We start from the raw sequence: 411,339 nt of genomic DNA, 5'->3' as shown, positions 1-411,339 counted from the left end.
CTGCCAGCCTGTTTGCCTCCAACTTCCCTCCTCTTCTGGTCTGGTCACCCCTAACTGCCCTCCCCTGCAGGGTTGATCGCCTCCAACTGCCCTCCCTTTTAGGCCCTGGTCCCTCCCAACTGCCCTCCCCTGCTGGTCATCTTGTGTGGCCATTTTGTGTCCACATAGGGGCAGGACTTTGACCACATGGGGGCAGCCATATTGTGTGTTGGAGTGCTGATCAATTTGCATATTACTCTTTTATTAGATAGGATAGAGGCCTGGTGCATGGGTGTGGTCCAGCTGGTTTGGCCTGAAGGGTGTCCTGGATCAGGGTTGGGGGTTTCCTTTGGGCATGGGGGCAGCCTGAGCGATGGGTCTGTGGTGGTTTGCAGGCCAGTCACGCCCCCGCCCCCCCTCCCTCTCGACCCAAGTGGAGGCCCTGGTTTCTGAGATTTATTTATCTTCTACAATTGAAACTTTGTAGCCTGGAGCAGAGCCAAGCTTCCTGTTGACTCAGTGAATGGGGCCATTTCTGTTTGGATTTGTTTAATTCTATCATTGAAACTTTGTAGCCTTGAGTGGAGTCCTAGGCTGGCAAGGGCAGGCAGAAAGCTTGGCTTCCTCTGTTGCCTGGAAAACCCAAGCCTCCCTCCTGCTCTCTGTGGCTGTAGCCATCTTGGTTGGGTTTATTTGCATACTTGCTCTGATTGTCTGGTGGGCGTGGCTGGTGGATGTAGCAGAGTGATGGTTAATTTGCATATTACTCTTTAATTAGGTAGGATTTGGTCTTTTAAAAAATATGTTTTTCTTGATTTAGAGATAAAGGAAGAGAGAGAAACATCAATGATGACAGATAATCATGGATTGGCTGCCTCCTGCATGCCCCATACTGGGGACCAAGCTTACATCGGGGGCACGTGTCCTGATCAAGAATCAAACCCTGAAATCCTGGTTCTTAAGACGGTGCTCAACTACGCCTGCTGGCCTGTAGCCAATCTTAATTATGTCTTTCAGCAAAGGTCCATAAGTGGAACTGCTTGTTTGAAAGTTTGTACATATTTTGATTGACTTTAGAGACAGGGAGGGAGGGAGAGAAATGTTGGTTTAGAATTCCACTGACTGATGCACTCATTGGTTGATTCTTGTATGTGCCCTGATCAGGGATTGAGCTCTGCAACCTGGACCTATTGGGAAGATGCTCTAACCACTTAAGTACTCTGCCAGGGTGAAAGTCTGTACACTTTAAGGCTTTCAGTAAACCCTCCACCAGCAGAGTATGGAGGTCAAGTGTCTCCATTTTCGAATATGGCATTTCCCTCTCCAATATAGCACCATTCACCTCCCCCCCCCCGGGGGAGGGGGCAGGTTCAGGCTGTGGGTCCCACCCTCATGATGCCCTCTGTTGGTTTGCAGATCCCCTGGATACCTAGCCATGGCCTTGTTCGACAAGGCCAATTGCCAGGCAGCAATGTTAGCCCTCAACATTCTGGGATGGATCTTTACCATGGTTTCCATGGGCCTGCCTAATTGGCGCACATGGTACATAGATAGAAGCCCTGCACCCCCCTGGGGGCTGGCCTGTGTAGGGATGTGGAAGGTCTGCACTTACCACCCCAATGGCCTCCAGAGCAGACCCATAGCGTGTCACCGCTACACCTACAGTGACGCCTACCTGCCATTGGATATCCTCCTCGCTCAGCACCTGCTGCTCATCGCCAGCCTCCTGGGGCTGCTGGGGAAAGGGCTCATGGTCATGGGCCTGCGGAGAGTGTATGCGGGACAGCTTCAGAAGGACACCACCTGCAATATGTTCCTCGTTTCCAAAATCCTGAGCATCATAGCTGGTGCATTTATCTTCATCGCTGTATCTGTAACTACCATGCTGTGCTCAATGAAGAGGGCATAGACTTCCCGCCCTCCTTCCACATCTCCTACAGGCCAGAATGGCAGGAGATGGGCAGCACCGTGTATCTGGCGATTCTAGCTGCATTCCTAATGCTGTTGAGTGGGCTGTTTACCATCTCTTTCCAGCTGCCCCCAAAAGCCAAATATACCCCCAAGTCTCAAAAGTGTGAAGTTCCCGGTTGCAAAGGTTTGCAAATCCACGATGAGCAGTTTATGAGGGTGAAGTAACTATGAAATAGAGCCAAGGACTCATGACCATGGCAAAGGTCATCTTTTGCAGCAAGTGGCCATATTCTGTTTTGTACAAATTGGGCTCATCAATTGGTTAAGGAACTTTCATTAAAAAAAATTCCAAAGAAACCACTTTCCACTTGTCTTACTGAATCTGGTTTTTAATTATTGTTGAGTAAACTAATGAACTGGTGCACGAAATTTGTGCCCACTAAAAGGATTAATTAGAAGAAATATTTTAATATTGCTATTTGCCATTCTCTATAATAGAAGTGTCAGAGATGAAAGAAAATTAGTAAAATGTATAAGAAAATCTTCCTCCTGTCAGAGTCTGTGGCACACCACCGAACCCAGAGTCAAGTCCCTGCCACCTCTGTGGGCCTCAAAATTGTGGGAGACCCAGACCCAGCCACCCCCCCTCCCATTGGGCTAGATCCAGACCCAGCTGGTCCCACCTTTGTCAAGCCCTGCAGGATGGGGGAGGGGAGCACAGCATCAGGTCTCCTGGCTCAGCACCAGGTTCGGGACATGGCCTGAGGACCCCAGCCCGGGACTGAATTGGGGGTGTGTGGCATGAGGTCTCCAAGCCTGGGCCATAGCGGGGGTCATGGCCTGAGGCCCCCAGCCTTGGCCTGGGCGGGGTGTGTGGCCTGAAGTCTCCCAGTGTGGGCAAGGGTGGGGCATGACCTGAGGTCTCCCAGCCTGAGCCAGGTGGGGGGCTCAGTCTGAGGTCCCCTGTCAAGCTCCGCCAGTCAGTCATGTGGCCTGAGGTCCCCCTTCAAGCCCTGCTGGATGGGGGATATGGCCTGAGGCCCCCCGGCTTGGTGCCAGGGTTGGGGGCATGGGCTGAAGCCCCCTGTCCAGCCCCACAGGGGCACAGCCTCAGGTCTTGCTGATTGCTCGTTAAGGCTCTTTACGGGAACTCGGCCTATGCTGTGGGCACAGCCATCTTGTGTACAGAAACCCTGCCTCCACTGTGGGTGCTGCCTTTGTGGTGGAGTCATGGTAAATTTGCATATTCCCTCTTTATCATATAGGATAATCAATGCTATACATCTACTGCATGGAAATGAGAGTTGCTGGGATTCTCACAGCTCCCTCTCAAACTCCCACTAAAAACAACTAGCCTGAGTTTCCAGGGCATGGCCCTAACCCCTCTCCACCACATGCACTTCCCCAAATGTGCCAAAGCAGCAGAGCGGGAGGAATCCCACTTCCATGACCACACTCAACAGTGACCACGCTTTTGCCACATTCGCTTTCTCTCTCCTTCCTTCCGTTCTTTTCCTCTAGTTTTCTTTCTCCTGAGAACTTTGATGCAAACCCCAGACGTCAGGTTCCTTCATCCCTTTGCACTTCAAGATCATTCTCTAAAAAAAGGACATTTCTTTGCAACCCACAGGTTGAGAACTGCTAACAGGGTCGCCTAAGACCCTCGGAAAACACAGATATTTACATTATGATTCATAACAGTAGCAAATTTACAGTTATGAAGCAGCAAGGAAAATAATTTTTTTGCTTGGGGCTCACCACAACATGAGGAACTGTATTAAAGGGTCGCAGCATTAAAACGGTTGAGAACCACTGCTTTAAATCAATGGTTCTCAGTGGTAGACATTTAGCAATATCTAGAGGCATTTTTTATTGTCGCAACTGGTGTGTGTGTGTGTGTGTGTGTGTGTGTGTGTGTTAATGGCATCTATGGGTAGAAGCCAGGGGTGGTGTTAAACATCCTGCCATGCATAGGGCTGCCCCTCATCACACATCTTTAGTGCCAGGGCTGAGAAACCCTGCTTCAGACCCCAGATTTCATGGTTTTGGAATGGCTTGCATTCAGGAAATAGCAAAAAAGGTCAGCGTATGCATCTTAGGCCATGAGATGGATTTCTGCAGATGAGCTTTCTGTGACTTCTCAGGGGATTGTCAGCGATGCCTCGCCTTGGAAGAATGTACGTTGCTTCTGACAGCCTTGTGAGGGCCTCCCAGGAAGGGTTCACCTCAGAGCTCTCATGACTCAGAAGCCGGAGTGGCTCAGGTGTTCAATTCTAGAAATAAATCCCTTTTTGGCTCACACTGTATTACTTGTTTAGAGTTTCACGTAGATAGCAGAGCACATGGAAATGACATGTTTGCTGTACTTTGAACACCATATGTTGAAATGGCTGCAAGAGCAGCAAGCTGTTTTCTTTTAATATATTTTTATTGATTTCAGAGAGGAAGGGAGAGAGAGATATATATAATAGAAACAGTCAATGATGAGAGAGAATCATTGATCAGCTGCTTCCTGCACACCTCATACTGGGGATGGAGCCCATAACCTAGGCATGTGTCCTTGACTGGAGTTGAAAATGGGACCCTTCGGTAAAGGCAAGGCTTCTCAGTGAGACAGATACTTTATGGAGGGTAAGGGGTGTGGGAAGTGTTTTCTGTTTTGCATGGTAAATGTAAGCTGCCTTCTCAATGCCCACGTGAGATGCAGGGGGTTTTTTGGTGGGTCACCTGCAGCTCAGGAGAGAGGACTAGCATGAAGGTGTTACGTTGGATGCATTAAGATCTACGTCAGTGGTTCCCAGCCATGATTGTATTAGATGGGGGGAGCCTTTAAGATTCCAGATGTAGCCTGGCTGGCGTGGCTTGGTGTGTGAGCATTGACCAATGAACCAAGAGGTCACTGGTTTGATTCCCAGTCAGGACACATGTCTGGGTTGTGATACCCAGTGTGGGGTGTGCAGGAGGCAGTCAATCAATGGTTCTCTATATCTATGAGCTTAGTTGTTGTTGTCTTTTAAGGTTTCACATATAAGGGAGACCATACAGTATTAGTCTTTTTCTATCTGACATATTTTACTTAACATAATGCAGTCTTCACATTTGTAGGGTAAGCCCTGAGAGTTGGGTGTTTGTGTGTTTTTTTGTTTTTTGCAGTGCAATGTCTGACTTAAACTTAGGTTGCTGAGGCATCAACTTCGAAGAATTCTATCTCATTAAACACACCAGCAGCCACATGGCTAGATTAAGAGCTAGGCTGCCTCACCCCAGGTCCTTTGTTTCAGATCTTGGTTAATTTCAATACCTTCCCATTTGGGCTACTCGCTTGTTTTCTCTTCCTATACTTTAAATTTCCACTCTGATATTTGAAACCCACCAATAAAGACTGAGCCCATGAAACCCTAAGACCCCATCTGCTAGCTATCCCAGGCCAGGCCTGCACTCTCATTTTCTCCCTCTCCCTCTCCCTCTCCCTCTCCCTCTCCCTCTCCCTCTCCCTCTCCCTCTCCCTCTCCCTCTCCCTCTCCCTCTCTCCCTCTCCCTCTCTCTCTCTCCCCCTCCCTCTCCTTCTCTCACTCTCCCTCTTTCCTTCTTCCTCTCCCTCTTTTTTCCTCCCTTCCTCCTTCCCTCCTCTCTCCCTATCTCCCTCTCTGTATATTCTTGCTGTGTGGCCCCAGGTGTGCTGTGTAATTTCCAGGTCTTGTAAGTAACAAACCTGTATTTTTTCAATGTTTCCTAATGCTTATTGCTGCAGGGTGTCTTACAGTCATAATAAGAACCACAAGGGCTGGTCCAGGCACAACATTTGGTTATTGATAGGCTTAAACCAGTACAAAACATTGTGCATCCCCCCCCCCCCCAACTTAACATCCAACTTGAGGGAAGCGGGGTGGTCCCATGGATCAGGAGTGAATTTGGTGGAATAATAGCAAGAAGACAAAGGAAGGACAATAAGAACTTGAGTAGCTAACCCTGGAATCCAGGCTGCATAAGGAAGGTGCTGAAGTCAGGAGGGTGCTGATTGCCTGGGAGAAAATCAAGGGAAGTGGAGCAATTGGAGGCAGTGCTCAAAACCTAAAATATCTCGACTTTAAGCCGTAGCCGGTTTGGCTCAGTGGGTGGAGCATCGGCCTTTGTACCAAAAAGTCCAGGGTTCCATTCTGGTGAAGGGCACGTACCTCCATTGCAGGCTCCTCCTAGGTCTGGGCCCTGGTCAGGGGTCATGCAGGAGGCAATCAATGTGTTTCTTTCACATTGATGTTTTTCTCTGTCTTTCCTTCACTCTTCCACTTTCCGTAAAAGTCAATGTGAAGATATTCTTGGGTGAGGACTAACAAAATAATAATAATAATAATAATAATAATAATAATAATAATAATAAAAAAATACCCCCCACAACAAATTAAAAAACACTCACCTTTGCATTGGGAAATGTACATACCAGCCAAACCCTTTATGTCATTCACAAATTATTTATGCAAATTTTATTGTTTTAAGCTAATGCTTGGCAGAATCAGCAGCCTTTAAAAACACTTTTCTTGCTAGAACCAAGTTTTCTTGAATTGTGATTGTGTTTGTATATTTTGTTGCTATATCTATAGATAACATTCTTCCTTAAAGATTATTTATTACTAAAGGCCTAGTGCACAGATTCATGCACCAGTGGGGTCCCTCGGCCTGGCCTGCACCCTCTTCCAATTGGGGATCCCTTGGGTGATATCAGAGAGCCAGTTTTGGCCCAATCCCCATAGGCCAGGCTGCGGGATCTGACCCCACAACTGCACAAATCTCTGCTGGTTTTGGCCTGATCCCCAGAGTCTAGGCCAAAGATCCCCACCAGGGCACGAATCCATGCACCAGGCCTCTATTATGAATATGAGATCTTTGTTTAATCTCTTCCTGCCCTTCCTCCTCTCCCTTTCCATCTGAGATTCATCAGTCTGTTCCATATTCCATGCCTGTGTGTTGAGCGTCTGCCCCATGGTGGTTAGTGAGCGTCATAGCTACTGTTGAATGGTCTAAAGATCACTTAGGCATATATATATATATATATATATATATATATATATATATATATATTCATCTGTAGAAGTGTCCACTTGGAAGCAGCCAGGGATCCAAGGCAGAGGTCAGCAAACTGTATGTACAGGGCCAGAGAGAGTAAATACTTTTGATTTTGCAGGCCAGAAAGTCTCTGCAATAGCCACTTGACCTTGGCTTTGTAGGCCCAAAGCAGACATAGATAACACATGAATGAATTGTGGCCCTGTTCTAATAAAACTTTACAAAAGCACAGGCTATAGTTTGCTGATACCTGCTCTAACTTAAAAAAAAGACTCCAGCCCTAGCTTGTTTGGCTCAGTGAATAGAGCATCAGCTTGCAGACTAAAGGATCCTGGATTTGATTCCAGTCAAGGGCACATGCCTGGGTTGTGGGCTTGGTCCTCAGTAGGGAGCATGCAGGAGGCAGATGATTAATGATTCTCTCTCATCATTGATGTTTCTATCTCTTTCTCCTTCTCCCTTCCTTTCTGAAATTAATAATAATAATAATATATATACATATTTTTAATTGATTTTTTATAGAGAGGAAAGGAGAGGAAAAGAAAGCTAGAAACATCAATGAGAGAAAAACATTGACCAGCTGCCTCCTGCACACCCCCTACTAGGGATGTGCCCACAACCAATGCACATGCCCTTGACTGGAATCGAACTTGGGACCCTTCAGTCTACAGAACAATGCTCTATCCACTGAGCCAAACCGGTTTTGGCAATAAAAATATATTTTGATAAAAGACTCCAGTAGGTTATATAATCTTGTGGGAAAGTCTCCACAAGTTCATATTTTAATTGGCTTAACTTTTCAATTTTGACTTTTAGAAAACATTTATTTATACCATAGTTTATTATGACCATGTAGAAATGAAGTAACTTGTAAATGATAATGACACGTGGAAAGTTCTAACTTGATGGAAACCTGATAGGTCAGGATGGTACAATGTATATCTGATGGTTGTCATTTTAATGTCCTTGAACTCGCAAGCATGTCCTTTGAGTCTTGAAGAAATGTGATATCTGTCATTGTAGTGTCAATCCTTTCACCCCAGTCATCCATAGGCAAAAGTGAAAGAGTGTGATTCTGTGTTTGTTGTACTGATACTTGTATTCTAAAATATTTCCTTGTGGAAATTCAGTGTGTTCTAGGAAATCTAACATTGTACTGAAAATCTGTTCCCAGCTTTTGGAGACTCTTCATTAGTAAACACCTTAATAGTAAAATATGGCTTGATCAAAAATAACTGACAAGCCGAAACCGGTTTGGCTCAATGGATAGAGCATCGGCTTGGGGTCTGAAGGGACCCGGGTTTGATTCTGGTCAAGGGCATGTACCTTGGTTGCGGGCATATCCCTAGTAGGGAGTGTGCAGGAGGCAGCTGATTGATGACTCTCTCTCACCGATGTTTCTAACTCTCTATCTCTCTCCCTTCCTCTCTGTACAAAATCAATAAAATATATTTTTAAAAATATAACTGACAAAATGTCAAGACTCAATGTTGCTATTGTGTTTTATTTTAATTTTTTTATTGAGTTCAGAGAGGAAGGAAGAGGGAGAGAGAGATAGAAACATCAATGATGAGAGAGAATCATGGATCCGGCTGCCTCCTGCATGCCACCTACTGAGGATCAATCCTGCAACCCAGGCATGTGCCCTGACCAGAATCGAACCTGGGACCCTTCAGTCTGCAGGCGATGCTTTATCCACTGAGCCAAATTGGTGAGGGCTCAATGTTGCCCTTGTGATTGAGAAGACAAGCTTAAATGGGAGGATACTTCTCCCCAAATAAGTGAATATTCCTTAAAATATCAATCAGAATTATGTGGCTTGTCTCTGTAAAGTATTTAAATACTATTGAGTTTTATTAAATATTTACTATGAAGGTTGCCAGTCCCTGATGTGGTGTGATGTTTCAATCAGGGCCCAGAAGAGCTATTTTTGACCAGTCATTCTTTGGAGTTAAATGTGTGTACGTTGGTAGGACAGGAAAGGAATGGAATGTCAAGTTTTTGCCAATAGCTCTTTTGGGCTGAAAAGAAGTTTCTCAGTTCTTTCTTTTCAGCCTGAGTCACATGGAGAATGTATCCAAGGAGGGGCATTGAAAGAAGTAAAAAGCAATTAAGGAGGGGAAAAAAGGCTTCCATCCACCTTGGTCCGATTTCCACTGGAAAATTGTTCCTGGTAGCATCACTGGTTACCAGTGTTTTCTTTTTAAGGCGTAAGGACTGAAGTGTTTTTCTGGAGCATGCCCAAATGGAATGGGTCTTATTTAGACCTCATTCTGAAAGATGATACCAGAGAGCATAATCTGCTTTTCTCACTATGGACACAGAAATTCTAATCAGAGGGGTCAGTTGGGACAACTTCAGGGAATAATATCTGAAGGGATCCTTTTATTCCAGATGGTAGAGAAAAACAGAATGTATGACAATGATTAACCTCTGAATGGGATAAATTACATTAAAAGTTTATTTAGAAGTGCTACATGAATATCCGATATAATAAAGAGGTAATATGCAAATTAATCATCACACAATCACAAGATGGCTGTGCCCACAGCGGAGGCTGCGTTTCTGTAACAAGATGGCTACACCCACAGAAGAGGCGGTATTCTCATAATGAGCAATCAGCAGGAACCTGAGGCTTCACGGAGCTGGGCTGGGGCAGGGAACCTGAGGCCATGCTCCCTGCCTTGTGGGGCTTGATGGGGGATCTCAAAGTCTGCCCCTCACCCCGGCCTGGGCTGGTGGACCTCAGGCTATGCCCTTGGCCCCAGTGCCAGGCCAGGGGACCTCAGGATGCACCCCCTGCCAAACGGGGCTTGACGGGGGCCCTCAAGGTGTGCTCCCCGCCCTGGGGCCAGGCTGGTGGACCTGAGGCCATGTCCCCCACCCTGGTGCCCGGCTGGGGGGCCTCAAGCTACACCCTCCGCCCTGATGCCAGGGTGGAGTACCTCAGACTATGTCCCCTGCCTGGCGGGACTTTACAGGGACCTCAGGCCATGCCCCCTTGCCTGGTGGAGCTTGATGGGGTACCTCAAGGCATACCCCCTGCCCTGGTACCAGGCATACCCTCACCTGGCGGGGCTTGTCAGGGGGGTTGGGGAGGATGGCTGAGTCTATATCTCACCCAATTGGGGTGGGGCCGGCCTGGTCTGTGTCCCCTGCGATTTCAAGGTGCATGTGCAGGTGGGGACTTAACTCTGGGTCCCATGGTGTACTGCAGACTCTGACAGGAGAAATATTTTCATATACATTTTACTAATTTTCTTTCATCTCTGTCATTTCTATTATAGAGAAAGGGCAAATAGCAATATTAATGTATTTCCTCTAAGTAATTCCCTTTTAATGTGCATGAATTTTGTGCACCAGACTACTAGTGTATAACAAGTGTCTGATGCTGACCCTGTTCCCTCTGTATGAAGCAATGGCTGAACTTGAACATGGGGTGATGGAAAGTGAACTCTGCCCAACATGTGACTAGATCTCCCATGTGCAGCATTCATTGGGCACAGCAGGTAGTACATGTGTTCTAGATCTCATGCTGGTGTGCTTTGGAATGGGCATGCCTCATCCTAGGCATTGCTCTAGCTTCTACTTTAATTAATATATATATATATATATATAATTTTTTAAATTTCTTTATGGATTACGGCATTATATATGTGTCCTTATTTCCCCATTATCCCCCAATCTCCATTAATGCTCCCACCCAACTGTTGTCTGTGTCCATTGATTATGCTTATATACATGCATACAAATCCTTTGGTTGATCTCTCCCCCTTACCCCCACTGTCCCCTACCTTCCTTGAGGTTTGACATTCAGATTGATGCTTCTCTGTCTCTGGATCTGTTTATGTTTATCAGTTTATGTTGTTAATTATATTCCACAAATGAGTGAGATCATGTGATATTTATCTCTCTCTGCCTGGCTTATTTCACTTAGCATAATGCTCTCTATCTCCATCCATGTTGTTGCAAATGGTAAGAACTCCTTTTTCACTGCAGCATAGGATTCCATTGTGTAGATGTATCACAATTTTTTAATCCACTCATCTGCTGATGGGCACTTAGGCTATTTCCAAATCTTAGCTATGGTGAATTGTGCTGCTATGAACATAGGGGTGCATATATCTTTTATGATTGTTGTTTCTAGCTTCTTGGGATATATTCCTAGAAGTGGGATCACTGGGTCAAATGGGAGTTCCATTTTTAGTTTTTTGAGGAAACTACAGACTGTTCTGCACAGTGTCTGCTCCAGTCTGCATTCCCACCAGCAGTGAATGAGCGTTCCTTTTTCTCTGCATCCTCACCAGCACTTGTCATTTGTTGATTTGTTGATCATAGCCATTCTGACAGATGTGAGATGGTATCCCATTTTTATTTTGATTTGCATCTCTCAGATGATTAGTGACTTTGAGCAGGTTTTCATATGTCTCTTGGCCTTCCTTCTGTCTTCTTTTGAAAAGTATCTATGTAGATCAGTTGCCCATTTTTTGGTTGGGTTGTTTATCTTCTTTTTGTTACATGTATGACTTTGTAAATTTTGGAGATTAAACCCTTATTGTTGATATCATTGGCAAATATGTTCTCCCATGCAGTGGGCTTTCTTGTTTATTGATGGTTTCCTTTGCTGTGCAAAAGCTTTTTATTTTGATGTAGTCTCATTTGTTTATTTTCTCTTTAGTTTCTATTATATATTTTATTGTTGATGGTATTACAGATATCTTCCATTTCCCCCTCCTTCCAGTCCTTCCCCCTCACCCCAGGTCTTCACTACCCTATTGCCCTGTCCATGGACTATGCATATAAGTATATAAGTTATTTGGCTTATCTATTCTCATCCAACAACCCAACATTGAGGTATGTTAGTCTGTTCCATGCCTCCTTACTTTAGGTCTCATTTTGTTGAATAGCTTCTACTTTTAATTCCAGTTTCTTAACCTCAGTGCTCTTGATATTGGGGCAGGCTGAGTCTTTACTATGAGAGCTGTCCTTTGCAATAGAGGATGCTTGGGGGCATCCCTGGCTTCTACCCACTGGATGCCAGTTGTACCACTTTTCCCACCTTAAGCCTTCCCCATTATCACAACCAAAATGTCCCCAGACATTACCCAATGTCCCCTGGGAGGCAGAACACTTGGGTTGAATACCACTGATCTAGTTTGATACTGTACAGCCCTGGGTTCTGTATCATTTAACTGATGTTCTAAAGAGCATTGCTGTCCTAGCCCACTGGTTGGCAAACTCATGAGTCAACAGAGCCAAATACCAACAGGACAATGATTGAAATTTCTTTTGAGAGACAAATTTTTAAACTTAAACTTCTTCAAAATAGACTCACCCAGGCTGTGGTATTTTGTGGAAGAGCCACACTCAAGGGGTCAAAGAGCTACATCTAGCTTGTGAGCTGCAGTTTGCCGACCACAGCCCTAGCCGGTTTGTCTCAGTGGATAGAGCGTCAGCCTATGGACTGAAGAGTCCCGGGTTCAATTCTGGTCAAGGGCACATGCTTTGGTTGTGGGCTCCTCCTGGCCTGGGCCCTGGTCAGGGCTTGTACAGGAGGCAGCCAATCAATGTGTTTCTCTCACATTGATGTTCCTCTCTGTCTTTCACTCTCTCTTCCACTGTCTCTAAAAATCAGTGGAAAAATATCCTCTGGTGAGGAATAAAAAAAGAAAAAGTAGAAACAAAAGAGCATTGCCTACATTCCCACATACTCTGGGCTTCTGTCTGCACATTTGAGCCCAGGTTTGCATGGAGTGGTAGAGGGAAGGGACCACATGGGTAGGGTGTGCACACATCTAGATTTTTATAGGATAATCATGTTTTTGTCTGTTGCCCAGATATAATTATTAAGTAGCACTACCCTAAAGAGTGTCCACGTAGGGGTCAAAATTATGCAGCTTCCTAGCAATGTGGCCATTTGGCTCTCAAGAATGGGTACGTTTTAAGAGCTCCTAAAATCTCAAAAGGCATTTCTCCTCTGCAGAGGTCTCTGAATCCTTCCTGTCCAATTTTAGAAGCCTGGAAGTTTAACCACTTCATGCTCATATGGCCTGCAGATTGAATTTTTTGCAAATTCGGGGTTTTTGTTGTTGTTGTTTCCCCAAAATGTATTTTTATTGCTTTCAGAGAGGAAGGGAGAGGGAGAGAGAGAGAAACATCAGTGATGAGAGAGAATCATTGATTGGCTCCCTCCTGTACACCCCCTACTGGGGATTGAGCCCACAAAGGCAACCTGGGCATGTGCCCTGAGTAGAATCAAACTGGTGACCTCCTGGTTCCTGGGCCACCGCTCAACTGCTGAGCCACACCTGGCTGGGCACAAATTCACTTTTTGACCAAGTAGGCAAAGTGAACTCAGACAACAAGGAAAAGAACAGTGCTCTTAAAAGAATGTTCTTTTTTTTTTTTTTTCCAACAGAAACAGATTTTAAAGTTCTAAGTAAGAAGGAGTTGCTACTGAGTTTATAATGGCTTTTATATTGGTTTTTACAATCACACTATTACTGGGATCAGGCTTCCTGCTTGGAAAAGTGCTTTGCAATAAATACTTCAGACAGAAGAGAACAAGTTTATAACAGACTGGGCTACAATAGAAGGGAGTTGAAGAAATCAGAGGTGGTTTAAAAAAGCAATCTTCCCTTTGGTCTTAAGAAGAAAAAATGTTTTTCTTCTTCAATAAATCCTGTCACATGTAGAAAAGACTACTTGTTAAAGCCTTGAGTGGACATTTGGATTGTGTAGTTCCTGGTGTGTACCTTTGCAAATAAAGCACACACACAAAAATCTCCAGGTAGTAATATGCACTCCACCCTGCAATCAGAACCAGCCTCCCACCTGTAAATATGAAGGCTAGATGTTCAGCCCATAATGAATGCAGAGTAATTATGTGAGACCAGTCCATGGAAAAGTCAGCATTCATTGGGTGAGCTGCACCTCAGTACCAGCTGCTGTTAGATTTTTAAAGTAATACAAATTCATGGGAACTATTGGAGATGTTGGATAAAAATCTCTCTTCCTCCCCATACTTTTTATCTTCTCTTTACCTCAGATAAAACCCTCGAAGTCAACCTGTGGGGAGAGCCAAAGTTGCAGCTCCCTGACAGAGAAAATGGAGCCAGGCAGATGGCTTTACTCCCAACACATTCCTTTTTCCAATCTCTCTATCTGCACATTGTGATGTTTTCTCCCTGAGCACATCTGGCATCAAAATTGTAATGGATTTAGTCTCTAGCACTTTAATGAAGGTTGTCTTTTATCTCCAATTGGATTTCAGTAGACTTTACTTGTTAATCCTCACCCGAGGATATTTTGCCATTGATTTTCAAGGAGAGTGGAAGAGAGAGGGAAAGACAGAGAAACATTGATGTGAGAGAAACACATGGAATCAAACCCAGGACCAAAGGAATCGAACCTGGGACCCTTTAGTTTGCAGGCTGGCGCTCTATCCATTGAGCCAAAACCAGCTGGGACAATTTTAGTAGACTTTTTAGGTATTTCCTGGATCTTGTTGAACTTCCATATTGGCTGTGAACAATGAGTTGGCAAATATGCCATATTTCCCTGTGGTTCTCAGTCCAGTAACCTCCCATTGGAACAATCAACTCCAAAAACAGTCTTAACCCAAAATATAGCCCTGTGCAAACTAAGGGAAACTGACTATAGAAAATATGCTGGAAGTATCTGTTTTAAAATTGTTGAATTGAAGTGGACTTTGGAAAGCCTAATTAATACTTTCAAATTATATACAATACTATTGTATCTTAGGATATAGTGTTTGAGGAGGGAGTGAGTGTGGCTGTATACATGGTGTGGGAGCCTCTTCCATGTCCCGCATGGTTCAGGGTTTCTGTTCAGGGTTCTGTGTTCTGGAGAAGGCTGCACAAAAATTGAAGAAGGGCTAAAAAAGAGTTAATTTGGGAAAATGGGGGGCCAGGTGGGAGTCCAACTCTAGCGGGAGGACTACTGCTCTGGCCTTGCTATCCCTTTTATTGAGGCTATGGGAAACACCCATATCTTTTAGGCAGGAAATTCCAATAATAGACAATCAGCAAGAATTTACATATGATTAACAGGTGGAGTTGCTTTAACTATCAAAGTCTCAACTAAACAATGAGTGATTAGCTCCAACCATTCAGAGCAATTCAGATCAATTAAGGTTGACCAGCCTTCCTGATTCCCTTTTCACATTTTTCTATTAGTGACAATATTTGGTTTCCCAGCACAAGGTAAGGGGCAGCAAACAGGAGATGTGAGCCTCTTTACCCTGCTTTGTAAGGAAACATTCTGTGATCACCTGAGTCTTGGCTGAATGGAACAGATTGAGATTTCAGAGGGGAAGGGAGTGATAGGGACAGGAAGAAATTAATCAAAGAACATATATGCTTACTAGAGGCCTGATGCATGGATTCGTGCACCTGTGGGGTCCCTGGGGGGCCTGGCCTGTGCCCTCTTGCAATCCAGGACCCCTATGGGATGTTGGAGGCCTAGTGCATGGATTTGGCCTGATCCCTGCAGGCCAGGCTGAGGGGCCCCACAGGTGCAAGAATCCATGCACTGAGTCTCTAGTATGCATATAAGATCTTTGGTTAATCCCTTCCCGCCCTCCCCATCCCCCTTCCCTCTGAGATTTATCAGTCTGTTCCATGTTTCCATATCTGTGTGTTGAGCCTCTGCCCCATAATGGTCAGTATGTGTCATAGCTACTGTTGAACGGTTGAAAGATCAATTAGGCTTTTATATATAGATAGATATGCATAGCCCATAGACATGGGCCTGTGGTCAGTTGGCTGATGGGTGGAGGAGGGAAAATGGGGGGGGGACTTCTATAATACTATCAGCAATTTAAAAAAGAATGATAGGAGCAAACAACTGGGAAATCCATCTCATATTAGTGTTCTGAAAGACTAAAAAGGGGCCTAAAGAGCATAGTTTGGAGTTGCCTAGGTTTAGAGTATTGGTATTACAGAACTCTATGCCAATTAAGAGGCTACCCATCCCTGCCCTTGTCCACAGACCCCAAAGTTGCCTTTCTTTAACTGTCTTCCTGAAGAAAAAATGTGCTAGCATTTTTCCCAAAGAAGGATGTTTTTCACCATCTTCAATATAAACATTATCACCAAAAGAGCTATTTGGGGGGCACCAGCTATACACGAGGAGCTTAATTTTAAGTCCTGTGGACACTGAGAAAGATGGAATATGTCTTCTCCAATAAAAAGCATATGACCAAGGGGAGGAAACAGGACAGAAACAGAGAAAAAGCACAAAAAGATAAAAAAAAAAAAAAAAAGCACGTGCTAAGTGTTCAGTGATGATGGATGACTTGGCTAAACAATAAAATGAAAGGCTACAATTTCAACAAAGACATAAAAGGAATAAAAATACATTAAAATAGGATGGCGATTTTCTTTTACCCATTAAGAATGACACACTGACTTCCAGTATAGAACTGAAATAAGAGTGTCATATACATGGTAGGGAGAATTTTTCTCCCATATAAAACAAGTGAAAGTATTGGGCTAGTATAGCAGTTCAACAGTCATAAGTGTCCCAGGTTCTCTCTGTTTTGCTATTCTTAGTGCTAGCTTTCATATTCTAGGTTGTCTCATGATCACAAGATGGCTGCTTAAATCCAGCTGTCATGCCCATATCTCTGACAGAAAGAATAAGGAAGAAGGGAACTAAACTGGTCATCCTTGCTGAGACATAATTTTTTTTTAAATCTATTTTTATTGATTTTAGAGAGGAAAGGAGAAGGAGAGGGGGAGGGAGAGGGAGAGGGAGAGGGAGAGGGAGAGGGCTAGAGAGAGAAAGAGAGAGAGAGAGAGAGAGAGAGAGAGAGAGAGAGAGAGAGAGAGAGAGAATAATTGATTGGCTGCCTCTGGCACGTCCCCCCTTCTCTCGCCCCCCACTGCAGATTGAGCCCACAACCAGTGCATGTGCCCTTGACTAGAATCAAATCTAGGACCCTAAGTTCATCAAAAGGCATATACTAGAATCTTCCTACCAGCACTATTTATTGATAACACAGGCTGGTAAAATGTCTTCTAATAGTAGAAAAGAAAGGCAGTCGTGTTTTATTCATACAATGGAATACTTCTCAGTAATGAAGGAAAAGCTCTACCACATGCTATAACATGTGATAGTGATGGAAGAAGCCAGACAGAAAAAGACTGTCAGCCACCGGCTTCTATTGATCTAAAGTTCTAAAAAAGACAAAACACATCTATGGTGTTGGTGGTTAAGCTAGCGCAGTGATTGGCAAACTCATTAGTCAATAGAGCCAAATAGCAATGGTACAATGATTAAAAATTCTTTGGAGAGCCAAATTTTTTAAACTTAAACTTCTTCTAATGCCACTTCTTCAGAATAGACTCGCCCAGGCTGTGGTATTTTGTGGAAGAGCCACACTTAAGGGGCCAAAGAGCCACATGTGGCTAGTGAGCCGCAGTTTGCCGGCCACAGGAGCCGTTACTTTTAGGGGCTAAAGATTGCAAGGAGGTTTTCGTTGTTCTGGGCAGTCATTATACAGGAGTTCACTTGGGCAAACACACTGAGTTGTGTGCTATTCTACTTGTACGGTATTTCAATCTGGAGTCCTCCCCCCATTAAAGAGATGGGAACATCAGTGCTGTTCTCAGCCAGTTTCTATGAAAGTGTTTTTCTTGGAAGATAACCACCCTGGGCTGCACAACAAGCCTGGCCCTTTGTTTGAGTCTGTGTTTGTATTCTGGTCTCAGTAACAAGTGGAATACATTTGCTGTTTCCAGCTTTGCTCCATAGCCTGTGTGGCCATCCTGGTGGTCCCAGCCCCAAGTGTCCCCAGGGAAGATAAGAAGGTTGTGTCTAAGCTATAGTGGATTAACCCACTCAGCAGACCTGTGCCCCTGGGCTTTCTAGTGCTAAAGCAAAGGCTGCAAGGTCAGCGCATGTGCCATTTATGGACCCTGAAAAGGCGATCTGGAAGGAAGTTGGTTTCTTTTTCATTTCTGGTGAGTGTTAACTTGGTGAAGTTGTAAAGAGGTGCTGGAGGCTGTCTGCCTCAATTGCACTCTTGAGTTCTGGCTGGCTGCCCAGTCTTAGGTGGGAGGCTGGCTAAGATGTGAGCACTCTGAAACATCAATTTTAAATTTTAAGAAGGATTAAAGTTTTAGTCTGCAAAGCCAGGGATTGAGGCAGGTTTTAAATAAGGTCAGAAAAAGTAGCTAGGTCTTTTTAAAAATATATATTTTTTATTGATTTCAGAGGAAGGGAGAGGGAGAGAGAGATAGAAACATCAATGATGGATCAGCCACCTCCTGATGCCCTGCACTGCAAATCGAGACTGCAACCTGAGCACGTGCCTTGACCAGGAATCTAACCGTGACCTCCATGTTCATAGGTCGACCTCAACCACTGAGCCACACCGGCCAGGCCAGTAGCTAGGTATTTTAAAAGAATCTCCCAAATTCTTGGCTAATACATTAAGTTAAATTTGCTCCTTCACATGATGCAAAGAAGGAGTTATAAAAGAAAGAATAATATTAAATGCTAAAAATGAATAAAAGGAAAGTACTAATCCAAGTATTACAGTAACTGATGGCCATACTTTAAAAAAGGCACTGCTAAAAACTAAATTTGGATATTCAATCCAAAAGTTCTGGTACATTCATAAGATGTACTTCTTTCATATTTCCATCATTATTCAAAATCTATAATTTAAAACTGTGACATCATTTTTATGTATCTGAGATTCTAGACTATATATATGTGTGTTGTGTATATATGTATGTATGTGTGTGTGTGTGTATAACCACATGAAAATATGAAAATATATAACCGCATATGTCTATATATATGTGTGTGTACCAGTAGATATATATATATATATATATATATATATATATATATATATATATGTATGTTTATATATAGCGACATTCATAAAATTAAAAAAAATGATCATCTTTCAAAAGAAAGAAAAAACAACTAGCAAGTGATGAGAAGGAACCACAGCTGACTGTTTATGAGAAACTCAGCTACAAGGTCTGGTCACTCCTCAAAAAACATTTTTTTTTTTTTTTTTTTGAAAATCCAAACATCAGTCTAGGAGAAGCCACAGAAAATGGCATGGCTCGCATTTTTGTGGAAAGTAAGATCCGGCAGTAGAAGGCAAAGTGATACCCATCCAGCTACTTGGGCCCCAGTGAGTGGGTTATCCCGCTTCACAGAGGGCTCTTCCTTAGGGAAATAACTTTCCTGTTCCGTTCCTTTTCTTCTAAAAAAATTTTTTTTATCCATTTCAGAGAGAGGAAGGGAGAGAAACATCAATGATGAGAGAGAATCATGGATCAGCTGCCTCCTGCACACTTTATGTTGGGGATGGAGACTATAACCCAGGCATGTGCCATGACCGGGAATCAAACCATGACCTCTTGGTTCTTTGATGCTCAACCACTGAGCCACACCAGCTGGCCCCCTTTTCTTCTCAACAGTCCCAGGAGGAGAGTGGAGCGGGGTGGGGGGACTGGGGCCATTATAACAAGGGTGCCATTGCCAAGCTCTTGTAGGCATAAGTTCACTGGGCTTCTTGCTTTGGGGTTTAAAATATTTGGAGAACGTTGTCTTAGGCAAAGCAAGGTACTCTGCGCCTTGGTGCCCCCTTAGTGTCAAACCATCCAAGAGTTAGGTCTCGGGCCTGCTAACAGTTGAAGCGGGGTGAATGTGCAAAGATGGAACCAACAGTGATCACAGGACTTTGAGTGGCATCTGCTTATTTCATGAGAGACCAAAGTTGACAGTCCTGCCTCCTAAATCCTGTGTAGACTGATGTGCCCTTGAGAAGCCCCTGTTCTGTGAGCCATGTTTACCTGTCAGCCATGCTGAATTGCCTTGCAGAAGGCCCTGAAACATGCTTATTCTATCACCTGAAATGTCAGCCTTGAGATTGGACGGCATCTCTGTGATGTCCTGGGGACTTTCCTTTCACAGAGGAGCGATTTATTCTTTCCCGAGGGCAAGGATTATGATTGTAAAAGGTTTTGCTTTTCAATATCACTTTATAGTGTTCTGATGATAACCATGAGGCACCTGCGGCATTCAACAACTGGGCATGGGAGTCAAGACTGGGCATAAGGAAAGGATTCTTTGGCTAAATCACCAGGTTACCTCAAGCAGTGGTCACTGCCATGGCAGTGGATTCTAGCTCAGGTTCTTTCTAGAAGTGCTGGTGCTATACCCTCCCAATGCTGACTGTTCTCATCTCCCACAATCCTAGTTAACAGCAGCATTCAACAGCCATTTCTCCAGCGGTTGCTGTGTAGTTGGCATGGGCTCAGGCTCTGGGGGTAAAAGATGTGTATGACAGCCCCTGTCTTTGAAGAGGACAGTGTTTCAGGAGGAAACAGACAAGATAAATGCCCTCTTAGAGGCCTGACCAGAAGGCTAATACATCCTTTGAATGGGGAGGGGTCTATAGGGTCCAGGAAACCCAGATAGGCCAGTGGGAGTCACACAGGCAAAGAAAACATGGAAGGGGTGGGGAAAGGAGGTGATGGATGTGATGGGGGAAGAAAGATGTTACAGACGGAGGGAGTTTACCCCTTGACAACACAAACTCACATTCGATTTGTGGCCCAGAATGTCAAAGGGCTTCTCCCCTGCCAAGAAGCCAAGAAGGTGGTGGATGGCTGCATCTTGGAATGTTCAGAATGTGAGGAGGATGCTCTGAGCATCCTGCTGGTTGTAGAAAATGGGCTGGATTTTGGAATACCTTCCAGAATACCGACTGTCTGAACATTTTGTATACACGTATATATGTCCATACAGCCCAGTCACAGCCTAGTGAACAGTTTTTTCTATAAAAATAAATGGACCGTTAGCAGCTCAAGTTCCCTTCCTCTGAGTGGCCTAGAGTTTTGAAGATAAGATAAACTTCTCAGACTCCAAGGGCCAAATATAGATATAGATGCTTTAGAATCTTCTATTTCTCTGGTGTCAGGGCACACGGTACAGTGTGGTCTCAAAGTGACTTTGGTGCAGATGGGTGCAAACCCAGTCAGGTTTGGAGAGAGGGCTACCAAGGAACAGCGTGTGTCTGAAAAGCAGGATTCAACCTGCAAGGTGAAGACATAGGGAAAGCTTTTTATCCAATAGAACTTAGAAAACAGGGAGGGGAAAATGCTTTGAACAGGTGCTTTGAGAATAAATACAAACACAGCAAGGCGGTGTTTGCTTTGGTTCCGATGATATTGCTCCAGAAGAAATGCAGGTGTGTGTGCCTTTCACAGACCAAAGTAGTCAGTTCCAGGTGGAATTACCCGGGACTGCCAGAAATAACACAAATGTGCCTCCGGAAGCTCAGATGTGTAGCATAGCTGAGTCCAATTTGGGTTCTGTTTATTTGTCTGCTTTAACACCATTGATGCAACTCAATAATTGAGATGTTAACAGAAATGAATCTATGGAGGATATAGTTCTCCTTAAGACTTGTAAAACTCCAAGAGGGAGAAGATACAAACCAAGAGTAGACAAAATTAAGCGAAATAAAGTGCTGTTTTAGTTTTCTAAATTGGGGTCAGTGAATATTTTCTGTAAAAGACCAGATATACCAGGCCATTGAAAGTAGCCATAAACAGCCCCCGCTGGTGTGGCTCAGTAGATAGAGCATCGGCCTGTGGACTGAAAGGTCCAGGGTTCTATTCCAGTCAAGGGCACATGCCTGGGTTGTGGCCTTATTCCCCAGTGGGGGGTATGCAGGAGGCAGCCAATCAATGATTCTCTCTCGTCATTGGTGTTTCTATCTCTAACTTTTCCTTTTTCAAATCAATAAAAATATATATTTTAAAATTATTTAAAAAGTAGCCATCAACAAATGCATGCATGTGTCCATAGTGGTGCTCCAATAAGACTTTATCTGTGAGTGCCAAAATGTGAATTTCATATCATTTGCACTTGTCATGAAACATCATTCTTCTCTGGATTTTCCTTTAAACCATTTAGAAATGTAGAAACCAGCTGAAACCGGTTTGGCTCAATGGATAGAGCATCGGCTTGGGGACTGAAGGGTCCAGGGTTCGATTCCGGTCAAGGGCGTGTACCTTGGTTGCGAGCATATCCCCAGTGGGGGGTGTGCAGGAGGCAGCTGATTGATGACTCTCTCTCATCGATGTTTCTAACTCTCTATCTCTCTCCCTTCCTCTCTGTACAAAATCCATAAAATATATTAAAAAAAACGAAAAAAAGAAAAAGAAAAAAAAAAGAAATGTAGAAACCATTCTCACCGATCCCTGTGCCAGATCTGAGAAAAACATCTCCCCGCGTGTGTTCCCTTAGAGTAGACAAAACAAAAAACATTGGAGTGCAACTCGTGTTTTTTTCCAGGTTTCTGTAAATTACTTCAATAATGAGTTTCCACCCTTGGTATGTCCCTGGATCCGTCTATAATGCTTCGTGTCCCTGTAACGCTTCTACCATCCATCACCGCTGCACTTATTAATCCCTCACCCTGAACTGAAACTCTGGGGACAGACGTCAGAGGAAAAGAAAATATTAGCAGTAGAAAGTGGTACAGAAGCTCCTCTATTTATGGAATTTCAACTTGTGCACTTTAGAAGACACAAACAAAGCCATGCTCCAGTCACACCCTCTGGCTCACTCCTGGTCACCAAAGTATGTTAAGAGGTTCTGAGCTTTTTGTCTCTGCCTGCCCCCCGGCCCGTCCTTGCCCCCCAGTGCACCTAATATTCACTGTCTTTCTGCTCCTTGCAGAGGACTTTGGCCAGTAACTCCATCTTGTATGATATCCTCAGAGGAAAGGGAAGAAAAAGGTGCTAGCAAGAACTTGCAGAAGGAAGTAAAATAAACACCAGTTTTTCAAAGTTGAAATCTGTCAGAAAAATCGTTGCAAGTCCTTTGCCAGGAAGAACAAGTTTGAGGACAAAAACCTATTCGTGCATCTGAAGAGAAGTTCTGTACCTGTGTTATAATACATAGTAAGCATTAGCCAGGCTGGTGTGGTTCAGTGGTTGAGCGTAGACCTATGAACTCTGAGGTCATGGTTCTATTTCCATTCAGGGCACCTGCCCGGATTTCTGGCTTGATTTGCAGTGAGGGACATGCAGGAGGCAGCTGATCGATGATTCTCTCTCATCATTGATGTTTCTCTCTTTCCCTCCCTTCCTCCTTGAAATCAATAAAAACAGTTTTAGAAAAATAAATAGTAATCATTACTACAGACCTTATAGAGACCAGGCATTTTTCTAACTGCCACACACACACACACACACACACACACACACACACACACACACACATTTCATTCTCACAACAAAGACGGTGATCAGCAAATTATGTCATAGGATGATTGATAAAGCAGAGAAAACATTGTGTTGCTGGGGGTTGGCCTCATAGGCCTGACTGTTATAATCCAGGGGGAGGGTGGCATCCAGTGAGTCACGTCACTCACTCAGACATGGTCCCATGAGTTTGCAGCTTTTGGAACCTGCTCAATCTTATAAGTGGCTAGTCCTAGCTGGTTTGGCTCAGTGGATAGAGCATCACCCTGTCCTGGGTTCTATTCCTATCAAGGGTACATGCTTGGGTTGCAGGCTTGATCTCCAGTAGGGGGCGTGCAGGATGCAGCCGATCCATGATTCTTTCTCATCATTGATGTTTCTCTCTCCCTCTCCATTCCTCCCTGAAATATATATATATATATATATATATATATATATATATATATATATATATATATATATATATATTAAGTTAAAGTAAGCGGCTAAATGACAATTGGTGATGCTAATGCTATGAGAGGGTTTACTACTTCTGAAGGTCATCATTATATGAAGTGAAACAGGTCTAATGTGTGTAGAGATGCCATGTGAAGCCTTTATCAGCCAGGAAGGGAATGACCGGGAAGGAGATGTGCTGGATGATCAGCTCACACCTGGCCTTGCTGGAAACCCATGTGGGGCTACAAGTGTCCATGCTGTTCAGGATCTGACACAAGAGCAGAGCCCCCAAGAGCCTTTGGGGGTGGACAGGTTTTCAACCCAAACATGCAGTGAATACTTGCTATTGGTGCTCTGCCCAGAATATCTCAGACCTTCTACCAGTTCTTCCACCTGTCCCACCCCCCAGCTTCTGTGTGGCTTGCTTCTAATGACCAACATCTGTGACCTTACGAGGACATCCCGGGGGGTTCTCCAGCAGCTTCCCTGTACCCACAAAGAGCAAGAAGTGCCTGGGAGGTGGCATCACCCTGGGACATCCCCCCACCCTGGATGGGCAGGTATGAGAAGATTAAAGCTCAGTCCTCTTTCCTTGAGGTGGGACAGCTCCAGCATGGAATCCTCCAGAGCTCCCTTTAGGATCTGGCCAAGACTGGACTTAGCCAGAAACCACACCGTTATTTGGCTTTCCTACCCTGTTCATTCTCCCCTTTCCTACCCTGTTCAGCTGATCCCTTACCAGTTTCTCCTGGCAACATGTCTTTCATAAATCACTTTCACATGAAGCCTTATCTTAGTGTCTGCTTCTTGGTAACTCTACCTAAGGCAAGAAGCAACTCTATTATTAAGAGAGAAATAGCACAAGGCCGTGCCTTCAGCCAGCATTGTAAGAATGAATGAAAGAATTGGCTGAATGAATTACTAGAAGCCAGTCATTAGCCTTGGGTCACTCATGTTATAATCAGGGAAATAGGAAAGGGATAAAACAGGAAAGAGGTAAAATGTTAACTATGACACTTTAGAATTGCAGGTCTTATAGTGAAACTGCCTCACAGAGCAGCCAGGCCAACTGATGGTCATCTGGGCTCAACTTAACCCATGTATGCCATAAGCGTCTGTAGATGCAAGCAACGGACCTTCCCCACACGCCACATGCTTCTATAAAAAAAAAACGTTTTCCCTAATTGGCATCCCTGACCAACTTGGAAATCATTTTTCGTGAGAATTTTCAGCTGAAAATATTCAAGAATACGTGAATTGTGAGTAATGTCTATTTTTATAATACTCATTGCAAATTAATTTTTTAAAATTAAATTTAAAATATTGTGGCATGTGGGGATGGTTTCCATTTTGCATGCATGGTAGCTAACTGGCTAAATATTTCCAGGAAGAGGATATCACCACCCCCCTTGATAGATGCCTTCCTTCTCTTGCTCTTTCCTCCCTCCCTCCCTCCCTCCCTCCCTCCCTCCCTCCCTCCCTCCTTTCCCTCCCTCAGTTAATGGACAGTTGGGTTGCTTCCATCTTTTGGCTATCATAAATAATGCTGCTATCACCATTTGTGTGCAAGTTTTTGTGTGGACATGTTTTCATTTCTTGTCATTATATTCCTAGGAGTGGAATGGCCAGGTCCAATGTAGAAAGTTCTTTCATTTGTTGAGTCAAAATCTGAGTCTTCATAACTTTCACTCTTGGTTCTTGTCCAGCTTCTGGAGACACCTGACAAGGCTTTCCTTTCTTACACGTGACATCCCTTCAAATTGTTCATCGTCTCCATGTCCCTGCTCCACTTTTACAGATGGAATTTTCTTTGTTTCCCCCCATCATTCCATTGTAGAAACAGGACTTATAGGAATGCAATCCGATAGCCTTGAAGTCCTCACATCATCTACTGTGATGTACAAAGCGCTCTCTTTGTTCCAGATCTCAGACTTTCCCACCAACCGCAGGGAACCAGTGGCTGGTAGCTTTATTTTGCCAGAAAGGGAGGCAAAGAATATTTAATAGATGAGGAATGTTTTTCAATAGACTCTGAAGGGATCTCCCCCCCCCCCCACGCTTCACGAAATCTAAAAGGACTAATAATTTGTGTAATTTAAGCACCTTGGTCATTTCTTGATAGGTTTATGCAAGAAGAGGAATTGTATGGTTTTGGAAAATAAAGTTTAATGGAGACCAGTTATCCTGAGAGCTTTGAAAAGAGTCACATGCAGCAGCATTCTTTCTCCAACCTGTCATGGAGACAGTGGGGAGAAAAAGGAACCCCCACAGGAGAATGTAGCGAATCCCTTAGCAGTCACTGGCTGGGTTGTGCTGACCTGGGACAAACGTTATTTTCATTTCTTCTTAGATAGCTACAAATGGGTCCAATCCTTGCTTGCTAGTCATAAACGTAACGAGTTTTCATCTTTTTTTATGGTGGCATTTATTTGTTTGTTTATTATTCAATTTATTGAGGTGACATTGGTTTACAAAACCATACAGGTTTCAAGTGTGCTAGTCAATAAAACATCATCTGCACACTGCATTGTGCACTCACCACCCCAAGCAAGGTCATTTCCCACCGCTTTGCCCACCTCCACCTACCCCCACCCTATGTCTATGTGTTTTACACACACACACACACACACACACACACACACACACACACACACACGTTACAATCAGAGAAGCAGGAAAGGGATAAAACATTGACTGACATTTTAGAGTTGCTTAATACCTTTACCTTCGTCATCTAGCCCCCAACTCCCCTTCCCTCTGACAGCTGTCAGTCTGTCCCAAGTACCCATGCCTCAGTTTCTATTTTGTACATCAGTTTAGTTTGTTCATTAGATTCCACAAGTGAGTGAGATTATATGGTAACTGTCTTTCTCTGGCTGGCTTATTTCACTTAGCATGATAATCTTCCAGTCCATCCTTGTTGTTGCAAAAGGTGAGATTTCCCTTTTTCTTTTCTTTTTTTGCAGCTGGGTAGAATTCCATTGTGTAAATATACCACATCTTTTTTACCCACTCATTTATTGATGGATACTTGGCCTGTTTCCAAATCTTGACTGTTGTAAATAACACTGAAACGAGCATAGGGTGGTTATATTCTTTTGAATTAGTGATTTGGGTTTCTTCAGATATGTTCCCAGAAATGGGATCACTGGGTCAGATGGGAGTTCCATATTTAAGTTTTTGAGGAAACTCCACGCTGTTTTCCACAGTGGCTGCACCAGTCTACATTCCCACCAGCCCCAGAGTTTCCTTTTCTCCGAATCCTCCCCAGCACTTTTGTTCATTGATTTATTCATGATAGCCATTCTGATAGGTGTGAAGTGATATCTCATTGTGATTTTAATGTTGGCCATCTGTATGTACTCTTTGGAAAAGTGTCTATTCAGGTCCTTTGCCCATTTTTTTCATTGGAATGTTGTTGTTTTTGGTACTGAGTTGTATGAGTTCTTTGTAAATTTTGGATATTAACCCCTTATTGAATGTAGCATTGACAAATATGTTCTCCCATTCAATGAGTTCCCTTTTCATTTTGGTAATGGTTTCTTGTGCTGTGAAAAAGCCTTTTAGTTTGATGCAGTCCCATTTGTTTATTTTTTCTTTTGTTTCTCTTCCCTGAAGAGATGTACCTGGAAAAATACTGCTATGAGAAATGTCTGAGACTTTCAGCCTATGTATTCTTCTAGGATTTTTATGGTTTCATGACTTACACTTAAGTCCTTTATCCATTTTGAGTTTATTCTTGTGTATGGTGTAAACTGGTGGTCTAGTTTCATTTTTTTTTTGCATGTGCCTGTCCAATTTTCCCAGCACCATTTATTAGAAAGACTGTCTTTACTTATTTTTCAAATATTAATTGAGTTAGGGATGGATCCTGACATTGTCTCACGCTATCTGCATGACCTTGAACAAGTCACTCAACGGTTCTAAGCATCAGTTTCTGCATTTTAGTCTCACCATGTCAATGGCTCTCAAACTATGCTGCACATTATACCAAGGGATCATGCTAAAAATGTTAACTGTGAGTTGATGCTCCAAGAGACCCTGTCTCGGTATGTTTGGGGAGGTCCGCACAATCTACTTTTAAAAATATCACCCCAAGTGATACTGATGTACATGACACTGATATTAGCCATTTCTTTCTGCTCTGTTTCATTTTTTCATTTGTTTACTTTGCTATTTCTCACCTGAGGATATTTTTTCCCATTGATTTTCAGAGAGAATGGAAGGGAGGGGAGAGACACGCAGAGAGAAACATTGATGTGAGAGAGATACAGCAATTGGTTGCCTCATGCACACCCCAACTGGAGTTGGGTATTGAACCTGCAACCGAGGTATGTGCCCTGGACTGGAATCAAACCCTCAACTCTTCAGTCCTTAGGGCAATGCTCTAACCACTGAGCAAACTGGCTGAGGCTGGTCTGTTTTCTTCTTGTCCTATCTTCTGCTGAAAGGGAGAAGACATCTTATAATCTCTCCAGGTAATGTATTTCCACATGTGCTACGTGTATGAACATGAACAAAGTGGCAATCAAATTTGAAATAATGAAAACGTCCTAGTCTGATGCATAGATTCTAATGTATTAGAATTATTTTGATCAGAGCAATTTTATATATAAAGTGGGGTTTCTCAATCATAGCACTATTGCCATTTGGGGCCAGATCTTTGTTCCATATGTGTGTATTGGGAGGTGGTAGAATTGGCTTGTTCATTGTCGGATGTTTAGTACCATCCCTGGCCTCCACCCACTACATACCAGTAGCACTACCACCCACCCCCCAAGTTGTGACAATTAAAAATATCTCCATTCTTTTTTATTTTCTTGAAAGTATTTTATTTAAATCTCTTCCTTCCATGGAACTGTTACCATTGCCTTTTTCTATTGAGAAAGTGCCTCTGAAAAAATGCTAATTTTAGGCTTGTATTTCTATGTGAACAGAATGTTCAAAGTACTAGATCACCTTACAAGTTATTTCAGATATTGACAGCAGGTGAATTCCTTGTGCTTAGAGTAGAAAATTGGTAGGTTAAAAAACACCTGCAGACGAAAATTACAAGAAAGATTCCCTTTGGTTTGAATTGGCTCTTCTAATGCTACATCCTGATATATGTAGAGGAAATGGAAATATGTATAAAAGGAAATGGAAACAGGCCATGTACTTGGTTGGGTCTGATTTTATTTATTTTTAAATTTTATTTTATTGTTTAAAGTATTACAAATAGTAGTACATATGTCTCCTTCCCCCCCTCCCCCATTGACATTCCCCCAGCCTCCCCTACCCCCGGCACATTTGCTTTTATTTTGGAATGCTTATAAACCTTCTTGTCACCTGAATAAGTCAAGGAAGTAAGTTTGCATTACGTTGTTTTTTTAACCTGTAAAATACCTCACATGGTTTTTTTTACATATCAAAGGCAAAGATACATGTGAAAGTACCGGAGAGCAAGCACAGAGTATGCACCAAATGAATTTTAGCTTTGATTAAAAAAATATTTTCAAATCTTGCCAGATGTGCCCTGAGGGACAACATTGCACCTGGCTGAGAGCTGCTTCCATAAAGCATGGTCCCAGTGAAAAAGAATCAGGGAATAAGAAATCGGGTTTGGAGCAGTGCTCTTTGGTTGGCTCACATTGCACAGCCAGGCAAAGGCGACCCCACAACATGGCTGGTGTTCAACTTTTATGTGCTGAGCATGCCTTGTGATCTGAAACTCTGGCTCCTTCTCTCTATTCGGTGGATTAATGAGACACAGACAGGTTAAGTGACTTGGCATGCGAAGGACACTCTGTTTCATTCTCCTCATTTTATTACACTCCTAACAACAAATTCGTAAATTTTGCCTCGAATGTTCTGTTCCCTCGGAAAATGAAATCATAATCACAAAATAGATTAATTGGAGGAGGGGGCAATGTCACATCTGAACTTGTTTTGGAAGTTTCAGACTCCTGAGTAATGCCAGGTGGTAGCATCGTTCATAAGACTTCCGAGCCTTTGAAAACAGTAGTTTCCTTGGTTGTCTAGCCAAGTGCTCCAAAGGACTCCATAGCTTCCAGTCTAGATCACACAGATGGCCAGCTTTTACCTGTTAGCCCTGTGACATGTTGTGTTGGCTGTTGGAGGTCCCAGAGCCCAGCTCTGCTCTTCTGCTCTGGGGAAATTGCCCCTTGTTTCCTTGGGTGGTGTAGGACTCCTCTACTGAAAAAAACGTTGTTGTGTGAGATGTTCTAAGTGAGAACTATTAAAGCATGAATTTCTTATTGTGGGGATCCCTTATCAAGTCCCACATGGTTCAGGGTTCCTCTTCAGGGTTCTGTGTTCTGGAGAAGGCCGCACATAAATGAAGAGACTGGAAAAGAGTTAATTTGGGAAAATGGGGGGCCAGGCAAGAGTCCACCTCTAGGGGGAGGACTCCCACTGCTCTGGCCTTGCTATCCCTTTTATTAAGGTTATGAGATACACCCATATCCTTTAGGCAGGAATTCCAACGATAGAAAATCAGCAAGAATTTACATATGATTAACAGGTGTTGCTTCAACTACCAATGTCTCAACAAACAACCGAGTTAATAGCTCCGACCATTCAGAGCAATTAAGGTTGACCAGCCTTCTGGATTCCCTTTTCACATCTAACTACCAGTGACAACGTTTGGTTTCCGGCACCTATGTCTATGAAGGGTTTCTCAAAATTGGCATTTGACATTTGGGGCAGGATAGTATGGAGAATAATAAAATAATTAATAATAATATAATACAATAATTAATAATACTACAAGAATAAACTGTTTCACATACTCACAACTGTAAACCTACTTTTGCCACACCTTGTATAACTTCTTAACATCCTTGGTAGTAGTGATTAAGGCTAAAGGTTATATTAGAGGGGATACCAGTGCATTTTTTTTTTTCTTCACTGTTCTACGTCACAACATCCTCCAGGGTACCATTCTTGGGACCCCCAGGAATTCCTCATTCCCTGGTCTTCAGAATGGGAGTTGTCTCTTTCTAACTTAGCTGGAAAAAGGAACGAAAGCTTCATTCTTCCTTGGATTTCTCCCATCTCCCTATCCCCATTAGGGTTAATATGAAAGGGAGAATTACGGCTGTGGAGCAAAATGGCAGTTCCTTTAGTGGCAATTCCTTTATGTTTACAGTTGGGTTGCTAAGATCCCGCCCCCCCACACACACACACACAGTGTGCTGAGTTCCTGCCTAATAAACGGTCCTCCCTCCAAAGCGTAAACATAGTGTTCCCATTGCTTCTACCTGTACATGTGGATGGGTCAGCAATGGCATTTCTAATTCCTAGCAGGCCTGGTTGGTCCTCCTTCACTTATAAGGGATGTGATTTTGGACAAGGAAGACCTTAGGCTCCGTCCTCATCTCTCCTTCCTGATCCTGGTGTTTGATTTCCTGAATTTTATCTTGTAGTCCCATGAGAAAACCTCGAAGAGAGAGAGACAACTCTAAACTCTGTTCAGCCTTTATATAAACTATGCTCAGTCTATTTATACTGTAGTGTAAATAAAGATTCTAATTGGTACAATCAGTTTGGAAAACCGTTGGGGACATGATCCAGTGAAGTTGAAGCTATGCCTGCCTATGACCCAGCAATTCTATTTCCAGGTTTGTGTCCTGTAAAAACGCACACACATGTGCACAAGGAGATATGTGTGTAATGATGTTTGAGCAGTGTGGTTTCCAGTAGCTCAAAACTGGAAAGGACACAAATGTTTCTCAGCACTTGGAAAGATAAATAGTGCTAAACACATACAGTGGACTATGAGACAGCAGTGGGAATGAACCAACTACAGCTACATAGAACAACACAGAAGAACCTTAAAAACACAATGTTGAGTAAAGAAGCCAGATATAACAAAAACATGCTCATAATTCGTTTTCAGAAAGAAGACAGGCAGCATTAAACTCTAAGATTTCTGGATGCAGAACTTCCTAAAAGCGGTGCTTCTCAGTCAGGGACAGTCCTGCCCCTGCCCTTACCCCCGGGGGACATTTTGGGTTGCCCTAGCTGGGAGAGGGGATAAAACTCTCATCTAGCAGGTGGATGCCAGGGGCATCGCTGAACATCCTAGGATGCTAAGACAGCAAAGAATTATTGGTTCAACCCCAAAACTTCAAGCTGTAAAAGCAAAAATACACAAGTGGGACACATAAAATGAAAAACTTTTCTGCATAGCAAAAGACACAGTCATCAAAATGCAAAGGCAATCTACAGAACTAGAAAAATATTTGCAAATCATATATATAATAAGGGGTTAATATACAAAAAACAGCCGAAACCGGTTTGGCTCAGTGGATAGAGCGTCAGTCTATGGACTGAAAAGGTCCCAGATTCAATTCTGGTCAAGGGCATGTACCTTGGGTTGTGGGCACATCCCCGGTGGGGGGTGTGCAGGAGGCAGCTGGTCGATGTTTCTCTCTCATCGATGTTTCTAGCTTTCTATCCCTCTCCCTTTCTCTTTGTAAAAAATCAATAAAATATATATTTTTTTAAAAAACAAAAACAGAAACAAAACACAAAGAATTCATACATCAATAGCAAATAGAAAAAATCAAGATGTTCTGTTGTTGTTAATTCTCACCTGAGGATATTTTTCCGTTGGTTTGCAGAGAGAGGGGGAGAGACAGAGAGAAACATTGATGTGAGAGACAAACATCCATTGGTGGCCTCCCACAGGAGCCCGAAACAGGGCCGGAGCTTGGAAGGAGCCTGCAACCAAGGGACCCTTTGATCCATAGGCCAATGCTCTATCCACTGAGCCAAATCAACTAGGGCTAAAATTGTTTAAGATTTAACAGACCTCTTAGAGTTCTGCACAACCTAGGTCTCATCTTGAGTCTTGAAATGCACTGAGAACTAGAGAGGCGTATGATTCACGCTGAGGTGAATTTAAGAGCTTTGCAGCATGCACTGATCATTTCTTAATTGTGTTGTTCTATCTCTCCAAACCTTTCAAATACCGAAAAAACAGCTCTATCGCACTTGAAAATGGAACTCCAAGTTAGCAATGACAAATCTAGCAAGAAATCCGCTAGCAGGCAGAGTCATTTCTAAAATGTAAATAAAGCAGGTCCCCAGATAATGTTGTTTTGTACATTGTTGTTTCATTTTGTTCTAACGTTGATGAGAAAAAAAAAAATGGATTCCCGCTGGGACCACTGTCTGCGTGCAGTTTGCAGTTCTCCCCACATCTGTGTGGCTTTTCTCTGGGGACTCCGGTTTCCTCCCACATTCCAAAGACGTGCCTATGAGGTAAACGCTCTTGTCTACACTGTCCCAGTCTTTGTGGGTGCAGGTGAGATGTGAGTGGCCCTGGGATGGAAGGGTGACCTGTCCAGTGTGGGTCCCACCTGGCACCTGAGCTGCAGGGAGAGATTCTGGCCAATTCAACCTTTAACTAGAATCTGTAGGTTGAAAATCATTCTTTTACTTGCTTTTATTATTAAAGATAAATAGATAAATTTCAGAGAGGAAGGGAGAGGGAGAGAGAGAGAGAAACATCAATGATGAGAGAACCATTGATGGGCTGCCTCCTGCCAGCCCCACACTGGGAATGGAGCCTGCAACCCAGGCATGTGCCCTGACTTGGAATTGAACCATGACCTACTGGTCTATAGGTTGACATTCAACCACTGAGCCATGCCAGCTGGGCTGTGTACCCATTCCTTTAGATTGTTTCCATTTTTTGTGACCCTGCCTGAAGATATTATGAACATTCCTGCACACAGAAGGCCATTAGGCCATTTTTTTCTATCTTATCTCTGAGTGAAATTGTTGGGTCAGAGGAAAGGCATAATAGGATCAGCTTCTGTGAATATAAGCTTAGTTTTTTAGCAGGTGAACCAACATGGCGTTGCCTAGTGGGTTCTTCAGGACACCTGCACCCCTGGCTCCACATTCCTAGTGCTCTTGACAATCATGCAGCCACTTGATCTAAAATATTCTAATCCAGCCAAAACCAGTGTGGCTCAGTGGATAGAGCGTCGACTTGCAGACTGAAAGGTCCCAGGTTCAATTTCCGTCAAGGGCATGTGCCTTGGTTGTGGGCACATCCCCAGTAGGGGGTGTGCAAGAGACAGCTGATAGATGATTCTCTCTCATCAATGTTTCTAACTCTGTCCCTCTCTCTTCCTCTCTATTAAAAAAATCAATAAAATATATAAATAAAATAAAATAAAATATCCCAATCCCAGGGTTGGTCGGTCCAACCAAAGGATCAGCGCTCCAGGGGCCATGTCCTATTTCCCACCCACTCAACCTCCACAGGGCAGGCGGAGAGCCACACGGGGAGCTCAGTACAGTGGGAACATCAACAATGGACACGAGCCACTCACGAATCCATCTTCCACTTGTTAGTTACCCTGCCTGACTGCGATTGGCTGATTTCCCTGGGTCTGGATTGTCCACTCCGGCCGACACTCTGCCTTGTCTAGACTAGGGGGCACAGAAATCACAGTGGCTCAGTGGTTCAGCATCCACCTATGAACCAGGAGGTCACAGTTGAATTCCTGATCAGGGCACATGCTGGGATTACAGGCTCCATCCCCAGCGGGGAGTGTCCAAGAGGCAGCCAATCCATGATGCCCTCTCATCATTGATGTTTCTCTCCCCCTCTCCCTTCTTCTCTGAAATTAATAAAAATATATTTTAGAAAAGAAAGTTCAAGCGTCCATGAGGGGCCTGCAGAGCAGAGGCCAGTTTTAGGCGGTGCTGGGCACCTCAGGGTATGCTGACAATTTGGTTGATTTGCAAATGTCTATGTTTCTTCTGTGTCCAAATCCTGACTGAGTCCTTTTCTGATTTGCTCCTAAGAACTAAGACCCAGAAAGCAGCGCTGGGAGGACACCACCCCTTGGACCGGGCCTGGCACAGATGCCAGACCTCATGCTCCCCACACTTTCCAGGACTCCCTTTCCAGTGTGTTCCTGGGACCTGCCCAGGTCCTGCAAGCCCTCCAGCCAGGCCTCCCTGTGGATCAGTCCCCACCCCCACGCCCCCTGGGCAGCGTTCCTGGCTCCTTCCCCCTGCCCCCTCCCAGGGTGCCCTGACCCAACCTTTCCCAAAGGAGAGCTTTCCAAATGCGAAACCCCGCCCTCCCGGAGCGTGTTCCCAAGTTAGTGAAAGTCTTGGCAACCCTCTCGCTGGGGTTTGGGCTCAGTCAGGGAGGGGTGGCAGGAGGTAGGAGTGCCCGCTGCCCTGACACCTGTCGTGGGCGCGCTAGGTCGCTGTCGCCTCCAACAGCTGGTGGCAGCAGCGACAGCAACAGTGGCCCGTGGGCTCAAAAGGACTAAGCGCCCGCCCATCGACACTGCCTCAGCTACTCCCTCCTCCTCCCCCAGCTACCCGCCCCGTCCTCCCCCTCCCTCCTCCTCTCCTCCAACTCCTCCTCCTCCTCCAACTTCTCCTCCCTCTCCCCCCCCCCCTGGCGCTCCTCCTCCTCCTGCTCGCAGGACTCCTCCCTGTCCCCAGCTCCAAGGCGGGACGCGGGTGCCCTGGGCACTTGGCACCTCGCTCGGGCCGGGCCAGGAGCAGCGCTCAGTCCAGGGTCTGCCCGGGATGGCGGTGAAATAAGGGGACCTCCGAGCAGCGTCCCAACCCCAGGCTGTGCCGGGGACCCTGATCTTCCCCGCTAGCGACATGGGGGACCCTGCGTTCCGCGAGAAGCCGCAGCTGCATTACGCGGTGAGTGTCCCGGCGCGGTGAGTGTCCCGGCGCAGATGGGCGACAGGAGGCGCCACCTGGCCGGCCTGGGAGGGACACCTAGTCTGGGGGGGAAGCCGTGGCTCCCCAGAGGTCCCGGGTGGTGTGGTGAGTTGAGCGGAGGGTGCTGCGTCCGTCGTGCCGCCCAGTGCCCACTGCCCCTTAGAAGGGGGGCCCCCACGCGGGAGCCCGAGGTGCGAGAGTTGAACCTGTCCACCGCCTCTGGGCCTGGGGGCCTGGGAGCCCGGGCTGGAAAACGGGGCTCCGGCCGGACCCAGGGTTCCCGCTCAGCCCGGAGTCAGACGTGCTGCTGGGACAGGGAGCAGGGACAGGATGGAGCGGATGGAAGGCAGGGACCTGGGCGATCCCCGCGTGCAGCCAGAGGACTCGCAGGGGAATGTGCCTCGGGGTGCAGCCGCTTCGCTCCTTAGAAAGAGGGTGAGCCTTTACCCCTGAATCCCAGCGGGACGGACTGTGGCACATCCCTGGTCTGTGCACCAGGAGCGGGGTCTGCTGTTAGCGCCTCTGTTCCCCCTGTTGACTCAGAAATTTGGATATCCCATACATGTTTACTGGGGACCTACTGGGTCCCACGCACTGGGGTGGCGCAGGACACAGCAGCCAACAAGCAGGAGGGGGGGGGGGTGTTTCCTTTAAGAAAGGGGCCAAGGTTTCAAGGTTGATGACCGCTCCGCTCAATCCAGATTCTAGCCTGAGTTTATGTTAGAGAAGAAGGCAGAGAGCAAAGGGCTCTGAGGACTGGGCGCTGAAGGTTCTGGATGCGCCTCCAGGAAGCGGCAGGCGGCCGGCTAGCTGAGGGCGGTGTGCATGCACGTCGCTTTCCAGTTGTAGGATGTGCTGTGAGGGGGGCACTGCAGTGGTTCTGTCTCTGCCACCTGACTGAGTTTTCCTTGACGTGATTGTGATTGTGGTTGCTGAGCTTGGTTGCCCATGCTGAATGCCAGCTTTCAGAATTGGAGAGAAGCATGCTGAGACTTAAGACAAGAATCGTTAATACTCATATGTAAAACTTTACACAATAAAAAATAAAAAGAATCATTAATACCTATAATAAAACAAAGACAGTTATGGGTCTGAAATGCATGGCTTCCAAAATGCACTCCACATAAAAAAGACATTTTTTCAAGAAAGGAGTCAAACTGGACAGGAGTGCCGTGGACAGAGGTCCCGGAGAGGTCCCAGCAGGGACCTGGGGGCTATTGGGGGGCCCCTGGGCTCCTTGGGGGTGTCTGCCGCTCCCTTTGCTGGGCTGGAAAAAAGAGGGTCTGAACCAGACAGTTGTTGAGGTCCCTTCCCTGGTGAGCCATTGAGGAGCCTAAGCTGGTTCTTCCTGTCGTTTGCCAGTTGTCTTGAAATGGCAAGCGAGACACCAGCAAATTCCTAATGCTTGTTCATTTTGGGGAGACAATAGGGGCCTCGTCTTTTGCCTCTTACTGTGGCCTAAGGGTTACGTTTCCAGCAGAGGTTTCTTTGCGCAGAAGGATCTAGAGTCTGTGCTCCGTCCTCCCAATTAGCAGCTTACCACGCCTGCCACCTTTTCCAGATGTTGAGCTGGGAGCCGGCGCCCTGCCCTTTCATTTGTAAGGTCTCTGTACCATGTATAAGGAAAGGGGGAAGAGGGGAGAACCGACTCCTTCGCTTAAACAAGTCGAATTGGTCTGCTCAGTCTAGGAATGATTATGGCCTCAGTAGGGCACATAAACCCAAGGCATCACTCCTAGAAGCTTTAACTTAGAGCCATGCCGACGCTGATGCCTCCTCTTCTGCTCCGACGTTTGCTGACGAGATAGCTCTTCATTTTAGTGCAGATCACCACATGCAGATTTTCTGAGTTAAGACTGTAAAAAGGGAAATTGCAGAGGGAATCTGTGGGCTCAGAGGCTACAGAAAATCACCGGGTCCCCTGAACTTCCTTGTAACAATATATCCTTTAGAATGATAAAGCAGCGGCACTCTGCAGCTCAGTGTCTCTCCCAAGTCAAGAGAATGTTCTCTATTAAGTGTGACCCATTGCTTTTCATATTAACATAACCCTGTGGGGTTTAAGGTCTATTCTAACACTATACTCTTCTATGCTGCTCCCATGTTGGTTTAGGTTATTTCAAAAGCTGGTGTTGCATTTTAGCACAAATATTCCACTTAGTTGCTCAACAAGGTTTTGCTCCTGGGATCTTGGAGGTTTTATTCTTTTTTGTTTGTTTGTTTGTTTTTTGTCTGCGTCGTCCTGGGAAAGAATTCCCCTCTGTGCATCGTTAGTACTTCTTTTTGCTCTAAAATATAATCTGGGAGGTAAGTTTGTATGTTCTTCCTTCAGTGCTTTTTTTCATTTGTCAAGATGTGACAGCATGTAAGAAATCAATGGCCCTAGCCAGTGTGGCTCAGTGGATAGATCATAGGCCTGTGGACTGAAGGGTCCCGGGTTCAATCTTGGTCAAGGGCACACATTGGGGATGCAGGCTCCATCCCCAGTAGGGGGCATGCAGGAGGCAGCCAATCAATGATTCTCTCTCATCATTGATGTTTCTATCTCCCTCTCTGTTTCTCTCCCTTCCTCTCTGAAATCAATAAAAATATATTACAAAAATAAAAGAATTTAACTTAAAAAAAAAGAAATCAGAGGGCACATTTTCTTCATTCACCAAACCTTTGTTGAATGCTTATGGTGACAGCTGTTTGGTCCATTTTCCGAAGAGATGAGTAAGCCGTGAAAATTTGAAGAGTTGCTGTGAACTCTCCCCTCATCTTTTTAAATGGTCATCATGGCCACAAAGAGAGAAGCACAAATACTCAAGCAGATAAGAGCATCCTGTATTTATATAATCAGCTACACTCCGAAGTAGAGCATGGCTCTACTTTATCATAAAAAAAAATGCGCCTTAGCACTGATGCTTGCCTCCTGACCTTTTCCTCCTACAGTTTTCCCACATTGAGTTTATGGGGCCTCCGTCCTTCCAGCTGGGTATCGTCCTGGACAGCCTTTCGGGGACTTGATCGTATTTACATTTGGAACAGATGGCTGTGGTTCCAGGATGGAGACAAGGGTGAGAAGGAGCCAGAGTGCATGCTGGCATGTAGGCCGGGGAGAGAGAGGAGAAGGCGGCCTACACTAGGATGGCCACTGGGTTGGAGGTGTGGAGAGTGGCCAGTGTGTCTGAGAGATGCTGGGACACTAACTAGCTGGCCTTCATTCATCTGGAGCAACTACAGAGGTGCTGGAGGGTGAGGGCCACGGCACAAGTCAGTGATTTCCTAGACGCACCTCTGGAGGAACTGCAGACCATAGTATTTTGTTTATGCAAGTTGCAAAGCATTTGGACATAGTCTGTGTCCGTTTTAGCCCCACAACCAGCTGGTGGGTTAGAAATGTTTTCTATTTCATGGCTGAAGAAATCTAAGCCCAGAGCAGTCGAGTTCAAGCTGGCACAGGTGACAGAACGGAGAGCTTTATTCTGGTGCCCTGATTTCACAGTTTGACTCCCGAGATAACCGAAATAGATGAGCCAAATTATCCTCTGCCTCCCACTTTTGTCACCATAATAAACCAACAATCAAATATTGTACCTTCAGTGACTTACTGTGACCAACCATGTTGCTGAATTGCGTGGCCAAGGGCTCTTTAGTTGGATTGGTGTAGACAAAAGCCAAATTTTAAAAGATCCATTACATTCTGTGCTGTGTGTTTATGTCTTCCTCAGGTTTTCTCAGCCTCAGCTAAATGAATGTTTTCGGCAAGATAATTCTCAGTGATGAAGCTGTCCTGTGCCCCTAGAGACCACTGGAAGCCAGTAGCATAGTATCCCTCACCTCCCCAGATATGACAACCAAAAATGAATCCACACAGCCCTGGCCGGTGTGGCTCAGTTGGTTGAGTGTTGTCCCCACCACTGAAAGGTCAGGGCTGTGGGAAATAGTCGATCAATGTTTCTCTCACATCGATATTTTTTTTCGCTCTCCCTTCCTCCCTTTCTCTAAAAAGTCAATAAAAACATATTTAAAAAAAATAAGCCTGAGAGGGAAGGCAGGGGAGGGGGGAGGGAGAGGTCAACCAATGAACTCATATGCGTCTATGCATAACCCATAGACACAGACAATAAGGTGGTGAAGGTCTTGGGGGGGTGTGGGAGAGGTCAATGGGGGAAAAAGGGAACATATGTAATATTTTCAACAGTAAAGACTTAAAAAATGTGTCCACACATTGCCAAGTATCCTCTGGGGAGCAAAATCACTGCCACTTGGAAGTCACTGGTCTATTTGGTTTTCATGCATGTGTTTAAGAAGATGTGACAGTTGCTGTGTAATAGGGTCTGAAAAGAGAAGACATGGTAAATGTTATGAGTATTATATACACTAGTCAGTGAACATGCAGGACTTCAGAGAGAGGCCGACACTAAGGTTCCAAGAGAGTCTCACACACGACACAAGTGCTGGGGGTGGAATAATGAGTCACTCCATTTTCAGTGATCATGACTTTGACAACATTCTCCTGCTTCTTTTTTATTTTTTTTTAATTGATTTTTTTATTATTATTTTTTTTTATTATTATTTTTTTTACAGAGAAGAAAGGAGAGGGATAGAGAGTTAGAAACATTGATGAGAGAGAAACATCAATCAGCTGCCTCCTGCACACACCCTACTGGGGATGTACCCGCAACCAAGGTACATGCTCTTGATGGGAATCAAGCCTGGGACCCTTGAGTCCGCAGGCTGACGTTCTATCCACTGAGCCACACTGATTAGGGCAACATTCTCCTGCTTCTGGTGACCTCCCAAAACTTTGCCTGGGTTGAACATGATGTTAACCTGCCTTCCCTAACAGCCTTCATAATGCTTTCTTCCATTAACCACCAACAAAATATTACAAACCTTGCTTGTCTGCCAAGATCATGCAATATACGTCCAATTTCATGACAACCCTTGCAATTAAGTATGGCAACTCCTTCAGTGGAATTACCGCGTTGAGCCTCAGTTTTAGAACAAATGGCCCGTGGAGAAGCTTCTGATGCTATTATCTAAGCAGCTCCCTGGAGGGGCACACTGATTTCCATCCCCCTCCTCCGAGAGACAAACAATAGGAGGCTTTCGTGATGCCGCTGGCAGAGAGGAATCTTTGGACTGTTGGCCCAGAAAGGAACTCGCTACTGACTGATTCATCTGCCTCTCAGCATAACCATTATGGCTTGTCTCAGTTTCGGTTCTTACAAGGGTATTTCTTGGATCACATGATCTCACGCATCTAGGGGAAATAATGAACAACATAAACTGATTAACAAAAACAGACCCAGAGACAGAGAAGCAACGATCAGATTCTAAAAACTCAGAGGGAAGGTAGGGGAGGGTGGGACTAAGGGGGAGAGATCAACCAAAGGACTTGTGTGCATGCATATAAGCCTAACCAGTGGCCATGGACACAGGGGGGTAGGGATATGCATGGGGAGGGGTTTGGGATGGGAATGGGGGAATGAGGACAATTATATGATATCATAATCAATAAATAAAAAAGGAGGAATCTCTGGGTGGGTGATGCATGTGTCTCACTGAGGTGTGGTAAAAAAGCAGGTGGCTTAGACTCAGGTTTGGTCTCTGCGGAGTCCAGCTGTCAATATGAAGCCTTTCTCGTCCCCGGGACCTGTCTACTTCTGAGCTCCTCTGGCGCTGACCTCACTTCCTGTTTGGTGCAGTCACCCCACCATCTGTGCTCGGAACCACAGCCTTTTCATTAGATCGCTCCCTTGCTCTGCTTAACCCCTCCCTGAGGAATCCATCAGAGGGCCTGAGCTGCTTCCCCTGCAGGGAGCCTCTCTCCACCCCGGTTAAGGTTTCAATATGAAAGTTTCCAAGGTTTTTTTTTTTTTCTCCATGAACATTGGATTTCCAAAGACTTTGAAGTCATTACGTTCACTTCATAATTCAGTGGTGATGACTGTGGGGTATTCTTTGGTGATTCCGAGGACACAGGGCACTCTGCTGGACAGGGCTGATAGGAGTCAGTTGTCATCCATCAGCGCTGCCAGCACAGGCGTCTTAGGAAGTTCAGCAGCAGGCCTGGGCTTCACTCTGACCCTCTGTTTCCTTACTCTTTGTCTCCTGGCAGAAGCAAGAATTTTGCAAGTTACAAATAAATAACGTATTTACTTATTTAATCATATATATATATATATATATATATATATATATATATATATATATATATTTAATCCTCACCCAAGGATATTTTTCCATTGATTTTTTAGAGACAGTAGAAGAGAGCAGAAAAGACAGAGAGAAACATGTTCAGGGTTATCATTGTCAATGTCCTCTAAATTGCAGGAAAAAATAGGAAAAAAAAAACCCTTACTGCTCTGTCCAAAGTGCTTCTGACTCCACTGAAACACCACTGAGCCAGTCACACTATGTGTTAATGTTGTTTGCATCTCTCCTTGGTATTATACTGAGTGGGGCAAAAGTGGGTTTACAGTTGAGAGTACATAAAACAGAGTTCATTCTTACGGTATTATGTATTTATTATTATCGTTAGTAAACTACTTTTGCCCACCCCTATATATATGTTCATCATTTGTCTATCTGTCCCTACTGGCATATAAGCTTATTCAGGGCAGAGAGCCAATTATTCTTTTCCCATCACAGCCCCACTGCCTGGTGTAAGCCCGGGCACAGGGTAGGCAGCCAGTCAATACCTGCGAGTGGATGGATCCGGCTGCCTGGCTGTTTTTACCTAAGTGACACCAGGGGGTTCAAAACTTCACTCATCATTAGTCGATGTTTGAAAAGAACATACTGGCTTCAGGGTTTCACCCGATTCCCACTAAATGAGAATCTCCAAGGCCTGGACCCGGGAGCAATACTTTGAAAAAACTTTGGAGGTCATTCTGATATCGCCACGTTGGGAAATCACTGACTCATTTACATGATGAACTCCTTACCATTCAAGAAGCTCCCACAAAGTCTAAGATTCAGCGGCAAAGTGGATCCAAAGAGTGCAATCCAGTACTTGGCTTCAGAAGATTCTGAGATAATGCAGTGCGTGTTCAGAGAGGATTTTGATTTATAAGCTAGTGTTCATCTCAACTGAATTCTGTAAGGACACAAGAGGCACAGCAATAGTTCCTCTTCATAGCATGGCTAGACATTGTGTCCCTTAGCATCCATTTTCTGAGTGATCCAGGCTGTAGTTCTCTACCAGGAGACACTGCGCATGTCCGGAGGCAGTGCTCATTGTCACCGTTGGCAGGAGGTGCGGATATATGGTAGGCAGAGACCTGAGACGCTGCTCAATGTCCTACAGCACAGAGCACATACCAGCAAAGACTTGCCTGGCCCCAGAGTCAGAAGTGCAAGATTGAGGAACTTTGACTTATGTGTATCTCTGTAGACATCAAAATCCTCACTGTTTTTGAAAATCATCTTGCATGGAGCTCTCTAAAATGCATTATGTATTCCTCTGTTAGTTAAGATATGGGGAGGACAAGGTGTTAGTGTCCTTTTCTCCACACGAGTCCCAGTTTGGAACAGCATAGTAGTCAGGGAAGGGTGATGGCGGCCTTTCCGGAAGCCTCAGTGCTTTGCTCTGAGCTCTGAGCTTCTTCACTCCTCAACTATGATGCCCGTTGAAATCTTGAGCCTTATTTCTTCTTTTTATAAAAATATATTTTATTGATTTTTTACAGAGAGGAAGAGAGAGGGACAGAGAGTTAGAAACATCGATGAGAGAGAATCATCAATCAGCTGCCTCTTGCACACCCCCTACTGGGGATATGCCCGCAACCAAGGTACGTGCCCTTGACCAGAATCGAACCCGGGACTATCCAGTCTGCAGACCGACACTCTATCCACTACCCAGACCGGTTTCGGCGGGCCTTATTTCTTAAAGATTTCCTGTCTTCTCTCCTGTGTGAGACTTTAGCTGACTTTTTCTTTTCAAAAAAAAATTTTTATTGATTCTTTTAGAGAGAGGAAGGAAGAAGAAGAAAGAGAGAGAGAGAGAGAGAGAGAGAGAGACAGAGAGAGAGAGAGAGACAGAGAGGAGGCAGAAACATTTATTGGTTGCCTTCTGCATGTACCATGGCAAGGAACACAACCTGGATATGTACCCTGACCAGGAATCAAACTGGCCACCTTGTGGTGTACGGGATGACACTACAACCCACTGAGCCACACTGGCCAGGGCTGCTTTAGGTCACTTCTTTTTTTATGCATGTCTAATAGTCTTGTCTGATTCTCTGCCTTTTCTTCTGATTCAGCGGGAATACTGGTTTATTAAAAATGTTAGTCCTGGTCTAAAATGAGCAGTCATAATCTCCAAACTAGGATGTGCGGGGCTCTTAGAAAGCCTTTCTGTGTGGACATCGGATCTGCAACCACATGTGTGCGAGAGGGTAGGGCCCACCTCTCTTCAGCAGGCGCTCAGTGAAGATCTCACGTGGGCTGGCCTGCTGTGGGAAAGACACTGACAGAAAAGCACAAGGAAGAAGCCATGAACAGCTTCCCCCAGCTCTCCTTCTCAATCTCATTAGGTTAAACGTCTCTCAGCCCAGCGTGCCAGGTGTGTGGGCAATCTATCTAATCTGTCATTGACTGGTACCGTGGGCCCTTTAAGTCCCGGCCACTTCACAGAATGCTAATTAAGCACAGCCTGTTTTACATGGTAAGCTCCACATGATGGGGAGTAAATACATGGAAAGGTCTTAGGTACTTGCAAAGATCTGAACTAACATCACCAACATTTACAAATGAATATCATGAGTATATTTGAATGTACTTTTCAGATTTTCTGGTTTGACCTTATTTTCAAAAGGTCAACTTTTTGGATTCATTTTGTTCTTAAATACGTTCTGAGTATTTACAAACTTAAAGGGAGATTACAGGAAACAATGGGGACTCCCCCCAGTGATGATCTGGTACTGCTTCCTTTGTTGTCATGGTGACTACTTGGATGCGGCTATGGGATGCTTCTCAGTCTGGGTGAGGTAGACACAGCATATAAGACCAATGTGTTCATTCGTATATGGTCATTGTTAGGAAGGTTTTTTGGGTTTTTTTTGGAAGATGTCATGACTCCATGAAGTGAAAACCGATCAGGATTTTCTGCCCTTCTCTTGATTATTTGGCCCATTCTTAGATCTCTTCTAACTTAAAAAAAAAATTGTAGTAAAATTTGAGTGCTTGGAGTGTCCGCTCAACTAGGTCTCTGTGATGAAGTTTTCAGAAGGGTTGGCACGGTGGCTCTGAGGAAATGTGCCATGGAAACAGCGAGAGACTTTAAGATGAATCAACTTTTAAAATAGTGTTTGAATGACCCCTTTCTGCAGCTGACTGAAATGTCCTGTAAAGAAATGTTTAAGTCAGTCCAAGGCAAACAAAGAGGCCAAAGCTTCTTGCCCACATGGGGGGCACCTCTGCTCTGCATTTGCTGGACCCCCCTGTCCCAGGTGGGTGCCCCTGAGCTCCCCTGTGCCAGGTGGGTGCCCCTGGGCTCCCCTGTGCTAGGTGGGTGCCTCTGAACTCCCCATGCTAGGTGGATGCCGCTCCACAGGGGCAAACCCGCCCCCCCCCCCGGGCCCCGACATTGCTCTGGCTTCCTCTCTTGGCGATGCCATTTTAATGAGATCCACAGAGTCGTAATAGTTTAGCAAGAAAATGGAATGTTGAGTTTGCTGGAAGAATTTGAAGATGGTGCCACGTAATATTATTTTGCAAGTATTTATGCACATAACCTTTACCAGTGCCATTCTGATGTCACTTTGATGGTATGAGCAAAATGTGTGATGTAGTCTTGGACCTCAAAATATAAAGTATTCTCCCACCTTAGCTACCGACTCACAGATCCCAGGAGCAAACAGACTGGCACACTGAAAAAGGCTTAACTTGCCCTAGCCAGTTAGGCTCAGTGGATTGAGCATTGACCTGTGGACTGAAGGGTCCTGGGTTCGATTCCAGTCAAGAGCACATGCCCAGGTTGCAGGCTTAATCCCCAGTAGGGGATGTGCAGGAGGCGGCCAATAAATGACTCCCTTCCTCTCTGAAATCAATAAAAAATATATACACCGAGTGGCCAGATTATGCATTCAGAGATCATAGAGATCATAGTAATCTGGCCACTCCATGTATATGCACATATAAAGAAAAGATGTTACCAGGAGGGCACAGGGAGGGACAGTGTTCCTGGAACCTGGTGACCTCCAACCTGGGCTGGAAGAGGCCTTGGATATGTACTCAGGGAGAACTGCAGCAAGAGCAGAATCTGAAGAAGCAGGGATGGAGTGGGAAGATGAATACCCTGACCTTGTGATCTCCCTGCTCTCATATCTTCCTTTCTTACCAAAGCCAACCAGGCCAGTGAGATGTGGCACATTGCGGTCCATCTCACAAGGCCCATGCCTGTATGGAGAAGGGCAGACCTCTTTATTTTGTTGGTCAGGGGGTGGGGAGAAGTTGGCCAGCAGAAGTTATCATCACATGCATGTCCAATCTTATTTGGGGTTCACTTACATTATGAAAGACCCTAATTCCTAAGTAGATAGAGGATTCCCAACTTTCTTGGGATCCCTCTTTCCTCTTCCCTGTGGGTTATTTTTCTTACCACGTTTAAACTAGCATGCCTAATCCATTCATATGTGATGTGCATATCTAAGAATATTGACATTACATGCCGGTTAAAGTACTTCCTCTTCACTCATTGTACAGGGACATATTGAGCATACATATTACAATTTATTAAATATTAAGCTCCATATGTAATTTTAAAATGCCTTGGTCTAAATTTATTGATGTAAATTTGAGCTATAATAAACTTTTTCTCCTTTAAGCCTGTTAGGGTAGAGTAATCTAATTTATTTTCCAAACAATAAAAATGGAAGAATTGATTTAACTCATTTTCTGGTTGATGGGTAAAGATCTTTAATCTTTAAAGTCACACATCAACTCAAATGGGTTCACCCGTGTTTTAGTGAAAAGTGATTCTCATTTGTATCTGGTTAAGGAGTTGGCTAAGGCATTTTTGGGACTGAGGACTGCACTTTAGCCACCCTAGGCTCCAGCTCACTTAGCAGAGAAAAACACACACACAACCTTTCAACCTTAATTGCAGAAAATGCCTCTTATCTGAGTTAGTTCCTTCTTGAGGATTCTGTGAATTCACTTTCATAATATCCATCTTGTTTGTAGTAACTCCTTTAAAAACCACATTCACTATAGAACCAAACAATCCAAAGAAGCAGAGGCCTGAATCAGGGACCATATCTGGACTTCATACCCTGTGTCTCATGCGTAGTCTGTTTTTGAATGTCAGCACTGAGTTAGAGCTCTTAGAAATATTTCGGCTGACTCACAGTCATAATAATAGTAGCCAATGTTCAACCACATGCTTTCCGCTAACCCTGGTTGTTCTACATATATTATCTCATGGAATACTTCAAAGCACCCTGGGAGGTAGGTCCTAGTGTCACCCCATCTAAAAGATGAGGGAACCAAAACACGGAGTTGAAGTTTGTTTCAGGGTCATACGACTTAGTGGTACTGAGACTCAAATCCTTGTCTGTCTGACTGCCGAGTCTAACGCTGATCCACTGCACAGTGGCTGCCTGCTAAATGGCATTGGGTTGAGATGATGATACCTTTGAAATGACACTTTAAAGAACTTTTCATTTTTTTAACAATTACAAACTCATAGGAGGTTGCAAAAATAGTACTGAGAGATTCTTGGAACCCTTTACGCAGCTTCCCTTAACGATAGCATTTGACTAGTATGTAACTAGTGCAGTATCAAAAGCAGGAAGTTGACATTAGCATAATACTATTAACTTTTATACAGAGAGACCTTGTTCACATTTCACCAGTTTTTTACATGCACTCATTTGTGTGTGTGTGTGTGTGTGTGTGTGTGTGTGAGTGTGTGTGTGTATGAGAGCTAGAGAAAGAGGGAGAGAGAAAGTGAGGGGGAAAAGGGAGGGAGGGAGGGAGGGAGGGAGGGAGAGAGAGAGGGGGAGAGAGAGAGAGAGAGAGAGAGAGAGAGAGAGAGAGAGAGAGAGAGAGAGAGAGAGAGAAGTGAGAAGTTCCATGCAATTTTATCACATGTATAGATCGGCATACCCACCACTACATTCAAGATACAGAACTTCTATCACCACAAAGACCTCTCTCACACTGCCCCTGTGTAGTCACACCCATGCTACTTCCTACCTCTCTCTCTAATCCGGGCAATCGCTGAGCTGTTCTCCATTAAAATGACACCTTGTAACTTACTCCCTTTGTGCTCCCTGCACAATACGAACAGATCTGTCTCCATTGATCATTTATGCGAAAACGTCCAGACACATAACAGAAGAAAGGAAGGTGAAAGGATAATGAGATCGGGGAGGATTTGGGTGTCCTTGTTAGTAACATATAGAACCACAAATAAAGGACATCCTGTTTGGTATTTTTAGTTGAGTGTTGTGGTCATTTTGTAATCCCAACTCTTGTGTTTTCCCCAGCAAAGCGCTTTTGATGGCAACACCACAGAGTTTAGCTCCCACACGAATGCTCCATGCTCCCTCTTTGCATGGCTGTTCTCATGAAACATCCATTTCAGGAATGACAACCATGTGGCTGCACCGGCAGCCGTCTGGAACAGGTACATGAGAGCTGGCAGGCTGCCCTCCAGAGTACTTATGAGCAAGGATACACACAAGCCCCTCATGTGTGTGTGGTGGCCATGACCCAGTTGTGCTCTGGACAGCACAGAGGTTATGTAAACTCTGGCCTTCATGGTTCACATGCATTTTTATTCATTCATTTGGAAGGGAGTGGCAGCTCATAGACCTCTCTTTGGGAAAGTTTGAACCTTATCAAGATTAGCTGGTTCAAAAAAAAACCCTAATGGCTGTTTTTATTCAGGATGACTGTGAGTGAAACCTTATCATTGGGACACAGTCATATAGACTTCCTGCATTCGTTTGGTTCCCACTATTTTAAAAAAGGTGCAGAAAGTGCTGATGCTGCCTGATTCTGCAAACATAGGCACACTCGTACTGGACACTTTAATTATTGCAGTTTTACTATGCAATTTTTCTTGATCTTTATGAGACATAGAGAATATTTTTCAAAACCTAGATATTCTTGAACCAACCTGTTACTTTCATTTTATTTTACTTTATTTTATTTATTTAATTGTAATACTCACTCGATAAACCGGAGTCTTACTCAGCAACTAGAAGGATTCAGGAGTCTGAAAAAAGGGCTGTGCATAAATGGATTAAAGAGACTAGCTGAGAAATATGAATTTGGAAGGTATTTTGGGGGGCCAGGCAGAAACTTATTTCTAGTGACTAAGCTCCCTGAATCTCCGCGCACAGGGCTTTTTATTCATGCATCTTTCCCTCTAGCATGGCAGATATACATATCAAAGGTAAGGTTTGGTAAACAATAACAAGATTATCAGGTTGGGGGGATTTCCTTGGCTGTTCCAGCAGCAGGTAATAATATATGCATATTTTCAGCCCTACTGAAACTGTCCATCAGCTTCTGATGAACTTCTCACATTTATTATGCTAACCACTGGAATTTGTTTCCAGCAACCTGAGGATATTTTTTCATTAATTTTTTTTTTTTTCAGGGAGAAGGGAAGAGAGAGAGGAAAAGACAGACAGAAACATTGATGTGAGGGAGACACATTGATTGTTTGCCTCCTGCATGCTCCCTGACCAAGGCCTGAGCCAAGGAGGAGCCTGCAATTGCAGTACGCGCCCTTGACCAGAATCAAACCCAGGACCTTTCAATCCATAGGTCAATGCTCTAGCCATTGAACCAAACTGGGTAGGGCCTAACCTTTTGTTTTTAATTAGTTAGGCAGGTAATATCATCATTTATTACTGTGCAGTACCTCATATCACCCAGTGTGCAGAATCTAAAAACTTGGATTTGAAAAACCGTGGGGTCTTCCATAAGATTTCTACATTGGAGAACATTTCTTTGTTTTAGATATCATTAAAAAGGAATGAAATTTAGAACCCCTGGTGTGCATACATATATGCATAGAGACACACAAAATGGTGCTTTATTTTATAGCAGTATTGTCTAAAATGTAGAACTGTGTTTGTATAAGTTAGCTATCACCACACTAATGGTTTGTAACAAACTTCTTTGAAATTCCATGGCTTAAAACAACCATCAGTTCTCATGAATCTGGGCAGAGCTCAGTTTTTTGACCCAAGGTCTGGCTGCCAGTCCTGCAGGGCTTGGCTCCTTGGTCAGTTCTACTCCATGTGTGTTTATTCTGGGCCCAGGTTGGTGAGATAGCATTTACCTAGGGGGTTGCAGAGGTACAATATGAAAAGTGGAACTAAGGATTCTTAACGTATCTACCTACCTGCCATTTGCCAAGGAAAGTCACACGTCCAAAATTAATATCAGTTGGTGAGGAATTACATGAGTGTATCAAAGAGTGAAGGAATGGGGCAAATCATTCACTTTCCCTCAGTGTGTAATCAAATTCTCATAAAAATACTGATGTATTTGAGCAGTTCACATCTATATTAAGCCCCCCTCCCATTTCTTTCTGTCATGGATATCCTATATAATAAAAGTTTAATATGCTAAGCGTCCATTCAACCAATCAAAGCATAATATGTTAATCTTATGCTAAGGCTGCTCAACTGCTTGCACTGACCACCAGGGGACAGACAGTCCAATCAGTAGGGTAGTTTGCTGCTGGGGTCAGTCTGGCCAATTGGGAATGAGCAAGATGGACTGGACATGACCTGTAGCCCTCCAGCAGTCCCTCCTGGGATGGCCAACCTCCTGCGTCCCTCCCCAGCCCCGATCATGCACTGCTGGGGTCCCTTGGCCTGACCTGCACCTTCTTGCAATCTGGGCTGAAGGACCTCCCCCAGCCCTGAGCATACAAATTTTGTGCATTTGGCCTCTAGTCAATACATATTTCCCTATGACCAAATTAAGCAACAAAAGCAGGATGATGGGGTCATCCCCCTGATACCCGCAAACCCACATTGATTAGACCTAGACTGAATACGTATCAATAAAATATCAGAAAAATAGAATGAATAATACTCATGTTTAAACAGAATTGTCAACGCCTTCCTCTCTTTCCTTGTGCTAAGCTGCTCTGGTTCCTCAGTGCATCAAAAGGAAAACAAAACACTCAGAATCCCCTTCCAGGAGATTTTTCCAAATTTGTTTTGATTGGTAGTGTCACTTTTAAAAGATTCATAAATTTAGCTCCTGTTTTAAAATATAGAAGAAATTGTGTATGTAGTCATTTACAATAGGGAGAAAAATATATTAATTCTTTAGTTCAGACAAATCAGAGCCAACATTTGTAAATTATCTTGTTTTGATCAATCCTCACATGTAAATATAAGCTAAATTAAAAATAATGCACTCATACAAAATCTTCTTTCTGAAGTTGAAAACCTTTACCCTGTCTCCCCCCATTGTATCAACTGATTGGACAGTTACCAAATCCTTTCCCCCACACCCCTAGTGTGCTCTGTAGGTGCTAAGACCCAGTCAAGCACCTGCCATTATGCAGTCACTCAGTTGTCTAAATGAGAGGCCAGCAAACTATGGCCCACAGGCCAAAATTTGGACTGTGGCCTGCTTTTTTTTTTTTTTTTTTAAATAGCCCAAACACTAAGAATAAGTCTTACATTTTTAAACAGCGGGGAAAAAATCAAAAGGAGACTATTTCATGATGTGAAAAATACAGGCAATACAGATTTTAGTGTCCATACATTGAGTTTTATTGAAAACAGCTATGTCCACCTATTGACTATGGCTGCTTTCATGTTACAACAGCAGAGCTGGATGGTTACAATAGACTGTTTGGCATGCAAGACCCAAAATATGTACAGTCTTGTCCTTTAGTGAAAAAGTTTGCAGATCTCTGGTCGAATGCTCTGTCTCAAATTACCACAGAATCTATAGATAGGTCTACTATTATATAGGAATGGGGCAAACAAAAGAAAAAATACATCTTTAGAGGGTAGGGGGATGCTGGGCACATTCTGATACAGATCAAAGAACTGGGTATGTGTCCAACACTAAAGGGAAAAGTAAAAAAAAAAAAAAAAAAAAAAAAAAAAAAAAAGGAGAATATCTAGTTTTTACTCCAAGGATTCCTCTTGCATACAAAGTAAGATACATCCACATAAAGATTATAGTGTCTGAAACCTATTTGCCTTGTCTAATTCTCTAAATCACCAGTATACTCTTTGGAATTTTTAAGTTAAAGTATTATTTTTAAATCCCAGCCAGCATAGCTCAGTGGTTGAGTGTCAAACGAAGAACCAGGAGTTCCAGGAGTTCACGGTTCAATTCCCAGTCAGGGCACATGCCCGGGTTGCGGGCTCAATCCCCAATGTGCGGTGTGCAGGAGGCAGCTGATCAGTGATTCTCTCTCATTACTGATGTTTCCATCTCTCGCTCCCTCTCCCTTCCTCTCTGAAAGCAATACAAATATTAAAAATAGTATTTTTATAGCTTATTCTGTAAATATTCCAGGCAGAATAATTTTCATGAGCACTGCCATTCTTACCAGTTCAAAGTGGAGAATTGAACTCTGGAAAATGTAATTACTCATTGGTTAAAACGCTGGTTTTGCATTTGAGAATTTTACATGAGTGTGCCCAGAAGGCCATTAGATTAAAGAATATAGAGGGCTGACCCTAACAACACCGCTGCCCTGCTCCTTAAACTCTATAGCTCACTGAGCCTGCAGCCACAAGAGCTGGGCAGTGAGACAACTCTTGGTCCTGCCCATGCAGTCCATGTTTTTCGAAGGGATGTGGCCCTGTTTTTATGCTCTGCGATGTTTCCTTCGGCTGACTCTTCCAAATGCCTGTGACCCTCTGAATGGAGATGTCTTTACAGCTTTAGCCTTACAACATGGCCTCCGCTATCATTTCCTGCAGGTCTGGTCTTAGGTCTCAGGAGCTTCCTGAGTAAATGTCATCTTGGTGTCTCTCAAGAGGAGCCGTGGAGGCTCACCGAACCTGGCTCCCAGCAGATAGAAACCATAATGCCCCTGAGTCTTCTTCTCATTGGACTTGGAAGGAGGATAAGCCTGAACTTCTCTTGGGTTCCAAAGCAAGGGCCAAGCTGGGGCACTGAGCAGAGAACTGGGAAAAGGCCCCCGAGGGAGGGGATCAAATGACCCCAAGAGAGGAAATTCCAGTTCAAAATAGAAACCAGGTCAGCACCCTTGTGAGAGCCAGTGAATAGGACTTGACAACCAGCAACCTGTGGCCCGGGCAGAAGCCCACGGATTGGCCTGAAGAAGGGTGTTGTGTTGTAGGGCGGTAATGGCGTTGTGCAAACCCATAATGAAACATGATTTATCTACTCTCACAGTTGTGCCGGGCTAGGGAGCTATGTGGAAATGACTCCATTTCATATATTTGTCATGTTGGCCAAGGGTCAACTCCTTAATAGAAGAAGGCATTTTGGGAATACTATTTTCTTGAGACCTGAGGACTATAGTGTATATAGACACCAAATGGTGTATATTTGTGGCAGAGGCAATTTCCAACCTAGCGTGGTAAGAATTTTCTCCACCGATTGTTAAAGGACAAAGGGTTATTTTGTAGAAATTATATAATACTGCCTTGTCAATTACAATACAGATATCAATTAATGATTGTTCCTTACAATGACAGCTCTATAATTATCTGGGAAGCGCTCACAATATTACCTGGTTGCTAAGAAAGATTGCAGCTTTTTGTCTAGTCTGACGAATTTCCAGAATATTGTTACAAAGAATTTAATGTCTAGAAACTTTATAATAGTCCTTAAAAAGCGTTTGGAATAAATGTCATTTGGGGGAGTTTTCTTTGCTTGATTCAGCCTGAGATCCCAATTTAGAGGAGGCTCAACCTCTCCAAGGTTTTGTCTGCAAATATAATGTAGAATATGTGTGATAGCCCTGGCTGGTGTGGCTCAGTGGATAGAGCGTTGGCCTACAGACTGAAGGGTGCCAGGTAGGATTCCAGACAAGGGTGCATGCCCGGGTTGCAGGCTTGATCCCCAGTAGGGGATGTGCAGGAGACGGTTGATCCATGATTCTCTTTCATCATTGATATTTCTATTTCTCTTTCCCTCTCCCTTCCTCTCTGAAATCAATAAAGATATATATTTTGAAAAGAATACGTGCTATAAACTGTTTTAACCTATTGGAGTTATTTGGTGGGGGGAGGAAAGTGCTAGAAGAGGATAAAATGGACACTTTGACTTTAATGAGGAAAGTATTGCATTATGGAAAAATACTGTCTATTGGTTGTTGTGAGCCATTTTTAAATAGCATTTTACATTGGAGACATGTTGTTAGATCTGTTTTTCACAGAATTCTTTGTAACCTTTAATTTATTTGTTACTTAAAAATTTTAACCATCACAGACACCAGGATCTGGGTGTAAAAGTAGTATTTTCTTAAAGAAGCATTTTTCATCTATATTTTGTGTATGTGTATTAGAACGCTGTCTGCAGTCCTGTGGAGATAGGAAAAGATAAGTGGTTGCCTGGGGCTGGGGGTGGGAAAGGGGGGTGACTGCCCTTGGGCACCAGGTATGTTGCTAAGGTGATAAAAATGTTCTAAAACTGGATTATGGTGAGGTTGCACAACTGTAAACATGCAGGTGCATTTCATGGTATGCAAATTACATTTAAATAAAGTGGTTTTGAAAGAATGTGCATTAATAACAGAACCGAAAAGTACTTATTTGAAAGTACTTTTTTGAAAGTGAAAGATTTCAATTAACCTTATACAACCGAAGTTCAAATACGTTAGTAACAATATAATATATGTTATTCCCTTTCAGGCCATTGTCCTAGAAAATCAAATAAATGAGAAAAAACACTATTTTGTACTACTTTTTTGGGATTTATAGTGTCTGACCAAGCATACATTTGTGGTTAACACAGAACCATCCCACTGAACTAGACACCAGACGTGTAAGAAATTCAAGTTTCTCAAATCAAAAGCAAATACGGCATCTGAGTAACCATTGTGTTTTTCTACATAATTTGGTGAAAATATTCTAAAACTGGATTATAGTTATGGTTGTACAATTTGGTAAAGTTATTAAAAAATTATTGAATTGTACATGGACAATCCTTGAATTTTATGATGTATAAGTTATATATACTATGATAAAGTTAATTTCATAAATATACATATACATATACATATACAGTACATATACATATACATATACATATACATATACATATACATATGTACATAAAATACCTTCTGGTGACACAGGCCCAATGCCTGTATTCCATACAATGAAGTCACAGCCACAGGCCAATAGTCTTGTCCTCCTCATCTTATTTGGGACATTTTGACTTCGACTATGTGACATAAGTTTGCTTGTGGGTGGTAGAAATTATTTCCTTTATCTACTGAAAATAATTCTTCACCTTTTGTTTGTTTGTTTCCCTTTCCTTTATTTTCTAATAGAGTGGGAATATCCCATTCCAATGTTAACTTCTTTTCTTTCCTCCTTTCCCCCCCCTAATTTCTATTTATCATTCCCTTTCATTGTGGGCAAGATTATTCCGACCTCCTCCTCTCCTTGCCTAGGACCACATGTCTGCCTGAGTATGGAGGCCCTGCGCTGCCTTTGCAGTTAGGGGGACGTGTGCGAGGGGTTCCCCAACTCAACAGCTCTTTAGCCCTTGCACTTGGCAGCAAGACTCCGAAAAGGCCAGAGGGCATGTGGCCACAGGTCCCTGCTTGTGTTTCTGAGTGAACTTGACATAAAATATCCAGTGAATCATGGAATGCAATTCAGAAACCCTTCCCCCTTCCCTGAGGGCCGTGGATCCAGATTGACCCGGCTGTGGCCTTTGTTGAATATGTTATACCTGAAGAAGTGATGCTTAGGCCAAGATATCCAGGCTGGTAGGAGTTAGGTTGGTGAGGAGAAAGAGAAAGCACTCCAGGAAGAAGGACTAGTTTGTGCAATGACCTTAAAGAACTAAGAGTCATACCAGGTTCAAGTCACCAAATAAAGGAAGTCCAGAGTGAGTGAGGAGGAGAGTGGCATAAGAGGAATTTAGAGAAATGGATAGGAGTGAGCAAGAAGAATTGCAGGGTCTCATAGGGCACAAAGTAAGGATATTAGACTGTAACCTAGAAATAAGAGGAAGCTATTAAAGGATGTTAAGCAATGTGTGTGTGTGTGTGTTATGATCCTAATCTCTAAAAAAGACATGATGATATTGTGGTATAGCCTTTTGGACACTCAGGAGGTTTTTTTTTATTGCCAGGATGTGAATAGGGTCTCCAGCCTCGGATATCTTGTCAACCATGGTTGAAAGAATTTATGGCTGACTACTGTGGGATCCTACCACTTTAAAGTATGCTTATATCTGTTTCTGACTCCTTCTACTCTGACTCCTGCTGAAGAGCAATTACTGCATCTCCCAGCTAACTAGCAACAGGGAGAGTCTCATTGACTTAGCTTGGGAAATAGCATTCATGCTGGGAAAACTCTCTACGCAAGCTTCCTCACAAGCCCCTACTGATTGGGTGACTGTTTGATAAGTCTTGCCCCACCCCAGGCCAATCAGCTATGGTAAGGGTGGGCCTATAGTATTTCAGAAGCCCCAGTGGCTGCAACCTTAGCAGAGGTTGACTGTGGGCACAAAAAGGACTTTGTTGCTCTTCTCTGTAACAAACAAGCAAATCACGGCCAAGAGCAACATTTTGTTTTAAATCCCCATCTGAGCATATTTTTTCCATTTATTTTCTTTTTTTTTTTAATTTAAATTTTTTTTTTGTTGAAAGTGTTACATAAGTCTCCTTTTTTCCCAATTGACCTCTCCCCGGCTGTTCCCACGCCCCAGCACACGCCCTCTGTCCCCTACTGTCTGTGTGCATTGTTATGCTCATATGCATGCATATAAGTCCTTTGGTTGATCTTTTACTCCCCCTCCCCCTGCCTTCTGAGGTTGGACAGTCTGTTCCATGCTTCTATGTCTTTGGATCTATTTAGTTTATCCATTTATGTTCATTATATTCCACAAATGAGTGAGATCATGTGATATTTACCTTTCTGTGGCTTATTTTGTTTAGTGTAATGTTCTCCAGTTCCATTCATGTTGTTGCAAATTGTAAGAGTTCTTTCTTTTTTTTTTTACAACAGTGTAGTATTCCATTGTGTAGATGTACCACAGTTTTTAATCCACTCATCTGCTGATGGGCACTTACGTTGTTTTCCAATATTAGCTATTGTAAAGTGTGCTGCTATGAACATAGGGGTGCATATATTCTTTCTGATTGGTGTTTCTGTTTTTTTTTTTTATATATTCCTAGAAGTGAGATTACTGGGTCAAATGGGAGTTCCATTTTTTAATTTTTTGAGGAAATGCCATACTGTTCTCCACAGTGGCTGCACCAGTCTGCATTCCCACCAGCAGTGAAAGAGGGTTCCTTTTTCTCTGCATCCTCATCAGCACTTGTCATTTGTTGATTTGTTGATGATAGCCATTGTAACAGGTGTGAGATGGTACTGCATTGTTGTTTTGATTTGCATCTCTCGGGTGATTAGTGACTTTAAGTATGTTTTCATGTCTCTCTTGCCTTCTGTATGTCCACTTTGGAGAAGTGCAAATTGAGCTTTCAGATTGCGAAGAGCACCGCAGAGGTAAAGGCAAAGAAGCTACAAGTGCAGGCAGCCCTTCGTCTCTCATCTCGCTCTCCTGGTGACCAACAGGGGGTGGGTAGGTGGGGGAGGGTGTCAATGTTCCAGGAAGACAATGTCCAGGCTAAACGGGGCCAGTCTGGTTGTATCTAAGCATGTAGGGGAAATGTGTGGGTTCGGAGGTGGGGGTGGGGAGCAGGCATTCCACTTGGAGAAGGGCCATCTTTAAAGGACTTCCTGAGTGAAGGAAGCCTTCATTCAGAACCTTGCTGAGAATAAAGATCCTGAAGAGTAATTTTCCATCCAAATTTGATGATCCTAGAATTTGCATGGGATCAATATCTACAGAAGAAAAAAGGAGTGATTTTAAGAAAAAGTAAAATATTTATAGAATTTTCTTTAGGAAGGCATATGATGAAGGAACTTAAGAATGAAGTCTGGAAATATTTTTCCAGTGTCATGTGTTTTATTCATGATCAGCTGCTGGGTGATGCACTTGAACTTCAGAAATGGGCCCACAAGGTGTGGGATATGGTTGACTCTAAGCCCCTTGCACTTATGGGGCACTTACTGTGGATTATTCTACTAAATTCTTAAGATATACGAAGCGTGGTTTTGTGTTCTTGGATATTTCCATTGATCTTTATCCAATTGGAAGGTTGGTTTTTGAGCTGTTCTGTGATACATGTCCCAAAACATGTAAAAATGTTCAGATCTTGTGCACAGGGAAAGCAGGCTTTTCTCAAAGTGGCATCAGGCTACATTATGTCGGTTCGATTTTTCATTGAATAATAAAAAATGCTTGGATACAAGGAGGAGAGGCTGCAAAAGGAGATGGCGGAGAGTCGATTTATGTGCCAACATTTGAAGATGAAAGCTTTTCAATTCCTCATAATAAAACGGGATTTCTTGGAATGGTAAACAAAGGCCGTCACAGCAATGGTTCACAGTGCTGCGTCACACTACAATTAGCTCCCTGGCTAGATAAAAAACATGTGGCTTTGGGGCAATTGATTGAAGGGACAGAAGTTCTTCAACAACTAGAATTGGTTACAATAGAGAATGAAACACCATTACAAAAATGTACAGTTATTGACAGTGGAAATTTTTATGCGTGATTTTCAAATCAATATTTTCTGAATTTATTATGTATTTGATCAGCTGTTTCTAGATTTAATTAAACCATGCTTAATTATAAAAAAGAAAATAAAAGTGTCTCTTTAGGTTCTTTGCCCATTTTTTGATTGGATTGTTTATCTTCCTTTTGTTACATTTTATGAGTACCCTAGAAATTTGTCAGATATAAGATTGGCAAATGTGTTCTCTCATGCAGTGGGCTCTCTTGTTTTTTAGAGTGAGTGGAGGGGAGGGGAAGAGACAGGGAGAACCACCAAAGTGAAACAGACACATTGATTGGTTGCCTTCCATGTGCGCTCTGAAGGGGCTGCGGACCGAGACTGCAAGCAATGTAAGTGCCCTTGACCAGAATCAAACCCAGGGCCCTTCAGTCCCAGGCTCGACACTTTACCCACTGAGCCAAACCAGCTAAGGCCAAGAGCAACATTTAAAAAATATCTTAGTCCTGGCTGGTTTGGCTCAGTGGATAGAGCATCAGCCTGTGGACTGAAGGGTCCTAGGTTCGATTCCAGTCAAGGGCACATGTCCGGATTGCAGGCGTGTAGTAGGCAGCTGATCAATGATTCTTTCTCATCATCGATGTTTCTCTTCCTCTCTCCCTCTCTCGCTGAAATCAATAAAAATATATTAAAAAAAATAAAAATATCTTACATAGTGTGGCAAGGATAACAGGTATTGTAGGTGAAAGGTATGAAATATTTGCCACACTGTTTATAGCAATGCTCATCCCATAATGTGCATTGTGAAGTGTGTTGCCATACTTGTTATTAGCCATCTAATTCTATGCACCCCACACACTTACACACATCGCTTCAGTAGAATCTGCTTGGCAGGTTACCAGGCTTGGGTCTTAATCTCTGACACAAGGTCCCATGATAACACCTTTGACTGACAGATGAATGATTTATAGTTCTATTTTCATAGTTTAAAAAAAAGTTGTTATTGAAGTCATTTGCTTTTTTAAATTATTAATCTTACTGCTCCCTCCAACATTTTCTTAAATAGTATTTAATCATGTTTGGGTTAAGTGATTTATAGTTATCTCACAAATTCCAGTCTCGAGATTAAAGTTACTCACAAATTCCTTAAGACATTCATTGTGCTAACAGATAATTGCTGTATCTGACTCCTCTATGCTTATGTTGAATTCCATCACATACCTCCACCTCATTCACCTCCAAAGGGCTGGCAAGCATATATAGCATACATGCCATTGTCCTAAAATGACATGAAAACATGCTCAAAATGATTATCCATCAGAGAAATGCACCCTGTAGAGTGGTAATAATAAAAATGATAATAGCAAATGTTGGCAAGAATATGGGAAATTGGAACCCTCATACACTGCTAGTAGGAATGTCAAATGATGCAGCCACTGGAAAACAATCTGACAGTTCCTCAAAGAGTTAAACATAGCCCTAGCTGGTTTGGCTCAGAGGATACTAGTAGTGTGAAGACTGAAGGCAGCGGCCAGAATGAAGGCCTGGGTCCCGGGTGCCAGAGGAAAACCAGTGCCGGCAGCCAGGGGAAGGAAGGCCTATTGCACGAATCTTCGTGCAGTGGGCCTCTAGTGTGACAATAAAAAGGAAGGAAGTACTGATACATGCTATGGCATGGATTAACCTTGAAAACAAAGTAGGCAAATCGAGAAAGGGAAGAAGGAAGGGAGGGAGGAAGGGAGAGAGAGAGAAAGAGAAAGAAAGAGAGAGGAAGAAAATAGGCAGGTGGCAAGTGGTTCCTTGGGGCTGGAGTTGGGAGAAAAAGGGGAGTGACTACTAATAAGTATGGGGTTTCTTTTCAAGGTGATAAAAATGTTCTAGAAGTGGAAATGTTCTAGAATTTAGTATATTTAAAAGTCTTTGGCATTTAGTACATTTAGTATATTTAGTATATTCAAAGACTTCTGGGTAAAAGCACATGGTTAAATGCATAAATTATATATTGTAGCATAAAATATGTAACATATAAATTATATCTCTCAATTTATAAAGTGATTATAAAGTGATCAATAAAGTGATTATAAAGAACAAGCAATGCTAGACTTAAACAGTGTATTCCACGGTAAGGTAATTGTCTAGGCACTTTTCCTTATGAAACAAAAGCTCCCCATTATTTACTTATGCGTTGCTTTGCCATCTATATACTTAAGAAACTTCTCTGTCTCCTTAGAATATGTATGTGACAGCCAGTTTATCTTATGTCTTGGGAAAAAGAAACAGAAAGAGTAAGCACTGTTTACACGAGCATAGTCTGGCCTTTTGCTGGGGACTAGGATCTATTTGAATGCCCCAAACCCACATATTAATCAGGGACAACGTGATGGAAGCAACCATGATTGCCAAATACAAGAAATTAGAATGCATTTTATGTGGATTTTTGCAGGCAAATGTGGCATAATCTATTTAACTGGCATGGTGGTAATGGTGGTGGTGAGTATGTATTTATAGCAAGCTCAGTCAAAATGCCCTAGGCTAGGGGTGTCGAACTCAATCAGAGAAGGGGCCAAAATCTAAAATCCAGCCTAAATAGTGGGCCGAATGGTTTACTGAACAGTCATAAACTGTCATTGTGATGGAAACGCAGCGGAGTGCAGTGATGACAGCGCAGTGCGGGCCACATTGCAAGGCCTGGCGGGACGGATTTGGCCTTCGGGCCTTGTGTTTGACACATGTGCCCTAGGCCAAACAGAAGATCAATATCTTTGAAAATGCATTTTTGCATGCTCTCAGTGATTCAAGGATTGCTTCCCCCTGATGCCCAGTTTCATCTTGCCAGAGGATGAGGAATGGGAAAAAGAAGTTTCCTTCCAACATCTACTCTGTATCAAACATTTTCCCAGTGCCCAATATGTGCATTTTCTAATCCTTAGAACAACTGTTTTATTAGGTTTATTTACCACAGTGTAGTTGACAAAACTGAGGCTTACAGAGGCTAAAGTTCCCAAGGTCACAGAGATAGCAAATTTTGAGTTGGGTTTGGAACCCATGTTGGCTGATACAAAAGGCCATGTCACACTCCTTCAGGACAAGGTGTTTTTCATCTCCCTAGGGGGAAATAATATCCTTTACTTTTTTGTTATTGAATTAATGATAATCATTTATAAAACAGAAGCAAACATTCATTATTTGATTAGAAACTGATTATATAGCAATTTTGCATTTAGATTAGGAACCAAGAATTAATAATTTCTATGCGAGAGTTTAGCCACTCAAATTCTAAAATTAGTTCTTTTTTTTCTGTGGATATATAAAATCCTATAGTAAACAATTTTTTAAAAATTAGTTAATTTATTATTATTATTTTCTTTTCATTGAATAATTTTCAGAATGCCATACTACAGAAATGACTAATTATTTAAAAAATAAAGAAAAAAATTCTCCTGAGAAGTAGGGTTGAGATCCAGAGCATGTGCTTTTACCCAATGATGTCATATCTTTTCTGGATCCTTATAGAAGAGAAGAGACATGCTAACCCATCCGTGATAGGTGCATGAGAAGCTCATTTGGCGAGCTTGAATGTGTGGAATTATAAGCAAACAAGGGGAAAGTAAAGAGGATCAGAGCGACAGGGATCAACTGGTGGCAGCATTCTGGTCTCCTGGGACACCAGGGTAGGCACCCATGGTCACTTGGTGGTGGAGAGAACAGTGGAATAGCATTTTGCCCAAGCTGTTGACAGCGGAAAAGAGAGAGGGCAGACAAGAACTGCTCTAAGATTGCAAGAGAAGCAGCCCCTCCTACTTGGTCCATAAGGACTCTCAGTGCCATATTGAAAAGACATTGTGAGTCATAATGGATTGTCAGTGTGGATGGCTGGAGACACATCCACTTCCTGTGGGAATACTGTGGCATACCCATTCAGCTCTATATTTTATCTGTAATTATGCCTGTAAGACTCACTGGTTTTAAAAGACAAGGAAATGTCTCCATTAGAAACAGAAAAGCTCTTAACATAAGATGGTTAGAGCATTCGCTCTGGGCCACCCAGGATGTGTGCTTATCTGGGATGACTCATTCCCAGATGACCCAGGGCCACTGAGGAGTTGCTATCCTGGGGCCTGAAGAGCTGCGATCTGCTCTTTTTACAATTATTTTTGAGACATTTTTCCTTCCTGAGGTTACCCACAGCATCTTTTGATTGCGCTCTCTTTGAGCTCTAGATTAGAAAAAACCTAAAACCACCCACAAGCACCAAATTCCTCAAGATGAGGCTTTTAGGGGCATAAAACTTATGAACTGTGAAGAGAATTTGTCTCCCGTTGACAGGCAGTGTTACTTTCATCGCGTCTAATTACACGAAATCGATTTGGGATGGATGAAACAAATGTACAGCAAATGACTTTTCATATTTCAATTTATACCTTGCATTAAAAAGACTGAAGATTGACTGGAATATATTAAAGACTTAACTGTTATGGGTCTTACACTCACCTTTGGAACCTCGTTTGGGTGGGTTGTATGGAGTCAGACTGTAAGGCTTTGATGCAAAGATGACCTGTTTCCAACCTGAAGACTCCTTGCTACTAGGACAGGTTCTGGAGCCAGAGGTCACTGCAGTGGACAGTGGTGGGGCACAAGCCAGATTAGCAATGTCAAGTGCAGAGTAGAGAGGCTCATCAGAGGGATGAGGAAGATGGGGGTGGGGAAGCAGTCAGGTGGTGGTGGAAATAGAAAGGGGATGCGGAAAAGCAAGGAGTAGCAGGAAAGCATGGCGCAGGGCGCTCAGCACTCCTAACATTCGCATCCATAGCATCAACATATCCTCCTCTCCTGCCTTGTCCAGGGCTGGCCTTCCTCCATCCATGTGTCGTTTTGAAACATTGCAGGATGCTCAACATTAGCACCTAATTATGAGCCTGATTCGATGTTGGAGCCTGTTTCATCTCTGCTTTAATATGGTTTAAGCATGTCTGAAAAGGAAGAACATTTACTTACATTGTTAACCATCTCTTTTCACGCCTCCAAAAGGAAGATTGGTTTACCCAGTAGATTCTGCCAAGAAGGCAGTGAATGAAATTTCAGTTTTCAACTCTGTTTGAAGTTAACATTTGGCGATAGAGAGCCAAGCTCAGTCAAGCAACACTTTCCTATGAAAGCGTCTTTGAGCCCAACGTAAATCATGCCTTAAAGTGACAGTCAGCCTTCATACCAGTGCTGTCCAATAGAAACGTAATCCAAACCACATAGGTAGTATTAACCTTTCTATTAGCCATGTTTAAATAAGGAAAAACCCCATAATAATATATTTTATCCAATATAGCTGAAGTATTATCATTATAGTAATGTATTTTCAATAGAAAAATTACTAAGGAAATATGTGAGATATATATATATATATATATATATATATATATATATATATATATTTCAAGTATTTGAAATAAGACATCTATTTTATACTCATGCCACATCTTAATTACAACTGGCTGCATTTTAGGCACTCAGTAGGCACAATGGCTAGTGGCTACCATATTTGACATCGGGGTTTCAGGGAACTGAATTAGAAGCCAAGAGATGACAGGTTTCATTCAGTGCTCTGCTTGGAAGTTTTCATATTAATTAGTGGGATTCTCCACTGTCCCCCATGCCTGTATCCCAGCTCTGGGCACCCCAGAACCATATTTCTTTTCTCCCCTGAAATAGGGTTTCGTATCTCCATGGGCCTGGTCAGTTTGGAGCCATGTTCTCTTGTTGTATGGTAAAATCAGACTCTGTTCTTTGCTGGTATTCTCAGTTTCTTAAAAAAAAACTTTTTTTTTAATTGATTTCAGAGAAGGAGAGAGAGATAGAAACATCAATGATGAGAGAGAATCATTGATTGGCTGCCCCCTGCACATCCCCTACTGGGGATTGAGACCACAACTTGGGCATGTGCCCTTGACGGGAATTGAACCTGGAACCCTTCGGTCCACAGGCAGATGCTCTATCCATTGAGCCAAACCTGCTAGGGCTCTACTTGGCTTTGAATTAAAGCCCCTTGGCATGCCCACACTGAACAGCCAATGCCAACTATTGTTTGCAATGATACCTCTTCCTTTCTGAAAAGATAAAGGGAGCAGTCTGATTTGCACTTAGTACAAGGTGTTCAAGTGCAATTACCTCCTTGTTTTGGCAGTCCCCCTCCACAACTGCTGGGGTGTGTCTCCTTTAGCTATATAAATAGGAGTGCCCACCTCCTAAATAAGGTGTGGATGCTGGAGGTAACCTAGGCATCCTCCCACACCCTGCCACAATTGATGCCCAATTATTCCCCCAGAACACCTCAGCCTTTATGTAATAGGGCCCTGGGAAGAAGGCAAGTGGCAGGCAAAAGTGCAATAGATATTTCAACTATCGCTCATGTGTGAAACATTTAGATCTGGCATTTATGTGTAAGACTCTTTGCTTCCAGTTTCAGGGTTTGTTACATTGCAGGCATGGCTTGGTGTTGCCAAGGCAGCATCTTGGATCTGATATGCATGGTCAGAGTCAGAACTTTCTAGAACCTCTTGATACAAGCACAGTTATGGACAAAGCCATCCTAGAAGACAGGTGACTCCTGTTTGATGAAGTCCAAGTTCTTATCTTGCAAAATGGAGATGGCACTCTTCTATGTTGTTACTGATTTTCCTTTATAGAGTTTTGCTTAAATTAGGCATAGGCTCAAAGCATGATTCACCGACAGTCAATATTTTTTAGAAATGTTCAAAGAGTATGGAACCAAAATGAATGGCAAACTTTTTGCATGTTTGAGCTTTTTTTATTTGTTAATATTTATAATTCTTTAAAGTGAGATGAACGTAGAATCTTATGTACAGTGTAATCATGTGGTGAAGAGCTTGGCAATCAGACTCTACATTTCTGAGCAATGCCATCCTCTGAGTCTGTATTTGGAACTAGGTATAGTTTCAAATCCTGACTCTGGAACATACTAAATGGGCAACTTTGGGTTACTTCTTTGTGAGTCTTGGTACTATCATCTCATAATAGGTCAGGAAAACTATCTCACAGGGCTGGTGTCAGAGTGAAGTAGCATGATGTACATAAAGTGCTTAGACAGTGATTGGGACAAAGTAAACCCTCAATAAATAACTACTCCATTTTAAAAATTAACATGTTATCAGATATCTTTCATATATATAAAACATATAATGTATTAGCTTTGAAACCTAATTATTCTTCCATAACATGAATATAACCAATTACACTTTTTTATTCAAGTCAACAGACATTTGTTGAGTTTGGATAGTGCCCAAGAACCTAATGTTGAGCGAGGAGGGGTACATTTAATGCTAAGTGTTGATTATCCTACCATCCTACTCTATGAATGGCCGTTAGGCCATAGCTTCCTTCCAATAGTGCTTAGAATGTAAGCCCTGTGATCCTCAATTGGGGCAATTTTTCCCTCCCTTCTTTCAGAGACAATGTCTGGAGACAAATGGTTGTCACAACTTGGAGAAGGGTGCCAAGGGCATCTAATAGGTAAGAGGCCAGGGATGCTTCTCAACATCCTACAGTGCACAGAGAATTGTTACACTCTCAATGTCAATAATGCCTAAGTTCAGAAACCTTGAATCTGGCCTATCCCATTTCTGTTGTACAAAATCACACACTCCAAATCGGCAGTAGGGAAAACACCACTTGATGGCCAAGGAGAGCAAATATTTCAAACAACTAATGCCTTACTGCCTCTCCTCTCCCCTCTTCTTTCTACAACTCACTCTATTCTACTGCAAGCAATTTATTATCTTGCATAACTATCTCACACTTAGCTCTTCTCCTTCTTCTAAATGTTGGCAAGAAATTTCAAAAATATATGTTGTTTGACTCTTGCTCTTTCTGTTTTGTATGGAGACAAAAGCTACTTAGATTATAATCAAGGCTGAGACACCATATTAAGATGAATTTCTATCAACTTTAAGCCCTTAAAATTGTCCCAAGGTCCCTTTGGTCTCATATCTCTTTCCTAATCTTTCTCTTAAATCTGTTTTGTGGCATCAGGTTCCAAGGTAAACAGTAGTCTCATTCAATATTGTCCTACTGTTTTATGTAATCAAGTAGTGTCATTGCTTTCTATGGTTCTTCGTTGCATGAGTAATAGATTTCAGCGGAAATGTGGGTTAAATGAATTTTTCAGGTTAAGCTCAGAACACCGGTAATCTTTTACCACATGTTTTAAGAGAAAATGTTTATTGAGTTTCTTAAGAATGGATTGAAAAATTAAGTTTTAAAATATTACCCACCACTGAGGGTTGCCTGATGATTGTCATGTTATTCATAATGACTCCCCATAGTGTCGATATTCATGTGTGCAGATGGAATAAAAACATGGTGATCATCCCACCATGTGTAGCTTGAAATGCTCATTGCTTTGCCTTTTTGCAGCCAGAGCAGGTTTTCATAGAAAAAGTTTCCTGTTGTGGTCTGAGAGGGCATCAGCATTTCAGAGTATCGCCAGCCTATAAAGAAACACCCTGAAAAACCACTAACAATGTAAAGGGTTAGAATAATCTGTTTACTAGTAGTAAAACAAGTCTAATAGGTGTGCTCTGGTGAATCTGTTCTCCCAGCATCATTCCCACTCTAGACTAGTGGTTCTCACCGAGGCAATTTTGCCCCCAGAGGACATTTGGCAAAGTCTGGAGACATGTTTGGTGGAGGTAGTGTACTACTAGCATCTAGTGGGAGAAGCCAGGGATGTTGCTCAACATCCTGCAATGCACAGGATAGCCACCCCCCACCACCACATAGAACCATCTAACCCTAAATTTTAAAAGTGTGATATTGAGGAGCCTGCTCTAGACATTATATATTTTTCTAGAGTTTATATTTTCTCTTTTTATATTTTACTAGAGGCCTGGTGTACAAAATTTGTGCATGGGATGTGTGTGTGTGTGGAGGGTCCCTCAGCCCAGCCTGCACCATCTCCAATCTGGGACTTCTCAGAAGATGTCTGACTGCTGTCCTGATTGCTCCGATCTTGCCCCCCTGCCAGCCTGATCGTCCCTAACTTGCTCCCCTGAGGCCTGATTGCCCCTAACTTGCTCCCCTGCTGGCCTGATTGGCCTGATTGCCCCTAAGCACCTCTGCCTTGGCCCCAGGCCTATGCCACAGTCTGGCTTCTTTCTGTGGGAGGTGACCTGGCAGATCAGGGCTAAGCTTCACCCCCATTACCCTGCTGCTGCTGCCACTGCCAGCCTGAGCCTGGGCCCTTTCGCAGCCTCCACAGCTGCCTGAGCCTCGGCCCTCATAGCCACTGTGACTTTGTCTGGAAGGACATCTGGAAGGTTGTCCGGAAGACGTACACTCTAATTAGCCTATTACACTTTTATTAGTATAGATTGATTTCAGGGATGAAGAGAGGGAGAGAGAGAAATAGAAACATCAATGATGAGAGATAATCACTGATCAGCTGCTTCCTGCACATTTCACACTGCAAATCAAGCCCATAACCAGGGCAAGTGCCCTGACTGGGAATCGAACCTCAGCCTCCTGGTTCATAGGTCAATGCTCAACCCCCGAGCCCTGCCAACTGGGCTATATTTTCTCTCTTCATTTATGGTTTTGTCCAGGCTATGAGACCATCTATATAAAAACAGTCTGGTCATGAACAGTTGGACATAAAACAGTGAAAGTTAAAGTCAAGGTGATACCTATATCTAAGGGCTGTCAGAGGGCATTTGTTTATTGGGTGGGAGGCTGGATTACCCACCCTTGAATAGCCTTCCAATCCCCAAAATTCCATCCTTTCTCTCTCTTGCCCCACAGAGCATGTTTTAGCAAGAATTCCTCTCCAAGTTTGTGATCATCATGACCAGCCTCTTCTCAGATCCCACCATCAGAGCCAAGTAGAATATTTTTGGAATGTTGATAAATGTGTTGAGAATGTTATTTTTAAATAGCTTTCTGCTATGCAACACCATGATATTGTCTCTTGAATGGAGCTCATTCCAAGTGGAGACACAATCTTGAATGTCTAATAGTAAACTATCAAAAACCCAACAGCTCTAGGCATTTCCGAATCTATTCACGTGACTAGAAACTGCCACTGCTGTTCCCCTAGACATATAGACACCCCCCCTTCTTGAAATTCAGATCCTCCAATATTAGAAACAAGATAGAATACTGCCCAGTCATAGGACAAGTATAATTATACAGTGAAAGGTCAAGTTAGGTTTATGTTAAACATTAAGGGTCTAATATGGAAATATTTCTGGATGAAATGAAGGATGTCTGGATTTCTTTTAATGATCTGCCGGGGTAGAAATCTAAAATTCAATCTTTGCCCTAGTCAGTTTGGCTCAGTGGATAGAGCATCGGCCTGCAAACCTAAAGGTCCAGGGTTCGATTCCAGTTAAAGGCATGTACTTTGTTGGGTTCCAGGCTACTCCTCAGCCTAGGCTCTCATTGGGGCGTGTGCAGGAGGCAACCAATCAATGGGTTTCTCTCATGTCCATATTTATGTCTTTCCCTCTCTCTTCCACTCTAAAAATCAATGGAAAAAATATCCTCAGGTGAGGATTAAAATAAATAAGCAAGCAAAGAAGTAAAAATAAAAGTTAATCTTTTAAAGCCACAGGTGTGAAAGTAGAGGCTTAGATATCTCTCATTTTGGGTGCCTTCTTTAGCTATGAATTCCACTGGGAGTAGAGGCAGACATGGCTTTTAGCAGGGGAGGACACGGATTCACTGCTGGAACTATTGTAATGTACGCTGGCCTTTCTACTCATGATTGGGACAATGACCAGCTTCACTTTGTCATCTTTCTTTCATCCAAAATGCCTTCCCCCTTCCTACCAAAATCTAATGCATTCCTGGAGACCTAGCTCAAGTCTCACTTTCTCCCAGAGGTCTCTGAAGATCTTTTCAACTTTAGTGACCTCTCTCTCTTTACTGGCCTCCTGCATCCATGCCTCCTTGGCATCTCTTTAAAAAATGGAGATAGAATTCACATGCTGTAAAACTCACTATTTTAAAGTGTATCATTAGGTGGGTTTGGAACAGTCACAGAGTTGTGCAGCCATCACCACATGTTTTTGAGCATTTTCCCTCACCTCCAAAGGAAAGGCTGCATCCATTAGCAGTCACTCCCTTGCCATTTCCCTTCAGTACTCTACCCCAGCTCTGACCACCACTCTCTGCTTTCTGCCTTTTCTGGATATTCCGTATAAATGGGATCATAGAATATGTGAATTTTTGTGCCTGGCTTTTTTCACTTAGCACCATGTTTTTCAGGTCCATCCATGTTGTATCATTCATCAGAACTTCATTTTTTTCCAAGTAAGCATCTATTGTATAAATAGACATTTTGTTTATTAGCTGATTGACATTTGAGTTTTCCCCCACTTTTTGTTCTTATGAATGATGCTACTATGAATGTTCGTGTGCAAAGTTTTGTGTAGATAAATGTTTTCATTTCTTTTGAAATGGAATATTCCTAGGAGTTAAATTCCAGGGCCGTCATGTTTATTCGTTTACAGAACTGCTAACCTGTTTTCTGAAGTGGCTGAACCATTCTACATGGCCAGTGACTGTGCATAAGGGTTCTGATTTCATCCTCTCTGACATTTTGCTCTGCACAAGTCTGCTGATGTCATTATCTTCTTCAGGATGAATTCTCTCATGTATGTTCATCTTACTTCCCAAATGACTTCAAGCTATTTAAGGTGGTTATCCATTTGTCCAGTCTTTATTCTAGCAAATGCTTCTCAATTGCCTACTGTGTACCAGGAACTACTAAGTGCTAAGGCCTTGTACACAAAAAGCTCTGTTCAGCGGGGGAGGCACAATCACATCTGCCAATTTCTGGGTGACAGGTGCAGTAATGACTGCCTGTTCAAGAAAACATCCTTTGCTTCCTGGGATTGATATTGATTGTCTCCCTCCCATGGTGCCATACTTCCAAACACCACTCAAGCCTACTATTTAATATATTCTATTTTAGAGAAAGAACATATCTCTGTGTGTGTCCACTTTTTAGTCCAAATGTAGAAACTCTGATTTTTCTCTTGGACTTTTGGGTGTCAGTACCACTTAGTAAGTCTCTTTAAGGAAATAAATGCCAGCAATATTTCTAACAGTAACTTTGGAAGTACAAAGTGAGTTATTTTGAAATGGTGAATCATCAAGGATATGAATTTGTTGACTTGTAAGTATTAACGCTGCTTGGGAGTCTAGGCTAAGGAGAGAAATGGCACTTTCTAAAATTTTAATTCTAAAAAAAATTCTCCATATGTTGCGTTTACCTTCAGTTAATCTGGTTTTACGTTTGTCTTTCTTCAACTACCAGTCAGTGGTCTATACTTGGAATCCCTAAGCGATGAAATGAAGACTTGTTATACCCTATACAGGTACAATTATCCAATATAAGGATATGATCATTAAAATACATCTTATAGCCGGGACCGGTTCGGCTCAATGGATAGAGCGTCGGCTTGGGGACTGAAGGGCCCCGGGTTTGATTCCATTCGAGGGCATGTACCTTGGTTGTGGGCATATCCCCAGTGGGGGGTGTGCAAGAGGCAGCTGATCGATGACTCTCTCTCATTGATGTTTCAAACTCCCTATCTCTCTCCCTTCCACTCTGTACAAAAATCAATAAAATATATTAAAAAAAAAATAAAATACATCTTATATTGTGCCTTTTAGTGATTTAACAAGAGTATCAAATTGTTTTCATCTCAGTTCTTAATTATCTAATATAAAAATATCAATGTAAGTAGTTCAAAAGCAGGTGCATAAAGAATTTCTTATATTTAGGAAAAAGTTATTAATATTTATCACCTGATGCATTCAAGGGAAGAGAATGGCACTCTTATTCTAGTTTGTAAATCGCAACAATTTTAACAATGACTTAAAGAGTTCTGTGATTTGTTTGAGCTCTGAAAAGAGGTTTGCTTGTGGTAAAGAAAAACTAAGAATGAGTGTGTGTTTATATGAGGTAGAGATGAGTGGAATTCTCATTGACTCCGTGAACATAGAAGAACAATACTATCCTCCCATGGGTTTGATATTTGATAAGCACTTACTATTTACCACACACTGGTTTAGGATTGTTATCAATACCAACTTCTTTAACTTCAGTAACAACCTTAGAGAACATGTGCAATTTTTCTCCCCAGGTTATATAGATAAAGAAACTGAGAGTTTCAGTAACTTGCCTAGAGTCATGCAATTTGGCACCAGAGCACCTGCTTTAAGACTGTTTCTCAGACAATGCAACCATTGGGTTGGATCCAGTGTGAGGATTCTGTTGGCCTGACATCATTCCAGGGTTCAGAGGGCAGTTGGCTGCAGGTTTTGTCATAAAGCCTAGAAAAGCAATGAAATTATGTGTGGGAGACAAAACATATTAGACATTGTAACCTATATTTTCTTTCTAAAAAAATATATTTTATTGATTTCTTACAGAGAGGAAGGGAGAAGGACAGAGAGTTAGAAACATTGATGAGAGAGAAACATCGATCAGCTGCCTCCTGCACATCCCCTCCTGGGGATGTGCCCACAACCAAGGTATATGCCCTTGACCGCAATTGAACCCAAGGCCCTTCAGTCCACAGGTTGACACTCTATTTACTGAGCCAAACTGAGTAGGGCTGTAACCTATATTTTCTATGGTCTTCATAATGCATTAGCCATACCACATCTGATATACTATATATCATATATTATTACATTTTCATGATAGGTATTAATGCTATTATAGTAAGCACATAGGCATATATTAGCCACATATCTAGATGCCATTCCCCTGCAGGCTACCCTTTCCCATGTGCCTCCATGGCCTAGTGATATGTGGGCTTTCCATCCCACGTGGGCCTCCCTTCTCAGACCTTCAGGAACTGCAGTGCTACTAGTATTCTTGGCAGCCATTTTTCTTTCTTCTGGGTGAGGAGTATATTGAAAAGTCATCAGTGTCCATCTGTCTCCATACTCCAAGGATGGATCATGGAAGAGAGGTCCAAACACCTTGGATATGGCCACAGCGTGAAGCCTGTCACTAACTTCTGCTGTGGAAGCAACTTCCATGAGAAAAAGTTTATTTTATTTTATTTAAAAAATATATTGTTATTGATTTCAGAGAGGAAGGGAGAGGGAGAGAGAGAAACATCAGTGATGAGAGAGAAGCATTGATCAATTGTCTCCTGCACAGCCCAAACTGAGGATCAAGCCCACAACCAGGGCATGTGCCCTGACTGGGAATCAAACTATGAATTATGACCTCCTGGTTCATAGGTCAATGTTCAACCACTGAGCCACACCAGCTGGGCAGGAAGGAGTTTCTTGTAATGGCTTTTTGCAGGGACATTTCATGGCAGTCACTTGTATTATCACCTACTCCCAAGAATGCCAAACCTGCTCTAATCTACTGGACAGTAGCTTCTCAAAGATGGACCCCATTTACAAGCCATGCCCAGTCATTCAGGGTGTGTGTGCCTGTGTGTGTGTGTGTGTGTGTGTGTGTGTGTGTGTGTGTGAATGGACTGAAATAATGAGTGCTATCAAACCTTCTATTTTTCCCTGCTACTGGATCTCAAATTAAATAGGACATTGCATGTGCTCCTAGCAGCAAGTAATAACAGCAGAGAGGACACTGGATTAAAACTAATAATCTCCACATGGGCCCTGAAATATTTCTAAATATAGAATTTATGCTAAACAGATGTAATGAGGATAATCACAGATGTATAGGCTCCTTTAAATTTTTCTCTACATCAGTTTTATTTTTAATCTTTCTCGTTGAAAGTATTACATATGTCCCCCTGGCCACCCATTGACCTCTCCCAGCCCAACCTCACCCCTCACCCCAGGCCGTCACCACCCTAATGTCTGTGTCCATGGGTTATGCATATATGCTAACAAGTTTATTGATTAATCTCTTCCCACCCATCCACCCTCCCCTGTTTTCCCTCTGAGGTTTGATAGTCTGTTCGATGCTTCTATGTCTCTGGACATCTTTTATTAATTCAAGCCAGTGTTTCTTTCTCCTTTTGGCATTCATTCCAGAATTTATTTTTAAGTGGGCTGCTATGTGCACAGTACCTTGCCTTCGAAGTACTGTGTCAGGATTTGGGCCAGTACCTAACAGGAATAACTAAATTATGAGCCCCAGGACACTGTTCATGTATAATAAGCACTCAATAAATACATTTAAAAAATAAGTGGGTAGTAGAAAAAGGTAACTTTAACCCCCGCTTACTTTGGAGGAGGGAGCAGCTACTATAAGAAGAGCAATAACCCCAGACTTCCCTTTGTTGCCTCTGGATAAAAGGAGGACACTGGGTGGGGTGGGGAGGGAGAGATTACCCAGGGAATGTTTATGCATAGCTACATAACCTATGGACACAGACAATAGTGTGGTGAAGGCCTGGGTGGGGTAGCAGTGGGTGGAGGGAGTCAATGGGGAAAAAACAAAGAAGACATTTGTAATACTATCCTATATAATAAAAGGCTAATATGCAAATTGACAAGATGGCAGAATGACTGATCGCTATGTTACACACTGACCACCAGGGGGGCAGAAGCTCAACACAGGAGCTGCCCCCTGGTGGTCAGGACGCTCCCACAGGGGAGAGCCACTCAGTGAGAAGCCAGGCTAGTGGCTGGTGAGTGTAGTGGCAGTGGCGGGTGCCTCTCCCACCTCTGTGGCAGCACTAAGGATGTCTAACTGCTGGCTCCCCTCCAGGGAGTGGGCCTAAGCCATCAGTCAGACATCCTAGGGCTCCTGCACTGCAAGAGGGCTCAGACCAGCCTGAGGGACCTCCCTGCCCCCAAGTGCACAAATTTTGTGCACTGGGCCTCTAGTTAACAATAAAGAGAAATTAAGTCCTTGCCAGTTTGGTCAGCGGGTAGAGTATTGGCCTGAAGACTGAAGGGTCCTGTATTGGATTCCTAGTCAGGGCACATTCCCTGGGTTTCGGGCTTGATCCCCAGTGTGGGGTGGGCAGGAGGTGGCCAATCCATGATTCTCTCTCATTATTGATGTTTTTATCTCTCTCTCCCTCACCCTTCCTCCCTAAAATCAATAAAAATATATTTCTTAAAAAGTCATGTATTTTTTAAAGTCATGTATTTTTTAAAAAAAGATAAATTAAGAGAAAATAAGAACACTGAAGATTAGTTGGGGAAACGTGGGCCATCCTAGGGGTAGCAAGATGGCTGCTACCTTAGATACCACCTAAGAATTGTCTTGTGTGGAGTCATGCTCAGAGACAGAATGTGGTTGACTAATTGAGCTTGAAGAGGCCTCGAAGTTCTCCTGAAATGGAGCTCTGCTGTGAGAGATTCTCACCAGCTTATGGTGATTTGAAATGTTTTCATTGCAACAGTCCATTGACCCTCACCCTATGGGAAGCAACTAAAACTGGGAGTGAAGCCTAATGCTTTTGCTACACAGAGGAAAGGTTCCCTGTCTCTCAGATGATCACAGTACTCCTACAGGGTGATTCATAGGTTACTGCGTTAGAACAGCAAAGGAAATATTTTTACTTGGCCACGCCCTCCTTTTTAAAAACAAATATTACTTAAAAAAAAAACACATATCACTGGCATAGTTTTCAGTCCTTCTCACAATTGGTTTGCTCTTTAAGTATACAATCTTGAACTGTGAAATCATTCAGAAATCATTATTTTTGGAAGGAAAATGACAAGGGAAATAGTTATGTAGTCACTTTTTTTTTATTATCCCTGACGATTTTGCCCCTGGAATTAAAATCTCACTTCAGCAAATAGCAACGGTTACCTTCCCTTTTGTGAACCATTGGAACAAAATGTTTTATTAGCAAACAGAACTCAATTTTATTTCTGCATCTGAGCCTTAGGCCTGTCTTGTATTTCCACTGCTGGAGCTGGCTTGCGCTGGCTGGGGAACGGATTTCATGTATCTCTTCCCAACTCCACGCTCCATTTCCTCACCTTGGTACCTTGAAGTTTTCCCAGTGGGAGTGTTTACACCATGGAAATTGGTAAAGGCTACCAGCCGGGGCTGCTCCCCAGAGCCAGTTATTAAGCATTTCTCTAGCACACTACTGCCCCGTTCGATTCTCACTTTTTCTGACAAATACTCTCTAAAATGCAGTGTGTGCCACCCTCTTTGCAAACAGAGGGTATAATGGAAAAGGTTACTGCTTCTTGCCTCATTATAATAATTCACATCCATCCCCAGGTCTGCTTTTTAGTGACTCTTTCTTCATCTTTACCAACAGGAGGCTTCTTCCTTCTGAAAGCCTTTGCTCACTACTCCTCAAACAACTCTGATGCCCCCATTCCATGATTTAGACAACCAAACCCACTAGGCATGCATGTAGAAGAACAAATGAGAGTTTGAAGACAGAATAAAATTTGTAAATAAAATGCATGGCTTGCCTAGATGGTTGAGTGGCTCAGTGGTTGAGTGTCGACCTTGGAACCAGTAGGTCACGGTTCGATTCCAGATCAGGGCACACGCCTGTGTTGTGGACTTAATCCCAGTGTGGGACATGCAGGATGCAGCCGATCAATGATTCTCTCTCATCATTGATGTTTCTCTCTCCCTCTCCCTCTCCCTTCCTCTCTGAAATCAGTAAAACTATATTTTAAAGTGCATGGCCTTGGTTCAGTGCTCTTGTGGTAACTAGTTTGGTTGCCAGGCTTCGCTTTATGGCATTTGATCTGCGCAGGCACTCAGGGCCCAGTGCTCCAAACGGCCTCATGACTGGTTGAATGCTCTGCTGTCGCCATCTTGAAATCCTGAATGCTTTTGGAGCAAGAGGTCCTGCGTTTCCATTTTGCTTGGGGCCCCTTACACTATGCAGGCAAGCTTGAGAGTTGTCCAGGTGTCTTTTCTGCTGCTGACTTTAGAATGTTGAATTTGTTAGAAGTCAGGGATCTAGATCAGCGGGATGTTTCTGTATCACCCATGGATAGATGCTTGGTCAGATCAGTGTGCATCCTGAATAACTAGTAAAAAAAAGTGTTTGTTCTCATTTAATATTTTGATTTTTATAAGAGAGTGACCTAGAAAGAAAAAAGATTTGTTATAATGTTATTACTGTATTTTAAGTTTGAGTGTATAAGATTGATTCCAGTCCTTCATTTTCAAAGAAGCACTTTTAGATTCTCTTATTTAATGCATACTTTGAAATTTATTTTATTGATTACATACCATAAAATTCACTGTTTCAGCATATAATTCATTGGTTTTTAATAAATTTACACTTTTGTGCAGACATCCCCACAATCCAATTTTAGAATATTTGAATCAGTCCAATGAGATCACTCATTCCCATTTGCCATCACTCCCTACGCCCATTCTCAGCCCCAGGCTACCGCCATTCTATTTCCTATCTCGAAAGATTTGCATTTTCTGGGAATTTCATATAAATGGAATCATGCAATATTTGGTCTTTTGTGACTTGCTACACTCACTCAGCATCAATGGTATGGCATATAAATACATTTAGGCAAAGATTTATACGATGTGTGAGGTTTGTGTAGGAGAAATAATACTTATACCTTTAGATCCCAGAACTTATTCGTCTTATAAAGTTACTAGAGGCCCAGTGCATGAAATTCGTGCATGGTAGGGTCCCTAGCAGTTACCAGCTGCCCACCAGGGCCTTCCTTCATTCTGCATCGCCCCCTGGTGGCCAGTGCACATCATAGCAAGTGTTCTAACTCCTGGTCGGTTGAACTCCCGCGGGGACACTGGAACAAAATGTTTTATAAGCAAACAGAACTAAATTTTACATTAGGCAATATATGTATTATTGATATTATTAGTTGCAAAGAATTTCTTTTAAACATATTTTTTAAATTAATTTCAGAGAGGAAGGGAGAGAAAGAAAGATAAAAATACCAATGATGAATGAGAATCATTGATTGGCTGCCTCCTGCATACCCCACACTGGGAATTGAGCCCTGCAACCCGGTCATGTGCCCTGATCAGGAATCGAACTGTGACCTCCTGGTTCAATCACTGAGCCATGACAGCTGGGCTACAAAGACTTTCTTTATGGGATAGAACTATAGGAGATTTTTTTACGCAAAATATCTGGTGTGTTTTGTCCCTCTTGTTATTTTCTTATTTTTTAAACAAGCATGTATTACATTTTTTTTTGGTTTTTAAATTATTATTTTTTAATCTGTGTAAATATTTTCTTTTTTTCCATGTTTTGCAGAGCAGCTTTATTTTTATTTATTTATTTTCATTTTTATTGAATTTATTGGGTTGTGCAGCCACTGTGAAAAGCAGTATGGAGATACCTAAAAAATTAAACCTGGAACTGCCTGATGACCCAGCAATTCCACTTCTGGGAATTTATGCAAAGAAAGCCAAAACACTAATTTGAAAGAATAGCTGCAGTCCTGTGCTCATTGCAGCATCATTTATAATATCCAAGCTTTGGAAGCAGCCCAAGTGTCTATCACTAGATGAGTAGATAAAGAAGCTGTGGTGGGATGCATTACTTTTTAAGTAGAGAAAAGTCAATATTTACAAGACTTAAATTGTTCTCTCATGTCTAATTATTATCATATCATCTCAGATCGCTGTTGTCCAACTTTTATAATCTTTGAAATAAATAAAAATTAAAGTTTCCATTTTCTTTAAACAAAAATTAATGATTGTTTATAAGCTGTGAGTAAAACAAGTGAACTATTCCTGAATTTGGCAGTGCCTTTTCCAGAAATTATATATATATATATATATATATATATATATATATATATATATATATATATATATATATATATATATTTCAGAGAGGGAGGGAGAGGGAGAGAGAGATAGAAACATCAGTGATGAGAGAGAATCATTGACTGGCTGCCTCCTGCATGACCCCCACTGGGGATTGAGCCCAGAACCCAGGAATGTGCCCTTGACCAGAATCGAACCTAGAACACTTTCATCCACAGACGGACACTTTATCCCCTAAGACAAACCAGCTAGGGCCCTTTTCAGAAAATTCTGAGTGTTTTCTACCCAGGCAATAAAAAGAGCCTCCAACAATAACAGGGAGATGGGAGGGGAGAGGGTTGAGATGAGGATGTAATTGGGATTAGGTTTGTGGGCCTTTTCATTCTAGCCAGTGGTCTAAATTCTCTGGATCTTCAGTTCAAATGTATGCATATTCTTCGAATTGCATCCTTGGTTTTTAAAATCATGTTGAAAAAATAAGGCAGGTAAGTTGAAGTTAAGAGATCTAAGAATCAGAATCTAGAGGTCTGCCTTCAATTCCTGCTTTTGTGCTCTGTGGCATCTCAAAACCTCAATTTTCCATCTTGAGAATAGGGCAAACCTTACTCTATTTCATGAGTTTTTCTTAGGCATCATCAATGAAAGAATGCTAAAACAAACAAACAAACAAAAAAAGCACAGCCATTTGGAGTTTTAAGGCCATTTATTAACTTTTAAAAAATATATATTTTATTGATTTTTTTACAGAGAGTAAGAGAGAGGGATAGAGAGTTAGAAACATCGATGAGAGAGAATCATTGATCAGCCGCCTCCTGCACACCTCCCACTGGGGATGTGCCCGCAACCATAGTACATGCACTTGACCGGAATCGAACCCGGGACCCTTCAGTCTGCAGGCCAACACTCTATTCACTGAGCCAAACCAGTTTCGGCCATTTATTAACTTTTATCTCCTTAGGATTCCCCCCCCCTCCCCATACTGACCAATAATCAGGATACATTCATATTTCAGTAGGGCTCAGGATGACTATAGGTTTCTTTGAGTTCACTAGTCATTTATTGTTATTGATTGATTAATTAGTGAGAAGTTCCTGAAGAAAAGTGGGATAAGGAAATGAGAGTGATGGGATAGCAGTGGAAGTGGTACCTTGGGAGAAGATCTGAGTGAGGAGAAAGAGCTGCCCAATGTAGAACTCTGCTGAAATCAGAGCATCCCCCAAAAAGAGAAAGCAAATGCTAAGGGTGGGCATGTTGCTTACGTTGCTACCAGGTAAACGTGTAATGGGCTGCCCTTCCAAAGGAGGGACCAGGATTGTCTTGGTCCACATTGGAATCTGACCTCTTCTATTGCTTTTGAAGGTTAAGACAAAGATATGTGGATTGCATGACAGTGAAAGCTCTGGTTAAGGATAGGGTAACTCCTTATTTGAGGCGTGCTTCTTGTTTATGAGAAGTTTATTTTATGTATTTTTCTTAATAATATTTTTTAGTTTTCAATTAGAGTTGAAGTACAATATATAATAGTTGCAGGTGCACAATCCAGTGATTGGACATTTATGTAACCTACGAAGCAATCATCCTGATAACTCTAGTACCATCTAACACCAGATCTAGTTGTTATAATATTATTGACTGTATTTCCTATTTGTACTCTACGTCCCCTTTCTATGTTCTATTTCATATCTATGCCCAGATAGCACCCACCTTAAAGCTAGGCATAACTATTGATGGTTCTCAATGTTGGCTTCATATTAGAATCATCCAGGAAGCTTTTAACGCTCACTATTCAAAGTGGAGCCCTTAGACCAGCACTATTGGGATCAAGGAATTAAAAATCTCAGATATACCCAGATACAGTCAGTTAGAATCTGTGTTTTAGAAAGATCCCCCAGGCAATCCACATACACATAACAGTCTGAGATGTGCTGTATAATACAATACCAAAGGCCAAGCCCCACTCCTGGATGTTCTGATTTATTTGCTTTGGAGAGGAGCTTGCATATCATTAACAACAAAGCCCTAGATCCCCAATTGACCAAAGTTTAACAACATCTGGCTTGGTTGGTTCGATGTGAAAGGCCTCAATAACTGATCACTTGGAAATGGGTTACATCAGTTACTTAAATTGCCTGTTTTAGCATTCATGGTCATGTTTCATTGTTTCTTCATAATTTGTAAATCTTCCTCCTAAACTAGTCCTCTGGTTCCTAGTTCACATTCCTACCATCACAGATCTGGAATAAGAGATAACTCATTTTCTTTTTCTTTAAGCCACTTAAGACTTTCTCCAAGCTATAGCCACACCCACTTTCTCATATTTGGGGATTATGTTATTTCTCACATTGTCTACTTGCTTTGCAACCTTGAACAGCATCTTACTATCTCACTTTCCTTTAGATTTCCATAGAATGAGTAAACTTACTAAGTGGTTGGGTAACAATGAATATAACTGTATACATGAAAACCCCTTCGTTTTTCTACAAATACGTGATTCAGGGAGTTTAAACTATGACATTCAGCATGGATATTTTATTTTTGGTATCATTTATTAAGTACTGACGGTAAAAAATGCTCTTTAGAAGTCTTCATTGAAAGGACTCTCAATGTGTCTGAATGTGAACTCAACTCCAACTATCAAATTCAAGTTGAAGTCCAGTTTTCGCTTCAGCAGAGTGGTTGGCCAAGGTTCAGATTCTCCGGTGCTTGATCTCTCATCGCGGTAAACCCACAAAATCATTTCATTAGTGGATTCATTTCCTGTGAGAAGCCTTTTCTTTTTCTTTAACTTGGCGTACAATTTGTACATGTTGAAACCTGTTTTATTTGCATTCCAATAGGAAGGCAGGGAATATTTGTTACTGGAAATGTTAACTGTATTGTTCAGAGCAGGCTTTCTCAGCCTTGGCACATAGTAACGTTTTGAACGGGGCCAATCTTTGTTGTTGTGGGGACTGTCGTGTGGATTGTAGAATATTGAGTGGCATCCCTGGACTTTACTCACAAGATGTGAGTAGCACATCCACAATTATGACAATAAAAAATGTCTTGCCGGGCTGGTATGGCTCAGTGGATGAGCATCAACCTATGAACCAGGAAGTCGCTGTTCGATTCCCAGTCGGGACACATGCCCGGGTTGCAGGGGGCAGCCAATCAATGATTCTCTCTCATCATTGATATTCCTATCTCTGTCTCCCTCTCCCTTCCTCTGTGAAATCAATAAAAATATACTTTACAAAAGAATTTGTAAGTATTTGATGATCTAAATAAGATACTTTATTTCTCAGTGTCGCTGGTTTCTATTTTGTGGCTAGGTGAATTACTATCAGTGCAAAGAGCATTTGTACATTGGATTTCTACTTAGAGATGTTACAAATATTTAAAATAATTAGTTGAGAAAACTTTCTTGTTTCTTCTCTCTGAATTTTAAAGGCCCTTAAGTCAAGTGGAAAATTATTTATTTGCCAACTTCAACTAAGGAACTGCCTTTGGCTGCAGTTGGAGTGCCTCAGGTGCAGTGGCTGTTTTGGCCTGCAAATCTAGAGACACAGGGCCTCATGCCTTCACCCTATGTCTCAACACTGGCTGCATGCTGGAGTCACGTGGGGGCTGCAGACATTTATACTCAGGCCTGAGTCCCCAGAGATCCCTGCTCAGGTCTTGAAGGTGTGGCACAAGTGTTTCTTCAAGCTACCCAGGTGATTCTAGAGTGCAGTCAGGCTGACACCCACTGATGTAAGTAGATACAGCTTCAGTGCCCTTAGCCTTTACTAGAGGCCCAGTGCATGAATTTGTGCACGGGTGGGGTTGCTCGGCCTGACCAGCCATTGGGGCTGATGAGGGCCATCTTGCCCAGTCCTGATTGGGGCAGATCTTGGCCAGCTGGCCAAGGGTGGGGGTAGAGGGTAGGGGCCTCGGGATGTTGGCCAGCCATGGGAGATTATCTGTGGGAGTGCACTGACCAACAGGGGACAGCTCCTGCATTGACTGTCTGCCCCCTGGTGTTCAGTGCACATCATAGCGACCAGTCATTCTGCCATCTGGTCGATTTGCATATTAGCCTTTTATTATATAGGATTTTTCACTTCCCCATGTTTCCCTGTGGCCTGCATTCTTCCTGTGTAGAAAGTGTTGGTCAACCTCTTTTGCCTATCCTTTATTATTATATTGTTAACCAAATGGTTTTAATTTTTTTTAAATCCTCACCTGAGGATATTTTTCCATTGATTTCCAGAGAGAGGGAAAGACAGAGAAATATTGATGCGAAGAAAACACATGGATTGGTTGCCTCCTGCACACCCCTTGACCAGGGACCAGGCCAGGGAGGATTCTGCAACCCAGGTACATGCCCTTGACTGGAATTGTACCCAGGACTCTTCAGTCCGCAGGCAGATGCTCTATCCACTGAGCCAAACTGGGGAGGGCAACCAAATGATTTTTTTCAAGTGTTTTTCCTTTGCTCAGACCTGGGCTAGCAGGGAAAGACTGTTGTATTCATTTCAACTGTTAACCCCATTCCACCTGAAAAACCTCTATTATTTTTAAGGGGGTATTTTCCCCTCAACTAGCAGATAATTATCCCAATTCCCATTTATGTTTTCCATCATCACTTGCCTATATTTTTTCCCTCCCTGCTATTTATAGCTTAATTTTCTTCCTTTTCTTTGCGCTCCCTTATATTCATTTTTCCATCGTTAAGTGACATCTTCCCCTTTTTCGAATTCTTCCCTGTGTGTTGCGAGTTGCTGGGAGCAGGTGTCTCATTTGACGTGGATCCCTTTGCTTTGTGCCCCTCACTAGCATGTTATGTTTAATTCAAGACCGGCGTGTTTTGATTGCACATTCGGTCTTTCACATGCATGCTCTGTGTCCCTGTTTGCCCCACCTGGGCATTTCAATGTGACACCTCATGTCTGCCGGCCTCCCAGGTTCCTATTATGGCTGGTGGCTCAGGGCCAGCTAGACCATCCCAGGCCTCAGGCATCTCGTCACGTCTAGATTCACACCCACCCCCCTTCCCGCAGATGGGCTCACCTTTTTCCTAATCCGCAGCCAACCTTCACGTAAGCCCTGCTGTCTCTAGCAGCCTCTGCGCTTAGAAATGATATCTAAACGGCCTTTATCCCGGGCTTACTTGAAAGTATTTCTGTTATGTTCCACCAGCAGCTTTCATCTTGCTTCTTGAGAGTTCTTCCCAAATAAATCATAAGTTGCCTCACTGATAAAACATATGTCACACACTTTCAACTGGAGTGGCTGTATCCCTGTAAAAGCTGCCCCTTGGATTCGAGCCAGTGATTGTACAGTGGAGGCTCTCACTGCTCAGAGAACGTGCTTTTTCCTCTTCATTTCCCAGGAATTGTCTTCTTTCTTGTCAGACCACACCACCACCCTGTCTGAGAAACATCACCCCACTTGTGTGTTTTGAAAGCCTGAGCTTTTGTTTTGTGGGCGTGTGTACAATAATATCAACATCCCTCTTTGTATTACTCAGAATATCCATATCAAATTATACTTTAAAAAATACCCGTGTAAGCCTTTAAGCTGAACTTTAAAATCTCATTTTATAGGTAAATATTAACGCATTTGCATGAATGTAAAAGAAGAAAATACTCTTCTGTTGATCCTTTAAAGAACAGCTAGTCAGATTTTTAAATCTAACCATTAACATTTTACTGAGCATCTAAAGATTCCTTATGAAGTCTAAATTTTCAGATTTAAAGACATTAGATTTCCTAAAATATTTGAACGGGGATTAGAAACTTAAATGATTAAATTCTGGGCACTTTAAATAAAATCATATGTTTAATATGTCAGATTCTTCCAAACAATTCAAAGACCTCAGAGGACAAATAAAACATGTATATCTTAATATGTTTACTCTAGAAGTTATCATAGTATTAATATAAAAGTTTTATTAATTTTTAATTGGCTTCATATATTTTATTAGTACTAGTATCTATATTAGTATTGCTACTAGTACCAGCATTAGCAATAGCATTAGAGTTAATATTAAATTTAAAATTAATACTGGCATAAATAGTATTGCTAATAGTACTAGTATTAGTGCTAGCAGAAGTACTAGTACCAGTATTGGTAGTATTATTGGTCATGCCAATATTAGTGCTAGTATTAAGTAATGGCATTAGCATTAATAAAATTACCAGCACTAGCATTAGTATTAGTATTAACACTAATACTTATGCCAATACTAGAGGCCTGGTGCATGAATTTGTGCACAGGTGGGGTTCCTTGGCCTGACCAGTGATCAGGGCTGATCAGGGCCTGCCTTGCCCAGTCCCTATCTGGGTCCATTGCAGCTGGCAGGAGGGACCAAGGGAGGTTGGCTGTGGGAGTGCACTGACCACCAGGAGGCAGCTCCTGTATTGAGCATATGCCCCCTGGTGGTCAGTGTGTGTCATAGCACCCAGTCCTAACAGTCACTTAGGCTTTTATATACATGTATAGGTAGTACATTGGTATTATTACTAGGATCAGAACTAGTATTAGAGATACAGGCAGTCCTTGGGTTACTTTGGACTCAACGTATGTCGTTTCATGGTTACGTCACCATCTCCCATTTACAGTATTTATTTTTAAAAAATTCTGTCATTTTGACATATGTACATATGTGTTTTATGTTTTTTTATTATTTATTTACCACAAGTAAAGGTCAGAAATTGTTATCTTTCTTTTAATTTTTTTCTACTGTTTCACTTCATTACTGCTGTATATGTGCTTCATGTGAGTGATGTAGGTGCTTATGTAGGTGGGTTCCAACTTAAGGCAAAAATCGTGTTATGTTGTGCCATAGGAACGGATCCTTGACATAACCTGAGGACCTACTGTACTACTATTAAGAGTATTGCTAGTAGTTTTAGTGTTTAGTGTTAGTATTAGTTTTACTACCAATACTAGTTTCTATAATAGCGTACTAGTATCGACATTAGCACTAGAATTCATATTAATGCTAATACTAACACCACCACTATTGTTAATACTAGTACCAGCACCAGCATTAGCACTAGCCTTAGCCTTAGTGTTAGAAGACTTTTCAGAGCTGCAAGATACTTGCCCCAAATGAGGAAAATGGAGATTATGCAGAGTTACTGGTTGAGAATGTGGCTTCAAAGTTGCAAATTTACTGTTTTCAGTCATAAACTTTGGATCAAGACACTAAAAACTAGAGTTTGCCCACCTCATGCTTCACCATCAGTGGTCCTTTGTTGTAGTACTGTCACTTTTAGAGTAGTAGTATTTTCTAACCCCAACCTTTCTTGTGACCTGGTGAGTCATGGTCACCTATAGCCAATAATTTTACAGTATTTTCTTATCTGATTTCCATGAACATTTCTGTGACGACTTTTTGTCCCCTGAGGGAGGAGAGTGACCAGTCATCCTTGTTTGCCCAGGCCTGAGGGTTTTCTGGGACAGAGGACTTTCAGCACTATAGCCAGGAATGTCCCCAGGACAACTGGTCACCCTCATTCTAGATCTTTGGTGCTCAACCCGTTCTAGAGTGCTCTGGGAAACATTTCTTACTATCAGCCACTCCAGAGATTCTGTGTGTTCCTGTGCCTCTGCAGTCATACTATGAGCAATAGGATTCCAGTTGGGACTTCTGAATATGTAAACTCCAGAGATTCTGATTTCCTTGGTCTCGGGATAGTGCCCAGCAGTGATATTTTTAGGAATCTTCCCCAAGGGATGTGCATGGGTAGCCTGGGTTCTGCACTCCCTACCCCGTTTGGCATCCCTTCTGCAATGTTTGATTGTTCACTCTGACAATGACATTCAATGAGTCTTGCAATTTGGCAAGCATGTATTTGGGTTCATCCGTTTGTAGCATTTCCAGTAAATATTCCTAGGGGAAATATTATGTAATATTGTGTTATCTGTTGCTTTTTATTTCTCATGGATGTTTGTTCTCATGGATGTTTGTTCTCATGGATTTTTGCAGAATTATTTTTTTTCCTTTTTGCTGTTTCAATGGTCATACCTTTGTCAATGAGAACTCTTTTAAGCTGGCCCATTTGGCCATCCTTGAAAGCATTCATGTTTCCTGGTGACAATAGAGTGTACCTGATTCATCTTGATTTTTTTTAAAATATATTTTATTGGCATTTTACAGAGAGGTAGAGGGAAGGATAGAGAGTTAGAAACATCGATGAGAGAGAAACATCAATCAGCTGCCTCCTGCACACCCCCTCCTGAGGATGTGCCCGCAACCAAGGTACATGCCCTTGACTGGAGTCGAACCTGAAACCTTTCAGTCCACAGGACAATGCTTTATCCACTGAACTAAACCAGTGAGAGCCATCCTTATTTTTCTTGCTGCAATATATAGATTCAATTACTTTCCAAGGATCTCAGGTTCTTTTTAGTGAGGAAAGTTTTAGAGACAAAATCTTTGCTATAGGGATGCATATCAGGGTATTTTATATAAGTACTGATAGCAGGTAGATCTTGGACCCATGACCTTATCTGCCATTGAAATCCTTAATGCTCACATAAGGATTTTGTGCATCTCATTGGCTACCCCAACATTTTATCTTTATTCTAGTCATATTTTTCTACACACTGGCATTACAATGTTCTTTGCACTTTTTTTAAGCATTAAAATTCCCTTATTTCTTTATTTACTGTCTTTCCAAATTTCAACTGTGTTTGGATCACAAAAAAATATGTGAATGAGTTTTGTATATTGTCTAGTTCATGTTCAGAGGCGAGGGGAAACACCTGTTCTTTTTTCCCAGCCTGAACTCTATTTCCTTTTATAGTTTGATAATGTCTCCCTTCTCCTGTCTTCATATTTCCTGAAGTTTTGTCACTGCTTACCCTATTTCTTCATAAGCCATAGTCAACTGAGTTTTATACTCAAAGTGGAAAGTGGACTTTCTTCTAAAACAAGAGGGAGTAGCTTATTTTGTTTCCATCTTTTAAAAATATATTTTTAATTGATTTTAGAGAAGAAGAGAGATGAGAGAGAGAGAGAGAGAGAGAGAGAGAGAGAGAGAGAGAGAGAGAGAGAGAGAGAGAGAGAGAAACATCAATGATGAGAATCATTGATTGCAACCAGAGCATGTGCCCTGACCGGGAATTGAACTGTGACCTCCTGGTTTATAGGTGGATGCTCAACTACTGAGCCACGCTAGCCGGACTTTTGTTACCATCTTAAGAGAGGTGGCGATATATGAGCAGAACTACCTTCTCAGTCATCATATTGGCTGATAACTTATATCTGAGGATACACATTCAGGATATGAGTCCAAAATTTGGGATTAGAACAATAAAGCATCTAATGGCAGGAACCACAGGCTGATGATAAATAATAAAACCCACATAAATGTTACTTCTAATGTTTTATACTCACCCTGAGTTGTTTTGTAGAGAAGGCAAAGGAAGAGAGAGGTAAATACCTAAGAAGGCCCTTTAGCAATCTTCTTGACTTGATTTTATAATTTATTCTGAGGAGACAGTAGGGAAGACCTCACAAACCAAAGGATTTCCCTGATCCTAAGGTCTGTAAAGTCACTGTTTTTTGAAGATTGTTTATTCAAAATAGCGTATGTATCAAATCGCATATATATCTACATATGTGCACTTGCCATTTTGCTTACTGTGCTTTAAGAAAGTTTTTTTTTAATTTCTTTATTGATTAAGGTATCACATATTTGTCCTCAATCCCCCATTCCAATTCTCCATGCCCCCCACTCATGCCCCCATCCCCCTATTGTCCTTGACCACTGGTTAGGCTCATATGTGTGCACATAAGTCCTTTGGTTGATCTCTCCCTTTTATCCCCACCCTTGAGGTCCAACATATCTCTGGGTCTGTTCTTGTTCATCAGTCTATGTTGTTCACCATTTCCCCCAGATGAGTGAGATCATGTCCTACTGGAAATATACTTATAAGAATAAAAAATGAAACAAGCAATAATCGTTATGCTGAAAGGCATATTAATCAGTCTGTAGAGAGTTTCTTTAGATCAGCCATAAACCCCCCTTGAGAGTTTCCAGATTTTTCTTCACAGGGAACCATGAAGCAGGCTGTTGACTTGTGGAACTCCCAGTTCTGGTTCTTTAGAACTTCTTCCTCTGCTGACCTAAAGATAGCCAGCACAAAGGCTCTTAAAACACATGCCTTATTGACTTTGGAATGTTCTGGTAAATGCTAATCTGACTGATGCCTTTTACTCAGGGGTGGCTTTGGCTTAAGCCCCAAAGTGATTTTAGCCAAGAGGAAGTAGAGTATCTAATAAATAATGTAGAGTTTACATATTCAGACATAAAATAATTATTATTGCTAATAATATGACTACAGATGCTACATTCACCTCTCAGTTTAGGAGCTTTTCTATTAGATAAATACAAGTGAAATTTGATGTATTAGCTTCTTTAGCCTTATTATTTCTGACTTTTATTACAGGTGCATTCTTTTTTTAAAACGTTTTTTCAGTTGCAGCTTATGTTCAATATTTTTTTTTTATTAGTTTCAGGGGTACAGCTTAGTGGTTAGACAATAATATACTTTACAAAATGCTCCCTGGAAATTTCCAGTACCCATCTGGCACCATACAGGTGCATTTCCATTTGTATTTTTTTGTCAGTTTCATTTATACTTGGACTTGCTTGGCAAAAAATTGGAGACTCTTCAGTAGCTTACGAAACAGTTTAATAAATATGTATATCCATGTTTCAGATTCATAAATGCAAACGATCATTCTGAGAATATCATTGGAAACTACATCATTGGTTTGTTCTAAGATGACCAAATTGTGTTGGCTCGGGTTGTAGATAGAACACATGCTCATTGTAAAAATGTCACAACTGGAGAGAAAATTGTAGTAGGAAAAAGTTCTGTGTCTATGGCAGGATACACATAGTATGTCCAGTAATGCATCAGAGTCAGCCTTCACAAATACAGCTCTATGGAATTTTACCTGAACATAAAAAAATTTTCTACATAATTATCATTAATTTAATATTTAGTTAACAATAACCTTTACATTTATCTATTTATTTATATTTGTGTTTCGGGCATTGAAAGGTTTTTGAGAATGATATGGATCCCTAACTTTAAAACAAGTGAATAACGCTATACTTTTCCTCCTAGGGTTGAGGAGAGGTTTTAATGAGCCATTAGTATAACCTGCTTAGCCCAATATCTGTTGTTTGGTGATGGCTTTCATGAAATTTAGCTAAGTCAATCTTCATCACCTCTGTCACTATTAGCACCTTTTTCTTCTTAGCACCGTCCCTACCACAGCCCACATTGTCACATAGGAACTATCCGAAAACCATTCTGTTACCTCTACTTAAGTCTGTTGTTATATCTTGGAGGACTTTTTTTTATTAACGAAAAGGCCATACCAGTTACCAGAATATTAAAACGTATTATAAAAATAAGGGTCTTGAGAATTTTGCTCACAGAATTACCAAGACAGTGATAACATGTGTCCACTCCTTGCTGATGAAAGAAATAAAAATGCAAAGAACTGGGGAGGGGTGCAAATGGCATTATTTGTTTAACACTTGGTTTGGATATGCTTCAAGGGAGGCATGTGGCCATTTCTCTCTACATTCTTTCAACTAAAACTTACCTCTTTCTATCCTCTTCCACACAATAAGTAAGTGGTCATTGGCCATGTACTTCCCTAATGTATAAATTGCAGGACATTCTCTTATGTAGCATTAATTTTTACCCATCTTATCCCTAATGCTTCATCTTAAATGTAAAGAAAGAAAGAGCACCATGAATTAATGAACTGTCACTGCTTACCTCCCAGGATCGAAAATCACTGACGCTGCTACAGCGTTTGGAATAGAAAAGTTTTAAAGGGCCTTATATACAGAAGTGGTTTGTACAGCCTTCTCTGCTGACTTCATACCAGGAGATATTTTTATCCTGTTCGGAAGTCACTCAAAGCTTGATTCAACTCTGATCTGCCAGCCTTTGTATGCACCTCTCACAGAGGCTGTGACCCTGTGGGAAAGTTCAGTACTCCTCCTGGTGGTGAGAGAAAAACTAACAAGAGCGCTCCTATGGGAGGCTCCGGACAGGATATGAGATATGGCAATGGTTCTTGTGAAACTCTTCTATCAACCCCCCTTGGTTGTTTTTGCTCTTTGGGAAACTGATTTTTATCTTCTGAAGTTACTTGGGATGAAAGGGATTTAGCATATTGACATAATATTTTGCTTTGGAGTCAACTTAAGGAACACATTTATCTCTTAAATAAAGATAGTTTCAGGATCACAGCAGTATGATTAGCATATTAGTCATGGAACTATGTTTTAAGCTTCATGACCATAGAAATAGATGGTAGGCTTATTTTGTTGTTATTTCCTTTGCACACTCTAATTTCTCTAACTCAGCAGACAAAAACTTACCTCTCTGTGATAAACAGAGTGTGGAGGATATTGACTCATACAAAGACTATCTTTTTTTGTTAAATTTATTTTTTATTGTTGACAGTATTACAGATTCCCCACCCCCATTCCCTCATTTATCCCCCTCTGCCCAGCTCCAGTCCCACCCCAGGCCTTAACCACACTATTGTCTGTGTCCATAGACTATGCATATATACATATAAGTTCTTTGGTTCATCTCTTCCTGTCTCTCCCAATTTCCTCCCCTCTGAAATTTGTCAGTCTGTTCCATGCATCCATGCCTCTGGACCTATTTTGTCAGTTTATTTTGTTCATTAGATTCCATATGTGAGTGAGATCATGTGATACTTGTCTTTCTCTGACTGACTTCTTTTACTTAAGGTAATAGTCTCCAGGTCCCTCCATGCTGTCATAAAGGGTAGGAGATCCTTCTTTTTCACAGCCACATAGTATTCCACTGTGCAAATGTGCCACAGCTTTTTTACCCACTTATTTACTGATGGGAACTTGGGCTGTTTCCAGATCCTAGCTATTATAATTAATAATGCTACAAACATGGGGGTGTGTATATTCTTTCTGATTTGTTTTTCAGGATTCTTAGGATATATTAGTAGTCCCAGAAGAGGAATCCCCGGGTCAAATGGCAGTTCCATTTTTAATTCTTTGTTTCTGCCTCTATTTCTTTTTTCAATGTCCTATAATTTTTTCAAGTACAGGTCTTCTCCCTCCACCATCTATATTATGGTTAGAAAAACCATAATATCAGTATTTTTCTAAAATATGCTACACAAGGTTGGCTGCAAATACCCTGATTCCCTTCTACTGTGATCCCAACAGAATAGGTTCAGAAATCATATAATTTTTAAGAATATATTTTATTTCAGAGAGGAAGGGAGAGGGAGAGAGTGATAGAAACATCAATAATGAGAGATAATCATTGATCATTACCCCCTACCACTGTGGATGGACATTGATCATTATCTCCCCCCTACCCCCCCCCCCCCACACTGGAGATGGAGCCTGCAATCCGGACATGTGCCTTTGACCAGAACTGAACCCGGGACACTTCAGTCTGCAGGCTCTGTCCACTGAGCCAAACCAGCTAGGGCAAGAAACCATATTTTCATAATAAAAACAGCCAAGTTTAGGAATCAGCACTATAGCATGCATCTCCAGCTTCAGTTATTCCCTGTATCTTCTGTATCTTATTTATGGTTTCATTATTTTGATGGCAGAATATTCACTGGAAATAATTTATCCTGTTGTTAAGTGGTTAGAAATAAAACCAGAGAACCCACATGCTAACTAACATACATGTGGAAGTGCGGTAAGAATTTCAGCAATGAATTCACTACTCCATTTGTATCATGTGTGTAAGATTGCTATGACTTTCCTAAATGGGAAGAAAATGTCAAACCATGTTGCAGGCTGAGGATTTGAGGGTAGCAGCATCACTGAAGAATTTTTTAAAATATATATTTTTATTGATTTCAAAGAGGAAGGGAGAGAGAGATGGCAACATCAATGATGAGAAAGAATCATTGATTGGCTGCCTCCCACATCCCATCTACTGGGGATTGAGCCCATAACCCAGGCATGTGCCTTGCCCAGGGCCTAGGCCAGGGAGGAGCCTGCAACTGAAGTACGTACTCTTGAGGAGAATCAAACCCAGGATCCTTCCATCTGCAGGCTGACACTCTATCCACTGAGCCAAACCAGCTAGGGCTCTTTGTCATCTTTGGAGGGATTAGTAGACCACAGATACTCTATCTTTTCCTATGCCAAATTTGGCAGTGAGTAAGAGGCAATGCTAGGGGATCCAAGTGCAGAGTAAGATAAATGCAGAATATTCTTAAGAGCTCTTGTCTGCTTAGGTCATCGCTGCGGGGCGAAAGCAACACACTGGGTAGCGAGTCTCCTGGAAATGAAGCAGGACTTCACAAAGCTTCAGTGTCTTATATATTTCAGACACTCAGCAACTTGTAAAATTACATTTCTCGTGAGCACCTGGACAGGGGCGATTATTTTGGGTTATCTGTATTCAGGTAGGACATGTTTTAAGAGAAATCATCTCTTTATTGTCTCCCTTCTATATTTGTACCCTGTATTTATTTTCATGCTGTATCACTATGTTTTTATCTCTTACCTTCTCTTGTTCCTGTACTACATATTTCCTTTTTCTTTCATTATTATAATTCCCCCTTTCTTACCTTTTTGTTGGTATTTCTTATTTATTTACTCATTTATGGCTGTTTTGAACTCGTTTCATCTTCCTGTACTGTTCTCACTAATTTAATTTTCTTGTTACTTTCCTTCAAGCCCAGTTGGTCTCTATTTTTGTACCGCATTGACCAATCTTTTTTCCTGGCCTCTTCTACTCCCCTTCAAACCCTCATACTCATCAAGGATTCGTATCTCCATGCACACACCTGTTTCACTTTGTTGCTCCTTCAGCCCTGACTGGGTGGATTATATTTTAGTGAAGAAGGAAGGTGAGGAAGCCACAGGAAGAAGCTATCGTGCTGAGAGTCACAATCCAGGCTTGCGCAGGTCTGCCTGAGAATGCCCCAGATTCGGCACCCAAACTTGACCCTCCAGAGCTCCTGCTAAAATCTCTTAGGGCAAACTTGAAAGACAAGATGTACATGGGTCATTGATCACACATCTGTAAATATATCTATGTTCACTAAGAAGGGTCAGAATGGAATTTGGAGTGATCCAAATGATTTGGTATGGATTATAATCTCTTCTATGTAAATTTTACTACATTTACTACAACAGCAAGCCCTTAAGATATAAACATCCCATGTCATTGCTTTCTCAATTTATGTTTGTCTATTTTGTCTGATTCTAAAAAAGTGAGCATTTTGTCAGTTGCAGAATTTTTGTTGCAGGACATTGCCAATAATAATGTGACTGGTAATTAAATGACATGCTACATGTAGGACTCAGGTTGGTTCCTACTCGTTTTAGACCATAGAACTGCTGCGTACATGATAAGGTCTAAGTTATCTATGTTCTCTCAAGAGAAATGCATGCGCACAACATGTTGTATTCTTTTTCAGGAAGTTTTCTTCATAAATTCATTCTACAATTATAGACTTAGCATATACAAAGTGAACAAATAACCATTAGTGTTCTAGAAAAATGTTCTAGGCATTATGGATACATCAGTGAATAAAGTAGTTTAAATACTCCCCTTTAAAAGAGATTACAGTGTAGCATAGGGGGATTGATAACAAATCAATAAATATAGATATGCCAGGTGGTTGTAAGTAAGATAAGAGGACAGGATGAGGGAGTTGGGTTAGTAGGGTGGTAAGGAGAGCTGTCTTAGGAGGTGCTATTTCATCAGAAATCTGACCTGAGGGGGATATGATATTTAAAAGATGAGTCAACCGTTGTAACAGCTTGCTATTACTTAGGTTCCTGTGTGGGAAGTCAGTCAGACAAAGCCCTTTTTGTCGGTAATGTGAAAAACAGGTCTTAGTTTAAATTCTTTTACATAGTCATGAGTAACTAGACATTAGCACATGCCATGGAAGATATATGCTTTCACATTTATTTCATTTCTCCAATTTGATCAGGCAAACATAGCATTATCCATGGAAACCATAGCTCCAAAGATATTAGATTGCCCACTTCTGGGGAATTGAGAGTAGAAGTCATTGCAAGTAAGTTTTGAAAAGAAACATTTTAAAATCAGACACCTTAAATTTTTATAGCATTCAAGTATGCATCATTATCCAATAGAAATATTCTAGATTCTGGCAATATTTTACATCTGCTCTGTCCTGGTGAATCACCTTCCTTAGACTTTCTCCTTTATAGCCATCAAGGCCCTGTTGTTTGCAAAGCCCAAAGACCAGAAAGACCAAAACTGTACCATATCTGTGAGGTTTAAACAGTGGCTCCCAAGGGCCTGGCTAGGCAAGCTACAGTCGCCTGCATCCAGTTTTGAATTTTAAAGCAGCTCCATCTTGGAGTTGCTCCAGGCATGGTGGCACAGAGAGGGCACCTAGATTGTGGTGATTCTGTAAAACAAGCATGTCAGATGCATGGCCATTGGCTGCATTCGGCTCACAGTGAATATTTTTGCAGCCCAGCCAATATGACGGTATATAAGAAATGTTTTCATAAAATGTTCGTAACTTAATGTTTATAATATCCTGTTGTACATAATTATTAATAATTATTAATAATGAACTACAACGTTCACTAGTGACTGACAATTGTCATCCTGTTGCACTCATTTCCCTTATGTGCCTTATACACAGGCACACCATTTCACTAATACTAGAAGCGAATATTCTAGCAGCCGATGGCCATGTCATTAGCCGTGGGCTGACTTGTTTGGTGTAAGCAACAGGAAAGATTTCGCTCTCGGAGAACAAGAAAAACAGATTTATTTCTGTTATGCTTATTAATTTGTGCAGTTATTCAGTGTCTGGTAAGTCTGTGTTCAAGAAAAAATATTTTTATTAAAATATTCCATTATTTTATGTTAGCGATGACTCGTTTATTTCAGCCCTTTGTATTCAGCATGCCTCTTTCTAAATAAACCTATGTTTCTATGAAAATGAAAGCTTTTGGGGTGTTTTTGCAGGCCACATACTCTTCCACCTTGTTTATTTGGCCTGTGTTAGCCTTCGACTTTGACATGCTTTCTGGAAAGGAAGATGGGTCCGTTGAGAAACCCCAAGCCTCCGCCTGAGCAGGACAAGCTGTGGCGACTTCTCCTCAGGCGTGTGTTTGTAGCTTTCGATCATTTCTATGGGCTATTGATATTGATTCTGTCAGTTTGTTTATATAGCTGAGAGGCAGAGACTTGCTTGGTCTTGGTTAATAACAAGGAATTGCTTCTACCTTGGAATATAGATCAGAAGGGTGGGTGTTGCCATTTCTATAGAATGCCAATCAACTTGATTCTAGTTACATTTCCTAGAGGAAAGAAAAGCTTGGTCATAAACATTTTTATTTTAATTTCTCACCATTCAGAGTCCCACTCCAAAGAAAATAAATCATAAATTACATTTGAGTTTTTAAGGAATTTTTGAAATTTATGCACCAAATGAGATCTGACAATGCTGAGTGCAACTCTGACAGGAAAAATATAAATTAATTCTACTTATTTTCTCAAGAAGCAAATCCTCTTTTTCAGTAATTCTGATGGTTCGGCCAATCATTGTTACAATGTACCTATTTTCTGCTGTAGATGTCCTTAAAAATGACCTGCCATCCAGGTGTTAAGGTCATGATCTCTGGATGGAGCATGAATGGTGTGTACATAGTTATGGGCCTCAGGAAACATGCTTTGGTAGTTCTGTGAGCTAAATAAGTAAATGAATGCATTCAGGGAAAAATGTTGTCTACAGAGAGCTTTGAGTCGTAGGAGGTTGTGACTTCAAACCAAATAAGCATGTTGTGACTTCAAACTCAGAGTCTACGTTTACAATGATTAAGTAAATTATTGAGAAAATTATCCAAGTTTCCAATCTCACTTTTCCCCTTCTGTTGTTGACTCTACCCAGAGAGAGAACACTGGTCCTGTATTAGGATTGACATCGGAGGAAAGAGAAATGTTTATAGCTGGAGAGGACCTTAACCATGAGGAAGAGGATAATACAATGTTTTGTGACCCCCATAGATTTAAATAGAAAGTTTGTGTTTACAAAATGCTATTTCTATCCTGTCACTTTTAAAACAAAGGTTCCAGTTACCTTTTGAAAGGCTTGGGGAAAGAAAGTAAAACTGAAATACTTGGAATCTTGCCTCCTGATGCCCAATTAGGACAAAGAGGAAATGGAGTTTAAAACAAGACCTAGGTTTAAGAGTTTCTTCAATCTCCCTGTTTTTCTAATATCCACTCTGCTTCTTCTGCTGGCAACACTGGGTTTTAGAAGAGCATATACAGTTGAAATGCTCCTGGCTGCCACTATTGACACAAGCAAACAAAAGGAGGCAGCCATAGCACATTTCATTGAATCCACTCAAGAGACAATTGAACATCTATGAACTGGAATTAATCAACAACTGTTAGCCAAATATTTGTCCCTGCCTGTCCTGTGGACCTCTCCAAACCCTGATTGTAACCCCTGCATGTACTAACCACTTGATAACTTAGTGTACCCACATGTCTGTTTTTCAGCTACTTACTGTTCCCAACATGGCCCTACTCATTACCCTCTGACATTTATCAACACAAGTATCCTCCCATGATTATGATAAGGTTGAATAAAATGGGGAAGGTTGCAGGGAAGTGTTGGATAGAGTGAAAGGAGAACAATACAACTGCAGTTTTATGATTATTATGGTGATGATTTCAACTGCCACCATTTTTGAGCATTTACAATGGGTGAGGACAGTGTTATTTTATGTTTATTGTCTCATTGGATCCTCGCATCATCCCTCTGAGACACATATTATTCTTTCTGTCTCATATATGAGCAAATTGGGCCTTTACAGATATCAAATACCTTATTTAAGGTCACACAGGTAATAAGTGATAGAGGCAAGATTTGATCTCAGTGCCATGGCTTCCAAAATTGTCTAATTAGGAACACCTGCTGATCCTTGCTACTCAAAATGCCCTCAGTCCAGCAGCTGGAATAATCTGGGAGCAGTTAAAAATGAAAAATCTCCATTTTATTTCTTACCAGCTGAATAGAATCTGAATTTGCACAATAGCTCCAGGTGATACATATGCGCATTAAAAGTTGACTAGCACTGCCCTAGACTTTGCCTAGTAGTCAGCAAATTCATTAGTCAACAGAGCCAAATATCAACAGCACAACAATTGACATTTCTTTTGAGAGCCAAATTTTTAAAACTTAAACTTCTTCTAATGCCACTTCTTCAAAATAGACTCGCCCAGGCTGTGGTATTTTGTGGAAGAGCCACACTCAAGGGGCCAAAGAGCCGCATGTGGCTCGCGAGCTGCAGTTTGCCAACCACGGGCCTAGAGAGTCCCTACCCAGTAATCTGAAGGCACATAGAAGTACTTGATCATCAGGAAGGGGACTGGGAAACAAACAGAAACTCCTGCAATGTACAAGAAAGATTTTTCCTATTCTGAAATCCATGTATAGAATATTATAGTGAGTCTCTAGGGGAATAGTGGATACAGGTTCATTCAAACCAGGGCACTTTAGAAAAGGAAAAGATCACTAGTATTAATGGGACATTAGACATACTGGAACATATGGTCACCTCAATGATAGCACCTAAGTCTTCTTTGATGAGAATCTATTAAAATATTAGGATTCTTTAATCTGTAAAAAATGAAGCCAGAGAGGTGAGAAGTTTAAAATCTACACAGAGGAGGACAATTATTTCTTTATTAAATTATTATTTTAAAATATATGCTTTATTGATTTCAGAGAGGAAGGGAGAGGGAGAGAGATGGAAGCATCAATGATGAGAGAGAAGCATCATTGATCAGCTACCTCCTGCACACCCCCTACTAGGGATGAAGACTGAAACCTGGGCATGTGCCCTGACCTGGAATCAAACCCGTGACCTCCCGGTTCATAGGTTGATGCTCAACCACTGAGCAAAACTGACCAGGCAATATTAAATTATTTTATTTCACAAATATTTTATTAAGCCCCTTTTTCTTGGTGTGGCATTTTATAGGCTCTGGTTATACAGAAGTGGACATAATACAGTAGAACTTAACAGGACTAGTGAATTCTCTTTAAGCCTGACAACAACAATATTGGGAAACATGATTAGAGAATTAGAGTTCATCTCATGGAAGTCATCAATTGAAAACATGTTTATTTTATGTTTAATCTGGTGTTTTAAACACTGATATTGTCTGACATTTTAAAGTGTAGACATTTTTAAACCATTCTAGATACGTTTATTAAAGATGAATTCAAATATGATAATTAATTGAGGCAAATTGGGACGTTAGTATTGGAAGAGGGATAAAAAAGCTATTTTAGATAACACAATAAATGTCTCCTCTCTAGTATGTCACCTGGGTCCTGTGACATATATGGAATCCTGGGCCAAATGGGCCACAATGAAAAGCTGAATACATGTAACCTTTCGAGTTCATCATCTTCTGTGGGTTTTAGAAACGGAGTATTTATCCTGAGGATTCGTTCACCCGGAGCTGTATCTCGTAAATGAAAAGTACAACGTGTGCATCTTCCACACTGAAAAATAAACAGCAGCCCGGGCTTTTGTAAATAGTAATGCAATCTGCTCACTGAGATGTATCCGTTTAGATAAACAGTAAGGATTCTTATTAGTCTTTCTCATGGCTATGGGTCCGATATAGGAAAAAGTGATTTATGACCAACACTCGTCCCAGTGCCTAGAATAGTGCCAAGCACGTAGTAGGAAATGAATTAAAATTTGTGGACTGAGTAGATTTCTCAGAAGTCATTTCAGAGATGCTGAAAAAGACAAGTATTAGTGGTTTCTATTTTAGTCTTTTCTCAGAGCACAGAATTGCCCCAAGGCAGCTCACGGAGATAGTCTCAGGTCACTGCAGGAAATGAGGAAGGAGAGGGCAAGGATTGACCTTGTGGCTTTGCCAACTGTCTCTTCTATTCTGGTTTTATTTCCTTAATTTGGAGAAGCACATGTGCCTTCCTGATAAGGTCTAAGCTGGAAGCCCCAGGATCTGGAAGTGATAACATCCTGGTCTCTCCAGCTTCCTGGGTGATTCATTGTCCAGCTAGTTACAAGGTCCGTCACTTCCAGAAACCCAGCCCCATCGCTTCTCTTGTGAAATGGACGTAGGGTGCAGAGCAAGTAACCATAGTTGGCAAATGATGGACAGCCATGTTGTTTTCCCATCATACTTCAAGAGCTTAAAACAGGCCAATTTTAAGCGTCCAATAGTCCTTTGTCACAACTAATTCCATATAAAAGTGCTAGGTCAATCTGTCTGGTGGTAAAAGATTTATCACAAATGAAATTCAAATCATTATCACAGGCCCCCTTTTTTGTCTTAAAGGCAAAGATATTTATTTCCCATGTGGTCACGCTTCCTCAGGGACCACTCTAAATAGACTCATCTCACACCCCTGTGACTTCATCCTCTCTTCTACACATTCAGCTATCTCATGCCAAAACCCTTGCTTGACAGGCAACTATTTGTGGGTCTGTACTGGATCAACTCAATTTATATTATTTCTAATGGGAAAAAAATAATTCCATTTTGAACAAATAACTTCTTGAACAGCCTTCCAGAACAAATTGAGTTTGAGAACCAAGGTGCCACTGTAATACCATAGTGAATAAATAAGAATATAAGAAAAGCCAAAGCCGGTTTGGCTCAGCGGTAGAGCGTCGGTCTGGGGACTGAAAGGTCCCAGGTTCGATTCCGGTCAAGGGCATGTACATTGGTTGCGGGCACATCCCCGGTAGGGGGTGTGCAAGAGGCAGACGTTTTTAGCTCTCTATCTCTCTCCCTTTCTCTCTGTAAAAAATCAATAATATATATATATATATATATATATATATATTTAAAAAGAATATAAGAAAAAACTCTTTGTTTCATGTACTTACAACTATAAACCTACTTTTGTCCCACCCCATGCCTTATCCAGTAGCACTGTTTCCTAGAGTTTTGAAAAGTCAAAAATTTTATGTTGGGAAACTGACATCTTAGGAGATTTTCATTATTTTAGACATCTACCGGTAGTTTGCGGTTTATTAATTTAAATCTAGAGTCCTCTTACAAGAAATAAATAATTGCCTTAGAAGTTATTTTTAATAATTATATATGGGGAAAAGTGTCCGCAACCAGTGTCAATAACCCTGGGCTCTCACTATAATGTGCTCAGTTGATGAGAGTTAGTATTGTAGAATATTATTATTAAAAAAAAAAAAAAAAAACCCACACACACCCTTGCTTGAGCACACCTCTCCTAAAAGCCATCTCTTCTATCTTTTACAGCTAAACCTCTCCAAAGAGTAGTTTACCACTCTAAGCTACTTCACATACTCATCTCTACTTACTCTGCCAGCTGGCTTCCACTCCATTACTCTCTTGAATATCCTTTTCCCAAGGTTACAGAAGCCCTCATCACCAAATTCAGGAAGATGAGTCCTTCCTTATTGCACTTAAACTTTTTGGCCTTTGAATACAAAGCTGTTTCTTCCTGGCAACCTCTTTTCCTTCATTTGCACAAGTACTTTATTTCTCTTCCTACCTCTTTGAATAATATGTTGGGGTTTTTTTTTTTTTAACTGTTTGGTTTTGTGTGTTTTTTTAATTTTATTGGGGTGACACTGGTCTACATGAACATATAGGTTTCATGTATGGATTTCTAAGTTACCAAATCTATATATAGCAACATGTGCCCACCACCCAAAGTCAAGTCTTCTCCTGTCACCTCATATGAGGACCTCTTTGTCCCCTGAGCCCCCGGCAACCACCACACTGCTGTTTGTGTTCATAAGTTTCAGTTTTATATCCCACACTGAGTGAAATCATATGCTTCTCGCTTTTTCTGACTGACTTATTTCACTTAACGTAATGATCTCAAGGTCCATCTGTGTTGTTGCAAATGGCAGTATTTCATCCTTTCTTATGGCTGTGTAGTGTTCCATTGTGTATATGCAAATGGTAGCTCCGACAAAGGTTTAATTTCCAAAATATATAATGAACTCATAAAACTTAGTACTACCAAACAAGCAATCAAATCAAAAAGTGGGCAGAGGAATAATACACCTTGATCGCCTTTGCAGACATCTTTTTCTTCATCTGGTGCCTAAACACATTTCCAGCTTAGCCCTCTTTCTTCATCACTGTCCACACATTCCTTTCACCCTGTTGTCACTTCTACAGATTTAGCTACCATTTACTTTGTTTTAGGACCTTTTGTGTCCCAGGGAACAGAGATGTGCTTGATCATTTCAGGTAGTAGAACTTCATTGCAAAGTTACAAGGGAAGGAATGTACGAGGAGAAAAATAGTTTGGTTTTTGGGAAAACTGGTACACCATCCAGGAAGGACTCAGCAGGAATGCATCATTGTGTACAGTACCAGCCTTCAGCAATGCTAGACATTTACCAGGCTGCAGACTCAACTTTACTCACTAATTAGCTATTTCAGTCTTTCTCTTTTCCTCCTTCTCTTCATCCCTCCCTCCCTCCCTCAACTGTCTACTTTTCTTTACCCATTTCTTCTCTCTAGTCTCATACACCTTCTCTTCACTTTCCTACTCTTTCCTTCATAGTTTCCACTCCTTTGTGACATCTGCTATCTTCTGGTTTCTGCTCTTTGACCACCCATAGTTCCCTGGTGTATTCACTTCATTCTATAACTTAAAGCATTGCTATCTTTTTTTATATTTGCCTTCTGATTACTGCAGTGCCTTCTGGAACTAGGTGGAATGTAGATTTATGTACATATGTATAAATGAATGAGGGAATGAAAGAGAGAAGAAAGGAATGGATGTAGCTTTGAGCCAGATCTACTCATTTCATCTTTGTGTCTCCAGTGGCTGCCCATCATATAATAGCTGCTAGTTATTGAGCACCTACTGTGTATCTGACATAATATCATCTACCTATATTTCTGACCTTCACCTTCTAAAAAGAGGGTGTTTCTCCCCTTTTTACATGTAAAAAACCTGTGGTTCTCACAGACTAAGTTACTTATTCCAAGTGACAGTACCAGACATAGTGAAGCCAGGATTACAAAACTATTATAATTTAAAAGAAATATTTGAATGTCTGAGTAAATGAATGCAATATGTTTTTCTGCACTCATTTTAAAATAAAATAAAATGTATATTTTGATTATAGTGATTAAAACAACAATTGGTTGGTCTTTTATATCTTTAGGATTTTTGGCTTGTAAAAATACAGACCAAGGGGGAAAAGAACTGTCCTCAAATTTAGAAGGTCTATTAGACAGATCAAATGAATTAGAAGGCTTTCAGCTGCAAGTAACATAATACTCCCCTACAACAGAATTGAATGGCCATGGAATTGCAATCAAGGATGAAAAGAAATCCAGAGTGGCATGGGATCCATGTATGGACTGTTAAGGTGGCTGGTCTTTTTCCCTGCAGGCTGTGTCCTGCTCTGTGTATTGGTGTTACCCTCAGGCTGGTAACAAAACAGTGCATTGAGATATAACAGTTACCAGAAGAAGAAATACAAGCCATCTCTTTCTTTCTTTTTCTCAGTGAGAGAATCTTTTCTAGAAGCTTCTTCATTGTCATCAGCTGGAACTGAGTCACAGGCTATGACATTAACTGCTGGTTGCCAACTTTCACCCTGCCTTCTTGCTGCCTACCTTCCTTTGCTTCTCATTCAACTAATTGTGGCAATGCAACAAAACCCCCACCTATGAGTGCTTCCTGTTGGCTGATGACTAGATATGGTGTCTAGTACTCAAGCAGTCATGTGGCACCTGAGACAGCACAGCAAAATGAGATGAGTAAGCTAGCGAGAACCTCATCCTTGATGCCATGGCCATGCCCCAGGCTGCCTGACCTTGGACTGCTTTCTCCCAACAGGGAATTAATTACACTAGTGTACTTGCATCTTATTTAAAGCCACTGTTGTTTTTACTTCTTACTGTTTTTGTAATTGTAATGCAACCAAACTTAATCTGATATCCATTTCCCTTCTGAAAACAGTCCTGGCAAATGAAATAGTATAACCACAACTGACTCAAAATAATGCAGATCTATTGTTGGAGCCAGGGATGGGACATCTACCTTTCATCACACTTGGCTAGACAAACAACATCAGACCTCTATTTGGAAGGAGTATGAAAGGGCAAATGACTGTTGGGTAAGCAACTATCCCAGTCTACTAACAAATTTAAGTAACTGAGGTTGTCTAAAAAGCAAGTTCAGTGGACTTACCTTTATAATTTGTCATCCTATATGATAAAAGCCTAATTTGCAAATTGACCAGACAGAGTGGGGGCTGGTGAGAAGGCAGCACCAGACCAGCCAAAGCCAGTGCCCTGGGTCACCTCCCAAAGCTTAGGTCCACTCCCCAGACATCCACCGGGGGCTCTTGGTCTGCGAGAGGGCACAGGCCAGGCTGAGGGACACCCCCCACCCTAAGTGCATGAATTTTCATGCACTGAGCCTCTAGTTATATTATAAAGGCTATTCATACATACCTGGGAGGTAGATAACACAACTGTTAAACATCGGTTGCTTTATTAATTCCCTCTTACTAAGATACATATGGTTAGCAGTTATCTCTGCATTAATGATAACTATACACCTGTAGGTAAACATTATACTCATGTGGAAAAATAGCAGGCAGAGAGGACCATGTCAGAGTTATACCCTTGGCCATGGGTAGTAATGTAAGAAAAATTTAGCCTTGATAATCTTGTTTGCCTGGGCTAAATATTGAAATAGCATGTCTTTCCCTAGCACATGACCCGAGATTGCTTTGAGTGGTGGGAGGAAGGCAACCCAAATGTATGCTTGTGGCTTTTTAAAGTCTGAGGCGAGTTTGAAAAACAGCCCACACTGCACCATGCACACAGGTTTCCTTGCCAACACTGTGCTGGTGCTGACCCTAGGGGTTTCACTTCCCTTAGCATGTTGCGTCTCCTTTTGGGGATAAGGCATGCCACTTAGATTTATAGGGTGGTGGCCTCCTTAGTGATTTATGGAACTCAGTAGTCATTTCAAAAAAAAAAAAAAAAAAGCAAAATCAGTAGCAATGATACATCTGGAAAACCTTGTACCTCAACTTCATTTTATTTTTATTTATTTTTTACTAATTTCAGAATAGGAAAGTAGAGGGAGAGAGAGATAGAAACATCAATGAAGAGAGAGCATTGTCGATCGGCTGCCTCCTGCATGCCCCACGCTGGGAATCAAAGCCACAACCCAGGCATGTGCCCTGACCAGAAATCGAAGCATGATCTCCTGGTTTATAGTTTGATGTTCAACCACTGAGCCACACCAGCCTGGTTCTCAATTTTATTTTTTTCTTCTTGTTTTAAGAGGGTCTTCAAAGTGAAGTATCAGAGGGAAAGAGTGCTTTTGGTATAGCTTTTATGTAACTTAGTCAACTGAAAAGGTGGAAAAACATTTTGTGTTTGTGGACAGTAGAAGATTCAAAGGCACATTTTATCTAAGTGACTGATAAATTGCTAATGGCCTTCCGTCCAGTGGGTTTTACAGAATGAACTCACTGATGCCGGCAGGGGCAGGATAAGGAAGGCAAATCTAAAGTCTACAAGGTCCCTGGAGAAACATCTTTTTGGAAGATAAGGGATTTCTTTTTAAGTGTGAAGCAATATTATTAAACAACTACAGTGTTTAATAATGATTAGGAATTTTGATTGCATTGGAGTATGGTGATAGGAAGTTTGATACTAATACACTTTTTTAACAAGCCTTTTATTATAGTTTAAGATTTGGAAGTTAAGGTCAATTACAGAATTAATTTGTTAATTATAAATTATCTCCTCTTGTTATCTATTTGTTAATTATAAATTATTTTCTCTTGTTATCTAACTGTTATTCTGAGTACTTGTGTGTATCTGAATGTAAAATAAAAAGGGTTGCATATAAAAATTTAGTTTCTTCTGACATCACTAATTCAGGTTAGTCCATTTGTCTCAAGGAAGATGGATATGACACTACCAGATTTTGGGGTGAGCATATATGCTTCTCAGAAGGTTGATGCCATCAGTTGGCAGAAGACTTGACCTACATATAAGGAAGAAATGATTTATAATACCTAGAACCTGAGGTGTTTGCTCTCTTAAGGAAGTACTATATCAGACTATAATATAATGAAGTATTAATTAATGGAGAATTTACCCATTCTATTATATACAGAAGTCTTCCAAATTAAGATGAACTCATTTCTGAGAAGGTAAATATCTAGGATTTAATTCTGACTCTCTGCAGGAATTTGCATTAAATTGTTCATAGACATGAATAGATGACCTTTATGATGATAAAATAGAATTAAATATCCTAACTGGTTTTTCTATTATAAAAAGGTAATAGCATCACTGAATTATAGGAGAATCTATAGAAGAATTGAGATCCCTAATGGCTACCCGAGGAAAACAATTAAAATACAGTTAGAATAAGGTTATCATGTGATCTAGAAATTCTTCTCCTAGCTGTCTTCCTCAGAAAAAGAAAAACCTATGTCCACACAGAAACATGTGCATGAATGTTCATGGCAGCATTATTTATCTTAGCCACAAAGTAGAGACGATCTAAATGACCATCATCTGATGAATAGATAAGCAACTGTGATATATGTATATGATAGAATAGTATTCAGCCATAAAAAGAAATGATAAATGCTTCAACATGCATGAACCTTCAAAACCTTATGCTAAGTGGGCCAGCTGGTGTGGCTCAGTGGTTGAGCATCTGCCTATGAACCAGGAGGTCAGGGTTGTGGGCTCGATCCCAGTGTGGGGCATGCAGGAGGTGGCCGGTCCATGATTCTGATACATTTAAAACACACACACACACACACACACACACACACACACACACACACACACACAACCTTATGCTAAGTAAAGAATCCAGGCACAAAGGGATTCATATGATTGCATTCATATGAAATGCACAGAATAAGCAAATCCACAGAGAGAGAAAGCAAATGCATGGTTGCCTGGGACTGGGGGAGGTGCACTGGGAGTAGCTGTTACTGGGTAAGGGTTTCTCTTTGGGGTAATGAAAATGTTTTAAAATGGATTGTGGTGATGGTTGCACAGCTCTGTGAATATACTGTAACCCACTGGGTTGCACACATGACATGGTAATGGTATGTGAATTATATCTCTGTTTTTAAAAAGATGTCGTTAAGATCCACATTTGATGAAAAGCATACCTGATTGGGATTTCTAGCTCCTCTATACACATAGCAAATATTCATTAAGAATATTGTTCTGTGCCCTTACTGGTTTGGCTTAGTGGATAGAGCATTGAAAGGCCCCGGGTTCGATACTGGTGAAGGGCATGTACCTTGGTTGCAGGCATATCCCCAATGGGAGGTGTGCAGGAGGCAGCTGATGGATGTTTCTCTCTCATCAAAGTTTCTAACTCTCTATCCTTCTCTCCTCTATGTAAAAAAAAATGTAATTTTTTAAAAAGAAAATTGCTCTGTCCCTAGTGCACTGCTGGTTATGACTTGCAGGGTACTCCAGATAACACTCAGGCTTTAAGTGACTTACTAACGCAAGGGAGAGATGCTGTGTATCACTGGGGCAGGATCTCTGCAGCTAGCCTGGGAGACCTCATATTTGAAAAGTGCTCAAACTTTGCATGGGGGTGGGGAGAGAAGGAAAAAAAAATACTACAGTTATTTAGATGCAATGGAGCCTGCCCGGCTGGTGTGGTTCAGTGGTTGAGTGTCGCCCTATGAACCAGGAGGTCATGGTTTGATTCCTGGTCAGGGCACATGCCTGGGTTGCAGGCTCATTCCCCAGTGTGGGGCATGCAAGAGGCAGCTGATCAATGGCTCCCTCTCGTCATTGATGTATGTTCCTCTCTCTCTCTCTCTCTCTCTCTCTCTCTCTCTCTCTCTCTCTCTCTCTCAAATCAATAAAGAAACCCACATATTTTAGATGCAATGGATATAACCAGAAGTCTTATAAACTGCCCCCCCAATATATATATATATATATATATATATATATATATATATATATATATATATATATATATAATATTTGGAGACTAATATAGGCATGAGCCAAATCGTGAGAGCATAGGATGCAGGTTTGCAGGTTTCTCTAACTCCATCCCTCATGTAACCCAAAAAGAAAAAGAATTTCCCACCAACTGAATGGGAGAAAAGCCAGAATGCTGTGAATCAGAGCCCTTTGGATTCCAGCCATTCCCATTGCTCTGGAAGTGATTAAGTCCAAAGATGAATCTGTGTCTGTAAAGAATGATGCATTGTGTATGCATCTGTCACTTTCAGATTCATTATAAAACGTAACAAAAAAGGAAATGACTTCCCAGTTCAGTGCAATTTGGGGTTGGTTCATAAGCCTGACACCGTTGTAATTAAAATCCACAGCGGAATATTCAGAGGCTGCACGCATGAAAGCTGTGGCATTCTCAATTGACCTGAGCTATTATCTACTCTCAAGTCATATAGCTGGGATGAAGTTCCCTAGCAATGAAAGGTGAAAATAAATTAATGAGAGACACAGGCTCTATGGGTAGGAAGTGTGTAAGCAGCATAACAGCAAAGAGATAAGAGGATATTTGAAGATGCATTCCCTTCAGCAAGTATGCCGTACAATCACATTCTAAGCTTGCCTTAATGCTACCACTTCCTCATTTCCAGGTCAAGGCAATGTGGATATTTTGTTATTTAATTATGTAATAAAGTCTCAATTTGTTTTGGTGTAATTTAACTATATAGTGATTAGATGGATGTAAATCTTCTAGAAAGTTTTGTTAGATATTAAAAGGTATATAACTAAAAGGATCAATCCAGCAAGAAGCTATAACCCTGGTAAACATATATGCACCAAATATAGGAGCACCTAAATAAATAAAATAAAATAAAATAAACTTCTAGAGGACTTTAAGGCAGAGATTGACAACAATACAGATATGAAAAGGTGTATATATATCATATTAAAATATAATAATGCTGCATATCTTGCAATATTATGTCAAGTAATTATATTAAATCATCATAACATTGAAGTGCAGTCTAATAAAATTTATTAATGTCCCATAAGACATAAGAAACGTATAATCTTTTAAATTAAAAAAAATCAAAAGTGATCAAAAGATTAAAAACACCATATTGGCACACTACTGTAATATTTTGCCACAAACCAGCAAAAGCCACATTTTTATCTTTCTGACGTCAACATACTTCCAATTAGCTTAGGGTCATATGCCTGGTAAAAGCAGTCATGCAAATAGCCACTGTGCCAAAATGGAGTTTCCACTGTTGACTAGTCACTCCTCAATTTTTAACCTGAATCCCTGGAGAAAAAGTAGAAAGTTAACCAAGCAGCTAATGGTTGGTGAGCGCCTTCAGCATGCCTACCCTGTTTCCCCGAAAATAAGACAGTGTCTTATATTATTTTTTTTCTCCCAAAATTGCGCTAGGTCTTATTTTCAGGGGATGTCTTATCTTTCCATGTGCTAGGTCTTATTTTTCGGAGGATGCCTTATTTTCGGGGAAACATGGTAGTACCTAAGGTGTGGGGATCATGAAAAAGCATAACACATCATTCCATTCTTCAGAGGTCATGGACTGGCCTGTAGATCGCCAGGGAAACTGTCTTCTACTGTCTTCAGAATAGTACCAACCTTAAACAAAGTTCTAATTTTTTTGCCCTAGCCAGTTTGACTCAAGGGATAGAGTGTCAGCCTATGGACTGAAAGGTCCTAGGTTTGATCCCAGTCAAGGGCATGTACTTCAGTTGCAGACTCCTCCCCTGCCCAGGCCCTGATGGGGACTCATGCAGAAGGCAACCAATTGATGTGTTTCTCTCACATTGAAGTTTCTCTCTGTCTCTCCCTCTCTCTTCCACTCTCCCTAAAAAATCAAAAGAAAAATATCCTTAGGTGAGGAATTACAAAAAAAAAAAAAAAAAAAAATTTGTTACAGCCATTATTAACTGACTAGAAATTCATTCACAGGTTGGGACCCTAGGCCTGACCTAAGATCAGGGCCGATCAGGTTCCTGTGCATGAATTTATGTAATTTTTTAATGAATATGTTGAGCAAGAGGGGGCAAGTGCCTGAAATTATAGATACACCCTCTTTACTAAATAGTACCTGATAGTCATAGTTCTTAAGTCCATCTGAATGTATAACCACTTCTGCTACATTTTACTGTCTGGTCCACAAAAGTTCCAGAATAATTTGTCTAGTACTTTACTGAAAGTTGTCATTTATCTAAACGTTTTTTGGTTCCTGTGGGATAATTGCATCGAGGCTGATGATCTATCATATCAATCAGGGCATCCTATACAGAAGAATTATATGTTACCGTGTTTCCCTCTGAGTTCACTATTCTAGAACATATTCTTATTCTAAGGAGAATTCTATAATTAGTAGTACTCATTTTACAATAAATGATGATGATGATGGTAGTGGCCATGCCAGTGATGATAGTAGTGGCGGCAGTGATGATGGTTATATGACAGTGATCATAATGGTGGTGACAGTGAGCCTATATTTAGCTCTTTCCAGGTGCCAGGCTTTCTCTAAAATGTTTCACAATTATTATCTCATTTAATCACCATGACAATATTGTGGGACAGGTGTTGCAAAACAACCCTGGCCAGTCTGGATATTCACAGCTGTTATATTCTCGTTGGTAGCTACTGGAAAGCAATAAAGAAGTGAAAGGCAGTAAAGGTTAGCTACTGCTCCACTATGACACATCAGGTTTTATGAAAGATCAAATTCTCCCAAATAGTTTGCCATTTATTAGCCAACGGACACCCAAAAGCCAATCTGTTTGTTAGTTTGACAACAAAAACAAAAGTTAGGTTCTCTGTCCATCCAGGTAGCATAAGCATCTGTTTGCATGAAACATTGCCTGATGCGGTCACAAGTTTGTTGGCTCATTAAAAATCCTAGGCAGTGGCTTTCCCAGAATATGGCTGCACCCACTTCATGGGCATACCCTCCTCGTGAAGAGGCTAAGGAGAGTGACCACAAAGGGCTGAGCGGAAGCAGAACCATTATGGAAGAGGGAATTGAAACAAGGAGTGAGTGGCCAAGCAAAAAATCATTGGGGCACTTGTCATCAATTCCGACTCATAATCTGGGTTTGCTCAACTACCAAGAAATAGGTGTAGCTCTTGGAACACTTGACCTAGAGTGACATGTCTGCCACCCAATGAAAAACGTTTCTTAGGATAGTATAAGTGTTCCTGTTGCCTGAGACAGATTGTTTCAGGTCAAACAGGGACACCCCAGCAAATATCTCAACACAAAATCCTTCCAAACACTGGCCAAGATTGGTAACTTTCTTGAAAGGAAGGGATTTACTTCTCAGGGTGACTTGACATTGGAAGTTTTTTCCTGCTACTTTTATTTTAAAATACTTTTGCCTGGGAGAGAACACTATGTGGAAGCAATGCCTTCTTCCATATCCACAGCACCGTGCAGAGGAACCTAAATTGGACTGGGATATCTTTTCTTGCTTCTTTCCAAGTGCCTATTGGAGCACACACACCCCCTCCCCCAGGGCATACCTCTGTGTGCTGACCACACTGCACAGCCCAGGGAGCCGCAGCTACCCTGGAAGACAGATTTTGTGGAACTCCTATAGTGGAGCCCAGCCAGCATGGCTCAGTGGTTGAGCATTGACCTGTGAACCAGGAAGTCACCTTTAGATTCCAGGTCAGGGCACAGGCCCGGGTTGCAGGCTTGATCCCAGGTGTGGGGCGTGCAGGAGGCAGCTGATTAATGATTCTCTCTCATCGTTGATGTCTCTCTCTCCCATTTCCTCTCAGAAATCAATAAAAAATAAATTTCAAAACACTTCTATAGCAGTGCAAAGGATGATACTTTTCACAACCAGCACATATGCGCATACTAGCAGCCTACCTTCAATTTGAAAACATTCTGGTGAGGCAGTAATATCTAATTGGCCACCCGTAGTGAGTGGGTACTAAGTATGCTTGATAATGCACTTTGAAAGCATTTTCAAGATAAGTTAACATCCATATTGTGTGTGTGTGTGTGTGTGTGTGTGTGTGTGTGTGTATGTATGTATATATATATATATATATATATATATATATATATATATATATATATATAAACAAATAAGCAGTACATATATATCAATCTGAGTGATATTTAAGGAGGGGAAAGAATATATCCAAATCTGCTCTTACTTCATTTCAGATTCCCCACAGGTACTGGAATATTTTATCCTTGGGGGTGATTAAGTTAAAAAAAAAAACCATACTAGCCAAAACCGGTTTGGCTCAATGGATAGAGTGTCGGCTTGGGGACTGAAAGGTTCTGGGTTCGATTCCGGTCAAGGGCATGTACCTTGGTTGCGGGCACATTCTCAGTAGGGGGTGTGCAAGAGGCAGCTGATTGATGACTCTCTCTCATCGATGTTTCTAAACTCTATCTCTCTCCCTTCCTCTCTATACAAAATCAATAAAATATATTTTAAAAAATATAAAAAAATAAAAAATAAATGTATACTATACCTATCACCCCAGAAAATTGCCTTGTGCCCAACTCCTGTGAGCAATGACCATTAAAAAAAAAAACAACAAAAAAAAAACCATACTAAAAGTGGTGTGTCATTAATGGCTCTGTACTAGAGAATTCAAGGAGCTTATTTAGGTGAGCTGAATTTCTCTTCTGGTCTTCTCCATGGAGGGCAACTCACTATTCTGACTTTAGCCCTTGTATCTGCCCTGGCCCTTTGATTAAAGACTGATCAACTGATTTAGGAAGACATCATGTTTGGGAGACCTGCTCTTTCACACACTGTTCTGGTTCTCACCAGGCCCTGTGCTATCTTGAAGCAAATAACAAAGATCTTGGCTTTCTTCAACCAAATAGACTGAAGCTGTATTGGATGCATCTGTGTCAGCATGACCATTGCTTCATTTGGACTGTGTACATTTTTAAGGCTGCTAGGCATTAAATATCCTTCTTCTCCCAGCAGATTGCAGTCTGCTAATCTAATCATCCAACATCTCCCATCTCCTCTGTTGCATTGCTAGCTGTGTGTGTGTGTGTGTGTGTGTGTGTGTGTGTGTGTAGAAACTATTTGAATTTGTGAGTCATCAACCTGTGCTAAACTATCTCTTTGCCATTGGTGAGAACAGTATCCTCTATACACATAAGCTCAATACACATAATTCAAGAAGACTATTATATAATAGCGAGTCTTTGAGTTAATTCAAACAGGATGTTAATGAGGTCCCTGGTGGATTCTGGATTACAATTCTTTCACTTCCAGGGCTAAGCATCTCTACGTTTTGGCAGGTTGTCCTATAGTTGTCTTTTTTGCCTGGGAAGGGCCAGTTGAAAACATGACTAAACAAGTACAAACCAGTCTCCAGAACAAGAGAACAATAGTTAAAGTATACAGCTCAAGGCTAGATCATGGTTCACCTTTTCCCTAAGAAAAGACAAAGACATTTCCCTTTGATGAAGACATATTTGCACACAGTATTGTATAGTGGCATGTGTGCATGTGTGTAATGTCTCTATTTCCATGTACATGTGTATATATGTTGCCATATTAATGATGACAGCAAAATATATCCATTAATTACCATGGAGCAGGTTGTGTGCTGAGTGTTGGACCTGCCATATGTTTATCTGTACAAAGGTTTACTATAATGATCGCTGAGGTGTTTCCATAGGGAGAGGTGAGGATTGATTTGTTGCTGCCTAAGGATCTCCCAATGTGTGGTCTACACCCATTTGTCAGCGAGCCATTGGAGCCTCGGCGGAATTTTCCCACAGAAAGGATGTTCTCACTGGCAGGCTCCCAGGCCCGCCCACAAGTCCATTTAACCATAACACAGTTGACGGGCACTGTCAGGATGGAGTTGGTTTCCAAGTGGGAAGTTAGACCAGTATTAATAGCACAGTTGCAGCTGCGCTGTGGGTCCAGCAGACTTCTGATGGACCAGCCTGGGAACTGAGGCCCTCTTTGTAACATTGATGGGAAATGGACTCCTTGCTGAGCATGGCGGGGAAGGGGTCCCGGGATAGGATGAGAGCCATGGATTCCCATTTCCCTCTTCTGGAGATCACTGCCAACGCCAGTGTCCAACAGAGAGAGACCACGGTGAATCCTAGGGAATCCTTCTCCCACCCTCATGTCTAGGGAAAGCCTGCTCTGGTCCCGGGTCAGCTCCCTTGAGCCAGCTTTGTCATGTGCAGGGTATTTGTAAGTTGGGTGTTTCTAGGCCACCTGTACTTAAGTATCTGATAGAGATGTCTGCTTTACCATAGTAGCTGTTTATCCAGGTAAAACTCTTTTAGAATGCAATGTTTCTTTTTATTTTCCAAACTCTTCATTTATTTTGACTAATTTCAGCCCTGATTATGTTCCTAGTGCTTCCATAATGAGTTAAAGACATAATTTTTATGCAGATGGAAGGGGTGTGCATGGCGGCAGTAAAACATTTTGTTTTGTTGGTTATAGGAAGAAATAGGGGAAGTGGGTGGTGCGGAGTGTGTGTGTGTGTGTGTGTGTGTGTGTGTGTGTGTGTGTGTGTAATTTGAATACGGCCGAAGAGTGTGTTTAAAGAATCAAAACTGTGTTTGTATTCAGAGGAGCTCTTTTGTATTAATGTGTTTGGCAATATTTCAGACCACTTTTTAATAGACGTATTAGAATGAAAAGATTTTTCTCCCATAGGAGCTCTTTCAAGATATACATATTTTAAAAAGTTTTAAACACTAGATGGCAATCAGTAAATCATTTGGGCTAATCCCAAGTAAATATCTCTGTCGTGTAAATGCTCCAGCACAGTTATGGGGCTCATACAAGCCAAAGGAAAAATTATTTGCTTAGTGATTTGATTTTCTTCCCCCCCCCTTTTTTTTTTCATGACTAACAAGGTGGTTTTTTCATGAGTAACAAGGTGTCAGATTCATCCTACTCAAGGCAGTAAAATGTGGGAACTTGTAAATGAATAATAAATTTCAAGTGGAAACCAACTAAAATGTATATGAGACCCAGCTGGATTCAGAGGAGACCTCTTCATATCTCTGAAGCACACTTCTATTTTCTAGAATTCTATTTTGGGACACAGTCATAAATGCAAAAGGAAGATTTCAGCACTAAGTTAAATTCATCTTTAAAATATTGGGCCCCTTCAGCCCCTCCCAAACATGGACAAACTCCAGAGTTTGAATTGCTGAGATATGAAAATGTTTTCCCCGAGATAATTTAAGAGAAAATTATATTTTAGGGTTCTTAGTGTAGAATTATGACACAGACAATTCATAAAACTTAATAAGCTTCTCTATAGATAAGTCTATATCATTGGTTTCCAACCTTCTTCTGGCCATGCCCCACCTAAGCACCTCTAAAATCCTGATCTCCCCCCACCCCTCGTGACATAGAATTCTTCTTCTTCACAAAAGGAACCCCAGTCACGTGGAGGAAGCCTAAAAGGCCGTTCACCTGGTCTACACACGCTTCCAGAGAACATGGCATCCGTGAGAGAGAAAAATCAAAGGATGGAAGGACAGTGAAAGTCCTGAGGAAGAAATCACTAGAACATTGTTAAAAAAAATAATAATAATAATATGAAGTGATATGAATAAATAGCAAATAAAGTTTCAAAACATAGAAAACTGAAATGCATAAATATGTCACAATATATATTTATATACTATACTAGAGGCCCAGTGCATGAAATTAGTGCGTGGGGGTGGGAGGGAGTTCCCTCAGCCCAACCTGCAACCTCTCACAATCTGGGACCCCACAGGGGATGTCCAACTGCCAGTTGAGCCCCAATTCTGAGGACATCCCTCTCGCAATTTGGGACCACTGGCTCCTAACTGCTTGCCTGCCTGCCTGCCTGCCTGCCTGATCGCCCCTAATCACCTCTGTCTGGCTACATGATTGCCCCTAACCACTCATCTGCCTGACTAATCACCCCTAACCACCTCTTCTTCAGCCCCCTCGCCTGGGATCAAGGCTTTCCTCCTCCAGCCAGCCACAGGCAACCAGAGCCCCAGATTATCTCCCTCTGGCCAGCTGCAGGCACCTGGGACCCTGGCCAGCTTCACCCAGGCAGGCACCCAGGGCCCCGGGCAGCTTTGCCCAGGCCTTGGCTTTGTCAGGAAGGATGTCCCAAAGTATGTCCAGAAGACGTCTGGTCTATCCAGTCTAATTAGCATATTACCCTTTTATTAGTATAGATAGGAGACCCCTAGAACCATAAGAAATGTCAAAAATTCACTCATTCTCAAATTGCCCCCTTAACAATCTAATAGCCCCCCTGTGGGGCATGTGCCTCATGTTGGGAACCACTGGTCTAGATTATCCCTAAAATATCTCATTAGTTCGCCCAGCCCCATAATTACAAATTTGGGGAAGTAAAACTGAGTGCTCATGATTTTCTGAGTGGCAGATCTATTTGGAATCACTCTAACTCAGTTGTTCATTTTGTAAGAAAGGGAACTGGAAACCAAGGGGATTTGAGTGACTTGAGCACAACTACTGCAAGTAAGGGCAGAGTTGGAGGAGTGATGGGAAGCAACAATGAGAGTATTTGTCACCTATCAGAGGGCTTCTGTTTCCTGGATTTACCTACCTCTTTTCATTTACCCTCACAACAACCTTGCCAGGCAGTGGGTCATACTCTAGTTTTAGAAATGAAAAAAGCAGAAACACAGGAGGTTCTCTAACTGCTCAAAGTCAGTAGCATTAAGAGCCCAGAGCAAGATTTCAAATGCACAGCCATTCATTCTGAAGCCTCATGTCTCCTTTGAACCAGGCTGGCTCCCAGGCCTCAGTGTAGGCAAAAATCCAAACAGCATTCCTTCTTTATACATGTTTATGGATAATACAATAGCAAGTGTCATTTTCCCATCTTTCTCCCATAATGGGAATACCATTGTCATTTAAGTTCATGTTCTACATCCCTGTCACCACCTGCTTGATTAGGAAGATATTGCTATAAATAATAAGGACTTTGACTTTATTTAAGTTTCCTAAGGAAGCATGACCTTGGACTGAACTGCAGTAGATGCTCCAACAAAGTTCAAAGGAAAGATGATATGGTTGACTTGGCAACCATAGCTCTGCACTCGCTTTGTTTTATTAGTTACTATTTTCTTCTTTTAGGGTCATTTTGAGGAGAAACAAAGGAATGGGTGACAGTAGTATCTCATTTTTAAGTACTAAGGCTGTTAGAAATGATAAAACTTTATGTAGCTATAAAAGTATCTTCTTTTCCTAAAGTTTCCCAAAGCATTGGGAAGTCCAGCCATGTGAAAGAAAGTAAAAATAGACTGTTATGTATATTGAAACATAAATATCATCTTCACACTCTTCAAAGCTAATTATTTCTAAATGACTGAAGGCAATTATCACTTTTATATTTCCACAGTATACAACTATGACATATTTTTTAAAAGAGAAGAATTCTTGGTCAGTAAAATTCCATAAGTATTTTTACATGGAATGCAATTATTCAACAACAAATAGATATTTCATTAAAAGAATTCTACTCTAGGAAAGGGCCAGTTAGAGAGATTTTCAGTGATGTTTTAACAATATATTCAATTATTTTTTAATTTTTTAATTATTGTTGACATGCAATATTTTATTAGTTTCAAGTGTAGTGATTAGACATTCATATAACTTGCAAATTAATCACCCCAATAAGTCCAGTACCCATCTGACAACCATATATAATTATTACGTTATGTATGAAATTATTAATAATCATATCTTTTATTAGGTTTCCTTTGTGGACAACATCAGTTTTCTTTAAAGAGAAAAGTTAGTTATTAATATTTGAATTATTATGCCCTAGCCAGGGTGGCTCAGTGGATAGAGTGTCGCACTGTAGACCAAAGGGTCCCAGGTTTGATTCTGGTCAAAGGCGCGTACTTTGGTTGCAGATTTCTCCTCAATCCAGGACCTGGTCGGGCTCTTGTGTGAGGCAACCAATCAATGTGTTTCTCTCACATCGATGCTTCTCTCTGTCTTTCCCTCTCCCTTTCACTTTCCCTAAAATCAATGGAAAAATATCCCCGGATGAGGATTAAAAAAACACATTTGAATTGTTATAACTGGTTTCTAAGTATAAAGGTAGATTATCACGTGACTGCAGGTAGTAGTATGTCAGAATAGTTTGCTTAGTTTAAAAGCTGGTAGAACATTTGACTATATATATATATATATATATATATATATATATATATATATATATATACTAATAAGATTCCCTTACATACTCGTCAAGCTCAAAACTAATCTTGAATGTCAAAGGCCTAATGTTCCCTTCCTGAATCTGCCAACAACGGACACTGAGCCGGCACTCTGGTAGAGAACCCCTTAACCTCAAGCTGGCCTCTTCACCAGTGGAAACAGGTGTCCTCTGCTTGCCTATAGAATATTTTCTAGTGCTTTGTTCAAACTGATTTTAACATCCTTGATCTAGTTTTAATCCAACATTGCAAATGTAAAAAGTATAGGCAAGTTAAGCAAAACTATGTATTTGTCATTCAGATTTAATAACATTTGGTATTGTTTGATTCAGATATTTAAAAAATTTATTTTTAATAAACAATATATATGAACATAGTGGAAGCCTATATCAAGCGTTTTATCTACACAATTCCCTATATCCTAACAATTTTTAAAGAGGCAATTTATTTGCAGATGAATCTGCATTCTTTCCTGTTTATTAAAATGCATTCTTGAGAGCCACGGGAATAGAAAGTATAGTGACTGGATTTTATATGTGCACATTATCATGGCTGTTCTATAGGATCAATTTGATCTGATTGCATATGGTTTTCTGCCCGCCCAGGACCAGATAATGCTCTGAACTCATTACCAAGAGGGACTGTGAATTCCCACATCTCTTTCATATAGCAAATGAGGTGTGCATGTCAGAGGCAGTGAATATAAATCATCCTAATTCATAATAGAGGGCTGTATACAGCTTTTCATTTCCATGGCAACTTTTTCAAATGCATTCTTTTCCTCTGCGGCCCTGAACATAATGTTCTATGGAGCAAATGCTTTCACAGACGTTCTCTCATTTGACCTTTGTGACAACCTAGATGGTATTGCATCCTCCTCCCAGGTGAGGACATGAAGGCATAGTCAGTACAGGGCTTGCAGGTTTGGGCTGCACCTTAGTATCACCTGGTGAGCTTTGGAAAAGTTCCTATGGATGGATCCCTGGACCCACCTGCAGAGGTTTGGGATGGACTATGGACATCAGTATTTTAATTGATTCCACTGTGCAGCCAACATGAGAATCCCAGTGAACCAGTAGAACTGGTCCTAATCTTTTAACCCAGTGGTTCTCAATAGGGCCTACCCCCACCCAGGGGACATTTGTCAATGGAACGTTTTTTTTTTTTTTCTTTTCTTATTTTTATTGATTTCAGAGAGGAAAGGAGAGGAAGAGAGAGAAAAACATCAATGATGAGAGAGTATCATTGATCAGCTGTCTTCTGCATGCCTCCCACAGTGGGGAATCGAGCCCTCAAACCGGGCATGTGTCCTTGACTGGAACCGAACCCGGGACCCTTCAGTCTACAGGCTGATGCTCTAGCCACTGAGCCAAACCAGCTTAGGCTCAATGGGACATTTTTGATGCCACAACTTGGGATGGAGGGTGCTCCTAGCATCTCGTTGGTAGAGATCAGGGATGCAGTTTCCTACAGAAGCCCTCGCAACGTAGAATTGTCTGGTCCTAAATGTCAATACTGCTGAGGCTGAGAAACCCCCGTTAACCTGCAAGTGTTTTTACTTAAGCCCCACTGTCTCTAAACTATCATTCTTTCTTTAGCCCCAAGTTGCTAGGCAATTCAAATTAGTCATCTTTTTATTGCGTAAATAACATATATTTTAAGCAGGTTGCTCTCCGAAACTGAACTGTTTACAATGACTTTTTAGCTTGTCAGGAACCTGGTGATCTTGTGTCCTAACCACTCTGGGAGAGGCAGAATCCTGCTTGGTCAGAATGCCAAAAGTGACACAAAACCGACAGACAGGAAACAGCACCGTATCTAAAGAAGACAAGAGCTGTTTCTTCACTTAAGCATATGCCTGATGCCAAATAAGAACTATGTATTAGATAAAACAGTGGCTTGCAAGCTGGCGTGTGCTGTGAACCCCTGTAGGGCTTGTAAAATGCGGACCGCTGGGCCCCCCTCCCAGAGTGTCTGGTGCTGTACATCTGAGGTGGGGTTCATGAAGTTGCATTCCTCACAAATTTCCATCTGAGATGGAAGCTTCTGGCGTGGGACCACACTTTGAGAATTAATGATGTAAAGTGTGTTTCTACTGTCTTCACGTTTCAAGTGAATACTAACCTCAGGGATATCAGTGAATATTCCTAAAAATGCAAAAGTTATGTTAGTTTATGAATAACTCAAACATGTGATTTCTCAAGAAGCACAAGGGCCTTCTAGTTCTACAGTTACGATTAGGAAAGTGCTACGGAATGAAACCTTCTTCTGCTCCCACTTCTCAGAGCAACAGGAACTAGCTACTCTCCACCTGGTCAGAAATGAAAGATGTCAGTTTTCTGAGACCCTTTAAATAATTTTTAATATATTTAATTAATTTCAGAGAGGAAGGGAGAGGGAGAAAAAAATAGAAATATCAATAATGAGAAAGAATCATTGACCGACTGTTTCCTGCACGCCCCACACTGGGACCAAGCCTGCAACCCTGGGAATCAAACCATGACCTCCTGGTTCCTAGGTCAATGCTCAACCACTGAGCCACCAAGGCTGGGCTCTGAGATATTATAAATGCATCTAGTCAATGAGGGAGTTTATTTTCTAAGGTACTTGATGTGCATTATTTAAATTATAAGTGGATGCTTAAGTGAAAAATGACTTGAACCAAAATTTCCTAACTTTGTATACATTAACATATGATTGTGGAAGAGTAGATGGATATCTAGAATTTCGGTGAAATTGATTGTCTATAAAATAGCACATCTTAGTCCCTTAACTAATTGGAATATTGATTGGCATAGGTGGCTAAATAACCTTAGAGTTTAGCATGGACTCTGAAATATATTTCAGGTATTTCAGGAAAAAGTCATTTATTATTCCAGTCCATCACCCAGCAACACTACAGATAGCAGTGATTGAGGTGGTAGTTTTATGATTTTCCATAACTGGTCTAAAGTCAGATAGTACAAAATATTTTGTAGGTGAAAAATCTAAACCCCAAAGCGGGAACATTCAAGATTACCTACTCTATTTTCGACAGCAAGAGCTCACAGAAATGAGAATATGCTCTTATCTCGGCCTCTTGGATGTTTCCTAAATCCCTTGATAGTGAAGATTTTGTTATTTCTTTCTAGAACCGGACACACTTCCTAGTACATACTAAATGGTGATTATGCTTTCACTGAGCTTACTTAAATAAGTATATGAGAAGTTCATGCATTTCTAGATTTCATGAATTTCAAAGAATTTATTTCAGCTTTATTTAAATTAGGGTCCCCATAAAGACAATCCTATATTCTCCAAAGTGCAAACTTTTCATTGTGAGCAAGGAATTGAGAAGAGAGGGAGCTATGGAAGTGGTTTCTGCTGTATTGGTATTAATATGGCAATAAGCAATTAAATAACTCTGCGCTGTAACATACTGTATAAAATTAAAACTGCTAAGGAGAAAAACACAAATCTGAGGATTAAAAAAAAGTACCTGCTAGCATCATTGTGCCATTGGATGTTTAAGAGCAAGCTAGAAGTTGCTATGGCATTGATTTATACGCGCATAGCAACAGAGCGAGCTCAGTGATTCAGCTTGATAAAAGAGGAAATTAGCTCACCATTTCCCTTTCCCCAAATCAGTCAGATAACCAAATATTTCATTCTGAAATGGTATATCCATCAACATGTTCCAATGGATAAAAGTCCATCATGGGGGTGGTTGGGGGGAAGGTCACAAGATTGCATTTGTATGTCATGCGCTTACTGTAGAGAATGCAACTCATGCTTAAAGAATCTATTAATATCTCTGCATCCTGCCTCCCCCCATAGAATGGAGTTTCTTGGTGGCATATGTTGGGTGTTGTTTTTTTACAATTTACATCTTACATTTATACAATGATGAGTAATAATTTGGCAGAAGGCTACGATTTATCAGCTCGTATAACTTTGTTCCAGTGAAAGTTGATGGTGAATATTTTGAGAAGGAAACATTGTTAGCTGCGAAACTATAATTCCCCATGTGTAACAGCCCTCCAGGGAAGGGGTAGGTTTTTGCCAGCATAATATGTGAAGTTTAGTCATTATCAACAGCACAAAGCAGAGGTCAGCTGTGGGTGTATGTGTGGGAGGCACTATTATGAAATCAACCCACAGCCACTGCACCGCTGGGCCGAGCCAGTACAAACAGAGCCAAATGTCACTGAGAAATGCTGACATTTTATCACATGATTATTTTAAATATTATTTTACCACTGTGTCTTTTTTCTTTTTGTTTATTCTCCACATCTTTATTTTGTTTCCGGTTTCCATTCTTTACACTGAGAAATGAGAAATAGGGGAAGTATGTTTTGAGTCAGGGCTTGATCGTGAACATGGGAAGTGAATGGAACCCCCTGCAAAACAGCCCTATATCTGGAACCTTGGATTTTTAGATTTATTCTGGGTGGGCCTGGGTTTTGTAAATATAATGATTTTAGTAATTTATTTTTAAATTTACATATAGCAAAAGCCATCTTTTTCCTTTTATTAAATTTACTGGGGTGACATTGGTTAACAAGATAATATAGGTTTTAAGTGTACATTTCTATGATGCATGATCTTCATATTGCATTGTGTGCTCATTACCCAAAGTGAAACCATCTTCTGTTTTAGGGTACAGTTCTATGAGTTTTGAAAAATACATAAAGTTATGTAACTGCCACCACAATCAGGATACAGGAGTCTGTCACCCCTTCTGCCCACAAATGCCCTCATGCTGCCCCTTTTATAGTCAACCCCTCCCTGCACCCCCAGACCACGGCAACTACTAATCTGTTGGAGCTGTTGTGTTTTTTTTTAATACATTTTTGTTGATTTCAGAGAAGAAGGGAGAGGGAGAAAGAGAAAGAGAAACCTCAAAAATAGGAGGGAACCATTGATCTGCTGCATCCTGCAGGCCCTCTACTGGAGACCAAGTCTGCAACCCAGACCAGGAATTGAACCATGACCTCCTGGTTCATAGGTTGACGTTCCACCACTGAGTCATGCCAGCTGAGCTGGAGTTGTTCTCTTTTGACTGTTTTCTTTCTCTCTGTTCATTCATGCAACAAATATTTGTTGAGAGTACCATGTGCTGAACTCTGTTTGAGGTGCTGGTGATGAAATGGTGAATAAGACTGACTTGGAGCTTTCTATGCAGAAACAAGATAATAAACAAGAAATAGTAAATCGGTAATTCCACATTGCGGTAAATGCTGATTGTGTAGGAAACAGATTCCTGTGATAGCAGATGTCAGAAGACAGAATATATTTTAAGTAGAGTGTTAGGGAAGGTTGCTCTGAGAAGGTGGCATTTAATCTGAGACTCAAAAGACAAGAAGAAACCAGCTATGTGAAATGGGCAAAGAATGGGGTCATGGAGGGAGGGGTAGTCATTCCAGGCATAAGAAACAGCATGTGCCAAATGGGGGTCAGGATTACAATACTTCATTCCAGTATAGCAGGAAGCCATTGGATTGGGATGAGTATTTAATTGGGGATAATTTGATTGATGTTTTGAGTTGTGTGTGGAAAGTTGATTGTTGGAGAGCAAGAATAGACACAGGGATTTCAATACTGTATATTTTAGAGGCAGAAGAAACAAGATTAAATGTTTGATTGGATAGGGGGCTGGTGAAGGAAAAGAAGAAATAAAATGATACTCCCAAGTTCCTATTTAAGCAAGTGGGTCAGCTTGAAGAAAATATTGAGAGAAACAAGATTGGGGGGAAATAGAAAGTTTTATTCTTGGATAGTTTGAAGTAGAGAAACCCATTAGTTATCCATGTAGAGATGTGAAGCTTGGAGGTATAAAGAGAAACTTGTGCCATTATTTAATTATTATTCTATCATTAACCTATAATTTATACCTGTAAAAATATGTGTTGTTAGTATAGTTTTGATATATTAACATTAATGCAATATTAACCCATAGCATAATTATTAATGTATTCACTCAGAGTCCACTATGGGCAAGGTTTTAGGTAAAGAAAGGGGGGTAAGATGGTTAAGAGAAACCTCCATGAGCTGAGGCAGGCTGGCACTAGAGAGAGGGCTTCCTTGTGTTTGTGTAAAATTAGAGGGTTATGTGAGCGGGCACAGTAGGGAGATTTGACCTCATCTGGGCAAATGTGGAGCTTGGGAAAGGCTTCTCCAAGCACTGAAAGACTAGGAATGGGGGAGGGAATTGGGCTGAAGAAAAAACATGGATGGAAGGTCATGTGACAGAAGACCCAAAATTTTGGTTCTCAGATGTCCAATATGCCATGATTCCAATTTAGAAGTCCAGGAGTGCACCCCAGGGGGAACATTTTTACAAGCAGTTCAGGCATTTCATTTCTTCAGTGTTAATATTTTTTGAGCACCAAGGTATGCCTGAGACTCTCCCAGGTGCTGGGAATTCAGCAATTGATGTGCAAAATGTCCTTCCCCTGTAGAGCTTGTTTCTGGTGAGTCTGATTCAGGAGAGTCACAGATCTTGGGCACATCTTAAAAAGGCTTGACTTCAGAAATGCTGGCCTAGAACAGAGTTGTGAGGCACAGCATCATTGAGAGCTCAAAGGAGAAGGAGCAGCAGCACAGAAGCGAGATCAACCCCAGCCAGTGTTGCTCAGTGATTGAGCATCGACCTAGGAACCAGGAAGTCACAGTTTGATTCCTGGTCAGGGCACATGCTCGGGTTGCGGGCTTGATCCCCAGTGGGAAGCGTGCAGGAGGCAGCCGATTTATGATTTTCATCATTGATGTTTCTATCTCTCTCTCCCTCACCCTTCTTCTCTGAAATCAATAAAAATATTTAAAAAAAAAGCAGCTAGATCAAGAGGCCAGTAAGGACGAAAGCAAAGAAAGTGGTGTATATCGCAAAGGCTGGGAGAGGAAACGGATTCACATGGCTGGGTGAGTGGTCAGCTAGGTCTCATGCAGCTGAAGGGTCAAGTGGAATGAAGACAGAATAGTCCCCTTTGAACTTTGCAATATGGCATCATCAGTGATCTTGACAAAACTAGTTTTATCTGAATAGTTGAAGTATAAAACAAATCAGGTTTATCAGAGTGACTGAGAAGTGAAAAATTAGAAACTGAGAAGATATTGGCAATTGGAAAGTGAACAATTGCTGATGACTGGAGAAATTTGCCTCAGCTTACTAGTAGGTCTTCATTCCTGCGGCAATGCTGAGGTTAATCAACTTCTTTTAGCCTAATTTGTCCATCTAAAAGGAGGAACATAATAATGCATTCTAAGATTTATTTATTTTGGCTTTTTAATTTCTTCTCCATATTCATTTTCATTGGTTGATTTTAGAGAGGGGAGAGAGAGGGGGAGGGAGGTATTTCACTTATTTATGCATTTATTGGTTGATTCTTATATGTGCCCTGATCAGGGATTGAACCCGAAACCTTGGAGTATTTAGGACAACACTCTAATTAACTGAGCTACTGGGCCAGGGCTTCCTTTTTTATTTCTATGTTTATTGTGAGGATGAACTGGGAAGTGTATACATGCAATGAATACTCACTGAAAGTAATGGCTTGCCTTCCTAGATTCCTTTAAGTTGATCAATTGCACTTTTCAGATGATATAATATTCTAATTAAGTATCTTATTCAGGATCAAGTGCAAGCAAAAATAAGACCAGAATTATTAGTATTAACTGATTTTCAAGGGAGGAAACAGGGAAGGTCAAGCACTTGCCTTAATTGCACTGCTAGTAAGTTGTAGCCCCTAGAGTTACAGCCCACATCTTCTGATTTGGTTCTGGGCTGTGTTTACTCCACTTGGTATTATAATTTTATTCTTCTACTACAAAGTTGTCATCTGCTTAAGTAGAGACCATGCATTCATTGACTTTGTATCTGCATCACCACCACTGCGTTTACTGCATTTGGCACAGGCCACGTTCTCCATCATGAGTGGAATGTAAGTAAAATTCCTGGACCCTTATCTCAATGTTCCTGGGGTGCTCTTGTTTCTGATACCCCAGTTTGTATTCAGGAGACGTGCTTTTGACTTCAGAGTCCCAAGCCAGTTTGGGTACACATATCAGCAGTAAAGAAAGTGGGATAGGCAGAGGTAAAGGTGGAGGATGCACTTGAAAGTGACAGTAGAAATGGTACAGTGTTAACAGAAAGACAATATGTGTAACTTATTCTATTGAAAAATAAATACACTAATAGTAGCTCATAAGGAAGCAAATAAAACTAACTGATTATTGTTAGGTTTTATAATATTATATTGTATATCCATCCATCCAGCCAGCCAGCCAGCCAGCCAGCCATCTATCCATCCATCCATCTGTCCATCCATACATCCTTCCCGGTGCATTTTTTTTCCTCTGAAAAGAAACACTGAGCATCAGAGCATACTTGTAGGAAGATTCCACAGCGGAACAGAGATCAGAAAGCATTTTCGGGACCCATTAAAGAGCCTAGGGATAGAGGACTCCAGGAGTCTTGTGGAGAGCTTGAAAGCTGCCTGTCACCCATTGAAAGAAAGGACTACAAGAGGTCACGTGAACGTACCCTATGTGGCCTCCCTGATCTCCTACTTTCTAACTCAGAGGAATTGCTTTAGGCAATAAGCACGTGGAGAAAGTCCAGGGGTAGAACTTGTTCCCTTTATTCCCCTGGTGCAGCAGGAGTGGCCTACAGAAGCTGGGCACTTGGGGTCATCACTACAGTCCAGGCGAGTGTTGCCTGGGAACTAGAGAAGGGAAATGGAAACAGCACCCCCAGATTCTTTCCCAAGTCTCGGGTTGGATCATTCAAAATCGTCATGTTTTATGGGTCCCAAATAGCCAAATATGAACCATTTCATACAGTTCCACCAATAAATATGATCCTGCTACCACATGTGTAGAGGTATGGACAGGGGCAGGCGGTGGGACACTTGTTGGTTTCAGGTTGATCAGTTGGTAGGAGTGAGGGACCATATATTAAAGCCTTTCAATCTTGTGAGCTGAAGCAAAGGCATTTTTGTTCCTGACTCTATTTGAATAATGTCTTGAGCGAGAGAATGCCAGCCTCGCCTGTTTATTACCTCCCATGCTCAGTGATTATATGAAAAGAAAGGAAAAGACCTTTCAAGCTCGTGTGATTGTCTAGACAGTCCCAAAATAGCTGGTCCCAGGTGCAAAGGAAGCAGTGAACTGCAGACAAAGCATGAGGGTCCTTTGCCAAAAACACAGCGTTTGAACTCTCAGAGGCTCCCTGTATGTTCCAAAGGAGAAAATGGCCAGAAGACTAAACCCCGATCATGATGATCATTAGTTACTTTAAGTTACCGCCGCTCACTTCGCACAGAGGCGTTCTCTGCGTGCTAAATTAAACAAGAGACATTTTTGAGATAATTATTTGGATAACACAGAGCTAAAATAGCCCAGGCTGAAATACTTAGCTGACTGAAACACCTGCACAAGCTTTAGTTGAAAATATACAGAAAAATGATTTCATTTGTCACTTCGCTGTGGAGGTCATGTCATAAAGAACAAGGTAATTTACATAATTCCACATCAGTACACATTCCATTCTGTAGCACAGTGCAGTCAGTAAAATTGCATTGAATCAGAAATATATTTCTGGCTACAAAAACAGTGGTATGGTCAGACCGTAGAATAAAATTTGACCATAAAAAGGAATGAGCTATTGAGACACACCACCATTTGCATGGATCTCAAAGCAAATAAAACCTGTCTAAATGGCCACATGCTGTATGAGTCCATTTATGGAACATTCTTGAAGGATAAAATCAATAAAATGGAAAACAGACTATCGGTTGCCAGATTTAATAAGATGGTGGGTTGAGAGGGAGGCAAGTAGCTATGAAGAGGCACCATGAGGGATCCTTGTGGTGATGGAATTTTCTGTGTCTTCACTATTATGATGGTCATATAAATCGACATGTAATAAAATTGCAAAGAATTAAACACACACACGAGTGCACATAAAACTGGTGAAATCTGATTAAAGGCATTGGATGGCATTAATGTCAGCTTGGTAACTGTGATATTGTACTACAGTTATGCAAGATAACTGGGGGAGTTATCTTGTACTGGGAGAGGCTGAATAAAGGGTAACAGGAGAGCTCTCTGTATTATTTTTTACAGGCAAATGTGATTCTACTATTAGCTCAAAATGAAAACTTGAATTTAAAAAATGCACTTCTCAAAATAATTGAAATTGGGTCGAACCCTGGGTATTCACGGTGGAAGAGAGAGCCTTCGTGTATTCACTGCACTAGATATAAGATGGAGGAACGTCCCCTACCACCAACAGGTCAACCCACACCTGTATCAGTGGGTGGCTTTCTACACTGTGGACAAGGGGATGCATGTCCCCATTGGAACATTTTAGTTTACTTTGTGTTTGCTTAATAACAACTTGTCAATCAAAGGTGAATGTATACATGTATCTCTAAGATTCATCACCACTCAAAACACAGATGTAAACTGGATGTCATGGAAGGCTCTGTCATGGCAGATATAAAAAAAAAACCGCTGGATAATTTGAATTTAGTCAGAGGAAGGACTTCTTTAAGGGATAGATTTGAGAGGAGCTTGTTACAGAAACAGTAGTGGCAGCAAGAGGGTCATTGAGTGTGAGCAGTGGGGTCTAGTGCTTGTGAAAACCCTTTAGCTAAAACTTTAAAATCTCCTAAAGGAACTGAAATGACTAGATTAGAAGGAGAAGTAAACATATCATTTGGAAATGTTCTTGTACTTAGGTGCTTGACTCTCATTGATTTAACAATATGCTCAATTTTGTTAAGACGTTACTACACAGTTTTCCAGTGAGCCATATGCAGTTATAAGTCTGATTTCTCTGTAATAAGTTTCTATGCCCAGGGAAGTCCAACCAACAAATACTTATCAGTTACCTTCCCCATGGCATTGGGTAGTGTGGTTTAGCAGGATTAGACCAACAGTACTTCTCTATCATGGCCTCAGACCTCCAAAACTAATAAAGAATAACACCTGGCAAATAAGTGTCAGATAGATAGCTTTCAAATTCACATGGAGCGTTTGCTTAGTGGGTGTAAGCACCTTTCGTTTGCAGCTCACAGTCTCATGTTCCTCTTGCCTGTCTTAATCACGGTTTTACTCATTTAGAATGTGGGCAGTTGATTCAGTTCTTTCTCTTATTTTATTTAACAAACTTTTCTAAGATGCTGACTGTTTGCCAGGCACTATTCTAAGGACTTCATAAACATGAGTTTATTTTCATACTCAAGCAAACCTAGATGATTTGCATTTTGAAGGTGACATCATTGAGGCGCAGAAGGGCTAAGTAACTTGCCTAAAGTCTCAAAGCTAGTCAAGTATGGTTTCCTTTTGGGACTTACCTCTAGACACCAGTCCTTCTGATTAAGCCATTTATACCTGATCAGCATTAGTCACAAGGCAGGTATGATGGATGAAGCTAATTGAGCAAGCAAAGGAGATGCTCACATGTGATATGCTGAGTCTGTTCATTCCTTCATTTGGCTTCATTTCTTCCTTCGGCCCTTCATCATTTTTTTTAATGCCAACTGTGCTCTAAGCATTAAGATGGACAGTACAACCGCCATGTGATTTTGGCCATCACAAAACTTGCATTCTATGCAGGAGATGAGACTTGCACACACATCTTTAGGATGAAAGGACTTTGGGGACAAATGTCCTGACAATGACCCAGATAAAATGTCAAGAGGAGAGCAGCTAAAGCATCCATTGTCTCCAGCTGGGTAGATAAAGGGTAGGTTGAGACCAGAACGTTGGAATGACCCCTCTGTCCAAAGCCATGAGGAGTTGCTGGCTGTTCTTTTCCTAGTACATATCAAAGAACTAGTCAAAGTTTCTAAGCAGTGGAATAGCATCAATAAAATCCTGCTGGCAGTGTATAGGAGGGATTAGAGGTAGGGGATGCTTCTAGTATAGAAACCATCCTATTGCAAGAGTCCATGCAAAAGCCTATGTGGGTTTCATAAAAACTAAGTTAAATATGGGATTGCCAAAAGACTCCGGAATCCTACTCCTAAGTTTATACTCAAAAGAAGCAATTCTCTGCCTAGGTATATGCTTCAAAAAATATTGAAAACTGGTATTCAGAAAAATACTAGGACACCAATGTTCATTGCAGCTCTATTTACACTAGACAGAAAGTGAAAGCAACCCAAATGTCCATCTGCAGATGAACGGGTAAACAAAGCATGGCATATCTGTACAATGGAACATTGGCCATAGAAAGAAATGAAGCATTGATTCCTGCTACAACATATATAAACCCCAGAACATTAGGTCACATATTGTAGGTTCCATTTCTAGGAAGCATCCAGAATAGAGATCCAGAGAAAAGCAAATATATTAGTGATTGTAGTGAGGGAGAGAAGGAGAGTAAATGGATACTGACCTTCTTTTTGGGATGCTAAAACTGGGAATTCGGTAGAGGTGGTAGGTGCTCAGCATTGTGAATTACTAAATGCCCTTGACTAGTACACTTGACAATGGCAAATTTTATATTATGTGAATTTCAATTTAGTAAAAACAAAACAAAACAAACAAAAAGCCTATGTGCACCTGGGCCAAAACAAGGATGTTAGGATGGAGAAGAATAAGGAAGAGGTCTGAGAAGCCACACAGAATTGACCAATTTGGTGGAGAAAGTAAGGGAGAGCAGGGAGGGGGTTGGGTTGGAGGGATATCCTAAAGTTTCCGACTTGGGTGTCGGGATGAATGGAAGCATCATCTACAAAGTGACTCAAATGATTAGCTAAATCTATCCTATTTGTTTTGACACTGCCACTTACTAGCTGTGAGTGTGTGGGCAAGTTTGCCCAGCTTCTCCCTGTAAAATGAGAGCAGTGATGGTGTTTTAATGATGAAAGGGATATCCATATCTGGTGCACAGGCCTCAGTGCCTGGCACACAGGAGGCCCTCAACTAATATTTGTGGAATGCATGGAGGAGCATGCTTACTCATTTTACAACAGAAGACCATCCTGTTCAGAGATGCCCAGATGATAGTTGCTATGCTTTCTGGAATTCTAAGATCCATGTGTATCTCTTGAGAAATTTGGTGCACTCTCTTAGGATTTTTAACCAGCATGTTGGAACCCCCTTGGGTATGATAAAACAGTAACTGCCCTATAGCAAGTGATAAATAATTATTAGCTGTTGCTGTGGTTATTGTCTTCGTGGTGATGGTAGTTGCTATAAAATGATGGTCAGAATGTTCTTATGAATATACTTTAACGCATGCAATTCTCGAACCACTTGTTGGAAGGAGATGGGATAGATAATAGAAATAAGGAATAGCTAGTTGAACTATTTACATACTAAAGTAATCAATTCATTAAAACAGTCTTCAAATCAATTACTTCATTTCAGGTAGGCGAGAGGAAAATTGGCTTCCCATTTTTTAATTTGTCATTTTGTGTTCGCCTGGTTCAACAAACCATTGATGGTGATAAAAAAAAAAAAAAAAAAAAAAAAAAAAAAAAAAAAAAAAAAGTTAGGTTACTGAGTACCCAAACCAGATTTATGAAATGTTGAAAAATGTCTACTTCAGTATGGATCCATAAACCCTTTAGCATCATGAAGAGAACAAATGAGTCACTCCTTTAGCCTCAAGTTCAAGAACTTCCCATAATGATCTCATACCTTTGGTGTCAACATTGCCCAGTTTTTCAGCCTTCATGAAGTTTATTAAAGTTTGGAATCTGTTCTTGTGTAGGTTTAATGGGATCAGCTGAATTACAAAGATGTTAGGGCTGCCATTTAGAGGAAAAGCTCATTTCTAACACTTGCCCTGTTTTAATGAATTACCATAATACCGCTATGATTGTCAAATGGATTGTCTTTCACAGAATTAGCTATTTAATAGTCCCTGGAGAATGTGATTAGAATATACATGTCAGTCTACGTTATTAGGACATATTTTTCTGTACCACAGTTATATCTATCACACAGAAAAAGAGTACCCAGGTGCTTGGAGATGAATGTGCAAAGTTCAGAAATGATTTCAGGAACCCTTTTATTCTCCTTTCAGTAAAAGTAGAACATTTTCACTGATCTAATACCAGGACAAAAGCTCTTACAAAACAAAATTGAATTTCTTATAACTGAGGGGATTCAGTATAAACTGTCACTGGATGTTATTTGAAAGGTGCCACATTAATGCATGTCCAGAGAAGCACGCCCAGTGCGGACTAAATGGCTAAGCCACTGCTTTTGGCCATTCTTGTAAAGTGACTTCTAATGGAGTAGGTTAACCAAAGATTCAGAGTAACTTCTTCGGTCACCAAACCTGTTGTAAATGAAGATCCGTTCTCTTTTGTTGCTGTTGTTGTTAGTCCTCACCAGGGGACATTTTTTCCATTGATTTTTAGAGAGAGTAGAAGGGAGGGGAGAGACAGAGAGAGAGAGAAAAGCACCAATCTGGATCTGAGAGAGTCAAACCCATTGGTTACCTTCCCGTCACTCCAACTGAGGCTGGAAATTAAGCCTGCAACCAAGGCACATGCCCTTGACCAGAAGCGAAAATGGGGCCCTTCAGTCCACAAGGTGACACTCTATCCACTGAGCAAAACCGGCTAAGGCCAGTCTTTCCGTTTGATAAGCACAGTCTATTTTCCTTTTTACCATAGGATTATACTCAAAAGCAGGTTGTGTTTGACTCAAAATTCTTAGGAATCACTGTGAAGTTAGGCTTAGACTCAACCATTCATATCTTTTTATCACAACAACTGCATTCCTGGCACCTAGTAGAGGGCTCATTAAGGAGATACAAAATGAATTTACAATATCTGCGTTTTGGCTCGGCCAGCATGGTTCAGTGGTTGAGTGTTGACCTATGAACCAGAAGGTCAGGGTTCAATTCCTGGTCAGGGCACATGCCTGAGTTGCAGGCCCAACCCCTAGTAGGGGGCATGCAGGAGGCAGCCGATCAATGATTCTCTCTCATCATAGATGTCTCTCTCTCTCTCTCTCTCTCTCTCTCTCTCTCTCTCTCTCTCTCTCTCTCTCCCTTTACCTCTCCCTTCCTTTCTGAAATCAGTTTTTAAAATATCTGCATTTTGGTGGTGATTTTTTGCTTATCTTTGGTATTTAAATGCCTCTATACCCACCAATACTGCTCCTGTGGATTATAGTGCTCACTCACTGTTCCTTTCCCAAAGGAAGTTATCATTCCAAACTTACTTGGTACTTTGTAAAACATCCCACAACACCAAATCTCTCCCGATCTTTAAAGTGTTGAACTCGGTTTAGCCTTAGAATAACAGAATCTGATTAAATAATTCACACTAAAGGGTAAATGGTTGATATCTTTTGACCTGGAGCATTTGGAATTTAAAAGGAACTTTTTTCCTTCCTTTCAAGTTTTTCCAATGCAATGTGTGAGAAAGAGTTTGTTTTCTTTCTCAGCAGGAATGAACACCAGATGCCCTTTGCTTACCTCAGTTTCTCACTCGTAACCCATTCAAAAATGTGACCCCTGTCTCCTGAAACATTGATGACCCATAATCTAGAGACTATCATAGACACTCAGGAAAAATAAACACACAGGAAACATTTTTTTTCCTTCCTCACATGAAGTTTTTGATTTTTTTCTCCTGTGGGTGGGGTAAAACATGAGTAATTCACACAGTGCTAGACCCCAATGTAAAATTATAAAGTAATTTATATTTAGGAACATGGCTTGTTTTTAACCTAATGTGCACTTATTGTATCACCAACGGATTGTTTGTGTCAAGTGTACCCCATGTTTTCATTAAGGGGCGTACCAAGGCATTATTTAATGAACTAGTTACAAATGGTTTTATTTGGAGAAGATGCTATGAGCCCCTGCAGAGAAATCGTAGCCAAAGTTGAACAAGTGTTTATTTCACCCGGAGACATCTGCAGCTGTAAGCAATCATATTAATCTGCCATCACTTAGTTTTGTGGAAAATGAAGCTGTTTACTTAAGGCTGGTAAAAGTTTGATTTTAATAGTGACTCCTAAGTAATACAGAATATCATTTATGGTTGACACTGGAGTGGGGAGAGACAGTTACTCAAACTCATTGCTTAAGTTTGGCCGTATTGATTTTTACGACGTATTTTTCTTAGCATGTCCCGTAATTCCTGTTTCACAAGGAAGGCATTGCTTTGACTCAGTATCAAAGCACGTACTTGCTGCCCAAATCAGATGCAGTCCATCAAGCACAGCAGTGCAAGGGTTGCTCACTGGGACTGCTGGTCCCTCCGATCTTTCATTTGGTTCCCACCCAGAAGATGCCAGAAGGGGTTATGAAAGTTCCACCTTCCACGGAAGAAGGAAAATCAATTTGGAAAAATATGGCACATTCCCCAAAGGGCTTTCTCTCCCATCACAACATCTTGCATTGGGCGCTTGTTGCTTTCTTGCCCAGGTTAAGCCAGAAGCTACTTTTGTGCAGAGCAGGGTTTCCAGATGCAGCGCTGTGAGGGTTTGAGACTGGACCGTTCTGTCTTGTGAAGGGCTGTCCTGTGATGGGTGGGTGTGCAGCAGCAACCCTGCTCTCTACCTGCTAGATGCCCCTAGCACCCTCCCCTCAGTTGTGGCAACCAAACAGGCCTGAAAATGTCCCATGAGATGCCAAGTTATTCCAACTGAGAATAGCTATCTTAGCAAAGGAGACATAACTGTTTTTTTATTTTTTATTTTATTTTTTAAAAATTTATTTTATTGATTTTTTACAGAGAGGAAGGGAGAGGGATAGAGTTAGAAACATTGATAAGAGAGAATCATTGATCAGCTGCCTCCTGCATGCCTCCTACTGGGGATGTGCCCGCAACCAAGGTACATACCCTTGACCAGAATCGAACCTGGGACCCTTCAGTCAGCAGGCTGAGGCTCTGTCCACTGAGCCAAACTGGTTAGGGCATAACTGTTTTGTTTTGTTTTTTTAAGAGAATTTCGACTTAGGATATTTCTTCTTTCAACTGAGGTATATTTTAGATCATTATCATTTCAGCGACAAATGTCAAATCATTACAGACATCAGATTTAGGTTTGAAATGATAATCTATGTAGAAATGTGAATAACATAGTAATAATATTTTCTGAACCAATAATTTGAATGTGCAGGCTAACAAAGATCTTTTTTCTGCCATGCCTTTAATTATTAGTATATGAAATGTCTGCTGATCTGATAATACGATGCCATTTAGTCATAGATGAATCATCTTCATGAGAAAATTATGAGAAAGGAACAATGCAGAAAAATGATAAAAGTGGTAGCTTTCCTATTTTGTTCTTTATTCCTGAAGGAAGCATATTGTCCCCACTTGACTTGCTCAGTAATTATTCTTGTCAAATTCCAGTGATTTCTCTGCATTGTCAGTGATTATATTATAGTTATGTTATTCAAAAGCATTTTGATCTTTGGATTTATTTTCATTAAACAATGCAGTCACATATTTTTAAATAAGCTTAGCCAAGAAAATTTGCCTATACTTTTTAAAGGTATTTTATTTATTTATTTGTTTGTTTATTTTTTATTTTAAATATTTGTTGTTGAAAGCATTATATAGGTCCTCTCCTGCCCCCATTAACCTTTGTCTATACTTTTTTTATTTTTCATTTTATTAGCAAGTTCTACCAAGAGAATTTTTTAAAAAAATATATTTTATTGATATTTTACAGAGAGGAGGAAGGGAGAGAGATAGAGAGCTAGAAAAGTCGATGAGAGAGAAACATCGACCAGCTGTCTCTTGCACACTCCCTACTGAGAATGTGCCCGCAACCACTGTACATGCCCTTGACTGGAATCAAACCCGGGACCTTTCAATCCGCAGACCAATGCTCTACCACTGAGCCAAACCGGTTTCAGCAACCAAGAGAATTTTTAAGGGCAAAAGTCTCACTTAAATGGTTATTGTAATTGAATATTTCTGTAATAATCTCCCCAGGGAGGGTTTTTCCTGAGTTGATTCCTGAGTAACTAATGCAAACTATAACTTTATATAAAATATATATACTAACTAATATCAACACCTTTAGAATTTCAAGGTATACCATCCTCAGCAATATTTCTGACTTTCTACTTAAACAAGGGAAATGGATTTTCTTCATCTAAATTATAACATAAGCAACATCATTCCCGTGCAATTGCCAAAGCTAACACAATCTGTGCTTCCATTTTGAAGAGAGCATAATGCAAAACTGTGACCACATTTTAAGCCCCAGATTACGAATTCTGGATGAGAATCCTTGGAGATTTTCATGAGATCATCGGAAATATTTTAGTGGATTTAAAAATGTTTATACCTAAGAAGCAGTCACTTCAGATCTGTCAGTCTGTTGTGATTAAATATGAAAATATGTATGTAACACTTTGGAAAATTCACAGAAGGAGTGCTACATGAATATAAAATTTTATAGTATTTACTGCATCAATTGATCAAACCAGTTGGTGTCAATGTGTGCTGTGAGTGCTTTTTGCTGAGAGAATGGTGCTCAGTACACTTTGCTGGTGTACAGAGACATTCTCAGTGTCACCTGGGAGTGGGTATTTGCTACTAGAATTTAGTGGGTAGAGGCTAGCGACACTGATAAATACCCTTCCATGCACAGACCAGCCCCTCACAGCAAACAGTGATCTGGGCCCAAATGTCAAGAATACTAAGGTTAGGAAACTCTCTACTGTAGATAATTCGCTAAAAATATTTGTTAATTCCCCAACAATTTCTTTTTAAAACATTTTTTATTGTTGAAAGTATTACATGTGCCCTGTTTTGCTCCCATTGACCTCTTCCAGCCAGCTCTTACCCTCACCCCAGGCCCTCACCACCCTATACTTTTCTTTGTTTTGTGAAGGGCTGATGCACACTCAAGTTTGAGAATCACTGATATATGGAAGGATGGATGGGATGGATGGATGGGATGGGATGGTTGGGTTGGATGGATGGGTGGTTAGGTCTTTGTCCATTGGTTATGCACTTACACTTACAAGTTCTTTGGTTGATCTCCTCTCACCCACCTTCCCACCCACCCCGTCTTCCTCCTGAGATTCGACAGTCTGTTCCATGATTCTGTCTCAAGGGTCCATGTTGTTCATCAGTTTCTTTTGTTCATTAGATTCCACATATGAGTGAGATCGTGTGATACCTGTCTTTCTCTGACTGGCTTATTTTTGTGAGCATCCCAAATAATTTCTGGAGATGTTTCACAGACCTGGGGTATTTTGCAAATAAGTTAGCATCAGGGTGTGCCCACTGTCTTACTCATATATGTCCCATCACAGCAGAAAGAAAAGATAATCTCTTAATGGGTTCTTTATCCCCTTTTCAAGAATTTCTCCATAAAACTTTCTCACTAAGATATGGTCAGCTTTGATATATAAGGCCAGTTTATAATAAATGATGGGAGTAAAACGTTTGACTTCAGTCGTGTTACAAACCTTTTTGAATTTCTGATGCAAACTTGTTTTGAATGACTGCTTTGCTTTTGATTTCTACTTTTAAAATCTGGATTTGAACAATGTGAAAACTGCTATAACGACTGTAGCTAAACTGTGCATTTTGAGATAGCATCTTTTCACATTTGTTTTTAATAGGATTGCATTTACTTTGAAAATGAGCTTGTGTGTGTTGTATCTGTTGAAGTTCTCAAGCTATGATCTGAGAACCAACTGATTTTTAAAACAAAACATATTTTATTGATTTTTTTACAGAGAGGAAGGGAGAAGGGATAGAGAGCTAGAAACACTGATGAGAGAGAAACATCGACCAGCTGCCTTCTGCACACCCCCTACTGGGGATGTGCCCACAACTAATGTACATGCCCTTGACCAGAATCCAACTGGGACCATTCAGTCCACAGACCGACGCTCTATCCACTGAGCCAAACCGGTTTTGGCCCAACTGATTTTTTTAAACCGAATTCTTTTATTCATACATTACTTTATTAAGAAGTTACTTGTGAGTAGCATTTACCTCATTATTCCTTTTAAGTAAAGTATTACATTTCTTTTTTTGTTTGTTTGTTTATTTTTTTGTTAATCCTCAATCAAGCATATTTTTCCATTGATTTTTAGGGAGAGTGGAAGGAAGAGGGAGAGACAGAGAGAAATATCAATGTGAAACACATTCAATGGTTGCCTCCTGCACGAGCCCCAATCAGGGCCCTGACCAGGGAGGAATCTGCAACCGAGGTACATGCCCTTGACCAGAATCAAACCTGGGACCCTTCCGTCCACAGGCTGACACTCTATCCAGTAAGCCACAATGGCTAGGGCTAAAGTGTTACATTTGTTTAGAACACATTTAATTTCAGAAAATGTTCATTTTTATTGTCTTTTATATTAATTTTTACTTCAAAATATCATTTTGCAACCAAATTACACATTTTTGAACAAATTGGAACTATAGGTCAATTGTTACATCAAAAACTTTTAGAAACAGTCACCATTTCTCCTCTTGCAATGTTTCCAGTAAATTCTCTTCATAGCAAAATTTGAGATAACTTATTTTTTTTATATTGGGTATGTCTTTATAAAAAAGATATAGATTTTAGCCGAAGCCGGTTTGGCTCAGTGGTAGAGCGTCGGTCTGCGGACTGAAAGGTCCCAGGTTCGATTCCGGTCAAGGGCATGTACATTGGTTGCAGGCATATCCCCAGTAGGGGGTGTGCAAGAGGCAGCTGGTTGATGTTTCTCTCTCATCGACGTTTCTAACTCTCTATCTCTCTCTCTTCCTCTCTGTAAAAAATCAATAAAATATATTTTTAAAAAAAGATATAGATTTTAAAATGCAGATGTCTGTGTTACCACAGTCTATGAGTTCTCTCTTTTGCGACATAGTTTTCTAAGTAACAGCTTTATTTTAACATTTACCGACTATATCATTCATTCCATAGCTATTCACTGAAATATTTGCAATTAGGGCCATTTTGAATGCTTGATGGAAACACAGGGTCTTATATATAAATTGGAATTATTTCATAAAGTCTGGAAGTGTGTATGTCTGGGTACATTCATGCTCATTTATTTATTTATTTGTCAATAGGTATACTGAGGAGGGAAGAGATATTTTCTCTGAACTGGCCAGAACACACATCTTCCTTTTCTTGATTAAAGCACAAGTTTTTTGTTTGTTTGTTTTGTTTGTTTTTGTTTTGTATTTTACCCCCTATTCTTCCATCTCTCCTGTCTCCCATCATAAAAGCCATTTGTGATAGGTTGCAGTTGGCAGTCATTTATAATTATTTCATTAGTGAACTTCATCATTCTTGGGATTATTCCTTCTCTTGTCCCACATTAACTCCTCACTCCAGACAGTCTTTGCTTTGACCTCATCAGTAAAAACCTGCCTTCCTTTTGCTTTCTGGAGAAATGCATCTTTTTCCTAAAATATTTGAACAAATGGAATATAAAGTTTTTCTCAGCTGCACCAGTGCAAGATGACTCTTGTTCTTCATTTCTCATTTTCTCAGTTGTTTATCCATTAAAATTACCGATTACATTTGCTTGTGTACATGTCTTGTCTCTTACTAATTGGTACCCGCTGAGGTCTGAGACATCACAGCCCGTATTATTTAACTTGATCCTGAGGAGATCCAGGCCCAGCTTTTATTTAGGTTAAGGCTGGCATCTGGGGAACTCTGTTCCCATTGCATGCTGCAAACATGTGCCAACATAACCCTTAAATCAAGGGCCGTCAAGCTAGCATGAGGGAGCTGGCCATGGAGCTGGCTGGGAGATGCTTTGTTCTTTGAACCACATCTTGAGTATGGCTCACATGGTTGACATCCAGCAAAGCCAAAGTTTACTTGAAGGAATGTGGTTGGTTCTGTGCTGTAGACAATGATTGTAAACCTGAGGAAGCAAAAGAAGAAGTTAGGAGAATAACACATCTGCTTTGCTGTGTGATATTTTCCCCTAACTGTTTAGAGAATTAGAAATTGCTCCGTCAAGAGCTTGTTTACAAAAGCCTGGCCAATGTAAAAACGGAGCTGCCTTTGAGTCGTCCCTGTTTCATCTCACTGTTTGGAAAATAAATCTGAATTGTTAAGATGTAAATACATCAAGTTAAAAGCCAAAGGCAGTGAAAAACCAAGGAAAAATAAGAAATGTACCACACTTGAACCATTCTGCTGGGAGGAAGAAGATATATGGTGATAAATTTTGTATCTTAAAATTTTTATTACTTTTTAAAAAATATATTTTTATTGATTTCATAGAGGAAAGGTGAGGGAGAGAGAGAGAATCATTGATTGGCTGTCTCCTGCATGACCCATACTGGGGATTGATGTGCCCTTGATGGGACTTGAACCCAAGACCCTTCAGTTCACTGGCCAATGCTCTATCCACTGAGCTAAACCAGGTAGGGCTTTATTATTAAATTAAGTGGAGAAAATTTAAAAGTACCACAGTATATGTTTTGTAGAGTATGTAACACTGTGGCTTATATTAACAATTAATGGTGATAGAAGTTGGTGTGTAGGGGTGACTGTGTGTTCACTGAAATATAAATGGGTAACAAGATAGAGATAAAGGTACAGGTAGGAGGATGGGTAGTGCTTCTCAAAGTAGAGTGTTCACACAGAAGTTTCTGGATCACCTGGGAATGTATTAGAAATGCAGATTCTTAGGCTCAGTCAGAGTCATGTTGAATCAGAAATTCCGGGAGGGGGTGGGGGAGTCTGTGCTTTAACAAGCCCCCTGGGGAATTCTGATGCACATTCAAGTTTGAGAACCACTGATATATGGAAGGATGGATGGATGGATGGATGGATGGATGGATGGTTAGGTGGGTAGGATGGATGGATGGATGGATGGATGGATGGATGGATGGATGGTTGGATGGTTGGATGGTTGGATGGGAGGAAGGATGGATGGATAGATGGGATGGATTAGTGGTTAGGTGGGTAGAATGGGATGGATGGATGGATGGGTGGATGGGTGGATGGGAGGATGGATGGATGGATAGATGGGATGGATGGGTGGTTAGGTGGGTAGATGGATGAATGGATGAATATACAGGTACAGCTATAGGTTCAGACATAGGTATGAGTATAAACACAGATACGCATCCATCTGCTTTGGGTTAATTGTTCAATATTTCTCCATTAGGGTCATGTAGTGTTGGCCCTTTTATGTCTGTCATCAGGGAAGCTTCCTTCGCTGTAAGACTGACTCGCTCTTCTCTCCCCTTTGCCCTCTCTGAGGCTGCTTTCTGTCATTGGATCTGCACGTGGTGGTAACAGAGTGCTGAAGCCCATGAGATCCTAGGTCTTAGTCTGTTTTTTGGAATTATTTTTGTGTTTCCAGCTTACACTTTTGCTTTTGAGCATATATAACTTTTCAGCCAACAGTTCATATGAAGCACAATTTACAGTGGGGATGAATTAGAAACAACTTAAGTATCTGGAAAAAAAAAGAGACCTTTAAAATGAATTATAGTAGATTTCAAAACAATATGATGCTATTTATGGAGAAAAATCTCAAAATGCAGGAAAATATTCACTAAGCCATAATCAGTGATTGATTTTTGGGTTTATAGATTATTTTAACATTTTTCTTTTGCTTATTTGTGCATTTATGATTTTTTTAGTTATAAGCTTGCATTGCTTTTATAATAAGCAAAGACCACAAACAATGATACTATAAAAATAATAATGAAATAGATTCTATTTTTTTTCATCTTCTCCCCCTCTCTGCTATACCCTGAATTCCACAGCCTACCAATTACGCCAGCTCCCTTTTTTCATCAGTTCTCTCTCTCTCTCTCTCTCTCTCTCTCTCTCTCTCTCTCTCTCTCTCTCTCTCTCTCTCTCTCTCTGTCTCTCTCTCTCTCTCACACACACACACACATACACACACACTGCTGGATTTCCAAATTAAATGACAGCTCTGCCCACGGAAATGACCGGAAGTAGACTGTGAGCAGATAACTGATTCAGGCACTAAGACCTGGCAGACTTGCCACTTAGGGAGAACGGAATAGTTAAGTGAATGCGGCCTGAGAAAATGTCCCCCTTTGCTTTGACACCAGCTGTCCGGGTGACGCGTCCTGCTCAGGAAGTGTTCTGAAGTGGATAATGGCCCTTTTCCTGAGCTGTGGAGGCACATGGCTAAGCCTCTTCGGAAAGCCTTCCTCTGAAGATAAACAAAGACATTGGTTTTAGCTTAATTCTCCTCCCTTAAAGACCCCTTCCTGCTCCCAAAGTCTACAGTTCCATTAGAAGTGTGAAAACGCAGCAAGTAGCAAATGGAAAGACAAGCTGTTTGATTTCTGCTCTGCAGAGAAAAGGACACACACCGAGTCCTATCCTAAGGTGGGACCTGGGCCATCACTCTGAGCTGCTGGGCGTCCTGGAACCAAGCCATGCTCCTGGCTGGCCACAGCAAAACTCACTTAAGCCACTTAAATAATTAGAGACTTCAGAGGCTGTGGCACCAAGAAACCCACAAGGGTGGTGTGTTTCCTCCAGTGAATCTGGCTCTTTCCTGTAATTCTCTGCACTTGATGTTCCTCTAAGCCAGTGGTTCTCAACCTTCCTAATGCCGCAGCCCTTTAATTTAGCTCCTCATGTTGTGGTAACCCCCAACCATAAAATTATTTTCGTTGCTACTTCATAACTGTCATTTTGCTCCTGTTATGAATTGTGATGTAAATATCTGTGTTTTCCAATGGTCTTAGGCTCTACAGGTTGAGAACCGCTAGCAGGGTCACCTAAGACCATCAGAAAGCCTTAGGAAGGTTAAGAACTGCTGCTTCTAAGCATCTCTAAGCTGGTGTTGAGAAAGACGGACAGTTTGGGGATAAACCTGCCGATGTTTAAGCCAATGGTCCCAAATTTGAGGGCATCTGGCAGCATCTGGAGACATTTGGTTGTCCCACACAAAGAGATGCTACTGGGATCTGGTGAGTAGAGGCCTGAGTTGTGTCTGAAATTCTGATAATGCACAGAACAGTCCCCACAGCAGAGAATGATTCAACCCAGTCATCCTTAATGCTAAGGCTGAGGAAGCCTGACATGTAGGAAGAGGGTTTTTGTCCAGTGTCTCTGGACGAAGCCTCCAGCCACCTTGCCCTCACGTGCCCCTGGCTGGAAGGAAGGATGATGACTCTGGCTCTGGTTTCCAGGATCAGTCACAGGTGGTGGTGGTGGGGGGTTACCATGATCAGATCACTCAGTCCCGAAATGCATAGGAATGACCACTCTGTCCACTGTCCACATAAAGAGCAAATGTGCTTCATGCAGTGGGACTGTTTTGTTAGGAGCACAGAGACTTGTTCAGGCATCACCAAGAGCCTGTGAAGCAGTGAAGAGGTAACGTGCTCTCCATAGCAATTCAAGCCCTCACAGTGGGATTTGGAGACACTCAATTTTTTTCCCTAGATCGTATGCATTATTAATACCTTTCTAGGAAAAGATATGCCTGGAAGTTACTGATAATTTGAAGATTTTCTCAGAGAAAAGCTATCTTTAATGAGGAGAAAAAAGAGACTGTTTGGGGGAGGGTTTTGCAGAACCAGTTTTTGTACTGAGTCTCATTGCCAGGCACAATCCTAGATAAGGCACAATTATCAATTAGTGTATATATCAATAGCACCCACTTTGACTCCTAAGTGAGGTCTGGTTGTTTTATTTTTTAGATATTAATTATTAGTTAGAAAAGTTACATCATAGTTAATTTCTATTTCCCTCTTTGATTACTGCAGGATATTTAGAATTTTAAAATAACCATTGTTTTTTACTTAAAAATTAATTAATCTCTTTTCTCTTCCCCCCACTCCCAATAACATTTATGTGGGAAGAACCCATTAGTCAGATAAATTTAATGCCTTTCCCCTATGCGGGTGTCCGTTCCCCCCCCCCCCCTCGCACCACCACGTCCCGCATGGTTCAGGGTTCCGGTTCAGGGTTCAGGCTTTGGAGAAGACTGCACACAAATGAAATAAACTAGAAAATATTAATTTGGAAATATTGGGGGTCAGGTGGGAGCCCAACTCAAGGGGAAGGACTCCACCCTGCTCTGGTCTTCCTATCCCTTTTATTAAGACTATGGGATCCACCCATAGCCTGTAGGCAGACAATTCCACTGATAGCCACTCAGCAAGGATTTACATAAAACTAGAAGGTGGAAGTTGCTTCAGCTACCTTTATCTCAGCTAGACCGTGAGTGCTTGGCTCTGACCTTTCAGAGCTTCAAAGTTGACCAGCCTTCTGGGTTCCTTGTCCACACCTCTTTACTAGTGAAGGCAATAGGTGGCTTCTAACATCTTCCCCATTGTTTTTTGTTTTGTTTTGTTTTTTCCTAAAAAATCTTGCATCTGCAGACTAGAAATAAACATATGAGAACAAAAATAAGACTAGTGTTAACAAAAAAAACACATAGAAACCTGTAAAGAATTTTCGTGAGTTTATTTGAGCCAAACTGTCCGACATATGCTGGGAAGCAGAACCTCAACAGATTGAGATAATGCTCCGGAGAATGGCAGGTTACCTCTGTATTTCTACATTGCAATCAAAGGAGGGACATAGGTGAGTTACATGAAATTCATTGGTGACAGATTAAGGAGGAAGGATAAAGAAAAGCAGTGAGAAACCCCTAGGATTGGATAAAAAGTAAAATGATGGACATACTTAGGTGGGTATAGGAACAATTAACATGATAAAGAAGGAATTTGAGGTATCTGTCCAGGCACCCACCACATTTGGTTGTCCCCCAGGAGCTCCAGAAAAAGGGAAGTTACAAGTTACCCAGACAGCTCACAGATATGTTATCTTAGAGGCAAAAAGGCAAATGCGCTCAGGAAAGATCTAAGTTGATCTTTGTCAAGGAAAATATCCACTTAGAACATAACTGCCCACTGTAATCTGTTTGTAGATAAACATTTAATTTTCAGACCATCTTTTGTGGTTATTTTAGGTCTATGAGTTTGCAAGACTGCCACGAAGGCCTCCCCTGAGCTTGTCAGGTTAGCCTGTGGCTCCTTTTGTTCACACTAGCAATAATGGTTATGCTGAGAGGCAAATGAATCAGTCTGTAGTGAGTTTCTTTCTGGGCCAAGAGTTCCTTGAGTCCCAATTTCAATGTCCAACAGTTTTGAGTCCCAATTTCAATGTCCAACAGTTCCTTATGTGTACATGTCAGCAATGATATTTCAGTTCTGGATGGTGGACAATCGGTGGCAATGCAAGTCCAACCTTCTTTGGTTTGGTCCTGGGCAACCTGCAGCGACGCCCAGCAGCTGAGAGGTCTGATTTTGATAAATTTGGGGGGTACCCTCCTGGTGTGTTGAGTAAGAGGAAGACTAGAATTGATCAGGGGATCTAGCATGGATAACTTTAGTAAGAGCAGTGTTGATAGAAGGTGGGAGCAAAAGCCTAACTGAAGTTGGTTCATATAATAGAAAGACTGGGAGGCCCTAGCTGGTTTGGCTCAATAGATAGAGCATCAGCCTGCAGACTGAAGGGTCCCGGGTTCAATTCCAGTCAAGGGCACATGCCTGGGTTCCAGGCTCAATCTCCAGTAGGGGGCTTTCAGGAGGCAGCCAATCAATAATTTACTCTCATCATTGATGTTTCTATCTCTCCCTCTCTGAAAGCAATAATATATATATATATATATATATATAGATAGATAGATAGATAGATAGATAGATAGATAGATAGATATAGATATATATATATATTCTTAAAGAAAGACTGTGAGGAAAGGAAAAGGGAGGCAGGGCTTATGGACAGGGGTGTAGTTTATTATCTCATTTATTTGCTTAACATCACAAGCATGGCTGCATGTTTGATTGCTGTTTTGTTTTTCTTTTTAACTTAAGTTCTTCTGTCATGTATCTTTCCTTAAAAGAGAAACAAACAGCCTCCCCTGCTTTTGAGCAATCCAGGAAGCCTCTTCCAGACTTCAGTTTTAATTTTCTTAACATTCTCCACTAATAGTCTAAAGCAGGGGTGGGGAATCTTGTTTTCTGCCAAGGGCCATTTGGATACTTATAACATCATTTGTGGGCCATACAAAATTATGCTCTCAAAAATTAGACCACTCTATTTGGTTAAACATTTAATTAACTTCTTACCAAAGCCAGACCAAAAGATGTTGTGGGCCTCATATGGCCCGAGGGCCGGATGTTCCCCGGACTTTCCCATCCCTGGCTTAAAGCTATGAGCTATGGGACTCACCTTGCTTTCCATCTGGCCAAATGGTTCATCATTCCCCTCCAAACTGAGGAATGCCTGTGTATGTGCAGGCTAACAAAAGCCAGTAACCAAAGATGATTTATGTAACTAAAAAGTTATTGATACTCTGGATTTCTGGAGACTTAGTGAGCTTAACAGCAATGAATAGTGTATGTTTTTCCTTTATGGAAACATCTTGGATTTCTCAGAATTATACCACAAATTTAAAAAGTAGAAATGGGTATCAGTTGTATATTTGTCTAAAATAGGGGTGTCGAACTCAATCAGAGAAGGGGCCAAAATCTAAAATCCAGCCTAAATCGCGGGCCGAATGGTTTACTGAACAGTCATAAACTGTCATTGTGATGGAAACGCAGCGGAGTGCAGTGATGACAGCGCGGTGCGGGCCACATTGCAAGGCCTGGCGGGACGGATTTGGCCCGCGGGCCTTGTGTTTGACACATGTGGTCTAAAACAATAGACATAAGTGTAGATAAAAAGAAAAAAAGTAGCTTTTAAATTTCATATGTGTAAAAAATTTCCTAGCAAGTTTTTTATTTTTTTATTTTATTTTATTTTACAAATTTTTACTGTTGAAAGTATTATAGATGTCCCCTTTTTCTCCATTGACCACTTCTATCCAGCACCCTCCCTCCACCCCAGGCCTTCACCACACTGTCTGTATCCATGGGTGATACATATATGCATACAAATTCATTGCTTGATCTCTTCCCACCTACCCACCCACCCCTGCCTTCCCTCTGAGATTTGAAATGCAATTTCCAAGCCCTAGAAGTTTTATTGTGGTCAATTTGGTACTGGACTGCAACTGGTCCATTTTGACCATTACACATGTTACGGGGCCCAGTAACCACAAACTTTCCAGGAGGCCACATGTATGTCTGCAAACTGAAAAGGAAACCATGGCTCCCAAGGTAATCATGTAAATGCTTACCTACATATCTGAAGACATGGTAGGTATCAATTTTCTCATCAGTGAATATTTATAATAATCTTATCACATGTGAAAGCAAGTTATGATATACATGTTTCTCTCTCAGCAAGTATTCCTGAAAATTTACAGTGATTACTTGAAAGCACAGCCAGACAAGAATTATATGAGTTACTCATTGCCAAATCATGTCAAAATAAAATTATAAAAATTCTATAGACAACTAGGTGATATCTGTCAAAGGTAAATGTTTAAAATAACCCAGAGTTCTGGGATTCTACATTTGATAAAAAGCATCTCCAGGCCTTAGCTGGTTTGTCTCTAGAGCATTGGCCTGCAGACTGAAGGCTCCCAAGTTTGATTCCAGTCAAGGGCATGCCCTGGTTGCAGTCTCAATTCCCATTAGGGGGCGTGCAGGAGGCAGCCAATCAATGAGTCTCCCTCATCATCACTGATTTTTCTCTCTCTCCCTCTCCCTTCCTCTCTGAAATCAATTAAAAAATGTTTTTTAAAAAAAGCATCCCCAGCTGAAACCAGTTTGGCTCAGAGGATAGAGCATTGGCCTGCGGACTGAAAGGTCCCAGCTTCGATTCCTGTCAAGGGCATGTACCTTGATTGCGGGCACATCCCCAGTAGGGAATGTGCAAGAGGCAGTTGAGCGATGATTCTCTCTCGTCGATGTTTCTAATTCTCTATCCTTCATCCTTCCTCTCTATAAAAAAAAAAATCAGTAATATATATATATATATATATATATATATATATATATATATATTATTTTTTTTTTTTTAAAGCATCCCCAGGTGATTCTGATCCTGCGGTCTCACTGGGAGAATCTAAGGTCCAGGAAAATGTTTTATATCACCAAAGTATACATGTCTTCATACAATCTTTTTTTAAAATATATTTTTATTGATTTCAAAGAGGAAGGAGAGGGAGATAGAAACACCAAGATGAGAGAGAATCAAGGATGGGCTGCCTCCTGCATGCCCCACACTGAGGATCGAGCCTGCAACTTGGACATGTGCCCTTGATCAGAATCGAACCCTGGACCATTGAGTCTGCAGACTGATGCTCTATTCACTGAGCCAAACCAGCTAGGGCTCTTCATATAATCTTTTATCAAATTTTCTCAGCATCTACTATGTATAAGGCATGATACTAGATAGTAGAAATATAGTCATAAACAATATTTATGAATTTGAAGTGTCCAGAACAGTGGGAGCTACAGCCAGTAAACAAATGGATAAGCACATGGAAGCAATTACAAGTTGAGATGAGTACTGAGAAGAAGACCAATGGGATGATTGAGATGGAGAGGTCAGGGAACAGTGACTTACGGTTGGGAAGGCCAGGGCAGCTTTGCTGAGGGAGTGGGATCCCGGATGAACGAGGAGGAGCCAGCCAGAAGAACATGCCTAGAAAGAGCAGTTCAGCCACTGGGAGCAGCATGGGCAGAAATCCTGTGAAGGACCACGCTCACCTCGTCCACGAGTGTCAGGAGAACAGGAAGAAAGGGAAAGGCATGAGAAGGGAGGCTCAGGAAGTAGGCCCAGACTCTTGGCATGGGGAAGTCCAATGCAGATGGATTTTTTTCTACGTACAATAGAAGTGACGTGACAGTCTTTGTGTGCTTGCTTTTTTAAATTTATCTTTATTGTTGAAAGTATTACAGATGTCCCTTTTCCCCCCACCTCATTATTCCCCTCCACCTTGCTTCTACCCCCACCCCAGGCCTTCACCACACTATTGTCTGTGTCCATGGGTTGTGTATCTATGCATACAAATTCTTTGGTGAATCTCTTTCCATCCCCCACTCCATCCCGACCCCCACCCCCACCCCCACCTTCCCTCTGAGATGCCTCAGTCTGTCCCATGCTTTTATGACTCTGGATCTATTTTTTAAGTTTGCATATGGCATGGTGCTTTGTATAGAAGTTGAACACTGAGCTCTGGAGCCAGACTACTCAAGTATAAATCCGGAATTTGATTCTTAGAGGCAAAGTGATCTTGGACATGTTTCAACCCCTCTTTGCTCAATTCCTCACCTGTAAAATGCAAATAACAGTCTACCTCATAAGGCTGTTTAGTATATTTAATAAATACATGATGTGCACTGTATACATCTTAGTAATGAAAATTGGTGTTTCAGAAGATCATTCTGGTTACCTCCATGGACACTTAATTGGGCAAGGGCAAGAATGGATATGGTTTGTTTGTTTAGAAGGCTGTTAAATTTGTTCAGAAGAAATCTGATGGAAGCTGGAGATGGGATGAAAGTGTAATTCAAGGGAGGGTTTGAATTCCTGATTTATTTTGGAGGCAGAATTGACAGAACCTGGGAATGGATTAAATGTGGGACATGAGGTGAAGAGAAGAAAAAAGCAAAACTATTTGGTTTCTGGCTCAACTACATTGGGTGCATGAAAATAATTATAGTCATCATCATCAGTCATCATCAATATTATCATCAACAGCATTTGTTAAGCAGGTGTGCATACCAGGCACTGAGATAAATGCTTATAAACACCTCTTAAGACGCAGGATGCTTAGATACAAAGACATTTGCCAGGAGGGAGAGTCAAGAGTTCAAGAGTGGATAAGTGAAGTTTGAGATGACCCTGAGATACCAGATGAAGGGTCAAGAAGGCAGTTGGCCAGCCAAGTCTATAAAACTCAGAGATGCCTGGTTGGGAGATAATATTCACAAGTCATGAACTTTGCAACAGAACTCACCACAGCACTCTTTTATGTAACGATTTGGGCCGTTACAATAATGTTTTCTTTCTTTTGGCCTAATCCTCTTCTTTTTCGTTCAAAACCTACTTCCTAACAGCCTTCATGCCAATTGAATTTTCAGTCAATTCCCCATAAAGCATTGCATTAACATCTCTGACTCTGAAACAGAGGTCTACTGAACTCAGCTTGCCTAATCTGAAGTTAATGTTCTCGGTGAAACACTTCCTAAGGAAAACTCAAAGAAGGTTTAGTTCAAGTCATGGTCTGAAATCAATGGAATTTTATTAATTCATAGGGGTATAGAAAATCATTTATTTACAGTGTTTAAATGGACATTTGGACGGTTTTTCCAATCCCACACAGTTAGTGGCATAAGGTCTTGAGAAAGCATGAAACATTTTTTTATCAGCCTCATATTTGGTTGAGCTTGCCAAACACAGTTCATTTTCCATAGAAATTTACAAACTTGAGCAGTGGCCAAATTTTCAGAGTCGCTGAATGTAAGCCAGTGAATAAAATTGTTAAACCCTTTTATTTCCCCCCACTTTTTTCCCTTAAAAAGTAACATAGCGTGTTCCTCTGAGCTTTATTATTTGACTTCTACTACCCACAGTACTCAAGTGTGTTTGAGAAAAAGCCTGGATAGACATTCCAGCACAGAATGAACACAGGCGGGTCTTTTGGGAACATTCATTTGCCTCCTTGTTTATTCTCAGATGGAAAAGCCTACTCCTTCCTAGTTCCACTAATGTGCTAGAGAGGGCAATGGTAACCACTTTAAAAGTGAGTAATTTTAAAGACGGTTAAAGGTTGAAATTTTTAAGACAAAGCTAGGATAGGCAAAAATTACATGATGTCCAAAGTGTGACAAATGTCTGACATTGTGCATTGTAGCTAATTTGGGCCACTAACAAACCTTTCTCTTAAGACTTTAAGAGGAAGCAGAATAAACGGATTCAAAATCTTGAGCATGGAACAGGATGGAACAGTTATCATTAAGAAAATAATGTTCATTGGAATTGGTCCATTGTGTGCAACCATGCTTTGGAAAGATGTAGAATATGAAAACAAACAAATAATAATAATGAATATTGATAATTAAAATGTGTGGCCCTGAAATACCAAGGGGAACACTTTGTAAAGTATATGATTGTCTAACCACTATGTTGTATGCCTGAAACTAACCCAAAATAATATCTAATGTAAACTGTAATTGAAAAATAAAATTTAAATAAAAAGCAATTAAAATATGCTAATAACTCTAATATAGTTCTCTTACATAAAATTACATAAGAATGTTGAACTTTTTTCTTTAAAAAATAATTTTATTGATTCCAGAGAGGAAGGGAGAGGGAGAGAAAGATAGAAACTTCAATGATGAGAATCATCAATCGGCTGCCTCCTGCACACCCTCCTACTGGGGATCGACCCCACAGTCTGGGCATGTGCCCTGACCAGGAATCAAACCATGATCTCCTGGTTCATAGGTCAACGCTCAACCACTGAGCCATGTTGGCCAGGCTAGAATGTTGAATTCTTTTGACCCAATGACCATGTGGTATTCTCTTTATTGTATTGCTTCTTTAATTAGCATAACTTGCTAATTTTATTTTATTTTTTTACTTATTATAGTGAAAATGCAGAATAGCCCTAGAGGTGAAAGGTAACAATTGAGTACTGAATTTCAGCCATGAGAAGTCATTGAGCGGGGAGGGCCCACTGTGCTTAAGTCACATGTAATCTATTTGGAGATGGTGGCCACATGGGGTACAACTCTAGTTTGAAATGGGAACCATGGATGTGCTGGGAATCGAGTTACCAAAGGAGTCAGGGAGGAATGGGCTAAACCACAAAGCTGGGACAGATTTCTTATCATCAGTGGCCTAGAAAAGAAGCTGAGGGGTCCCAATGCACCAGGGGCCAGCTCCATGTTCCATTGAAGCCCCCTCTCACCATGGACCCTGCCACAGCCACACGGATGGATCTATAGGAGTAATGGTTACTTCAGAAGAGCCCCTCATAATTGAAAAAGGGTTGTAGCAAGGGAATAGAGCTAGCATTTTATTTTTAATATGACCCAGCAATTCCATTTCTAGTTACTGTATTTTCTGGCGTATAAGACGACCCCCTAATTTTACAGTTAAAACATAGGTTTTAAGCCTATATTCCCTGTATAAGACTACCCCCCACTTCCGAGGCAACACCAGTTCTTTTTTTAATAGACCGCCTAATTCAATTATATTGAATTATATTGAGATATAATTCAACACTGTTCAGTTCACTTATTTAAAGTGTAAAATTTAATGGTATATTTAGAGTTGTACCACCATCATCACAATCAATTTTAGAACAGTTTCATCACCCCCAAAAGAAACCCCATTCCATTTAGTCATTACTGCCCCAGTTCCCCTCCCCTCTCAACCACTAATCTGTTTTCTTGTCTCCATGGATTTGCCTGTCCTGAATGTTTCATATCAATGGAATCAACAATATGTTGACTTTTGTGTAAGGCTTCTTTCACCTAGCATGATGCTTTCAAGGTTTGTCCATGCTGTAGTGTGAATCAGTACTTTATTCCCTTTTGTAGCTGATATTCCATTACATAGCAATGTTACATTTTATTTACCTATTTATCAGTTCTCTTGAGTATATACCGTATTTTCTGGCATATAAGATGACCCCCTAATTTTACAGTTAAAACATAGGTTTAGGCCTATATTCACTGTATAAGACTACCCCCCACTTCCGAGGCAACACCAGTTCTTTTTTTAATAGACCGCCTCTCTGACTCAGCCAATCCAAGCAGGCTTTTTATGCATGCAAATTATACATGTTCTGTACCCGAAGCTACGCTGTGTTCTAGTAAAAAGCCTGCTCAGATTGGCCAGAGTCAGAGAGGCAGTCTATTAAAAAAAGAACTGGTGTTGCCTCGGAAGTGGGGGGTAGTCTTATACAGGGAATATAGGCTTAAAACCTATGTTTTAACTGTAAAATTAGGGGGTCGTCTTATACGCCAGAAAATACAGTAACTAGAAATGGAATTGCTGGGTCATTTGGGAACTCTATGAGAAACTGCCAAACGGTTTTTCCAAAGCATTTTACATCCTTACCAGTAAGGTATGGGAATTCCAGTTTCTCTACCTCCTTACCAACATTTCTTTTCCCATCCTAGGAGGTGTGATGTGGTAGCTCTTTGTGGTTTTGACTTATTCCTTATGGCTAATGATGTTGAGCATCTTTTCATGGGCTTGTTGACCATTTGAATGTTTTCTTCAGAGAACTGTCTATTCAGAACCTTTGCCCGTTTTTAAATTGGGTTACTTCTCTTTTTATTATTGACTGGTAAGAGTTTTTAAATATTCTTGATACAAATTTCTTATCAGATATGTGAATCAGCGTTTCATTTAAATGATTTGTTCTATCTAGCGTTCAAATTGTATGCCTACCATTAGCCTTAAGCTGGCATAAGGTTCTGTAACCATTTACATCCATTTTGTAACTTTTAGACTTTCCCCCCAATAAGTGCTCAGTGCCTTCAGTCTTGTGTGCCCAAGGAGGCCTTTTAGAGCTGAGAGCTCCCCAGGGTGTCTGACTCAGAGGATTGCAGTGACCCCAGGCCTTCTCCCTCCCAGGACCTCAAGGCACGCATTCCAGCTGGGAGTCTGCATCCTTGTCTCCAACCTCCTCCATTCCCACACTGGACCGGGGCTCTGTGGGGAGGATGGGGGGTCAGTTCTGCCTGGAGTTGCTGCTACTGCTGAGGTGTAAGGACCCTGGAGAGGTAAGAAGAGATGGTGTGTGCCCTGCAGGCTCTGTTTTGTGCTTGAAGCAAGGCAGGACCCAAGGCAGTAGGAAGTGAAAGACTTCCTGGGTTTATAGTTCCAGAGGCAGCAGCATCCGGGGGAAGGCGGACACAAGCAGGAAAGAGTAAGGGTAATAGCTGCAGAGGGATTCACTCCACTTGTTTCAGCACTTGAGTCTCTTTCAACCTCAAAGTTCAGATGGTTCAGTTGACACTTAAGATGTCTCTGCCTATTTCTGTAGGAGAAGGCACAGAGCCTTTGAACCAGGATGACAGGAATGTTACAGATTATTGCCAAGACACTCATGTTTTTAGTGAGAACTTAGAGTAAATCTCCGTGAGGACCCACTATTTCTTCTGTACCTTTCTTATGGGCTATTTTCTCAGTATTTTAAGATCACTGCGATTTGACTTTAACGATTGGCTTGTAATGTTACTGTTGCATAGTTCTTAGTAGCCTTCTAGTGCAGTGTTTTTCTGTATCAGATAAAGAATGTGAGGGGGAGAGTGGATTGGGTTCTGGCAGGATCACCTGGCTAGTCCATGATAGAACGGAGACTAAATATCATTGCTTTTGAGCCTCTCTTTGGGTCTGGGTCACGGGGTACTATGGAATGATGGACACTTGGAACAAGAATAGACATTGCCCTTCCCCTCAATATGATGAAGGGTCAAGATTCTATGACATCTATAAGCAACATGAGCACTGATGTGAAACCACAGAATGTGGTTTGGCTTTTCCCTTGTGGCCACTCCATGCAGCAAAGGCAGATGGTTGGCTCAGAACGCCTTGATTTTCCTGCTTCCAGCGTCTGGTACAAACCTTATTTTTTATGATTTCAGTTTTTTATGATTTCATAGAACAAACCTCAACATCTATCTTATCATCCATTTAGAATATTATGAAAGTGTTCATAGATCTTAGATAACTTGCTGGTTTTGTATAACTACAAGTACAAGTTTCTTTGAATCTTTCCTATAGGAACAGACAGTATCATGTTAAACATTAGTTTATTTGGTGAGTATTTTTTGAATTTTAAGAAGGTGGGATCCTACGTTTTCCTACAGATCAACAATCTTTTACTTGAACTATATGAGAGGCCACTTCAATTCATTTCCAGATTTCTCCCTCTATCATACACACATGCCCCTACTATATGTATAACATAATTAAATGTATATTATTTAATTTGTTGAAAGCCAAGTTACTTACTGCTCTTATATCACCTCATTTACAATCTGTTGAATGATTTCATTTTTGAAGAAGGGCAAATTTGCTGTTAAAATATTGTGATTCTGATGCTTGACACTAAGAAAACAAGTCAACTCACCAGATCCATCCATACTGTCACAAATTCAGTAAACAATTTTTAAAAATAATAAAACAAGTCAACTCAGGTTGCAGTGATGGTAGGTTCCTGGATACTATTCCTGGTAACCAGAACATTTCTATCTTTCTTTTTTAAATATATTTTTATTGATTTCAAAGAGGAAGAGAGAGAGAGAGAGAGAGAGAGAGAGAGAGAGAGAGAGAGAGAGAGAGAGAGAGAGAATCATGAATCGGCTGCCTCCTGCATGCCCTACTCTGGGGATTGAGCCCACAACCCGGGCATGAACCCTTACCAGAACCAAACTGTGACCTCCTGGTTCATTATTTGATGCTCGTGTTTCCTCCCCATTTCTTTCTACCTTTGGAAAAATGAGCCACACAGGCAGTAAATCCCCCTTTATTTTCCAACTGTCTTTTTAAATCCTATTGATAGGAATCACACATTTTAGCAATGTTCCAGATGGACTTTAGAAATCTACAACTGTTTTTAAAAAGAAACACTTTTGAAATCTTGAAGTTGCTCTTTTGTGCCTGTTTTCACATTAATAAAAAACTCATTGTTGGACCCAGGTTGAGCCCGAGCTCATCTTCACAGGGCAGAAATGGGGTTTTGCAGACCTTCTGAGCTGGGTTTGTTATTGCGTGCAGCTGTGCACACTCGCAAACATTTCCTTTCCTGGCCGGGGCCCGTGGAAGGAGCCAGCTTGAACTGCAGCCTTGACAGCTGACATTTGTAGAAGCTACAAAGCAGGGAGCTGTTAAAATATTTCAACCTTTTTCTATATTTGAATCTGGGCGTCAAATGCCAGGTAGAGAGAGCATGCCAGCCAATTGGTTCTGACTGGAGGTCGTGCTGAGAATATACCAGTAGCCTTCCTATGCTAGTCATTCTGGTGAACTTCATAATGTCACTTGAAGTGGCTTTTCCGTCAGTGTGAAACCCGTGCTCAATGGGCTGCCTGGGAGGGAAGATAATGTAGGGCCAAGGCCTGGATTTTCTAACAAGACATCATTCGTTCCCACTATAGCTTTCTGTGACCCAATCAGTGAGAAAAAGACAGCACCTTGCAGTTCCTCTGAAGACTTGTACTTGTATTTATTCATCTTAAATCCATCTTTTGGAACCAAGAAAGGAGTGGGGACTATTCATGGTCAGGTCCACACCCAAGGCTGGGCTGTGTGGGTTTCTCCTGGTTACCATGGCAATGCTGCACCATTGTGTGGTGATACTTGCCCATGTTTACAGAGGTTTCCTCCCCATCTGTGATGGTTCCTCACAACTGCAGAGGAGCTATTCAGTTAGGGATTCTCTTTTTTTTTTTTTTTTTTTTTTTTTTTTTTTTTTTTTTTTACAATTAACTTCTTAGCGCATCCTTTGGAGGTCAAACGGGCCAGAAAAATGAAGTAACAAAAGGAGACACGTTTCATTACTCTGATCCAATTGAATTCATATTTGCTGTTAAAAATAGATACAGGTTGTTTTACTTAGGAGCCTTGAGGCAGATGACAAATGACCTTTCAAATGGCACTAGTAAAAAACAGGACAGGGTGTGTGTGTGTGTGTGTGTGTGTGTGTGTGTTTAGAAGTGCCTCATTTCTTTTTAAAGTTTAGATAACTTCTCATCTGTGAATTTGGGATACAGACAACTTTTCCTCTCTAAGCTTGTGAGAATGAGGGGTATATGTCATGTGCTTAAATAACATGCCTAGATTATAATACAAGCAAATGTTTGATGTGATTCTAATCATTAATTTTCTATTACAGTAGGATGGGTTTTTAATGCCAATCAGGGTTCCATGAGCAGATATTAAGCTCACCAACCCATTCCCAGGTATTTTTCTAAATCAGCCTCAAGGAGTTTGCCAGCTAGTAGGGAGACCGAAGAAGAAACAAGTAGTTGCTTGAAACACAGGCATACACAGACAACCTGGGAAACAAGGAGGCCTGAGCACTCAGCCCGATAAGACAGTAAGAGAAGGTCCCCAGGCAGAAAGGCCTTGAGCTGATGCAGACTTGCAGCTGTTTTGCTGGTGTGTGAGATCTGGGGGCCGTGCACTTGGAGGAGTGTCTTGCATTTGATATTTGTACAGATAGGGTGTTTCATGTCTTAAGTTCTGCAAATAGGTTACCCAAGGTCTGCACTCAATCAAAGTAGATCTCTACTTATAGCATACTGCTTTGTTGTTGTTGTTGTTAGTTCTCACCCAAGTATATTTTCCCATTGATTTTTAGGGAGAGTGGAAGAGAGAGGGCAAGACAGAGAGAAACATCAATGTGAGAGATACACACGGATTGGTTGCCCCCTACGTGAGCCCCAACCAGGACCTGGGCTAGGGAGGAGCCAGCAACCAAGATACATACATGCCCTTGAGCAGAATCAAACCCGAAGCTCTTTGGTCTGCAGGCGGATGCTCTATCCATTGAGCCAAACCAGCTAGGGCTGGCGTGCTGCTTTATATTCTCCATGTCTGTGGGATGGATTTGATAATAATTTTGTAGCCGAAGCCTTCATATATTTATCAAATAATACCTTTGGGGAGTGATGGTTCTGAAACTTGTGAGAATTAAGGCATCTTAAATCCCTACCCACTCTATGGACAAAACTACTTATTTCTTGTTATCCTACCAAATTCAAGCAAATCCCAAGATAGGACTTTTCCCAGACAAAGTAAATGAGCTCTAATTCAGTAGTTACAGTAATTGCTAATGGTCTGGTTATTTTTCTCCTCTTCATTACTCAGGTAACACAACCACTTTTTTTTAAAATATATTTTATTGATTTTTTACAGAGAGGAGGAGAGAGAGATAGAGAGCTAGAAACGTCGATGAGAGAGAAACATCGACCAGCTGCCTCTTGCACACCCCCTACCGGGGATGTGCCCACAACCAAGGTACATGCCCTTGACCGGAATCAAATCCGGGACCTTTCAGTCCGCAGACCGACGCTCTACCACTGAGCCAAACCGGTTTCGGCAACACAACCACTTTTAAGTAAGCTTCCAAGAAACAAGTAACACTCTCACTTTTAAGTAACTTCTGAAGGAGCAAATAACCATTTGAATTTACGAGGAATGGTTTCGATTAGAGACATCAGCTGACTTCACCATCTCTTCATCTGGCAGATTTTCTTTAACACCCTGGCCACTCCCCAAGCTGTTTAGATTTTGCTGATACAGTTGGTGCAGGAAGTGGAAACCCCCCTTGTATGAGATCCCATATCAAGTTTACTAACTTTAAGATTTGAACTCTTGGTTTTTCTTTCTCAATTTGGTTTTTAAAATGCACACAGACATCTAGATTTGTTCAAAGGCTCATTCTTTGTATATGTGAAGTTCTGAACACACAGCCTGATTCAATGTTGGCCCTTGTTTTCTAGACTAGAGTTTCTCATCTTCAGCAGTGTTGACATTCAAGGCTGCATCATTCTTCATTGGAGGGTAAGCCTTATGCACTGTAGGGTGGTTAGCATGTTCTTGGTCTCTCCCTACTAGATAACCAGTAGCACCCCTCCAGCCCCCACCTAACCCCCCATTGTGATTCTACACCTTGCCAAATGTCCCCTACGGGCACAGCTGCACAGTTTGAGAACCACTGCTCTAAAGAAAAACAGATAAAAACATCTCTACCATGGACTTAGCTGAGCTGTGACCAATGCTAGAATGACAGGGAATGGTCAGAGTGGAAAGTCACTATAAATGGGAACCAGGCCTTACAAAGAGGGTGAAAGGAAGAGCCTCAAACGTTCATGACATCCTCCTGGATAATTTACTCTCGAATTATCCTTAAGGTGACCTTGAAGGTGATAAAAAACAGCTTCTGGGCATGTCAGATGGGAGAAGGCAGGGATAATGCAAGGTACCAATCAGTAAAGGAGGGGTTCAGGCGGCTGTATGTCAGATATGGCACCATGATAAATGACAAATGTGTTGGAGTTGGAGCTTTTGGCATATGAAACTGCTATGGTATGTTTAGATTCTATGTCATTCTTATTTCTCCCTTTTTATTTATTTTATTTTTTATAATATATTTTATTGATTTATTAGGGTGGAAGGTAAAGAGATAGTTGGAAACATCAATGAGAGAAAGACATCCATCAGCTGCCTCCTGTACACCCGCTACTAGGGATGTGCCCGCAACTAAGGTACATGCCCTTGACCGGAGTGGAACGTGGGACCTATCAGTCCACAGGCTGACGCTCTATCCACCGAGCCAAACCAGTTTCAGCTATCCCTTTTTCAATATAAAAACTATAGCCAACATTTATTGCACTTGGGGACCCTTGACAGGAGAGGACTCAGAGATGGGTATTAATACATTTTATAGACGAGGAAACTAAGGCACAGAGTTTCCACAGCATATATGCAAAGGTCATGATTGTGAACACAAAGAGTCTGGTTGTGGAGCCTGCACACTCCACCACCACACTGGGAAGCCATCTTTACCCTTATGTGGATACTTCTCAGTCTCCAGAGCTCCTACATGCCACCGAAAAATGAGAAGTATGGAAAATTCTTTGGAGAGGAAAACAAGATTTGGTGATTCTGAGGAAGATACTTAACATTGTTCAAGCATTTTTTGATTAATAACAAAAGTTCAGGCACTCGGCTATTTTTTTTTTTTTTTGACAATAAGGCAATGTTATTTGTAAGGGGACTTTGTTGATCTTATTTTAATTTTTTTATAGGTGATTCAGGCTTGATTTGTTGAGGCAAATGTTTTGGAACCCAACTAACCATTTCTTTTGCTCTCCTTAACCACTTGGCTCCTCACCACTCTCAGCCCAATTGTATTCAAGAATTATTTGTCTTCTAGAAGAGTCAGGTGTTTCAGATGAGGTCAGGATGAATTCTTCCCAGCAGGAAAGTATTTTTGAATAACCAAATGTCACCCAATGATCCCTGCTGATAAAGCTCTAGATCAAATGGGGGCAAAGGGAATTATGAGCCAAATTACAAAATGAAAAGTAAAAGCTCCAATTAACAAGAATGTCACAACAAACATAGGCTGATTACCATTTTATTAAAACAATATGCAACACAACTAGAGGCCACTAAGTTCTGGAAATGTGAGAAATTGGTTGAAATCATTTTTCTCCTTTGATTACCTTGCTAAGCTGTTGTTAAGGAGAAAAGAAAAAAAAAACTGAAACCTGTAAAGAATTTTAGTGAGTTTATTTGAGCCAAACTGTCCACATATGCCAGGAAGCAGAACCTCAACGGATTGAGATAATGCTCCGGAGAATGGCGGGTTACATTTCTACTTATACATTGCAATAAAAGGAAAGGACATAGGTGGGTTATATGAAATTCATTGGTGATAGATTAGGGAGGTGGGACAGAGCAAAGCTGGGGGGGTGGGCAGATCTCTGGGATTGAGTAAAAAGTGAAATGATGGACCTGTGCTTCTTTTACAGAAATGGATACATTAACAGTTGACAATTAACTTGATAACAATAACAATGAGGGAATGCCTTGGTGCCATTTATTGTGCCCTGAGGGGTCCTGGGTAAAAAGGAAGTTACAAATTACCCAGGCATCTCACAGATATGTTATCTTAGAGGCTGGAAGGCAAATGAGCTCAGTAAAGAAGATCTAAGTTGATCTTTGTCAGGGAAAATATCTGCCTAGGACACGACTGCCCACTATAACCTGTTTGTAATTAAATATTTAATTTTCAGACCATCCTTTGTGGTGACTTTATGTATCTGAGTTTGCAAGGCCCCCACGCAGGCCTCCCCTGAGCTTGTCAGCTTAGCATGCGGCTCCTTTTGTTCACACTGTTCACAGATATGTTTGGTGTTTTTAAAAATTAATACAGTTTACTATTTTATATTCTTTTTAAGTGTTGGCCTTAAAATCAATATTGGTGTTTTCAGCAGTTTTTACTACTAAGGGGAAATCTTCCACTTTAGAGAAGTCAGTGTTTCCATTTTGTGTGGAGTGGGGAGAAGAGGTGGTCAACAGTAATGTTGTGAAGAAAATGAAGAACTTGACCTTTCTCTCTGGATAGAATTTTGATATTGGGAAAAGTGTAATGTGCCTTGGTGATGATAACGATATGATAAGCATATAGTTTCTGAATGATCGGAATGGAGACAAGTTTTATTTAAAATTTCAAGTTGAGCGCACCCATTTGTTCTATGTTGTGCTGTTGGTTTGAACCACAAAATATAAAGGAATGTAAATATTTTCTGATGTTTACAGGCAGTCAACTACCCTCAGGGATGGATAAAAGTTTGCATGTCTTTTTCTTACTTTAATCTTTCTGTCAAGCTTAGGTTTTGGCTTATTCCCAATAAAGCTCTAGGTCAAGGGCCACCCCAGTCTAGTCTTCTACCTCCAGGATGTCTGTCTGAAAAGACATGGCCATTCCTTTGGAACTGAAATCGTTTCACAAACAGAATACATTAATTTAGTTGAACTCGGAACTCGTCTGTTTTAAGTGAAAACTAGAGTGAAAAGCATGTTAGTGTGTGTGATTCAACCTGGGGAAGAGAAGGACACTTCTACACTTAGTAGAAAATTTCCGTACAGGAACTTGATTCCTGGAATGTGTGTGAGATGACTTGTTAGGTTGAGTTGAGATGTCTGGTTTTAGCCAGCAACTCTGGTTTTGTTTCATCTTTTGTTTAAATGTTTGAATTAACAGAGAGCACACTGTCTAATGCATTTGGTGGTGGAAATATTCTGAATCCCTGCTCTCCAACATGGCAGCTGCTGGCCCCCTGGGGCCTTTGAGCACTTAAACTATGCTTAGTGCAACTGAGGCAGTAAATTTTAAATTGCATTTCATTTTCTTTTAATTTTGAAAAACCACATGGGGATATATATTAGGAGTGCAAGTAGAGTATAATTACCAGTTAAGCATTTCTCCATCACATTAGCCCCCTATATATCTGAATTTTGATTTGGAAAATGTGGCCACTATTCATGTGTCTGACTGAGTGAAGATTACTTTTAAGTAATCCATTGAACTTCCATCCTCAATGCATGTACCAAAATAGGTTTATGAAAAACCGCCTGGAAATTAGCTTGTTAGATTTTATTTTCCTTTGGCCTTTTTCATAAGTGAATTGTGAGCATTTTCTGCTTAATTGATTGTTATTGATCAAGGTTGAACTCTTCAGATGATTCAAACTGATGTGATTAAGCAGAGGAGAGAAAAAATTACATTATAGCCAGTTGCAGCCCCAAAATAAAATTACACAATTGATGAGTTTTAAGTCATCCAGAAGTTCAGGCATTATTTGAATCAAAAGAGAACTTATTAAATGTGAAAAGTCACCATATGCCCCGAGGGCTGAGCTTAGTCATTGTATTTTAGCTTTGACCTGCCTGCTCTTTGAACCCAGTTAACCTTTGACAGAATTTCAGCAGGAGCTACCTCCATAGTCATTTATTTCTTTTGTCTTATTTGTGTTGCTTTGAATTCTTCTTCACTTTTTAACTCTCATCTCTTCTTTGTTGTTTGATTGTATTTGTTTTTGTTCCTGCTAAAGCCAATTGCTCCTTTTCCCTCACCCTTCTTTGGTCAAAATATTTCCCTGAAAAGTCAAGTACATATAAACTGATTTCTACTTGGACTTTATCTGAAAGGGACCCACCAAGATCCAAAACTCATCAAAGGGAACTGAAGGAAGGAGGTATGTCTGGGCTGAAGCGGAAGAAGGGATAACGAACTTTTAAAAATTAAAAATGGTTTTTGGTTATAGAAGTAATTTATGTTTATTGTGGGAAAATTGGATCTTCATGCAAACGGTGCATCTCCTTCCTAGTTTTTTTCTATACATATTTGTGTATGTGCATCAATTATTTACATGTCATGAATATTTCATGTAATATTCACAAATTATGCACAGTTTTGGTCTTAAATTTTAGTTTGTCACATTTTCTCTACTAATATATTTTCTTCGAAAGCATACTTTTGATTTCAGAAATCCTTCAGATATAGTAAAATTTAAGTGAGCCCTAATTTCTCACTGATAGAGATAATGCTGTGATCAACATCTTTGCACATGTCTTTCCTTGCATTTCAATGATTCTCTTAGGGTAATTCCTAGACATGTATTTGCCCTCTGGGAAAAATTATGCATCTGGAAGCCCTCATTGACAAAGAGTGAATGAGCATAGAGATTTCAAATTTATTAGTGACATGTAAGTGGTTTCAGTGAGATGAGATTTTCCTTGATGTGATTTACTTAACTTCATCTGTTTCTTTAACTTAATTTCAAAGATGTAGCACCACTTTGTAAATAATCTATTTTTGCTTGTTATTAATTTGAGAATTCTTTAGATTTAAGTTTGGGCTTATTAATGCATTTATGATCAACATTGCTATTTATTTCAGCCAGGACCTTGAGTCTTGGTCATTATTATCTCGTTGTTGTTTTTTTTTTTTCTATATTTGATTCAAATATATACAACTCACTGAGCCTGAGTCTTAATGATGAATTAGAATCAGTCAGTTGTATTCAACTTACATCAGCTATGTTACGTATGTAGTTATATCTACATGTCAGAATTTTGTCAGTTGTGGCCATCTGCCACAGTTGCGGAATCAAGAAATAAATTAGTCTCAGAGTGACTGTGGACCTTCCAGAATAACAATCCCCAGGCCAGTGACCTTTATTTTGTTAGAGAGGCTATGCATAGGAAATAAGCTACATATTAGAAGATGGCAATGACATTAACCAAAAATGGTGAGATGAAGTGATAGTCAAGAGCAGAATGGAATAGATAGAGAGAGTAATACGGGGCAATGTAAGAGAAGCATACAAGCCTTATTACCTTTGCATCCCCAAGGCAACACACCTCACTGATGGATGTTTAGAAGTCTCACTCTGGACCATCAAAGAGATGCTATGTTGTGGTTAACATACATTGTTTAATGTGGTAGAACAATCTGATTGTAAAAGACCACCATGAGAATGATGATATTAAAGCACATGTTTGGACATTTAATACTCAAATTTCAGTTTCTTGTTAAAATTACCTTGTGTAGTATATCTAATTCCATAGTGGCTAGTCTTTGGAGTCCAAAGCCTGACTTCTTTCCTGTAAATCAAAATAATTCTCCTTTCATAATAGTTTGAATTATTATAAAGGGAGAATTATTTTCTCAAATACTTTCCCAAATAGAGAATCCTCTTCTATCAGAAAAACTGAAAGCAATCATGTCTGACTCCAAAGTTTGTGTTCTTTCCAGTGTCACATACAGTGTCCAAGTAACATCATCATTTATGCCTTTAAAGTTTTTCTCAGTGGGAATAAATATAATGATAAAATTTTCATGAGCTGTAGAAGACAAAGTATGTATGGGGGCATATAGTTTGAATAATATGGTAGGATAGATATAGATATAAATTATAAATATATTACTCCATTTATCAGATTTTTTTCAGGAAAGTCATTGACTTTTTATGACATTAAAATAATTCTCCTTAGTCCTGGCCATGTAAGCTTTGCAAAATTGTTATAATGACATAAATGTTGGGGGAGGGGGCTGATGTGATGTCTTGATCCACTCGTCAGTTATGACCCATGATTGGGAACACTGTCATAGAAATGGAGTGTGCCATCCACCTAGAGGTAGGTGGTTCCAGAGTTGGTTAATTTAGGGACACAATGATGCCACCAAGGACCTAGGGACTTTCCATCTTTCTACTTGCCCCTCCTTGTCACAAAATGGCAGAAGCTCCTCCTAGCAGACTTCCTTTTTGGCTTCATTCAGTATTCAGGTTCCACCACAACTATCCTTCAATCACTGGCAAGGGGAAGAGATGCCATATTTTGTGTACATATGGTATGTTATAGTAATGGATGCCATAATTGACATGGAAGAGTGAACATTCATTCCCTGGGACAGGGGAGGAGGCTCATGTCTCCCGAGCTTGTGGGAGGCAGATGCTCAGATTAATTCTGGCTCTGCCAACAGGGAATGAGTGGTGAGGAAAGCTGTTGGACAGCTCGCTAATGCTGCTTGCGCTATTCACCAGTGCATTCTGACTATACTGCTGTAAGGCTTTCTCTCATTATTTGTGAGCTTATTTTATTCCTTTGTTATATTCTAGATTACTTAAGGATGGGGTATTCACTAAGACATGGAATAGTGTCTTGTCCTAGAGGGTGATTACTAAATATTTACTAAATTGATTAGAATTGCCCCATACCAATTGATTAAAAGCTTTCTTTTTAAATTGAATCTAAGTTCTTTAAAATCAAGTTATTTGCTTGAATATTAACACCCTCCTAGTAGAGTTACTTTTCTTCATTCCAGAAAATGATGAAGAGGCCTTAATCATAAAAGTACTGGAATAAAGTTACTGTGGGAGCTGTGTAATACAAGCCCTGAAAAAAAGTGTTTACAGTTTTGTGTGGGTGTAGGAGGAAAAAAGGATTCAAATATAAATATGAGTGAGAAAGCAATCTTGTATTGAGTCCATTTTATAAATCTGTTAACCGATTGAAGACTATACAACAGAATTTATCACCATAAAGATTAGGAAGTGAAAGAAATCCTATATAATAAAGAGGTAATATGAAAATTAACCATCACAAGATGGCTGCCTACAACAAGGCTGGTAGGATGGGTTAGTGAGAGATGACCAAATAACTAAGCAGGATGCATGGGGTGACCAGGCCAGCAGGGAGGGGGCAGTTGGGGGCAACCTGGCCAGCAGTGGGGGGCAGTTAGGGATGACCAGGCAGGCAGGCAGATGAGTGATTAGGAGCCAGTGGTCCAGGATTATGAGAGGGATGTCCCCCAAGGGGTCCCAGATTGGAGAGGGTGAAAGCTGGGCTGAGGGAACCCCTCTCCCCCCATGCACAAATTTCATGCACCTGGCCTCTAGTTAAATATATAAAATCATTGTGATTATTTGAAGCTCTATTCAATAAGAGTTTTCTTAGAAAAAATAATTGCCTCACTGATTTAGAATTCAACATATTATCCCTATCACATAATTTCATTTAAAAATATTTTACAGTAAAATGAGATCAAAAGACCAGATTTCATTTATTAATGTGGTGTGAGTTATAAAGCCAGTATTCCAAGTCTTTATTTGTTTTGTAATATAAGCATTCCTCAGGAGCTTATCTTTTTCAATCTAAAGAGTTCTTCGTATAAACTTCCTTTCACTTGGATCAGGTTCAGTGATAGTACATGTTTATCATTTTTCACTTTATTAACTATTATAACTAATACTAGAAGCCCAGTGCACAAAATCCATGCATGGGTATGGTCCATAGGCCTGGCCTGCAATCAGGGTCATCTTCCCCAACTGCCCACATCTGGCCCCGCCACTCACCCCTGGTTCCCCTTTTGCCATTGGGTAATTGGTGCCTGATGACCGGGGGGAGGGACTGAGAGGTCCGCTGTTCCCACCTGATTGCTGGTCCTGCCCCCACCACTGGTCACCCTCTATGTGTGGGGCAACCGGTGGGGTGGGGCCTTTGCCTGGCACTGCTCACATCCTCCACCACCCACCCCCAGTTCCCTGTTTGCCATCAGGCAGTCAGAGTCTGCCGGCTGGGGAAAGGGACTAAGAGGTGGTCAGTGTGCCTCATAGTGACTAGTCCAGTGGTCATTCTGGTCATCCTACCTTTTGGGTTAATTTGCATATTACCCTTTTATTATATAGGATATAAACTCCTGTTTTTTAAAAGATTTGAGATAGTATATTTTAAAGTTTTTCTAAAGGAAAATATAGTACTCATTTGTAAAAAATGGTCATTTTGTAGGTATAAATGAGAAGATCTTATCTTATTTAAGAAAAGCCATTATTGCCCTAGCTGGTTTGACTCAGTGGATAGAGTGCCAGAGTGAGAACTAAAGGGTCCTGGGTTCAATTCTGATCAAGGACACATGCCTGGGTTGTGGGCTCGAACCCCAGTAAGGTCATGCAGGAGGCAGCCGATCAATGATTTTCTCTGATCATTGATGTTTCTCTCTCTCTCCCTTTCCCTTTATCTCTGAAATCAATAAAAATATATTTTTAAAAATAGCCATTATAAATTGTTCTCAAAAGTGATGTGAATTTTTAAATTGAATTCAACACAAAGACATGAATTATTTTTAAAACATTTTTATTGTTTGCTAATGGAACTCATTTTTAGTTATAGAATTTGCTAAGGAAAGTGGTGCTAAGCACAAATTATTGTCATTCTATAAGTAACTGAAGAATTTCCTTCAGTTATCTTCTCTTTTTCTGACCTTTTAATCCTGAAAAAAAAATAGCAAAAGGAACAATTAAAATAATTTACAAATATTCTTAGTATCATTTACAAATGTAGGGCTTCAATTTTCCAAAAACAATGTACAACCATTTTAAGTTTGGCTCTGTAATTTTCAAAGTTTCTTTGTTATCTCTCTGACATTAGAAGTGAGGTATCCAGGATGAAGGCTCCTGCCTTCAGGATACTTAAAACTATTATTTAATTATAAAATAACAATTGGTATCTTGATTAAGCACTTCCTGTATGCCAGGATCTGATCTCACCACTTTACTTTCCATAAAACAATTCTAACAAGCTATCAATATTTATACTCTATTTTTAAACAGTTTTAAGAAGTTTAAGCTCCCTATTCGAAGTCACCTCTTTATAAATAGCTCTGGCAGGGTTTGAACACATTATGAAGTTCATGGCCTTAGTTATTAACACAGAGATAGATGACTGTATTTTCTATACAAATAAGGCATATGTACCTTAGACGACAATAATCAAGTATAGGTACCGGAGTATTTGTGATACAATTAAGTCAAAAATTCTGCCCCTTATTCTCCATCATTGTGAAGCCACATGTGACATATATTATAATTTTTATTGGGAAACTATGGTATTTGTTCTTGAAAAGAGGCTTGAAAATGATCTGATTTAGTTCTTTTCTTTTGTTTTCAACAAAAACACCCCTAAATTTGAAGTAACTTGTTTAATACCATCTCCTCTTTGGGAGCTAAGCCAGAATTGGAACCCAGGTATCCTGGCTCCTCACCAAAAAGGAACCTGGCAGTCTGTCTGGTGTAGCTTCCTCCAAGTTTGATGAAAAGCCACTTCAAACAGGTCATCTTCTGGAGGTCTTTAAAGAGATTTCCCACCTACCTGTTCAAATACTGGCATCCCCTCACTCCTTTCAAAAAATCTTCAGTGCACTTTTAGCCTACTCTTGCTAATCTAACACTTAAACAATAAGGAGAACAGGTATTGTTTTATATTATTGTTCATAAAGATAACAGGTTTCAGTAATATATATTCTGGTAGGAATGAAAGCATCTAAACCCACCATTGAGGCTATGGTCTTCATGACTAAGGCATGTGGATACACCTGCTGATCATATAAAATTACAGCACATGCTTATACTAATGGAGTCAATGACCTGTAGTTCCTGACAGTGAAGAAGCTGGATTGTTTGAAAACTGAGAACTGGGGGCCAACTTGGCTTTACCATTGTCACAGGTGTTGTAGGGGCTTCAGGATATACTCACCACTTCCTCCCGCTTGGTCTTGTCTGTTGCTGGCCAAGCCTCCAGAGGCAGGTCAGGAAGCATGGGGGGCAGGGGCTGCATGGGGAACATCGGGGGCAGAGGTGGCTGTGGCGGCAGGGGCTGGATGGGGTGCACGGGTGGCTGGGGCTGGATGGGCTGGTGAGGCTGCGGCTGGACGGGCTGGGGCTGGTAGGGCTGCTGGGCGGGCGGAAGGAGGTTTGGCTGGTGGTGTTGGGTTGGAGTCATGGAGTGTTGGCCAGGAACTGGCATCATTGGTTGCTGGGGGACCACGGGCTGCTGAGCTGGCACCACGGGGATGTGGTGATGAGGCTGTAGGGCGTGATTCGGGGGGTTCTGCTGGGACAGCACGGGAATGATTTGGTGGTGCAGCCATCCACCCATGGGTTCGTAACCATAGGAAGTGTACTGGTGAGAAACAAAGAGGCAGGTTTACCATCGGCTCATTGGCTTCCAGCTGGAGAATAGCAATGTTTTTTTTTTTTTTTTTTTTTTTTTTTTTTTTTTTTTTGTCCTTATGCCAATCTGAATACTTATTCATTCCTCCTGGGCAAGAATTTCTAACTGTGTCCTCAGATGGGACCTTTACAAACTAGACTTCCTGTTAGTGTCAGATGTGGCATAGATATGGTATTTCACTTAACAGGGAATTGAAATGCTCACTTCATGGTTTAAGAGAATAAAGAACAAAATATCTACATACCGGCTGCCTTATCATGTTCTGGTACCACTTCAGGGGGGTGAGCACCTTAAGAGAAAGAGACATTAAAATATATTGGTTTTAATACAGTTACATGAAATATACATTCAAAAAGGCAGTCCTGCCAATATTGATAACCTAAAAATATGAGTTCTATGGAAGAAAGAATAAACATTTGTGTGTTAGGTGCTATGCTATATCCATCACACACATTTTCCATGTTATCTCACATACTCTGAGGCAAGTATCATCGCCATCAATCTTTTTAAAAATATATATTTTAATTGATTTCAGAGAGGAAGGGAGAGGGAGAGAGATAGAAACATCAATGATGAGAGAGAATCATTGATCAGCTGCCTCCTGCACTACGAACACTGGGGATCAAGCCCACAACCCGGGCCTGTGCCCTGACCTGGAATTGAACCCTGACCTCCTGGTTCATATGTCGATGCTCAACCACTGAGCCATATTGACCTGGCATCACCCTCACTCTTACACGGTCATGGAGAGTTAAAGAGGTTCATGAGGTTACATTGTATGAGGTTACAAATGTAGCAATTCTGTTTAATTCCTCAGCTTCTGCTCTTCTTTGCAAGAGGAAAAAAAAACACAGAAAAATTAATATGACACAACATTAATCATTATTTTTTTATTTGATGTCACAATGAAAAAATAAAGGAGGCAGAAACTATGTTCCTCATTCTATAAACACAGGGTTTCTGGTCAAATATGTCAACCTTTTAAGGTTTAACAGAAAATCTTGCCTGAAATTCTTATTCACATTTTCCTCAGCTTGTATGAATAAATAGACTCATAGATTGTCATCTAAACCTATGAAAGAAGGAAGAGTCTCATTCCTTTCCTAAACAGTATATATCTAGGTAACCTCAGGGCAGGGACTCCTTAATATAGTTCTACAGCATTTGATATCAGCACAACAAACAATTATTAATCTTGCTCAATTTATACTTGACAAAGGACCTTTTATGTTGCTGGACTATTTTGCTTCCCAAATAGTAATTTGAAGTGTGGGTACTATGATTATTTTCTTTCTACAAATGAGGAAATCAGAATTGCAGAGAATGAAAATGACTTGCCCAAGGTCACATGGTTAGTATGGGGTTGAGGAGAGCCTCTAACCCAATTCTCAGAAATCTCAAGCTTTTTGTTGCTCTTAAGAATGTCTTATAGACTACGTGGTCACTAATCTTTCAGTAAATACAAGTGAGGGATACACACAGGGTATGAACATCTTAGGAGTTTTCTAGCTGGAAAGGATCTAAACATCTTACCTGATTCTCCACATTTTAGGAGCTAGGATAGAATAAACCTGCTCAGCCAGAGTTTATTTTCTGCCCTACCATGCAGTCCCCCTGAGTGACAGCTCCATGGGGAATACGTTTATGTCATATAAGCAGGAGAAACTGAGGCAGAGAGGCCAGGCAGGAACATGCTGGGGCAATGCAGGCTTGAAGCAACTCACCAGAGCTTAAACCAGGAAGCAGTAGGGTGAACTAAAAAAGCGGGACTGAGAAACATCTTGAATGAAGAATCAACACACTCTTCTTTACAGATCCCAGGACATTGTTAACTCAAACAATGGTCAAAATTAGTAAAGAGAAAAATTACCTCATAGCTGAAGTTGATATAACCAGGGTGCCCAGGATGAGGTGGTAGCTTTTATAGGGAGTGGAGAAGGAGAAGAAAATGAAAGAGGGAGAGGGAGAGAAGAGGAAGAGAGAGAGGAAGAGATTAAGTCAATATGCAATTGTTCACATTAAGAGAGACTGAAGCTACTTAAAAAATCTACATAATGCAGACTATATTTGAGGTCTGCTTTTCATTGAACATGGATGCTGTGTAGGAGAGGAGCCCTCTTACTTGAAAGAGGCCCAGAACAACTAGAAGACTTTCCCCACAGTTGCAGTCCTATGGTGGGAGACCTAGAAGCAGGAACCAGCACACATTTGTCCTCCAGTGACCTTTGGACACCCACCATCCATGCTGTCAATCAATCCTACTCTATCCCACCATCTTACTTCTTGAAATTCACTCCATGTTGGGAAGAGACATATTTCTCTGTCACAATATGAAATACCAACGAGAGAATCATCTCACAAACCTTCCCTCACAGATCAGGAGCAGAGGCTGGGGGTGGGAGGTAAGTATCAAAGAGATTCCTCGTAATTCACGTGCAAAACAAATAACACAACAACAAAACAAACAGGTGGATTATTGATGAACATGAGGACAAGATAGGTGCAGGGAAGTGGAAACACAAATCCCCATGGAAAAAGAAAGGGTTGATTGATGAAGTGTAAGCCTATTTTTGTTATTATTCTATCAATGTTTTTGTGGCAGAAACATGAAAATAAAAACAACCAAAATAATGACCTAAACCAGGACTATTTGTCCTGTGCAAAGTGCAGGACAGGTGACTGATGCCTGCATGCTGGAGCTTGGTTTCCATGGGATGGCTGAGAAGGAGGGGAGAGAGCATTGTGTGGAACATCTTCCTCAGACATCAAGCTATCCAAGGCTCTATTCTTTTAAAATGCTCATATTTCATAAGAGGGTGAATTTGCTCTCATCTGAGTGTGAATTCTTTTAGTCATATAACTGCCTTTTCTATACCTTCTTGATGTAAGCCCTCAGAGAGTAGGGGTGTTGAGTTGAGGAGGGAAAACAGGGCTGAATTTGTAATGTAGAGGCTCCTAGGGGGGACAAGAATTGCCACAAGGTAGGATTTCAGGAAGGCAGAGTGCAGAGTTTTGGTCTTGTGAGTGAGAGAGGAAGAGAGGAACCAGATATGCAAGCTTTGCTGGCTTCTGGTTGTATCAACTGCTCTCTCTGCCACTGAGCAGCAGATGGATCCTACTGTGCCTTCATGTGACTTAAGCTCTCTGAGCTTCTGTACCCATGTTCAGGGAGAATGGGCCCAACTTCCTGGCCTTTATACCTTTGAGTGTAAAATATATCCATATGTAGTGGGGGTTGGTAGGATTCCACCCAGAACTCATGTGCTTAGCAGGAGCATCCAAAAGGATGAGGCCACTGAGAACAGGAAGATGGTTCCTATCATAGAAACTACCCTCTGAAGGGTATGAGGTTACAAATGTAGCAATTCTGTTTAATTGCACTGGGGTTGGGAGAGCAGAAAGAGATTTGGACACTTACGGAAAATTAGGTTTTAGAGAAAACTGGCATTTTTAAATTTGCCTAAGGCTGACTTCAGTGCTTTCTCTGGAGGCTTTTCAAGAGTTCCTTCCAAAGTTTCCCTCCATCTAGAGATGGGCAATGATATTTACAAGCGTATGGTTTCATCCTAACCTCCTGGGTGCTTATTCAAGTGCAGAGTCCCGGGCCCAACCCCAGCTGTACTCAATCAGAATCTTTGGTGGAGGCATCTGAGAATCTACTTTTTAGAAAACAAGCTCTTCAAAGTATTTTTCAAACACAAAACTAGTTGAGAACATCTTATCTTAATACTGTTCTAAACCCCAGTTTACCAGCTAGGGTGGCAGTTTTCTTCCCTAGATGGTACAATTGGGCAATGACATATGCAGGGGGTAGTTTTACTCACGGGCATAGCAAAGGCTGCTCCCAGGAGGCAGGCAAGCAAAATCCAGGTCCCCATTGCTTGATGGTCCTGAAACATGTCAACACACACTCTTTATCTCTTCTCAAATATGGGTGTACTTAAAACTCCATAAAACCCACATAATCCATGTTAATCTGTTGTTAGTGGGAAGGATGGGACCGTTCTTTCGGAGGTTACTTCATGCATGTACGATAACCAGCTCTCAGCCCATTTTGTTGTTTCTGAAGTCCCAATAGTGAAAAAGATGCTTTTCCTTTAGGCTGAGAGCTGAACAAGTTGCAAGGACATGGACAATCTATCATTGCAGCATTGTGCATGCCATTTCCCTACACCCAGAAGCTTTAGAGTCCTATAAGCTAAGTGTAGCTTATCATGAATGATTCAAAGAATTGAGTTGACTCTAAAATTAAAGAGAACATCAAGGTACACAGTATCTGATACTTTTAGAACCAGGAGGTAGAGGATTTTTTTTTTTTTTTTGGTACAGTTTGCCTGAGCATTGCTACTGTTAAAAACTTAATCATTGAGAAAAGACATTAAGTAATTTGCCAACGGAGTGAGGAAGGAGTGGAATTTAGCTACAGGTGTTCCCACCAGTAGGACTTCAGGCAAGACCCTCCGGTACCATCTCTGAAACCCAGGTGTGTAGCAAAAGATGTGGTGAAGTGGAAGGCAGGAGATGGCACTCGCATTCTGTGATTATTCCATGAATCTTGAATGCCATCTACTTAGAAGATTCCATATTTAATCAGTGGCACCTCCCTTTGGTTTGACACTGCACTGTACTTATTCCACAAATAAAGCCCCTGAGACATGAAGCACAACAGGCTCCCCTCTCACATGCACATTAGCTTTGTGGTATAAACGATTGTCTAACTTTAAAACTCTCAGAAGAAAGACCTTATACTTTGCATAGGAAGTTAATACCATGTGTCAGAGTGCTGGTTACGAAAAGTACACTGACACTTTCTAGCTCCTAAATCTGTTTTTAAAAGTTTGAATTAATGAGAAAGATATTTTAGTTGATGATTGTATTTGATGCCATTAAGTAAAATGTTTTTTAAAGTAGTGGATTGCAGTGTGGAAATTATTTTTATCTTACCTGAGAAGTAATTAAAGTAATTATTTTGCTTTGAAATTTGGCCCCCAAAGTGCATTAAGATTTTGGAACTAAAATTTAAAGAAATATAGATACTTAGCTGCATTATGAAGTAACATATTTCATTTAATAATCAGAGTCTCAATTATGATCCAACTGAAGAGGTAACTGAATGTTAACAGCATAAAGTATTAACAATGCATAATACATCATAGCTTTTGGACATGGACTGTAGAAAAAGAAATAATCATAATAGAAATAATACCAAATGATGAATGAAATTCACATACCTTTGAGTATTTGTATTCAGAGCAGGTTTCTGTCTGAAACTCAGGGATGCTTGATCCTATAGTTTTCTTCCAACTGAGAGCTCAATTTATATCATTCATAGCATCTAGAACAACCAATCAGGTTTCTGAAGGAAAAATGTGTTGAGTATAAGGAAAAATCTCTGTATCATGACTTTTTAGAAGGTATGATCAAACATAAGGTTGTATGTTGTGATTAGAGCATATAGAGTCTTTCATTATGGGCAATAATAGGTTTACAGGCAAAAAATTTCATCACACTGTCTTTAAGTCAGCAAGTAAGTTGACTGCACATGCTGATATATTCAGATTTACTTTCAAGAAGCAACTATGTCATTATCTGTTCCCTGTTTTAGCAAACATAACGTTCTTTACCAAAAAAAAAAGTGTTAGATGGCTGAGTTCTTATGGTGTAATCATGATATCTCCTAGAGTTCCACATTCTTTTCTGATCAAGATAAATTGATCAAAGCCCCCATTCTGATAAACCCCAAAGCTTTCCCCAATATTCCTCTCAGGGATTATAATTTAGGGATCACTATGTTTTATTTTCCACTCTCATTGAAAGTGTTTTCTCTATTGCCTGTGGCCACCATTCTTTAACACCATTCTGGTGGCCACAAAAAGAGGGGACAAAGTCTCTTCTCCTTGGCCCCATCCTACAACCCATCTGCCATCCAAGCACCCATGAACTTGAGGTTATTACAGTAGCAAAACATTTGCTGGTGATCTAAAAGGCAAGGCAAGAAATGTATCACACACCAGATCTCACACTTAAAAATGTACTTTGGTCCTTGCAAACAAATACCTATCTGATGGAACAGTGCCTGGGCTCCCTCATCTCACATAGTATCTCAGTCTTTCTCAGTATGCTGGCCCTTCTTTGCCCACATCCTTCTGGCCCAATCCATGTTTATTGCCCAGCCAGCATGGCTCAGTGGTTGAGCATCAACCTATGAACCAACAGGTCATGATTCCTGGTCAGAGCACATGTCCAGGTTGCTGGCTCAATCCCCAGTGTGGGGCATGCAGGAGGCAGCCGATCCATGATTCTCTCTCATCACTGATGTTTCTCTCTCTTTCCCTCTCCCTTCCTCTCTGAACTCAATAAAAATATTTAAAAATTTATGTCTTTTAGTAAAGCATATCCATACTTTAGTAAAGCATATGGATTTTTTTATCCTACAATTGGATCAATTAAAAAGCAAATTTGTAGCTAATGATAGGCAGCTCATGAGTTGTCTATCAATAGTAGATCAGTGAAAGAAATATGATTATATACCCAGATAATTTTGTCAGGATAACCAGATTTCTTTGATTACTTACGTAATATTTATAAAGTTTGTACATGTACACATGTTTTTATATGGGTTGTCCACATTGGCTGAATTAAACTCAAGGAGAAATTATCCAGGAAAGACAATGTATCTTATTAAGAACTACACCTTAGACTTACATACATCCTGACCCCATCTTCACCAAGGGTTGATGGACCTTTAACAATATATTTAGCCTGTCTGAGATCAGTTTCCTCATTAGTAACATGAAGATGATTACAGAGCCTACCTAAGAGGATTAGTGTGAAAACAAAATGAGAGACATCTCTGGGAGAAATGGAAAGTAATCACCCTCCCCAGCAGTATCACTTGCGGTACAGTAAATGTTTCTTATATGCCCATAAATAAGATTCTAGTATGGTCTTTGGGAATGAATTCGTAGGAAGTGAATAACCCTCATGGAGGGAGGTAGGCTTTGAGAAGGTTCTAACAGGCAAAATGTATATGTGAAAGTGAACATTGAATAGGGTTTTAAAAGCCAATTGTGTCCAGGGTTTGCATTTATATATGAATATATTTGTTGGTAAGGTTATGCAGAAGGGGAATAAACGGGGGGGGGGGGGTTGAGCACCAAGGTGCTAAAGGAGAATAGGAGGGAGAAGGAAAATGCAGGTCACTTTAAATTCTCTTTCAACCCCCCCCCCCAATTTTATTTAATTAAATATATCAGAATGCCTGAAAAAGATTAAGCACATATTTTTTTCTACAAAATGATGGTTAATGTCTACCAGTTCAGTCATTGGTGAACTACTAGTGGTCTTGTAGTTTTACAAAATTTACCTCCCTACCTTGTGTCATCTTTCAAGCATGAGAGTGTCTTGTAATTTTACAAAATTGATCTCATTATTTTGTCTCATCTTTCAAGAATTGATTGTGTCTTGTAATTTTACAGAATTTGTCTCATTACTTTGTCTCATCTTTCAAGAATGAGAGTGACCTTGTTGCCACAAAGGTCAACAAGGATCCCTTATTGGGGCATTAATTGCTCTGGTCCACTAGATATTGAGTTATTGCCAATCCATTGTGCACAATTGTTCTGGCTTTGATGGCAAATACCATAGAAATACAATGGAAATCATTTGGTTCTATTTATTTTCCCCTGCTGCCTATCCTATCATAGGGTATTAAAATATGGATCTCTAGGCTTGAAATCTCTTTTACTAATTTAGGTCCCACTTATGCAGTTTAAATGTTTTTCAATGGTTTTGGGGGGGAAACACAAAATTTCAATTGAAAGAAACATTCATATATATATATATATATATATATATATATATATATGATTTTATTGATTTTTTTACAGACAGGAAGGGAAAGAGATAGAGAGCTAGAAACGTCGATGAGAGAGAAACACCGACCAGCTGCCTCTTGCACACCCCCTACCAGGGATGTGCCTGCAACCAAAGTACATGCCCCTGACCGGAATCGAACCTGGGACCTTTCAGTCTGCAGACTGATGCTCTACCACTGAGCCAAACCAGTTTCGGCAAAAGAAACATTCTTATAAGCAATGTTTATTTATGAATAAGGTGACTTTATACAAGAAAGCAGAATTTACTATAAATTAACAATTTATTTGTTATATAGAGACTATAACATTTCCAAAATATTTATTCTTGTTTTTCTGAATCTTTGACATCATTTTTTTTCTTTTAAAAAAGTCACTATTTTAAAAAATGGATCATAAGCATAAGATATTTTCTTCTATGACAGTATCTCTGGAATAAATTGACAATATGACCTTAAAATGTGCCTTCATTCACTTAAGCATTTATTCCAAATGTATTTGTCGAATACTTATGAACCTGAGACCATTTGTGTTGCTATAGGGGAAAAATACATGAATGGATTTATTATTTTCTAAAAAAACTTTTATCTAAATTATGAGTGAATAAATGCCCTCCTCAATTATAGGCTACCATTCTTGCTATGGTAAGGGTTATAAAAACACCATATTTGGGTCATCTTTTGGCCCAGAAATACCTACTCTCAGTCCCTCCTGAGGTCTTGTGGGATCAAGCAGGGCTGCAAAACATGCAGTTGATATGCAAGGACCCGAGGCTGGGCAACCTTTTACCCTCTTGGGCACAAACCATGAACCACACTGTTCCGGTCTGCTGATAGCTGGAGATGAGGAAAGCATGGGTGAATCTCAGGCAGCAAGAATCGGCCATTATCTCTCCTCACTTTGGACCAATCACATATTTTTAATAAAGATAACCCAGGGTAGTCAAGAGCTGAAGCAGCATTGAGCTCTGAGAGGAAGCATGCTTTAATGTCCTCACTTTCTATGATGCCCAAACTCCAATAGTAGGCATTCAGAAACAACAACAAATTATACATGTTTGTATATGTTGCTTTATAATTGTTTAAAAAGTTGTTCTGCCCACTTTTACAGTAGTTATAATTTTTCTCTACTTGCAGCTCATCACATTTTGCAGTGCCCATGTTGCTTAGGTAGCAACTTCTCCCCTTCTAATTGCTGCTTACTCCAGAGGGTGCTGGAGAATGATGTGCCCAAACCTGTCAGAAGTATGTGTGAATTGCAAGTAAAGGGATACTCCAAGCAATGTGGGCCCGGAGGCTCACTTGTGAGAAAAGCTCAAAAATGTCAGTCTTGTGGTATCGAGTTTTGACTGCTGGGAGAATTTTTTACTTTGTTTTGGGGTTTCCCCCTTTGATGAACTTCCTGGTTTTTAGCAGTAGACGAGATGTATGTGGGTGATCTTTGGATAAGTCAGGTGTTATGAGTTCCAGAAGCCTTTATCTATAGGGGCTCTACTCTAGAATCTTCTCTTAAAGCAGGTTCAGGGTTGTACTATATTCAGGTATAATTTCAAGAGTGAATATTCTTAGATAACGGAAGCCAAAGTCAACTTTTAAATATTTCTTTTATTAGCATTTACTTATAAGAAAATATTCTCTAGGCTGTTGTGTTTCTTTGTGTGTGTTTTTATTTGTTTTTGCTGGAATGGAGTTGTACTCTTCAGAACTCAGATAAACCACCACTCACTAATTCTGATCAACACACTGACTTCCCTTTGCAACCCTTGGCAATGAGATATTGTGCCTTCTACTTTTTTGGGAGCGTTTTGGTACCTAGAAAAATCTCTTACAAACTAGGTGTCAGATGAATGTGTTGAGCAATTGAAAAATGTAGAGACATTATCTATGATATTAAGAAAATATTAAAAATTTCTGATTTATGTGGCTTCTCCATAGACAAAGAAATCGTGCAGTCATTTAGGTGGGCTTTTTAAACAGCTAAGAGGGGTAGCTCAGCATTGCTGTTAACTGCTCCTATGGACTTCATGCAAATGGTCTCTGATAAGGACCTAAAAAGGAAGTTGTTCTAAAGTTTTACAAGCCATTATCCTATTAGTTCAAACTGTAATAGACTACAAGCAAATATATTACGATATATATATATATATATATATATATATATATATATATATATCTTTTTTCTTATTTGTGGCTGAGTTTGTTTGCTTAATATAATAAAGCTGCTTCACTATCATTATTATTATTTTAAAAGATATATGTTTATTGATTTCAGAGAAGAAGGGAGAGGGAGAGAGAGATAGGAACATCAATGATGAGAGAGAATCATTGATCGGCTGCCTCCTGCACACCCTAACTGGGTATGGAGCCCACAAACCCGGCATGTGCTCTGACCCGGAATCCAACTGTGACCTCCTGGTTCATAGATTGACACTCAATTACTGAGCCATGCCAGCCAGGCTATTATTATTATTATTATTATTATTATTATTATTATTATATTCTTACTAGTAGAATCCCTTCAACTCAAGGAATAACTTGAAACAAATAACATAAAGAAAATCCTCTCACCCACATTGACATACTTTATTGATTGCAAATCATCAGCTCCTATTTTCAGAATACATTGGAATTAACTATGTTGTATGGCTGGTTTTTTGAAGCTATATAAAAAAGAGGGATCTTTTCCTGGGTGAGGACATTTAATAAGTGAGCAAGACCCATAAGAAAAGCAAAAATAGAGGTAAGGAACCAGAAAAAAGAAAAAGAAAAGAAAGGCACATTTAAGAACAAGAAAATGCATTGTGATGGTATTTAGTGTGATGCTCACTGGTGATGTCTGGACCAGCAAGCCCCTAGTGTCCTGAAAAGAAGAGAGGAAACTTATTAATGAGGCGAAAGGAAATGAAATAACTATGCAGCAAAGGGAGATGGTCTCAGGGTCTCAAGCCCTGACCATATCCCTCAGAGGCCAAGATTGTGACATCTCTTGAACAGCCGTTATTGAGCACCAATGACTAAGTAGTCCAATTCTAAAACTCCTCATGACATCTAGAATTCTCCACTCTGAATTAGGAAGGAGAATGCTGGGAGTGGATGTTGGATCGAATCATCCTTCTCACCTTCAGGAAGCTAACACACTCTGTGCCTATGTCTGTGTTTTTTCATAAGAAAGCGGGGGGGGGGGGGGGGGGGGGGGGGGGAAGAGAAACTGTGGTGACACCAGAAGGCATTGGGGACTGTGGCAAAGGCTGGGCATCTAAAGTATTCCAGTAGTTCTTTGGCTAGATTAGGAAAGGGAATATTAATTATACATAGGACCACTTTTGTCTTTCAAACTGAAGTTCTGTACTTTCTGCTTCTGCAGTGATTGTGCATTAAGAGACACACACATACTGAGTCATCAAGGAAAGATTCAATCACAGCTGGTGCCTGCTCCTCCCCAGGACAATGTAGAGAGATGTGTTTATGAACTAACATGTAAAGCAAAATGTTTACCATAAGAGGACTGGTTCAAATCAATTATGACACATATAACATTCCAAGTGAGGGTGTCAGACTGTATTTGTTGACATAGAAAGATGTTTGTGACACGTAGTTAAGTGGAAAAGAGAATTTTATAGTCTTCTTTCTCTAAAATGATCCTCCTCCTCCTCCTCCTCCTCTTCCTCCTCCTTTTCTTTTCTTCTTCCCTTCCTCTCTCCTTCCCTCCCTCCCCTCTATTCCTTTTTCTTCATTGGGGAGATATTCACCAAAATATTATTAGTTGTTAATCTAAGGGACTCATTCTTTTTTAAAAATATATATATTTTATTGATTATTTACAGAGAGGAAGTGAGAGAGATAGAGAGCTAAAAATGTCGATGAGAGAGAAACATCGACCAGCTGCCTCTTGCACACCCCCTACCGGGGATGTGCCCACAACCAATGTACATGCCCTTGACCAGAATCGAACCTGGGACCTTTCAGTCCACAGACCGATGCTCTACCACTGAGCCAAACCGATTTTGGCAGGACTCATTCTTTTTTAAAATATATTTTTATTGATATCAGAGAGGAAGGGTGAGGGAGAGAGAGATAGATGGGAGAGAATCATTGATTGGCTACCTCCTGCACTCCCCATACTGGGAATGGAGCCCTCAACCTGGGCATGTGTCCTGATTAGGATCCACCCCAGGACCCTTCAGTCTGCAGGCCAAAGCTCTATCCACTTAGCCAAACCAGCTAGGGCAAGGAACTTAGTCTTGAAAGTCTCTGGGAAGTCAAGATTTTATTTCATTCCTTTTAAATAATCTGTGAATGGAACAAATACAAGGGAGATACAAGATGTTTGGGGTGTAACATTTCTCCTTCATGTTCAGCAAAAGTGATGAGTCAATGATAGCACCAGATCCTCCCTAGCCTTGAGTGTATTGTATGCTCATTCTTAAGAGGGGAAAAAGCTGAACATAAAATCAAAGACCAAAATAATATACATTTATTTAAAGTGGTAGGGTCCCAATCCTACTACAACACTAGTAGAAAATATCTTAATAATATAAGCATTCACAGAAAGAGTTTGCACAGCTTGTATAATAATTTGAAAGATCTGTAAGCATTTGCTAAATATCTGGTGGGGTAATGTTCAATAAGGGAAATTATATGCAGATGGATAGTATATTGCTTGGATTATAATTAACTGGTAACTGTCGGGAGAGAAAATGTTACATCTGCGTTAATGGAGGTAACACAGTCATGTAAAATCAAGGTTTTAAATTTCTGCTTGTTAAGCAAAATACACCAAAAGTAAGTTGCACTTTCCTACTGAGGTTCAACATACATGAAAAAAAGCAATATGCCATGGTGGAGAGAACTTGGCTTTGGCAGGACAGCCTAGGTCAAAATTGTGGTTGAGCCACTGACCCTTGGTGCCAGACCTTGGCCAATGTTCTTGACTTTTTTGTACACTTACCTTCCTACCTGGAAAATGGAGAAATATTAGTAAGGGGAAACTAGTAATGCAACTCAATATACCTTTGAGTCTGCTAAAACATGATTTCCAGTATTAAGAATGACAATTCCTTGCTCAAGCAGGGAATACACAAATTCAAAGAAACAAAAGGAATAGTTTGCCACCTAAAAGGTTGGAAACTGTCATTCTTACATATTGGATGGGCCGAGTTTTTCTTTCATTCTTGGGCAAAAAATGCTTATATTCTTACACTTTAGTTGCATACATTTCATCTTCATCTCTTCTGGAAATGCTCACACAGTCATAAATGTAAAATGTCAGAATAATATTTTCCTATGATCTGCTCATTATATAGGGAGCAAGAAATATGTGGTAGGACCTAAGGACCAGCAATGTTACCACTTCTGGTAGTATTGGCATTCTGAGTATCCATTCCAATTTTTGTTTCAGCTAATGGCCCCTTGAATGTGGACAGAGCCCTGAGTAGCTTTTTCAGTTATTATCTTCTATCACATTCCTAAATTATACAAAATTCATCAATAACTGTAAAGAATTATTTCCAAACCTCTATTTTAAAAAATCGCATCATGAGTGGTATGTCTGCTTGGAGTATGTACTAGATCTGAAGCTGATATAATTCTGAGGAATGAAATAAATCAGGAAGAAGGCCAGAAATCAATATAATTCTACTCACGTGTTTTATTATTGTGTAATTTTTTACTTGAAGTGAAATTAAACAGATGCAACATTCTGTCACAGAACTCTGTGGAGTGAATGCATCTTTGTTCTAACTATGACATTTTCCCCAGGATAGTGCTAACATCGCTTTAGGATCATAAAATTACCAGTTTTAAAATCTTACCTAGTGCATCATCTTCATCATCATTGTGCTCTTAGGACAATCATAGTTGTGTGCTATGTCATTTTGTACACCTCTGGAATTTTTAAATGATTAGAATAAAATATTTATTGAGTATCTGTAATATTCAAAGCATAAGAAACATAAATATATAGCACTAGAGGCCCAGTGCATGAAATTCATGCACGGGGGGGGGGGGTCTCTTAGCCCAGCCTGTACCTTCTCCAATTTGGGACCCGTTGAGGGATTTCTGACTGCAGTTGGACATCCCTCTCACAATCCAGGATTGCTAGCTCCCAACTGCTTGCCTGCCTGCCTGCCTGATTGCCCCTAACCACTCCCCTGCCAACCTGAATTGAACCTGGGACCCTTTAGTGCATAGGCTAGCACTATCCACTGAGCAAAAGCAGCTAGGCCAAATCTATGATTTCTTAGAAGGAAGGAAGGAAGGAAGGAAGGAAGGAAGGAAGGAAGGAAGGAAGGAAGGAAGGAAGGAAGGAAGGAGAATTGAATAAGGGAAAGAAGATTTGGATGAGATTACTGTTTAAAAATATCCAGTGGGAAAAATCACCCAGTTTTCAGGTCATTAAACAAGATTGAAATTGTTATTTAAAAATAAAATGGTATATAAAATGGTATATGTCAGTGGTCTTTAATTTAAAGGCTTGGAACCATGATGCCAATAATTCAGAAAGTATATAAGTTAAGAGTTGGAGTGTTCTATGCCACAACCATAAAAGTGGTATAAACGGTTCCCAAAGAGTTTTACTTAACTCAGCTTTCAAATTATTCTGCGGACTATAAACACTCCTTAGGCAGAAAGGAAAAGAAAAAAAGCATGAGATTTGATTTATAGCATGACTAACAAAATCAAGTGAGCAATCACAGTTTAATCAAATCCTACTAATCTAACTTAGGCTGAGGAATGGAAGAAAGAGAGGAAGCATGTGGGCTTTAAAAATACGTAAATACCAGAAAGTCAGTTTTGAAGCGTGACCTCTTTTCTGTTCAAAAAGGCATTGGGGGGAGGGGAGGGGCCTCGTCCTGCCTGGGAACCCATATAAATAAAGGGGTTGGAAGTTGTGTCTATGGGCTCTTCTCATTCTCAACTTCTGTCCCACTCAGAGTGGGAATCTACACATCATTGAGGTGACAACTGGTATGTTTGCTGCGCTCAATGTGGAGGAAGTGGTTTTTCCAACTGCCCATGGCTGTGTAAAGGTGACCGTCTAGGACCCGATGCCCTGTGCACAGCAGTGCTAGCACACCGAAGCCAGTGAGCCAGAATTGTGTTTATAAATAGGCTGCCATTACACAGCAGCTTCTCTGTGAATCCAGAACGTAAATAGTTCTATTTCTCATGGACTCTGGCAATTACAGCATGTTGCTTTTAGCTCTTGTTTTTTATCATAGATACTACAGCATGCATTAGACTTGTGCTGGCTTAAATTTATTGTAACCAAACATGTTTTGAGGATATTTTTGAGTGTGTGCATCTATGAGACCTTTCCCTTACCCCGTTCCCCTCCCCTGACATTTAAGATATAGGCTAGCTAGAGCATCTGGACGAGGCTGGGTCTCCTAGACCCGCTCTAACCTTGAGTGAGAGCAGTCCTTCTGGGGGAATACCTCCCTGTGTGAGTGGGCCCCTAGAAATAACTATTCCCACTCAGTTCTTTCTAGCATTGTTGTGAGGAGCATGTGAAATGTTCTAAAGCAAGCAGATGGTGCACTGCTTAACCATAGTAAGCACTTAACAAACTGGGAGCTAACTTTAGCCAGTGTGGCTCAGTGGATAGAGTGTTGGCCTGCACATTAAAGGGTCCCGAGTTCTATTCTGGTCAAGGGCATGGACTTGATTGCAGGCTCCTCCCCAGCCCGTGCTCTGGTCTGGGCTTGTGCAGGAGGCCACCCATTGATGTACTTCTCTCACGTTGATGTTTGTCTCTGTCTTTCCTCTCTCTCCCACTCTCCCTAAAAATTAATGGGAAATATCCTCAGGTGAGGATTAAAATAAAGCAAAACAAAAAATTGGGATCTAATCCATATATATTGAATGATTAATCCATATATACATTAGCCGAAACAGCTGAAGTCATAATGTTACAGAAAACCGCAGAAGAACAAAGCAATACTTAGAGAGATGGAGTTACATTTATTACGCTCGGGTCCAGAGGAAAACGAATCTCAAATTCTGGGCCCCAACATGCAGGAATTCTTCCTATTTATATGATCCTACCCTCTTTGTCTCCCAAATATGGAGTGTTTCCGGCCCCCTTTTGCAAGTTCTTAAAGAGCCAGTGTGTACTAGGGCCTTGAGACCTCAACCAGAGGCCTGGCCTGGCGCCAGCACTGATGACCTTGTCTGGGGAAGGTTATATCCACAGAAGCCAAATAGCAGGGTTAAAATTTCAAACAGCAGTTTTCATACAAGATGGATGCTTCAATAACATGGTAGAATATCACCTTGTGATCATTTTTTTGGTGAAACGTACAAGCTGAGGCCACGTAATATTGGGTCTCTTTACAAACCGGTTCTTGATAGGCCAGCTCTGGCTTTTTTATAGTATAAATTTAGAGGAAATTGGTGTTCTAAATCAGCGGTCCCCACTCATGGATCACCAGCGATCCATGAACCACTGGTTGGTGACTGCTGTTCTAAATGGTCTCAATTCAGACTATACTTCAGAACCACTTGTGTAGCTTTTCAGTAATACTCCTGTTTGGGTCATATTCCACTTAGCTTCTGATTTAATTGTTCTGAGCAATCACTCCAACTCATTGTATTTTTTAATCACATGGGGAGATTTTAAACATATTGTTGGCCAGGTGCCACCTTCAGAAATTCTGTTTCAGTTCCATATAGTAATGTACAGCCAGGGTTGAGATGCATGGACTGCAATACATCTCATTTTATGAATTCATTGTTATATTTGTCTCCAAGACCTTAACTGTAGGTAAAAAATAAAAAAAATGCAATTTATCAACTCTACCCAAATCAGTGTGTTGTTTTATTCATTTAAATTTATTTTATTTTTTTTAAATCGTCACCCAAAGGATAATTTTTTCCATTACTCTTTTTAAGAGAGAGTGGGAGGGGAGAGGGAGAGAGAGAGAGAGAGAGAGAGAGAGAGAGAGAGAGAGAGAGAGAAGCATCAATGTGAAAGAGACACAGCTATTGGTTGCCTCCCGCACATGTCTGACCAGGGCCGGGATTGAGCTTGCAACTGAGGGATGTGCTCCTGACCGGAATCGAACATGGAACCCTTCAGTTTGGGACCTGGCACTCTATCCCCTGAGCCAAACCATCTAGGGCTTATTTTTATTTGAAGTGGATTCTGTTCAGTGCCATGGGTCAGATTAAGAATGCTCAATGCAATGACATTTGCAATTGTTTATAAAATAATAGCAGCAGACCCACTGTGGGCACTCAGAAAACACGTGCTGCTGATGGACAAAGGGGTGTTTTTCATGGGTTCTTGGTTTATCCATGAGTATTTCACTCCAAACTGACTATTGCTCAGCCTCTGCATGAGGGTGCTGAAACGTTGACTCAATGAATGGGTACATTTCATGAACCACCCAGCTGAGCGGGTTCCTTTGGGTGTAGCTGTTTTGCTTTTTCCTTCCTCTGAATATATGGTTTTGTTCACTTAATCAAACAAATCCAGTTGTTTTGCTGTTCTGTAGATACATTCTTTGTGTGGCCAAGAATTCTGTTTGTGGTGGCCACACCACAACTCCCTCTGAATGCAGAGCAGCCCAGCACACAAGTGCTAATTTGAATCAATTGTTAGGATTGCCAGCAACAAACCAAAGTGACCTCCAACACTGGGTTCAATTAGCAACCCTGCAGGCAAAGCGCGGAGTTTATTCCATCATCCTTCTCTTCATCCACCAAGAACCTTTATCTTCCTGAATGGTGAAATAATAACAGTGTCAAATTGAAGGCATATTTCGTTCATCTTAATTTTCTGTGTCTTTTTTTCTGAGTATGAACTTAATATGTGTTTGTGAATCAATTCAAATAACATAGAAATGCATTAGGCAGGACATTCAAGTCCCTAAGAATCCTATCCACAAGCGATAGCTATTCATGACCAGGACACTGAGGCCCCCTTGGACTCTCTTCCAGATACTTCTCCCCAAGAATTACTCTTGATTGTTGTATTTTGTTGTTTGTTTGTTTTAAATATATTTGTATTGGTTTCAGAGAGGAAGTGAGAGGGAGAAGAAGATAGGAACATCAATGATGAGGGATAATCATGGATCGGCTGCCTCCAGCACGCCCCACACTGGGGATAGAGCCCACAACTGGGGCTTGTGCCCTGACCGGGAATTGAACCCCGACCTCCTGGTTCATAGGTTGATGCTCAACCACTGAGCCATGCAGGCTGGGTTACTCTCTTTTAAAAAAAATATATTTTATTGAGTTTTTACAGAGAGGAAGAGAGAGGGATAGAAAGCTAGAAACATCGATGAGAGAGAAATCTCAATCAGCTGCCTCTTGTACACCCCCTATTGGGGGTGTGCCCGCCACCAAGGTACATGCCCTTGACTGGAATCAAACCTGGGACCTTTTAGTCTGCAGGCCGACGCTCTATCCACTAAGCCAAACCGGTTTTGGCCCAAGAGATACTCTTAATCTGTCTTTTCATAGCACACTTTGGTTTTGCCTATTTGCATTAATTGTTTCATAAAGTATGTTATCTTCTGTGTCTGACTTCTTTTGCTCAACATGATGTCTGTGGGATTCCTCCATCTTGTTGGAGGTGGCTGGCGTTTATTCTTATTCCTGTGTAGCATTCTATTGTGTGAATATATCACAAGCTGTTCATTCTACTTGGATAGGCATTGGGTGGTTAACAAGTTTTGTTGCAAATAATGTTGCTATGATCATGCTAGCACACATTTTTTGGTACATATACACGTGTTTCTATTGTTTTTATTGCCAATGCTTTATTTTTTATTATCAGAGATGGTGTTGAAGTGAGTATGTCTGTAAATGTATCTTGCACTTTTTATAATATTTCTATAAAATTCATTTGTAGAAGTAGATTGCTAGGCCAGGGGGTATGCACAAGTACATTTTGAGTAGATATTGCAGAACTCTTCTCTGAAAACATTTTGACTCTTAAACTTGCTCTGCACCCCAAGCAGCCCGTTGTGCCTGCATCTCTTTGCTGTTGCCATGATCTGTGACGCAGATGCAGCTCTGTGTCTTCTGGACTACAAGGCAGAGCTAATGGGAACCAGAATCTTCTCTCTGGCCCTTTTCACACACTCCCTGGTGGCTAGTTTCTCTCTCATCTGTCCACTGAAGGACAAGAATGAAAATGACCTGGTGTCCCGGGATGCCAGGGACATGGCCAGCAGAAACAGAATAAATGGATGCTATAAGAAGATGTTTCAATGGCCCCCATGTCTCAAAGTGCCCCCCCTTCCAGGCTAAGATGATGTCATTTACCAGGTGAAGATAGGAGTTTCTAATCTGGGAATGACAATCATAGATTTTACCAACAAGTGGTCCATTCAAAACGACCTGTCATTGGGAGCATGAGACTAGGGCATGGTTTTCTGATCTTGGATCTCTTGCCCTTTAGGGTAGGATCATTCTCTGTGCATGTTTGGGGGGAGTGGAGCGGTCCTGTGCACTGTAGGAGCTGTCCTGTAGCAGCATCCCTGGTTTCTACCACCGGAAACCAGTAGAACTTCACTCCTCAGCTGTGACAACCAGAAATGTCTCCAGGCATTGCCAAGTGTCTCCTGGGAGGTAGAATCACTCTCATTAAGGACCATTGGGCTACTGGTTACAGAGAACCTTGCTCTGAGTCAAATTATGTTCAGATTCTGGCTTGACCACTTCTTATGTGTGACCTTGGGCAAGTACCTAAACTCACTGTGCCTTAGTTGGCTCATCTGTAAAACACAGATGTTAGTAGTAATACTTTAATCAGTTGTAAAGATTAAATGAGTTTCCTTTGGCACAAAATAAGTATTCAGAGTTGTTAGCTTCATTAGTCATTATTATTATTATTATTATTATTATTATTATTATTTTAAGGCTGAGGTGGTGGAGAAAAGTGTTCAGTTTCTACAGAAAGATGTGGATAATGAAAAACATAAAAGGACAGTGGGTTCACAGCCCTTGGAACAGGCAGTGGGAAAGCATTATTTAAGTTCTACAAACACAAACAATGCCATTTGGTTGTATCTTTCTTCCTTCTCAAATTAACATTTTCAGAGACCAGAGTTTGTGGAAAATAGACTTTGGCAGCAGAATTGGGAGTTTTTAGGAACATGTTGAATCACTGGAGGAAAATATTTTATTGTGTTCCTCTTCTTAATATGAAATTAGTATATGTTTAATAGCTTATTAAACATTTATTTTTTATTGATTTCAGAGCAGAAAGGACAGGGAGAGAGAGATAGAAACATCAATAATGAGAATCATTGATCGACTGCCTTCTGCAAGTCCCCAACTGGGGATTGAGCCTGCAACCCAGGTATGTGCCCTTGACTGGAATCGAACTCAGTACCCTTCAGTCCTCAGGATGACACTCTATCCAATGAGCCAAACCAGCTAGGGTTACACTTTTATTTTAAATAGTATGTTCAGTGCTAAACAGCCATTCAGTTTTTGATCTAATTGAGGACAATGTTATCTGCTATGAGCTTTGTTGGGCTGATTCTCCCCTGGTGTCCTCTTCTCCCAGCTGAGGTCCAACTTGGACAGACTCTGATGCCAGGAAATGGGTCTTCGTACCAGTGGGACAGAGTGGCATCCTGTCCAGGGTTCCAGATGAGGAGTGCAAAGCCAGGATTGTGACTTTGTGTTGCCAAAGTGCCATCCTGGCAACTTCTTTTGGGGTCTCAGGTTCTCAACTGAGCAGGTGGGGTTAGGTCAGCATTTCCCAACTGTGTTCTGAGGGATCTGAGGGATGCGAAGAGATGTTCTGAAAAGAAAAGGAGGCGAGATTATGGCAAATGTATTTAGTAGATGCTCTGAGTTATAATTTTCCACCTGTACGACTTCTCCATTTTTCCTTAGCTATTGTTTATTGTAATGGCTCTTTAAGATGGAGCTGACATGAACAACTTTCTCAAACTTATTCGATCATGGAACAGTTTGGGAGATCCTATATTAAATAATTTATGAGTCCCTTGTATGTATAGAAATTTCTTGATTCTTTCTGTACTTACATTGCTCTGACAAATTACCACATAGTTATAGGCTTAAAACAATCACACTTAAAAAAAAACATATTTTATTGATTTCAGAGAGGAAGGGAGAAGGAGAGAGAGATAGAAACATCAATGATGAGAGATTATCATGGATCAGCTGCCTCCTGCAGGCCCTATACTAGGTATTGTGCCCCAAACCAGAATTGAACCTGGGACCCTTAAGTCCACAGGCTGACACTCTATCCACAGAGCCAAACTGGCTACAGCAACACACTTACTAACTTACAGCTCTGTAGGTTAGGAATCTGACACAGGCCTCACTGGACTATAATCCAGGTGTCAGTGACGCTGCATTCCTTCTGTGGCTCTCAGGGAGTCTCCATTTCTTTGCTTTCTCTAGCTTTCAGGAACCACCCCCATTCCATGGCTCATGGCACCCTCTCTCCATCTACAAAGCCATAGATGTTGCAAGCCTGACCACTTTTCAATAGTCACATCTCCCCCTCACTGTGAACTCGGCTGGAAAAGATTCTCCTATTTTAAAAGCCCATGTGGCCTGGCCAACATGGCTCAGTGATTGAGCATCAATCTGTGAACTAGGAGATCATGGTTTGATTCCTGGTCAGGGTGCATGCCTGAGTTGCAGACTCAAACCCCAGTGTGGGGTGTGCAGGAGGCAGCTAATCCATGATTCTCTCTCATCTTTGAGTTTCTGTCTCTCTCTCTCCCTCTCCATTCCTCTTTGAAATCAACATGTATTTAAAAGCCTATGTGTCCACCTGGATAATATAGGAGAGTCTTTCCATCTTGAAATAATTAATTTCATTACATCAGTAAGGGCCCTTTTGCCATGTAAGATGAAATATATTGAAGTTCCAGGGGTTGGAGTGTGAACATCTTTAGGGGTCTCTTATTCTGCCAGCCACACTAGCTGTCCCAATGGTGTCTCCGTTTCTCAACACTGGAGGATGTGAGTGAGATAGCATTCTGTAGAACCAGAAGGAAGTTCATGAGATTGTTTTCTTATTTATTTGCTTCTGATCAACTCTTGCAGTATTGAACAATTGTCTTGAAATCTCACCCACAGATAAATAAAGTCAAAGAATGCAAGAGTAATTATAAGAGGCTACTGAACTATTTTGTGTGGCATTTTATTTTTAGCTTCTCTCCTGATACAGACAAGAATATTTCCTTTAAAGAAGCTAGACTCTAAACAGTTCTTTATTTTAACATGTACAATTGCCAGGCTGGATATCAACAACTAGTCTTTGGATATAAGATAGGAACATAGAGGAGTTAAAGGAATTATTTTCTTTTTGTGATATAGCCATTACCTGGCTCAATTTCTAAAAAAAAAAAAAAAAAAAAAAAAGTGAACACTACAAACCTTTAAATTTTTCAAGCCATTCATGCTCATTAGCTGGTGAAAGAAAAGAAACTGAAGGATTGTTCTTCTCACGGCTTGATAAAAGCTCCAATGGCCAACTTATATGAAGTGGAGACACTATATGGGCTTACTCATAGTTGTTGATATTTTATATGATGTGACAGGAATGAGGTGGAAAATGAGATTTACACTAAAACATATTTTTAAATCTTCATATTTGTACTCATGCTGTTTAAGTTTATGTTGTTGTTTTGTTTGGATATTTATATAATTATCAAGTGATCTAGCGATTTCACTCCTAGGCCTATGCCTAAAAGAATTAAAAACATGTCCACATGAAAGCTTGTACATGAATATCTGTAGCAGCTTTATCTATAATGGCCATAAAGTAGAACCAACCCAAACGTCCATCAACTGAAGAATGGTTAAACAAAATTTGACATCACCATACAATGATTATCATTTGGCCATAAAGAGAAATGAAATACTAATGCAGGTGAACCCTCAAAACATGCTAAGAGAAAGAAACCAAAAATAAGCAAATCCATAGAGAGAGACATAGATAAATCAATGGTGTTCAGGGCCTGATATGGGAGTGTAATGAAGAGCGGTTGCATTCACCCTCCGCTGCCTTCCCTGAGATTTGAGTCTGTTCCATGCTTCTGTGTCTCTGGATCTACATATTCTATCTAATAAAGCGGGAATATGCTAATTGACCATCACTCTGTCCCAAAGATGGCTGCATCCACAGCTGAGGCCAAGTTCCCTTAAGGAGCTTTAAGGAACAATCAGCAGGGATCTGAGGCTAAGTCCTCTTCCGCCCCCTTGGGGCTTGACAGGGGACCTCAGGCCCTGCCCACCACCCGTTTCTGTACCTTGTACTCAAGTTTGGTACAAAATTGAAAGTGCTCAAAAATAAAGTCTATTAAAAATTCACCCATTAGTTATAACTCTCCAAGTCCCTGTCATATTTTACTATAATTTATTTTTTAAACCCGTTTTTGTATGCCATTGCTCAAGAGGAGGCATTATTTGGCTTATATCAAAGCAAAAGTATTTAGCCGAGTCTCTGAAACACTTTAATTTATCATTTTTAAAGTAGCATATCGAGAAGAAAACATTTCTGGGAGGGAAAATATCTGAAACATGGAACTAAAAAATCTGTGCCAGTAAGTACAGATGGTTTGTTTTTATGTCATACCTGGAATTCTGTGTCATCCTGCAAAGTTGTTTCTCTCTGTTCAATTGCCCCTTTTACATGTTTTGACACTTAATAGTAAAAGCCAGGAAGCGAGATTCCCCCCCCCCCCCCAATTTTTACTGGAAGTGATTTGAGCTACTTTAGAACAAATGTCCTAAATATAAATATTACCCGCCGGTCTTGTTCCCATGCTAATAGATACAAATGGTCTTCTGTATAGACGTAGACTGTACTTTCCCCAAAGCTTTCTTTCAACCAACAAAAACTGCAAGTGCTGTTTCTTCTGAGTGCTGTGTCCATCCTTCCAGAATGTACGGTCTAACCAGAAAGAAAAGGCACAGATGTAGGGAATCAAATAGATTTCCAACGTTGAAATAAGAATCAAGAAAATTGCTGAAATATGAGGGGTGGGGAGGTGAGTTTGATGAGATGGGAGGGAGGTATTATATGAAGTTAAAGTTTTCTGAGAAAATAATTGACATTTAAACATTCCCAACCTTCCTCAATGAGACATCACAAATGATACTCTACACATCTCAAGTGTCTAGGCCCATGGTTGGCAAACTGCGGCTCGATAGCCACATGCAGCTCTTTGGCCCCTTGAGTGTGGCTCTTCCACAAAATACCACAGCCTGGGCAAGTCTATGTTAAAGAAGTGGCATTATAAGAAGTTTAAGTTTAAAAAATGTGTCTCTCCAAAGAAATTTCAATCGTTATATTGTTGATATTTGGCTCTGTTGACTAATGAGTTTACCAACCACTGGTCCAGGCCATTTAGGACCCTAAAAGAAGAATAAAGGAAAAATAATCTCTTGAGCTCATACATACATACATACATACATGCATGCATGTTGTAATGATAGTTATAAAAAGATGAGCTTCTTTGCTGTTTGAAATTGTGAAATGCCCCATGAACTGTCATTTCCTGTCTACATGTCTGCTGAGTTCTTTGCAGTGGGTCCAGAACAGACTCAGGAAACTTTTTGTGGTGAAGGGCCAGATGGTAAATATGATAGGTGTTGGCTGTCATACTGCAGCCACTCAACTCTGCTGTGGTACCAGGGTTCAGCCCTAGACTGGGCCTGGCTGGGCTCCAGTTCCCAAGAACAGGCAGGGGGCTGGTGTGGCTGGGGCTGGGGCTTGTCCACACCTGCTCCAGATCAACAGTTGTCACCTCAAGGCCAAGTCATGCCTTCATTGAGGTATGAGATATAATGTATGACAGATAATACATCCTTCACAAACTTAAGAATTTTACTTTGTAAGAAACTAGATGAGAGATGCTTTGAGGTGAGCCTAGGACCACTCACACTTACAGTCCTTCTGGTGTGCTATCCTGAGTCATACCTTGCCATACGGGGAGGTGGCATAAGGTGGTGGTTAAGACCCCAAACTCTAGGGGGGTTAAGGCCCATGAATTTGAATCCCAGGTCTGTCACTTGCTATCTGTTTCCTTGGACAAGTCACTTAACCTCCTGATGCTTGATTTCTTCATCTGTGAAATGGGTACATATTAATAGACCTTCCCCCATAAAACTGTTTAATGAATAAGTAGGGAATACACAATCAGGGCTAAGAATAAGAATGAATACATATTTACATCCACAAGAAAAGTTAGATGTTCCTCACATATTGAAATCCCCTGGGGATGGAACATAGCTCCCAGCTTATCTTATCCGTGCTGTGAGTCACTGATAAGCAATCCTTACCAGTGGACTACAAACTCTCACAGTGCTAACAGATTGCAATGTTACATTTTCTTAGATTAAAAAATGTTCTACCCGTAGATGGATATTGAGCAAGAAGACAGCAAAACTCCATGTAGAAAATATGAGCATAAATCAATAGTACCCGTGAGTAAAAACAACATTGGAGCATATAGTTAGGCTATGGCACTGAGATTACCACATGATCAACAAAGTGATTATGTGCCGGAAATTGTACAGTATGCTCTTGATGCTGATATCACTGAACTCTGGAATTCTGGGTCTTACCATTTTTAATAATCAAGTGATGTTTATCTATGTTCATCAGCACACACTTCCTTATTCCATTAATATTAACTAGTGGTTTGGAAGTCAATAAAAATGTAGACTCATTAAAATAAGTAAGTTTAATATTTTAAAAATCACATTAGCATATTATTTATTTTCTTGTGATTATTTTCCAAAGGTTCATGGTGCCATGTGAGTTAAACATTTGTTTGGACTACACTTGGATGAATTCCACGACTTCCTCCCAAAAAGTTTGCCCTGCTTCTTTGCTTTACTCACCACAAAATTGTATATGAGGGTGAGGGGAGTAAAAATATGGGCCAGAGTGAGTGTGTGGAGCACATGTCTCATTCAGCACGCATATTACATAGTTCCATCCTTCCAACAGAACTATTTTTTCTTAGTTGGTACATTTATTAAAAATATAGATGAAGCCCTAGCCTCTTTGGCTCAGTAGATAGAGCATTGGCCTGTGGACTGAAGGGTTCCAGGTTCAATTCCAGTCAAGGACACATGCCTGGGTTGCAGGCTCGATCCCCATTGTGGGGCATGTAAGAGGTAGCTGATCCATGATTCTGTCTCGTCATTGATGTTTCTGTCTCTCTCTCCTCCCTTCCTCTCTGAAATCAATTATATATACATATGAATGTTCCCATGCTTAAATATTGTGGTTGTGTGCTGATTTCCATAAAACATAACTAGTCATAAGGAGCTCTTCAACAAATATACTCCAGAGAGAAGTAAAAAGGTCAACAGGAATGACCGTCAAGACAGGCCACTGCAGATATAACCCTCACATGATGACTACTTGCTTGAAAATGGAGTTTGACATTCTTTACCATTGCACCATCATTCATGGAGAGTGTATATCCAGGCTTAAGAAACATCTTCTCGTACTTCTCAAATAGTTTTCTATTTTAGCCATGAAGGTCAGTTACCACAACCAAACTGGTTCTTCCCAAGTGGAAGTTTTATGTCCAATCAAAGCTTCTCTGCCATCTCTCTGTGCCCCTTCATTTACAGATTCATGTGCAGAGTCAGCACTGCAATCAGATTCTTCACATCCTGCATCCACATGTGATGTCCAGGCTTCAAGTGCTGCCCAACTTCTTTGAGATAAAAGAGTGACTCACGTCAGGGCCACGCAGGAGAGGAGGTTGGGTATGGAGGCGATCCCATCCTCACACCCTAGCGCATCTTCCCTTTCACCTCCGTGGGGTCTGGCTTCAGCACAAGGCCCTTGATAGGGAACATCGCAGCTCTGCCTCACCGGTTTCCACCTGCCATGCTCTGTCCCCATGGAACTATTTTATTTCTGTTTCACAGAGCAGGCAACTGAAGCTTAGAATGGTTCGATGCTCACGTGGCTCGCTGTGGGCTGAGCTGGCATTCAGAGCCAGGTGGTAAGGGTCAGACCACAGAGCCTGCCCCGCAAGCACTGTGCTAGCATGCTGCATCCCATTAGGGGGAGACAGCTGCCAGTGAGCAGAGACCCACAGACCACGGTGCCCCGAAGCCTGTGGCCACCTAGCTGTGCTGCCATTGGAAACGCTACCTACAACACGCTCTGGCAGAAATCATATAAAGTGACATCTGGATCAAGCCCGTGAAAGTGAAAAGTAATTTTAAATTATGAATCCACAAGATCTGGGCTTTGATTTTTTTTTAAAAAAAGTTATTTTTTTTATTGATTAAGGTGTTATATATGTGTTCTTATCTCTCCATTGCCCCCCAACCCTCTCCCCCCACTCATGCCCTCACCACTCGGTTGTCTGTGTCCATTGGTTAGGCCCACATGCACGCATACAAGTCCTTTGGTTGATCTCAGTAACATTATTAGGTATGATTGCTGCTGCCAGTGAAAGAGAAGGGAAAAGCATAAGAATTGCTTGGTATTAGAGAAATCCAGCAGGGTCGATACCTGGAGGAATATGTGAATAGCACACCTATCACATGAGAGTGTGAGGACTTGTGAGAAGGAGGGGTGTAGGTAGGAGGGAGAGAGGCAAAGGCGCATGCCAGATGCTTTGTGGTGTTTGGACAAAGGTAATGCCCTCTGGGGAAATGCTAGCAATTTGCCACCCTGGTGGCTTCCCCACTCCCGGCCGTTCCACTGGACCTCAGGTTGGGCTGCAGATAGAATCCCCTGGAGAGCTTTGCAAATCTGCTAGGGTCTAAGCCCCAACCCACAGTCTCATTGATTTGCTCTATACCTGTGCTGTCCAACACAGTAGCCATTAGCCACTGTGGCAACTTACATTGAAATCAATGAAGAGTAACTAAAATGTCAATGGTTCCATTTCACTAGGCACATCTCAAGTGCTCATTAACCATGAAGGGCTAGTGGCCCCACATCAGACAGTAGAGGTAACAAAAATTTCCATCATATAGAAAGGTTTGGGGGACCTCACTGGTCTTAGAGGGAGATGGGCAAGAGTATATATTTTAATGCCAGAGCAATTGACTTTCTTTTATTTATTTTGTAAAATATATTTTTATTGATTTTAGAGAGGAAGGAAGAGGGAGAGAGAGAGAAAAACATCAATGATGTGAATCATGGATTGGCTGCCTCCTGCACACCCCACACTGGGGATCGAGCCCGCAACCCAGCCATGTGCCCTGACCAGGAATCAAACCAGTGACCTCCTAGTTCATAGGTCAATGCTCAACCACTGAGTCAAGCCGGCCTGGCTCTTTTAAATTGAGGTATGCACCAAGTAATTCTAATTTGCAAGTGGGTCTGAGGACTGTTGCTCCTTTTAGTTTGTTCTAATATTTATCACACCAGCATCTGAACGAATTTTGCTTTTGAAGCAAATATTTCAAGTATTAAAGCTAGACATTTCCTACAGCCTAATAGTGTGGATGCATGTATTTTATTTAAAACACATTGATTTCTCATTTGCTCCCCAAGGAAAGATCTAGATGAGTTAACTACCAGCCTTTGATGGAAAGTGTGTAAGTTGCCTTTCCCACTTAGTTTGAAGTATTACAACAATTAGTGCTGATTTTGAACTGCCTGTTGAAAGTGTTTACTAAGATAAATTGTCTTAAGCAGAAACTCAGAGGCTTATGTCAACAGCCCACATTTTGGGCAACAGATTAGAGGTGATTAATATTTGGTGACACTCGAAATGAGCTCATTAAGGTAGCAAGTTAATTAAGTTTAATGTAATTTTTAGGGAGTTGTTTTTCTTTCCCTTAGAGAAGAACCTTATTGAGAGGAGCTTTTTGTAGTGTTCAGTGCAATTGATGAACAAAATGTGGTAAAATGACAGTATTGAAATGAGAAAGTGGAATTCAATTTGCTGTTGCCTGCTTTGTTTGGCCTATTGGTTTTCAGCATAGGGTTTTCCATCTGCTGCATATGAGGTTCATCTGTCCTTAAGGCTTGCTTTATTTTCTGCTGCTTTGTACATATTATATCTGATGTGGGACTGAGTTCTCCAGTTTGAGATCACACTTCTTCAGTATTCCTGATCCTCTTGTTGGGTGAGCTTTGAATCTGCCCGTATCTGAATAATGACTTGGTCTGCAGAGAGTTCCCATGATGAGTACCCTCTTATCTGAGTGTCCTTGTTGGATGAAACCTCCAACTTTCATCCTCGTGACTCAGCTCTCCTCAGGACACGGGTAGAAGAGCGGCCTGTGAAGTCAATGCCATCCTGTGCAGTAGATCAGAACTAGTGACGCCCTTCCGCATATCTCCATGAGAACCAGAAGAGAGTGCTCTTTGCTGGGTCCGCCCTCCCTGACATATACAATGAGCTGTGAGGTTTTCACTCTATCTCCGAAGTTATTTTCTCCAAATATAATATTAGACTTGATTCCATGAGCATTGAGATTGATTGAAAAATTGAGGGACTCATAAAAAAAAAGCACCCCTAGCTGAAACCGGTTTGGCTCAGTGGATAGAGCGTCAGCTTGCAGACTGAAGGGTCGTGGGTTTGATTCCGATCAAGGGCATGTACCTTGGTTGGGGGCACATCCCCAGTGGGAGGTGTGGAGGAGGCAGCTGGTCAATGTTTCTCTCTCATCGATGTTTTTACCTCTCTATTCCTTTCTCTTCCTCTCTGTAAAATATCAATTATATATATATATATATAATTTTTTTTTAAAGCACCCATAAGGGCCACTTGTTCTATTGCTGCTGAAAGTTCTTTTTGGTCAGTTGATGTCACCCATGGATCCTCCCTCTACCACACACATTGTAGACTTCAATGTCTGTTTCCTCTATCTATCCCCTTCCTATCTGTTCTGTGCCACTCTGCTTCATTCATCTGTCCTAAACCAGCCCTTTCATCATGTTACACCTCTGCTCAAAAACTTAAGGTACAGCCCAGCAAGGTGTGGCTCGGTGGCTGAGCATCGACCTATGAACCAGGAAGTCACAGTTCCATTCCTGGTCAGGGCATATGCCCGGATTGCAGGCTCTATCCCCAGTAGGGGACTTGCAGGAGGCATATGATCAGTTTTTCTCTCTCGTCATTGATGTTTCTCTCTCTCCCTCTCTGAAATCAATATATATATATATAATTTTTTAAAGAAAACTGAGGGTACATATTTCTACTTATAAAGGTATGACATTCAGGAGGGTTTCTAAAATGCCTGTTCCTCTTTCTTGAAAACAAGCTCCAGTCCCTCCCTGTACCCTCAGAGGTAATTGCTCTCTGTACTGCTTCCTCCTGCTTTCCTGCCTGTTCGTGCACATTTCTGCATTTGTTCCATAAGGGCTTTGGACACTCTGCTGCCCTCCATTGATTTATGCCGCTTGCAGAGGCCTTCTGGTCTCTGTGTCATACTTTGCACACGCGTCTCCAAAGGCCTCATTAAGGAAAAGGTCATGGGCATGCTGCGATGTAGCCTGAGGATTTAACCCATTGCATTTGGAAGCAGACTGCCTGGGCTTGAACTTCTTATTCCCTAGTTGTGTGGCTTCCGGCAAATGATCTAAGCTCCCTTGGTCTTAGTTTTCTTGTCTGCAAAAAGATGATAATCTTAGTACCTGCCTCCTCAAATATAGCAACTCTTCATGGATGTTGTTTGTTGTGTCTTTGACTAGTTCAGATTTGTGGCATACAGTAACTTTGCAGCTACCTAATACTCTGCTTTTATGGTAGATTTTTAGATGTGAACGATCTAAAAGTTACGCTCCCTGCAAATAGGTCACAGTAGCAGCAGAAGGGTGCTGAAACTTAGGCCAAGGTCAAGTGCTGGGGTGGGGAGAGGACAGAGAATTACGGTTAAAAAAGCAAATGACAGCCCTGGCCGGTGTGGCTTAGTTGGTTAAGTGTCGTCCCATGCACATAAATGTTGCTGGTTTGATTCCCAGTCAGGGCACATGCCTAGGTTGTGGGCTCGATCCCCAGTAGGGGGCATGCAGAAGGCAGCTGACCTATGTTCGCTCTTGCATTGATGTTTTTCTCTCTTTCCCTCTCCCTTTCTCTCTCTCTAAAAAATCAACAAAAATATTTTTTAAAAGAGAACTCAAATGACAGCAACAGGGGGCAATGCAGAATACTCCTATGTGCTTGCACTTGTGACCTTTCCTCTTGAAGTTCTGAGCATCCAAAGGTTGAGTGTGGCAATTAAACAAAAATATACCACATTTCCAATGTGCTCTTTAGGGTAGCTGAAGGATTAAACACCCTTTACAATGTGTATTTTTTGTGTACAGTCAGAAAAATATTAAGACCTTAAGTGCCAATTCTATGGGACTGGCCAAAAGAAGTTAATTGGACCAACAAAAGGTATATCGATTAGAATAAGACATGATTCTAAAATGTAAGAGCATCACCGGTTTCTAAATATGACACCCTGAAAGATGTCATTGAACATGTATTTATCTTCTTGTTCTTAAAAGACTTCCTACATCTTCTGCAAAGTGAGTTAGAAAGAGTAGTTTTTTTTTTCTTAAATATGTTTTTATTGATTTCAGAGAGGAAGGGAGAGGGAGCTGAAAACCTCAATGATGAGAGAGAATCATGGATTGGCTGCCTCCTGCACGCCCCCTACTGGGGATCCAGCCTGCAACCCAGGCATGTGCCCTGACCAGGAATCGAACCTGCAACCTCCCGGTTCATAGGTCGACGCTCAACCACTAAGCCATGCCATCTGGGCCAAAGAATAGTTTTTATCTCACCATCCAGTGGATCAGGTATTCTCTTTTCATGTGAAGATGTGGAAAGGGAAGGAATGAGCTGCTGTCTGGTTCCTTGGGGAGAAGTACAGGAGAGGTCCTAGGGGCTGGGACTCCAGGTTCAGACTGTTTTGATTTGTAATCTGTGTGTACAGAGGACATTAAAGAAGGGGAGGTCAGCTGCTATAGCACATCCATTCCCAAATCTCACCATACAAGTTTATTTCTTACTCACATTGTCATGATTGATGGGACAGCTGTGTCCAGTGACAAAAACAGAAATGATGCAGACTAGGAATCAAGAAAAAGGTACAGTGAATGGCTAAGGTTGTAGATTCTGAGATTGGAAATTGTTGCTTGATATCCTTGGCTGATGAGTTAAATAGGTAAAAGATGACTGCTGTGTTGTTGGCATTTTTTTCTGGTTATCAAAATTCTTCTGCAGATTGGCCCTTCTAATTGCCTCCTAATAGTTCTTTCTAAGGCTATTTGGGTGACTTTTTGGCCTCCTATTGGTTCTATTTAAGTTGATATATGAATTTTAAAGGAGATTCTTTATCCTCGCCCTTTGTTTTTCTGGACTAAATGCGTTTTTTTCCCCCAAAGAATCTCAAAGATACACAAAAGTGAGGCCTGACTTTATTCCACTCATAAAATCAAGTAGGAAAAATTTCGTAAGATATTGTCTCGAGGTTATTTGAGATTCTTCACTTAAAGAAATAGTCACCTTCATAATTGAGTAAATATTTGTAGTTTCAAAATACACATTGGGGTGTTAAGTATAGAATGGAAATATAGTGAATAATATTGCAATAACTGTATATGGTGCTGGTGGTGTACTGGAAATATCAGAGAAAATACTTTGTAAAGTAACTGATTGTCACCCGGCAGATATGGTTCAGTGGTTGTATGTCGACCTATGAACCAGGTGGTCACAGTTCAATTCCCAGTCAGGGCACATGCCCAGGGTGTGGGCTCAATCCCATGCATAAGGTGTGCAGGAGGCAGCTGATCAATGATTCCCTCATCATTGATGTTTCTATCTCTTCCTTTCCATCCCTCTCTGAAATCAATAACAATATTTTTGAAAAAGTATATGATTGTCTAACCACTCTGTTGTTGTATATCTGAAACTAATACAAAATAATATTGAATGTAAAAACAAGAAAAAAGAAATAGTCACCTTCTTATGAAACATTAATTGACCTGAAAAATACAAATAATTGATTTGCCAGTGTTAATTAGGTAATCATTCTTATTAAATCACCATATGTATTTCCCATTGGATCCTTATGACATGGCTGCAACTAGTGCCCACTTTGGGCTGTGACTCTGTCTTCCAGTTAATCTTTAAGCCTCATAGTTGTTGGGACAATGGCTGCATTACTTACAAGCTGTGAATATCTGAGCAAGTTACTTAACCTTTCTAAGCTTCTGTTTCCTCATCTCTAATGATGGGGATCATAGTGGAACCTACTTTTAATAATGTTTTAGTGGTTAAATGAATCAATGTTCATAAAATCCTTAGGACACTGTCTGACACTTAGTAAGCACTCATTGAACACTACATGTAAATTTCATCGATTCATATAAAAATAGATCGTTTGCTTAACAATGACAAATGAACTGCATACTGATCAATTTTATGTGAAATATTATATTAAGTCACCTGAAAAAGAGGTCTTTATTCCATTAATGAGTATCCATATCACATAAACCATATTCACTATCTGCTGGAATCATGACTATTTTCAACATCCAGTAGAGGTATATGCTGTAATGGTAAATGTTTAGTTGAATTTCTTTTCTCTCTCTCTCTCTTTTTTGTAAATAGGTATCATGTTTTTGTTGTTGTTTTTGTTTTGTTTTTAATATATTTTATTGATTTTGTACAGAGAGGAAGAGAGAGAGTTAGAGAGTTAGAAACATCGATGAATCATCGATCAGCTGCCTCTTGCACACACCCCTACTGGGGATATACCTGCAACCAAGGTACATGCCCTTGATCAGAATCGAACCCAGGACCTTTCAGTCCCCAAGCCGATGCTCTATCCATTGAGCCAAACTGGTTTCGGCTCTTTTTTCTCTTTTTTTAAAATATATTTTTATTGATTTCAGAGAGGAAGGGAGAGGGAGAAAAAGATAGTAACATCAATGATGAGACAGAATCATTGATCTGCACACCCCTTACTGGGGATCGAGCCTACCACCTAGGCATGTGCCCTGACCAGAATTGAACCCCAGACTTTTCAGTCCACAGGCAGATGCTCTATCCACTGAGCAAAACTGCCTAGGGCGTAATCTGAATTTCTTAAAGTTCAATTATTCTAGTAAAGAAAATCATCTGATGTATTTTATTGTTTAAATTCCTTCCTCTTGCTAAATAAATACTAGCAGCAAGAGAAGCTGTGTGTGGCTTACAGCAAGCGGTGATTAACCTTGCAGAATCCTATTAAAAAAACACCGAGTCCCTACATTTTGAGTCAGTAAGATCTTCCATGAAATCACTTCTCTGTTTGTCAATTATACCTGCCGTGATGCTTTTGCTGGACTTCACTTCAGACCACGAACTATAACTTCAGATCAACTGGCAAACAAAGTTGTCTTTCTGAGTTGTTTTTGGTTCAGTGCCATGTGGAATTCACGAAGATCAAGGTCATTGGTGATCAGGATGTGTTTGGAGCCTTTCCTTTTCTCTCTGTTCTTCAGAGATCTCTCCTTCCACCCTTACCCCCAGCCCCACCCCCACCTGCACTCTTTGAAACATGGCCACATAGTTGCATCCACTCTGACCTCCACACCCTCTGCTCAGGAACTGAACAACTCCTCACGGGCTATTGCCCCACAAAGAGCATAAAATTCAGAGCATGTGTTGTGCTTCGGTGTAAAATAGAATGAAAGCTTTTTGTTTTGGTAATGTTTTTTACCCATGTTAGAAAAATGAAGAAGACAGAGGTTTTAAAATAAATGTAAGAATCAAGAATGTGTCCTTAACAAAGAACGCACCCTGTGCTCTGTCCTGCTCTCAGGGGTTTTACCCGAGGTTCCCAACATTCTTTGGTTGATTCCTTATAAGGACAGTTTGCACAGTAACAATCCAATTACCATTTGCAGATCCCCGTGGAAAGGGGAACTTTTTTTTAAATAGAGGAATCCTTTCCCAACTCCAGAATATCTCTTGTAAATAATCTTATTCAAATAAAAGGCAGGAAATCCTGTTTCAATTTCTCTTCCTTCTTGTCTCCCCTCCACACTATTTCACACACACACACACACACACACACACACACACACACACACACCCGCGCGTGCACACGCATGCCACACTCACTCTCTCAGTGACACAGCCTGCCTCTGTCTGAAAGGACAAGAACGTTTCAATGGTCTGATGACAAGACTGCCTGGTGGGGTCCCAGGATTCACAGTAAAGTAGGTGTCTGGCAACAAAAGGTATCGTGGGAGTCACAGCTATGCCAGCTGAGCCATTTCTCAGACGCTTGATATAATCTGCCATTTCAGGATGCATTTTTCACCAAAAAAAATTTTTAAGCAGATTCAAGTTCCTACTCCAAGTCTAGTTCAGTTCAATTGGAGAGGGCAGCAACGACGCAGCTGAATATAATCCAGGGGTAAGTGATGTAAATAGCTCTACTTGTACTTCTTTTCAAGAGATTATTGTGATAAAATGTTGTGATTCTTCTACATCTATCTTGTGATTTTGAAGACATGCAGATTGATCATTGTCTGAGATGTGTGACAGCTAAGTGCTGTGTGTGCCAATGCAGATTTATGAGAACATTCCTTTTAGATTGATTGATAATGTTGGAACAGCTTGAAATGAGCAAACTTGAGCAGGAAGGAGCATGTCATGCTGAAATGGAATAGCAGAATTGGACTGATTTTTGCAAAATATTCGCACTGGCTGTTTGAGGTCTGAAAGGGTAAGACGGCTTACCTTCCCCTCCGAACTTACATTTTAGTTGCTGTGGCTCTGATAAATGTGGGCTTTAGAGAACAACTTAGATATCATGCCAGGTAAGACTAATGATAAATCTAGTGCCATCTGTTTTACAAAAGAGGACAACCTTAAGCCTCTGGATTTGTAGAATTGTCTGGCTTACCTAATTCTATGGTTATGTCTCCTGGTGAAAAGACTCGGTGATAGAAAGAGGCAGAACGTGACTCTTGTTTCCCAGGTCACACTTGGCTACTGCAGGAGTCACCTAACTTCTTTAGACCTGGCTTTGCTCCTTTGTAAAGGGTGGGGTTTGTATTGAGCAATCATGAGAAGTGATGAGATACAAATAATGACTATGGGTCTAGATTCTGCAGCCTGCAAATCTCAACTCTGTCATTTATTAGGTGTGTAATCTTTTAAAAAATATTTTTATAGATTTTAGAGGGAAAGGATGAGGGAGAGAGAGAGGAAAACATCAATGATAAGAGAAAATCATGGATCGGCTGCCTCCTGCATGCCCCCCACTGGAGATCAAACCTGCAACCCTGGTATGTGCCCTGATTGGGAATGGAATCGGGGCCTCCTGATTCATATGTTGATGCTCAACCAGGGAGCCACATCAGTCAGGCTAGGTGTGTGATCTTAGTAAGCTATTTAAGACCTATACCTAGGTTTCCTCACCTAAAATATGGGGCTAATAATTATAACATATTCCTTAGAGTCCTTGTAAGAATTAAATGAGTGAATACAAATAAAGGGCTTAGAACAGGAACTAGTAGAGAGTGGGCCATCTATAAATGTTAGCAGTGTCTTCCAGATCTAATCCGTTTCTGGAGGGCTCTCATTCTGATTTCAGCGAACTAACTGTAATGATAGTAAGACAAGCAAAACCATCAGCTTGTCTGTCATTGAGAAGTGTCTAATTTTTGCAAGTGTTTCTATTTTCTGTGCCCCTTGGATTTGTGCAAGCTGCTTTACCTCCTCCCCATCCAACATTCAAGTGAAGCTTAACACTGAGGATTAAATTGGTGGCTGGTACATAAGTCCACAATTCCACTAGGGACACACAGAAGTGAAATTGGGCTTTTGTTCTGTTGTCCTTACCTTTGGGGACTTCCACTCTGTGGTTACATCCCCTCATGTGAATCACTGGCAAGATTCTTCCACTGGAAATAAGATGTGAGTGATATTTGTTATTGTTTTTTGATGGTGTTAGCACAGGGTTTGACAATGTTCATTTCTACTTCTTTGATTTGTCAATAATCCAGCTACTTTTATTTTACTCAAGCTTTTACATTTTTTCCAATATCCCCAAGTTTTACGATATTTTATGATTTTTTTTTCTTCAGGCTCTTTGGGATGCTGCCCAGAGAAACAAAATCTTAGGAGAGAAGGAAAGGTTGATATCACAGGACAAATCTAAATCATAAATGTTGTGCCTTTACTTTTAGTTTAGTCTAAGGATCAGCAAACTTTTGGAGTAAAAGATAAGATAGTAAATATTTTCAGCTTTGAAGGCCAAAAAGTCTCTGCCAATTTCAACTCTGCTGTTGTAGCATGAAAGCAGTCAATGCCTAAATGAATGTGGCTGTGATGCAATAAAACTTTATGTATAAAAACAATTAGTAGGCAGAATTCGGCTCACAGACAGGAGTTTGCCAAACCCTGGCTTGTCATCATTCCCATTTCATAGATTAGGAAGGCAAAACATGGGGATGGAAAACAGCTTGGCTAGAAAGTGGCAGAACGAGGATTCAAACCTAGGCAATCTAGCCTGCCAAACTTTGCCTTTAGCCACTCCCCCAAGCTGCCCTTGTGTTTACTTATCCCTGCCTGGGATGCTCATCTCTTGGAATCTTCCTGGCTCATTCCCTCCTCTCAACAAGGATTGGCTCAAATATCATATTCTCAGTAAGGGTGCCCTGGAAACCCTCCCACACTCCTGGTTCCCCTCACTCTGTACATCCTCCTTTTCTCTGGGGGTTATCACCTGGTATTTACTATGTAATTTACTCTTTGAATATGTTTGTTTCTTCTCATTTTCCTCCACCAGCCTAGAAGAACTATGAGGGCAGGGCTCTTTGCTTCATGTTGAATTTTTATTGAATTTTATAGGAGAGGAAGAGAAACATTGATGTGAGAGTGAAACATCAATCAGTTGCCTTCTGCATGACCCCTACTGGGGATCAAGCCTGCAACCTGGGCATGTGCCCTAGCCCAGAATCAAACCAGCAACGTTCTGGTGCACGGGACAATCCTCAACCAACTGAGCCACACTGACCAGAGCCGGGGCTCTTTGTTTTGTTCACGAAGACTTCCCCAGGACCTAGAACAGTGATTGACTTATAGCAGGTGCTCTTTAAGTATGTGTTGAATAATACTATATGCTTTTTAATGCTACTGTAACATATTTTGACTCTTCATGTAGCAATAAATAACTAATATACCAAGGCAAAAGGTAAAATGGACTGCCAAACCTACCAACTGTTCAAAAAATTTTTAAATGCTTGCTTTTAAAAACAGACCAGAATCCTGTATAATAAAGGCTAATATGCAAATTGACCAAACAGTGGAACAACTGTTCGCTATGATGCCCCCTGGTAGTCAATGAGCTCCCACAGGGGGAACACCACTCAGCCAGAAGCCAGGCTCATGGCTGTCGAGTGCAGTAGCGGCCTCCGTGGCAGCGCTAAGGATGTCTAACTGCCAGCTTAGGCCCACTCCCTGCAGGGACATTCCTGAGGGCTCCTGGGCTTCGAGAGGGTGCAGGCTGGACTGAGGGACACCCCCCAGAGTGCACAAATTTTGTGCTTGGGGCCTCTAGTAGATACATAAAAGGTAAATGTTATGTAGGATATATGTATTAAAACTTCTCAAAGATCTGTTGAGAAGAAGTGGCTGAAGAATCAAGAAAGGAAGAATTAGCTAATGTTATTCTGTTGTATTCATGAAGGAATAATCTCTTTTAAGAGTCTAAACAGGGGTGTGACAGCTACACAGACACCCGCAGTTTTGCCCAGAACCTCATGAAGAGGGGAGTGCCTTGTCATTGGCAATGTGTTTATTTTTTGGAGTCATAAAGAACTTGGAAGCCCTTTCGAAATGTTGGTTGTGAGCATGGTACTCCATGCTTTGGCACCACATTGTCATTATCTGGGAACTTTGGCTGTGCTAATTATCCATAAATGACAGCTGGCCACAGTAGAAAACAGTTGAAAGTAATTCAGCCCCTAGCGTGGTTGAGCTAAATGGCATGCCATTTTTCAGACCTTAAGTTACTGATCTGGTCTGTTCTTCTGCTCCTCACCCATATGGAACCACAGTTTAGCAGCTGACTTATAAACACCTAAAAAAGACATCTTACACCCAGTGGAGCCATTTAGTGATGAATAATTCAACACACACTTCTGAAGAGTTGTTGGTGTCACTAAAACTGCCAGGTTTAAATGGGGGATGCAAATTTAGAGTAATGATGATTAATATTCATTATAACTAAATTGCCATGTCTTCAGGAATTGCTGGGAGCTAATAAGCATTCTACAAGAAACGCACTTGTGTGGTCTCCTATGATCACTGCAACCTAAAGATGTGTTGTTCTTTGCTCCATCTTATTGATGAGGAAACTGAGGCTCAGAGATATTCTGAATCTATTTAAACCCAGTCCTCACCATCATACCAGTGGGTCTCAACCTTCATTGTGCAAAAATAAGAATCATCTAGCAATGCTGGCTTTTTATAAAGGTGCTTAAGCTCTGTTTCTTATGACCCTGATTTTATAATCTGCGTTAGAGCCTGGAAACCTGGATATTTAAGAAGCATCATCTATCCAGGGAATTCTATGGCCCTAGGTCTGCAGGTCGTATTCTGAGTAGCCCTGCCTCATGCCTGTTGGCTCCCTTGACCTTGGAAAGTTTACAGTCAGTTGAGGTTAAAGAGATGCTGCAATTAGAGACTAACATCAAGGACATAAGAAAACAATGTGGGAGAGACCAAAACCAAAATTATTTCAATCAATTTTAGTTTATGGGAAAATCAAGTCTATTTGGAAAGATGCAATTCAGCTCAAAACAATGACCTTTCTGAATAAATCACAGATATTAGGTTGTTTATTTTTTTCATTTCTCTTTTGCTTTTTTTCTGAATATGGAGACATATACTTCTGGTGGGAAGGAAACCTCTTTGGTTAATACTTCTGGTGAATTGTTTTCCAGTTAATGTAGAGTCTATCATATTGAGACTTTTCATTTAGTTTTCCTCTTTTAAGTTCCTTAGGGGTATTTATACTTCTTCATGCTAGTTATTAATAACTTGTATGATTGTTTATTTACATTAATAGAGGCCCAGTGCACATATTTGTGCATGGGTGGGGTCTCTCAGCCTTGCCTGCATCCTCTCACAATCCGGGACCCCTCAGGGGATGTCATAGAGCCAGTTTCAGCCTGATCCCCTCAGGCCGGGCCAAGGGACCCACTGGTGCATGAATCCAAGGGATGTAGCAGTGCCAAGTGGCAGGCAGCCAGGGAGGAGCCCTAGCCAGGGCGGGCACAGCTCTGCTGCCACTCATCCCAGCCCCACTATGTCTGCTGCCGCTGCTGCCAGTAGCACTGTCATGGAAGCAGGAGAGGCTACTGAGCTTGTCAGCCTTGAGCCCGGCTTCTGGCTGAGTGGTGCTCCAACTGTGGGAGTGTACTGACCACCACGGGGCAGCTCCTGCATTGAGTATCTGCCCCCTGGTGGTCAGTATGCATCATAGTGACCAGTTGGCCAGTTGTTCTGGTTGTTCTGGTCATTCCCGTCATTCAGTCATAAAGGTCACTTAGGCTTTTATATAAATAGATATACAGAATAATACATGTATAATTCTATATAATAAAAGGGCAATATGCAAATTGACCCTAATGGTGGAATGACCAGAATGACGGCTGGGCAAGTCACCATGAGGCTCATTGACCACCTCTCGATCCCTTTCCCCAGGCAGCACACTCTGATCGCCTGATGGCAAATGGGGAACTGGGGTTGGATGGCTGGCAGCACCAGGCCAAGGACATAGGTGGCACCAATACACAGAGGGTGACCCATGGCGGGGGGTGAGGCCAGCAAGGCGGGCGGGAACAGCCAACCTCTTGGTCCCTTCCCATGGCCATCAGGCACCGATCACCTGATGGCCAATGGGGAACTGGGGGTGGGTGGTGGTGAGGAGTGGGGCCAGCTGTGGGCAGCCTGGGAATATGGCCCTGATCTTACCCCATACGAATTTTGTGCACCTGGCCTCTAGTATACATAATAATGCATAATATAGATAAGAATATATAATGCATGCCTTTAATGGTAAACAAAATTCATACATGATTGTTAATATCTCCTGACACCATCATTTTAAGTAATTCTATGTAATTTGGGCCAGGGTTTCTCAAACTCTGCACTGTGGAAATTTGGGGCCAGACAGTTCTTTATTGTGGGGGACTGTCCTATGTATTGTAAGACATTGAGCAGAATTGTGACCTCTACCCACTAGCACCTTCCCAGGGTCATTATAGTAAAAACTTTTTATAGACATTGCCAAATGTTCCCTGAAGGGGGCAAAATCACCCCCAAGGACCACTGAGCTATTTGGTATCGTATTGCTACCCTTTATTAGTGTAGTTTCACAGTACCCCAGAATGAAAGGACATTTTTATCATTGTAAGAGCCCTTAGTCTTTCGAGAAACATTGGGTCAGTTTCAACTTCACTTACATTTATGAAATTGAAACAAAATTGAAATCATCCACTTTCAGTCTTTAAAAAGAATTCTATGACGACCACCCGAAAGACTGGATCCAGAGAGCCTTAAAATGAGTCATCCATTTATGAGATAAACAGTCACCATAGAAAAATGCTGACCTGGAACATGCATTTGGGAGTTGAGAAACAGCCAGAAACACATTGTAGGCCATGCCAGTGGGCTTTGGCATTCTCTGGCTGCTTCTTTATTAACTCCTGGCCCATGTAATGAAAGTGACAAGGCACCATTAACCTTTGTATTAGGTCTAGTAATAATTAATGTCGTTTCTAATACTTTTTTAAATCAAATTTATTTAAACAATACAACAAAATTTAATCAACAATATAGTTGCCGTTGTTTTCTACTACTTGTGCCCAACGCTCAAGAAGCATTTTAATCCCTCTGTTGTAAAATTCTTGAGATTTTGATGCAAAAAATTCGGTCAATGCATTTTTGAGGCATTCTTCATTATTAAATTTTTTTCCAAGAAGAAAGTTTTGCAAAGAACAAAACAAATGGTAATCGGAAGGGGCAATATCAGGAGAATATGCAGGTTGAGGGAGAACTTCCCATTCCAACTGGCGCAGTTTTTCAGCAGTGATTCTTGCAGTATGCGGTCGTGCGTTATCGTGGTGAAGAATTACGCCCTTCCGATTAATCAGCGCGGGTTCTTTTTCTCTTAAAGCTTGGGCTAACCTTTCCAATTGGGCACTATACACTGCACTTGTAATGGTTTGGTTAGATGGTAAAAGTTCATAATGAAGAATTCCTTTAAAATTCCACCAAACACACAACATCACTTTTTTCGCATGCAAGTCAGGTTTTGGCGTGGGCTGCGGAGCCTCATTTTTGTCCAACCATTGAGGCCGCCTTTTCAAATTAACCTACAGCACCCATTGTTCATCTCCGGTAACAATTTGCTCTAAAAACGGCAAATGGTTTTGATGAGAGAGGAGCGAACTGCAAATTGTGACTCTTTGATTACGGTGGTTGTCGGTCAACTCATGAGGAACCCATTTTCCAAACTTTTGGACTTTGCCAAGTGCACGCAATTGATTGGAAATTGTTTTTTGTGAACAATTTAAAGTTGTCGCAAGCTCTTGTTGGGTAATTTGAGGATTTTGCACCAAAAGAGCTTGAAGAGCTTCTTGATCAAAATTGGACACACGGCCTCGACCACTCTTGTCATCTAACGAAAAATTTCCCTCGCGAAATTTCTCAAACCAACGCTGGCATTTTCTGGCGCTAACTGCATCTTGACCAAGAGCACTACAGATGTTTTTTGCAGCCTCACTTGCTTTTCTTCCTAATTGGAACTCGTAAAGCATGCAGTGCCGAATATGCTCTTCATCTGCCATCTTCTTAGCCCTAGTTTTGCAACAAAAACCAAACCAAACACAAACTTTTTCAAGCAAAACTTGTTAATTGCACTTCACATGTTCTGTAGATACCACGTGTTTGAAGGTTATGTCCATACAAGTCAACGCCAAGCAAGATTTTAAACGAATGTTTAAAAACGACATTAATTATTACTAGACCCGATATTCATGCCTTCCTGCTCATGCAAGGTCTGATGGGTGAGTGTGGGTGTCATGGATTAATTTTCCTCGGGTCTGATATTATTAAGTTTATTTTCTGCCCTCATATACAGGCATTTGTTGGCTCATCACAGTCTGTTTCAACAGACTGTTTCTTAGCATTTTATGCAAACCCAGAAGACATTCTCCCTCATAGATGCAACATTACATGGCTCTGTTAGTTTCCAGCTTCTTATTGAACTCCATGTACCTAATTCATTTAGTCCCTTGACAGATAAATATTTATTCAGTGACAATTAAGTACCAGATACTGTCTGAGATAGTGGAGATAGTGGAAACACCAATGCAAATAAACTAGACAAGGTTCTTGCCCTCATGAATTTAGCTGGTGAATATTGGTCATGATGTAGGGTCATAGGCCTGGGTTTCTGGCACATGAAAGTAGATGCTAAATAAACATGTGTAGGGTACTCATTGACCCTAATATCTATATCAGGAGTCAACACAACGATGGCCAGTGGGGCAAATCTAGCCTATTGCTTGTGTTTGTTTGACCTGCAAGCTAAGAATGGTTTTTACCTTTTTAAATGATAGAAGAAAATAAAAAAATAACAATACTTGTGACATGAAAAGTACATGAGATTTGAATTTTAGTGCCCAGGAGTAAAGTTTTATTGGAACATTTATTTGTGTGTGATTTGTGGCTCCTAATTTGCTTTATTGTCAGAGCTAAGTAGTTCCAACAGAGATAAGAATCTGATAGGAGGTCAAGACTTACTTGTTGAAATGTCTGGGAGTGTACCCTCTTCTCAACTCAATCCCCTTCACCCTCCGACCTCCTTTTATAATTCTCCCTTCTACTTCTCCTGTATTCATTTCCTATTGTTCATGCAACAAGTTACCACAAACTTAAATCATCACATGTTGAATATCTTGCAGTTCTGGAGGTCAAAAGTCTGGCATGGGTCTTCCTAGGATGAGATCAAAGGCTACATTCTTTCTGGAGGCTCTGGGGGGAGAATCTGTTTCTGACCTTTCCCCCTTCTAGAAATGCCTTCATTTCTTTGCTCATGGCTCCTTTGTCCATGTTTAAACCTAGCACTCTAACCTCTTCAATTGCAGCATATTTGATGTGTTCATTACTGTTGAGTGGCAGATAGCAGAAGAATGAGATGCTGGAGGGGGGAAAGACAGAAGGTGGAGGGATGGGAGGTTGACAAACTGCAGCAGCTCATACATATTATTCCAGGTCTATACAGATTCCTTAGCTTTTAGTTTTTCAAGTTTGTGGCATATAATGGATTAGGAGACAACTTAGTCCATTATCTATAATCAAAACTGTAACTAAATTATATCATTATTAGTTAATACTACAGGCCCAGGGCATGAATTCATGCATGATTGGGGTCCCTTGGCCTGGCCAGCTGCAGGAGGTTGGCTGCGGGAGCACACCGACCACTAGGGGCAGCTCTTGTGTTGAGCGTCTGCCCCTTGGCAGTGTGCGTCACAGCTACTGGTCGGTCGTCTGGTCATCTGGTTGTAACGGCTGCTTAGGCTTTTATATATATATAGATGCTGCCCACTTGATAATAGATACCTTTAGAGACACCTGGGAAGTCCCTGTTTGTTTATTATTTGATAACCTTCTCCCCTAGGAAAATTGTTTTTTTCATCCATGGGCTAAGTATGGGCTTAAGAACCAATTGGTTCTAGAAACAGTATTACCTTCTTTTTGAAATGTCTCTTCCAGTAGCTAATGCAGCTGCTATGATTTCAGAAAAGCACCACAGACATTTCTCTTTCTGGGGTTTGCCTGTAGCCTGGTCCTGAGCCATCAGCCACCACAAGAATAGTCTTAGGAGAAAATATCTCCATACATTCAAGTCATTACAAATAGCCCAACGTTTTTCTCTCTTTTGCCTAGGAACTCCAAATTTACTAAGGAAGTTGAAAAATCCAAGAAGAATCACAGGCTGTGATATATACTGGACTAAGAGAAATTTAAAGCATTATACTTCACCTTTTATTATGCTAACATGTATTCATTTGTGAAGTTTCAAAACTGTGTAATACTTGATTGCATTTGGAACTGTCTTAGTTGGGAGAAGAAAATGAAGGCTCAAGAGACATCTACAATGGCCAGGTTCTGGTTTTGCCATATTTGGGAATGCATTTATTTATTTATATATTTATCTATCTATCTATTTATTTATTTTTTAAAATAGGATTATCATTTTAAAAAGGTCAAAGCTTGAACATTTTTCTTCTTTCCCCATAAAACATCATTCCCTCCTACTCCTTCTTATCTTGGTAATTAGTGTACTATCCTCCCAGCTGCTCAAGATAGAAATTTCAGAGTCATCCTCAGTGACTTCTTTCCCACCCCACCTCTGCATCCAGTTTATTCCCAAGCCTCTGTGCGATTCCGGGTGTCTCTCTGTCCCAATATGGATCCTCAGCTTACCCAGCTCAGCATGTTTTCTGATTTCTATATCTTCAACTTGGCCTCTCTCTCAATTCCTATGGAAATGTGTTTGCACTCTTCCTTCCTATATGCCAATCTGAGCATGTTTCTCTATCACTGGAGGTTCCTTGATGGCAAATAAAATCCAACCTACTTTGCAATGCCTACAGAGAAAGCCCTCTGGGATCGGGCCCTGATGTCTACATGGCTTTGCCTCCTGCTCTTTTCCTCCTTCCCACCTTGTAATTTCCCCAAACAAGCCTGTTCTCTCGCACTCATTTTCCTTGGCAACCACGGTTTTTTCCGCTGTTGCAGTTCCACCGGGCAAAGCCTTACTCCTCTTATTCAACTCTCAAGTCTCCATTGAAACACTGCCTTCTCTATGAAGCCTCTCTTGATCCCCCAGCCAGAATGTCCAAGCCTTTTCTCTCAGGTGCCCATTGCATGTGGTACTTACTTGGAGTGCCACAGTCTCTGTATGTTATGGATTGCATGCGTTCTTTTTACCAAAGTTTAACTCCTTGAGGACAGGGCTATGTTATCATTTTGAAAAATTCCAAGCCTAGTACTATATTAGGAACTTAGGAAATTTTGTTTGAATTCATTAACTATGTGGACATAGTAAATAAAAATAAAATGTATTTTCTGGGGCTTAGTTTATTTCAGTCTTAAGCTCTGATTCAGAGGTTGGCAAACTACAGCACACGGGCCAAATTCAGCTTTCCACTTTTTTTTTAAGTGAAGTTTCATTGGAACACTGCCACACCCATTTGTGAATTATCTATGACTGCTTTCATGCCACCGAGGCAAAATAGAGTAGTTTTGACAGAGACCACATGGCCCATAAAGCCTGAAATACTTAGTACCTGGCCTTTTATAGAAAGAGGTAGCCAACCCGTGCTAAATAAAGATAAGTAGTCCGTTGGAGCCCACATTTTTAAATGCTTTAAAATATAGGTATGTAATTCCATTTTGACACTTCAAATAGTAGTTGGCTCCTTTAGATATCTAAACTTCACATTTAAAAGTCACTGGGTCATTGGAAACTTCCCATTTATGGGGGGAAGCAACACACTAATCTTGTATTTCATGATGCTTTAAGGGTATGAGTGAAGGGTACAACCAGTTCCTGAATCTCTAACTCCTAACTAACATCTGCTTAGCCCAGTTATACCAGAAAAAGAAAGAAAGATCTTCCAAATACTCTGGACCTTGAAGAATTTTATTCAGTTCACCAAATGGGACAGAAGCCTGCACACTCTGTCGAGACTTGCTCACTTGCTCCTCTCTCCAGATTCACTCTCACATCCAGCTCCCTGAGCCCCTCCTGAGCTCATGATGGTTTTCATCATTATCCTCTGATGCAAATTCATACATGTGAAGACAAATAAAAAACCCTCACTTCTTTTAACTCCCGCGCAGACGTGGCCTTCTCTGTGGGGTCGTTCCGGGCCATGCTCTCTGAAGCTGTGCATACCTGTCCTTCGCTCACAGTCATTGCCCCTTCCTGATGTTGTGTTCCCTCCCTAGCAGTTATCATTCTTTAATACACTATACCCTTTACTTACTTTGTCTATTTTCTGTCCCTACTGGAGTATAATATCTCCATTTAAAAATAAATAAATGAATAAATAAATGAAATTCCAAATAAAGAGGGAAATATCAAAGCTTTAGCATAGTGTCATTCACTCTTTGGAATGAATATTCAAAGCAGGAATTGGCTGCCAGTAGGGAACAAAGATATTTTCACAGTTGCTGGTGCCAGTCTCCCTGTCTCCCTCCTTGAAAATGAGTGATGAGGATGGTGAAGTCTTGTGGGTTCCTGGGTGTTCTACACATCCTCAGCCAATCCTTGGCAGTGCTCATGGGGTCCAGCACAGTTCCTTTCTTCTGAAACTTTCCCTGACTGTTGCTGAAAACATAGACGCCTCTTCAAAGCTGTTGTGCCTCAGTTGACCTTTGTAATTCACAGCAAGTCATCTTAAGTAAAGACATCATCTTCAGAGGATTGAGAAGTATTGTTTCATAGGCCATCACTTTCCCAATGTCTGCACCAGGGGTAGAGCCATTCACTCCCAATGGACATCAGAGAAGTGTGTGTGCACACAAATATAGTCAGGATTGTGGGAATCTTTGCTTTGATTCTTTTTTTTTTTTACTTCATAATAGGTTTTTATTTCATTCTGTTTTTTTGTTTTTGTTGTTATCCTACTGGAATATCCAAACTCTTGACTCTATGGTATGCTACCATCTTGACTAGAACAGCTTTGATGCTTTGATGTGGAGTAATTTATCATCAGTGTCTCATGTCTTTAAAAATATGTGTAGTTCTTATTTATCATATATTGTGATCAAAATATCTCATTAGAGTGCTGCAAATAGAAAGTCAGAAGTTATAATTTAGCACAGAGTTTAAAGGCATAACATTTTTACTTGAGTCCTGGTTGGTTCCAAATGTTTTAAGTTTTATGACCTGGAGAAAATTACTTAATCTCCCCAAGCCTCAATTTCATCTATTATATATTACATTTACATATACTATATATTTCTATAATCTATACCAATAAAAGAGAAACATGCAAATTAACCATCACTCCACTACACCCACAGCAAATCAAGAGTGAGTATGCAAATTATCCCAACCAAGATGGTGGTGCCCATGGAACTGGAGCAACCAGGAGACTCGGGTTGCCCCCGGCAATGGAGGAAACCAAGCTTCCTGACTGCCCTGGCTGGACCTGGCCAGCCCTGGCATATTCTCAAGGAGGTGCTGAAATAAAAGAAAGAAAAGAAAAAAAGGAGGGACTGGGGGCCTGAATCACCGGGGTGTGTGGCAAGCCTGAAAACAGCCCTCAGCTCCTCACCCAGATTGCCCAGGCACCCAAGTGGGGACCCCCACCCTGAAGAGGGTGTGGCCAACCTGAAGATAGCCCTCAGTCCATCACCCCATTAGTGGAATTAATTGGAGGTGATCAGGACAGCAGGAGGAGCAGTTTGGAGTGAGCAGGCCAGCATGGGGGGCCATTGTGGGGAATCAGGTTGTGGGGGGGCATTTGTGGGGGAGCAGGCCGATGGTGGGAGGCAGTTGGGGCAAGCAGGCCAGCAGGCACAGTGGTTAGGGGCAATCAGGCAGGTGAGTGGTTAGGAGCCAACATTCCCAGATTGTAAGAGGAATGTCTGACTGCCAGTTTAGGCCTGATCCCTATAAATTAGCAGTAGGACATCCTTCAAGGGCTCCCAGATTGGAAATGGTGCAGGACAGGCTGAGGGACACTGCCCCCCCTCCCCTCTGCACGAATTTCATGCCCTGGGCCTCTAGTATTAATATAATGTATAATAAGTATAGACAATGCTGGACTTAATAATAGTTGGACTTAAGATTTTTTGACTTTATGATGGTGTTAAAGTAGAAACCATACTTCACTTTTTAAAGAATTTTCTGAGCATTTTTGGTTTGGTTTTGTTCTCTTTTTAAAAATATATATATTTTATTGATTTTTTTACAGAGAGGAAGAGAGAGGGATAGAGAGTTAGAAACATCAATGAGAATCATCAATCAGCTGCCTCTTGCACACCCCATAGTGGGGATGTGCCAGCAACCAAGCTACATGCCCTTGATCAGAATCAAACCTGGGACTTTTCAGTCTGCAGGCCGATGCTCTATCCACTGAGCCAAACCAGTTTTGGCTATTCTCTGATTTTTATAAAAATACATTTTTATTGATTTCAGAGAGGAAGGGAGAGGGAGAGACAAAGATAGAAACATCAATGATGAGAGAAACTCATTGATTGGCTACCTCCTGCATGCCCCAAGCCTGCAACACAGGAATGTGCCCTTGACCAGAATAACATAATGAGTGTCTATCTGTGAAGGTCTGTGTTCATTAACATTGGGTCCTTTTTCAATAAGGAAAAGGTGTTATTTGATAAGTAGAGAGGAGGTCCACGGGGTAACATTTTTTCAAGCTAATTATAGAGCAAAAGATTTATTTTGTTTATTCATTATTAAGATTTCCGTTGTGCACTAGAAAATATTTTAGGACAATAGGTGCTTTGACTGGGAAATTGAGGCAATACAATAGTTCTAATGGTTAAGTTCAGACATATTTGTATCTAATTTGTTATAAGAAACTCCTTTTTTAATCACGTTCTCCAAATGTTGGCTGGATGGGGAAGAGAAAGGAATGAGGCTTAAAGCTGCCCATAGTCAAACATCTAAACTGGAAATTAAATTCATTATTACACACTGCCAACCCTCACATAACACCCTTTCTCCATCAACCCTACCATCACCACCACACCCCCAATGCCAAACACAAGCAGAATCAACAACTTCCTTACTTCCTTGGAGTATAATAAAGTGTAAAAGAAAAAAAAACACATCCTCAGTCTTCACTTTGTCCTTATTCTCAGGGTCTGACTAACTTTGAAATGGCTGGTCTGGTGCCCAAACTTGTAGAATTCTACATCCCTCCCTTCTCACATACCTGCCCCCTTTGTTCCCTCCCCATCATCACAGAACACACAAAAATACAAACACATTTCCTTTATACACAAACTGGTATTTATTTAAGGAGACCATTTATGTTTTGATCTCATAATGCCCATCTCTTAAACATTTTTAAGGGTCTTCTTCTTGTTGGGCCTGGGCATCACTTGTGGAAGAAGAACATTCAGGAACTTGTACTTGTTCGTTTGTTGGCTCGCTTACTGGAGGTTTTGTGCCCATCCTGCAGTGAAATACATTTATCCTTCTCTTTCTGCCTTTTCGCTTCTTGTCCTTCTTCTTCTTAAGGACGGAATTCACCAAAGTCATTATCTTCTTTACCTAGTTGGGAAACAAGTTAAACACAGAAAGACATTGGTTTTGGGGGAGAAATTGGGAAATGGCTGGGAAAGGGGCTTATAATAGAATGACAAGGGATTGAATGAGGAAGTGTCTGTGCCAAAAAAGCACAAGGCCAGAATCTTGGGTGAGGAATTACTGGGGAAGAGGAAGCATATGAGTAGGGTAACTGACCTTCTTCTTCTCTTTGTCATTGAGTGGGTAAACTGACTTGCAGTTCACTTTACTACTTGAAGTGTCTTCCTCCATCCTTGTGGTTGGAATCTGATTCCTTATCTAAACTAGTCTAGTATTTTCTTAGTAACTTTGGCTTTGTTGTAGCAACAGACCTTACTCCAAGGCTCCTGGCCTCTATATATACTCTCTAGGACAATGAGGAGCCACACCCTTCAGCTCTGATTGGCCAACAGTCAGTGGTTGCCATGGTGTGGCTTGACATCACAAAGCCTCAGCTTGACCATCCAGGAGGGGGAGGTGGGAGAGGATGCAGAGGACTCAGATGCTCTGGTTAGAGAAAGGGGAGCTTCCTCAATACCGCCAAAAGTTTTTCTCCAACTGACCTCTCTCTTCCTCATTTCCTCTGGTTCAGTTATTGTCCAGCATATGGCAGGGAGGTGGTGTTTCCTCTAAGCCATTTCCCATATTTCAGTGGTCCATTCCCCTATCCCCCAGATATCACCATTACCTAGTATGTTATGTGTTGTTTTAATAGATGTTTTATTTTAGAATAGTTTTAGATTTACAGAAAAATTGTGAAGATATAAGCCTAACCAGTAGTCATGGACAACAGGGGGGGTGGGAACATGCATGGGGAGGGGTTTGGGATGGGAATGTGGGGATAAGGACAAATATGTGATACCTTAATCAATAAAGAAATTAAATATAATAACAGAAGCAAAATAAAAAAATATATAAAAAAAGAGAGAGAGAAGAAAAAGTGTGAAAATAATACCCATATACCCCATACCCAATTTCCCTTATTACTAATACTTACATTGCTTTTGGTACAACTGTAACATGTAGTGAACCATCAGTGAAACAGTGACAGTCAAACCTAATTCTCTAATATCTCCAATATCAAACAATATGGTTTTAGACCGAGTCGTTCTAAGAAAAAAAAACTATACCAGTTGTGCAATAAAATTTCAGTTCTTGACCTGACAATCCTTTTATGCTGATACCTCTTCCTGACACAAAGCATGTCTCATGCCACAAACAAAGGAGAGGATGTTTTTGTTGGTGGCCAAATCTAAACAGCACAATTTTAAAATAAAAAGAGGCCATCAAGAGCGCCAATGTTGGTAAGGGTGTGAACATGTCCACAAAACAACAACCACAGGCAATTGAAGAGGTAGAAAATGGTTGTTGGTTGGGATAAATGAAGAGTGGTTGGCCAGTGATAGCATGTGGGAGGCAAGGATGTGTGAAAAGTCCAAGATGCTGCATCCTGTCCTCTTGAAAGATGCCCCTGAAAGGAGTGGGGAATGTAATTCATTTAAGGCTAGCACGGGGTGCTTCCATAAATGTAGGAAAACAAATATTTCTCTTTAGATTAAACAGTAAGTATTTCAGACATATACTGTATCTAAGAATGTTAAATCAGGGAATCATTTGTGTGTCTGGAATGGATTCATTAAATTTACATATACACTGAGTGGCCAGATTATTGATAGCTGCAAGCATAATAATCATGCCACTCAGTGTGTGTGTGTGTGTGTGTGTGTGTGTGTGTGTGTGTGTGTGTGTTTTAGAGGCCCAGTGCATGAATTAGTGCATGGTGGGGTCCAGCCAGCCTGGCCAGGTGGAGGGGATATGGGTGGTTGGCCGGCCTGCCTGCTGGTCGAACTCCTGGTTGAGGGGACAATTTGAATGTTGTTCTTTTATTATATAAGATATACACTGAGTGGCCAGATTATTATGCATTCAGAGATCATCATCATCTGGCCACTCAGTGTGTATCAGATAAGGTCAAAAGCAATAAGCACCTCATAAGATTGGTGGAGGAAATAACTAAAAAGCTCTTGGCACAGTCGCTGGTACACAGTAGGGTATCAGTACACATTGATCCTTCTGTATCTTAGTGCACATGATGGCAATTAGCAGCAGTTTTTCCTGTTACTGAGATACAAAACCAAAAAAACATTAATCACATAGTTTCCATGTGATTCAATAAAAGACAGGAAATTAGGAAACATATGTAATACTTTCAACAATATTTAAAGCCCTAGCTGGTTTTGCTCAGAAGGGAGAGCATCGGCCTGAGGACTGAAGGGTCCCAGATTCCATTCTGGTCAAGGGCGCATGCATGAGTTTTGGGAATGATCCCCAGTAGGTGCATGCAGGAGGCAGCCGATCCATGATTCTCTCTCATCATTGATGTTTCTATCCCTTTCTCTCTGAAATCAATAAAAATATTTTTAAAAATAAAATAAAATAAAGATTTAAAAATAAATAAATAAAAGGAAGGAAGAAGACATGTGTAATACTTTCAACAATAAAGATTTAAAAATAAATAACTAGAGGAGGAGGATCCTGGCAGCACCTTCTGCAGCATTTTCCTCGGCCTGTGTGTGCATCATTACATGGGACCAGGGGCTCCGGCAGGCGCTCGGGATTTTGATGTTTGCAACTACCTGGGAAAAGCCATGGTTATCTAAGAGTGGATTTGATTTTAGGCATCGAGAAGGAATTTTTGAACAAAAGGGTAAAGTTGGCTTGACTTTGTGACTAATGAAGAGGATGAGACCTGTGAGATCTAGGTAGATGTGTAACTCTTGCTGTTTCTCCCCTGGGTCTGCAGGGTGACTTCACCTGGAACAGCATGTCGGGCCGCAGCGTACGGCTGAGGTCAGTTCCCATCCAGAGCCTCTCGGAGCTGGAGCGAGCCAGGTTGCAGGAAGTGGCGTTTTATCAGTTGCAACAGGACTGTGACCTGAGCTGCCAGATCACCATTCCCAAAGGTAAGGCCCTGTCTGTTATTCCATCAGGGACATGGCGAGTCACACATCTGCTCTGCCCAAGCTGCAGGGTGCAGAGTCAGCTCAGAGCTGACGTCACACAGGAAGGAAACTGCAGCCTCTTAGTTCTTGGCTGGCATTAGTGTCCATTTTAAAAGACACGTTCAAGAGGGGCAATTTACAAGGCAACTAACATGTTGACTTAAAGGGAAGGTCAGCATGGGGCATTCAAAAGGAAAGCTGTGGCCCGGCCGACATAGCACATTGGTTGAGCATCGACCTGTGGACCAACAGGTCATGGTTCAATTCCTGGTCATGGCACATGACTGGGTTGCAGGCTCCATCCCCAATCAGGGGCATGTAAGAGGCAGCCGATCCATGATTCTCTCTCTTCATTGATGTTTCTATGTCTCTCTCCCTGTCCCTTCCTCTCTGAAATCAATAAAAATAGGTTTTATAAAAAAAAGGAAAGCCATGCATATCTCAACAGTCCACAAGGCTTCAGAACAAGCAATTAGAAGTGTCAGAAAGGTGAGTTTAAAGGTTTAGAAGAAAACGCATGTATATCTCAACATGATTTCAAAATAACCAGTTGAAAAGAATGTTTTAACCATCTATTAAACTTGTCATTTGACCTTATGCAAACCCCCAATCAGGGATTATGCCAACGTTAACTCATTTTTATCCAGTCCTTCACTTGCATGTGTATGTTGGGGTTCACAACTGTGACTCTGGAGCAAGCCAGGCTTGGTAGTATGATGTTCTCACACATACAGATCCTGATTCTGTTCAAAATGAAAAGGCATATATTTGAAGTCCTTCCATCCATAAAAGTCTGTTTCTGAACGTTTACTATCCTCTATAAGGGTGCTTTACGATTTGTATTAGCATGGAGCAGAAATGTAATCTGAGGTGGAACGAAAAGCTATGGTGTTATACAAATACAGTAAACCCACCATAACAAGCAACATTGGCTGGGTGCCTGAAATGTAAAGGGATAACAAGCATCTAAAAGCTACAATATTCCTTTGGAGGATTTCAATGTCTTAAGAAATTCTACTTTTTTTTCCTTTTACTAGGGCTTGAGGGGATGAATCCTGAATATTTATTTATAAAATAATTCATATCACACACACACACACACACACACATCTATATCTAGCAAAACTTAGTTGTCACAGCTTGGAGAAGGATGCAACTTACATGTACTGGGTAGAAGCCAGGATGCTGTCAAGCACACAGGACAGTACCCCACAACAAGCACTATCAGGCCCCAAGTGCCCATGTAGAGTTGTTGAGCAGGCTTGCTATATACACAGATATGTACTTACAGTCTGTCAGTAACCACCACGGCAGCCCAAGCTGGTTTGGCTCAGTGGATAGAGCATTGGCCAGCAGACTGAAGGGTCCTGGGTTTGATTCTGGTCAAGGGCACATGCCTGGGTTGTGGGCTTGATCCTCGGTGGGGCATGCAGGAGGCAGCTGATCAGTGGTTCTCTCTCATCATTGATGCTTCTCTCTCTCTCCCTCTCCCTTCCTCTCTAAAATCAATAAAAATATATTTTTAAAAATAACCATGCTGGCATTATGGCTTTCTTGGATCATCTGTGGCTCACACTAAGGGCACTGACTTAGACATCTTAAAAATATAGGATTTGAGGCTTGTCCCCTCACTCCCTTCAACTATGAGCTTGGTCAGTGCACTTCTGCATTAAAAGTCTCCGTTTTGTTTACTAGAAAGAGCAGCACAGAAACACTGATCCCACAGTTTCTATTGGATGCAGACTCCTAAGGACATTTTTATTCTTTCAGCTGAAATCTTAGACTCTGCTGGAGGTCTAAGAGTTCAGGAGAAGGAAGAGGGAGATGAGGGCAAGGGGCTAGTGAGACACACATCTCACTCCTGTCCTACTCCTGGGCTTCCTAGGCATGTGCTCCTGGCTACCACAGCCACAGCCAGCTCCTTCCAGGAGGAAATCCCTGCCCCTGTTACATCTTTTCATGTCAATCTAACACCAAGAGATCCTCAGCTCAATTAAGAAATAAAGCACTTTGACAATTGATGGCGAATGAGTACTGATCACTGTCAGGAGGGTTATTGCTTCCCCCTAGGGCAGACCCATCCTGCCCCACCTTGCCATGGTTTGGTTGTAGGTGGACATGAGGCCTGCCTTCTCCTCATTAGCTCAAATGGTGGCCCATGTGAAGCCTGAGAGTCCTGGCTCCCCTTCACAAGCAGAGATGTTCTTTCAGTTCCTAAAAAGAAAAAAGGAAAAGAAAAGAAATACAAAAATGTTGTTGGCAAGCCCACTTTGTAGTGGAGGGAATGGTGACTCTAAAAAGTGATGTGAAACCTACATTGGATGCACACCAGATAAGATATCAGGGAACAAATATTATTTGTAGTTTTATTTTTAAACCCAGTTGATTTGGCATTCCTCTTTGTCCCTGCTTTTAAAGAGTCTGCTAAATAAATAACCTTTAACAAGCAGACAACTTTATAAAATGTGTTTGCTGGAAGTTCTATCTGCATTGCTCATTTCTGAGCCTATGTACATCACATTCAGGAAAAGATTCACTCTATCCAGATGCCCAGAAATGTTCATGCTATCGGAGCTTTTTTGATAGAAAATGGGAGCTAGTGTGTGTGTGTGTGTGGTTTTTAAAAATATTTTTTATTTCAGAGAGGAAGGGAAAGGGAGATAAAAACATTAATAATGAAAGAGAATCATTGATCGGCTGCCTCCTGCACACCCACTACTGGGGATGGAGTTTGCAACCGAGGCATGTGCCCTTGACTGGAATTGAACCGGGAACCTTTCAGTCTGCATGTTGAAGCTCTGTCCACTGAGCCAAACCAGCTAGGGCAGGAACTATTGTTTTATAAATATTTTCTTATGGAGGAGAAAAGGGGTTGTGTGGTGGGATGGAAATTAATAGACATCACCCAGGATTACTGATGCTATTGTTTTGCGCAAATGATTATAGACATTAAATTTTATCAAGATCCTTCAAATGCATCTTTGACTGCAACTTTGATCAGAGGATGGCCACTTGGTTCCATGCAAACCCCCAAATGGAGGTTCTCAGTAGGGTCAGATTCATTGTGTGAATTATTTACTCAGGAAAATAAATACAGTGGACCTAGAACCGAAAGAAATGATAGCAAGCCTAATGAGACAATGGGTAAATGAAAATGGAAATATATCTAAGCTCACATTTTAGCTCTTTGCCACTTTAGGATGAGTATAGGGATTTGTTTACGGGTATCTGTTTGAAGAGCCTCCTCACCCTTTGAGTCTGGTGTCTTCAGGGCTCAGATAAGTGATGTTATAATATGTTCACCAGCTTCTGGGATTCGCCATAGAGAGGGAGAAATAGAAGGTTGGGAGGTTGGGAAATTACTGGGGTGATTGCCTAGCATGGACTGCAGGGATGGGATCCAGAGCACAGGTAGGGACTTTGACTTTCTCTCAAGCACATCAGTTATATGGTGCAGATGCAAGTCGATGAGAAGAATGTATAATTTCTCTCCAGATTGCCTCTCCATTTTCAGTGAAATAGGAAGCAATTTTACATGCTAGGAGTGAGGATGGACAGGAGGTACTGGGGGTTTAAGGACAGAGGAGAGGAAGAGAGGGAGACCAATGGACCAGCAATGTTGCAGGATTGCGGGGCAGTCCAAAAGGTTCATTTGAGGTTAGTGTCTGGGAATTTAAGTTTCAAAATAAGCATCCTGGCAGCTAAACACTACTAAAGCAAAATATACCTTTTTGCAATTCAAATTCCCCAGAGCTGGTTAATCAAATCTCTATTAGTCGGGATTTTCTAGATTTCAATGATAGTAGAGAAGCACCAGGCAGTGGAGAGTGTTGTAGGCAGAATAATGCCCCCTCCCAACCCCCAAGGATGGCCATGTCCTTGTCCCTGGAACCTGTGAACATGTTACCTCACAGGCCAAAAGGAACTTGGCAGATGTTATCAGTTAAAGTCCCTAAAATAGTGAGACTATCCTGGATTATCTGGGAGGGCCCACACTGATCACGTGGGTACTTAAAAGAAGTGAAACCTTCCCAGCTGTGGTCAGTGAGAGAGATGACTGAATGCAATGTTGCTGTCTTTGAAAATGAAGGAAGGGGCCATAAGCCAGAAAATGAAAGCAGCCTCTAGATTAGGGGTGTCGAACTCAATCAGAGAAGGGGCCAAAATCTAAAATCCAGCCTAAATCTCGGGTCGAATGGTTTACTGAACAGTCATAAACTGTCATTGTGATGGAAACGCAGCGGAGTGCAGTGATGACAGCGCGGTGCGGGCCACATTGCAAGGCCTGGCGGGACGGATTTGGCCCGCGGGCCTTGTGTTTGACACATGTGCTCTAGATACTAGAAAAAGCAGGGAAACAGATTCTCCTAGAAAGGACTGCAACCCTGATGACACCTTGATTTTAGCCCAGTGAGACCCATCTCAGACTTCTGACCTCCAGAAATCCTATATAATAAAGAGCTGATATACAAATGGCTATCATGCCCTCATGCTGTCGTGCTGTAATGGCTCAGACACTCAACATTGGGGAGAGAGGAATGGGGAACAGCCAGGCTGTGACCCGGGAGAGGGACAAACTGCCCACCCCGAAATCCCGGGTACCAGAGACTACACCTGTGCCTCTGGCCCATGAGAGGAACAAGCCACCCACCCATTATTCTGCCTATAACACTCTCCCCTGCGGCTGTGGCTAGCCCAGGTGAAGCCAGCCTGGGTCCCAGGTGCCTGCAACTGGCTGGAGGAGGGAATCCTGGGTCCTGGGTGCAGAGCGAGGCAGAGGCAGTTAGGAGCAATCAGGCCAGCAGGGGAGCAGTTAGGGGCTATCAGTCAGGCAGGCAGAGGTGGTGGTAAGGGGTGATCAGGCAAGCAGGCAGGCTAGCAGTTAGGAGCCAGTGATCCCGGATTGTGAGAGGCAGTAGAACATCCCCCGAGGGGTCCTAGATTGAAAAGGGTGTAGGCCGGGCTGAGGGTCTCCCCCACCCCCGTGCATGAATTTTGTGCAACTGGCCTCTAGTATCAGATAATAAACTTGAGTTGCTCATGTAACTAAATTTGTGGTAATTTGTTATAGCAGTGATAGGAAACTAATACAGTGTCCAAGGAAATGATTGTAATCCCAGACCCTGGAATCCAAGTTGGATAAAGAAGAGAAGTTAGGAATAAATGTAAAAGACATATTTTTCTTGAATAAAAAGAATCTATAAAATAAATGTCAATTATGTCATTAATCATCTTGAAACTGAATGTGATTCCAAAACATATACCAACAGAATTTGTTTTTGTAATATCACTAATTTGATTTAAACATCATCTGGGCAAATAATTCTGTGAGAGTAGGAAGGCAAAAATATGAAAAGGGCCAAATGAAAATGATCTCTATCCATTTGTTAAAATGTCACAAAACAAAAGCAATTAAAAGAGTATTGTACTGCTCCATAATAGGCAGATCAATGGGAGACAACAGTTCATAAGTGAACTAAAATTGCTGTGAGAACTATGACATGATAAATATTGCATTTCTTGTCAGGAAAATGATGGATTATTATTGTATTTGCAACAATGAGATAAGCATTGAGGTGAAAAGGCTGGATTCTGCCCTTACTCCTTATATCTATGTAAATTGATATGAAAGAAAGATTTGAAGATTTAAAAAATGAAACTATAAATGCACCAAAGCCAAACATAGCTGGATATTTAAATATTTTTACATTGGGAAATTCATCATCCAGAAAACATAGAGTGATACATTTTACATTAAAAAAAAGAATAATCTTTGTTGCCAACAAATAAATCAATAAATAGAAATGTATAGCACACTTGACAAACTAAAGGCTAACTTCTCTACTATAAAAAGCTTTGTTACAAGTTAATGTGAGAAAAAATAATTAAAATATAGACAAATTACAGGCAGCTCACAGAAAAAGATATGCAATTGATTTATGAATATTTGAAAAGATGCCCACCCTCATATTCATTAGATAAATGTAAGCTAAACAACAAGAGAATATTTTATTTTATATTAGACTGGTTTCAAAAGTGTGACAATATACTTTACTAGTAGTCCAGTGCATGAAATTCGTGCATGGGTGGGGGGGTGTACCTCAGCCCGACCTGCACCCTCTCCATTCTGGGACTCCTTAGGGGATGTCCTACTGATGGTTTAGTCAGACATCAGGCCAGCAGTCAGACATCCCTCTCACAATTTGGCTCCTAACTGCTCACCTGCCTGCCTGCCTGATTGCCCCTAACCAGTCTGCCTGCTGGCCTAATCGCCCCCAACTTCCCCCCTCTGACAGCCTTCTTACCCCCAACAGACCCCCACTGCTGGCCCACTTGCCCCCAACTGCCCCCCCACCAGTCTGCTCACTTACAACTGCCCCTCACCTTCCCCGCTAGCCTGATCACCCCAAACTTCCCTCCCCTCCTGGCCTGATCACCCCTAATTGCCTCTGCCTGGGCCCTGCCACCATGGCTTTGTCCAGAAGGATGTCTGGAAGGTCTCCCAGTCTAATTAGCATATTACCCTTTTATTAGTTTAGATGGGAAAACTGACACTCATATACTTGTGGCAGCAACAAGGCAATTTGGCAACATATAACTTTTAAGTGGGCCCACAATTCCACTAGTAAGAATGCATCTCACAGATACATATTTGTATTAATTGAGTTAGGCTAACCACTTTGTGCCTTAACATTATAATCATCTCTTTCTTACTCAGGCATCATCCAGTGCAGGTTGGCCTTGGGGATCAGGAGAGTAGATCCTGCTCTTCGCAGTTATTCAGGGACCTAGGCTTCTCACAGCTTGTGGCTGCTCTCTCCTCTATTTCATTCAGCCAGGAGACACACAAACTAAAAACTAATAACATTTCCATAAATCTTATAATGTGACTGATGAGGTTGCTATGTTACTCCTGCTAAACTTAAGATCTTTTGAAAACAGACTTTTGAAGATGCTACTGAGAATCTAGATAAATTCTTAGTGGTTGAAATCAGGAGGCCCTTTGGTGGGAGGGATCATAGCTAACAATAGAGCGTCTCTTGGGCAACCATGGAATGTTTCTGCCCGGTCAAAGGCTACTACTCTTGGCATAGGCTCTTGGATCAGTCTTTTTCTTCTGTAAATGGCCTGGTCTTTAACAGTGGGACTGAGAAACCAATGCGGAGAGCATGGTCAAGAAATTAAGCAGCACCTAATGACTGGTATGAACTTTTCATTTATTCCAAATGCATGAACAGAGCACTATGTATGTATCGGTAGGTTCAATTACTATTACTTTGATAGCATTTTCATACAAATGGTCTAAAGGGATAGGAAACTGGCCTACTGGCCCAAACCAGATCCTATTTGTTTTTGAAAATGAAGTCTCGATGAACTACAGCCATGCTCATCATGTACATGTTGTCTGTGGCTGCTTTCACTTTACGATGGTAGAGGTTAAGTGTTGTGACAGCCCATATGTCCTACAGAGTCTCATGTTTAGAAACTGGCCCTTTATAGGAAAAATTGTCTGACCTCTGGTCTAACGTCAAATGAAAGACAGTGGCATATTTCTGCCACAATTAACAAAGCAGGTTAGTGTATGCAGTGTGGCTGAATCTCATTATAGTGTAAGCTAAGTATGTAAAACCCAGTGTTCCATGGGAGGGAAATGCATATTCATGCTTTTAATGCTCTTTATTCTCTCTTGCTTCAGTTAATTTCTGATATCACAATTGAGAAAGGCTTTGTTTATGTATTTTGAAAACAGTTTCACAGAATGAGTAATAGCTGATGGTTTAAAAATATGTGGACAATGGCCTAATAGAAGAGTACCCTGACCCCTCCAAATTGCTCAATTATATGGCTTCCTTATAAAATGGTCCCTCACCATTGTCCCTTAGGTAATGTAAACCCAAGTAAACAACTCAGGGAAATCAAGAAAATGATATTCTTGGTAGGCTAACACTGCAGCTGTCTTTGGTTTGTGATTTAAATGTTGATTTTGAAAATAAGGACCACCTGGTGGGCATGGAAATTGAGCTTGGATATTTGTGTAAGAGCCCTAGAGAGAAAATAGAACTCACTTATTTCTCTGTTATTCTTGCTGGCAATGTTCAGTTGAAGAGGTGATGTGCTACAATGTCAAAGTTTTTTTGTATAAATAAAAATGAAGTTGAGTCAGGCTGGCATGGCTCAGTGGTTGAGCATCAACCTATGAACCAGATCACAGTTCCATTCCCAATCAGAACACATGCCCAGTTTTGTGGGCTCAATACACAGTCTGAGGCATGCAGGAGGCAGCCGATCCATGATTTTCTCTCATTGATATTTCTCTCTCTCTCTCTCTCTCTCTCTCTCTCTCTCTCTCTCTCTCTCTCTCTCTCTCTCTCTCGTCCACTCTGAAATCATTTTTATAAATGAAATTGAAACCTGGATTAAAGTCCACAACTCAAATGTATGTAGAAATGCTGGTAGGAAGAAAATAGGGTGATCAAAAAAAGTTAGATTACTGGGCTTAGAGGTCCTCAACAAATGATTCTGTTGTGTGAGTTGCAGAATTAGTTGTATCTTCTATGTGTCCACAATGACTCTTTTGTGATCTTCCCAGAAAATTGTGACTTCCCAGTGGATAAGGCTATATTTTATTTGTCTTTGAATCTGGGACACCAGGTAAACTGCCCAATAAACTACTGACCTTTAGCAAATCATTGAGAAAGTGAATTAATGTATGTATGCAAGCATGCATATTCTCATTTAAAAGTGTGTTCCTTCATTCTTCCCTATCTCTCTCAAGAGCCTCAATCACCTTTCAGTAACCCCCACACCTCCAATAACCTTGTAATGATTTTGAAATAACCTCAATGCTTCCCTATTAGTTCACCCCATGCCCAGTTTTCAACATTGGTGGTCTCATAGGGTTAATGTGAGTCTTAAATGAGGCAATAACAATGATGAGCTTAAAGCATCTCTCAACATCTTGAATACTTCAATAAAAGTTATCTATCACCATAATCATTAATATTATCATCATCACCATCACCCTATCGCTTTGTCTTAGATCTTCCTCCAAAGGTAGACATTTCATCATTATGTCTCACCTTAACTACACATAGATAGCCATAGATCTTCACCTGCTTTGCTCAATCCACAGGTGCACCCTCATTCTGCCCACAATCTACTCCTTTGTTGGAAAAATGTCAAAAAAACACTAAAAACTCTCGAGGCCCTCTGTTGCCTACTGATGTCACTACCAAGGCCATTTACAGTAGGATTCCATATAAAAGAAGAAATCCATTTTGTTTGCACTTGTTTTGAAAACATACTACAGATTTATTTACCTTAGAGTAGTAGGTTTAAAACTTGTCCACAATCTAAGGTAAGAAATACATTTGACATCACAGCTCAGGAAACAAAAGAACCAAATGGTGCTTATTTTATTTTAAAAAATACATTTTATTGATTTTACAGAGAGGTAGGGAGAGGGATAGACTCAGAAACATTGATGAGAGAGAAACATTGATCAGCTGCCTCCTGCATCCCCCTTACTGGGAATTGAACCCACAACCACGGTACATGCCCTTGACCAGAATCAAACCCTGGACCCTTCAGTTCTCAGACAGATGCTCTATCCACTGAACCAAGCTGTCCAGGGCCCAAATGGTGTTTATCTTTATCAGTGATGAACTTTCATATTTTCTATCATTTCTCTCCAATCACCTTCTATTTGATCTCTATCATTTTCTAAAATATACTTGTCATGGCCCACAGTTGGACTAACAGTGTTAGAAGGCAGATGGAATGGAGAAGTGGCAGTCAAGGCCAACAAAAATGTCAGTATGGAAAACCCTCAGTTGTTCTTTGCCATGGCTCTAGGGCCTTGGTGAGATGGATAGTGTGCTGTTTCTGTAGGGCCACAGAACTGAGCCTAGGCTAGACACTTGACCTGAGCATCCTGTGCCTCATCTATCCAGAGAATAACTATGACATACCACCCACAGGGCTTCCTGTGCTGCTTTCCTGCTGTCCAGCAGCCTGGAGAGAGTCACATGTGGGCTTGAGGTTCTAAAGCACTAGAAGCCTCTAATGGAGGCTTCAGTGTCATGTCAATAGTAGTGTACATCCTTTGTGTTTCTCTCACATTGGTATTTCTGTCTCTCCCCTTCTCTTCACCTCTCTCTAAAAATCAATGGGAAAGTATCCTCAGATGAGTATTAAAAATAAAAAAGAAAAGAAAGGTAGCACACATCCTCAAGGAGTTCCTAGTCAGTCAATAGAGAAAACACAAATAAATGAATTCTATTAAGAGAGCTATAGATATCATCTATCCGAGTTACCTTTGGTAGCCCTTATAGATAAAAGAAACTGCCTCATCTACTTCTTTAGTAAAAGCCATGGAGGACAGAGGTTTCTCTGCAGGTTCCTTTGTAATTTTCTTCTTGGATGCTCTCCTCTGCGCCCCAGGGCTTTTACTATGTCAAGTTCTCAAGCTTGTGCTGCTAAATGATTCCATTCTGGTGCCAAGCAGACAGGCCAAGACAAGAGTATGTGGCTCTTTAAGCCATATGCTTTGTGCCTTCATATCCACAAATAGCTCCCTATATGTGTTCAGACAAAATAGTTTTCCATCCAAGATCTTGTCCGTATTGGTCACATTTATATATCTTTATTGGAGCAGCAGCTAGGATTGCACAAGGCTTTGGCATCCTGAACAAAACTTTTGTCACTGCAATTTCTGAAATATTCTGGCACCTTTCAAAGATTCCAAGACTACACCATTCCCTCTGTTGGGATTATGGCCCAAAAGGAAACTTGATCATTACGAAGAATGTTCCATCCTTAAAATATGAAATATGAACAGGGACTTCATCCTAACTCTTTTTCTTTGTTTCCCCATAGGTGAAATGAAGACAAATAAGTATTCATTGAAATTAATTATCAAGTGTTGTTGTTTTTTAAACATGTCAGTCTTTCTAGATAACTTGAAATTTAGCCTTCAAAATTATGAAAAATTCAATTAGTGGATATTTATAAATTTTTTACAAATGAAGAAGTTCTGGAAAAGTAGTTTAAGGAATCTTCTCTTAAGATAGGAGTGGGCAGCCTGACCAGTGTTGCTCAGTGGTTGAGCATCAACCTATGAATCATGAGGTCACAGTTCAATACCCAGTGAGGGCACATGCCCAAGTTGTGAGCTCAATCCCCAGTAGTGGAGTGTGTGTGTGTGTGTGTGTGTGTGTGTGTGCCAATCCACGAATTTCTCATCATTCATGTTTCTCTCTCTCTCTCTCTCTCTCTCTCTCTCTCCCTCTCTCTCTCTCTCTCTCTCTCTCTGAAATCAATAAAAATATACTTATTTAAAAAAAAAGATAGGAGTGAGCAAACTACAGCCCAAAGGCCAAATCCAGCCCACTGCCCATTTTTAAAATAAAGTTTTACTAAAATTCAGCCACACTCATTCTTCATTTGTATCTGTATTGTTTAAGTGCTACAACCTTTGAGTAGTTTTAACAACCATATCACCCACAGAGCCAAAAATATTTACTACCTGGACCTTTATAGAAAAACTTGCTGACTTCTGATTTAAGAGATTACTATTAATTCAATATAGTAATTTGTAATGATTGTTTGTGTAATTGATCAACTATACCTTTGTAGTCATTTCCGATTCTTTGCTATCTTAATTTTACTGTGTAATAATTGGGTCTTTTTTTAAAAATAGACTTTGTAACTCTCAGATGCTTTAGCATTTATATTATGTGACCAAATATTTTTTTTTCAAAGTGGATAATAAAGTCCCTTTGTGGCACCAAAGCAATAAGAAGAGTTAATATTTTTATGAGTTGCTTAAACAACTGATGCCACCATACAGCTAGACTCATCCATAACTCATTAATTCATTGTCCTTCCATCTTCCTTCCCTTCTGTCATCAGTGGGCCACTTTGTTCTTTGGTTGCCTTCCTTCATGTCCCTGTGCACAGCATGAAGAGGCAAAGAATGGTAGTTACTCTTCAGCAAGTGTCTTCAGTAACAGAGGATTTTCCCTGCTGCCTCCCAGTAGACTTCCCTCTCTTCTGGCCAGTCCCCAAGTCAATACAGGCATGCAGGAAGAAATCACTGGAATTGACTTCACCGAAGATTCTTTTCCTGAACCTGGAGTGACAAAATAGGGAAAGAAAAAATGGGAGAGGGCAGGTGTAGTAGGATAAAGATGGATTTAGATTAGAAAATATCCATGTACATAATACAATAGCAATATCATCTTCTGCCATTGCAAATAAGCAATAAGGAGGGAGCTATTTTTATATCATACTAGTGGCCCTATGCACAAATTTGTGCATGGAGGGTGGGATTCCCTCAGCCCAGTCTTCACTCTCTCCAGTCGGGGACCCCTGGGGGATGTCCCCCAACGGTTTAGGACCTAAACTGGTGGTCAGACATCCCTCTTGTAATTTGGGACTGCTGGCTCCCAATCACTCACCTGCTTGCCTGCCTGCCTGATCACCCTAACTGCCTCTGCCTGCCTGATCGCTCCTAACTGCCCTTCCCTGCCAGCCTGATCTCACCCGCAACTTTCCTCTCTGCCTCAGTCCCCATCACCATGGAAGGAAGTTGGACATCTGGAAGATGGCCAGTAGACCCAGTCAAATTAGAATATTACCCTTTTGTTAGTATAGATAGACTATATAGGATAGGATTGCTTAAATGAGGGAGAAAAGCCTTTTTCAGAAGAAAGACAAAAATACATAATCACTATATCTGGACTGATAGCCAGCCATATGCACTATAATGCCAAACCACTCATTAAAAAATTGAACTGCTTTCTTACACCTTACACCAAACAGCTGTCACCCTTAACCCCTCCTCAGTCCCCACCCTAGGTTCTGCCTTTGCAGTTCAGCCTGCAACCTGGGCATGTGCCCTTGACTAGAATCAAACCTGGTACCCTTTGGTCTGCCCAATGCTCTATCTACTGGCCAAACCAGCTAGGGCTGGACCCTTGGTTTTTATATATTAGAATTTATTTAATTTAGTGTCTAGTACAGTGCTTTGAATGTGCTGCTCAGAAAATATTTGAGAAATCGAATGGAATGGATTAAGCATTCAATCATAGCACATTCAGTCATAGCTCAAAGAATAACCAAAAATAAGAATGGAAAAAGAAAGAATGAGGAGCCTATTAGTTTTCATCTAATTGCATCATCTGTTCATTTACTGAATTGGTGAGAGCTCTTTTTATGGGAGCAACTGGCAGAAATTTTGAGGAGTTCTTAAGGCTTAAGTCTATGATTTTAAAGATATATGATTCCCTCATATTTGTTCAGTGTAAAACAATATGTGTCAAAAGAAAGTTGATAAAATTAACCCCTTACCTAGGTTAAAAAATCACATCACATGTACACTTTGCCTGACTATATTTTCAACTTGAGCTATAAGTTTTGGCTTTAAAACAAATAATGAAGACATTCCTTAATTTTGGATTCAATTTCCTTGAGTTAATATTCCAGGGTATTTCTTTGGGATACGTGATTTATGTCCTTTTGTTCTCCTACCTGCTCTCTTTCCTTTATATTCCAGGAAAGAAATATAGCTTAAGGAAATGACTGGCCATAAGCCATTTTTCTTGCTCTGGTATTTGGAAACTTTGGTCTCTGCAAATACAATGTCTACCTAGACTAAGTGAACAATACCATTTTCAGTTTAAGGGATGTGCAATAAGAAATGAAAATTCAGGCTCCTAGCTGGTTTGGCTTGGTGGATAGAGCATCAGCCTGTGGACTGAAGGGTCCTGGGTTCGATTCCAGTCAAGGGCATATGCCCAGGTTGTGGGCTCGATCCCCAGTGAGGGGTGTGCAGGAGGCAGCCAGTCAGTGGTTCACTCTCATCATTGATGTTTCAATCTCTCTCTCTCCTTCTTCCTTCCTCTCTGAAATCAATATATATATCTATATCTATCTATCTATCTATCTATCTATCTATCTATATATATATATATATATATATATATATATATTTAGAGAGAGAGAGAGAGAGAGAGAGAGAGAGAGAGAGAGAGAGAGAGAGAGAAGCAAATTCAGGATTCTGAAAAGTCCGACTAGTTCCTCACTTAGGAAAAGATAACAACAGGTTTGCCCCACTAGAATATGACTTTATAGTTATAGTTGTTAGGGTTTTTTTGTTTTTTGTTTTTTGTTGTTTTTTTTTTTTTTTTTACTCATAGCAATTGAATGTGGAAAAAATGACAGCAAGTAAAAGATCCTTCTAGGGCATAATTTGATCATGACCAGTTATTACAGCAAGCAGTGATTACAAAGAACGCCTGGTTATGGAAAAACCATAGCTGAGCTTTTAAGCTCATGGCATCCAGGCCATGTGATCTGCTTCCCTATCTCACATTTTGATAGAATAATGAGACAGGGTCTACAAATCAAATATCTCAATGATTTTGTTAATAGAAACATACTTGCTTTGAGGCTCAAGATTCTCCAAGGTTTCTCTTTTGAGGAAACATTCCAGAACTAATTACCTTGCCAAAATAATTTATATAAAACAGAGAACGTTTCCTAGTGTTTAATTTAGCTGGAAGCACGGTGACCTCCAAGAACTGGCTCCCTTTGCAACAGTAAGAGGCTCACAGAATGTTCTTATTTTCTGACCACAGCTTTGATAATTTCACCACCACTTCAGCATGTAAACTGTGGGGATTAGTACATTTCACAAGTACTTTGGGGAGCCTCAACTCCAAGGAAAGACATCTGTATTGCTTAAGAATACCATGAATATTTTCTTCCCTGAGAAACAGACATTTTGGAAACAAATTTTGAAAAAAGTCTAACCCACAAGGTGCTAGCAGGATAAAGAAACAGTGTTTAACGCATTGGGATTTACACCAAGGGAAGTAACTCAATAACTGTATTTCTACCTGCCTTCTATCTCAGTCAAGGTTAATGGAGGAATTGCTAAAGATAAGGTTATTGACCTATGGATTTGATTACATAACCAAGTCTGTAGCATAGAATATTTCTTTAAAGGAGATAGATAGATGAGAGATATAGATAGATAGATGATTGATAGATAGATAGATAGATAGATAGATAGATAGATAGATGATAGATAGATCTCCAAAGTTGACTGAATGGTAGTGCCAGTTTGGGCTTTAATACATTGTTTTCTACTTTTTCCATGTAGGTTGTTTTCTTCCAGAATTCTTATTTGTCACTCTTTTGAACCCTAGTTCCCACTGAATTAACTGTCACCCCACTTCCAAATTTGCAATTTTCTTACCTTCTTTTAAACAAACCAATTAGATGCTTATTGAGAATAATATAACAATATATTAAGAGGCTTAGGATTAAAAAGGATTTCCTAGCCTAAGCACTCACCATGTGCTTTATTAGGGAAAACCCAAATCAAAATTCAAAGGTCCCAAGAAGGCTAACACTTTGTCCTTTAAGACTAAACTCAAACATTAGCCTTCCCAAGCAGAGTTGGGGACAGTCTTCTCACTTCTGATCTACCACTTAGTAAAATGTCTCCACTGAAGCATTTCTTCATTTTTCTTTAATGAGGGTTTCATATATCTGTCTTTAGCATGAAACTGAGTTTCTCAAAGGCAGAGATTGTGTCTATTCATCTGGGTTCGTAGAACCTAGTTATGTCTCACCTTAGACACGTGCTTAAGCAATGTTGGATGGAGGGAAGGATAGGTCAGTGTATGGGTGATGAGCCCATTTTTTCTTAGGGGAAGATACCATGTGAATAGATAACTATTACAATGTAGAGAATATTCCAAAGCCAAGGAGATTGATCATGTTTTGTGGTCCAACATCCCTGGGCACTTTTAGAATGGGGATGAGATCCTTGTTTCAGCTCTTTGCCTAAATCTCTGGGGTTAATCCCAGTTCAAGTCTTACATCAGAGTATTTCACTAGTCCAGTGGTCGGCAAACTCATTAGTCAACAGAGCCAAATATCAACAGTACAACGATTGAAATTTCTATGGAGAGCCAAATTTTTTAAACTTAAACTTCTTCTAATGCCATTTCTTCAGAATAGATTCGCCCAGGCCATGGTATTTTGTGAAACAGCCACACTCACGGGGCCAAAGAGCCGCATGTGGCTCTTGAGCCGCAGTGTGCGGACCACAGCACTAATCACATTGATTCCACTATTCTGGGCTTGCTGCTATGCTTCCTGCAGGCAGAGGTGACCATTTCCCTGGTAGTCACTTCCCCCTTCCTGTCAGGGCTGCTCTCTCTTCCTCTTCTTGAATATGGAGCAGACAACTCAAACTAGCAGAGGCAATTTTGAATACATTCCACTGAGAATGATGTTGACAGTAACTGGCTCCAATGCTCATCCCGACTTTTCCTAAATACGTTTTTGACTGGGCTTTTGATTGTTCTACTCTCATTAGTCCCTGTCTGTTTTCTGATGTTGATGTATTGGGTCAAATTAACTTACATTGAAGAGAGTAATCATTGGAAAACACTAAAAGTAGTGCATGGGCACAATGAATGGCCCTCAAATATCCGGGGCCATAAATAATATTATGACTTCTTTGACAAACCTCCTTTTCCAAAGTAGAAATAAAATATCTGGTTTAGTCTTTTTCATGTCTTACTTTTAGGAGGTTTGTGGCTTGAGAGCCCTCACAGGGGGAAATAGATGAAACTAAAGGATGAATTTGTTTTAGGTAAGGATAACATATCTTTTTAGTAAACACTTTTGTAAGACATCACAGATGGTATAACTCACCTAATCCACATTCATCCATATGATTTAAAGACCGTTTTTTTTTTTTTTTTTGGTTTAGCAAGACAGGCATGAGAACTTGAACGATAAACAGATTTTTGTACTAATCAGTGTTCTTGGATGAGAATAATAAGTCCCAAGCCTTGATAACTTAAGCAGAAAAGGGATTTAGAGAACCTATGTACTAGGAAGTATCTTGAAACCATCTAATCAACCATGTGTGAAAAACATCACCAGGTCCATAAAAATAAATCTGCTCAAGACTCTCGTCTGTCCACTCCCTTTTCAGAAAGCATGCTGCACCAGAATGGCAAGCATGGAGCATGCCTTCTATTGGCCTAGAATCCCTAGACACATATGTTTTCTCTCACATCAGGGAGATGTGAGTGGGGAGATTATTTTGATGGTGTCAGCCAGGTTAGATCTTTGGCTTGTGAGTCACCTTCTTGCCATAAAGTTGAGCTCTCAAATCTCTGTGTTTCAGAAGTACTTCAGTGAGCAGTACAAGCCTCCACTCTCTCACATGCTTGACGGATGAGTTTGCGAACTTTGCTTGAATACATCCAGTGCCTGGAAGAAAGGGCCTTTATTAAAAATTTAAGAAAAGTTATAAAGATAATATGGAGGTCCCTTATACACCTCGCCCAGCTTCCCCTAATGATAACATCTTATATAACCTAGGTACACTTGTCACAAGAAACCAACATTTGTACATTGCTAGCAACCAAACAGAGTAATTTGTTCAGATTTTACCAGTGTCCCCACTAATATCTTCTGTTCCAGAATCCCATCCAGTATACTACATGCATTTAGCTATGCATCTCTTCTTTTTACTTAAAAAAAATAACACGCAAATAAAAACATTTTATTATCTCACACAATTTGGGAGAACATCTTAATCTGGGAATGTCTTAGCCTTGTTGTTCTGATTCATGAGATTGCACCAAGCTCAGCTGGGACCGCAATCATCTGAAAGCTTGACTGGGGCTTGAGGATCAATGTCCAGCTCACTCAGGTGGCTACAGACTGGATATTCCAGTTTCTTTTCTTTAAAAAAAATTTAAATAAATAAGAATATATATATATATATATATATATATATATATATATATATATATATATATATATATTATTGATTTTTTATAGAGAGGAAGGGAGAGGGATAGAGAGTTAGAAATATCAATGAGAGAGAAACATTTATCAGCTTCCTCCTGCACACCCTCTACTGGGGATGTGCCTGCAACCAAGGTACATGCCCTTGACCGGAATCAAACCTGGGATCCTTCAGTCCACAGGCCGATGCTCTATCCACTGAGCCAAACTGGTTAGGGCAGACTCCAGTTTCTTACTACATAGTCCTTTATATAGGGTTTCTCATGACAAAGTTTCCCCCAGAGTGAAGAAAGCAAGACAGAGAGTGACCAGATGGAAACCACAGTGTACAGTGCTTTCTTTGAGACAGCTTATTCCATTGCTAAAAAATTCCATTTGCTGACGAAACTGTCTTTCTATAATTTCCTTCTGAATCTTTGTCCAATAGAAGGCTGACCAATAAGTCTCTTTGTCCACAATGTTTAGTCCTCTAAAAAAAATAAAAAGAACTACCGTGTGCCCTGAGTCTTCCCTGCAGGCTAAAAGCACTCCATTCATACTAGTATATCCATTCATACAACTGTTCAGCATCAGATGCGTTTCCACACCTGATCTGGCCCCCATAAAGGAGAAAAAACACTTCATACAAGGAAATAGAAGGCTATTTGCTCTAGGAACTTGCTTTATTTTCCTATTGTAGTTAGGAATTTGATATAAGGATGTTATTAGACAGATTCACATTTCTTTACAAATTGAAGGAAATTGTTATTGTGTTTAAAATTCAACCTGGTGTATAAAGGCTCAATAATTTGTAAACATTTTTATATTGCTCTATTTTTCTAAAAGTATTTTTGTTGATTTCAGAGAGGAAGGAATGGGGAGACATCAATGATGAGTAAGAATCATTGATCGGCTGCCTCCTACAGGCCCCACACTGGGGATCAGGCCTGCAACTCAGGCATGTGCCCTGGACAAGAATAGAACTATGATCTTCTGGTTCATAGGTCAATGCTCAACCACTGAACTACACCAGCCAGGCTATATTGTTCTGTTTAAAACAGAAACTGAGAATGGGTATAACTGAGCATTGTGACAGGTGGGAAAATGTGAATACATTGTAGTTTGGATGTCACATGGTTTGAGCACATAGCTGTAGAGTTGTGCATAGACCAGTGGTTCTCACCAGAGCAATTTTGCCCAGTGGCAAACTTGGCAATGTCCAGAGACATTGGTTGTCACAACAGGGAAATTGGACAGGCACTCTGATGTCTAATAAACTAAAGCCAGTGATATGGCTAAATATCCTACTATGCACAGGACAGTTCCCCATAACAAAGAGTTATCCAGCCTCAAATGTCACTAGAGCCAAGGCTGAGAAACCCTGCCATACATTATATATATATATATATATATATATATATATATATATATATATATATATATATATATATTGTGTGTGTGTGTGTGTGTGTGTGTGTGTGTGTGTGTGTGTGTGTGTGTTTACTTATTTAATTTCAGGGATGAAGGGAGAGGGAGAGAGATAGAAACATCAGTGATGAGAGAGAATCATTGATTGGCTGCCTCCTGCATGACCCCCCCAACTAGGGACTGAGCCCACAACCCAGGCATATGCCCTGACTGGAAATCAAACCCAGGACCCTTCAGTCCACAGGCTGATACCCTATCCACTGAGCCACCGGTTAGGGCTATATGCAGTATTTAAAGGGCTACTTACCATTCTACCACTGAGGTGTCTCTTTTATATCGTTTTTCTTACTTTTGGACTGAGCTCCCCTCACTGACTGTGAATTCCTTTGGTTTGCATTCTCTGAGAGACTATTTTTCTGGTCCAAATAAATAATGAGACAGCTGTGGTTGAGAAAAGCAGGGGAGGTGATGCCAGAAAACATTCCTTCAAATTTTTCTCAGCAGGGAGATTTTGAAGTTTTGAAAGAAGCGAAAACCTGCCTTTTGGGTTGGGATGGAGTTGCAAACTCCACGGCTTCCCAGGTGTGCAGTGGTGCGGGCTTAGGTGTCTCCACTGGCCTGGGAGAGAGAGAAGAATCTGAGACCCACTGCTGCCAGGGTCTTAATTTTCCTCAGAAGGATGTGTGTGTGTGAACTTACCAAGATTTTGCATTAGACCTTAAGTTTTATAAACTACTGTGTGAGCTCAACACCACTCAAATAGTAGGAGGAATGGCTATGGTTATTTGCACCCACCAGGCTAGTTTTTTGCCTGTGTCTGTAGAAGCCTTAGAAGAGGACTTTGTCCTTATAAGACTTTGAATCAGTCTTTTTCTTTATTTCATATCTCAGTGCAGGCAATGTCTTCTCCCTCCCAGTAATGTGATCTTTATGGAGCTCTGCGACGTGAAGGGCTTAAAGGTGACACCCTGTCCCATGTCCAGGTGTGCCTGTGAATTTAGACTGACAGCACCATTCTCTGTGACTGCCTCACAAAGGAACGAGGCATCTTCAGGTCCATCTTCTTGTCCATTACCCAGACTTCTGGGAGGGCAGAGTCTGGCTGACCCTCACCAATGAACAGCCATTGTTTTTGCAAACACCTCCAGAACATCTCTCATGATGCAGAGGCAACGTGACTATAAAGAAAGGATTTTCAGCTTTTCATCACAGATCTCTGGGTTCTGCTCTTAGCCATCCCTCATTCAAAAGACAGAGCTGGGCTTTTGAAAGAGTCGTTATTTGGGTTTGAATCCCAGCTCCACCAGATATCAGTCCTGTGAGTTTTGGACCATTTGCTTTAGTGCTGATCTTCAGTTGAGTCCATCAAAAATCTACTCAGGTTGTATGTTGATGTGTATTAGTTAATATAGATGCAAGAATGACTCATGCCAATTCTGGTGAATATTTAGAGCTTAAAATTCTCTTTCTCTCTCTCTCTCTCTAATTCCCAACTTTCGCTCTTGGACAAGTTAATTAACTTCTTCTAAACTCAGTTTCCTCATCTGTAAAATAGAAATAAAGAATAGAGTGGGCTTCATAGAACTGCGAGGATTTAAAAAGGTCATAGATACAAAGCATTCCATTTATAGTACATGCTCAATAAACACCAGCTTCTCATTACTACTATATCCCTGTGTCATAGGGAAGTCATAGTCTGAAGAGATCATAGGTACTTAGGTATTTTGAAAAGTTAAATATTCAAGAACTCTCTCTCTCTCTCTCTCTCTCTCTCTCTCTCTCTCTCTCTCTCTGTCTCTTTTTTTTTTTTAAAAGGAACTCTCCTGTGCAATACTTACTTGCTGAGTTTTCAGTCCCATTCAGTTAATGGAATTTTTATGTTTGTACCATTCTGATAGAGAGAGAGAGAGAGAGAGAGAGAGAGAGAGAGAGAGAGAGAGAGAGAGAGAGAGAGAGAATGATGTGTATAAATATGAATGTATACAAGTACAATTAAGTGGATTCTTAATATGTCTGTATCATGTAACCACCAATCAGATCAAGATATGGAACCTTGGCTCCTTCATGCCCTTTTTCAGACAATATCTATTCCCCCAAAGTGACCCTTACTCTTCCATCACCCAAGATGAACCTTTCCTTGAGCAATATTTTTATTATTATTATTATCTCTAGAATCAACTTAATATGGAAAGAGTGTTTTACAACCACCACTCTCTGAATCTAATCACCTTAAAATTAGGAGTTGTATACTTTATTGTTCCTGGGTTCTCTCAGAACCAACCCAAATCTCTATCTGATTCCTGGCCAGGGAGAATGCTGACAGATCCTCATGCTGTGCCCCACCCTGCTTTTCACTGGGAGGAAAACAAAAGCCTAGGAGACAGGGCTCTGCCTTCAGAGGGCTTCTTGTCTAGCTAGAGAAACAAGCCTTAGGATGGAACTCCACCTGATAGTACATGAATGAGTTCATGAAAAGCATGTCTTAGAGGAGAAAGCCTGAGCTTCCTTATTCTCAACCCTCCTGAAAACCCTGGTATTGCCCCCCAAGAGGGCTCCCCATTAACCACACTCCACACAGATGGTTCCTTTGCTGTGGGGCCACTAGTATGTGAAAGGCTTGCTGTCTCACCACCTCCTGTTGTGTCATATATGTCTGTGGGGCATGGTCTCCTAAAAGAGGGCACATAAAGTCCAATCCTCAAGTACTTGTTTTAAGACAACCTGATCAGGACTTGTGACCCAAGTCCTATATACAGGTCACTGATGTCTATAAGAAAGCGTGCACTTGGGGAGCAGTGAGCAAGCATGTGCTCCTCATCACTGTAAAACATTGCTGTGCAGTATTGAGCATGAGGAAGCTTACACTTATCACACACATTGCCATCCAAGGAACTGGTTGAACATAAACTGTTCTGCATGGTTACACACAGTGTGACAGTCTCTTGGGCCAGTTTTCTGTGATCTGTGGGAATAAAAGACACTCTTCCAAAATTGAAGACTCAATAAACAAACTGCGGATTGATCACAAGGGAAAAGGGAAGACATGAGCAGTTTCATTTCCCAGAGCGGGTCACTTTCCTGAGGATTTTAAATGAGAAAATGGCATGCTAAAGCAATGCATCATTTCACATTATCACACATCACCCATCATTTTATTTAGTTCCTTTTCATAACATTCAACTCTAATTAAAAGATAATATTTGTTGTAATAGTTAAGCTTTAAAAAAAAATGTAAGCCAGACTCTGGCTGATTTGGCTCAGTGGATAGAGCATCAGCCCGTGGACAGAAAGGTCCCAAATTCAATTCCCCTCAAGAACATATACCTTGGTTGCAGGCTCAATCACCGGCCCCAGGTTTGGGCACATGTGGGAAGCAACCAATCAACATGTCTCTCTCACATTGATGTTTCTCTGAATCTCTCTCCCTTCCACTCTCTCTAAAAAACAATGGGAAAATATTCTTGGGTGAGGATTATCAACAACAACAAAAAATTGTAAGCCAGTATTCACAAAGATCACATTTTTGTGATAAGGAGGCTTTAAGAAATAGTTTGGCGTTTTAGAGTTTGAAGTTCATATGATCCTTGTGAGGCCATGTAAGCTCTCTTGCTGGTGAAAATATAAATTAGCAAAACAACTTGGAAAACAGTCAGTGTTACTCAATAAAGCCTAGGATTGCATACACACTGGCCTGGCCATACAACTTCTACACATATCCCCTGGAACTATGGTTCTCAGGCTTTAGTGTGAAGCAGAATCCCCCAGTGGGCTTGGTAAACACACACTGCTAGGCCCCACCCCAGAATTCCTGACTCAGTAAATCTGGGGTGGGACCCTAGAATTTGCATCTCCAACCAGTTCCTAGGTAATACTAGTGCTCTTGGTTCTAGAACCACATTTTAAGAACCACTGTCTTAGAGAGATTCTATGCATGTACATAAGAAGATATAAACAAAAATTTTCAAAAACATTGTTCCTAATAGTACTAAGCTAGAAACCATTCAAATTTCCATCAACAGTTCAATGAGTAAATGAACTGTGGTATATTCATACAAGAAAACAATGTATAGCGATTAAAATGAGTGCACTCCAGCCACCTGCCTCAACAGGAGGAATTTCTGGAAGCGTTTGATGAATGACATGAATAAGGCAAGAAAGTATAGCTACAGCATGATTCCATCTATGTGAATTTAAAAGCAGGAAAAACAAAACTACACTCTTAATGGTAAAACTGCAAAGAAAAACAGAAAATTGATTCCTGCAAAATCTGACCAGTGATGGCCTGGGGTGAAGGGGAGGGAGGTATATAGGGGACTTCTTGGAACTAGCAATAGTCTACTCTGAAGCTCAGCTGTTGGATATGTGGGAGTTGGCCTCCTAATTATTATTTAAACTGTACATTTATATTCATACACATCTGTATATATGATACGTCCCCTAACTAAGCAGAAGTTTTTTTAAAAAATAATTTTATCTTCAAAAAAAAATGTTGCCTACCCTATATTTATTCTGGTTCTTTGACAACTTGCTTAAATTATAGGATCTACCCAATGGTTATGAAAAATAAATCATATATATATATATTAGTTATTCTTTTCTTCCAGGTTAACTATTAAAATGAAAGAATGATAGTATTTTTTAAGAAATATACTCTTGTTACAGTCAAATACATTTGGTGGTATAAATTAGTGATGAACAAAGCATTACAAAGTGCAAGATCTGTCAGTCCTATTTGGAGAATGATTAGAACCTTTTTTATTGTCTGTATGTATATAATAACTCATGGTGGTCTTATAGTTAGATCATCTTTTAGACCCTGAAGATAAAAGCATATACATGACAAAAGAGACTGATGGCTCTATGCCACAGTTGAACTGATTTACATAATTTTTCCCCATACCAGTCTCATGAATGCAAGAGTGAAGACTCTTATGAACTATTTCCATTTTATGGAAGGAGAATCATTTTTGAAATATTTGTTTTTGCTTTTTGAAAGGAAGGAGGGATTGAATGCTGATTATATTGTGATATCTTTTGCCTCCAAAAGTTCAGAGAGGTGGAGTTGGAAACATCCAAGCCCCGTGAGGCTCCCAGGAATGCACATTGCTGTTTAAGAATGCATAGTTAGTCTTTTCTTGATATCAGAGTCTTGCTTTCACATTTTATTGGGCTGAGTCTCTTTCTTTACTACACTTTTTAGTTTATCCCTTCAAAAAACACTTCTTAATCCCCCCTCTTACACATAAGTTTCCTTGTGGCACGAGCTGTATTTCCCCTATTTGATCCCAGTGTGGATTCCTGATTTACATCTCCCACATGTTAAGTTGACAGCTGCATAATCCCCAAACGCATTCTTATAATGACTGCCAATATTTTATGATGACATCCCAGGAATTCGATTGCAGCTGCCTACTGATATGAGTGGTATCTTTATTATTTGGTGAGTTAACTAGACATATTAACTGTATTTGCTGCAAGTACAAGATGCTAAAAGAATGTATGACATACTTATCATAGTGAAGAATTAGAAACAACCCAAGTGTCCATCAGTGGGGGAGTAGTCAATTAAATCAAGGAAAACACATCTGAATTTGAGTGTTGGGTCCCGATTAAGCACTTTTATATGCATCGTGCTATTTAATTTTCACAGAAACCCTATGAAATTCCCACTTTGTAAATGAGGACACTGAAACTTGTCCAAAGTCATACAGTTAATAAATGGTACAGTAGTAATTAGATCTGTGTGCTATAACCCCCAAACTCATTTTCTTCTCCAGTTACACTCTACTAGCTCATGAAGGCCGAAGCCTTATGTACTGTTAACTTTTCTTTCAAGGAGACTTGATTCAAGATGACATTGGTTTGTTTGTGGTGTTTGTATCTGCTTAGTCCCTTCAATGTTTTTACCCAACCTCCTCCCCTCTAACATCTGTCAACCTGTTCTCTCTATGTCTCTTTCTATTTTGTTTGGTAGCTTATTCTGTTCATTACATTCCACATATAAGTGAAATCATATGGTATGTGTCTTTCTGTGACTGACTTATTTCACTTAGCAGAATACAACTCATAGAGACAACAGTATGATGATATCAGAAGGAAATGGGGGTAGGAGGAGGCAGAAGATGGTGAAGGGGGGTAAATGGTGACAGGAGACTTGACTTTGCACAATGCAACATACAGATGATTTGTTATAGAATTTAAAACCTGAAACCTATGTAATTTTATTAACCAATGTCACCCCCATAAATTCAATAAACATCTTTAAAATATGACATTGGTTCACATAAACATGAATAATGGGAAGAAACTCATCTAATAGTAAAAACAAACGTATCTAAAATGTCAAAACTAAATTATTTCTGAAGGAAATAACTTTCCTGTACTTGCCATTGAAATAAAATTTAAGAGCATACACCAAGATTCTAGTGATGTGTGCAATCCAAGTCAGGGATTTTCTTATATTGTCAGAGCCATTGATCTGTTTAAAATGTCAAATTATGAGTGAAGTAAGTGAGAAGTCATGCTTTTGCTCAGACATGGTTATCAAAATTGATCATGTAAAATATTACTTGTATTCTTATTTTTACAACTTTTTACTCTTTTAATATTTACAGATGGACAAAAGAGGAAGAAATCTTTGAGAAAGAAACTGGATTCACTAGGGAAGGAGAAAAACAAAGACAGAGGTAAGGAACAGAATGAACTAGAGTGAGTACATCTTCCATAAAGCATAATGGTTGAATTTGGTGGGGTTTTTGAATTGCACAGACTTACATGGTTCAACTCTATTATGTAAACTGGGTTTCTATGATGGAATGTCATTAAGAACTGTTTTGGTCTACTCCTTTGTGTTTGAGTGGCCCCATACTGAATTGATGAGTTCAGCTGGTTTGAGAAAAGGGTGACTTCAGCCAAGTTTATGGTTCTGATTATGAGTCTGGCCAATCAGCTATGTGTAGAGAGAACCTGGGTTGAGCAGCCATGGATTGCATCTCTAACGTTAACCAGCTGTCTGGCAAATCCAGATATTTAGGCAGGGCTAGTTGAATGAGAAAGAGTTTGGATTCGTCTACCATGACTACTGGAAAGAAACAGTCTCATCCTCATGGGTTACTGAAGATGAGTCATTCTCAGCATTTTGATGTTAGAACATAGCATGCTTATTATTTGCCTTATATGTTTTGGGAATTGTTGACTCTCTTCGTACTATTTTGTGTACCTTTTGTGTCTACTTAAGGAATTGACACTTTAGCCCTTCTTTCAGAGGTATTTGTAGTCATTTCAAACTAATATTAATGGAGCCCACACAAAGGGCTCCTGGCCCCCATTAGCAGAGTACAACATTGTGTGTCTTATTTCTATGAAATAACTGCTGAATGGTGTGGTCATATGAATGTATTTTCATTCTATGTGACATAGTAAATGAGTGTTGAGTAAGGAGAGCCATGTACCTCACCTGGGAAATCTTTTATATAACTATTGAATTTCTCCTTGATGGAAGGAAATAAAACTGGAGGTATAAAAAAAAAATAAACACATTGTAATCCGTACTGGACAAGACCTAGTCCACATCATCGATCCCAGACTCTATACCCATATCTCAAACCATGCTAAAGGGTTATGACATTTGGTTCTTTGGAATAAAAGGAGATGAAGAATTCTAGCCCTAGCTGGTTTGGCTCAGTGGATACAGTGATAGCCTGTGGACTGGAGGGTCCCAGGTTCAATTCTAGTCAAGAGCACATGCCCGGGTTGTGGGCTCCATCTCCAATAAGGGGTATGCAGGAGGCAGCCGAACAATGATTCTCTTTCATCATTGGTGTTTCTCTCTCTCTCCCTCTCTCTTCCTCTATGAAATCAATAAAAATATATTTTTTAAAAAGAATTCTAAAGAATGGAAAACCAACGTTTTACTTCCCATAGAGCATGAGTTCTCAACATCGGACTATTGACATTTGAGACTAGATAACTGTTTGTTGTGGGACTGTCCTGTGCATTATGAGAGGTGTTTATTAGCATCCCTGACCTCTACCTGCTAGATATATGCCAGTTGCACCTCCCCTAACCAAAACATTCCCAGACATTTCAAACTTTTACCTCAAACTGGTGAAAAAGAGATGAAAATGTCTGTTATTCCCGACCCTTGATGGCATAATAGAATAATTTGTGGAACCTTTAATATTTGCAATGACTAATCCCATGCCCCCCCCAAATGTCTGATTTCATTGGTCTGTAGGGGTACTGAGAAAAAAAGTAATTTTACAAACTACTAATGCGCAACTTCTAAGATGAGAACTCTGGTCCATATTCACCAGTAAACCTACCAGGGCACATCCTATTGCAGTAGGACCTGCTGCAGAAATAATGAAGGCAAAGGGTGCTGATTCTTGTCCAGCTACCTGATAAATTGCATTCTATTTCATGGGTTCATATGCTTTTCCCCCAATTTTTTAAAAAATATTTTATTGATATTTTACAGAAAGGAAGGGAGAGAGATAGAGAGCCAGAAATGTCAATGAGAGAGAAACATCGACCTCTTGCACACGCCCCACTGGGGATGTGCCCGCAACCAACGTACATGCTCTTGGCCGGAATTGAACCTGGGACCTTTCAGTCCACAGACCAACGCTCTACCACTAAGCCAAACCGGTTTCGGCCACAATTTTTTTTAATGAATATTAAAAAGTAGCCAAGGTAGCTTTTGTAAACTACTTTTTACTCATTCTCTTCTTGCCCCAAACCTCCTCTACCTCGCTAGATTAGGGTATTTCTCGGTGTGTATGGAGTACATTAAAGGTATTATTCAGCCTGCTCTTAGTAATGTAGCATCTTTAAAGTTGATTAATCCTAAAATGGTGATATTGTTACTGGGATTTGAATATTCATAATGTAGACTTTAGGTGATTCTTCTAAAGTGCCCATTTGGGCTAGACTACTGAGCAGAATGAGCATTTTTGTGGAAGATGTTTCAGTTCTCTCAAGAGAGAAAGATGTATGTGTGCTTGCTTATATCACAACACAGCAGGAAGCAAGAATGGAAGTGAGCAGGAAAGGAAGGACCAGGAGAAGTAATTGACCAATATGTACTGGGCCATTGGTCATTTTTCAGACCAAATCATATTTATGTATTATATAGGCACAGTGAAAACTTGGCAGTGTTCTACAAGGCTGCGCAGGAGCTGGCTTGGGGAGAAATGAAACAGGTCCTGATGCTTCCAAAGGAAATACACATCACCCATCCAACTAAGGGGGAAAATAGGGCTTCATGGGGAAAAAATGTTTTTTCCCCTTATTTAAAGTAGCTATGATGTTTAAAAAGAAGGTGTCCTAGGCTTAAATGAAGCTTAATTGCATGGCATCCTTCCCAAACATAAAGTCCTGGGAACCAGTGTGTGAGGGGGCAGCATGCAGGTCACACACAGTTAGTTGGTTCATGTTATTTTCTTCCATTTGAATATTAGCATTTGAGCTCATAACAGCTGCACATGTGAAAAATGATAATCACTTGAATCCAAGAGTAAAATAAGGAAAACAGGAAATTCGAAATGACCTCTTGGGTTAGATCATCTAAAAATAAATGGGAGCAGCTTATTAGAATCAAATTGCTTTCCCAATAAAGAGTGATTCATTAAATGTTTGGTACGCCACTAAATTATTTGATTCAATCAGATTGAATCATGTCCTGTATTTTATTTAATTGCTTGGCATAATGTACAGCAGATCATGTGACACTCCTGCATCCCTCCTGCCACTTAAGCAAGTGCCCATGTGACTTTTGATTTCCATATGAAACTAATTCAAGACTGATGCTGGTTCAGAAAGCATGTTTTCTTTTTTTTTTTTTTCTGTGTCAAAAGGCTATATAAATATTTATTTATCTTGCCCTCACTAGTTTTATGCATTTATAAAGAAGACACTAGTTTTAGTTTTATGCATTTAGAAAGAAGACACTAAAAGTTTGTGTATCTATAATCTTTCGGGTACACCAATAAAGCATTAATTTTTTAATTTATCTTTATTGTTGAAAGTATTACAGATGTCCCATTTTTTCCTCCATTCACCCCACTCCCACTGCCACCCACCCTAGGCCTTCACTGCATCACTTCAAAGACTATATCCTAAGAAGCCTGAAACACCAATCAGAAAGTATATATGCACCCCTGTGTTCATAGCAGCATCGTTTACAACAGCTACAATCTGGGAACAGAAAACACATTTTCATACAGAATAGTTCCAATCCCTTAATTTCTCTTAGTTAAATTGCTTGGCCACCAAAAAGTATTTTTAAACTTTTAGAATGTTAGAAAATGTCTTGCTTGTATCAAAAAGAAATCACTTTGAGGATAAAGGTTTACAAATAACTACTTTGTTCCAGTTCACGTGGTCCTAACCAGAGCACCAGGGGAATGGGTTTTATTGGAGCATAAGTCTGAGAGCTAGGTTCCCTCTCCACAGGATGTTTTCAGATCGTGCCATATATTCATGGACATAAAATCTGGGAAATTTTCAGGTCTGGCACCTTTCCTTGTGCTGAAATCACACACGCCATGTTTTATTGTTCTTGACTCTCTAAGTAAGTTACTATATGTGAGCTGTGAAGTGGCACTGTATAGGAATAGTTGACATAATTTTATTTTGCATCATATGAAATAGCAGTAGAGAAATTAAGTATCAGTTATCATTATTGTAGGATCTAAAAGAAAATGTATTGAACGCTGTCATTGAATACTGCTACTAGGGATGAGAGAACCAGGGTGAGTGTGATTCCGGGGAAGAGCAGGAAGGGACAGCCACCACAGGACCGCATGGGTGATGGCACAGCTTTTGATCTGCATGCTAAGAGTATTGAGACACCATCCAAGTGTTATGCAGGAGGTGGTTTCACGGTGTGGTTGAACAGATCGCCACACTGCAGTGTAAACATCCACTTGGGCTGGAGGGAGGTAAGACTGGAAGGAAGAAGCCTGATTCCAGAGGTGGAATCACTCCTGCTGAGGACAAAGTCCAGGATGGGATGGAGGGAGTAGAGGAAAGAGGTGCATGCATGAAAAAGTAAGAGGAGAGGAGGTCAAGGAGATGGGATGACAGAAGATCAGATAGGTCATTCAAGTAGATGTCCAAGCCACCCAGGATGATGGTAGATTTTGGAGGATCAGGGCCACGAGTGGAAGTCATTGGCAAAAATAGAAGATACCAGTGAGTAGGAGACAGGGGAACCTTGCAGTAGCCCATTTCTGCCACACGGTGGGAAGGTGATGATCTGGAAATTACAGTAGGGAGCAAAGAGGGTGTCATGCGTGACTCCACAGTTCTTGGGGAGGGATGGTAGGCAGTTGTTACTAATAAAACAGTACGAGAAGCAGTCTCCTTGGTGAACACATTCCATAGATAGGAACATGAAACACATCATTCCTGGCCCCCAAACAGTGAGTCTTAGGTAATGTCCTTCTGGTTTTAAAAACCTATTCTCAATCTTATTAGCCACTGTCATCACAAGCTCCTTTTGATCCACTGATGGAAGAGCACTGGATCCTCAGATAAGCTCAACTCTTTCTTTACACATGAAGGAGGAATGTGCTCAATATACTTGTGATAAATCCTCAATTTCACAATAGCCATATTTTGAAAAGCAAAAATATTTAAGGAATTATATCTAGAATTTTACAGACACTAGGCATGGCAACACAAGTGAAACGGCATAGGGTGGTCTCCTTTCTGAAGCTTATAAGAGCACTTGGAACAAAGCAATGAGAAACGAAAGAGACTGCATTAGAATGCTATTACTGAAAGAATAAACTCAGCCAGGAAAGAAAGGACATTAGAAATAAAAACCTGTGATAGGTGGCTACAGCTCTCGATTGGGGAAAAAAAGAGAGAAATAAAAATGTGGGGAGAATGACTTCACATATTCCATCTGTTTCATTCGTATTCAGTTATTCCAATTTACACGTAGAGTGACAGACTCTCACATATTAAAAGTGACAGATTCCAAAGGAAACCCTTTTTTCTTCTGCTTTCCCCCAAGGATATTAGAAATCTTTACACGAGACTGGTTGGTTTTCCTTGTATAGAAAATGTGGCTAGGAGAGAAATCAATAGTCCCCATCCCATATTAAATTCTGCTATGAGCAAGCCTGCATGAGCAGACACATGCCACTTGATATATTCATCAATATCCTTTTTGCTGATATTATTCCTAGCAGTTTTCATATATTGGGTGTAGCTGTCAGCCTGGCCATCCACATGGTTCTAAATTTTCCCCAACCTTTTTGAAGCCAGACTACTTGATGATTCCCATAGACAAGAGAGCGCTGATTTACATACTAAAACCTGTGGTGCACAGCAGGTGGTCTGCTCGGGTCCCATTTGGTTTCTATTTGCTAATAGTGGAAGTGGCCTTTTAAAAGGAGTATTGCAACTTGCTACACTGGCCACATGGATCACTCAAAACAAATTCCTAAAATACTTTTTGTATTATTATATGCCATCTAGTTTGTGGATGGAGAATTATAAGCATCTGCAGAAAATCCCCAAATGCTAAGCCAAGGTGCTGAAGATTTAATTTTTCACTTAAAAACGAATTGCAGGTTTGGATAGAACCAGAGGTGCAGACTTTCCAAGTGCTATTTCTGCTTTCACTGTGGATGTAGCCATTAGCTCTGTGATGTTAAAAAAATGTTGCCATCTATCAAAGAAGAAAACCTCTAAAGCCTCTTTCCACCTGATTTAATGTTAGCTTTTTCCTTCAAAGAACAAACCATTTAACACTGTTTTCTCTTGATCACTCTGGTTTTATTCATGGGGTTATAAAAAGGATGGAGAGGCTAGACTCCAATTTGCTGCTGCTAAGAGACCTATTTTTTAGTCTAAAAAAATAATTTAACCTAATCATTAATGCTCTTCACCATGAATCTAAAATGTTGCCAATAAAATACCTGGCCCTTGGTTTATAGGTTGAGCATCCACCTATAAACCAAGAGGTCATGGTTTGATTCCGGTCAGGACACATGCCCAGGGTATGAGATCGATCCTCAATAGGGGGCGTGCAGGAGACAACCGATCAATGATTGTCTCTCATCATTAATGTCTCCTCTCTCTCTCTCTCTCTCTCTCTCTCTCTCTCTCTCTCTCTCTCTCTCTCTCTCTCTCTCTCCTTCCCTCCCTCCCTCCTTCTCCCTCTCCCTCTCCTTCTCTCCCTTCCTCTCTGAAATCAATGAAAATATATATATATTAAAAAAATAAAACACCTGGCACCAAAGATCAGTGTGCTTATGATATATATGTATACAACTTACTGCGGAGATCCAGAAAGCAACTGGATACACATCTCCAAACAAAGCCATAGATTTCTGCATTCTGCTCCTTCTCCAAAATTGTCCTCACTAGAGGACTGAACAAATTGTATCCGGGCCCTTCACCAGATATTAAATAGCGAGACTCCACTCTTGTATGTGGTCAGCAGAGCAGCCCGAGTACAGATCATGAGTGACAGCCCCAACCCGGCTGGCTGGAGCCAGCACGTGGGGGCAAGCAACACCATGAAAAAAGAGCAGACTTCTTTCCAAGCTGCTCCTCTGCCTCTCAGATCATCATGTCATGTGATAGCTCTTTCACTGGGAACTTCAGAGCATATCTACCTAATTGAATTTGTCCTTGCTTCATGCATTTCTCTATTCTAGCCCATAATGGGCACTATTGCATTTATTTACATATCTGACTCTGCACTCTGCCACTCCACTCTCAGAACCTTCCAGGAGCAAGGTCTGGACCCACCTTTCATAAGCTTTGTACTCCCCATTGTATAATTTGATATGGCACATAATAGGTATTCAATAAGTGCCTGTAGAATGAATGTATCAATACAGAGTCTTACCATGCCTTGTAACCTTTAGGGGTTCTTGCGACATAGAAATTGAGGGCTTACTCTTTGTAAAACTGGGTCCTCATGAGGATAAACTATTAATGTACATTTTATCAGAAATATCACATTTCTCTATAAAGGCATTTCCTTTCAAACATACTTGAGATATGTGGAGAAAAACCAGTGGCTGAGAATTCTAAAGCCTATAATAGTTATACACACTAGCTTTCTTTATTGAAACAGAAACTTTGGCACTCTGATAAACACAAAAGGCATCTTCTTATTTGGATTGAGCCATCAGTTCTTCCGAAAACAGCCATTTCAATATGTCTGCCCTGAGGTCTAACGCATCAGTGAGTCTCCACTGGTCCAGTCTTTCTCTAAAAATGAATGTTTGTCTTTTGGTTTCAGAATTCATCCCACAGGCATTCGGAATGCCCTTATCCCAAGTCATTGCAAATGACCGGGCCTATAAACTCAAGCAGGACTTACAGAGGGACGAGCAAAAAGATGCATCTGATTTTGTTGCCTCCCTCCTCCCATTTGGAAGTAAAAGACAAAACAAAGAACTGTCAAGCAGTAACTCATCTCTCAGCTCCACTTCGGAAACACCAAATGAGTCGACTTCGCCAAACACCCCGGAACCAGCTCCTCGGGCCAGGAGGAGGGTGAGTTGTTCAGTATTTTCTCCATAGCCAATGCTAGGACAGCCAAAGGTGTATAAGGTTATTTTTTGAGACTTTGCTCATGCGAAAACTGAAAATGTCATTTGTGTCCAGGTATGTCAACAACTCCGTTTAGGGAGAATTTACACTGGCTCTCTGGCACCTGGCATCCCCTCAAAGCCTTTCCCTCATCCCTCTCAAAGCCTTTGGGTACCCCTCCTTGTTTACACACATGTCCTGTGATATCCCAAACATTCTACATCACCATTGATCCTGGTCTGTTGCAATCTTCTGTTGTCTTAGAAGACTCTCCCATCAGACCATGAGGCTGGAAGGCAGGGCTAGATGTTTTTGTTAATTGCTTCATCTTCAACTGATAACCGTGCCTGGCCCAGTGAATTGCCGCTGGTCTTCATAAACAATATTTTTTCTGGAATTTTTTTTTTCTCAGACATAACCAAATATATATGTAAGCAATACTGACATGTTACCATTTATTTAGTGAGTGCTATGTCTAGGCCCTGTACTATCATTTGGCATTTCAAACTTCACATTTCAAGTGAAGAAAGTTGAGTTTTCAGGAAAGCTGGTTGTTGACTGGCTGAGTCCGTTGATAAACATTTATAAAACTTCCTAGGTCACTGGGAGCACTTCTCTCCCTCTTCTCTCACCTGGCAGCTCCCAATTTTTGTCACCTCCAGCCTTTGACTAATACCCTAGGTCAGTGGTCGGCAAACTGCGGCTCGAGAGCCACAGTTTGCCAACCACTGCCCTAGTTAAAACCCCAGATACTTCTCACTTGAAATCCTTATTTCTCCATCAGCCCCCAAAATTCAGGACCTCTCTGAGATAGAGGCACACTCAAGCCACTGCTATTTTTCAGAGCTTTGGCTATGTGTAAAAATGAAGAAATGACAGCCTTTGAATTTGTATGATGGAATTGTTCTTCCAATTTGTCATTGTCCCTCAGACTATCTGTCTAAACCCATAGATGGCAATGACAACAAGACTCTACATTATAGTTTTCTGGGACCTTAGGCCCATGCAATTGGCCTCCAAAATGTGCTCTCCTCTGTCCACACCTTCCCAGGACACCAGCAGCCAACTTCTTCCTTTACACTTCATCAAAGGATGGGACTACACAGATATGGCTGGTGCCCTGTTCCCTTCCCCTTGGCCTGCACTATTCCTAGCAAGCTGGCCTTCTTCTTACCTGCCAGCACCTCATCTCTTCGCTGAGGGCTTTCTCTGATGGCCAGAGGAGCCCACCCACACAGTTGACAAGCTGCAAGGAATTAACATCACCTCCCTGCCCCTACCAAAAGCTACTCTTTTTAAAATATATATATATATATATATATATATATATATATATATATATATATATATATATTTTATTGATTTCAGAGAGGACAGGAGAGAGAGAGAGAGAGAGAGAGAGAGAGAGAGAGAGAGAGAGAGAGAGAGAGAGAGAGAGAGGTATCAATGATGAGAGAGAATGATTGATTGGCTGCCTCTGTCACCCCCCGCCCCCCCGGGATCGAGCCTGCAACCTGGGCATGTGCCCTTGACTGGAATGGAACTCAGTACCCTTCAATCCACAGGCCAACACTCTATCCACTGAGCCAAACCAGCTAAGGTCAGAAGCTACTCTTAATTGATGACTCTTGAGACTTAGAGTATAATTACCTCAGCTCCATCACACCTTTGCAGGGCTAGCTCAGAGGTGTTTGATCCACACTGTCTCCCAGAGGCCCCCATGCAACTGGACTCTGGCTTTCCATGGTGGTCACAGGCTAGTTGAGGCTCCCTCCAGTGGCTGCTCTCCCTTCCACATCTAATTCCCCCACTAGCCTGTAGGTGTCTGCTGGGACCATGTCCCTGAGAAAGCGCTTTGTGCTGCTTCTGGAGGAAAACAAACTCAGACTGTTTTATTTGTTTATTCACAAGATTTCTCTCACTACCTCATTCATTGAGTATGCAATGTTTTCTTGTTTTAAGGAACAAAGTGGTTGCGTTAAAATATTTTAATTATATGTTTGCCCTCTTGTCTTTCATTTGAAAAATCTTGTCTATTGTTGAAATTGTCCCTGCCAGTACCTTACCCCATGTGTGGACGTCTTCTAACTTTTTCAAAAGATGTTTGTTTTTCCCCTCTCAATATACAAACAGCACAATTAAATCAAGCAGTATTATTTCAAGAGTGATAAAGAATTATAGGCAAAAGTATTCCTGGATGGCCTGTGGGGGAAGCTGTTTTTATCTTCTCTGTCTGCACTCTTCGCTCATGTCTGTGTGTGATTTGCAGGGGGCAATGTCAGTGGACTCCATCACAGATCTGGATGACAATCAGTCTCGACTCCTAGAAGCTTTACAACTCTCCTTGCCTGCAGAAGCTCAAAGCAAAAAAGAAAAAGCAAGAGATAAGAAACTCAGTCTGAATCCCATTTACAGACAGGTTCCCAGGCTGGTGGACAGCTGCTGTCAACATCTAGAAAAACATGGTAAGCAGACTTATCCGTTAGTCCTAAAGACTTTCATCAACTCAGGCATCATTTACTTAAGCACCCAGTTTAATTCTGTGTTCATTTGATCAAACTCTGGGCCAAAGTTTCCTTTGTGAAGATAGTTTATGGCCCTAGCCAGTTTGGCTCAGTGGATAGAATGTTGGCCTGTGGACCGAAGGATCCTGGGTTCGATTCTGGTCAAGGGCACATACCTCTGTTGCAGGTTCCTCCCCAGCCCAGGATCTGATCAGGGTGCGTGCAGGAGGCAACCAATCAATGTGTTTCTCTCACACCGATATTCTTCTCTGTTTCTCCCTCTCTCTTCCACTCTCTCTAAAAATAAATGGAAAAATATCCTCGGGTAAGGATTTTAAAAAAAGATAGCTTATGGATGTGTTTGCTTAAGAGATTCCTGGGCTAACCAAGATTTGGGGAGGAGGGGCATCTACTTGATGGCATTCAGACTGACTAGACCCCAAGAGACTTAAAAAGTAACCCTTGAGGCCAATTTAGAGGAGGGCAAGAGAGGCTGGACTAGGTCTGTCCCCAGGGCCCCTTCAAACAAAGAAGACACACTTTTATCTTTTGTTACACATTGAAGTCACTCAAAGGTTCCCTTTAAAAAATAAGAGTCCAGCTTCTTAAAAAAAAAAAAAAAAGATTTGAAAACCATTTCCTGCAAGAATAGAAAATACATAGTTTTTAACAACAGGTTCCTATATCGCTATCTGCAAGAAGGGTGTCCACTTAAAATTTCTTCACAATGACCCCTTTGGCAACTCAGTTCCACACAGTATATTGACTTAAATACTGAAATTTAGACTTGACTCACCAAACGGCCATTTTTTCATAATCTAAATGTGTTGGCTATATAGTGTTAGGATGCATCTTATGGACAGAAGTAAAGTTTTTAACTGCTTCTTTACTATAAAACAGTATGCTTATTGTAATAAAGGAAAAAAGGAAGGAAAGCAAAGAAAAATGTAGACATCACTACTGTTTACATGCTCATTTCTTTCTCATAAAACTGGGACTTCATTAAAATGATTAAGATCATAGATAAATCTCTTTGAATCATTATATATGAAAATCACTTGATAACATATGAATGTCTTAATCATTTAATTAATTATATTGAAATTATATTTGTTTATACAAAATATTAATCTATGGGTCGATGTACATGTGTGTGTATGTGTTTATCTGTCTCTTCTTGGAAGATAAACTGGAGTTCAAGAGAAAGGTCGCAGTCATTTTGAATTAAAAAACAGTATCATGATTAGCACAATGTTCAATGAATCTTATTTGAACAGAATTGTTTTTTAAAATAGCTTAACAACTAAAGAGTAAAATACTATGAATAGGTCAACTCAGTCCCAGTTTCACTGTGAGGTAGAAAAAGAGACATTTACTTTTATAACTAGAATTTTCATGATAAAGTATATAGAGAGTGAACTATAAATATTTCTAAATGTTCTAAATAAGAAAATGCCACTTCAACCATGCAGGATTCCAGAGCCAGGTTGAGTAACTGCTTTTGTGAAAGAAAACTCGGTATATCTTTTTTTTTTTTTTTTTTGAAAATCAATTCTATTATGTAAACTAGCATTTCCTCTAAGCTTATTTGAAAACAGGGCAATTCTCTTTCCTTTTGAGAATAATTAAATTGCAGCTTAAGGCCTAAAGGAAAGAAGATAAGCTGGTGATCTCGAAGGCCCCCGGTTCTGTTCTGGGTTTCCATGGTGTTTGGACCAAATGGCTCCTGGACAATAAGAGTCACATGATCTCACTCATCTAGGGGAAATGGTGAACAACATGGACTGATGAATAAGAACAGACCCAGAGAGAAGGAGCCATGGGTCAGACTGTTGGACCTCAAAGGGAGGGTGGGGATAAAATGGAGAGATCAGCCAAAGGACTTATGTGCACACATATGAGCCTAACCAGTGGTTGAGGACAATAGTGGGGTGGAGCATGAGTTGGGGGGGCAGGGATTGGAATGGCGGGTTAAGGACAAATATGTGATACCTTAATCAATATAGAAATTTAAAAAAAACTAAAATACTATACAATTGAAAATACATATTATATTGTTATATCAAGAATGCCAAATATATTAAAAAAAGAGTCACATTCAAAATCAAACAGATATTAATCTTGTTCACTTTAAACCAATGAATAAAAAGCAAACTTCAGAAAACAATTCTTTCATAAAGCTTTGTTTGCCAGTTTTTGAAATGGGTAGCAAGAGTTTGATTCACGTTAGCCTTATAAAACATTTATCAATGATCTTTTTGTTCTCTCCAAAATGGGTCTAGACCAGTGGCCGGCAAACTCATTAGTCCACAGAGCCAAATATCAAAAGGACAACGACTGAAATTTCTTTGGAGTACCAAATTTTTTAAACTTAAACTTCTTCTAATGCCACTTCTTCAAAAATAGACTCGCCCAGGCCATGGTATTTTGTGGAAGAGCCACACTCAAGGGAACAACAAGCCACATGTGGCTCCGGAGCCGCAGTTTGCCAACCACAGGTCTAGACAATTAACTAGACTCCATCTATATGTGTGTGCACCATCCTTCCCCACTTATATTTCATCCCAATGCTTTCTGTACCAATCGGGTCAAAATTCCTTAACCTTCCCCAATTCTCCAGAAGCATACATGAAAGAAAGAGACACTAAATATCCATGTTGTACCTCCTACACGACACCTCTATCGGGGATCATGTTGGAAACCAGGGCCTGTGTCCTGACCGGGAATTGAACAGGTGACCTTTTGGTGCATGGGATGACACCCCACCAACTGAGACACACTAGTCAGGGACAGAATTCTATTTTCTCATCTGAACAATGAGCATAAGTATCTGCCTCAAAAGCTAAACAGTGATTCAAGATTAGCTAATGCATATAAACTACTTAGAACAGCGGTCACAAACCTTTCAGGCCTCATGGACCACCAGTGGTCCAAGGACCACCGGGTGGTGACCGCTGACTTAGAATATATCTGTCATGGACTATTATGTTAAAGGAAATATGCCCTCACTAAACTGAGAGAGTCTTCTTGTGCAAAATGAAAAATGTTAATATAATAGTTGGTTTCAGCAATTGTACTTTTGGTGAAACCAACTATTGGAGAGTCACACCCTGTGATATTTCTGGGATGTAGGCCAGTTTGAGGGTGGGGCCTCCTGCTGATTATGCCTGCCCTCCTTACTCAAGTTCCCCAGGCCTGACATTCAGGTGTTCTGGTTCTAGTTTTCATTTCACTTTTTGCTGAAAGGGAGAGAAAGGTGATCACGTCCATTTCTGGGGCAGGGCACAGTGAAGTCACGTTTCTTTGCCAGATTCTATGCCTTTTTCTAGGTACACTTGTTTTACCAGTGACTGTCTGAAGTCAAGGTCACTGAACGTCTACACTGTATCTTCTCCTTGAGGAAAATCACTGTGAGGCTTATTCAGCATTGGCTGTCTGAATGCTGTTATTTGCTATCCCTAAAAAAGTAAATAAATAAATACTTTTTAAACTTAAAATAATAGTCTATTGAGATATATAGTAATTATAATAATTGATCACTAAGTAGCTATTTTCTAAATCATAGTCATTTTTTTATCGAGTGGAAAAGTACTATAATTGAGAAAAGCATGTAATACAAATGGACATTTCTGAACAGCCTGGAGGAATTCAGCCAAATGAAGAATCTTGTCTGTGTAGAAAAATGTCCTTAATGTGATATCTCACCTATGTGGAAATTTCAACTATCTGAAAACCATCAGAAAATAAATGTGGCCAAAAGTACAATTGCTGAGACCAACTATTATATTAACATTTTTCATTTTGCACAAGAAGACTCTCTCAGTTCAGTGAGGGCATATTTCCTTTAACATAATAGTCCATGACAGATATATTCTAAGTCAGCGGTCACCACCCGGTGGTCCTTGGACCACTGGTGGTCCATGAGGCCTGAAAGGTTTGTGACTGCTGTTCTAAGTAGGTTATATGCATCAGCTAATCTTGAATCACTGTGTAACTTTTGAGGCAGATACTTATGCTCATCTTTCAAATGAAAAAATACAATTCTGTCCCTGACCAGTGTGTCTCAGTTGGTGGGGTGTCATCCCATGCACCAAAAGGTCACCTGTTTGATTCCCGGTCAGGGCACAGGCCCTGGTTTCCAACATGATCCCCGATAGAGGGGTCATGCAGGAGGCAGCAAATGGATGTTTAGCTTTCACATTAATTTTTTTCTGTCTCCCCCTCCCTTCCTCTGTTTCTAAAACTCAATTTAAATATTTTTAAAAAGAAATATAATTCTGACCTGGCTGGCATGGCTCAGTAGTTGAGCGTCAACCTATGAACCAGGAGGTCACAATTCGATTCCCAGTCAAGACACAAGCCTGGGTTGTGGGCTTAATCCCCAGTGGGGGAGGGGGAGCACCCAGAAGGCAGCCGATCGATGATTCTCTCATCATTGATGTTTCTATCTGCCTCTCCTGCTTTCCCCTCTGAAATCAATAAAAATATATTTTAAAAAGAAATATAACTCTGAATTTTATTTTAATATCTTGATTATCCTGTTTTCAAGCTCCCAGATAGGTAGAAGCGATGGATTAGGCGGGGGCTAGACTTGGTTCTGAGGCAGACACATTGATGACAGAAACAAGAGGGCAAGGAAGTCTTTTGAAAATAGATGCAAAGCAAAATCCCACCCAAGAGCAAAGTGCCAAGATAATGAGCCCCTATCTCACCACAATCCATGCAAGCTATCCTGGATACTCTCATTAGGCAGAGAAGTGAGAAGTGGGATATTTATGGATGTTATCATTCTTAACTGAAGATCCTTAGGAAACCAAACAAAAAGCCTTGTGCTTAATACATAATGTGGCAAGACCATAAAAGAAATATACAAAATATTGTACTAGTCAGAACTGTTTTAGTGGAGAGAGGAACCTCAATAACACTAGATTAAACAAAAGTTTTTTCCCCCTCAAAAGAAAATCCTATTACTTAGTGAAAGTTTGAGTATTATATATAAGTTCAGGCACAGCTGCTGACTATAATTTTAAATTTTAGGTTAAATGTTATATTTTATTTCTTTTTTATATATATAGAGGATGGGAGAGGGATACAGAGATAGAAACATCAATGAGAGAGAAACATCTATTAGCTGCCTCCTGCATACCCCCTACTGGGGATATACATGCAACCAAGGTACATGCCCTTGACTGGAATCAAATCTGGGATCTTTCTGTCTGCAGGCTGATGCTCTATCCACTGAGCCAAACCAGTTAGGGCTATATTTTATTTCTTCAAAATATATTTTTATTGGTTTCAGAGAGGAAGGGAGAAGGAGTAAGATAGAAACATCAATGATGAGAGAAAATCATGGATCAGCTGCCTCCTGCACACCCCCTCCTGGGGATCGAGCCTGCAACCCAGGCATGTGCCCTTGGCTAGAAACAAACTGGGGACCCTTTAGTTCACAAGCCGATGCTCTATCCACTGAGTCAAACCTGCTAGGGCCATACATACTACCTCTCGTGAAGTATTTTTGCCCCCAAATCAAACAGAATCAGAGGAGCTCTGCCTCTAAATATGTCTTCAGAGGAAATAAAGGGGAAAGAGGAACATACTAATGATACTACGAGTGTCCAGATGGTGGGGAAGTCTACAAAGGGAAAGCAATGCTATTTCTTCATGAAACCAATTAGGAGAAAAACACAGGCAGAGAGGGGAACTCATACATTAAGAGACTAAAAGGCATATCGATCTATCACAGTTTGTGAACCTTATGTGAATGTTGATTGGAAATTCAATGATATTAAGCAACTATTGTTGAAATGTCTCACATGTGACAGTGATAACACTTGTTTGTTTTAAGAGAGCTAATTGTTTAAGAGCAGTCTCTCAACCTCCACTATAACCCCTCTTCTAGGACATGATCCTAAGAAAATTAGAAATGTGAACCGAGACCTATGAACAGTTGTTCATAATAGGGCCATTTATAATGCAAAACAAGTGCATATGTGTTGGGGGACCTTATTGCCAATCAGAGGGGAATATGAAGAGAATTGTGGCATATTAATACTATAAAGTATTTGCATGCATTTTAAATGACATTTGCAAGGAATTTTTACTGGCATAAAAATCTTATAGCATAATATGGACTGAAAACGGTTGCATGCTCTCTCTTTCTTTCTCTCTCTCTCTCTTTCTTTATCTCTCTCCCTCTGTCTCCCTCTCTATCTCTTTCCCTCCTTTTCCCTCCCTCTCTCCCTCCATATATACAGGGTTGGGCAAAAGTAGACTTACAGTTTTGAATATGTGAAAGTTTATTCTTGTATTATTATTTATTAATTATTATTTATTTGCATTACAACTGTAAACCTATGTTTGCCCACCCTGTATATATGGAGAAATGGCTGGATAAAAAGAAACCAAAATATTAAGAGCGATTATTTCTGTATCAGGTATTTTTGAAGTATATTATTTTTTACATTTTTCTGCCTTTTATAGATTTTCTTTAATAAGTACATGTTTTATTTATGATCAGTAAAACAAGAACTATCTTTTAAATATTGATAAAGAGCTAAAAATTCATATAAAATTCATGATTAAGTAATTATGCTCAATAATAAGAGAAACTGTTGTATAACTTTTCTCATATGGAAGTATGGAAGTACATACTATCACATGAAAAATTGTTTTAGCAGAAATGTTTAGCATCAAATTATCCCATTGCTTGTATTGCTAACCTGTAGGTCCTGGAGAATGACAGTGGGCATATCATATCAAGTGATTATTCATTTGCGTGCTGTAGCCCAGTGCTGGCCTTCTGTTCTGTTTCTATTTTGACTTCCTCCAGAGTTTCACGCCATAAGACAGGTCTGTGATTTTGTTTGCTTCTTTGCAGGCCTCCAGACCGTAGGGATCTTTCGCGTCGGAAGCTCAAAGAAGAGAGTGAGACAAGTAAGTGAGAAGTAAAGATTATATTGTACGTTTCACTTGACTTTCAATTAAATTGCCTCATGTCAAGTTCAAACTTTTGCAAATTCACTTCAAAATATCTTCTCTGCACCTGCCTGCCAATTATAGTATAATTGAGTCCCGAGAGGTAGAAGGCAACAGCTCAGAAGCTCAGAAAGGTTGCGATTGAGTTAAGATCAAACACTTGAAAGCAAAACGTACAGACGTGTGCCTGGTGTGTATAGCCAAGAAAAACTGGTTTAGAGATACCTTACTGAAATGGTAAAAGCAGGAGACTCAGAGGGTACCTAATCAGTAAGCGATAAGAAATAGAAAATCATTAGACTGCACCAATTTTTTACTAAAATTCAATATGAATAATGCCATTAACATTCATATAACAAGATGCTTTCAGATGACCCTAGGACCCTAATAAATAATTCTCAAAAATAAAAAAATTCTTATGAAGTTTCCATGGAACCAGTGATCCCCAATTCATTTTTCATGTGGGACTGTAGCCTTGGCTTTCTTCAGCACTATGCCACATTCTGGCAGCAGAAGCTTGCTATTGGAGCTTCAGGAACAGGTTCCTCAGATCAGGCAGATGTCTGTGTTCGTGATGGCGTCATAAAAGGCAAACCATCCTTTGAGAAAAGAATTTATCTGTTGGCTAAAAAAAATTTAGAATATTTTCCCTGTGTTGGTTTCAACAGAAAGGAAGAAGCAACTCAACAACTAAAAAATGAAGCCAAATCAAAATTATTTTCAGTTGAATGAAGCTGAAGAGATGTTTAGATTATTGAAACTAACTGAGCTTGAATACCTCCTTACCTATCTTTTTTTTTTTTTTTTTCAAAATAAGAGGTCTTTCAAAAGAAGGGTGTTTTCTGTTTGGTTTGTTGGTTGGTTTTTATTTTCATAGTCACACAAGAGACTGTTGGGTTCTATGTCACAACAGGACTTGCAGGAGGGAAGATAGCATCGCAATATTTCTTAGGCCTGTGCAGAACTGCAGGATGTTTCCACAAACATTATCTCATTCAATCTGCCCACCAGCTCTGAGTAGCCCCTTTCAATTACTTCTTTTGAGGATTTGAGAGATTAAGAAACTTAAGTCACTAATATCACACAATGTTAAATTCAAGATCATACAATTTAGACCAAGCTCTTTCCATGGTCCATTCTTTCTGCATGTGTGTGTTCAAAAAAAGAAATAAGGTGTGTTCGAGCCCTGGCTGATTTGGCTTACTGGTTAGAGCATCTCTCTGTGGACTGAAGGGTTGCAGGTTCGATTCCGGTCAAGAGCAGATACCAAGGTTGCAGTCTCAATCCCCGGCCTGGTCTTGGCGCCTACGGGAGGCAATCAATTGATGTGTCTTCTCACATCGATGTTTCTCTCTGTCTCTCCCCACCTCTTCTACTCTCTCTCAAAAAATCAATGGAAAACATCCTTGGCTGAGGATTAACCACAAATAAACTAATTAAAAAAAGAAATATGATGTGTTCAAATGATCACAAGTGGGAATGGCACCAATAAAAGCCTTCTTTCTAGCTGCCTCATGCACATTAATGAACAGTTGCCTGGACAGCGGTTCAAGACAGTAATAGGCATTTTCTTCAGTAAAGAGGTGGTGTCAGGAATTACTCCTCAGTTATATCTGGATCCAGCAAAAGAAAAACTGCATAGAGATTATCTGATAACAATAGAATTCGTGGTCATTTAGATGTAGATTTCAAGAATGAAAGATTCTCTAACTTACATTTCATCTTGTTATATTCCTTCTTAGCACCCTACACTCTTACTTTAGAACAATTGTCACAATATTAACAGTTAATTAATCCTTTTTGTGATGACTAGGTTATTACCAGTTTCTCTATCAGCTTGAGAGCTGGGGAAGGGTTAGGAGTCTGTCTCTTCATTCACCACCAGACTTTGAGGGCCTGGTATATAGGCAGCATGCATCACATCTTTATTAAATGGATAGGTGAACAGGTGCTTCAACACATGAACTGTTACAGAAGCTCATTGCATTGAATAAATTCATAAACTCACAATTATTTATACAGCCAAGAACAATACATAAGAAAAGTTGAGCAGTCAGTGATGAAAGTAGGGGCCAGATATATGACTCCCTTCTTGCTAGTGTGTCTTCCTGCCACTGCTGTGAATGCTAATAATGATTTAAGGCATGGAAACCTTCTGGGAACTGTTACTAAGCTACTTTGACAAATATAAGGCAGCTTTTATTTAGTTATTGTCACCTTTCAAGATTTAGTCATGCATGGCTCATCGGGTTTTAAATTTCATTGTTTGCAGAAAAACTTTGCTTTCTTGTTGAGTACTTTTGGTAAAATGTCAAAATTCTAATGTGGTAGTAATGCTGATATGCAAAACTGCTGTATGGTGGATTCATTCCTTCCTCCCACAATTATAGTTGACCTTATCTTTTCCTCCCAACTTCTGGATATCATTATCAAACCCTTCTGCTAAACCCACAGATACTTCTATTTAATAATGCACTTACATGTATCTTCATGGCTGGGTTGCATAGACTCTGTAGATCAAGGCAACATGTTGTTTACATCTCCTCCTTGGATATTAAGTTTATGCAGATCTTTTCATATCGATTGATTGATTTCAGAGAGGAAAAGGGAGAGAGAGAGATAGAAACATCAGTAATGAGAATCATTGATCAGCTGCCTCTTGCACACCCCTCCTGGGGTTCAAGCCCAAAAGCTAGGCATATGCTCTTGACCAGAGTTGAACCCAGGACTCTTCAGTCCACAGGCCAACACTCTAGCCACTGAGCCAAACCAGCTAGGGCTATGCAGATTATTAAAACTAACTGAAAGAAATATCTCCTCATCTATGTAAACTTAATACCAGATGCTAAAATCACAGTGCTGCTTTTGCTGGGCACTGAACATAAAGATATGGTGTTATGAGACTGCCACTTGAACTGTTGTCTTTCCAGTTGCGTGAGGAATTTGACCGCGGGGTTGATGTCTCTCTGGAAGAAGAGCACAGTGTTCATGATGTGGCTGCTTTACTGAAGGAGTTCCTGAGGGACATGCCAGACCCCCTTCTCACCAGGGAGCTGTACACCGCTTTCATCAACACTCTCTGTGCGTAATACAGTCATCAGTAGGAATGTGTTCCTGGATTACCCGGATGTCCAACTCACTCATCCAAGCCTTGTGCATGTGTTTCACAATACCTTTTGGTCCCTATTGATTGGCCTCTAATGAGTGGGTTATTTGGGGAATTTTCTGGGATTCACCCTAGAGAGAATTAGCAAGAAGCAAGTTGCAATAGAACAAATGGATGCAGCCAAGAATTTGGGATGCTTTCAGATGACCTTAGGACAGTAGGAAGTGCTGTGTATTGATGCTTTGAAATAATAGCAAGAGTTCAGTTTGAGTCTGTGCCTAAAAAGAAGGTTGCATTTCTTTCACAAAGAAGGAGTGAGAAAGGGTCCCAGATTGAGAAATGGGGACAGGCAATATTCCAGGGAAGGAATATGGCTTAGCCCTGTGCCAGAACTTTCCCTATGGCCATGTGCAAGCTATTGAGACAGACCCCATGGAGGAGAAAAGGAAGGTGAGGGTATGGTAAGAATAGGTTAGAGTTGAGTCAGCCTCCATACCTTTCTTCCTCCAATGCTGTGATTCAAACAGGATCACAAAAGAGAGAGAAGACAGAGTCACTGCGCTGTGTCTTAGTTATTGCTCCCCCAAAGTCTATCTCTTCTGTATTGCTCAATAGAAAAGAGTTTCAACTTCAAATTTAAAAATGTTTGCCAATTCTCAATCATTGTTAGTAAATATTAACCAAAAATGAAAGACTATAATACATGAAGTAAATGATTAGCAATGCCAGGAAAAAGAAGGAGAAGAAAGTAAGGGAAATTACTGGCCTGGATTATAATGCTTGCTCTAGATGTTACATTTCCCCGGGTCTAATGAATCTTTATATCCTTCATAGAACCTTGCTGCTAAATTACTACATCAGTGGGAGAGGGGCTGAAGGAAATAAATGTGACCTAATAATCTCTCTCTGAAGAAAGTTGAGAGGAGGGCCCCTTCTCTGAACCTAAATAGTGTGCATTCCCCCGTTTTACTGACTTAGAGCACCTCTTTTTGCCTTGCTTAGTGTTGGAGCCAGAGGAACAACTGGGTGCCTTGCAGCTCCTCATCTACCTTTTACCTCCCTGCAACTGCGACACCCTCCACCGCCTCCTCCAGTTCCTCTCCATCGTGGCCAGGCATGCCAATGACAACGTCAGCAAAGATGGGCAAGAGGTATGCACCCTTCCTCTGCTATAGATATTGTGACTCTTCCCTGTACTTGTTTTAAAAAGGCAAGCCATCACCCTGCTGGCATGGCTCCGTGCTTGAGTGTCGACCTATGAACCAGGAGGCCATGGTTAGATTCCCAGTCAGGGCATATGCCCAGGTTGTGGGCTCGATCCCCAGTGTGGGGTGTGCAGGAGGCAGCCTGTCAATGATTCTCACTCATCGTTGATGTTTCTAGCTCTCTCTTCCTCTCCCTTCATCTTTGAAATTAATAATAAAAATATTAAAAATAAAATAAAAAGACAACCCATCAATTTGGTTAAAGATTTCACCTGGAGGAAATGACTCCTCCCTTTCCCAACCCATCTATGTGGGAAGAACTAATGCAGGGTTTTGTCTGGAGGGACAGTTCCTAAGTGCATTAACCACCTATGTTTCAATGATGCTTCTCAATGAGGCAGTCATTTTTCATGATGATGCCTTACCTCAAGACCTCAAATTTCCATTTGTGTGAAGCAGACAAACAATGAGCTACAGAGGTGCTTACAATCGTGAAAACATGGAGTAATGGAGATGAGGGGAGATTGCTGTCCTTGTAGTTCATTTGATTTGCTTCTTTAACTTGAGCTGAAATGTGATGTCACCTCAGTATTCTTCCTGTTTGTTCTTGGAGCTCCCTTCTGCCCTATAGCTAGAAGTCTACTATCTTCCTTTTAAGAGGTTCTTTCTCTCCTTAAACCCTTCCCCACAAATAGGGACTGGCTCAATGCAATGGAAGGGCACCCTGCTTCCAAACCAGATGTAGGAGGGACCTGAAGGCTTCCCGCATCTGAGCTCTTGGGCTCTGGTTCACTTTGGCCATCATCATATGCTTCAAAGTGTTTTTAGATGTGTGCCTTGGACAAGAGAGATGCTTGCTTCGATTTTAAGTGACCTTTTAGCGAGTGACCTATCTAATCTTCACCTTAACAGGAGACCTATTTCCCTTCTTGATACCATGCAGCCATACTTCTCCTTTCCCTTGAATCTCCAGGAGATCTCAGACCCTTCAATATACTAACACCCATTATAAATCAACAAGAAGGGGCCAGTGGCTTTCCACACTTCACCACAGAACTCAGCTGTGTTGTAGATTCAATCCCGTGTTTGCCCAATTTCTTTTCCCAAAGCTATGATTATATATAATTTTTTCACTTTAATCCAGAAAGGCGATTCTGCATGTCTTATCCTCATCCTTCCTTTAGGTATAAGAATGGAGCTTTCCTGAGTTAGCCATTTATCTGGATAGAAGTTATAATCAGTGAAACTTGTGCTGGCTTCAGATTTCATAATATGGTACTGACACCTTGTTTGAGCAGACATAGCTCTTTGATGGATACACTGTAATTCTCATAATTGTTAAGTAGTCATATTACCCCTCTGGGTGTCATCCTTTATCGACTATAGATATAACAGGGGCTATAGAATCACCTGCCTAATCATTGGGTAAAGACAGAGCTCTTTCTACGTTTCCAGGTGTGTCAGGGCTTCTGTGATGTCTCTTAAGTACTGTGTAAGAAGGAGAAAGTTAGGTCTCTGCTGATTAAGGAGAAGTTGAGGAAAACAAAAAGTCCAATTGAATTCACTCTTGCTTTCTTAGAATCATTTCAGACAGTCTTTTAGTCCAAATGCTGAACAAGATTCCATTGCCCATGCCAAGGAGAAGGAGATATTCTTGGATAGGTACAAATGAAACTTAACATGCTGAAATACTAGCAACCAAGTATGTGTCTCTTACCATGCTAGCTATGTACTAAGGACTTCATATATGATAGTGAATTCTTTATTACACAAGGGAGCTCTCATTGCCCCCGTGTTTCAGAAGTAAACTGAGAGTTGGAGGCATTAAGTACCTTTCCCAGTGTCCCACAGGGAACATCCATTTATGGTTATGTAGGTTGTGCATTTGTGCATTCCATAACTCTGGGGAGGTGCCATGTACCTCATAGTCAGAGTATATTTGCAGAGTGTTAGCAAGCAGAAGGCAGTAGAATATCTTGAGGAAGAGACTATTTTCTAATTTACATAAAGTTGTAATTTGATTTTGGATAGTAGTTGGTTTGGTCCTTCCCATCCCTCACTCTAGTTGAGACAACCAAAAGTATCTCTCGACATTGCCAAGTATCTGGTGGGTGGGAGAAGAGGCAAAATCATTCCCCTTGGTAGCTTTATAACTCACATACCATGTGTTCATGGAAAAATCTATTAACCTTCCTGAACCCGAGTGGCCTTATCTGAACTTTGAGAATACAAATTCTTCAACTGGCACTGTACAATAGTTTAGAACAGTGGTCGACAAACTCATTAGTCACCAGAGCCAAATATCAACAGTACAACGATTGAAATTTCTTTTGAGAGCCAAATTTTTAAAACTTAAACTTCTTCTAATGCCACTTCTTCAAAAATAGACTCACCCAGGCCATGGTATTTTGTGGAAGAGCCACACTCAAGGGGCCAAAGAGCCGCATGTGGCTTGCGAGCCACAGTTTGCTGACCACTGGTTTAGAAGACTAATTATTTTAAGGAATGTGAAAATATCCTAGTAACAGTGAAGTTATACAGGGAATGAGAGATTCCAAGGGTTTCTAGACACTCGACCAAAACATTGAATCAAAATGAAGGATTAATTAAGAAAAATTACAGTTTCAGGAGAAATACAAGCAGAACATTGCTTCTTTGAAATGGTTATAAGACTACAGTGAGGTAGAAATTAAATTGGGAAGTATGGTCAAGAAATAAAGCTGTTTTGCCCTGGCCGGTTTGCCTCAGTGGATAGAGTGTCAGCCTGTGGACTGAAGGGTCCTGGGTTTAATTCCAGGTCAGGGCACAGGCCTGGGTTGTGGGCTCGATCCCCAGTAGGGGGTGTGCGGGTGGCAGCTGATCTATGATTCTCTCTCATCATTGATGTTTCTATCTCTCTCTTTCCCTCTCCCCTCCTCTCTGAAATCCATAAAATATATATATTTTTTAAAAAGAAACAAAGCAGTTTTCACTTTTTTGTCTTACCTGTTCGTTAGTCTGTGTTAGATGTGTTAGCTGTTTGTTGGGTAGTTGTGATGGATTGGAACACAGAATAAAACTGAACCAGAGACTCAAAAAGCTTGGAGGCTTACACAGGCTCTGCCAGCACCTTGCTACATGACCTTGTATTTATAAAACAAAGAAAGAAGGAAAATAGAGTTGTGGTTGGGGGGAGGGGAGAGAAGAGGTTTGAGCTTCCTCCTTTATAAAATGCACATAATATTTCCTAATGGGTGCTTAAAAATTCAATGCATCATTAACCAATAAGATCACAAATCTGTTTTATTATAAAGAGGGACATGAGAAAAAAAATGTTCACTAGTCAGTCAGCACTTTTCTTGGGAAAAATAGTGGTATTTTATCGGGTTGCGTTGTTTTTCTATCTTGTGTTTGTTTGTTTTAGTTCATTTTGTCTAGTTTGCTATTTGCTTTGCTCCTTAGGGGAAAAATAAATTCCCGAAGTATGAAATATTTCATTTCTTCTAGAGAGAATATTGCTGGAGCATAATTGAAACCTCTTGAGCAGTGGTTTCTCAGGTTGTCCAAGAACCCTCTGGCACTAATGGGAAATGTGGTGTGAATATCCCCTTTTGTTGCTGAGAGAGTTTGAGACTGGCCTTTCGTTTACAAATAGCCACGAGGCAAAAAGAAGTCACTAACCACCAAAACGGAGGCTGGATTCTGACCTTTGAGGAGGTGCACGCCTCCAGGAAATGGGAGGTTGGCTTTGGAACTGCAGCGGGATCAGTGCCCTGGTCCCCACCCAGCTTGGAAGCCAGGATTTCATCTCATGCTACACAGGGTCTGCCACTCCAGTGTGACAGGGGGAAGGGTGGTGGAGAGGGCCTTCAGGGTAGAGATGAAGAGCATGGGGCTCCCTGGAGCCAAGCAAGCAGCTTCACTTCTCAGCCTCCCCAGCTCCAGGCTGCGGCTCTAGGCGTCACATCCCTGTCTGTAAACAAGGGCAAAGCAGCAGCTGCCTCCCCAGCTTCTAGCAAGAAGAATTGAAAAGCTCTGGGCCCTAACTGGTTTGGCTCAGTGGATAGAGCGTCGGCCTGCAGACTCAAGGGTCCCAGGTTCGATTCCGGTCAAGGGCATGTACCTTGGTTGCGGGCACATCCCCAGTGGGGAGTGTGTAGCTGATCGATGTTTCTCTCTCATCGATGTTTCTAACTCTCTCTCCCTCTCTCTTCCTCTCTGTACAAAATCAATAAAATATAAAAAAGAAAAAACTCTGGGAAGTCCCTTGTCCAGTGACTAGACATGCTAAAACTTCACTAAAGGTGAGCTGTTCACATTAGGATTAGAATGATCTAGAGGGCCCAGCTGATATGACTCAGTGGTTGAGCATCGACCTATGAACCAGGAGGTCACAGTTAGATTCTCAGTCAGGGCACAGGCCCGGGTTGTGGGCTCGGTCCCCAGTAGGAGGCGTGCAGGAGGCAGCAGATCAATGATTCGCTCTCATCATGGATGTGTCTATCTCTCTTCCCTCTCCCTCTCTCTCTGAAATCAATACAAATATATTTTTAAAAAATTGTCTAGGATGCTTATCTAGTAGAGATAGAATTTTGCCTTGAATTGGCTGGCTGATAATGAAATAAGGAACCAAACACAAGTGCACATTCTACGACCTAGACATAGCCTTATACATGCTGAGACGTGGGGAGCAGGGTGGAGGCTGCCACAAACAAGGCTCCAATTAAAAGCATAGTCAAACAGAAACAGAACAGCGCTAACAAACCACAGCAGCGTGGTCTGCAGCTGGAAGCCATGTGCAGCGTTACGGACAGATTGTGTTGCTTTCCCAGAATAGCAACAGGAGAAGGAGACAGCGGAAACAGATCTCTGGATCCTCCTTGTGCAAAACATTCTTTTCAAAGAAAACAAAATCTGAGAGACAACTAGGAGACAGCCATTGTGTCCTGGGATCAGGGCTCTCACCAGACATCCAATGGGCTGGCACCCTGAACTTGGACTTCCCGGCCTCCAGAGCTGTGAGAAGTAAATGTATGTGGTTTAAGCCAAAAGGAAAAAGAGAAAAAAAAGAAAATCTTTTATTTGGTAATATTAAAAAAAAATCAAGAAAGCTCTGTTATCACATTAATAGGGGAAAGGAACTCACTCCAAATGCTTCGGAGTTCTAGAGAGATGAGCTGGAAAATGGCACGTATTTGGTTATATCCTTCGCCATGAACTTGAAGGAAATAACATGAAAAATAAAATGAACACTTGTCAGATTTTATATCAACGAAATAAAACAAAGGAAAAAAAAATAACTCAGCAGTCATACATAAAGGGCACTTTCTTAAAAACCCCAGTGTTTACCGTGTGAAAGCATTTTCCTTGGCGGCAAACCTGCAAACTGGCTCACTTTCTAAAAATGATGTCCCCATGTTCCACCCTGGGATCGCAGGCCTGGTGGCCACCACTTCAAGGCTCCTCCCCACAAGAGCGGGACACAGGAAGCTTTGTCCTGGCTGTGACTCAGAACTCGAACTCTGTGCTATGTACCCAGCTGCCACTCAAACATTGTGCAGTCCCTCTCTCCCCCCAAGCAGCACAGTCCCCATGCTTATGCAGGAATTACTGGATTTTCAATATCAACAAGAGAAATAAAAAGTTGCCTAGCCCTAGCCAGTTTGGCTCAGTGGGCAGAGCATCAGCCTGTAGACTAAAGGGTCCCAGATCCGATTCAGGTCAAGGGCACGTTATCTAGTTGCAGGCTCCACATGCAATTCATTGATGTGTTTCTCTCATCGATGTTTCACTCTGTCTCTCCCTCTCCCTTTTACCCTCTCAATCAGTGGGAAAATATCCTCAGTGAGGATTAAAAAAGAAAAAAAATTGCCTAGACCACTGATGTTCAGCCAGGGCCATTTTGTCCCACAAAGGACACGTGGCAGTGACTCCTCCCTGGCCTTGCTTGCCTTTCCTTGAGAACCCTCTGCCACACAGCCCTTCCCGAGGTGCCTTGTGATGTTGACATGTTCCTGGCTTTGCACATGGCATTGTCACCCCTGGGAAACCGCCTTCTGCCCCTCCTCTTTGGAGTGTCCCTGCGGCCTCCAGAGTTGATAGCTTCATACTTTGTACTCACTACTTAGAATTTGTAAGTCTCTTTTCCCTCCAGAATGTGAACTTTTTTTTTTAAAATATATTTTATTGATTTTTTTACAGAGAAGAAGGGAGAGAGATAGAGAGCTAGAAACGTCAACGAGAGAGAAACATCGACCAGCTGCCTCTTACACACCCCCTACTGGGGATGTGCCTGCAACCAATGTACATGCCCTTGACCAGAATCGAACCTGGGACCTTTCAGTCCGCAGACCGATGCTCTACCACTGAGCCAAACCGGCTTTGGCCAGAATGTGAACTTTTAAAATAAGGACGGTGCTGTGATCCTTGTGGGAAATTTTTGTCAATAATTAGAATCCATGAAAAATGCCCGACCTGTGGTAGATGCTGAGTGGATGGAGACATGGAGAGATGATGGATTGATGGATGAAGGGGTAGATAGAGGGTGAATGGTTGGATGGATAGATAAATGGATAGATGGATATCAATATTTTTTATAATATATTTTATTGCTTTTTTACAGAGAGGAAGGGAGAGGGATAGAGAGTTAGAAACACTGAGGAGAGAGAAATATCCATCAGCTGCCTCCTGCACGCTGGGGATGTCCCTGCAACCAAGGTACATGCCCTTGACTGGAATCAAACCCAGGACCCTTAAATCCGCAGGTCAACACTCTGTCCACTGAGCCAGTTAGGGATGGATATCAATATTTTTAAAGGGCAGACAAGATAGAAGTTTTGTATCTTGTACCAGTTTCACAACAAATCACTTAGAGTTTAAAACTTTACTCAGTATGCTATTGAAATGGCCACTGTGCCATGAGCTCCAATCCAAGACATGAAGCAAAAGGAAAAGGATGGCACCTCTCATCAATTCTGCCAGAGGTGATGCAGTCCTTGCAAGGAAACAAAAAAAGGAAAGGAAAGGTTCCATTGGTTATTGAGCCACTCAGTTCTTTCATTCTCTGTTCCTGTAGGTCACGGGAAACAAAATGACATCTCTGAACTTGGCCACCATATTTGGACCCAACCTGCTGCACAAGCAGAAGTCATCAGACAAAGAATTCTCTGTCCAGAGTTCGGCCCGGGCTGAGGAAAGCACGGCCATCATTGCTGTGGTGCAGAAGATGATTGAAAATTATGAAACCCTGTTCATGGTAGGTGGTCCTTCTTTGGCAAGGCATCTTGGTAAGCTGTCTATTCATCACCTCTTGGTGGCCCAGTGTAACTCACACGCACCCCCTTCTGGTCTATAGTGCTGGTCACTGGATTCATTGGAAGGCATGCAGTTTCAATAGGAAAATAAATTTATAGCCTATGATATCACTGTAAGTTTGTGATTCTAGGTTTAAGCAAACATATTCAAATTATAATTTTCATTTTGTTGCACCCTAAACAATGGTCATATTCGGAGTCACTTATTCATATAACAGTATCCTTGCTCGAAATATTGACAAAACCATTCTCTTTGGAATTATATGTGACCCTCAGGAATTGATGTATTTATACCATCTTCAGAGATGGCACCTCCTCAAAGGTCAATATGAACATTTTAACTCCTCCATGAAGCTTTACCTATGTTTTTTGTGTCCTTCTCATGCCACTTACCCATGTTATTTCTCTGTCTCATGAAGCACATTATTCTTCTTCTTGATGCTTATCTTAGCATTGTGCTATAGTCATTTTTTACTATTTCCCCTAATAGATTCTAAACACATTTAGAGCATGGGTTGTGCCCTTGTTATCTCTTCTCTGTATCCTCTGGACACTTTTGGAAGGCCCTTCAACTGGCAGGCACTCAATAAATATTTTTTTGATTTGTATTGAATTTCCAGTTCCTGTTTTCCTTCAGAAAACTGCATCGCTTGCTCCAACTTCCCTTGAAACATGAGAACAAATGCCAACTCTTTTCTATTTCTGTTTACCACTCATATTGCTTGTCAGAAGTTACAGAAATGTCTTCTATGTTTCTTCTCCCCTTTTTCCTGTCAGTGTGCAAATACTCACCATGAATCTTACCTGTTCCACCAGAACCCATTGTGTCTCTTCCAGCAACTGTTCTAGTCTCCTCTTGTGAATCCCCTCAGTATTTTGTCTATATTTTTCAAATGCCTTGCCTTAGATTTATTTCCATGTTTTGTCTTATATCAGTGATTTTTGTGCATTTGAGAGCCAGTGACTTAAAATCTTTTCCCTCTGTGTCTTACCTATGTGATCATGACTAAGCAATTCAATACTCAATAAGCATCGATTTCAGTTTTATGAAGTGGGAAAAATAAAAACATGACCTATTTCCCAGGGCAAATCTCACCATCATTTGCTATGTGAGAGTATTCTACAAACTATAAAAGTCTATGAACCTTTTAATTAATATGTAGTGATATTCGTTAGGCTACATGACCTGGCTCAACTCTCAGGATGCAACACACATAAATATCTTGTTGACATAAAGTTTAATCAAATGTTTGGTTGATGGCCTTACATGTCATGATTTAGGAACCCCAGCTCCATGCATCTTGAGAAACTACAATCCTCTAGGATTTATGGGCCAAACCTAGAAGGGACATTCGTCATGCCCACTCAAATCCCATTGGCAAGAACTCACCCAAAAGCCATATTTAATTGCAAAGGAGGCTGGGAAAAGCATTCCTGTTGGATGTCCAGGACGCACAGGAAATGGATTTCGCACAGTGAAAAGTTCTCTGAGCTAGAACAGTGCCACACTTCTTGAGTCTTTGAAACTCTGTTCCTATGTTGCACAGAGTCAACTCTCAAAAAAGGCGGCATTTGTCATTGACTCTATATAAATTTCACACTTCCACCAAAATCCTCATAATTAATTACATACTTGGGTGAATCAAATGACTGAACTTATCAACCTTTGCATCAACTTTTTAAGTCACATATCATTTTGCCAAGCAGTCTTGGCATTACTTCATGCTCTCTGGATTAAAAATAATAATAATAATAATAATAATAATAATAATACCTCTCATCAATCTTAATTCTGTTCTTTGAATTCTGTATTCTAAGAACAGTTCTTTATACGAAACCACTAATCACCAGGCATCTCTCTTTTCACCTCAGATACTAAAACACCTCTTCCTGACCTCCTGGACAGTATGGTGGCCACATTTTAATTGTGTCATTCTTCTCCTTCCCATTTCCTGCCACCCGGGCTACTTAAAACAGCAGAAAAGCAGCAGTTTTCCACCTTTTCCAAATCTGATCTTTGCCGCTCTCTGTAGAATTGATGTTAAGACTCTCCTGAGTGATAATTCATATATTGGTTCCCCAGTTGCAGTCTCTACTCCTCACTAAGGCCTTTTCTGGCCACCTTGTCTAAATACAGCCCCTTCCCTACCTTGTACACCTTCCTCATTTCCTCTTCCCTTTTCCTGCCTTTCCTCCTTAGCACTCACCACGACCAATACAGGATTTTACTCATTTCTCTTTTTTGTTGAGTGTCTGCCCATTAGGATATAAACTTCATGACAGGGTGACTTTTTGTCCTTTTCCATCTACTTTCTTGACTGCATTACATCTGTGCTTAGCATTTGGTAAAACAAAGAAATATTGGTTGAATTAATAAATGACTCAATGGTAGTTTTATGACATATGATTTCCATATTACTGAAGTTTACTAATAATAAAGTTTATGTAAAAAAAAAGTTAGGCAGGAAGGAATTAAGGATAGCTTTCTCAAAATAAGTTAACCACTAATGTAAGCATTCTTAATCTCCTTACATGGATTATGGGAATTCCAAATGAGAAAAGCAACAGTGATTACAATATAAATCTATACTTTCTACGTGACAGGGGTGATGGGTAAACTATATGAAGCCTGGGTCAGTAAAAGGAAAACTGGCTGTGGAACCTTCTGTTTGCTATAAAAGTCTTTGCTATGCATGAACTATGTGACCTCATGTTCTCAGATTTCTATTTCTTTAGTTATCAGAGGATTGGGTTAGAATAAATGATTAACCAAGATCTCTTCTAGTTCTAAAACCTTCAGGATTCTGTGCCCTCACACTAACTTTCCATAAAGCACAGAAGAGAATTAAACTCATCATTTCATAGATTCTCTTGGCATATTTGGCATTTCAGAATCTATTGGTTATACCAAAGCTGGTGGCTAGTTGGCAAAGCTGGTCTATGTGGGTGGACAAAAATGCAATGATGGATATAGCTGCTTCATTTTGTTTTGTTTTTAGGAAACTTTCAGAATTAGTACAGTAGTTCCGAGCAAGAAAGAATAAAGCTAGACTGGACCTGCGAGCTAAAGGCAGTTCACAATTGTGCAGTTTCCCAGTCCTTGGAAGGGTTTATGAGCTCAGAACCAGACATCACTTGCCATGGGCACTAGAAGGGAAGATTTATTAGAAAAGGTGCTTGTGTGTTTGTCCTTGAAGGCAGAATGTACCCTGGAAGCAGCAATTCCGCAGAACTGATGGAAGGGATATAAAAACCCACAGAGGCCTGGCAGAGATCCAGAGTTTGTTCTGAGTGTTAATAATGTCCTTCATTTCCTGATGTTTCTTCCAACTGGCCAGTATCTGAGGTAATTGGAAAGGGCAAAGAGGAATCTGGCTTTGTCCCATAGGACAGAAGAGTTGCCTAGATTCAAAAGTCCGACTAGGACAGTCTTTTGCACCAACTGTGTGCTTTTTAGGCTCCGTGTTGCAAACCCTAGAGCTGATTCTGATGGCAGCCGTCTTGGGTACTTTATTGAGCAGTGCCCACCAAGGCAGCAGATTGTAGTCACTATTCTCCAACCAAAGCATGCAGCAGACTCCCAAGGAAATGTGTCATATATTCAGATTCCTGGGCCAAATTCCAGAGAATCCTATTGAGTAGCATTGGGCTGGGGCCCAGGAGTCTGGACTTTCTAATGAATGTCTCCAGGCCATTCTGCTACTTTTCTAATCATACCGGGGGGGGGGGGGGGGGGCGGCAATGGTAAAATATGTACACAGATAATAATTTAATAAAAAAATAAAATTAAAAAAAATTTTTTAAATCACACCTCGGGAAACCACATGTGAGAAAGATGGCGGGAAGACTGTGAGCTTTGGGATGTGCTACTGCTACTGGAATTCAAATCTCTGCTCTGGCATATATTTGCTGTGTGATCTTGGCCCCATGCTTAACTTTCCCACGACTTCATTTTCCTATTGTAAAAAGAGAAAGATGGAGCTATCTATAGGATTATTTTGAGAATTAGAAATGACATATGAAGGCACTTGGGACAAGAATTGACATATACCAGGCACTAAAAAAAGAAGATTGCTGCTATTATTGTATGACATTGATAAGATGTCTGTCCTGTCAAAGCAGGTGTTGCTGCCAGACTAAAAGGGTCCATTTGCCCTCATGCATTAGAAACTAATAGGGCACGAACAGGTTCTTGCAGCAAAGGAAGTAAGGGTTTATTTTCCGGAAGTGGCCTGTACCCAGAGACAGGTAAGCATTTAATGCCCAAAGCCTGGCTCCCTGGTGGCTTTCAGGGAATGGGTTCTATAGGGGAGAATCATTAACCGTGGTGACTAAGGGAGTTAGGATTGCGGTCAGGGTCATGGTCTGGTAGTAGTCTCTACCAATTACTTGGTGCTAAGATACCCTGTTTCCCCGAAAATAAGACAGTGTCTTATATTATTTTTTGCTCCCAAAGATGCACTAGGTCTTATTTTCAGGGGATGTCTTATCTTTCCATGCACTAGGTCTTATTTTCAGAGGATGTCTTATTTTCAGGGAAACACAGGAATTGATCAGTGATTGTGCTGATATCAGCCATGGCATTGTTCAGTCTTGTGTTACTGTTTTTCTGGGCCTGGAGCCTGGAGCTGAAACACAACTGAAGCCTCGGTGTTATCTTTAGTTTGATCGAAACCCTGTCTCTGTGGGCAACAGACCCAAGGATTTATTCCTAAATTTTTATGCCAACCAGAACCTCTTTGTCCTGAGGGCTCAGTGATTAGGAGAGTGGATGTGCAAGGGGAAGTAGCAGGTGAGTCAGGTGCTGGACGAGGCTAGTTTGAATTGAAATGGAAGGAAAGAAGGAAGGAAGGAAGGAAGGAAGGAAGGAAGGAAGGAAGGAAGGAAGGAAGGAAGGGAGGGAGGGAGGGAGGGAGGGAGGGAGGGAGGGAGGGAGGGAGGGAGGGAGGGAGAAAGGGAGGGAGGGAGGGAGGGAGGAAGGAAGGGAGGAAGGAAGGAAGGAAGGAAGGAAGGAAAGCCATGTTGAGAAAATGAAGTGTCTCCATGGTTAAAGTATCTCTTTTGCAAGGAAGAACACCCTGACCACTCTGTATAACAGCGTGACCTGCATTTTGTTGTTGGTTTATTTTTGGTTCAGTGTCTACACTCCTTCGATTCCTTTATCTTTATTTTTTAATTTATTTATTTTATAAATAATTTATTAACTTATTATCTGTGTACATATTTTAACATTAACCCCCCCCCCCATTTCTAATATCAACAACCATTTAAAAACTGTAAAATGGCCAAAACCAGTTTGGCTCAGTGATAGAGCATCGGTCTGCGGACTGAAGGGCCCTGGATTCAATTCTGATCAAGGGCAGGTACCTTGGTTGTGGGCTCATCCTCGGTGGGGGGTGTGCAAGAGGCAGCTGGTCGATGTTTCTCTCTCATCGACGTTTCTAGCTCTCTATGTCTCTCCCTTCCTCTCTGTAAAAAAAACAATAAAATATATTAAAAAATAAAATAAAAACTGTAAAATGATACTCTCTGGGACCACTGGGAATGAAAGAGAAGGATGCTGCATGGATGTCTATAAATGGCCCCGGGCCTCGCCAGGAGGCAGAAGCGTGCACTGACCATCTCGCTCACACATTCATGAGTCTGAAAGCTGCTGCCTGATACTGGGAATCCCAGAGAAAACTCATCCTTGCTCTTGGAATTAAGAACTTCAGAGCAGATTGGAGAAAACTGCCAGCTCCTTCTGAGGGTTGATGTCACACGATGCCTACTAGGGCTACTTTTTGGAGAGAGAGAAAGGAGAGAAGGCAGCACCCATGGGTGGTGAAAAGTCCGGGTGCAGTGGAGAGGTGGGAAGGCCAGAGGGTTCCCACCCGGCGCTGCGGCAGCCTGAGCTGGGGACCGGCACAGCATGTGGGAAATTTCAAATGAGAACTCCTGGGAAAAGGGGTCAGAGGCCAGGACGAGGATTCCAGGCTCTGAAGCCAAGCTTTGCTTTGTGTTCTCTTCATTCCCCAAAGCAAATTGCATTTTCTTAAATCCCCATTTGCATGCCAAGTCCAAGGCTGCAGGCAGCGATCCAGGTCATCAAATAAGAAGCGCCCCCTACCAACATATCCGGAAAGTGAAATAGGATTTCCATTTCCAGCTTATGTAACCGCCTTTTAAAGAACCACTGTGCACGTGCCTGAGGTTGGCCACCACTTATGGACATCACAGGCTTATGTAAATTTCACCACCATTTCATGGAAAATAAGCCAATGTTTTTGCCTCAGCGATATATTATAGCAACCATGTGAATGATCTCTATAGCATGTTGTTCGCACATAGGACAGGTGCTTCAGGGTGGCATTTCAGATACAGAGTTCCTTTGCAAGGAAGAAAGAGAGTATTTTAGCCAGCTTGAAAGGGAAGAGTCAAGGAGGCTTTAATGGGATCAATCCCTCTAGACTAGGGGTGTCGAACTCAATCAGAGAAGGGGCCAAAATCTAAAATCCAGCCTAAATCTCGGCCCAAATGGTTTACTGAACAGTCATAAACTGTCATTGTGATGGAAACGCAGCGGAGTGCAGTGATGACAGCTCTGTGCGGGCCACATTGCAAGGCCTGGAGGGACGGATTTGGCCCGCGGGCCTTGTGTTTGACACATGTGCTCTAGACCGTTCATAACACTAACCTGCCTGAAGTCCAGGCCAGCACATGGCTGCAAGAGCCAGTGCATGTTGCTGCTAGAGCCTGCTCACAAAGACAGATATGTGCACTGTTGGCAGCACATGCATGTAGGGGAACATACCTCCCTTTTAACCAAGATGGTGCTGAAAGCTAAGAAGGATGCCCCTGCCCTCCCAAAGCCGAAGCCAAAGCAAAGGCTTTGAAGGTGAAGAACACAGTACGGAAAGGCGTCCACAGCCACAAAGAGAAGATCCACACATCACCCACCTTCCGGTGGCCAAAAACCAAAGACACTGAGGCTCTGGAGGCCACCTAAATATCCTCAGAAGAGTGCACCCAGGAGGACAAGCCTGCCTGCTGTGCTATCATCAGGTTTCCTCCCTCCCCCCCCCCGCCCCGACCACCGAGTCAGCCATGAAGAAGCTAGAAGAAACAAGACACTGGTGTTCATTGTGGATGTCAAGGCCAACAAGCACCAGATCAAACAGGCTGTGAAGAAGCTCTATGACATTGATGTGGCCAAGGTCAACCCTCTGATCAGGCCTGATGGAAAGAAGAAGGCATATGTTTGACTGGCTCCTGATTATGATGCTTTGGAGGTTGCCAACAAAATTGGGATCATCTAAACTGAGCCCAGCTGCCTGATTCTAAAGATAAAAAAATTTACATGGTGAAAAACAAACACACAACCGTATTATACCTGAGCTGTTTCTACTTTTTTTTAACCTCCTGCCATAAAGCACATTCTGTGATTTTTTCTTCATCTTCCTTCCTTGAGTCATCCTTTAACAAAGCACCTTGGGGCTCTTTGGTTATATTATTAATATGCCTCAATCGCCACATACTGCCTGGCACATATCAGGCACTTGGAAAAAATATGTTAAATTTAATGAATTCTGACCCTCCAAATACATTCAGACACCCTTACATAATATTAAGCAACCTAATCAGTTCAGATTGTCATTATTATTAGAAAATATTTTAGAATAGCTGTTTGACTATGGGAAATTGAGGCAATACAATAGTGATGTTAAAGAATAATTGATTGGCTGCCTCCTGCATGCTCCCTACTGGGGGTTGAGAGCACAACCTAGGCCTGTGCCTTTGACCAGAATAAAATCCAGGAACCTTCAGTCCACAGCTTGATGCTCTATCACACTTCACTCCAACATCTGGCTCTTCCCAGGTTGCATGTGGGGCGTGTATGTGTGTTTCCTGATTACACTTCACAGACTTTCTCTCCTACTCTCATATTTAATTTTTTTTTAATCCAGAGAAGGTCAAACCTAGTCAGTACCTTCATTAGTAACTATTCTTCCTCCACGAGGGACTACCCCATGGACTTGTATTAAACAGGCTATCCAACCAAGCTCTTTATAGAAAGGGGACCAACAACTGCTGAAGACGCAATGAATGTTCACAAGGTAAACACTGTCAGTCACATCTTATTTTGGGACTGAGACATAGGATTCAATCTGAGACTCACACATAGGTCCAGGCTGAGAAACATGACTGAGGACTGATTTAAGGCGGCCTCCTGACACTCTATGTTAATGTGTTAAGCTGACTAATTTGCCAAACTAGATGTGGTGGAGATATCATACTGTCTACAAAGACAATGAAAGATAACAGGAATGGAGAGGTACCCTACTGAGTACCCAGGTAAAAGTATATTATATCTCTAAAGGTGAAGGTTACCTGTAGCTACAGTCTGTTGAAATAGGTACTGAGTAGAACATGTCAGTCAAATGCTTTGCTATGACTGCTCATTATTTACCAGTTTTTGTTTTTTGTTTTTGTAGAAGCAGTAATTTTAATAATATTAGAGATGGATCCCTAATGGGTGTGACCATGACATGAATGGCCTTAAAATTCACACGGAGGCACCAATCATACTTCCAGGTTTAAGAGCAAGTCAAATTTGGCTGTTAAATTCAGAAGCAGAAGGAACAATTATACCTTCTCTAACTAGGTCTTCTATAATGGGTGTCTATCTGTGAAGGTCCTGTGTCCATTTACATTGGGTCCTTTTTCAACAAGGGTGAAAGGTGTTATTTGGTAAGTAGAGGGGAGGTCCACAGGTAACATTTTGTCATGCTGATTATAAGGGCAAAATATTTATTTTGTTATTCATTAGTTCAGATTGCCATTATGCACTAGAAAATACTTTAGGACAATAGGTGCTTTGGCTATGGGAAATGAGGCAATACAGTAGTTCTAATGGTCAAGTTCAGACATATTTGTATCTATTTCATTATCAGAAACCCCTTTTTATCACATTCTCCAAACGTTGGCTGGATAGGGAATAGAAAGGAATGAGGCTTAAAGCTGCCCATAGTCTAACATCTAAACTGGAAATCAGATTCATTATTACACACTGCCAACCCTCACACAACACCCTGTTCCCCATCAGCCCTCCCATCACCACCCCTGACCCCCAATGCCAAACACAAGCAGAAACAACTTCCTTACTTCCTTGGAGTATAATAAAGTGTAAAAGAAAAAAAAACATCCGCAATCTTCACTTTGTCCTTATTCTCAGGGTCTGGCTAACTTTGAAATGGCTGGTCTGGTGCCCAAACTTGTAGAATTCTACATCCCTCCCTTCTCACATACCTGCCCCCTTTGTTCCCTCCCCATCATCACAGAACACACAAAAAATACAAACACATTTCCTTTATACACAAATCTGGTATTTATTTAAGGAGACCATTTATGTTTTGATCTCATAATGCCCATTTCTTAAGCATTTTTAAGGGTCTTCTTCTTGTTGGGCCTGGGCATCACTTGTGGAAGAAGAACATTCAGGAACTTGTACTTGTTCGTTTGTTGGTTCGCTTACTGGAGGTTGTGTGCCCATCCTGCAGTGAAATACATTAATCCTTCTCTTTTTGCCTTTACCCTTCTGGTCCTTATTCTTCTTAAGGACGGAATTCACCAAAGTCATTATCTTCGTTACCTAATTGGGAAACAAGTTAAACACAGAAAGACATTGGTTTTGGGGGAGAAATTGGGAAATGGGTGGGAAAAGGGTTTATAAAAGAATGACAAGGGATTGAATGAGGAAGTGTCTGTGCCAAAAAAACACAAGGCCAGAATCTAGGGTGAGGAATTACTGGGGAAGAGGAAGCATATGAGTAGGGTAGACTGACCTTCTTCTTCTCTTTGTCATTGAGTGGGAAAACTGACTTCCAGTTCACTTTAGTACTTGAAGTATCTTCCTCCATCCTTGTGGTTGGAATCTGATTCCTTATCTAAACTAGTCTACAATATTTTCTTAGTAACTTTGGCTTTGTTGTAGCAACAGACCCTACTCCAAGGCTCCTGGCCTCTATATATACTCTCTAGGACAATGGGGGGGGGGCACACCCTTCAACTCTGATTGGCCAACAGCCAGGGGTTGCCATGGTGTGGCTTGACATCACAAAGCCTCTGCTTGACCATCCAGGATGGGGAGGTGGGAGAGGATGCAGAGGACTCAGATGTTCTGGTTAGAGGAAGGGGAGCTTCCTCAATACCGCCTAAAGTTTTTCTCCAACTGACCTCTCTCTCCCTCATTTCCTCTGGTTCAGTTATTGCCCAGCATATGGCAGGGAGGTGGTGTTTCCTCTAAGCCATTTCCCATACACCCCCATCATTCAGTGGTCCATTCCACTATCCCCCAGATATCACCATTACCTAGCACGTCATGTCTTGTTTTAATGAATGTTTTATTTTAAAATAGTTTTAGATTTATAGAAAAATTATGAAGATAATACCCAATTTCCTTTACGTTATAGTTGCGCCATACCAATGTCAATAATGGAGTAATGGAGGTGATTCCTCTCCTATATGTCTTTGCAATATGGAGGGGAACCTTTTCCAAAATCTCCTGCAAGACCCACCTTGAGGTACCTTGGTCAGGACTGACACACGTGATCTTGCCTTGGCTGCAGAGGAGGGTAGCTGACAGAACTACAACTTTAAGAGTCTGTATGAGTTCCAGATAAGCAAGTCAGATAATCTCTGACTTCTGGAAATTTATCTTCTAATGTTGTGACCAACCCAAAGGCTTGAGGTCTGATGGAAGAGAAGGAACCAAAAGGGAGAAGCTACACAGAGTCTGACTTTAAGACCATTGCAGTTGAGGGGCGAAGAACTCACAAAATGGCCCCGCTGGCATGGCTCAGTGGTTGAGCATCAACCTATGAATAAGAAGGTCATGTTCAATTCCTGGTGAAGGCACATACCCTGGCTCTGGACCCAATCTCCAGTAGGAGGCATACAGGAGGCAGCCAATCAATGGTTCTTGCATCATTAATGTCTTTCTCTCTCTCTCTCTCTCTCTCTCTCTCTCTCTCTCTCTCTCTCTCTCTCCTCCCTCCCTCCAACTCTGAAATCAATAAAATATATTTTTTTAAAATCAAAAAATATAATTCTAAAAATTCAGGGGGAGGTTAGGAGCAGAGACATATCAAGAGAAAATCCTATAACTTAGTTACCCACCACAAGTGTTAAGCAGAAGAAAAGAAAGTGATGCTTCTCCATGAGCACACAGGGTAAGAGGCAGCAATGAATGGCTTAGTCAAGAAGAAAATTGCAAAGCAAATATTGGCCATCTCCATGTTATCTGCTTGTATTTTTTTTAAGTATTTAATTTGTCTATTCTAATAAAATATTTTAACTCTAAACCTCTTTACAGTTGGTAAGGTACTTTCAAATCTTCTAGCCCTTTTGATCCCCATAATACCTCCTTAAAGAATAGATAGGATATGCCTGGATTTTCAGATGCTGAAACAGAATCCTACAGAAGATGGTTCATGTATCTAAGTTTACATTCATTATAAGCAGCAGAGCCAAAACTTGGACCTCAGGGGCTATCAACTCTTAGTCGGATACTTTTCAATGGCATCCTAATTCCTGAGAAGGAATGCTTATGGGAACAACCTACCTGGATATTACTTACTGTTAGCTCTTTTTTCCTATAAATTTATTCCTTTTACTTCTGTTTCTCTATTAGGTATCTAAATTAATAGAAAATGAATGCTTATCAAATTTAACTGAGCAATTCATTTGAAATTGTTATTAAATAAGAGCCAGTGAAGTGTACAAATATATACAAAAATTAGAGGTGGAAAACGGCAGTGGATACTGTTGTCGGGATACTAACTCAGCTCCAGGTATCATTTCAAATTATTTATATTCATTTTCCCAATGGCCCCAATTTTCTTAACCATTCCTTTTTTAAATTGATTTTAGAGAAATAGAAATGGAGAGAGAAACATTGATGTGAGAGAGAAACATTGATCGGTTGCCTCCTGCATGCACCCCAACCAGGGATCAAACCCACAACCTAGGTATGTGCCCTGACCTAGAATTGAACCTGCGACCTTTTGGTGTACAGGACAACCCTCCAACCAACTGAGCAACCTGTCCAGGGCCATATTAATCTTTGAAGCTGCTTTAAATCATTTTGTAACAAAATGAGCTTTAAATAAATTACTTAAAATAATGGATTATGTACACTGTGGTCAGCCTTACATAATAATCGGAAAATATTTTCTACCCTTTTTGTAGTACATGGATGCACATTTTTAAGTATGTATTTTTATTCATTTGTAAATAGTGTTTCCAAGCCAAATTTGTATCCTGGGTCTTTTAGAAAGAAACTATAGATAGACTTATAGCACTGACCCTTTCTATTTGCATTAATTACCAAGTAAAAGTCACATCCTATATAATAAAGAGGTAATATGCAAATTAAACCTCATGCCCTCACAAGATGGCTGCCTACAATCAAGTTGGCAGGGGTTTAGTAAGGGACGACCAAACAACTGAACAAGCAGGCTATGTGAGGCAGCTCAGCCAGTGGAGGGGGGCCAGTTAAGGGTGACCAGGCTGGCAGGCAGGTGAGCAATTAGGAGCCAACAATCCAGGATTGTGAGAGGGATGTCCACCTGCAGGTTCATCCCCCAAGGGCTCCCAGATTGGAGAGGGTGCAGGCTGGGCTGAGGGGACCACCCCCATGCACGAATTTTGTGGGCGCTGGGTCTCTAGTATAATATATAAAACAAATCTCAGTAATTATAATTGGTTTGCAATCAGACCTAGTGAAATGAGTGAAAATTTTAAATTGCAGGGTAGTTTAACAAAATTTATGGAAAATTATTTTTTAAATAATGATACTTCCTGTTAGCTATTCTAATTATGTATCCAAGTTAATTTACTATTAGACCCACCATATACTCTGAAAGAATAAATAGTGATACCACTACTTAGAAGGACTTGCATGCTAGTTGCTTATTTTTTGGTGCTTGTAGCAAAAATAAATAAATAAATAAATAAATAAATTACTACCTGGTCTAAGAATAGAAATTTTAAAATTAATCTAACTGGATGAAAATACACATGTTTAATAATTTGGTTATGTAATTTTGGGCCTCTATTATTTTTTGCTTTGCTATTTATTTTTTTAAAACTGAGTACTCTCGCTTCTCATTTTCCCTTCTCATCTTAGGTATTACCTTTTGGGAAAAAATTGATATAAGCATGCTTATCTGTTGGTGATGTTATTTGAAAAATTTACAATAAGCCGAAACCGGTTTGGCTCAGTGGATAGAGTGTCAGCCTATGGACTGAAAGGTCCGGGGTTTGATTCCGGTCAAGGGCATGGACCTGGGTTGCGGGCACATCCACAGTGGGGGGTGTGCAGGAGGCAGCTGATCAATGTTTCTAACTCTATCCTTCTTCCTCTCTGTAAATAATCAATTTTTATATATATATATATATATATATATATATATATATATATATATATATATATATATATATATATTTTAATTACAATAAAATTATCAGTCCTTTTATTTGTTTAATGTGTTCAATAAAGTAAGAAAATAGAGTCTCTGAGCCTTGACCTAAAAGTCCTGTTCCTTTCCTTCTTTCCTTCTCATTCCCAGGATATTGCATTTGGTCAAAGAACTTTAAATGCCATCTGTGTGTGTCTCCCAAATTTCTATGTCCAGCTCAACCCTCCCCCGGGAACCCCAGATCTTTATTGCCAATTGCCTACTAGGTCTTTCCTTCATTCAGATGTCTCATAGGCCTCTTAGCCTTATTAATATCAAAGCCACACTCCTAATCTTGACCCTGGCCTCTTCCTCCTACAATTCTCTGTACCAGTCAATGGCAACCCCATCCTTCCAGGTGCCTAAGCCCAAAATGTTGGTCATTCTTTCTTCCTTTCCTTCTACTACTCATTCTCTCTTTTTCTTTCTCCACCCACAAATTAGCTATGCCACAATCTCTGTCTTTACTATCTCCAAGACCCAAATCATTCTCATCAGCTCACCATTATGGTTCAACACTCCAGCATCTTTCTAGATGTATCAACAGTCCCCATCTGCACTTCCTGATTCACTCTTGCTTTCCTGCAATCTGTTATCAACTCAGCAGCCAGAATGATGACAATTAATGTCAGTCCTCTGCCCAGAACCTCCAGTGGCTCTCCACCCACTTAGATTGAGAACAGAAATCTTTATCAGACCCATAACACTCTGCAACCTATGGCCTTGGCTACCTGATCCACTTCCTATGGCTAGCCGCCTTCCTCTCCCTCTGTTCCACCCTCACTAGTCTCCTTGCAGCTCCCGATTCCAGATCTTGTGGATTTTTTCTTCCTTTTGCTTGGAATGACTTTCTGTAATTGCTTCATCAACTTCAGTTCTCTGCTAAAAGTCAGTTTCTCTCTGACCTGACAATACTATTTAAATTGTACTCCCTTCCCTAGAATTCTCCATCTGCCTTTCTTAGCTTTGCTTTTCTCCATGGGATCCATGCTATGCTTTGTTTGTTTAATGTCAGGCTTCTCATATTCATTGTCAGCTGCTATGAGACAAGGATTCTTATCTGTTTGATTTATAACTGAATCCCCGATTCCAGTGCTGGGTAGTCAGTGAGCACTCACTGAATATTTATGTATGAATTAAAGGAAGGCATTGGGGAAAGGCCAGAGTGAGAACATGGTCTAGGTTACACTTCACCCTTGAGCCCTTGAGATTAGGGTTGGTAAACAGTTGGTTCTCCAGAGGGAACTTAGGGTATAACTGTTCTAAGAAGAGAGAAATGGGGGCTGGAAACAGATGACCACTACAGAGAGACAATGAGGGCTTGAACTTGAATCATTGCAGTTGGAATGGAAGACAGAGGAAGGAAGGAATGGGCATCATGGAGATGAGATCTCCTGACTCTGAACAGGGAGGGCAAAGGACACAGAGAAGCTTAAATGCAACCCAGATTTTGCATTTGTGAGAGTAGGGTTTGACAATGTCATTAATAGTGATTCAGGATCAAGTAGGAGGGACAGATTTATGAAAGAAAAAAACTGTTTTGTTGCTTTCTCATCCCTGTTTTCATTAAGAAAATTGTTTCCAGCTTCTCAAAGCTCAAGAAGAATTGAATGCTACAAGAGGCAGGAGGCAAATTCTCCCACCAACCACTCATTCTCTGAAGACTTGTCCCCACAGTCCTTAAGAGTCTTATCTCCAGGCCCACATCGGAGAGAATCAGACTGAAAATGTTTCTCTCAACAGTTTGAATTTCCTTTGGTTGAGCTACCAACATTTACAGAAACATTAGAGCTGAATTTAGTCTTTTCTTTTCTTTTTAAAATATATTTTGATTGATTTCAGAGAGGAAGGGAGAGGGAGAAATGGATAGAGACATCAATGATGAGAGAGAATTATTGATTGGCTGCCTCCTACATGCCCCACACTGGGGATCAAACCCGCAACCCCGGCATGTGCCCTGACCTGGAATCAAACCAACCTTCTAGTTCATAGGTTGATGCTCAACCACTGAGCCACACCAGCTGGGCCAGTCTTTTCTTGTAGAACATTTCCATGTGAGTGATTTGAGATCATAAGACCATTTTCTAATGCATTGTGAGTTAGGCTTGGAAAAACATGGGACATTCATCTATATAGAACTCTAGTGAATGCCTTGTCAGATTATGAAGCAAGAAATGTCACTATTAATGGGCCAGGATGCAAGAAAGGAGTGAAGACAAAACTGGTGTTGCACAGTGGATAGAGTGTCGGCCTGCAGACTGAAAGTCTCAGGTTCGATTCCTTGGTTGTGGGCACATCCCTGGTGGGGGGTGTGCAGGAGGCAGCTGATCGATGTTTCTAATTCTCTATCCCTCTCTCTATTTCTCTCTAAGAAATCAATAAAATTTTTTTTAAAAGGAGTGAAAACAGGCACTGAATAATAAAATGGCATGTGCAGATGTAGTAGTCTGCATTTTTTACTAACTGCCAGGTACTGTTCTAAGTCCTCAACATATAATAAGTCATTTAATCTCCACAACAACTGTTTGTGGTGCATACTATTATTATCTCCATTTTACAGGTGAGTAAGCAGAAATCCGGGAAGGTTATGTACCTGATAGAAGGCCCCTCAGCTAGTAAGTGGAACTAGGGCTCAAACACAAGCCATCTGGCTCAAGGACCCGTCCTCTTAATAAACTAATTACATGTTCCAGAACTGCCCAAGACAGTGGTAATGTATGCCTATTGTCTTGGCACAAATATAAATATGAACCCTAGAAAGTGCCCCCATTTGGACAATACATTATGAACACCATATCTCTTTTTTTTTTTAACATTTTTTATTAATTTTTTTGCCCCCCTCTCTCACTCCCACACATCCCCTCCCTCCCCAGAGTTTTGTGTCCATTGGTTGTGCTTATATGCATGTATACAAGTCCTTCGGTTGATCTATTATCTCCTCCAGATCTTCCTCCCCTCCCCACTGTTATTTGACAGTCTGCCTGTTGCTTTACTTTCTCTATATCTGTCTCTTGGTTCATCAGTTTATAATGATCTTTATCATCCACCAATGAGTGAGGTCATGTGGTGTTTCTCCTTCATTGATTGGCTTATTTCACTCAGCATGATGTTCTCCAATTCCATCCAGGTTGCTGCAAATGATGAGAATTCCTTCTTTTTTATGGCAGCATAGTATTCCATTGTGTAGATGTACCATCTCAAAAAACTGAAAATGGAATTCCCATTTGACCCAGTAATCCCACTTCTAGGAATATATCCCGAGAAACTAGAAACACCAATCAGAAAGGATATTTGCACCCCTATGTTCATAGCAGCACAATCTACAATAGCCAGAATTTGGAAACAGCCTAGGTGCCCGTCAGCAGATAATTGGATCCAAAACACCATGTCTCTTAACTAAAATCTTTTTCTTACTCAAAGCCAAGAAAAACCTAGTCTGAATAACAGAGGTATCCAAGTGATCAGATTGTATCTCCAGTCATAAGTGAAGTGACCATTTGGACTCAATAGGACTGTAAGGAAACCATCCAGCTTGCCCTAAGCATTCCACTAGCTGTAGGGGTTGGTGTAGGCTTGGTTTTAACCAACCAGTCATTCTGTTCTCTTACACACTTGAGGCTCTGTTTTCTGCTCCAATGAAGTTGCCAGGGGCAGTGGTTTGCCTCTTTCCGGGATGGTTTTATTGATTCCTCCACTTTCGGCCCCTTCCAGGTGCCCCCAGATCTGCAGAATGAAGTGCTGGTCAGCCTGCTGCAGACTGACCCTGATGTGGTGGACTACTTGCTCCGAAGAAAGGCCTCCCAATCCTCGTGAGTATGCGGGGTCCTACATCTGCTTGAGGATTTCTCTTACCATTTCTGAACAGTTGGAAAAGTTTACATGACTCCACCTGGGGTGATTTGAAGGGGCATTTTGGCAACTGGCACAACTGATCAGTCCACCTAACTAGAAACTGCTTGATCCACTTATTAAATTAGGAACTGCTTTACAGAATTTTTTTTTTCATTTTCATTTTTGGCTTTTTCTAGTCCCTTGACCTCCTTTGGACTGGGTTTACAAAAAAAAAAGCACCAAGTGGGCAAGAAGCTCAAGGGGCTGACAAGGATGCGCATGTGTGATTCTCCTTCCAGAATTCTGATAACTGTTCTTAGGGGCCTATACGGCTGAGCCTGCATGCATCTCACATGTGTAATTTACCAGCACACGTGATGCATCACCAAACCACAAGACAGGCCTCAGCCAGGCCAAGTGCCATTTGAAATTAGAGGTAAACACCGTCTTGACTCTCCTCCCCTCCCCCCCTTCTAGCTGGCATTTTTTTTTTTTAATAAAAATACACACCGGTCTCCACGTGCACCATAGTTGCAATGAGTCAAATGCCAGCCATGCTGTGGGCTGCTTTGCCACCATTTTTGCCCCGAAGTAAGAGCACTGAATGTTTGCATTAGTCAGATGTTATGATTAATTGAAACCATTTGTTACAGAAGCAGAGGATATGGGGGTACTGAGCACTTGTCAGACCCAGTTAAGGGGATAATACTGCATCCATTACCAGGAGCGATGTTGCCCCCAGGACCCCTAGCCTTACATTTGTGACAGAAAAAGTTGTTGTGGCCCTAGTCAATTTGGCTCAGTGGATAGAGCATCAACCTGCAGACCAAGGGCCCCGGGTTCAATTCTGGTCAAGGGCACATACCTCAGTTGCAGGCTCTTCCCCAGTCTGGGCCCTGGTCAGGTGTGCAGGAGGCAACTAACCAATGTTTTTCTCTCACATCGATGTTTCTCTCTGTCTCTCCCTTTCTCTTCCACTCTCCCTAAGAACCAATGGGGAAATATCCTGGTGTGAGGATTAACAAAAAAAGAAAAAGCTGTTAATCTCTCATGAAAGTATTGTTTATGTTGTGCTTTTGGCCTACAAAATTTCAACAATTCTACAACATACTTCCCCCAATGTTTTATCATCTCTGAGGCTGAGATCCACCCTGTAATCAAAGGCATGTCCTAATTTAATTCATAGTACTTGTTTCTTTCTTAAATGTATATAAAGTAATGGTATATCCTATTCCACGATAGCTTAAAAACATCCACACGTTGAATTGTCCCTGTATGGCGAGACCACATTTGATGTGTTAATTTTCATTTAAAGCTATTTCCTATACAAAAATGCTATGTTCTTGAGATAGATTTGGTGAAAAGGAATTCTGCTTGGCTCAGGCCTCCTTCATTCCTGGGTCATTACACTAATAGCCCTGCTACATCCACCCCTCTGTCTCCTGCAGAGCGAGCGGGCAGAAGTTTTAATTGGCTCATCCTTTCAAGTGCACTTTTGAAAATCCATCTCCGGGCTGATCATTATCAGGCCTGTGGTCTAAGTGAGACATTCTGCCCAGTACAAGGCCCCAGAGGCGCGAGTGAATAAGAGTGCCCTCAAATTACCCAAATTGGCTGGCATTTCATGGTCTTGCTTTTCACATCAGAAAATTAGGCTCACTTAAACAGTTCCTAGAATTTTAACTGTCACCCAGGTAGAAGTTCTCATTGGAAATATCACGGGGCTTTTCTTCCCAGGGTAACTCGCATCACCAGAATTTTAATGACCTCGCTTGCTTTCCTTCTCTGTGCAAGAGAACAGATGAGAGGGCATTTCGACTTGCAAGTCTCTCATTAAGCTGCATTTGTAACATTTCGTGGCTACTCTGCGGGGAAAGCTAGAAAACACACCTAAGACAACCACAGATTTTGATTTGCCATTGTTATATGGCATTAGACTTTGAAGAAGGGTTGATTAATAGCTATTTTTTATGTGTTTTTCAAGTATGTTCTTTGCATATAAATGCCAGGGAATGAACCTTTTATTCTTGACTCTAGCATCGTCTTTTCGCTATCCCTGTGAAAATGGGGATTGTAAGTTTGAGGCAGGCTGACCCTCGAGCAAGATCTTAGGTAAGGGGCAGGCTTCAAGGGGAAAGAGCAGGCTCCCGGAGCTCTGTGGGTGTTCAACAAAAAACGGGTTGGGGGGGGGGGGATTAGTAAGAAGAAAGTGATTGTTTTTCTCTTCAAGGTACAGGCCAAGACACGGCCCAGAAAGTGGATAATGATGGCATAACGGAGAAATATATAAATTAATAAATAGACATCTCTTTTTAATGGCCTTTCGAGGCTTGAGAGTCATATCCCTCAAGCTGTAGGTAGTGTGTTCCTGCCCTAAATGAGAGCATCAAACTTCCCTGCGCATCCAGGTCAGCAGGGACCTTGTTAAAATGCTCTTTCTGAATCACTAGGTGTGGGGGAAGGAGTGTGAGAAGCTGGCTTCTCTCAAGCTCCCAGGTCATGCTGTGATCACACTTGGAGCAGCGAAAGCTGCAAACATCAAGGCGTGCTCTGCACTTTAAGAGCTCACGGCCTTGTAAAAGGGTGTTGACACGGGTCAGAATAACAGGTGTGTGATCAAAGATGTCACAGAGTACAAAACGAGATGTGCTGGGCCAGCGGTCTGCAAACTGCGGCTCTGTTGACTCATGAGTTCGCCGACCACTGGGATAGGGGCTGAATCACAAGGAACAACAACAGCCTGTCATTATTGGAATCGAGAGTCTAGGTCAGTGTTGGACAAACTCATTAGTCCACAGAGTGGCAAATTGCAGCTCGTGAGCCACAGTTTGCCCACCACTGTGCTGGGCCATCGGGACTCAGACTTGCCTGCCCAATAGGAACCACCTGGGAGCTTAAAGAACAAGTCCTCCTGGGCACCATCCCTAGAGATTCTGACTCATTCGTTCCAGAGTGAAGTCTGGACATTGGGGTTTTTGAAAGCTCCCCGTGTGCTTCTGCTGAGCAGCCAGGGGTGCGAATTTCTGGCTTAGATCCACCCCAATAGACACCACATAGTTACTACCACAGTGGGTGAATTTTGACATTGAAAAGGGGTCTTTGGGTTGACAATGAAGGGAACTAATACTGCACACCGAAAGTCCATGATAATGATGGACCACAATGGTAATGAGTGGTAGTACCCCAGTGCCAGGTGGCGCTGGCTACCTTGGTATGCCACTTACCCATCAATAGCACAGCCCTGGATGGTATAACATGCTGGTCACAGCTTTGGATGCAGAGCCAGATGGCCGGAGTTCCAATTTTGGTTCCACTGCTATTAGCTGTGTGGTCTTAGAGAAAGAAATTCATCTCTCTCTCTTTCTCAGTTTCCTCATCTGTAAATTACAGATAAAAACTTTAGAGTTGTGCTATTAGAATAGGATAGAATTTAAATCGATGCTAATGATTACTATCATGTCACTTCAAGTTTCTTCATTCTCTTCTTTTACAACTACTTACCAAAGACTCGGGCATCACTGTGTTTTACTTTGCTACTCAGCAGATAGCAACCTATGAAGGCGATGTGGCATAAGAGAGACTCCAGCCACATTAAGTTGTGTGCAATGTCTAAAGACAGCCCACGCCCTAGCTGGTGTGGCTCAGTGAATAGAGTGCTGGCCTGCACACGAAGGAGTCCCAAGTTGGATTCCAGTCCTTTTTTGCTGTATTTTTCTCGAGGCTTCTGTTCTTTGTCACCAGCTCACATATACCTAAAACAGGGCTTTAGACTCCTGTGTCCCACGGAGAACCGCACAAGATTTGGAGTGGAAAAGTAACGTTTCAAAAGAGTGTAGAACCAAGAAAAGAAACACATTTATTACAACTTCTGTCTTGAAAGATCAGACACTTAGTGATGCTTGGGAAGTAATGTTTTGTTTGGTGGGAGTTTTTCTCTTCTTTATGCAACAATAGAATTGGCAGAGTGAAAGGAGGATTCGTTATTTTTTTTCCTGCTTGTCTGCTTACATTTTTGGCTTTAACTGAAACATGATGCCAAAGGAAGAGAAGACATTTATATTATTAACAAGGAAGACTTGAGGTTTTAAAATTTCTTGTCTGTTATATTCCTTAGAATGATATGCTCTTTTCTTCAAAAGATACTTAAAATCAAATCCCCTCCTTTGGTTTAGGGGTGTAGGGAAATAGGGAATTATAATGAAAGGTAAACCAAAGAGCACAGGGTACATGGAATACAGGTATTTGCAACAGAACAGGGTGTCATATCTGGGCTGGGACCAGGGTGAGCAAAAGCAGGCAGGCACTCACCTAGGTGCAAAATGTAAGGGTATGCAAAAAACCCCTCACTCATCAAGATAAGCAATATTGAGCCCTAGCCAGTTTGGCTCAATGAATAGAGCTTTGGCCTGTAGATTAAAAGGTCCTGGATGCTATTCTGGGTCAAGGGCATGTGCCTATGTTTTGGGCTCAATCCCCAGTAGAGGGTGTGCAGGAGGCAGCTGATCCATGTTTCTCTCTCATCCATGTTTCTAATTCTCTATCCCTCTCCCTTCCTCTCTGTAAAAAATCAATAAAATATTTTTTAAATTAAAAAATAAACAATATTGAAATGTAATATTTTAAATCAAAGTTAATGTCAAATATCTATTATGAACAAAATATCAAAAATGTTTAAACAACTAGTGGCAGGCCAAGCCATACTGGAGCCTGAAGCAAAAGGTATCCTAGCTTAAAGGAAAACAAGTCATCAGTAATGTTTTATGAATATACTTCTTTGTTTCTTTTATTTTCAACTGAGAGAGTTGCTCTGTGTGAAAATTTTTCTGGACCAAGTACCAATCTTAAATAATTTTTAATTAAGTTAACCCCAATTAAAATAATGATAAGATTTTGTTTGGGCATAAATAAAGTTTTTAAATGTAATATACAATAATATTGTAACTTGTATCTACTTTTCAATTTTTCAACTGTTTTAATGTTCTGAGAAATATTAATCATTAAAAATTAAATAAAAACATATATACCTCTACAGTATACAGGACAGAGTAGAGCATTTTCTTACTGTATACTGGAAACAAAATCAAAATAGAACACATTGAACTGCATTTGGGGAGAAGACCAATATGAATGAACCAAATCTTTACTATATATTTTTACATTTCATTGTATTTAATTCTGTTATCAGCCTTCACAAAGTTTTTACTGAAATTGCCCCCAAAATAGCAAAACCAGTGACCAGCCAATCAAGACCATGGGCAAAGACCCATAGTTGGCTCAAAGGATGAAATTTCAGAACTGGAAAGTAATTGTTTTGTTGAGTTGGATGTTTCTCCTATTGAATTATAACTATCTTCATTATATGGAGGAATATTAGGCATTAACTATCTTCATGATATTGAGGAATATTAGGCATTCTCATAATTTAAAGGCATCACATTTAAATTATCAAATAAATATTTATTTTAATCTTTCAATAATGGTCATTAAAAAGGACTTCTTCCACAAAACCATGGGTGTCAAAATATGGACTACAATTTCTGTTTTCCTTTTACTAGGATTTGTAAAAATCAAAACAGTTCTCAGGAAATTTTCAGAGACAAGAAATTGGGCTCTACCAGTATAGCAATGAATCTTATTGACTGTCAGTAGCTGGTGACATCAACTGTCATGCTCCGTTCACTGGAGATTATGAAGCATTAAACACACACACACACACACACACACACACACACACACACACACCCTCCATTCCAGAAAGCCTTTTTAGCAAATGATAGGAACAATGTACATGGAATAGAGAATTTTATAATAGAAAATTTCAAAAAGTATAAATGTACCATCTGTGGAAAGGCTATTCAAGGTGGAAGGAGAATTTATCACATCACCTCTTTCTTCCTGCCCCTTACTGTGCTTCACAACTCCTTTATAGACTAGCAAGATATCAATTGGAAGATGTTTTATGAGGCAGAGTAGGAATAAAGTGAATAAAGTAATCATTGTTTTCTCCTTACCTGTTGTAAATGCTTCCATGTGCCAGGACTATTAGGAAGGACTTAATACAAGCTAGAAATGAGGGGAGAAATTTCACCAAAGCCTTGGGCAAGTTCTAATGCCAGAGTGCAACTTTCACCTCCCACAGGGAGTTTGGATCCATGTTTGCTTCTCCATGAGGTAGGGTGCTTGTCCCTAGGACTCTGCACAGAGGGTGCCTTGCAGAACTGAGTTTGATTAATGTGAAAAGCCCCCATCAATCCAGAGCTGCTGTGGGAGTGGATTTCCCAGTACAATTAATCACGTCTGAGATGGTTATGTGCTTTGACTTCCAACAGACAGAGGTTTATCAGTTGAATCCCTGAGCCAAGAATGAAGCCAACGCAAGTTTGAAATCTCCAAAGATGTTTCTCACCGGCGTAGCTCCTCAAGGAGCTGGGCCGGCCACATCTGGTCATTGAACCGGAGTTTTCCATTTATCCACAGAACGAGTTCTGTGCCTCCGGCTGCGGCTACGGGGCAGGCCTGCCCACATTGCCCTGCCGGTGTGTTTACACCTGGACATGGAGGGACCAGCTAAGGGTGAGAAAGCTATTCACTCTCCATGTCCATCTCATGCGTAGTTGATTAGCTGAGACTAGCCATGCATGCTGTGGATGGTCCGGGGTTTTCAGGACTCATGAGAAATCCATCCATTCATGGGAGCAAACCTATGTCAACGGGCAACCTATCCACCGGATTCCCAACCCCAAACCCATTACATCCCAAGACATAGACAATGAGGCCACTATGTCTTTTAAACTATTCGCATCTAGTGAATCACTGGCTAGGGTGAATATTTTATACAAATTAATACATGACTATTTTGTTGCCTTTACTTGGAGCACTGAAGTTCAAATTGTCTTCATGGTGCTGAATCATCTTAGAGGCAAATCTTGGAGAAGACATTGGTGGTTGCTTATCTTATGTTTTCAGATACCCAAACGGGAGTCCTAGACTTTTTTCCCAATAGATTTAATGATAAAGCAATGAAATGACACTCAAATTTGTTAAAATGTTGAACTGCCTATGTTGTAGTGAGAATCCTAAGGTGTGAATAAAATAATTTTGTTTTAATTGGTGGGCGCTCATGTGGACAGACAAACTTGGATTATGGGTTATTAGGCAACTTTGACCACCAACTTACTAACCCTAGCTGTAGTCACTTGGATGGCTTGACTTAGGAGAATGAACGAGAAGGGCAGAGAGAAGCAAATTGGCCTCTCCTGCCCCCTTCTCACCTTAATATGTTCTGATTGACAACCAAACTCCATTCAGTTATCTGGACTCTGCTGACGGAGTTCACTGGTTTGGACACACTCTCCCTCCTTTACTCAGCTGTGGTCCAAATCACTTCAAGGTCAAGACTACTCCATTTACCCCACTGTCAGTCAGTGCAGAAGTTTGGCCTGTTGTTTGTGGTTTCTCTCCCAATTTGGCATAGTATTTCCTTGACCTGTGGCTATGTGTATGGCTTTAGGAAGGGAAGGTTGGTTTGGTATCAGAGGTTCTCAAACTTCCCATGCATCAAAATTACCTGGAGAACTTTTTGAAATACAGTTTGCTAGCCCCATGTCCAGACATTCCCTTTCAGTAGGCAGCTTCATGCTTCATGACGGGGCGGGTGGGAAACCTGGACAGTCACACAGGACCCCACTCAGAAGAAGCCCACGTTTGGCTTAATGATCTGCTCCTACCATCTTTAAATTCTTATTTTTTAACTTGGGGCCCTGCCTGTTCATTTTTCACTGGACCCCACATATTATAGTATAGCCAATCCTGTCAGTAGGCCTAGAATGGAGCTTGAGAATTTGCATTTCCAACAAGTTTCTTTTCAGAGTCAGCCCAAAGAACAGAGGAAAGGGACAGTGGCTCCACCTCCTCCTCTCTCACCCCTGCTTGATAAGATCCTATCATAACCATGAAAATTAAGGAAGAAAGAATGTCGCAGTTTCTGTTATTTTTGTTATAGTTATTATTGTTGTTCTTGTTTTATTTTAACCAACCTGAATGTTCTCATGAAGCATGCTGCCCTTCCAGTCCCCCCAACAATTAATGTGGGTGTGACTTCCCTGTCTAAATGTCTGTCCAAAAACAATTTGTTGAAGTGACTTGAAAAAACATGTAAAGTGGAACAATACTTTGGTAAGTAATTTGAGAAACTGGGGACAGGAAAACAATGGAGTGAAAAGATAAGATGCAGTTGGGGTGTGAAACACACAGAAGCACACCAGAAACTCCAGTACACCAACTCAAGGGGAGCCCCAATTCCACAGAGCCTTTTATCACTCATTGCAAAACCTGATACATTATTATTACACTAGAAGCCCAGTACACGAATTTGTGCACAGGTGGGGGTCCCTCAGCCTGGTCAGCAATGGAGGCCTATCTAGGCCATCTTGCCCAGTCCCAATTGGGGCTGGCCAGCCAAGGGGAGGAACCAAGGGAGGTTGGCTGTGGGAGCACACTGACCACCAAGGGGCAGCTCCTGCATTGAGCATCTGCCCCCTGGTGGTCAGTGCGCATCACAGCGACCAGTTGACCGATCATTCAATCAACCAGTTGTAACGGTCACTTAGGCAATATATATAGGCTACTTGCATCCACTGCCAGCACCTGGTGCCAGCCCCTATCACTCAGCGCTGTCAGCAGGTGCAAGTGGCAGCCAGTCCCGATTGCCCCTCAGGACTTCTCCACCTCCCCCTGCTCCTGAGAGGCAATTGGGGCAGCAGCCACTGCTCACACTTGCTGACGGTGCCGGCCACACTTGGACCTGCTGCTGGTGCCAGCCCCAGTTGCTCCACACCATCAGTGGATGAGAGGAGAGCCAGCACCATCAGCATGTGGGAGGGCTACTGGCAGACTTCTTCCATGGGGTATGTGTCTTTATGCACATAACCATTGGCTGAATCTGAAAGTTACTTTGTTGAATGTATTTTCTTCTGCATGTTTTTATAAGACAGATGAGCAAGACATGAGGCAGAACTAGAGGTTCTCCATGAGCTAAAATATGACCTTTCTAATGCTTTCCTCCCAATATGAGGGGTCAAAAAGGTTTTTGTAGCTCTGATAGTTATTTTGTTTTGGCCTATGATTTGACTTAACTCTTTTTAAAATAAGGCTTTATGTACCCACTGTTATTGATATAACACCATGGCTGATAAAGGGGACATTTTCATTAATGACTACAAAAACGTTAATACAGAAAACTACTAAAATTAATCCAGTAATATGATTTCTAGCTCTAATAAGGGCACAGAACCCCAATTCTGAGCTGAGCTCCATGTAGTTACCAGTTCAATATATTCAGTTTTTCTCCTCACAAGTTTCCTCACACAGAGCCAACCCCATGATAACACACAAGTGTCTCGCTGTCTTGTTTTGTGTTCCCTCCACTAAAATTAGGGAGACTCCTTTCTCTTTGATTAGATAATGGAGAAGAAATCATTTTTTCCCACTTTCCAGCAGAAGTAGTAAGTACCTTTCAGTTTTCTTTCGTTCACGGGAGACCTAAAGTTTATGGAAAGTCATCCACACGGTATTGTCTGGCTCTTTCCCATAAGGTTGTTTAAAGAGGCCCTAGCGGGTGTACTTAGTGGATAGAGCATCAGCCTGTAGAGCAAAGGGTCCCAAGTTTGATTCTGGTGAAGAGCACATACCTCAGTTGCAGGCTCCTCCCTGGCCCGGACCCTGGTCAGGGCATGTGCAGGAGACAAGCAATCGATGTGTTTCTCTCACTTCGATGTTTCTCTCTGTCTTTCCCTCTCTCTTCCACTCTCCCTAAAAATCAATGGAAAAATATATTCAGGTAAGGAATAAATAAATAAATAAATAAATAAGATAAATAAATAAAGTTTTAAAAAAAATTGTTTAAAGAGGAGTCAAGGAAAGGACTTACTTATTCCACATGGGTAAGATAGTCCCTCAGCAGAAAGTGTTCAAGCCCCTGGCTGTCTCAGTCCCCAGCAACACATGTCACGTGCTGTGAGGCCTGTCTCCTGCACGCTAACCCCTGCAGGAAACCTGAGAAGAAGCCAGCCCCACTGTGAGCGCCCTTCCTCCACGTGGCATACTCAGAACCCTTTGGTTAAGAGAGGATTTCTCAGGCATGTGTACCTTCTTTAAGATTGCAAAAGATTTGTTTTGAAAAGTTAAACCAAAAGAAAGCAAGGACTAGTAAGGAGAAGCAGTGGAGGGGGGGGGCACTGAGCAGGTTCTGGAATTGTTAATCAATCTGTCATCATTTCCCTTCAAGATGTGATCAGGGCCACTATTTTGAGGAAGGTAGAACATACAGATGGTCCCAGGTAAGACTGCAAACACTCTTCACACGCCTGACATTCCCTTTTCCCGTTCCATTCACATGTTCGCTGTTATTTTTGTTGCTGTGATAATTCATGCACATATGAAATGTAATGGATATGCTCATTATTATGCTTTATATCTATTTGTAAAAAGGACTAGTGCCTTGTAGACTCACTTTAGATGTAGCTAAATGCAATGGACACCAATTACAGTCATATATTTATCCTTCCAGCCACTTTATACATGCAACTACTCCCACCAGTAGCATCATCTTCATCATCATCATCATCGTCACAGGAAGGATGGACGGACTGACACTAAGTGTCTGGGTGGGGGAAGAAAGGTTGTCCATGAAGCCATAATAAACTTCATGTAAAGTCTCAATCATAGTTTTATCTGAATTACTTTTAATTCAGGATATTGAGGAAAGTAAAAGAGTTATCTACCGATTTTTCCTTAATAGATAGTGAGCATCAGTTGTTATTTATCTGTTTTGCTGCTGCAAAGGTATATACATATATATTATACACATACACATACACACAAAACATACACTTTTATATACTGGATCATGTAAGATCTGAGGTAGACTTTCCCAAATAGCCTCAAGAACCCTATAGGGAATGCATATTTCAGTTGCTACCCCAAACAGAATAAGCCCTTATTAACACTAAGATCTGGGCTACTTTTCCATCAACAGTCAGGAATGATTGAGTGGTAAGAATATCATTTGACTGAAGGGTATCCCATGACCAGAAAGAATCACTATAATATCAAAATAATGACGAAATATTCACCACAACCAATTAGTTGTATTACTTTAATAAGATTAATTTTAAAATATAAATGAATGTCTTAAATTCAATATAATTGATAGTTGCTATATGTACTTTTAGCAAGTGAAATGCTACATTTTAAAGATAGCAAATGTGAATCCCAAATGTCTTAGCCCTGGACAGTTTGGCTCAGTGGATAGAGTGTTGGCCTGTGAACTGAAGGGTCCTGAGTTTGATTCCAGTCAAAGGCTCGTACCTCAGATGCAGGATCCTTCCCCGGCCCTGGCCAGGGCATTGTGGGAAACAACCAATCAGTGTGTTTCTCTCACATTCATGTTTCTCTCTCTATGTCTCTCCCCCTCTCTTCCACTCTCTCTAAAAATCAATGGAAAAATATCCTCAGGTGAGGATTAACAAAAAAAAAATATATATATAAAAGAATGAATGTCTTAAAGGCCTTGAATATATTCTGTCAAGTTCAGCCTATTTCTAAATTTCTCATTTACTTATTATTTTAATCAAATATGCATACTCTTGTGGTTTGCCCGTGTTCATGAGCACACTCTCCCACACATATAGTCATAAATATGGCTGATGGACCAAAATAATGACATTTCAGCCTCTTGTTCTTTTTCATTCCTTAAAATCAATGCCAAGTAGTGACCTTTTTGCACATATATAGCCCTCCCCAGAGTTTGCCATAACTCAATTCCCTCTGCAGACATTCTTGTCTTTGGAAAGCCTTTCTTCAAGTCATATTTCCAACAGGAAGTCGGTCCCTTTCAAAATTCTCCAACGAGTACATTTTGTTCATCTTGCCCCAAACTAAATCATCTTTTCTGTTTGACAAAAAGTTTCTGTTTCTTCCGATTAATCTTTTTTTTTTTTTTTTACTCTTTTCGTCGTTTTCTGAGCAATCTTCCATAGACGTTTATCCTTTTACTTTGCAATGAAAACCGATGAATCCAACAGGCATCTCAGCAAGGCACATGGGAGAAGACAGGGATCCATCTCTTAGTCCTCCCCCTGCCTTTACCTTGACATTTCCAATGACATCTGTTGCGTTGTACTGCCCTCTGCTGGCCATTTTATGGAAACGCTTTCACCATCTTGTAAAATACTGCTCTGAAGGTTTTCTTTGGTTTGTTTCAGCCTGTGCCCATGCATTCCCCCCCCCCCCCCCCCTGTCATCTGTGTCCCGGTCACCACAGCGTTGGCATCTGTCGCCAGCTGTCAGCATACTCACAGCCTTGTCCTTGTCTCCCTGAGCCAGAAGCCCTGATGACATGCTGAGGTCAGAAGTTTCCTTTTCGGTCGGAGGAAGACACTCATCCACAGACTCCAACAAGGCTTCCAGCGGAGACCTCTCCCCTTATGACAACAACTCCCCTGTGCTGTCCGAGCGCTCCCTGCTGGCTATGCAAGAGAACACGGCGCCGGGGGGCTCGGAGAAGCTTTACAAAGGACCAGAGCAGTACATGCTGGTGGGCCACCTGCCATCGTTGAAGTCAAAGGAGAGTTCTCCTGGACCACAGCTTGGAAAAGGTAACGGGGACTGTGATAGCCTGAGCCGGGGGCCCTTCGGGCCTTCTCTTCCTCCCTTCCTAGGTTCTGTGTATGCCCTTCAGAGAGCTTTGACTGGGTCCCGGCTGAAGATCTTCTCCAGGAAGAGGGAAGTGTGATGAGCCCAGTCTTCTCCTGGAGGGTCTAGGAAGCCGTCTCCTGTCCAGAGAGCGGTATTCCCAGCTGACTCTCTCCTTCCAGCATCCCAGGAACTCCGTGTGTCTTGGAGTTTGGGTGCCTGTTTGCTGAATTTAATGTCATCCAATTATCGCTGTTGCTTTTATAAAGAGAACAAACTGAACCTCTTCTATAACAAGACATCGTGTTCCAGAAAGGACATGTCAGTCTCCAGGGAGATGAACATTTTTAGGCAACATAAGGGTTTCGTGGTCAAATACGTTTGGGAAATGTTGGGTTAACCAAGTCAATGGTGTCTCTGTTGTACAATTTCTCCAAGTCTTCAAAGCGCTTGGTCACCATTGAGTGTCTGCAACGCGAGGGAGCGTGTGGTTCGTAGCTTTTCCCACATGTATTTGGCCGATGGATGTTTGCTTGTTCTTTCCCTCCATAGAGGAATTCCTTGGGGCCGGGACTCAGCGGGATACTCATTAAGTAATAATGGGAAGACACAGTTCAAATTTTTGCTACTTTATCATAAATTTATAATTTAACCCAAAGAGTCATTCTGAAAGGATTCTGTGTGCATGTTTTTAAATCATAGCATCTTTAGTTTATTTTTACGAATATTCATGTCAAAATAACTTTAAAAAATAATAACAAAAGCAGTAACCCATGTTTCCATCAGGCATTAAATTTATTTTCCAAATGTGAGAAACTTTATTTTCCTAGTCCTTGTTCATATGCATGCATAATGATATATATTCATAGTATGAATTCTTTTTAAAAATATTTTTTATTGATTTCCAAGAGATATGGAAAGGGAGAGAGAAAAACATCAATGATGAGAGAGAATCATGGATCTGCTGCCTCATGCACACCTCCTACTGGGGACAGAGCTGGTAACTTGGGCATGTGGCCTGGACCAGAATGGAACCTGGGACGCTTCAGTCCACAGGCCGACACTATCCACTTAGCCAAACTGGTTAGGGCATAATATGACTACTTTTGAAGTAAACTTATTTTACCTAAAATCCTATTATTAGCAATTTTTATATTGCTAACATTTTTTGTGTATGACCACTATATATTTTCATTAAATAGATGTGTCATAGATTTTTTTTTTTACTATTCTTTCTTTGATGTAATAGTTGATATCTAAATTTTGCTCTTTTAAATTAGGGGCAGGTTTCCTATATGTAATATTCTCTGAAGCAACAACAAAAAGAACACTCTGAAGAGAACTTGGCTATTAGGAGAGGCGTGGCATACTCAGGTTTCTAAACACATTTTCAAACGGATATTACTAGACAAGTTCACACCAGGAAAGCTTGATTCTGCCTCCCAGGGTCAGTGTCTTTGCATCTTAGTTGTTTAGCAGGTAGGCAAAGATTAAGGTGACCAGACGTCCAGCTTTTAGCGAGACCGTTTCGATTTTTAACAATTTGTCCCGCATCCTAGAGACTTTGGGACACGAGACAAATTGTTAAAAATCGGGACTGTCCCACCAAAAGTGGGACATCTGGTCACCTTAGCAAAGATACTCATGGGCTCTGACTTATTAGCAGGGGACTAAGGCCCACATTAGCTCTTACATCCATTTAATATCTTGGCAAACTCTAACTCTGCGGTTTTCAATGTTGCCCCCTGGGAGGCATGTAACAATGTCAGGAGGCATTTTTCGTGGTCATACTTGGCATCTAGTGGGTAGAGGTCCGGGTTGCTGCTCAGCATCCCACGGAGCACAGGACAGCACCATAACAAAGCATGACCCGCCCCAAGGTCAAGGCAGACAAACCCTGTCTAATCTGGAGCTTCCTCCCTGGAAATAACTTCACCCTGAGGGACCCTTGTGATGACATTGGGCCCACTCAGATCAGCCAGGATCCTCTCGTGAGCCTCTCAGGATCCAATCACGCCTGCAAAATCCCTTTTGACTATAGCATCCTTACAGGTTCTGGGGTCATGTCAAGGCATCTTTTTTGAGGGGGGAGGGGGGTCTTTATTCTGTCTACCACAACCATATCACAGAAAGAGCCTTTTTGTAAATCCCAAATGGAAAAAGCCTGTTTTGTATCCATCAGTCTCAAATACAGCACTTTGCACGGAAGTGATGTGCATTGATTTGTGTATTGATTGTTGCTCCTCGGTTTTCCTTGTGAATTACATACCTTTTCATACATTTGTTCCTAGATATGTCTGAGGAACCTTTCAATATCTGGGGAACTTGGCATTCAACATTGAAAAGTGGATCCAAAGACCCCGGAATGACAGGTGAACTGTTATTTTTTAAAATGTTTATTGCATTTGCTTTTGAAATTAATTTCCTTTCATCTTTGCCTTGTTATCATATTACACGCTTGTCAAAAATTATTTGCAAAATGCTGAGAAGACGGAGTAGGATAAAGTTACACTTAGCCTTTCCACTAAAATATGCCAATCTCTGACTGTATTTCATTTCATTTCCCTTGCCAGCGTTTGTACACATGGCTAACAACATTCTGTCTCTGCAACTCTACATTATTTAACTCCCATTTCTCAGTTATTCTCCATGATTGTTCATAATATTCATCGCTCACCGCCCAATGCTTGGCCAACTGGGTTGTTCCCATTTTGTTGTTGTTCTTGTATTATGCTGTCAGGAATTCCTTTTATGTACATTGTTAAAAAATGTTTTTATTGATTTTTAAAAATTCTTTATTATTGGAAGTTTTACATATGTCTCCCTTTTCCCCCATTGACCTCTCCTGCCTGCTCCTGCCCAGTTTTTATTAATTTTTAGAGTGAGAGTAAGGGAGAGAGAGAGATAGAAATGTCACAGAGGGAGAATCATGGATCGGCTGCCTCCTGCATGCCCCCTACTGGGGATCTAGCCTGCAACCCAGGGATGTGCCCTGACTGTGAATAGAACCATTACTTCTTGATTCCTGGGTCGATGCCCACACATTGAGCCACACCGGCTGAGCCAAATGAGTGTTTTAGATTCAATTAATTTATTCCTACAGCTTTTATTGACATGATAGAAACATGAAAACATTATTTGTGTCTCCTCTGGATTGCAAATTCCACTGAGCAGGAATGGAGCAGAGAAGTAAGTGTTCCCAGCCAGGTCGCAGGGACCTTTTCTGAAATATCAATTAGTGACAAGGACTGTTGAATCTTATTTGCTAGCTAACCTGTCAGAGTCTAGGCATCTGTATTTGGACCTGCTACAGCAATTGTATCAATAATCAAAAAGTGCAGCCCTAGCAGCTAGGGCCTAGCTGGTGTGGCTCAGTGGATAGAGCGTTGGCCTATGGACCAAAGGGTCCTGGGTTTGATTCCTGTCAAGGGCATGTACCTTGGTTGCAGATTTCCAGTGCGTGTAAAAGGCAACCAACCAATCAATGCATCTGTCTCACATTGATGTTTCTCTCTTCCCCTCCCTTCCACTCTAAAAATCAATGCAAAATATCATGGGGTAGGGAGGGTGGGGGTAAAAGGGAGAGATCAATCAAAGGACTGTGTGCACACATATGACCCTAACCAGTGGTCAAGGACAACAGGGGGGTGGGGATATGAGCGAGGAGGGGTGGGGGGTTGGAATGGGGGGTTGAGGATAAGTATGTGATACCTTAATCAATAAAGAAATTTTTAAAAATCCTGGGGTGAGGATTAACAACAACCAAAAAAGTGTCTTTTTTTTTTTAACTAGGAAGTCTTTTACTTCACCCAACGACACCTGAGAGTGTCCTGTGCCTTTTCAACCCTCAGAGCTGGCAGGGAAGGAAGTAACTGGACATCTGAGCCTGGAGTCTAGACACTAATTCCACTTCTCGCTCTTCTCTCTGCTGCCAGGTTCCTATGGAGACATTTTTGAAAGCAGCTCCCTACGCCCGGGGCCATGCTCCCTTTCCCAGGGGAACCTGTCCTCACACTGGCCCCGGTGGCAGGGCAGCCCCATGGAACTGGACAGCGGCCCGCAGGCCATGCGGAGGACTCAGACCACGGCCACCATCCCGGAGTGCCCGGCCCACCCGCCCGTGTCCAGGGTCTGCAGCAGGTCCCACATCCAGGGCGGCGGCAGGAGGTGGGAGCTGGCCACGCCCAGGTCTGAGCAGTATTTGACTCTGAGCAGCGAGGAGGACCTGGAAAGCGACCTGCAGGTGGCCTGGCTTCAGTGCCGTGGCAGGCCTTTGCACCAGAGACCCCGGGAGAGCACCAGGCCCGACTGCAGGCCGCCGCCTCCTTATCCCGGTCCAGGGAAGCAGGCTTCAGCGTCGGCATCGGCCCACCAGCCGGCAGAGCCACCCTTGTGGAGGCGCCAGAGGCCAGAGGAAGCGTCAGGATCACCCTTGGAAGAGGGAAGCCAAACAGCCCAGCGAGAGCCCCAGGCCGCCCAGCAGCAGCTGAGCAGCGCCTCCTCCAGTCCCGCGGGCGATCAGAACAGTAGGGGCCTGGCGGAACCTAACTGGCTCGACTGGCAGAGAGATCGGTGGCAGATCTGGGAGCTCTTGTCCGCAGACAACCCCGATGCCCTCCCGGAAACACTGGTATGAACCCACACCCAGCGTCAGCACTCACGTCCCAACAGCCTTCTTTCACTCCGAACGGAAAAGAGTTGGTGTTGGTCAATTGGACACTTCCTTCCTTTCCTTCTTTTACACTTTAAAAAAATAGCACAAGGGAACCCCAGTTCACTTAAAGATATAGAGCACTAACAACCTCACCACTTATGATAAGATTCTCTTGCATAGCCAGCCTTAGGGAGATACAAAATCATAAACGGACAGCAGCCCCTAATATATACACTGCTCACATTGCCTCTAAGATAAAGCTCTCGCTTTCGTATAGCTTAATTGTATTTATGTGTCTTCAGTTTTTGACTATTGTATATTCCGTAACAGATTATATATGATAATCGTATATGATATCATCACACAGAAAACAAAAGGAACATTTTTAAAATCACTTCACTTATACTAAGCAAGGAGATTCTATAGAATGTTCTAGAATATGCACAAGCAGGTTTCTGTGCTTTTGCCATAGCTTTTAAAGAGGGACAGTCCTTCCTTCGATGCCTAAGAAAAACACTAACAAAGTAAAAGAGAGTATGAGAAGCCATATTTTTATATAGTAGAGAGATACAATAAATATAGTCACTGAATGCTTTTTGATATGGAATATATTTTAAGGAAATACTAGATTTGATATGCTATGGAATATATTTTTGGAATCTGTTTAGAAAGGATTCAGTTTATCAAACAGGAGAAAGGCCCTGCCTGACAAAGAATAAAGAAATCATCTTTCCCATTTTAGGTCAAATTCAATTTCATATAGACCACATCTAATATATATTTATAATGTGTGACTTTTATGTATTTTTCAAAACTACAAACTGGAAACCAACTATAAAGTGATTAAGCATCTAAATAGAGTATTCAAATTAGATAACGTGGTTTTTCCTTTTGCCCCGTGATCAGTATTAACCAAATTACACGCAGTGCTTTAAAGTAAATAATATTGGGAAAAAGACTACAGCTTTGCATTTCCATTGTACCAAAGGCTGAGGGAATGTTTTCTTCAGTAATTTTGTGTGTATTGTAAAATGCTCCTACGTATTTCATTCTGTAGTACCGGTACCTTTGACCTTTTTCCACTGTAAAACTATTTCTGACCAGCAGGTGGCGATTCGCTTCAGTATTTTATGAGTTTTTCTTCACTTCATAAGGGAATGTGTATCATAGACAAACGATTTTTTTTTTTTATAAAACATGCTACTCTTAACTTTCATGTTGCCAGTGACATTCTCAGTGGTGTCTGTTAAAATTCTGTCTTGTGCCATGAGTAATAAAAAGTTAAGTGAAGGCTTTGTTCTGAGTGTTACATTCAATGAATGAACTCACATCCTATTCCGTACATATGCCCGCAATCCCCAAGTACAAATGTAATAAAAATGCCGCCGAAACCGGTTTGGCTCAGTGGATAGAGCGTCGGCCTGCGGACTGAAAGGTCCCAGATTCGATTCCAGTCAAGGGCATGCACCTTGGTTGCGGGCACATCTCCCGTAGGGGGTGTGCAAGAGGCAGCTGATCGATGTTTCTCTCTCATTGATGTTTCCAACACTCTATGCCTCTCTTTTCCTCTCTGAAAAAAAAATCAATAAAATATATATTAAAAATGTAATAAAAATGCCAATACTATGCATATACAGCTGAGGAGCCAGTAAGTGCGATGGCTTGGGGACATCAACCCAGTGAAACTGATCTATTATACTTAGAAATGTATAATGATTTGTTTCAGGTGAGACTGTCACTCAATTGAAATTCAGTTGTCAATGAGGAGGTAGTCTGCTACATACAGGATGGGAACTCAGGGCTGTTGCCTTCTGGACCAGTATTGCCCAGCACAATCCCTGTAAGCTCCATCTCCCGTAGGCCTTGGATGCTTCATTTGCTTCTTCATAATGAAGACCGGAAGCAGTATCTCATTTTCTTACTGGGGATGACTAGGATAGCTTCAGACTGGGCCTGAAGCTATCCTAGTCATCGATCCACACCACCGGTCAGCACCTCCGCCCCTGGCTGGGACACAGGCAGGAGAACTTGGCTGCGGCCCCCTGCCCTTCCTGGCCACCCACACGCAGCCGCAAGTGGTAAACAAGACCCAGAGCAAACACAGCTTGGTTATAAATTGCAGGTTGTTCTTCTGTAACACTGACTCTCATCCTGCCCTCCTCCTTCTGACCCTGTGTTGTCTTGGCTTTGGATTTGACAATGATCTGGGCCATTCTTTCCCTCCCTTCTAGACCGGACTGCCTGATATATTATGGGGTCCTCTGTCTGCCAGGTTCTTGCCCAAACAGGACTATTTTTTAAAACTTCCAGACCAAATGGCACTAGGGTGTCTGCACCATAAAAGGTAACAAAAGGTCTGTTCATCTGTTGACAGTCAGACCTTATATAGCCAGTCCAGAAAACAGGGCTCAGAATATTTTACCAATAATTTAAGTGTGTGTGTGTGTGTGTGTGTGTGTGTGTGAGAGAGAGAGAGAGAGAGAGAGAGAGAGAGAGAGAGAGAGAGAGAGAGAGTTGAAGACTATTTACTCTCCCTTTCTCCTTGTATGGTTTCAGCACAGTGGCCATATCTTTAGCTTAGTACCATGGTCACCAAACTGCGGCTCCAAGCCACATGCGGCTCTTGGGCTTCTTGAGTGTGGCTCTTCCACAAAATACCACAGCCTGGGCCAGTCTATGTTGAAGAGGTGGCATTAGAAGAAGTTTAAGTTTAAAAAACTTGGCTCTCCAAAGACATTTCAATCGTTGTCCTGTTGATATTTGGCTCTGTTGACTAATGAGTTTGCCGACCCCTGGTTTAGTACATGACAGCTAGTTCTTAGATGCCTTTAACCTGTGAAAGATAAGCCATTGTAAAGCACACACACGAGACCCAAGGACCTGAGTGGAAATGGAAATCATGTCTCACGCCTGGTAGATGATTTAATATCAGGTAAGACAAAAACAAAACTCCAGCTCTTTCAGGTTGGACAAACCATTGAACTGTCCAAGTCCCTCATTACTGTGAGCAAAGAGATCCTATGAGCAAGGAGACAGCTACAAGGCACTGCATCTGAGTCCTCCATCCCTGCTTTTGTGTCTCTGGCAATGGGGCCTGGAACATGATGGCAGGGATGGCCAAATAAAACAGTGTCTTGATCCATCTAAGTAGCTATTACCATAAGTTTGTTGCGGGGTTTTTTTTAAGAAAAAACCCTCATACCCGTAGAGTTTGTGCACATTGAGGCCATTTCTAAATAATCCCAGCTTGCTTCTTTTCTTATGCACATTTTAATACACATCTGCTTGGCAGAGAATCGGCGTGGGGATTAAGTAGAAGGAGATGGCAGAACAAAGCCCAGGCCTGGGGTGTGTGTCGTCTGATAAGCAAGCTGAGAAGAAAGGAAATGACTGAAGAAGAGTCACACAGAGATGAAAACAGGGCATCCTGACTGGCCTGAATTTGAAAGCAGGACTAAATCAGCAACAAATGTTCAAGAGAAGAAAGCACAAACCAAAGGAACATTCCTCTGAAGGTTGGAATTCCTCTGCGCAATCAGGATGACTGAGGACGTCGTGGGGGTGTGGAACTGAAGGCAGCAGTCTCTGGGGTGTGGACCCCTGGCCCACGTGACCTGCAGTTCACAAGGTCCATGCAGCCCCAGCCCAGCTGCAGCCGCAGGGGGTCACGGGAGGGTCAGAGGTTCTCTAAATTCAATTCGGTCAACATCAGCTTCTAGTGCCCAGCTCCTGCCAGTTTGCCCTCAACATTTCGGGTTTATTAATAAAAGCCCCATCACCCTAACCGGTGTGGCTCAGTGGATAGAGCATCAGCCTGCAGACTGAAAGGTCCCAGGTTTGATTCCGGTCAAGGGCATGTACCTGGGTTGCAGGCACATCCCCAGTATGGGGTGTGCAGGAGGCAGCTGATCGATGTTTCTCTCCCATCGATGTTTCTAACTCTCTGCCCCTCTCCCTTCCTTTCTGTTTAAAATCAATAAAATATATTTAGAAAAAAAAATAAAAGCCCCATGGTGCCCTGACCAGTGTGGCTCAGTGGATAGATCATTGGCCTGGGGACTGAAGCGTCCTGGGTCCAATTCCCATCAAGAGCATGTACCTTGGTTATGGTTGCGGGCTCGATCTCTAGTGGGGGCGTGCAAGAGGCAGCTGATTGGTGTTTCTCATCGATGTTTCTAACTCCCTATCCTTCTCGCTTCCTCTCTGTAAACAATCAATAATATGTGTGTGTGTGTGTGTGTGTGTGTGTGTGTATGTATGTATATATATATATATATATATATATATATATATATATATATATATATATTTTTTTTTTTTTAAGCCCCATGGCTGACCTCAGTTTGCAGAGGGCGAGGGCACAAAGGACTCAAGAGGAGCAGAGCCAGGATTTGGCAGCAGCCATCTAATGTGCCAGCCTGCCATCCAGACAATTCGGAGCAGAATAAGCAAAGCCTAGGAGCCTGTCTCTCTAGGGAAGGGAGGGGCTCAGCTGGGCCAGCCCCAGGGGGAGGCCTGCCCCTGGGAGGCCCCAGCTTCACTGGAGCACTTGGAAGCTCTGCCCCTGCCTGCTCCCCACTGAGAGAGAGGAATAGAAGCTGAAAGCAAGAAAGGCCCAGAGTAAGTCTGATTTCTGGGGAGTTTGGGATAGCAGAGCCATGGGGTGAGAAATGGGTGTGATTTAGCAATGAAACTTTCCTAGCTGAGTTATAATAAATAATTATACCATTTACATGTCTATCCATTAGCATTAATTGCACTTAATCATAGTCTAGCGTTGTCTTCAGGTTTTCCTTTATTTCAACCAGCTACAACAGCCACCACTAACTTCCCTAGACCAGTGGTCGGCAAACTCATTAGTCAACAGAGCCAAATATCAACAGTACAATGATTGAAATTTCTTTTGAGAGCAGAAAACTGACTTCTGCGCATGGGCCACGAAGTTTCAATCGCACTGTCTGTGCGTGCCCGCACGTGGTATTTTGTGGAAGAGCCACACTCAAGGGGCCAAAGAGCAGTTTGCAGACCACTGCCCTAGACAGAGGGATCAGTTGATGGATCCATCCACTCAACCATCTAACCAACATTTACCAGGGGTTCCAGGGCTGGGCTCTGGAGTTACAAGCATAGAGAAGACAAATCCAGGTCTGCCTTTCAGGCTCCTCAGTTAAGAAATGGTCACTCCTGCCCTAGCTGATGTGGCTCAGTGGATGGAGCATCAGCCTGTGGACTGAAAGGTTTGGGGTTCAATTCCCATTGGGGCACATGCCAGGGGTTGTGGGCTTGATCCCCAGAGTGGGGTGTGCAGGAGGCAGCCGATCAGTGTTTCTCTCTCATTATTGATGTTTCTCTCTCCCCCACCCCCTTCCTCTCTGAAATCAATAATACAAATATAAACAAACAACTGTGGTAGGTCAGTGCTATGGTCTGAATGTCTGTCTCCCAGCCAAATTCCTGTTGAAACCTACCCCCACAATGTGATGGTATTGGAAGGCGGGGCCTTTGGTAGGTTATTAGGCCATGGGCGGAGCCTCATGATGGGATTAGTGCTCCTATAAAATAGGCCCTTAGAGTCCCTCCCCCTTCCATCGGGAGAGGAGCGGGAGGGCGACTGGCTGCAGACCTGGAAGCTGGCCTCCTTACAAGTCACTCGCTCTGCCAGCGCCTTGATCTTGGACTTGCCAGGCTCCAGAACCGTGAGATTACCTTTCTGTTGTTTATAAACCACCGGGTTGATGGTATTTTGTCGTAGCAGCCCAAACGGACTAAAACACTCTGTTGGATTACTCTTGTTACAGTGGAGAAGGCTGAGGCCTATTGAGGTATAATTGACGGTATATTAGTTTCAGGTGAAACATGTAATGTTCGATATCTGTATATATTGTGAAATGATCACAAGCTGTTACAAATTTTGTGTGTGTGAAAGCTCTTAAGATCTACTCTTAGCAACTTCCAAATGCGCAATAGTGTTTTCAACTGTAATCACCATGCTGTGTGTTATACTCCCATCATAAATTGCACTTTTGACCCTCTTCACAAATTCCCCCTCGCCCTCTACCACCCACCTCTGGCAACGATCAATCTTCTCTGTATCTATAAGCTCGGTTTTGGGAGTATTTTTTGAGATTCCACATAGAAGTTCAATCATTTGGTATGTCTTTTTTCAGACTTATTCAATTAGCATAATGCCTTCAAGGTCCATCCATGTTGTTGCAAATGGTAACTTTTTAATGGTCAAATATTAATAATATTCCATCGTGTATACCGGTGAGATATATATACCACATTTTCTCTATCCATTCATCTATCAGTGGGCACACAGGTTGCTTCCATATCTTGGCTATTGTGAATAATGCTGCAACAAACTGGGGTACAGGCATCTTTTCAAGAACAAGCATTCTTTTATTTTTTTTTTTCCTAATCCTAACCCACGGGTATTTTTCCATTGATTTTTAGAGTGAGTGGAAGGGAGGAGGAGAGACAAAGAGAGAGAGAAACATCAATGTGAGAGATTCATTGACATTGAGTGGCTGCCTCTTGCAGAAGCTCCGACCAGGACTGGGGATCGAGTCTGCAACCAAGGTATGTGCCCTTGATGGGAATTGAACCAGGACCCTTCAGTCTGCAGGCTGACACACTATCCACTGAGCCACACCAGCTAGGGTGAGGATAGCATTCTTTTTTTTTTAATTAATATATTTTATTGATTTTTTACAGAGAGAAAGGGAGAGGGATAGAGAGCTAGAAACATCAACCAGCTGCCTCCTGCACACCCCCTACTGGGGATGTGCCTGCAACCAATGTACATGCCTTGACCGGAATTGAACCTTGGAACTTTCAGTCTGCAGACTGACGCTCTATCCACTGAGTTAAACCGGTTTCGGCAAGGATAGCATTCTTGATCACCACCCAGGGCTTTCAGCCTAGGGAGACACAAGTGACCCCTCGTACAAGTCGCTCAGTCACTGTAGAGGTGAGGCATGCAATGTGCATATTTCATTCTAGTGAGGGAAGTCACTCTGGTAGAGACCCAAGATGTTGGTGACAGTTCAGAACCTGGTAGCTGTATATTCAGAAATACAAGAACTTCCCACCCTGGGTAACCATGAGGCTGGGGGAATCCTAGCACTTAGCCACCCTCTCATTACTGACTGAACTACGACTGAGGCAGGGGCACCTGTTGCCTTTTGCATGCCCTTGATGATGCAGGGAATATGACCATTCATGAGTAGATTTTAGGAAGGTATGACTAGGAATGCCCCATATTAATACAGGGTATCCCAGAAAATGTATACGCACTGTAACAGCTGGTAGCTGGTTTGTTTGTTTGTTTTGTTTTGAATAGCTGTTTTGAAAATGAAATGTATGTTAGTAAACACTGCCTGTACTAGTATTATTCAGTAAGTGTATACATTTGGGGGGGGGGACACCTATATACAATTCCAGTTCAATCCCCCCTCACCATTTGTTAATACTTTGCCCAACATCCACTAGTTTGATGATTCCAAATAGTGCTGTTTCCATAGACAACAGGCTGTTTCAGCCCTGGAGAATATCCAAATGAATTTCAAGTTATAAATGAAACCTCCAATGGCAGTGGTTTGCAAACTCACGAGCCCACAAAGCCAAATATCAACAATACGAAATTTCTTTAGAGAGCCAAATTTTTTAAACTTCTTCTAATGCCACTTCTTCAAAATAGACTCACCCAGGCCATGGTATTTTGTGGAAGAGCCACACTCAAGGGGCCAAAGAGCCATAGTTTGCCGACCATAGTCCTATGGGATCGGAGAAGTATCGATCCCTGGATATGCTCACGTGTAATCTAGACACAGCAACTGTGAGAGCTGGCAGGCTGGTCTTTCCCAGGAGCGGTGGGGGTGTAACTGCTGATCTGTCAGGTTTGCTTGGCGGTTTTAGGTTTTGCTCAAGAAATGCAGTGGCCCTATAAAAGGGGTGCCTGCCTAAGACTCCTTTGTTTCTATTGTAGTTGCCATTTGTTCCTAATGCCTTATCCTATACTTGTAAAAATGCCAACAGTAATTCTCCTTAGTACAGGCATGCCTCGTCTTATCGCCATGTGCTTTATTGCTCTCCACAGGTGTTGCACTTTTTACAAATTGAAAGCAAGACCCTCTCCCTACGGCTGTGATACTGGGGTATTGCAGTGGGGGAAACCACGCCCACAGAACCTCAGAGATGTGCCTGTGAGGATGCCATGAGCAGAGGAGAAGGTGGCTGCCTCTCGCAGGGTGACTGCAGCATCGTTTCCATAAAGGTAAGAAGATGTGATTGTTACGTGTACTCTTAAGAAATTTGGGAACCTGTTCAGTATGAGCTTTATTTGATTTTAAAATATAAAATATTCTGAAATGTCAAAGAGCTTACGGTTGTTAGGTTTAAAAAAACCCCACCCAAAGCTGTTACCACGGACATTCATGACAAATGAATCACTCCAATCTGCTAATTCCTTCTACTAATTGAATCCAGTATTTAGGAGAAATGCAAGGACTTACTATTATCAACTCGAAACCAAACCAAACCTAACAGTCATTGGCAGCATGTGCTGCTCTAAGAGGAACCACCAGTATGCGGATTACTGGAACCAAGAATGTCAATGGCTGAGCTCACTGAACACTCAACAAAACAGGACCGTGTTTAGAAAGGGATCATCGCTATCTGCACCTCCAGCCAGACCTTCAAGGCGGATACTGCAGGGAAGGAACGGGGTGCAGGAGTGGGAAAACTTGTCAAAATGTCAAAACCAGGGCCAGGGAGCCCTGCCTGTGGGAGCAGCTCCTAGCAGAACAGTGCGGATGGAGGAAAACGAAAAGGCTGAAACACACTTTCCCCTGTGTGGGTGCTCTCACACCACGGTGGTGCTGAAAGGTGTCTGTAATGAGGCCATGTCTGAGCCATGCTCATGAGAGCATGGGGAGCCAAGACACTAGTTTTGCTAAGTGCACTTCCGGAGTCAACCTCTGCGTTTTCTTCCGGGGTCTCGGTCATATCGTAGGGCCTTGAGAATCGCTGGTGACTCTTTAAAAAGCATGACCCAACAGCTTTAAAGACAGTGACCAGGTAAGAGCTCCCGTGCATCCTATGGGTTTTCAGGGCCCAAGTAGTCAGAAGACAGTAGGGAAAGAAGCGGCTCTCTTCATATTTTAAGGGAAGTGCTTTTCACGAGGTGGCTCAGACCTTTCTAGATCACACACACAGGCAGTACTGAGTTAAAGGGAAGACGGAGAGATTGCTTCCCACTTACCTTGAGTGGGAAGGACATGTCCACCATCTGCAATCAGCGCTGTGGTGAGAACAGCTCAGCAGAGCGCGAGCACACTACCCTACGTCAAGCGAAGTTTAAGGTCACGACCCCCTCCACCTTCCCAGGACATCACGAATGCCATTCAGTTTAGGGAAAATAGTTTAATGCAGCCTTCCGAAAAAAAGAAATGAATAGTGGGATTTCCCTGTCTAACAGAGCAGCGGCTATGAGGTCCAGCGCCACCAGGCCACCTTCATCCTGTCCCAAACTGCGGACAGCGAGTCGAAGGCGGGCCGCACGTCCAGGATGGTGAACTGGTACTCCTGGTTGACCTCGCCGCCGTCGTAGTAGTCGATGATGTATCTGACTTCCGTCCCACAGCGGTTGATGATCCAGTCATGCCTGTCGAAAGGCAGCTCATACCTGCAACGAAGAGCTGCTGGTGTTAGCCGGCTCCCGGGCCCGGGCTGAGGGGAGCAGTGAGCGAGGCGGAGGGCGGCGTGGAAGGCCTGCTCTCAGGCAGACCTCCCTCTGGGGACGGAGACTCATCACAGCCCACGGCGCCCAGCTAAGGTGGCGCTGAGGATGTGCGACTGGCCCAGCTCACACGCCAGCCAGCGTGGCCACCCAGGCTAAGGCCCCCAGGACAAAGAGCCGGCAGGGCGAGGGGCTGGTTCTCTGGCTACGCTGGGAGAGGAGGGAGAAGGCCAAGCGCAGAGATCCAAGGAGGAGTCGGAGGACAGCTGGGCCAATCCTCCGACAGTGAGATGGGGAGCAACCCGGCAACCAGAGCGAACCCGCCCCCACCCGGCTCACTTCCGGGACAGGATGATGCCTACAGAGGCCCAGGGACTACATCTTGGAAGATGGCCCCACAGTTCTCTGACCAACTGGTTTCGGTGCCATGGGGAAGGGGCCCTCACACGGGAGTACGGGAGTGACAGTCACTTCCGCCCACACTCACCCCATCCAGGAGCGGATTCTTGCGCGTGGGGAGTACTCTTTGGCTTTCCCTCCGAAGCGGACCAGCGAGGGACCACAGGGACACTCCCTAGAAAGCCCCAAAGAAGACAAGTCTATGGAAAGATCTTTCCTTTGGAAAAGAACAGTATGCCAACTGTTTCCTCGATGGCATACAGTTTTCTGAAGGCATTTTACACAGTGTCACAGCACACAGAAAGGTCACTGCCAAATGCAAAGCAATATCCCCCTTCCTTAAAAAAGCCGCTCTCTTCTTGGATCAGGTGTGTTCCCCTCCCTCCACTTCCTTCCCAATGTCTGCCCCAGGAGTCCGGGCCAGAGCCTTTCCACTGGAGCGGGGACACGGGCATGTTCTCGGGGGACAAAGGAGGGATAGGAGTCGTGGCCAACAGCTGGTGTCCCTCCCCAGAGAAGGAAATGGAATCCAGAGATTCCAGCCCTGACTATCCAGCCAGCCCTGCCCGCTGAGTGATGGCGGGTGAGGCCCAGATCCGGGGGACCAGCTGTCCCTCCTCCTCCCCTTCAGCACCCGGGACCCGTCAAATCCAAGGGTTTACACGGTCACGTGGGGGGCCTGGCACGGGCACAGGCTGCTCCCCAAACTATGTCATTGCGATGACACGTCTGAAGGAATGTTAGAGCCCTGGGCCCCAAATAAGAAAGAAGCTGGAAGGGTTTGTTGTTTTAGTTAATCCTCACCCAAGGGTGTGATTTCGAGGGAGGAGTGGAAGAGAAAGGGAAAGACAAACACCGATTCCTTTCCTCCTGCAAGAGTCCTGCAACTGAGGAACGTGCCCTTGACTGGAATCGAACCCGGGACCCTTCGGTCCCCAGGCTGATGCTCTATCCACTGAGCCACTCCAGCCAGGGCTGGACGGGCTTTTGAAGAGGTCAAACCTACTTACGCAGCATGGAGGGCTTCCCACTTCAAAATCTCCTTCCACGCCTGCTCGTTGTTCTGGTTGTGGATCCTGATGATGTTGTACATATCCTTCTGGCTGATGTCGTCCTCCTTCCATTTCCACCTGGGGAAGAGGGTGGGCAAGATCGCACCATCCTCCTGCTCTCTCTCTGGACGCACCCGCCCTGTCTGCTTCCCCGGAGGCTTCCGGCTGGCGCGTGGGCCGGGCGCTATCTTCTGATAAGCCTGCACATGAGTCTACACGAGTTATCTCGTGAAATAAAAACGCACTGTACGTTTGGAGGCTCAAAACCTCCTTGGCATTTATTCTCAGATAAACGTAACAAGCGCATGTCTGTTCTCGGGACGAGGCTCCCTCCTTACCCTTTCTTGAGCATCGCGTTCCAGAACATCTGCTCGGAGGGGTAGACCCACTTCTTCTCCGAATCTGCTCTCGGGATGGAGGACTCCTCCCGCACAGTGGAGAGCGCGAACGGCTGGTCGGGGGCTGGAGTCTGGTTAGGCGGCGGCATCTGAAGAAAACAAGCAGAACCTGTTGTCAGAGCTGGACACAGGACACGGAGTAGAAACAGCACGGTGTGAGCCACCTCCTGGGAAGCCACGCACCGCACATGCAACACAGGTTGTTAGACCACTAGCAGCAACGTTTCAGCCGTGTCATACTCTTTCCCTTGTTCAAGTTCTCATAAACGGCAAACACCCGTCATGGGTATATTCTTGGTCTTTTTCTCCTCGAGGATTAAGAAGTAAAAACTGCCCTGGACAATGTGGCCCCATGAATAGAGCACCGGCTTGCGGACTGAAAGGTTCAATTCCGGTCAAGGGCATGTGCCTTGGTTGCGGGCACGTGCCTTGGTTGCGGGCACATCCCCAGTAGGGAGTGTGCAGGAGGCAGCTGATCAATGTTTCTCTCTCATCGATGTTTCTAACTATCCCTCCCCCTTCCTCTCTGTAAAAAAAAAAATCAATAAAATATATTTTAAAAAAAGAAGTAAAAACTGCCCTGGCCAGTGTGCTCAGTGGTTAGAGCACCAGCCTATGCACTGAAGGGTCACAGGTTTGATTCCTGGTCAACAGCATGTACCTTCCCTTCAAGTTCAATGCTAACCGCCCCTCCTCCACGCCCTCCCTCTCTGAAAAGTAATGGGGGAAAAATCCTCATGTGAGGATTAATGAAGAAAAAAAAAAAAGTAACAAATACCATGATCAGTAGGCATTTCAGGAAACCTTTCTGTATGGCGGGCTTAACCAAAATGACTGCTCATGCTTCTGAGGAAGCCTGATAGGATATATGTACAGCACCACTTCCTGGTAGAGAATTAGACTTTCAGAATCTTTCTTATGCTTCCAGCCTTCGGGATGAGGACATTACCGCTGAGTGGTGACGTCCCCGCGCTGGCAGAGTGGAGGGAGGTGAAGGGTGCTTCCTCCCAGACACAGCGCACAGCGGCAGCCACGCTGCAGCAAGCACTGAGCCTGGGCCATAGCACCCCACTTCCCCAGACGTGACCACCAGTGTCCCCTGAGGCACCCCAGGTTGAGAACCACCGACTGAGAACGGTTTTTGTAGTGGAAGCGGGAAGGATTTTCTAGCAGGTGCACAGAATTATTAAGGCACGACACAGCCCCCGTTAGAAAGATGGCAGAGGAGCTGGGCGGGCTGGCACCACACCGGGCACCATACCTGTTGGCAGCACAGCGTGTTTAGTCAAAGGTGGAAAAAAAGAGAAAGGAAAAGGCCCGACTGGAGTGGCTCAGTGGTTGAGCATTGACCAATGAACCAGGAGGTCACGGTTCAATTCCCGGTTGGGACACATGTTCACATGGCAGGCTCGATCCCCAGTAGAGGCAGCCGACCCACTATTCTCTCATCATTGATGTCTCTCTCTCTCTCTCTCTCTCTCTCTCTCTCCTGTCCTCTCCTCTCTGAAATCAATAAAAATACATTTTTAAAAAGTCCCACTAGGAAGGAGCCGAGTGCTGGCTTACCAGATTAGAAGGATCTAGCTTCTGCCTTTCCACAGCAGCGCCCGTAACAGGGCACTCCACGTACTCGTAGGCGCGGTCTTGGTGGGCAGGCCCAGAGCTGGTTTTGCTCTCGCAGGCTGCGTCAGATGGCTTTTCACTCACCGGACAACCTGAAACCAAGGATAAAAATGGCGTCACCACAGAGGCTGGGCGCCCGCTCTCCAGGCTGGGCCCTAAAACCAGCGAGGACCACAGAGAGCTAGATGACAGTTGCTGAAAGCTGCCCTCGGCTAAGCTAGCTAGCTTCCCCATATCTTAAAGGCCAAGACAGGATTCTCGGAGTTTACTATCCCCAGCCCTCGCCGGTGTGGCTCAGAGTGTGGGCCTGTGGACTGGAGGGTCCCAGGTTTGATTCCCATGAAGGGCACATGTGCATTTTGTGGGCTTGATCCCCAGTTGGGGGCGTGCATGAGGCAGCCGATCCATGATTCTCTCTCATCTTTGATGTTTCTCTCTCTCCCTCTCTCAAATCAATAAAGATATGTTTTATAATGAATAAATAAAAAAGGGAGAAAACCCACCATGCTGGATTATGAGGATGAGGATGTCAACTGCATCAAGCAAAGGGTTTCTGTTTCATACACTGCTGCGCTCGCAGTGCAAGAACAAGTGAGTGAAAGCCGCCAGCGCTGGGCACGGATGGACAGCGAGGGAATCCTTGCTGACCGACCAGGGGAATGGAACGTGAGCACTCGGTAAGCGCACCTGCCGGCTCTTCCCCTCATGTCTCAAGCAGGAAGGCGCCCCTCAGGCCGGTCCAGGCCCTGCTTTATACAAACGACCTAAAACAAATGACTTAAAGCAGAGGATGTGCATCAGTTAACAAAGAAAGCCGCTTCGTTTGCACCTGAAGAATGAACAAGCCATCAGGTGGCGACTTATGGGATGCAGGAGTGAAGTTGTCTTTCTTTAAAATACATTTTTATTGATTTCAGAGATGAAGGGAAAGGGAGAAAGAAAGAGGGAGAGGGAGAGACATCAATGATGAGAGAGAATCATTAATAGGTTGCCTCCCGCATACCCTACTCTGGGGATTGAGCTCGAACCCGGGCATGTGCCCTGACTGGGAATCAATAGGTGACCTCCTGGTTCTTAGGTTGACACTCAACCACTGAGCCACACCGGCCGGGCTAACGTTGTCTTAGTTAATCAAGACAGCTAGATCTAGACCAAGGTTTCTCAGGCACAGCCCCGTTGAGATTTGGGGCCAGGTGAGTCTGTTGAAGAGCTGTCCTGTGCACTGTAGGTTGTTGAGCGGAACTCCTGGCTTCTCCTCACTAGATGTACGTACCTCCCCTCACAGCTGTGACAGCAAAAATGCCTGCAGACGTGGCCAAATGTCCGCTGGGGTGAGAGGGAGTCACCGCCCACCCAAGTTGAGAACCACAGATACAGACACACACAAACTTTGGGTGTATTGGGGCTGATGTGTGACATGGACACTACACTGTCATTCATTATCTCAATTTATTGTCATCATAACCCTGTGAAGCATATTACAGCTTCATCTGACAGATGATGCGTTGAGAAGTACCTTGTCTACAGTCACATGACTTGTAAGTAGCAACGTAAGGGCCCTCCTTTTGAGGATTCCCTTCTGTTCTTAGACCAAGGATCCATTACCTTTCATTTTCCCTTCGTGCATCGGACATCCTGAAGGCGGGGATGCAGCCTGGGGAGCGGAAGCGTTTGTGGTCTGAACTGCCACAGCAGGAGTGGATGAAGACAAGCCCATGGCGGAACCGCAGTGCCGAATCCAAACAATCCTAATGCACACGCGCCAAAGCAGAGAGATCAGTGCTGATGTCTGGGGGCCAACCACTCGCCATCCTTCCCGACATCTGCGGGCCAGGGGACCCCTTCCAGCAACAGCTTTAATATAGTACCCGCTCTGGGCAGTGCCAGTTGTGATATGTACACCAGCCTTCGGGGGGACGTTTCTAACGGTGGGCGGATGGGGGGGGGGTGAGGAGGTCCCTGAGAAACCATGTCACAGCCAGGGGGTTAGGCCGAGGTAGAGGGTCCTTGGCCGGTGATGGACAGGAGACCGGAGGTTTGGGGTGGGAGAGGGTTGGTTTACTGGTGATCGGGTGGGAGGGGGAGGTTTACTGGTGTGATTGGGGGGGGGGGGGGGTTACTCAGGGCAGACGAGACCCGGCCCGGGGTTTAGCGAGCGTCTGTGGGTCTGGGGAAATAACGGCGCAGAAAAGGGATTAAAGGAAGGAAAGGACGGCAGAGGGCACGGGGCTGTGTGTCTTCCTCACAGGGTCCCGAGCGTCCCAACAGCTCCCGACGCGCCCCACCTGCCCCAGCCCCGCCCCCACACCCGCCGGCCCCCGCGAACCCCGCTCCGCACCTGACTGCCGCCTGGGCTGCTCTGGGCGCCGCACCCTCCTCTCGCTCCCAACTCCGGCCCGGAGCGGCTCCGACCGGCCACGGCCGCCTTCCCTCGCCCGGTCACCGCTGTCGCCTCGGTCACCGCTGGCGCTCGCGCCCTGCGCGATTTCCTGTTCCGAAGGCGGGACTTCCGGGTGTGTGGGAGGCCACGCGCCTGCTGGAAAGAGCTCCCTTCAATCAAGAAGGAGCGGGCCCCGCCCCCGCCCGCCTAGGCCTATGAGCACGCGCGCGCGCGCGCGCTGCACTCTGGCCCCGCCCCCCGGCCTGGCACCTTTCTCGCGGGTGGAAAGCAGAGCCAGAAACTTCCCTAGAGCAAGGCTTTCCAGGACAGATGGATGCTGGAAGTGGCCAGGGGGTGCTTTGCAGGAGCGCGTTTTAAAAGGGCCATCTTTGTCAGTTGTCTGTCAGCAGCTTTAATTAGAGCGATGACCCTAGGAGCCTCAGCAGGGGTCCAGAGCGGTGGCCGCCCCTGGAGACCCCAAGATGAACCCAACAAGCACCCCCTCCCCAGGCCCTCTGCCCTGGGTGTGTGGACTCCAAGGTCTGTATTGCCACTTACCTCTCCCAGAAACTGAGTGTGTTTCTTTCCCAGCAGGGATGCAGGCAACCAACCCCGGTGGCATTAGCTAGGTGTGGCACTGATAGCCATCACAGAGAAATGATGTCACGTGATGGTTGTTTGGGTCTCAAAACTGCTTTCCAATCAAGGTAATTTCACCCGGCCCCTTAAGACATTAATCAGAAGCACATGGCGCCCAGCAGCACTGTATTGGACCTGTGAGTGCACTGCACACCCAGGTACTCTGCAAGGGCCAGGCAGTCCAGCCCCTAGGTCCGTGGTCGGCAAACTGTGGCTCTCGAGCCACATGCGGCTCTTTTTTCCCCTTGAGTGTGGCTCTTTCACAAAATACCACGGCCTGGGCGAATCTATGTTGAAGAAGTGGCGTTACAAGAAGTTTAAGTTTAAAAATTTTGGCTCTCAAAAGAAATTTCAATACTGTGGATATTTGGCTCTGGTGACTAATGAGTTTGCCTACCACTGCCCTAGGTGCTGGGAGTGTGGTAGCTGACAGCTATGGGTTGAGGCTGTCTCCAGGATTTGCCCTCAACCTAAGAGAACCTCCTAGAGCAAATCTGTCGTCGTCCCCCCCCTCCCCCCGCCCCGGGCAGATTGCAGCCTCTTAGTGGTCTATGCAAGGGTTCATAAGTCGGGGCCCCTGGTCTCTAGGGGGACAACTCAGAAGGGCCATCCCAGCTTCTGCCATGACGGCTCACTCCTTCGCCCTCCGGGTTATCATATTCACCCCGTTCTGGGGCTTCATCCGCATCGCGGAGCCCTGGACCCAACCGCCAGTAAGGGTCTGGGGCCCAGCCTCCTTGCGGACCCCCCCAGGGGCGAGTGTGCAAACGCAGTACTTTTGCCCAGTCCTCCTTCCATCACTCACAGCTGTTCAGGAGAGCACATCTACGCATAAGCCTTTTAATAAGTTTCATTATCAAGTAGGCTTGGTAGGGCCAACAGATCAGGAAACGACTGCCATTGAAGACGGCGTGTTCTACACACAGATCCTAAGAAAATGGGTACACGTGACACACAGGACACCACAGGCACAAGGAAGCACTGGGCCCATCACCAGGCAGAGGGGGGAACTGTGGGCTAGAGCCTTTATTATGGCTCCCATGGGAAGGAACAGGTGAGATAGGCTAAGCAGGTTTAGGACTTTCTAATGGGAGTAATTTCAGCAGGCTCTGCAGTGCTGGGGTATCCCTTTGTCTGGAAGCTGGCCCTGGGGGGAGAGAGAGAATTAGAGGTGGGGGAGAGAATTGTGAGAAAACAAATTGTGAGAGAGATGAGAGTATTATGGGAGAAGAGATTTGTGCAGATAATGGGGTGTTGGTGGAGATAATTAAGAATTGTGGGAATTATTGGAGAACCAGAGCATGTGGAGGGCTGAGGGAATTGTGGGGAAGAACAGAAAATGTGATAGGAATTGGGGAATTGTGAAAGAGCAGAAAATCATGAGAAAACGTGTGAGAGAAAATGGAGAATTGTGGGAGAGAGGAGGAATTCCAGGAGAATTGGGGAGTTATGAGAGGTTAAAGCCACAAGTATGAATGGTGATATCCTTCAAGGCTTTTGTGTTTTTCTTTGCTGTCCTTCCATATTTACCAAAGAATCTGCTGACTTCAGTAGGGTTTTCCTACTAGGAAGAGAATGCTTGACCAACCAACCTCAATATATCCCTGTCTCTTTGAATTGTGAATTGATAAATTGGAGAGAATAATTGGGGAGAAGGTAGGTAAAAGTGGAAGAGAAATCCAGAAAGTGAGGTATGAATCGCCGTGGAAGGAGGGAAGGTTCTTGAGTGTCTAGACTCCTCCTAAAGTGTGATGGAAGAACTAGCGTCACAGAGGACAAGCTGGCAAACCATTCTCTACCACCTCCACACCAACACAGGTTTCCAAGAAACATGCTTTGGGGAATATTAAAACTCATATTTTGAACTCTTGAATCCTAGTAGGTACAGATGTTTGTGATATTTTTTATTGCATGGTCTCCTTATGCAATAAAAACCAAAGATACAAATTCTAAATGCAGTGTTATTGGTACGAATATTTAAAAGACATAATCAGATTGTAGCAAATATTTGGAGTTTTCATCTCTCTCTCTCTCTCTCTCTCTCTCTCTCACACACACACATACACACACACACACACACACGCTGCCAATGGAAATATAAGGCTTTACATTTGAAGAAATAAATTGTGACTTATAAAGCATTGTTAATATAAATGCTAAAATATGCTACCCCTGCACTGCTGCTCTGCGGGCTCTCTACTCATTTGCTCAAGGTTAACTCTTCAGTTGTACCTCCCCTGATGCATCAGAAGCAGAGGCAGTCATGCTATTAGGAAGCCCAATGAATGAGGTTTTGTGAGGAGTGCTCTTTTGTCTCCAAATCTTTATTATACTAAACTTATCAGTCAGTATTCTCCAAAGAAACAGAACCAATAAGAGCTCTATCTATCTATCTACCTATCTACCTACCCACCTATCCATCATCCATCCACCCATCCATCCATCCACCCATCCATCTATCAAGAGATTTATTTTAAGGAATGGCTGCACACAGGTGTGAGGACTGCCAAGTCTGAAGTCTGGAGGGCAGGCCAGCAGGCTGGAAACTCAGCAGATGCTGACATTGCAGTCTGGAGTCTGAAGTCGGGAGGGCAGGCTGACAGGCATATGGTTCCAGTGCCCCTGCCATGTGCCGGATATGGAGCCAGTTTGGGATGCCATGGATGGGTGGGGCACATTCCCCACCGCCTCAGCAGCACCCTCTTTAGTGAGACAGCAGACCTTCAAACGATCTCATTTATTGTGGTTAATTTATTGTTACTGTGGGAGTATAAAGGAAATCTGTTTACACATGGTGTCTCCGGGAGGCCAAGGTTTACACTACGGATGCCAAGACTTTAGAGTGCCTTAGGTGTTGTCCATAGAGAGAGGAGGAATTCCAGGAGAATTGGGGAGTTATGAGAGGTTAAAGCCACAAGTATGAATGGTGATATCCTTCAAGGCTTTTGTGTTTTTCTTTGCTGTCCTTCCATATTTACCAAAGAATCTGCTGACTTCAGTAGGGTTTTCCTACTAGGAAGAGAATGCTTGACCAACCAACCTCAATATATCCCTGTCTCTTTGAATTGTGAATTGATAAATTGGAGAGAATAATTGGGGAGAGAGTAAGTAAGCCTTTAGAAACTTTTGTACCAGTTTAAGAGTGATTTTAGCCTTAGCTGGTTTTGCTCAGTGGATAGAGCGTCAGCCTGCAAACTAAAAGGTCCCAGGTTCCAAGGGTCTGTGTATGGAAGGGGCCACATGCTAACCAGACAAACTCAAGGGAGGCATGCATGGTGGTCTTGCAAACTCAGACCTAAAGTAACCAAGGGATGGTCTGAAATGAAACTTGAACACAGTGATGGTGGGTAGTTCCGTCCTAGGCTGGTTTCTTCATTGACAAAGTCAGCCTTTAGCTTACCTGAGCCTGTCTGTCTTTTTGCCTCTAGGATAACATATTCCTGAAGTGTCTGGGTAACTTGTAACTTCCATTTTTCTGGAGCCCCTGGGGCACAACCAAATGTGGTGGGCGCCAGGACAGATACCACACATTCCTTCATTATCCTGTTAATTGTTCCTGCACCTGCCTAAGTGTGTGTCCATCATTTTACTTTTTATCCAATCCCAGGGGTTTCCTGGCTTTGCTTTCTCCCACCTCTCTAGTCTGTCACCCATGAATCTCATGTAGCCCACCTATGTTTCTTTCCTTTGATTGCAGTATATAAATACCGATGTAACCTGCCATTCTCTGGAGCATCATCTCAATTCATTGAGGTTCTGCTTCCTGGCATATGTCTACAGTTTGGCTCAAATAAACTCACAAAAATTCTTTATAGGTTTCAATGTTTTTTTACATTAACAGGCCCCAGGTTTGATTCAGGTCAAGGGCATGTACCTCAGTTGCAGCCTCCTCTCCTGGTCCAAGCCCTGGTCAGGGCACGTGCAGGAGGCAATCAATTGATGTGTTAGTCTAGCATGGATGTTTCTGTCTTTCCCTCTCTCTTCCACTCTCTCCAAAAATCAATGGAAAAATATCCTCGGGTGAGGATTTTTAAAAAATGACTATATATCTGATGAATCTGATAATGAAGAAATTTGGCTTGCATTTTGTTTGTTTGCTCTTTGTTTCATTTTATTAGCAATTTCTGCTATTTTTTTTTTAAAAAAGACTGACAAACCTTTATTTTATTTTATTTTATTTATTTTTATTTTTTTAAAATATATTTTATTGATCTTATACAAGAGGAAGGGAGAGAGATAGAGAGTTAGAAACATTGATGAGAGAGAGTCATCGATCAGCTGCCTCTTGCACACCCCCTACTTGGGATATGCCCGCAACCAAGGTACATGCCCTTGTCCGGAATCGAACCCAGGACCTTTCAGTCCCCAAGCCGACACTCTATCCATTGAGCCAAACCGGTTTCCGCTCTGCTATTTTTTTTTTTACAAAAATATCAGTGTGATTGATTCCAAATTTTAAAAATCTAGTCATGCACTACAGAGAGTTCAGAAGCCCTAATTTAAAACACCTCATAGTGAAAGAAGATAGTTTATCTTTCCTCTCATGTGGAAGCAAGAACATTTGTCTAAAGTTTTCAGTTGCCCATGTGAATTCAGCTTTATATATAACTAGAGGCCTGGTGTATAAATTTGTGCATGGGTGGGGTCCAGCCAGCCCACATCTTTGGGGGCTCATTGGGCTGGGCCAGCAGGGGTGGGGTGGGGGGGAGGGGCCAAAAGTAGTTGCCTGGATGACTTTGCCCCTGATCAGGGTGTTGGGGGCCAATTGGGGCCCGGATCAAGCTGGTTGGCTGCTGCAGTGTGCGCCATAGCCACCGGTCATTCTGGTCGTTCTGGTTGTTCCACCATTCTTGCCACTGGGCTTTTATATATATATATATATATATATATATATATATATATATATATATATATATATATATATTTAGTGAATGGAAGAGATGAGTATGGCTCTTCTATTATTTAAAATAATAATATGATCAGCCACTAACTGTTTTTAAGTACTAATTTCAATAATAATAGACTTGATTTATTTTTAAAGTTCCTTTGTGATTGCTCAGATTGTCTGCATCCTTGATTTTGTGGCTTTTTGCAGGACTGCAGCACAGCACCAGCCTCCTGAGGAGCAGCCCTGCGTGCTTTGAGGATCACTTACAAGGATGGCCCTTCCCAAATGCATCCATCCTCAGGTGAGTCTGCAGTGATGCCAGAAACCCTAACACTGAAAAGTGACAGGTAAAGGGAAAATGGGCCAGTACTTCCGTGAAACATCATGAAGTGTCTTTTATTCTATCAGGTGAAATAGAAACGATTGCAGGTTACACTATCAGTTAAATATTTAAAATAAATTCCACCCTGACAGTAGGGTGGTGAAGGCCCGGGGGTGGGATGGGGCTAGAAGAGGTCAATGGGAGGGAAAAGGGGATATATGTAATCCTTTCAACATAAAGACTTAAAAACAACAGCAACAACAAATTCCAGTTTCTCAGCACTTTCTTTTTGGTGGTGGTTGTGTGTTTATATGCTTTGTTCTCTGTGAGCCCTTGACAATACATATGAGAACTGTGTGGAGGGTTAAACTGAAGAACATTCTATCTGTTAATTTAAAGATTTGGTGAAAATTGGATGTGGCAGGGGTGGGGGAGGGTGGAGATGACTATTTTATTTTCACAACAAACAGCTCAGTCTGGTCCCGGAAGTACCGCAGGAAAGCATTGTAAAAACCATCACGTTCCATCTTAACTCCAGTAGATTGCATTCATTTCACAAAAGTTATATTACTAAAAACAAACTTCAGAAATATAGTTCGGACTTTCCTGAAAGAGGACAAGTTAGCATTTGTTGGGTGGTGTTTATTATAGACAATATCGGGTCATTGTAAAAAAAAAAAATTATTATCTCTGCCTTTCTTTATTGTTCTGCTTCTCTCCCTCCTGAACTTCTGTCCCTCTTCCCATCGTTCTCTCACCTCTGTTCCCTCTTCCCTTGCTTTTAACAAATTATTGAGCAGCTACTATGTGCAAGGTATTATGTTGGAGATGAAAAAGAGAGGAAAGATGTGCTTTAGCACTAATAATGAGGCCCCCAAACCACTGGGGTGCAGGATCTTGAACAAAAGAGGTTTGATGAAGTTTATACAATACTCCAAAGGCAGGGGGAGAATGGTGGTCAGAGGAACAGAGGAGAATGTTCTGGCCTGAAAGAAGACTAGATCTGAGGAAAGGAAGCTGAATGTCATACACTTCCGCTCAGGATTTGGGAGTGGCAGGAATGCTTGGTGTGTAGGAGGTTAGCACTGGCTTAGTGCTATTTAAAGAATCAGGAACTGGTCTCTGATTTAACAGGGGTGAGGGGGTGAGGTATACCAGGTGGGGAAACAAAGACATTTACTGTGATCTGAAAAATAAGCCAGAGTGGGTGGGGAGGCAAGAACCGTCCCTTCCTTGAGTTGAAGATAAGCCTCTTCATTCTAGGCTTGCTTCCTAAATTCTTCCTTTTCTGGAAACAAGGTGAATACTTGATGCAGCCAACAAAAAGCATTGACTTATCTCATGTGGGTTCATGAGCTGATTATGCCACATGGGTGCTCCTTGGCTTTTTCATATGTACACATGCTCTCTCCCTCCAAATAGTTTGTATGCTTGCAATCCCACACAGCCCACATTTTGTTTTTCAGAGAAAACATTCGGCTGTGGCTGGATGCATTCTCATCCCTATTCTCTTCAACTAAGGCCCACCAGGTCTCTAGGCCCACCTCTTCTGAGACTAGAGCCTCAGACTAGAGACCAGATTAAACAATTGAAAAAGTCTTTTTTTGCTTTGAGAACCATGAAAGTAGGAATTACATTGTATTCATCTTCTCTCCTCGGTACCTCCCACAATGTCTGGCACATACACTAATTTACAGATGGATGGGTGCAGGTAATTGGGAGGGTGAGTCAAGTCCACAGCATACTACCCAGTGACTGCAAAATTATTTCTGCAGCAAAGACACTTTTTTTACCTTTCTAAACCTGTCGAAACAGGTGAGTGTGGGGAGAGCTGATGGGTGGGTGGGCAAATGGACGAGGGGGTGGGTGGGTAGGAGGATGAATTGAATGTTGTACATCAGCTCTTACCGACCATCGAGACTATTCAGTGTCATTAAACTATCCAGCTCTGATGACTTAGGGCAACTCTCCCACCTATTTCTGAGTTTCATCTGGTTAAAGTTTGAAATCTTTAACTTTTCTTCATCTGATTCAGCCACTTCATGTATAATCTGAAATTTTGACAACCTGACATTCATATTTCTACGTACTTTGTGTGGGTTTGATGTTGGCTTTTGCAAAATTGTACATACATGGTATGTAAACCTTCATATTTTGAGGCTTTACATGTTTTCTCACTTCCTTGGACAATATTACAAAACATGTTAGGATGAAAATATTTGCGAAGGGGTAACATGGGTTTAAAAAAAATAAGAGTTAATTAAATCGCTTTGGACCAGAAAAATGGAAACCCAGTTCTAGATCCTCTGAATTAAAAAAACAAAAACAAAAACAAAAACAAAAAACCAACAACAACTGATTTAGGGTCATCACTTGAATACTGGCCATTACAGCTCTGATAGATAGGAATTTATTGCAAAGGACACCCTGATTGGTGAGCTCTGTCAATTGCATGATTCTTATCAAATGTAGGAATTGATAACCCTGTGACCTAGAAGCTATTAACCCTAGGTTACTAACACACCTCCACACAAATATTTCATACTCTGTGACGTGAGAATTATTTGTTTTGTTATTTTAAATTTTAAACAGCTTTGGAGGGAAGAATCATAACCCCAATTTTTTGGAGTGAGAAAATCCCCAACAAAAATTGCCACTGGAGGGCGATGGAAGTTCAGAAATCGCCTTGCTAATCCCTGAGGCAACCTAGCACTTCAGCTGGTTTATTTATTCAACTGGAATCTGGATGTGCAAACCACCAAGCTCAGGGAAATGTCTGCATGAGGGACAGGGTCCTGGAGAAAACCTACCAACGATGGAATTAGCACCTTGGCGTACTGCCTTAACACTAAGAGCTTTCCTTCCTTGAGCGTTTTCTGAATTGACTTTAGTTCCCGTCAGTGTGAGTTAAATTGCAAAGAAATGAGACAACAAAGGGTGCCTACTTATTATTACCTGCAAACACAAGTGCACAGGTCAAAGATCATTAAGGCATCCCCCCCACCCAGCCACTTGGGTCAGAGTTTTGGCTGGTATGGATGAGCCTCAAGCAGGAACTTTCCTGGAAAGGGACTGGGGGGGGGGGGGGGGGGGCGCGGTTAGAGAGTTTATCTTATTAAACTTTGAGTCATGGCTAATACAGTTGAAGAATCAGTGAGGCAGAGTTAGACAGGTTTAGAAAGGTGTACTTTTAGAAGACGAAGGAGAAATAAATGTCTTCGTTGAAGGGGTAATTTTGCAATCACTTGGTGCTGTGCTGTAGGCTTTGTTTCTCCTTCCTGATTACCTCTGCGGAGCTTGGGACCACTGGCAGGGTTGTGATCAACCCTGACACCAAACTTTGGCCAGCCCACGACATCAAGCATTATCAGTGTTGGGAGTCCAGACACTCATCCTCCTTGGTCTTCTTTTATTTCCCAAGATTGATTCCACCCAAATGTCAACAGCCCAAGGATTTTGTCCTGTTTTGGCTCCAAAGAACAAGGGCATGTGGAACTTAAAGCAAGCCCATAATGCATCTGTGTGTATAACTGGAAGCAGAAATATATCCAAGGATTTCTGGTGCATCCCATGTCCCGTGGGCTCTCCATTTGTAAAGCCCTCCAACCTGGCAGAGGGGTGGCCTGGGAGTTCTAAGATTGTAACTAGGATGAGGACTCTTGGATCCCAATGCCCAGTGCCTTGTGCCTTTTAGAAGGTGCTGATGCATGTTTCTGAGGACACTCAGAAAGCCTGGAATTATGTGATATTAGTGAAGACACCTGGAGCTTTGAGTGAGAAGCCCGATTTGAACTCATTAAGCAGAGAAAGGAATGTACTGGTTCACATTCCCAGGAAGGCCGGGGCCACGCAGGCCGTCAGGAATGGCTGCCACTGGGGCTCTGCCTCTCTCAGCCCAGTGTCCCTCTGTGTGATGGCCTCTCTCCACATTTCCTGACTATTCTGGGGAGTTAGCTCCTATGGGGTCACATACTTTCCCTTAGCTCAGTTACTGTGTCTGGGGGTAAAGTGGGGCAATACGATTTGCAGCACCTGGGGGTTTGTAATAGGCAGCCCCCCTGGGACCACATGGAAGGATGTTCCTCAGGGGAACTGCTGCTGGACAGACTGAGCAGCATGGATCTAACACAAATGCTTTGTCTGGATGGACAGGGAGAGCAGGGAGCCAGGTCAAGGTAAGAGACCTGTTAGCCAATAATAAAATGAATTCCAATTGTAGGCTGGCTTCCTTAAATTCTGCCTGAGGCCTAATATAGATGCTCTGCATTCTTGTGTAAACCATTTGGGTAATGCCTAACTAATCACATTTCAATCGCTGAATGGACATTTGTGGCTAATAGCTTTGGTAATGGATAGCCCAGATCCAGGGCAGGGGTCTCAAACTTTAACTTGGTATACACATCACTGGGAGATTTGGTTCAAATCTAGGTCTGGGGTGGAGCCTAAGAGTCTGCATTTCTTTTTCTTTTTTAATATATTTTATTGATTTTTTTTTTTTTTTTACCGAGAGGAAGGGAGAGGGATAGAGTTAGAAACATCAATCAGCTGCCTCCTGCACTCCCCCACTGGGGACATGCCCGCAACCAAGGTACATGCCCTTGACCGGAATCGAACCTGAGACCTTTCAGTCTGCAGGCCGAAGCTCTATCCACTGAGCCAAACCAGTCAGGGCGAGAATGCATTTCTAACAAGCTCCCAGGTGATACTAGTGCTGCTGGTCCAGGTATTACCCTTTGAGGAGCAAGAGACTAGAGTAAACTTGAATCAGTGGTATTCTCTCACTTCAAAGGCTAGGAACTGTGTGTATTCATGTAAATATGTGTAAAATACATATGTATGCATACATACACACATGTGCATGAGTATGTATCTGAATATATGTGTCAGGACTTGTCTAGGCACATAGGCAAGCTTCACAAATACGAAGAGCACTTCAGTGCTACCTATGTTACTTGTCACCTTCACTTCATCTTCAGTTCACCTTTTTTCTCCTTGGCTTCACTGGAACTAAACAACATTATGTTCAATCCTGATTTCAGTCTCCGCATCCATTTGTTTGCTTTTTAAAATGTGCACCGTAGGTCTTGCATTGCGTTTCACTGTTTGAAGGTATTTTAAAGTATTTGATGACTCGGGCTCTCTGTGGCTTTGCGCACAATGTAAATAAATCCCAGTTCTACTTGATTTCCTTGTACTTGTGGGTGGAAACTTTGTGTCCCAGTGTTTGTGGTTCTTTCTATAGATGCTTTTTCATTCTTCTTTAGACATCAGTTTGGGAAGGTTATGAATTACTTCTGAAGTGTTGTTTCAACATTTATCCAATTCATCTATAATAGCTCCTCCAAGCCAATGCTGATGTAACTTCTAAGCCAGGGTTTAAAAAAAACAAGCAAACCAGAAAAAAAAAAAAAAAAAAAAACCCTCAAAACCAGAAATTAAAATTGACTGAGTTCTTTTTGAAGATTTATAATCTGAGCATAAATAGCAACCAAAATCATAGTGAAATTGAAGAAATTTGTCATGCTTTTCTCATTATTGTCCTATAGTGCTATTTAGGGGACAAGATTTTTGTAGGCAAACACCATTATTTTTAGCAGTTATTGAAGTCAGACAAAGGAAGATATTAAGGACATAGATTTTAAAAACTTTTGAAAACCCCACAGAATTATCCACTAAAATTGAAAGAAATAAAATGAGGCATGACACTGTGTATATCAAAGCAAGATGAAGAGAAAAAATACTGATTTTTACTTTATTCTTAATTTTAATCTTAGTATCTATTATTGGCCATGTGAGGTGGGAAAATTGTATTTTTTATAATTAATCCATGTACAGTTATAGATCCAAATAATTAGAAGATTTTATGTCATCTATGAAACCAGCTCTTAATTAAAAAACTTGATTCACTGGTCTTGATTCTAGAGAAGTCAAATTCCTGAAGGAAATCAAGCTGGAGCTCAATATTAAATGAACAGTTTATTTTATTTGTTTTAACTTCATGGTTATCTCTGAGTAAAGTTTGGAGTATAAGACTTTTGTATTTGCTGTGGCTCAAAATACATTATAGCAACAATAAGTCCTGGCTGGTGTCGCTCAGCTGGTTAGAGTGTTGTCCCCAGTCAGGGCACATAAGTTTTGAGTTCAGTCCTCAGTCACGGCACATGCAGGAGGCAACCAATGAATGTTTCTCTCTCTGTCTTTCTCTCTGTCATTCTCTCACTCCCTCTAAAAAATTAATAATAAAAAATAATAGTAGCAATAATAGCTAACATTTATTAACTAATCAATTTATGTCAGGGCTTTATTAACTTACTTGCATTATTTTATTTAATTCTTATTAACAACTTTATGACATAGGTACTGTCAAAGTATAATTTTTAAAGAGCTAAAAACATAAAATTCGTGGCCATCTGTATGTCCTCTTTGGAGAAGTGTCTATTCAGGTCTTTTGCCATTTTTAAATTGGATTGTTTGCTCTTTTCTTTTGTCAAGTTGTATGAATTCTTTATATATTTGGGGAATTAATCACTCATCAGATGTCTCACTGGCAAATATATTCTCCCATACAGTGGGTTCCCTTTTTATTTTGAGAATGGTTTCTTTTTCTGTGCAGATGTTTTTTACTTTGATTCATCCTTATCAGTGGAATAAAAAGATGAAAAATTATTGAATAAAAGCCCACAAATCTCATACAAACACAGAATGAAAACATGTTAAGAATTTATTCGAGTTATTAATGATGGGAACCATAACAGGGCTAAACTGATTCCAGGAGCATTTTGAGGAGCTTGGCATTTGTAGGCCTTTTAAGGGGAAAAAAGTTTTGCAATAAATTTCTAAGATAAATGAAAAACTGGTTGATGTCCTGCAGAGGAATAAAGCCACAGCCTTTCGAGTTATCTTTTCTACTGGACAGGAACCCATGAATTAATATGTAACTTCAGAGCATCTAAATTCTAACCAAATAAAAAACAGAAAGTTAAACACAAGTACATTCCCTAGATAATTAAGTAACTCTTAGGCAGATAGGTTAGTGCCCCAGTAAGATTTGAAATGTTATGCCACAGCCCATTTCACCTCGTTCAAAGTTTGAAATAATTTTCTTAACAAAATTCTAATCCACATTTTCCAACGAGGAAATCAGTGCTTAGAGATGTTAAATAATACGATAAGGTAATCACAGTAAGGGCAGAGCAAAACTGGAACCCAAGTCATTCTGACACTTAAACCCACTCTCTTATATTTGTTGAAATCCATTTTGTCCTGTAAAATTCTTTTATATATTAGTGTGTGTGTGTGTGTGTGTGTGTGTGTGTGTGTGTGAGAGAGAGAGAGAGAGAGAGAGAGAGAGAGAGAGAGAGAGAGAGAGAGAGAGATTTGGAAAGTGGTCTTTTAACCTGGATATTTTGGGGCCTTTTATTGACAAAGTGTATTCAGATGATATTAACATTTTTACCATTTTTTCCTTTTTATAAAAAAATCCAATTATCCCTTATTCATTAAAATATCTCTCATTAAGGGAGTACTCTTCTCTATTGGTTTCATAGGAATTGGAGGTAGGGCTTGCACTGAACCATCACACATATTATCTTCGTCCTTGACCACCAGCACACATTTGAGAACTAGCTGGTTAGGGGAGTTAGACTTTGAAGTCCTTAAATAGGCTTTTCCTTGGTACAAAGCAAAATGCGTGCATGCAGAATCTAAATCCATGAACCTCAGTCTGTAATCAACTCAGTTACCCAGCTTAGATCAAAGAGAGTTAATACATGCCTTTTAGGTGTAATTTGAATGAAGATATTCTCTCTCAAATCTATTGGATTTGAAAACATGAGGGAGAGGGAGAGATATTACATTAATTGAAGGCAAAGTTAAATTTTGTACTGATCAAGAGGGCCAAGGACTAGATTTTAAAGTTAAAATGTGGGGTGGAAGTGGGAGGAGTGTGGGAATATGGGAACATGACTCTGATCTCCTCTTGGTACTCCCAATTCTAATCTGTTTGTCTCACTTGAGTCAGTGTGTAGTAGTGGGTGACTAGCACTGGTGAGGCCTAGGGCTCTGTTAAGGGTCCTGGCAGTTGGATAGACCTGGACTGAATACTAAAAATATGTATGCCTATTAAAATCATTTCTACAATTGGTCACATGACCATTGTTAGTTTTTATAGCTTTCTTCTCCTAATACTGATCAGGATCACAGACGCCCAGCACACTCAAGTAGGGTCATCATCCATCCTCCACATCAAGATGGGAATCTGCCACCTTCTAGTCAGAAAACTATGGCCTGTGAGCCAAATCCAGCTTGTCACCTACTTTTATAAATAAAGTTTTATTGGAACACATTTGTTTACATATTGTCTATGCCCATTTGTTTACATATAGGCTATGACTGCTTTCACCATGGCGACAGAGTTGAGTATTTGCAATAGAAACCACGTGGCACACAAACCCAAAAAATATTTGCTACTTGGTTCTTTATAGAAAAAGTTCACTGGCATCTGTATTCTCCTAATTCCTACTTCCTTTAAAAGTTGAACCTCTCTTTCTCTGTCACCATCAGCTGGGCTCACTTGGTGGGATTAGACTAAATAAAAATATTAATTTTTCTTTTTTTGGCAAAGAGATTTAGAATGCCTGAAAGAACCTTTTAACTGGCTCAAAGTACCCACTTACCAATACTTCTAACTTGGCATGGCCACATGTCATAAAAATGCCATTGAAAGTAACTGAATTCCTCCTTAATCGTTTTGGCTACCTTTGCGGTGTTTGCTCCTTGTGTTGCTGAAGGTAGACAAGTAAGCTGCTGTTGCCTTGCACGGTTCCCAGAAGTCCACTCAACACGAGGACTTTCAGAAGAATAGTTCTGCTCTCTAATTTACCTGTGAGTGTTGCAAATGCAAGGATTGCTCACTTCTGTCATAGTCTTCAAAGAATAAAGAGAAAGGATTAGATGTAAAAGTAGAGCGTTTTGCATCTTAAATTCAACATTTTAGAAGCGATTGAAGAGCAGAAACACAGAGGGATTGTCATTAAAATGCTTTAGAAGCTAAACTCTCAGTAAGTGTCTTTGAATTATTATTTTCATCAGTTGATCATGCTGATCTTTTTTATTAAGTAACAAAGTGGAATTTTCCCTCTCTTCTAAAGAGTGTTGCTATTGAAAAGAAAGTCAGGAAAGGTATAGTTTAGGACAAATGTCAGCCACATTATGATCTTCAGAGAGGATTCTTTAGCTTTTGGTTATGATATTGCATCTGCTCTAATCCAGTGAGCCTGCAAATGCGTAATATAACGAATGCAGCGATAAATATTATCCATCCACATATATGTCACTTAAACCTAGCACATGTTTGTGTAATTCACTTAAAAGGGTGTGTGTTTATTTAGTTCCTATCCTATGCTAGGCCCTGCTTTAGTTCCCGGGCATATGAGGACAGGGGGCAGATATTGAGCAAAAGGAAAGTTCTGGAAACCTTTCCATCACTCATCTTATTTTAGAAACCCTGTGGCCATAGCTATGAAGCTCAGAGCTCTAGTGTGACTCAGTCAGGCAGCCTCCTCCACACCCACTCCTGGCTTGTGTCCTCTTCCTGTGTGAGCTCTGCTCAGGGTAACTGCAAAGCACACAGGAGGACCGTTCTCTGTGTGTGGAGAGATCTATGGAGCTCGCATTGGACCAGAGTGGGAGCAGCGGGAAGCCTCTTGCACTTCCCCTTCCAGCTCCATAGACTGATGTTTATTCTTCTTGACAGCAAGATGGACTGCCAACTTTGTTTTTAATTATTTGAATAAAATGACATCCATCCTCCTCCCCTTTCTCAGGCCTCCCTCTGAAATCCCATCTTCTGTGTAGCCAACTCTGATGAAATTGCCGGTTTTGGCATCGGTACTCTTTTCAGCCAAGTGAGATGAGCTGAGTTAATATCCACACCCTGAAAGGAAGCCAGAAACATTTACCCCTGCTCAGTCCTCTGTCCCCCGGCCCGCTGCCTCCCCTCCACTCTGTACCTGCCGCCCTGCAGACATACCGCACGTCTCTGCTGCATCTAACCTGGCACCTGAATAAACAACTTCAAGTCTTTTCTAATCCCCTACCTTCCCACATCCCCCTTTTCTTTTCTTTCTTTCTTTTGTGTGTGTCTGTTTTCACAAAATAGTGGAATTCTCTTTTTTTGTATTCTAGTGTAAACATGGAACAAATGTGTAACTCATCATAATGGACATCTGTTACATGAATAGTGGAGAGCTCATATCTCCCAGATTAATCACTGTTTCTATTCACTTGGAATTAGCAACCTGTGACTCCAAGTAACTCCCTGATGAAATAGAACACACATTCTTTTCACAGATGTATAGAAATAGGAATAAATCTACAATTTGGCAAATGCTCCAGATGCAGAGCACAGTGCATGCTTATAATAAGAAAACATAATAACTGTCTTAGACTAATGCATTGTAACTCTGACAGAGAGGAATGTATCTCGTCGAAACTTCTTGAAAACAGTCTCACCTGCATACGTGTTTTCTAAACTCTGGCCCTGGAGCCTGTAGTTTCCGGAGAAAGTTTTCTCATGTTCTTTGTCCTCCTTGGAGACTTGAAATTCCTCATCATTTAGAAGCAAGATAGAAATTTGGAGGCTATGAAGCATAGCAGAATGATCGTCTCTAGGAGCCAGGATCTTACTGGCTACCCTTCTTTGTCAAGGTATGTTTTTAGAAAGAGTGCATTTCTGTGTGCTAGGACTGTGTATCCAAGACATCTATCATATACAGACCATTGAGTAATTGAGTCTGCATAAGCTAATGATTCACAGTTGTATCCCATTGCACATTTAGACATAATATTGCACTCAAACCAGAATAAGGAGTGTACAGCATTTGCTGAATTCATTTTTGTTATGAAATAATGCCAGTTTTAATAATAATGAGGTCATTTGTTTATCTAGCAATCATTTATGCATCTTGTTCTATCAGAACTACTGGTCTGGTCCTGGCACTGTCTAATTTGGGATAAAAATATGTGAATTTTTTCCTTAAAAAATAAATAGTATAATGAAGAAGCCAGATATGCCTACACATCAAGCTAATACTGTGATAGACCCTTAGAATGGCCCATCTCTCTTCAGTGTTCTGGAAGCAGTGAGAATAAATTCAGAGAGAGAAGGTGGTGTCATAGCAGAGACTTGAAAGATGGTTATTTATCTGAGTCTTAGGGAGAGCATTGGACATGGGGTGCGGACAAAGTGGGGATATTACTGACTGTCTTCCTTAGGTTGTTTATAATTTCTGTTTTACTTCCAGAAGCAAACTCAGAGTGTAAAGGATGTAAGTAGGAAAATTATATAGCAGGGTCAACATTTGAGAGGAAGAAATAGGCACAGCTTAGGCTGCTTATAGTTATAACCTGATGGTGGGAGAAACATGAATTCATTCACTCTGTTTTTCTACAGTTGGCCATGCTGAGGATAGACAAGATAATAAGAAAATTGTAAATAAAAATGGCCAAATGCTGGTAATCCCTCAAGGTTCAGTCTAGTAGGTATAACATACAGAGAATGAAAGGAATGTCTCAATTATGTCCTTCTCCCCTGTCCACCATCTCCCTCCTTAGAGAAGGCCACTGCTAGAGTTCTTCCAAAAGGTAGTCTTGATGTGTTCAAGCATTTCCATAATGTGACATGTTGAAATGGAACCCTTTCCAGGGTCAGTTTTGGCTGAGGCATGAAGACAGGGGGCACTACATCCCAAGATAACCCTAGGACAATAATTCTAAATAGAAAACCTGAATAGAGGACTCACTGGCATGGAAGATAAGAGTCAAGAGGATAGATAGATGCCTGGCTGGCGTGGCTCAGTGGTTGAGCATCAACCTATGAAGCAGGAGGTTATAGTTAGATTCCCGGTCAGGGCACATGCCTGAGTTGTGGGGTCGATCCCCATTGGAGCATCCAGGAGGTAGCTGACCCATGATTCTCTCTCATCATTGATGTTTCTATCTCTCCATTTTCCTTCTTCTCTGAAATCAATAAAAAAGAGGATAAAGACTTAAGAAGAGTTTGTAAGGTGGTGTCCTTAGAGGAAGTGGCACCAGGAGTCTCAGCATTCTTTACCACCAACAATCAGGGCAGGGAAACAACAACCCCTAATCCCTGTTGCAGTGAGGGGATCATCTAGGGCACATGTGTCAAACACAAGGCCCTCGGGCCAAATCCGTCCCGCCAGGCCTTGCAATGTGGCCCAAACCGCACTGTCATCACTGCACTCCGCTGCGTTTCCATCACAATGACAGTTTATGACTGTTCAGTAAACCATTCGGCCCGCGATTTAGGCTGGATTTTAGATTTTGGCCCCTTCTCTGATTGAGTTCGACACCCCTAATCTAGGGGATCTATGCAATGCAAGCTGAATTGGCCTTGGCCATCCCCATGGGTAGTTCTGGAATAAATGGCCCATCATAATGGTCCCTCTTTGGGTCAAATGGCAAGAATGTTATATGTTTGCTTTGACTAGCTGTCATTGGGTGTAGGCCCTGTGAAGGACATGACCATGGCTTTGCAGTCCTCTGCTGCTGGGTTGCAGGCTGTGGGCTTTCTGCCCTCAGTGCACTCCCAGAAGCTGGGGCAACAAGCATTTCATTGAAGAGGGATCCAGATAGCACACCTCAATACCCATCACACAGGCAAGGGTACCTCAGCGTTAGGAGGCAAGTGTGTGTGTGGTGCTAGGGAAAGAAGCTAAGGCCATGCCATGTCACAGGGATTGCAGTCACAGGTATATCCAGAGAACATGGGCACATGCCTCAAGAAGGCAGCCTCTCCAGAGAGCACAATCCATCTCACAAGGTAGGAGTTAAATTAGAACTCTCTTGACCACTTGTACACATCAAGATATGAGCAAGAAACCAATGGCACATTTATACCGAGTAATATGTAAAGATTTTAGTGAAGGGTCTATTTCCAAAGGTGTGGGAGCCTCAAGGGAAGGTACAGTGCCCTGGGGCTAGTAAGAAGGAATGCCATCAACAAACTCAGCCTGAAGGTTGGATGGGGAGAGATCAGTCTCCAGGAACCCAGAGACAAGGAGAGCGCAGTCTGGAGGACCCACTAGCTGGGCTGTCACCTTTGGCCATCAAATAGAACCTGGCTGACATGAGCCTGCAGCTGGGCACTGGGGGGATTCTTACTTCCAACTCACTCTTCTCACTTTCTTTGGTGTTATACCAGGACTCTCCACTGGGAACCTGAGCCATGCTGTGCATAAAGGTCAGCCCTCAGATGCACAGAGGTAGGCTATAAGAGTGTAGTGGGCAAATCCTCTCTTCCCCCACTAGGTCCTGGATAGCACATACAACTGTAGTGATAAGTAGTCAGATTAGGAGAGAGAGAGAGAGAGAGAGAGAGAGAGAGAGAGAGAGAGAAGACTCACCTTGCATGTATATACTTAGCACCCTGAGGTCACAATACATCAGTGAAACTTCTTAGTTTTCAAGATGAGAGACAGGATGGAGCGAAACTCTGGGATCTAGTTGAATCCTAAAATGGCTGTGAGGGAGTAATCTGAATTTTGGTGTTTGCTCTGGTAAGAGGAGGAGTATCAAGTTTGATTTCCCCCCCTTCCTCTCTCCCCCAAATCATGGCTGATGTTTTCGTCCTAGGTCATGTGCTTGGGGACAGCTTTCCTTTCACTGAGACTTCTGAATCTGAATGAACGGAAGTCCCAGAATTTTAAATCTGGGCCTTAATGGAAAAAATTAGTTTTGGGATATTGGAGTCTTGGGAGAAAAAGACATCCTAGTGTTGAAGTTTCTGTGGTTAATTCTGTTGGTAGAGATGGATGCTTGATTCTCCTTTGAGGATGATTGCTCTTCAGTTGTGGGGAAGAAAAATGACCACAGTCAACCTTTTGGCTGTGCCAAAGGGAAGCTGTAACTCGAAGCCATCTGCATAAAAATTCTCCATTGGAGAGCAGAGTTGTACCTCACAGGAGGGGGACCCGAGGCTGGTAATAAAGGATAAACTTGTTTCCTCTCTCTAGGCCCCAGGACAGTTTGGGTATGGGAGATACAATGGTCAAAAATACTCCCAGAGTGAGTGGGTGGTGGGGGGTGGGCTCTACTCTGTAACATAGTGGGTACTAGGAGCTGTGTTTTTTAATTGATATTAGAGATGGGGGGAGGGAGAGAGAGAGAAACAACGATTTGTTATTCCACTTATTGATGCATTCCTTAGTTGATTCTTGTATATGCCCTGACTGGAGATCCAACCCACAACATTGGCATATCTGGATGATGCTCTAACCAACTGAACTACCCAGAAAGGACCAGAGCTATACTATTTTATGTCTAGTTTTAAATGTTCTCTTTTGCCTTACAATTCTCTTCTTTTAACCTCAAGTGGTCAGTAAATTGTATTAAATTCTATAGCCTGGATTTAGCAGTGATTTGTGAAATTAAAGGGCCATGGTTCCTGTTGGGGACAAATATGTGAGAAAAGTGAATGCAGCCTGCTGGGACAGGTTACAAGACAAAAAGGCACTGAATTGCTGGACTGGCTGTAGCCACAAGAGTACCAGGGTGAGCTGAAGGAAAAGCTAACATGTCTTTAAAACTCTTCATATCAGATATACCTGGGCGGGACACCATACTGTGGCATGAGGTGGGCATTTGACCACTAATGCTAGGACATAAAGGGAACGGCCACCATGAGGCAGGAGTACTTGGAGCATTTGGACCTCAGTACGGAGAGACTTCAGTGGTTCCACCATCTAATCCAGCCACTATTTGGATATCTGTACTCATCCCTTTGTATGGTTGGATAAGGCTACTTATTAAAAAACTTTTCTAATGAAAGTTAATTTCAGTTTTTCTTACTGGCCCCTTCCTAGCTCTTTTTATTTTCTTCCCTTTAGCACTTTTTAGTTAAACTTTGCTTTGATCAAGAAGCACATATATGGTAGAACCATTGCTTTGGAGTAATGAAAACTCATGTTCAACATTGAGTCTACTTCCTACTGGCTGCATAGGCATACGCAAATTACTTACCTTCCCCTAGATCGAGTTTCTACAGTAGTTACTGACAAAAAGGGGCATACTCAACTCAGATTTCCATAGATTTGAGTAGTCAGAGCCTCTTGAAGCTGGTTCCAGTGTCCTTTTGAAATGACTCTATTTGTCTTTGAAACCTTCCTTGATTTCTAGCACTGCAAAATGTCCCATGATGATCTCCTATCTTCCCTGCCCCTGAACCAGATTTTGAATTGGCCATTTCTCTAACAAACTTTGGTACCTTCATTGGAGAATGGACTTACAGGCCAAATCTACTGGTCATTTTAGTTGACAGAGTCAGAAATCAGATATATTGAAAACTTATGAGTTCATAGTAACATTTCCAGCTCAAAGGAACAATACCAGTTTCTTCTTTCATTTTATAATCTCAACCTTTTCTTATATAGAAAATCTTTTTGGTAACACTACTAGTGTAATTGCTTCTCCGCTTTATACTATAAATAAAGAAAATATTTCAGAATGATAGTACAAATATTGCTATAGAAATAAAACAAGGGAATGAATGGTAGTTGCTAATTTTTAAATTAGTAGTTGCTAATTTTTTAATTAGCAACTACTAATTGAAAAATATCAAACTCTTACATTTGTGATGAGAACTAACTGATCTACACCAGCGATTTTCAACCTTTTTTATTTCATGGAACACATATACTTAACACTCAAATTCTGCGGCACACCAAAAACTATACTTTTGGCTGATCTGACCAGAAAATGGGCATACTTTTGATTCATTTACACTGGACGGCTATTGTTGTGTTGGCTGTCATTTCTTTATTGGACAATCGAAGAGAAAAGAGGTCAGTGCCCCTGACTGAAAAATCGGGTATTGCCTATTTTAAAAATTCTTGCAGCACACCAGTTGAAAATCTTGAAAATCGCTGATGTGTGTCCATTTCTGAGAATAACACTTTGGGCACAGCAGTCAATAAATGTTAGTCTTCTTTCCCACCTTCCAGTCCGTCTGCCCCCCCCCCCCCCCCCCCCCCGCCAGTCTCAATCAAACCTTTTCTTAGCGGTCCTCTCACTAAAGCCTAAACACAGCCTGGCATTTGGGCCTTTTCCAAACATACTTCTATCTCAATGGCTCCCTGGTGTTCCTGCTCAGATGCATTGAATCCTTTCAGCATGTCCCGTGCACGTCTGCGTTCTAGTTTGGCTTGCAGTGTTGCATTTCCCTCCTTCCTCTCTCCCTTCCAAATGCATCATCTATTCTTTCCCCTTTGAATTGAAGTAAGTGCTTTAACAGACATTAAATTCTTACATGTACTTGACTCTCTTTGTCTTTTCTCATGTTAATACCAGACCCTTTTATTCTAGGGACTTTATTATAAGTTTAAAACATCGCTGAGCAGATTTTTCTTCATTATTACATTTCAAAAATTTCTTGCAATTTTCATAAAATTTTACAATCATTGTCACCTTATTCAACCTCCAACCTCCTTCCCCCCCATTCCCACAATCCAAATAAACTTTGTTTGGATTCTTATAGAAATAAGATTAAACCAATAGGTTGGCCTTTTTATTACCTTAAGTCTTCCAGAAAAGGAACCTGGTATTTCTCTCCCTTTAGATTTAGAAGATCTTGTTTTGATTATTTTAACATAATTTGTAGTTTTCCTCATGTAGGTTCTGTACCTTCTTTTAAAATATACTTAAAGGATTTTGTGGTGTTTCTTGCCATTAATGATTTTCTTTCAATTTTCACTGTAATTGATATTTTAAGAGCTATTGTTTTTAAAATAATAAAAGTATAATCTTAGAATATTTTTACATTTTACAGAAAAGTTACAAAGATAGTACAGAGAGTTCCTATACATCCCACACCCAGTTTCCCCTATTGTTAACATCTTACTTACATTAGTATGGAACATTTCTCAAGACTAATGAATCAATGTTAATTATTAACTAAAGCCCATTGTTAATTTAGATTTTTAAACTTATTACTTAATGCTCTTTTTCTGTCCCAGGGTCTTGTCCAGAAAACATTACCTTAAGCCATCATGTATCTTTAGTATCTTCTTGACTATGACAGTTTATCAGACTTTCATTGTTTTTGATAACCTTGACAGTATTGAAGTCCTGGGCAGAAATCTTGTGGGATGACCTTACTACAATTTGTCTAATTTTTTCTTTTTAAAAATATATTTTATTGATTTTTAGAGAGGGAGGGAGAGGGAGAGAGAGAGGTAGAAACTTCAGTGATGAGAGAGAATCATTGATTGGCTGCCTCCCGCTTGCCCCCTGGGCATGAGGCTGCAACCCAGGCTTGTGCCCTGGGCCGGAACTGAACCTGGGACCACTCAGTCCTCAGGCTGATGCTCTATCCACTGAGTCAAATCAGCCAGGGTTCTAATTTTTTTTTTATAATTAGACTGGCCTTGTTGGAAGATCACAGAGGTAAAGTCCTGTTCTCATCACATTTTATCGAGAATATAATACATGCTACCAGTGTGATATCACTGTTGATATTGACCTTGATCACTTGGCTGAGGTAGTGTTTATCAGTTTTCTCCATTGTAAAGTTATTGTCCCCCTCCTTTCCATATTACATTCTTTGGAAAGAAGTCACTTTGCACAGATCATATTCAAGGAATGGAGAATTATATTCCACTTCCATAAATGAATTATTTAGAATTCTTCTGCATGGAAGATATGTCTGGTCTTTCTCATTTATTTATTCAAGTATTTATTTTTGCCATAATGATTCGTGGATAATTATTTTAAACTTAGGGTTATAATCCAAACTGCTTTCTTCATTTTGTTGCTCAAATTATTCTAGGCTTATTTTGTATATGTTCTTTCCCAGCCCTAGACTTAGCCATTTCTCTAAGGCTGCCTGCTTCCTTTCATTGGAGAATGGTATTAGAAGCCAAGATCTGGGTGTTAAGTGGGCTTGTTGCTATGAGGCCCTCTCAATTGGAAGAGCAAGGAAATGTGTGTTTGTAAAATAAGCTATGTATATGCATATATCTAAAATGTCTATGTGTATGAACATTTGTACCTACATTAACCTAAACATAAAAAGATGGTTGCTGGCAGTATCTATTCAATTTTAAAATGGACACCTATTTTTACTCAATATTCCCAATTTGTAGAGTTGATTCTACAGAAATAAAACTACCAATACATAAACATATATGTAATAGGATGTTTATTGTAGCATTACTTTTAGAAAAAATTACTAGAAATAGATGCATTTAAAAATGGGAACAGTTGAATAAATTGTTACATAATATTATTTTTGAAAAAAGTTAAAAAGAAATAGATATACATTACAATGAACCTAAGAAAGATGTAGGAAGACTTATACCAAACTGCTAACAAAGCTGAGATTTGGAAAGAGAAAATTATTATTTTTATTGAACAGCATAGTATTCTATGATTTCCTATAATGATCATGTATTACCTTATTTTATAATTTCAGATCTATTGAAATAATTTAAATCACATGGAAGAATGGATTTGGATCTACATTTTAAAGGTGTTTGGACTTTGTTCCATTTATGTTGTCTACTGTAAGCTCTATGTGTTGCTACAAACTATCTTTGGGGCTGTTTTTTGGGGGCAAACATACATGGTGAAACCCATAATAGACCTCCATTCTTATAACTATATAAGTCAGCATAATATTTGAAAACCTTGTTTCAAATTTGTGTGACCAGCTGATAAAAAGACACATCCTTTTATCCCAACAGCTGTTTCAAATATATAAGAAAGTTTTCATTTATACATATTTAAATCTCCCTAGTCAATAAAGATAGTTTTTGTCAGATTCCTAAAATGGTGTACAATTCCTCCCTTCTTCTCCCAGGTCTGGCCCATATCATTTTCATTTCTCGCTTCTCTGCAATACCAGAAGGAGGAGTGACGTAGCTAATTTAGCATTTATACATTGGTGAGAAAAAGTAGCCACTGTTAGGTAACTCAACTATTCCTTGCAACTCCCCTGGGTCTCAGTAGGACTGGACAGTGGTGGCAGAAATATGCTGATTTCTTTTCAGGTAGAACATTACTCCTTCTCCTCTTTTCCTGAATTTTGTCCTCTGATACATTGCCAAGTCTTCATAGTACAGAGGAAAACAGGCATGATAATGATAAGGAGAATGGGGCCATTTTCTTGTAGAAAATAGTCTTCAAACCCAATTTAAGTATATTTGAGAAATTTAATATTCAGGTAGGTTTTTCATAAAAGTGAAGTGGTCCTACCACAAATTTTTGGAAAGTGGGGAATATTCTTCGCTTCACACCATTTCAGCTTATGAAAATGTCGTAGGACCCCTCTGCTTTTGGAGAGCAGGGGAAACCTGCGCTTTGAATTTTTATTAACAAGTAGCAAATGTTATATTTATGAAAATGCTACCGAGCACTTAAATAAGATGTAAAACATAAACATTAAATTTCCAATATATATGTAAATAATTGAGTAATATTAACAATTTAGGATTTAGAGGATGTAGTTTTAGACCTTATTTATTTATTTATTTATAATATTTTTATTGATTTCAGAGAGGAAAGGAGAGAGATAGAAACATCAATGATGATAGATAATCATTGATCAACTGCCCCCTGCACGCCCCCCCCCCCGGGGATGGAGCCCACAAGTTGGGCATATGCCCTGACCAGGAATTGAACTGTGACCTCCTGGTTCATAGGTTGACACTCAACCACTGAGCCATGCAGGCTAGGCCATTTTTAAATGCTCTTGTAACTAACATTTTTTAAATGGTCTTTTCTGTGAAATAGTTTTCTGTTCATCTTTTTTTTAAAACTTTCTTTATTGATTAAGGTATCACATAATTGTCCTCATTTCCCCATTCCCATCCCAAACCCCTCCCCACATATGCCTCCACCCCCATGTTGTCCATGACCACTGGTTAGGCTTATATGCATGCACACAGGTCCTTTGGTTGATCTCTCCCCCTTATCCCCACCCTCTCCTATTTTTGAATGGCCCCCTCTATGATGATATTGCCAACTTCTTGCAGTTGAAGGGAGCTTAGTGTAGAGAAAGCAGCACAGCCTCTGGGGTTAGGTCTGGGTTAAATGTAGCCTTGTTCAAGTTACCCAACACCTCATGCACTTGCTTTCTCATCTCTTAAATAGAGATCAAAACGTTGTCTCAAGAATTTCATTAGATCATATGTAAGGTAGCTAGAGATTGTTTAAGAACTGATATTTATTGATATATCTATCCAAATATTGTATAGCTCTCTGCTTCTAAAGAATGAGCTGATGAAGGTTGTGATGAAATATCTGCATAAATGAGTAGAAGATGAGAAAGTCTGTAAAGGAAATTAAGACTTTGACCTTAAAGTAACATGGATGTTTAATAAAGAATCTAACTCCCTATAGCACATTTAATTATTATAGCCTATTATTACAAAGAAATATCAGTATTTAAGCAAGCTCTAACATTTGTAATAGAACTGCATAAATAATGAATTATTTATAACTTTGGTTCATACTTTTACCAAAACAGAATAGATTTTTCTCTAGAAGATCCAGAGCAAATATATTTTTCTCAACATTAATCATATTGTCTTCAATCCAATTAAACTAATTGTTGCAATTCACAGGAAATTCGGTTTAAAGAAAACATACATAATTTTGGGATAGCGTTCATTGGAAAGCCACAAAAGTAGAACACAGATTAGAGAAACAGTTTCCAAACCAATGTCTGGGATTTTGTTTGGAATTATCCTCAAAACCCCAATTCTGGAGCTAAATGGTAATATCAAATGACATATCAATTATTTCTCCTATCCCCTCCTTGTCCCTCTGCTCTGCCAAATAATCCCCCCCTCTAACTATGACATTATTCATTCACCAGAACCCTGATGAGTTTGAGACAGACTGAAAACTCACATGGTGTCAAAAGTGGAAATAGCTCATATTTTTTATTGTGTTACAATGAGCTGTGGACTGTACATGGTAGTTCATTCATGTTGCTTCTCTTGGGAAGGTCTTATGTACCACTGACACATGAGGCCAGATGTGCCTTCCCAGAGTTGGAAATGTTACATATTTCAAAGAAACACTTCTTTGTGCTAATATTTGAAAGAAAAGCTCCTTTTAGTGGTGTCCCCACCCCACCCCATTCCTGGTGTGAAGCTACATATTTCAAAAATGTCTTGCTTATGAATACCAGGCAGAAAAGGCATTCGCATAAGCATTTAGAGGGGGAAGAAATAAACTAAACTGGATGAAGAGAAGCATACATGAATTTTGGAAACACTGTTCTGTTTTCCAAAGGAGATCCCCTGGTTCCTTTGCTCTCCTCCCAGTCCTTATTGAGCTATTTCAGAGCCAAAAAAGAAAAAAAAAAAAGGAGAAACTATTCCTGTCCTATCTTCTCTTTGCTTTGCTTCTCATGTTGAACCAATAATTCATTTTTATTGTATTTTGCCTAATACCTTTTTGGCTTTGCATTTTTGTTGTTTGACTACTGTAAAAACACTAATAAAACCAATCTAACCCATTACTAATATTTGGATTTTGCCTAAGGCAATCAGTAAGTGTCTACCAATATACAGGGGGACACTCCTTCTATTTCCCTACTCCACACAAGCAAATCCTGTCTCTTGTTCTTGGCTGTCCTGAAGAATACTGCATTTCTATGTTTTTTTTTTGTTTTTCTTTGTAACACATTAAATATTTTGGGATCTTTCATAATTTTATGTCTAGCACTCATAGTTAAGTCCTTGAGGACAGTCTACAATAAATAATACTTTTAATTCTACAGCTTGTCTCTTTGCAAGTAGATTTATTTTATTTTATTTATTTTATTGGCCTCATTCTAAATCATATTATGAGCAAGAGTATTGGCAAATTAGCTAGGCTTGCCATATGTGTAATTTCTGAGACAGGAGAAGCTGTTGGGTTCAAAGTATAATTGTTCCCATGAATTATTAAGGGCTAAAATGTCCTATTTTGTTTTGAAAATCGTCCATTGTTTTCATCTAGCTCTTTTTATGTTGTCTGTTGCTACAATTATACGAAGATAGAAACATCAACTTAAATGAAGAGAAAAATCAAGAGGATGAAGTTCTCTTCCTTCTCCCTCTCTTCTTTGTCACTGAGACTTTGTCAATTTCTTATGAAGGGCAAATGAAATCAATATAAGAATCTTTAATCGCCTTCCATAATCCAGGAGGGGACTCCTGGTTCCATCAAAAAGGGATGGTGACTCTCTGAAGGGGAACATCCATGCTCTGGGACAATACAGATACTTAAACTATGAGAATTATTTTGCCTTGGGATAATTTCTTTTTCTCTTTGGTAGTAAAGTAAAAGAATCACTTTTTAAAATTCTTTATTTTTAAAGTATTACATATGTCTCCTTACCCCCATTGACCTTCTCCATTGACCTCTCCCCAGGCATTCCCACCCCTAGCACATGCCCTCACCCCCCTATTGTCTGTGTCCATGGGTTATGCTCATATGCATGCATACAAGTCCTTTGCTTGCTCTCTTACCTCCACCCCCCCACCTTCTCTCTGAGGTCGGTGGTCTGTTTGATGCTTCTGTGTCTTTGGATCTAATTCTGTTCATCAGTTTATGTTGTTCTTTATATTCCATAAATGAGTGAGATCTTGTGATATTTATTTTTCTCTGCCTGGCTTATTTTGCTTAGCATAATGCTTTCCAGGTCCATCCATGCTGTTGCAAATGGTAAGAGTTCCCTTTTTTACAGTAGCATAGTATTCCATTGTGTGGATGTACCACAGGCTTTTAATCCACGCACCTGCTGATGGGCACTTAGGCTGTTTCCAAATCTTAGCTATTGTAAATTGTGCTGCTATGAACATAGGGGTGCATATATCCTTTCTGATTGGTGTTTCTGGTTTCTTGGGATATATTACTAGTAGTGGGATTACTGGATCAAATGGGAGTTCCATTTTTAATTTTTTGAGGAAACTCCATACTGTCTTTCATGGTGGCTACACTAGTCTGCATTCCCACCAGCAGTGCACGAGGGTTCCTTTTTCTTCGCATCCTCACCAGCACTTGTCGTTCGATGATTTGTTCATGATAGCCATTCTGACAGGTGTGAGATGGTACCTCATTGTCACTTTAATTTGCATCACTCATAATAAGTGACTTTGAGCATGTTTTCATATGTCTCTTGGCCTTCTGTATGTCCTCTTTTGAAAAAGTGTCTATTTAGGTCTTTTGCCCATTTTTAAAATTGTTTTTTTTTCCATTTTTTATTAAGGTATTATATGTGTACATATCTTACCATTGCGTCCCCCCCACTCCCATACATGTCCTCCCTTCCCAGAGTTTTGTGTCCATTAGTTATGCTTATATGCATGCATACAAGTCCTTCAGTTGATCTCTTATCTCCCCCATATCTCCTTACCCTCCCCGCTGTAATTTGACAGTCTGTTGCTTTACTGTCTCTGTGTCTATCTTTTTGTTCATCGGTTTATAATGTTCTTTATTATCCATAAATGAGTGAGATCATGTAGTTTTTTCTTTCATTGACTGGCTTATTTTACTCAGCATAATGTTCCCCAATTCCATTCAGGTTGCTGCAAATGATAAGAATTCCTTCTTTTTTATGGCAGCATAGTATTCCATTGTGTGGATGTACCATAGTTTTTTGATCCAATTGGGTTGCTTATCTTCCTTTTGTTACATTGTATGAGTTCCCTTTAAATTTTGGAGATTAAACCCTTGTTAGATATAACATTGGCAAATATGTTCTCCCATGCAGTGGGCTTTCTTATTGTTTTGTTGATGATTTCTTTTGCTGTGCAGAATCTTTTTATTTTATTAGACCACAAACTTACACTGGACACAAAAATAAACTCAAAATGGATAAAGAACTTACATGTAAAATGGGAAACTAAAAATCTTAGAAGAGTCCATAGGCAGCAAGATATCAGACATGTGTCATAGCAGTATCTTTACTGATACTGCTCTTAGGCATTGGAAACTAAGAAGAAAAGAAATAAATGGGTCTACATCAAAAGAATCACTTTTAATGTCCATCATCTCATTGTTGTTGATTCATTTTTCTTTATATCCTCTTTGGAATGTCACTGAATTATTCTTAGGTGTTAACCAGAGAACTGTATCTGGAAAAAATTTGGTTGGGATCAACCTTGTATCAAACATTGAAGTGATTATTTGCTCCTAATAACACACACACACACACACACACACACACACACACACACACACAAACTCAATTAGAATAAGATTTGATTGATTGTCTTCAAACAGCAGAAGTTTAATAAAATGTTTAGAACCTAAGTGGATGTTAAGATCATATTTTTTCCTTCCTGACTATATTCTGTTATGCTCGAGCTAGGATTATTTTAATTCTTAGCTATAGAAAGCCAATTCATACTAGATAACGAAAAAAACAAAACAGAAACAGAATACATTGATATATGTAACTAAGAGATAAAAGAATTAGGGCTGACTTTAGGCATGATAGGATTCAAGGAGTAAAAATAGGTCATTAGGACAAATATGTATGCATCTTTATATCTGTCTATATAATCTTTTTTCTTTTTTAATTCTTGATGATCTTGTGATTAAAAATTATTGTGATAAAGTATATATAACATAAGTTGACATTTTAACCATTTAACTGTATAATTCAGAGACATTAATGACATTAAACTGGTGTGCTGCTATCACTCTATTTGTTTCCAAATCTTTTCATCACCCTAAACAGAATTTCTGTAATCATAAGCAGTAACTCCTCCTCCCACTCTACTCCCAGCCCTGGTAGCCTCTGATCTACTTTCTGTCTTTATGAGTTTGCCTATTCTAGATTTTTTTGTATATGTGGAGCCATACAGTATTTGTACTTCTGTGTTGGGTTTATTTCACTTAGAATAATGTTTTCAAGGTTCATCCATGTCAGCAGATGGATAAACAATATTTTGTCATATCTATACAGCACTTTTTTATCCATTCATCTATTGATGGACATTTGTTCTGTTTCTATCTTTTTGCTATTGTGAATGATACTACAACAAACATTGGTGTACAAATATCTGTTCAAGTCCCTGTTCCCAATTCTTTTTGAGTGGAATATTTATGTATCCAATCTTGATTCTGCTGTCCTCTCTATGGCTTCGTCCTCAGGCAGGCAAAGACAGCTTGTTTCTTACTCCTCATTTTATATAAGGAAGGGAGAGATTTTTCTCTCCTATTGCCCTTATTAACACCTGAATAAAATTTCTGATAGCTGATATTCTGATCTCTACTCCTGGATGGCTCACTCCACCTAGTGAGAAGCTCCTTCATAACTGTGTCACTACCAACCAATCCACTGGGTTAGAGGGCAGTCCTTCATAGGAAAGAGAAGCTCTGTTTCTAGAAATAAGAGACACTAGTGGGCGGAGGTATCTCTTATTTATCTTTTCACGTATGGGCAGAAAACTCATCTTGGTTGTTGGACCAAGAACATTACAATTGCTAATTTAGTATGGTTGGTACTGTATTGTGTTCTTTTTTCACTGTTCTAGAAAACTCATCTTGGACTCGTGGGTGAAACCTTAAGAATGACATACTCCAAGTTTTTACAAAATAAGGGCAAACAGAAACTGTTGATGCTGCTGATTAGGATACTAATTGCTATGACCTCCTGGGAGAGCATTTTGATGGCATTTACCATGGCTGAAAATGTGCAGGCGTTATGACCCAGCAGTTCTGTCCTTGATCTAGGCTCAAGAAAAACTCTTCCACTGTAGTCGTGGGAAACATGGACAGGATTATTCTTGGCAGCATTATTTGTAGTTGTGAAAAATGGAAAACACATGAAGGTTTCATCAGCTGGCTAAAAGATAAATTGTAGTGTTCTCATAGAATGGAATGTGATGCCACCATTAATAATGACCTACATCTACAACTACTGAAATAGATAGGCTCAAATGTATAACCGTGAATAAAGAAATCAAGTTGTAGTAACATAAGTGTTATATTGAGAGCACCAATGTATATATTAAAAAACATGTATATCAAATATTTGGTGTAGCCTATATGATAAAGAGCCAATATGCTAGTTAGACCTAACAAGACAACCTTCTGGATGACCATCCAGACAATCTTCTAGACCAGTGTTTCCCAAAGTGTGGTATGCGTACCCCCAGGGGTACAGGAAGAGTTTGGTGGGGTTACGTGTTGCACCAGAGTTTGGTGGGGATATGCACTGCACCGTGCTTAGTTGCTCCCAATTCTATGTTCTCGTGAGTACAAGGGGTACTCAGCGTTACAAAAATTATAGAAGGGGTACACATATGTCAAAAGTTTGGGAAACATTATTAGATGAAGCCGGGGCTGCGAAGGTGGAGGCAGCTGGGGCTATGAGGGCCAAGCCCCTTGCAAGAATTTTGTGCATCAGGCTTCTAGTGTATATAAAACCATACACTGTAAAGGTTCCCATGAAATTAAATAGAGAGGCAGATGTGACAAGGAAAAATTTAAGGGGACTTCAATGCTGCTTTTTTTCATTTTATTATACAATTGGCTCAGTTAAGTTAACTAAATGTGAACAATTGTTAATTTAGTATGGTTGGTACTGTATTGTGTTCTTTTTTCACTGTTCTATGATTTTTAAAAAAAGCATTTTGCAATTCAAAAAGTAGCACATGCTTAGAGTAAAAATAGAAATAAATTTTATTGTTTAATCTTAACACTTTTGGATATGTATGCAATTAGAGAGAAGATAGATGATAGATAGAAGATAGCTAACATATTGTGATTTTTTTTAACTTGGTGCTTTTTCAAGTATTCATAAGAAGAGGCTCTTGCCAAAATCTCCCTGCTGTGCTCTCCTACTTCACGCCATTTTATATCATTTATGAGTTCGAGTGCATTTAGTCCTTAATCTTCCCTGTGCCCTAGTATTCCCCTAACCAGCAAAATGCCCAGTGTGTTTCCCATTAACCTCAACATTCCTACTAAGATTCAGTCTCACAGCCCTGAAATGCCTCCTATCATTTTAGCAAACAATCAAACTGCTCCTCCAACGTTAAAAGCTGGCAAAGATAAACTATCCAAATCAGTATTCCTATGAGAAAAAAGTCCTGGGAGGTGAAGATAGATTTCAGAAATCCTATTCATACCATGAGGGAAAAGTCATTAAATAATTGTGCATGAGGCAGTTGGTGACAGCCTTGTCTCTTTCGGTTTTGCAAAAAATGCTAACAAAGATTCGCAACATCTTGCTTGATTCTGAAGTGGTTAAAATTTTATAATAGGAACCTTAATGGCAAGAAAAAGAATCTCAGAGCATTGCTTGTTGAGCACTGACATCACTGTGCGGGAATGAGTATTGTCTTACACAATGGAATGTGCCCTATCCCTCCTCTGAGAGGGAATTTGGCTTGGTATCCAAATTAAAATATTGTTTTGAAAAATCCATTGCATCAAATGACAGGAAAAAAAAAAATCTAATCCAGTTCTTTGGTCTACTGTTGGCAAAGCGGTTGACAGTAGGTTCATCTACCCAGTTTGTCTGGGCTGTCCTCTTGGATTTTTGACGGGGTCCAATCTAGGAGAATTGTCCGTTGGCAAAGATGCAAAAGAGCCTACATTCTTAGGGTCTCTGTTGAAATGGTTTTATCGGGCATAAAAGAAAGGAAAGATAATGGACTCGAAATACTTGCAAGCCCTTAAAAGCATTGAGAACTTGAGTGTTTGTTATGTTTTTCTCCCTTTGTTGGAAAGTTGGTAGGTGAGATGGTGGAAAGCTGGCTTGTTTTGGTAGGTGGGCTTCTTCTCCTTTTAAGCTTACTTCAAAATGTCTATCCCAAATGAAGTCTTCTAGTTGCAAGTTCCATAGCCCGGAAATAATTTGAAACTATTCAGAAATGTTATCCATTTCACAGCTCTGCTCTCCAATGTCATTTGACTGGGTTTGAGCTTGGGTTCACAGGTAGGGATTCAGGGAGTGACTGATGCATCACGCATGCTCATGGCTCCTATATCACTGAGAGGTAGTGGTTCTCCTAGAGAACAGCTAATGGCATCATTTGACTGCCTGGACCCTACCATGCCTGAAGTCAGCACTAATTCCTTCCTCTCTTAGTTACATATATAAATATATTCTGTTTTTGTTTTTTTTATCTAGTTTGAATTGGCTTTCTGTCACTCAGGATTGAAATAATCCCTAACAGCATCATAAGTATCACCTGGGACCTTGTTGTAAATGTAGATTCTTGGAGTCCACCCAAGATCCCCTGAGGGCGGGACTCAGGAACCTAATTTAACAGACCCTCCCTGTGATTCAGATGCACACTCAAGTCTGAGAAGTGAAATCTGTCACTTGGATGTAGAGAAGCCCAACTCTGAGTCCCTCTATTCTTCTCATTCTGCCATGGCTGAAATTAAAATGCCAAATTTGTCATCAAATACTTTGTGGTAGAATAATTTTAAATTGATTGCCATCGTGTACAAAGGACCTTTGGTGTTATTTTGGAATTTACAGGGTGATGTTTTTTCATGAGAAAGTGAATGTGGTTATTCTTAGTTGGAAATAGAGGAATGGGATTTGGGATCAGTGCTCTTATAGAAGAGGCCTCAGAGTGCTCCAGGTTCCCTGGTGCCATGTGCCACTGTAGTGTTCAGTTAGCACCCATTAAGATCCCCCCTTTTCTTCTTCAGGAAGTACACTTGAAATTAATATAGAAAAAGTCCTTCCCTGAGATTGTACCTCCTCTAATGACTTCCATCACTGAATAGTATTGCTTTGTGCAGAACTCTTTTTCAAAAACTAATTTGGCATTAGTTTCAATCTTTAGATTAGTAACAATCTGCAGATAGATAGGGATACTTCTGGTTGTAGAATGTAAATATATCATTTATATAGGAATACCTAAATGCAAGGAATGGAAAATTATCTCTGGATGCTTCTCTTTCTTGCTTTCTTGATTTCTATCTTTTAAAAGGCTTTTTGTGGCAAAAATGCTATAATTATTGACGCAAGAGATTGAAGAGGAAAAGTGTCATTGATCAAATAGCTAGTATAAGTCAAATGCTTAACATATACTATCTAACTTAGTATTCTGAACAATTATGAGGATAGGTTACTTGGTCCAATTTACAGATGAAGGAACTCAATCTTTATTTATTGTAGCAGGATATTGACTGTTCAATGGTGCTTTATTTTTTCTTCTTTTATTAATAGAGGAACCCGGGATTACTGTGGGTATCATGTAATTATGTGCTTAGGCAAGGAGGAGGGCTCAGTCTCATGATATGAAATATGACTGGGATTAAGTCAAACATGATAGTTCTATCTCTTTCCTAGTGATTTCTTTTGGGGTGGCCTCCATAAATCTAGCCAATGAAATGCAAGGGGAAATTTGTGGGGACTGATGTGCAAACCTGTCTGCCCCAATTAAGTAGAGACATGGATAAATAAAGGACCTCTTTTCTTCTCATATTGGACCACTGTGCTATGTGGACATGGTACTTTGTTGGAGCTACAGCGGCTATCTTGCAACTACAAGGAACAAGCCAAGAGATAGCTGCTGGAGTTGTCCTGCCTGGCACTGTTCTGCTTCTGAATTTCTGGTTGTGGGAGCTCACAAATCCCCATTGTGTGAGCCACATTTTGTTAAACTCCCTTTACTTGCTATTGCAAGTGTGTGTTCTGAGAACCTACACGCTGATCATGCTACAGAACAGGGATGAGAATGCAAGTTTGACTGATGGTAAACATCCTGGTTTGTTCTCTCTCCCATCTGCCTGGCTTTCTGCCTTTTCTTTTAACAAAGATAATCTTTCTCTCCCATCAACCAACAGAATTTGAAGTCTTAGAAAAATGACCAACAACAATGAGAAGGTATATTAAAAACATTTTATTCTAGCCTAAACCAGTTTGGCTCAGTGGATAGAACGTCGGCCTGTGGACTGAAAGGTCCCAGGTTCGATTCTGGTCAAGAGCATGTACCTTCGTTGCAGGCACAACCCCAGTAGGAGGTGCGCAGGAAGCAGCTGATGGATGTTTCTCTCTCATCGATGTTTCTAACTTTTTATCCCTCTCCCTTCCTCTCTGTAAAAAATCAATAAAATATATTTTTAAAAAAGAGAATACTTTATTCTAGACCAGATTACGATGAGGAATGTTTCATCAATATTTTTCAGGTAGCCCAATATTTTTAGGTATGCCTGTACACGAAGCCAGAATTGTTTGTGACTTGCTCAATCACACCTTCCTCTTTAGAAGTCATCATCCATTCCTTGTTAGTAAGATATCTTCCTAGGTTATTTTCTATGCATTTTACATTTATGTGTTCATATAAGATGATTTTTATAAAATAAATAGCATTATACTGCATGTATTCTACTCTGATTTTTTAAATGTCCACAATATAGATTTTTTCACATGAATTAATTAACTGTACCTTATTCTTATGATATGCAGCCTAGTGGTGTACAGTTGGAGCATACAAACATTTTATTTAGTTATCTCCTTAACTAAAACACTACCTGGCACATAATAGGCACTTGATAAACATTTGTTAAATCAATTTGTCGTGGAAGTTACTTAGGATGTTTGTGATTTTTCTGTGCTTCAAACAATGCTTCTATGTAAATTTTAGAGTCAGTTTGTCAATTTGCCTAAAATTAATCCTATTGGGACTTTGGAATTTTATTGGTGAGAATTGACATCTGTATAATATTAAGCTTTTCTATGCATTTTTTGCATATGCATTTCTGTAAGACACATAGCTTTGAAAGAAATGGAAGAGTCAAGTGGGATATTAATTTTAAGGTTTAATAGTTGCTCCCAAAATTATTTTCAACAAGGCTTCTTCTATAACTGTCTGTACTATTAATAGCATATGATGACATCAATAATGGTGATTATAATGGCGATGATGTAGTGATGAGGGGTGATGGTGGTGGTTGCAGAAAGGGTAGTGGTAGTGGTGATTATACTATATTTGCAAAAGAACCCACAGCTTTTCTGTAATAATTCAGTTTAGCTCCAATTTCCCTTAGATATCTGATTCCTTTCAGATTTTATTGCTCCTCATTTTGAGTGTGGAGAGAAATCCTGATTCTTCAGCTAACCTTCTGATAGAAAAAATTAGGCTTGCCTGAGAGTATACATTTTATAAAAATTGCTACCAAAACATTAGCCCAGCCCTAGGTGGGTGCTTGTATTACAATTTGAGAAGAACTGAATTGTTTTTTAGGACCAGGGCCTCTCACCATCTTAAACCACTGTCAGAAATGTTCTAGAATAGCAGAGGAAGACTTCTAGAACAAAGACAAGCATTGACAAGTAAAAGACTGTTGGTTCCTGCTTGTGTAGCTATTTTGCTGAGTATCAGGAATCCCAGTTGAACTCCTCAATGTTCTTGTTCCCTAATACATTTCCAGATTTCTGTATGTAGATTGATCCCAAAACTTTTGGGGCAGCGCTTACCTGGCTGCCTCCATGTAGAGTTTGTTTTCACATATTAAGCTAGTTATGCAAAATCTAGAACTCCTAACCTTCATCACAGTATAACTGGCTAGTCTTCTTAAACTAGCAAAACCTGTGGGCTTATTTTCCTGCCATGTTTTGTGTGCATGTATGTTTAGTTGTTTCTGTTTCTTTTACAAAGTATTTGTGTGCCCAAGGATTAATCCACTAATCCAATTAACAAGAAATCTGATCAACTGCAATAACTCTTGTATATCATACTATATTAAGTGCTAGTATTTACTATTTTATGTATAAAGTTTTGTTCTGAATGATAAACACTTAAACTGGTTGAGGATTTGTGAATATTCTAATTGACTTAGATTCAGTGATTTCAGTGTAATTTTCTAAGGATAACGATAGAGAATACACACACACACACACACACACACACACACACACACACACATATGTAAATTATATATATTTTAGAGGCCCGGTACATAAATTCATGCGTGGGTGGGGTCCGGCCAGCCTGGCCAGGGGGAGAGGACATAGGCAGTTGGCTGGCCTGCCTGCTGGTCGAACTTCTAGTCGAGGGGACAATTTGCATATTAGCCTTTTATTATATAGGATCTACACTGAGTGGCCAGATCATTATCATTATGTGTTCAGAGATCATAATACTCTGGCCACTCAATGTGTGTGTGTGTGTGTGTGTGTATGATTTAAGATTTTCAAAATATGTCCTCATGGGTTGCCACATATCATACTGTCATTATAGTTTTACTACCTCTTGTAATGCTGTTGCGGAAAGGTCAACATCTGTTTTCCTTTGTATCTGCCTGAGGAGCACAGTTGTACCAGCAGAGCCATTGGGAAAAGAGGCTGTTTTCCCACCTGATTATGGAAGCAGGCTCTGGGTTGCTCCAGAGAAGGACTCACTGACCTGCATCCCTCTGCTCTCCCTGGCTCTCAGGCAGAGTGCTGCTTCTAATCAACGTGAGCTGAAGTGTTGGTGAGGTTCCTGTATCTGACCCATTGCTCTGTTCCCATATAATTCTGGAAGGTCTGTTGCCTGCTCTGTAGGAGCTGCTGGTCAATGGGGATTTTGCAGATTGATTATAGGCATACATCAAAGAAGATGTATTGATGTTGAGTTAATAGATGGATATTAGAACGCCTCTCTAGACTGTTTCTTTTTAATTCCAAAAGCTATTCTTTGTCTTCTGCTGGGATCCTCGCTTGGATGTTTTGAACCTGAAGCAGTCAAATGAGAGGCACCTTCTAGAAACAGAACATAACCATAGAGAGAAGAATCGTTGGCCTTTATAACTCAAAGTGTGGTCCATGGATCAGCAACACCCTATTACCTAAGAGCTTGTCAGAAATGCAGAGCCTTGGGTTGTACTGCAGGCCTACTGAGTCAGAGTCTTCATTTTCACAGTATTCCTTGGTGATTCTGATGCACATTAAAGTATGAGAAGTACTATTTTAGGCAGTGCTAAGACTAGAAGATGTGCATTTTCTCACCTGCAGCCACCCTACTGCATAATATCACTTTCCCTCACTATGTTTGTGAGCATTTCAAAGGAGCCTCACAGAAAAGTGTTTGCACAGACTTGCATAGAAAAGCTAAGAGCAGAAATGGCAATAAAGAAATAATCAAGCAGTTCGTTAATGGTAGAGTTCTAGGAAGCCATACAACTGATAAGCTCTGTGTGGTTAGAGCAGGAATCCCAGTGCTTTAAAGGCTGACCCTGAACAATTACAGGCTGACACTGAGAGATTATGGCCCTGACACATCAGCAAGTTTGGGTGGATCAGCATGAGATAACACCGGCTAGAGAGAGATGAAAGGACAGGATCACTCATTAAGTATAGGGTTGTGCTTTTATTTAGCAAGTCCTGTCATGTCTGCATCCGACTCTTAAATGTTATGAACAAGAGAAGTGCTGTGATGGTTTTATATTGACCTTGGGTGGCCTATAGGACTTGGTTTTTGAATTCTTGTGTCATGGACTCAATTGGGAGCCAACTCGTTCTCAGTATTCTGAAATAATGATTCAGTATTCTGAAATAATGTTTAATTAAATATTAGGTATAATTAAACTACAATAAATTGCGCAAATCCTCATTTCAATTAAGTTTTGACAACTGCATGTATTATCCTTCCAAAATAAAATATAGAATAATTCCATTACCCTAGAAGGCTCCTTTGTGCCCCTTTCTGGTTAATTTAACTATGGTTTTTATTTTCTTTGCCTTGCATTACTTTGCTTGTTCTAGAACTTCATGTAAATAGATTCAAACGTATGTACTCTTGTGTGTGGCTTCTTTCATTGCATACGATGTTTTTGATAATCATCCATGTTTTTTATTGTATTAGTAATTCCTATTCTCTATTGTTGAGTAGTATTCTCTTGTGTGAATATACAAAGTTTTATGTTTACATGTTTCTGAACATATGGATAGTTTCCAGTTTTGAGCTTATCAATAAGACTGCTTTGATCATTTATAAACAAGTCTTTTGAGGATATGCATTTTCATTCATCTTAGATAATTACCTACAGGGGAATTACTGGTTCCTAGGACAGATGTATGTTTAACTATTAGAAACTGCCAAACAGTTCTCCAAATAATTATACTATTTTATACTCTGATTAGAAGTGTTTGAGAATTTTAGTTGCTCCATAGCCTCACCAATATTTGATGTAAGTCTCTTCAATTTTGGTTTAATTTGCATTTCCTTCGTAACTAATGATGTGGGACACTATTTCATATAATTACTTGCCTTTCATGTAGTCTTTTATGAAGGGTCTGTTCAGGGAGCTCTTTTGCCCACTTTTAGTGTGTGTGTGTGTGTGTGTGTGTGTGTGTGTGTGTGTATTGTTTACTTGTGGGAGTGTCACGGAAGGATTTCTCTCAACTTACCCGACAAGCCCCAGGCCTTCAGTAGCTCTGAGCCCAGAGCGCATGAAATGCACTTTTCTCAGTTCTGCTTTTGGAAATGGCTGCCCTGCCCTTGGAAAAGGCCTTGTTCATCCCCTGAGTATCTGGTGGCATCTCGTGGAAATGATTTGGTGGATCGGTACAGACTTGCTCTGTGGCTGACTGCCTTGATATTCTCTTCTTTTGTGTGCCAGACATCATGTAACCATTGAACCTTCCCCGCAGTCTTGGCTAATGTCTCCTTATCCCTTCCCAAGTGGAGTTCTTTTCCACTTATCATTCTGCTGAGTGACAACAGTTACAACTCTCTTCTCACCTATGAAGGGCAATTATTTTCTGGAAATTTTTTCATTTAGGTTTGTGTGCACTCCCCACTCTCAGGTTGGATTTTTAAAACTTTGGTTTTGTAGCTTATCAGGTTTGCTTTGGTGGTTGGGGTGAGAATGATGCTCTCTTTTGACTCTTGACAGAAAGAGACACATTATTTATATATAACAGACTAAGAGGTTCATAGTGACCCAGGGTAGAAACCCTGGTGTTAGTAGAATCAAACCATTAGAGTTTTATGTTATATTTTTAAGGGTTAAATTGACATCCAGTAAACCATGATAGCTGTTGAGCACATTACTAAACATTGTGACTAGGTTTCCTTGTCTCTAAAATGGGAATAAAAAGAGTACTTGCATCATGGAGTTGCTAGAGGATTAAACAAATTAATATATGTAAAGAGCTTAGAGACATGCATAACACATGGCAGATGCCTGATAAATGAAACACTAGTTGTTCTTAATAGCACTACTGAAGACAGTCTAGCATACAAAGTTTCTTTATTAAGGACTTACTTTATTTCAGCCAATCCCCCCCTCCTTTTTTTGTTAATCCTCAACGGAAGATATTTTTCTTTTTAAAAAAAAAAAATATTTTATTGATTTTTTACACAGAGGAAGGGAGAGGGATATAGAGTTAGAAACATCGATGAGAAACATCCATGAGCTGCCTCCTGCACACCCAGCACCTGGGGATGTGCCCGCAACCAATGTACATGCACTTGACCGGAATTGAACCTGAGACACTTCAGTCTGCAGGCTGATGCTCTATCCACTGAGCCAAACCGGTTTTGGCATCAACGGAGGATATTTTTCAATTGATTTTTAGAGAGAGTGGGAGAGAAGGGGAGAGACAGAGAGTGAGAAACATCCATATGAGAGCAATATATCAACTGATTGCCTCCTGCATGTGGCCCAGCCTGCAACTGAGGTAATGGGGAAAATTGAACCCGCAATCCTTGGGGGCCAACACTCTATCCACTGAGCCACACTGGCTAGGGCTCAGCCAATCCCTTTTGTGTCTTACTTAAACCTTAAGTTACCACTTTCTCTAAGGATTAGTAACGCTTAACGGACACAGCTAACAAGCACTGTAGTCAATATTTCAGTTCCAGGAACAAATCTATTAGACTATGGTGGTATAACAAATGGTGCCTGTGGTGACAGTTAACATTATTCAGCATGTCGTTGGTTCTTCTGCCTTTGGGTGGGATTGTACCTTTGTGCCCCTTTGACATGAAGCAGGGCTATATGATTTGCATTGGCAATGAAATGTGACTAGAAATGTATCACTTCTGAGCAAGTCTTGAAGAGCTATTTTGCAATCCAACATGCTTTCTTCACCCAGCCACAGGGAGCAGAGATGTTCCAGATAGAAAACCCTGAGTGAGGGGGATCTAGAAACACAGTCATAGCTGGCCTGGGATGGGCTTGTAGACTAAGACAAGAATAGACCTGTGCTTTAGACCACAGAAGATTTGGAGCTGTTTGTTATATAAGCACCACTGAACCTATCTCCATTGACTGAAACAGCACTTTTAGGATATAGTCCACACTGTTTGCTTTGCTCTGGCTGGAGACCAGAGTCTGGATGGAGGGGGAGTCAGAGGCATGAGTGCCAGACAATGAGTTCAAACCCACTGGTATCAGATAGCCAGTGTCCAAATCTGTCCAAAGAGCAGGTGCGGGATGAACAGCAGGAGACAGGAGGTGGGGCCCACAGGTTTGGAGCTGAGGAAAGGCAGGGATGAAGCAGTAACTGAGGAACAAGCCCTGAAACCAGATATGAGGGTCCATCCATGATGTTTCATTGCAGGGCAAAGGGAGGTCCAGAGGGCAGTCTTCTTGGGTGCAGCTGTTTGGTGTGTGGTGGGCCGCCTAGCTGATAGACACAAGGTCAAGTCAATAAGACCTTGGGGTGATTTCCTTTTGGATGTACCAGACAGAGTTCACACCAGCAAGTTTTGATACCCCAAGGTTTGAAAAACAATACGCAGATTACTCTGTTCTGGACAGCTTTTTGTCTTGCTCATTGTCTTTTTTTATGCTGAGGGTCTCTCAATCCAGATTTAAAAGGGAAATCACTCCGATTAGCTGGAGAATCATATTCTGCCAGTGTGATTCTGGCCCCATTTTAAGGTACCTTGTCGTTTAAATCATACAAATTATTACAAATACAGAACTGTCCGTGTATGTTTTTAATTGGGTCAATGATGTTAGCGCAGCAGCAATGTAAGCAGAGCATTTACAAAAATTCTTCCAGGCCTTTTGGAATTCAGCTCATGGGCTTAACAGACATGTATTGACATAACTAACTTGTTCAACATGTCTTTCTGTAAGTCATAAGTGAGGAGAAAGTAAAGCTTTGCGTTAAACTAACACGAATTTTGTATTAGGGATAATATACTAATATGATAAACACTAATGGAATACATATTCCAAAGTGCAATTTCATCATTTAGTGCAAAGTAACCTCCTACTGGGAAGTGAGGATTATTTTACAGAAAATATAAATACCAGGAAGGCTTTCTGGGCAATCAGTAATAACCTGGGATGTGAAATAACATGTACTGTCAGCCATGTGCAATCCCTTTATTGAAGATCATCATGAGGGTTCTTTGGAGAATGGATTATCAAGGCTGGAGGATAGCTAATTCCTGTTATGATATATCAGGGGCTAAGTGTTATAAAAGCTTGTTTTTCTTCTCACTTGTTCCCTCAATAAACTAGAATGGTAGAAAATGGTTGCTTAAGTCTCCCTCTATTTGCTGCTAACATTATTACTTATTCGTTAAGTGGTCTGTTGTTTTTTTGATGCTTGACTTACTATGTTAATAATATGCATTGAGCCGAAACCGGTTTGGCTCAGTGGATAGAGCCGGATTGAAAGGTCCCAGGTTCGATTCCGGTCCGGGGCATGTACCTTGATTTGGGCACATCTCAAGTAGGGGGTGTGCAGGAGGCAGCTTATCAATGATTCTCTCTCATCGATGTTTCTGACTCTCTATCCCTCTCTCTTCCTCTCTGTAAAAAATCAATAAAATATATTTTAAAAAATAATAATATGAATTGGCATACACTGGCACATCTACCTATACAGAGTAGATAGTTCATAAATGTTTGCCAAAAGTGATTTTGTAAGTACACATAAAGTTTGAAATCTACATTGGCAGGAAGCTGAGAAGAACCTTTCTGTAAAAAAAACAAAAATCAGATCAATAGGAAACATTCTAACAGTTTGTAATACATGTGTGTATGATATGTATTACACATATATATTATATATAGTATAGAAAATGTTTCTAAATAACATCATCAGAGAATCTTTAGGTGTTTAGAGAAAATTTTGTATAAGAAAGGCAAATTCAAAGAGAAAAGCTGCCTTCACTTATTTTATTGCTTCTTTGCTAAAGGTATTTACTCAGAACATCAGAAGTAGAGCTTTCACTTCCAAGGTCTAGAGAAATTTAAATATGTGTGAATGCTTATGTTTAAGTTGAAGAGGAATGTTGACAGAAATAAATCACTTTTAGAGAGAATTCCCAGGACCTAGTCCCTTGTACAAAAGCTCTCCTGGTCCTTGTGCAAATACATGGCCCTTTAAAGCAGGAGTCCACATAATTTATGGGTTTATGTCTCTATGCCTCTGTTTATTTTTGGTATGAAAATCCTTGCTTATAAAAAGGGTAGTTAAGTATGGTACTACATAACTGTGATCCCTTTTGCCTGACTTAAGAGTTTGTACTTAAGGAACATAAACTAAAGTCGGAGGTAATTCAATTAACATTCCAAACACACAAAGGTATGCTTGCTTCTCAGCTTTAAGGCATAAAGCAGCCCCATTGAATTATGGCAGTAATTACACCACATGTACACATTCTTAACATTTTCATGAATCGCAAGGCCAAGTCTAATTTGAGATGTTTGTCTATCTCTGGAGAGAATCAACTGAAATAAAAATCTTGACACCATAGAGCTCAACGGCTTATCCAACTTCACAAAACAAAAGTGGTCACCTTCCATTCTCAGATGTATACTTGATTCTCCCTGTTTTCTTACCACGCATACTAATTTATCACCAAACTCATGGCTACGAACTCTGAAATAGCTCTTGAATCTGTCCACTTCTGTCTATTTTCTTTGTTCAGCATGCCATCTTTTCTTGCCCATATTAATGTCAATGGGCTTCTGCCTGTTTTCCTTGCCTTGTATTATCTCCTCCAACGTTCCCTCCACTCTGCATAGGCCATATTTCAATAAAACAAAATTGCATCAAGAAGGATGCTATGAGTCTCAGCTTAAATTAAACATCACCTCCCCGGGCCCTCACTGGCTTCACCTCCCTTCTTCTGCACCTTCCTACAATCCTTCTGTTGAAACAAGTGTCACACTGGATTGTGACCCCTCATGTACTTTCCTTTTTAGGAGATCATAAGCTCTGTGAGGGCAGGGACGGCACTTATGGTGCTTACCCCAGAATCCTTGGATTCTAGTCCAGGTGAACTCTTAAATTATGAAGGGATTTATTACAACTTTTAATATTAGAAACAAGGTATGTACCAACACTCTCTAACATATTATTTTTTTCCTTATACCAAAACATTTATAGCTCCAAAGGAAAATTCCCCAAGGTGGTATTTTCCAACAGGCTATATTTTAATTAGTGAGGATAGTAAAATCTTTTAAAAATTTGTTTATTGTCTAAACTTTTACGGGTCTCCTTTTTCTCCGATTGACCCCCCCCCCCCCAGCCATTCCCATCCTGAGCAAGCCTCCACCACCCCAGTGTCTATGTCTATTGGTCATGCTAATATACATGCATACAAGTCCTTATACATTTCTCCTTAAACTAAAGGCACTAACTTAAATTTCTTCTTTTGACTTTAACTGAAATACTAATAATAAGATTTTAAAATATTTTTATTTTAGGCATGCTTTATATATTAATATAAAATTACATATAACTGTGGTATAAAATGTGATATGAAAATCAGGATGAATGTGGAATTGGGTGTGGCCTTGGTTCCCTTAACCATGAACATGTTAGATAACTTTTCATGTATTTTTCTATTTTTTCCTTTAACACCTTATTTACAGATTCCCCCCCCCCCCCTATAAGTGAAAATCTGGTTCGGTTTAGACTAGAAGAATGTGATATAGGAAGAAAAATTACATGTATCTTTTTCTGTGTATTTGTATGTATGTGTATATGATGATTGATTAATGACTGTTATTAGCGATAAGAAAAATGTAACATGGGGGAGTTTGAGGAGCAGAAGTTCATTCACAGCTCTATTGTGAAGGAAAGGTCATTGTCAGTTCAAATGAAATCTTTTCCCCCAGCTTTATTGAGATATAATTGACAGATAACATTGTATAAGTTTAAGGTCAAATGAAATAGTGTCTTTATTATAAATGTTAAAAGTGAGTAGTATTGAACAGATTTTGTCCTTGCTATGAAAATAGTAGAAGTCCTTGCCGAAGTCAAAACAAATATTCATTTAATGATGGCCACTGATAAATTTGGCCTAAAATCTCACACAAGAGTTATAAACTTAAACATCCATGGATGTATAGAAATAATTATAGGTGAAATGGTAGTAATTTAAGGTGAAGAAGGGAGGGAAAAGTGGTTAGGGGTATGGAGCAACCATTCATTGTATCTTTGGTTATCTAATATATTTTCCCTGAAGAAGTGTGGGATTCCAAATTTAAAGAAATAGGAAACTGCTTCTGATACAACAAAATGACCTGAAGCACATGCATGCACATGTGTGTGTGCATGCGCACGCACACACACACACACATTCACATGCATATGCACAGTGTATTAAGCCAGCAGTAAGTGGTAGAGGCATTCAGACATTAGTAAGTGGACTACAATGTTAGAGTCTAGTGAATAATCCTATGAACTGAAAGATTTTTGGAAGCCCTCTACCAGAGTGACTTAAAATACGTCATGTGCGCCTTGAGGATAAAATTTAAAATAAAATGAAATCAGATGCATTTCTAGGTTTGAAAGCAAAGTTCTTACTAGTTCAAATTTGAGCCTTTTGTGAAGATGGTTTCAAAGATAACAATCTAAGGTTTTTTTTTCAAAGAGTTCCTCCAGAGAACTGAAGCATAGCCAAATCCCTCAACATAGAGAAGAATAATCACTTAAAAGAGAAAAAAAGCAAGTCATCCTGTTTCACTTGCTTATTTTCTACTGCACATATGGAATATAAGAATCTAGAGAGCAGGGTAACAGTGAGTGAATATCCATCCTGTTTTGGTTATCTTGGCTTTTAAAATACACATTTCTTAAATTTCTGGCTTATATAGTTTCTCTGTTTACCCAACCAGCCTTATATTTTCTCCAAGTTTTCACTTTAAAGTGAAAATGTTAGTCCATTTTCCTCAAGTTTTCCTTCTGTCTTCCCAGACCTTGTTCATCATTTTTCTAAGAGTCTGTTTACTCAGAGCATGCTGGCGGGCTATTTTGTTTTTGAAACAAAATTTAAACGTGTTAACACACAATCAATGATGTGTGAAATATGTATGGGTGAGTGCAATTTCATAATCCAGTTATACCTTCCATAACTAAATACAGGATGCCAGTTATTTTTTTGTTTGCAAATGGCTATGCCTTTGATTATATTATATCCACTCGTTATGCCTATGGTGGCATAGAAGTTCTTTCTTTTTACTGGATTTTTTAAGATATTGATTAGGGCTTCTCTGAGACAGCGTTCCTCAAATATCAAGGAACCTTCTCACAAGCTGAGCTCTCATGGTTGCATCCAAATATATCTGGAGTCAATGTGTTAAGGCAGTGGTAGGGAAACTCATTAGTCAACAGAGCCAAATATCAACAGTACAATGATTGAACTTTCTTTTGAGAGTCAAATTTTTTAAACTTAAACTTCTTCCAATGCCACTTCCTCAAAATAGACTTTCCTGGGCTGTGAGATTTTGTGGAAGAGCCACACTCAAGGGGCCAAAGAGCCGCATGTTTGCTGACCATGGTGTTAAGGTAATCAACACTATCTACAGTGACAAGTCACCTACATATCTCCATGACATAACCCAAGCATGGTTGATGAGGTGTGTGGGAAGGCTCTACTGCATTTAGCCATTCAGGGGCCAAGGTTCCATAAGTGTTATGTCTCTGCTCTCCTATGAGGCCTCAGAATTTGACTGGATCATCTACAACACATGGGAGAAAAAGGAAGAGAAAATGCATGGAGAACTGTTCAGGGGGATTCAGGGACCTGGCCTAGTAGTGACAGACATCACTTCTACCCACATTGTGTGGGCCAGAATTCAGTAATGTGACCTCGTAGCATAGCAGAGGAGGCTGGAACTCTATAACACTGAGCCTACGTGGACAAGAAAATGAAGTCTGATGAGTTTATAGCGCTGTCTCTGCCACTATACAGATTGACCTGCTATAGTTTTAGTGGCATCATGAAAGTCCCTGATGTATCCCAAATATTCCCCTGTGGCAAGCAGATTCCTGGCTTCAGCTTGAATCAAGGTTGAATGGCAACATTGATTCCTATTGAATATGACTTAAGAATATGATCTGTCATTAAGCTCTCATGTGGAAGAAGACTTTGAAAGGAGGTCTTGTTCCAGGGTGGGTAGGAAAATTTCTCAGGGATATGGGTGCTAGCTGGGCAATGGGAATGAAATACTGCAGGGTGAGCGAGATTATTCCTTACATCAGCAGATTTTTTTTATTTACAATAAAAAGCTTTTGCACAGCAAAGGAAACCATCAATAAAACAACAAGAAAGCCCACTGTATGGGAGAATATATTTGCCAATGATATCAACGATACGTGTTTAATCTCCAACATTTACAGGGAGCTCCTACAACTTAAGAAAAAGAAGATAAACAACCCAATTAAAAAATGGGCAACTGACCTAAATAGATGCTTTTCGAAAGAAGACAGAAGGAAAGCCAAGAGATATATAAAAACCTGCTCAGTCACTAATCATCAGAGGGATGCATATCAAAACAACAATGAGGTACCATCTCACACCTGTCAGAATGGCTATCATCAACAAATCAACAAATGACAAGTGCTGGTGAGGATGCTGAGAAAAAGGAACCCTCATGCACTGCTGGTAGGAATGCAGACTGGTGCAGCCACTGTGGAGAACAATGTAGAGTTTCCTCAAAAAACTAAAAATGGAACTCCCATTTGACCCAGTGATCCCACTTCTAAGGATCTATCCTAAGAAGCTAGAAACACCAATCAGAAAAGATAGGATATATGCACCCCTATGTTCATAGCAGCACAATTCACTATAGCTAAGATTTGGAAACAGCCTAACTGTCCATCAGCAGATGAGTGAATTAAAAGCCTGTGGTACATCCACACAATGGAATACTATGCTGCAGTAAAAAAGAAGTTCTTACCATTTGCAACAACATGGATGGAGATGGAGAGCATGATGCTAAGTGAAATAAGCTAGGCAGAGAAAGATAAATATCACATGATCTCACTCATTTGTGGAATATAATTAACAACATAAACTGATAAACAAAAACAGATCTAGAGACAGAGAAACATCAAACAGAACGTCAAACCTCAGGGAAGGTAGGGGATGGTGGGGTAAGTGGGTGAGATCAATCAAAGGACTTCTATGTATGCATATAAGCCTAATCAATCAACACAGACAACAGGAAGGTAAGGGCAGGAATGGGGAGTAGGGGGCAATGGGGGAATAAAGACACATATGTAATACCTTAATCAATAAAGAAATCCAAAAACTACATGCAATACCTGACTATTTTGTCAGGGGCACTGACCTCTCTTCCCTTAGATTGTCAAATAAAAAAATGACAACAGCCAACACAACAATAGCTGTGTGGTGTGAGTGAATCAAAGTAATACCTATTTTTGTCAGATCTTAATTGTGCTGCAGAAATTTAGTAATTAGTTTATGTGTGCCATGAGATGAAAAAGGTTGAAAATCGCTGCCTTACATACTTACCGTGGTCTAAGTGCTGACTGTCCTAGAAGGATGTTTTTATTTCTTTTTTTAAAATATATTTTATTGATTTTTTACAGAGAAGAAGAGAGAGGGATCGAGAGTTAGAAACATCGATTAGAGAGAATCATCAATCAGCTGCCTCTTGCACACTCCGTACTGGGGATGTGCCCACAACCAAGGTACATGCCCTTGACTGGAATTGAACCTGGGACCTTTCAGTCCACAGGCCGATGCTCTATCCACTGAGCCAAACCGGTTTCGGCTTATTTCTTTTCTTAATCCTCACTTGAGGATATGCTTATTGATCAGGGAGAGGGAGAGGGAGAGGGAGAGGGAGAGGGAGAGGGAGAGGGAGAGAAGGGAGAGAGAGAGAGAGAGAGAGAGAGAGAGAGAGAGAGAGAGAGAGAGAGAGAGAGAGAGAGAGAGAGAGAGAGAGAGAGAGAACATCAGTTGGTTGCCTTCTATATGCGCTCCTGACCAGGGATCAAATTTGCATGCAAAATATGTATTGGGGAGTGTTCTCAACACCTTTGGGGAAGAGAAAGAAGAAAGATGAATAAAGGAGTTGAGATGGTCATGGGTCAAGAAGGTTTTGAGCTTAGATCTTCAAAGTTGTCCATACTTGAGACAAAGGGGACAGTCCTTTCTCTCCCTCTGCATTTGACAGTCATTGAATGCTGGCTTCACTCAGAGAAGGGTCATGAGCTAGTGTGAGGTGACTCTCTTCAGTGCTGGGTAATGCCTAGAGAGGAACTGAATTGTGAGTTATTACTATCCAACACTCCTGACACCCGTGAGTCTGGGCAGCACACTACCGCATCTACTACACTAGTGGAATCTATCTGTAAGAAAGACCCACTACAGACGCCAGTACTTCTCTTCAGATCTGACAAGCAGAAAAATCTCTAGATATTGCCAAATGTCTGCTGGGGATTCGAATCATTCTCAGTTGAGAACAACTTGGCTAGAAACTTTAGCAATAGGCAGCACTTACCATAGTAGCAGCTTCTCTGTGAGCAACGGACTTTTCTTTTGTGAGATGGAAAATTAGGAGTGTGTTTAATGCTAGTGGATGTCCAGATGTTGACACTGTCTTTTGGGGATAGTGCACTTGTTTTATCTACTCTTGATGATCTGTCCACGTCACAAAATCTCTACATTTGAGATCTGGTATGTGAACCCCATTTCCCCCAAAGTTAATAGTTCAACTTTTTTTCAAGTGTTTCTTATGGGATACATGGTCATGGAATAAAAAGATCATAGTTAGTAATCATTTGTTTATTATTTTTTTGGAAACTTTGACCAGCAGGGAAGTATGAGGATTTTGAGAAATCACCAGAGTACAGTGAAAGTTGCCAATAAAAATGTAAAATAATACAGATGTTGTTATGAAGCAGAAACATGTTATGTTTAAAATAAATCAGTATCCTTAACTATTAGTAAGAGAACTTGAGTTTTTTAAAAAGAACAATGGTATTATAATTTTATTATCTTTTTCCTACACATCTGGAATTTTGAAAACTTTTTGAATAAGAAAACCCCATTAGATTATTTAAGTCAGTCTTGAGTTTAATTGTAGTTTTGAGAATATATGGAAATTTTCTGCCTCGAATCTCTTCTTCTTTTATAGAATCATCTTAATTTTTTGAAATAATTTATCTGTGAATTATTGCCTGCTATATGTAGGTGAAAATCAGAGAGGCTATAAATTTTGTTTTAAATCACACATTACTTTTCTATAACTATGAAATTTGAAAAAATAGAGACAAGTATAAAAAAGAAAATACAACCCTTTCATTTAATGTCCACAGTACTATCACTCCCCCTTCAGCTCACTAATACTACTCAAATATTCAAGCCACCAAATTCAATTGATTAGACCCCTGAAACAACTTAATAAAATGATGTAATTCAGACCCTTGGGAAAGGTACCTAGTGGGGTTGGTGTGTACCTGCTTTTATGCCTTTTTGAAGTTCAAAGCATATTTTAAAGAAACCAGTTAATTTTCTTCAGTGAATTCTATTTCTTTCTCTTTTTAAAAAAATATATTTTATTGATTTTTCACAGAGAAGAAGAGGGATAGAGAATTAGAAACATCGATGAGAGAGAATCATCAGCTGCCTCCTGCACATCCCCCACAGGTGATGTGCCCGCAACCAAAGTACATGCCCCTGACTGGAATCGAACCCGGGACCTTTCAGTCCACAGGCCGACGCTCTATCCACTGAGCCAAACCAGCTTCGGCCAGTGAATTCTATTGTATTTCAATGTCAGCTTCTCTACTGGGAATTGTTTATAGCTTGGCAATATGGCCATTGAACTTTATTTACTTTTGAAAAATTAAATTATCTGGGTGTTATAGAGTTAAATTTGAGCCCAAATTGCCAGTAATATTTCCTTCATACCATGCTACCTGTACAGGTAATTTTTCTCTTCAAATTTTGCTTTATATGAATGGATAGTTGACATATTTTTTCTGCTGCATCCTATGGTACATAAATTCAATTAAGAAATAAAACCAAGAAAACACACATTATCAAATTAATTATGTATGACCCAAATGCTTAGGAATGAAAAATTTAGCCTTAGTCCCATTCATATTGCATGGGCAGCTAACAACTAGTCCTAGTTTCCTAATGTACCTCTTCATGAGCTAAAAAAAAAAAAAAAAAAAAAAAAAAAAAAAGGGCCATAATGAACTTATGTTCCATAACACATCTCTGATGTTTATAAATATTTTACATAAAGTCAATTAATGGAGTTAAACTCCTACAACCAGATGATGAGACCTGACAGATCCCATCTTTTTAAGGCAACAGTTGAAAATGGCTAATTCAAAGGCATCCTAAATTATTTATATGTAAGTTAAAAATTTTAATGTCCTAATTTTGTTTGTTTTTTCTCATTTTCAGTAAAGAACCAGGTTCTTTTAGGTCAGATAACAAGTTGTAAGTATAGTTATATGAGATATCAACTTATTTCCAGATATTGGGATATGGAATTCCCCATAAAGCATGCTCTGAAGCATGGGCTAGTATAAATTTGAGGACACCAAACCTAGGAAAGATGTGGGTTCAGTTCCGATGTTGGATGTTTCTAAGGTAAGGTGATCTGGCTGCTGGTTGAGAGGGTTAGTCACTGGAAGGACAGACTTTGTGGTCATAGATGATGAGTCCCTCAGAGAAAGACCTCAGGCAGTAGCTGTGGGCCTAGAGAAAGCAGCAACCATCATTCAAGGGACACAATTGGCTAGAGTTGAGAATAGGTAGGGACTGCAGGAGAGCTTCATGCTGTCCCAATGGAGAACCCGGAGGGTAAGGACGATTGCTATAATGGGAATTAGAATTATGATGGGAATTATGCTTGGGTAGCGCTGTCTCCTCCTGGTGGTAGGATTTGGTACTCCATGGCCACGTTGTTTCAGAACCTGCACATCATTGAGCCTGCAATACCAATCCAGCTACAGAAGGCTGAGAAAGAGGGAAGCTGACACCTTTCAATCGATTGGTCTTTGATTCTATAGTTCCATAACTGTAAATTATTTTTATGTGTGTATGGTTAAGTTTCTCAACTGTCTACAGAACATAGTAGTTATGAGCACTGACTCTGGAGCCAAATTTCTGGGTTCAGAATGGGCCCTTGAACAAGTTAGTTGACCTCTCTGCAGTTCAGTTTTCTCATCTGTAAGTTGGGCATAATAGTCTCTACATCATTAGCTTGTTACGAGGTTTAAATGAGTTAATATTTGTAAAGCTTTTGGAACTGCAGATGGCACAGAATATGAGTTTTCTATTCTATTATCAAAACTAAAAATAAAACTTTAATGTATTATGGGTATAGTCATGATACAAAACCAAATACTATAGCCACCACAATGATTTAGCTAAACATAGCTGTCAAGAGAGTCATGCTGCATTTTTGCAACAACCTGGCTTTTTCTTGGTTAAAACAAAAATGTGATCTGCTAGAGCAACTGCACCATAGTGTCAGGGAAGGCTCAGAGCAGAAACTGAAAGATGTGAGGTCAAGCTGTCATCAGGTTAGCTGCCTTGCACAAGCCACTTACCCTTTCTAAACCTCAGTTCTTCCTTCTGTATAATGAGTCATATTTATTTCATAGGGTTGCCATCAGAAGTATTTTAAAAGTGCATAGAGAAAGCCTTTACACTGGGAAGGGTTGTGGGGGGAGATAAGAGATCAACCGAAGGACTTGTATGCATGCATATAAGCATAACCAATGGACGCAAGACACTAGGGTGTTGAGAGCATGTGCAGGGGCAGGGGGCAGTAGAGGAGGCTGGAGGAAGATCAATGGGGGAAAAAGGAGGCATATGTACTACTACTTGCAATACTTTAAACAATAAAATAAAATTTAAAAAGAAATAAATAGAAATAAATAAGTAGATAAAAGTTGTAAAAATGTGATCTGTTCTTCTATAAATGAATTAAAGCAGCAATGCACACACAATTTATTTTAAAGAAAACAAAATATTCTCCTGTTCCTGTCACTATAAGTGTTTATAGGCTGCCCTTATTTAGACAGACAAGATGTCCTGGTGTATCTTTACTAGATCATGTGCTAGCAGAAATGGATTTATACTGAGCCATTTTTAAAAATCTGGTTGCCCTCGTTAGCAGTCTCATTTATTTTCAAGGTGATTGGCTTGAGTTAAGGGCCTATTCCATGACCTTGAAGCAAAGAACAGTTAATTTATATAGCTAAATATTGCTTAGCACTTGTATCTCAGCCATAAACCCAGGTAACCTGAAAAATTAACTACATTATTTTGCCTGTGGACTTTTCACACATACAAATAAAAGAAACATTTTTTTCTCCCTCTTCTTTTTAATGTAAGAACCCATGTACTGCAGATTATATTTTCTAATTGCCACAGTAATATATTCAGTCCCAAATGTTCTCAAGAATCATGACACACTCCTATTGAGAGGTGAAATCTATTTCTCCTTTGAACCTCAGCAGAACTTTGGGGCTGGCTCCACAAATAGAATGCAGTGGAAGTGACACCCATGACTTCCAGCGCCAGGTCATAAGTAGTGTTATGGCTGTGCCTGGTTCTATCTCTTCGGCACACACCCCCTTGAGATCCAGCCACCATATTGTGCAGAAGCCTCAGGCACACGAGGACACCATGTGTTTCTTCCTGACCCAATCTGAAACCTCCTGCTGGAAGCCAGCACCAGCTGCCGGAAATGTTAGTGTACTAATCTCCAGAAATTTCCATATCCTGGTCCTCAGCCTTTGAGCAGCCCCAAATTGCAGAACTCCGAGCAAAACAAAAGTAATTGCTTAAGGTGCTAAGTGTGGGGATGGTTTGTTAGTCAGAATGGGAGAACTGTAACCCCAGGACTTCCTATTCTGCAGATGCAGATGTGTATGGTTTTTGCTTGAGGGAACAGTTAAGAAGACCTTGGAATCAAAAGTTAGAACAGGATCAGGGCCCAGAGAATACAAGAAGGGAGGCTGTTGTCCAGCCACAAAGGAGTAAAATTCCCAAGCTACAAGAATGAGAGCTAGGAGTTCTGAGAGCAGTGGAGATGGTGTTCCAGTCCCAGCTAGGCTTGGAGGAAGGGCAGGATCTCTGACAGGCTGGCAGTGTGTGGTCCTGTGGACCAAATACTAAGCTCAGTGGTCTTGGGCTCTTATGTTCCCTTATGGTGTGTGTGTGTGTGTGTGTGTGTGTGTGTGTGTGTGTGTGGTGGGGGAATGGTAAAATAAAAACCAGTTGTATTTAGATGGACCATAACTGCCAGAGCAAAGATAGGTGGCACAGTTGCAACCACATACTAAAAAATATCCTTGGAATCCATGTAAGCACCTGGGACACTTGTCTGGAGTGTGTGTATATATATATACTCTTCATCAGTATAAATTCTGAGAGTACACACACACTGAGTGGCCAGATTATTATGCATTCAGAGGTCATAATAATCTGGCCTCTCTCTCTCTCTCTCTCTCTCTCTCTCTCTCTCTCTCTCTCTCTCTATATATATATATATATATATATATATATATGAAAATTGTTAACCATTTGTTATAGTATCATTTGTTGACTAGTTAATTTGCTGGTTAATTCTTTTCTTTATTGATTTGAAATATTATTTTATCATATACCAGATATTTTAATATATTTGATTTTTCTCTGTTTCATTAATCCATCTGTCTAGATTACCAAAGTAATTCCACTTTAGTAATTATATGTTGATAATTATTTTAATATCTTGTAGAGAAATGTCTTGTCATTATTTTTTCCAGAAGTTTCTTGGCTTTCTCATAAGTGTATTCTTCCAGGCAGGCTTTTTGGTGAGCTACTTCTTCACTCCTCCACCCCAAAAAACTCTTTAGGCATTTGATTGTGATTGTTTTGCTTGCAAATAGTTCAATATGGCAGATTGAACACAAAAATCACTTTAACTCTTCTTTTCCCCAGAATCCCATTAAATGAGAGTAAAGAAAAGTGTAAAGAAGCTATACCAGTAAATAGACAATAATAAAAATGTGATAGGAAACAACAGTGACAAAATGTGGGAAGCTGATAGGCAGATAGATGGGAGTTAAATGACTTAACAGACAGAGAAAGCTGAATCCTAAGGTGGAAGTTGGGAAAGGGGAGTCATAACCTAATGTACATCGCAGAACCCTCCAAAGGAGCAGGATTTGGCAGGTGGAAGAATTGGTTGAAAGTCTGTTGAACAATTTAGTCCCTCAATCTCCCTTCCAAATGTAGTCAGCTGAGCAAACATCCCTTCCCCATTCTGGCAGGAGACTTGAGGTTTATTCTATAAAGAGGATAAGCAGATGATCTTTGAACCAGACAATACTAGGCACAGCTCAAACAGAGACCAAGTAGAAAACACGGGGATTAAGGTGAATCTGATATATGGGACTTGAGATCTCCAGCCTTCTTCCCTCACATGGCTCAACATTTTGGCAGCCAGACATGTACATTATATGTGAGAGGTCAGAAGCATCTTCTCTGGAAACCTAACTTCCAAGAGAAAAGAGCACAAGATACTCAAATCAGAGGTCTTTCAAATATCACCGTGGAGAGAAGCATTGTTGACAAGCACCCCCCAGAGCTTCCTGTCGTCATTTTAGTGTCCCACTTTTAATATGATCAGATGGCCAAAGACTGCCAGAGATTTATGTAAAAAGGAAAAAACAACTTGAAATGCAAATATAAATGGAACGAAAGGTCCATAATAACTACTATTAATGTCTTCAGAGAAGATATAAATCCACGAAGAAGTGGATACTGTAAAAAATAAATATTCAGTGAATACAAAACCTTAGGCATTAAAATTATGATAGCACAAACTGTTGGGAGGTAACATCAAAGGGATCCCTCCCCTCCCAGAAAATAGATTAGAAAAAAAAAAGATTTTAAGAAATAGAGGCTCATCTAAATTGTTCTAGAATAATTGAAGTTCTGTGAATATAAGCCAGATAACAGAGGGAAGGAAATCATTAATAAAATAATTCAACAATTTCCCCAGAATATCCTGATAAGTGTCTGGAACACTGTTAATACATTGGAGAGTTGCAGATGGAAGTGTACATAAGGTGGGGGTAAAGAATCTTCTTCTTCCATACTTAATGTAATAGATAATAATTAGAAAAATTAGAAGTAGCAACATATGCCTATTAGAGTGACTGTGGGAAAGGAAAAATTGGAGTTGGGAAGACAGGTAATGTTTGTAATAAACTAATTATGGACTTTGTTAAAATCTGTGGAAGTACCATGCCTCTTGAAGATATGTAAATGTATAGATTAGACAAAAGTGAAAATGCATCTAAAGCAAAGAATTTAAAGTTCAATAGATTAAAGATACTTAAGATTGCCTGGCCGATGTGGCTCAGTGGTTGAGTATTAACCCATGAACCAGGAGGTCACGGTTCGATTCCTAGTCAGGGTACAGGCCAGAGATGCAGGCTTGATTCCCAGTAGGGGCATGCAGGAGGCAAGGCAGCCAATTGATGATGTCTCTCTCATCAATGTTTCTATTTCTCCCTCTCTCTGAAATTAATAAAGCATATTAAAAATACTTAAGATTGATTCTTGAGATGGCATTTGCATTAATAAGATTATTAATGGTAAATCCAATTAGCTTATTCCATGTATGAACAAATGCCACAAAGGAAAAGAATGTCCTTTACCCAATCACATGCATTTCCTTTTTAAAAATGACCTTCTGGAAGCTAGCCTGATTAAATAAACAAGAGCTGCCACTCCTCAATTTATAGCACATCATAGAGTGAGGGGATTGTTTCTCTTTACCCTTTGGTTCCTAAGAGTCATATCAATATTTGTGATATATTAAGCCTCTCCGGTAAAAGATCAAACATTTCAGAATTTGCCTCAGAGGGAAGGCAGGGGAGGATGGGTAGGTGAGACGCAATCAACCAATAAACTTATATGCATGTATGCATAACTCATGGACACAGACAATACTGTGGTGAAGCCTGGGTTGGGGCTGTGAGTGGGGGTGGGCTAGAAGATATAGTAAATGAAAAAGGGGACATATGTAATACTTTCAACAATAAAGATTTTCAAAAAATTACAGTGTTTGTTTCTTCCACAATCAACTTGTTTGGAATAGCAGGAATCTAAATTCATTCTCTCATATGTTCCAGTCTCCGGAAGCTATGGTCAGCTAGATCATGAAGATGTGTTGTGGTTGTTTTCATCTTTTCTATTGAATAGATTCATTAGTCCTGCACCAGAATTTGGAGTTAACCTCCAGTGTGCACTTTTCCCCCCCTTTCTTTATTGATTAAGGTATTACATATGTGTTCTTGTCCCGTGCACTTGCCATGCAAGTACCTAACCCTTGTTAAGCAGATGTTTTCATTTCCATATAAAGGAGATAGTAATAGTAATTCCAATACAGGGTTTTTGAGGGGGTTAGATGAGATAAGTAGGTAAAGGGCTTAGCACAATGACTAGCACTAGATGAGAAGTCACCAAGTGTCAGCTGTTGTTATCATTTTTACTCAGGAGAACAGAGTTGTCAATAATAAGCATTCATATTTGTGTTTTACACATTTACAAATGAAAATAACTTTAACCCAATAGGAGCCTTTGTATATAGTATTCTGCATGTGGGGTTTTCTCACCCAGTCTAGGAGGTAAATGGTAAATTGATCCATTTCTATTCTCTTTCTGAAACTAAATGTATCAAGCATGGTGATTTCCATACTTACTTTCATCCATTTGAATCTGTACAATTCCAAAGAGTTTGTGATATCAAGGGTAGGCACAGGCTTAAGAAAATGTTACTTTTCAGACTTAGAATTTAAAAATGAAATTTGTTTTAAATCCCGAATCTCTTCAGGAAATTGGTAGGGAAACTGTGTTGAGATAGCCACTGATTTCTAATTCTCAGCAGATACAAAAGAATTGATCTTACTTTATCTAGAAAACCACATTATTAAACCTGGCTATTATTTGTATATTCAGAGCATAAAGTAGTGCTAAAGATTTAGCCTTGTGAAAACTTTATTCTTTAATTGGTAAGGCTTTGGTCATGAAAAAAAAAAAAAAAAAAAAAAAAAGAGAAAATAATCGTTTCCCATTTCAGGCTTTTCCAATCACTTTTCCCCATTTTTTTCTTGCCTGGGGAACAAATGTTGAAGCACAAATATCGGTGCTTTCATATTTCTTAATGTTAAATTATTAAAAGTGCACTTTAATTCAACGGCCATCATTTCTCAGGAAAAAAATTCCCAATACAAATGTAAAGAATAAAAGCTCATTAAAGACATTAATCTTTTGTTTCAGTTTCTTCTTTGTTCCATTGCAATTGCACAAAGACACACAAATTAAGAAATTTGGGGTTAGGGGCAGCTAAGTTGAAGATTTCTCTAGAATGCTTTCTTCCTTTAATAAGTCATGGAAATTCAATGCAAATACTGTTGTCACAATATCTATGTGCGAAGTCCAAATTTTAGCACAGTTGTCAGGAAATTCTGAAGGTTCTGCAGCCCAATTATGTGGGTGTTGTGGCCTGAATGTAATTTTTCTATTCCTCCTTCCCTTGTAAATTCATATCTTCAATGCAGTACTGTTCATGTGGTAAAGAATGTGTCATAGTTTGCCCAGGGTACGTAATGTGGCCAAGTTCTCATTGCTCCTAAGAATTTTAACTAGGCATTTTCTGACTTTTGATTGCTCACCCTTTAAACAATTTTGCATTAATGCATACCATACTGAATATCAGATTTTAAGGTGAAGAAGAAACCAAGGATGATGATATTTATAAACACATGGCATCCACAGAAAACAGTTCAATAAGAACAGGTTTGCTGTTTGAATAACTACACTTTTTAGGGCAGTCAGCTCATCCTTCTAAGCATGACAAGAAGAGAAGGAAATATCTTTATATTATTTTTAAAAAAATAAAGGCTGTTAGGCTTGCCTCATTTATCATTCAGCTACAAAATGGAAACTTGGCCTTTGTCCACTCACAATTCTAATTTTTTCAAGAAAACGTGCACATATTTGAACAAGTTTCGCCTCTTCTAAGTGGTTAACACAAAGTGCTAAGTTTTTAGAACATGGAAACAATTTCAATAAAATGAGAAAAAAGTTTAATCTGGAGACACATACCCTTAAATAATGGGGATTTGGAGGAGGATTGGGAATCGAGAGAGATCAGAGATCTCCACAAAACACAGTTAAAATAAAACAAATCCCAATGTGGTACAAGTGAAATTGATGTGAACATAATTAGTTAATTTAATGGATTTAAGAAATACATTTTCTGAACAACTGTAGGAAAATATGATTGCTGTGTAATAGAATGATTTTTTTTTCTGTTTCTTAACTGAGTTCTTTTCCCACCTCCTCAACCCTGTCCTTTTCTCCTACTCTCCCTCTATCCCTTCACCCCCATTCTCTATTCCATTTTTTCCAAGTGGCACAGAGGTAGCTAGAGATAGTTGTCCTAGCTGCGTGTCCCTTCTACCTTCTTCCTTTTCTTGCATAAATCATCCTATTTCAGAACCCCAACTTTGTGAATTCACAATTTTGGGGGATTGGGGCTTCTCTTTGCCCCAATTCACATCTAGTCGCTATATGCTCTGTAACGGGGCAACTGGCAAAATATGGGTCGTCACCCCTTTGGTTCCCAGATCTAATAATTTAATTGGTCATTCAACAGTGATTTATTGCATATCACCATGTATCTGGCAAGTGGATTGCAGTGCCTACAGGGGTGGTGCTTTTCCAATTTACTGTGATTCTTTTGCTGTAGCTCTTCTGGGCCCTGTCCCACTACCTGGCATGGTTAGGAGGGTCCCACTCACATTGGCCATCTTGGATCCCCAGTTTTGTTCCCCAAGACTTAGGAGACTGCCAGAAGCTCTGCTCAACTTAGCTTCTCTAGTCCCTTCTTTTGGGTTGGACAGATGTCCCTAGAGAAGAAGGAACACGTACATAGCAGGCTTAATTCTTTGTGGTTCTTTCTGTTTTTAGTTCCTCGAGCTTAAAATTCTTTGCTCCCTTGTTAGCTGTTGAATGCTTTCAATCAGCTGGGGTTTCTTTTTGTTTCATTTGTTTATTTTTCTTTATTGATTAAGCCTTAATCATTAAGGTATTACTTATGTGTCCTTATCGCTCCATTGCTCCCCCACCCCACCCCCACTCCTGCCCTCATCGCCCTGTTGTTTGTGTCCATTGGTTAGGCCTATATACATGCACACAAGTCCTTTGGGTGATCTCTCCTTCCCCCCACCCTCCCCTGCCTTCCCTCTGAGGTTTGAGAGTCTGATCAATGCTTCTCTATCTCTGGATCTGGTTTTTTTATTATTAAATTATTATCTGTGTACATATACCATTGCTGCCCCCTCCCATACATGCCCTCCCTCCCCAGAGTTTTGTGTCCATTGGTTGTACTTATATGCATGTATACAAGTCCTTCGGTTGATCTCTTATCTTCCCCAGATGTCCCTACCCTCCCCGCTGTAATTTGACAGTCTGCTTGTTGCTTTACTGTCTGGATCCATTTTTGTTCATCAGTTTATGTTGTACATTCTATTCCACAAATGAGTGAGATCATGTGATATGTATCTCTCTCAGCCTGGCTTATTTAACTTAGCATAATGCTCTCCAGGTCCATCCATGCTATTGCAAATGGTAAGAATTCCTTCTTTTTTATTGCAGCATAGTATTCCATTGTATAGATGTACCACAGTTTTTTTTTAATCCACTCATCTGTTTTAAATATATTTTTATTTATTTCAGAGATGAAGAGAGAGAGAATCATCAATAATGAGAGAGAATCATTGACCAGCTGCCCCCTGCATGCCCTACACATCCGGCATGTGCCCTGACCAGGAATTGAACTGGGACCTTGTGGTTCACAGGCCAGCACTCAACCACTGAGCTACGCCAGCCTGGCTAAATCAGCTGTTTTTAAACTTAGCTTCCCTTAGGAGATGGGTGGTTCCAATGATTTAGTTTACTAGTACATTATTGAAACCCTTCACCTTTTAAGATTCATTTCCATATTTTTTATTTGTGAGATTATATCTCTGATACCCTTTCATGATAGGCAGAATTCACCATGTCTTCTGTGCAAGCAAACTTCTGGGAACATACCTGTTTAGAGAGTGTATCCATTTTATAATAACTTGGTAAAGCCCGAGGTATTGTATAAAGGACATGTATAAAGCACAGTAGTTATCTCAAAACCATGTTTATGTTCACAGTGCCTAGTGTTGATGCTCAATAAGTGTTGATGTAAATAGCAACTCATGTGAATTTCATGTTTATAAACTCAGTGTCTCAAGTAAAAATCATTTAATAGCCATTCTCCCACCACAAGAAGAGAAAAGGAAAACAAAAGCAAGGGTGGAACTTATGTGTCTCTTTTAGGACGCATGAGATAGGGACATTTTTAAAGTAGCTATCTTCTTTGGTTTTGTCAAAAGAAGGATGGGGAAATAGGAAGAGAAGTATTGTTACCATCAAGGTTATGAAGGGAAAAGGAAGAAAAGAAATCCTTCACACAGATTTGGGGGACGATTTGCCAAAAGGCCAGCCTGTATGCATTGTTCCACCTCCGCATGTCTGCCTCTGCGCTCCAGTGGAGAAGCACATGCTACCCAAACATGTGCCTCTACCATGATACGATTGCCAGAAACCTTGCAGAGTTGGAGTTCAAACCCATTTGGACAATTGTTCTTAGAGGTATCCATCTTAATACTTATGTTTTCTAAGTAGATATTTGGTCAGTGAACTTTGTAGAAATACTAGTACTTAAAAGTACATGGAAAAAGGTGCATTTTAAGCATAAGGTGTGGATGGGAAAGAATTAAGCAAATTTCAATATTTCCTCCCAGTGGAAATTCGTTTACCAGATAAGAAAAATTGCCTTGTTTGCAGTAGATTAATTATTGTAGATTGCATAAGCATATGCAATTTGTGTGGCATTCTTAATCAAGTAGTATGAAGAAATTTATACCACAAACAGAATGTTGCCATGAAAAATCATTGCCAGATGTATATATTTTATTCACCTATTTAATTGTGAAGCAAGTAGGAAAACCATGAATAAAGTTAAAGATTGAGAATTTGTCTTTAAAATGGAAATTTTTATAGTCTCAGAGGATTCATACCAATTGTACTATTCTCTTATAAAGTATGTTAAGGAATACAGGTATATTATACCCATGTTTACAATTTTATTCTTGTCCTATTCTAATTTTCTTTCTTTATATTTTCCCTTATAAAGTCAAAGAACATGAGCACACAGTTTCCCTCTTTTGTAAGGCTGCCCCATTCTCAGAATAGCAACAGTACGCCTCAATAATGTTCCTAAATTCAGACTTTCTGGTCAAAGCGAAATAAAGCAATACCTGTCATTCATATGGGATCAGTAAGTCACGGAAACCATGGTGTGACAGTCTCTGAAACTACTCCTAAAATAATGGGGGCAGCAGGCTTCACCATCATCTATTCATTCAGCAAACTTTGTGTTTAAGAGAGAGAGAGAGAGAGAGAGAGAGAGAGAGAGAGAGAGAGAGAGAGGAGAGAGAGAGAGAGAGAGAGAGAGAGAGAGAGAGAGAGAGAGAGAGAGTATAAAGGAAGCCTACAAGCCTTACAAACCTCAGCACACCTGCCTTATATTGTCCCCAAAAAGCCTGAGAGGTAGGTGATACTATTACCTCCTTAGACTCAGGGAAGCAAGGCTTCTGAAAAGTGTAATATCTCATCCACAGCAAAGACATGAAAGAAGAGAAGCAGAACACAAACTCTAGAATCTCTGCTCTCTCCACTGGACCACACTGGTTTTAGTTGTGAGGCAGGGCACAGATGGTCCTAATGTGTAATGAACCCCTCCAGTGTAACACACAAAAAAAATAATAATAATGCCAACCCCTAAAATATGTGCAAAAACATCCCATTATATTTTACAGTTTTCCCAAGGTAACTATTGTTTAGTTATCTATACTAATAAAAGAGAAACATGCAAATTGACTGTACCTCTGTTACATCCACAAGCCACACCCACCAGACAATCAGGAGCGAGTATGCAAATTAACCCAACCAATATGGCTGGGGCCACTGAGCAAGCAGGAGGCTTGGGTTTCCCCAGCAATGGAGGAAGCCAAGCTTCTCTCCTGCCCTAGCCAGCCCTGGCCTCCACTCAAGGCTACAAAGTTTCAATTATAGAAGATAAATAAATCCCAGACACCAGGGCTTTTGCTTGGATAGCTGGGGAATGTGGCCAGCCTGTACCTCAGGCCGTCCCATGCCCCAAGGAAACCCCCACCCTGATTCGGGACACACTTCAGGGCAAACCAGCTGGCCCCCACCCATCCACCAGGCCTCTAGCTTATCTTAGCAAAGAGTAATATTCAAATTGACCATCACTCCAACACACAAAATGGCTTCCCCCATGTGGACACAAGATGGCCACCACAAGATGGCCAGCAGCAGAGAGCAGTTGAGAGGGACCAAGACTGCAAGGGAGAGTAGTTGTGGGTGATCAGGCCAGCAGGGGAGGGCAGTTAGGGGCAATCAGGCTGTCTGGCAGAGGAACTGGTAAGCATCAATTAGGCTGTCAAGGGAGTGGTTAGGGGGTGATCAGGCTGATAGGCAGAAGTGTTTAGGGGCAATCAGAAAGGCAGGCAGGCGAGCAGTTGGGAGCCAGCAGTCCTGAATTGTGAGAGGGATGTCAGACATCCCTCAAGGGGTTCCCAGATTGGAGAGGGTACAGGCTGGGCTGAGGGACACACCCCCGTGTATGAATTTTGTGTACTGGGCCTCTAGTAATGAAAATATTAGTAAGCAAATAATTTCTTCCCCTCTCTTTCTCCTGCATTACTGTTGTCATAAGCACATACTTTCTTTTCCATTTACGTAGTCTGGTACTGCTCAGTGTAGGAAAATGTTATTCTCTGTGCAGCAGAGGTTCTCAAATAAGTTTTATAGACAACTAAGTGGCCTTGGAATAGTGTGCAAAATGTTGTGTCTACAGGCAGCTTTCTTGGGTGAAGCCTAGAGCTTTTGTGGTCACACACATTAACACAACCACTGCTATAAAATATTCGGAGTGCTAGAAGTTCCTAAAAGTGGGAGAGGAGATTGAAGAATAAAGAAAAGAGAAAGTTCCACAAATTGCTTTTATAAGAGAAATGCAAGACACTCCACTCATCTGATTTTAAATTAACAACAAATATTATGAATTATACTCAATAGCTATAAAAAATAAAGATAACTTCTACTAAATTATACTTATACAAATTTTCCTCTGTACCCAGCACTATTCTAAGTAATATAATTATATATATAATATATAATTTAATCTTCACAAGAACCTAATGAAGTTAGTATTATTTTTTCCATTTTATATAAGATACAAAATATTTTATAAATAAAAATATATCACAGTTCTATATTACTATAGTACATAATAGCAAAAGACAGAAGAGGGGAAGGGAAAGAAAGTGAAACAGGAAGGAAAATAGAGCATAGCAGGGATGATGGATGAAAGGGTAAGGAAGAGAAATCTAATACTGAAGTATTGTTGAAAAAAAAATAGAAGTCATAACTATGTATAGACTGGTGTGACCAGAGCTGTAAAAACACAATTCTGCTACTTGCCAAAGCCATGTGCATGAACAGATTAATCATTTTAGAAGAAAATGGAATATATAAACCATTAGATTAAAAACATGTATAAACACTGTCAAAATTTATTAGGAGAAGTGTTTGAATTTCAGCCTAATATTTGGAAGTACAGACATTTTTAAATGTTCTCTTTTCTCCATTTGATAGAGAAAATCCTTATTCACACATTGTGGAAACAGACTGAGAAAATAGTAGTTCATTGAATAAACACCCATTTTCCACCTGGGCTTTTGGACATTAATTAATGGTCCCTTATGGTTTGCCTCATACATTGGTGAAATTAAGCCAAGAATTGCACAGAGACCACAGATGAATGCTAGTCCATCCTTCCTTGCTTGCCAAGTCTGCCATGAAATTAAAACTGAACTGTCATAATTGGAAAGTAAGTTATCTATATTTTACCAAAATGCTCTCAATATGTGCTAGTATACATTATCCCTATATGCTACCTGAGATAATAAACATACTATTGTAGGAATTTCAACTGGATTCTTTCTGCTCTTTCACAGAAAATTCAGGAATGCAGCAAATGCATTTAGCGCAGGGAAGTTTGCAGGATTTTCCTATCAAATTTAAAAAGATTCATTATGTGAGAAAGAATGGAGGATTTAGGCTCAGTGTCAGGTTTCTCATTTATAATATTTTTCATCTTTAAAAATGTTGAGAGAGAAGAGATAAACTGAAGAACTTACATACTTACATGAATAGCCCATGAACACGGGTGATAGGGTGAAGAAGGCGTTGGGGGTGGGTAGGGCCTGGGAGGAGGAGATAAAGGGAGGGAAAATGGGAGATATCTATAATACTATCAAGAATAAAAATATGTTTTTTAAATGTGGAGAAAAAAGTGGATTTGAGATTAAAATTGACTTTGTTTTTCTATCTTTATTCTCAGTGATCAGAGTGACCATAGGATGTATCTTTTTCGAGTGTTTTCAATATGTTTGGTATTTGTTGCATTAGGTCTCCCCTACCTCACTCTCATCACCCTAATGCATGGTCTGGTCTACAAGACTGCAGGGACATTGTGTTGTACAACTTGGGGGACCAGGGTGGCAGCCACTTGTCAGTTTCTAAGTGAATTGTCTCACTTATGGAACCAATTGCTTCTTAATAATTAATTCAGATTAAGTGGCTATCAAAGATCATCATTAAATATCTTGAATTAACTCCAAGTGACCAAATTCCCCCCCCCCCAAATTTAAGCATATGTATTTCAAAGACAGAAAGGGAACTTGCTTATTCACTGTTCTCTTTATGTTCGCTTATAAAAAAAATACCTACTCCCTATTTGCCTGTTCCTTCTCATTGGACATAGACTATTGTCACAATCAGCTCATGAAGCTGTCAGCGGGTCTCTGGAGACCACTTTATGATGTCAAAGTAAAGGCAAAGCAACGTTGATGCAAATCCCACAGTTATTAACAAAACCAGCAGAACTCATTTTAAATGACTTTTACAGTTGAGATCCCCTCTCTGGACTCGTCCCCACTGCTATGTTTCCATTTCAAAGTCACATCTTTGTTAATAATATAATGGGATTCTGAATTCACATTGCTTGTGTTTTTGTTAACTCTTGGGAATACTCATGCTAGAGTTCCAATTTCCCCTGGGCATATTAGAAAACCACAAACTATTTAAAAGGTTTTTAATATTGGTTAGATATTTTGTAGATTACAGTGCTATATTATTCCATCAAAGTTTAAAATCTTTCCTTGAATTGGGGTATTGAGTAAAAGAGAATTCAGTTAAAGGTACATCACTAAAATATTTACAGATAAAGAACATTTGAATTAGGATGTCTAACTTTTACTCATTCTCCCAAATAGAACATTTATTAGGAGTTTACCATATGCCAACCATTAACTGTATTTTAATAGAAAGAAGAGAATATTGCAAAGAAGGATAAAGTATAACATGATACTCAAGGAGTTTATGAGTGAGGGAAATCCAATGTGCCCAATGAGATTAGAAGCCCAAAGCATGTGGGAATCAAACTGAGATGATCCAAAGAAGAACATTCAGGAATACATGTTCACATGATTTGAAACATTTAGAACATGTACAGAAACCTTTCTTTCCAGGACTTGATTGAAGTTAACAGAATGTTTTCTTACCAACATATAGTAATCACTAGAGGCCCAGTGCATGAAATCCATGCATGCGTGTGTGTGTGTGTGTGTGTGTGTGTGTGTCCCTCAGCCCAGGCTACACCCTCTTCAATCTGGGATCCCTTTCACAATCAGGACTGCTGGCTCCTAATTGCTTGCCTGCCTGCCTGATTGCCCCTAACTGCTTATGCCTGCAAGCCTGATCACCCCCTAACCACTCTCCTGCTAGCCTGATAGACACCTGTTACCCTACTAGCCTGATTGTCCCTAACTGCCCCCCCCCCCTTAAGGCCTGGCTTAAGGCCTGGTCACTGCTACTGCCCTCCCCTGCCACCCCGGTCACCCCTAACTGCCCTCCCCTGCAGGCCTGGTCACCCCTAACTGCCCTCCCTGATGGCCTGATCACACCCAACTTCCCTCCCTTACAGGCCTGGTCCCTCCCAACTGCCCTCCCCTGCAGGCCATCTTGTGGTGGCCATCTTGTATCTACATGTGGGAAGCCATCTTTGATCACATGGATGCAGCTATCTTGTGTGTTGGAGTGATGGTCAATTTTCATATTACTCTTTTATTAGATAAGATAATCCTTCAAGTGACTTTCAGAATTGACAAAGTAGCCTCAAAAGACTACAAGCAGCTTAGTCCATACTTCTAGATCTGTAACTCTTGGGTATATTGACTCTTCATCTGTGGTTTTTCAATGAACAGTTCCCCAGACTCTCCTACTGGCATGTATTTCCTCTTGGAAAATGCCAGGTAGAAGAAAGCATTCTCCATTCCGTTAATGTGTTGTTAACCTTTTGACCCATCCTGCCTGGAATCATACTCTCCATCTGCCTCCTTCTAAATTCAAAGAGGAATGGGACCCTACTCCATTTGCTGGTATAAGAAGTCACCATCAATACCCCATGCTCTTTCCTACATTTACTTGGCAATTCCCCCAGTGGTTTATACAATGAATCCCAAACAAAATTACTCTGGATTGCATAAGTTTGTAATGGTAACCAATAGTATTTAATGTACTTTTTTCTAGCAGCCTTCCATACAAACCCAAGAACTGCTGTGGGTGGACATTGGCAGAAGTGGGCATAATGAATAAATTGAAGGTTTCTGGGGACCCAAAGAATTGACTGACCCTGGAGTGCAAATTAGGAAGGGCAATTTATGAATTTATTTATTCCTTTCACTGAATATCATGTTCCTGTTTCTCTTCTATCCCCATATTTTTGCCTTTTATTTTTAAAAACGTATTTTTATTGATTTCAGAGAGTAAGGAAGAGGGAGAGATAGAAACATCAATGACGAGAGGAAATCATTGATGGGCTGCCTCCTGCATGCCCCCTATTGGGGATCAAGCTCACAACCCAGACATGTGCCCTTGACCAGAATCCAACCTGGGACCTTTCTGTCTTCAGGCCTATGCTCTATCCACTGAGCAAAACTCACTGCGGCTAGATTTTGGCTTTTTAAAGAAAGGATTTAAAAAAAGGAAACAACAACCTTTGAGCCCGACTCTTTGACTCTACTTTCCCAGACTCCTTATTCCTAAGACAGTCTGCAGTCTCGACCTCTGACACTCCAGTCTCTAAAATGCATTGGATTTTTGTGACTATCATCTCTACTATATTCCAGGGAACGGCTGTTGTTCACATGCCTTTGGTTTTGGCTAGGTGAAACCTTCCTTTGCAAATATATATTATAATGAGTGTTCCACTCGGTAAAGATGGAAGCCATCAACTGCATTAGAAACCAGTTAGATGGGCTAGGAAGGGGATGGGGTGGATGCCAAAGGAAGAGACAATAGTGAATGAAGACAGGGAAAAAATGTTGGAAAAGCTTGACACAAAAAATTACAGGAGTTAATTATGGCTGAAAGACTTTGGAAGTGGTCATTAGGAGGTCTTTAAGATGTAAAAAATGATAGTATCCAATTCTGGAGGAGTGAAAGGGCATTAAGCATTGCTGGAGGCAGTGTCAATTTGTATGGCTCTTCTGGCAAGAATCTAGAGTTTGACAAGAGTCTTAAAAATATTTATACCATTTGGCTCGATATTATAGTTCTTGGAATATAGCCTAAAAATATCTCTAAATTTTGAAGAAAAAAAAAGAACTTTATGTATAAAAATTTCTTCTAGTATTGATTGCATAAGTAAATAATTGGTGAAAACCAATATGACTAACAATAGACATGTGATTAGTTTTAAACATTAATTGCTGTTACTTGATTGAATATTAGATAGCCAATGAAAAGGATTTAGAAGGCCATCTATGATAATAAAAGTGTAATATTCTAATTAGACCAGACAGTTGAACAACCTTTCGTATGTCATTCCAGACATCCTTCCAGATGAAACCGCAGTGACAGGGGCGAAGGCAGGGGAGGTTAGGGGTGATCAGGCAGGCAGGTGAGTGGTTAGGGGTGACCAGTCAGGCAGGTGAACCATTAGGGGTAATCAGGCAGGAAGGCAGAGTGGTTAGGGGCAATCAGGCATGCAGGTGAGTGGTTAGGGGCATCAGGCAGGCAGGCAGTTAAGGGTACTCATGCAGGCAGGAGAGTGATTAGGGGTGATCAGGAAGGCAAGGAGAATGGTTAGGAGTGATCAGGCAGGCAGGCAAGCAGTTAGGAGCCAGCAGTCCTGGATTGCGAGAGGGATGTCCAACTGCCGGTTTAGGCCCGATCCTGCAGGGATCCCTGAGGGATCGGGCCTAAACCGGCAGTTGGACATTGCCTTAGGGGTCCCAGATTGCAAGAGTATGCAGACTGGCCTGAGGGAACCCCCCCCCCCATGCACAAATTCGTGCACCAGGCCTCTAGTGTAATACAGAAAATGCTGTTATAAAACCATGCTACAAAAAAAGGGTATAAGATCCCATGTATGTTTCCAAATGAATAAAAACATCTATGGTAAACATTGTTGGGAAACACATCAATAGTGATTGTGTTTGAGAAGTGAGTTACAGGCTAGTTGATTTTTTTCTTTGTTTTTAACAAAGTACTTTTTTAAAAATTAAGGTATTATTTATACATTATAAAATCCACCCAGTTTTAGTATAGAGTCTGGTGAATTGATGTTTCACCACTCCAATCAAGAAGTTTCTTAATGCCCTTTCACAGTGAATCCTCTCTCCCTACCCTGAGCCCCTTGATGTTTCTGTCATTAAAATTTTGCCTTTTCTAGAATTCCACATAATGGAATCATATAGTATGTGAGACTATAGTTTTCAAGTTTTCTTTAGTTTACTTTAAAATGTTTCTTCAATGATTATATTAAAACATTGCTTAAACCTAAAACATACAAATTTCAATGATGTCCTTTTCCACTAAAGTCAAAACACGAGAGAAATGAAGAACTTGAATTACTTAAGAGAAGAGATAGTTAAAACAGAGCTGAGTTATCAAGGAGCTCATAAAATCTCCCTACTTAGAGACCATAAATAGATGCCTACTCATCAAGTGCTGGTGTAAGACTGACCTTCTTTCAAGGCTGAGATGGGAAGAAGATAACCTTGTAAAGTTTGTTTCCAACCTGATAAGAGGATGATGGAGGGAAGGAGAAAGATAAGAAGGTGCATCTCTCAGAGGAAAACTAAAGGAGACATACGTTTTCCTTGCCCTGTATTCTGAACATGGGCTATTACAAATTTAACATTCTATTTAAAAAATACAAAGCTCCTATGACCACCCACTATGTTTCTTTTTGTTCATTTTCATTTCTGCACATTAGTCCTTTAGGTTAGGCCATGTAATTGTAAGGCAAATGATTAGTTGGGTATAATTATGACCACATCGAACTCAAACCATTTTTAGTAGAATTACAGTCTTAGTTACTGTATGTAGTCATTTGATTATCTTCATGAAGACCTTTGTGCTTTAGATAAGTATGAAGTGTAGAAACAAAGTTAAATATTGAATGACAAATGCTATGTGTGCACTCACACATACATATGCATGATGTATGTATGTGTACAAAGATGGGCAAAATTCTTTTGAATTAATAAAGCTATTGTAATAATCATAACCTGCATGCCTCTTTCTATACAAACAACTGTAAACCTATTTTTGCCCACTGCTGTATATATCCATACCTTCACATCTGACAATGTTAAAGCTAAGTTGTTTTTTCTTCTCAATAACTCCCTACTACCGTAGTTTTTTACAATTTTTAATTGGCCAAAATATCCATAGCAAAATATATCATTTAAATAATTTTAAGTGTATATTTTAGTGGCATAAAGTACATTCGCATTTTTGTGCAACCATCACCATCCATCCCCAGAAATTTTATCATCTTTCCATACTGAAACTCTTTGCCCATTAAGCACTAGTTCTTATTCTTCCTTTTCCTCTAGGCCTTGGCATCACCATCCACTTTCTGTCTCCATGAATTTGACTCCTCTAAGAACTTAAATGAGTAGAATCAGACAGTATCTGTCTTTTTTGTGACTGGTTTATTTCACTCCACATCATCGAATCTTCAAGGTTTATCCATTTTGTAGCATATGTCAGAATTCCCTTCCCTATTACGCTTGAGTAATATTCCATTGTATAGCTATACCACATTTTTATTATTCATTTGTCAATGGACATTGGGTTGCTTTCACCTTTTGACTCTTGTGACTATGTTGGTTGTGTGTGTGTGTGTGTGTTTGTGTTTTTAAATTTTTTATTGATGTGAGAGAGAGAGAGGGGAAGAGAAAGGGGGAGAAACATACATGAGAGAGAACCATTGATAAGCTGCCTCCTGCACACCCCCTACTGGGGATCAAGCCTGAAACCCAGATTTGTGCCCTGACTAGGAATTGTACTGGGACCTCTGGGTGCATGGGATGATGCTCAACCAACTGAGCCACACCAGCCAGGGCTATCTCCCCTCTCCCTTCCTCTCTGAAATCAATAAAAATATATTTTAAAAAAGAAGAAGAATAAGAAAACAATAAATCAAGATGTTAGAAGATTACCCTGGCTTTGGGGCACGTATGGGAAGCAACCAATTGATGTTTCTCTCTCACTTCTCTCTCTCTCCCGCTTCCTCTCTCTTAAAAATCAATAAACATATCCTTGAGTGAGGATACAAATATATTTGTTTTCTCTTGTCTCTATTGGTTTCCATCTTTTGATGGGCACATAGAATGATGGTTGAGACCTTTAGTTCAAGCACGCACCTGCCTAAGCTTAGGTCCCATTTCAGTATTTTAAGACTTGGTTGCTCTTAAATCCTTTGTACCTAAATGCCCTCATTTGTAGAATTTTCAAAGTAATGATAAAAGTAGTGCCCATTTTACAAGGTTATTAAAACAGCTATAGAAATAAATACTATCCTGAATGTGTTTGGTACATAGTAAGTGTTCATAATTATTGAGTTAATTCCTGAGCTGTTTTACTCTAGAAATTCTGAATGTATTTTTATTATAATGATTACCATTAAATTTAAAAATACAGCCTATGTATCTTTGTTAGTTTTACAAAAAGAACTACAGTTATTTGAATCCCATGTAAGGTGAGGTCTTTAACTTGCTTTTAGTTTCCCCTCCCCTTTGTACATGCATTTCATAGTTTTTGTTGGAATTATATGATTATAGAGCCACATTATTTAATATTAAAACTATTTTAACTTGTGCACTTTTACTTTCAAGAATGATGAATTATTTTGCCTTCTGTAACATAATCATAAGTATTTGACTTACCTTGGATGTGTTTTCAATACTTACCAACAGACCTTTTAAATTTTTCTTATATTCCTTTTCCTGTATGTCTATAGTTTTTATCCAAGTGATATAACACTGTGTAGATTTGAACCTGCCTTAATCTCATTAACCATCTCTAAGAAGCAAAAAGAATAAAATAAATAATTAGAATTTAGTTAATATGCCAAAAATGTAAAATATAAATGTCTAACTTCCCTTATTTATTCACATGGTTTGAACCATACGGTTGTCTATGTTTGGGTGGTGTCCATTTGGCTATTTCTCTATGGGTGTGTCACTCTCTACATGCTTTGCTTAGAGCTGGAGTGCATCTCTTCCCTCTGCTGGGTATCATCATATTTGATTTCTTTCCTTTTTTATTGCTTCAAGTATTTTATATAGTAGTACATATATCTTCTTTTTTCCCCCATTGACTTTTCCCCAGCCTCCCCTACCCCCTGTCACATGGCCTCATCCCTCCTCTCCCCCCCCCCCAGTGTCTTGTGTCCATTGGTTATGCTTATATGCATGCATACAAGTCCTTTGGTTGATTTCTTATCATATTTGATTTCAATTACTGCATGTACCTAGGGGACTCCTATATCTGCATGTCCATTTCTGGGCTCTCTCTCTCTTTCTAGTATAATAACTCCTGGTTAAATGTTTTATCTCCACAGGTCTGTTATCCATAAGACATGTATTTCTTCTACTATAAATAATGGGATTATATTAAATTATCTCAAAGGTTTATTCCTGGAATAAAAGTCTATGATATATAGCTGCTGTTTCTTTATTATTCTGCCAATGGTGCTCTTTCAAATTGTTTTAAATGTCACCCCCTGAATTTGTTCTTTTTTTACTATTAAAGGTAGCCATTATTTATTGGAGCATACAACCTTAGTAAAATACCCATAATCTTTGATCCCCTCAAACCCACTCTGCTGCAGTTAGTGGCTTCAGTATCCAGCATTAGACTATTCACCATTTCCAGTCTTTCTTACTTACACATGCTCTCCACTCTCCAAGGCATCTGAGGACTTGCCTTTGGGTGCTGTTCAAACAGTGGAGTCATAAAAGTTGGTACTATTATAGTGTCATGAATTACCAGCTCAAGGAATGGTGGCTTTCCCTCCATTTTAATCTCTCTACCTTTCAAAGATTTTTAGTAGCAATTTACCACATGCCACTACATTATTTCTTTCTTGGTTGATACTCAGTTTACTCAGAGCATTCAAACTGCATTCTTTATCTCAGGAGTATCAGCATGAATTTAGTTCAATAGATGCAGCACGTGCTATACTACTGAGAACTCCAACAGTGAAGGGCATAACTCTCTAAAAGTATGATGACTGTTGAGCCATGAGAGTTTCTTGTTTCTGTTTACTTGACTAATCAGAACACATCTCTCTCTCTCTCTCTCTCTCTCTCTCTCTCTCTCTCTCTCTCTCTCTCTCGTTAGTCTTCCTATCTAATCCATACCAAAAAAAATTTCAGGTCTAGGTCCTTAATATACTATTTTTTTTAAATATATTTTTATTGATTTCAGAGAGAGGAAGGGAGAGAGAGAGAGAGAGAGAGACAGAAACATTAATGATGAGAGATAATCATTGATTGGCAGCCTCTTGCATGCCCACACTGGGGATTGAGCCCACAACCAGGACATGTGCCCTTACTGGGAATCAAACTGTGACTTCCTGGTTCATAGGTCGACACACAACTGCTGAGCCATGCTAGCTGGGCTAAGCTATTAATGTTACTGCTGCTACCACCATCACTTTTACTGTGAGACTGTTGCTGCAGGTCCAATTTGAGCCTCCAGAGTTTTATGGGGATTGTTTGACTCATCTTGCACTTGTATCTGTCACTTGGTGTATTAGTTTTCTATTGTTACATAACGACCTTAGCACTTTAAAACATCACCCATTTATGAGCTCACAGTTCTGTAGGTTAGAAGTCTGGATGGGCTTAGCTGGGTTCTTTGCTTAGGGTGTCACCAGGCCAAAATCAACCCGTTGGCTGGGCAGATTTCTTGTCTGGAGAGTGGAGAAGAATCTGCTTCCATACTCATTTGGACTGAGGGAAGATTTCCGTTCCTTATGATTATGGGATGGATGTCCCCATTTCCTTGCTGGCTGTCGGTGGGGATCATGCTGAGTTCTTAGAGGCCACCTGCATTATTTGCCATGTGACCCTTTTCATCTTCAAAGGGACTCCATCTTCTGTGCTTGAAATCTTTCTGACTTCCCTTCTGCTAAAAGAATTTTTATATATTTCCCCCTTAATATTTTTTAAATTGAGAACTATAATATTTTTAATATATTTTATTGAATTTTTAAAGAGATATGAAGGGAGAAAGAGGGGAGAGAGAGAGAGAGAGAGAGAGAGAGAGAGAGAGAGAGAGAGAGAGAGAGAGAGAGGAGAAAAATCTATCGGCTGCCTCCTGCACACCTACCGTGTTTCCCCGAAAATAAGACATCCTCTGAAAATAAGACCTAGCGCATGGAAAGATAAGACATCCCCTGAAAATAAGACCTAGAGCAACTTTGGGAGAAAAAATTAATATAAGACACTGTCTTATTTTCGGGGAAACAGGGTACTACTGAGGATCAAGCCCAAAACCCGGTATGTGCCCTGACCAGGAATCAAACCAGTGACCTCTTGGTGCATGGGATGGCACCAATTGGCAACCAACTAAGCCACACCAGCTGGGCTCCCTTAATATTTTTAAAGTGCAGCGAGCTCTGTGCTTCCCACACCATGGACCACAGCATCTCTCTTCACTGGAATCCAATCTTGTTCTTTGAAGAATGGGATTTACAGCATTTAGAACTTTCTGTAACTAGAAAGCTTTCAAATAATAAAATGTGTATGTATGAAAATCACCAGGAATGTCAAGATAATTATAATTGATGCAATGAAGCAAAGTCAAACTAAAATTGCATTTCCATATGATTGTGTCCTTAGAAAAATATCCATTTGTTCTCTATAATGTTGTAAAATGTGTCAATTCAAGAAGAGAACTCTTCCTGTTTTTGTGAAGCAATGCCAAAAAGAAAAGATCAATTATCCTCAAGACACATTTTGTTGAGCCTTCTCCCCACATCCTAAACACTATGTTTATGTGAGTTACACATCTGTACAATGCAGCAATTGTTTCATCTTGCCCAAACTAATAGAGATGCTAGAAACATCTGGTAGTTGATAGTTAATTCATTTTTTTCATTGCACCTTTTCTTAGGAAGCAGGGAACGCAATTCAATATGTCCCCTGAGAGAGTCTTGCATTTATGACAGGTGTGTATTTCTTAACAAGTCATTGTTTGACACTGTTGCTTCTCCTAAGCCAGCTGGAAGTACATTCATCTGGGGGGGAAAAAAAGAGAAAGAGAGAGAGAGGAGGAAAAGTGAAATTCGAAAGAAAGTTGGAGTGTCAGGTGGTTATTGCATAAAGCACCCTGTTCACTCTAGTAATATTTATTCTGCTTATTTTGTGCAATTTCCTGCAACTGCCTTTTACAAGTCTGTCATAATGATGACTTTCTCTGTTTTGAATGTTATTTAGCTGCATACTACTAATTTATTTGAGACAGTAATATGTGGAACTAAGAATTGATTCAAAGTCAGGCTTAACCTGGGAATAGACACCCCCACCCAAGCATTCAAGTATCTAAGCGTCTCAGCCCCCTCTGAGGCTCAGAAGAGCAAAAGGATGGAAGATGAGTCATTATATCCTGAATTTTCTGACCACTTCTTAGTATAACTCTTTGATCTCTAAAGACTTTTTTTTAGCTCCTTGTGACCTCACTGAGATTATCTCTATTTTCCCCAGCAGTTCCGATTAGCTAAGGTTATTTTTACTGTAAACATCTCAGGGCTTCAAGTGGGAGGGTGAGGATGCTACATTCTTGGTGGAGGGCCCAATGTTTGAAATTCTTCCCTTGATGTAACATAATGAATCTTAATTGGTCTACCCTTAGGCACAGCAACCCTAGCTGGCTAAGCTTGAAGAACTGGTGCAGCTTAGGGCGGGTTCAGGGGTAGCTCAAAGAAATGCCATTAGTAGGCAGATAGTGAATACAGGGCTACATTGATGACCAACAATGTGGCATCTATCCTACTGGCTTAGTGACTTCTTCAGTTGAGGACTTGGTTTGTTAGATAGCTGCAGAATATGTATTCCCAAAGAATCAATGCTAATGGTGTTTATGTCACTCATGCTTATCTCAAACTTCTCAGACTCCCAGGCACTGCTGACAATCCAGCCTTTTAGTTGGCTTAAAGTACTCTTTTCTACACACACACACACACACACACACACACACGGAATGAAGAAAAGTGCTGCTGTTAATAGAAACATTTGATTGGTCTCCTTTTAACAGTCAGTGTTAGGCAAAATAAGATGCTTGCCTACTGGCTTGGTGATTTTGATTTCCTCGTTCAATTTAAGTGACATGGGTTTGGAATATGGACTACTCCTAATTCATTCTTCTAAACAAAATTAAAAATACATGCAAAATTATACTATGCAATACAGCACTACCCAACGTTTCTCATCCGTTTCTCTCAGGAGTAGTCCAGTAACAAGTTGGCGATAATATTCCCACTGGACTCATGAGGTCACTGGAGCAATGGGGGATTTAGTCATTGGACCAAGGTCAATTCTAATAAATAAAGTGTCTGTGCCTCCATGTTAAATTATCCATCTAGTCCTGCTCATATAATTTCACTCAGCACACTGAATTATTTTGATTTATTTAAAGCATCTATCTTAAAGTGGCAGAACTAATCCACATAAGCAATTCGATTTAGGCAGCCCTGGGAAGTGGTGGGGTGGCTGCTTGAGCTCAGATGACATCAGTGCCCAGACATCCCCATCCCCTGAGGCCTTCTGCAGATAAGTTCAGGAAGGATCTTGCTCTGTTCATGCTCTTCCATTAGCTGGCATGCCCTCCCTTATCCTTCCTGCCACTTAGAGGGTATAAAGCAATGTGTTTTTGTGAGATATCCACTTGGAAATTGCTTTAATAATTGCTGTTTGTACTGCTCCCAGTCAGTCCTCTTTTCTCTGTCAAGAGGGGTGGTCTGATGGCCTCAGGAATTCTACAAATGTGGAGAATGTACACAAGTCTGGGGCTCTGATTTCAAGGCAATTTCACCTGAGCTCCCCTCCCCACCCTGGATGACTGAAGTAAAGAAAACGTTAGTAATTAGATTAATCTCTTTAAGAAAAATTTCTTGATAGAAACTGTGTGTCAGCACTGGAAAAGTCACTGAGGAAAGGTGGCCTGATTCATCTTGGCTACTCTGTCTTAAAAGTTTTCTTTGTCTGAGAAACCAATGCAATAGATTTTGGAATGACCTAATGAGTGTTATATTTCTTCCATAGCAGGAAAGGGAGAAATTTCTTTTCCCAACTATGGTCTTCTATTCCTCTTTTCTTTAAGTCCCAAGAGTGGTATTTAATCTTTGAGAACATTATGCTTTGCATATGGTAAAGATTGTTAAAACCATTGGGGAAATTTACCAGGAAATTGGCACATTTTTTCCTTCTTCCTCTTTCTTCATAGAACTAACAATGATCTTAACATTCTGCTTTCTGTGATCTAAGAGTCATAGTAGTAACAGGATGAGCTTTACGGATTCTTCCAAATATGTACAGCCTAGATTTTTCCATATCAGCTTGGAGTTTCATCTGAAGGGTGTAAGGTTTGAGGCGCAGAAAACTGACCACAAAGACATGTTAAAGTAAAGTTTATTCCCCAGTAATGAGTGGGACTCATTACGGAGGTAGAGAAATCAGAATTAAAGGAGTGGGTAGAGGAGAAAGGACCCAGCCAGGCTGCCTCCATAGATGGCGATGGAGAGAAGCAACATGTAGCGGGTCTGGGGGTCTTTTTGAAGGGAGGGACAGGAAAGGGTTGGACCCAGGGCGGAACAGGAAGGGGTGGGCTCCACGGCACTTTGGCACATGCTGATTGGTGGTTCAATGACTTGCGGATATCTCTGGTAGATGCCAGTAATGTCATAACTCCGCCCACCAGTTGGGGGAGTGAGAATCTCACAAGGGGAATGCCCCAGAATCACCAAGAATTCATGAAGGCTTAGAATGCTGCCTATTACTTTCAGAGTTTTTGGAGGGAGTCCCAAGAATCTGCCTCCCTAACAAGTTCTCAGGTGATGCTGATGTTGCTGGTCCCTGGGCCACATTCTATTTTGAAAGGAGAAGGAAGAAAGAGGGTATAACAAATGCCACACCCAACATCTGAAGCCACTCTTCCTTGTGCTAGGGAAACCTATGGACTTGGCATGTTGAAAGTGTTGGAACAACCCGTGTCACAACTAGGAAGTTTCTAATTCTATTATCAACATGTTATATTTGAAAAATATGATGAGCTTCTTAAGAGAACCTCAAGATACTATTTCCCCCTTTTTGTTCTAAGTCCTCATTGTGGAATCATTGTGTTCTGAGAAAAATTACTAAAACGCCACCAGGAAAGAAAGATCTTAGTATGATCTTTGGTTTAACACCTCTTGGAGAAGGACTTGTTTTCCCTATGTCACATGGCTTAGAAGGTTAGTTCACCAGGACAAGCCTAGATGTGTCTGGACTGAGCTAATGAGTAGCTGAAAAATTTACCCGTAAGTGCAGAGTAATCCTTATGACCATATGATATAATATGGAAAGTAATCAACAGTTTCAAAAACTGACATCACCTGGCCTATTGTTTTCATTTGACTTAACTGATAGTTCCTACATGCTTAAAGGGAAAACTGGACTAATTAGTAGAGGAGGGAGAAACCAGCTGGCAAAAAGGCAAGGTACAACTCTTATTATGTAAAAACCCAGCCACAATTTTCAGTTCTAGCATGTGGAGCTGGGTGAGAAAACAGGGCAGTAAGAAGCCAGGGCCCAGCAATGATTAAAAGTGGAACCTGCTGCAAAGGAACTTAATGACAAGTTCCAACAATGTCACAGATGGTTTGTGAAAGGAACAACCAGATTATAATAGACCAACTATTAGAAATGAAGTTAATGATTGTGTCTTCCTTGTCTAAATGACCTCTAGAGTGAGGTACATGTGTGTGTGTATGTGTGTGTGTGTATTCTGACAACTTTGTGATGAATCTGTAGTCTCTAAATGCAAAAGTGTAAAGTTTTTTTGTTTTGTTTTTTAAAAAATAATTTTAGGTTAGTTTCTCATATTTAATGGCAGAAAATGCTACAGAACTATAAAGTGGAAACAATAGGCTAACAAATTAGTTATTGATGGAGAAATTTTATTTTTTTTAAATATTCGAGAGAGAGAGAGAGAGAGAGAGAGAGAGAGAGAGAGAGAAAGAAAGAGAGATGAGAGAGAAACACCAATCTGTTAACTCCAGCATACACCCTATACACCCTGACCAGGGATCAAACCCACAATCCGGATATGTGCACTGATCAGAAATCAAGCCTACCACCTTTTAGGACAATGTTCCAACCAAGTGAGTCACACCTGCCAGGGCAAATAATCGTTTTTATTCCTCACCTGAGGATATGTGTATTGATTTTAGAGAGAGAAGGAGGGAAATAGATAGACAGACTGACATCAATGTGAGAAACATATTGGTTGCTTTTCGTATGCGCCCCAACTGTGGAAGAAACCTGCAACCTTAAGGTTTATGGGACAACACTCTAACCAAGTGAGACACCTACCTGGCTGAGAAACTTAATTTATGATCTCCCAGCTCAGCACCTCTGTGTTATCCAAAGGGATTTTTGCTGTTGAGTTAAAGAATTGGGGGATAATTATATAGGTTATGGAGATCCGGATGCCTCCTACCCTGAGGCTTCTCTTATCCTATTCTACGGAAGGCATCTAAAAAGAAAAGGCTGACAAACATTTTCCATCTCTGCTTCTTTGAGGTGGGCTGTTTCTCTGTTTTCTGTGTCCATCACAGAAACAACAGGTTCCTGAGTGGAGAAGCTGGGGATTAAGAAATTAGAGAAAGAAAAAAGAGACATGGAAACAGGAATAGATTCATCAAGCTGGGCACTAGGTGGGTGCTACCTCTCTGATGGAGAGGCCGCAAAGGCAATCCCCCCAAGACACGCAGGTTTATTTATAAGGTCAAAGGGGCTTATTTGCATTCTTAACTAGGCTCTAGCATTACTGGATTTACATATCTAGACCCATTCCTGCTGACACCTGGACAAAGCTACTCTGCCAGTGCCTCGGGCTCAGCTAACAATTTAAAAAATGTCCATGTGCCTTCTCAGGCAGCCCTCTACTCTTCTTGATTGTTGTTTCCTCATTCTGTCACCCTGCCTGTGTTAACTGGTGTCTTCATCCTACCTTCTGTCTTCACCCTTGATGCCACTGCCCACACCAAAGACAGAGAATTTGGAGAATCCTAAGAAATTCTAGTCTAACCTCTAAATCAGTGGTTCTCAACCTTTCTAATGCCGTGACTCTTTAATACAGTTCCTCATGTTGTGGTGACCCCCAACCATAACATTATTTTCATTGCTACTTCATAACTGTAATTTTGCTACTGTTCATGAGTCGTAATGTAAATAGCTGTGTTTTCCAATGGTCTTAGGCTCTACAGCAGCAGTTCTAACCTGTAGGGAAGGACAAACACTGAAGGAGGATGCCAGATGATCTGTGGAAGCTTTTAGTAGGGGACTTAACCATGGTAGAACTAACCAAGGCCTTCTAGAATATTTGGCATTTATGCTGAGACCTAAAGAATTTGGAGGATCAGCCTAGTGATGAGTCAAGGACAAGCATTTCAGGTAGAACCAACAGCATGTGTGAAAAATTAGGGGTGAAAAAGTGTGTTGTATATTCAAATAACTGAAAGTTTATCAAGAATCAAATTTAATTTAGCTGATGAGCATGTCAGACTTAGAAGGGTGAGGACAATGTCCAGTGGAGCCAGGTGTAGGGTGCAGGTCAGCTGATTTTAAGAGCTGGCATTCTGCCATACATCCCATGGCCTTCTGCAGACTTAGTAGACTTTTAAGGAAAGGCTGCTGCTAGTCCATATGGCACCTTTGCGTGCCTTAGAAATATAATCTACTTTTATATTGTCATAAAAAATTTTCCTAGAAAAAGTCTGCCAAAAGTTATAGCAATAAATATACAAATCTACAGCATCTGTCATCTTAATGGTTCCCCTTAGATGTACAACACTCATAATCGTGTTGGCCTCTGAGGAATCAGATCAATCAAACCTGAGGTAGTAATCTTTGAAGCTTCTGTTGGGGAAGAGTCTATAACCATCTAACTCTAGTGGCTTTTTAATGGTTTCTGATGGGATTCCCAGAGTGGAACCATTGACCTTGACCTCCTCTCAGGCGTCTTATGATCTCTCAGCTCCAGATTTATGACCCATTGCCTGCTGTAATCTTCAACATTCCTGTTTGTTCTCCCACCTGCTTGCCTCATGGTTTCTGACATTACTTTCCACAATAAGGTTCATTTTCTTAGTTTGAAATGAACCATCAAATTATAGAATTAGACTTTTAATTTTTATTCCTTATTGGGTTTCTCTTTTCCTATTGAGTCTTTCTTATGGCTTTGTTTTGGGAGGTCTATGGAGTCTCTGTTTTTAAAAAATTAAGTTTATTGGGTTGGCACTGGTTAATAAAATCACATAGGTTTCAAGTCTACAACTCTATGACACATCATCTGTATATTGCATTGTGTGCCTACCACCCAAGGTCAGATCTTCTTCCATCACCATATATTCCACCCCCTTTACTCTTTAAAGAATGGCAGTAATGGAGTCTCTTCTACAAAGGGCAACCTGGAGAAAAATGGCAGGTGGACTTGGGTTACAATAGATTCCCCATTTGGGAAACATTAGTTTTACACAGGGTTCATAGGCATACAACAAAAGGAGGGAAGAATCATTAAATAATCTTGGCAACTGTGGGGTAAAAAGGGCAACCATCATTCTATACTTAAGAGTCTTCAGAGTCATGATTAGGCAAGTGTATACCGAATTTGCAAATTTATTTGACCATATAAGTAATGAGGTTCTTGTGCTCCATGGAATACTCCTGCCACCTGAGATTGGCAGTTTAATCAGGCCATGGAAAGACTTAGTTTAGAAGAGGGTGACAGTAGCTCATTCCTTGATGCCTACTGAAGCATAGTAAAGGAAAGAGTCATTCTGGGTGGGTTAACCATATTCTGGGCAGCATTTAGTGACAATGGAAGGAGTGGCCAGGGAAGGCTAGAGGTAGAATCCCACCCAGGGAAAGAGAAAGATCACATTACACAGAGAAATTAGAGTGCTCATCTGGAAACAGGAGCTGGAAGATAGTGGTAGGGGATAAGTGTCAAAGCCATGGCAGAGTGGTTTAAAGCCCTGAATGCAGTTACGCAGACTTTGTTCTTTCTCTTTTGTACGTATCAGGGAGACTCAGTGGACGTTGGCCATGGACAATTATATACAACCTTTTATTTTTTTACACGAATGGTAGTATATAGTGTTCTGCACCTATTTTTTTTTTAATTTGGCACTCTATCTATGAAATGATTCTCTATAAGTCTACTTCAATTTTTTTGTTAATCCTCACCCAAGGATATTTTTTCCCATTGATTTTTAGAGAGAGTGGAAGGGAGGGGGAGAGACAAAGAGAGAGAAACATTGATTGATGAGAGAGAGAGAGAGAGAGAGAGAGAGAGAGAGAGAGAGGGAGAGAGAGAGAGAGAGATTGATTGGCAGGCCCCAAACAGGGCTGGGGATAGAGCCTGCAACCGAGATCTGTGTCCTTGACCGGAATCAAACCCAGCGCCCTTCAGTCCACAGGTCAACACTCTATCCACTGAGCCAAACTGGCCAAGGTAAAGCTACTTCAATTTCTAAATAACAAGATAGAATTTTATTGTATGGGTGCACTATAATTTCTTAGTCTTACATTGGTGAGCACGTATATGATTTGCATACTTATAATACTGCAACAAATATTGAACATTATTTCACATGTGAAAGAATCCCTGCAGGATAAAGATTGGAATATCTGACTTAGAAAGAATGTGCATTTTAAATTTTGACAGATATTTTGAAATTGTCTTCCATAGAAGTTGAACCAATTTACTCACACTCTCAATGATGTATGAGTATATTCCTATTTTAGACATTTTTTATTTGCCCTACACAGTATTTTTTTAATATGAATTTTTAGAAAAGGGATATTTAAATTAAAAATTTAGGTTTTTGTGTTTTTTGAAAAACTTGACACTTGCCCCCAAAACCCATAAGCATCAGTCTGCTAGCATCAATAGTGACTGTTCACTTTAGGTTGACAGTGAGCACTTGGGGTTGCCATAAGCCCCAATATTTCCCATTGCATTCCAACACTGAAGTCATACGCTATGTGCCATTTATCATCATGTATATATAAAATGTATATGTATATAGAAGAGTTATACATTTATACATGTAAGAGAGTTCAGAGGAAAGTGAAATATTTCTTATCTGTGGTGAAGAAGGAAATGT

General features: G+C 41.0%; 4 protein-coding genes, 1 long non-coding RNA gene and 1 pseudogene across 8 annotated transcripts; 3 read left to right on the top strand and 3 right to left on the bottom strand.

Moving 5' to 3' along the window:
• The first annotated feature begins 1,345 nt into the window (after positions 1-1,345).
• LOC118708942 (claudin-34) lies at positions 1,346-2,291 on the top strand. The gene is given in 3 exon segments (XM_036420500.2): positions 1,346-1,844; positions 1,847-2,014; positions 2,017-2,291. Coding segments are annotated over 3 exon segments (675 nt in total). The 5' UTR covers positions 1,346-1,414; the 3' UTR covers positions 2,094-2,291.
• A 32,820-nt stretch (positions 2,292-35,111) lies between these two features.
• On the top strand, positions 35,112-310,827 carry ARHGAP6 (Rho GTPase activating protein 6). 2 transcript variants are annotated; one of them, XM_036420492.2, is made up of 13 exons: positions 35,112-35,360; positions 220,959-221,118; positions 247,026-247,097; positions 254,684-254,940; positions 257,246-257,441; positions 264,358-264,413; positions 267,386-267,536; positions 268,564-268,712; positions 275,821-276,000; positions 293,269-293,366; positions 305,773-306,044; positions 308,373-308,453; positions 310,017-310,827. In XM_036420492.2, the coding sequence occupies exons 1-13, from the start codon at positions 35,316-35,318 to the stop codon at positions 310,715-310,717; spliced, it is 2,418 nt and encodes an 805-aa protein (XP_036276385.1). In that variant the 5' UTR covers positions 35,112-35,315; the 3' UTR covers positions 310,718-310,827. The 2 variants fall into 2 exon arrangements, with proteins under 2 accessions (XP_036276385.1, XP_036276387.1); XM_036420494.2 differs by lacking the exon at positions 35,112-35,360 and adding an exon at positions 202,911-203,218.
• Positions 56,984-58,217, top strand: LOC118708931 (annotated as a pseudogene).
• On the bottom strand, positions 166,143-173,286 carry AMELX (amelogenin X-linked). The gene is made up of 6 exons (XM_036420496.2): positions 173,235-173,286; positions 171,828-171,893; positions 169,874-169,921; positions 168,248-168,292; positions 167,527-167,952; positions 166,143-166,264 (listed from the first exon to the last, which is right to left on the bottom strand). The coding sequence occupies exons 2-6, from the start codon at positions 171,879-171,881 to the stop codon at positions 166,259-166,261; spliced, it is 579 nt and encodes a 192-aa protein (XP_036276389.1). The 5' UTR covers positions 171,882-171,893; positions 173,235-173,286; the 3' UTR covers positions 166,143-166,258.
• LOC118708940 lies at positions 264,629-283,301 on the bottom strand. Its single transcript, XR_004984770.2, has 3 exons — positions 283,170-283,301; positions 268,747-268,752; positions 264,629-264,642 (listed from the first exon to the last, which is right to left on the bottom strand). It is a non-coding gene; the product is annotated as an uncharacterized LOC118708940 (long non-coding RNA).
• Positions 310,828-320,146: 9,319 nt separating the features above from the next.
• Positions 320,147-326,447, bottom strand: LOC118708941 (holocytochrome c-type synthase). 3 transcript variants are annotated; one of them, XM_045575195.1, is made up of 7 exons: positions 326,315-326,447; positions 325,555-325,699; positions 323,893-324,041; positions 322,267-322,415; positions 321,887-322,006; positions 320,965-321,051; positions 320,147-320,423 (listed from the first exon to the last, which is right to left on the bottom strand). In XM_045575195.1, exons 2-7 carry the CDS (start codon positions 325,664-325,666, stop codon positions 320,225-320,227), a joined length of 816 nt encoding a protein of 271 aa, XP_045431151.1. In that variant the 5' UTR covers positions 325,667-325,699; positions 326,315-326,447; the 3' UTR covers positions 320,147-320,224. The 3 variants fall into 3 exon arrangements, with proteins under 3 accessions (XP_045431151.1, XP_036276391.1, XP_036276392.1); XM_036420498.2 differs by having other exon boundaries at positions 325,555-325,697; positions 326,288-326,434; XM_036420499.2 differs by lacking the exon at positions 320,965-321,051 and having other exon boundaries at positions 325,555-325,697; positions 326,288-326,435.
• Positions 326,448-411,339: the final 84,892 nt, after the last annotated feature.

This window comes from Pipistrellus kuhlii, unplaced genomic scaffold, assembly GCF_014108245.1.
Source record: "Pipistrellus kuhlii isolate mPipKuh1 unplaced genomic scaffold, mPipKuh1.p scaffold_m20_p_69, whole genome shotgun sequence".
NCBI lineage: Eukaryota > Metazoa > Chordata > Mammalia > Chiroptera > Vespertilionidae > Pipistrellus > Pipistrellus kuhlii.
This window is presented reverse-complemented; position numbering and strand designations above follow the sequence as displayed.

Bases quoted from the DNA above. Each gene is read 5' to 3' on its own strand.
- ARHGAP6 (XM_036420492.2), top strand. From the start codon at position 35,316: ATGGGGGACCCTGCGTTCCGCGAGAAGCCGCAGCTGCATTACGCG. The intron at 221,119-247,025 runs GTAAGGCCCTGT...TAATATTTACAG, and splicing joins CCAGATCACCATTCCCAAAG to ATGGACAAAAGAGGAAGAAA. The intron at 264,414-267,385 runs GTAAGTGAGAAG...TTGTCTTTCCAG, and splicing joins CAAAGAAGAGAGTGAGACAA to TTGCGTGAGGAATTTGACCG.
- AMELX (XM_036420496.2), bottom strand. From the start codon at position 171,881: ATGGGGACCTGGATTTTGCTTGCCTGCCTCCTGGGAGCAGCCTTTGCT. The intron at 169,922-171,827 runs GTGAGTAAAACT...TCCCTATAAAAG, and splicing joins GAGCAGCCTTTGCTATGCCC to CTACCACCTCATCCTGGGCA. The intron at 168,293-169,873 runs GTAATTTTTCTC...CTTTCTCTTAAG, and splicing joins ATATCAACTTCAGCTATGAG to GTGCTCACCCCCCTGAAGTG.
- LOC118708941 (XM_045575195.1), bottom strand. From the start codon at position 325,666: ATGGGCTTGTCTTCATCCACTCCTGCTGTGGCAGTTCAGACCACAAAC. The intron at 321,052-321,886 runs GTAAGTAGGTTT...GGGGCTTTCTAG, and splicing joins TGGGAAGCCCTCCATGCTGC to GGAGTGTCCCTGTGGTCCCT. The intron at 320,424-320,964 runs GTGAGTGTGGGC...TCTTCGTTGCAG, and splicing joins AGAATCCGCTCCTGGATGGG to GTATGAGCTGCCTTTCGACA.